This window comes from Geotrypetes seraphini, chromosome 4 (assembly GCF_902459505.1).
Source record: "Geotrypetes seraphini chromosome 4, aGeoSer1.1, whole genome shotgun sequence".
Lineage (NCBI taxonomy): Eukaryota > Metazoa > Chordata > Amphibia > Gymnophiona > Dermophiidae > Geotrypetes > Geotrypetes seraphini.
This window is the reverse complement of record NC_047087.1, coordinates 305127416-305584585: the sequence shown is the minus strand read 5'-3', so window position 1 is coordinate 305584585 and position 457170 is coordinate 305127416. Positions and strand designations below refer to the sequence as shown.

Sequence of the window (457170 nt, the reverse complement as noted above, 5' to 3'; positions counted from 1 at the left end):
CCTAAGTACTTCAGGAACAGAAATGTTTTTAGGTGTCTCCTAAATTCCCCATAAGTATTAGCAAGCATAAGTAGTTGTTCCAGATCTTTACCCCATAATACTGCCTGATGGGAGAAAAGATGTTGATGTCTTTTAAATTCACATCCTCTAACCGGTGGAGAAACAAAATTCAAGTGTGAGCTTCTTTTATGTCTATTGGTTGAGAAAGAGAAAAGGTCAGTTATATATTTAGGGGCTAAACCGAATAGTACCTTAAAGCAAAAACATCCAAACTTATTTAATGTCTGAAATAAAGACAAAAAAAGTTCATAAATTTGGACTGATGATTTAAAAAATGAGAGCAACACAGCAGGAACTGAATTGATTCAACTGAAAGAAGTGTTTCTACTCTTGTGATTATCCAAAAATTGTGTTTTGATTTAATTAATATTAAATTTCAAGTAGCTGATATAATAATAATAACTTTATTCTTATATACCGCCAACAATCTTGCGACTTCTAGGCGGTTTACAATGAAGAGAAACTGCACAGACATCGAATTACAGAGTGTAGCAGTGAATATCTGATAGTAGCAACAATAAAAATAATAACAACAGTTTATATACTGCAGGACCGTGAAGTTCCATGCGGTTTACAATGAATTAGAAAAATTCCATAAATTGAAAGGAACATTCATAGTTAGAGATTAGAGATTAACAGTTTACAAGATCTAATTTGGGGAGGGATTGCGATGGGGGCTATTGTCCTGATTCGTCACCTAGGTATTTCGAGAACAGGTGTGTTTTTAGGTGTTTCCTAAATTCACCATAATTGTTTGTGTGTGTAATTAGTTTTTCCAAGTCTTTGCCCCATAAGGCTGCTTGGTATGATAGAAGTTGTTGATAGTGACTCTTATATTTGCATCCTCTGGCTGGTGGGGAAACGAATTTCTGGTGTGCTCTTCTCTCATGTCTGTTGGTTGGGAATGAGAAGAGGTCTGTTACATATTTAGGGGCTAGACCGGATAATACCTTGAAGCAGAGACATCCCAGTTTGAACTTCGTACGTGCCTCCATTGGCAGCCAGTGCAGGAGTCGGTAGGAAGGGGTGATATGATCGGACTTCTTCAGTCTGAAGATCAACCTGACTGCTGCATTTTGTATCAGTTGTAGTCTCTGCATTTGCTTCCGGGTGATTGCCACATGGGTAATGTTGCAATAATCAAGGTGGCTTAGTATTAGGGATTGTACCAGAATTCTGAATGCAGAATTAGCTAGCAGATTAGCTGAGCTAGCAGGGGATGCCCAAAGCCACCAGTCAACGTCTTCGGGACTTCTCCTGGTGGCTCAGCTGATCGGCCAGCAGGAAGAACAGCAAAAAAAATTGACAGGAGGGCTGCAGTCTTTTTTTTTTTTTTTTTTTTAATTCTGTTGTTCCTGTGTTGCGTGCATGCACAACATTTACCAGAAGCTCCAGAGCTGCCAGAAAATAACGATTACAAAAGGGAAGACGTTCCCTTTTGTGCATCCCTTGCGATGCATTAGTATAGAGTTCTCGGCTGCTATGAGAATCAGTAGCAGCCACAGAGATCCCTTTTGAACATCGGGGAGGAGGGTTTCCCTGGCCATAAGACTGCTTTAACAAGTCTTACTTTTATTCATCAGGACCTGAATGTTCTTTGTGCTGTGTGAACTCAATTAAAGGCCATTTAAAAATAAACTAGTCAGAGGGTTACACCCATTTCCATGTATTTTAGTTAAAACTAAATAATTTCCTTTGCCTTTGGGAGTAGAAAGCCACCGGACAATATATTCCATCTTACCAACCATATTTCAATTCTACACAGCTTTATTCCCCAAAATACTAGCTTCAATCTCTTAGCACAAGTCAGTTCTTGTTTGATCTCAGAGGAATGAAGAGAGAACTAAGCAGAAAGAGGAGGATGAATAGGAAAAGAGAGCATGCAAGAAGATTAGAAAGAGGAGACAAAGAGACAAAAAAGCTGCAGAAGGGAAGAAAGTATTAAAAATAACTCCTGTAAAGGAAAGAGAATAAGGAAGAAGAGGTCTCCAGAGAGTTAAAAAACAAACAAAAACAACAACCCCAGAACAAGAGCAGAGGAGAAAAAAGAATAAAGAAAATGTTCCAATATCTCCCACCAATGGAAAAAGAACAAGGAAGAAGAAACTAAGCCAAAATAGAAAAGGAAGGTCACCAGAGAGAGTTAAAAAAAGGACAAAAACAAGAGCAGAGAATGAGAAAAGAGAGAGAGCGCAAAAGATGCTGAAGCAGAATATTAAGAAATTGGTCAATTTAAAATATCCAGAATTCAGTTGAGTCTCTTACCCGAGCATATCTCCTGTATTGGACTTTTTCAGCTGCATATCTATTTGCCTGTGTGCATGACATACCTACCAGTCTAACACAATTGTAATACATTCTAAATCTAAACATTTTGTAGTAACAGCAGCAGATAAGTTCTCCAGCTAATTTTAACCGGATATTTAGCCAGATGACTAAGTTGTACCACTGAATATAGCCAGATAGCCTTTTGTTAGGCCTGCTATATCTGCAGCTAACTTAGCTGGTTAAAGTAAACCAGATAGTTCTGAATATTGGATTTAGCTCATATTTTTTCTCGGTAGTAGCTCAAACTGAGTTATATTCAGGTACAGTAGGTATTTCACTATCCCTAGAGGGCTTACAATCTAAGGGGCTCTTTTACTAAGCTGTGGCAAAATGTGGGCTTAGCACATCCTAACGCAGGACTTTCCTATTTGCTGAGCCCATTTGCACCATGGCAGTAAAATAGGGATTTTTTTTTAATTTGCTAGTTGTGTATTAATGTCATTAGTGTTTGGTAACTGCAACTAATGTGGAGGCATTGTGGTTATAGCAACTGCCTCAGCACCCTGAGGTTGTGAGTTCAATTCCCACTGCAGCTCCTTGTGACTCTGGACAAGTCACTTAACACTTCATTGCCCCATGTAAACCACTTTGTATAAACCACACATAAAAAGCAGTATATCAAGTCTCATCCCTGGACTGGGCTGATATTCAGTGCCTGGTTAATTCAGTGGATAAAGTTAGGGCAGCTTTTTTTTTTTGCTATCCTGAGTTTATCAACTTAGGTTGTTGTTTTGGTTTTGGTTTTTGTTTTTTTTAATAAACTGCTTAAAGAAAGCTATCAAAGCAGAATGCAGTAATAAAAGAAGGATACAAGTCTGAAAAGAACTCCGATACCAATAGGAAAAGAAAGTTACAAATAAATACTGCTAAGCTACTGCATTGCCAGGCTCCCAGGCACAAACCCTCCTCCTCCCAATACTGCCCCAACTCTAGCATATCACAAAAAAAAGATAGAAAGATAAAAGTTATAAAATAAAAAGCCTTTCAAAAAAAAAAATGCTTTTTCAAACACTTCTTAAAAACCAACAAGGTAGACTCTTGCCATAAAGATACAGGTAGCTGGTTGCAGAGTGCCAGACCCTCCACTGCAAACTTTGATTTCCTAATCATGACCTTAGATACATATTGTAAAGCTGGCACTACCAACTGAGACTGTGAAGCTGACAGCGTCTGTGAGGGAATGTAAGATACAAGCTACTACTACTACCAATCAGTCGTTTCTGACCCTTGGATACACTGTAGGCCAGTCCTCGCCGTGCTTTCCTGTTTTCCACGGCTTCTTTCAATTGCTTGATGTTCATTCCCGTGTCATTCTTGATGGTATCCAGCCAACAGGCCTTTGGTCTCCTCTGCTTTCTTTTACCATTGACCATTCCAAGTAGTATCTCCTTTTCTAGTGAATTCGCCCTCATCACATGTCCAAAATAGGTCAATTTCTGACTGGTAATCTTACCTTCCAGGGACAACTCTGGGTTTATATGATCAAGAACATCTTTGCTGTTGATCCTAGCTGTGCACGGGATTCATAGAAGTCTTCTCCAGCACCATAGATTGAAGGTATAAGCAGCATATAAGCAGTTCTGACAAAAATCAGGCTACCCTAGTCTACGGGATCTTGTAAGTACCGAGATTTTAAAGAGATACAAAATGTAATAGGGAGCCAATGCTCAGAACACAAAAGTGGGGAAACATGATCAAACTTCTTAGCACCATACAACAATTTGACTGCAGAGTTCTGAATTAGTTGAACATATTTAGCAGGTTAGTATACTAACTATCGCCACTAACTGTCTAAGTCATGGCTATACCCAGATTCCACCCCTGGACATCCCCTAATGGCTGATTAGAGCCAATATTCAGTGGCACTAGTGCTTCTGAATATTGATAGCCTACTAGCTCAGCAGAGTGTAACTGGGCAGGAGCCTCTCTTGCCCAGTTAAACCCCTTTAAATAAATATCAGGCCGGAATTTTTAGTTCTTGAGTTTGAGAATGAGGCTAAAGGAATGATATTAGGGAGAAGGAATATAAATTGTGGACTGAATGGTTTGGATAGAGTGGGAGATGAGCAAAAGGGGAAGTGAAAGAGGGTAAAGAGCTTTGAAGATGTCTACAGCAATTTGATGTAGTGGACATTAGGGATGGACTGTCATTTATAATAACATGGGAAGTGTCAACAGTAACTTCCATATCACTCAAGTCATGATGAAAAGAGAGGTTGGATCAGAGCAGAGAAGAACATCCAGTCATGAATTAGTCATGAGGCAACAATTGCGGTGAAAGATTTGAATTGTGCTACTGGAGAAGGGGTACCTTTTGTTAGTGCCATAAAGATACCATACAATCCAGACACTCTACAATAGAATATTCCAACCAGGAACCCAAGATACACAGAAGCATTAAATCAATACCTGGGCTATAGTTAGCTGTGGAAATGCCACAGATGACCCACCAGGACACATTTTGGTCTGATATTTAAAAATTTATTAAAGGGAGATATGACAGGTCATGCTAGCTGTTGTATACATCTGTATGATCCCTCTAGGATTTGAGAAGGTGCGCCTGGGTAGAATACATCACTTTCTGTTGTTGCCATGAGTAATATCTTGTATACCTGATTATAAACCAAGATTTATGTACACACAAAATGGCCTAAAAATGGGGGTTTTGGTTTATGCTTCCTTCCTCCCAGACATAGTAGGTCTCCCCTGTGCCTACCTTAAGCACTGGTGGTCTAACGGTGAGCCAAAACAGGAACGATCCGTCCTGTGTCCTGTCCAGATCTGCACTACCCCACCTGCCCCTGCTCATCTTCCACCTCCCTCCAGACCCATCCAAGCATACCTTGTTGTCCTGCAGTGAGTTGGAGCAGGAGCAATCCTCCTACGCTGCTGTCCTGAATGGAGACTACACGGGGCAGGAGCATAGGAGGATTCCTCCTGCCCTGATTCACTGCTAGACTACCAGGTATGTTTGGATGGTTCCAGGCAGGGGGTGGGGGCAGAGAGCCCACCAGAGCAGGACAAGGGAGGGATCGCTCCTGTCTTGGCTCACTGCTAGACCACCACCACTACTACTACTATTTATTTCTATAGCGCTATTAGACATACGCATCGCTGAACATCAAAACATAGAAGAGGCACTCCTTGCTCAAAAGAGCTTACAATCTAGTCAAGGAAGGCAGAGTAAAGGACTCAGAATCATTATCATCTTTTCAGCAGCCTGTAGATACAAGGCAAAAAATGCAATTTGAAGTGTCTCTATATAAATGCTAGAAACTTAATAATTAAAACAGGAGTGTTAGAATATATAACACTGGATAATGAGGTAGATATAATAAGCATCTATGTTACCTAGATCAAATTGGAGAGAGGGTTGCGCTATATGTTAAAGAGGGAACTGAATCAAACAAAATAAACATTTTACATTACAGATTGCATTGTGGAATCTATATGGATAGAAATTCCATTGTAAAGGGAAGGAATATACAGATAGGGTTAAAACATAACATAAGACATACTTTATTTATATACCGCAAAATGCCTTTCGGTTCGATGCGATTACAGAAAAGTGGATACAACAAAGAAGAAAAAAAATTTTAACATTAGAAATTAATAGAACCATTTGAATGGATCACAGTATAAGCTAAAGTGCCAGGAAATAATGCAATAAACTTTGTGTATGGAAGAGAAAAAAAACAAGCATCTCTGAGCACAACCTGTATCAAAGGCAGAAGAATAAAATACCTGTGAGATTAAAGTATAAAATATTATAACAAATCAAAATTAACACCGGAAAATAGTGCATGGTACTATGCGGTTACAAATTAAATATTGGTTAAATATAAATTAAATGCAACAGAAAGGAAAACGTAGACAAAAATAAAATGAAGTCTTTGAAGATGATCTTATCAGTCCATCAATGAGACACTATATTGATCCATTCTGTACAAGACCGCCAGTTCACTGAAGCAGAAGTTAGCTCCGCCACCCCAGCAGGACATAGTCACGGCAGGCAGGACAGTCGACCTCTGCTAGAGGGAGAGATAGCATTTTAGTTCAGAGGTCCGAGACAGAAGTGCGAGTCCATCAAGGCAGGAGGTGTCCAATGGTCAAAGACAGCAGGCCGAGGAAAGAAGGTAGGCTACAGGAGATCCCTCAAAGTCCCCAACTGCAGAAGAATGGTGCGCAACCATCACCTGACTCCTGAAGGCGAGTCTACTATATACTACCGTCCACCTGGACAGAATGAGCAGACAGAAGAATAAAGGTTTTCAGAGATTAGGAAAACTAGCAAATTGGGCAACTGTATAATAATGGGTGATTTCAATTACGCCAACATAGACTTGATAAATGTTACATAAGTGAGTGCTAGGGAAAAACCCTTAAAACATATCTGTTTAAGAAATTTCTAACTGATAACTGAAAGATGATGTATCTGTTAATTTTCTAGTTGATGTATCTGTAATTTTCTAGTTGATGTATCTGTAATTTTCTAGTTGATGACTGAATGTTGATATTTACTGACTTTTTCCTGTCTTCTTATTGTTCATTAATATCTCCTGAAGTTAAGTTTTGTTAACCAGTTCAAGTCCCTCAAGGGAATGACCCGGTATACAAAACCAAAGATTAGATTAGATTAGAAATCCTAAATGACTGCTTCTTGGAGAAACGTACAGGAACCAACTAGAGAGGAAGCAATTTTAGATTTGGTCCTTAGTGGAATGCAGGGCATAGTATGGGAGGTAGCTGTGTTGGGTTCGCTGGGAAACAGTGATCATAACACTGATCAAATTTAAGCTGATATGGAGTGATGTCACTAAAGAAATCTACTGTGACGACACTTAATTTTCAAAATGGCAATTACGATAAAATGAGGAAAATGATTAAAAAGAAGCTAAAAGGTTTGGTAGCAAAGGTTAGGACTGTAAACCAGGCATGAACATTATTTAAAAATACCATCGTGGAAGCCCAGACCAGATATATTCCACATATTAACAAAGGTGGAAAAAAGAAGAAATGAGAGCCGGCATGGCTTAAAGGTGAAGTGAAAGAGTCTATTAGAGCCAAAAAAACATCCTTTAAAGAATGGAAAAAGAATCCAAATGAAGAAACATAAAAACTGGTAAGTTAAATGCAAAGCATTGATAAGGAAAGCTAAAAATAATATGAAGAGAAACTTGTTAAAGAGGCAAAAACTCACAGTAACACTTTTTTTAGGTACATCAGAAGCAGAAAACCTGTGAGGGAATCCTTGGGACCGTTGGATGATCAAGGAACAAAAGGGGCGCTGGGGAAGGATAAGGCCTTTGCGGAGAGACTGAATTAATTCTGTGTTTTGGTCATTATGGAAGAAGATGTAAGAGATGTACCATAAGCAAAAATGATTTTCAAGGGTATTGATGTGGAGGAACTAAAAGAAATCTTGGTGAACCTGGAAGACGTACTAAGCCAAACTGAGAAATTAAAGAGTAATAAATCACCTGGACCAGATGGTATAAATCCCAGGGTACTGAATGAACTCAAACATTAAATTGCTGATCTGCTGTTAGTGAACTATAACCTGTCACTAAATTTGTCCGTAGTACCTGAAGATTGGAGGATGGTCAATGTTATGTCAAATTTTATGTTTAAATTTGTTTTATTATTTTCGATAAACAACAAACATAAAATACAAGTCATCACATAGTGCATTACAATGAGAAATGATCCCCCCTCCCATTCCCTCCCCCCTCCCCCCCCCAGGGAACAGCCACTGTTAAACTCGCCTGAATTGGTTTATTCTAACAATCTAGCTTTCGCTACGGGAGACAAAGTTAAACAAAAAGGTCTCCAACATTGAAGATACTGAACCCCTCTCTTAGAATGTATGTCTAGAACATCTTGTCTTTCATAACTCGCCCAATAAATCATCTGAGTCCGCCATTGCGAGACGGAAGGCGTGTGCGGGGACAACCAGCATTGTAAAATAGTCTTTATGCCCACCAGAATAGCTCTTTGTACAAATGCATTCACCCCTGGTGTAACCGGGTCCAAGGAGAATTTCAGTGTAAAGAGAAAAGTCGACGTCTGTGTCCAGGAGCAATTCCATAGTGTCTGTATTGTACGTCCTATTCGCCGCCAGTAGGCTTGAATACCGGGGCATAACAGAAACATATGGCCAAGAGATGCTCTGGCAGCCGCACATCTGGGGCACCTTGCTGAAGTACTGATGTGGGTTTGATGCGCTCTTATGGGTGCTATATAGGCACGAACCAAGAATTTATAATATCGTTCCCTCTCTACTGCTGCCACCAGGATACGTGATCTCAATGTAAAGCCCCTCTTTATCATGGACTCTGTAATTGAGGTTTGTAGGTCCAAAGACCAGGATTCGGCCAAGGCTCTGTAGTCCAGGTCTCCAGCCAGCCCCTGCAAATAGCGATGATAAACACTGAGTGGGGTGGGTTCTTGGGCTGTTAAGCAGAGGGCCTCAGATAGCGTATCTTGAACTATGTCCAACAAAGCCTGTCTTGGCAAGGAATTCACGTAGTGTGACAATTGCCTATAACACAGCCAGTCACTAGCTGAAAGGACCTTAGTATCTAATAGTTTCTGGAAGGAATAGAGGGTCCCATCCGCATTCAGAATTTGAGACAGATAAAACACTCCCCCTCGAGCCCACCTAGATGGAGCCCTGAGACTTATTCCAGGAACATAATCAACGTTGCCATGTATTGGTAAATAAGGTGTCACTTCTGGTCTAATGTGCATTTGATTGCACAGTTTCTTCCAGGTTTTCCTCAACGGGCCCAGTAAGATATCCCCATAGTGTTGTGAGCGCAGAGGCAGTGTGGAAGCATGTATCATGTAGCTGCAATGATAGGGGGTATATGCAAGGCACTCGACCTCAGCCACCGAAAAATGGGAGGTCCCACATAGCCAATCATTTATATGTCGAAGCTGACATGCCATATTCATTCTGCCTAGATGTAAAAGTCCTAAGCCTCCCTGAGATACGGGTAGAAATAGTGTACGGAGGGGTATACGCGAACGCCTGCCACCCCACAGATACCCATTCAACGACTGGTGAAGAACTCTAAGGTGCCGGTGTTGTAACAGCAAGGGTAAGGTCTGTAATAGATACAGCCATTGGGGAATAATCATCATATTGTACAGGGCTATTCGCCCTAATAAAGATAGTGGGTAAGAGCGCCAGGCTCTGAGTTTCTGTCCCGTCAGATGGAGACGGGGGAGAACATTAAGTTTGTATATTTGAGTTAAATCTTGTGGGATCCAAATCCCCAAATAACGTAAAGATTTCGTGGCCCATTCCAATTGAAAGGGCCCCTGCCAGGAAGTTCGGACTTCATCTTGCAAAGGCATGACTAAGGATTTTTGCTTATTTAAGATTAGGCCAGAGAATAAATGGAACTCATCCAACAGCTCGAGGGCTCTAGTCAGGGATTGCTGGGGGCAAGCCAGGGTTAACAAAATATCGTCAGCAAATGCTAACACCCGTAATTGGGATGTTCCCTCCATTAATCCTACTAAAACATCATCTTTTTGTATTGTTCTAAGGAGGGGTTCCAGGTACAGTATGAATAGTAATGGTGACAATGGGCAACCCTGGCGTGCCCCCCTGCCCACCCCAAAGGGTGGTGTATGAATTCCATTTACCAGTATGGATGCTGTGGGGGACGTGTATAATGCTCGCAGTGCGGCTAGAAATTGCCCGCCTATACCTACATATTCCAGAACCGAAAACAAGTAAGGCCACAGGACCTGATCGAATGCTTTGGCCGCATCCAAGCTCACCAAAATGCCCTCAACGTGTGATTCTTGTGCCCTAGCCATAGCCAAAAGAGTGCGTCTCACGTTGAGGACAGAGTGGCGGCCCTGAACAAAGCCCACCTGCGCAGATGATATAATGTGTGATAAAAGCGGAGTGAGACGGTTTGCCAACAAACGGGATAGGATTTTTATGTCTACGTTTAGTAGGGATATAGGTCTGTAGGAGTCAACCTCTTCCCTAGGTTTGTTCGGTTTCGGGATCAGTGTTATAGTGGCAGAATTAGCGTAGGCCGGAAAAGCTCCGGTCTCTGTCACCTCCTCATAATAGGACATCAGTGACTCACAGAGCTGGGGCGACATCATCTTATAAAATTCTGCCGAAAACCCGTCAGGGCCCGGGGCAGTGCAGGAACGCAAGGTCTTAATGGCTTTTTGTATCTCTGGGCCTTCCAGGGGTCTGTTCAAAGTTTCCCGCTGGCGTTCAGTGAAACTAGGCAGGCCAGCATCAGTTAGATAATCAAGAACATCAGGGCCTGAGTATGGTTTGGGATTCGCGTAGAATGTCGAGAAGTGCCGATAGAATGCGTCCGCAATGTCTTTCGGTGCAGTGTGGTAGGTAGTGGGACTATGTTTAATTCTTGGTATATATCTGGAGTCCTGCCAGTTCTTAGTTATTGAAGCTAACATCCGGCCCGGTTTATTCCCAAACCTATGGTATTTGTATTTGCGGTAAATTAAGGAGCGTTTGGTGCGGTCATGTATTAATGTATTAAGAGCTACTTGTGCTACATGAAGGTCTTCCTTCAATTCAGTGGTTGGTGTGCTTATAAATTTCGCCTTCAAAGCTGTGCATTTTCTTTCCAAACTTATAATACTGGCCGCTATGCGTTTATTCCTTGCCACAACGTAGGCAATGATCTCCCCCCTGAGAACAGATTTAGCGGTTTCCCAGAAAAGGCCCGGTTCAGTTCGATGTTGTGCGTTATTTGTTAGGAAATCATCCCAGCGCGTTCTGAGGTAGGCCCCAAAGTCTGGGTCCTCTTGAAGGTAAGATGGGAATCTCCACCGACAGGCTCCCTGAGGAGGCTGTCCCCAAGCCAGGTCAACCCAAACAGGACAGTGGTCCGATATCTCCATAGGGCCTATAATAGAATCTGTGACTCGACCAAACCAGGATTCCGGAACCAGCATGTAGTCTATGCGTGAGAACGACCCGTGTGCCCGAGATTGGTGTGTGTAATCTCGCTCTGTTGGGTGGAGAAGTCTCCATGGATCTACCAGACCCAATGATTGACAGAGTAAGGGGATACCTTTGTTTAAGTTGGGCACCGTCAGCGTTTGGGGACCGGAACGATCCAAGGAAGTGTCTAGCACCTGGTTAAGGTCACCAGCTATTATCAGTGGCAGGGTAGTGTCTTGCAAGCCTAGGGATACCAATTTATCAAAAAATACTTGTGAGTATGTGTTCGGCCCATATACAATCAGCAGCCGGAAATCCGTGCCCTGCATAGATATCTTTAAGAGTAAGTATCTTCCCTCAGGATCCTCAGCAAGTGACGTCACTGAGCAGTGTAACCCCTTGCGTACAAGCAAACATATCCCGGCTCTTTTCCCAGATGAGGAGGCTGAATACACAGATCCCACCCATCCCCTTTGTAGTTTACAGTGTTCTTCCCGGGTCAATTTAGTCTCCTGGAGGCACGCTAAGTCCGCCCTATGGTGTTTTATCTGTCTCAAGAGCTTCGTACGTTTAATTGGTGATGTGATCCCAGACACATTCCAAGACAGAATACGGAGAGAGTGGTCACCCAGGGTCAAAGCACCAACAGCTTGAACCATCCGGCCGCATGTGATCTACACCCAGGTGCCCAGCCTCGCCCGGGTGAGCCAATATGTCCCCGCAGCAACTAATAATCAGGCAAATATGAACAGGTAACATCCCCAATAACCCATCAGTAGGCTGTTCCCCACACTCCAACACCCTCCCCCCCTCACCCCCAAAAATCCCAAAGACCATATCCCCGAAGGAATATGTGGTAGGTCCGAGAATGGCGCCTCACGAGACCCCACCCCCACCCCTGTAAACAATAATTCAACAGTGCCCCCATCATTTCAGGCTAATAACATTTCAGACTAATAACATTTCAGTCTAATAACATTTCAGTAACATTCAACTTAACAATAGCCGGTTCTGCCTTCCAGTATGAATCACGCCGCCTCTTCGTTTGCGCCTATGTCGGCTCGGACGTTGGTGTGATGGCCTTGTTTATATAGTCAGCGGCTGTCACAGCCTCGGTGAACACGTGCCACGAGCCCTCATGGTGTATCTTTAGGACCGCTGGATAGATGAACTGAAAACGATACTTATTTTCTTCCAGCTTAGAGCACAGAGGGTAGAAGGCTTTCCTGCGTTCAGTGAGAGCTGCAGAGTAATCCTGGCTTATCCGTATTGCAGAGCCTCTGAACTTCACTGCGTCGCGTTTAGTGCGGTACTGTCGCAGGATCTCCAGTTTGTGTCTGTAGTTGAGGATTTTCACAATCACCACCCTAGGCCTGGAGTCCCTTGTCGGACGGGGGCCGAGGCGATGTGCTCTTTCCAAGCACAGTGGGCCCAGAGATGTTGTGTCTGGGAATTCCAGCTCCAGCCAGCCCTCCAGCTCCGCAGTTAATTGATTGTCGGGTATAGTTTCGGGCACACCCATAAGGCGTAGGTTCCCTCGGCGAGAACGGTTCTCTAGATCATCCAGTTTAGCAGCTTGTAACTGAACCGTCTCTTGCAGGGCCGAGAGATCCATTTCGTGTGAGTTTAGGGTGTCTTCTGCTGCCGACACCCGGTGCTCCAATTCGGTCGTTCTGGCCGTCGTGTCCGACATCAGCTGTTCCAGCCTGGTCATTTGGGTTGTTAGGGCTTCTATCTGGGGGCCCAGGACCTGTGCCACCGCCGCCTTCAGTTCCAGCAGTGCCCCAGCCGAGAACTCCGTGACCGCCGTTCCGGATGCGGCCGCCATCTTGCCTGCCCCGGGACTGGCACGCTCTCTGTCTTTTCGCGCTGTTTTCGCGCGTGCCGCCTCCTGGGAACGGGTCAAATACCGTTCCATGCGGTCTAGCGTTTGTTGCTAGGCAGTCTTCGCTCTCGGGCGGTCCAATTGTCGGCGGTATGTGCGGGGGCAGAGACGGGGCCTCGGAGCTGAGCGGGAACGCGTCCTCACTCGCTCATGGCGTCAGGTGACCTCTCATGTCAAATTTTAAAATGGGTTCCAGGGGAGATCCTGGAAATTATAGACTGGTAAGCCTGACATCAGTGCCAGGCAAAATAGTGGAAGCAATTATAAAAAATAAGATTGTGGAACATGTAGACAAACATGATTTAATGGGAGAGAGCAAGGGTTCAGCCAAGGGAGGTTTTGCTTCATCAATTTGCTTGACTTCTTTGAAGATGTGAATACACATGTGGATATAAGGTGAGCTAGTTGATAACATAACATAATTCTTTATTTATATACCACACATATGCCTTTTGGTTCATTGCGGTATACAAAAGAATGTGGTGTATCTAGATTTTCAGAAAGCTTTTGACAAAGTTCTTCATAAGAGGCTTCTGAGAAAATTAAAGAATCTTGAGATAGGAGGCAATGTGTAGTTGTGGATTAGGAATTGGTTATTAGACAGAAAACAGAGGGTAGGGTTAAATGGAAGATGGACATTTTTCTCAATGGAGAGTAAATAGTGGAGTGTTCTGGTAAATGGAGGCGAGTAAATAGTGGAGTGGGATCTGTTCTGGAACCAGTGCTATTTAACTTATTTATAAATGATCTGGAAATTGAAACGAGTTGGGTGATTAAACCCAACGACCCACCCCCTTTCATTAAGCTGTGCTAGAGGTTTGTAATGCGGGCTGGCGAGGAAAGTGCTCCGACACTCAGGAATTCTGTGAGCGTAAGAGCATTTACCTTGCTGGCTTGTGTTAAAAACCTCTAGCATAGCTTGATAAAAGGGGCTGTAAATTTGCAGATGACACTAAACTGTTGAAAGTTGTTAAAACACATGCAGTGGAAATAGAAAAGGTTCAAAGAAGAGTGACCAAGATGATAAAGGGAATGGATCTCCTCTCATATGAGGAAAGACTAAAGAAATTAAGGCTCTTCAGCTTGGAAAAGAGATAGCTGAGGGGGGAAAAATGATTGAAGTCTACAAAATCCTTAGTGGTGTAGAACAGGTACAAGTGGATCGATTATTTACTCCATCAAAAAGACTAGGGGGACACTCGATGGAGTTACAGGGAAATACTTTTAAAACTAATAGGAGGAAATATTTTTTACTCAGAGAATAGTTAAGCACATAGGGAATGTCGTCATTGAAAAATTACACGAATACAGCTGGGAGATGTTAGTTACCTCATGCTCCCTACAGTCCAGACATGAGTCCACCAGACTTCGACCTTTTTTCCAAAGTTGAAACAACCTATATGTGGATATCGTTTTGCATCTCTGGAAGAGCTTTCTTCCACCGTTACCCGAGCCATTCGGCAACTGAACAAAAACGGTGTCTTGGATGGAATAATGAAGCTTCCCGGATGTTGGGACTCAGTCATTGCAAAGTAGGGAGACTACATTGAAGGATTGTAAATAAATATTTGAAAAAAACAAACAAACATGTAAATTAAAAAAAAAAAGTGAGCACTATTTATGAAATGACCCTCGTATTTGGGTTTTGCCAGGTACTTGTGACTTGGATTGGCCACCGTGAAGATGGGATACTGGGCTATTTGCACCATTGGTCTGTTCTTATGAGTATTGTCACCCACCATGCCTCTGGTCAGGACAGCAGAGGGCGCTGGTGAGGATCAAACTCAGACACCGGCGTGTACCCCTGGAACTGAGGTAACCCTATTGGCCTGAACCCAGCCCAGGCACTTGCCTAGGGTCTTTAAGTATACTGGCTGCTCCAGTAAAAAATACACCAGCACACAAAAAAGTTTAGTAAAATAACAACTTTTATTTTATCCCTTATACTGGGCACTGATCAGAATGGCTTAGCTGGTAATTAGCAAACATCAAAGGAAAAACAGGTAACAGTTTGCATCAAAACAAAATATTTTCCAACTTGGATTTTTCTGTTAGGTTGATACTTTGTAAAGACTTGCAATTCTTTACAGGCATTAAAGCATTGAGATTCAAGCAGAAAAATAACAAACACTGTGTTTCACCACTATAGTTTGGCTGCTTGAGACTGCTTGGTTGCTGGTATAGAGAGAATCTTATTACTGTATATATTCAAATATAAGGTGATCTGAATATAAGTCGAGACCCCATTTCCCCCCAAAAAGGTTGACTTGAATATAAGACGAGGGCTTAATATTCAAGTGCCATGCCAGGATCTCATGCCCTCCCCTGCTAGGTTCTGCACCCAGCCCCCCTCACTACTTGCCAGGTTCTGCACCCAGTTCCCTTCCCTCCCTGCCCTGCCAGGCTCTGAGCCCAGCCCCCCTCACTATTTGTCAGGCTCTGCTCCCTGTTCCCCCTCCCTGCCAGGCTCTGCACCATGTCCCACCTTCCTGCCCTGTACCCTCTTCCCCCTCTGGTGATCTAGTGGTAGGACAGGAGAGATCCCTCCCGTTTCCCTTCTCTGCCGATACTAACAATATTTTCACACACACCCCCCACCTCCCCCTGTGTATCTCTTGTCGCATCCCTGGTGGTCCAGCGGTGTATGGACAGGAGCAAACTTTCCGTACTCCTGCCTTGTGCTGTGCCCCTCTTTCTGCACCCCTCCTTCTCGTCCTCCGATCTCACAGCCAGTGGCACGCAGGAGCGAACTTCTCAAGCTCCTGCCCGGCCCTGCGCCGCTCGCTGAATGGCTGCTGCCAGTTCTTGTGAGTCCCATGAGAACTGGTGGCAGCCATTCAGGGATTGGCGCAGGGCCGGGCAGGAGCTCTAGATGCTCACTCCTGCGTGCCGCTGGGGTGCAGAAGATTAATCATTCGTAGGAGGGATATTTACTGGGTGGGGAGGTTGGATTTCTTCATTAACACTTAATATACTGCCAAAGTGGCCTATAAGGCATCAAGCAGTTTACATTAAACCCCTCCCCCTATAAACAAAAAGCAAATCCCAGAATATTACACTCACATTGTTATTTGAAAGTGTTTGTAAGCTGAATTCTGTCAGGAATAAGAAAACACCCCCCCCCCCTCTTTTTTACAAAACCACGATAGCGTTTTTTGGTGCAGGCCAGCATACTGAATACTTCCCGCTGCTCCTGATGCTAATAAGAACCCTATGAGCATTGGGAACAGCACGGAGCATTCAGCGTGCCGGCCTATGCTAAAAACCGCTATCGTGGTTTTGTAAAGGTGGGGTAAATGATTCACCTGGTGGTTGGAAAATAGGGATGAGGGAGATGGGTAATTTTGTCTGGATGTGGAATGATTGTTTCAATGTTAATTTCAATAAAGACAAAAATTGAAGAAAAAGAAAGCACTCTTCTGCTCACTCAAGTCACTTACAAATTATCCCATGCATGAAGAAGCACGGTCTCTATCCTTTTGGATCTTCCTTTTCCAACCTTTTACCTTTATTAGCATTTCTATATGCTTAAATGACTATAAGTAAATTCAAAATGGTTTACAATGAACAAAATAACTTTAGGAACAAACAGATTCACTTGTTTTATATTTGTGGCATATTAAATAAATTGAACTTGATTAAATTTACCAACCTATAGTTCTCATCTGTAAAAAGCCAGAAATTGAATAGGGTTGGGCTGATAAAGAGGCCCAGTAAACAACAGTGAAGGGTGCTGCAGGCACTGTGAAAAGAGAGGTGGAATGGTATGGAGAGGTTTTTTTTTCCTATCTTTCGATCAATGTCTATCAAAAATGCTGTCATACAAGAAAAAAAGATCATCCTTGTTGATCTCTTCTGATTGCTGTTAATCCGGTGGCCTTCTGATAGAAGGTAGGGAGAAATGGGGATTATATTTTCCCGAAAATAAGACCGTGTCTTATATTCATTTGGGGCCCAAAAAAGGCACTAGGTCTTATTATCGGGGTATGCACATGATCCCTCCCTCTCCACCCTAATTCTTCCTCTTTCCTTTCTCTCCCCCACATGTGCAGCATCTTTCCTCCCCTTTCATCCCCCTGTGCAGCAGAAGTTTGCCCAGCTTCTATCCTTCCTCCCATCCCTCGTGCAGCATAACCCTTGAGCCCTCTCCCCCCCCCCCCCCACCGTACAGCTGAACTCCAGCTGACCCTCCATCCTTCCCTCCCCACCGACCGCGAGCGAGCCCTACCTTCAACCGAAGCAGCGTTGGGCCGGTAGCACTCTAAACAGGCTGCTTGGCCTTGTTCGTCGGGGATTTCACTCTGCCGCGTTACCTTTATCCCTAAATGAGGAAGGACGCTGAAGGAGAGCTCCTTTATGAACCCTTAAATGCGAAATGTGTCCCGTCAGGGCATGCTAGAGACACTGCATTAAAAGGATAAGTAAAAAAGAATTGCTGTTGTTTAGTATTTGTTTTTGAAAAGGAATAGTAAGAAATACAGCAACAGACAAGCAAGCTGCATTTAAAGAGGAGGCAATTAGATGGGCCAAAGCTGCTTCATTGGCTTTGTTAGCTCTCTTGCTATCCTGTCATTGACCCAAATAAGTGAGGGTTGCGATTGCTGTGGTTGTTTCCAGTTTGCCTCTTTTTCAACTTCTGTATCCTTCTAGTCCAGGGGTGTCAAAGTCCCTCTTTGAGGGCTGCAATCCTGTTGGGTTTTCAGGATTTCCCCAATGAATATTCATTGGGGAAATCCTGAAAACCCGACATGGATTGCGGCCCTCAAAGAGGGACTTTGACACCCCTATTCTAGTCTCTTCTTCTGAGCCAACCCCTGATGAGCTGCTGTAGACTGCTCTTATCTATCTACGGATATTTGCTCCTGCACCAGACAGCAGCAAGACAGCCTTTCCTTTTTAACCAAGCCTAGCAGCATCTCTTTACAGAGGAGTGCAACCAAATGCACAGATAGTGTAAACCTTCCCCCCTCCCCCGCTCCTGAATGGCCAAGAACAGCACATTCCATCTTTCTAGGTGCCAAAGTTGAACGAGATTGTGCATGACTGTTTACCAAAGGAAAAAAAAAAGGCTGCATTGTATAAGGAATTGTGCAAGATCAGCTCATGTAGAACCACAAACCACCTGTCCCAGAGGCACAATCAGCTAAAGAAGTAGAGATTGTCATTGGCTGAGTCTGATCTACTGTTATCTAGGAGCAGGAAGTCCAAGGTGATTATCTAGAATGTTTGCTTTTAAGGCAGGCCAGCTGTAGGAGTGTTTTTCTGGGTCAGTCTGAGAGCCATTCTCTGGGAGCAGTGTCTTCAAGTGAACCTTTCCCTTGGCTCTTCTCTGAGTTTGCTCACTTTAATAGTGTAACTTTTGGTGGAACTCATTATGTCACATGTTCAAAATGGGAATTATAAAACCTTTATTAAAATATGGGGGCCATTGACATTTTTCTGTGATGATTAAACACCAATTATTCTATTATAATGAAATATACACCATGAATAATAGGGAGAGGGAAGGGTTATTATTGTATTGTGTATGTTAATAAGGGTGGGGAGGGGGTTGGGATGTTGGGTTTTATATATATAAAGTTGTTATTCTGGATAGATTTGCAAGTGATGTTTTCAAAAGAATGTATGAATTTACTTTGTTCACTTGTTGAAAGTTTAAAAATGAATAAAGAATTTAAAAAAAAGTGTAAGGGAGGCTCATATTCTTTATACTGTCAGATGGGGGTGGGTGGGATCACTGTTAATTGAGATGGATTTAGGGCTCCTTTTACTAAGCTGCGTTAGGGCTTTAACGCACGGAATAGTGCGCGCTAGACGCTAACGCCAGCATTGAACTGGCGTTAGTTCTAGCCACGTAGCGCGGGGTTAGCACACGCTAATCTGCGTGCACTAAAAACGCTAGCGCACCTTAGTAAAAGGAGCCCTTAGTGACCTGTTTTAATACATGGTGGAGGGTAATTATGTAACAGGGCCTACAAAGGTGCCTTGTGCTTCAAAAAGTAATAGCCTAATGAATTTTAATATTAAATAAAATGTAGGCAAAACATATAGGGGTTCATTTACTAGAGCTGCAGCAAAAGTGGTTTTGGCGCACCCACCACTTAATGCATGTCTTTCCCACGCACTAAGGCCACTTGTGCCTTGGCCAGAAAGTGGCTGACATTTCCATTTTCCCGATTAGTGACCATGTGCTAATTTCCACTTTACTGTTGAAAAGGATTGAAACCACAGAGAGAGCGAATAACAATCTATCTGCAACGGTAGCAGGTGGACAAAAAAGCCTCAGAATAAAGTAAGTCATAAACATAAGTAGTATAATGGTGTCATGAAATCAGTCATTCACATAAAAACTAAACTAAACTAAACCTTAGGTTTGTATACCGCACCATCTCCACAAGCGTAGAGCTCGGCACGGTTTACAGGGTTAGCTTGAAAAGGAGCTACAATGAAGGGTTCTAGGAAAGGAGCTAGGAAGATAAAGAGGGACAGGGTACCAAAGAGTGGGAGGTGTTAGATTTTTGAAAAGAGCCAAGTTTTCAGGTGTTTGCGGAAGGATTGGAGGGGAACTTGAAACTCTGAGCGGGGATGTGAGGTTGTTCCAGAGTTCTAAGAACATAAGAAGTTGCCCCCGCTGAGTCAGACCAGAGGTCCATCTTGCTCAGCGGTCCGCTCCCGCGGCGGCCCATCAGGCCTTGTGCCTGAACAGTGGTCCCTGATTAATTTTGTAACTTACCTCTAATCCCATCCCTAAAGAGGAGGGATGTTCCTAGTTTTCCTACGTGGGATATACCTTTTGCAGAGGGGAATGATAGTTTCCAACCTGTATGACCAAACCTTGCAGCAAAGTTGAAACACACACAACTGGCCAACTACAGCCTACAAAAAGAAGTAATTGTCAAAATGGAAAAGGGTGTGTGGGGGGGGAAACCCTCACTGAACACACAGTTTAATAATCTCTTTATTAAAATCCTCTCATTTTAAGAAACACAATTTGAAATACTTTTCAATTTAAATAGCTTGGCATTACCAGTGATGTTTGTAGATCCTCCTCAACAAAGATTTGATTTTTTTACATTTTTTACAAGTGAAATCTCAAGTGCACATGGTTTTTATAAGCTCAATAAATAACACACCTGGTCCAGTTCAAGTATAATTCCACATGAAACAGTCTTAAAAGTCTCCATCAGGCATAGAAAATCCCTGAATGTGATCAGCCTGATAGTAAACCAATCAAAGCCAACAGTGAATCCAACAAGGCTCGTGGGTGAAACATTCCAGATATTAAAACACATCCATTAAAAGGCAAATTGAAATAAACAAGCAATTAATTTGGAAGCTTTGGAAGGAATTCAGTAAATAGTACCTAAAAAAAACTTGAGCACTAAGCGCTATTCTATAAAGAGTGTGGGTCTTATATAGAATAGTGTTTAGTGTAGATCCCTTGCAGAACTTTTACTTACACCTGCTGAAACTTAGGCCCCCGTTTACTAAACTGCGCTAGCGTTTTTTAGCGCCAGGAGCCACGCTGAATGTCCTGCGTTGCTCCCGACGCGAGCAGTGCGAGACATTCAGCGCAGCTCCCTGCGCTAAAAAACCGCTAGCATGGTTTAATAAAAAGGGACCTTAGTGTAAATAATGGTGCCCAAGTTAGGTGCAGTTGGGCAGTATTCTGTAATTCTCCATGCAACTTTTCGGATTGCCCCATGCCCATGCAATGCCTCTTTTTGAGATAAACGCCATGGGAATTAGGTGCCATGCTTTATAGCAGGGGTAGGGAACTCTGGTCCTCGAGAGCCGTATTCCAGTCAGGTTTTCAGGATTTCCCCAGTGAATATGCATTGAAAGCAGTGCACGCAAATAGATCTCATGCATATTCATTGGGGAAATCCTGAAAACCCAACTGGAATACGGCTCTCGAGGACTGGAGTTCCCTACCCCTGCTTTATAGAATAGCATGTAGCCATTTTCCACTGATAGTATATTTATACATAGGGGGTAGGGGGATGGTATACATTTCTTTTTAAAGGTTAATCTTTTTTTTTTTTTTAATAATTCTTTATTCATTTTCATATTTTACATGAAGTGTACAAAATATTGAGTTACAACTAATGAATACACAATATCACTTTTATATCTATTACATAATATTCTGAACAAATTTTTTTATCCCCTCTCCCACCCCCCCACCCTTCAAGTACTTTCCAATCACCTTATACATATTGTATACCATATTATAACATGTTATGTAAAATTATTTTCACTACCCCCCCCTCCATGTGTGCCATAAAGAAGACAAGAAAAAGAAGAAAAGAAGATAAATCCTACTATTCATTCAGTACAATACTTTGTCAATGGCCCCCATATTTTTATAAATTTAGAATATGTCCCTCTTTGTATTGCTATTACTCTTTCCATTTTGAATATATGACAAATTGTATTCCACCAAAATGTATAATTAAGGTTACTATGATTCTTCCAGTTATTGGTTATATGCTGAATGGCAACCCCTGTCATGACTAGTAAAAGCTTGTTATTTTCTGGTGAAATTTGACTTTTTTTTCTCATCATCATTCCAAATAACACTGTATCATATGATATTGCTACATGATTTTCCATCAATTTATTAATTTGTGGCCAAATTGCATTCCAAAAACTTTTAATGTAGGGACAATGATACAGTAAATGATCCAACGTCCCAGGTTCCAGATTACAGTGCCAGCATTTATTGGACTTAGAACTATCTAATTTTTGCAAACGTGTAGGGGTCCAAAAAGCTCTATGTAATAAAAAGAACCAAGTTTGTCTCATAGATGCTGACACTGTACATCTCATTCTCCAAGACCAAATTAGTGGCCATTGAGATGCAGTAATTTGATGCTTAATCTCAATGCTCCAAATGTCTCTTAGACCATTTTTTGGTTTTTTATTCAAATATCCAGATATTAATTTATACCACAATGCGGCTTGATGCCCTAGGAAGTCTGCTTGGAAGCATAAGAACTCTAAACTATATTGATTATTCAATGTTTTCCATTCAGGGAACCCAACCTGAATGGCCTGCTTCAATTGCAACCATTTAAAACTTTGTTTTTTACTAAGACCAAATCTATGTTGCAATTGTGAAAATTCCAGCAGTTTACCTTCCGAAATAACATCATTCAGAGATCTAATGCCTGCAATAATCCAGTCCTTCCAAAGGATTTGAGCTCCGCCAATTTTAATCTTGGAGTTTATCCATAAAGACTGATTAGTTGACTTGTTTATTGGGACAGGTGTTAATTTACTAATAAACCTCAACGTTTTCCAAGTATCCATTAATATCTTATTTTCTCTGTATCTTCTAGGCATGTTGATACTTGGAAGATGAACTAAATTTAGGGGAAACATTAGGCGCCATTCCAAATATAACCAATCCGGTGCATTATCTATCAGTTCTGGGAGGATCCAATACATACCCTGACGTAAAATATAGGCTTGATGGTATCTATAAAAATTTGGAAAATTTACCCCTCCCTCCTTAATTGATTTTTGCAAAGATACCAAACCTATTCTATGCGTTTTACCAAGCCAAAGAAATTTCGTTAAAATGCTATTAAACTTTTTATAAAAGGACCCCTGAAAATAAATAGGTATCATACTCATTTGGTAGCAAACTACAGGCAAGATCATCATTTTAATAGTTTGAACTCTCCCCCACCAAGAAAGATGTAACGGATTCCATTGCTCACATAACTCTGTAACTCTTTTCAATACAAATTTTTCATTTTCTTTTACTGTATCTTCAATTGTATTTTTAACTTGAATGCCAAGATATTTAAATCCTTCTTTCCATATGAACGGAAAAGCGTCAAATAATCCTTTTACACAATGAACATTTAAAGGTATAAGTTCAGACTTACTCCAATTAATAACCTGAAAATTTGCCAAACATATCAATTAATTCCAATAGACAAGATAAGGTAGACTCTGGATACCTCAAATAAAGTAAAATATCATCCGCATAAGCCGAAATTTTATATTCCATATCAGAATATGGAATACCCTGTATCCCCCTTGCTTGCTGTATTGCTAACAATAAGGGTTCTAATACAACATCAAATAACAAAGGAGATAAAGGACAACCTTGTCTAACTCCCGTCTGCAATTGAAAACCATCAGATATCATATTATTAATATTTAATCTTGCAATCGGGAAGCTATACAATGTTTTTACCATTTGTATAAATCCAGAACCTATACCAAACCATTCTAAAGCCTGATACATAAAATTCCATTCTACCCTATCAAACGCTTTTTCTGCATCCAAGGAAACTGTAAAAGCCGGTTCATCCATTTTTTTTGATAAATTTAACATATGAAACAATAATCTAGAGTTATTAGAGGAATGTCTTTTAGCAACGAAACCCGTCTGATGCGTGTCTATAATATGTGGGAGAGCTTTGGCTAATCTCAAAGCCAAAATTTTCGCCAAAAGTTTATTATCCACATTTATTAAAGATATAGGCCTGTAGTTTGAAACCAAAGTAGGATCTTTATTTGGCTTAGGCAAAACAATTACTATTGATTCAGCCATAGTACCTTTAATATCACCTTTTATAAGTTGTGTCTGATATAAATTTAGTAAATATGGGGAAAGGACATTTTGAAATGTTTTATAAAATTCTACTGTATAACCATCACCACCTGGAGCGGATCCAACTCTAAGAGATCTCAACGCTGTTTCTAATTCTTTTAATGATATAGGTTCATCTAAACTCCGTTTTATATGATCAGGAACCTTAGGTCCAATAATTCAATCAAAAAAATTTTTACCATCTTTTTGCCTCTCCAAATAAGGCTCGGAAGAATACAGGTCCTTATAAAATTTTAGAAATTGCTTTAAAATTATATCCGTTTGATTGGTTATTATACCATTATCATCTTTTATCCCATTAATGTTAGTTCTTCTTTTTTTTGCTTTAAGATAATTTGCCAATAATCTTCCCGCCTTATTAGAATTTCCATAATACATTGTCTGTTTGGAAAACAAGTCTCTTCTTATCATTTTTGAAGCTAATTCGTTATATTTACCTTTTGCTTTCAAAAGAGCTTGTAATACATCATGTTCCCATTTGCTTACCAATTTAGTTTCTAGTATTTTAATTTCTTTTTCTAACTCTATATACTGTTTTTTAATCTGTTTCCTAACAAAAGCCGAATATGATATAATATGACCTCTCATAGTCGCTTTAAAAGCGTCCCATACATTTTCAATAGATGTATCTTCCACTAAATTAATTTGAAAGAAATCACTAATTTGTGTTTTAAAATTTTCCAAAAATTTTTCATCCACAAGCAATGCATTATCAAATCTCCAAAGAGGTCTTCTATTTTCTAATTGATCTAATTGTAAATCTATCCATACTCCCGCATGATCCGAAATGATAATGGGATCAATGGAAGCCTTAATCACTTGCTGCACCTTATGTGATGAAATAAAAATATAATCTATTCTTGAAAATGATTTATGAACCTGTGAACAAAATGAAAATTCCTGATCATTAAAATGAAGAATACGCCATATATCCTTCAAATCACATGATTGAACCAAATTATCTAAACCTAAAGATTTTATACTTTTACCTGGTTTTTTATCCATTAATGAATCCATTACAGCATTAAAATCTCCAGCCACCACTAAATTAGAAGCAGCCAGTGGTAACAACATACTCTGCAATTTTTTAAAGAATTCTGATTGATTTGAATTAGGGGCATATATATTGAAAAACGTCAGGGCATTATTTCCCATACTTATATCAACATGTAGCCATCTTCCATGTGGGTCCGAATTTACTATCTTAAAATTGGCCATACACTTTTTATTTATAAGAACTGCTACTCCTGCTTTTTTACCCTCTGCTGGAGCAAAAATCATTCTTTCACCCACCCACCCGTTAGTTTCTGTGATTCCTTTATATTAAGATGGGTCTCCTGCAGACAATAAACATCCGCGTTTTGCTTCTTTAAAAATGATAATACCTTTTTCCTTTTGATTACATGATTCAGGCCATTGACATTAATAGAAAATATCTTAAAAGACATAATATATTTTATACTCCTTATCATAATCTTCCTCTTCCCTTCTTCCATAACTAAGATCTAAAAAACTTCTCCCCATGGCACACATTCTTACCTCCAAATTACCCAATCCCTTATTAATCTTTTCCTTAATCATCCTAGTAATATCTTTAATACCCACCTTCTTCCCACCCCTCCCCCCCCAATATAATGACTGCTTAAGGACACACATTGGACAGTAATCCCAACTTCCCCCCTCCCCCCCAGGCAACCAATATTTATTAATAACCCCTTTATCCTTTATTGAGACAAACTCACTACCTCTCCACAATATATCTAATTATATCTCTCTTCTAATCATAAAACCTTTTTTCTTTTTTTCCATTTTAAAGTAATTAATTTCTCTATCTATTATTTAACCTTTAGTCACATAACCATATTTATTTCCTAACATTCCATTAATGAATTTTTATCATTTCACCAATCTCTAATTCATTCCCCCAACATTTTATTTCATTCAAGAAAATTCTATCATAGTCATATATTTAATAAAAAGTATCATTTTCCTATATCTTATATTATCTAATCCATCTTCTCCTATCCTCCTTTAAATATCCAACAACAAATATCCATCTCTTCATATATTACTGTAAAAAAAAAATAAATTTCAATTTTATAAGTTTTTATCCCCTATTTGTATTTAAACATTTGTATTTCATTTTCAAAATAATTTTTTTCCCCCTTTTTATATTTCCTCTTCTCCAAATTAAATCCAATCTTTTTAAAACTATATTATCACAACATCAATCTTTACATTCCTTCAGCTACCAATAAATTCTTATGTATCTTTCTTTTATATTATTCATTTTCCTTTCCTTTACTTGCATTTAAATATCATATAACTTGTCCTTTCTATCATTAGTCCATTCTGCAATCTTTTTCCTTATTGTCCTTCCATTCTTTACTTTCTCCTTTTCTGACTTATTAAATAAACTGAACTTTCATATTTATTTCTTATCTCCATCCATCCACTCTTAAAGACTTTTGACTGCCAATTGTTATTCTTTTTTTTTTTTTTTATAATATCCTTTTAGTCTATCAGTCCTGCTTTCTTCTTCTTCACATCTATTTATTTTCCTATTCAGTCTTCACTTTTCCTTTTGTGTTAATTTGTCCAGTCCTTTAATCCTTCTTGTTCATTCTTTACTCCAACCATCCATCTTTCAGTCTCCTAAAAGTTCAGTCTAATAACTTCACTTTAATGTCTTTCCAGTCTATCCTTCTTTTTACTTTCTTCTTTACATTCTTTTATTTTCTTTTTCACTTGTTCATTTTTATTTCCTGTTCTTTGTTGCATATTCTTCTTTTTCCAACAAACAAAAGTCTTTATATTTAATTTTTTGTTCAATATCCACCAATCCAGTCTTAGTATTTATCCCTTCATTTCAACACCCATTGTGCTAAAATGACATAGGTTCTGATTTTGAAAGAAAGGTCTTTAGTTTTTCCGGGTCAACAAAATACAAAGATTTATCCCCACAAGATACCCTCATTTTTGCTGGGTAATATAACCCATACTTATATCCTTTTTCCTTTAATTGAGATCTCAGATCAAGGAATTTCTTCCTAATATTTGCTGTATTTTTAGCAAAGTCTGGTAAAAACCATATTTTGGATCCTTTATAGTTTAAGTTTTTATCTTTTTTGGCAGCATTTAAAATTTCTATTGCTTGCTGGTATCTTAACATCTTGAATATTAATGGTCTTGGTCTCCCTTGATTTTCCAGACTCTTTATTGGAATCCTGTGTGCCCGTTCTATTTCCAAAGGCTGTTTGAAATCCAACTGCAATAATCTAGGAATTAAATTTTCTAAAAACTGTATTGCATTTTTCCCTTCCAAATTTTCCTGTATTCCAAAAAGTTTTATATTCTTTCTTCTTCCATGGTTTTCGTAATCTTCCAGCTGACTTTTCAATTGAATTATTTCCAAACTGTCATTTTTGCATCTTTTTCCTTCACATTCTAAGCTCTCCATTTTAACTTCTAACTCTGTTGTTCTTTTATTAGCTACTTCCATTTGTCTGTGTATATTCAGGATTTCTTCCTTCAGTTCTGCCATATTACTCACAGTCTCTGTCAGCATTTGTTTGATTTGCCTCAGTTCCCCCATAACTTCAGCTTTGCTTAACTCCTCTGATACATCAGCAGGAAGCGGAACCTTACTCGGGGTAATTTGATCCTGCTTCTGCCTTTTCACAGCCCCTCCGATTTCACTCTTACTCTGTCGGGTGCTCGCCATGCTCCCGCTGTCCTCTCCGATGTTTTCAGCCGAAAACAGTTTAAAAGGAAATCTTTATTTATTCAACGGTTGCCCAGGTAAGAGGAGCGCTGCGATCACACGACCATTTTGTGTGCGCGCTAAGCCACGCCCCCAGGTTAATCATTTAATAAGTTTATAATACTTATATGATATATTTGATTGAAATATTTAAGGGAAGGGTGGGTGGGGAGGATTTAATTTATGTAATTATGATGACATTAGTAAGAAATTCAAGTGAAGTGTCAAAATATTTAATGATGTAATATTGTGCACTTGTTGTAAGATGATAAAATGAATAAAGAATTGGTAATAAAAAAATAAGACAAGAACCAAAACCAAAAAAAAGAATAGCATGTATCCAGATATGTGCACAAATTTCAATGACTGCCAATTAACACCAATAATTGGTTGTTAGCCCCCAATTATTGATGATTCAGAGCTCTTTATCCTACTTATATGCGCATCTTGAAAGCACACTCAAAATTGGACATGCAACTTTGGGTGCCATATATAGAATCTGGGGGTTTGTGTATATCTTCATGAAATGATTGTATATTTTTCATCTACTTGGAAGAAAAGGCAGTTTGAATATGGAGGTCAGTATTCAAAAAGCAGTCAAGCGTTTGAGGGGGAATTCTATAAATAGCACTTAAAGTTAGGTGCCGAATAGTGTGGCGCTAATCGTGGTGACGGGATAATCGCGCGCCAGACGCCAGCGCTGACAATTCGGCACAAGAAAGAAGCGCGCCGCAGGAAAACTTAGTTTTAAAGAGATCCAATGGGGAGTGTGGGGGGGGAACCCGCCCACACTTTACTGCAACGTGTTTGCACTACCATGGGGGGGGGAGTTGGGGGTTCAACCCCCCACATTATAGAGAAAACTGAACTTTTCCCGAAAAAAATCAGAAAAAGTTCTGTTTTCTCTATAATGCAGGGTTCCAACCCTCCAACCCACCCCAACAGCAGCACGAACACGATGCAGTAAAGTGGGGGGGGGGGGTTCCCCACTCACACCCCACTTCGGAGCTCTTTAAAACTAAGTTTTCCTGCGGCGCGCTGGTGTCTTGCGCTAAATTGTCAGCGCGCTGGTGTCTCGCGCACAACGGACTATAAACCACGGCACCTGGGGTGGTGGCACCCTCTCCTGTCCTCTTCCCCGCCCACCCTACCGCGTGCATACACACCCCTTCCCCGTACCTTTTTATCTTCGGCGTAAGCAGTCACGAACTTGCTGCTTGCGTTGGCTTCGGCGCTCTCTCTGATGTTACTTCCCAGGCACGGGTCCCAGACGTGGCGTCAGGGAGAGTGTCGAAAGCCGACGCGAGCAGCAAGTTTGTGGCTGCTCGTGCCAAAGTTTAAAAAAAGTACAGGGGGGAAGGGAAGGGGTGAGTGCACGGCAGGAGGAGGAGTGGGAAGGGGGGGTGGAGAGCATGGGGGTGCCAGCGCCCTGAGAAAGACCACACCTGGGGCAGACCATCTCCCTGCACTCCCCTTACTATGCCACTGTGTGTAGTTTTACGAGCATAATTCGTTCCAGAAGCATGCTCGTAAACCAAAATACTCGTATATCAAAGCGAGTTTCCCCATAGGAAATAATGGAAACTCGCTTTGATACGTTCCCACCCCCCGAGGCCAGCGGCGCTGCTCTATTCCCCCCCCCATGAGCACTGGCATTGCTTCCCCAGAAGCCCCCCCCTGCGATCCAGCACCCTCCCCCTCACGATCCGGCATCCCCCCCTGCGATTGGGCACCCCCTGCCGCTTCTCGGAGAGAACGTAAACTCGCAGGCCTTGAGCATGCGCAGATGCTCAAGGCCCAGCAAGAAGAGGAGGCCGATCTTCGAGCACCGGCACCAACGCACAGGACATGCCGGTGATGGTGCCCAGGCCCAGATGACAGTAAGAAGCGGCGGCCAAGGGGGTGCCAGATCGCAGGGGGCGCCGCTCGCAAATCGAGGCACGCTCGGTTTCCGAGGCGCCAATTTGCGAATGTTTTGCTCATCTTGCAAAACACTCGCAAACCGGTGCACTCGTAAACCGAGGTACCACTATATATATATATATATAGGCACAGATATTCAGCCCTTATACATTTAGATTATACATTTGACCCAGATGTGAGAAAACCATGTAGAATCTAGGCCATCCAAGCTAAATGTATAACTTATACATATAGCACCAATATTTAGGACTATCTACATCAATGGTCTCAAACCCTTTGCAGGCCACATTTTGGGATTTGTAGGTACTTGGAGGGCCTCAGAAAAAGTATCTTATTAAAGAAATGACAATTTTGCATGAGGTAATACTCTTTATAGTTTATAAATCTTTCCTTTTGGCTAAATCTAAATAATAATATTGTCATTTATAGCTAAAGAGACATATGATCAAGAAACTGTTTTATTTTACTTTTGTGATTATGATAAACATACCGAGGGCCTCAAAATAGTACCTGGCGGGCTGCTGGTTTGAGACCACTGGTCTACATCTTACATGTAGAAGCTCCGATATTCAGATATTCTGCTTATAATTTATTTTTATATATGCTGTAGTGCTAGCTATATGTATAGTGCCACAGTACCACTGGATGCAAGAATAATTTAAAATGTCTAGATTAGATGTTTCCAATAATTGTGTACGTATTTATGATTGATGTCAAATGTATTTTTTTATACAATTGACTATATCATTGCTTTGCAGTACAGTGAAAAGGTGGGATATAGTTGCAAATCAGTTAAGTTAAGGTTATACTCCAATTAAAATCTTATATTCAGCCGGGACTACTATTTAGATAAATACTTTTTATCTATATGATTTCTCTATAATCACTTCCTGTTACAGCCATGACCAGTGTTTCCATGTGCTCTTTCACATTTCAAAGTGGAAGTGCAAAGGATGTGACTAAAGGACCATGCAAACCATGTTAAAAAAACACAATACATTTATTTATATTATCATTTATAAATATAGGATTCAGGTTGACCAGGTGTACACAATATGTCACATTGCACATTTAAGAGCGTTTGTCATTTGTTCTTAGAAGTATCAAATGAAGTTCAAATCTTGGCTAGACCTATAAGAACCAGTGACACAGGGATGGCCTTTTATTTTTTATCTAATTGAATCCATACTGAACTTGAGAATACAGAATGAACCCCTCCATCAATAAATATGTATATTAAGAAACCTTTCCCTAGTTAATTTTCAATTGACAGGACCAGATATCAAATTCCACTTTGGTAGATATAATACGAATCCACATATTCTCTGGCAAATGGGCTTGTGGCTATGGCATAGCCACCAGAATTAATGAGTATGCTGGGGTCAGAGATGAATGTTCATAGAACAGATGGAAGTCAAATCACAATAAGAAAAACACATGAAGACAGTAATTTGAGACTCTTGAACAGTTTTCTCAGAAAGGTCACGGATGCTGATCTGCGCATCCTGGTAGCATAAGACTGTCAGTGTAGTAGACCGAGGACATCCATTGATCTGGCCATGCTTTATACTGTACTGGATTCCTTGGCATGGTCTTCCAACATCACTTGTATTGGTACATCAGCTTGTTTTCTGAATCCCCAAACCTGTATGAACAAGTGATGTGATTGATACAATCTAATTTCTCTTTATAACTTTTCCACTTCTAGGTGATAAAAAGCTAATCTGACCCTATATAACACCATGTTATAATTTAAAATCCCTGAGAATTTAGATTCTTTACAAGAGGGTGTGGACTCCTTCAACTCTGATGCAATGAAATGTGAAGCAAGGTAATGCTAATTACAGGCTCCAGCTGGAGTGTTTCACTTTCTTAAGGGTGCTCCCCATGCAGCTGGGAGGGCAGATGTCATCTCTCTGTGCTGCTCTCTGCTGAGCTAAGAATCGCTGTAATGCACAGGGAAGAGGCAGTACTTCACCGGTGCGTGCGAGGGTGTGAGGCAAAACGGGTAGCCTTGTGGTGTGTGGTTGATGCTGACAGTAGATCAGACCTCCAGGTTCATAGCTGTGCCCTGTGCCGCAATTGCGTTGCAAATAGGCCAACCCGGAAATGCCTGTCCTTGCTAGTTTTCACTTTGTCAGCATGATATCTACTTCTTCTCAAACTGTGGAACAATCCCAGCGTCTTCCATGGCCAAGCTATTGGTTCTCTCATTCCTCTTCAGGCTTTCCTCTGCCAACTGAGATAAATATTTCTGTGACAAAGAAAGCAAAGATACCAGTAAGTTGCAGTGAGAAAACAGAGGATCAAGATTCATAAGCTAGTAACTACACTTCTCCCTCCGTATTCGCAGTTTCAGCAATCGCGGTTTCGATTATTCACAGTTTTTAGCTTGCTGGCTCTTCCCCCCAAATTACGTCAGCTTGCATCGAGAAATTGCTGATTCCCAGCGTGCACAGAGAAGATCATTATTCCCAGCACTTTTTTCACCGTGTTTTGCCTTTCCTTCAGAAACAGGCCAGGTCTCCCACCATGTTATTCGCGGTTTCACCATATTCACGATGGTTTTTAATAGAAAACAGCGAATAACAAGTAAAAAAAAGTTATTTGCGGTTTTTCTGTATTCGCGGGTCTGTTAATCTCCTATCGCCGCAAATATGGAGGGAGAAGTGTACATAGACTTAAATGCTTAAAAAAGTAGGTAGCACAGAAAATGACAACAGGTAAAGAAAGACCTTAAGGGCCATGTACTTGGAAGATCCTTGTGCTTTCGTGCTAAATTCAGGCTTCTGATCTCTAGTCCATTTTGTATGTAGAAAATGAAGTAAAATATAGGAAGAAGCAATAACTGAGCCCTGGCACTTTGTTCTTTTAGACTTTTAGTTCAATGAAAGCTGGCATCTTTTGGGCTAGAGCACCATAAGCCTTTTTCTGTATTTAATCTTATCCCAGGACAAGCAGGCAGCATATTCTCACATGTGGGTGACGTCATCTACGGAGCCCCAGCGCGGACAGCTTTTCAAGCAAACTTGATTGAAGTTTCAAGCTTGCTATGCTGCACCACGCATGTGCATGCCTTCTCCCTCCACTAGAGGGCGCATCCCCACCTCGTGGTCCTCAGTTCAGTTTTTTCCGCGGAGCCAGAAGCCCTGTGGAATTTGTGCTCCGTGCCCTTTGCCTTCTGACACCGCGGCTGGGTGTGTTTTCTCGGTCGCTGTGCGTGATTTGTTGTTTTTATTAGTTCGTGTGTTCGTTATCGTCGAAAAAAAAAAAAAAAGTTTTGTTTCGGCTCCGGGGGCTCCCGGCAGCCGCGGCCGCGGGACCTCGCTCGTTCCCGGCCTTTTTTTGAGTTCATGTCCCGTCCCTTGACGGGCTTTAAAAAGTGCACCCGGTGCGATCGGTTGCTCTCTATCACTGATCCCCACCGGTGGTGCCTGGTTTGCCTGGGTGCAGATCACCCTACTGACTCCTGCACTCGGTGCTCCACGTTTCAACCTCGTGCTCTCCGCCGCCGGCGTGCCCGTATGGCAGAGCTCTTTGCTGTGGATCCCGCGGTGGGGAAGGCCTTGACGTCGGCCTCGGCCTCGGCCTCGACTCCCTCGACCTCGCCGCGGCCGACTTCTTCCTCGAAATCGACCTCGAAGCCGACAATGGATAAGTCCTCGCTTCCTTCCTCTGCTCCAGGGTCTTCGAAGAAGCCATCCTCGGGATCCTCGACGGGGGCGGGTGGGTCGTCCTCGGCCCCGCCCCGGGTGTCCAAGTTGGGTGCCCCGCGGGAATACTCATTGCCGAGGTCGCCCTCGAGGGAGCACTCACCGACTTCAGACATGCCATCGATGATGGCAATACCCGTCTTTCAGGACATGCTCCGGGCGATGATCGCCTCGGAGCTGTCCTGCGCCCTAGCCCATCTGCAGCCGACTTCGGCCCCGGCAGCCTCGGTCTCGGCAACCTCGGTCTCGGCAGCCTCGGCCTCGGCTCCGGGGGTCCCGACCTCGACCCCGACCTTGCCCTCGACCTCGGTAGTCGACCAGCCTGAGCGGAGTGTGCGGCCTCGGGACAAGGTGCGCAGGGTTCAACGGATTTCCTCTTCTTCTTCCTCGTCGAGGTCCTCCCGGGGATCCTCGGCCTCGGGTCAGCCTCGGGCGAAGCATCGTTCCTGTAAGCCTAAGCGCCCTCGGGGGTCGCCTCGGCGGCGAGGTTGCTCTTCGCCGGCGAGGAAAACGAAGGCTCTCCCGGTCTCGGAGCTCCGGCTGGACAACCCAAGGCTTGTGCGTTCCTCGGAGGGCAGGGGATCGAGGGACTCCTCCCCGAGGAGGATGGAGCTTGCTTTGGTGCCTCGTACCCCGGGGGCTTCCCCGAGGGGGTTCCTCGGGGCATCGGAGGTCGCCGACCCCGACGAAGTCCTGTGGTGTGGCTTCGTGGGGTTCGGAGTCTGGTACCGGTCGGGAACCCAGGTATTCCCGTGAGGCTTCTCCATCTTTCTTAACGGGCCGGGCCTCTCGCTCTCCTTCCCCGACCTCGAGACCTTCCTCTTTCTCGAGATTTGTCATTGACATGGGAAAGGCATTGGACCTTGACCTTTTGTCTGGGTCCCAATACTCAAAGGAGTTTTTGGAGGAGCAAGATTTGCCATATCCCCCATGTGAGTCTCCGCGTCTGCCCTTAAACAAGATTTTACATCAGGCATACTTGCGGAACATGGACTCCCCTTATGCGGTCATGGCGGTTCCCTCAAAAATGGAGTCAAAATACCGCACGGTCCCCTGTAAGGGCTTCGAGAAGGCGCAGCTGTCCCACCAGTCCTTACTGGTGGAGTCAGCTCTGAAAAAGTCCCAGCCTTCTCGGGTTTCGGCTGCGGTTCCGCCTGGGCGTGAGGGGCGGACCCTAGATAAGTTTGGGCGCTGCCTCTATCACAATTCAATGATGGCTAACCGCGTGCTTAACTACGCTTTCACCTTCTCTTCCTACCTGCGAAAGATGGTGAAGGCGATGCCACGTTATCACGGGGTTATGCCGGATTCGCATAAGAAAGACTTTGGCGAATTTATGGAGACCTTGTCTCAGCTGCACTTGTTCCTCTTTCACGCCATCTATGACGCTTTTGAATTGTCATCACGGGTCTCCGCCTTTGCGGTGGCAATGCGCCATCTTGCGTGGCTGCGCACTGTGGATATTGACCTGAATTTGCAGGAGCATCTGGCCAATTTGCCATGCGTCGGCTCGGAACTCTTTGATGAGTCGCTGGAGGCGGCGACTAAACGCCTGTCAGAGCATGAGCGCTCTCTCGCCTCCTTGGTCCGCCCTAAGTCCAAGTTGGCAGCTCCGAAGCCGTATAGACCTCCGCAGCGGCGGTATCCGCAAAAATCTACGCCGGCATTTTCCAGGCCTCCTCCCAGGCGTCCGCCTCAGCAGGCCAGGGCACCGCACCAGAAGCCCCCAGCGCAAGGGGCGTCTAAGCCGGCGCCGTCTTTTTGACGTGCTGAGCGGATGGGGGCGGGCCCCCTCCGCGTTCTCACCGACCCCGCTTCCCATCGGGGGTCGGTTAAGGATTTTTCATTCGGCCTGGACTTTGATCACTTCGGACGCTTGGGTGCTCCGTGTCATCTCGGAGGGTTACTCACTATACTTTATGACTACGCCGCCGGACAATCTGCCGGACGCGTCTCTGTCACACCGAGCACAGCTTTCCCTTCTTCTTTCGGAAGCCAAGGCCCTGTTGAGCCTTCGGGCGGTGGAGAGGGTTCCCCCAGATCAACGGGGATGGGGGTTTTACTCCCGTTATTTTCTAGTCCCGAAAAAGACCGGGGACTTGCGCCCCGTTTTGGACCTCCGGAAGCTCAACAAGTTCCTTGTCCGGGAGAAGTTCCTTATGTTGTCGCTTCCGGTCCTGTACCCACTGTTGGATGAAGGGGACTGGATGTGCTCTCTGGACCTGAAGGAGGCTTATACTCATGTTCTGGTGCATCCCGCCTTCTGCAAGTTTCTATGGTTCCAGGTGGGGGATTGGCACCTTCAGTATCGGGTCCTCCCCTTTGGCTTGGCTTCGTCCCCTCGAGTCTTCACGAAGTGCATGGTGGTGGTCGCGGCGGCCCTGCGTTCTCAGGGTCTGCAGGTATTTCCCTTCCTGGACGATTGGCTGATCAAGACCTCTTCCAGGGAGGGGGTTATCTCAGCGACCCGACAGATCTTCCTTCAACGTCTGGGGTTAGAAGTGAACTTTCCCAAGTCTCAGTTGTGCCCGGCTCAATCCCTTCAGTTTATCGGGGCCGTGCTGGACACGGTTCGCCTCCGTTCATTCCTCCCACCACCTCGGTTGGAGGCCCTGCTTCGATTGAGTTGTCAGGTTGCGCTGCTGCCCTCAGTATCGGCACAGCGCCTGATGATCCTTCTCGGCCACATGGCATCGACGGTCCATGTCACTCCGTTCGCCCGCTTGCACCTGAGGCTTCCTCAGTGGACCTTGGCCTCCCAGTGGCGTCAGGATCGTGACCCAGTCTCCTGTCCTATAACAGTGACTCCTTCCTTGAGACGCTCGCTCCGTTGGTGGACCAACTCTTCCAATCTTTCCGGGGGTTTGCTCTTTCTTGTCCCTCCGCATCGCAAGGTCCTGACCACGGACTCTTCGGAGTACGCGTGGGGGGCTCATCTCGACGGTCTGCGGACTCAAGGTCTATGGTCGGCGAAGGACCGTCTTTGTCACATCAATGTGTTGGAGCTTCGTGCCATTTTTCTAGCGGCTCGAGCGTTCTGCCACCTGCTGCACGATCAGGTAGTCCTCGTGCGGACGGACAACCAAGTGGCAATGTACTATGTGAACAAGCAAGGGGGGACGGGCTCTTGGTCTCTGTGCCGGGAAGCCATGCGCCTTTGGGAATGGGCGGTCTCCCAGAACATCTTCCTTCGGGCGGTTTATATTCAGGGAGAGAAGAATTGTCTGGCCGACAAACTCAGTCGTCTTCTCCAACCACACGAGTGGTCGCTGAACTTCCGAGTTCTGCATGAGGTCTTCGACCGCTGGGGGACTCCTCAGGTGGATCTGTTTGCCTCCCCGGAGACTCACAAACTGCCCCTCTATTGTTCTCGGATGTACTCCCCGGACTGTCTCGAGGCCGATGCCTTTCTTCTCGACTGGGGAGGGAGGTTCCTTTATGCGTTTCCTCCTTTTCCTCTGATCTTGAGAACGTTGGTTCATCTCAAATCGACCAGGGCCACTATGATTCTCATTGCACCTCGTTGGCCTCGTCAACACTGGTTCTCCCTGCTCCTTCAACTTAGTGTCAGGGAGCCTCTGCTTCTGCCTGTTTTTCCCTCTCTGCTGTCTCAGAGTCGGGGTTTGCTGTTGCATCCCAATCTTCAGTCCTTACATCTGACGGCTTGGTTCCTTTCCCCTTGACTTTGGTTTCTGTTTCTCAGTCTGTCAGGGAGGTTTTGGAAGCCTCGCGCAAGGTCTCGACTCGGCTTTGTTATTCCCAGAAGTGGACCAGATTTTCATCCTGGTGTTCTTCGCACCATCTGGATCCGGGTTCGGTTCCGGTGTCTTCGGTTCTGGAATATTTGTTGCATTTGTCCAAGTCTGGGCTGAAGACAACTTCCATTTGGGTGCATCTCAGTGCTATTGCTGCTTTCCATCGGCATCTTGAGGGTCGATCTCTCTCTCTTCATCCTCTGGTGACTCGTTTCATGCGGGGTCTTGTGAATGTTCATCCTCCTCTGAAACCTCCTCCTGTAGTTTGGGATCTCAATGTGGTCTTGGCTCAGCTGATGAAGCCTCCTTTTGAGCCTATTGACAAATCTCATCTTAAGTTTCTCACGTGGAAGGTGATCTTTTTACTTGCGCTCACGTCCGCTCGTCGGATTAGTGAGCTGCAGGCTTTGGTTGCGGACCTGCCTTTTACTGTGTTTCATCATGACAAGGTGATTCTTCGCACCCATCCTAAATTTTTGCCAAAGGTTGTGTCTGATTTCCACCTCAATCAGTCCATTGTTCTTCCGGTGTTCTTTCCGAAGCCCCACTCGCATCCTGGTGAGGTGGCGCTTCACACGCTTGACTGTAAGAGGGCGTTGGCTTTTTATCTTCAACGCACTCAGTCTCATTGGAAGGTTCCTCAATTATTTTTGTCCTTCGACCCTAATCGATTGGGACGTCCTGTTTCCAAGCGCACCTTGTCCAACTGGTTGGCTGCTTGTATTTCTTTTTGCTACGCTCAGGCTGGTCTCGCGCTGCATGGTCGGGTCACGGGACATAAAGTCCGAGCGATGGCAGCTTCTGTCGCTTTCCTCCGGTCTACTCCGGTGGAGGACATCTGCAAGGCTGCCACTTGGTCTTCGGTTCATACTTTCACCTCCCACTATTGTCTGGATACGTTGTCCAGAAGCGACGGCCGGTTTGGCCAATCGGTTTTGCGTAATCTGTTTTCCTAAATTGCCATCCTCCCACCTGCCCTTTTTTGGTTGGCTTGGAGGTCACCCACATGTGAGAATATGCTGCCTGCTTGTCCTGGGATAAAGCACAGTTACTTACTGTAACAGGTGTTATCCAGGGACAGCAGGCAGATATTCTCACAACCCGCCCTCCTCCCCAGGGATGGCTTCTTTGCTGGCTATGGAACTGAGGACCACGAGGTGGGGATGTGCCCTCTAGTGGAGGGAGAAGGCATGCACATGCGTGGTGCAGCATAGCAAGCTTGAAACTTCAATCAAGTTTGCTTGAAAAGCTGTCCGCGCTGGGGCTCCATAGATGACGTCACCCACATGTGAGAATATCTGTCTGCTGTCCCTGGATAACACCTGTTACGGTAGTAACTGTGCTTTCAGATCAGTCATTCTTGGCCAGGGGCTACAGATCTCAGTTTCTTTGGATCATGGACCATGTAAACTCAAGAGTCCAGTTAGTGTGCATCACTCTTTATTCATTCAATCGGATTTATGCCTATTCTCAGGAGTTCAAAGTAGCTTACGTTCAGTAGGTATTTTTTCTGTTTTTGCAGATCTCACAATCTTACAGCCCCTTTTATCAAGCTGCGCTAGAGATTTTTAGCGCAGGCTGGTGCGGTACATGCTCTGACACTCCTAGAATTCCTATGAGCATTGGAGCACTTACCTCACCAGTCTGCGCTAAAAACTCATTATTTTCCTTTGTCCACACCCACAGTTTTGTGGTCTAAGGAAGGGTAAAAACTGTTTCTCTTTTTTTTTTTTCCTTTCTATGATATGATTTATTGTAATATTTTTGCTCCCTGAGTTTCTGTAACAAGAATTTGTCTTGTAAATTATGTGAAATTAAATAAATAAGTAAAAACCTTGTCATGAAATTCACATCATTACAGATGCTGTAGAAGGAGGCCAATCCTGGACTTATGCACGTAAATTCTGCGCTCAGGATCCCACACTCGCATGGAGACAGTGCGGTCTGTCATAGCCCCTTGCCTGTCTGGATCTCACAAAGGTTTACTTGCATATTCCAGTTCCTCCGGGGGCATGCTGCTGCAGATTGCATCTGGGGTGTTGTGATGACAGATGATAGTCTCTGCAGCTGGAGAGCCCATTGCATCTGTCGTCCCATTCAGGGGCATTGGATGCCCTCTCAACAAAAATGGTCAATTAACCGATTGGAACTGTGGACCATTCATTTGGTCCTGGTGAAATTTCAAATGACTCTGGAGGACCAGGCAATCAGAGTCTTCTCCGTCATTGCCTTGCGGTTCAAGGCAGATTACAAAAGAATTACAAAAAATGTATTACAAGAAGAAGATATCTGGTATTTCTAGAGGAGATAAAGAGTAGATGAAGTTGCTTTGAGGAATCGGGAGGGTATTGGGAAGTGTGAAGGACCTAGTGGTATTAAGTCGTTTGCAGGAATTTCTTGAAAAGTAGCGTCTTTACTTTTTTTCTGAATGTTTTGTAATCTAGGGTCATAAGTAGTAGATTGGAGATTTGGTTGTCGAGTTTTGCTGCTTGAGTGGCTAGGAGGCCATCATATAGTTTTTTCCGTTTGACTTCTTTGATTGGAGGGTGCGTGAATGCGACAGTGGTGGCTTATGTCAATTAGCAGGGAGGAACCAAGAGTGCTTCTCTAGCTCAGGAAGCTCACCTTCTCTGTCTCCCCACCCCCCTCGCAATGATTGCAGCAGGAGAGATGCCAGACACAACCCCCATCCCCGAACGCCTGCTGGACCGCACCTCCATCTGCCAGGGAAGATTTGGGGAGAGGGGTGTGTCACAAGGAGTTCGCGGCAGGAGAGATTAGGCATTTCTCCTGCCGGGGAAGATTAAGGGGGGGGGTCGCAGGGGATTGCTGCAGGACAGATTGGGCATATCTCCTGCTACAATCATTGCGAGGGGGGAACAACAGTTCCAGGATTCTATAACCGGCGTTGTTTATGACAAATGCCGGTTATCGAATCCTGCTTTTAGGCGGGATTTGATGGCCCCTCCTTTGCCTAAAAGATCTTGTTTTGGGTGTTTGGGAATTGGGTGATTTTTTGGTCGGGAATGTATTGTAAGGATGTACATAGTGGTGGTCTGGGCGATTAAACTGCTGAATGGACAGACACGGTCTGATGAGGACCAGCCAGCATGGTTTCAACAAAGGCAGATCTTGTCTGACAAACTTGCTGCACTTCTTCGAGGGAGTAAACAGGCAGATAGACTTTCAGAAGACGTTCAACAAGGTTCCGCATGAACGACTACTTTGGAAAATTGTGAGCCATGGAATCGAGGGTGAAATACTCATGTGGATTAAAAACTAGCTGGAACATAGGAAACAGAGAGTGGGGGTAAATGGACAATACTCGGACTGGAAGAGCGTCACCAGTGGGGTGCCGCAGGGCTCGGTGCTTGGACCCGTGCTCTTCAATATCTTTATAAACGATCTGGACATAGGTACAACGAGCGAGGTGATTAAATTTGCAGACGATACGAAGTTATTCAGAGTAGTGAAGACGCAGGGGGATTGCAAAGATCTGCAATGTGACATAATCAGGCTCGAGGAATAAGCATCAACATGGCAGATGAGATTCAACATGGATAAGTGTAAAGTGATGCATGTTGGTAAGAAAAATCTCATTCACAAATACAGGATGTCCGGGGCAGTACTTGGAGAGATCTCCCAGGAAAGGGACTTGGGAGTTCTGATCGACAAGTCGATGAAGCCGTCTGCGCAATGTGTGGTGGCGGCGAAAATGGCGAACAGAATGCTAGGAATGATAAAAAAGGGGATCACGAACAGATCGGAGAAGGTTATCATACTGCTGTATCGGGCCATGGTGCGCCCTCACCTGGAGTATTGCGTCCAGCGATGGTCACCATACATGAAGAAGGACATGGTACTACTCGAAAGGGTCCAGGGAAGAGCAACCAAGATGGTTAAGGGGTTGGAGGAGTTGCCGTACAGTGAAAGATTAGAGAAACTGAGCTTCTTCTCCCTCGAATAGAGGAGATTGAGAGGGGACATAATCAAAACATTCAAGGTACTGAAGGGGATAGACTTAGTAGACAAGGACAGGTTGTTCACCCTCTCCAGGGTAGGGAGAACAAGAGGGCACTCTCTAAAGTTGAAAGGGGATAGATTCCGTACGAACGTAAGGAAGTTCTTCTTCACCCACAGAGTGGTGGAAAACTGAAACACTCTTCTGGAGGCTGTCATAGGGGAAAACACCCTCCAGGGAGTCAAGACAAAGTTAGACTAGTTCCTGCTGAACAAGAACGTGCGCTGGCAGGCTAGTCTCAGTTAGGGCACTGGTCTTTGACCAGAGGGCCGCTGCGTGAGCGGACTGCTGGGTATGATGGACCGCTGGTCTGACCCAGCAGCAGCAATTCTTATGTTCTTAAGCCATTCTAAAAAAAGCCCTTATTTTGGATATTTTTTTTGAGAATGGGCATTTCCCTGCTCCCTATTTTCTGTGCCTAGGGATTCAGACATTTCTTTTGATTATGCCCCTCCATGTGCTTCCATGTGGATCAGCAAAGGGGGCAAGGCTGTGTCTGATTTTAAGAAAGCCTGGGATAGTCATGTGGGTTCTCTTAGAGAGGAAGAGATAATGGTTACTGTGGATGGGCAGACTGGATGGGCCATTTGGCCTTTATTTTCCATCATGTTTCTAAGGCAATGAAAGAGACATAGATGGGTCAGAGGCATTCCCTTAAATGTGCCCAATTTATGGACTGCCCAACTTGCACACCAGAATTTATACCTAGTTTCATCTGGTGTAACTCCTCGTGTCCAAAGCTGAGCATGGATTCTGGGGTTAAGCATTCTTCTATAAAGGGCACCAATCTTGAAATGAATAGTATTCAGTGCCAATTTTTTGGGTGTTGAATTTGAGTGCTATTTACCGAAACCAGCTGCAAGTGCACTACAGTGTGCAATGAATGCTCATTCTCTATCCATGTGGCAGCTGAGATGATTTTAGGGGGCTCTAGATTGGATGGTTCAGCATTTCTGATCATTGGTTACTGATTGAAGGAAGAATAATGTTTAAAGTTCTTTTATTTGTTTTTAAAAATTTCCACAGATTAGCACCAATTTATATGGCCCACTGGTTAACATGTATATTACAGCATGTAGCTTTCCTCCTGAGAACCAATGGAAAGTTGCCCTTCCATTCTGTTTTATCATTCCCACCATAAGTAGTTCCCTAATCCCTTATTTGTTCTGTTTGTCTGTCTTGATTAGAATATAAGCTCCATCGAGCAGGAGCTGTCTCTTACACGTTTGGTGTACAGCACTGCATCTGTTCAGTTGTGCTATAGAAATGATAAGTAGTATTTAACATAACATAACTTTATTCTTCTATACCGCCATAATCAAACAATTTCTATTAAGAACTTAATAGCCAAACTGGGCCAGACCAATGGTCCGTGTAGCCCAGAATTCTGCTTCCAACCGTGGTAAAACCCTCTCTCCTCTTCCCTTGTCTAGTCCGATCTAATCCACAATTTTCAGCTAAACTGTTATACATCTCCCTTTCATTGCAGACTACTGTAAATTGTGGTAACCATTGCTGTCTGTTGTAAATTGTAAATTGTTGTAATTTACTGTAAATCTACAGGTAATTTGTTTGTAAATCTGCTTGTAACATGTTGTAAATAAGCTTGTCAATGCAGACCATTTGTTAATTGTTGTAAACCGCCTAGAACTCGATGGGTATGGCGGTATATAAGAATAAAGTTATTATTATTATTATTATTAAATCTAGGTCTCAAGTACATGGCAGACTCCTAAAAGATAACAAGATTCCATGCAACCGAGCTAAGCTAAGGGATAAGCAGTAGCCTTCCTTGCTTGCAGCCTGCTACCAGATAAGTCCTTTTAAGTACTGGGTCCTGAAATAATAACTAAGGCACAGAAGATTAAATCACTAGAGCACGTTACTGAGCAAAGTATTACTGGAGGTGAAACATGCAGATGAATGGATTTAGGCTTCTCCGCTTGAAAAGTGGCCAGGCAGATATCAGTCAGTCAAAAGATGCATCTGTCTTTGTGCTTCAGTAACACCAGCGGAGCACTTGTTGCTCTAATGACAAACTGCATATTTTTCCCTTGAGAGCAGACAGAAATGTTATAGTGTTAGTGAAGGCAAAGTAGATTAGATGCCCCAAGATTCTTGCTGCTTACCTCTGCTCCCAGCTGACAAAAGGGCCAACTGTCCCTACTAGTGCTGCCCGATTCAGGAAAAAAAATTTCAATTCGATTTGATTCAGCCTATTGAATCGATTATTCGATTCGATTTTCCTGCCCAATTGGGTGGTTTGTTTTTTGGTTTTTTTTTTCAAACATCCTGGTGGGTTTATTTTATAGCTTCCTCACCCCCTTTGCCTTCTCCTAGCCACACTGGTGCTGTGGTGTAAACAAAATAAACAAACATAAAAGACTTCCTCTCTCTGTTAAATCCTAGCTCATGTTTGCGGTTTAACACCAGCTCTGGCAGGATACACGTTTCAAATCTGACATAGTTTAATCACAAAACAGAAAATAAAATTATTTTTTCTACCTTTTGTTGTCTGGTCATTATTCAGATCTTGTTGGTCCCAGGCTCTGGTTGTCTTCTGATAACTTGCTTGCCAGGGTCTCCTTCTTTCTTCTTTCTCCATGCTAACCATCCATCTGCCATCTCTGTCCTCCCCTTCTGTTTCCCTTCCCTGCTCTGGAAGTCTGGCTCTTTCCTTTTTTTTGTCTCCATCCACAGATCCACCTTTTCTCAACTACCCTTTCATCCAACATCTCTCCCTCCTTCCCCACCACCCCAGGGTCCACCATATCGCCCTTTCTTTTCCCAACTACTCTCCTATCCAGTATCTCTATCCCCCCTCCACACCATCCCTTGTGTCCAACTTATCTCCCTTCCTGTTCCTTCCCTCCCTAAATCCCATTGCCCACCATCTCTCTCCCTCTTCTCTGTGTTTAGACCCATTATTTCTTCCCCCCAGAGTCCGGCATATGCACGTCTCTTTGAACCCCCCTTTCCCTCCCTCCGTGTACTTCTATATCAGGGCCCCCCTGAAGGCCTGCACCCCCCCTCCCCCAAAGGCCTGCCTGTCCCACCTGAAGGCCTGTGCCACCATCCCTGAAGGCCTGTCCCCCTCTTGAAGGCCTGCACCCCCGTGCCTAGTCTACCCCACCATGCCCTGCCCCGCCCGCATTAACCCATTTTCTTATTTACTTCTTTCCCCCTTCTTGCTTCTCTACTTCTTCTCTTCACTGTTCTTTCTTTCCCTTTCTCCCACCAGACATTTTTCTCTGCTCACTCCATCCCTCTCTCCAAATACTCTTTATCCTCTTTTCAACCCTACATTTTTCTTCCTATCTCCTTTCTCATTCCCATCCTTCGTTCATTACTTTTTCACTCCATAGCCTAGTACTATTGGCTCTTCACTCCTTGCTTCCTTCCCCTCAGCTCTCCTCTCAGGCTGATTGAGGCTGCCTACACTTGATCTCTTTTTTTATTAATCGTGCAGCAGTCTGATGGCAGCAGAAGAAATGCTGTGCTGCTGTGGGTCCAGTCTCATGGCAAGAGTTGCAGGATCCTCCCCCCGAAGCCTGCCTGCCTGCCTTTCCACAGATTAGCACCAATTCCACAGAATTGCTACCGATTCCGCCTCCCGCCACTCACCCCCTGCCCGCCACCGCTCGCCGCTGCTAGCTGACTCCGTTTAACACACACACACATACACCCCGCTGCTGCCGCAACTCCAAAAGGGCCAGGCGCGTGCAGTGATTGCACCCGCCGGTCCATAAGCCTTCCCCTGACATCAATTCTGACAGAGAGAAGGCTGCACTCGCCTGGCTCTGTTGTAGTAGCAGCAGCAGTGAGCGGAATTAAATGGAGCCGGTGGGCGGGCCGCAAGCAGAAGGGCCACGGTGCAGGCAAGCCCCAACAGCAGCATTGTCCACCGAGACAGGAAGATATACACAGAACCACCACTGCCGCATGCAGTCATCGTAGCAGCGCATTGGGCCCATCCTTTTATCCAGCCCTGGATGCGCGGGAGGCTAGGGGGGAAGCCGGATAGCAGCACTTCCCGACTGACCTGCCCCCCTTGCCCTTTAAAGCAGGAGTGGCAGCGGCCAGCCAGCAAGAGGCAGCGCTGCCGCTCCTGCTTTAGGGGCGAGGGGGGAGGGTCAGTCAGCGAATTGGGAGGACGATTTTTTTTTTTTTTTTAATCGATTCGAATCGATTCACCCAAAGTGAATTGTGAATCGGGCAGCACTAGTCCCTACCAGTGTTCCCTCTAAGGTACATCATGCACAAGCACACACTGTTCTCAGTGTGGCCATGCATCGTTCCTGATCTTGCTGCAGGAGAAGACTAGGAGTCTATGCCACTGGAAATACTGCTAAGTGAAATCAAATGAAGCCGCGATCGCGTTCTTAAGTATGAATCGTACTTAAGTTGGGTGTCTGTAACTCTGGGACTGCCTATATGCATAAGTGTGGTTCTTGGATCTGTTTCTGTATATGACAGTCAACGCTAGGCTGTTAGACATTCTCAGGGGAAAGAGCTGGTATAGGATGGATAAGATAGTGATATATTTATTTTAAAAAATTGCATATATGCCAATCTCTAACATCACTCCAACGAAGGAACAAAATTTAGTTGATCCCTTTATGGCTCTTCACTATAGATGTTTCTACCAATTGACATGGTCCTCAGATACACCACCTTGGGCTCTAACATCATGCACAAAATACTCCAACCTGCAGGTATAACTTTTTTTGGGAACTTTCAAATAGTCTGTTTTACAAAGGCATGCTCAGTACTTGCTTATAAAAGAAATGTAAATATGTGTGTCTATATGCCCAAGATGATAAAGGGGGTGGAACCATGGCAGGATCAACCAATAGGCCAAGTAGGAACGTGCCTAGGGCCCGAAATGGTCAGGGAGGCCCGATGAAGGAGGGCATCAACATTGTTTTTTCCAAACGGCAATGGGCCCCTCCAGCATTGATCGGCAACGCAGGCTCCCCGATCAGCAACGCGGGCTCCATCCCGATCGGCAATACGGCCCCCCCCCCCCCCAATCGACGGAAAGTAAGACAAGTAAGCAACGCGGGTAAGAAAGGCAACGGGAACTGTAATTGTGCAAGCGGTGCTGCTTGCCCAAAGCTTCCCTCTGACGCAGCTTCCTGTTTCCGCCTGGGCGCATGGTGGGGTGGGGCGGGGCAGGGCAGGGGGGCCCAGTGTACTTGTGTGCCTAGGGGCCCTCGACGAAATTAATCCTGCCCTGGATGGAACTCCTCTCATGTAAGGAAAGACCAAAGAGGTTAGGGCTCTTCAGCTTGGAAAAAAGACAGCTGAGGGGAGATATGATTGAAGTCTACAAAATCCTGAGTGGTGTAGAGCAGGTACAAGTGAATCGATTTTTTACTCCATCAAAAATTACAAAGACTAGGCTACACACAATAAAGTTATAGGGAGATACTTTTAAAACTAGTAGGACAACATATATTTTCACTCAGAAAATAGTTAACCTCTGGAATGCATTGCCAGAGGATGTGGTATCAGTGGTTAGTGTAGCTGGTTTTAAAGAAGGTTTGGACAACTTCCTAGAAGAAAAGCATAGTCTGTTATTGAGATAGACATAGGGAAAGCCACTGCTTGCCCTGGGATTGGTAGCGTGGAATCAGTGGCATAGAAGGCGTGGTCTTCCTAAGGGCGTGGCAGCACTCCTCCTCCTCTCAACCCCCATCCAGCCCATTCACTCCCCTGCCTGCTCGCTCCCCACTCGCCCACCCGCCTGCACCCCACTCCTTTCCGTGCCGCGTGCGCCCCTTATGTTCCCCCATACCTTTTTCCTTTTTGACACTCTCTGTGATGTCACTTCCAGGACCTGCACCTAGGAAGTGACGTCAGAGAGAGCGCCAAAAAGTTATAAGGGAAGGCACTGCATGCAATGGGGGAGAGGTGCCACCACCCTGGGCGCCCCTCACCCTTACATCACTGTGTGGAATGATGCTACTATTTGGGTTTCTGCTTGGTACTTGTGACCTGGATTGGCTACTGTGGAAACAGGATACTGGGCTAGATAGACCATTAATCTGACCCAGTCTGGCTATTCTTATGTTATAAAATTATCCTCCCGTTGGAAAGAGGGTGCTTGATCTTTTTCTACTCTCTCCCTATGATAAAACCTAATGCTGCCTCAGATCCAGTAAATTGACAGATTCAATAACTCCCAGGGCCATCCTAAGGGCTGTGCAGGTGGTGAGGCTACTTAAGGCAAAAGGAAGATGGGGATGCAAAAATTGCTCCCCATTTACTGTCTTGTCTTCAGTAGCTGTAGTATAGTGGAAGGAGCACTAGGGGGCATGATTCTGGCTCAGAATGCTCCTGGATACTCCTTCATTCTTTAGTAGGGATTCGACTCACTTCCTCCGTAAAGCCTGCAGTTACCAGCTTCCCACTCACTTCAAAGAATGACTGGACAGAACTAACATTGCAACTTCCACAACCTCTCTAAATTTCCCCTATATCCTAGAACTGTGGTCATCACTCCCAGTCCTTGAAGACCACTAACAGATCAGGTTTTCAGATACCCCTAATGAATATGCATGACAGCGATTTAACTACTGTGAAGGCAGTAGGCATGTGGATCTCCTTTATGCATATTTATTACAGATATCCTGAAAACCTGGCCTGTTGGTGATCCTCAGGGACTGGGAGTGCTAAAGATCCTTGGATGTTTCCATCTTGCCCTATTATTTAATTTAATTTTTATTTTGCTAATGTCTATGAAAATTGCATAAATTAAGGTGCTGTGCTGAGTATTATGGATAGATTGGTAAACTGTGGGCAGATTTAGTCGCAGATATTCTCTGCTGAGTCATGTCTATTCTGCCCCCATTTTGCATTTGCTCAGTTCTTGTATAAGAACAAGTTTAAGTGTTTATGTTAAATGTATAAGTAAAGTGTGCTCTGTTGACTTAAATCCCCAGAGAGTTTTTGCTTCTCCCAGAGAGCTAGGCTGCATCCACAGAGCTTAAGCCCATCCTTCTTCTTCAGTCTGAGGAAGAACAATTTCCATATTTGTAGACTGCATGGCTGTATGAGAACCTGAATCTGGCATTGTTCTCCCACCAGGTTTTCACCCTTTATTTCTAACAATCGAATACAGCTTAGATTACAATATTTAAGTCTGGAGAACAGTGTTATTTTCACAAGATGTGGACATACTCTCAGCTCCTTTTTGGATAGGAGGGGCTGGTAGAGTAAGAAGATTCTGTGACAAAGTTGAACTGCCTTGAAGTCATCAATTGTAAGTGTTTATTCTTTACTTCATGTTATTAAAGAAAGTTGTTCAAGAACTACAGAGTCTGGCTGATAACACTAAGATTACAGAAGTAAGGGTTAACTGAATAGGAACTTCATACAATTGCCAATATAACTCAGAGTGAGTTCAATAGTGTTTGGCCATTCAGAGAAGTCCTGTTTTAGTAGAAAAGCCTGAGGAGATTTCAGTGAGGAAATCTACAAAGACTGTTCAGGGAAGCTGTAAACTGTCTAGTAAAGCTATAGTCAGCACAATGTCAGAACACTGGCATTGAATATCCAGGGTTAATTACCTATGTCCTGGCTGAGAGACCTGCATAAGACTTGACCCATGACCCCCCTACCCAGTGCCCTCCCCCACTCCAGGCATACCTTGTGGCCTCCTGGTGGTCTACTGAGCCCTACAGACAGGCGTGATATCCATTCACTGCTGCCTATCGTGGTTCCATTATCAAAATGGTTGATGTGACCTGTAGTGACAGCCTCACAGTACTTACTTAGGGTTACCAGATTTTCTGACAGAAACCAGGACACATGGCCCTGCCCACAGCCCCACCCTCTTATGCCCTGGTCTCACCCCCACAAAGCCTTGTCTTTATTCTCCACCAGGCCACATCTGGAAAGTCCATCTGGGCACCCAGACAGTCCTCTAAAAAGAGAACATGTCTGGGTTTTCCCAGACATCTGGTAACCCTATACGTATGGTAACCGATAAGCAGTCTGAATATTGCCATTAACTGATTAGATACTGGTTCTACCCAGGCACTGCACTCAGACTGCTGGTTAGAGTACGGTCTGGTTAAATGTTGCTGATTCAGGGTTTAGGCATGAATAAGTGATTTAACTGGGCAGGAGGTTCTCCTGTCTGGTTAAAGCACTTTGAAAATTGACAGGTGAAACTTTAGCCTGCAGTGGCCACAGCTAAGGAATAACTTTGAGATCAAAATAAAATTAAACCTTATGCTAAACTTGAATAATATTGCAATTTGGGTTTGTTTGTTTTTTTCAAAAACAAACCCAATAAGAATTCTCCTGATTATCACCCACTGCATAAAGTAAACAAGAGAAAAAAGCAGTTCCCAAATAGCCTAACAACATAGGCAAAGAAGCACTGTGAATGTTCTGGAGTGCAGGTCCTTGTTACCTGAAGGTTTTTATAATGAACTGTACTTCGACAGTGAATTGTCTTTGCTGTCTCCTCACTTGTGTAGAAAAGACCACAGAGTTTGCAGTAAAACCCCGTTCTGGGCACTACAAATTCCACACCTGATACAAAAAAAAAAAAGTTAAATGCCTGGTATTTCCAATTAGCAATAACATGACATCATTTCCTACATTATGGCATGCAGAAAACACCACCACCCAACAAGAGTGAAGCTTCCTTTATAACTGGGACAAAAATACTTTATTTCAAAATATATGACTCGACACGGCCAGTGTTTCGGCTCTTGCCTGCCTCAGGGGTCTTTTCTCTTTTCAAAGCGATCTATCCCAAATACAGTTCTGAAGATAGCAACATGTACTCTCCTTACTTTATCGCAGACTTGACACAGTCTGTGTTTCGGCATTAAAGCCTGCCTCAGGGGTACAAGAAACATCCAGTAGGTGGCAGTCTTATACTATTGATGGAAGGATTTATTTTTTTGGCATTGCTCTAGAATAATTGGATAAGGCATTCTCAATCTTACCATCGATAGTATAAGTCTGCCACCTACTGGATGTTTTTTGTACCCATGAGACAGGCTTTAATGCTGAAACATGGACCGTGTCAGATCTGTGACAAAGATTGGACTCAATACCTAATAAAAGACTGATTGACTTTTCAATTAATAAACACTTATTTACTCATTTTATATCTGGCTGATGTGTGCAGTTCCATCCTCACTCTTTTACTATTTGTGTGTGTGTGTGTGTGTGAGGGGGGGGGTTCCTTGGTTTTGTTAAAAAAAAGGAGGACAGATTGAGACATCCAGGTTTTACTCCCATTGAAAACAATGGAAGTAAGGAGGACAGACTGAGGCATCAGAGTTTTACTTGAATCAAATGGTGCTAGGATTTAAAAAGTATGGATTATTCATATGCTCCTTTTCTTGCCTTGCACTTGATTAGTGTTTGGACATGCCTTCAAATAATGTGGTGATAATTAGGAGTAAGCCAGTCAGTTGACCCCAATGTTGTATAGTAACTAGGCCAGGGTTTTCCATCCTTACTTTTCCGGCGCTTATCTTTGCTGTGAATTTCACCTATGTAGGTGCGTTAGGCTGCTTAACACCACTTCTGGTGTTAGCCACACCCATAGTGGCTATGTAGGTGTGATTCCGGTGCCGACTGGAACTGAGTAAAAAATGTCATTTGAATGGCATTTTTAACTGAGTTTGGGTGCCTACCAGCGCCTCAAAAATTGACATTGGTTAGAGAATCCAAGCCTTAGTTTTTAACTTTTACTTGAGTACATTTTTAATTTGTTTTTCATAATACTTGTTACTTTTACAGCTACTCCTCACTTAACGACCGACCAAACTTAAGACCAGTGTCAAGTGGGGCAGGAGTGATCTTCCTACCCTCCTGCCCCATGAAAGCAGTGATTAAAAATGGCTGCTGCAAGATCCCACGGCAGTCTCGCAAGACCATCAGGGCTTTAAGATTTGGGAGGCAGAAGCGATCGTCAGACACTCCTCACTTAACAGACAATTTGCTTAACGACCTAGTCGTATGAACAGAGCTCGGACATTAAGTAAGGAGTAGAAGTACTCAAGTATCAAAATATGCATCTACCTTTACCTTTTCTTAAGTACATTGACAATACTTTAAATGACACTGGTAAACACCTGTCCTTTTAATTATGTAAGCCTTTGAGACTGAATGACTTAAGAACTGAGGGTCTGGGGTCACTTCAGTCTTAATCAGATGTTAAAACAATTTTTTTAGGTGCTAGCAAACCTGCAATTAATAACCAAGGCTGTATACAGTTTGGATTCAAATATTACTTGGTGGCAGGGCTGAGAAAAATGTAATATGCATGGCTTTACAGTCAGGTTCTATGTAGCAGGTGGTAAATAGGAGCCCTGCTGACATGGCACTACAAATTATTTCCATCCATCACCAAATGAGCAATACCTTAGAAAAAAACCAAAACAAAAACCCAACAACCCAGTGCTCTGTAATATATTCAGACTCCTGCTATCTGCACTTTTTATGAGCAAAATATTTTTCTACTAAGCTCTGAGCTTTAGGATAACCAGATGGTTCCAAGTCGTCATGGACAGGTTGAACCAGTCTTTTCACTATATTTCATGCATGGACTTATAGTTCTAATACCTCTGAGAAAAATAGGCTTCTAAGTCCCTGATGACAGTCATTTGGTAACACCACCAATCAAATACAATAACATCTGCTTGCTATAACCAGGTTTCTAATACATTGGTTCCAGCTGATTAAGCTGTCTTATTCTTAGAGTTTATTCTGCAAATTTGCACAAGGATATTTATATATTATTACTGAAAAGAAAGAGGGAGAATCACATGGGAGCAGGGCCAGTGCAAGCTTATTTGGCAACAATAGCCAACCTTCAGCCTTGCGCCTCACCCCAAATTAGCTTTCAGGCTCTTAAGGCCCCTACAAGATTTCATTAATCATGATTACTTCAATATCAGTCTGCAAGAATGGTCTTGCCAAAACATGTCTTTGAATAACAAACTTTTAAATATTACACAGTTAAAAACACAGGCTGATATTCTCTGAGTTTGTGTGGCTTTCAGTGCTGCTGTTTGCTGCTCCCACATCCTACCCTAGGCATCTGTCTAGTTTGCTAATGGTTAGGTTGGCCTTGCATGGGAGCAATTCAGGGCTGGTCAAAGGGCATCTGACATCCTAGGCAAAGCTTCAGCTCTGTGCCTCCCAGGGGCAGCAAGGTCCTTTGCCCATGTGTCCAATATTTCCCCTTTCCTCCTCTTCCCTTCCTTACCCCCCCCTCAGATGTCTAGCTTTTCCCTTTCCCAACCCCCCTCTAAGTGTCCAACATTGACCTTTCCCTCCCCCAGCATCTTCTCTCTTCTGGTTTTATCTGCATACTACCACCCATGCTGTTGCTGCCACCTTCTGTCAAGCCATCTCTAAAGGGAAGAAAGAGCAGCCTTATGCCACCCCCTCCGAACTTCCTGTGTAAAGTCTTGCACAGGATACTTTCTTCAAGAGTGTCACAAGGGCATCTCACCTTTAATGAACAGATATCAGAGATCATGATGAAGGGTTTTTATGCCATCAGGTCACTTCGCTCTATTAGGCATTATTGTGAGAACAAGAATTTTCATACATTGATTCATGCATTTATAATTTCTAAAATTGATTATTGCAATATAAATATGCTGTTTATGAAAGTTTAATGTTAGGCAACTTCAAACATTGCAAAATACAGGTATCAAACTTTTGGCTCATAAACTAAACTAAATCTTAAGTTTATTTACTGCATCATCTCCACGGATGTTGTGGAGCTCGGCACGGTTTACAAGAACTTAAAATATAGGAAGAGAAGGAAAAAAAAGGTTTACATGAACTTATATATAGAAGAGAAGAGTAAGGGGGGATAGAATTACATTTTAGTGAAAAGCCAGGTTTTCAGTTGCTTGCGGAATAATTGGAGGGAGCCCAGGTTCAGCAGCGGGGTAGTAAGGTCGTTCCAAAGACCTGTGATTCTGAAGAGAAGGGATTTTCCCAGTTTGCCTGCATAGCGAATACCGTGTAGAGAGGGGAAGGATAGTTTATACCTTTAGGCGGTTCTGGTAGAGTCAGGACTCGAGGAGTTATAAGATAAATTTGATCATATAAGATAAATTTGATCATGTAACGAATGCCATTATATCTTTCTTATCATTGGTTGCCAATATCATATAGAATTCATTTTAAAATCTCAATGCTGACACATAAATCATTGCATTTGCAACAACCAAGTTATCTGAATTCGCTTACGATTCCATATTCTCCATTACGAACATTGAGATCATTACAGGAAAATAGGTTGGTCATACCATCAGTTAGAAGAACAAAGTTGGAATTTACTAGATCTAAAGCTTTCTTCTATCTAGTGCCAAATCTATGGAATCAATTGCCAAGACAGATCCATTTGGAATTAAATTTTAAGGCTTTTAAAAAACTTTTGTAAACATACATTACATTAGGGATTTCTATTCCACCATTACTGTGCGGTTCAAGGCAGATTACAAAAGAGTTAAAGAGAGTGTTTTACAAAAAGATTTCTGGTCCTTTTGGGGGAAAAAAAGAGTAGAGCAGGTTGATTTGGGGGTTAGAGGGATGAAAGAAGGAAGCTTGAGAGGTTAGGACTTTTTCAGGGATTTTTTGAAAAGTATAGTCTTTATTTGTTTTCAGAAAGTTTTATAATCTGAGGTCATTATCAGAAGGTTGGGGATTTGGTTGTCTATTTTTGCTGCTTGAGAGGCTAGGAGGCCATCATGTAGTTTTTTCCGTTTAACTTCTTTGATTGGCGGGTGTGTTAATTTAATTTAGCATTTGAACAAGATATTCCACAGAATGATAATATTTACTGAAGTTGTCCGGGAGATAATCAAGGATTGGCTTGGAGAAACAATATTACAAAATTGTACTTGATCATTGTTTAGATTTTAGATAGATCTGTCTCTATATATTGATGGAGTTCTTTCTTATGATATATTGTATTGTAAACCACTGTGAATTGTAAACCAGTATGAATTGTAAACCACTGTGAATTGTAAACCACTGTGTATTGTAAACTATGCTATGGTGGTATATCAAATTTTAATAAACGTATATATTTGTGTTTATCTTAAAAGTATAGTTGTGTTTCTGTGGGGATGGGGATATGGGGTGTATGTAGAGGAGAGTGGGTGGGTATATAGGTGTATGTTGGGGCTTGGAGGAGTTTCTGCCTTTTGACATAATTTCTCCCTTCTCCATGTTCTATCCCTGCTGCCTTGTATTCACTTCCTCAACCTCTCACTCTCTTGAACTCACCCTCCCTTCCATCCCCCTTTCTTTGTACTCTGCTATTCCCCTTCATCTCCCTCCTCTTTCACTTCCCTTGTCCTGCATCCTCCTCCCTTTCTATCTGCCACTCTCCACCTTGGATTCACTCACCCCCCCTCTTTACTTTCTTGAACCACATGTGATTTCCACACAATCTCAAAGCCCCTGGAAGAGAATTCCAAAGTTTTACTCCAACAACAGAAAACATGGAATTCCTCGTTTTCACATAATGAATTCTATCTTCCTTGACATTAATCAACGCATCCCACCCCTGTAATTTCAGAGAAAAAAAAAGTAAAAATGCATAACATGTTTCCATGGGCCAAGGACAGAAGATCAAAGTTGCATAACCTGCTCTTCAAAATACAATGAAGTGCGCTGGACATACCTAAAGGGATGCTGAGTTCAGTGAACACATCCTCTTGTTCCCATGAAGGCAAAGAATATGCTTGTTTAGAGTCTGCCTCTGAGCATCTAGGATATTTTAATCCCAAGTGCCTAGAATTTGCTGCAGTGAGAAATAAGAAATTTGAAAACAAAAAATTTATATTAAAATAGAACAGCTTTATAATTCCATTGCAAACATTCTGAAGTGCTAAGGGGAGGTCAAATGTTTAGTAGGATCTACTCATAGTTTGCATTTGGCTTGATATTGGCTGCTGGAATGAAGCCCAGAGATCCACACAGTGGATATCCTTTCCAGCTGAGTAATGCTTTGAAAGGGTGAACACAAAGGTGAGGGAATGAAAAACTGGACAAAAGAAATCACCTAGTATAATGCTTCCCAGTCTTTGGTTCATGGCCATATATGAGGTCATTATAGCAAAAACCTCAAGACAAAATATCCTTAAAAGACACCAAAATATAATTTGGGCGTGCTCTAGGGCATTGCAGGAAAGTTAACTCCTTAGACTCCACCAAAAATATATAAATCTAAATTTTTAACATAAGGAGCATCCTCAGCGTGAATTTGAAAGCTTTAAAGAGCGACTCAAAGAGCAGCTCTAGTGCTTAGAATAGCAAAGCCAGCAAACATATATGAAGTCATGACATTCACCCTTTGGGGTGATGACCACGAACACATTATCAGCCCCTGCAGGGATGCTATATCCAGGCCCAAGTATGTTCGATGGGAAGCAGGAGATTACAGCAGCCCAGGGGTTTTTATGTTTCCCCATTTAAATTTTTTAATTTATTTATTTTATTTTTTTTAATTGCAATTTTTTAACCTCTAACTTTAGGAATTGTAAACCATCCAGATACCTGTTTGATGGCTGGTATATCAAATTGTAAATAAACTTGGAACTTGGAAACTTGGGTCATGTGTTTGTTTTACCCATTAAAATGGGGTCAGGTCACTTAAGCTTTTGAAAATGTATGGGCTACCCATCCTTAATATTTAGCCCCTTTGAGAGGGTATTTTTCATAGCAACATAGTAGATGACGGCACATAAAGATCTGAATGGTCCATCCAGTCTGCCCAACCTGATTCAATTAAATTTTTTTTTTTTCTTCTTAGCTATTTCTGGGCAGTTAATTAGCTTGTGTAAAAAAACTTTTGAGCCATGTAAATCATTTCAAAAGTGACTTTCTAAGTCTATACTTGAGATATTGTAAATCTAAGGGCTCCTTTTATCAAGGCGCGCTATGGGGGTTAGTGCGTCAGACATTTCATCACACGCTAACCCCCGCGGCAAGCCTAAAAACTAACACCTCGTCAATGGAGGCGTTAGCGACTAGCACGGCAGGCGGTTGAACGCGCAGTATTTCGCGCATTAACTGCCTACCGCACCTTGATAAAAGGAGCCCTAAGTGCATTGTTAAATGCCTGAAACTGGTAGAACAAGTTATGTCATGTACCACACCAGATAATAAAAGCACAAATGTATGCACTGAATCATCAAGAACTGTGTGTGATCTTCCTGCACCTAACAGCTAAACCATACCCATCTTGAATGCTAGCAACATGAATTGTACTTTTTATAGTTTATTTGATCTTAAATGTCTGTCTTAAATTATCTGTTGATGCTATAGTTTATTGTGCAAAGGATGTGTTGATGTATGAGTTTTACTATACTCTGCTGAAGGTGGGAAGTCCCCCTCTCCCCCCCCCCCCCACTCCATGATTTGGTGGGTAAAAATTTGCACAACATAAACAAATAAACATATATTTTAACAGTCTAATTTTCAGACTCTTAAAGTACGCATGGTCTGCTAGCAGAATTTCAAGGAGAACCTCCCCCCTGGAGTTTCAGTTTTAAAATCCCATAACAGCTGGTGGATCAGGTACAAAGCATGCAAGGTAAATAACTCACAAGGATTTCAAAATGAAATCCTTGTATGTACCTGAATCAGTCCACCATTGCTCTATCCTTAACATCACACTGGAGGGAAAACCCCAGGTTACCCATAGAATTCCTTTTGAAAATTGCCCCCTAGCTACAGAGTCCAGTCCATTGTAAATGAACTTGTAGACCCAGCCTACATCTGCTTTCTGACCACAGATCATATGTTCCTTATAGTGTTGATTGGACGTTTACACATTATGTGTGGGTATAGTTACTGAATTCATAGGGGTCAATATTCAAAAGGAGAGACTCTTGCTGAATATCTCTGCTAAACAGCAATTCTGGCACTAGGTTAGAGGCAGTCCGGAGCTGAGCCAGCATTTACTTAGCCAGTTTGTGGCGATTTTCAGTCCACTAACCAGCTAAGCTAGTCTGTAAAGTTTGGACAGCAAAAAGGCTGTCCTAACTTTATGCAATGAGCTAATCAGGCACTGGTCTGAATATCAGCCGGTGCCCAGCTAACTTCCAGGTCAGCGCACATACCCAGATATTCAATGCCAGGAGCCACGCATGCCCCAGTATTGAACATCCTGGGTAATTCAGCCCATAGCTGTGAGAGGCCTACAAGCCACTTACCACCACGGTCTGAATTTTGCCTTCATAGTTGACAAAGCAATCCCATCATATTAGCCAAATTAATGCTTGAAAGCAATGAACTCTCCTTTTATCAATGTAATTAAAAGAGTTGTAGAAATCCTATAACCAAACGTGTTCACCTTTGTCTTTCCCATTCACTGATGTACGCTGGGTTTTACTAAACCATGTAAGAGCTTCTTTCCGTGGGCTGGAGAGGTAAATGCTCCAACGCTCATAGGTACTGAATGAGTGTTGGAGCATTTCGCTCACCAGCCTGCAGTTTAGAAAAAGGAGCCCATAACAATCAACTGGCTTCAGATAAAAATCTCTAGCAATGTGTGCTGAAAGATTCACAAATGCCCTCACTTTCTATGAACTTGAATCATCTATGAATCATCATAACTCCAATCCTAAAAGACCCTAAAGGAGCAACGGACGAACCATCCAACTATAGACCCATAGCCTCAATCCCACTTTATGTCAAACTAATGGAAGGCCTTGTAGCTAAAGCCCTAAACGTATACCTAGAAAACCACAACTTACTCTACTCCACACAGTCTGGCTTCAGAACCAACTACAGCACTGAGACCCTACTAGGAACACTCATGGACATCGCGAGACAACACCTCTGCACAGGCAAGAAAATGATGATCATACAACTAGACCTCTCCGCAGCCTTTGATCCAGTAGACCATGACATCCTCCTACAAACTCTAGACTCAATAGGAATTACAGGAAAAGTACTAACATGGTTTAAAGGATTCCTACAATCCAGAACCTATAGAGTCAAAACAAACAAAGAAAAATCAGAACCATGGTCCAACCCATGTGGAGTGCCACAAGTATCACCCCTGTCTCCCACACTCTTCAACCTATACATTGCCTCCCTAAGCTCCTACCTAGACAAACTAAGCATTACCTCCTACAGCTACGCAGATGATATCACTATACTCCTCCCCTTCGACCAACTTGAGCCCTCCATGACAGGCACAATACACGGAACACTTGAAACAGTAGCAACATGGATGAAAGAATACAAACTAAAACTTAATCCGGACAAAACAAACTTCATCCTCCTTGAAAACAGCAAAACTCCAACCTTGACTAACCTAGTAATAATCTCGGTCTCATACCCCATTCAACCCACACTAAAACTCCTCGAAGTGCTGATAGACAGAGGCTGTACCATGCAACCACAAATCAACAAAATAATAAAAACATCATTCGCCACTATGAGAAACCTAAGACAAGTTCAAAAATTCTTTTACAGAAAACAATTCCAACTCGTGGTTCAATCACTAATCATAGGCATAATAGACTACTGCAACATACTATATCTCCCCTGCCCAGCAACAACGCTGAAACAACTTTAAACAATACAAAACACAGCCCTAAGACTTATCTATTCTTTGAAAAAATACGACCACATCACAGAGGCATACCACGACTCACACTGGCTCCCAATACAATACAGAGTACACTTCAAATTCCATTGCCTACTATTCAAAGCTATAAACGGAAACAGCCCTACCTACTGGAACAATTGACTAACTCATTCCACCTCAAACAGACACAGGAAAACCCACACAATATTCACACACACGCCAATCAAAAATGTCAAACGAAGAAAAATGTATGACAACTTGCCACCAGAGCAGCAAAACTGGACCGCCAACTCACCAATCTGCTAACTTCGACCACAGACTACAAAACCTTCAAAAAAGAAACAAAAATCCTACTCTTCAAAAAATACATAAAACCTATATAACACTACCAATAATGCTCCAAATTCCTCCTGCATTACCAAATACTCCTTAGCAAATTAGAAAATGTTCAAACTATTCCTTGAACTGAAAGGTAAAGGCAGAATAGAAATCACTAATGTAATGTAATGTAACTTGTGACTCTCAAGACATAATTATTGATAATATCAAAGATCTTCTGTTCCACCTATAAGACAAATCTGAACAGTACTTACTCTGAGGTAGAACCTCTTGGCAATCTTTAATTTCATGGCTTTCTTCTTTGGTTGTGCTTTCTTTTTCTGTGTACATTGTTTCTGAACCACAATCCTCTTGTGAAACCATCTGTTTGCAATCATCCGGTTGACTTGAATGTTGAATACTGTTTTCAGGAGGATCACCAACAGGGAGACAGAAATCCTCCTGTTTTAAGTGCGTATCAGAGCTTTCAGCTAGCTTTCCCTCTTTACTGTGGTTGCTAGAAGCTAAACAACGCAAGACATCTTGAAGTTCATCTGGCTTATCTTCAGCATCCAGGATTAAATTGATTTTATCTGTAACTGTATCGGAACAGCTGCAAGAAGAAGTTACATTTTCTAATATTGGTCTGAGGCTTATTTCTTCACATTCTTCTTTGATAGATTTGGCACTGTCCGTGTTTAGCTGGCTACGCTTATCTTCCATCTGCAGTATGCCAGCTACCTGAAGACATGTTTCCAAACACATATGACTGTCCTGTGGTTCCACTGGAACAATTTCTTCAAGTTCTGTTATGTCAGGTTCTATTATAAAATCTTCTTCACCCACCTCATCCACAGTGACAAGTTCTTCCATATTAGAAGGATACCAAGCCTCACCCTCAACTTCACTTCCACTTTCCCATTCTTGTTCCTGAAGGACAACATTGTGAACAAAAAGTTATTGTTTATTACATACATCATAGAATCAATATTCAAAATCAATTAAGCAGTCGGCAACAGGTCCCAACTGCGTATGTGGCTTTGCTGAATTTTGTAGCTGGTATGACAAATACTGACTAATAGTCAAATGAAGTTAGACATTCCCCAACAGTTGGTGAATATATAACTCCATTTTCTGTAGATTTTTGGCACTTATATGCAATGTTCCCTCTAAGCTGTCACATTTTCAATAATGAGGGTCAGGCAAGCTCTGCAGGACTCCAGGGAACCTGCTTATCCCTAGTGATTTGAAAATATGATATTGAAACACTACCTACCACTGGTAGCAATGCAGTTGGAAGTCTCCCACTTACCTTAGAGAGAACAGTAGTGGGTTAAAAATTTATCTGAACAGCTTAATATTAACTGTATAGGAAGGGGATGAGTTTGGGGCTGAGTTAAGAACAGGTGTACAAATTATCTGGTAATATTCAGCTGCTATCTGAATAATTTGTGTGTGTGAATCCCCCATTTTAGAGAGAACATAGAAATAGGAACTGGATATGTCAAGACCAGGACATGCACAATTCCACTAGCATTTTAGAAACGGATCTCCTGATGTTGAGCCTTTTCTAAAATATATACAGCAATGCATGTGTTTGTTGCAGCTGTGTGTGGTGGAAGCAAACATTTCACATTTGACACTGTGGGAAACATCAATGGAGCAAATTTAGACCACCAATGTTTTAGATGGTAGGCCCTTTAGGGCAGGGGTGTCCATTGTCGGTCCTCGAGGGCCGCAATCCAGTCGGGTTTTCAGGATTTCCCCAATGAATATGCATGAGATCTATTAGCATACAATGAAAGCAGTGCATGCAAATAGACCTCATGTATATTCATTGGGGAAATCCTGAAAATCCGACTGGACTGCGGCCCTCGAGGACCGACATTGGACACCCCTGCTTTAGGGGGTTGGGGCCATGGGGGTAAACTAAACTAAAACTTAGTTTTATAGACCAAGTCATCAACCAAAAGGTGCTCGACTCAGTTAACAATAATGTAATACATAATACATAAACTTGACAAGGAAAAGTAGACTGAAATAGTTAATTTCCAAAATGTTTAGCAAACAAAAAAGTTTTCAGAACTTTTCAGAATAAAGCAAAAGAACCTAAACTTCATAATGTAGTGGGGAGGTTTAGATCAAAGGGGGAGAGAAAGAGTAAACATGCTGGACGGAAGTAGGAAAGAAAGAGGACATGGTGGATGGAAGAGGGAGAGAAAAAGGACGTTCTGGATTGAAAGGAAGTCAGAAAGTGATCATAACCTCAATGAACATAAGAACATAACAATTGCCGCTGCTGGGTCAGACCAGCGGTCCATCGTGCCCAGCAGTCCGCTCACGCGGCGGCCCCTAGGTCAAAGGACCAGTGCCATAACTGAGACTAGCCCTACTGCGTACGTTCCGGTTTAGCAGGAACTTGTCTAACTTGGTCTTGAATCCCTGGAGGGTGTTTTCCCCTGTAACAGCCTCCCGAAGAGCGTTCCAGTTTTCTACCACTCTCTGGGTGAAGAAAAACTTCCTTATGTTTGTACGGAATCCATCCCCTTTTAACTTTAGAGAGTGTTCTCTCGTTCTCTCTACCTTAGAGAAAGTGAACAACCTGTCTTTATCTACTAAATCTATTCCCTTTATTATCTTAAATGCTTCGATCATGTCCCCTCTCAGTCTCCTCTTTTCAAGGGAGAAGAGGCCCAGTTTCTCTAATCTCTCACTGTACGGCAACTCCTCCAGCCCCTTATCCATTTTAGTCGCTCTTCTCTGGACCCTTTCGAGTAGTGCTATGTCCTTCTTCATGTACGGCGACCAATGCTGGACACAGTATTCCAGGTGGGGGCGTACCATGGCCCTCTACAGCGGCATGGTAACCTTCTCCGATCTGTTTGTGATCCCCCTTCTTAATAATTCCTAGTATTCTCGTTGCTCTTTTCGCCACCACTGCGCATTGCGCGGATGGCTTCATTGACTTGTCTATCAGTACTCCCAAGTCTCTTTCCTGGGGGTCTCTCCGAGTACTGCACCAGACATCCTGTATTCATGTATATGATTGTTGTTACCGACATGCATCACCTTACACTTATCCATGTTAAAACTCATTTGCCATGTCGCGGCCCATTTCTCGAGCGTATTTATGTCACGTTGCAGGTCTTCGCAATCCCCCTGCGACTTCACTACTCTGAATAACTTCGTATCATCTGCTAATTTAATCACCTCACTCGTCTTACCAATTTCTAGGTCATTTATAAATATGTTGAAGAGCACGGGTCCAAGCACTGAACCCTGTGGCACTCCACTCGTGATGTTTTTCCAGTCCGAGTATTGTCCATTCACCCTCACTCTGTTTCCTACCCACCAGCTAGTTTTTAATCCATGCATTTCACCCTCGATTCCATGGCTCGCAATTTTCCAAAGTAGTTGTTCATGCGGAACCTTGTCGAACGCCTTCTGAAAATCCAAATATACAAGTTCGACCGGGCAGCACAGTTACTTACCGTAACAGGTGTTATCCAGGGACAGCAGGCAGATATTCTTTATGCATGGGTGACGTCACCGACGGAGCCCCGGTACGGACCTTTTTAACTAGAAAGTTCTAGTTGGCTGCACCGCGCATGCGCGAGTGCCTTCCCGCCCGACGGAGGAGTGCGTGGTCCCCAGTTAAGATAAGCCAGCTAAGAAGCCAACCCGGGGAGGCGGGTGGGACGTAAGAATATCTGCCTGCTGTCCCTGGATAACACCTGTTACGGTAAGTAACTGTGCTTTATCCCAGGACAAGCAGGCAGCATATTCTTTACGCATGGGTGACCTCCAAGCTAACAGAGGGGGAGGAGGGATGGTTGGCCATTAGGAAAATAAATTTCGTAACACAGATTGGCCGAAGTGTCCATCCCGTCTGGAGAAGGCATCCACAGACAGTAGTGAGTAGTGAACGTGTGAACTGAGGACCAAGTGGCAGCCTTGCAGATTTCCTCGATGGGCGTGGAACGGAGGAAAGCCACAGAAGCAGCCATAGCTCTGACCCTGTGGGCCGTGACAGCACCTTCCAGTGAGAGACCGGCCCGAGCATAACAGAACGCAATACAGGCAGCAAGCCAGTTGGAAAGCGTCCGTTTAGAGACAGGACGACCTAGACGGTTAGGATCGAAGGTCAGAAAGAGCTGAGGAGACGAGCGGTGAGCCCTGGTACGGTCAAGGTAGTATGCCAGGGCACGCTTACAATCCAGCGTGTGCAATGCCTGTTCCCCAGGATGAGAATGGGGTTTAGGGAAAAAGACCGGCAACACAATGGACTGGTTGAGGTGAAAAGCCGAGACCACCTTGGGAAGGAATTTAGGATGGGTACGCAGAACCACCTTGTCATGGTGAAAAACAGTGAACGGTGGATCGGCGACCAGTGCATGCATCTCACTAACCCTCCTGGCAGAGGTGATGGCAATGAGGAAAAGCACCTTCCACGTTAGAAGATTGAGCGAAGTTGTGGCAAGAGGCTCAAAAGGGGGTTTCATGAGGGCTGATAAAACCACATTCAGGTCCCAGACGACAGGAGGAGGCTTCAGAGGTGGTTTGACATTGAAGAGGCCTCTCATGAAGCGGGAAACCAGTGGATGAGCCGTGAGAGGTTTTCCGAGGATAGGCTCATGAAACGCAGTGATGGCACTGAGGTGGACTCTGATTGAGGTAGACTTGAGGCCAGCGTCGGACAGAGAGAGCAAATAGTCCAGTACAGTTTCCACCGCTAATGAGGTGGGATCGTGATGATGCAGCAGACACCAAGAGGAGAACCTGGTCCACTTCTGATGGTAACATTGGAGGGTGGCCGGTTTCCTGGAGGCATCCAAAATGCGACGGACAGGCTGAGACAGATTCTCTGGAGAGGTCAGCCCGAGAGAAACCAAGCTGTCAGGTGGAGCGAAGACAAATTGGGATCCAGTAGAGACTGACGTTGCTGCGTAAGTAGAGTAGGGAACACAGGAAGAGGAATGGGCTCCCTGGAGCTGAGCTGAAGCAGTAGGGAGAACCAGTGTTGGCGAGGCCACCGAGGAGCGATGAGAATCATGGTGGCCCTGTCCCTGCGGAGTTTGGCTAACGTCCGTAACATCAGAGGTAGTGGAGGAAAGGCATAGAGGAACCGATCCGTCCAGTCGAGCAGGAATGCATCTGGGGTCAGACGATGAGGAGAGAAGAGTCTGGAACAGAACGGGGCAGTTGATGGTTATGAGGCGCTGCAAAGAGGTCCACCTGCGAAGTGCCCCAGCGAGCAAAGATGGAGTGGAGTGTTGAAGGGTCCAGAGTCTATTCGTGAGGTTGAAGGATGCGGCTGAGATTGTCGGCCAGGGAGTTCTGTTCGCCCTGGATATAGACAGCCTTGAGGAAGAGATTGCGGGCCGTGGCCCAGGTCCAGATGCGGAGAGCCTCCTGACAAAGGAGGCGAGATCCGGTGCCGCCCTGCTTGTTTATGTAGTACAGGGCGACTTGATTGTCTGTGCACAGGAGAAGAACCTGAGGGTAGAGAAGGTGCTGGAAGGCTTTGAGAGCATAGAACATGGCTCTGAGTTCTAGGAAATTGATGTGATGTTGACGCTCCTGAGGGGTCCAGAGTCCCTGGGTGCGTAGATCTCCTAGGTGAGCTCCCCACGCATAGGGGGAGGCATCCGTGGTTATGATCATGGAGTGAGGGGGTAGATGAAAGAGTAGACCCCTGGAAAGATTGGAGGAGTTCAACCACCATTGAAGAGATTGCTGAAGAGACGATGTCACAGAGATGGGATGCGAAAGAAGATCCGTGGTCTGCGACCATTGGTTGGCAAGAGTCCATTGAGGTGTCCTGAGGTGGAGTCATGCCAGAGGAAGCACATGGACCGTGGAGGCCATGTGGCCCAGGAGGACCATCATCTGTCGGGCAGGAATGGAGTGATGAAGGAGCACCTGATGACAGAGGTGGAGCAGGGTCCGTTGACGATCGGAGGGGAGAAACGCCCTCATTAGTGTGGTGTCGAGAACTGCTCCAATGAACTGAAGTCGCTGTGTAGGAAGCAGATGCGACTTGGGGTAGTTGATCTCGAACCCAAGGAGATGAAGGAGCGAGATGGTGTGATGAGTGGCTTGTAGCACAAGCGGCGACGTAGGAGCTTTCACCAACCAATCGTCCAAGTAGGGGAACACCTGGAGGTTGTGAGACCTGAGGAAGGCCGCCACCACAATAAGGCACTTGGTGAACACCCTGGGCGATGAAGCGAGGCTAAAAGGTAGCACTTTGTACTGATAGTGACGGTGCTGTAACTGAAACAGGAGGTAGCGACGTGAAGTCGGATTGATTGGGATGTGAGTGTAGGCCTCTTTGAGGTCCAGGGAACATAGCCAGTCGTGTTGAGAGAGAAGAGGGTACAGCGTGGCAAGGGAGAGCATTCTGAACTTCTCCTTGACCAGACACTTGTTGAGGTCCCTGAGATTGAGGATGGGACGAAGGTCTCCTGTCTTCTTGGGAACCAGGAAGTAGCAGGAGTAGAATCCCTGACCTCGTTGGGCCGGAGGCACCTCTTCGATGGCATTGAGAAGAAGGAGGGATTGGACCTCCCTCAGGAGGAGGAGGGTCTGGGGGGAGTGAGAAGCAGACTCTACGGGAGGATTGTTTGGTGGAAGAGTCTGGAAGTTGAGAGAGTAGCCGTGGCGGATGATGTTGAGGACCCATTGGTCTGATGTGATGACCTCCCAACGGCTGAGGAAGATTTGTAGACGTCCTCCGATAGGTTGAGGAAGAGGCAACGTGGGAGGAAGACTGGCTATGCCCTGGAGAGAGGAGTCAAAAGGGCTGAGAGGGTTTCGAAGGAGGGAGAGGCTTGGCAGGTTGACTAGACTGAGAACGAGCCTGAGTGTGTTGATGTTGTTGACGGGGCCGCCGAGGTTGCTGTGAAGGCGGATTGAGGGGTCTGGCAGAGAACCTGCACTGATACGAGGACTGTGGTCTGTAAGGACGAGTAGGTGGGGCCTTTTTCTTAGGTTTAACAAGGGTGTCCCATCTGGTCTCATGGGCCGAGAGCTTCTGGGTGGTTGAGTCTAGGGACTCCCCAAAAAGTTCATCCCCAAGACAGGGAGCGTTGGCTAGGCGGTCTTGGTGGTTGATGTCCAAATCAGATACCCTCAACAAAGCCAGGCGGCGCATGGCAACGGCCATGGCAGATGCACGGGAGGTGAGCTCAAAGGAATCATAAATAGAGCGCACCATAAATTTCCGCAGTTGAAGAAGGCTGGAAATTTGCTGCTGGAAGAGCGGAACTTTGCGTTCCGGAATATATTTTTGAAGGGCGGACAGTTGTTGTACCAGATGTTTCATGTAAAATGAGAAATGAAATGTGTAATTGTTCGCCCTGTTGGCCAGCATTGAGTTTTGATAAAGGCGCTTGCCAAACTTGTCCATCGTCTTGCCTTCTCTGCCAGGAGGGTTGGAGGCATAAACACTGGAGCCCTGAGTTTTCTTCAAGGTAGACTCAACCAGGAGAGACTCATGGGGCAGCTGAGGTTTGTCAAAACCCGGGATTGGGATGACCCTGTAAAGGCTATCCAGCTTACGGGGGGCCCCGGGGACGGTGAGTGGATTCTCCCAGTTCTTATAAAAAGTTTCCCGCAGTATGTCATGGACGGGTAACTTGAGAAACTCCTTGGGAGGCTGTTCAAAATCCAAGGCCTCCAGAAAGGCCTGGGATTTTTTGGAGTCAGACTCTAGGGGGATAGAGAGAGCCGCTGACATCTCCCTGAGGAACCTTGAGAAGGAGGATTGCTCAGGCTTAGAAGTGGTATCGGGCGCTGAGGGCTCCTCGTCCGATGATGATGCGTCCTCCTCGGTACCGGGAAGGGAGTCTTCCCATAGGTCCGGGTCCCTGACATCAGTGTGCGCATGTCGAGATATCGGGGTGGAAGGCTCAGTATGGTGGGTCTTAGACAGAGACTTGCCAGAGTGCACCGAGACATTACCGGGAGAGGAAGATCGGTGCTGGTCTCGGTCCCGGGAAGAACGGTGCCGGTCTCGGTCCGGGGAGCACCGGTGCCCCGCCTGGTACCAAGGAGGATTGGCATTAGTGTGGGTATGACCCACGGGGTGGGCAGGAAGGTGTTCAGCCGAGAGAATCGGCATGGAAGAGTTAAGGGGCACCGATGGGGTGGATACCAGTTGGACGGCACAAGGCTCGGGCCGGTCTGGTACTGAAAGGAGCGGTGGCAGGAGGGTCGGTAACAGGTGCTGGAGTTGTTGCTGCAGCTGTTCCTGTAATTTGTCTTGGAGGATGGTCGCGATGCGGTCATCCAGGGGTTGCACCGGAACCGCTTTTTTCTGCTTCGGTTCCTTAAGTGCTGCTCCATGCCCCGGCGATGAGGAGGCCGATGACGAGGCACTCACCGAGATCGGGGCGGAGCGTTTCCGGGGTCGGCATGAAGCCGGTAGGGCCGGTGTCGCCACTGTGGCCGGAGGGCGCTCAAGGGAGGTGGAAGGCTTCTTAGCCGGCTTACCTGGCGCCAGCAACGCCGATGAAGGATCGGGCGTCATCGAAGTGGTGGGTGCCGATTTTGGCGGTACCGTAGTCGACGGAATCGGCTCCATAGCAGATGCGGTGCCGAAGAGGATGTTCTGCTGGCTTTATCGATTTTTGAGAGTACGTTTTTAAGAGTGGCACAGCGGGTGCAGGAGTCCGCCCGATGCTCAGGACCCAAACACTGTAGGCACCAATTGTGTGGGTCAGTGAGTGAGATCGGGCGTGCACACCGCTGGCACTTCTTAAAACCCGGCTGCGGGGGCATGAATGGAAACACGGCCTCCGCAAAATCAAACCCGGAGGCCTGTATGGTGACAACAGGCCCCGCTGGGGCTGAATCGAAAACAAAGTAAAAAAAGCAAAAAAAAATTTTTTTTTTTTTTTGAGAAATGAAATAAGAAAAAACCCGAAGGGCAAAAGAGAAAAAATAGGAGAAAAACGCGAACGGGAAGGCAAAAAAGTTAGATTCAACGGTCGTTGAGATACACGCGTCTTCTTCGCTCCGCGGAAACGAAGAAACTGGGGACCACGCACTCCTCCGTCGGGCGTGAAGGCACTCGCGCATGCGCGGTGCGGCCAACTAGAACTTTCTAGTTAGAAAGGTCCGTACCGGGGCTCCGTCGGTGACGTCACCCATGCGTAAAGAATATGCTGCCTGCTTGTCCTGGGATAACACCCTTTTCTATCTGCCTGTTTACTCTCTCAAAGAAGTGCAGCAAGTTTGTCAAGCAAAATCTTCCTTTGCTGAAGCCGTGCTGGCTCATCAGATCGTGTCTGTCAAGGTGATTAATGATGCAGTCTTTTATCAGCACCTCTGCCCTCTTTCTGGGTACCGAGGTCAGACTCACCGGAAGGAGGAAGAGAAAGGGGAAGATGCCAGATGGAAGGAGGGAGAGAAAAGGATCAGATACTGAATGGAAGAGGGAAGAGAAAGAGGACCGGAGAAAATATTTCTTCACACAACGTGTAATTAAACTCTGGAATTAATTGCCAAAGAATGTGGTGAAATCAGCATAGCAGGGTTTAAAAAAGGTTTGGATAATTTCCTAAAAGGGAAGTCCATAGGCCATTATTGAGATGGCTTCGGGAAATTCACTGCTTATTCCTAGGATAAGCAGCATAAAATCTGTTTTACTGCTTGGGATCAAGCTAGGTACTTGGGACCTGGGTTGGCAGCTGTTGGAAACAGGATGCTGAGCTTGAAGGACCTTCAGTCTGTCCCAGTATGGCAGTTCTTATGACACACATTGTATGGAAAGGGAATAGAAAAAATGGGAGGGTAGACAATAAGGACACTGATGGAAGGGGAGAGAGAAAGAGGACACACTGGATGGAAGGGGAGAGAAAGAAGATACATGCTGGATGGAAGGAGGAAAGAGAGGCCACACTGGAATGAAGGGAGAAGGAAAGAGGATACGCACTGGATGAAATGGGAAAAGAAAGAGGGCACACCCTGAATGGAAGGGTAGATGAAGGGGGCAAACACTAGATGAAAGGGGGAGATAAAAGGGCAGATGCTGAATAGAAGGAGGAGAAAGAAGACAGAGTTAGTGAGACTGGGGAAAAAGAGGAAGTGGAATAGGAGAGCTAGGGTGAGGCAACAACCTGGAAAGCTGTAGGCAGACACAGACAAAAGAGGAAAATTGAAGACTGGAGAGTAAGAAAGAATTAAATCTGGACAGAGGCAGAAATAAATGGAAGAACGCTAAAAGGAAAAGGAGAAAAAAAGAAAGAAAATCCTGATAAGAGACCTACAAGAAGACGAGGAAAACATAAATCAGAGATTGGGAAAGAAAATTGCCAGACAAGAAAGGTAGAAAAAAATAAATTAAATTTTAATTTAGAAAAAGTAGTGTGGTAGCTTTGTTAATAAATGTATGATCATTATAAATAAAACAAATGGAGAGAAGGTGATATCTTAATGGACTAACATTGGCTCTCTTTTACAAAGCTGCGCAGCCAAGTGCTGTGTGGCAAATGCTCTGATGCTCTTTCAATTCCTCTGGGTGTTGGAGCAGGAAATGTTTTTCTCATAGTATTTCAGCTGAAAGTTAAAAAGACTCAGAACATAAGAATAGCCTTACTGGTTCAGACCAATGGTTTCCTCTAGCCCAATAACCCATCTTTATGGTGGCCAACCTAAGATTCCTGTCAGCCCTTGGGGGATGGGAATAATACAGTATATATTTTTCTCTTTTATGCAGGAGTAGTTTCTGAGCTCCTTTGAGGCCTTTTTGTTGGTGGTTGCAGTTAATGTTTTGATGTTCCTTCCTGAGCTTGATTGCTACAGGTGCCTCCACTTCATTTTATTTAGTGAAGCTAAAGAGCTCGGTGAAGTGCAGCAGAGGCAAAAGGAAAAATCCGGAGTGGATTCCTTCTGCAAATGGCACGCGGCCATTGGGGCACTACCCATCTATCTAGAACAGGGGTGGTCAACGAGGGCCGGAATCCAGTCGGGTTTCCCTAACAAATCTGCATGAGATCTATTTGCATGCACGGCCTCCCATTGTATGCAAATGGATCTCGTGCATATTCATGGAGAAAATCCTAAAAAACCCAACTGGATTCCGGCCCTCGTTGCCCATCCCTGATCTAGAATGTTTCACCTATCTACTGGAAAAGAGCTTACCAGGGTAAGTACATAATCTCTTTTTCTCTCCGTTTTAGTTTTGAAAATAAATAAATAAAACCTGTAAGTGATTTGCAAATGGGTTTTCTTCGTCATTTTCTGGTAGCTGAAGACAAGGTTCAGTGAAAGACAAAGGCAAGAGACCTAATTCAGCTCTCTGCTTCTATGGTTTTCTAGTGTTTATGATGGGTTTATAGCTATAGGAAAATATACCCATTTCTTCTTTAAAATCTGAGGCTCAGAGTCTCCTGATTCTTTGGAGTGTTCAACAGCTGGTGATGGAGTGGTCTTCTCTTCGGTCTGCTCACATTTTCTGAGCTAAAAGAAATGCAGCAATACAGATGTTAGGATACGTACCATGGAAGCCCTAGGCAGAACAAAAAAAAACTATGTGCTGTAGTAGCTCAGATAATGAAATTATATAGATGCCATGTTGTTGCTCCACTTCAAAGCTCAGGGAAAAAAGTCAGCCAACAAGTAGCTTGTGGAATCGTTCTGCTAGAATAATCTAACACATAGGTTAGTACAGCCAAAGATTTTGATGTGCTCCTGGTTTTCCAGCCTCTTTCTCTATAGGAATGTCATGGCCCTCTGCTCTCAGATCATAGTTTAAAGGGGCTAATATCACTATAAAATAAACTCCCTCTTGTGACGCCCCTCCCAAACCAAGCTCCCCCAACTGTGCCCCCCTATCCATAACTCCACAATCTAAAGGCACTCCCTTCAGGCCTTGAACTCCTCTAAGGCCCCCTCCCCCCAGGGCAGGGGTAGGGAACTCCGGCCCTCGAGAGCCGTATTCCAGTCGGGTTTTCAGGATTTCCCCAATGAATAGGCATTGAAAGCAGTGCAAGCAAATAGATCTCATGCATATTCATTGGGGAAATCCTAAAAACCCGACTGGAATACGGCTCTTGAGGACCGGAGTTCCCTACCCCTGCCCCAGGGCCTAAATTTATAAAATCCCTGGTACCCAGTGGTGTAGACCATAAGGGGGTGCTCCGGGGGCCACTGCCTTGGGCCCCCATGGTCTGGGAACTTCTTCCCCTTTTGCAGCAGTAGAGTATAAAGTAGTAAAGGTCCAGAGAAGAGCGACAAATGGTAAAGGGGCTGGAGTTGTTGTCATTAGAGATTAGAGAAATTGGGCCTCTTCTCCCTTGAAAAGAGGAAACTAAGAGGGGCCATGATCGAAACATTCAAGATAATGAAGAGAATAAACTTAGTAGATAAAGACAGGTTGTTCACCCTCTCCAAGGTAGGGAGAACGGAGGGCACTCTCTAAAGTGAAAAGGGGATAGATTCCATACAAACGCAAGCGGTAGGTCGGGGTTGTTGCTAATGCCCTGTCCATTAACAAATGTGATTACATAGAGAAAAATACAGTGAAAACCTGAAGTGGCTTCAGTTCCTGAGGACACCTGTGTGGTGAAACGCAAGATTGTGTTGGGCTGGCTTGAACATTCTGTCAGTTGTTATTCAAGAGAGAACAAGATCTTATCATGAAAGCAGGAGTTTAATCCATGAAGCACCAATTTGGCTAGGACATTTTCAATAAAACACTGGACACTGTGGAACTGATTATCCAGGATTTTGGGGCAACAAGGGCATTTGCCTGGGTTGTCTGTTGAAATAGGTGTTTGTTTTAAGTCAGAGGGCGGTATATTTAATATATTTTTAATATTTATGAAAAAAGTAAGGTTGATTAATAAATTATTAATGTTGTGTATATATATGTATTAGTTTTTCTCTTCTAAGTGGATGTTATGCTGTCCATTAAAGAGGTATGGGGGAAGAGGCACGCGTGTGGCAGGAAGGGTCAGGGAAGGAGCGGATGGGGGGGGGGGGTGATGGGAAAGAAGGTAGGGTAGGGGCGTCATTGCCCTGGGCACCTCTCACTCTTGCTACACCACTGCATGGGGGAAGGGGGAAATGATGTCAAAAGGCAGAAGCTCCTCCAAGCCCCAACATACACCTATATACTCACTCACACAACTTCCACCCACTCTCCCCTACATACACACATCACACACCTACCCCTAATACACTTCCATATCCCCATCCCCAACACACCTCCACAGAGACACACCTATACTCTTAATTCAGAGACACACATTTTTAGTTTGCGATTACTTATTCCTTACTGTATCTGTGTTCTGTGTGTATGAAAAAGACATGGTTTTCTGTTAGCAGTGACTGTGCAGTATTGATCTGTTCTAACCTGGCTTGTTTAGTTTGACAATGGGTGTGTTCATGCTCACCACATTGTTTAAAATGCTGCCTTTTCCTAGGTGCACCCTTGTTGTGCAACTCATGGATTATTACTAAAACTCATTTCTTTATATAGAGGAGAGGGTATCAGAAAGGATCAGCCCCAGGTGTCAAATATACTAGGTACACCACTGGTCCAGGCAGGAGTCACTCCTACCTTTGCAAGCATTGTTATCAAAAATGATTGCTTAGGGACATGTATAGGCTGCAGGATATGCCGATTTAGGTTTTAAAACGCTTAGATAAGCTTCCCCATAGGCCGCGGCTTATCTAAGCATTTTAAAACCTAAAACAGCCTATACAATGGGGCGGCTGGGGTGGTCTATATATTCCTCCCCCCCCCCCCCCCCCCAGTAAATACCTTTACCGGCTGCCTCCTGCCTTGTCGCGGCCAGCGGTGCAGGGCAGAGGTATTCTTTTCAGCAACCAGCCGGCACCGCACTGCTTCCTCAATGCCTGCGTCAGTTCTCGCGAGACTTGCAAGTCCCACGAGAACTGGCGCAGGCATTGAGGAAGGAGCGCGGGGCCGGCTGGATGCTGTAAAGATCACTCCTGCCCTGCACCACTGGCCACGACGAGGCAGGAGGCAGCCGTCCAGGAGGGAGCTGCATGTACGAGGGACTCCACGGCTGATCTTCCAATGGGGCGGCTTATCTACAATGTCTTTAGATAGGCCGCCCCATATAAGGAAGCCGCACCCTCTGCAGGGGATTGTAAAACCCATGAATAGGCCATGGCCTATACATGGGGAAATACGGTATTAGTGACCTGGATTGACCACTGTGAGAATGGGCTACTGGGCTTGATGGACCATTGGTCTGACCCAGTAAGGCTATTCTTATGTTCTTATAACTTTGCCCCCTATCACATATTTAAAAAGGGATTACATTTAGCAAGAGACTATATATATATAGATACAACTGTTGATATGGAAATGGTTTGAATTATGGTTATTTTACAATTCTAGAATCCTTTTCTCCCCACATCAAGCTTTGTAATGTAATTTGAAACAGAAGAGACGCTATCATACCACAGTCTTCCTCTCAGCAGATTTCCTTTCTTTGCCATCATGCTTCCGCTCCTGTTCCTGTTCCGTCTTCTCCTCCTTTTCCTTCTCCATCTCTTCTTCACCTGGCTCCATTTTCTTGTCTTTCAATTTATCAACGTGCTTTTGCTGAGAGATTTCCAATGTTTTGCCAGTCTTTGGTTCTAAGGTGTCCTCCACGGCCGCATCCTCAGGCTGAGAACGTTTACTCTCTCTGACCCTTCCCTCCTCCTTTCTTTTTGATTTTAGAGGCGAATCATGCTTTTGCTTCTGATATTTATCTAATCTGGATTTGTATTCTTTTCTATAGTGTTCATCATCTCTACTTCTATATCCAGTCGATGAGTGAAGGGTTCCTGGTGAACTGTCTCTTAAATATTTTTCACGGCTTCCTCTGGATCCTTCAAGTCGGTCATCATGATTGTGCTTATCCAGTTGTCGTAGATAATGCTTTCTGTCATGTGTCCTTAGATCAGTTCTCTCTCTTATTTCTTCCTCATTATCCCTCCAAGGTGGTGGGTCTTTCTCTTCATCTGGTCTACAATAAGGAGAGTGATCCCAGGATTCCCTTCCATTGCCCCAGTCTGCTCTCGTTGTGCCCAGTGGACTATGGGAAGAGCTACAAGATGTAAAGCTTGCTGTGTGGGATCTCGGAGACAAGGTGCGGCTCACTGGACTTCGAGACCTCGTCCTTTCAGTTCGGTACCTGAGCCAGAGGAAAGCACATACTAAAAAAACACATATATATACATGTATACATGCAAATATGTAAATCAAAGCTCCCACAGAAAGTTAATGGGATCACCTTACTCAACCATCAATTTGAATTTATTATTTTAAACCACTGATATTTCCTCGCTAATATCTATAAATAACATTGGATCAATATTGAAAAGAACTATCTGATTTGATTTCAAGGGTTAACCAGATGGATCTGCAAATTTCCCATGCTGCCAATCACTTAACCTTCCTCCAAACATCTCACTATCTGGCCAGAAGTTATACAATTTAAAGTTAGGAAGGGTGTATCCGAGAACATTAAGATCCACTTCACAGCATCTTCTTCATGTCCCATCCCTACAAATTTTTAGTATCCGTAGGGCCTCTTCTTTTGCAATGATAGCCCCAACAATATGGAATTTGTTACCATTATATTTAAGGTCAGAACAGAATTTAGATAAATTCAAGGGTGGCCTTAAAAGCTTTTTATTTAAAGACACATAGGACTGTTAATTGGTCTATGGAACTTTTCTAGCTCATTTTCAACATAAAAATTCATTTCCGATGCAAAATTTATTTTTTCCCGTTCCCTATGATATTATCCTTAATTGTTTTCTCTTTCTTTTAAATTGTATTTCTCCCCACCATCCTATTGTTCCATGTAAGTACCGTAATGTAATGTCATTAAAAGTTTATTAACTGGTCCCCATTTAAAATTATTCAGCCTTTTAGTCAGCTAATATTACCTGGTTAACATGGACCATAAAAATAGCTGTCTTAAAGTTAACTGCATATCCAATGATCCAGCCAGCTAAGTTGGCTGAATATCCTTCTACACAGGCCCAGATTCTATAATTGACACTTCAAGTTAGGTGCTTAGAATGGCATGCCGAGCTGATCTAGGTGCTTAACTTAAGTATTTAAAAAGCTTAAGCAGTGTTCATAATTGGCAGTTAGAAACTTGTTATTGATGTTAATTGCACTTAATTGAATGGATGGTGCCTAACTTGGTAGGAGCCTACCACTTTGAGGTAGGTGCCTAGTCCAAGGCACCTACCAGAAAGTAGGCTTGGGTAGGGGGCAGATTGTGGGCATGCTTTACACGTAGGTGCCTGTTTTGGACTTAGGCACCGGTATTTAGGCATGAAAACCCCTGCAAGACTCTTTCAACTGAAAGGAAACTTCAGAGTAAGAGGACATAGGATAAAGTTAAGCAGTAATCTAAGGAAATACTTCTTTAAAGAAAGGGTGGCAGATGCGTGGAATAGTCTCCTGGTAGAGGTGGTGAAGACAAAGACTGTCTGAATTCAAGAAACATTGTATAAAGAATGACTGCACACTCGCTTTTTCCCCTCGACCCTGAAGAAAAATGTTGTTTGAAACATGCATGTTGGGAGAGGTGGTATTGATGAGTTTTTGAGAGCTAACCTCGAAGCTAAGTAGCTTATCAATAAGACCAATAAGAAAAAGACATTAAATAATGAAATGAAGTAAATTAAAATGATATACAATGAAGAATTAGTTATGAAATTAAGAATATGATTAGGAAAGTAAATGAATTTTAGTTATGATTTAATAAAACAATAAAGTGGACTGATGAAGACAAGAGATAGCTGGGCTTGATTTATGGTCCAGTTAAATCCGAAGGTCCATACAAATGAAAAAACAGTAAAAGCAAAAGGAAGTAATATGCACACATAAACATGTATAATGAAGTTTATGTTAGTACTAGACCAATAATCTCTTTACAGTGTATATGAGGCCGCAATATGTAAGCTGGCACCATATTGCTTTATAAGATTAGAGATTTGAAAAGAGTACAGAGGACAGTTAGTGATTTAGAGAGAAGAGATTGACTACACCAGTGTTTTTCAACCTTTTTACACCTATGGACCGGCAGAAATAAAAGAATTATTCTGTGGACCGGCATCGGTCTGTGGACCGGCGGTTGAAGAACACGGGGTTAAGTCATGGGCCAGGCCCCGCCCATCTCTACCCAATCTCCACCCCAGACCTCGCCCCCATAATAGTACTAATTGCACCTTGAACGTCCCTTGCCTCATCTGGAAGCCTTCCTTCTGACGTTGCAACATCAGAGAGAAGGCTTCCGGTTCAGGCGCAGGAAGCCTGTAGGAGCCACTTCCTGTAGCTTTGTGCACTGAATCAGTTAGGAAGAGGGAGGTGGCTCGAAGATAACGCCGCATCGATCGCACCATGGACTGGCGGTTGAAGAACACTGTTTTGGGCCTGATGCACGTGCTGGCCCTGTGCACCGGCAGGAAATTTCTGTGGACCGGCACTGGTCCATGGACCGGTGGTTGAAGAACACTGGACTACACTAACAATTGGTTAAGGTGTATCAAGTGATTGTAATAAAATAACACATTTGCATGTGACATCATAGTGTTGCATCAGCGCATGTACGAATTCCTCCCCAACGTCACTCGTTGCCAGAAGCTTTTTTCCAAAACCCGGACAAAGTGCCGGGTTTTGAAAAGACATCTGGATTCTGGACATGTCCTCAAAAGGAGGACCTGTCCAAGGAAATCCGTACGTCTGGTAACCCTAGCTGGAAGGGAACAAAAAAAACATTTCCTATAGTGATAAACCCCGCGCTGCTCCTTGTGACCCTGGGCAAGTCACTTAATCTTCCATAGCCCCAGGTACGTTAGATAGATTGTGAGCCCACCGGGACAGATAGGGAAAATGCTTGAGTACCTGATTGTAAAAACCGCTTAGATAACCTTGATAGGCGGTATATAAAATCCTAATAATAAATATGACAATACATGATGCTCCATATTCTCAGTCCTGGGTCCATAAACTGCCTCTCCATCTTCGTTTTTCACCCTCTCTTCAACAATTCCGATCTTCTTTTTGCTGATGCATGCACCTAACTCCCCTGACGACATACTTTTGGGGACATCGGTTGCTGGCCTGGACTACAAAACCTACCATCCCCACATCCATTACATCGCTAGACAATCTATGGAACTTCAGGAAGGCTGTGAAAACCTTCCTTTTCACATATCCAGCTCCTTAACATCCAACACTACTCATGAGCTCCATAATGACTGACGCTACTCACGGGACCTAAACTGCCGATCCAGGGCAGGGTTAACCAATAGGCCAAGTAGGCACATGCCTAGGGCCCGAAATGGTCAGGGGGGCCTGATGAAGAAGGGCATCAACATTGTTTTTTCCAAATGGCAATGGGCCCCTCCTGCGTCGATCGGCAACGCAGCCCCTCCCCCATCGACGGAAAGTAAGACAAGCAAGCAACGTGGGTAAGAAAGGTAACGGGAACTGTAATTTTGCAAGCGGTGCTGCTTGCCCAAAGCTTCCCTCTGACGCAGCTTCCTGTTTCAGCTTGGGCGCATGGTGGGGTGGGGCGAGGCGGGGGGCCCTCGACGAATTAATCCTGCCTTGTGCCGACCACCAATCATGTACTTGCTTACAACACTAAAACTTTAGTACAATTATGTTCTGTTCTGTTAGTACAGTGAATGCTGTCCCAAATCTATACTATAAACAGAAAGCACGGATCCTTTCCACTCTTCTAGTCTTATCATTTGAGGGTTTAGTGACTGATTATAGGTTTTGTAAAAAAAAATTAAAAAAAAAATAGTATTTTAATTTGATCATAAAAGGTAAAATGAGTTTTAAGGTACATTTTGTACCAATCTTAAATAATGGAAAGTAAATTAAACAATATCCTACAGCCCTGTATACTATGCCATGTAATATCTTCTACAAATGCCGCAAATTATTCTAAGCTATGGGCTCCTTTTACAAAGGTGCGCTGGCGTTTTTAGTGCGCACACCGGATTAGCATGGGCTATAGCGCGCGCTTCCCAAAAAACTACCGCCTGCTCAAGAGGAGGCGGTAGCGGCTAGCGCACGTGGCATTTTAGCGCACCTTTGTAAAAGGAGCCCTATGTCTGCCAAAAATGTCTTTCAATAATTTTGACCTTGTACTGTGAATGAACCTTTGTAACCCGTTCTGGGCTCCTTTGGAAGAACGGGCTCAATAAATAGTAACATAGTAGATGACGGCAGACAAAGACCCGAATGGTCCATCCAGTCTGCCCAACCTGATTCAATTTTAATTTTTTAATTTTTTCTTCTTAGCTATTTCTGGGCAAGAATTCAAAGCTCTACCCGGTTCTGTGCTTGGGTTCCTACTGCCGAAATCTCCGTTAAAATCTACTCCAGCCCATCTACACCCTCACGCCCATTGAAGCCCTCCCCAGCCCATCCTCCACCAAACGGCCATACACAGACACAGACCGTGCAAGTCTGCCCAGTACTGGCCTTAGTTCAATTTTTAATGTTATTTTCTGATTCTAGATCCTGTGTTCATCCCACACCAGGCTTCCCTGCTGTCAACTCGCTTCTGGAGCAAACCGAGCACTTTTTCCCCTTGAAAAGTGCTCATTGCTAATGAATAAATAAATAAACATTATGTACTTCCCTATCTTGGTGTTCCATCAAATATTGTATTTCACCCCTTTCCATCACAGTCTGTTGTCACTCTCTCCACTCCCAACCCCCTAACGGAAATGTAAGCTACCCAGAAATTTATTTGATGGACGGGATATAAACTCTTAATAAACTTGAATAAAACTCTTTTCTGGTTCAGTCCACCTAGTTAAGTGGATGCCTGCTATGAGTTACCTGTCCACATCTCGGAACATGTCCTTTTCCTTCTGAGAATGGATAATATGGATTATTTCTTCAACGTTCTTGCCTGGTTTCTGAAAAAGAAAAAAAAAAAAAAAAAAAAGCTGCTTTGTACACACATCCAGGCTTTTCCTCTATTCTATACAGCACTCTCTGAAACCATTTCATGAGATCCAGTCTTGTTTCAGTATTCTGCTTTTGTGTTTTTCTGGCTTAAGGTGTCTGAAACCTCTCTCTCTCTAGCCAGCAACGAGCAACAAGTGTCCAGGAATCTACAAAGGAATACAGTCCTTCTGGAAAGGGAATTTATGACTCGCCCAGCTGCCCAAAGCAAGTGGAGTCAGCAGCCAGGGACATTTCTTCCTTCCCGCACAGCCACTGGCTTTTTATTTCCAGTTTCCCTCTCTAGCTTCTTCAAATCAAACATGTTCAGCACAAGTCCTATTTTGAAGGATGGGGGTCAAGCCAGCCAAGACATTGGTGGGCACAGTTCATTCAGTCATCGCTATAAGTAAATGCAAGGCAGGGTTCGGAAACTAAAAAAATGTACCCCCTTAATTAGCAACTCTGCTAATTTGGAATGTTTACAATTGCCTGCATGAAACTCGAAAAAGCTGTGCAAGAGTCCTCCAATCACAGTGCTGCCAGTGGGGGGTGCTGCTTCAATATTGTGTTTTCAATCACTAGGAATAGGCAAGTTCTGGAGAATTCCATAGGACCTGCCTGTCCCTAGTGATTAAAAGAACAATATTGAAGCATCACGCCCCCCCTCCACCACTGGCTGCCTTGTACTATTACTACTTATCGTTTCTATGGCACTGCTAGACATAAGCAGCGCTGTACATTAAACATGTAAGAGACAATTCCTACTCTATAGAGCTTACAATCTAGTGAAAACACACAGGACAAATTGGGGTTAGGGAATTTCGCACAGACCGAACGATGAAACACACATAGGTACTTTACAAGTATGTAGGAGTTGGGTATTGAAAACTGCCTCGAAAAAGTGGGCCTTTAGCTTAGATTTGAATGCTGCCAAAGATGGAGCTTGACGTACTGACTCGCAGTCTGTTCCAGGCATATGGTGCGGCAAGAAAGAAGGGACGGAGTCTGGAGTTGGCAGTAAAGGAGAAGGGTACAGATAAGAGAGACTTACCTGATGACGGAGTCCCTGGGGAAGAGTATAAGGAAATATGAGGACCTGCAGAGTGAATGCACTTGCAAGTCAATAAGAATAACCATACTGGGTCGGACCAATGGTCCATCTAGCCCAGTATTCTGTTTTCACAGTGGCCAATCCAGGTTACAAGTACCTAGCAAAAACCCAAATACAGTAGTAGCAACATTCCATGGTACTGATCCCAGAGCAAGCAGTGGCTGTCTCAATGGCAGACTATAGACTTTTCCTCCAGGAACCCATCTAGGTTAACCACTGTTACCCCATCTTCTGGCAACGCGTTCCAGAGCTTAAACTATTCTCCGAGTGAAAAAAATATTGTCCGAGGACAAGTAGGTAGTATTTTCTCACGTGAGATGATGTCATCCATGGAGCCCTGGTACGGACAGTCAACGAGTGCACTGTCACTCTAAAAACTTGAAGACCACCTGCACTGCACATGTGTTTGTGCCTTTCTGCCCGAAGCCGGCTCACGTGACTATCGGCTCTCAGTTTTCCACGGTACTGAGAAGCCATTTCTTTAAGTGCGTCAAACTTGTGCATCTATTTCCAACATCTTTTATGTGCGCTTTTGTATACATTTTTTGTGCCTTCGCTTCTTTTTTTATTTGATTTAAAAAATTTTCATTTTTCACAGTCTTTTGTTTCGAGCCTTTGAACTCTCTTCAACCTGTCTTCAGGCCAGGAGCGTCGAAACCTTTTGGGTCTGCAATCTACTCAACCTCCCCAGATCATTGAATCCTTTGAATGTTAGTGGGTTTTTCTTCAATTTCCAAGGCTCCAAGCGGCTTTAAGCAGTGCACTCGGCTACCCATCCCGTCACGAATAACCTTCAAAACTTCATGCATCATTCACCATATACTCCACGGCTCTTCTCATCCAGGTCTTTTCCAAGGCATGGTCTACTTCCTGCAGAACCCTCAACAGAATACTTCTAAATCTCCCTTCCACAAAAAAATCTGCAATACAAGCGTGTTTTCCACTCCATGCTCACCTTTCTAGGCGTAAAAACTTGGAATGACCTTACTGAAATGACCAGGACGGAACCTAACCACACCAAATTCTGGATGAAACTGAAAACTCCTCTATTTGACACCTAATCACTTGTATCCTCTTCTCCTCCTGCATCTTCCTGCCCTCCATTGTCCTCCCTACCCTCTTCTAACCCCTTCCTCTGTAATGTCGCCAAGAGCTTGTATAGGTATGTGCGACGCACAAATGGGGACTATTTCAGATATGACCCACATAACTGGTGAGTCCAGTGCCTAGGTCCTGAACACCGTGATATTTCCTGCTTGCTTTGCTCTAAACTGCACAAAAGGTCACTAAAAGCCAGGAAATTACAATATGAAAAACTTTTCAGGTCATCTACATCGAAAATGGCTGAAGACTCAATATCCTTCTATTTTTACAGGTGCCAGCAGTTTCCCAAAAGAAATTCTGTGGGCTGTTGAAATATCTGAAGTATACTGAGAATCTTCTGGCATTCCTGTGCTATGTTTAAAAATTATTTCTGAATCCACATTTCCCTTGCTTCTTAGTAATGAACGTTCATAAAATTGACATCCTCTATAATAAAATCCTTACCCGCGCATGCGCAGTTGAAACGGCATGATCTCTGCCGCCGTGATTTGTGCTTCCGTGCCGTGTTATCCATTTGCAGCGCATGCGTCGGCTTGCGGCACACGCGTCGGTGAGAGCAACGGCAGGAGGGTGTCCGAGGTGCTGCGAGGCGTCTGGCTGCTACTGCTGCACAGGGAAGTGGAGGGGGAGAGGGAAAAGAGGCTGCTTTGAGGGGAGGGGTGTGCTGGGGGGCAGGCAGCAATCTTGGTTTGCTCGGGGGGCCAGAGAGAGGCAGGGGACCAGGGAGAGAGACATACAGAAAGAAAGGCAGACAGACAGACACAGTGGCTAAGCAGACAGAGAGACAGAAAGAAAGACAGACAGGCAGACATCTAGTCTAGCACCCGTTAATGTAACTGGCTTAAAGACTAGTACTGGTATAAAATGTTAAGCATTAACGACTCTTTTAAAGAAATAGTATTAGGACAGAAAGAAATTTGGCTTACCTTGAGCTGAAGTTCTTTGTATCGTTTAGACATCCGAATGAGTACTTTTTCGTTGTTTATCATGGCTGGTTTCTCTTGGTAGAATTGTACCATGGCCTGGGCTGCCTCAGTATATGCCATTTCTACAAATGCCTGTTAAATATTTGAAAAATAGAAGTGGGAGCATGCAAAACCACAGAAGATAATAAATGGTGCAATGATTCCACAGTAATTAGTATTTTGTATCCTCCTGTTACTGTATTCCTTCCACAAAGCTTTTATGTTTTATACACACAAATTTTTAAAATACATATCATACCTGGTTAGTAGATTTCATAAAAATGTAATTGGTGACTTTTCCAAACGGTATCCCTAGGTTAATGACATTATTCTCGGTGCAGTTGCCCTCAGGTAAATTACAGATGTGAACGACTCGACCTGGAATGGGTTTCCTTTGCGGAAACTAAAACAGGAATACAAGAATAAATCTCCATGTTAATACCAAGTGCAGCCTTGTCTGAATTGTAGTAGACCCTCGTGAAAATCAAGGGACATAGTTTTCAATGTGGACTATCACAGCCTTGACAAATTTTCACTAAATCTAGGAGCCAGCTCAAAACATAGGAGTCAGCACATTCCCTGTTTCTCCTTATCCTTCCAACATTGTCCCCAGTAAAGTTTGGATTGAGGATGGGTTGAAATCCCCTCCCAAATTAGCAGTACATGTTTTAGAAATTGACTTACTAAGATTTTTTTTTCCTATTTTGTGTCTATAGGCAAAAAACCTTTAATAAATCAGTTCCTTAAGGTGCCTCTGCTAATCAATTGCAGAAATCAATATTTCCCTTCACAAAGCATGTTCTCGGCTATGTGACAGCACCCTCTAGATAGGTGAAGCAAAGAGGCAACTGCCTCTTTAGTTCACCTATCATAGCCTGGATCCCCATCAGTCTCAGTCACATGCCCCCATCCCACAGCCTTCACCCAGTCTGCATCTCTCTCTTTTTCTCCTACCCCACTCACACCTTTCTGTCTGCCTGCTTGTCTTTCTCATACCCCCATATCCTTCACTTAGCCTGTCTCACTCATACCCCTGACACACAAAGCCTTCATATAGTCTGTCTGTCATGCTCCTCTCCAGCCTTCCCTCATTCTCACTTGTGCCCCTCTCCAGCCTCCCCCAGTCTCTCTCTTACCTCTCCCTAGCCTTCCCCAGTCTCTCTTGCCCCTCTCCAGCCTTTCCCCAGTCTCACTTGTGCCCTTCTCCAGCCTTCCCCAGTATTGCTTGTGCCCCTCTCCAGCCTTTCCCCAGTCTCACTTGTGCCCCTTTCCAGCCTTCCTCAGTCTTGCTTGTGCCCCTCTCCAGCCTCCCCCAGTCTCTCTCTTGCCCCTCTCCTGTCTTTCTCCAATCTCTCTCATGCCCCTCACCGCCTGAAACGGCTTCTTTCTGCCCTGCCCAACAATCGGGCTCTGCATATACTTGAGCCACCTGGTGCAGGAAGTTGGGGAAGTCTTGCCGTTTCAAGATCTGCAAGACTTCCCAAACCCTTGCACTGTGCGGCTTGAGTATTTGCAGAGCCCGATTGCCATGCAGGACAGAGAGAAGCAATTTCAGGCAGCACTGCAATAAGAAAAAAAAAATTAAATCCCAGGTGCCAAGATGCAATTTCTAGGCACCATGGGAATCTGCCATCTGGGATTTGTTAAGCCCTGGACTACTGTTAAGACAGGTTATTTTACCACTAACTAAATCTATTTTAGCGCAGGTCTCATTTTATGTAATGAGGCTCAGGTACTAATGACTGGGCTTAAGAGCAAAATAACCCCTTTTAACAGCAGCCCACATTGATCACTTCCCCCTAAATCTTTCAAATCAAAATACAATTATGATTTCTGCAACTTCTTATCATACTGCTGAAATGTGTGCTGGAGTTATTTTCTTTCTGCAATAAAGGATCCATTCAGGCAACGGTTCAAGACAGCTGGGAACTAGTAGGACCTCTTTTCAGGTATTTTTTAGTAGTAGTAGTAGCTTTCTGGAGAAATAATTATTTCAGAAAGACTTCTGTGATAAGGAAGGACCTGACAGTGAATCTGGAACATCATCTTGGATCATGGCTAATTTTGTAATAGAGAAGATAAAGATGTACGAGTAATTTAAAAAAAGGGTGAATAATGCAGATTATGTGAAATGATACAGTTTAGACAGTGACACCTAAAGAATAAACCATTGTGAGACATCTGAGGCAGTTCCAAAAGCATCTTAGTAAACAAAGATTCCCAGTAAGAGAAGTGAAGCCATTTTGGAAGTGAGTAAGCATCCTCTGAGGTTTTATTCCTTGGGCCTGTTCTTGTGAAGCACTGGCTTGAGGCACCAAAAGCCTGCTTCATTGGCTAGGCCTTCTCAGGGAAAGGGAGAGCCTCAACCTTTTTTCCTTTCAGAAAAATAAACACCCTTCCCATGATCCTCCTCTACTTGACCAAAGGGGATTGGCTTATGTTGGGAGGCAAATGCATATAATACTTTTGTTTTACCCTGCAGAACAACCATTATCAATACAAAATCCTCTCATTCAAACCTTCTTCAATTTTCAGGGTGTTTATTTCAAATTTCATGTTATTTGGTATACTACAAATCATTAAAAACATCTAAGCAGTTTACAATCTGAATAAAAAAAATAAGGGTAAGAGGTAGAGATGGAAGCATAAGGAGGCCTAGGTTACAATTTCCAATTTATAAGGAACAGGGAATTAGGTTGGAAGTAAACTAGCCAACTAAGATATAAGAAAGATAACAGAGTTGTTAAAGAAATAAGAGGCAAAATTGATAGTACAGTATTTTATTTTGGCAAAAAATGGATGGATTAATTAGGGATCAAGATGGAACATTAACTATTAATAAATGGAATGAAAATGTTGAGGAAATGTTAGATGAAATATTTATTTATATTAACACCCCCCCCCCACCATATCCTGCTTATACCTAAGCCCCTAAGAGAGAGATAAAGCTCTGTGATAGGAGAGGTACTCCTTGGTATTCTGGGGAGCTGTTAATCTTTGAACGGGAATGTAGGATTCTGGAAAGAATTTTATGGAGGAAAAAATGGTTTCAAATAACTCATTTTCTGGCATCGCCAGTTGAATTAACAACAAAATCAATGAATGTTCCAACAGCAACCGAATTAGCATCTTTTTAGCTCAAGAGTTGAAGATATCAGAATGGATGTTAACAAAGGCGGTGCAATTAACAACTGGTTGCAACCACAGCACAACCAGTTTTGAAGAGGGCGTGTTGTGGGTATGGCTAAGACAGGCTGCCAAAATATTTCTCATTTTGCAACAGTGACATATGCATACTTTAAAAAAATATAGACATTGGCATTTACAGCTGCTCCAAGACTGGAATAAGAGTCAGCTAGCTCCTTCTCTGGGCCTGAGATTTCCACCTGTGTTTTCATCCGCTCCTTCTTGGCTCTTTTGTTTTGAAAAATCCAGCATTTATATGTGCAAATACTGATGCATATATAGGTTATAGAATTAGCACATTACATGACAGTACTTACATGTTTAAAATTTTGAGTGATGCTGCTCTTTATATTTTTATGTTTTAAATGCTTTTGTTTTTTTTTTCCCCTAAAATGACTTTTCCCACTGGACATGACCCTGTATATTTCTCAGCATTCATATAAGGATTTTACTGATCCAGGGCAAGCAGTGGCTTATCCCCATATCTTTGAACCAATACTCAAGATGAGGTCACACCACGGAGCAATACAGAGGCATTATAACATTCTTAGTCTTGTTAACCATCCCTTTTTAAAAAATAAATCCTAGCATCTTGTTTGCTTTTTTGGCCGTCGCCACCGCACATTGGGCAGAAGGTTTTATCTACATCAGCTCTAGGTTCCACCTCTTGCTGGAATGGGAAAGGAACTTCTGTGACATCCATTCCTCAATCCTAGGTAAGAGATGTCTTAACAAAAAGACAAATTTCTTGTACATAGAGGCAGTGGCGTACCTAGGGGGGGGCGGGGGGGGGGGGGGGGGGGGGCGGGCCGCCCCGGGTACCAGCCCTGAGGGGGTGTTCCCGGCCTTGCCGCTCAGTCCCCCCCCCACGCCCGAAGGACCGCTCGCCCCACTGACCTTCCAGCACACCTATGAAGCAGCCCGCAGCAGGATCGCGACGTCAGCAATCCCTCAGCTGCTTGGGCGCTGCTTCCTGCGCCGCGGTCCCGTCCCTCCTCTGACGTCAGAGGAGGGGGCGGGACCGCGGCGCAGGAAGCAGCGCCCAAGCAGCTGAGGGATTGCTGACGTCGCGATCCTGCTGCGGGCTGCTTCATAGGTGTGCTGGAAGGTCAGTGGGGCGAGCGGTCCTTCGGGCGTGGGGGGGGGGGCAGTAGCTTAAGGTAGCCCGGCGCAGGAAGCAGCTCCTAAGCAGCGCAAAGATAGCTGACGTCGCGATCCTGCTGCGGCTGCTTCATAGGTAGTGCGGGGAGGCCAGGGGGGCGAATGGTCCTTCGGGGTGGGTCGGGGCATCAGGCCTTCAGGGTGGGGCGGGCGGGCGGGCAGGCAGACTTTCAAGGGGGAGGGGGGGTGACAGGCAGGCAGGCAGGCCTTCAAGGGAGGGTGCAGGTCTTCGGGGGGGGTGCAGACCTTCAAGGGGGTGCAGGCCTTCAAGGGGGGGGACAGGCAGGCAGGCCTTCAAGGGGGGGACAGGCCTACAAGGGGGGGGGACAGGCCTACAAGGGGGGGGGACAGGCCTACAAGGGGGTGCAGGCCTACAAGGGGGGGGGACAGGCCTTCAAGGGGGGACAGGCCTTCAGGGGGGTGCATGCCTTCAGGGGGGGTGCCGACCTTCAAGGGGGTGCAGGCCTTCAAGGGGGGGACAGGCAGGCAGGCCTTCAAGTGGGGGGACAGGCCTTCGGGGGGGGTGCAGGCCTTCGGGGGGGGTGCAGACCTTCAAGGGGGTGCAGGCCTTCAAGGGGGGGACAGGCAGGCAGGCCTTCAAGGGGGGGACAGGCCTACAAGGGGGTAGGACAGGCCTTCAAGGGGGTGCAGGCCTTTGGGGGGGTGCCAACCTTCAAGGGGGGGTGCAGGCCTTCAAGGGGGGGGACAGGCCTTCAAGGGGGGACAAGCAGGCAGGCCTTCAAGGGGGGGACAGGCCTACAAGGGGGTGGGACAGGCCTTCAAGGGGGTGCAGGCCTTTGGGGGGGTGCCAACCTTCAAGGGGGGGACAGGCCTTCAAGGGGGGACAAGCAGGCAGGCCTTCAAGGGGGGGTCAGGCCTTCAAGGGGGGGACAGGCCTACAAGGGGGTGGGACAGGCAGACCTTTAAGGGGGGACAGGCCTACAAGGGGGTGGGACAGGCAGACCTTTAAGGGGGGATAGGCCTTCAAGGGGGGACAAGCAGGCAGGCCTTCAAGGGGGGGTCAGGCCTTCAAGGGGGGGGGACAGGCCTTCGGGGGTGCAGGCCTTCGGGGTGGGTGCAGGCCTTCGGGGTGGGTGCAGGCATTCGGGGTGGGTGCAGGCCTTCGGGATGGGTGCAGGCCTTCAGGGGGGGACAGACCTTCGGGTGGGGGGTACAATCCTTTGGGGAGGGTGCAGGCCTTCAGGGGTGGGGTTTAGGCGTTCAGAGGGGGACAGACCTTCGGGTGGGAGGTAAAGTCCTTCGGGGGGTGCAGGTCTTCAGGGGTGGGGTGTAGCCCTTCTGAGGGGGGACAGACCTTCGGGGGAGGGGGGTCCTGGTGTAAAAGTACACAGAGGGAGAGAGGGAAGGGGGGGTTCAAAGATACGTGCATATGCCAGACTTTGGGGGTTAGAAATAATGGGTCTAAAAACAGAGAAGTGGGAGAGAGATGGTGCATAATGGGATTTAGGGAGGGAAGGAACAGAAAGGGAGAGAACTTGGAAACAGGGGATGGTGTGGAGGGGGGATAGAGATACTGGATAGGAGGATAGTTGGGAACAGAAAGGGAGAGATGGTGGATCCTGGGGTGGTGGGGAGTTGAGAAAAGATGAATCTGTGGATGGAGACAAAAAAAAGGAAAGATGCCAGATCTCCGGGAGAGGGAAGGGAAACGGAAGGGGAGAACAGAGATGGCAGACGGATGGTTAGCACGGAGAAAGGAGACCCTGGCAAGCAAGACAACAAGAGCCTGGGACCAACAAGATTTGAATATTGATCAGAGAACAAAAGGTAGAAAAAATAATTTTATTTTCTGTTTTGTGATTACAATATGTTAGATTTGAAAAGTGTACATGAGACAGCTTGAAATGGGAACTTTTCTATTTTTGTGAATGGCAAGGCTGAGTTCAGTTAAAATATATGCTTTATAAGAAAATATAATAATGTGTTTTATAAAGTTTATAAGCATTGCTGGCATACTCGGTGAGGTGTTCCTAGTGTTGGTGGTGGTGGTAGCATGTCAGTGTGTTGAGAGGAAGAGGTAGTCTGGGAAATTCTGCTGAGCAAACTCTGGGCCCATTTCCACCCCCAGTTAGTCCACTCCACTCAACTGGTTCACACACTGAGTGGGTCTTTGGGTGTTATTTCTGGGTAGTTGTTTTAGAATCTCTTCCAGTGGTTTGTCAGTATCTCCTTCTGGTCCAAGGAAGGAAACTTTGTCAACCTTAGCATTGACCTTCAGAATATGTTTGTAACAGCGCTGCTTGTGTGGCATTAGGCTATGTAGTGATCGAAAGAAAAAAACAGACCTTTGCACATTTTTGCACTATATGGTGGGTGTATGAGGAGATTCATTTCCTGCACAGTTAAGTCCATGTGAAGTTACCTTGTGCTGTATTTGACATCTAGCAAGGTCTCTGTTTGGAAGGAAAGATCTAAGCTTAAAAATGAAGTGGCCAGAAGTTATGTTAAAAGTAGATAGCGTAGCTGGTTTTAAGAAAGGTTTGGACAAATTCCTGGAGGAAAAGTCCATTGTCTGTTATTAAGACATGGGGGAAGCGTCTGCTTGCCCTGGATTGGTGCACTCAGCAGCAACAAATACTAGTTTTGGCTGGCTCTTTCCCCGCATTTCTCCTCTCTTCCCCACGATTTAATATCCAGTTCAGGCAGTAAGTAAATGCATCGGCAGGGGGGGTCTGGTAAGTCTTGGGGGCTGGGGATGGAAGGTGAGAATCAGTTCTGTAGGCTATCAGAAATTTGCTTAATTATCTACTCACACAGAAAAGCAGTAAAGTCAATAGGTTCTCTGAGTGGGAACAACCTGTTTGATCTTGCACTCTTGTGATTGACCAATTGTTTATCACTGTTTAATTTATCACATTGATTAATTTGAGCACACCTGAGGTGTCCTATGATGGTGTGCACTGCAGGCAGAGGAGCCTTATTGTGTAAAGCACTGGAGAATTCTCTCCTCTCGCTTACCTCTCACGCTGAGGACACCCTGCTTCAGTATAATCATTTATATGATTTATCTTATAAACATTATTACGTGGTCTTTTCCTCAAGTGCTGAGACATCAGGTTGTTCCCACTTGGAGAACCTATTGACTTTTACTGCTTTTCTGTGTGGCTTTAACATTTTTGCTATTCAGTATACCTAAACTATTATTCAGTAGAAAAAATATGGTTTGTTCAATCAAATCCTGTGTGGACATTGGACTTCTATGAGTGAATGTTCTGCTTGATTGAACAAACTAAATTTTTTCTACTGAATAATAGTCTAGGTACAATGAAAGTAAATAGCAAAAATGTTTGAGTAGATAATTAAGGAAATCTTTTTCATATTGCTTGCTTATGGACTGGGAAAAAAGACTGTTCAAGCAAATGTCTCCAGAACTGCTTTAATGGAAAAATGTGATTTTTTTTTTTTTAAGTACTTTGTGAAATTTATTGTTGTTGTGAAATTTATTGTTATACTTTGTTTAAACTTAAAAAGCGGTGTCATTAACAGTGAATCTAATCGAAAAATCGATTCAACAGGGTGAATCGAATCGAATGAAATATTTTTCTCTGAATCGGGCAGCACTATTGGCTACCATGAGAATGGGCTACTGGGCATGATGGACCATTGGTGTGACCCAGTTAGGCTATTCTTATGTTATGTTCTCATCTGTAGGGGCCTTTGTTTTCACTTCTTATTTTAATGTATTTTTTTCCTGGGAACTTATCAGTGTTTTTTTATAATGGGAACAAAAATGGAAGAGAATTAATGTGTGTGGAATGGGGGGGTAACTAATTTCTTCAGCTAAATAATTCAATCCACTTCAAACAGACATAGGAGAACTCACGCACCATTCACACACCCTCCAACCAAAAACGTCAAAAGAAAAAAACTGTTCGACAACCTCCTAGCCATTCGAGCTGCAACACTTGACCCCCAACTCTACAACCTATTGACCTCGACCACAAACTACAAAACCTTAAAAAAAGAAATAAAAACCCTTCTATTCAAAAAACACATAAAACCAAACTAACATAATCAGAACTGTCCCAAGCATCACCTGCAACTACTCCATATGTACTTCTGATGTCATGACAATTCCGACATAATTTATGTTATGTTATGTTTGGAATAATGGTTACATAAATGAGGTTCAATAAAAGAAAATTTTCACTGCCTGTTTCTATTCTGACCATTTATTCCATTTCATGGTTATTGCAAAAAAAAAATAAAAATTTCCATGAGGGGGGGGGGGGGGGGGTGTCAAAAAATGATGGGCCCCGGGTGCCACATACCCTAGGTACGCCACTGCATAGAGGAGAGGGATTGTAACAGACTCCTGTAGAGAGTTCTCTTCACCTCAGTCAACCAAAGTGGTTAGAATATTTTTTTAAATGCTGGTTGCCGCGGTTAAATATGATCTGGAAATTCAGCGGTGATACTGGATACCCAATTCAGTCCCTTAGCACTATCCAATTAATGACTGGATAAAGTTAGGACTCTGTTTGTCTTTAGCTAGTTATCCCATTAGTAGACTGAATAACCACTAACAAGAACCTCTGACTCCACCCAAATCCTGACTACCCCTACACTATCCAGATTGTGTCAGGATGATCAGTGGCACTATCCGGTTAGCGCTTGTGAACATTCCACTGGCCGACACTTATCTGGTTAGCAGTAGTTGCTAACCAGATAAGTGCCTGTGAATGTTCTGATGGCAGAGAAGGAGGAGGCAAGGAGTGGCCTTCCTGTGAATTCTCTGAGCATCGGATCATTTAGTACTCCGGGCCATGGTAGAAACCTCTACCATCGCTTAGTAAAGAGAGGGCTGGGGTATACTTTTTAGATTTTTGGTTTTCCTGTATCTATCCCGGTACTATATATCTTTTATCCTGTCCTCTTTGTATTATAGTTGATGGCAGTCAATGTTAAAACAAATTGCTCACTACCATTGGTTGAATATTGACTCCTTGGAATGTAAGCTCGCTGATGTAGGCACCTGTATGTTAATACTTATCACTATGCACAATCGGTAGCACTATGAAAATGACAGGTTATCACTGCCGTATTAACTTCTTGTTTCAAACAAATGTTACCCAACCTTGAAATTTAACAGATCATTATGATTTTAGACATTGATATGATGTGGTGGTCCAATACAGAGTTCCAATCAAGATGGTCATGCATTTGGGCTACAAAATCCAGAGGGAACGGTACAGTTTATGGGGTGAAGAACTTATGTGCACGACAGAAGAGCGGGACTTGGGTGTGATTGTATGTGATGATCTTAAGGTGGCCAAAGAGATTGTATAGGTGACGGCGAAAGCTAGAAGAATGCTAGGTTGCCTAGGGAGAAGTATGGCCAGTAGGAAAAAGGAGGTATTGATGGCCCTGTATAAGACTTTGGTGAGACCTCATTTAGAATATTGTGTACAATTCTGGAGGCCGTACCTTGAAAAAGATATAAAAAGGATGGAGTCAGTCCAGAGGAAGGCTACTAAAATGGTATGTGGTCTTCATCATAAGGTGTATGGGGGCAGACTTAAAGTTCTCAATCTGTGTACTTTGGAGGAAAGGCGGGAGAGGGGAGATATGATAGTCATTTAAATACCTACATAATATAAATGTGCACGAGTCGAGTCTTTAATTTGAAAGGAAGCTCTGGAATGAGAGGGCACAGGATGAAGTTAAGAGATGATAGGCTCCGGAGTAATCTAAGGAAATACTTTTTAAAGAAAGGGTGGTAGATGCATGGAACAGTCTCCTGGAAGAGGTGATGGAAACAGAGACTGTGTCTAAATTCAAGAGGACCTGGGATAGGCACATGGGATCTGTCAGAGAGAGAAAGAGATAATGGTTACTGCAGATGCGCAGACTAGATGGGCCATTATTTTTATGTAGATAAACGTGTTTACTTGTATGAGTATCTTGACTGGTGCCCCGAAATATATGTACAGTTGTAATTAACACTGCGGATAGACCTGAATAATGGTTCTTAGCATGAGAGTCAAAATACTAAACTCAGAGACTCACAATGATCTGTAATTTCAACTAAATGTCTCCAAGTACATACCAATAGGTATTTTTACCCAGCTTTAAATCTTATCTTCAGAGCCTCAGCATCACCAATCCACCGCAAAGTAAACTTTCATAGCGGCTAAGATTTACGTGGCCAATACACAGTGACACACACACACGCAATGCGGTTACACCGAATTAATACCCATCTTACCTGAAAAACAATTAACACAAGCTATTTTACAAGACTCTCATGCTAAGAACTATTATTCAGGTCTATCCACCGTGTTAACTACAACAGTACATATATATCGGGGCACCAGGCAAGATACTCATACAAGTAAACATGTTTATCTACATAAAAATAAATTTTGAGATTCCTCCCCTCCCCATAGGTGGGTAAAGCTATGATCACTGCATGACAGTGTGGGGGAAATTCTATAAGTTAGGCTTAACTTAATTAGTAAATTGGCTTTAATAATGAGCTTTAACAAGCTCGTAATTGAAAAAAAAATAAAATTTACGTAGGAAATAGGCACCTATCTTCTTAGGCACCATTCTACAAAAGATAGGTGCTTATCGCTTGGTACCTAGCAGTGCCTAACACCAAAGTAGGCGTGTTTAAGGGTGGAGAAAGACTTAGCACCGCTAGGCATGATTCTCTGAAGGACTTAGATGCCTATAATGTATAATGTCCAAGATTGAGCTGCTCCTCTTTCCTCCTAAATCCTCTGCTCCTCCTTCTCCTTTCTCAGTAAATAATACTGTCATCATTCCAGTCTCCTCTGCTCGCAACCTTGGAGTCGTCTTCGATTTCAACCTCTCATTTTCTATGAACATCCTAAGGTCTGTCGCATCTATCTCTACAATATCACCAAAATTCACCCCTTCCTCTCCGAGCACACTACTCGGACCCTTGTCCACACTGTCATAACCTCACGTTTAGATTACTGCAATCTACTTCATACCAATGAATAGGGTCGCTAGGATATAGACTTAATAGAGCAAGTCAGTAGAGTTAAGGGGGTCAGTAGACTTAAAAGGGGGTCAATGGTATGGGCAGACTTGATGGGCTGTAGCCCTTATCTGCCGTCATCTTTCTATGTTTCTATTTCTAACCGGTCTCCCGCAGTGCCGCCTCTCCCCCTTGCAGTCTGTGCAAAACTCTGCTGCTGGCAAACAAACAACAACACTGGTTAGACAACTACATTAATGGAGCAAGACTGACCTATGTCGCCTTTAGAAAAGCTATAAAAACTGCCTTATTCGACAGAAATGTCACCTAAAAATATCTACACAACACTCCAAATCCATTTCTAATATTTCAAACATGTCCACTCCTGCGTATAAGTCTGAAATTTCTAACATCTGTTAAACTATCTGTATATTGTATTTTGCTACCTTTTTAAAGATTCTGCATGCTGTATTTCTCTTATCTCTGCATATTATAACTCGCTGACTGTCCAGCTCTCTTCAATGTAAACCGCCTAGAAGTCTCATGACTATGACGGTATAGAAGAATAAAGTTATTATTATTACCTAGCATATGTGACACCCAGGGCCCATCATTTTTTGACACACACCCCATCTGTATGAAAAACATGATTTTTAGTTCCAATCCACGTCACACGAGTGTACCTAGGAAAAGGCAGCATCTTACATACTGCAGTGAGCAGTACATCAATACACCCACTGTAAAACTAAACAAGCCAGACTAGTACAGATCAATCCTACACAGTCAATCCTAACAGAAAACCATGTCTTTTCGAACACACAGAACACAGAAAACACCTTTGCATAGTATGTAACCCCTCCCCTTTTACAAAACTGTAGTGTGCTTTTTAGCCACGCTGGTAACAGCTCAGATACCAACGCTAAAAAACGCTCTACAGTTTTGTAAATGGGGAAATAGAATAAAAATACGTAGACAAAGGTTAAACTGAAGCACCAAGAAGCTGGACTCTGTATACAATGCAACACCACAGAAACATCGATGCATCTCCCCTAAAACAAAAAAAAAAATAAATAAATAGAATTTTTTTCTACCTTGTCTTTTCTGGTTTCTGCTTTCCTTATCTTCTTGTTACTCTGTTCCTTTCATCCACTGTCTATCCTCTCTCTGCCCCTTCTATATGGCATCTTCTCTCCTTCTATTCCCCTTCCAGAAACTTTATGTCTCCCCTTCCATCTCTCCCTTCACTCCCATTGGTCTAGCATCCATCTTCTTCCCTTCCCTCTTCCAATGGTCTGGCATCTCTCTCCTCTCCATCCCTCTCCCACACCCCCATGGTCTGGCATTTCACTCTCTCCTCTCCTTTCCCCCTACTTCCATCAGCATCTGCCCCCTTTCTTTCCCTCCAACCCATTTCCATGCAGTATCCTTCCCCCTTATATCTCTTTCCCCTTTCCCTGCACACCAATTCCATCTATATCTGCCCCCTTTCTCTCCCTCCACCACGCTTCCATACCATCCTGATCCCCTTTTTCTCACCCTCCAAACCCTTGCATACTACCCTGACCCTTTTCTCATCCTTCACCACACTTCCATATCACCCTGACCCTCTTTTTCTCCTTCCACCACCCTGCTATGCTCCTTTCTCTCTCCATCCAAAAGAGCAAGGTCCCGCGATGATTACTTCTGATGCCTCTGCTCTGGAAGAGGTAAGGACATCGGAGGAGGGTGGGCAACCTCCCATTACAGAGGAAACTGTAATTTTTCCACTAAAAAAAGAGGGATAAAGGCTATTTCTTCTACAATGGGGAGTTCCCCCTCCCCAACAGAAGCGCCAACAGTTCTGAGTAAAGTGGAGTGGTTCCCCCCCACACACACCCTCGGAGTGCTTTAAAATAGTATTTCAATCCAGTGCGCTGACATCTTGTACACGATTGTCTGCCCGGCATTGTCCAGACGCGATTGTCTCACGCGGTTTAGTTTCTATAGCTGTGTTTCTGTATATGTGTGTAGAAGTCTATGTTAGCTCTGTATGTATTTGTACTTGGAAAGGAGGAGAGGGTAGGGGCAGTTTGAAATGATCAATTCCCTAACACTGATGTTTCAGTGTATCAGTGTTTCTATGCAACAGCTGCTGGAACATAAGAACATAAGATTTGCCACTGCTGGGTCAGACCAGTGATCCATCGTGCCCAGCAGTCCGCTCACGCGGCAGCCCCTTAGGTCAAAGACCAGTGCCCTGACTGAGTCTAGTCTTACCTGTGTACGTTTCGGTTCAGCAGGAACTTGTCTAACTTTGTCTTGAATCCCTGGAGGGTGTTTTCCCCTATAACAGCCTCCGGAAGAACGTTCCAGCTTTCTACCACTCTCTGGGTGAAGAAGAACATCCTTACGTTTGTACGGAATCTATCCCCTTTTAACTTTAGAGAGTGCCCTCTCGTTCTCTCTACCTTGGAGAGGGTGAACAACCTGTCTTTATCTACTAAGTCTATTCCCTTCATTATCTTGAATGTTTTGATCATGTCCCCTCTCAGTCTCCTCTTTTCAAGGGAGAAGAGGCCCAGTTTCTCCAATCTCTCACTGTACAGCAACTCTTCCAGCCCCTTAAACATTTTTGTTGCTCTTCTATGGACCCGTTCGGGTAGTACTTTGTCCTTTTTCATGTATGGCGACCAGTGTTGGACGCAGTACTCCAGGTGGGGGCGCACCATGGCCCGGTACAGCAGCATATTCCACAGATTGCATGGGAACTTACCCCACCTCCCCCTTTTTACAAAACCACAAAAGTGGTTTTTAGCACAGGCTGACACGCTGAATACTCTGCGCTGCTCCCGACGCTCATAGGTGCTCTATGAGCGTCGGGAGCAGCGCAGAGCATTCAGTGTGCTGGCCTGTGCTAAAAACCGCTTTCACGGTTTTGTAAAAGGAGGGGGTTAATTTCTTTGGAGCATCTGGTCTACTCAGATTTTTCTCTCATGTCAGATTTAGTCCTATTCCTTGAAGTTTTCAAAGAGTTATTCAGATAGACATTTGCAATTTCTTTGAGTTGGAAAGAATAAAAAGCATTCCTAAAATTGTGCCTTTGTACTACAGATCGGGACTCATCGCACTCGCCTTTTGCTGACACCCTGGCTGAAGACAGATGGGTATGCACAGTCAGACTTTTCCAGAAACCTGACTACTTTGTTTATGATTACACACTGGGCCAAGTATAACCTTCCTGCTGTTAGGTTCAGTGGCTCCAGTACTGATGAAAATGCCAATGTACAATTACATTTAAGGCAGGGGGAAGAGGCTATGGGAACTTGCTGACCGCAATTGTCCATTTTATTGGCAGTGAAGGAGGCCCGCGCTGAGGACTCCATGTGGAAATGCCCGCCTGTCCTTACAGTAGATCATTTGAAGGCAGTTTCTACTACGAATAGTTTTACAGCTTACGAAGTCTGGCAGGGTTTCATGCAAGAGCGATATTGTTACGAGCAGAAATTTTGTCTATTCCCCTGTGACTCACTGTTCTTTAATGTGCCAAATTTAACGGCAGCTGGTATAACTCCAGTGTTCATGTTATTCTTGCATTGATTTAATTTGAGGAGACTACATTCAAATCAGTACTGTTATATTGCACCTTTTTGCCCTATTGAGACCCCTAGCCGTTCCGAGCTTTGTTCCTTTTTGCTCTCCTGTACCTTCGTCATCTGGGCTGGGTTCGGTTGATGGGCTTGCCATTCTTATTGACTATCACTTGTATTTGATCATTTTTGATGTTGAGTTTGTACTCTGTATGGTTGTGACTTTTTCTCTGTTAATAAAAATATGTTAAAAAAAGACATTGTGTTGCTTATTTAAAGTTGCAGAGATCAATCACTGCATTTCTGAAACCTAATTCTTGTATGTTACTACAAATTGTTTCGATAGCACTGATAGACATACGCAGCGCTGTACATCAAAACACAGAACAAACAGTCCCTGCTCAAAAGAGCTTACAATCTAGTCAAGACAAACTGGATAAGAAGGGGCATCAATAAACTGTTCAGGTGGGGGAATTACAGAAGGAATAATATTGGTGTTTAGAAGGTGGGTTGGAGTTTGGACTTGAAAGCATCTTCAAAGAAGTGGGCTTTGTGTCTGGATTTGAATACTGAAAGAAACAGAGTCTGACATATCGAGTCAGGCAGTAGAAGGGACGGAATCTGGAGTTGGCTGTAGAGAAGAAGGGTGCAGATAAGAAAGACTTATCCAATGAACGGATGCCCAGCAATAAAATAGGGATAAGAAAAGAGATAAAAACAGAATTAAAAACAACAGTATTAAACAGACGAAATATACTCAGACGAACAAGACACAAAATAAATGTAATAAGAACAAAAGGATAGGGGGGAGAACTACAATAAATATAGAAAAGAAACATATATGGGAAAAAACGAAAGGACTAACGCAGGGGTATCAAAGTCCCTCCCCGAGGGCCGCAATCCAGTCGGGTTTTCATGAGATCTATCAGAATACAATGAAAGCAGTGCATGCAAATAGATCTCATGCATATTCATTGGGGAAATCCTGAAAACCCGACTGGATTGTGGCCCTCGGGGAGGGACTTTGACACCCCTGGACTAAGGGGTTCAATAAGAAAAGAATAGTAGCAAAGTTAGCCGAAAGCATCAATGAATAAGAAGCTTTTTAAAGCGCCTTTAAATTTATCTAAATTCTGCTCTGCCCGAAGATAAGTGGGTAATGCTTTCCAGAGTGTGGGTGCAGAAATTGTTATTCTACGGGTATTTATGATTTTTAAAGAAGGAACCCAGAGTAGATGCTGTCCAGAGGACCTTAAGGATCTATTAGATTAATAAGGTATAAGATTTTTAATTAGGAATGCTGATTCTTTAGTTTTGAGGGTTTTGAAAATTAAAAGGGCAATCTTATAAGTTATCCTGTATTGGACTGGAAGCCAATGGGCTTTTTTTAAAAGAGGGGTAACGTGTTCGTATTTTCCAGAGTTTGTAATCTCTTTGATGGCAGTATTTTGTATTAACTGTAAGGGCCTAATATCTTTCTGACAGATTCCCTTATATAAGGAGTTACAGTAATCTATTTTCGAGATGATAAGTGAATGAATTAAAATATTAATTGATGATGGTTCCAGGATTTTTGCCAGAGATCTAATCATTCTAAGTCTGTAAAAGCAGCTTCATACCACAGAACCAATTTGTTAACAAAAGCTGAGTCGGTTGACTATAGTTACACCTAAGATATTAATCATGTCGACAGATTTGCATGTGATTTGTGCTGAGTATAGCCCAGCAAAAGAAAATTACCCCCAATCTTGTGTTGTCCACTGAGTTGCCAGAGCTCAGTGATTTTGGTGCATAGGTTATAGAACAGTGCCTAGCACTTATGCACTTAATTGTCTACACTAACCGTGCATGTATATCGTGCATGTAAGTGCTATTATTATTTAACTAACAAACACAATTATGGCCTGATTCAGTGGGGAGCGTGTGGTGCAGTGGTTAGAGTTACAGCCTCAACACCCTGAGGTTGTGGGTTCAAATCCTTCGCTTCTCCTTGTGACCCTGGGCAAGTCATTTAATTCCCCTCCCCCCCATTGCCCCAGGTACACTAGATAGAGTTTGAGCCCACCGGAATAGATAGGGAAATATGATAAAGTACCTGAATGTAAAACCACGTAGGATATAAGTGGTAGATAAATAATAAAATAATAAGGATAATTCTATAAACAGTGTCTAAACATGGCTATCAGTCAACTGCTAGATGCTGTTTATAGAATCATGCCTAGCGGAACATAAGTAATGTTAGCCACTACTAGTCTTTAAAATCCTTAAGCGCATTCTATTTTGGCCAAGGTTTTCTTGACCTATACGAGCACACCTAAGGAAGGCGCCTAGGGGCACCTAACTCAATCTGCTCCAACCATGTTTACAGTGCTCCCCCGCTAATTCACGGTCGGCGGTTCGCGGTCCCGGTCATTTGTGGCATCTTCCGACTGCGAATGACCGGGCAGGGGAGGCAGGAGAGGGCAGCTGGAGAGGCAGGAGAAGGCAGCCGGAGTGCCGGCAAGTGAAGGAAATCACTCGCTGTAAGCTCCGACCACCTCTTCCTGTACTAAAGTCGGGCCTTACCAATCAGGCGCTGTGCTCCGGCTGCCCTCTCCTGCCTCTCCAGCTGCATTCTCCTGTCTCCCCTGCCTAAAAACCGTATTCGCAGTTTTTCAAAATTTTATAGAATCAGGGCCTTGGCGTCTATCTTAAGGTATCAATTCTAGAATTGTCCTTTGACATGTACATATCTTTCTACATTGAGCCTCAGAGCAAGATCCTACCAAAAGAATGACCTGGGTTAACAGGGTCGCTCTGGGGAACCTCTCTGAGTGCTATTTTACCTTTGCAAAATGACCGACAAGGATAGAGATGATCGTCCCATTTTATTAAACAGTTCAACAGTCAAAAGGTTTTGGCTCATTATCGTCATGAAATTTATGCTCAAGTAAACCTTTGCTGAATCTTTCTTCAAGTGACCTGCACTCACCTGTGCCCCAGGAACGGGAGACGAAAATGCAGGACCAGAATGTGGGAAGGCCCTCGTTGGAGCAGAAGATTTATATGATGGGCCAATATCAGATGGAAAATCTAAATTGAATAAGTGCAAATATTAATATACACTTCATAATGAACTATTTTGTTTGTAAAGAACATTTGGCCAAATGAGGCTATAAGATTTAGGCCTTGACTGGCCCGAACATTTGTGAAAGAAAGATATTTATTGACATCAGTGAGTAAAAATATTCACATTCTTTGCTTTACTCAGGAGTCCCTCATACCACCAAAAATTCATGTCCATGTTCTTTAATTTCATTTAATAAAATTGACTGGCTATCATTTCGCCTCTAGTCAGGTTCCAACAGTACATACATAATACAACACATCTACAAATCAGAATTGTATACTTTGGCACTGTGTAAATACATAAGAACATAAGAATAGCCTTACTGGGTCAGACCAATGATCCACCTAGACCAGTATCTCGTCTTCACAGAGGCCAATCCAAGTCACATGCACACAGCAAAAACCACCTTCAGAACAAGGCTTGTGACCAGCTTAGAGGCAGCACTATATATCAAGTTACTTGAACCAGCCTCCTTAAACACATTGATCCACTCCCTAGCAATTTCTTGTGTAGACTACTGTAATGCCCTGTATAAGGGCATTACAAAAAAGGAAATTAGACGGCTTTAGATTGTACAAAACACAGCTATTAAGATCATTTGTGGCGCAAAAAAATACGATCACGTTTTACCTCTTCTTATTAGTGCACATTGGCTACCAGTCGAACATAGAATCAATTATAAAATCTTACTTTTAACATTTACAACAAAATTAAACAATCAAGCAGAGTTCATTAACAGACTTTTAATTCCTTATAATACTTTAAAATCTCTTCGTTCAATGTCTCAGAATCTTCTCGTCATACCTTCTTTAAAATTAATCAATACGTTGCGCTCCAATAATTTTGCCGTCACTGCCCCTACTCTCTGGAATTTGCTGCCTAACCATCTGCGTAGTGAATCCGATATAAAACAATTTAAAGCAAAACTAAAAACATTCTTGTTCCAGGATGCTTTTGGACAACAACTGTCCTCTTAAGGACATAAGAATTAAATCAAAATTATTACTTTTTACCCTTTTTACATTTTCCCTTTTTTGTTGCACTTTTCTATTACGATTATAGTTCTTCCCCTTTTTCCTATATGTCTTATCAGTGCTTTATTATTGTCAAATATATTTTATTGAGCACCAAAAGGAAACAGCAATCCGAAACAAGAACAAGAATCAACAAGACAGCTCAAATTTTTTATAGCAGAAACCAACAAACCCATCCCACCAACCCAACCCACAACCCATCCCTCCCCCCTCCCACTCTCACTGATGCCAAACAAAACAATAGAAACAAAAGAAAAGGACAAATGCCAGGGGGCTAGCAGTTCAAAAGGCGGCTACGAGCCACTGGGGACAATGTGGTCCAAAAGGGTTCCCAAATTCGTTGATCAGTGCTTTATTATAACACTTGGATTTTATCCAGTATCCCCAGTTTTAATATGTTTTTATGTAAATTTTACATTGTACACCGCTTAGAAACTTGATTAAGCGGTTTAAAAAATCTTTTAATAAACTTGAAACCCTAGAAACAGAGGGCTCGCTGTCCAATGCTACTTAACTGGGTAGGAAAGGCTCCTAACTGGTTAAATAGAGCTAACTTGGCCATGTCCAGATTTTAACTGGCCAAGATAATTCCACAAGGAGAAAGCAAACATGCTAGACTTTTTTCTAATGGCTTTTTACGTTATTTGGGCACGTTAATTAAAATTGTTTTGTCTGAACACTGGTTTATAGATACAAAGCAAATATTGGACTTAGTGGCGCCAATACTGAGGCTGTGGGAGGTAGCCTGGCTATCTCTTGCAGTTGGCAGCAATCGCAGATATTCAATGGTGGGGCCATATCCAGCTACTGGCATATCCAGGTCAAAGTTTGGTGGCTTGGACTTAGCTGGCCAAGCTGATTTTTATTGGCTGGCTAGCTAAGGCTAGTTTCAAGTTTCAAGTTTATTAGGTGACTTGATTAATCGCTTAATCAGGATTTCTAAGCGATGTACACTTTAAAATTCACATTTGTTTAGGGGACAATACAATACGTACAAATACTTAAATAGGGCTAATTTACATTAAATTAACATTACTAAATAATGGGTAAGGAGGGAAGAAATACAATTCTTAAAGTAAAGAGAAGACATTAAGGGAAAATACAAAGGGGTAATAATTAACAAAAGTATAGCAAAGTTAAATAAGACAATAAAGTAGTAAAATTAAGATGCGAAGGCATCTTTGAAAAGGAAGGTTTTTAACTCATTTTTAAATTTCCCAAACTCCTTCTCCTCCCGTAAAAAAATAGGGAGGGCGTTCCAAGTCTGCAGTGCAGTACAAGAAAAGATAAATTGTCGTCTCATATTAATAATTTTTAGTGAGGGAATAGATAATAAATTTTGTTCACTAGATCGTAAAATTCTCTTTGCAGTATATGGAATTAGAAACCTAAATAAAAATGCAGGGGTCTTATTATATAGGGTTTTAAAAGAAATTATACATAATTTATAAGTAATTCTGTGAATGACTGGTAGCCAATGAGCATTTTTGAGAAGTGGTGTTACATGATCAAATTTTTTAGACTTGGTTATTAATTTAATTGATGCATTTTGTATAATTTGTAATCGTTTTATTTCATGTAACGCAATTCCTTTAAATAAAGAATTGCAGTAGTCGATTTTAGACATCACCAAAGAGTGAATCAGTATATTAAGTGCTTTGGGACAAATAAACTTAGAGATGGAGCGAATTTTGCCTAACCTATAAAAGGTAGTTTTCACAATGTTACTGATGTGATCATGATAATTAAGTTTATTATCGAAGATTACCCCTAAAATTTTTGTATTTTTGACTGATTGTAGGGGAACGTTTTGAATTGAAATAGGAGTAACAAGAGGAAAACTATCCTTCCATGGAAAGAGCATAACGTTAGTTTTTTTGATATTAAGAGCCAGTCTGTTTTTATCCAGCCAATGATGAACTTGATCAAGTTTTCCATTAATAGCCGAAATTTCATTTATATTATTATTATTTAATGGATGCAATAGCTGTATATCATCGGCGAAGGCAAAAACATGAAAACCTACGGATTGGCATAATGTCATTTGTGGTGACAGAAAGATATTAAAAAGCAAAGGTGAAAGAATAGATCCTTGTGGAACCCCATGTGAAATCTGTGAAGGTAGGGATGAAGATTCATTGAAAATAACTGTGGATGGCTAATGGCTAAAGATGGACCTGCTTTTTAGGCGGGTCTATCTGGCCGTGTGACTTAGCTGGACAGCCAATGAAAATTGGTGGTGACCAGCTATGTTGTGTGAGACACACTACAGAATAATGAAACCAGGGAAAACGACCCCACGTTAATCAAAGCTAGAAAAGAAAACCAAATGGGGAGAATCAACAATTTTATTAAAAGTTCAAATAGAAACCAAACACATGTATCAATGCACAAGTGTAATGTCTTTAATCTTCGGTGACATGACACGGTCCAATTTTCGGCCTCTCGTTGGAGGTCTGCCTCAGGGGTGATGAAGTTGGTCCACTAGATGGCGCTGAGACACTTAATGCAAGCTCTGGACTTGTATCCTATGGGCTCCAATGGGAACACCAAAATGTGGGCAGAAAAGTAATAATAATAATAATAACTTTTATTTTGTATACCGCCATACCCAGAGAGTTCTAGGCGGTTCACAACAATTAATTAAGATTACAAACGAAGATAACATTGGAATTAACAATTTTTGGAATGTACATGTCATTGAAGTTGACAGGAATATACAAGAGTGTACAAAAGGAATATACAAGAGTGTACAATAGGAGGGTAAAATTTTTTTATTTACAGGGAAAAAATATCGGTCAGAGAAGTTAATTGGTTTGGTGGGTACAGTAGGGGAGGAAGGTAGAGGTTCATGTGTATTGAAGGTACAGTAGGAGGGGAAGGTGGAGGTTCATGTGTATTGAAGGGAGTAGAAGCAGCGAGTGGGAGTGTTACGGGTTCTGTCCATGGAATAAGTGAGTTTTGAGTTTTTTTCTGAAGTCAAGGTAGGTGGGGGCGTCAAGTACAATTTGGGCAAGCCATGGGTTTAGTTTGGCCGCCTGGAAGGAGAAGGTTTTGTCAAGGAACCTTTTGAGGTGACATAATTTTAGGGAGGGGAAGGCGAACAGATGAATTCTACCAGAGTTCTTATTGTTGTGATTTAATTTAAAGTGGGGGATGAGGTAGCTTGGGGATAGACCAAACACAGTTTTGTAGCTGAGGCATGCGAACCTGAATAGTATTCTGGATTCAAATGGTAGCCAGTGCAGTTTATGGTAGAAAGGGGTGATATGTTCCAATTTGTTTAAGCCAAATATAAGTCGGACGGGAGTGTTCTGAATCAGTTTTTGTCTCCTGGTGGTTTTCTTCATGGAGCCTAGGTAAATGATGTTGCAATAATCCAGGATGCTGAGAATGGAGGATTGTATTAACAGTCGGAATGAGTTGTCGTCGAAGTATTTTTTTATGGTGCGGAGTTTCCAGAGCACCGAGAAGCTTTTCCTGACGGTAAGATCAGTGTGCTTCTCAAGGGAAAGGTGTTTGTCTAGGGTGACTCCTAGTATTTTTAGGGTTTGTTCTAGGGGGAAGTCTGATCCATTCACTTGAATTGAGGTATCTTTGATTTTATCGTTGGGGGAGGCCAGGAAGAATTTAGTTTTGTCTGCATTTAGTTTTAGTCTATAAGATAGCATCCAGAGTTCTATCTGCCTGAGTAAGTGTGATATAGAGTTAAGCAGCTCTATGGTGAAACTGGTTAGTGGGATGATTATTGTGATATCGTCTGCGTAAATGAAGAATTTGAGGTTGAAGCTGTGCAGGAAGTTTCCCAGGGAGACGAGATAGACATTGAATAGGGTGGGGGATAGTGGTGAGCCCTGGGGAACCCCACAGGAATTGTCCCACCTGTGGGAGAAAGAGTCGTTCTTGATCACTCTGTAAGATCTATTACTTAGAAACCCGTGGAACCAGCTGAGAACCTGTCCAGAGATGCCGATGTGTGCAAGGCAGTTTAGGAGAATAGTGTGGTCGACCAGGTCGAAAGCACTGCTTAGGTCAAGTTGCAAGATTAGAGCGCTGGAACCCTGGCTGAAGAGTGAGTGCAGGTAGTTGAGTAGAGAGGCTATGATTGTTTTGGTGCTATGGCCAGAGCGAAAGCCCGATTGGTTGTCGTGTAAGATGTCGAATTTGTCCAGGTATGTGGTGAGTTCTGCATTTACCGCCCCTTCAGTTATTTTGGTGACTAGCGGGATGCTGGCGATAGGTCTGTAATTAGATGGGATGTTGGGAGGTTCTTTTGAGTTTTTTATAATTGGAGTTATCAAGATGTGGCCTTGCTCTGCTGGGAAGTTTCCAGCGGATAGTACAGTGTTGACCCATGTCAGCATGTTGGCTTTGAAGTGGATTGGGGCAGTTTTCATGACATTTGGGGGGCAAGTGTCTAGTCTGCAGTAGGAGTTAGTATATTTGTTAAAGGATTGCCAGTCTATGGATGTGACGTGGTTCCAACTTAGGTCGGTTCTGGACCCTGGATCAGAGTTGGATGTGTTTGTGTCATGGAGGATTGGAAAGTACCCGTGGGGATTGGTAGGGGCAGTTATTGATGATCTTAATTTTTATATCTTGGAATTGAAGAAGTCTGCTAGGGTGCTGGCTGTTAGAGTGGGTTCCTCCTGGGTGTTCGTGAGTGTCTCGAGGTTGTAGAGGTCGTTGACCAGGTTGAAAAGGTTTCTACTGTTGTTTGTAACGTTTCCTATTTTTTTGGGCGTAGAAATTTTTTCATTTTTCCTTGGAGAGGTTTTTGTAGATTTTTTACTTTTGATCTCCACATAACCCTGTGCTCCTGAGTACCAGATTTAGTCCATAATCTTTCTGTCTTTCTTAGGTCTCTCTTTAGCAGTAGTAGCTCAGAATCAAACCATCCCTCTAGATTTGTGCTTTTAATTCTGCGGATTTTTAAGGGGGCAATTTTGTTTAGAATGTTAGTGCTGTCGTTAGTCCAGGAGGACATGAATTGATCTGTTTCTACATTCTGTATAGTGATATTCTCATAGTGGGACCAGAATTCTATTGGGTCGATCTTACCTCTGGGTTTTATTAGTTAGTTCTTTGCTGGCAGTCAATAGTGAAGTTACATAGTCTATGGTCGGACCATAGGGAATCTGACCAGTTATCTTCTTTCCAGTAGAGTTTGGGGTTGATTGGTTCTTTAGAGAAAAAAGTCACCAGGGCTAACTGATGACCTTTTTGATGGGTTTTGGTTGGGGGTGGTATGAAGTAGCCTAATTGGGAGATGAGTGACCAAAAATCTGATATTTCTGGTTGGTCTGTTTGCTCTAGGTGAATGTTGATATCTCCACATAGTAAGTTGTATGGGCTTGCTAGTGAGTTGGTTATTAAAAATTCCGTGAAGTCCTCCTTGGGTAGGTTCCATTTTTTGGGTGGGACATAGAACAGAATAGTTGCTAGGGAGGCTGTTAGGGATTTTGAGGTTAGCGATATTGATAATATCTCTAAGTTGGGCGAAGATTCAGAGTTAAGAACAGCGTAATTTAAGTGATCTCTGTAGATTATTGCTAATCCTCCTCCCCTTTCCCAGGTTCTGGCTAGAGTTAGAATCTTGAAGCCTTTGATAATGAATCTTTGATAATGATATCGCTATCTGATAGTAGCCAAGTTTCTGTGCAAAAGCGGCTTCAAGCTTCAAACAACGAGAGATTAAAGACATTACACTTGTGCATTGATACATGTGTTTGGTTTCTATTTGAACTTTTAATAAAATTGTTGATTCCCAGGTTGATATGTACAGTTCCATTCCCCACTTGGTTTTCTTTTCTAGCTCAGCTATGTTGTGTGACTTAGCCAGATATTCAGTGGGAGATAGCCAGCTATCGGTGAATATCTGGCCAATTGGGGCTTAGCCAGCTTAGAGCTGTTCCCATCCAGCTAAGTCCCAGTGAATATTGGGATGAGTATTTTTTTTTTTAAGTCTTGTTGGATCAGAGACAGAAGATGTAATTATGTGTTGACGTTGTTGGTGAGCGTTTGAACTCTGTGTATAGCGTAGTTTCACACAGCCGCAATAGATGTGGTAAGAGTGGATAGCGTAGCTGGTTTTAAAAAAGGTTTGGACAAGTTCCTGGAGGAAAAGTCCATAGTCTGTTATTGAGAAAGACACGGGGAAAGCCACTGCTTACCCTGGATCGGTAGCACGGAATGTTGCTGCTTTTTGGGATTCTAGAATCTTGCTATTCTTTGGGGATTCTGCATGGAATGTTGCTACTCTTTGGGGTTCCGGAATCTTGCTTACTCTGAGATAATGGAATGTTGCTACTCCATGGGTTTGACCAGGTACTAGTAACCTGGATTGCTACTGGGCTTGATGGACCATTGGTCTGACCCAGTAAGGCTGTTCTTATGTTGAAGCTTTCCAGTTAGTAAAAATTAATTCCTGCTTAAGTATGATTCCACAAACACAATCATATTATGCCTTCAGAAAGTTTTTGAAAACTTACTTGTTTGATAAGTTTGTAACATGACTTATTGTTCTAATCTTGTTTACATGTATGTTACAGTCCTTCCTGATTGTGAACCGCCTGGAACTCATGGTTGGGCGGTATACAAGAATAAAGTTTATTATTATTTATCTTTTCTGTTTTTAAAAAAAAGGTTTTCTAGCCTCATTCTTTGGGTCATTTGCTCCAGTATAGATAATTCAGTACATTCCTTTATGTTGAGGAGCCACAATTTAGAGGAAAGCAAAAGAAACTCTGTGGAGTGACGATGTTCCTTAAAAGGACTTTATTTGTAAATGTCAAAGTTCCAGAAGTACACTAAAATCATCCACATAAAAATAAAGCAATCCACATAAAAACCTTAAAGGAGCTAGTCCACTAGGGGCGCAATACCCAACACGGTCCGCGTTTCGACAAAGTCTTCTTCAGGGGTCCCCGAATGCAAGCAGCATCTTTCTCACTGCTCACCACATATTAGATTCTCCACTTATTCACCATTATAGGACCCTCAGGGACCCCTGAAGAAGACTTTTTGTTGAAACGCGGATCGTGTTGGGTCCTGCACCCCTAGAGGACTAGCTCCTTTAAGGTTTTTATGTGGATTGCTTTATTTTTATGTGGATGATTTTAGTGTACTTTTGGAACTTTGACATTTACAAATAAAGTCCTTTTAAGGAACATCATCATTCCAAAGAGTTTCTTTTGCTTTCCTCTGGATTTTCTCCTCTGTGGACACTTTGGGGTCATTCTCTTTGGTTTTTGAGGAGCCACAATCTAGCAGATTTTCAGTGACACATAGCCATGTGGTGCAGAAGAGTTCGGCTTGGTTTTGTTTTTTTTATTGCAACTTAAACCATTTGCACATCATAGTACACACTCAACTTACCTTCATTACTAGAAGCGTTAAAAGCGGAGGCGTTATCCATGGGTAAGCACAGTGTTCCCTCAGGAGAGCTGGCCACACATCTACCACCATTCCTGCTGAGAACAACATAACCAGCTGGAGTTGGTGTTCAACTTACTTGGGAACGTGTTAAATGACAACTAAGGACGCTGCAGTGTATAAGTCTGCTACGTCCACACTCACTTTTCGAAGAAGACCATACAGTTGTGGATGTGCATTTTCCCTTTAATGTGAAGATCCCAATCCTGTGCACAAAGAAGAAGACATTGAACAGAACCAAGTCCGAGGCAACGTAAATGCACGCTCTTGTCCTGCAGAATTAATTCCAAAGAGTTTGGCCATGCCTTTATTTTTCCTAAGTTAACTTTGAAGTATTTAATGCATCACAGACTTTTACAGCACCTTTTCATTTTTAAAATACGAATGGCAGCGGTACATTGTAGTCCACGATGGATTAAAACTGAATACTGACAAATTGCTCAATCTATCTATATATATATATATTAATTTATTTACACTTATACATTAGTGATTTCTATTCCGCCATTACCTTGCGGTTCCAGACGGATTACAAAAGGAGTTATCTGGCCATTTCCAGAGGAATTGCTTCAGAGAATTGGGATGAGTCTTGCGGAGCTAGTTTGTCTTCAAGGATGTCTTGAATAGCATGTTTTTTATTTCTTTTCAGAACGATTTGTAGTCTGGGGTCGTGATCAGTAAATTGGAGAGTTGGTCGTCTAGTTTTACTGCTTGTGTGGCTAGAAGGCCATCGTACACTTTTTTTCATTTGATGTCTCTGATTGGGGGATGCGTGAACGGTTTGTGGGATCTCCAACGTCTGCTTGAGGTAGTTTGGATTAGGCGGTTGTATAGGTAGGCTGGGCTGTCTCCATTTACGGTTTTAAATAGTAGGAAGTAGAATTTGAATTGTACTCTTGCTTGTATTGGGAGCCAGTGTGAGTCGAGGTATGCCGCCGTGATGTGGTCGTGTTTCCTCAGTGAATAGATAAGTCTTAGCGCTGTGTTTTGAACTGTTTGTAGTTGTTTTATCATGGTTGCGGGGCAGGGGAGATAGAGTATGTTGCAGTAGTCTAGAAGCCCTAGGGCTAGAGACTGGACCAAGAGCTGGAATTGTATTCTGTCGAAGAATTTTCAAACTTGCCATAAGTTTCTCATGACTGCGAATGATTTTTGTATTGTTTTAGCATTTCTTGACCACTTATAGCCCGCGTGGTTTACATTAAAGTACTCAAGTATTTTTCCCTATATGTCCTGGTGGGCTCACAATCTGACTCATGTACCTGGGGCAATGGAGTGTTAGTGACTTGCCCAGGGTCACAAGGAACAGAGGTTTGTATCCATCTATATGTCTGCACAGGTGGGGTGTGCATGTGTATCCTGCTGAGCTCAGGGGCTCACAGAGACGTTCCGGCTAGTCAGGCAACTGGAGGAGCAGTGGTAGCAATATAATTGTTTAGGCTGGTTGGAGATGTTGGTCACTATTGGAGAAGGTCTGGAGTTTCTTGGAATGGAACCACTGAGAGAAATGTGTGCACATTTAAGAGTCAGAATCACAGTCCACTGCATTGGCATTTAAGCAGTCAAAAAGAAGGGTGACCCACAATAGGAATCCTGAGATGAGCTCTTGCTGTTGAAAGACTGGAGTGAGAACTTAGAGCTGCCATGATCCTATGGGAAGCAAGACACCATGGAACGGAGAGCTACATTTATAGAGGAGTGGCTCCAAATAGGCCTTGCATGAAGAAAGCAATGTCATGGGGTCAGGGATGAGGGAATGGAAGAGAGACTTAAGTAATTGCTGGGAACAAGGAGGAGGGGTTGAGAGAGAGAGGGTGAGTGAATGCAGAGGAGTGAGAGAGAGAGGGACAGGTATGAGGTCCTGAAAGAGAGTGAATGTAGAAGAACAGGAAAGAGAGACAGCTGGGGAAAGAGATGAGGGATTAAAAAAAGAAAGAGTGAATGAATACCAAGGAATGGGAGAAAGCGATGAGTTGAAAAAGAAAATGAATACTTAGAAATGGGGTAGAGTGAGAGAGAGCGCCAAGAAAAGAAATGAAGAGTTGAAAGAGAAAGAATGAGTGAATACTGAGGAATGGGATGTAGGGAGAAAGAGAGAGAGAGAAGAGCCAGGAAAAGAAATGAAGGGGTTGAACAAGAGAGAGTGACTGAGTAAGGGGAAGGGAGAGAGAGAGCTGGGGAAAGAAAAGACGGGTTGAAAGAGAGAGAGAGGTGCTGGGAACAGAATGAGGTATTGAGAGAGAAAGTGAGTGAATACTGAGGAACGGCAGTAGAATTAAGAGAAAGAAGAGGGTTGGGGAAAGGGCTGTGGTGAGTTCCCAGTGCCAAGACTAACAAGATGAAAGGACTTAATTACCTTAAATATCCATGAATTGTGTTTCACTGTCGGTGCAAACACTAATATTCTATTTCTTTGTTACATGAATTTATATAGCACCTTGAGCGTGAGTGTGCAACAAAGCAATTTGCAAAAAAAATAAAAAAACCAAACCCCAAAGACTAGAAACAAAAGAGGAGGGGAGAGAGAAGGAGGGAGCATGCGTGAGGATGGGAGAATAAGGATCATGACTGTGAAGGCAGGAGAAAGGGGATGGAAAGCAAGGAAGACGATATAGAGATAGGAGTTAGTACAGTAGGAGAAAGAGCTAAGGTGACTGCTAAAGAAGCCTTGGGGAACAACCAGGACTTTACAACTTTCTTAAATTTTCAGATTGAAATTTTAGAGCTGATGAAGAGAAAGGAGTTCCATAAAGGAGGACTGAGATAATGAGAAGCAGAATCTCTAGAAAGTGCGAAGGGGGTAGAAGGGTGAGATTTACTTGCGATGAATGACATTTGCAATTGGAAGTGTATAGAAGAGGATGCTTCTTAGGTAGCATGCTAAGAGTGGTGGACATGTGCTTTAGAGACAAGCTTAAGATGGGGAGCTAATGATCGTTTATTAGCAGTAGAAAAACCTGATCATGGTGGCAAATGGAATTAAGAAGTTTGACTGATGTACTAACTGTAGATTTTTTTATAGAGCTGAGTCGTAAGTTATTATAAAGAACATCGCAGTATTTGAAGCGTGAAAGTACAAGAGCAAGAAGAATTCTAATCAATGCAAAGGACAGAAAATGTTTAACTGCCTTGATACAATGGAGAGCGAAGAAGGAAGATTGGACAATTGCATCTATTTGTGGTTTAAAGGACAGTTTGGAGTCAAAGACAAACCGAAGGTCCATCAAGCTCAGTATCCTGTTTCCTGCAGTGGTCAACCCAGGTCCCAAGTACTTGGGAGAAACCCAAAGAGCAGCAACATTCCAGAGCTGAGATTATGATGTCATAATGCCTCATTCCACCAATGCCTATGAGCCAGCCTCATCAGTGATGTCACTGGGACAGACAGAAGGTCCATCAAGCCCAGTTTCCTGTTTCCAACAGTGGCCAACCCAGGTCCCAAGTACCTGGCAGAAACCCAAAGAGTAGCAACATTCCAGAGCTGGGATTGTGATGTCATAATGCCTCATTCCACCAATGCCTAAGAGTCAACCTCAGCAGTGATGTCACAGTGACTTGATTGTCCAATACTCAGCTCACATAAGAACATAAGAATTGCTGTACTAGGACAAACCAAAGGTCCATCAAGCCCAGTATCCTGTTTCCAACAGTGGCCAACCCAGGTCCCAAGTGCCTAGCTAGATCCCAAGTTGCAAAACAGCATCTGCTATCCATCCCTTCAATGCGACACATTAATACAAACTGTTCAACTATTTTCTCAGTAACAGCTCCCACACTTTGGAGTTCTATGCCAGTCCAATTACGCAAAGAAACAAACTTAGAATGATTTAAAAGTAAATTAAAATCATTTCTATATAAACATACCTTCAATCTATATACAAATTTCCTCTCAAAATCTGTACCACAGTCTGGCCCTTATCCTTAACTGGTTTTCTTTCCTATCTTGAGTTGTAGTTCTTTCCCTTCATCCATTTTGTGCCAATAAGTCCATGTGTCTTAGTTTATGTTCCCCCCTGATTTTATATTTATTGTACACTGCTTAGCAACCCGATAAGCGGAATATCAAATTTTAATACAACTTGAAATTTGATTCTATGCTTCTTATCCTAAGAATAAGCAGTTTATTTCCCCAAGCCATCTCGATAATGGCCTATGGACTTCTCTTTTAGGAAATTATTCAAATCTTTTTAAAATCCCGCTAAGCCAACTGATTTCACCATATTCTCTGGCAATGATTTCCAGAGTTTAATTACACATTGTGTGAAGAAATATTTATTCTGGTTTGTTTAAAATCTACTACTTAGTAGCTTCATCACAGGTCCCCTAGTATTTATGGAAATAATGAACAAGCAATTCACATCTACCCTAAAAAATGTATGAAGAGTCTTAAAAAGCCAACTGACAATCATTAAAGATGGGGAAGGGCAGACAGAACAAGAGCTAGGGAAAAATAGCATTCCAAAAATCAATCAAAACCGTTCTGTTTGACAAATTCATCTCCTAAACAGAAGCCTCTCCACTCTTAATGATATTTTCCCCCCTCTATATACCTCGATGTAATTTGCTGTCCTCTACCTATTTCTTATGTAACCCTCACTTCTTGCTTCCTGTAATTCGCTGATTGTCCAGCCTTCTTTGAATGTGAACCGCCTAGAAGTCTTCCGACTATGGCGATATCTTAAATAATAAAATGCTAGCCCGCGCATGCGCAGTCGCGAAACGTGTTCCCTGATCTCTTTTCTGTCGGGATGTGGCCGCACGACTGCGCATGCGCTAGATGGCGCGTTGAGGAGCCATAATGCAGACCCGGAAGAGCGAAGGAAGCCTCACACTGAGCAACTGTATTTACACTGTGCAACGAGCCTCTGCAACGGTCCTGGGTTCCTCTCAGCCCACCCTTCTCGCGGTCTGGCCGGCTACCTTAGTCCTTTGCCGCCGCCGCCGCCACCCCCTTCCCTTCCCGCGGTCGACAAACCTCTTGCCTCCAGCAGCCGCCGCAGCACTGTAAACACGCAGTTTCGCGGCCTCTACTGCCTTCATTTGCTCTTCCGCTTCTCTGATGACATCATCAGGGACACGGAAGAGCAAATCGGGGCAGTAGAGGCCGCGAAACAGCGTGTTTACAGTGCTGCGGCGGCTGCTGGAGGCAAGAGGTTTGTCGACCGCAGGAAGGGAAGGGGGTGGCGGCGGCGGCAAGGGACTAGGGGAGCTGGCCAGACCGCGAGAAGAGAAAATTGCGTGAGCCACGAAGAGACAGGGAGGAACTGGGAAGAAGGAAGAGGAAGAGGGAAAGGGGCCTGCTTTGGGGTAAGGGTGTGCTTGGAGGCACACAGCTTTGCTTGGGGGGGAGACAGAAGGGGGGCCACGGAGAGACAGGGAGGAGCTGGAGAGGGAAAGGGGCCTGCTTTGGGGTAAGGGTGTGCTTGGAGGCACAAAGCTTTGCTTGGGGGGGAAACAGAAGGGGGGCCACGGAGAGACAGGGAGGAACTGGAGTTGGAGAGGGAAAGGGGCCTGCTTTGGGGAAGGGCTGTGCTTGGAGGCAGACAGCTTTGCTTGGGGGGAGACAGAAGGGGGACCACAGAGAGACAGGGAGGAACTGGAGCGGGAGAGGGAAAGGGGCCTGCTTTGGGGGAGGGGTGTGTTTGGAGGCAGACAGCTTTGCTTGGGGGGGAGACAGAAGGGGGGGGGCCACGGAGACACAGTCAGGGAGGAACTGAAGGGCCAGAGGGAAAGGGGTCTGCTTTGGGGGAGGGGTGTGCTGGGAGGTAGATAGCTTTGCTTGGGAGGAGACAAAATGGGGGGCCACAGAGAGACAGTCAGGGAGGAATTGGAGGGGTAGAGGGAAAGGGGTCTGCTTTGGGGGGGAGGGGTGTGCTGGGAGGCAGACAGCTTTGCTTGGGAGGGGAGACAGAAGGGGGACCACGGAGACACTGTCAGGGAGGAATTGGAGGGGTAGAGGGAAAGGGGGCTGCTTCGGGGGGAGGGGTGTGCTGGGAGGCAGATCATTTTGCTTAGGGGGGAAGACAGAAGGAGGGCTACGGAGAGACAGTTAGGGAGGAACTGGAGGGGGAGAGGGAAAGGGGGCTGCTTTCTAGCACCCGTTAATGTAACGGGCTTAAAGACTAGTAGAAGAATAAAGTTATTATTATTAACTATGATTAAGAAACAGTCAATGATCCTTGAGCCAAATTGCCACCTCTTGAAGTCAGTTATTGAAAGGCAAGGTCTCAGCTGAAGATGCAGGAGTGAAAATAATTTTTATATTGTCTGCATATAGAGTTTATAGAATGTATATAGAATGAGCACAACATTTGGATTTACTATCCCGCTCAATTGGTAAAACTATGTGATTTATTCAACATCACAAAGGAAATATAGAGAAAAGGAACTTGAATTTCCAGATGTCTTACATCTTTCTTCTAACTTCGATGCTTTCCTCTTCATCCATCTCTGCAACTTTCTGTGCTGCAAATCCTTCTGTTATGTTTTATTCTCTCCGGGAAGGTGTTTTTATCCTTTCGCCTCCTCACCTGGGAGTCCATAATCTTTCTTATGTCTGTCCTCAGTGCTGACAACTGTACCCATGACTCAGACTTACCTTTATACAGGTTTCAACAAGAGGGCCGAGTCTTGAGGTAAAAGGGACTGTGAATGGTTAATTTAGATGTCTATAAAGTCAGTTTTGAAAATGCCCACTTGGATGTTTTGGCTAGTAAGACGTCCAGGTGCCGGTTTATGCCGTCTGGCGTTTCGCCATGGAAGATTAAAAAGATCAGTGTACATAGTTTAAACATGCACCTTGCTTCAAAGGGGAGCCAGTGTAATTCAAGGTGCAGGGGTGTCACTTCGTCATATTGGACTGCTGAGAAAATAAGTCTGACTGCTTGCAGCCGTACTAGGACTGGCTATAGTTACTGCTGTAATAGAGTCAGATATGTACTGTTTCATGCAGATATTTGGGGGATGGGAGAGGCTCAGTGACCACTGGGGAAATGTGTGGGAGCCATACTTTCATGCCTCCAGTAGTCGTCCTGTCAGTTTGGGTAACTTTTTGGCCCTTATTCATTTTTAACAACAGGTCTAGCCTAAAACGTACAAATTATGACCTGGATGTTTGATTATCACTGTAAAATATCCAATTGCTAAGCCCTTCCTAATCCTACCCAAAACATGCCTCCAACATGCCGCTTTAAGATAGACGCACCGGAGACAAAACAACCAGAAAGTTCAAGTTCAGTTTATTTAATATACCACAAATATAAAACCAAAGGTAAATCTAACCAGGGGTGGGCAACTCCGGTCCTCGAGGGCCGGAATCCAGTCGGGTTTTCAGGATTTCCCCATGAATATGCATGAGATCTATTTGCATAAATTGCTTTCAATGCATATTCATGGGGAAATCCTGAAAACCTGACTGGATTCCGGCCCTTGAGGACCGGAGTTGCCCACCCCTGATCTAAGCAGTTTACAGTAAAAATGTTAAATAAACAATGTAAAAATTAAATAGGGTAGGAAACAAACAAAATGTAAAATACAATTGAATAACATGAGGAAAGGAGGGAATCAGCGATTACAATAAAGACAAAAAGGTTGGGGAAAGGAATGAACAATATGGTAGGGGAGGAAACAGAAAATTGGCTCTACCCACACTGATTTGATAAAGCCAGGAATGCAACTTTTGGGAAAAGTTGCCATCAAAGGAAAGTAAATTAAGAGCAGAAGGCCAAGCAGAAGTCGTATGCCTTTAATTGTATCTTGAAGGTCACAAATGATTTTTCTGAACGGAGATAAAAAGGCAAAGAATTCCAGAGAGTAGGAGCCGTGACAGAAAATGAAGAATTCCTATTGAAATCAAGGAAAAGTTGTGGGAATGAAGGAACAACTAATAACTGCTGTGAAGAGCGTAGGGTTCTTTACGGCGAGTATGGAGCCAGGAGACTATTTAAAAAGGAGGGGGAGACCACGCGATAGAATCTGGTGAGAAAGAATATTATATTTGAAAGGGATGCAGAGTAATGCATTTGGGGATTAGAAATCAGGAGTCGCACGTGCTGGGAGGCGAGATATACACAGATGGGGAGAGGGATCTTGGGGTGATAAAATCCGAAGATCTAAAAGCAAAGAAACTGTGTGACAAGGCTGTGGCTGTTGCCAGAAGGATGCTAGGCTGTATAGAGAGAGGCGTAACCAGTAGAAAAAAGAAGGTGTTGATGCCCCTGTATAGGTCGTTGGTGAGACCCCACTTGGAGTATTGTGTTCAATTTTGGAGATTGTATCTGGCAAACGGACATAAGAAGACTTGAAACGGCTCAAAGAAAGGTAATGAAAATGGTAGGAGGTTTGTAACATAAGATGTATGAGGAGAGACTGGAAGCCCTGAATATGTATACCCTAGAGGAAAGGAGGGACAGGGGAGATATAATTCAGACGTTCAAATACTTGAAAGGTATTAACGTAGAACAAAATATTTTCCAGTGAAAGGAAAATGGTATAACCAGAGGGCATAATTTGAGGTTGAAGGGTGGTAGACTCAAGAGTAATGTTAGGAAATTCTTCTTTATAGAGAGGGTGGTTGAGGGTCGTGTCGAGGTAGAAGATGACATCTTCCTACTCAGGGGACCCTCGGCCACAAGAGGGCATCCGCTCAAACTCAGAGGAGGGAAATTTAGGGGTGACATCAGGAAGTATTTCTTCACGGAAAGAGTGGTGGGGCACTGGAATAAGCTTCCGGAGCAGGTGGCCAAGGCCAACAGCGTGCTTGACTTAAGAATAAATGGGACATCTACGTGGGATCCCTACAGAGGCCTAATAAGACACTTGGACTTGATAGGGCGGGTCAGTAGAGTGGGCAGACTTGGTGGGCTATAGCCCTTTTCTGCCGTCATCTTTCTATGTTTCTATGCCTGGAATGCGCTCCTGAGGGAGGTGGTGGACAGGAAAACGGTGACAAAGCATGGGATGAACACAGACGATCTCTAATCAGAAAATAATGGGCATATATTTAAGAACTAAGGCCAGTATTGGGCAGCCTTGCATGGTCTGTGTCCCATATATGGCCATTCAGTTGAGGATGGGCTAGGGAGGACTTCGACGGCTGGATGGTTTAGATAGGCTGGAGTGAGCTTTGACGGAGACTCCAGTAGATGGAACATAAGCATAGTACAAGGCAGAGCTCTGGGTTTCTGGCCCAGAAATATCTAAGAAAAAGGACATTTTAAATTAAATCATTAATTTATAGAGTATGCACGACTGGGCAGATTGGATGGATCTTTCGGTTCTTTATCTGCCATCACTTACTATGTTACTATGTTAAAAGTCAGTTTCGAAAATGCCCCCCTTGGACATTTTGACTAGTAAGATGTCCAACTGCCAGTTTATGCCGTCTTTTGAACATCTAGATTTTTTGAAAATGAGCCCCATAGGCTCTACGAAACGAAGATGGCTTTGAACATTCCACAGTTCCAATGGAAGGCTACAGGACCATGCACTTGATATACCACCTTTCTGTGATACAATCAAAGCAGTTGACATATTCTATGCAGGTACTTTCTCTATCCCTACTGGGCTTACAATCTATTTATTTTATTGTTGTTTCTGGGGCAGTGGAGGATTAAGTGACTTGCCCAAGGTCATAAGCCCACCACACTAACCATTAGGCTACTCCTCCACAGAGTTCTATAGTCGAGTCAGCAAAATAAAACATACTTGAACTGTATTCTTCCAACTGCTGAAAAGAAGAGTCATTCAATAGTAATTTATATGCAGTGCTTAAAGCTTGAGTGAGGCAATAAATACGTAAAGTAGTAGCTAATAATATAGGAATTTACTTTTTCAAAGCCTTATAAATGTCATTACTTTAAATTAAACCAGAATAATTGGTAAAAAAAAAAAAAAACTCCACCCTTTAACTCCCGACAAGAATGACACCTGCAGTTTAAATTTAGCAAGAATTAAATTATACAAATAATGGAGATAATGGGATTTCAGTACGAGCTCAGTCAACCCTTCGAATCATAAATAGCCCCGGGCAGGTGTTCATAGGTGACTAGCACCAGACAAACGGTCTACATAAACCCTCAGTTCCCCTATTTCAAAATAAATTTCTTATGCAAATAAATATAAAGTGCAGGTGTGCATTCAAGGAAGGGTGAAAAAGGAGGTATAAAGTTCTTTAAATCCCTGAAAATCACTCCTCCTTTCTCCTTCCTTCCTCCTCCATATCTCTGATATTTACCCTTCTGTTTCATTTTTCTCTATTTATCTTATCTGCCTTTTTATCACCCTATAACCAGATTTCATACTTCCCTCCCCCCCCCCAGCACTGTCTCCCTCCACTTCTCACACTTACTACATAGTAACATAGTAGATGACGGCAGATAAAGAACCGTATGGTCCATCCAGTCTGCCCAACCTTACCCTCTCTTTAAATTACTGATTTAATTTAAATTTTCCTTGCCTTGCATGGTACACGAGTGGGCAATGCCTCCCAGTGTCTCCCAAATTACACTGGCGTCTACACCTTTCAGCTTTACTGAATGATCAGGTAACATTTTTCCATCTTTCAGTAGAAAGAAAGGAAATAGTCTAATATTAAAGACTTACACTCCCAAAAAAATTACTACTATGCCCATCAATACCACATAACTGAACATTCTACAGAGGAAGTAGATGACACACTCAAACACATTAGGTTAGGATGCCTCAGTAATACAACGGGTTCCTGATACCACCAGGCCAGGAATATTACTACTAAATTAAAAAAAAAAAAACAACTATTGACCTTTTTTTTGGCTATACAGCCACCCCCCCTTTACTACTTTAAAACCAAAGAAAAGATACAGTTAGAGAAGAAGGATAATTTAATATTGCAGACTAGTCTTATAGCCCGTTACATTAACGGGTGCTAGAATATATGTGTGTGTGTCTGTCTTTATTTTTCTCTCTCTCTCCTTAGCTGCTTTCTGTATTTCTATCTGTCCATTCTCCCTTCCTTTTACCTCCCCTGTGTCCTCCACCACTCCATCACTGCTCACCTTATCCAGCAGAAGCCCTTCTCCCTTTGTTTTACCTCCCCCTGTCCATCATCACCTCCTTCCTGCTCCCCCTGTCCAGCAGTAGGCCTGTCTTCATTTTTCTGCCTCCTCCCTGTTCATCAGCACCTGTCCCCTGTCCATCAACCCCTTTTCTGCCCCTCCATTTCCATGTGTTGCAGCATTTCCCTCCCACCCCACTTCCCTGTGCAGTATTTTCCTTCCCCCCATACCTTCCTGCTGAACTGCATGGCCTACTTATGTTAACGGCCTGCAGCCGCCGACAGCCGCCGTGGCCAGCAGCCGCCACGGCCGACATCCGACTCAGGCTGCCGCGGTCGACATCCGCCTGGAGGGGGGAAGAGAGAGAGCGAGCTTCGGGCGGCCAGCAGCCGCCGCGGCCGACATCAACTTGTCTTGCCTTGTGAGGCCAGACCGTAAACCATGCATGCGCACTTCCTATGTGTGCTACAGCTCACGGAAAACGGACGCACGCAAACGGACGCGCATGCGCGGCTTACCATTTTATTACATTAGATGAGGTAAAATCATTCTAAAAAAACATAATATACCATATAATCAACCCAAGTATATGCATAGTTCTATAAATTATTTTTTAGTACTGAGGCTGTTAGAAACAGAGAAAATGATGGCAATTAAACACCTTATGACCCCCCCCCCTCCCATCCTTACTTAAAGAATAGAGAGATATCATATAGCACACTTACCGGTAAGTTGAAGATTGTTTTGCCACATATTGTGCAGACATGGGGAAGATGTGCAGGCTGTATGCCACTAAAGTCGTTTAGTTCAAGGGGTTGAACAGGTGCATTCTGGGCTTGTTCCTTGTTTGGCATCATTCGGGAATTAGCAGTTCCCTGTTTGTTAAGACTGTTGAAAGCTGGCAGACCAGCAGGGGTAAACCTTGTGTCACTTGTTGGTTCTTCAGGATTGTACAGATCATTTCCTGTTTCGTACTGTTGATTCGTCGTTGACCACATGCCGGGGTTGGCCAAGACACCAGGCTTATTTGGGGTGGAGAAGTTGAGAGTGTTTTCCCAATGACCGGATGTACCTATTTTGAGTGACACTGAATTTGGCTCTCTTTTCTGGCTCCCGTGTGGGTGAACGTTCATATTTTGGTCACCTGGGAAAGCTGGCGGTTGGATGCCTGTTGCATGCTTCCCAGTGGTATTAGGCATATAGCAGTTCTTTGGAAATCCATGTTGGCCGTCAGGTTTAAGGTATCCAAAATAGCCTTCAGGTGCAGTTCCTGAGATGGGTCCTAAATGGGACACATTAGGCATGAAACCATGCTGATTGCACTGCTCCTCATTAGCCAGATATACCTGAGTGCTAGGTGCATTTGATTTATTAAACTCGTAAGGCCCACTGGTAGCAGGTGAGGGTCCAGTTGCATTTAGGCCTATTGCAACAGCTTGTTGACCAGATGCTTGGGGCATCATATTTCCAAATGGATGCACAGGAACAGTGCTTGGCGTCTGATTTGGCATGTTCCCAATATGCCCCACACCTGTTCCTACTCTTGGTGCTGCAGAGGGATTTGGGGCAGGAAAGGGCATTCCTCCAGTTGGGAATATAGTACCAGGCACTGCAGGTCCAAGTTGAGGCCCACCAATGTGGCCATGAGGAGTGCTAAGCATGGTGGCATTTCGCAAAGGGTTAAAGAGTGGCTGAGACATGGCCACTTTGGAGAGAACTTGATTCAGAACGGTTGCAGCCGCTGTGTTGCTCGTCACTGCACTTTGGGCCAGTTTTAACCTCTGAAGAGTGAGCTGGGCTTGAAGCTGGGCGAGCTGAACGCTGGCAGGAGATGGGAGGAGAGGATTCGGGGTTCCTCCAGCTAACTGAGTGCCGACGGAGAATGGATTATTGTCCAGAAGATTGGCAGCACTGCAAATTAAAAATAAATAAATAAAAATTACCATTTGTCTGTTTCTCATTTAAATATATTGTCTGACAAATGTCTGGAGAAGTAAGATTTCAGCCCACCAAACTTGGAAAATAGAAAAGACCATTATAAATTATATTGAGCCAATGACGATCTGACACATAAAGCTCACTGCTATGAAAGTTTATTTGAGCAGTAGAGGCTCTGAAGAATGATATGGAAGCTGGTATGAATGGCTTGTGAACTTAGAGTAAAAATATTATCGGTATTACTGTTGATTCTCTATGTGAGCATGTTAAGAAAAATAAGTCATCGAAGATTGAACAATATGTCAATTTTAGGCATGGATCATGTGCCTAAATTTGCACGCATAAATTCAAATGAAAACCAATTAACGCTAATAATTCCTTGTTAAGAAACTTGATATGCACTTGCCCAAATTTGCACTTGCAATTCAAAGCACCGTTATTAGAATTTGAGGGGTTATGCAGGTTATAAGGAAGTGAGACGTAAATGCAGCAGCAAGCAAAACTCACTGCAAATGAAATGTCTCAGCTAAGGAACAAAGCAATATACATTTTGAGGTTTTTTTATACAGTGGTGCCTCACACAACGAACTTAATTCGTTCCAGGAGCAAGTTTGTTATGCGAAAAGTTCGTTATGTGAAACGCGTTTTCCCATAACAATACATGTTAAAAAAAATAATTCGTTCTGCAGCATAAAATATGCTAAGATGACATAAAAAAAAGATAAATTTGTCAAAATGGTGAAAATGGTGGTCTTGCTGAGGCCAAACTCTTTGACGAGGTCACCCTGTTTTACCCCACATTCACTCCTTCTAATTATTTCCCGTTTCATTTCAACAGAAATCACCTTCCTGCTTTTTTTAGAAGCCATGATCTATAAAAAATATTGAGTTTATCTTAAAAGGACGACTGTATACAGTGAGAGAGGGCAGTTAAGCGCAGTGACTAACGACTGCCTGCAGTGCCTGCGCGGAAGGATGCAATACATTGGCAGCTCGGGCGACTTCGTTGTGTGAAACGAAGTTCGTTGTGTGAAACGAAGTTCGTTGTGTGAAGTTCGTTGTGTGAAACGAAGTTCGTTGTGTGAATCAAGACATGAAGTTCGTTGTGTGCAGCGTTCGTTGTGTGAGGCGTTCGTTATGCGAGGCACCACTGTATACCCATGTGCAAGATGGTCCATTGTGGAATTGAACATAAGAACATAAGCAGTGCCTCCGCTGGGTCAGACCTGAGGTCCATCGCGCTCAGCAGTCTGCTCACGCGGCAGCCCAACAGTTCCAGGACCTAGTCAGTAATCCTCTATCTATACCCCTTTATCCCCTTTTCCAGCAGGAAATTGTCCAATCCTTTCTTAAACCCCAGTACCGTACTCTGCCCTATTACGTCCTCTGGAAGCGCATTCCAGGTGTCCTAGCATTGGTTTTGAATCTGTCACCTTTCAACTTTTCCGAATGCCCTCTTGTTCTTTTATTTTTTGAAAGTTTGAAGAATCTGTCCCTCTCTACTCTCTCTATGCCCTTCATGATCTTGTAAGTCTCTATCATATCCCATTAAACTGCTGTCCTACATAGTAGTGCTAGCTTAGGGTTTCATATGTCATAGCGGGGGGGAGGGGGAAGAGAATAAATTTTAGATTTAGCTCATTCAGGGCAGGGGTGGACCAACAGTGATTTGGGCCCACAAGGCAGTAAGGGTCTTATGATAAGGGTTTTTGGAAACGTGGTCAGAAAGGAAGCAAAAGATTTCGGTAATATTAAAAAGAAATAACCTACAGGTTTTAACAGTGTCTGATATAATGTATGTAGAGAAACAGAGAGAGGAAACGGTGATGACCCTGGGGTTACAGGTTAAAGGGTTTGATGCAAGCCTAAAAAGAGTCTTCATAAGAGCAGTGATTTTTCAGGCACTATCAGACATCTGCACTGTAAAATTTTACTGTCACTCATCTTTATCAATCCACTTTCCTTTTAATGAGCTGTGATGATATGTGCTGACAACCTAAGGCCTAGCTGACTCTGCACCTTAGGCTAAAGGTCATTTACTCTTTTAGGGAAGCTGAAGCAGAGGAATGAGGGTGGGGTCCATAACCCTGGGCTACACCGATTTTCTCTTCCTTTGCTTGCTCTGACTTTTCTGTCTTAGCCTCTTTTTTTCTCATTCTCTATTGGTTCTTTTCTTTTTTGATTTTTCTGTCTCTGTTCTCCTCCATTTACTTCTATTTCAGTTCTTTCTCTGCCTTGGGTTCTTTCTCTTCCTTCTTTAACTCTTTCTCTTCCTTCTTTTCTTTCCTTTTCTCTTCCTTCTTTAACTCTTTCTTCTTTCCTTTCTCTTCCTTCTTTAACTCTTTCTCTTCCTTCTTTAATTCTTCATTTAACTTATCATTTAACTTCCTTCTTTAACTCTTCATTTTCCTTCTTTTCTGACCTTGTACCCCATAAGAAGCTTGAGGAAAGTAAACTTCCCCAGCCCCATCTGTGACCTTCCCTTTTTTCCTGTTCACTCTTTCATTACCATCTCCGCTGGACCCACAGATTTCCTGGGTCTGCAGCAACAGTGGTAAAATCAGGAAAGATGCTCAGGAACATTTTCTTGTGTGCACCATTGCAAGCTCTACCAGTCCCACTTTGACATAAACTTCCTGTGTTACTGGGTTGGATCCAAGAGTGCCCACATGGGAATAGTTTTATATGTCTTTCTTGGTTTTTTTCTGTTGCTGTCATAGACCCAGGAAAGCAGCAAGAGGGAGAGGGGAAGGATAGGTACAAGAAAAGAAACAAAGATGGGACAATGCTGGATGAGGGGGAGATATAGAGGGATGGGATGATGCTGGGGGAGGGGAAGAGATTGGATAATGCTGGGAGGGAAAGAAAAACAAAGAGAGAAAGATGGACACATGCTAGATGGAGGAGATGGCAGAGAAAAGAGATGGGCCATAATACATGGAGAGAGACAGATGGGACCATTGTGGTTTTGGGAGAAAAGAGACAGAGAAAGTAGAAGATGAGGCTATGTTGGATGGTGGAGGGGAGGGAAACAAAGAGAGAGGTATAGCAATGCTGGCTGGCAAGGAGAGACAGAGAGAAGATGCTGAATTGAGAGAGAGAGCAGAAATAGAAAGGAGATGCTGGACAGTGGAGGGAGGAGATGCTAGATGATGGGAAGGGGATAAAGAGGAGATAATGGATTGCAGGAGGGAGACAGATGGAAGATAATGGGTGGCGGGGAGAAAGAGAATACGATAAAGAGAGAAGATACTATATGACAATGGAGAGAAAGGAGATGCTACATGGCAGGGGGGAGACAGAGAGGAAATGCTGAATGGCAGGGGAGAGAGGGAAATATTAATGAAAGACTAGGGGGAATAAGAGAAAGTGGAAAAAAACTGAAAGCTGCAGGTAGACAGTCAAATAAAGGAGATTGGATAGTACAAATGCTTAAAAGAAAAGATAAATGTCAGAGAGATATAGTGGAGGAAGTAAAGGAGACAGAAGAAGAGAAAAAAATACAAATGGACAGGAGACCCTGGAAAGAGAGTTCAGATAGAAAAGCAGTAACCAGAGACTGGGACCTACATGATTAGAAAAATCATATAGCCAGACAACAAAGGTAGACAAAAAATTTTATTTTAAATTTAGGATGAAATAGTGTGGTGGCCATGTAAGTTCACTTGAAAGGCTAAGAAATAAAAATAAAGCAAAAATTGTGAAAAAAAAGGTGATACCTCTTTATTGGACTAAATGCATATCTTGACTAGCTTTCAGTGGCCTTAACCTCCTTCATCAGATCAGGATATTATCCTAACCTTGCATAGGGGGCAGCTAGATGAAAGGAATGAAGTCTGGAATTGGCAGTGGAGGAGAAGGGTACAGCTAGAGCAGCTTATCTGAGGAACGGAGTTCTCTGGGAGAGAGAAGCTTAGTTTTCCTAACAGGTGTATTGACTTATTACTCACTGCAATGCTTATGATGGATTAAGTATTCAGCCAGTAGGAGTCAGTGGTTTTATTTTTTACCACCCCTGGCATTATCCCCAGCTATTCAATTCCGGACCAAGTCCAGGCACCAGCAAGGAATAATTGAGCATACATGGCCGAATAACATTTATGCGGTTAAGTGAAATATTCAGCACTTAACAACATAAGGTGAACCGCATAAAGATAGAATTGCATTTTATGCGGTCCTATGCGGTTACCTTATGCACTTAAGCGCTGAATTTTGGCATTTAACTGCATAAGTGCTGACTACTTCCCCAGACTGCCCATGAATTAGCTGACTATAGCTTAAGTGCTAACTGAGGATATTCAGTGGCAACAATCACCTCCGGGGGCCCCACTTTTTTTTTTTTTTTTTAATAACTTCTATTACGCATATCCTACAATTCTATGCGGATTACAGATTATTCAGGTACTCAAGCATTTTTCCCTATCTGTCCCGATGGGTTCCTACTCTATCTAATGTACCTGGGGCAATGGGGATTGACTTGCCCAAGGTCGCAAGGAGCAGTGCGGGATTCAAACCCACAACCTGAGGGAGCTGAGGCTGTAGCTCTAACCACTGCACCACACACTCCCACTTTGATGTAACTTCCTGTTTCCACAGGTGCACAGCAGAGCAAAGATGCTGGAGCTGGTGCAGGTAGTGTTAGGGGACATGCTGCTGGTACTCAGGAGGAAACAACTGCATTTAAAGGGAGGCTGGAAAGGGAGGCTGACCTGAGAAATCGGGGGGTGGGGAGGGAGGGGTTCCAGCCCCAGCCCCAGCCCCAGGGATAGAGGTTTGGGCCACTGCAGGCGGGTTCATAGACAACGGCGCGAAAGACAAAGGCGCGCCCGGACAATTGAGCACAGCGCGGAGGCGCGCGCCGCTGAAAATTACTGTTTTTAGGGGCTCCGACGGGGGTTTTTGTTGGGGAACCCCCCCCACTTTACTTAATAGACATCGCACCGGTGTTAAGGGGGGGTTTGGGGGGTTGTAACCCTCCACATTTTACTGTAAACTTAACTTTTTCCCTAAAAACAGGGAAAAAGTGAAGTTTTCAGTAAAATGTGGGGGGTTACAATCTCCCAAACCCCCCCACAACGCCCCCACAACGCGGCACGATGTCTATTAAGTAAAGTGGGGGGGTTCCCCCCCATGACCCCCCGTCGGAGCCGTAAAAACAGTAATTTTGAGCGGCGCGCACCTCCACGCTGCGCTCAATTGTCTGGGCGCGCCTTTGTCGCGGTGCGCTTTTGACCTGACACCCTGCAGGCGAGCAGGTGAGGCAGACTTTTGGTGCCTTTGAGGCTTGGTCCCAAAGCCAGTGCCTCACCTTTTCCATACCTTCAGCTGGTCCTGCCGTCTGACAATTACATGCTATGGCATTTTTGCACACGATTACAGTTTTAGGTGAATCTGTGGTTTTTTCTTTTTAATTAGATTTAATTAGATTTTTTTTAGCTAGATTGTGAGCCTTCGGGACCGCTAGGGAAATCCAAAGTACCATTTTTATTTATTTTATTTTAATGTATCTTTAATCTATCGTCATTGTAAACCGCTTTGAACCTCACGGTATAGCGGTATATAAGAAATCAAATCAAATCAAATTACAGAATAGAGGTTAAGCACAGTACTGCCATTTCTGTAAGTGTACACTTATGCACATAAATGCTAGCATTCTTCTTTATTTGGAGCTCATAACTGTTTATATTAATTTATTCAGGTACTCAAGCATTTTTCCCTGTTGGTCCTGGTGGGCTCATAATCTATGTAATGTACCTGGGGCAATGGGGGGATTAAGTGACCTGCCCAGGGTCACAAGAAGCAGCATGAGATTGAAGGCCGTAGCCTCGACCACTGCGCCGCACTCTCCCACTCTTCTGTAAATTTAAGCACTCAACAGGCACTTAAGGGCAAATTCTATAAGAAGCGCCCAAAAGGTAGGCGCCGAAGTAGGCACTGTTCAGCACGATTCAAGTAAAATTGGGTGGCGGCACCTATTTTGGAGGCGCCCATGAAATAGGCCAGCTCTAGGCACAACTAAAAGGTAGGCGCCAGTGTGAGCACTTAAGCACGCTAAGAGTAGCGATTCTGCAACAAGGCGCCTTACATGCCTAGTGCCTAATTTTTTGAAAGCCGCCTAAAATTATAGAGGCGCCTTATTGCAGAATCGCTTCATCTTGATAGGTGCCTAAGTTTCAATTTTTTTTTTTTTTATTATTATTTACCGTATTTGCCGGCGTATAAGACGACTGGGCGTATAAGACAACCCCCCAACTTTTACAGTTAAAATATAGAGTTTGTTATATACTCGCCGTATAAGACTACCCCTTCTTCCGATTCGCGACCCCCCACCCCCAAGCCGGCAAAAACAGCTTTGCACCGCAGGCCCAGCCGCCCAAGACGAGTCGGAGGCCCCTACCCGCCGCATCCTGCACGTGGGCAGACTCAGCACAAACGCTGCTGATGGCCCCAATCGACACGCTGACCTCCCCGCGCACGCTGACCATCTTCTCTCTGCCTGCACTTTCCCCGCGGCCCTCTTCGGCGACTCAGCAGGGGCAGCGATCAAGACAGGCTGCAAACGTCGGGACCTTCCCTCTGAGTCCCGCCTATTTTGTTTCAACTTCCTGTTTCCGCATAGGCGAGACTCACAGAGGGAATGACCGCCTGTCTTGATCGCCCAAGGCTGGGAGGAACAGAAGATTTCTGCAAACACCATCGGGGCAGAAAATTTAACGGGTCCATCTCGCCGGTCCTGTGCGGACCGGCAGGAATTTTCTGCGGACCGGCACCGCGGACCGGCGGTTGAAGAACTGTGATGTAAACAGTACCCGGCGTATAAGACGACCCCCGACTTTGGGGAGGATTTTAAGGTACTGAAAAGTCGTCTTATACGCCGGCAAATACGGTATTTATAGAATTTTATAATATTACCAAGCATATACATCTTGTACAGTAAAATGCAAACAAAAACATAATAAACTAAGTTTCCAAAATTGAAATATATCATAATGCATAATTAAATTTAAAAATAAAAATACATAAATGAAATAATAATGATCTAATTTGATCGCACACTAGTCCTCAATAATTGGATCCAAGATTTAAAGAGTAGAACAAAATAAGTCAAATGAGTTAACAGGAAAACCATGTCTACTACAGTGCAGGGAGCTAACCTTCTTTGGGCGCTGTTATTCCTTTCTCAAGACGTTTCCCTGAGAGAAAACTTATCAGATGAGATGGCTCTGTGAAAATGTACTTCAAGGATAAATATCTAACTACACATTTACATGGATATCTCAAAAAGAAAATACCCCCTATTTGAGTCACTCCAGGTTTCAGAAGTAGAAATTCTTTTCTTCTCTTTTGAGTCTCTCTAGAGACATCAGGAAAAATCTGAATGTGCTATCCCAGGAAGTCCTTGGACCTATTTTTAAAGAAAAGTTTTAATATCCAATCCTTGTCTGGAGCCAAGGCCACAGACAGCAAGAGAGTGGCTGGAACAGCCAATTCTCTATCCAATTGTTCCAAAATTGCGGAAATGTTCAATGGTCTATCCCGGGATTCCTCAATTTTTTCTTCTTCTTTGGATTGGGACTTGGTGGGAAGATAATACACTCTTGTAAGAGGAGGTAAAGAGCTTTCAGGAATTTCCAATATTTCCATAAAATACCTTTTCACCATTTCTTTAGGGGAAGTTGATAAGATCTTAGGAAAATTTATAATTCTCAAATTGTTAGCTCGGCCATTATTCTCCAGAGCTTCCAGCTTCCTCCTGAGTATTATATTATCTTTAACCAACAAATCTTGATTTGTTTTAATGATATTAGCTCCTCACATGTATTTTGTGTCTCTGTTTTTAACTGAGATATGTCCTGTTTTATCAATTTTATTTCTCCTTTCTGTTCTTTTAATTCTTTGTCCAAACTTTTTATTTGAGGATTTAAGGAATTCCCCAAATTTACTACCAAGTCCCATAGTGCTTCAAGTGTAACTTTTGGGGGTTTAGTAGGAGAGAAAAGTTGTAATGGTGTAGTATAAGACTGTTCTGAAATCAGTTTTACCTCAGTAAGGTCTTGTACTCCCTCAACCTCCGTTGTCCCGGTCGCAGGTCCTGGCAGAGAGAGCATGTCACTCTGCGTTGTTCTATTCGGCGAGCTTTCCATAACAGCCTCTGGACACAAAGAAGCTACATCTTCGGGTGCATTCTGGTCCCGTGGAGAGCTAGCTGCCTGCGGCGTCGGTTGAAGGGGTGGCGTCCTGACGTCGGGGCTAAGAGTAACATCAAGCCCAGAGGATCTCACCACCGCACTACTCTCCGGCGGTGTCCTTAGCGAGCTGGCTCCCGACTCTTCCTGCTCCCGCTGTAGGTGCCGAAGAAAATCGTCAATAGTAACCACAGGGGTTAAGGGTCGCCAGGAGGCTCCTCCAACGTTCCTGCCCCGTCTCTTCGGCATTGTTGCTTGTGAGTAAATCTCGACGGCGTCCTCACTGCAGCAGAGATGCAGCGGCCATCTTAGATCGGGTTGTAACCTAAGTTTCAATTAATGCTGATTAAAAACCTTAATTGAGCTTGTTGGTCAATTTAGATAGGCGCCTATCTAGATGGGCGCCTCCAAAATAGGTGCCTATCATTAGGCACAGGTTACACAATTTGGGCCTTAGTTTAGGTGTCTTGTTATAGCATGAGAGGGATAATGCCGTAATATTCTTACAGACAGTGGCGTCATAAGGTAGGGGAGGGGGAACGGGCCACCCTGGGCGACATCTCGATGGGAGGGCGTTGGCACCTCTCCGCCACGCTCACGCCATCCCTCCCTCCCACCCACCCTGTACCTCTGTAGATCTTTGCCAGAACGGGCAACTTCTTCTGCTTGTTGCTCGTGCTGGCCTGGATCCCCTCTGAATCACTTCCGGGTTACGGGACCAGGAAGTGACATCAGAGGGAAACCCAACGCTGGCGTGAGCAGCATGCTGGAGAACCCACTTGTGGTGGCAAAGATTTACAAAGGAATGTGGGGGGAAAAGGAGAACACCCCCACCCCCCTATTTATGAAGCCAGATTAGGGTTTTTTTTATCGCAGGCCACGGCGGTAAAGCTCTGATGCTCATAGGAATTCTATGCCAGTTCATCCTCACCAACACTGATTTGATGCATTCTTACCTCTGTACAGATTATTAAGGGGTGAAAAACATCATATTTGGTCGGAGCTTATGATTTTTAAATGTTACCCATGCGCTTTCAGGGATGCAGATTGTTCTATAGCCTTCCTAAACTAAACCTTAAGTTTATTTACTGCATCATCTCCACGGATGTGGAGCTCGGCACGGTTTACAAGAACTTAAAATATAGGAAGAGAAGGAAAAAAAAGGTTTACATGAACTTATATATAGAAGAGAAGAGTAAGGGGGGATAGAATTATATTTTAGTGAAAAAGCCAGGTTTTCAGTTGCTTGCGGAATAATTGGAGGGAGCCCAGGTTCCGCAGCGGGGTCGTAAGGTCGTTCCAAAGACCTGTGATTCTGAAGAGAAGGGATTTTCCCAGTTTGCCTGCATAGCGAATACCGTGTAGAGAGGGGAAGGATAGTTTATACCTTTGGGCGGGTCTGGTAGAGTCTTACCAACCACTATTTTACTTATCCAGGAGTATAGGAAGAGTTTCTTGCTCATCCATAATCCATTCTAGCCATCCTGTCCTCGCACGGGAGTGTAAGAAGCAAGCAACATTCCTTGAGGTATCTGCCATATGCCCTCGTTTTTTTCACTTTAAGCCAGCTCTACCAGCTGAGTGAAGGAGATGGAAATGCTACACAGGCCTTGCTCAAGGGCCTCAGTAGAAGCAGGAGTGTGAGAGAAGAACTGAAATTCAGCCCTAATAAAACTAGTCAGACACTAATCTATTCTTAGTTAAAGTACGTGTCTGGCTACCAAAGCGGTACCTGTCTCCTGCCATTTTTAGAGCAGAAGAGAAGCCAGAGCAAGAGAAGTGGGTCGCTTAAAGGTATTTAAAGGCACTGAAGGAGACCACCCACACCCTGAGGCAGCTTTAATTGCAAAATGCTGGCCATTATCGGTATGATGGACTTTCTGAACAAGATAAACATTGTTTTTAGTTGAGTTTTGCTGTTTACTGCATTGCATACAGCTCGAGTTTGAAGGATTTTTTTTTTTAATGCTGATAAGGTAGTTCACCCTGTATGCCCTATCACCCGATCTCTGTGGGGTGGTAGTGGGGTTCTGAGGCTTATTCCTCCTTTTCAGAATTTGCTTTTATCGTGCTTAGTCCCACTTCATTTAGATTTTCCCTGGATCAGTAGCATGGAGTGTTGCTACTCCTTGGGTTTTGGCCAGGTACTAGGGACCTGGATTGACCCCTGTGAGAACAGGATACTGGGCTTGATGGACCTTTGGTCTGACTCAGTATGGCTGTTCTTATCCTCTTACATGTGCCAAGTAAGGACAATCAAGCCATTGCAACATCACTGCTGAGGTTGGCTCTGAGGCATTATGACATCACAGTCTCAGCTCTGGAATGTTGCTCTCATTGGGTTTTGGTCAGGTACTAGGGACCTGGATTGGCCACTATGAGAATGGGATACTGGGCTTGATGGACCTTTGGTCTGACCCAGTATGGCTATTCTTATGCTCTTACGTAAGCCAAGTATAGGACAATCAAGCCATTGTAACATCACTGATGAGATTGGCTCTGAGGCACTGTGGAATGAGGCATTATGACATCACAATCTCAGCTCTGGAATGTTGCTCTCATTGGGGTTCCGGAATCTTGCCATTCTTTGAGATGCTGGAATGTTGCTACTCCTTGGGTTTTGGTCAGGTACTAGTGACCTGTATTGGCCACCATGAGAACAGGCTACTGGGCTTGATGGACCATTGGTCTGATCCAGTTAGGCTATTCCTATGTTCTTACGTGAGCCAAGTATAGGACAATTAAACCATTGTAATATCACTGATGAGATTGGCTCTAAGGCATTGTGGAATGAATGAGGCATTATGACATCACAATCTCAGCTCTGAAATGTTGCTCTCATTGGGGTTCCGGAATCTTGCCATTCTTTGAGATGCTGGAATGTTGCTACTCCTTGGGTTTTGGTCAGGTACTAGTGACCTGTATTGGCCACCATGAGAACAGGCTACTGGGCTTGATGGACCATTGGTCTGATCCAGTTAGGCTATTCCTATGTTCTTACGTGAGCCAAGTATAGGACAATTAAACCATTGTAATATCACTGATGAGATTGGCTCTAAGGCATTGTGGAATGAATGAGGCATTATGACATCACAATCTCAGCTCTGGAATGTTGCTCTCATTGGGGTTCCGGAATCTTGCCATTCTTTGAGATGCTGGAATGTTGCTACTCCTTGGGTTTTGGTCAGGTACTAGTGACCTGTATTGGCCACCATGAGAACAGGCTACTGGGCTTGATGGACCATTGGTCTGATCCAGTTAGGCTATTCTTATGTTATTATTATTGATATTCCTGTGAGACTTATAGCACTAGTTTTCACACCGATTTATTGGATAAGTAGATTAGTGTTTTTTGAGCATTGTGATCTATACACTTTTTTTTCTACTTTTTCTGGTCATTTTTTTCTACTTTTTCTGGTCAATTGAGCACTAATTGTTTGTGAACCAATGTGAACTCTGAAGAGGTATTGGCGGCATATAAATAAAAATTGTATTGTATTGTACTTGTTTATAGAACATGGACAGGTTTATCTGAAATTGTGTTAATCCTGAGAAAACTGACCTTTCACCCTCATAGGAATTTACCAGGGCTCTTCCACTGTATTGTTACGAGAAAATGATACGGGGATAAATTTGTCCCTGTTCCTGCAGGAACTCAATTTCCTCGTTCCGTCTCTGCGAGTTTTGTCGCTGTCCCTGTCCCATTCCTGTAAGCTCTGCCTTAACCATCCAAGCCTTGAACACTTATGATTTTAAAGTGTTTGAGGCTTGTGCAGATGAGGACGGAGCTTAGGCATTGGTGGAATGAGGCATTATGACATCACAATCTGAGCTCTAGAATGTTGCTACTTAGGATTTTAAAGGGTTTGAGGCTTGTGCAGATGAGGACGGAGCTTAGGCATTGGTGGAATGAGGCATTATGACATCACAATCTGAGCTCTAGAATGTTGCTACTTAGGATTTTAGAATGTTTGAGGCTTGTGCAGATGAGAACAGAGGTTGCAGGAAGTGGGAAGGGACAAGAAAAGAACTCACGAGGACAGGACAGGAAAATGAGTTCCTGCGGGGACAGGGAAAAATTTGTCCCTGTGTCATTCTCCAATTGTTACAAAGCTTCATCATTCCACAGTTGTATATCTGGTACCTGTATTTCACATTTAGGACACTGTTGTTTTAGGGGTCTTTTTTCCATGTTTAACAAAGAAAATGTCCATTTTCGAACCTGCAAGAAGTCTATCTCTTTTTTTCCCCCCAAATGGTTCAGCTAAATGTTTTGTCCAGCTAGACATCTAGTTTTGTTTTTTGGGGGGTTTTTTTTGCCATTACTGAAAAAAAATAAAGTCCAAATTAAAAATGTCTCAAACAAGCCATTTCCTTGTATAAGGGGCCAGCATTTTTTGGCCCTTATTCATTTTAAAAACAGGTCTAGAGCAAAACGCCCAAATTGTGCCCTGGATTGTTTGTAAAATGTTTATCACTGTAAAACATCCACATGCTAAGCCCACCCTAATCCTGCCTAAAACATGCCTCTAACACCCCCACCCCCCCTTAAGATTTAGATGCACTAGAAATAAAACGACCAGAAAGACGTCTAAAAAGCCAGTTTTGAAAATGCCCATTTGGATGTTTTGACTAGTAAGATGTCTTATCTTTTTCTAATGATGCAATGTTATATTCACAGGGCAAGAAATCTAAAAGAATACAGCTCCCCCTCCCGATTCGCGGTTTCCCCACTCGCGAATTCGGTTATTTGTGATTTTTTTTTTTTTTGTCTCCATGTTTTTTAATGCTGCCCCGGACATCCCCCAGACCTTACCTGGTGGTCTAGCGGTGACGTGGGGCAGGAGCGATCTTTCTACGCTCCTGCCCCGTGCAGAGCCGTCATCAAAATGGCTGGCGTGAGTTCTTGAGACTACAACGGGAACTCACGGCGGCCATTTTGATGATGGCTCTGCAGGCACGGGGCAGGAACGTAGGAAGATCGCTCCTGCCCCGCGTCACCGCTAGACCATCAGGTAAGGTTGGGGACGCAGGAGGGAGGCAGGGGTGGGTCAGAGCCGGCCCCAAAAATTATTCGTGATTTTCCTTATTCGCGGGCCGGCTCTGCCCCCTAACCCCCACGAATATTGAGGGTCTGCTGTATTGTCTATGAGACCAGTAGATTGAAAATGCGCATTAGGATTTATATTACTATTTCCCACTGGCCATGAATGGCTAGGACATACGTACAGATCCCTACTCTTAGTAAGACACAGTAGCAATCAAATCTAAAACCAAGTAATGAAGGCAAGAGAAATGTAAGATGCAGGTTCAATAGGTTTTCCAGTGTGATCAAGTCCGCCTGCCAACTTTCCCAGGATAGACCACCAGATGGCAATATAATCTGCTTAATTCTCTCTACAGTATGAACATTTGCAAATCCCAAGTAGAGGTTTGGCGTTGTCCTTTTGTTGTTCGGAGTTGTCATATTTTGTAATATGTATTTTTGAAATCTTCTGCACACCATTTTGGTCGATCTTTATTAACGATTTGAAGAATAATTTAAGACTCTTAAATAATGGGTCAATCTTCAAATGCAGTGATCAGGGTGGGTTTTTTTTTTTAAACATTGCAGCATTTAAATCTATTTTTTGTATTCAGAGCCACGGTCAAGAATTCTCTGCTTCCATCAGCTGGGCACAGGAACATAACCTAGTCATCTAGCTTGGTCTAGCAGGATGATAAAGACATTAAATTTATATCTCGCTCTACGCAAGCCTGAGTTCCTCCCTACAAAATAAACTACAATTGATTCGATACACAGCAGATTTTTTTTTTAAATTACGCTATATCAGAATACTACCACAAACTTCACTGGCTGCTCATACATGTACGCATCTTATTCAAATTATCCTGTATCATGTTACATACCCTACATGTTAACCTCACCTCAGAGCAAATAATTGAACTCTTCTACAAATCATACTTCTCATCATCCAGCATCCATGACAAATACCTACAAATGTTTGTTACATACAAAGGAGTCAAATACAAACAAATCTATAACACCCTATTCACCTATATAACCATTAAAACATGGAACAGTCTCCCAATAACCATTAGGACTGAACTTAAGTACCTCAGTGCATCTTCTTTTTTTTTTTTTTTTTTGCTGTGGGTAATTTATCCTTTCAAAAATAACAAGTGTAGTTTCGTGAATATGTTATTATGGGGTTCCAATGACATCATGGGCTAAGATGGTCGTTTGAACCTTGAGCTCTTATTGCCCTGCTAATTAAAGCAAGCATTTAGTTCCTCTCCAGCCTCTCAAATCAGGCAGTATAATATTCTCCCAAAACAGAGGGACTCTACAGCAATGGTGGCAAACTGAAAAGTGTTTGATCTCTAAGGATTTTCTTATGCGGGGGCTGTGTAGCAACGAGAGCCGGCCAAGATAGAAGAGGAAGGCCCCATGAGGCAGTGAGGTGAGAGCAGGCTAAAACAGTGAATTCCCGTGCACTAGACAGAGGAGGACCCAGTGGCTCTAAGAGAATTTAAGACATTGTTTAAGAACATAAGACAAGCCTAAATATTTGCAACATCCCATGCTACCAATCCCAGTGGCTTCCCCCATGTCTGTCTCAATAGCAAACTATGGACTTTTCCTCCAGGAACTTATTCAAACTTTTTATAAACCCAGACATGCTAACCACTTTTACCACATCCTCAGGCAAAAAGTTCTAACTATTCACCGAGTGAAAAAATATGTCCTCCTATTTGTTTTAAAAGTATGTCCCCTAGTTAAGGTTACCAGATTTTCCAGAAGAAAAATCTGGACCCATGGCCCCGCCCCAGGCCCGCCCAGTTCCACCCGACCCCACACCATTCCAACTGAGTCACGCCCCATTCCGCCCCCAACCTCACCACCTCAACCTGTTCACTCATCGGGAGGGCATCTGCGCATGCACTGGTATGACACGATGATGTGCGCAATGTCACTACATTGTATTTGCGCCTGCGCAGATGCTGTCCTGACGTTGCTGCTAGCTGGAAGCTTTTCAAAACCTGGACACAGTGCCAGGTTTTGAAAAGCCGTCCGGACCCCCAGACATGTCCGGGGGAATCTGGACGTCTGGTAACCCTAGCCCTAGTCTTTGTAATTTTTTTTTTTTATTAACTTTTCAGATCATTATATAATCCATAAAACAGCAACAAAGAAAATGGAGTCAAAGGAAAACTTACTAACAAAAAAAAAGGAAAATCCGTCTAGTCCTCTTCAAGGGAGGAGTCTTTCTTAAACACATTCAATCAAATAATAACTGGACCAAACGGTCCTAAATTTTATTCCACTTCAGGACTGTCCATTCTCATGGTCTTCCAGAAATCTTTCCAGTTGTGGTGGATCCCAGAATATAAAATTATTTGACACTAGTCTTTAAGCCCGTTACATTAACGGGTGCTAGAATAGATGTGTGTGTCTGTCTTTCTCTCTCTCTCTCTCTCCTTGGCCGCTTTCTGTCTGTAGTTCTTTCTTTCTGTCTCTTTTTCCTCCGCTGTCCACCACATACTGTTTCGGGTCATCAAAGCTGTCAACACTGTCAATGGTGTAAATGCACCATAGAAGGGCTTGAGTGGCGGCCCCCACATAGGGAAATCAAGATTACAGCGACTATGACTACTACATGTAAAACCCATAATGTAGTTTATATTATATTATGCCCGTGTGACCTAATATATGTGGGCAGAACTAGCCGGCAGATGAACATCAGATTGAATGAGCACAAGTCTAGAATAGTTAATAAAGTGATGGAGGTCCCTTTAGTAGAACATTGGGAGACCGTAGGGCATCGGAGCACGGATATAAGATGGCGGGTCATAGCTCATATTAAGGAAGGGTGGGAGGGTGGAAACTACAGAAAAAGATTAAACTGGTTAGAACAAAAATGGATCTATAGGTTAAACACGGTGACACCGGGAGGGTTAAACCAGGAAGTGGAATGGAATTCTCTGTTATAATGTATGCTCCTGATTCGTTAGTTGAAGGAGTGACGTCATTGAGTGGGGGTGGTATAAAAATCGCAAAAAAAGACGCCACGGCCATCTTTGCTAGATCAGAAAATTTTGACATCGGGATGGTCTGTTAAAACAAAAAAAAGGGTGAGCATATGGTTTTGAAACTATTGTACTATGTGATCCCTTTAAAGTTAGGAAAAGATAATGTTTGCGTGAAATATGATGGGATATATTGTGTTTTCTTTTGCTCTTATAGGGGTAATAATCTTGAAAAAGCCTCACGGCGAAACATGTCGATGTGACAAGCCCCTACCCGATATTTGATCCTATAAAGGAACTAAAGAACGTTAAGATAAGTTGAATTTTATAGCTAAAATATTTTTATTGCAAATATTTATGAGGATACTATGCACTTTAAGAATTAAAGATAAAAATTTAAGATAAACAAAACTCTTTAAAAAAAACATGGGCGAATGAAGAAGCCAGCAGCCATAGCCACTAAGAAGATTTTGTATCGCCAAAAAATGTGGGCGTACAAGAATGGCATGTCTGAAGCCCGTTAAAAATAAATATAAACACTAATAGTTACCACAGAGGTGGGGAGACATTAGTCTATTAACTGTTGAGTATAGAAAGGTGACTAATGAAAAGAGAGGAGACTGTGATATTTACTTATAAGATGACAGTGCCAGCACCTATTAGATTTAGAACTGTCCAACCTTTGCAACCTAACAGGGGTAGAAAAAAATCTATGTAACAAGAAAACCCAGACCTCAAGTATATCTCCCAGCAGCCATCTGTTTTCCAAGCTGAAGAGTCCTAACCTCTTCGTCCTTTCCTCATTTTGGTCGCTCTTCTTTGAACCTTTTCTAAGTCTGCTGTATCTTTTTAGAGATACGGCGATCGGAATTGAACCCAATACTCAAGGTGAGGATGCATCATGGAGCAATACAGGGGCATTATAATATTCCCTTATTTACTCTCTGTTTCCTAATAATTCCTAGCACCCTGTTTGCTGCTTTTGTTTTTGTTTTTTTTTGCTGTAGTCGCATACTGCGTTTTAACCAAGAACAGGGGATATACTAATTCAACAAAAAATCAGTTAAAAGGCTATGATTGTATAGAAGAGAACTGACTATAATATGCACCAGGGAATGCATGGATGGGAGAACATCGCAGGGGAGGAGACATAGGCATCCTGGGACTGTCGGCCAAGTCTCTTCCCTGAAGAAGCCCTTTCTGGAAACGTCAATCGCTCCTCCTAAACTTACTTGCTCCACTTCATCACTGACGCTGAAACCGTGGATTGAAGACAAAGTTTTATTTTATTTTTCTTTCCAGCTTATGATTTATCTTATCTATTGTTTTGCCTTTTGTCTTTGTTTTGTTCTATTTCTATCATTTAAATTTCTCCAGAATTCTACTGTTCAACGGCTCCCCCTTCTGCTTCTATTCCTTTCTCTCCTCTCTTCTACCTTCCAAAGTATTTAGATCAATGCTGTCTTGTTAAAATGTTTATTTTATTTTTATTTTTCCTCTAACTCTACTTTTCACTTCTCTATTACCCTCCAGGTACTTTAGTTAGATTGTGAGCCTTCGGGACAGTAAGGGAATTTTTCAAGTACCTTTCTTATTTCTAATCTTAATGTATATTTTCTGTAAACCGCTTAGAACCTAACGGATGTAGCGGTATATAAGAAATAAATTACATTACATTACATTACCAGCTATGAGAAAGTGACTGAACTTTGGAAATATGCTCAGAGAAGTGATATTTACAGCAATAAGAATATTAGAATAACCAGTGTACTTTGGCAGCATAAGAAAACTTGGAAAACCACAAAAAGAATATCACCAGGTCTCAGAGAGTGACTATTCAAATCGGATATGCAGTGGCAGGATGGTAAACTCTTTCCCTAAGAGGGGGTATCACTCCCTCGTAGTCGCATACTGGGCAGATGATTTCGGCAATTTTCTACAATGACACCTAGATCTTTTACTAGGTGATCCCTGGCATCTGGTAACTACGATTTGGATTATTCTGTACAATGTGCATCACTTTGCATTGGTCCACAATAAGACCTCATTTTATCAAGCCACATTAAGAGTTTTTTTTATTGCCAGCTGCTGCGGTAAAAGCTCCGATGCTCCTAGAGTTCCTTTGTGTGTCGGAGCTTTTACCGCCACAACCGGCAATAAGAACATAAGAATTGCCGCTGCTGGGTCAGACCCGTGGTCCATCGTGCCCAGCAGTCCGCTCACATGGCGGCCCTCTGGTCAAAGACCAGCACCCTAACTGAGAATAGCCCTACCTGCGTACGTTCCGATTCAGCAGGAACTTTTCTAACTTTGTCTTTAATCCCTGGAGGGTGTTTTCCCCTATAACAGCCTCCAGAAGAGCGTTCCAGTTTTCCATCACTCTCTGGGTGAAGAAGAACTTCCTTACGTTTGTATGGAATCTATCCCCTTTTAACTTTAGAGAGTTGTTCACCCTCTCGTTCTCCCTACCTTGGAGAGGGTGAACAACCTGTCCTTATCTACTAAGTCTATTCCCTTCAGTATTTTGTCTAACTTTGTCTTGAATCCCTGGAGGGTATTTCCCCTATGACAGACTCCGGAACAGCGTTCCAGTTTTCCACCACTCTCTGGGTGAAGAAAAACTTCCTTACGTTCGTACGGAATCGATCCCCTTTCAATTTTAGAGAGTGCCCTCTCGTTCTCCCTACCTTGGAGAGGGTAAACAACCTGTCCTTATCTTCGATCATGTCCCCTCTCATTCTCCTCTGCTCGAGGGAGAAGAGGCCCAGTTTCTCTAATCTTTCGCTGTACGGCAACTCCTAATACCCTAATGCGGTTTCATAAAAGGGGGGTGGGGGAGTACATTTCATCTACCATTTGGATGCCCAGTCTTCCAATTTCCTAAGATCTTCCTGCAATTATGCAGAGTCCACATATGTTTTTTAACCATTTTTTAATAGTTTTGAGTGATCTGCAAATTTTAATCACCTCACTTGTAGTTCTGATTTCCAGATCATTTTTTTAAAATATGTTAAATAGCTGAATTTTGCAAAACACAAATTTGACCATGTCTCCCCTCTCCTTACCAACCTTCACTGGCTCCCAGTGCTTTCCAGAATTCATTTCAAATGCTCCTGTCTGGCTTTCAAGATCATTCACAACATCCTTCCTCCCCTAATCCCACTATCCTTTAATGCCTTGAGGCCTACTACCACCAGAACCGCCCACAGACATAAACTATCCTTCCCCTCTCTACACGGTATTCTCTACGCAGGCAAACTGGGAAATTCCCTCCTCTCCAAAATCACGGGTCTTTGGAACGATCTCACTATCCCGCTGCGGCATCTAGGCTCCCTCCAATTATTCCGCAAACAACTGAAAACCTGGCTTTTCTCTAACATATAACATTTCTTCTCCTGTTTATATTCCCTCTGTTCATATGCTCTTGTAAATCTGTCTCCTCTCTCTTCTTATATTTTTAAGCTTTGTAAACCGTGCCGAGCTCCACTTCCGTGGAGATGATGCGGTATATAAACTTAGGCTTAGTTTAGTTTAGTTTAGCACTGGTCCCAGTACAGATCCGTACCACACTCCACTATTCACCCTCCTCTATTGAGAAAAAATGGCTATTTAACTTTACTCTCTGCTTTCTGTCCAATAACCGATTCCGAATCGACAACAGAACATTGCCTTCTATCCCTTGACTTTTCAATTTTCTCAGGCGTCTCTCATGAGGAGCTCTGTCAAAAGCTTTCTGAAAAATCTAGATATAATACATCAACTTGCTTACTTTTATACACATGGAGGAAGGAGTGGCCTAGTGGTATTACAGAAAAAAAATAGATCAAGAATCATACACCAAATAAACATGGCCCAGCACTGAATATTCAGATTTGATTCAGTCTGCAGCTGTCAGTAGCTTAAAAACTGTTGACTTCCTCCTGCTGAATATTGGCCAGAAACATCTAGGAACTTTACTGTACTGAATTTGGAGAAAACAAGTGTTTGAGTTTTGATCCCTTTCATGTGTCACGAAAGACACATGAGCTTGAGGGATTACAAAGAAACCATGCATGGCCCAAATCTCGCATACTACCAGTTCTTTTTGGCTGGTCGTATAAAATGTATCACAGCCTACCAAAACTCAGCTGAAAATGAAGATGTCATGGGCGGGTAATGCAATTTGACTATGTAACCAGATGGCTTAGAATTATGCGGGACAAGATGAAGTCAGTCCCGAGTTCACCCCATTGCACTGAAAGACTTGTAGAGAAAATTTGAAAGTAGAAATTATTAATAGGGGCGATGTGGAGGGAGGGAAGGTAAAAACATAAGAACATAAGCAGTGCCTCTACTGGGTCAGACCCGAGGTCCATCGTGCCCAGCAGTCCGCTCACGCGGTGGCCCAACAGGTCCAGGACCTGTGCAGTAATCCTCTATCTATACCCCTCTATCCCCTTTTACAGCAGGAAATTGTCCAATCCTTTCTTGAACCCCAGTGCTGTACTCTGTCCTATTACGTCTTCTGGAAGCGCATTCCAGGTGTCCACCACACGCTGGGTAAAGAAAAACTTCCTAGCATTCGTTCTGAATCTGTCTCCTTCCAACTTTTCTGAATGCCCTCTTGTTCTTTTATGTTTTGAAAGTTTGAAGAATCTGTCCCTCTCTACTCTCTCTATGCCCTTCATGATCTTGTAGGTCTCTATCATGTCTCCTCTGAGTCTCCGCTTTTCCAGGGAGAAGAGCCCCAGTATCTCCAATCTTTCAGTGTATGAAAGGTTTTCCATGCCCTTAATCATTCGTGTCGCTCTCCTGACTCAGTCTGTCCTCAGTGGCACCTGGCAAACCAGCTTTTAATTCAAATAAAATGGAAACCTTCCTGTTCTGCAATCCTCCATGCAGCAGCCCTGCTAAAACATCAAATGCTGACAGTCGCATAAATCTAAGTGAAGCTCGGCTGAAAGCTTCTATTAAAAGATCTCGATTCTATGATCTATGCAAATTTGTCTTGTTTGAGCTCCAAGTCTCCATTTCCCTCTGGTGGATCTGATGTCTCTAATTGCTCGGCACTTGAGCGATGAGCATCATTTGTGTGCTCCTGCTACCGGGCTTATGCACATATAATCCTAATAGCTTCTCCGCCAGCCAGTAAAGCAGTGCATTACAATGATGAATCTATGTCAGGTGGCAAAGAAGGCTTCTAAGCTCATATCCCAGCAAAACATAAACACGTCTTACTAGACAACTCATTAGCACACGACCAGCTGCCCTCGCACTGAAAGAGAATGAATCCAGTCCTTAGCGGCAGCTCTCACTGCTTGCCCAGAGACACTGATGACGATGCACGCAGCAATGGGCTCATAGTGGGCTCCTAAGAGCAAGGGTGTCAAATACATGGTCTGGGGGCTTTTCTTCTAGCTCAGGGGTAGGCAATTCCGGTCCTCGAGAGCCACAGGCAGGTCAGGTTTTCAAGATATCCACAATAAATATGCATGAGATAGATTTACATCTCAAGGAGGCAGTGCATGCAAATTCATCTCATTGTGGAAATCCTGAAAACCTGCCCTGCCTGTGGCTCTCGAGGACCGGAATTGCCTACCCCTGTTCTAGCCCATAATGCCAGAGTCTCAATTTATTTATTTATTTTTAAAATTTCTATACCGTTTTTTCCAAAACGGTTTACAAAGAATTACATACATAAAACATTATAAAAGTCAGAACAAGATAGAAACAAAAACAGCCACTGAATGTTTAAGGTTTGCACAACTGTACAGAAGTCTCACAGATCAGGGAAAGGTGCCAGAGGTTGTCCTGCTGTTACCTTGTGCTGGTACCACCAGCCTGTATACAATTTGTCAGAAGCACTTCCTGTGCACTGGTCATGCCATGCATGAGAACATACAGGAAGTGTATCCCAGTTCATGGTGCTGGCAAAAGCAGTGGTAGATCAAGATACAAGACACAGTGCGGCTGGTTCTACAAACTGCATCCCAATTGTACGCAGCAGTAGGTGTCCTACCGCGGTCTCACCAGCCAATCGGGACACATGTTTTTTTTAAAAAGGATGTGGCGAATGATACCTACATTGTTAGGCATCTGTCTTTTGCCTATGGAGACACACAGGGATGCTTACAGACGTCCAAGGCTGGTATGGGTGTGGTTTCCACCAGAAGTGGCCTTGGGCTTCTGTAAGCATCCAGACGCCTTAAATGTAGGCCTGTAAAAAAAAAAAAAAAAGACGCAATTCTCTAAAGGATGCAAATGCGTGATTGACATGTGATTGGCAGCTGCTTTTTAGGTGGCCACCAAGATCAGCATTAGAGAATGACATGGGGAAAAAATCTGTCCCCGTCACTGCCCCATCCCCGGCCCATCATCCCCTTCACCGCCCCGTCACCGTCGCTGCCATCCCATTCACCACCCCGTCACCGTCCCCGCAGCATCCATATAAGCCTCAGTATTGCAATATTTAACTTATTCCTTCCTTATAAATCAAAGTTCTGGCTGCTGAACTAGAGAAAGAGATATTCAGCTAGCAGGGCTTTGTTTATAAATTTTTATAAACACAACTAATATACTACTTTATCCTAAAGCAAAAAAAAAAGAAAATAAATAGAATTTTTTTTCTACCTTTGTTGTCTGGTTTCTGCATTCCTCATCTTCACATTCAATTCCTTCCATCCACTGTGTGTCTTCTCTCTGCGTCTTCCATTTGCTCTGTTACTGTGCCTCTACCTTCACCTTCCCCCAATTGGTCTGGCACCCATCTTCTTCCCTCCGCTCCCCATAGTCTGGCATCTGTCTTCTACCCTTCCAGCGTCTTCTCCCTACTCTGTCTTCCACATTTCCCTTTAGGGTCTGTTCCTCTCCACCTTCCTTCAATGTCTGTTCTATTCCTTTCTACCACCACCCTTCCCTCCCTCCTTCACAATCTGTTCCTTTCTACCACCCTTCAGCTCCTCTCGCGTGGCCTATCAATCTATCTACCTACCTCCCTCTTACTTTTGTGGCACGTTACAATGTATTTTGTGCAAGCCGCTGGAACCTGCGAGCTTGGTCCCCAAACAATCTCGCTTCTGTGTTCCTATTTTCCCCATTTCTAATATCTCCCCTATCTATCTGGCATTGCCTCCCCCCCGTGTCCATATGCCATCCCCATGGCATGTATGTCCCCTTTATGTCTCTGTCCCTATGCCTCCATGCACATAATTTCCCCTCTGTTTCTGTTACCTTCCTGTGTCCAGATTTCCCCTCTCTTCCTCTTCCATACTAATGTGTCTCTTCTCTTCAACCCCATCTAGCTTCTTTCCCTCTTTCTTCCCCCCCTCCCCCTCCCCCTCCCCCCGCTTCCAGCATCTGGCTCACCTGCTTATCCTCCCCTTTCTTTCCTGCTGTGGGTTTCTTTCTCTCCCTCTTCATCCCCTTGGCCCAGAATCTCTTTTCCTTTCACTCCCTCCTTCCTAGTGTGAACCGGGAACACGCACGGTCCAGCAGCCCCCCTCCCACCCGAATGCAGCGTTCCGTCAGCTCCCTCCCTCCACCTCAACTTAGATGCCGAGTTTGCCGGCTTTCTTTCTCGCCCAGCTGCACGCTTTCAAAAAGCCGTGCACGCGCGGCTGCTCAGTTGTTCAATCTTCTCCTCTGACGCAACTGGAAACAGGAAGTTGCAGCAGAGGAGAAGATTAAACAACTTGATCAGCCGCGCGTGCGCGGCTTTTTGAAAGTGGGCGGCTGGGCGAAAAAGAAAGCCGGCTAACTGGGCATCTAAGGTGAGGTGGAGGGAGGGAGATGGCGGAACGCTGCGATCGGCGGGTGAGGGCTGCTGGACCTCGCGATCCTTGATTGCCTCACTGCAGAGACAAGACCATTCACCGCTCCAAGGGGTGGTGAATGGCCTTGTCCCCATCCCCGCAGCGACCACTATTTTTTCCTTCCCCGTTTTGGCGGGTTACACGCGGCTACTCGCTAATCAGCATCTTTTAGAGAATCAGGCCCTGTGTCAGTATGTGCATGAACATAAGAGCACAAGCATTATTATAATGGGACAGATCGAATGTCCATCAAGCCCAGTATCCTGTTTTCAACAGTGGCCAATCCAGGTCACAAGTACCTGGCAAGATCCCAAAAGAGTAAAACAGATTTTATGCTACTTATACTATAAATAAACAGTGGATTTTTCCAAGTCCATCATAATAATGGTTTATGGACTTTTCTTTTAATTAATGGTTCAGACCTTTTTTTTAAAAACCCTGCTGAGCTAACTGCTTTTACCACATTCTCTGACAACAAATTTCAGCGTTTAATTACATGTTGAATGAAGAAATATTTTCTCCATTTTGTTAAAATTGCCTACCTAGTAGCTTAACCGCATGCACCTTGGTCCTATATTTTTGGAAATGGTAAACATTTCCACGCCACTCAATATTTTATAGACCTCTATCATATCTCCCCTGTACCTTCTCTTATTCAGGCTGAAGAGCCCTAGTCACTGTAGTCTTGCCTCAAAGGGAAATCGTCCCATCCCCTTTATCATTTTAGTTGCCCTTCTCTATACCTATTCTAATTCCACTATATGATACGAAGACATTATAACATTCTCATTTTTGTTTTCCATTAATTCCTAACATTCTATTTGCTTTCTTTGTTGCCGCTGCACACTGAGCAGAGAGTTCCAAAGTATTAACAGCGATGATACCTAGAACCTTTCCCCTGAGCGGTGACTCCTAATGTTGAACCTTGCATCACATAGCTATAATTTGGGTTCCTCTTTCCCCATATGTATCACATTTCACTTGCTCACATTAAACATCTACCATTTGGCTGTTCAGTCTCCCAGTCTCATAAGGTTGTCTTGAAATTGTTCACAATTCTCTTGTGATTTATCAACTTTGGATAACTTTGTGTCATCAGCAAATTTAATTAGAAACATAGAATCATGATGGCAGATAAAGGCCAAATGGTCCATCCAGTCTGACAATCTGCAGCATCCACTATCTCCTCCTCTCCCTATTGGTTAAGGCTCTTAACATTTGCATCTCTTCTTCCTATAGGGTAAGGCTCCTTACACCTGCATTGTGAGGTCATAGAGCTGCCCATCCGCAGTAACCATTATCTCTTTCTCTCTCCGAGAGATCCCACGTGCCTATCCCAGGCCCTCTTGAATTCAGACACAGTCTCTGTCTCCACCATCCAGAAGAGGTGAATTCTAGAGGTTGTGTCTGTTCTGTCGAAACATGTTTTAGTATTTTTAATATGTATGCATGTAATTTTGTAAACCACAGTTTTTATGCGGTATATAAATTTTTAAATAAATACATAAATAATGCCTAGGGTTACCATATTTGTGAAGTCAAAAGAGAGGACACATGACCCTGACCCCACCATGCCCATGGCTCCTACTGCCTTACCCCCCACCCCCATCCTAACAGTAGTACATCATCAAATGCTGAATAAATAAATACATACAACAGAAAGGCAACTGTTCAATTATTTCATAGACCATCAAGAGAAACTAGAAACTTCTACTTATTTGTTTATCCAAAAATTAATGGGTGTCGATATAAGACCTTCTTAGATAGGACCCTAACATTTCAAGCTGGTAGGCAACAATCCTGGTTAGGTAAATGTATTCAGCAAGCTATGTTATTGGAAATTAATTAAGACCACTTTGTTCGATAAGTTTATTACTTAGTGAGTTTTATTATTGAAATTCTTGTATTTTTTTACTGTATTACTGTATTTCGCTGATTGTCCAGCTCTTTTTAATGTAAACCACCTAGCACTTTTAGTTATGGTGGTATAAAAGAATAAAGTTATGATTATTATTTCACTATCTGCTGGCTGTGTCAGTTCTTAAAGGGCCAGAGACAGGAAAAGTCATTAAAGCAGATCACAAGAAAAAGACTCAAGAAACCAAATATGCACAAAAGAAATTTGAAAAAAAAAACACCCAAAACTCTGCTTCCACAAAAAATCTGAAGTGCAAACAAAAATGGCAGTGGCTCAGAGCTGCGTAAAAAGCTAGCATTCTCTGCTTAGCCCCATCAGGATATTCCATTCCTGCAAAAGGAACATCAGGTTCCATTTTTTTGCATCACCTCAGTGAGCTGCAAAATCCTTTTCAATATTTATTTAATTTTCTATACCGTTCTCCCAGGAGAGCTCAGAATGATTTACATGAATTTATTCAGGTACTCAAGCATTTTTCCCTGTCTGTCCTGCTGGGCTCACAATCTATCTAATGTACCTGGGGCAATGGGGGGATTAAGTGACTTGCCCAGGGTCACAAGGAGCAGCGTGGATTTGAACCCACAACCCCAGGGGGCTGAGGCTGTAGCATTAACCACTGCACCACACTCGAGTTTTTACATCCCCCTGCATATATGGGGTGGGAATCACCAGAATCTTACCTTATCCATCAGTCTCTTAGAACCTTAGGAAATAGTGTGGAAACAGAAAATCCCCTAACATATGAGGAGGGAATTAGAATGCTCTTCAGGAGTGCAAGATCAGCATAAGGAACATTCCTATCCAAAATCTCTCAGGAAATGTAAATAAATATGTCTTGCTGCTGCTTCCAACATGGGACCGATCTGCTGAGACGTGCGCTGTTGGCTGTGCCGGTCCTCTGCCCCCCCCCCCCCCCCCCAACATCAATTCTTGATCCAGGGCAGAGGACTGCCATGGGCAACAGTCACAGCGCGCGTTTCAGCACAGCAGCCCTGCGCATACCGTCGCCAAAATCCAGATAAAATCAGAAAAATAAAAAAGCTGCCCGGACGCCCAATGGATCCCTCAAAAAGAGGACAAGGGCGGGGAAACCCAGCTGTCTGGTAACTCTAATAAGGCCTCATTCCACCAGAGCCTAAGAGCCAGTCATCAGTGATGTCACAATGGCTTGATTGTCCTATACTTGGCTCACTTTTGCTACATTTTGGTTTCTAGAGTGGTGCAGTGGAGCTACAGCCTCAGTACCCTGAGGTTTTGGGTTCCTGGTGACCCTGGGCAAGTCACTCAATCCCCCCATTGCCCCAGGTACATTAGATAGATTGTGAGCCCACCGGGACAGACAGGGAAAAATGCTTGAGTACCTGAATAAATCCCTGTAAACTATTCTGAGCTCCCCTTGGAGAACGACATAGAAAATTGAATAAATAAATAGTGTGAAAAGTTTCAGCCTCTGATAACCAGAGCTGGTATTGTGACATCATAATGCCTCATTCCACCAATGCCTAAGAGCCAACCTCATCAGTGATGTCACAATGGCTTGACTGTCCTAGACTTAGCTCACTTTTATTACATACAACAGTGATTTTGATTTCTAGAGACATTCTTTTCTCTTTTTTTATATGAGGGAAAGTTATCAAAGTGGACTACCATTAAGATGGTAGTTATTAGTAACAAGTTGTTGTTACATAAAATGGGCTCAGTGCTAAAATAGTATGAATTAGGGGTATAATAACCCATCTTAATGGTAACCCACATTGATAAATTCCCGCCTTAGACTTTTTAAAATAATGTAGTAAAGGCCTGACGTTTAAGAAACTACCAGTACTTAAAACATATTTGTTTGTGCAGGCCTTCTGTTAAAGGGGTAGCATATGGTTCATAGGAAAGAGTTGTTAGCTAGCTATGTACTTTATTAAGGAAAAAAGCCCGCCATCAAAATTATTACCAAATCTAAGAAATTCAATCATGTCATGCCTCTGTTGAAAAAAGCCCATTGGCTTCCTATCACCCCCCTCCCAGAATCTAATATAATAAAAGCCTAAGCCGCGCATGCGCACTCTTACCTGCATGCTCCCATTTTCCGTGCGCTGTAGGTCCCCGCAGGTAGGAGTGCGCATGCGCGCTTCCACGCATCTCTCTCTCCCAAGACAGATGTCGGCTTCGGATGGCGCGGAGGCTGTCTGCCCCCGCAGCTGTCGGCGGCTGCAGACCACGGTGGCTGTCGGCGCCTACAGGCTGCGGCGGCTTGAGGCGGCTGTCAGCGGAGGGCAGACGCGAGGTAAGGGGTACCGCTGCTGGACAGGGGAAGAGACGAGGGTGGGTGGGTAGAAAAAGGAAGGGAGGCCTACTGCTGGACGGGGGAGCAGGAAAGAGGTGCTGGGGGAAGAAAAAGGAAGGGAGGCCTAATGCTGGACGGAGAGCAGGAAAGAGGTGCTGGGGGGAAGAAAAAGGAAGGGAGGCCTAATGCTGGACGGGGAGCAGGAAAGAGGTGCTGATGGACAGAGGAAGAGACGGGGGGGGGAGAAAAAGGAAGGGAGGCCTACTGCTGGATGGGGGAGCAGGAAAGAGGTGCTGGGGGAAGAAAAAGTTTTACATCAAAAGTAATAATTGATACTTTATTTCCTATTGGATATTGTTATGTTTCTTTATCAAAAATTTTTTTTTTAATTGTAATTTGCCTAGGTGTTGGGCGGATAATGTGCTTGAAATAAATAAAAATTTTGCAAATGAATATATAAATAAGTTTTACCGAATCAAAGGACAGAAGAGCAAATTGCACCAGTCAGATCTGCAAAGCACAAACACGCCTCTCCCTTCCTTCTCCCTCTCGCCTCTCTCTTTCCTTGCCCTCTCCTGGCTGCTTCTCTAGTGCCAGCAATTAAACATTCAGCACCACAAGACTCCTTTATCCATGGTGAAGCATGTATAAGACTGTTCCTTTCAAATTACATGATGAGTTAAAGCTGCAATGTGCATATGCCATAACTGTTCCAGGAATCTGTGTTGTGTGGGAAAATAATTTCATGGAGGAGTTCAATTAACATCGTAAGAATCAAAACGCCAAATGTCCTCAAACACACGTTCCTCATAGTTAGGGACGGTTGCTTTACAGTTTTCCAGGGCCAGACACACCAAATGTCAAAATAGAGAAAATAATCTCAAAAGCAATGGAGCAAAGACTGCTTTAGAAGATTTTTGCTAAGGGATGGAAATGAGGAAAGGGAATAAAGTTTGTACACTGTTTTTTTGTGGTTACACAACCCTCCTTATATGTCCTGTCTGTCCACATTAGATTGTAAGCTCTTCTAGGCAGAGACTGTCTGTTGCATGCTGAATGTACAGCCCTGCGGACACTTTTCAGCGCTATTGAAATGATAAATAGTAATAGTAGTTACATATTCAAAACGGTTTACATCAGGGGTGTCCAACCTTTTGGTTTCCCTGGGCCGCATTGGCCGAAAAAAATGTTTCTGGGGCCGCACAAATGTGCAAACGCTGCAGCAAGACAGAGGAGGGAGCTGGTAAGACGGTAAACACCCGAGGGCAGCAGAGGAAAACACTGCATCGCCCTCGACCGGGGCCGCACAAAATACTTCGCGGGGCCGCCTGCAGCCCTTGGGCCGCAGGTTGGACACCCCTGATTTACATATTTACAGGTACTTATTTTCATACCCAGGGCAATTAGGTGACTTGCCAAGGTCATACGGAGCAACACTTGGATTTGATCCCATAACCCAGGGTGTTGAGGTAGGCCACTCCATACCTAAATAATTTTCATTTCATTTGATTACATTTTGTATACCACTATTCACAATAACACTTGCATTAAGGTGGCTTCCAAAGAGGACAAATACAAAATTAAGGAACAAAAATTTAGATGCGGTTTGACAACGAGTTAGGAACGCTGAAACGGGAGCTAAGAAAACTCGAAAGACAATGGCTGAAATCTGGAGACATCAAAGGGAAGGCGAACTGGAGACAAAAACTAAAAGAATACAAAAAACTTATAACAATTAAGCGCTCTAACTTTTATGCCCAAAAAATTGGTTCACCAAACATCAACACCAAAAACCGTTTCCCATTCTACCTCAGACTCCCCCCCGTCTGCTGATACGCTGGCGGAATTCTTTAACAACAAAATCACCAATCTGAGATCCAAACTGCCAGTCTCCTCGTCTAATCATTTGAACAACCCAGTGGCGCAATACAAAGACGAACCTAGGGTAGACATGTCCTGGAACAAATTCATCATTCCTACTTGAGGTCAATTCTGCAAACTTTAACGAAATACGCTGATTCTTACTGTAGACTAGACAGTTGCCCACCAAACGTTATGAAAGCTGCCCCTGTCTCCTTCAAAGCTAAGTTATATAACTGGCTTTCTTCTCTATCACTGACCGGTACATTTTCCGAGGATTTAGGTCAGATTCTGATCACCCCGATCACAAAAAATCTGAAAGAATCCTACAAGCTGACATCAAATTACAGACCAATTGCAAGCATCCCCTTATTTATAAAACTGATGGAAGGCCTAGTCAACCAGAACTTAGCAATGTATTTGGACAACTTCAGTATTCTGCAAGAGAATCAGTCAGGCTTCCGCTCAGGCTTTAGCACCGAAACAGTTATAGCCTCACTACTAGATAATAATAATAATAATAACAGCTTATATACCACAATACCGTGAAGTTCTATGCGGTTTACAGAAGATTAAGCAAAGGTAACAAATTGAATTGACTTGAATTGACTTTAAGAGGGGAGGAAGAAAGAGAATTAATAGGACATTCAGCCAAGGTTCTAGTGCACTAGTCCTACAACTAGATCTAAGCAGTGCCTTTGACCGGTAGTCGATCACGACATTCTAATTGACTGTCTGGAGTCAATTGGACTTTCTGGTAAAGTGTTTCTTGAGCAAATGATCTTACCAAGTCTACAGTGATAATAAACAATCCTGCAGATGGACAAACTCCTGCGATGTTCCGCAGGGTTCCCCTCTATCCCCTACCCTGTTTAACATCTACCTTGCCCCATTAGGGAATCTATTGCAAAGCTGAAAAGTCAAATTCTATATCTACGCAGATGACATCACCATAGTTCTTCCCCTCACAAATCTAACTTCAGAGACAAGAATCACCTGGCATTTGTCCTAAAACAAATTGAATTATGGATGACAGAATTCAAACTGAAACTCAACTCAGATAAAACCAAATTTTTTTCTCGCAACCCCTAACGATAAAATCAAAGATTCTAAAATCTCCTTGAATGGTCAGGACTTCCCTATTGTCAATTCCATAAAAATTCTGCAAGTGACTCTTGACCGATACCTTACTTTAGACACTCACACGGATTTATTGACTAAAAAATGCTTCTCGAAATTATGGAAACTAAGAACCATCAGAAAATACTTTGATGCAGCATCATTCCGTTTACTGGTGCAATCTTCTATTCTAAGCATACTGGACTATCATCTATTTGGGAACTTTCAAGAAAACCCTTCACAGACTCCGAATTATTCAAAATTCGGCAGTACGCCTGATTTTCGGTTTAAAAAAATGGAAACACATAAGTCCCTATTATCAAAAACTCCACTGGCTGCCCATCGAAGCAAGAGTTTTGTTTAAATTTTCTTGTCTCTGCTTCAAATCAATCTTTGGTTTGGCCCCTATGTACCTGGTTTCCCACTTTAATTTGGGTTGTGCTATTAGGCCCACACGTAAAATCCACATGTTTAGCCAGCCAACAATAAAGGCCTGCCGTTACAAAATATTCCTGGACAGAACTCTAGCTTTCCAGGCAGGCAAACTGAACGATTGGCTGGGAAACATTATCACCCACTCCTCATCCTATTTTAGTTTTAGAAAATGAGTAAAAACGAACCTGTTCAACCGATTTGTTACCTAAGAATTTTGTCCATTCATCATCTCTCCTATTATGCACACTGATATTCATTGCTTCTACATTGTAACTATGTCGCTGATTGTCCAGCTCTTCTTTACTGTAAACTAGAGAGTTGCGCGGGGACAGAAATCCCACCCATCCCCACCCATCCCCGTCAGGATCCTCTCCGTCCCCACCCATCCCCGTAAGGAATTACCTCCATCCCCGCCCGTCCCCATAAAAAGCAGCAATTACTTCTGACAGGATCATCAATTCCACAGTTTCTTTTGTAGTTGCGCTGCTATTTTCCTTGTGGAATCTCTTTGGTGGAACCCTTTTTTTGGTTTTCTGTTCAGGTAATTAACTTATAAACCCCCTCTTTTACTAAGGCTGACATGTCCATTATATTATATGGACGAACCCTGCTTCCAAAGCCTTCCATCCCCGTAGGAGTCCCGTTGGCTAGAGAAGGGTCCCCGTGGGAGTCCCGTGGGTTAGGGGGGGATTCCTGCGGGACTCCCGCAGGACCCGCGGGATTCCTGTGATCCCCGTTCCCGTGTTGACCTCTACTGTAAACCGCCTAGAACTTCTATGGCTTTGGCAGTATATAAGAAATAAAATTATTATTATTATTATAATAAAATGTGTAGGCATTTTAAGCAGGGTAGAGCCTATCCAGTCTGCCATCTTTTCCTCTCCCTGAGATCCTATATACTTGTTCCACACTTTCTTGAATTTAGATACACTCCTCCTTCTGTATTCGCGGGGGTTAGGGGCAGACCCGGCCCGCGAATATGGAAAATTTGCGAATAACTTTTGGGCCGACTCTGACTCACCCTTGCCTCCCAGACCTTACCTGGTGGTCTAGCAATGACGTGGGGCAGGAGCGATCTTCCTACACTCCTGCCCCGTATAGAGCCATCATTGAAAATAGCTGCTATGAGTTCCCGTTGTAGTCTCGTGAGACCACGTGGACTCACAGCGGCCATTTTCGATGACGGATCTGCATGGGGCAGGAGTGTAGGAAGATCGCTTCTGCCCCGCGTCGCTGCTAGACCACCAGGTAAGGTCGATTCACTAGGGGGGGTGTCCTGGCACCAAAAATCGTGAATAGTCGAAACCGCGGGTGCCGAAACCACAAATAAGGAGGGAGGAGTGTACAGTCTTTGTCTTCACCACATCCACGAGGAAGCCATTCCACATATTCACCACCCTTTCTGTGAAGAAGTACTTCCATAGGTTACTCCTCGGTCTAAGCTCTTTTATGGTTTATTAATCTTAATATACCGCCTTTACAAAAAGTAGCAAAGCGTTTTACAAACAATAAAGTAAAAGAAAGGATCGACAAATTGTAAATAGGAAAGTAACAGCATAAAGAAAGAAGCAAAACCAAATAATGCTACCAGTGGTTCTTAAACCTGTCCTGGGGGACTCCCAACCAGTCAGATTTTCAAGATATCCCTAATAAGGACATAAAAATAGCCTTACTGGGTCAGACCATGGAATAGAAGGAGACGTACTAAGATGGATAAGCAAATGGCTAGAAAACAGAAGGCAGAGAGTGGGCATAAATGGGAGATTCTCAGACTGGGAGACTGTGACTAGCAGTGTGCCCTAGGGCTCGGTACTTGGGCCCATCTTATTTAATATCTTCATAAATGACCTGGAGGATGAAACATCCAGTGAGATCATCAAGTTCGCAGATGACACAAAGCTATGCCGCAGAAGGACAGCGAGGAACTCCAGAGCGACTTGAGCCGATTGGAAAATTGGGCAGATAAATGGCAGATGAAGTTTAATGTGGATAAATGCAAAGTCATGCATTTAGGAAGAAAAAATAAGGAACACAAGTACAGTATGTCAGGTGCAACTCTGGGAAAAACTGAACAGGAAAGGGATCTGGGCGTATTAATCGATAGGACCCTGAAGCCGTTGTTGCAATGTGTGGCGGCAGCGAAAAAAGCGAATAGAATGCTAGGCATGATAAAGAAGGGAATCACAAGTAGATCGGAGAAAGTAATACTACCGCTTTATAGAGCGATGGTCAGACCACACTTGGAATACTGCGTCAAACATTGGTCTCCATACCTAAAGAAGGATTTAAAAGTACTCGAGAGGGTGCAGAGACGAGCAACGAAGCTAATTAAGGGCATGGAGAACTTGGAATATGAGGAATGACTTAAGAGACTGGGATTGTTCTCCCTTGAGAAGAGGAGACTGTGAGGGGATATGATCGAGACTTTCAAAATACTGAAAGGAATCGACCAAATAGAGCAGGATAAAAAACTATTTACAATGTCCAATGTGACGAGGACGAGAGGACATGGACTAAAGCTAAGGGGGGACAGGTTCAGGACAAATATCAGGAAGTTCTGCTTCATGCAACGAGTGGTGGAAACCTGGAATGCTCTCCCAGAAGAGGTAATTGTGGAATCCACCGTTCTAGGGTTAGATGTACACCTCCTTATGAGTGGCTTAAGGTGACATAGGTTCGGGTAAGCTAGATGCGCATCTCTTATGAGAAGCTTAGAGTGATATGGGAACTAATACTATGCCAGGGTACACCTGGCGGGGCCTCCGCGTGTGCGGATCGCCAGACTTGGGTCTGTTCTGGAGATGGCACTTCTTATGTTCTTATGACCAATGGTCCATCAAGCCCAGTAACAAGTTCTCACAGTGGCCAATCCAGGTCACTAGTACCTGGCCAAAACCCAAGGTGTAGCAACATTCCATGCTTCCGATCCAGGGCAAGCAGTGGCTTCCCCCATGTCTTTCTCAATAACAGACTATGGACTTTTCCTCCAGGAACTTGTCCAAACCTTTCTTAAAACCAGCTACGCTATCTGCTCTTACCACATCCTCTGGCAACGCGTTCCAGAGCTTAACTATTCTCTTGGTTTTAAGAATATTCCCTGTAATTTCATCGAGTGCCTCTAATGAATATGCATGATGCAGATTTACATATAATTGAGGTGACAGGCATGCAAAACTGCCTCATGCATATTTATTAGGGATATTACTGGCTGGGGGTCCCCCAGAACAGGTTTAAGAACCACTGGTGTAGACAAAAAGTTTAGAATTTCCTTCATCAACTCATTGAAGATAAGCTAGTACCGATAATTGATAAAACACCGGCTCAAACAATGAAAGAAGCATCAAACAAATGAGCCTTTTTCTTTTGTTTGTATAGTTAAAAAAAAGCAGATATTGTGAAGTCATAATGTCTCATTCCACCAATAAGAGCCAAGCTTATCAGTGATGTCACAATGGCTTCATTATCTTATACTTGGCACACATAAGATTCAGAGTATGAATGGGCACAGCCACTGACCCTCAAAGCCTTGCATTGAAGAATGCTGGTGTAAAAGGACTGAGGTTGAGATAGACACTGAGAATGACAAGTCTCTGGTATCCAGAGCAGATATTGTGAAGTCATAATGTCTCATTCCACCAATAAGAGCCAAGCTTATCAGTGATGTCACAATGGCTTCATTATCTTATACTTGGCACACATAAGAATCAGAGTATGAATGGGCACAGCCACTGACCCTCAAAGCCTTGCATTGAAGAATGCTGGTGTAAAAGGACTGAGGTTGAGATAGACACTGAGAATGACAAGTCTCTGGTATCCAGAGCAGATATTGTGAAGTCATAATGTCTCATTCCACCAATAAGAGCCAAGCTTATCAGTGATGTCACAATGGCTTCATTATCTTATACTTGGCACACATAAGAATCAGAGTATGAATGGGCACAGCCACTGACCCTCAAAGCCTTGCATTGAAGAATGCTGGTGTAAAAGGACTGAGGTTGAGATAGACACTGAGAATGACAAGTCTCTGGTATCCAGAGCAGATATTGTGAAGTCATAATGTCTCATTCCACCAATAAGAGCCAAGCTTATCAGTGATGTCACAATGGCTTCATTATCTTATACTTGGCACACATAAGAATCAGAGTATGAATGGGCACAGCCACTGACCCTCAAAGCCTTGCATTGAAGAATGCTGGTGTAAAAGGACTGAGGTTGAGATAGACACTGAGAATGACAAGTCTCTGGTATCCAGAGCAGATATTGTGAAGTCATAATGTCTCATTCCACCAATAAGAGCCAAGCTTATCAGTGATGTCACAATGGCTTCATTATCTTATACTTGGCACACATAAGAATCAGAGTATGAATGGGCACAGCCACTGACCCTCAAAGCCTTGCATTGAAGAATGCTGGTGTAAAAGGACTGAGGTTGAGATAGACACTGAGAATGACAAGTCTCTGGTATCCAGAGCAGATATTGTGAAGTCATAATGTCTCATTCCACCAATAAGAGCCAAGCTTATCAGTGATGTCACAATGGCTTCATTATCTTATACTTGGCACACATAAGAATCAGAGTATGAATGGGCACAGCCACTGACCCTCAAAGCCTTGCATTGAAGAATGCTGGTGTAAAAGGACTGAGGTTGAGATAGACACTGAGAATGACAAGTCTCTGGTATCCAGAGCAGATATTGTGAAGTCATAATGTCTCATTCCACCAATAAGAGCCAAGCTTATCAGTGATGTCACAATGGCTTCATTATCTTATACTTGGCACACATAAGAATCAGAGTATGAATGGGCACAGCCACTGACCCTCAAAGCCTTGCATTGAAGAATGCTGGTGTAAAAGGACTGAGGTTGAGATAGACACTGAGAATGACAAGTCTCTGGTATCCAGAGCAGATATTGTGAAGTCATAATGTCTCATTCCACCAATAAGAGCCAAGCTTATCAGTGATGTCACAATGGCTTCATTATCTTATACTTGGCACACATAAGAATCAGAGTATGAATGGGCACAGCCACTGACCCTCAAAGCCTTGCATTGAAGAATGCTGGTGTAAAAGGACTGAGGTTGAGATAGACACTGAGAATGACAAGTCTCTGGTATCCAGAGCAGATATTGTGAAGTCATAATGTCTCATTCCACCAATAAGAGCCAAGCTTATCAGTGATGTCACAATGGCTTCATTATCTTATACTTGGCACACATAAGATTCAGAGTATGAATGGGCACAGCCACTGACCCTCAAAGCCTTGCATTGAAGAATGCTGGTGTAAAAGGACTGAGGTTGAGATAGACACTGAGAATGACAAGTCTCTGGTATCCAGAGCAGATATTGTGAAGTCATAATGTCTCATTCCACCAATAAGAGCCAAGCTTATCAGTGATGTCACAATGGCTTCATTATCTTATACTTGGCACACATAAGATTCAGAGTATGAATGGGCACAGCCACTGACCCTCAAAGCCTTGCATTGAAGAATGCTGGTGTAAAAGGACTGAGGTTGAGATAGACACTGAGAATGACAAGTCTCTGGTATCCAGAGCAGATATTGTGAAGTCATAATGTCTCATTCCACCAATAAGAGCCAAGCTTATCAGTGATGTCACAATGGCTTCATTATCTTATACTTGGCACACATAAGAATCAGAGTATGAATGGGCACAGCCACTGACCCTCAAAGCCTTGCATTGAAGAATGCTGGTGTAAAAGGACTGAGGTTGAGATAGACACTGAGAATGACAAGTCTCTGGTATCCAGAGCAGATATTGTGAAGTCATAATGTCTCATTCCACCAATAAGAGCCAAGCTTATCAGTGATGTCACAATGGCTTCATTATCTTATACTTGGCACACATAAGAATCAGAGTATGAATGGGCACAGCCACTGACCCTCAAAGCCTTGCATTGAAGAATGCTGGTGTAAAAGGACTGAGGTTGAGATAGACACTGAGAATGACAAGTCTCTGGTATCCAGAGCAGATATTGTGAAGTCATAATGTCTCATTCCACCAATAAGAGCCAAGCTTATCAGTGATGTCACAATGGCTTCATTATCTTATACTTGGCACACATAAGAATCAGAGTATGAATGGGCACAGCCACTGACCCTCAAAGCCTTGCATTGAAGAATGCTGGTGTAAAAGGACTGAGGTTGAGATAGACACTGAGAATGACAAGTCTCTGGTATCCAGAGCAGATATTGTGAAGTCATAATGTCTCATTCCACCAATAAGAGCCAAGCTTATCAGTGATGTCACAATGGCTTCATTATCTTATACTTGGCACACATAAGAATCAGAGTATGAATGGGCACAGCCACTGACCCTCAAAGCCTTGCATTGAAGAATGCTGGTGTAAAAGGACTGAGGTTGAGATAGACACTGAGAATGACAAGTCTCTGGTATCCAGAGCAGATATTGTGAAGTCATAATGTCTCATTCCACCAATAAGAGCCAAGCTTATCAGTGATGTCACAATGGCTTCATTATCTTATACTTGGCACACATAAGAATCAGAGTATGAATGGGCACAGCCACTGACCCTCAAAGCCTTGCATTGAAGAATGCTGGTGTAAAAGGACTGAGGTTGAGATAGACACTGAGAATGACAAGTCTCTGGTATCCAGAGCAGATATTGTGAAGTCATAATGTCTCATTCCACCAATAAGAGCCAAGCTTATCAGTGATGTCACAATGGCTTCATTATCTTATACTTGGCACACATAAGAATCAGAGTATGAATGGGCACAGCCACTGACCCTCAAAGCCTTGCATTGAAGAATGCTGGTGTAAAAGGACTGAGGTTGAGATAGACACTGAGAATGACAAGTCTCTGGTATCCAGAGCAGATATTGTGAAGTCATAATGTCTCATTCCACCAATAAGAGCCAAGCTTATCAGTGATGTCACAATGGCTTCATTATCTTATACTTGGCACACATAAGATTCAGAGTATGAATGGGCACAGCCACTGACCCTCAAAGCCTTGCATTGAAGAATGCTGGTGTAAAAGGACTGAGGTTGAGATAGACACTGAGAATGACAAGTCTCTGGTATCCAGAGCAGATATTGTGAAGTCATAATGTCTCATTCCACCAATAAGAGCCAAGCTTATCAGTGATGTCACAATGGCTTCATTATCTTATACTTGGCACACATAAGAATCAGAGTATGAATGGGCACAGCCACTGACCCTCAAAGCCTTGCATTGAAGAATGCTGGTGTAAAAGGACTGAGGTTGAGATAGACACTGAGAATGACAAGTCTCTGGTATCCAGAGCAGATATTGTGAAGTCATAATGTCTCATTCCACCAATAAGAGCCAAGCTTATCAGTGATGTCACAATGGCTTCATTATCTTATACTTGGCACACATAAGAATCAGAGTATGAATGGGCACAGCCACTGACCCTCAAAGCCTTGCATTGAAGAATGCTGGTGTAAAAGGACTGAGGTTGAGATAGACACTGAGAATGACAAGTCTCTGGTATCCAGAGCAGATATTGTGAAGTCATAATGTCTCATTCCACCAATAAGAGCCAAGCTTATCAGTGATGTCACAATGGCTTCATTATCTTATACTTGGCACACATAAGAATCAGAGTATGAATGGGCACAGCCACTGACCCTCAAAGCCTTGCATTGAAGAATGCTGGTGTAAAAGGACTGAGGTTGAGATAGACACTGAGAATGACAAGTCTCTGGTATCCAGAGCAGATATTGTGAAGTCATAATGTCTCATTCCACCAATAAGAGCCAAGCTTATCAGTGATGTCACAATGGCTTCATTATCTTATACTTGGCACACATAAGAATCAGAGTATGAATGGGCACAGCCACTGACCCTCAAAGCCTTGCATTGAAGAATGCTGGTGTAAAAGGACTGAGGTTGAGATAGACACTGAGAATGACAAGTCTCTGGTATCCAGAGCAGATATTGTGAAGTCATAATGTCTCATTCCACCAATAAGAGCCAAGCTTATCAGTGATGTCACAATGGCTTCATTATCTTATACTTGGCACACATAAGAATCAGAGTATGAATGGGCACAGCCACTGACCCTCAAAGCCTTGCATTGAAGAATGCTGGTGTAAAAGGACTGAGGTTGAGATAGACACTGAGAATGACAAGTCTCTGGTATCCAGAGCAGATATTGTGAAGTCATAATGTCTCATTCCACCAATAAGAGCCAAGCTTATCAGTGATGTCACAATGGCTTCATTATCTTATACTTGGCACACATAAGATTCAGAGTATGAATGGGCACAGCCACTGACCCTCAAAGCCTTGCATTGAAGAATGCTGGTGTAAAAGGACTGAGGTTGAGATAGACACTGAGAATGACAAGTCTCTGGTATCCAGAGCAGATATTGTGAAGTCATAATGTCTCATTCCACCAATAAGAGCCAAGCTTATCAGTGATGTCACAATGGCTTCATTATCTTATACTTGGCACACATAAGATTCAGAGTATGAATGGGCACAGCCACTGACCCTCAAAGCCTTGCATTGAAGAATGCTGGTGTAAAAGGACTGAGGTTGAGATAGACACTGAGAATGACAAGTCTCTGGTATCCAGAGCAGATATTGTGAAGTCATAATGTCTCATTCCACCAATAAGAGCCAAGCTTATCAGTGATGTCACAATGGCTTCATTATCTTATACTTGGCACACATAAGAATCAGAGTATGAATGGGCACAGCCACTGACCCTCAAAGCCTTGCATTGAAGAATGCTGGTGTAAAAGGACTGAGGTTGAGATAGACACTGAGAATGACAAGTCTCTGGTATCCAGAGCAGATATTGTGAAGTCATAATGTCTCATTCCACCAATAAGAGCCAAGCTTATCAGTGATGTCACAATGGCTTCATTATCTTATACTTGGCACACATAAGAATCAGAGTATGAATGGGCACAGCCACTGACCCTCAAAGCCTTGCATTGAAGAATGCTGGTGTAAAAGGACTGAGGTTGAGATAGACACTGAGAATGACAAGTCTCTGGTATCCAGAGCAGATATTGTGAAGTCATAATGTCTCATTCCACCAATAAGAGCCAAGCTTATCAGTGATGTCACAATGGCTTCATTATCTTATACTTGGCACACATAAGAATCAGAGTATGAATGGGCACAGCCACTGACCCTCAAAGCCTTGCATTGAAGAATGCTGGTGTAAAAGGACTGAGGTTGAGATAGACACTGAGAATGACAAGTCTCTGGTATCCAGAGCAGATATTGTGAAGTCATAATGTCTCATTCCACCAATAAGAGCCAAGCTTATCAGTGATGTCACAATGGCTTCATTATCTTATACTTGGCACACATAAGAATCAGAGTATGAATGGGCACAGCCACTGACCCTCAAAGCCTTGCATTGAAGAATGCTGGTGTAAAAGGACTGAGGTTGAGATAGACACTGAGAATGACAAGTCTCTGGTATCCAGAGCAGATATTGTGAAGTCATAATGTCTCATTCCACCAATAAGAGCCAAGCTTATCAGTGATGTCACAATGGCTTCATTATCTTATACTTGGCACACATAAGAATCAGAGTATGAATGGGCACAGCCACTGACCCTCAAAGCCTTGCATTGAAGAATGCTGGTGTAAAAGGACTGAGGTTGAGATAGACACTGAGAATGACAAGTCTCTGGTATCCAGAGCAGATATTGTGAAGTCATAATGTCTCATTCCACCAATAAGAGCCAAGCTTATCAGTGATGTCACAATGGCTTCATTATCTTATACTTGGCACACATAAGAATCAGAGTATGAATGGGCACAGCCACTGACCCTCAAAGCCTTGCATTGAAGAATGCTGGTGTAAAAGGACTGAGGTTGAGATAGACACTGAGAATGACAAGTCTCTGGTATCCAGAGCAGATATTGTGAAGTCATAATGTCTCATTCCACCAATAAGAGCCAAGCTTATCAGTGATGTCACAATGGCTTCATTATCTTATACTTGGCACACATAAGATTCAGAGTATGAATGGGCACAGCCACTGACCCTCAAAGCCTTGCATTGAAGAATGCTGGTGTAAAAGGACTGAGGTTGAGATAGACACTGAGAATGACAAGTCTCTGGTATCCAGAGCAGATATTGTGAAGTCATAATGTCTCATTCCACCAATAAGAGCCAAGCTTATCAGTGATGTCACAATGGCTTCATTATCTTATACTTGGCACACATAAGAATCAGAGTATGAATGGGCACAGCCACTGACCCTCAAAGCCTTGCATTGAAGAATGCTGGTGTAAAAGGACTGAGGTTGAGATAGACACTGAGAATGACAAGTCTCTGGTATCCAGAGCAGATATTGTGAAGTCATAATGTCTCATTCCACCAATAAGAGCCAAGCTTATCAGTGATGTCACAATGGCTTCATTATCTTATACTTGGCACACATAAGAATCAGAGTATGAATGGGCACAGCCACTGACCCTCAAAGCCTTGCATTGAAGAATGCTGGTGTAAAAGGACTGAGGTTGAGATAGACACTGAGAATGACAAGTCTCTGGTATCCAGAGCAGATATTGTGAAGTCATAATGTCTCATTCCACCAATAAGAGCCAAGCTTATCAGTGATGTCACAATGGCTTCATTATCTTATACTTGGCACACATAAGAATCAGAGTATGAATGGGCACAGCCACTGACCCTCAAAGCCTTGCATTGAAGAATGCTGGTGTAAAAGGACTGAGGTTGAGATAGACACTGAGAATGACAAGTCTCTGGTATCCAGAGCAGATATTGTGAAGTCATAATGTCTCATTCCACCAATAAGAGCCAAGCTTATCAGTGATGTCACAATGGCTTCATTGTCTTATACTTGGCACACATAAGAATCAGAGTATGAATGGGCACAGCCACTGACCCTCAAAGCCTTGCATTGAAGAATGCTGGTGTAAAAGGACTGAGGTTGAGATAGACACTGAGAATGACAAGTCTCTGGTATCCAGAGCAGATATTGTGAAGTCATAATGTCTCATTCCACCAATAAGAGCCAAGCTTATCAGTGATGTCACAATGGCTTCATTATCTTATACTTGGCACACATAAGATTCAGAGTATGAATGGGCACAGCCACTGACCCTCAAAGCCTTGCATTGAAGAATGCTGGTGTAAAAGGACTGAGGTTGAGATAGACACTGAGAATGACAAGTCTCTGGTATCCAGAGCAGATATTGTGAAGTCATAATGTCTCATTCCACCAATAAGAGCCAAGCTTATCAGTGATGTCACAATGGCTTCATTATCTTATACTTGGCACACATAAGAATCAGAGTATGAATGGGCACAGCCACTGACCCTCAAAGCCTTGCATTGAAGAATGCTGGTGTAAAAGGACTGAGGTTGAGATAGACACTGAGAATGACAAGTCTCTGGTATCCAGAGCAGATATTGTGAAGTCATAATGTCTCATTCCACCAATAAGAGCCAAGCTTATCAGTGATGTCACAATGGCTTCATTATCTTATACTTGGCACACATAAGAAACAGAGTATGAATGGACTCAGCCACTGACCCTCAAGCCTTGCATTGAAGAATGAAGGACTGAGGTTAAGATAGGCATTAAATAATGACACAGGATGGTTTCCCATGATTATCCAAAGCGACGGGGCCAAATTCTGTCCCCGTGCCATTCTCTAGAAGTATTTTAGAAGGTACATCCAGCAAACATCTTTGCTTTCCTTGAGATGTCACTTTTGTTTCCAAGACAGCCTCATGTAGCATGTACATAGAACCCGAGGGGAAACAAAGGATTTTATGCCCAATGTGAAATTATCCTCAAATCTCTGATAGCATTAGATACGGCTTTGAATTCTCATGACCTTTCTAGTTCTGCCTGGTGTCTTGAAGCTAGCTTGTGCCTAGGCCGTTCTATTCATAGTAACGACAAATCACTGCCATGTTATTCTCGCTCTGTCGAGTTTGGAGATCAGTTGTCAACATGAATTCCATGAGACAGTTTCAGTGCTCCAGATCCAGAGCCTATTTTTCAAACAGCAGTACCCCAAAATCCCAATATATATGTATCTCTAGTGCTGCTTATGGATTTGCTATTCCATAGCAGCAGCAGTTAAGATAGTCTATGATAGCGAGAGACAGGAGGATGTTTTCATTTGAGATCTTGTCTTTAGCATTGACTTTGGCCATGTGAGAATGGCATCCAACCTTATCAACAGCATACTACTATCTGCAATAAATCTAGTTGCTGGTCATTTTTCATTGGGGGGGGGGAGTTCTCTCCGACTGTGGCAATTACACATATAAGTGTGAATCAGTACCAATTAGCACCACTTTTGTCACCAATTTTAGCCAATTATTGGTTGATCCCAATTAGTTGCTAATTTATCAATTAAGCTATGTATGCTGGGAGCAAATATTTTTTATTGCAAGTGATGAATGGACTAAGTTTCTACAGACCAATAAACAATTGATTAAAGCTTTTCATAAGGTTCATTAAATGAGTGTCTATGTTTTGCAATAAAAAATATTCCCAGTATACATAAATAAGTACATTACTGGAGGATTTTTGTATAGTTGATTTATTTTTACTCCAGTTCCTCTTTATATTACGGTTCCATTAAGTTATATTACATTAGAGATTTCTATTCTGCCATTACCTTGCGGTTCAAGGCGGATTACAAAAGATTTATAGAAGGTGGGTTACAAAAGAAGATCACTGGTCAATTCCATTGAGGGTAAAGAGTAGGTATCTGTAGTATCGGTATCGGGTAGTTTCGGTGAGTCGGGAAGAAGGAAAGGCATTCATGGTGCTAAGACTTTTTCAGGGATTTCTTGAAGAGTATGGTCTTTAATTCTTTTCTGAACATTTTGTAGTCTGGGGTTGTTGTCGGTAGATTGGAGATTTGGTTATCTAGTTCAGGAAGCGCCTAAAGACATATCTGTTCCTGTTGTATCTAAACAACTGACCCGTACTTCTCCCTCTCCTCAATATTGGTTTTCTAGACCTTTTACCCTCTCTTGCTCTCTTCTCCTATGTTCAATCATTTTGTACCTTCTCTTAATCTTTTGTAAACCGCATAGAACTTCACGGTATTGCGGTATATAAACTATTATTATTATTATTATTAGTTTTGCTGTTTGAGTGGCTAGGAGGCCATCCTATATTTTTTTCCATTTAACTTATTTGATTGAAGGATGTGTGAATGGGGGGGGGGTGTTTTTCTGTGCCTGGTTGAGGTAGTTTGGTTGAGGCGGTTGTTCTGGTAGGTTGGGCTGTTTCCGTTTATAGTTTTAAATAGTAAACAGTAGAATTTAAATAGTATTCTTTCCTGAATTGGTAGCCAGTGTGAGTCGAGGTATGCCTCTGTAATGTGGTCGTATTTCCTCAATGAGTAAAGGAGTTATGCACATAACTTTATTTATTATTTGGATTGATATCCCATCCTTCCAGAAGAGCTCAGAACGGATTACAAGTTTACAGTTTACACACATAATAAACATCACAGGATATAGTAATGTAGAGCATGACATGATAAGCCAGTAGATAGGGAAGGAGCAGTTAAAAGTGTGGCAATGCTTATGACAGGACAAGACCTCATACAGCATGGGGTGGTGATGTTATGAGTTTGGTATGACATTGCAGTAACTAATAGAGCTTGATAATACATTATAGTGCCTGACAGTATGAAGCGTGGTAAGGCAGCGCATAACAAAGCATGGCAATGCATTATGGTCTGGCAGGACAATGCATGACTGTGAATGATAATATAGGCTAGGTATGACATAGCGTGGAATGTCTACAAAGCGTGGAAGCGTCAGCATTGGCAGTGAGTGACAGTACGTGGCATGACGCTATTCTAAGCTTGTGCATGCAATTTTGAGCACTTGGGCCCAAAATATGTCTAGAAATATGCGGTCGGGATGCCTAGGTACTACCTGAATACTTTTTATATGACCCTCTACTGGCCTCTCCTAAACATGAATTCTGAAGTATTATAATACATTTTGTCTGTCAGAAATGTCTATTACAACAATGGTTCACTAGGTAAGGAAATTATCTTGTGCCCTTGGAACATTCTAGATCAGTGGTTCCCAAACCCTGTCCTGGGGGACCCCCAGCCAGTCGGGTTTTCAAGATATCCCTAATGAATATGCATGAGAGAGATTTGCATATAATGGAAGCGACAGGTATGCAAATCTCTCTCATGCATATTCATTAGGGATATCTTGAAAACCCGACTGGCTGGGGGTCTCTCCCAGGACAGGGTTTGGGAACCACTTTTCTAGATGATTTCTGATGCACAAAATTCCTGCAGCATAAATAGAGACTTGGGCTGATTTTCACCTTGCCCATAGTAGTAACACCCAGACGATTACCACAGCATGGGCTCGTTCCTGATGACTTTTGCTCTGAACGGGCCTCACTGGAGCAGTGGTGTCAGGCAGCAGCAAGGTCTACAGTCTACCAGATGTGACAGCCCAGCACATTTCCATCTGTCAACGTCTGCAGGCTGTGGCTGTCAATCTCACAAGCTTCACGGGAAACCCCAGTGCTACCAATCAGCTTAGCTCTACTGTGCACACGCCACACAGTCTCAGACCATAAAATCATTGTTTTCACAAGGCCAATGAATGATTACTTACCCTCCCACATTTAACCAGTGCAGAATTCTTAAATTAAGGAAGTATGCGTGACTTTCAAATGTGGTGTCGTCTTGGATACTACCCATGGCTTCCGTGGGGGTGGGGCGCCAACACCTCTTCTCCACCCCCACATGCGTCCCTCTTTAAATATTCCCCAGCACGAGCAGCATCTTGCACTTGCTGCTCGCGCCAGCTTCGGCTCCCTTCTGACGTCACTTCCTGGTGTCAGAGGAAAGCCTCTGTTGGGGCTGGCGCGAGCAGCCTATTTTAAGCGCTGCCTCCTGCTGCCCGGCTGCCGCTTTGGGTGTGGAAGGAAGGGAGGGAGAGAGCAAGGGGGTGGGGTCATAGCTCAGGACTGTCACCTGCTTCTGCCGAATTGGGCCTGGATGGAGGGAGGGGGGTTTGTGGCTCAGAGCCGCTGCCGCGCTGGTGCTTCAGGGCGAGGGGAATTGAGATCTGGCAGACACTCTTTGTATAGTACTGTATTATCCTGAACTCACTAACATACCATTCAGTTAGAAAATCACTAAAAACCCACCTGTTTGACAGATTTATCTGACCCTTCAATTCTGCTTAATACCTACCATGCCGTACACATCCCTTCCCCCTTTTCTCCCAGTCTCCTTTCTGTCTATCTATCCCTCCCAAATCTAACTGATGTAACTTCGCTGTCCTTTCAGCTCCACGCGTTGTACACTGTCTTGAACTGAAAAGATATGATGGGATATAAATAAAGCTATTATTATTATTATTACAGTATCTCTTAGTTAACCAGAAAACCAGTTATCCGGCATCTACCAAGCCCCATGGATGCCAGATAACCGAGATTTTACCGTATTAAGTACCGTCATGCTTTTTGACTACTATCATGCTCCCCTATGTATTGTTTTGTCATGTCATGACCTAAAATGCACTGTCATGCTCTACATTACTATACACTGTTAGGCTTTATTATGTACAGTATGTAATCTTGTAACCCATTCTGAGCTCTTCTGGGAGGATGAGATATAAATAAAAGAACATAAGAATTGCCGCTGCTGGGTCAGACCAGTGGTCCATCATGCCCAACAGTCCGCTCACGCGGCGGCCCTCTGGTCAAAGACCAGCACTCTAACCAAGACTAGCCCTAACAGTGCACGTTCTTGTTCAGCAGGAACTTGTCTAACTTTGTCTTGAGTCCCTGGAGGGTGTTTCCCCTATAACAGCCTCCGGAAGAGCGTTCCAGTTTTCTACCACTCTCTGGGTGAAGAAGAACTTCCTTATGTTTGTACAGAATCTACCCTCTTGTTCTTCCTACCTTGGAGAGGGTGAACAACCTGTCCATATCTACTAAGTCTGTTCCCTTCAGTACCTTGAATGTTCGATCATGCCCACTCTCAATCTCCTCTGTTCGACGGAGTAGCCCAGTTTCTCTAATCTTTCGCTGTACGGCAACTCCTCCAGCCCCTTAACCATCTTAGTTGCTCTTCTCTGGACCCTTTTGAGTAGTACCATATCATTCTTCATGTACGGTGACCAGTGCTGGACACAGTATTCCAGGTGAGGGCGCACCATGGCCCGGTACAGCGGCATGATAACCTTCTCTGACCTGTTCGTGATCCCCTTCTTTATCACTCCTAGCATTCTGTTTGCCCTTTTTGCTGCCGCTGCACATTGCATGGACGGCTTCATTGACTTGTCGACCAGAACTCCCAAGTCTCTTTCCTGGGAGGTCTCTCCAAGTACCGCCCCGGACATCCTGTATTCGTGCATGAGATTTTTGTTACCGACATGCATCACTTTACACTTATCCACGTTGAACCTCATCTGCCATGTCGATGCCCATTCCTCAAGCCTGATTATGTCAAGTTGCAGATCTTCGCAATCCCCCTGCATCTTCACTACTCTGAATAACTTCGTATCGTCCACAAATTTAATCACCTCGCTCGGCGTACCTATGTCCAGAACATAAGAATAGCCTTACTGGTTCATCAAGCCCAGTAGTCCGTTCTCACAGTAGCCAATCCAGGTCAGTAATACCTGGCCAAAACCCAAGGAGTAGCAACATTCCATGCTACCGATACAGGGCAAACAGTGGCTTCCCCCATGTCTTTCTCAATAACAGACTATGGCCTTTTCCTCCAGGAACTTGTCCTAACCTTTCTTAAAATCAGCTACACTATCCGCTCTTATCACATTCTCCGGCAACACGTTCCAGAGTTTAACTATTCTCTGAGTGAAAAAATATTTCCTCTTATTGGTTTTAAAAGTATTTCCCCGTAACTTCATCGAGTGTCTTTGTAATTTTTGACAGAGTGAAAAATCGATCCACTTGTACCCATTCTACTCCACTCAGAATTTTGTAGAGTTCAATCCTATCTCCCCTCAGCCGTCTCTTATCCAAGCTGAAGAGCCCTAATCGTTTCAGTCTTTCCTCATACGAGAGGAGTTCCATCCCCTTTATCATCTTGGCCGCTCTTCTTTGTTTTGGTATCCTAGGAACTGGTGTTAAATTTGCAATTCTGCCTTTTTGAATGAGGCCCAGCTGAAAACAGGGGTGTGGCTACTGTGGGCTCTGCCCCCTAAGATTGACTCCGTATGACTTTGAGTACCAGCACCTTTTTATTCCGGGGGGGGAGGAGCATTGTCCATGGCACTACAACTTTTCCCCAATGTAAATGTTCTGATATTTTCACTGATAAATCTAAATTTCCTTCCATTGAAGGAACTCTTCCACCCCTACTTCCATTTGATGTTACTTTTCCCTATGTTACATAGAAACATAGAAAGTGACGGCAGAAAAGGGCCAAGGCCCATCGAGTCTGCCCACTCCATTGACCCACCCCCCTAGTTAATCGCTCTCTGATGATCTTTTCCCTCGTAGAGATCCGACATGAGCATCCCAACTGTTCTTAAAAACTGGCACGCTGCTGGCCTCAACCACCTGTACTGGGAGCTTATTTCAGTTGTCCACCACTCTTTCAGTGAAGAAGTACTTCCTGGTGTCGCCATGAAACTTCCCGCCCTTTATTTTCAGCGGGTGTCCTCTTGTGGCTGAGGGTCCCCTAAGAAGGAAAACATCATCTTCTACCTTGATGCGACCAGTGACATACTTAAACATCTCAATCATGTCCCCTCTCTCCCTACATTCTTCGAGAGAGTATAGCTGCAATTCGTTCAGCCTTTCTTCGTATGATAGATCTTTGAGCCCCGAGACCATCTTGGTGGCCATTCGCTGTACCGACTCCGATTCTCAGCACATCTTTGCGGTAATGTGGCCTCCAGAATTGTACGCAGTACTCCAGATGTTGTCACTCAGCCCTCCTCTTTAATTTATTCGTATCAGTTTCCCCTCTCGCAAAAATGTAACCCTCCTCCACAGTTTTTTTCTGTAATTCTCTCCCTCTTATGATGTGATGTAACTTTTCCCTATGATGTCGCATGGGCCTCTTATCTTGTAAATCACCTTGAACCTATTCTGGAGAAGTGCGATTAAGAAATCCTGATTCGATAAGATCTTCCCCTGAAACTGTGAACATTTAGCAATGAAAGGCCCCCAACTCATTTATAAATCTACAATTCAGGTTGGCAATACCAAGCAAAACCCATCAAATATATAAAAAGCTAAAAATGTAATGCATCATCAGCCTTAAAGAGAAACAATTTTACTATAACAAGATCTTTTTTTTTTTTTTTTTTTTAAAGGATCTGTCATGATACCAACAACTGATGGCTTTCTTTCATACCTTCCGGCTGCATTAATTTAAAATGGATTTCACAGATAGGCAAAGAATTCCCACAGGAAAAAAACATTCTTCAGCAAATGGGAATGTAAGGAATGGTCAGACTTCCTCAGTGGGTCTTTTGGATTTAACACATGGCCACACGAGCCAAAGTACCCCACTGATTCCAGATAAAAACTACAGTGTGATGATTAAACACAGTTATTAAGTACAAGTCAGTGGAACAGAGAACACATGCCAAAGCAGATCACAGCTGAGAGGAAGAAATGGGACAGGCAATATACAAGACACTGGCTTGCTTGCTTTGATGACCTTTTGAAGGGTGTTTGGGCAGTCCAGGGCTTGTGATTCACATCTGGCTCTTTGGTAGGGTTACCAGATGTCTGGATTTAACCGGACATGTCCTCTTTTTAGAGGACTGTCTGGACGTCCGGACAGCTTTTCAAATCCCGGCACTTTGTCCGGGTTTTGAAAAGCTTCCAGCTTGGCACCACGTTAGGAGGGCATCTGCATATGCACGGATACGACGCATGCGTGTGATGTTATTGTGTCCCTGCTGACGCAGCTCCGAGCACAAGAAGAGGTTGGGGGGGGGCTGGGGTGTGATGGGTGGAATAGGGTGGGCCTGGGGGTGGGGCCTTGGATCTGAATTTTAAACTAAACTAAACTAAACCTTAAGTTTGTATACCGCATCATCTGCATAAAGATAGAGCTCGGCACAGTTTACAGGTAAATTCAATAAATGAGGGAAGGACATAATAAGAAATTAGAGGTTAAGAAGAGGATGGATAGCTTTACATTTTAAATAGATAGCTTTACGTTTTGGAGAAAAGCCAGGTTTTCAGATGCTTTTGGAATAATTGGAATGAACCTAGGTTCCGCAGCGGGGCAGGGAGGTTGTTCCAAAGCTCAGTGAATTTGAAGAAAAGGGATTCCCCTAATTTACCTGCATACATGACGCCTTTTAATGAGAATGAGAAAGAGAGAAAAAAGAGAAAGGAAGAGAGAGAGAGAAAAAAAAGGAGAGAGGAAGAGAGAGAAAAAAAAAGAGAGGAAGAGAGAGAGAAAAAAAAGGAGAGAGAGAGAGAGAAAGAAAAAAGAGAGAGGAAGAGAGAGAAAAAAAAGAGAGGAAGAGAGAGAGAGAAAAAAGGAGAGAGAGAGAGAGAAAAAAGAGAGAGGAAGAGAGAGAAAAAAAAGAGAGGAAGAGAGAGAGAGAAAGAAAAAAAGAGAGAGAAAAAAAGAGAGAAAGAGGAAGAGAGAGAGAGAGAGAATAAAAGAGAGAGATAGAGAGGAAAAGAAACTAAACTAAACTAAACCTTAAGTTTGTATACCGCATCTGCATAAAGATAGAGCTCGACACGGTTTACAGGTAATTCAATAAATGAGGGAAGGACATAAGAAATTAGAGTTTATGAAGAGGATAGCTAGCTTTACATTTTAAATACATAGCTTTACGTTTTGGAGAAAAGCCAGGTTTTCAGATGCTTTTGGAATAATTGGAATGAGCCTAGGTTCCGCAGCGGGGCAGGGAGGTTGTTCCAAAGCTCAGTGAATTTGAAGAAAAGGGATTTCCCTAATTTACCTGCATACATGATGCCTTTTAATGAGAATAAGAAAGAGAAAGAGTGAAAAAAAGAAGAGAGAGGAAAAAAAAGAGAGAGAGAAAAGAGGAATAGAGAGAGAAAAAAAAGGAGGAAGAGAGAGAGAAAAAAGGAGAGAGAGAGAAAAAAGAGAGAGAGAGAAGAGAGAGAAAAAAAGAGAGGAAGAGAGAGAAAAAAAGAGAGAGAGGAAGAGAAACTGAACTAAACCTTAAGTTTGTATACCGCATCATCTCCATAAAGACAGAGCTCGGCACGGTTTACAGGTAATTCAATAAATGAGGGAAGGACATAATAAGAAATTAGAGGTTATGAAGAGGATAGCAAGCTTTACATTTTCAATAGATAGCTTTACGTTTTGGAGAAAAGCCAGGTTTTCAGATGCTTTCGGAATAATTGGAATGAGCCTAGGTTTCGCAGCGGGACAGGGAGGTTGTTCCAAAGCTCAGTGAATTTGAAGAAAAGGGATTTCCCTAATTTAACCTGCATACATGACGCCTTTTAACGAGGGGAAAGATAGTTTGAGTATGTGGGTGGATCTGGTAGTGTCAGGTCTCGAAGAATTCCAGGATAGTGGAATTAGGGGAGGAAGAATGGCATGTAGGATCTTGAAAATTAGGCAGGTACATTTAAAGTGCATCCTAGAAATCACCAGAAGCCAGTGACGTTTTGACAGAAGCGTGGAAACATGATCGAATTTGCTTTTTGCGAAGATCAACCTAGCCGCAGTGTTCTGGATCCGCTGAAGTCTTTGAAGAATTTTCGTGGTTAGACTTAGATGGAATTACAATAGTAAAATCTGGTAACCCTACTCTTTGGAGTTCTGAGCTCATAGGAAATTTTTTTAAACGGCAATAAATAAAGTAGAAGAAAATGAAGAATGAAGGTGGGGTTTCAGACTCGCCTCACAGCTAAAATAGGAAGCCTTTTACTAAAATGTAGTACAAATTGGGGTTTCATGCATTTAACACAGGACTCTCCCATGTGCTAAGTCCAGAATTAAAATGGTACTAACGGGGGGGGGGGGATTTAAAAAAAATATTTTAATGGAGGTTAATGGTTAATGTACTGTGGTTAATGGAAGTCGCTCGAAGGAAGGAAAGGTGAGTAGTGGAGTCCCTCAGGTTTCTGTGCTGGGGCCAATCCTGTTCAATATGTTTGTGAGTGACATTGCTGAAGGGTTAGAAGGAAAAGTGTGCCTTTTTGCAGATGATACCAAGATTTGTAACAGAGTAGACATCGAAGAGGGAGTGGAAAATATGAAAAAGGATCTGCAAAAGTTAGAGGAATGGTCTAATGCCTGGCAACTAAAATTCAATGCAAAGAAATGCAGAGTAATGCATTTGGGGATTAATAATCGGAAGGAACCGAATATGCTGGGAAGTGAGAAGCTGATATGCATGGACGGGGAGAGGGACCTTGGGGTGATAGTGTCCGAAGATCTAAAGGCGAAAAAACAGTGTGACAAGGCAGTGGCTGCTGCCAGAAGGATTCTGGGCTGTATAAAGAGAGGCGTAGTCAGTAGAAGGAAGAAGGTATTGATGCCCCTGTACAGGTCATTGGTAAGGCCCCACTTGGAGTATTGTGTTCAGTTTTGGAGACCGTATCTGGCGAAGGACGTAAGAAGACTTGAGGCGGTCCAGAGGAGGGTGATGAAAATGATAGGAGGCTTGCGTCAGAAGACGTATGAGGAGAGACTGGAAGCCCTGAATATGTATACCCTAGAGCACAGGTGTCAAAGTCGGTCCTCGTCACAGTGTTCCCGCTAAGCTGCGCTGGCGTGCGCTGGCGCACAAAATATTACATCGCAGCGCACAAGTTTCTCGTCACAGCGCACACACGCGTCGCAAAGGTAAGGGGAGGCTGGGGGAGGAATCGGACGTCGGGGTGGGGGTTTGGTTTCCGACCCTGGCGGTGGAGACATCTAACCTCGGCCTGCCCCGGAACTCTTACTGCAACAGTGACTTCCTGTTCCTGCCTAGACGGGCAGCTGCTGCAGTAAGAGTTCCGGGGCAGGCCGAGGTTAGACGTCTCCACTGATGGATACAGCGCCGCCGCTATAACATTTAAAATAATAGCGATCGGGGGGGGGGGGGGGAAGGTGCGGGGAAGTCCGGAGCTGCAGGGCCGGCGTTAGGGGGAGTAAGAGTTGATGGTGCTGCAGGGTCCCGCGGGGGGAGGGAGGAAGAAAAAAGAGGAACCGAAGCATGGCAATTTTGGGGGAGCAGGTGTGGGGAAGTCCTGCGATGACTCGTCTGCTGGCTCTGCTCTGGAAGAAGTAAGTTACGTCGGAGGGGGTGGACCCGGCAGACACAATCATTGCGGGACTTTGCCGCAACTCCCTGTGTCTGCCGGGCCCACCCCCTCCAACGTAACTTACTTCTTCCAGAGCAGAGCCAGCAGACGAGTCATCGTGGGCCCTTCCAGCATGCAGCTGCTGAGTCCGCTCTAGAGCAAGTACGTCAGAGTGGGGTGGATTGGCAGCAGGCAGCTACAATCATCGCGGGACCTTGCTGCATGAAGGGAGAGAAAGGAGCAGGACTGCTGGAATGGAAGAGTGGTGGAGGGAAAGAAAGGGGGCAGGGTGGTATGGAAGGGTGGTGCTGATGGAATTGATGTACAGAGAAAGGAGAGAGACATAAGGGGGAAGGATATTGGAGGGAAAGAAAGGGGGAAGATGCTGATTGAAGAGGGGTGGATGGAGGGAGAAAGGGCAGACATTGGATGGTAGTGGGGAACCTATGCTGGATGGAAGTGCAGATGGGAGAGATAAGGGAGCAAATGCCAGAAGGAAATGGGAGGAGAGAAAGAGGGGAGCAGATGCTGGATGATAAGTGGACAGAGAGAGGAGAAGGTACTAGATGGAAGGGTTGGAGAAAGAGGGTATATGATGGAAGGAGGGGATAAATAAAAGGAGGACACATGATGGGGAGAAAAGGATTGAGTTAGGGAAACACTGGAGGGGTGAGGGAAAGAGGTGGCAAGCTTTAGGTAGACAGTAAAAAAGAACATTGATGAGAGAGTAGTAAGAACATAATCTAGACAGATGCAGAAAATAAATTGAAAAGGGAAATGAGGGAAAAAAGGGAAAGGGATTGCAGAGGAGAGGTGTGGGAGAGGGAAGGAGAGGAGAGAGATGCCAGACCAATGGGGGTGAAAGGAGAGATGGAAGGGGGAGGCATACAGTTTCTGGAAGGGGCATAGAAGGAGAGAAGATGCCATATAGGGGAAAAGAGACGGCAGACAGTGGATGGAAGGAAGAGAGTTACAAGAAGATGAGGAAAGCAGAAACCATAGAAGACAAAGGTAGAAAAAAATTTCTATTTATTTATTGCTTTAGGAGACATGTGTCACTGTTTCTGTGAAGCATTGTATGCAGAGTCCAGCTTCTTGCTGGTTCAATTTAACCTTTGTCTATGGGAGGGGTTAGTTTGTGATTACATATTCCATACTAGGCGAAGGTGTGTTCTGTGTGTTCGAAAGACATAGTTTTCTGTTAGGATTGACGGTGTAGGATTGATCTGTGTTGGTCTGGCTTGTTTAGTTTTACAATGGGTGTATTGATGTACTGTTCACTGCAATATGTAAGATGCTGCCTTTTCCTAGGTGACGTGTGACGTGTGGCTTGTTACTAAAAATCATGTTTTTCGTACAGATGGGGGGGGGGGTGCCAAAAAATGATGGGCCCCGGGTGTTACATATGCTAGGTACACCACTGCATTATGTAAAGATACCAGAAAGCTGGAGAAGCAAAAACTTTAAGTAAATTGTTATTCTTCTAAGTTTTGAGTATTTAACCCTCCCACAATCTCATGGGCACTCATTTCAAGTTTCAAGTTTATTGAGATTTTGATTTAAACGCAATATCAAATATTTTCAATGTGTATAACAAAAATAAATTTTGGGAAATAAATAAAACCATTTGAACAATAAACATACAAACATATCCATAGATGATTAAAAATACATAAGGAGTACAAGGATAAACTACATTTGTTTACAAATGCGTCCTCCGTGCCTGCTCATAAATTTGTGGAATATGTAACTTGTCGCTCATGCATATTTTTTTTTGCACACACCTCATCAATCCTTAGAGGGAACATTGGTCCTCGAGGGCCGGAATCCAGTCGGGTTTTCAGGATTTCCACAATGAATATGCATGGGATCTATTTGCATGCACTGCTTTCATTGCATATTCATTGGGGAAATCCTGAAAACCCGACTGGATTGCGGCCCTCGAGGAGGGACTTTGACACCCCTGCCCTAGAGGAAAGGAGAGACAGGGGAGATATGATTCAGACGTTCAAATACTTGAAGGGTATTAACGTAGAACAAAATCTTTTCCAGAGAAAGGAAAATGGTAAAACCAGAGGACATAATTTGAAGTTGAGGGGTGGTAGATTCAGGGGCAATGTTAGGAAATTCTACTTTACGGAGAGGGTAGTGAATGCCTGGAATGCGCTCCCGAGAGAGGTGATGGAGAGTAAAACTGTGACTGAATTCAAAGAAGCGTGGGATGAACACAGAGGATCTAGAATCAGAAAATAATATTAAATATTGAACTAGGCCAGTACTGGGCAGACTTGCACGGTCTGTGTCTTATATGGCCGTTTGGGAGAGGATTAGGCTGGAGAGGGATTCAATGGCTGGGAGGGTATAGATGGACTGGAGTTGGTTTTGACAGAGATTTCGGCAGTTGGAACCCAAGCACAGTACTGGATAGAGCTTTGGATTATTGCACAGAAATAGCTAAGAAGAAAAAAAAAATTAAAATAAATAAATAAATAAATTTAAATTGAATCGGGTTGGGCAGACTGGATGGACCATTCGGGTCTTTATCTGCCGTCATCTACTATGTTACTATGTTAGGTTGTGTGCTAATACTGTCATTCGTGTGTGGTACCTTCATACTGTTAACATGGGAGCACTTACTGCTTCCTGTTTCTTAGGCTTTGGGGGGGCTCCTGTGTTAACTCTGCGTTATCCAGGTAGCACATGGTAGTTGAAAAATGTGAAAACACCCACTCTCCACCAATGACATGTTGCCTCCAAAAAAGAGTTTTAAAAAAAGTAATGCAGAGGTTATTGCATGCTAACAGGCAAAATATTGCAAAACACTTTTGTAACAAAGTAACATAGTAGATGACGGCAGATAAAGTCCCGAATGGTCCATCCAGTCTGCCCAACCTAATTCAATTTAAATTTTTTAATTTTTTCTTCTTAGCTATTTCTGGGCAAGAATCCAAAGCTCTACCATGTACTGTGCTTGGGTTCCAACTGCCGAAATCTCCGCCAAGACCCACTCCAGCCCATCTACACCCTCCCAGCCATTGAAGCCCTCCCCAGCCCATCCTCCACCAAACGGCCATATACAGACACAGACCGTGCAAGTCTGCCCAGTACTGGCCTTAGTTCAATATTTAATATTATTTTCTGATTCTAGATCCTCTGTGTTCATCCCACGCTTCTTTGAACTCAGTCACAGTTTTCCTCTCCACCACCTCTCTCGGGAGCGCATTCCAGGCATCCACCATCCTCTCCGTAAAGTAGAATTTCCTAGCATTGCTCTTGAATCTACCACCCCTCAAACTCAAATTGACCTCAAACCTCAAATTTGTGTGTTTACAGTAGCCTGTTCTTGCTTGCTAACTCATATTAACACCTTTTAGTAAAAGTGGCACATGCTAAGAACCTTTTGATTACACTATTACAAAGTTTCATGAGCTATCCTTTCCTCTTCTCTGTACCCTTCTCCTCTGCTGCCAACTCCAGGCTCCACCCCTTCGATCTTGCTGCACCGTATCCCTGGAGCAGACTGCCTGAAGTCAATACGTCAAGCTCCTTCTCTGGCAGTATTCAAATCGAGGCTCAAAATCCACTTTTTCGAGGCTCCTATCTCCCATTCAGTTGTGAAGGACTCGTATCTGTTTTATCATTCCCTCTGTGAGAAATTCCCTAACGCCTATTTGTCCTGTTTGGATTGTTTTAATTGGATTGCAAGCTCTATTAAGCAGGGATTGTCTCTTACATGATAATGCACAGTGCTGCATATGTTTAGCAGCGCTATAGAAATGATAAGTAGTAGAAGTGGTGGTGGATAAAACGATGGATCTGATCTAGCGCTAAATTCCCTCACAGATGGGGTGATACAGTAAACAGAAAAAGCAGAGTCAACACCCTCACGGAAAGAACCAAAAACAGGAAAAAGTGGGGAGGAAACTACGCAGCCTATGGACTGATAGATATCAACTTCTCTGTAGTCGCTCCAACTTTATGGAATGCTCTACCATCCCAACTTCGTCATGAAAAAATAATTGATAAATTCAAGGCAAACCTAAAAACATTTCTATTCCAAGATGCATTTCATTGCTCCTGAACCCCTCATCATTAAGTCAGCCAACCGCTTTTAAGAAGCGATCTCATCCCTAATGTTTCACCCCCTTTCCTTCCTTTTCCTTTCAACTCTTTTTTTTTTCTTTCATTCTCCACTAATAATGTACTTTTACTCGCCTCCCCTCTCTTCTAACCCCACCATCATGTTTGTTACACTTCTCCCTCGTTATTCGCGGGGGATACGGGCAGAGCCGGACCACGAATGGCGTGATTATCCGGCTCTGACCCACCCCCACCTCCCTGCCTTACCTGATGGTCTAGAGTAGAGAATGACACGGTGACGGTTTACCCGCGGCCACCGCATTTAAGCCGCGGGTCACCGCCGAAAACGGGGAAGAAAACTAGCAGTCGCTGCAGTGACGGGGACAAGGCCATTCACCGACCGCGGAAACGGTGAACAGGTTTGTCCCCGCGGGCCAATGTACCCCCTTCTAGGAACCGCTATTTACCTGTGTTTCACCGTGCTCCTCATTTGTCAGATCAACCCTTCCTGCCAATCGCAGCAGAAGGGTACCCAACCCCTCCTGCCGGTCCTCCCAATGGCCTCCCCTAAGATCGCCGGCAGGAGGGTACCCAACCCCTCCTGCTGGACCCCCCCCCCCAACGAACCCTCCCACCCCGGAACCCCCTTAGTCTTACTTTCCAAGTTGGACCGGACAGCTCCTCGCTCGTCTGGCCAGCAGGCCTGCCTCCGTCCAAATGAGGCGGGCCCGCCCCTCCCCTCCCCTGCCTAACCCACAGGATCCTAGGGCCTGATTGGCCCAAGCACCTAAGGCCCCTCCTATAGCGGGAGTGGCTTTAGGTGCCTAGACCAATCAGGCCCTAGGATCCTGTGGGTTGGGCAGGGTAGGGGCGGGCCCGCCTCATTTGGACGGAGGCAAGCCTGCTGGCCATACGTGTGAGGAGCCGTCCGGTCCAACTTGGAAAGTAAGACTAAGGGGGTTCCGGGGTGGGAGGGTTCATTGGGGGGGGGTCCAGCAGGAGGGGTTGGGTACCCTCCTGCCGGCGATCTTAGGGGAGGCCATTGGGAGGACCAGCAGGAGGGGTTGGGTACCCTTCTGCTGCGATTGTCGGGAGGGCCGTTGGGGGGTCTACAGGAGGGGTTGGGTGCCCTCCTGCCGTGATCGCTGGGGGGAGGGGAGACTTGCAGCCGTAGCCGCGGTCACTATGCTAATCACGGCAGGGAGATCTTTGCCGCGATTAGGTACAGCGGCCGCGTCTACTTACCGTGTTTGTTTTTGCATTGCTAGCCCCAGGGGTGGTGGAAGATTAGTGATTGAAAAACTGTATGAAAAATAACTATTTTAAATTTAGTGATCAAAATGTGTCAGTTTTGAGAATTTATATTAATTAATTTTTTCTCTGCGTGTTTTGTTTTTGTATAGTTATTAACTAATATTTAACTAAGTTTTAAAGTTTTAAAGAATGTTTCCTTTATACGTAAATAAAGAAAAGTGAATGGGATTGCAGTGGCGGTGACGGGGCGGTGAATGGGGTGGCAGTGGCGGTGACGGGGTGGTGAAGAGGATGGTGAGACGGGGACGGGGCGGTGACGGGGATGGTGAGACGGGGACGGGGCGGTGACGGGGATGGTGAGACGGGGACGGGGCGGTGACGGGGACCAATTTTTTCACCGTCTAGAGGGTTCTCTAGTCTAGAGGGCTAGTCTGTTGGTCTAGAGGGCTTTCGGGGCAGGAGCGATCTTCCTACGCTCCTGCCCCGTGCACATTGCCATGAGGAAATGGCTGCTGTGAGTTCCCGTAGTCTCTCGAGACTACGACGGGAACTCCCTACAGCCATTTCCACATGGCGATCTGCACGGGGCAGGAGCGTAGGAAGATTGCTCCTGCCCCGAAAGCCCACTAGACCAACAGGTAAGGCCGGGAAGGTGGCAGGGAGGTAAAAAAATATGGGTTTTTAAATTTTCCCCTTCCCCAGAAAAAAATCTCGATTATGTGAAATCGCGAGTGCAGAAACCGCGAATGGGGAGGGGGAAGTGTATTGTAAATTGTCTTCTGTGTACACCCCCCTTTCTTAGTCATAAGTATTACTTTTTATAAGCATTTCTCCTATTCTTATTTTATCATTTTATTGTAAACCGCCTAGATACTAGTTGATGGTCGGTATATTAAAAATTAATAAACTTGAAACTTGAAATTAATAAACTTGTATTGAATAAATGATTTGAAACTCAACACTACAAAGAAAAATGGGGAGACCCAATGATCCACAGTGAAAACAATCCACCAATGAAAACAAAACCAAAAACTGTGTCTACACTGTCATAGGTTGATGTGCACAGTTTTTGGTGATGGTCAAAAGTGTGCGAGGACAAAGGCGCGCCGACAACCCAGTGCAGACAACTGAGCGCAGGGCTTGATTGCACCGAAGAAAACCCTTATTTTAAAGGGTTCAGACAGGGGGTGTGGGGGGCTAACCCCCCCCCCCATTATACTGAAAACTTAACTTTTTCCCTAAAAAACAGGGAAAAAGTTAAGTTTCCAGTATAATGAGGGGGGTTACAACCCCCCAAATCCCCCACAACGCCAGCGCGGTCTCTATTAAGTAAAGTGGGGGGGTTCCCCACCAACACCCCCCGTCGGACCCCTTTAAAATACAGTTTTTCTTCAGCGTGATTAAGTCCTGCGCTCAGTTGTCGGCGCGCGCTTATGACTATGAACCCAGTTTTCTCCCCACTTTTTTTTTTTTTCCTGTTTTTGCGATACCGTAAACTGGGACATTAACAAACATTCAAGTTTCAAGTTTCAAGTTTTTATTAATGTTTGATGAATCGCTTCTACAATTTACTAAGCGATGAACAGCTTTATAAAAACAACAAATTAGAAGACTAACAACTTTTTGAAAACAAAATTTTAAAAAACTAACATAATTATAACGACTAACAAATTACATTTGACATTCAGATTAAAACAAACATGATGTAGGGGGGGAAAAGTTACAAATCCTATTAGAGTGAAAAAAAACATAAAAGAGAGAGAACAAAAGGAAGGGAAGAATAAAAAATTCTGAAATAAGTTATCATGTGTCAGAATTTAAATGTTAAAAGCATCTTTAAACAAAAAAAGTTTTTAAAAGTTGTTTAAAGGAGATTAGATCTTTTTCTTTTCTGATATAGTGTGGCAATGAATTCCACAATTGTAGAGCCATAAGAACATAAGAAGTTGCCTCCGCTGAGGCAGACCAGAGGTCCATTTCGCCCAGCGGTCCGCTCCCGCGGCGACCCATCAGGCCTATTGCCTGAGCAGTGGTCCCTGACTATCCCTATGACCTATCTCTACTCCTATCTGTACCCCTCAATCCCTTTGTCCTCTAGGAACCTATCCAAACTTACTTTGAAGCCCTGTAACGTGCTCCTGCCTATCACAGCCTCTGGAAGCACATTCCATGTATCCACCACCCTCTGGGTGAAAAAGAACTTCCTAGCATTTGTTCTAAACCTGTCCCCTTTCAGTTTCTCCGAGTGCCCCCTTGTACTTGTGGTTCTCCATAACTTGAAAAATCTGTCCCTGTCTACTTTTTCTATGCCCTTCAGGATCTTGAAGGTTTCTATCATGTCTCCTCTAAGCCTCCGCTTCTCCAGGGAGAACAGCCCCAGTTTTTTCAGTCTGTCAGTTTATGAGAGGTTTTCCATACCCTTTACTAACTTAGTTGCTCTTCTCTGGACTCCCTCAAGTCCTTCTTGAGGTGCAGCGACCAGTACTGGACACAGTATTCCAGATGCGGGCGCACCATTGCATGATACAGTGGCAGGATGACTTCCTTTGTCCTGGTCGTGATACCCTTCTTAATGATACCCAACATTTTGTTTGCTTGACCGAGAACATATCACTTCTTCTTGTGCCCACAATTTTCAGGAAAGAGACGGCTAATAGGTTTAGAGATGTCGACCGAAGAGAACGGGGGGTATTATGAGGAATAATCATTCTTGTCATAAATTGAGGTTCATTAAAGATTAGTATTTTAAATACTAGGAATAATACCTTAAAGGTAATACGGTGGCTAATAGGAAGCCAATGGGAGTCGATCAATAAAGGTGTAACATGGTCGTATTTTTTCGCTTTGTGAATAGGTTTTATTGCCGTATTTTGGATTATCTGAAGCCTTCTTTTTTCTTTTCGTGTTATGTTAATTAAGAGGGAGTTGCAATAATCAATTTTGGCTATAATCATAGAATGAATTAGTATATTAATGGATTTAGGGTCTAGAAATGTAGAAATTGAGCGTACATTAAAGTGTTTGGGCTCCTTTTACAAAGGTGTGCTAAGCGTTTTAGCGTGCGCTAAACGCTAACTCGTGCATGTTAGTCTATGGATGCGTTAAAACGCATAGTGCACCTTAGTAAAACAGGGGGTTTGTGTTACCATCTGCCCTAATTCAGTTCCCTGAGGTGCACTTATGTTTTTGTTTTTTTTTTTGTTAATGCATCTGTGTAAACATTTGCACATTTTAACTTACACTTCTCCCCCCCGTATTCGCTGTGACGGGGGATTAACAAAACCACGAATACAGAAAAACCGCGAATAGCTTTTTCATATGTTATTCGCCGTTTTCTATTAAAAACCATCGTGAATAGGGTGAAACCGCGAATAACACGGTGGGAGACCTGGCCTGTTCCCGAAGGAGAGGCAAAACACGGCGAAGAAAGTGCCGGGAATGGGCGATTTTCTCTGTAAACACTTGGAATCGGCGATTTCTCTATGCAAGCTGATGTCATTTGGGGGGAGGAGCCAGCAAGCTAAAAACCGCGAATAATCGAAACCGCGATTGCTGAAACCGCGAATATGGGGGGGAGAAGTGTGCTCATACCTTACAGAATCGTGCTAAATGTCAGAGCATGTCATCAGTGACGTAGTAACGGGGGTGCGGTCCGCCCTGGGCGTGGTCTTCCTCAGGGCGCTGGCACCCCTCCTGCTCTCCGCCCCCCCTTCCCACGCCTCCCCCTGCCACACACGTGCCCTTTCCCTTCCCCCTGCACCTTTTTAACTTTGGCGTGAGCAGCCACAAACTTTCTGCTCGCGTAGGCTTCGGCGTGCTCTCTGATGTCACTTCCAGGACCCGCACCTAGGAAGTGACGTCAGAGAGTGCCGAAGCCGACGTGAGCAACAAGTTCATGGCTGCTTGCGCCAAAGATTAAAAAAGGTACAGGGAAGGGGCACCGCTCACCCCCGCTATGCCACTGCTGTGCCAATGTCATAGCCTTTAGGCTTATCCATTTAGACCAGTAGTCTCCAACTCAAACTCTTTGCAGGGCCACATTTTGGATTTGTAGGGACTTGGAGGGCCACAGAAAAAAATAGTTAATGTCTTATTAAAGAAATGACAATTTTGCATGAGATAAAATTCTTTATAGTTTATAAATCTTTCCTTTTGGCTAAGTCTTAATAATAATATTGTCATTTTTAGCTAAAGAGACATATGATCAAGAAACTGTTTTATTTTACTTTTGTGATTATGATAAACATACCAAGGGCCTCAAAATAGTACCTGGCGGGCCACGTGTGGCCCCCGGGCTGCAAGTTTGAGACCAATGATTTAGACCAAGGAAAACCAGGCCTAAATACCTTTGCGTAATTTCTGCACAGATTGATCATGTTCTATGAGTTTCAAGTTTCAAGTTTATTTCAGTTTTTGATTAAACGCTTATTCAAATATACAGAGCGATTTACAAAGTATTAAAAAAATAACAGTGCACCTAACTTTTAGGGATGCTCACGAGCTGCCGGCTACGCCCCCATTTCAGATTCACGCACTAAAACCGATGCGCAGTACTTTATAGAATGCACCTGCCAAGTTGTGTGCATGACTTCTAATTAGCACACATTAATTGCCAATTTGCGGTGCCAATTAGGCCTGTTAAAAAATTGTGTTTGCAAATCAGTTGTGTTCACCAATTTGCATGCACAACTAATGGCACTCCATATAAAATTTGGTACGCTCATAAAATCTAGGCAAATGAATGTCTAAAATTTATCACAATAATGTTGGCTATCTTTGCTAACCATGCTAAAGTGCAGTCAAGGGAGAAAAAGACTTGAAGTGCTCAAGGAAGCAGGGCTGCCCAAGTCCGGCCCTCGAGATCTACTGGCAGGCCAGGTTTTCAGGATAGCCACAATGCACATGCATGAGAAAGATTTGCTTTCACTGCCTTCTTGGTATGCAAATCTCTCTCATGCAGATTCATTGTGGATTTCCTGAAAACCTGGCCTGCCAGTCGATCTCGAGGACCGGACTTGGGCAGCCCTGCTTTAGAGCATTCTTACCCTGACACCAATATCTGAGCTATCGCTAGTTAGAAAAAACTCCCTTTGGTTTGACTGCACTCTGAAAGTTCAATTACATTTCCTTGCAATATATAAATGTCCAGCAATAAACACATTTTCAGCTTCGCTTTGGGCTGGTAGTTGTGCATTTCTCTTCCACATCAAACAGACCATACTGAACATGGAGCGGCAACATTCGATGCAGCCTGTGTGATGCGGAAGAGAAATACACAACTACCAGCCCAAAGCGAAGCTGAAAATTTCAAGTGCGTAGAATGATGAGGTCAAAATTGGAACTCCATCACCTGGATGTTCACAATTCCAGTGGTAGTTTACAAAAGGCTCTGCCAGTACAGAGCCTTTTGTGAGAAACGTACAAGGTCGGGAAGGTGTGCGTGGGGATACGTTGGCACGCACCCGTCTTGCAAATATAAAGTTCACAGGAAGAGCATCAGTTTGGCAGTTTCCATGTAAAAGCCCCAGCCCTTGTATAAGAACGGGAAAAGGATTGGGACTTGTATACTGCCTTTTTGTAGTTGTATGATCACACTAAAAAGCACTTTACATCAGATTTGCTGGGGCATCAGGCCGCCCGGTGGTATAAATTAATGTCCGAATTCTTGAATAAGAAACCAGAAAATGGTCTTGGAGACATTTGGAGCATTGAGATAAAGCAGTATATTTCTGCATCTCGATGGCCACGAATTTGGACTTGGAGAATGAAATATACAGCGTCAGCATCTATGAGACAAACATGGTTTTTTTCTGTTACATAGATCTTTTTGGACCTCTGTTAGGTTACACAAGTTAGACAGTTCTAAATCTAATACAGTGGTACCTTGGTTTACGAGCATAATCCGTTCCAGGAGCATGCTCGTAATCCAAAACGCTCGTTTATCAAAGCAAAGTTCCCCATAGGATGTAATGGAGACTCAGACGATTCGTTGCTATGGCTGCCAGCGACAAACATAAACATGACAGAACTGGGGCTCTGGGGCTCTTTCCACAGCCGAACCAACCAACCTTCTTTTTCGTTCCTTTTGTGCCATGGGTGCCTACCTTCGTGCCGGCTTTCTCCTCCTTCTTGTCACAGTGCTCATTTAAAGCCGCGGGTAGCGGTTCCCATGTGCCCCCCGCGGCCAACCCGGAAGCCCTCCTTCTACCACCCTTGGATGATTGCCTTCTTGCCGGCTCCCTCCTCCTTGCTGTGGTGTTTGCTCGGGGCCGCGGGCGGCAGCTCCTGCATGCCCCCCGCAGCCGACCCAGAAGCCCTCCCTCTGATGCCGCAACATCAGAGGGAACATCTCTGGGCCAGCCGCAGGAGGCATGCAGGAGCTGCTGCCCGCTGCCCCGAGTGAACACCACAGCAAGGAGGAGGGAGCCGGCAAGAAGGCCATCATCCAGGGGCGGCAGAGGGAACAAACACATTGCCCTCATGGGGCAGCAGGTTGGACACCCTTACTTTGGGATACACTCGTATAGCGAGTCAAGCTCGGATTACAAGTCGCAGATTTTACAAAATGTTTTGCTCGTCTTGCAAAACACTCGTAAACCACGGTACTCGTAAACCGAGGTTTGACTGTAGATGCTGGCACTGTCATTTAGACATTGGGACACTGGATCATCTGTTGTTCTATTGTCCTTTGATACTCAACTTCTGGAAGTCAATATGGGGACAGTTAACCTCATACTGGAATCAGCAATCCCTTTGACGTTTGCTGCATATCAAGCCACCCATGGATCGCTACAAATGCAGGCTTTTCCTAATTATGACAGGGATAGCAATGCAAACGATAACCCGCAAATGGAAAAATTGCGACCGCCTCAACTTTCCTTTTTGGTGGGCCAGTTTATGTTTAGGTTACAAATACGAAAAGTTGAATGCTGATATGTTGGGGCATAGCAAATTTTTTAATTTGGTTTGGGGCCCGTTGACATCCTTTGTTACTTCAGTATAATTGTCTTTTATTTTATTTTTATACATATCAAGGATGGGGCGGTTTGGGGGGGGGGGGGAAATCTTTTTGGTTTATTTCTTGATTAAATTGTTGGATGGGAGGGGAGGGATATTTTTCTTCTGCATTGTTATTGATGGAATTTAAGTGCTTACGTTGATCATTAATGTCTATAATTCTTGGCACTTTGTATTAGTTTTGAAAACTAATAAAGATTAAAAAAAAAAAAAAAAAAGCACTTTACATACAGAAACTTCAAGCATCTGTCCCAGTAGGTTCATGATCTATCTGGGGCAGTGGAGGATTAAGTGACTTGCCCAGGGTGATTTTGCAACTCCAGCACTTTTATACGTCGTAAGGCCGTCTTACAAACCTTTGGTAGTTATTTTAGAAGCTCTATTCTCGTGTTAGGATGTCTGAAAACCGGCGAGTACAACTGCCAGCCCTAGATGTAATTCAAAAGTTGTGTCCAGCGCATGTAATAAAGACTTAGTCATGGTTCCTAAAAGAGACGTCTTTCAAGGACTCGCTTTTTGTCTTGTGTGTCCATATTTTCCGAGCGTGGGCTCTGCACACGACATGATGATCTCTGTCTAAGAGGGACAGCGGCCTTTAAAAAGGGGCAGTTTACAATAAGCCAGACATCACATCACTGTAGGTGTGAAAAGGCAGTTCAGTTTCCACACTTATGTCTAAGTTTAGACTCCGCTGAGAATGCCGGCCTGGGTGTGAATCAAAGCAGCATATGATGGCATGTTCATTGATATGAACAACATTCTCCCAAGCAGAAATGAAACGAGGAACTCCTGTGCTCCAGTCAAGTTCACTGAGCCCTGGTTTATTGCTTCCATTCCTATTTCTTTTTTCAATACAATCTTTCTTAATTTTCTTTCACTTCTTCAGATGGGGCATAGACGGCCATCACTCCCTATTCCCCCTCATTCTAAAACCTGGCTGTACATTAATGCTAATGAAAAGTATATATGTATAAACATGCTATGTTTAAGCAGATATAATAGATTAACTTAGCAAACTATTCTACTGTAATTTCAAAAAGCGGAGAAAAAGGCCTCAATAAAAGAATGCTTTAAGAGTTATATTTGTCCAAGAGCCTTTATCACTGTAGGTCATAAAAAAAACTCCACAGTGTAAACAAAAAAAAAATTACAATCCAAAGTCTACTACAAAAAATTGCGAGCCATGGAATCGAGGGTGACATATTCATGTGGATAAAAAACTGGCTGGCGGAAGGAAACAGAGAGCGGGGGTAAATGGACAATACTCGGACTGGAAAAGCGTCACGAGCGAAGTGCCGCAGGGTTCGGTGCTTGGACCCATGCTCTTCAACATATTTATAAATGACCTGGAAATTGGTACGACAAGCGAGGTGATTAAATATGCAGACGATACATAGTAACATAGTAGATGACGGCAGATAAAGACCCAAATGGTCCATCCAGTCTGCCCAACCTGATTCAATTTAAAAAAAATTTTCTTACCTATTTCTGGGCAAGAATCCAAAGCTCTACCCGGTACTGTGCTTGGGTTCCTACTGCCGAAATCTCCATTAAAACCTACTCCAGCCCATCTACACCCTCCCAGCCATTGAAGCCCTCCCCAGTCCATCCTCCAACAAATGGCCATATACAGACACAGACCGTGCAAGTCTGCCCAGTAAAAGCCTTAGTTCAATTTTTTATATTATTTTCTGATTCTAGATCCTCTGTGTTCATCCCACGCTTTTTTGAACTCAGTCACAGCTTTACTCTCCACCACCTCTCTCGGAAGCGCATTCCAGGCATCCACCACCCTCTCCTTAAAGTAGAATTTCCTAACATTGCCTTTGAATCTACCACCCCTCAAACTCAAATTATGTCCTCTGGTTTTACCATTTTCCTTTCTCTGGAAAAGATTATGTTCTAGGTTAATACCTTTCAAGTATTTGAACGTCTGAATCATATCTCCCCTGTCTCTCCTTTCCTCTAGGACAGTGTTCTTCAACCACCGGTCCATGGACCAGTGCCAGTCCACAGAAATTTCCTGCCGGTCCATAGGGCCAGCAAGTGCATCAGACCCAAAACAGTGTTCTTCAACCACCGGACCACGGTGCGATCGATGCAGCGTTAACTTCGAGCCAGCTGCCTCTTCCTACGGGCATCCTGCGCCTGAACCGGAAGCCTTCTCTCTGACGTTGCAACGTCAGAGTGAAGGCTTCCAGATGAGGCACTGGACGTGCAAGATGCAATTAGTACTATTATGGGGGTGGGGTCTTGGGTGGACATTGGGTAGAGATGGGCGGGGTCTGGCTCACGACTTAGCCCCGTGTTCTTCAACCGCCTGTCCACAGACCGATGCCGGTCCACAGAATAATTATTTTATTTCTGCCGGTCCATAGGTATAAAAAGGTTGAAAAACACTGCTCTAGGGTATACATATTCAGGGCTTCCAGTCTCTTCTCATACGTCTTCTGGCGCAAGCCTCCTATCATTTTCGTCGCCCTCCTCTGGACCGCTTCAAGTCTTCTTACGTCCTTTGCCAGATACGGTCTCCAAAACTGAACACAATACTCCAAGTGGGGCCTTACTGTACAGGGGCATCAACACCTTCTTCCTTCTACTGGCTACGCCTCTCTTTATACAGCCCAGCATCCTTCTGGCAGCAGCCACTGCCTTGTCACACTGTTTTTTCGCCTTTAGATCTTCGGACACTATCACCCCAAGGTCCCTCTCCCCGTCCGTGTATATCAGTTTCTCTCCTCCCACCATATACGGTTCCTTCCGATTATTAATCCCCAAATGCATTACTCTGCATTTCTTTGCATTGAATTTTAGTTGCCAGGCATTAGACCATTCCTCTAACTTTTGCAGATCCTTTTTCATATTTTTCACTCCCTCTTCGTTGTCTACTCTGTTACAAATCTTGGTATCATCTGCAAAAAGGCACACTTTTCCTTCTAACCCTTCAGCAATGTCACTTACATACATATTGAACAGGATTGGCCCCAGCACCGAACCCTGAGGGACTCCACTAGTCACCTTTCCTTCCTCCGAGCGACTTCCATTAACCACCAACCTCTGGCGTCTGTCCGACAGCCAGTTTCTAACCCAGTTCACCACTTTGGGTCCTAACTTCAGCCCTTCAAGTTTGTTCAACAGCCTCTTATGAGGAACTGAATCAGAGGCTTTGCTGAAATCTAAGTAAATTACATCTAGCATATGTCCTCAATCCAGCTCTCTGGTCACCCATTCAAAAAATTCAATCAGGTTCGTTTGGCACGATTTGCCTCGGATCCTGTAACCCATTAGATTCAAGGAAGTACACTATCCTTTCTTTCAGTAACACTTCCATTATTTTTCCAACAACTGAAGTGAGGCTCACCGGCCTGTAGTTTCCTGCTTCATCCCTTTGACCACTTTTATGAATAGAGACCACATCCGCTCTCCTCCAATCCCCAGGAATCACTCCCGTCTTTAATAGGACTCGCCAGAACCTCTCTGAGCTCCCTTAGTATCCTGGGATGGATCCCGTCTGGTCCCATTGCTTTGTCCACCTTCAGTTTTTCAAGTTGCTCATAAACACTCTCCTCCGTGAACGGCGCAGAATTTACTCCATTTTCTCGTGTAATTTTACCAGACAATCTCGGTCCTTCTCCAAGATTTTCTTCTGTGCACACAGAACAGAAGTATTTGTTTAGCACATTTGCTTTTTCCTCATCACTCTGCACATATCGGTTCCCAGCATCTTTTAGTTTAGCAATTCCATTTTTCATCTTCCTCCTTTCACTAATATATCAGAAAAAATTTTTGTCTCCCTTTTTTACATTTTTAGCCATTTTTTCTTCCGCCTGTGCCAGACGTATCTCTCTCTTGGCTTCTTTCAGTTTCACCCTGTAGTCCTTTCTACACTCCTCTTCTTGTTTTTTTTTTTAATATTTCATGAACGCCAACTCAATCGCCATTATTTTCTCCGCCACTAGTTTGGAGAACCATATCAGCTTCCTTTTTCTCTTGTTATTGATTTTCTTCACATAAAGGTCCGTAGCCATTTTTATCGCTCCTTTCAGCTTAGACCACTGTCTTTCCACTTCTCTTATGTCTTAAGTCTCATATGTCTTCTCTTATGTCCTCCCATCCTGGAGGAGTTGCCATACAGCGAGAGATTAGAGAAACTGGGCCTCTTCTCCCTTGAAAAGAGGAGACTGAGAGGGGACATGATCGAAACATTCAAGATACTGAAGGGAATAGACTTAGTAGATAAAGACAGGTTGTTCACCCACTCCAAGGTAGAGAGAACAAGAGGGCACTCTCTAAAGTTAAAAGGGGATAGATTCCATATAAACGTAAGGAAGTTCTTCACCCAGAGAGTGGTGGAAAACTGGAACGCTCTTCCAGAGTCTGTTATAGGGGAAAACACCCTCCAGGGATTCAAGACAAGGTTGGACAAGTTCCTGCTGAACCAGAAGGTACGCAGGTAAGGCTAGTCTCAGTTAGGGCTCTGGTCTTTGACTTGGGGGCCGTCGCGGGAGCGGACTGCTGGGCGTGATGGACCACTGGTCTGACCCAGTAGCGGCAATTCTTATGTTCTTAATATGACAAATCTCTTCAATATCTTCAAACTGTATGTTTGCAAAAGTTAAACGTCCTTATTGTACTCCTTCTTATTCAAAACTGTGTATTCAGAAAATTATTAAATTGACTGTGAACGTCCATTAGAAAACAGACTTATCTGATGTAAAGGGTCATTTTACCCCCTCTTTTACTAAGGTGCACTAACCGATTAGTGTGCGTTAATTGCTAACGCGTGCATGTTAGTCTATGGACGCGTTAGCATTTAGTGCGCGCTAATTGATTAGTGCACCTTAGTAAAAGAGGTCCTAAGTTTGACAAATTGCAGGGTGGAAACACGCCCATTTTCAAAACCACTAGATGTCCTAATTTTTTATTTTTGAAAATCAGCTATTTCGATGTCTTGGCCATCAGGACATCCAACCTTAAGACACCTAACATTTTTGGCCATTTTCGACCACAGAAACATCCAATTTGGAAACGTCCAAATCCAGACCATTTAGATGTGGAAGGGGCCTCCATTTTAATGGACTGGCTACTTAGAATGCCAACAGAGCAGTGGAGCACCATAGAGGGCACTGCTATGAACGTCGCATAAAGGGCGACAGATGTACTTCTCACCATAACCCCCTTATAATGTATGCTGAGCCCTCCAAAACACTCCCAAAACCTACTATACCCACTTGTCTACCACCCTAATAGCCCTTATTGCTGCAGGTAGTACCTATATGGCAGTATAGTAGAGTTTTGTTGGGCTCACACTACCACAATAAATGTAGTGGTTAGAGTGGATTATGTTTCAAGTTTTATTTAAAATGTGATTGATCGATTAATCAAAATTGCAAATCAAACTGCATTAAGCAGAAAGTAAATTTAAAAAAATTAAAAAGCATGGCTGTAGAGCTGGGGATTCACTGGATCTCTTGAAAGCCCTCACCTCATGCCACTACTAAAATGTCACATGTACTGTAGGTGCACACATTTAAGCCTGTGTTAACACGGGGCTCCTTTAACTAAGCCGTGTTAGGGCTTTAACGCACATGCTAGACCTTAACGGCAGCATTGAGCTGGCGTTAGTTCTAGAAGTGTAGCGCGCGGTAATTTCCGCTAAAAACGCTAGCGCACCTTAGTAAAAGGAGCCCATGATGTCAATGGACCTTCCTAAATTGAGGCATTTAGATGCTGACTTACACTACTACACAGTGTCCAGAAAACAGAGGGAACAACCCCTCCCCCCCACCCCTCCAGCATTTTCCTAAATAACTCAAACACATCCTACCGCAGCAGAAACTTTCCGCCTGAAATTCAATTTCTGAACAGGATGGAGCTCCAGTGCATCCGTCGTTCGCAGAAAACAGATGAGCTCTGAATTCATGAAACCCCAGACCTTCACTGAGTGGCATTGAAGACTTAGGGCTCCTTTTACAAAGCTGCGTTAGGGCGCCAACACGGGGGAATAGCGCGCGCTAAGACGCTAACGCCAGCACTGAGCTGGCGTTAGTTCTAGCCGCGTAGCACGGGTTTAGCGCACGCTAAAATGCTGCGCGTGCTAAAAACGCTGGCGCAGCTTAGTCAAAGGAGCCCTTTGTGAACGTGTCAGCTTTGAAGGAGGGCAACTGGAATGCAAGTTACGAATGAACTAAGGAACACGCCCCCCAATTATACTAATATCTTTTCAAAGGTCATATTAAATGTCCAGTTTGCAAAGTGCATTTTCAAACTATGTAAGCGGTCCCGGGGTTTTTTTTTCTGGACACCGTGTAATAGTCTTTAATGGAATTTGAGGCCCAGATTATGTCTCTGACCTCACAAATGCCAAAACTCTATCTGGCCTCCTACTTGACAGATTATATTTAAGAACTTTTAATCACTACAGTTGAGTACCACTGACAAAAATAGCCAAGAATTTGTAATGTCCTATCTAGGTGTTCAAATACCACCATTATCAAGTCATTCCCCTGTGGCCTGTCATGGATAGTTACATGAGCTATCAACAACAGCCACCATAATGAGGTGACACAGGATTCATAAAGTTGCCTCTAGTTGATCTGACAAAAGACAGAGCTCATTCCAGGGCTCAGTGACAAAAATAGAAGGTCCTCCTTCAAGGATACAGCCATGTGGTTTTCCTTTATGCATTTGTTAAGAGTGTGATATTTAATTTTCGATACTGTTCTCCCAGGGGGGGTTCAGAATGGTTTACATAAATTTATTCAGGTACTCAACCATTTTCCCCTGTCTGTCCTGGTGAGCTCACAATCTATCTGATGTACCTGGGGCTATGGGGGGATTAAGTGACTTACCCAGGGTCACCAGGAGCAGCGTGGGTTTGAGCCCATAACCTCAGGGTGCTGTGGCTGTAGCTTTAACCACTGCCTCCAGCAGCTCGCAACAGGAACTCTGCCCCTAGACGACCAGCACTCGACTGCGATCGATGCGGCTCCCACCCGCGGGTGACCCTCACCGACTCCTCATTCCGCCTATGCCCCTCAAAGGTTGTACAATCTGATGCCTGTTTGTCTGAACGCTAGCCCACTGTGTTAACCCTTTCAGGACCAAGGGACATATTTGTCCCATAACTTTAAAATCCTATCAATTTTGATTGGGATAGTCTACAGTTCTAAATTTGATATGTACGGATTCCATAGGATACTGCCTTTATGTAAACAAACTGGTTCCGACATTCATTCATTAGCGTCGTTGCCAGATTGACGAGAAGATTCACTTGCCACACTGTCCATAAGCCAGAAGTGTGATTTTTTTAAATAAAAATAATGATATTTCACAAAAAAAAATCAATTTTTTGGCATCTGCAAGCCCTTTTTACCATAAAAATGTCGTCAAAACCACAAAAATTGGCCTACGATCCTTATGGTCCTGAAAGGGTTAAGGACCCCTGAGGAAGGCAATTCTTTGCTGAAACACGGAACGTGTAGAGTCTGTTTACCTCTAATACAGTACAATTTTGATGTTTTTATCCTGTTGGCATCTGTCGGATTTGGATTTTATTGTGACATTGATTTGTTGTGAACACCGATAAACTGTGATATTTTAACTCCTGGACTCCAGGGCCTGGTTCGACTGTTTTGTTTCATATGCTTTAACCACTGCACCACTGGCGCAGTGGTTGAAGCTACAGCCTCAGCGCCCTTGGGTTGTGGGTTCAAACCCCGCGCTGCTCCTTGTGACCCTAGGCAAGTCACTTAATCCTCCATAGCCCCAGGTACGTTAGCTAGATTGTGAGCCCACCGGGACAGAGAGGGAAAATGCTTGAGTACCTGATTGTAAAACCGCTTAGAAAACCTTGATAGGCGGTATATAAAATCCTAATAAAACCTGAAACTTGAATATAGCAAAAGTGAGCCAAGTATACTACAACCAAGCCATTGTGACATCACTGATGAGGTTGGCTCTTATTGGTGGAATGAGGCATTATGATGTCACAATACCAGCTCTGGTTATCAGAAGCTGAAACTTTTTACACTATTTATTTATTCCGTTTTCTATGCTGTTCTTCCAAGGGAGCTCAGAACAGTTTATGAATTTATTCAGTTACTCAAGGATTTTTTTCCCTGCCTGTCCTGGTGGGCTCACAATGTACCTAGAGCAATGGGGATTAATATGTTTCAGAATAGCTCCCTCTCGAAACTTCATTGTGAAATCCAGGGATTGTGCCAAGGGTATTGGACACCTTGGATTACACTGCTGGACACCAACTTTTTCCAAAAGTACTGCCTCTTTAAAACAAACTGGTGATTATGATAGACCCCTTCAAAATAAACACAAATATAATTTCCCACTTACTGTATCACGTAGGAATTTTGAGAAACACAAAGGTGTCTTTAATTGATTCTAAAATGTTTTATTGCACAAAGTGTCTGATACACTGTGATAGTGTGAAAGTGTTTTTCTGCTGATTTTCATCTGTACTCAGTGGTGTCGGGACAAAGGTGTGCCCAGGCAACTGAGCGCAGCGCGCGCCACCGCACCGCTCTAAATTACTGTTTTTAGTGCTCCGACGGGGAGGCGTGGGGGGGAACCCCCCCACTTTACTTAATAGACATCGCGCTGCATTGTGGGGGCATTGTGGGGGTGTGTGGGGGGTTGTAACCCCCCACATTTTACTGAAAACTTCACTTTTTCCCTGTTTTTGGGAAAAAGTTCAGTTTACAGTAAAATGTGGAGGGTTACAACCCCCCAAACCCCCCATAACGCCGGCGCGATGTCTATTAAGTAAACTGGGGGGTTCCCCAACAAACCCCCCCCCCCGTCGGAGCCCCTAAAAACTGTAATTTAGAGCGGCGCGGCAGCGCGTGCTGTGCTCAATTGTTGGCACGCGCTTTTGTCTTTCGCGCCGTTGTCTATGAACCGTACTCAGTGTCTGGTGCATCTCATTGCATTGTCCAACACTAGTCAGCCAGCACTGATGGATTCCAGTTGCCCTATCTTTTTTCCATAGTGGCAATGGCCTGGTGAAACCTTTCGCTATGTTCGTCACTCACTGCACCAAGATTTGCGGGGAGAAGTCCGAGTGCGAATGTAGAAAGTGCCTCTTCAGGGACATGATACACTTCATGGTTTTGTATGCTCCTAAGAAGTTTGTCAACCAGTTGAATATAGTTTGCTGCCCTGTAACTGTCAAGAAAATTCTAAACGACATTCTCGAATGCTTTTCAGGTGATTTTCTCTGGCCCGATTAACAGATCTTCAAATTTCTCGTCATTGATGACGTGTCTGATCTGTGGACCGACAAAAATGCCTTCCTTAATCTTGGCCGTCAGTTATCAGTTATTAATTGCATTAGCCTGAAAGTATGACAAGAAATTGTAAAAATGTACTTTTTTGTTGAACTAGTACATGATACGTAATTTTAAACATGATTTTCCTGATCAGCAGCCAAAAATATGTAAGATACACCCAAAAGTGTTGAAGAAGCAAAAACTTTGTTGTCCAAATGCAAGCAGTGTCTCACTTCCTGCTCACCACACAATTGTTTCCCACGTACTCACCTTTATAGGACCCCCAGGGACCCCTGAAGAACACTTTTTGTCGAAATGCAGATCGTGTTGGGTCCTGTATCCCTAGCAGACTAGGTCCTTTAAGGCTCTTATGTGGATGATTTACTTTTATGTGGATGATTTACTTTTATGTGGATGATTTACTTTTATGTGGATGATTTCAGTGTACCTTTGGAACTTTGATACTTTCAAATAAAGTCCATTTAGGAACATCGTCACTCCGCAGAGTTTTTTGGTTTTCCCAGTGTTAGGGTTACCATATGACTCCAGAAACAGGAGGACAGATTGAGACATCTTGGTTTTACTTCCACTGAAAGCAATGGAAGTGAAACCTGGATGTCTCGTTCCATCCTCCTGTTTCTGGAGTCATACGGTAACCCTAGCTTAGGTGAATCTTCAACCTTGCATCTCCCTCTAGCCCAGGGGTGTCAAAGTCCTCCTCGAGGGCTGCAATCCAGTCGGGTTTTCAGGATTTCCCCAATGAATATGCATGAGATCTATTAGCACATAATGAAAGCAGTGCATGCAAATAGATCTCATGCATATTCAGTGGGGAAATCCTGAAAACCCGACTGGATTGCGGCCCTCGAAGAGGGTCTTTGACATCCCTGCTCTAGCCCCAACCCTGAATTACCTATTAGCAGCAGGTCTAGTACCTTCCTATAGGCTCTGGTGGTTCTTGTTTAAGGCTTCCTCCTTTAATAATGGTGACTCCATCATAGGACCCCTCCTCCCAGCATCCCCTTCTACTTCACCCCCTTTACCTCTCTCCTCTACCTCCTACCTATCAACACAATCTGTTTTTCCTCTCAAGTTCTACCTAAGTCAGCACCTCTGTTGTGCACATAATTTTCCCAAGCGAGCAAGGGAAATGTATCCCTCCTTTTTTATTATGGTATATGCCTCATATGAAGCGTGCCTTTTCCACGAGAAATTGCATACCGTACTGAGTATGTTTGCCTAGCATGCTGTGTGGCAAAACAACTAGACTTTTTTTTTTATGCATAACTTAATATTTAAGGGGAGTACATTTACTTAATACCTGTGATAAATATTAGGCACCAACAAAAATCACAGTTTAATTATTATGAATAATTATGCAGTGCTCAGTCCGCAAACCAAAGTGCTCAACTTCAAGTGAAGGATATTGACCACCATAGCACTCGCTAGTCCTGCTGCCACAGATAAAATATCACATCAAAAGAATTGTTAACTATTGTCAACTTGTATCAACTTGTATGAATAATCGTGGTGGATCAACAGAGAATCTAGGTCTGGGCAACCCGTGTACAAACTCACAAAGATAAAACTCCCGAAGCTGAGCACAGTTTCCTTTAAGCTAAGCGGGTGTCCTTCAATTGCATTGCCTCCAGCAGGGGGTGGTGTGTTTTCAATCACTGGGGCCAGGCAAGTTCCCCGGAGTTCCGCAGAACTTACCTGTCTCTCACAATTGCAAATGTGATAGTAAAACAGCACCCCCCACTGGCAGGACTTTAGGTGGAGGACTCCCATTCAGCTTAGAGGGAACAGTGGTGTGGAGATAGCACCCATTAGTATAATCGTTTAATTGCGGAGGCCACATTACCGCAAGGATGTGCTGAGACTTGAGTCTGTCCAGAGAATGGCCATCCGGATGGTCTCGGGACTCAAGGATCTCCCGTATGAAGAACGGCTGGAAAAGATTGCAGCTATACTCACTCGAGGAACGCAGAGAGAGGGGAGACATGATCGAGACGTTCAAATATCTCACGGGCCGTATCGAGGTGGAAGAGGATATCTTCTTTTTCAAAGGCCCCACTGCAACAAGAGGGCATTCGTGGAAAATCAGGGACGGGAAACTACACGGTGACACCAGGAAATACTTCTTCACCGAAAGGGTGGTTGATCGCTGGAATAGTCTTCCACTACAGGTAATTGAGGCCAGCAGCGAGCCTGATTTTAAGTCAAAATGGGATCGTGACGTGGGATCTCTCACAGGGAAAGGTAGGGGAGGGTTATTGGGGTGGGCAGACTAGATGGGCCGTGGCCCTTATCTGCCGTCTGTTTCTATGTTTCTATTCTCAACCACTGAAAAGGAACTCAATAAGTAGCACCAGAGTCTCTTCTGAAGTCTCCTCTGCCTTCCTGCAAAGTTACGCACCCCCTGAGTGCAAAAGCTAAAGGCATGAAGGCAATGATGATTAATGAGAGAAAAGCATCTGGCATTCCTCTCTAGTGCAATTTTCATGATCCCATGGGGCTGTACAGACCATAAGGCACTTTCATAGATAAGAAACTGTTGAGTTTTGTGTCCCTTCCTGAAAAGAGAGCAGTCCTCAAAGCAGATTAAATATTGCGTGTCCATTTAACAAAATACAAGCCATGGCGGACGCATTGCAAAATTACAACATAACAAAATGAGTCCTAAAAATGTATAAATACAGTACATTCATTCTTTGGCAGGAGTTCTTCACCTGCTATGCTAATGAAGTCTGTCTGGCTAATTCAGGGTTTCATATAGACTATCTAGAGAGGAAAGCAATTCTATCAATAAACCTGGTTACATGGATTTTTTTCAGACTGGAAAAGAAGCCACAAACAACTACATTACATTAGGGACTTCTATTCCGCCTATACCTTGCAGTTCAAGGCGGATTACAAAAGAGCTAACTGGACATTTCCAGTGAAGTTACAACAGTTTTGGGTTTTTTTGGTTACAAGGGAGGAGAGGTAGCTGGATTAATTCCGGAAGAACTTGCAAATTCTGTACGTTACTGTGTGATATAACAAATAAATTACAGTTAGAGTACAAATAAGATTACGTTACATTTCAGGGATCTGAATACTTGGTTGGTGTTTTGGGGAGGAAGAGATTATTTAAGTGGAGGTTTTGGGGGAGAATTTATCTAGGAGGAGGGGGAAGGGTTGGGTTAAGATATCTGGATAAATTTTTTGAAAAGTAGGGTTTTGATTTCTTTTCGAAAAGTTTTGAAGTCGCCCATTGCCGTCAACAGGTTGGAGATGGAGTGGTTAAGTTTTGCTCTTGCGTCGCCAGAAGGTTATCAAACATCTTTTTGCGCTGAGTGCCTTTGAGTACTGAAAATGCAGTCAAAAGAAGTGGGGAAAGGACGAGATGCTTTTCCAGACAGAATCTTTATTTGAAGCGTCACCACTCCCAAAGGTATGGATTTCATAGTTTCTTACTTTTGAGGTTCTTAGGTTTGGAAAAATTATATGAGTTTTTATATATGCTTTTTATATTTGCAATGTTTTTAAGTTGATTGAAATTTGGACCCTTTTTTAGTGTTTTGGATGCAATATGAATTTCTTTTTAATGTATATAGATATTTTTCCTCTATATTATGAGGGATTATATTATTGTATTATTAATGTGTGTGTTTATTTGTATATAGACTCCTAAGGAAGACGCCTTTTGGTACCGAAACACTGACAATGTTCAAGTTTCAAGTTTAATAAGTATTTGATTAATCGCTTACTCAAACATCTAAGCAATGAACAAATCATTCAATTTACAGATAATACAGGGGTTATAAAAGACAGATGGACACTGAACAAAACATATTAAATTAACGACTAACAGAATAAACAGAAAAGAAAAACAAAGGGAAAGGCAGGGTAATGAAAGGTTGAGCCTTATAAAGAGTTGGTGACACTATAAATATAAGATTTTGTCTGGGAAAGCATCTCATCCTTTTCCCACTTCTTTTGACTGTTTTTACAGACTGACACCCAGCCATTCCGATTTTCAGGTTATCCACAGTGAATATGCATGAGGCAGATTGATAAGCACTATCTCCATTATTTGCCAATTTATCTCATGCATATTCACTGTAGAACTCTCTCACCTTAGACTCTGCAACCCCCAACCCTATATATCATGTCTGGATATCCGAGTTAGATTGTAAGCTCTTCTGAGCAGGGACTACTAAATGTCAAAACACACAGCACTGTGTATGCCTTTCGCTGATATAGAAGTTATAAATAGTAGTAGTAGTAGTAGAGATCCTGAAAATCCAACTGGGTAGATGAGCCCTAAAGACCAGCTTGAAAGTCCTGCCCTATGCTGTGAATCTCTGCAGAGAAAAATCAAGTTAGCTGAAATACAGATGAAACAGCAAGCTACCATGTAAGACATGGAGTTGGTCCAGAAGACAGCTACTAAAATGGTTAGCGGACTTTGTCATAATGCATATGGGGACAGACTTAAAATTCTCAGTATGTATACAGTATATAGAAACTTTTTTAGCCCATTACATTAACAGGTGCAGCTCTTTTCCCTTACTTTTTTCTCCCCCCCCCTGTCCAGCAACACCCCCCTTCTCTGCTCCCACTGTCTAGCAGTAGGCCTTTTCCCTTACTTTTACCTCCCCCCTGTCTAGCAGCACCCCTTCACTGCTCCCCCTGTTCAGCAATAGCCCATCTCCATTGGTTTTACCTCCCCCCTGTCCAGCAGCACCTCTTCCCCGCTCCCCCTGTCCAGCAGTAGCGCTTTTCCCTAACTTTTACCTCCCCCCTGTTCAACAGCACCCCTTCCCTGCTCCCCCTGTCCAATAGTAGCCATAGAAATTGGACCATCAAAGGTGAAAAGAACCACAACGACAGCACTCAACTTCAAAAAAGGGAATTAAACTATACAGCAGGGTCAAAACCATGGAGGACTGCGAAGACCTCCAAAAAGATCTGACAACGCTGGAAGAGTGGGCCAAAAAATGGCAAATGAGCTTCAACATAGGGAAATGCAAGGTCATGCATGTTGGAAAAAAGAACCCGATGTTCACTTACAAGATGGGGGGATCACCGCTAGGGGTGAGCAACCTTGAAAGAGACCTGGGAGTGATGGTGGACACAACATTGAAGGCGCCGGCGCAGTGCGCCACAGCCTCAAGGAAAGCGAACAAAATGTTGGGTATCATTAAGAAAGGTATCACGACCAGGACGAAGGAAGTCATCCTGCCACTGTATCGTGCAATGGTGCACCCGCACCTGGAGTACTGTGTCCAGTACTGGTCGCTGTACCTCAAAAAAGACATGGCGATACTTGAGAGAGTCCAGAGAAGAGCAACTAAGCTGATAAAGGGTATGAGGGACCTCTCATATACTGACAGACTGAAAAAGCTGGGGCTTTTCTCCCTGGAAAAGCGAAGACTCAGGGGAGACATGATAGAAACCTTCAAGATCATGAAGGGCATAGAAAAAGTGGACAGGGACAGATTTTTCAAACTAAGGGGAACCACAAGTACAAGGGGGCATTCAGAGAAATTGAAAGGGGAAAGGTTCAGAACAAACGCCAGGAAGTTCTTTTTCACCAGAGGGTGGTGGATACATGGAATGCGCTGCCGGAGGATGTGATAGGCAGAAGCACGCTACAGGGCTTCAAAGAGGGTCTGGACAGGTACCTGGAGGACAAAGGGATTGAGGGGTACAGGTAGGAGTAGAGGTAAGGTTATAGGGACAGGATTAGAGGTAAATTATAAAATTAGTCAGAGACCATTGTTCAGGCAGTGGGACTGATGGGCCGCCGCGGGAGCGGACCGCTGGGCAAGATGGACCCCTGGTCTGCCTCAGCGGAGGCAACTTCTTATGTTCTTATGTTTACCTTCCCCCTGTCCAGCAGCACCAGCGGTCTCTCCCTATCATGGGGCCCTCTCCTCCTCTTCCCGTTGCCGGGGTGCTTGCAACGGCAGCTTATGTGGAGCTATCTCCAATGCTCACACTCTCTCCCTGTCCTCTTGCTCCAGGGTGCTCAATTTTCCCCAATTTCCCTCGATTTCCAGTCCTTTGCTTCCTGTTTGTCTCCATGGGCAGCGTTTGGGGTTTTTTCGTGTAGGCCGGCATTGTTTATTTTTTTTTCGTTGAGGCTGGCTGTCAACCCGCTGAAACCGCCGCATGCACTGCGTGCCGCAAACAGTCGCACGCGCCGCAAATAGAATACGACCACGGAAGCACACATCACGGTGGCAGGGAAATAAGCTGATCTGAAGAAGAAGGGTTACTTTTGAAAGCTCATCATAAAATACATTGAGTTAGTCCATTAAAATAGGTATTATCTTATTTCCTTTCTTTTTTTTTTTGTTTTATTTCTCTATGTTATCTTGGAAAGTGGACTAACATGGCCACCACAGCATTATACTTTGGAAGAAAGCTTTTTTTTAGCTCCACCTAAATGGAGCTTTTGTTTAGCTCCAGACTGATGGAGCAAAATTTTTTCTGTGGCACACACTGCTCTATTCTACCAATAGATCTACCAATAGAGTTTGGGGTTTTGTTTTTTTTATTTGATTGTTTTTTTTATTTGATTGGACCAGTAAAATGAACGAGGTATAACAAGATTAATAAACCATAAACCGCTGTCCCCCCCTCCTTTACTAATGGATAGCGTGGGTTTTAGCGCCGGTAAGAATTCTGAGTGTCAGAGCACTTACCGCCACTGCCGTTGCTAAAACCCATGCTGCGCATTAGTAAAGGAGGGGATATATCAGCTGGTGACAAGAAATACAGCAATACAAGAAGGCAGTAACCAAGGCCCAAAATACGTATTATTAACCAATCGAGAAACTTGTCAAAATGCTTATTTAGTTTCAATTTTCAAGTTTATTTTAAATTTGATTAAACGCTTATCAAATTACTAAGCATATTACAGCAATAAAATAGGGGTAAGAACAGAAATAAAACCAGAATTAAAAACAGTATTAAACAGATGAAATATACTCAGACGAACAAGACAGAAAATAAATGTAATAAAAACAAAAGGATACATTACATTACATTACATTACATTACGGATTTCTATTCCGCCTATACCTTGCAGTTCAAGGCGGATTACAAAAGATTTGACTGGACATTTTCCAGTGAAGATACAATTTTTTTTTTTTTTTTTTTTTTTTTTTTTTGACAGAGGAGAGATAGCTGGATAGATTCCTAAGGGGATTTAGGGGTTGGATAGTAAAATGACAGTGCTGAACTGTGTGATATGGACAAAGAGAATATTGTTAGAGTAGGTAAGATTACCATCTAATTTTTGGGTCTGTTTGCTTGGAAGGTGTTTAGGTGGGTTATTTGGGGACGTAATATCTTGAGGTAGGTGAAGAATGGTTAAGATATTTGGATGAATTTTTTGAAAAGCAGGGTTTTGATTTCTTTTCGGAATGTTTTGAAGTCGTCCGATGTTGTCAGCAGATTGGAGATGGTATGGTTGAGTTTTGCTGCTTGTGTTGCCAGAAGGTTGTCAAACAATTTCTTGCGTAGTGTGCCTTTGAGTGGGGGAAAGGTAAAAGGGTTTGGGGTTCTTCTGTGTCTTGAGGTGGAGATCTGGTATAAGCGGTTGTTTAGGTAGGAAGGGGAAGAGCCATGTAACGCTTTGAATAATAGGCAGTAGAACTTGAATTGAATTCGTGCTTGTATGGGTAACCAGTGGGAGTCTAAGAAGGCAGTAGTTATGTGATCATATTTTCTGAGTGAGTAGATCAGTCTGAGGGCGGTGTTTTGTATGGTCTGGAGTCTTTTTATCATAGTGGCTGGACAAGGAAGATAGAGGGAGTTACAGTAGTCCAGCAGACCTAAGACTAGGGATTGGACAATTAGTCTGAATTGTGCTGGGTTGAAGAATTTTCTGATTTTACGTAGATTTCTCATGGTTAGAAAGGCTTTCTGGGTCGTCTTGTTGATTTGGGACTGCATTGTGCAGCATCTGTCCATTATAACTCCCAGGAGTTTTAGTTCGGGTTGTATTGGGTATTTGGTGTTTTTGATTTTCAGTTCTGTGATGGCTGGCGTTTTTGGCCTGTTCGAGCAAGAGGAATTTTGTTTTTTCTGAGTTTAGTTTTAGTTTGTGATCCAACATCCATTTTTCTACTGTATCTAAGGTTGTTTCCAGCTTTGTTGTGGTGGTGGTATCTGATGGGTCGAAGGGGAGGAGTATGGTGATGTCGTCTGCGTAGCTGAAGGATGTGACATTTAGGTTATCTAGAGTGGCTCCTAGGGAGGAGAGAAAGAGGTTGAAGAGCATAGGTGAGAGTGGAGATCCTTGTGGAACTCCGCAGGGGTTTGCCCATGGCTCTGATTTTATATCATTGTACTTTACCCTGTAGGTTCTTGATTTGAGGAACCCTTGAAACCAATTGTAGACCTTGCCTGAGATCCCTATGGTGTCGAGTATTTGTAGTAATATGGTGTGGTCAACTAGGTCAAATGCTGCGGAGAGGTCTAGTTGTATTAACACCATCTTTTTTCCCTTACTGATGTGTTGCCGGGCTGCATCTAGAAGTGAGACAAGTAGTGTTTCTGTACTATGGTTAGTTCGAAATCCTGATTGTGAGGGGTGGAGTAAGTTATGTTTTTCCAGGTAGTTAGTGAGGTATTGAGCTACTAGACCTTCTATTATTTTAACGTATATTGGTATTGAAGCGATAGGTCTGTAGTTGGCGGGGCTATCTATTGGGCCTTTGTGATCTTTCATGATTGGAGTGATTAAAATCTCTCCTAGGTCCTGTGGGAATTGGCCTTCTGTCAATGTGGTTTGAATCCATAGCATGAAGTTAGTTTTGAATGTGATGGAGGCGTTTGATAACAGGTAGGTGGGGCAATTATTTAGGTCGCTGGAGGCATGGCTGTATTTATTGTATAGTCGATTCATATCCGACCAAAGTAGGATTGGGAAGTTGGACCAGCTTCTGTCTGCAACAATGGCTTCCCCTGTTGATGGGTTTGTTGTTATCTTTTCGAGATGGGTGTGTGTGTTGATGAATGCGGTTCTGATGTTGGTGATCTTGTTTTTGAAATGGTCTGCTAGGTGGATTGCTGTCGGTGGGTGGATTCCTTGTGTGGCAAGGTAAGGTTTGGTATCAGTGAGGTTCTTTACTAGGTTGAATAGCTTTTTTGTGTCTGGGGTTTTTGTGCCTATCATTTTGGAGTAGTAGTTTTTTCCGTTTTTCCTTGAGTTTGGTTTTGTATTGGTTAATTTGATTTCTCCATGCTGTTTTAGAGTGTTCAGAGCTCTTATTTTTTTTCCAGTCTCTTTCAAGTTGTCTGCATAGCTTTTTTTCTTGGAGAAGTTCGGAGTCGAACCATTTATCAGAAGGTCTGCATATTTTAAATTTTAGTTTTTCTGGGGCTAGCTCATTCAGGATGGTTTCGCTTATGGTTCGCCATTGGGATGTAAATTCGTTGGGGGCTATGTTGTTGATGGCGTGGTCTGCTTTATCCCAGAATGTGGAGGGTTCGATTTTTTGGCGTGCTTTGAAGGAGGTTTTTTTTGGAGGTTGCTTGTTGATGCTTTGAGGCCAGTTGATGTTAAATGTGTATTTATAGTGATCTGACCAGAGGGAGGGGTGCCAGGTCCCATTTGAGATATGGATTTTGGGTTTGTGAGGGTGTTGGGTCATGTAAGCAGCGACATCTAGTTGGTGGCCTTTTTCGTGTGTGGGTTGGGGGTTGAGGATCTGGTAGTTCAGTGCTTTGAGGTATGAGAGAAAATTTAGTACTTGATTAGAGGTGTGATCTTCTAGATGGAGGTTTATGTCTCCTAGGAGTAGGTTGTGAGGTGATGTTATGGAATTCTGGTAAATGAATTCTTCGAGAGCTTGTTTATTTTCATTCCATTTTCCTGGTGTTGAGTAACAGAGGATGCATGTTAATGTTCCTATGAGAGAATCATCGGATAGTTGACAGGCTAGGAGATCTAGGTGGGAGGTGGAGTGTTTGTCTAGGGTCTTTATATTAATGTTGTTTTTGAGTATGATGGCTAGACCTCCACCACGTTTTTTTTTTCTGCAGATCAGTTCTATTTTGTAACCTGTTGGGGATAGGATAGGGGAGAGAACTACAATAAATACAGAAAAGAAAACATATATGGGAAAAAACAAAAGGACTAACGCAGGGGTGTCAAAGTCCCTCCTCGAGGGCCGCAATCCAGTCGGGTTTTCATGAGATCTATCAGAATACAATGAAAGCAGCGCATGCAAATAGATCTCATGCATATTCATTGGGGAAATCCTGAAAACCCGACTGGATTGCGGCCCTCGGGGAGGGACTTTGACATCCATGGACTAAGGCAGGGGTGTCCAATGTCGGTCCTCGAGGGCCGCAATCCAGTCGGGTTTTCAGGATTTCCCCAATGAATATGCATGCATGAGATCTATTTGCATGCACTGCTTTCAATGCATATTCATTGGGGTCATCCTGAAAACCCGACTGGATTGCGGCCCTCAGGGAGGGACTTTGACACCCCTGGACTAAGGGGTTCAATAAGAAAAGAATAGTAGCAAAGTTAGCCGAAAGCATCAATGAATAAGAAACTTTTTAAAGCTCCTTTAAATTTATCTAAATTCTGCTCTGCCCGAAGATAAGTGGATAATGCGTTCCAGAGTGTGGGTGCGGAAACTGAGAATATTGTTGTTCTACGGGTATTTATGATTTTTAAAGAAGGAACCCAAAGTAGATGCTAATATCTACCATAGAGCTAATATTTGACCCCCCCACGCTACAACAACCTGATGCCAATAGTCTGACCCACTATTCTAGACAGGACATTGGCGTCTCAAGCAGGTAAATTGCAATCTTGGTTGGGTGAACGTATTCACCAAGCCCTGTCATATTGTTCTTTTCGTAAATTAGTTAAGATCAATTTGTTTGATAAATTTATTACCTGAATTGGGATATTTTATGATTGTAACTAGTGTATCCATTGTGCTACTGTCCAGTTTCTCTTTTATGTAAACCGCCTAGAATTGCTGGTGATGGCGGAATAAAAGAATCAAGTTATTCTTATTATTATCAAGGAAAAATTAGATCAGTAAGAGAGTCCTTTACCCATAACCTGGAAGATAGACTCTAGGCAAAACTTTGAGTTGCCACTTTCTCAGTCTTGCTGAAAAGGCTCTCAAGTAAATCTAGCTGCTTAGATGTCTGCCCAGCCAAATTACTGGAACACATTCCAGCTGGTTTTCTGTTATGGTTGACAAATCTTGTTAACCTAAGCTTGGACAAAGGTGTATATATATATATATCCAAAACTAATATCAGCTATCACATTGACCCCCATTCCTAAGTCTTAGGTGCAGACCTAACTAAAGATGAAAACTTCAAACCAGTGGCTGGAATACCATAGCTTTGCAAAACTGTTAGAATTCTGCATTAATATGCAACTAACAAGACTACCTAAACCTAGCCGACGGATTTCATAGTTCACAACATGGATTTTAGAACCATGCCTAGTACAGAAACCCTACTGCTGGAATTAAGATCAAAAGCAAAATCATATCTGAGTAAAGGGACAGTTCTGCTGCATTCGATGCAGTCGATCACCTGTTACTTCTGGAGTTCAATGAATTAGGAATACAAGGCACTGTGTTAAAATGGTTCAGAGAATTTTTAGAGAATAAAAACTTATGAAGTGAGAAGCAGTGTGCCACAAACTGTGTGCCGTGAAGAGATTCCGGGTGTGCCGCCAGGGATTCAAGAACAGATGATGCTTGCGAGTCTGTCACTGCTGGTGCTAGCGCCTCTCCTCTTCTCTGCCCCTACAGGAGCCTCGTCTCTCTTCCTGGAGCTCAGGACCATGTCTGTAGGGCCTCCGAGCATGTGCAGGCTACAGGTCTGCACAGGAACAGGGATTGCGGGAATCCCACGGGTCCCACAAGTACCCCGTAGGGATTACCCCCCAGATCTATGGAACTCCCGTGGGGATCCCTCAGGTCTACGGGATTCCCACAGGGATCTACGCGACTCCCATGGGGTTCCCCCCCCCCCAGGCTCACAGGACTCCCACTGAGATGGAACCGGGGTTCCCAAGGCCTGGAAAGAGAATTAGAAGATAGACAAAATGATGGAAAAACAAATTGTCCCACCAGCTACAGCAAGGGAGATGCTCATTTTGAGGGGGGTTAAGCCCCCTCTTATGGTTATGCTACCAATTGCGTTTAGTACAAAATGAAGTACTTGCTGAGTTTGTTTTGGGGTTTCCAGTTCAGTTTTGGCACATTTTTCTTATGCAACCATTGTCCTAAAAAGTGCCTCTCTCAATTTTTCTCTAAATGATTTTGATGCTGTATTGTTTGATTCTTTACTCATTGCTGCATTAAAAATCATTTATGGATCTTGGAAGGACCTCTCACAAGTTACCTAGGCCAGATGGTGGAATCAGATGTGTGTGCTCTACAGATACGAGCTTTATATTGACAAAAAAAATCCAGCTCTCATTTCTTTTCACAAGAAATGGTCGACCCTACAGTCACATGACCTAATGTCTTTTCTGTATTTTATTGTTGGTTTAAATAAACTAAGACTTTAAAAAAAAATCAAAACTGTCAGAAGTAATTGCTGATTTTTATGGGGACAGGTAACTTTTATAGGGGGGATTGGCGGGGATGGAAGAGATTCTTTGTGGGGACAAAGGAGATTCTGCTGGGGATGAGCAGGGACAGGCGGGATACTGGTGGGGACGGGTGGGATTTCTGTCCCGTCCCCGTCCCCCCCCAACTTTCTAGTGCAGATGCTGATGTGATGACATCACGCGCATGCGTGTATGTGTGCGACTTTGTGTCGACGTCCGCATATGCTTGAGGCCCTCTAGATGCAGGGAAGATGAGACGAAGTTTGTGCAGAGGGTGGGGCTGGGGGCTAGGGGGTGAGGCCGTCTGGTAACCCTACCTAAGGAGGTCCAGAGTGAGGTCTGGCTTGGTGAGGAATTGCCTAGTGGTAGACCTGCTGCCTCAGCACCCTGAGGTTGGAGGATTGGATCCCAGTGCTGCGCCTTGTGATCCTGTGCAAGTCATGTAATCGTCCATTGCCCTGTATATATGTAAACTGCTTTGAATTTGTAACCACAAAAAAGGTGGTATTTAAGTCCCATTCCCTTTTACAGAGCCAGTTTTCTCAGACAGTAGCTTTGAAAACTGTCCTGTTTAGGAATATCTTGATCTGTATTTTGCACTAGCAGGGCGGTGGAGCTGGAGCTGGAGCTGGAGTCGTATAATTTTGGCTGGAGTTGGAGGCAAGAGTCAGTAAAAAATGTACTGACTTTGATTCCAGAATCGTAATAAAAGCTTACAGCGGTATATTGCATATTTTCATTTACAATGCATTTATTTTGGGTTCAGATTCTTTGTTCCAACTTCACATAAATATATTTTGTGGTTTATTAGTCCTAATTTTGTATGTAAAGAAATTTCTTATTTCTGTAATTAATCAGATTTCACTTAGATTTACTATATAGAGTAGGAATCAAAATTGAGGTCAGACAGTAGAAAAACAGAGTCAGTATTAAAGGGAAATGGAATCTGATATACAAGCAGTCCCCGGGTTACAGACATCCGACTTATGTTGGACTTGTAGTTACGAACACGGGTCCAGAGGGTCCAGCTTCTCTGTTCCTCTCCTCTCAAGCACAGTTGGCCTCCTTTTCCTCCTTTCCAGCTGCACTCGTTTCTTTTCAAAGCCGCAGGCAGCAGTGCCAGTAATTTTATATTCAGCCATCGCAGGACCTTCCTGCACCTCCCTGCTGGTCCACCCCCTCTGACATCACTTCCTTGTTCTGGAGCAAAACCGGCAGCTGCGGGGAGGTGCAGGAAGGTCCTGCGATGGATGCATTTAAGGTTCAGTTGCTGCTGTTGGGTTGATACAGCAGCAGTGGGGAGGTGAGGGGGCAGGATACTGGATGGCATTGGGGTGGAGGGAGAGAGAAGAAAGCAGGATAGTGGTTTGGAAGGGTGGTGGAGGGTGAGGGAAGTGGGGTGAAGGGAGTAAGGGGGCAGATGCTGATGAAATTGGGGTATAGGGAGATGGAGAGAGAGACAGAAGGGTGAAAGATACTGGATGGAATTGGGTTGGAGGGAGAGAGAGGGGGCAGACATTGGATGTTAGTGGGGAGAGTAGGCAAAGCAGATGTTGGACGGAAGTAGGATATGGGGGAGAGAAAGAGAGGGGAGCAGACACAGGAAGGGGGAAGAGAGAAAGAGGGGAGCAGACACTGCATGTAAGTGTAGAGGACAGAGAGAGGAGAAAATGCTGGATGGAAGGGGTAGAGCAGTGTCTTGCAAACTTTCTGAAGCTGCAGCACACTAAACTCAGGGCCATGGCTGGAGGGCCTCCAGATATGCATGGACGTCGATGTGATGACATCATGCACATGTGTGATATCATTATGCCAACATCCGTGCATACACAGAGGCTTTCCAGATGGAGCCCTGAGCTTGCCAACCCTGGAAGAAGAGGTGCAGAGAGGAGGAGAGATGCCAGCTGCCTGCCTGCCTATAGAACATGACTCTTGCCGTGAGAGGCACGTCCTGTAGGTAGTCATCTGGTGCTGGCGCCTATCCTCCTTGACTGCATCTCGCCGCGGCACTGTTTGCAATACAATGGGGTAGAGAGAGCACATGATGAAAGGAGAAGGATAAATAAAAAAGGGCACATGCGGAGACAGAGAATAGAGTTAGTGAAATACTGGAGGGGGTGAGGGAAAGAGGTAGCAAGCAGGACTGGATAGTAAGAAAGAATTTAATCTGGATAGGTGCAGAAAACAAATTGAGAAGGAAGACAAGGGAAGGGAGAGGAGTGAGTGAAATGCCAGACTACAGGGGGGGGGTAGAGAGAAGGAGAGGAGAGAGATGCCAGATCATTGGGGGAGGGGAGGGAAGAGAAAAAGATGAATAGGGGTGGAAGGAGAGATGGAAGAAGGAGGCAGTTTCTGGAAGGGGCATAGAAGGATAGAAGATGCCAGATAGAAAGGGCAGAGAGAGGGCAGACAGTGGATAGAAAGAAGAGTGATGAGAAGATGAGGAAAACAGAAACTAGAGATGGCAAAGGTAGAAAAATGTTTCTATTTATTTTTTTGCTTTAGGATAAAGTAGTATTGCAGCTGTGTTGATAAATGTTTAGAAATAGAAAATGGAAATAAGGTGATCCTATTTTTTGGACTAATTTTAATACATTTTTGACTAATTCAGAGACCAAAACCCCTTTCCTCAGGTCAGAACAGGATACCATAACAGCAGTATACGTACTTTACTGACCCGAGGGAAGAGGTTTTGGCTTCTGAAAGCTAATTGAAAAATGTATTAGTCCAACAAAATGACATTGAATTATTTTCCATTTTTTTTGTAAAGTGATGATTGCTATTTCTCAGGTTTTTTTTTTTCAAATTTACATCTGCTATCTTTATATTTTGCACAGTTTTAGGGGACATGCATCACTGTTTCTTTGGTGTTGCATTGTACGCGAAGACTGGCTTCTTTGTGGTTCAGTTTAACTTTTGTCTACATATTTTTGTTTTTAGTTGTGATTTCATATTCCAAAATGGACGACGGTATTTCTGTGTTCTGTCTGTACGAAAGACACGGGGCTCCTTTTACTAAGGTGCGCTAGCCTTTTTAGCGCACGCAGGAAATTACCCACGCTACGCTTCTAGAACGCCAGCTCAATGCTGGTCTAGCACACGTGGCAATGTAAAGCACGCTATTCTTCGCGTTAAAGCCCTAACGCGGCTTAGTAAAAGGAGCCGTTGGCTTTCTGATAGCGCTGACTGTGCAGGATCAATCAAGTTTCAAGTTTCAAGTTTATTAAAATTTTTGATTAATCGCTTTGTCTTTTTTCAAAGCGATGAACATACATACAATCTGTACTGGTCTGATTTGTTTAGTTTTACAGTGGGTGTATTGATGTTCTATTGTAGTAATAATAATAATTTATTCTTGTATACCACCAAAGCCATAATAGTTCGAGGTGGTTTACAATGAGAAGTACTGGACAATCAGTGAAAAAAATACAATACAAATCATCAGAAATACATACAAGATAAAAGATTAAAAACAGTGAATCAGGTTACAAATTGATCAAACAACTGTGGTTTTACTAATTTTCCCTAAAAGTAAAATAAGCTGGAGCACGCATAATAATATTAGTCAACCAGTCATTCAATTTCCCTGCCTTTTCCTAGGTACACTCTTCACGTTCAAGTTCAATTTATTTAATATGCCGCAAATATAAAACCAGAAGGCAAATCTAAACGGTTACAATAAAAAGTTAAAATTTAAAAAAAAAAAAAACAAATTAAAAAGGGTTAGAACAAAAATGAAGACAAAACGTAAAGAAAAACAATTGAGAACATGGGGAAAGAGGGAATCAGGGATTACAACAAAAATAACAAGGTTGGGAGATTGGAGAAACTGGGCCTCTTCTCCCTTGAAAAGAGGAGACTGCGAGGGGACATGATTGAAACATTCAAAATCTAGGATCTAGGAAAATTTAAAAGTAATCTAAAAACATTTCTTTTTAAAGATGCCTTTAGTGTTTAATACACTAATCCCTAGGCCATAGATTATACTGTATTAAACCATGTTTTTACTTGTCTTCCTATTGTACTTTTCCTCTGTTTTGCTTTACTTTACCGAATTGTATTTCACAATCCCTTCTTACCTTATGTTCCCAAAATGATGTTTTAGTTTTTAACCCAATGTTATTATTCAAAGTGTGTATTGTATTGGGGTTTTTTTTTCTTTTTTTGAATGTATTTTAAATTGTTCATCGCTTTGAAATATGACTAAGCGATTAATCAAGAGAATTATTAAACTTGAAACTTGAAAATACTGAAGAGGATAGACTTGGTAGAGAAAGACAGACTGTTCACCCTCTCCAAGGTAGGGAGAACGAGAGGACACTCTCTAAAGTTGAAAGGGGATAGATTCCGTACAAACGTAAGGAAATTCTTCTTCACCCAGAGAGTGGTAGAGAACTGAAATGCTCTTCTGGAGTCTGTTATAGGGGAAAAAACCCTCCAGGGTTTCAAGACAAAGTTGGACAAGTTCCTGCTAAACTGGGTAAGATAAGATTCTTTGACTGGGTAACAAAAAAACTGGACGGGGAGAGTCCCTGGACGTCGTGTATTTAGACTTCAGCAAGGCTTCTGATAGTGTCCCTCACTGTTGGCTGTTGAACAAGATAAACGCGATAGGACTAAGAGAAACACTGGCTAAATGGGTAGAAGACTGGCTTAGCGGCAGACTTCAAAGGGTAATGATAAACGGTATTCCATAAAAAACGTCGAGAGTGACCAGTGGAGTGACGCAGGGCTCGGTCTTGGGCCCGATGCTATTTAATATCTTTGTAAGGGATCTAACTCAGGGACTTCGAGGCAAAATTACATTATTTGCCGATGACGCTAAACTATGCAATGTTGTGGGCAAGGCAACGGAACCTGATAGCGAAACCAGGCTCAAGGCTATGGATCAGGATCTACTTTTACTAGAATGATGGTCCAGTACTTAACAACTAAATTTTAATGCCAAGAAATGTAAGGTAATGCATCTTGGTAACTGAAATCCATGCAGAACATACACCTTGAACGGTGAGAACTTAACAAGAACTGTTGCAGAAAGGGACTTGGGAGTAATCATCCGGGAAGATATGAAAGCTGCCGATCAGGTGGAGAAAGCTACAGCCTAGGCTAGACAAATGCTGGATTGCATCAGAAAGAGCTTTATCAGCCGAAAGCCTGAAGTCATACTGCCGTTATATAGATCCATGGTGAGACCGCACCTGGAGTACTGTGTCCAGTTTTGGAGGCCACATTATCAAAAGGATGTGAAGAGAATGGAGTCGATCCAGAGAATGGCTACTAGGATAGTCTCAGGACTTAGAGATCTCCCATACGAAGAGCGTCTCAGCAGACTGCGCTTATACTCTCTCGAAGAGCGCAGAGAAAGGGGGGATATGATAGAAACATTCAAATACATCACGGGCCGCATTGAGGTGGAGAAAGAAATCTTTTTTCTTATGGGTCCCACGGCGACAAGAGGGCATCCGCTAAAACTTAAGGGGGGAAGATTTCACGGTGACACTAGGAAATACTTTTTCACCGAAAGGGTGATTGATCGATGGAATGGTCTTCCAAGCCAGGTAGTCAAGGCCAGTAACTTACTCGACTTCAAGAGACATTGGGACAAACAGGTGGGGTTGCTGCAGAGTTATACTTAAAAGATAGACTCTCAAAGGAGGGAGGGTTCTTGAGGCAGAGTTATATTTAAAAGATAGAATCTCAAAGGAGGGAGGGTTCTTGAGGCAGAGTTATACTTAAAAGATAAGACTCTCAAAGGAGGGAGGGTTCTTGAGGCAGAGTTATATTTAAAAGATAAGACTCTCAAAGGAGGGAGGGTTCTTGAGTGGGCAGACTTGTTGGGCCGCTGGCCCTTTTCTGCCGCCATACTCTATGTTTCAGGTGAGGCTGGACTCATTTAGAGCACTGGTCTTTGACCTGGGGGCCGCCGCGTGAGCAGACTGCTGGGCAGGATGGACCACTGGTCTGACCCAGCAGCGGCAGTTCTTATGTTCTTATGGTAAGGGAGAAAACAAAGAATTTAATTCTGCCCACACAGAAGAAAAGTAGCCATCGGGAGGAAGTTAAGAGCTAAAGGCCAAAGAGAAGTCATATGCCTTTAATTGTGCCTTGAAGGTTACAAATGATTTCTCTGAACGACGGTAAAAAGGCAAAGAATTCCAGAGAGTGGGAGCCACAACAAAGAATGAAGAATTCCTACAGAAATCCAGGAAAAGTTGTCTAACTGAGGGAATGACTAATAACTGCTGTTGTGAGGAGCGTAAGCTTCTTTGAGGCGAGTATGGGACCAGAAGACCATGTAAGAGAATCTTGTGGGAAAGGATATTATATTTAAAGGGGATGCGATATGACACCAGAGGCATGTGTTCTGATTTCAGGAGCGGTGCGATGTCTGGATTATTACTAAAAATGATGTTTTTCATATAGAGGAGGGTGGTGTTAAAAATGATGGGTCCCGGGTGTCACATATGTTAGGTATCTATAGAAACACAGATATATTGAAAAACCAATATATGTAAAACAACACTTTCAATTGGCGACTGCTATGGTTATAGGACAATGGAATAGTATCGTTTTGCAGAAACTATGTGAAACAGGTGCCAACTCTAATTTCACTCAAAAAGAAGGAAAAAAGCCTCAGAAAAAGGCCCTCCCACCGCCACAAAGGTGGATATCAAGGTGGTTAGACGGTAACCTCACAGGCAAAACCTTCATTAAAATGAGTGATTTGAGCAAAGAAACTTATGCTTCACATATATACAGTTGTGGATAGAGGAAAAACCACTTATCTTCAACTGATCGGCACACCGACGGAGGCCAGCGTTTCACCGACTAGCTGCATCAGGGTGTGACCCGACCGATCAGTCTAGAAAGAGCGAAAACAACCGCTTCAACTGAGTCCAAAAAGAAGGCTTCCATCTTGGAAGGGTCACACCCTGATGCAGCTAGTCGGTGAAACGCTGGCCTCCGTCGGTGTGCCGATCAGTTGAATATAAGTGGTTTTTCCTCTATCCACAATTGTATATATGTGAAGCATAGGTTTTTTTGCTCAAATCACTTATTTTAATGAAGGTTTTGCCTGTGAGGTTACCGTCTAACCACCTTGATATCCACCTTTGTGGCGGTGGGAGGGCCTTTTTCTGAGGCTTTTTTCCTTCTTTTTGAGTGAAATTAGAGTTGGCACCTGTTTCACATAGTTTCTGCAAAACGATACTATTCCATTGTCCTATAACCATAGCAGTCGCCAATTGAAAGTGTTGTTTTACATATGTTAGGTATGCCACTGCAAATCTGATTTAAGAAGAGTTTTAAAACGGAACTCGTTCTGTGTGGTTTACACAAAGCAATGAGTGTTAAGTGACTTGCCCAGAGTCAAAAGGGGCTGCAGTAGGAATTAAACTCGCAGCCTCAGGGTGCTGAGGCAGCTGTGCCCACTGGGCCACGCCTCCATGCCAAGGTATGGTGTACGACTCCACAGCTCTGGACGCTCATACTCATGGCTTTGCAGTAAAGAAAAACATTTTTCTCCAAGAGGCTGGATTCCAGCATCGATTTCCAACACTTGTGTTTGAATCCAGTACCGTCCTGTCAGCACAAACAGCTGACGGCTGAAGCCAACAAGAAATGTTTATGAAGCAGGAGCTTAAAAATAGGGCTTCATTATCTCTTCTTGGTGCCAAACGTGGGGCTGTACCAGGATGCTAACAATTAAAGCCAGATAATAAGAAGGACCAGATCACCTAATTCTATAAACTCATCTGCATGATTTTATGCTGACCAGAAGCAACAACACCCACACAGGGGAAACTGCCCTCAGAACTGGATTAAAACTTGAACTTTATTGCGTAAATTCTGAACAAGATATATGACCCGACACTGACAGTGTTTCGGCTCTTGCCTGCCTCAGGGGTCTTTGCACTCTTTAAAATAATGCATTCAAATGTAGAAAAAAATCTGATGAGCGTGTCCACTTCTCACATTTGCATAAATCTCCTCGCTCTTGCATGAAACTCTCAAAATGGCGGATAACCGCGTACGAGACCACGATAGGATTTTATTTTTTTTCTATACCGTTCTCCCAGGAGAGCTCAGAACGGTTTATATGAATTTATTCTGGCACTTGAGGATCTTGATGGGCCTGGCATAGCATATCTTGTGTTCTTAAAGGGAATGCTGCAGAGGGGACTTCAGGAAGCCAGGAGCTCTGTTATTACATAAAAGGAAAAAAATCTGTAATTTGAGAATAAAAATATAAATTCATCTCAGCTATTAACAGGTATGCAAATGAACGTATGGCTAAAGCAATTGCTTGAAATAAGTGCATAATCAAGCTCACAGGATCCTAGAGAAATAGTTCTGACACAGACACACACACAGCCATGTGCCAATCAAATTTAAAAATAGAGTGTCAGAGGCACCTGACTTCAGCCTTTTAATTTTAGCTGGATGATGAGTTTACCCTGAATGCGGCCAGGCACAGGGTGCATTTTCTCTGCAAACAGCACTTCAGGGTTTTTATAAAAGGAAAAAGCTGGCCCTGTCTATAAATAAAGCCAATGCTGCCTTAGCACGGAGCAGGAGCAGCACGCAAACTGGGACGAGGCTGTGATTCGCGCTCTCTAGCCACCTGCGCACGCCAGACACCCACAGCCACACTGAAAACAAGACGAGGCCGCAGAGGAGAATGCAGCAAAATTATAGGCTGTTACTGGGTGATGCCTAGTACTTGGAAGGATGGATAACACACTGCCTTTTCATATGCCTGGATGGAATACTAATACAGGCAATTGTAACATAATATAACATAGCAATTTATCTTGTATTCCGCAGAATACCTTTCGGTTCAGTATGGATAACAATAAAGACTGGTCACAATGGTAACCATGGAAATGTGGGCGTTACCACTGTACTGAGCAATTCCACATTCCGTTTTCATTTTGATAGACAGACAAACTCAGGGGTCCTTTTATTTATTTATTTATTTTAAATCTTAATTAATTTTTCAAAACTAATACAAAGTGCCAGGAATTATACAGACATTAATAATCAAAACTAGCACTTAAATTCAATCAATAACAATGCAGAAGAAAAATATCCCTCCCCTCCCATCCAATACATTTAATCAAAGAATAAACCAACAAGATATCTCCCCCCCACCCTGTCCTAGATGTGTATGGAAATAAACAAAAATTAAAAACAAAAGATACCTATAATGAAGTTACAAAGGATGTCAACGGGCCCCAAACCAGTTTGAATAAATTGCTATGCCCCAACATATCAGCATTCATCTTCTCATATCTGTAGCATAAACATAAACTCACCCACCAAAAAGGAAAATTAAGGCGATCGCAATTTTTCCAATTGCGAGTTACCATTTGCATGGCTATCCCTGTCAATTAGGAAAAGCCGGCATAAATGCTAAGGTGTCCATTATATCCTGTGGACATCTTGGCATTTAGCGCATGCTAATCTTTAGCACACGCTAAATCGGTTAGCGTACCTTAATAAAAGGACCCCTCAGTTATGTGCTATTTATACAAAATTCTGTTGCCTTGATGCAAATTAGCAAGAAACACTTAGATGAGACCAAAACAGCCTTGAAGTATTTTAGCTCCTTGGCCATATAGTTTATGATCATTGGAGGTTACCGATAGGATTAAGGAATGTTTGTCTATGATTGATGAGGAAATGTTTACAATGAACCCCCAAAAGACAGGACAATTGGATTTTGAAGAAACAGAAGTGCCCATTATTGCAGGTGAGCCAGTCATTCTTGTAGGTAAGCGAGTGAGTCTTGGGTTAAAGACAAATACAAATCTAACCATGTCTTTGCTTCAACATTGATTGGCCCAAAAACAAAAGCAAACCAATCACACAAAAAATAACCGACACTTCACGCAAACACATCGACCCCACCAAATTCTGGACAAGAATAGACACCATAACTCAAGACTATGACCCCACAAAACTGATCTCACAATGGAGCCACCTAAGCAAATCTACCCTAGATGAGCTAGCCCCTGAACAAACCAAAACCAGAATCCAGAGATAATCAGACAAATGGTTCGATATCGAACTACTCCTACTCAAAAGACAATGCAGACAACTAGAACGAAAATGGAGGAAAAGCAATCAAGATACCACAAAAAACAGCATGGAGAAAACTGAACCAAAAATACAAACAAAATCTGAAAGAAAAAAGAAAGACATACTACACAAAGCAAATAGGAGAAAAATCCCAAGACACAAAAAAAACTATTCCAATTACTAAAAAGTCTCACAGACACCGAACCCTACCTGATCAATGATAACACCCCCCTCTTAGCTACATTCTTCAAAAACAAAATCGCAAACATCAGGTCCACCTTCAAAGAAACACCTATGCACCTGCATGAGATCACAACACCCCCCACAGAGAAAGAATCAGTTGCAGCAGACAGAACTTGGTCCTACTTCTCACCGATACAATGGGCAGACCTCAACAAAAACTCTATAACAAATACAGCCATGCAGTCTGCGACTTCATCCATTGCCCCCCATACCTATTGAAATCCGCCAGTATGCTATTTCGCACCCAGATTTTACAATGGAACCAGACTCTACTCACAGACGGCCTTTTCCCACAAGACCTCAGCGAAATCATCATCACCCCAATCCTAAAAGACCCCAAAGGAGCAATAGACCAAACATCCAACTACAGACCCATAGCCTCAATACCGCTCTATGTCAAGCTAATGGAAGGCCTCTTAGCCAAAGCCCTAACCTCATACCTAGAAAACCACAACTTACTCCACCCTACACATTCCGGATTCAGAACCAATTCCAGCACAGAGACCCTCCTAGGTTCTCTCATGGACACCGCTAGACAACACCTCTCCACAGGCAAAAAAATGCTGATTATTCAATTAGATCTCTCCGCAGCTTTTGATCTGGTGGACCATGACATCATTCTACAAATACTAGACTCTATAGGAATCACTGGCAAGGATTTCTACAATCCAGAACCTACAGAGTCAAAACAAACAATGTAAAATCAGAACCATGGTCCCAACCCATGCGGAGTACCCCAAGGATCACCTCTATCACCCATGCTATTCAAGCTATACATTGCCTCCCTCAGCTTCCACCTAGATAAACTAAACTTAACCTCTTACAGCTATGCAGACGACATAACCATCCTCCTTCCTTTTGACCAACCAATACCCTCCATGGCAGACACAATACACAGAACACTCGAAATAATAGCAACATGGATGAAAGAACACAAACTAAAACTAAATCCTGACAAAACAAACTTCATTCTACTAGAAAACAGCAAAACCACAACCATAACAAACCTAGTCATAAACTCTATCTCATACCTCATTCAACCCACTTTAAAACTCCTGGGAGTGCTAATAGACAGACGCTGTACCATGCAGCCACAAATCAACAAAACAATAAAAAAAATAATTTGCAGTTATGAGAAACCTAAGGCAGGTTCGAAAATTCTTCGACAGAAAACAATTTCAACTCGTGGTACAGTCTCTAGTCCTAGGGCTAATAGACTACTGCAACATACTATATCTCCCATGCCCAGCAAACATGATAAAACAACTTCAAACAATACAAAACACAGCCCTAAGACTTATCTACTTGCTGAAAAAATACGACCATATCACAGAGGCTTACCTCGAAACACACTGGCTCCCAGTTCAAGCGAGTACTCTTCAAATTCTACTGCCTACTATTTAAAGCCATAAACGGAGACAGCCCAAAATACTGGAATAATCGACTAAATCAATCCTCCTCAACCAGACACAGGAGAACCCACACACCATCCACGTACCCGCTGACAAAAAACATCAAACGAAAGAAACTATATGACAACCTCCTAGCTACTAGAGCTGCAAAACTGGACCACCAATTCTCCAACCTACTAATCACGACCACAGACTTCAAAACCTTCAAAAAAGAAATAAAAACCCTACTATTCAAAAAATACATTAAACTAAACTAACACAACCAAATGCGCACCACCTGCAACACTCCCTGATCCTTCCATCTTAGTAAATTTCCAGACTACTTCTTATGTATCTCCAATTCGCTTAGTAAACTATGTATAAGCGATTCATCAAATTCCTAATAAACTTGAAACTTGATCTCCTCTTCCTATAGGCTAAGGCTCTTCACACCTGCATTGTGATGTCATAGAGCTTTATGGTTATAGACACATAGTCATAGAAACATAGAAAATGACGGCAGAAAAGGGCCACGGCCCATCTAGTCTGCCCACACTAATGACCCACCCTCCTAACTTCCTCTATGACAAACGTACAACAGCTGCACCCTTCTTTTATATTCAAATGATTTTTATTATTTCAAGTATAACAGGCAAGTACCAGAAATATCATCAGTCATAATGAACAGTACAAACATAACCCCCCCCCTCTCCCCCATCCCTCCACACCCCAGGGGGTCCAGAGCCATACCAAAAGCTGAGAGTTTGAGTTAAACTTAAAGGTTCAAAAGTCTACTGCGAGCACGAGGTGTGGTCCTGCCAAAAGCATTCCCAAGTCTGACAAAATCTACGACCCGGGCCATGTTCCAAGTCTCCCACCAGTCTCCGCTCCAGCGTTGCATGAATTATCATCGGGGATCTCCATTGTGCATAGGTCAGAGGATCAGGCGAAAGCCAGTTGGTAAGGATGGCTTTCTTCCCCAGCAAAAGCACTCTGGTTACAAAAGCTGACATGCCCCTGGGTTTGGGCACGGCGATGTTATGAAAGCCAAATAGCGCCCTCGGTTGTGGAAGCCAACGCCGCCCCCAAAGCAATGTAGTATAGCGTCCAAGGTGTCTCCAGAATTGTTGAATTTTGGGGCAAGCCCAAAACATATGACTCAAAGAAGCGTGAGTATGGGTACACTTCAGGCAGGAATGAGATATCGTAATTCCCATCCGGGCAGCACGTTCCGGTGGAATATAAAGTCTCAGAAGAAATTTCAATTGTAGTTCCCAGTGGGTTATGTTAGGAGACACCTTTTGAATGGTCTTCAATACCCGCTGTAGCTGCTGGGCTGTTAAGGTACACTGCAGGTCCTCGGCCCATGCTGTCGCTAAGATGTCCAGATTGGTGCCCGTTTGACAGTCTCGGATCCCCACCACGTGAAACCGTAGTGGAATCCGCTGTTGGGCGGAGAGACTAAAAAGTTCCGAAAGAGCATCCCTGCTGTCCGCAGTAAGAAAGGTCACTGGTAAAGACTGAATATAATGTCGAATCTGGTAACAGGCAAATAGATCAGTAGGCTGTAAGTCAAATGTTTGTCGTAGCTCCGCAAATGTTGCCAGGCTCCCCTCCTCCGAAAACAGGTGTAAAAGATATTGAAGTCCCCTTTCACTCCACCTAGAAAAGGCAGCATTCTGCAACCCCGGCTGAAAAGCTCCATTGCCCTGTATAGGTAAATATAATGACACCCCAGCAGACAGTTTAGCTGTTGTACCAACCCACTTCCAAGTTCGCCGAGCTGGCGCAAAGATCGGATAGTGTGACACCAAAGGACGCATCCCCGGATCCGCCACATGCAAGTAATAGCTCACATGAAACGGTGCCAACAAAGATAGCTCCAGTGGTGTAGCAGAAAAATCAGAGGTCCCTCTAAACCAATCATTAATATGCCTCATCTGACAAGCCATAGCATACCAACGTATGTTTAATAAACCATAGCCCCCCCTATCCCTAGGCAGACACATCTGAAGAAATGTCATACGGGGTCGCTTACCACCCCAGAGGAAATGTTGTAATTCTTTCATTAATCGTGTGTTATGGGCATAGGATAAGAGCAGAGGTAGGACCTGAAATTGGTACAACCATTTGGGAAAGAGCACCATATTAAAGAGGGCTACCCGGCCTGCCACCGATAAGGGGAAAGTGGACCAGTTTGCACCCTTCTTTTTTTTTTTTAAAAAAAAAAAAAGCTGATCGCAGCTCTGGAAGCCGCGAATCAGCTAAGCCGGTAGCCCCCGCTGGACAGAGGGAAGGAGAATAGTGGCTGCAGGCAGGAGGAGGAGCTGTGTTTAGCGATTGCTCTTCTGAGCAAGCGCCAGGCATAGCTTCTCTGCCATTTTACCGGGGCTGCTCTGCACGAATAGCATGCATCTAATTTGCATGCTATTCATGCTGAGCACCTCACCAGGTCAAGAAAAAAAACGCTCCTACCACAGTATTTATTACCGTGATGTCGGAGCATTGGGGTCTGATACTTTTCCTCTCCCTCAAACTGTGGTTGTTTTCTCCACAGCACTTCCAGTGCCTACCAGCCCCAAGATTAAAACCGGCATCTTCTGCCAGGCAGCATACAGCTAAATCTTCTCCTCTTTTGTCTCTATAAAATTTAGTGGTTTTCTGCTGTGACTTCCAAAAACATGAGCCTTCTTGTAGATAAGGATTCCAGGGAACTTTTAAAGTGCCTGAAATAAAATGTAACTAAATCAGTCCTTTTCCTTATCCACAGTATTAAGGTATCAATTTTCTTGATAAGTGGCCTCTTTGCAGGTTTATAAACGAGAAATTCAATCATTTCATTTGTCAGTTTCCTTCTGTTCTGTTGTTCCCGGGTTTAGACCTTAATGCCATGAATCTTCATTTGCAATTATCCAGGGACTCCCCCCCAAAATTTTTAATATGATCCCCCAATACTCCCAATATGGTAATTGTCTTAAATCCAGCCACTAGATGCCACCCTTGAACATAGCCCACAAACTGCTGACCGCAGATTTATGAGCAAGCGACCTGGAAGGAGAAGGAAGGAAAGGAGTATACCTGCGCATAGGGTTACCAGACGTCCGGATTTCCCCTTTTGAGGACGTGTCCGGGGGTCTAGATGGCTTTTCAAAACCCGGCACTTTGTCCGGGTTTTGAAAAGCCTCCTCAAATTGCATCTGGCAGGGAGGAAGTCTGCGCATGCGCGGATGTCATGCGATGATGTCACATGCACATGCGACGTCATCGCATGCCAGCATATGCACTGACTTCCTCCTTGCCTGATGCGATTTGCAGGTTTGTCGGCCGTGTAGCGGTGGGAGGGTCGGCTGGGAGGGTCAACGGGGGTTTCTGGTGTGCCGGGTAGGGTCGGAGGGAGGGGGGGGGGGTTAAAAACATCCTGCTCAGGGGGATGGGAGGCAGGCAGGCAGATTGGAAGGGGGAGTGGGGGGTTTTCAATAGAAGGGGGATGGGAGGCAGGCAGGCTGGCTGGCATCGGAGGGGGGTGGGGGGTTTCAATGGAAGGCAGGCAAGCTGGCATCGGGGGGTGGGGGGGTTTCTGTGGAAACATGCTGCTCAGGGGGATGGGAGGCAGGCAGGTAGACTGGCATCGGGGGGGGGTGTTAAATGGAAACATGTTGCTCAGGGGGATGGGAGGCAGGCAGGCTAGCATCGGGGGTGGGGGTGGGACAAAGTCTGGAAGATAATGATGAGGACATAAGGAGGCACTGGGGGCACTAAGGACATAGAAATGGGCACTGAGGGCACTAAGCAGGACAGAGGCACTGGGGGCACTAAGGACACAGGAAGGAGGCACTGGGGGCATTAAGGACACAGTACGCTGGCACTGGGGCACTAAGGACACAGTACGCAGGCACTGGGGCACTAAGGACATTAAAAGAAGGCACTGGGGGCATTATGGACACAGGAAGGGGTACTAAGGACATAGGAAGGAGGCACTGAGGGCACTAAGGACATAGGGAGAGACACAGACAGAAAAAATGACAGACAGGCAGCGTGCAAGGAGAGAGAGACAAAGAAAAAAAACCCCAGACAGACAGACATCTACTCTAGCACCCGTTAAAGACTAGTTTACAAATAATTGAGTCTTCAACATTTTCCTAAAAGAATTCCTCTCTCCACATTTTCGAATCTGGCCACCAAATCCATTCCATAGCTTAACTCCTGCACATGTAAAAGTCATTGCATTTGTATTTACATGTTTCGGGTTGGCCTTTTCTATAATGCAGTACATGTAGAATGCAGGAACTTTGTGGTTAAGAACATAAGAATTGCCGCTGCTGGGTCAGACCAGTGGTCCATCGCGCCCAGCGGTCCGTTCCCGCGGCAGTCCCTAGGTCAAAGACCAATGTCCTAACTAAGACCACCCCTACCTGCGTACGCTCCGGTTCAGCAGGAACTTGTCTAACTTTGTCTTGAATCCCTGGAGGGTGTTTTCCCCTATAACAGCCTCCGGAAGAGCGTTCCAGTTTTCTACCACTCTCTGGGTGAAGAAGAACTTCCTTACGTTTGTACGGAATCTATCCCCTTTTAACTTTAGAGAGTGCCCTCTCGTTCTCTCTACCTTGAAGAGGGTGAACAACCTGTCTTTATCTACTAAGTCTATTCCCTTCATTATCTTGAATGTTTCGATCATGTCCCCTCTCAGTCTCCTCTTTTCAAGGGAGAAGAGGCCCAGTTTCTTTAATCTCTCGCGGTATGGCAAATCCTCTAGTCCCTTTACCATCATATTCTAAAAAAATTTCAGGCATCGTTCCATATAAGAATTGATGACATACTGTGTAACATTATTGGCTTATACTGAATTCAAAACTCAACTGGCAACCAATGCAGTTGTTGAAGATATGGAGTAATATGCTCATATCTTGATGTTCCAGTTATCAACCTAGCTGCGGCATTCTGGACCACTAAGGCCCTGATTCTATAAAGTCCGCCTAAAGTTAAGCACCAATATCAGCACTGATTCTATAAAACAGGTGTCCATTATAGAATCACGCTTAGCATTGTCTAAGCATGCTTAGGTGGCTCTCAGTATCCCAACATTAGACCTCCTTAATTTACACCAGGGTTTTCTTTACCTAAAGTTAGGCACCAATATCAGAACCTAATGTCATGTAATTCACAAAGAGGTGCCTAACTCCAAAACATGCCCATCATCTATCTGTCCCCTAACCAAGTCCACTTAGTGTAGGCGCTTTGGCTAGTCACCTACTTATTATAGAATTTAGTTTTTCGAGTTACGCACCTAACTTTCAATTAAGTCTAACTAAATCTAGTTGTGAGGTGCTGAGTGCCGATATTAGCACCTAACTTTAGACGGACTTTATAAAATCAGGGCCTAAATGTCTGCCATCCAGAGCTACAATTGGCATTAAATGCACAGCAAGTAATGTTATTTTCATTCTTCGAAAAGCAACAACAAGACTCTAGCCAGAGCAGCATTTGAAAGGAAGTTCCTTATATATTGGTACAAAATCGAGAGGGCAACTGATCCCCTGCCCAACCTCAGCCTATCTCTGCTTTACGTTAGTCTGTCATCCACTATTGTTAGTGAATGGCTTTACTGCCTGTAAGTGAGCCCCTTCAGCCCTCAACACACACACTTAACACTCAACATCACCAAGCACTTAGTTAAACAGAGTGAAAAGTTGTTTGTCACATCTAATTACTCTAAGTGCTTTTGCCTTTTTCATTTTTATCCCATAAAAAATTGGCGGTTCAGCTAGGTATAGATTTCTCCTTACCTACACAGACAAGCATGGATCAGCAGATGATGCAGTGATGACAATCATCACTTTTGGCTTGGCCAGTTGTGATGACAGAAACGTCATGGACAATGAGTGCAGTTCATCCTGATATTTAGATGTACCAGAACTCTGATCTGTTCTGCCAAGACTGACAACTGGCATCATATCATGCTGGCTATAATGTTGAAAACAACAGTTGGCAAGTGCCAACAAGCTTGCTGTATTGAACTTGATGTTATTCGCATTTGGTTTACTGTATATTGGTACTTAGCTTTCCATTTTATGACATATGTCCAATAGAGAACCATTTACCTTGATAATATCTTTTCCAGTAGAAAGGGATGGCATGCTGAACCATAGGGTACTCGATTCATCCTCACGAGCATCCTGCAGAAAGATGACAACCACAGCTTTTGAACACCTCCTCCTTCTTCCCGGTCTCTGCTGTCCCCTTTAGTTCATACCAAAGCATATAAGAGCTCTAGAGTAAAAGACAGGAGGAGGGATTTGAGGAACTCCCCGAAACCATGGTTCTGATCTGCTCATATAATGTTATAACAGCCAATAATGAAACTGTAATTTATAAATGAACGAACATTGCTATTGAACAGTAAAAGATATCAAATAAAAGTATCAGCCTAAATATTAGTGGAGGTCGATCATGTTTTGAGATTCTATTTACAAATTGATTCTGAACCCATAGTCCAACTGGCAGAGAAGTCTTAGCTATGGAGAGGACCATGAAGCTTAAGGCAGAAACAGAAGTATCAGATATTATTGGGTAGGGGATTCAGCATACCATCCCTATCTACTGGAAAACACATTACCAAGGTAAGCCGGCGTGGATAACAAATGCAGTGAAAAAGGCGATAAGTGACAAGAAAACATCATTCAGAAAATAGAAAAAGGACCAAACAAAGGACAACCAGAAGGAACACAAAAGGCACCAAAAAGACTGTCACCGAGTGGTTAGGAAAGCAAAAAGAGAATATGAGGAGAGACTGGCAGGTGAAGCAAGAAACTTCAAACCATTCTTCAGGTATGTGAAGGGGAAACAACCAGCCAGGGAGCAAGTGGGACCATTAGACGATGGAGACAGGAAGGGAGTGATAAAGGAGGAAAAAGAGATAGCTGACAAGTTCTTCTCGTCAGTCTTCACGAGAGAGGACACATCCAATATCCCAGAACCCGAGAAGACCACAAACGAAGACCATGACGAAAAACTGGTCCAACTAGAGGTAAGCAAAGAGGATGTCCTCAGACAGATAGACAGACTGAAGAGTGACAAATTACCAGGCCCGGACGGCATCCACCCAAGGGTACTAAAAGAACTGAGAAACGAAATAGCGGAAACACTTCGCCAAATATGTAACCTATCCTTAAAAACTGGGGAGATCCCAGAGGACTGGAAAATAGCAAATGTCACGCCCATCTTTAAGAAGGGATCAAGGGGTGACCCGGGAAACTACAGGCCAGTGAGCTTGACCTCGGTACCGGGAAAGATGATGTAAGCACTGGTTAAGGACACAATCTGTGAACACATAGAAAACAATGGACAACTGAAGGCGAGCCAGCACGGCTTCTGCAAAGGAAGGTCGTGCCTCACGAACTTGCTGTACTTCTTTGAGGGAATAAACAGCCAGATGGATAAAGGGGGATCCATAGACATCATTTACCTTGACTTCCAAAAAGCCTTCGACAAGGTATCTCACGAACAACTGCTTAAGAAGCTGTGGTGCCACGGGGTGCAGGGGGATGTCCACCGATGGATCAAACACTGGCTGGCAGGCAGGAAACAGAGAGTTGGAGTAAAGGACCATTACTCAGACTGGCAATGGGTCACGAGCGGAGTTCCACAGGGGTCGGTGCTGGGACCGCTCCTGTTCAATATATTTATTAATGACCTGGAGACGGGGACGAAATGTGAGATTATTAAATTTGCGGATGACACCAAACTCTGCAGCAGAGTTAGAACCACGGAAGACTGTGAAGACCTGCAAAGGGACCTAACGAGACTGGAAGAGTGGGCAAAAAAGTGGCAAATGAGTTTTAACATAAAGAAATGTAAGGTCATGCATGTAGGGAAAAAGAACCCGATGTTCAGATACAAAATGGGGGGATCATTGCTAGGGATGAGCAACCTTGAAAGAGATCTGGGGGTGATGGTGGACTCAACATTGAAGCATCGGCACAGTGTGCAACAGCCTCAAAGAAAGCAAACAGAATGCTGGGTATCATTAAAAAGGGTATCACAACCAGGACGAAGGAAGTCATCATTCCGCTGTATCGTGCAATGGTGCATTCACATCTGGAGTACTGTGTCCAGTACTGGTCGCCGTACCTCAAGAAGGACATGGCAGTACTTGAGGGGGTCCAGAGAAGAGCGACTAAACTGATAAAAGGTATGGAAAACTTTTCATACGCTGACAGGTTGAAAATGCTGGGGCTGTTCTCCCTGGAAAAGCGGAGACTTAGAGGAGACATGATAGAAACCTTCAAAATCTTGAGGGGCATAGAGAAGGTAGGCAGGGACAGATTCTTCAGACTGTGGGGAACCACAAGTACAAGGGGTCACTCGGAGAAACTGAGAGGGGACAGGTTTAGAACAAATGCTAGGAAGTTCTTTTTTACCCAGAGGGTGGTTGACACATGGAACGCGCTTCCGGAGGTTGTGATAGGCCAGAGCACATTACAGGGGTTCAAGGAAGGTTTAGATAGGTTCCTAAAGGATAAGGGGATTGAGGGGTACAGATAGAAGTAGAGGTAGGTTAGAGAAATGGTCAGGAACCACTTCACAGGTCATAGACCTGATGGGCCGCCGCAGGAGCGGACCGCTGGGCGCGATGGACCTCTGGTCTGACCCAGTGGAGGCAACTTCTTATGTTCTTAAGAACCTAATCTCTTTTTCTAGTACAATAGGGATGTTATGCTGAACTATAGGACATACTTAAGCAGTCCCCAAAGTCTTGAATGCGCAGTACCGAGCATCCAAAAGCGGAATCCTCCTGTGCTGCCACGTCTACCCCAGAGAATTTAGTGAAAGTGTGAAGGGAAGACCATGTAGCAGATCTACATATCTCCTCTGGAGGTATCACCCATGATTCCTCTTGTTGAATGTGCTTTGAGCGACATTGGTGGTGGTTTGCTGCAGACAATCTATGAAGGATCTTCAAAAAGTTTCCGCACTTATTTTTTTTAACACTATTTATTAAATATCTCAAAAGCACAGGTGAGCCAACTGGGCTGACTAGTCACATGACATTCTATGACACGCCCTCTTACCACTTCTCCCGCCCCCCAACCATTTCCCGTGAAAATATGAAAGTGCTAAAATCTTTTGAAGAACCCTCGTATGTAGGGTCCAGAAGGTAGCCCTGAAGGCTGGAGGAGTATGACTGGCATGGCTCTTGAGGCCCCCACCTACCAATGACATATAAATCAATCTGGGGAAGCGTAGGATAGCTGACAGGGTTTCTCTCCTGTCCTGGTAGTCTGAGAAAGTTGTTCAGCAGGATCCTTTAGGCCTCACACTAGCTGAAGATATGAGAGTGAAGGCTACTGCTGCTCATGCTGAGGGAGGAAAGATTGAGGCTGAAGGGCTGCAGAATCAAGACATAAGAGGGTTTTGCTGGAGGAAGTACTGAGGGCATGTAAGAGACATGGTGGGAGGGGGTAATAAAAAGAATAGCAAGGGGGAGGGGAGAAATAACCAAAGATCAAAGGGTTCAGAGTGCGAACAAGGGGCACAATGATAGAGGCGATGTGGATGAGCTGGCACAGAGGGTGGGGAAGATGTTGGGGAGGGGTTAAGGAGAGGGTATGCTAGAATCTGTGGACATAGGCAGTGACAGAGTGGTGATGATGCTGCAGGGATAAAGAGAGGATGGGAGGGAGATGCTGGGCAGCTGGTGGGGGAGAGACAGAAGGCTGACAGTCTGCCTAATACCTTGCACCAGGCCTGACTTTAGTGGGTGCTGATATTCTGAACTCCTCTCAGAAAACTCATCACTTAAGCACTAAAGTCAAACTATTAATTAAATAAAAACTTATTGTAAACTGTCCCCCTCTTTTACTAAAGGCGCGCTGGCCGATTTAGTGTGCGCCAAACGCTAACGCCTCCATAGAATATAATGGCTAGCGTGCCTTAGGAAAAGGACCCCACTGTGAAGTGCTCAGTGCCTGTGTCTTTTATTTATTTATTCACTTTTCTATACCGTTCTCCCAAGAGAACTCGGAACGGTTTACATGAATTTATTCAGGTACTCAAGCATTTTTCCCTGTCTGACCCGGTGGGCTCACAATCTGTCTAATGCCCCGGGGCAATGGGGGGATTAAGTGACTTGCCCAGGGTCACAAGGAGCAGCATGGGCTTGAACCCACAACCTCAGGATGCTGAGGCTGTAGCTTTAACCACTGCACCACTCTAGAAATCAAAATGTGGCAAAGTGAGTCAAGTCTAGGACAATCAAGCCATTGTGACATCACTGATGAGGTTGGCTCTTAGGCATTGGTGGAATGAGGCATTATGATGTCACAATACCAGCTCTGGTTATCAGAGGCTAAAGCTTGTCACACTATTTATTTATTCAATTTTCTATACTGTTCTCCTAGGGGAGCTCAGAACGGTTTACATGGATTTATTCAGGTACTCAAGCATTTTCCCCTGTCTGTCCTGGTGGGCTCACAATCTATCTAATGTACCTGTGGCAATGGGGGGATTAAGTGACTTGCCCAGGGTCACAAGAAGCAACGTGGGTTTGAGCCCACAACCCCAGGGTGGTGAGGCTGTAGCTTTAGCCACTGTGCCACACACACTCCCTCCTGCTGTTGAGCTGCATGAAGATTTAATTAGGGACCATCACTGCACTTCATTCATCCCTTCATCTGACATTCCCATAGAGCAAATGTAAGATTATTAACAACCAAATCCTACTGTTTTAGTTAATGACCTTGCTTGTTCATGCGCGGCTCCACAGGACCTCATCCATCATGTGCTCATCTGTGAAATGTGTATTAAACGCTCCCCTTTACTCAGACCTGCGTTTCGCCAAGATAGGCTTCGTCAGGAGGAGTAGATCTCTCGAGCAGATGAGCCCCACTCACAGATAGCAAATTAAATTCTTAGAAAATACATTTTTAAAAAAGCGTGGCCAACCTTGACTGGAAAATCATCCTTCAGTTTACACTTAAGCTGCTTGAGCTATATCGGTGTTTTATATGTATAATTCAAGAAACTGAATCATCCCTAAAGAGGTCAGTACCACTGCCCAAAGAGCTTCTAGTATGTCCATTCAATTGATAGAGCCCAGTGAAATAAACTCTCCCATACTAGAACCAGCAAGAGGCCTATAAATAGCCCTGCCTTAACCTTCCCACAGAAGCAAAGAGCACCTCCCATTCATAAAGGGTGAAGGAAACGTGAGCCTAAATAAACAGCAGGTCTTCAACCAATAAAGTTACCACCAGATTGTATTTCCTTGTAAGTCACAGCCAGCTAAAGCCGCTCTTCTGTGGGACATTAGGAGAGTGAATTATTGAACTATCTGTGTTATTTAATGGATAACCTATTGTAAAATTCATTGACTGAAATGAAAAAAACAGAAAGGCTATACTCACAGTGCAATGCAATTCATAAAGGAGGTCTTTTACTAAAGGTTAGCACATGTTATCTGCCATAGCACCCTAGTTTATATGGATTTTCTTTTGCCCCAGGGTTATCGGTGTTTATTGGTTACACCTAAAATCACAACCCTAGGTATATTATCATATAGATTTATTCTTGTCATTGGTCCCAAGCAGTGACCTTATATGGTCCTGAAAACTCTTGTATAACAGTTTTTGGATGACTCTCTCATTGGCTCACTAAAAACTGTACGTAATAATGTTATAATAAATAAATTATCTGTAATTATTTGCAGTAAGATCTCATCTTGATTACTACAGTACATGCTATTCTGGAAACCATACGTAGAAAAAAATATTAATCAGGTGAAGGCAGTTTAAATGAAGGCTACCAAACTGGCACCTAGTATGCTCTCGTATAAGTCGTACATAGAGAGACTTAACAAGCATAAGCCGTACACTTTGAAAAGGTAGATAATAAGCAAACATTTAAATATCTGACATGCTTCAATAAGGCACTAGAAGGAAGCGTTTTACATAGAATGAAAAGCTTGAAGACAAAAGATCATCAAATGAAACTGAAGTGAGGGAAGTTCCAAAGGAAAGGAGAAACATCCTATTTTACTGTTAGCAGAGATTACATGAAACTCAACGAGTATCAGAATTCAAGCTCACATACAACAAGTCGAGAAAGCAGGATATAAGCAGAGAGAAGTTTTCTTGGGTCTATTGAGATTATGAAATAAGTTTGGCTGCCAAGTATAAACTAATGGTTCTTAACCCAATGTGTAGAAGTGGAATAAATATTTCCCTTCTCCGTTCACAGATGAAAGGCCAGGAATAGGACCCAGAAGACAAACCCAAATAGAAGCAGAAGTGAGGTAAAACATAAGAACTTAAGAATTGCCATACGATTACGGCGCCGCTTTTAGAATCTGGGCCAAAGTATATAGGGACAGACTTAAAGATTTCAATATGTATACTTTGGAAGAAAGGCAGGAGAGGGGAGACATAATAGAGATGTTTAAATGTCTCTGGCATAAATGTACCTACTAACTTTAAGAAGTCTTCTACTGCACTTATCATGTTTTATTTTTTATTACCACATAATAAATATATTTATATCACACTGATTTAAATAACATATTACCAAGAGGGTTGTGGATACATGGAACGCGCTTCTGGAGGCTGTGATAGGCCGGAGCATGATACAAGGCTTCAAAGAAGGTTTGGATAGGTTCCTAGGGGATAAAGGAATTGAGGGGTACAGATAGGAGTAGAGGTAGGTTATAGGGATAGTCTGGGACCACTGCTCAGGCAATGGGCCTGATGGGCCACCCCGGGAGCGGACCGCTGGGCGAGATGGACCTCTGGTCTGCCTCAGCGGAGGCAACTTCTTATGTTCTTAAACCACACTCTCTGAGAACAACTCACACTACACAACTGTTTCCTTTGTAAAATAGCTCAACGGGAATACCCCAATGGGCCAGAAAACCTGGACTGGAGCAAAGGCCTTTTCAGTTTCAGTTCCTTTCAACACCACATTGTCCCGTTTTTAAAAATTATCGCCCGTTCTCTTGCTGTAATGCAAATTGTTACCACAGTCTCATGTTGCTCAACCACAATGATTATAGCTTATGCTGTCCTGATATCACCACTGGACTCTACAATCATGTTGCTCAGTCGGCTCAACACAGGGCTGTGTTTCGCTGGATCAGCATTAGAGAATGACACGGGCAAAAAATCCGTCCCCGTCACCGTCCCGTCCCCAGCTCCCAATCCTCTGCACCGCCCCGTCACCGCCATTCCATTCACCGCCCCGTCACCGTCACTGCCATCCCTTTCACCGCCCCGTCACCGCCACTGCCATCCCATTCACCGCCCCGTCACCGTCCCCGCAGCATCCATATAAGCCTTAGTACTCTAATATTTAGCGTATTCCATTCTTATAAATCAAAGTTCCTGCTGCTGAACTAGAGAAAGAGATGTTCAGCTGGCAGGGCTTTGTTTATAAATTTTTATTAACACAACTAATATACCACCATAATGTTTCCGACAGAGGACAAGTATGCAATAAATGCATTTTGCTGTTTCAATGCCAATGCTCAGCAGAACAACAGACAGCAATATGGACATTCACCTTATGTAGTACTTTTTTAATATATAAAAATAGGCAAAATTAGTTGCTGTTTTATCGTTATATTTTCTTGCCATTATAGTATTCTTCATTGATCATTTTTCTTTTTAAATTCAAAACAAATTCAACCTATCTTGTGTCCCAGCATGAATTCATGTTTCACTCAATTGGCTGTTTCAAGGGAATTAACCCTCCAACTTCCATTTGCAAAAATACCCAATGTTGTTCCTTCTATGAGCAATATTTAAATTATGAGGAACAACATTGGGTATTTTTGCTGAATTGTGTGACACCATTTGGGCTGAACATGAAGATTGAAAATGCCTGGTTAGCCCTGGACAGATGATTTGAACAGCCAGGAGCCTGTCCTGGCCATTTAAATCATTTTGAATATCTAGTCCAATGATAACAGAATTAGGGTGATTATAGAAACATAGAACTTTGTTGATCACTAAAAACAGTGGAGACTAAGGGTCTTTGACACTGGCCAGTCTTGGTCTTGGTCTTTGGAACTGCCCATTGTGTCAGAAGCAATAGGGATTAAGTGACTTGCCCAGGGTCACAAAGAGTGTAGTGTAGCTCTAACCACTGGATTTAGAAGTTGGCTTCTTTTGGGATCTTTAACTCATCATCGCTAGGACTCGAATCTGAGTCCATGGCACCTAACATAGAATGGAATTAGTATGGCAAAGTAATGAAGAATGGTCCAGCAGCCCCCATCCTCCCTCCACCTCACCTTATATTCGTTCCGAGTTTGCCAGCTTCCTTTTTCCCTAGCCGCACGCGTTCAAAAAGCCGTGCATTTAGCCAGCTCCCTCCCTCCACCTCACCTTAAATTTCGAGTTTTCCGGCTTCCTTTTTTCCGAGCCGCACGTGTTCAAAAATCCGTGCACGCGCGGTTGTGCGAGTCAATCAAACTTCTCCTCTCCTGCAACTTCCTGTTTCCGGTTGCGTCAGAGGAGAAGATTGATTGACTCGCGCAGCCGCGCGTGCACGGATTTTTGAACACGTGCGGCTCGGAAAAAAGGAAGCCGGAAAACTCGAAATTTAAGGTGAGGTGGAGGGAGGGAGCTGGCTAAATGCTACGGGCGGGCGGGCGGTGGCTGCGGGGACCGCGCGATCCTTGATACCTCACTGCGGAGACAAGACCATTCACCGCCCCGCGGGCGGTGAATGGCCTTGTCCCCGTCGCCGCAGCGACTGCTAGTTTTCTTCCCCGTTTTCAGCAGGTGACCCGCAGCTAAAATGCGGTGGCCGCGGGTAAACCGCCACCTGTCATTCTCTAATCAGCATCTTCAGGAGCCACGACTGCTTCAGGTTTTCCCCGAGTGATTTCACCTCTTATCACAGTTCATTTGATCATATAACAGCAGCAAGCAGCCTGCGGGCCAAAACCTGTCACTTCCATTATATGCAAATCTCTCTCATGCATATTCATTAGGAAGCCACTGGCTTAAAGGGACGTAGGAGCAGGGTAGAGAGAGAGAGGATCATTGAGTGATTATGATCTCTGACAGCACATTAGGCAGATATAAATATGCAGACAGGGTGGATCAAGTGGTTCTGCCAACATCTTCTGAATTTCTATATATAGGCATTAGTCATGGCTGAGGTTCCTGTAAGGAGCTGCTAGTCATTACCGGGACTGGTAGCTTTTTTCACCCTTTTGCTTCTTTGGTTCCTAAATGTGCGGCAACAGCGAAAAGGGCAAACGGAATGCTAAGAATGATAAAGAAGGGGATCACGAACAGATCGGAGAAGGTTATCATGCCGTTGTACCGGGCTATGGTGCGCCCTCACCTGGAGTACTGCGTCCAGCACTGGTCGCCGTACATGAAGAAGGACACGGTACTACTTGAAAGGGTCCGGAGAAGAGCGACTAAGATGGTTAAGGGGCTGGAGGAGTTGCTGTACAGCGAAAGATTAGAGAAACTTGGCCTCTTCTCCCTCGAACAGAGGAGACTGAGAGGGGACACAATTGAAACATTCAAGGTACTGAAGGGAATAGACTTAGTGGAAAAGGTTGTTCACTCTCTCCAAGGTAGGGAGAATGAGGGCACTCTCTAAAATTGAAAGGGGATAGATTCCTTACGAACGTAAGGAAGTTCTTCTTCACCCAGAGAGTGGTAGAAAACTGGAACGCTCTTCCGGAGTCTGTCATAGGGGAAAACACCCTCCAGGGATTCAAGACAAAGTTAGACAAGTTCCTGCTGAACCAGAACGTACGCAGGTAGGGCTAGTCTCAGGGCGCTGGTCTTTGACCAGAGGGCTGCCGCGTGAGCAGACAGCTGGGCACAATGGACCACTGGTCTGACCCAGCAGCGGTAATTCTTATGTTCTTAAATGTTAAGAGTTTCAGTTGCTTGTTTCTTTTTAAATACTGTATAGATGAGATTACTTTAGTCTGTCAGTCTGTCTACAAAATCCATAAAAAAAGTGTGCTATACAACACTGAGCTGTCACCTGTACGTGAATATTACTAAAAAGCACAATCCACTGCAAAGTGCAGTCAAACAAGACAATGTTCAAATCCATGAAACTTATTGTGTTTAATGAAGGGAACTCAAGAACAACCAAAGAGGCTTAAGCGCTGTCTGACAAAGGTGGTTCTTGCCTTCAAGACCTTTCACTACATTCCCTGATGCATTATATAGGTTTGAAACATTTGTATAAATCCGGATCCTATACCAAACCAAACCAATCCATTGCTTGATACCCTGTTTCCCCGATGATAAGGCAGGGCTATCAAATAAGACAGCCCCCCCTTTTTAGAAAAAAATATAAAATAAGGCACCCCCCCCCCGCAAATAAGCCACCCACCGATACCTGCGCTTACCCGAATCGGGTGGTACGGTGGGTGACTCCATGTGGTCCCTCCGTCTACCGTATTTGCCTCCATGGCTGCGTGCCGCGCCTCGTCATGAAGTGAAGAGGAGGAAGTGACAGGACTGCAGCGCGCGCACGTGACTCCGCGCAAGGAAACACAGGCAGCTTCCCTCATCCCTCCCTAACGGAGACTGCAGGAGTTTGTTCACGGCCAGAACATCCAAAAGTGAGACACACAGACAGGTTTCTTTTGCTGTGAGCAATACCACTTACTGTATATAAAGCCTGTTTAAAATGCATACGGTATATAAACAATGGTTTCACATTGTCAAGTCCCCTCTGATGCTGCACTACAGAATAATCTCTTTACTGTGTTTCCCTGATGGAGAACATTGGGGACATTAAATGGTACAATATATGGTATGATGGATAAAGCTGGCCATACACGGTACGATTTTTCGGCCGACCGATTCTTCAGCCGTCAAATAAGACAGCCCCCCCTTTTTAGAAAAAAATGTAAATAAGGCATCCCCCCGAAAATAAGCCCTAGAGCATATTTTGGCCTTCCAAAAAAAATAAGACAGTGTCTTACCATCGGGGAAACAGGGTATGTGAAGGTCCACTCCACACGATCAAAGGCCTTCTCTGCATCCAAGGATACAGAGAAGGCCGGATCTTCCATGGCTTTTGTTAAATTTAACATGGGAAAAGCCGGTCTGGTGTTATTTGAAGCTCATAGAACATCTTCCGGACTGGTTACATTTGGAATGGCATCTTATGTCCTCAAAGCGACTATCTCATGTGTTGAGTATCAAATTACCTAGATATGCTAAGGACAATAGTATTCTTTTGGACACATGGAAAGCATTGAAATTTATTGATAAATTAACAGATGTTCCAATGGAGAAATCTACTTTTCAGTCCTTATGGCTAAACTCCAAGATTCAGACAGGCGGTGCTGGGATCTTCTGGAAGAATTAGATGCAGGCAGGTATTTGTACATTAGATGATGTTACATCTAATGGAAAACTGCTTGATTTTTCACAACTGGCGGTTTTTGAATTAAACAACTGTTTTCCAGCAGAGAATCATTTTGATAGTCACAAGAGCCATTTTTCAACTGCATTTCATCAGGAACCTGTCTGAATTACACCACTCGGGTCCCCTGACGCAGGGAACGAAACGGGGCCACGTTGGGACCCCCAAGTCCTGTTTAAGCTAAGTGTTATTTCAAAACATATTATAACACACAGTGACTCTCAAATACGTTAAAAACCTTTATGATGAAAGTTTTTTTGAGACTGAATTAAGCCATATTCTGTGAAGTTAGTGATCAAAGTTTTTATAAAATCACAATGACTGGAAGGTGAACTCGTCACCCAAGGGAGGTATTCAAGCCTTCCCTACAGAGAGTTCCATATCTCTGAGTATTTTTATAAACTTTATTTTGATCACTCTCCATGAATTTTGTTACCCATGCGGGTCAGTTGAATGATTTTGATTGTTCACAACCGCAACAATCATTTGGTATTTTAAAGTCTCAAAATTATAGGTGGTTGCAGTTGAAGCAGGCCATTCCGAGTGGGTTCCCTGAATGGCAAAACTTAAAAACTTATTATAGCTTGCAGATCCTATGTTACCAGATAGATTTAGTAGGACATCAGGCTGCCCGGTTTGATTAATTAATTTTGGAAATTTTGAATAAAAAAACAAAAAACGTCTTAGAGACATTTGGAGCATCGAGTTAAAACAGTATATTTCTGCATACATAAAAGCCGGCTTTTCTCAATAATGACGGGAATAGCCATCCAGTTGGTTACACGTAACTGGAAGACTGAATTACACTTTCTGGTGGGCAAACCTATGTTTCAGTTACAAGCATGAAAGAATGAACGCGGAATGTTTGGGATATAGTAACGCATTCCAAATGGTGTGGAGCCCATTGACTGCATTTATTGAGTCACAAGAACTGTCATGTACCTTTCCTTTTATTTGACTTCCTTACACATCCAGGTTGGGTGGATGGGGGGGGGGAGAGGAATGTATTATTGTTTGCTATACTTAATTATCTATATTATTGAAATTAAATAAGTACTTCTATTAATTATGGGGAGAAGGGGGGAGAAAATGATTGTTTTTTGAATTACAGTGGTACCATGGTTTACGAGCATAATTCGTTCCAGAAGCATGCTCGTAAACCAAAATACTCTTAAATCAAAGCGAGTTTCCCCATAGGAAATAATGGAAACTCGCTTTGATACGTTCTCCCCCCCTCCCCCCCGACGCCAGTGGTGCTGCTCTATTCCCCCTCCCACGAGAACCGGCATTGCTCCCCCTGAACGCCCCACCGTGATCCGGCACCCTCCCCCCTGCGATCAGGCACCCTCCCCCCCCCCTGCGATCTGGCACCCCCCCCGCACGACCTGAAGTCCCCCAGACCCACCTGAACCCGCTTCTTACTTTCAGCTCGGCCTCGGCACCGGCATGTCCTGTGCGTTGATGCCGGTGCCCGAAGATCGGCCTCCTCTTCTGTGCTGGGCCTTGAGCATCTACGCATGCTCAAGGCCTGCGAGTTCACATTCTCTCTGAGATTCTCGGAGATCTCGGAGAGAACGTGAACTCGGAGAGGGTGAGATCAGAAGGCCTGAGCATGCGCATAGTAACATAGTAACATAGTAGATGACGGCAGATAAAGACCCGAATGGTCCATCCAGTCTGCCCAACCTGATTCAATTTAAATTTTTTTTTTTTTTTTTCTTCTTAGCTATTTCTGGGCAAGAATCCAAAGCTTTACCCAGTACTGTGCTTGGGTTCCAACTGCCGAAATCTCTGTTAAAACCTACTCCAGCCCATCTACACCCTCCCAGCCACTGAAGCCCTCCCCTGCCCATCCTCCACCAAACGGCCATACACAGACACAGACCGTGCAAATCTGCCCAGTAACTGGCCTAGTTCAATATTTAATATTATTTTCTGATTCTAAATCTTCTGTGTTCATCCCATGCTTCTTTGAACTCAGTCACAGTTTTACTCTCCACCACTTCTCTCGGGAGCGCATTCCAGGCATCCACTACCCTCTCCGTAAAGTAGAATTTCCTAACATTGCCCCTGAATCTACCACCCCTCAACCTCAAATTATGTCCTCTGGTTTTACCATTTTCCTTTCTCTGGAAAAGATTTTGTTCTACGTTAATACCCTTTAAGTATTTGAACGTCTGAATCATATCTCTTCTGTCTCTCCTTTCCTCTAGGGTATACATATTCAGGGCTTCCAGTCTCTCCTCATACGTCTTCTGGTGCAAGCCTCCTATCATTTTCGTCGTCCTCCTCTGGACCGCCTCAAGTCTTCTTACGTCTTTCGCCAGATACGGTCTCCAAAACTGAACACAATACTCCAAGTGGGGCCTCACCAATGACCTGTACAGGGGCATCAACACCTTCTTCCTTCTACTGACTACGCCTCTCTTTATACAGCCCAGAATCCTTCTGGCAGCAGCCACTGCCTTGTCACACTGTTTTTTCGCAGATGCTCAAGGCTCAGCAGCAGACCGGCGGCAGGCACTTTTATCACCAGCGGTGCAGGGGTAAGGACAGGGCCAGTCGGGGAGGGGGGGAAGAGGCGATAGAAGCACCGATGGCCTCGGGGGGAGCAATACTGTTGGTTCCCGCGGTCGGGTCGTTTTACGAGTCAAAAGTTTGCTGAGTGTTTTGCTCGTCTTGCAAAACACTCGCAAACTGGGTTACTCGTAAACCGAGGTTTGACTATATTTGTGTATTTAAAGTGCATTCTGTGTAGTGTTTATGTTTAAATTCATTGTATGGCACTGTTAACATTTGAAAATTAATAAAGATTTATTTTAAAAAAAGACCTTTCACAAGATGATACCAAACCACATGACAACAAAACTCCAAATTTACGTCCCCAGACGATCGCTGAGATCCCACTGACTCTACCACCTGGTCGCTCTCTCAGAACAGAAGGTTGGTGTCTCCTAAGCTACTTGTCCCACCTTCCCTTGCAGCCTATCGGCTGGCTAAGGAATATCTGACCAACGGGCTAATAGCAGGAAACAGAGAAGAGCTGCAGTGTAGGTCAGACAGGCTTCCTGTCTTAGGTCTACCATAGAGAGGAGGAGAAGTGCTGAGGTAGGCTCTGGGAAAGGAATGAGGAAGGAAAGAATAGCACAGGCACCGAGAGCTGGAAGAGAGGCTAAGGGAAGACATATGGACTATGAAAGAGAACAGAGCTGAAGTGAATGCAAGCTGAGGGGAGTGCTTGGGTTATGATACAAAGATAAGTGGGTGAGGGATGGGCTGAAGAGAGAAAAACAGAGATGAGGACAGGGAGAGGAACTGTGCGGGGTTCAAAGAGCAGGGAGCTGAAAAAGGGGTTCTGAAAGGCTATATAGGTGGACAAGCCTGATTTTCATAGGTACATCTTGAGTATATTCCGCTGTATTAAATGGAATCTGAAAGCATCAATTCAATTTAGACAACTTAGATTGAATAGTCCCCCATCTTATACACATTAACGTTTCATTAGTTGCCTGTTTCCTCTATGTCCAGTTTTTATACCCTTGAAAATGAGTGTCACAAAATATAAGAACCGCCATCTCCGGATCAGACCTTCGGTCCATCAAGTCCGGCGATCCGCACACGCGGAGGCCCAGCCTGGTGTACACCTGGCGTAATTCTAGTCACCCATATCCCTCTATGCCTCTCGTAAGGAGGCATCTAGTTTGTTTTTAAATCCTAGAACGGTGGATTCCGCAATAACCTCCTCTGGGAGAGCATTCCAGGTGTCCAAAACTCGTTGCATGAAGCAGAACTTCCTGATATTTGTCCTGGACTTGTCCCCCCTTAGCTTCAGTCCATGTCCTCATGTCCGTTTCACATTGGACATTGTAAATCATTTTTCTTCCTGCTCTATTTTGTCGATTCCTTTCAGTATTTTGAAAGTCTCGATCATATCCCCTCGCAGTCTCCTTTTCTCAAGTCAGTATGTCTAGCTCAACGTTTAATTCGTTCCTCACAGCGTTCCATTATTCCAACTTCCTGCACTGTCGCAGGTCGGAATAACATCTACCAGGTTAGGTGCGACCCGGTTTTGGAGTGTCCGGAATGTGGTGCCTTCCTTGGGCCCGTTTGCCTTACATTACCCTGAGGAAGCCGCTCGAGTGCGACGAAACGGGTTCCCGTTGGTTGGGATATACGGGTCTCTTACGGCTAGATGAATGTGCCGTTTCTCTGATACATCATGTTCAACAGATAAGTGCCAGTTTTAGGCCTTTTTTCATGATGTTTTATCTGTGTTATTTTGCTATTTTGCTATTTTGCACAGCGTATTCAGATAAATAAGCTAGATCTGCACTAGCCACTTTAGGAAATATTTGCACTTTAAGCATTTTTGCACAAAAAATAAGAAAAAATTAAGAAAAATTTATAGGTTAAATACTCCCTAAAGAAAATGAGAAACTAGTTTAGAGTGGTAGTATTTAATAATTTTTAAAGTAAATTTAAAGAATAATTACTTTACTACAAATTAATAATGAAGATTGATCAATGAAAGATACCACAAGCCACAATTCCCTTCTGGACAATAACAATATTATCCTGGGAGTGGCAACTCTGAGATCTTTCCTTCATTTGTAGAACTACCATTATGTTAAATGGTCTGTAGTTTTTGGTAGATTAACCTTTTGGGGATCTTGTTAATAGCGGTTAATCTGTTCTCTTGCCTTATACTACTTTAAATTTCCATAGTTACCATGAAAGAATTTCAATTCAAGTTTTTCCCCCAATATGACACATACCTAGGCTCTGGTAGCATGAACATTTTTTTGTAATCCCGCGGTCATGGTCAATGGAGTTAGTTGAAGAGGTATGTTTTTATTGCTTTCCTAAAGTGGAGGAGACCTTCAAGGGATCTGATTGGGGGGGGGGGAGCAGTCGATTCCATGGGCTCGGTATGAAGTGGGAGTAGTCACGTTGTTTGGCAGTTTTCAGTTATAGGGCATGACCAGGGGGCGTTTCGAGACTAATTTCATCTTGTGAGCGGAGGGACCTGTTCGACACGTACAGAGGAAATTTGCTCGTCGCGTAGCCTGGCGCCATGTTATGCAAAGATCTGAACGCTATAATCAGGCCCTTGAAGACATAGCGTTTGGCCATGGGGAGCCAGTGAACCGATGTTAGAGCCTGGGAGACAGAGTCCCGGAATGTAGTATAAAGATGAAAGTGAGGTTGTGCAAGCCTTAGCAAAACAAGTTTGATCATCGCGTTTTGCACACGTTCTTCGCTATTAGACCATTGATACTGTATTGATACTGGGTATTATTATCTGAATATGATGTATAATGTACATTGAAAAATTAATGTAAACCGCTTTGACACTTTGCTTTAAGTGGTCTATCAAGTGAATAATTCAAAAATCAAACTCACAACTAAAACACCCTCAGTAGTTTCATCTTTATTTCGACTCCTGTTGGATTTATACACAAAGGTCTTAACCACTCGGGAGGGGATTTTAAAAGGAAGCGGTCCACAGAAATTTCCTGCCGGTTCACAGGGCCAGCACGTGAATCAGGCCCAAAACAGTGTTCTCCAACCACCGATCCACAGTGTGATCGATGCGGCGTTATCTTCGAGCCAGCTCCCTCTTCCTAACTGATTCAGTGCACAAAGCCACGGGCAGTGGCTCCTGCGGGCATCCGGCGCTTGAACCGGAAGCCTTCTCTCTCTGACGTTTCAACGTCAGAGGGAAGGCTTCCAGATGAGGCACGGGACGTGCAAGGTGCAATTAGTACTATTATGGGGGCGGGGTCTGGGGTGGAGATTGGGTAGAGATGGGCGGGGCCTGGCCCACGACTTAGCCCAGTGTTCTTCAACCGCCGGTCCACGGACCGATGCCGGTCCACAGAATAATTCTTTTATTTCTGCCGGTCCATAGGTGTAAAAAGGTTGAAAAACACTGGTCTAAAAGATCCCGCACTGACCTCCAAATTCTAGGGAAAAGCAAGGTCCATGCCTGTTCGCTGCTGCAGCGTCTCTCAGGGAGGAAGGCTCTTGTTCTTCAGCCATCCTCCTTGACAGGCATCACCTGAGGCAGCTCTCCCTTCTGTGCCAAGACCAGAATACTGCCATTCAGGGGCATAACTGTCGGGGGCTTGAACCCAGGATGAAGCACCCCTTCCAGGCAGTGAGAAGGTGCATGGATCGGTCACAGCATTTCGGGCTGCCCGTGCACGACTGTCGGCTCTGCTGGTCCCCCCACCACGGAACGGGGGGAGGGCCAGCGGAGCCAATAGCCATGCGCAGGTGGACAATAGACCCACGACTGCTCCAGCACCCCCGAGCTCCCTGCACCTGGGGCGGAGTGCCCCACCCTTGGTTTACCACTGCTGCTGTTTCTGCACAGTCTCGCTACCTAAAACTAGCTGGTTCCTTATAGAATTACCTTCAGAGTGAGAAATTTTTATTTAGCAAATACTGTAAAAAAAAAAAAAAAAAAAAAACCACCCCAAAAATTAATATAAAGTCATATGTATTTTTGTGACCTAGATCTGCTTTATTCAGTTCCCACACAAGCAAGCAAATTCCCTCCTCTTATCACATGTTATATTGGTGAAACAAGCCAAATGCTAAAGACCAGAATCAACCTACATAGATATCATATTAAGAATTGCAATACCAACCAGGAAGTCACCTCTGTCGGACAACACGTTGGAAAAACTGACCACTGCACCAATGATTTTATGGTGAGAATGCTAGAAGGGAACTTTAAGACAATCCAAGAAAGAGATAAGGTATTTTGACACCTACCCGGCAGGGCTTAACAGAGATCTGGGCTTTCTTTCCTACTATCAATACATTTAAAATTGCTCTGCCACCTTTCAGTCTCCTGCCCGCCCACCCACCCACCCACCCCTCCCTCTTCTTCACCCACCTCCCTCCCTCTTCCTGTGAAACTATCCCTGAAATGCTTTCATGTTTCCCTGATATATCCTGATATTTGTCAAGTTTCGAGTTTTATTAGTATTTGATGGATCACTTATTTAATTTACTAAGCGATGTACAATTATATAAAAACAGGGTTGTGAATACAGAAAAAAATAACATCAACATTTGCTTTTTTCTGATCTGAAGAAGAAGAGGTTACCTTCGAAAGCTCATCATGAAATGCATTGAGTTAGTCCAATAAAAAAAGGTTTCACCTTATTTCCTTTGTTTTTTCTTTCTATATACTACCTTAGAAAGTGGACTAACGCGGCCCCCACACCATTTAACTCTGTGCCACATTAAGAAAAATTCTAGCTCATACCAGAACCGCACAGCGCTCAAAATCTTATTTTAAAATAATCGGTATTCAAATCCCTTGAAACGATTGGACAGGCACCGAGCAAAATTTTACAGCTGTGTATACTAATGAAAAAAAAAAAAAAAGCCACCTCCAGTTGACACAAAACACAGCAGCAAAACTCATATACAGTGGTGCCTCACACAACGAACTTAATTGGTTCCAGGAGCAAGTTTGTTATGCGAAAAGTTCGTTATGTGAAACGCGTTTTCCCATAACAATACATGTTAAAAAAAATAATTCGTTCTGTAGCATAAAATATGCTAAGATGACATAAAAAAGATAAATTTTTTGTTATTATTTTTATTTAGATACATCTAAAAACATAATTGTTTTTTAAAACAACACACATTTTTTAAATTTAAAGACAGACTAAGTAGAGTCTAATTTTACAGTGAGAGAGGGCAGAGTCTCAGCGGCAAAAACTGGGACTTAACTGTTCATTTTTTTTTTTTTTCTAGCATCGGGGAAGCGGTGAGAGTAGCTCCGCCCCCCCCCCCAACGCATCAGCAGTAGGCGCCGGGCCCCTGCGAGCCGACGGTCCGCCACTGCATAGGGAGCCAGGCGGAGAGAGGGCAGTTAAGCGCAGTGCCTGCGCGGAAGGATGCAGCTCGGGCGACTTCATTGTGTGAAACGAAGTTCGTTGTAGGAAGCAAGACATGAAGTTCGTTGTGCGCAGCGTTCGCTGTGCGAGGCGTTCGTTATGCGAGGCACCACTGTATTACAAATCAAGATTTGACCATGACCCAACCGCTGCTCCTAGACCTACACTGGTTACCCATAGAAAAGAGACTAGAATTCAAAGTATGCAAAATACCATATGACGACACCCCTAATAGCTTCCCCAGATTTACTGGACTATTAGGTAGATCTGCTAATCATTGTAGCTCCGACCGCTTGATCCTGTCATTCCCAACTCTGAAACGTATAAAATACAAGACGCCTCAGCAAATCTTTTAACTACCAAAGTACAAGAGTGTGGAATTCACTTCCTATCGAAATTCATGGCTTTTCAAGAAATCTCTGCTAGTAGGGGGGAGGGGGGTTAAGGAGACTCAGACTTTGTCATTCTGTAGAACAAACATTTATTACGACGTTAGTGGTTACGAACTGTTTTAGATACCTTATCATAGTAACATAGTAGATGACGGCAGATAAAGACCCAAATGGTCCATCCAGTCTGCCCAACCTGATTCAATTTAAATTTTTTTTTTTTTAGCTATTTCTGGGCAAGAATCCAAAGCTCTACCCGGTACTGTGCTTGGCTTCCAACTGCCGAAATCTCCGTCAAAACTGACTCCAGCCCATCTACACTGTCCCAGCCATTGAAGCCCTCCCAGCCCATCCCCCACCAAACGGCCATACACAGACACAGACCGTGCAAGTCTGCCCAGTACTGGCCTTAGTTCAATATTTAATATTATTTTCTGATTCTAGATCCTCTGTGTTCATCCCACGCTTCAGATACTACATGTATAATTTTATGTACATGTATGATTCCTATGTATAATTCTATGTAGCGATATTCTGCTTGTAACCCATCTACAGCTCTGATTTGCAAGGATTCAGCAGGATATACACGTAGGATTGCACATAACCTAAAATACAACTCACTTTTACTAACACTGTCCTCAGGCTTCAGGGAGGTGTTTTAAATTGCACATGGACAAGTCCAAGCTCTGTTCTGTTGCCTTCATTGTAATATTTTTCCATGGAAAAAGAATAACTAACCCTCCACTCCCCCTTTTTAACAAAGTCATGCTAGCAGCTGCCACTGCGGTAACTGCCCTCCCGAAGCCCATAGAGATTTAAAGGGCTTCAGGGCTTTTGCCACACAGCTTTGTTAAAAAAAAAAAGGGGGGGAGTTAAGTTACTGCTTACAGACTGAAACCAATTAGCTTTCGCTCTTTTTTTTTTTTAATTGAAAAGCTTTTATTGAAAAAACACTCCAAACAGTACAGAACAATTGCACATGAAATGCAAGAACAAAAATACAGAGAGCTGAATACCACACTCCAAACTAGCACACAGAATTAAAATCAACAGCTTAAACATGTGCAAGTCCTACAAACTAATAAGAACAATCTAACATACCCACCAAAGCACAGCCAATATCCCCCCTCCCACCCCCCAGGGACAAAACACAATCCTTTCGCTCTTTTAACCGAACGTCAGTTGCAATAAATTTCTAGAACTTTTGAAGAAACCCTAGAGAGCATATTTAATTGAATAAATGTATTTATTTATTTAAAAACATTTATATCCTCCACCATCTCCAAACCCGAGCCAACTGAAATGTAATTTGGGTCTTCAATTCTCTTGTCAAGAGGATTATTTTATTCATGCATTTATTTACTGACATTTCTATTCCACCAATCTGGGGGAAATCCCCCAGCCTTGGTGGTATACAGCCAAACATAAAATAATGTAGATCACAAATAAACGTAATAATAAAAAAAAAATAAAAATAAAAATACAAACGGCCACCGAAATATCCTACAGAAGCACATGCAATCTTAGGGGTCCTTTTACTAAGGCGTGCTAGCCAATTTAGCACACGCTAAATGCTAATGCGAAAATTATATTCTACGGCTACGTTAGCATTTAGCGCCCGCTAAATTGGCTAGCACGCCTTAGTAAAAGGACCCCTAAGATTGCATGTGCTTCTGTAGGATATTTCGGTGAGAGGTATTCTCACAGTCCTATTGAGACTGACCAGAGTCACGTCTGAGCAATTGACCACATGTTACCCTTACTCTTTGAAAAATGAGTGATTTAAGTATATAAGACAGCGCCGATAAAAATGTGCACAGAGGAAAGCTAGAAGGTCACTTGAAAAATCACAACCCTAATAGGGTGGGATTTTCAAGGGGGAGAGAGAATTTCTCTTCTGATCTTTTGCCTCTAGAGCAGGGATCTCAAAGTCCCTCCTTGAGGGCCGCAATCCAGTCGGGTTTTCAGGATTTCCCCAATGAATATGCATTGAAAGCAGTGCCTGCACATAGATCTCATGCATATTCATTGGGGAAATCCTGAAAACCCGACTGGATTGCGGCCTTCAAGGAGGGACTTTGAGACCCCTGCTCTAGAGTGTGCTTGATTAACATTTGACTCATTTTTATAATGCTGTTATATAGACTGTTCTAATATTCACGTCTTCCATAGTCCTTGAACGTAACAGTGAAATGTAGATATAATAAAAATGCAGTCATAAAAATTGCAACCCTTTTTGCAAGCAAAAGTGCAGAATCTGTTCACAGATTATGTTTTTAAAATGTACACATAAATGCATCAAAGCAAGACATGCACCTTGAAAGGCAATTTATCAATATACTGATATAGATAAAATGCAAAAAGCAAGCATGCCAACAGACGGATGCATACAACAGACAGTGGCAGCTTACGGGTAATAATCTCGACCAGTGCTCACCAGCATAAATCACTTCTAGAAACATCGCCTCGGCCCACTTTGGACATCTTGAACTCAATACTCCGGAATATAAATATGCCAGATTAATGGAGGGGGGAAGTCATCAGTTTGGACTACCATTCATCCATAATATTTGACTGCTGACACTAAAGCAGAGGGAATCCGCAAGGAATTCGGCTTTTTTTTTTTTTTTTTTTTTTCCGTTCCTCACATTCTCTGGAATTCTCTACCCCAACACCTTCAGCTGGATCACTCGTATCCATCTTTTCACAACGCTCTGAAAACGGATCTGTTTGCAAAAGCTCTCTGGTAGTTTTGATCTCTGGAGCGATGAGAGTTCGAGTAGGCCCAGGATTTGAATGATTATATCTTTATATGATTGATTATTTCCTTTTCTTGATGGAGTTCCACTTTTAGGTTATATATATATATATATATTTGGTATATTGTACACTTGTGCTGCAAAAAGGGTGGAATATTAAGTTTAATAAATGATAGTAACTAGTGGTTTCATTGTATAAAATAATAATAATTGATTTTTTTTATTTACTGCTATACCAAAAAGTTCGAAGCAGTTTACAACAAGGAAAGTTAATATATACTGTGTGAATAGAAATAACATAAGAGGTAAAATAAGCAAATAAAATTGGAATAGATCAGTTAAAACATGAGATTTTTTGTAAAAACACAGAACATATTAAGGCATCAACCTATCAAATGGGGCCTGTGCTGAAATAGCACCGTTGTAAAACAAAACATAGCCAAATTTGATAATCACATCTCTAAATTAAATTAAACGCGTATCTATGGTTTGTAGAGTTTTCATGTAACATCAAAGGGTTCTTTCAGGCTAGTTCTCAATTGACGAATTAAACTGATGTCTGTTAAAACTGTACTGCTTTTTTTTATTCCCCGAGGAAAATGAAAGTGTATTATGTATTTGAAAGAGAAAAAAAACAAGCAAAAATCTTGGTGCAAAACCAGGGCAGAAATTCTGAAGTCAACATGGCTGCAGAGATTAAATTATGCAAACGCAGCATCATAATAACATGATCGAATGTCTGCACCATACATGGATGTGTTCAACACTTTGCAAGGGGGTGCTGAAAAGTTCTCAGCCCAGCCCAGCAGCTTCCTAAATTCTGAGTTTTATTTGGGACGTCCGTGATTATTTGAGATGTTGCAAAGAATCAGCCTCAAAGAACATCCGAACCAAGTCAAAGGCTTGTATAGAACGAATGGGCAACGGGATGATTAAACAAGGTGATACCAAAAACAGCTCTAAACGCTTTCTTATAAACCCCGAAACATTAAGGGTCAATACGGAATGCAATACAGGATGCGGACCTGAAATGATATATAGATATTCTATGATATCTTCATTCTTGAGTATAAGTAAAGTGTTTAAAGGGAAGTTTGGAGGGTTATTGACCTTTAATGCTTTGGGGTTTTATAAGAAAGTGTTTAGATCTGTTTTTGGTACAATGTTGTTATTATTTGAACCATATCCAGATCGGCCTCTTTTTGGTTAGGCTGAGAACTTTTCAGCACCCCTTCCTATACCTGTTGCTGTAATATTAGAACAGAGAAGGGCCCCCACAGTCCTTAAACCAGAGGTCTCAAACTCGCGGCCTGGGGGGACACATGCGGCCTACCAGGTCCTATTTTGAGGCCCTCGGGATGTTTATCATAATCACAACAGTAAAATAAAACAGTTTCTTGATCATATGTCTCCTTAGCTATAAATGACAATATTATTATTTAGACTTAGCCGAAAGGAAAGATTTATAAACTAGAAAGAGTTTTACCTCATGGAAAATTGTCATTTCTTTAATAAAACATTCACTATTGTGATTGTTGATTTTGCCCTTTCATCATACACGTCCAGGGTGGGGGAATACTTTTAATTTGAGTGCAATTGTTGGATATGTAGAAAGGGGGGGAGGATGATATATCTATTTATTATAAAATATAATCTGATGGAATTTAAGTGCTGTTAAAGTGTAAAATGTCTGTATAATATGTTGCACTTATTTTTGGCTTTAAAACGATTAAAGATATTTTTTTAAAAAAACAAAACCAACTATTTTTTTTCTGAGGCCCTCCAAGTACCTCCAAGTCCAAAATGTGACCCTGCAGAGGGTTTGACTTTGAGACCACTGCCTTAAACCATTCAAAATAAGGGGGTGGGGAGGTTTCAGACATTGTACATTGTACCCACTAATTGGTCACTCAATATTACACCTGCTTTCAAATAAAACGTGGCCTGGCAAGTTACAACAGTTTCACAGCTCTTTTTAAATGACTAAAACCTCTCCTGTGGACCAGCTCAAAACGTGCATTCAGTTATAGTACTTCACATAGAAACAAAATCTATAGGGTCCCCAAATCTCAGCTTAGAAACTGTATGCGGACCATGAAATACTTAGGTGGGGTCAATTATTAGGGATCAATAAATCAAAACCTTGATTTTTGCCTCCAGCTAGAGTCAAGAGAGTGAAATCTTTTTCCCTGCCTGGTACCAAGTGATCTACAAACCACCAGCAAGAGTGAATTATGTTATATTACATTAATGCAAAGTAGCTAGCGTTGTGACCATTGATAAATAAATAGTAGATAGGAACTTCTACAGCTACATATAATTGATTGATTGATTGATTGGTATTCGTTAACTCCCTTTATGAAGAGATTTCGCCTAAGCAAGTACAATTCTCAGCCAACAGACATAAGAGAAGTTCACATTCGATCTTCGTTTCCCCTCCAGTTAGACTCTGCAAGGGTCTCAAAGTCCCTCCTTGAGGGCCGCAATCCATTCGGGTTTTCAGGATTTCCCCAATGACTATGCATGAGATCTCTGTGCATGCACTGCTTTCAGTGCATATTCATTGGGGAAATCCTGAAAACCTGACTGGATTGAGGCCCTTAAGGAGGGACTTTGAGATCCTTGAGTTAGAGGTTGTAAACTCAAAAGACACCATCAACACCTTTTCTCACATCAGGCAGCATTATGGGGTAAAGATCTAGAACAATTGCTTACGCCTAGTACGTATGGGGAATTCAGGAAACGCCGAAAAACATATCTGTTCCTGAAGTATCTAGGCAGCTGACCCGTACAACTCTTTCTCCTCAATAACTGATCCCTTGAGCTGTTAATCACTAGCTTTCACCTCTGTTAAGTTCAATCTATTTCTACCATCTTTTAATCTTTGTAAACCGTATAGAACTTCACGGTCCTGCGGTATATAAACTGTTGTTATTATTATTAATATTAATTCAACTCAACATAAACCTGACAATTTTCTTTTGCAAAATACTAAGATGTTTTGCCCATTGGCAGTATAACAAATGCCTATAAAAAATAATAACAATAACACGTACAAAATGGAAATTTGATCGTGTAAGTCGCCTGCGTAAGAATCTCATTGGCTACCAATTCCGCATAGAATCACTTATAAAATTGCCGTTCTTGCTTTCAAAGCCCCAAATACCAAAGAACCCGCTTTCATCCACAAGCATCTCATCTCGCATGACCTGCCTAGAACGCTAACCCCCTTTTACTAAGGTGCGCATTTAGAGGACGGTAAATTGATTAATGCACGCCAAATTGGTTAGCGCACCTTAGTAAAGGAGAGCCTAAGATCTGCTCCATGTTCCCCCTTTAAAGATTATCAATACTCGCCAGGACATCTCATTCGCCGTTACTGCGCCCACAATCTGGAACTCTCTACAACCCACTGAAGGGCTGGAAGTAATCTAGACAAATTCAAAGGAATCCTCTGATCTCGAAAGCTTATCTAGTCTTCTGATCGATCTTTTTTTTTTTTTTTCTATTCCTTCCCTCCCCCGATTGTTTTTACCGTCTTTGTCCTCCTTTTCTTCAAATATTGAAGTTCTCCCTACTTCCCTTTGGTTTTATCCTACGTTATGTCTGTAGGTATTGGGTTTATGTACGTTCTGAAAGTGTTATTTTAATTTGTCTTTTAATCGTTTCCCCTATTTTTATTCTACAATGCTTAGAATTCACGATTGGCGTTTTATCACAATTGTAATAAACGTGGAAACTTGATGCCGAAACGTTCTCAGCCCAACCAAAATGACATGGAGGAAGGAAGATAACGCTCCTTCCAGCCACAGTGGCAAAATAAGGCTCAGAATTTAGGAGGCTGGTGAGTTGGCTGAGAACTTTTCAGCACCTCTTGGGTACAACTTCGACACATGTTTTTAAAGAAATGAATGAAGAGGATTTTTGATTTATTAACTATGATCCTGTTTCCTAAGCAGACTAAACAACTCTGTTGTTACATTCAGAGAGAAATTATTCCAGTGATTTACAATTAGTTTGAATGCAATAAAGAGGGAATCAAAAAGATCAGAAAACAAAAGATTTCGGTATCACAAGTTTGAAAGATGATAAGAAACAGGATGATTATATTGTTATCATTTTAACAATTTCCATGGAGGTGGAATATGATGTATTCTGCCTCTTCATGGCTTATCATATTGTTCTAATTTGTATTTATAAATAAAAAGAAATTTGGACAAAAAATTACCTTTATTCTTAAAAACTGAAGTGTTTCTTTCAGGACTAATTTCTATCCTCAGAGATCCAGAAATTTCCAGGTTTCTACCTTACTGAAATATATGATTGTACATATTCGTTACATATGTAATATAAGATGGCTTTTATAGCGTATCTTATCTGTTATTTTAATTATCCATTGCAAATAATCAATCAATTCCTGTTTGTCTTGTAATCTGCTTTGTGGTGGCATGATTAAGCAAAATATTTAAACTAAATTCATGTATTTACAGGGGTTCTGAAAAGTTTTCAGCCCAAGTATTGAATGACCTGGATAGGTTCAATCAATGATCTGAAACAATGTCAAAACCCCCCACAGAATTTCGTTTCTGCAAATTGGCACTTAACGAAATAAGCTCTTTTCAGCTCCAGTGGCAAAATACGGCACAGAATTTAGGAAGTTGGTGGGATGGGCTGAGAACTTTTCTGCACCCCCCTCTGTATAACCTATAGGGTTGGGGGCTTTTTCTTGAAGACACAGCTAACTTTGCTTTTTCTGCCCGACGGTCGCTTTGGGGAAGGGATCGGACCCGAGTGAGGCCTATTCAGTCCCTGGACCTAAGTAGAACATAGCTCTTCTGACCGGCAACCCCAGTTCTAAAGGAGGGATGTCCCGAACCTGTCCGTAGATGGTCTGAATCGGGACCGAGCCCACTTTCCGAGGAAACTCCACCGGGTCGCAACTTTCATTGCGCTTCCAAAGTGCCGATTTCCAGTTGGCGATCGGGGCTACCAGACGTCCTGAATTGTGGCCAACGAGGGGTAGGGGAGGCCGTTGCAGTTCTTGTCGGGGTCGGCGGGCCGTCCCCTCTTCCAGAAAGTTCGGCTGCAAAGGGGGGGCCGCATCCTAAGACCGAGAAGCCCCAGATGCCACTTCTCAGAGCCGATTTCGAAGGGGAACGAAAGCCCAGAGACCCTGTGGCGAGCCCGGCCAGGGAGGTGGCGACCTGGCAAAACAGGAGCCGGGACTCCGGAACCACCGCATGCAAGTGAACGGAACCCCCCCCCCCCCTCCCCTGAGCTTACTTTTGCAACAGTTGGGGCGCAGGCGGCAGCCCCCCGGCCCCGCTCGCCTGTCTGGCCTCCCGCTCCGGCTGCTCCGAGTCACTGGCTTCCCGGGCCTGGTTCATGGCACCGACCCTGGACTGATAAAGGCGAGTCCTCCTCCTTCCCAGGCTGTCTTCTGATGGCCCCGGCAGGGTCGCTGCTCCCAGCACACCGGCGACGCCCTCCCGGCTGAAATGGGAGGGGGTGGGTGGGTGAGGGGCTGCCAAGCACAAGTGGCTGTAACGTGACACTGGCAGAGGGAGAGAGAGAAGGGTGAGGTGGGGGCTGCCCGGGCCCAGCTCCGCTCTGCACTTCAACACTTTCCTTAACTGCACCCCAGACACCCCAGACATAGGTGCTGGGTCCAGGAACCGGGGGGGGGGGGGGGGGGGGGGGGGGAGGAGGGCACTTGTGTGGTGTTTAGCATCCCACTCATTTTTTTAAAAAAAGTTGGTACCTATGTCCTCACACTGGCACCCACATTTTCTTAAAAAGACGGGCGATGGGAATAAGGGGGGGAGGGGCGGCTATTGGCTCAGCTGGTTTCAACCAGGACGGGCCCTTGTAGGGTCCAGGCCCTAAGGAATGAGCGGGGGACCGAGTTACCACAGATTCGGAGATCGGTGGCCTGTTTTTTCGATATTTTAAGAACCTCTATGCCCCCCTCCCCCACCTGCGGAGGGTACATCCGCCGCCCCCTATCTGGATGGGATAACCTTGCCCCGCATCACAGCCCAGGATAGGGAGCGTTTGAATGCGCCTATCTCGCCGGAAGTGTTGTCTGCCTTGAGTTAATTGAGGGGGGGGGGAGTTTATTGCTGTTTTTATCTCCGGTATGGATTTGATATTCTGTTCAATATGATGCCACAATATTTGGATTATGAATCTTTTGTATTGCACTCTTTTGATAGCATTATTGTTTGCATCAATAAAATTGTTTGAACCAGAGGAGACATGATGGAAACCTACGGGATCATGAAGGGCATAGAGAGAGTGGAGAGAGATAGATTCTTCAAATTTTCAAAACATAAAAGAACAAGAGGGCATTCGGAAAAATTGGAAGGGGATAGATTCAAAACAAATGCTAGGAAGTTTTTCTTTACTCAGCGGGTGGTGGACACCTGGAATGCGCTTCCAGAGGACGTAATAGGGCAGAGTACGGTACTGGGGTTTAAGAAAGGATTGGACAATTTCCTGTTGGAAAAGGGGATAGAGGGGTATAGATAGAGGATTACTGCACAGGTCCTGGACCTGTTGGGCCGCCGCGTGAGCGGACTGCTGGGCGCGATGGACCTCGGGTCTGACCCGGCAGAGGCATTGCTTATGTTCTTATGTTCTAAAAGACGGGCGAGCATTCCACTTTTCCAAACCAGCTGCCATAGGGAAAGAAAAGAGGGAAAAGGACCAGACCCCAAATCACCACAGCTACCTGGCCTCTGAGGCTCTGGGCGTCAAGGGAAGAGCGCTGGTGTCATCATTGTAACAGTAAGCAAGAGGAAATAAGCATACATTACTGGGACATAATTATTAGCCCCTTTTACACTCGGGGCTCCTTTTACTAAGGTGTGCTAGCCAAGGCAGGTTTAATTCGTTGAGGGTCCCTAGGCACCCAAGTCCACTGGGCCCCCTGCCCCACCCCACCATGCGCCCAGGCGGAAACAGGAAGCACATCAGAGGGAAGCTTTGGGCAAGCAGCACCGCTTGCAAAATTACAGTTCCCGTTGCCTTTCTTACCCACGTTGCTTGCTTGTCTTACTTTCTGTCAATGGGGGGGGGGGAGGGGGGCCGCGTTGCCGATCGATGCTGGAGGGGCCCATCGCCGTTTAGAAAAAACAATGTTGATGCGCTCCTTCGTCAGGCCCCCCTGACCATTTCGGGTCCTAGGCACGTGCCTACTTGGCCTATTGGTTAATCCTGCCCTGGCGCTAGCGTTTTTAGCGCACGCAGGATATTACCGCGTGCTACGTGACTAGAACTAACGTCAGGTCAATGCTGGCGTTAAGGTCTAGTGCGCACGACAATTCAGCGCGTTAATGCCCTAACGCACCTTAGTAAAAGGAGCCCTCGATATCTGCTCTCCAAAAATTGGACGTTTGACCACTCTGGATAAAGCTTAGCTGGAGTTGGGGGGCAGGGGGGCAATACCTTCACTCTCTCTTGGGCTGAATCTCAACAAGGACTCCCTGTAAAGCAGCGATCTCAAACTCGCGGCTCCCCCCCCCTCCCAGGTGCTATTTTGCGGCTGCGGTCTTGTACGCGATCTCGCACTCTGGGCAGGAAAAGAGGCGCCGGCGTCAGCTGACTTGCAACGTCCTGCTGCTGCCGCGTATGCCGGGACTCCTGCCTTTGCGTATCTGCTGGATACACAACAGTTAAAGGACAGATTTATAAAGTACTAGTCGTTAAGCCCGTTACATTAACGGGTGCTAGAATATATGTGTGTCTGTCTGTCTGTGTTTCTTTATCTCTCTCTCCTTGGCCGCTGTCTGTCCTTCTGTCTCTCTCCCCCCCCCCCCGAGCAAAGCTGTCTGCCTCCAGCACACCCCTCCCCCCAAGCAGCCCCCTTTCCCTCTCCCTAACTGTCTCTCCATGGCCCTCTTCTGTCTTTCCCCCCAGAGCAAAGCTGTTTGCCCTAAGCACACCCCTACCCCCAAAAGCAGCCCCCTTTCCCTCTCCCTGTCTCTCCATGGCCCCTTCTGTCTTCCCCCAGTTCAAAACTGTCTGTCCCCAGCACACCTCCCCCCCCAAAGCAGCCCCCTTTCCCTCTCCCTATCTCTCCATGGCCCCTTCTGTCTCCCCCCAGCACACCCCTCCCCCAAAGCAGCCCCCTTTCCCTCTCCCTGTCTCTCCATGGCCCTTTCTGTCTCCCCTCAGCACACCCCTCCCCTCAAAGCAGCCCCCTTTCCCTCTCCCTTTGGCCCCCTGTATTGATTCCCCTGCTTACCCTCCCTGCATCCCGGCGTCTTCTGGCCTGCTCCAGGTCGCGATCGTGGTGGCCGGCCCCAGCGAACCTCACAGGCTGCTCCCCAACCCGGAAGCACACTCCCTCCCAATGCGATCCCGTGCATCAGAGGGAACGTGCCACCGAGGCCGGAAAGCGGCCCGCGAGGCCCGCCAAAGCCGGCCACGATCGCAGGCTGCCCCGAAGAGAAGGATCAGCGGCAGCAGCAGCAGTGAGCGAGGGCGGGAGGTGAGGTGCTTGCTTCTGGTTGGTGAGGAGCTTGCTTCGGATTGGTGAGAAGGAGGGGAGTGGTCAGAGTGATCCCTGGCCGCGTTCTAAAATGGAACGCGGCCACGGATCAGAAAACACGGCACCAGGGATCACGATTTTTCAAGAGCGCATGCGCGCTCTAGGGTTTTATTATATAGGATAAAAGTTTTACCTCATGCAAAATTGTCATTTTTTTCATAAGACATTAACTATTTTTTCTGCGGCCCTCCAAGTACTTACAAATCCAAAATGTGGCCCTGCAAAGGGTTTGACTTGGAGACCACTGCTGTAAAGGAAGTAGCATCTGTGGTCTTTTGTCAGCTCTGTTATAAAGCCGTATATGGTCAGGCATCTGGTTATTTACTAGAACAATTGGTATTTTTTATGGCGGTTCGTCCACTAAGGATAATTTCATTGTTTGTGTTCCTTCCAGTACGAGGATGTCTTTACAAACAATTGCATATCAGGTTGCTAGTTGGGATTCGGAGCTGCGTATTTTGTTTGCTTCTTCGATTTCATATATGCATTTCCAAAAACTATTAAAGACAATTTCTTTTTGTAAAACTCTTAGAAAAGTAAGGAAGACGATATTTCTCTTATATTTCACAGTGATGTACAGTCTCTTGATGATGTAAACCGCCTCGATCTGGAAGGTATTGCGATCTAGAAATGTATTTTAATGTCATGTAACAGAGGGGTGGGTGCTGGGCAGTGACCAGGAACTGCTCCATTCTGTGCTACCATTTCTCATTTGTAGGGAGAGGTACTGGGATCCTGCCAGGTACTTGTGACCTATATTGGCTACTGCTGGAAACAGGATACTGAGCTGGTTGGCCCTTCAAGTCTGCCTGTCCCAGTACGATGCTGCTTATATGTTTATGTACTCATGTACTTGTGACTTGGAGTGTGCTCTGTGCTGACAGTCTCCACAGTAGGTGTCATTACAGTTATTACAGCTAGCTAGAGTTCTTCCGAGCCTTAAAAGACAACTGAACACAGCAGCACTGCCCTTGCAAGGAATCCCCAGAGACTGGGGGAGGGAGGGAGGGGATGAAAGATGGAGGTGGAGGGTGAGGAAAGAATGAGAATAGGAAAGTGAAAGGGATAAATGAGGGAGGGAGGCTGCAAGGAGGAGAGAGATAGCAAAAGTAAGAGGAAGGAGAGGGGAAAGATGGCAATGGAGGACCATTGCCCTATAAAGCGGCATTATAACTTTCTCCGATCTACTTGAGATAAAGAAAGGAATCTCAAGTAGATCGGAGAAAGTTATAATGCCGCTTTATAGGGCAATGGTCAGACCACACTTGGAATACTGCGTCCAACATTGGTCTCCCTACCTAAAGAAGGATATAAAACTGCTGGAGAGGGTGCAGAGACGAGCAACAAAACTGGTGAAGGGTATGGAGAAACTGGAATACGAGGACAGACTTATAACACTAGGATTGTTCTCCCTTGAGAAAAGGAGACTGCGTGGGGATATGATCGAGACCTTCAAAATACTGAAAGGAATCGACAAAATAGAGCAGAGAAGATTATTTACATTGTCCAATTTGACACGGACTAGAGGACATGTAATGAAGCTAAGGGGGGACAGGTTCAGGACTAATGTCAGGAAGTTCTGCTTCACTCAGAGAGTGGTTGACACCTGGAATGCCCTCCCAGAGGAGATTATTGCGGAATCGACCGTCCTAGGCTTCAAGAGCAAACTAGATGCATATCTCCTTAAGAGAGGCATATAAAGATATGGTGGACTATAAATTACGCCAGGTGTACACCTGGCAGGGCCTCCGCGTGTGCGGATCGCCGGACTTGATGGACCGAAGGTCTGATCCGGAGATGGCAGTTCTTATAAGAGAGGAGATGGAGGGTGAAGGGGAAATGAGAGAATGATGAGAGATGATGGACAGAGTAAATGTGAGGGGATAGAGGAAGGATGGGAAGGTGAGGAAGAATGAGAGATGAAAGGAAAAGGAAAATTGGTAAGGAGAGAGAGGAAGTAGTTTGTTAGAAGCAGGAGGAGGGCAGTACCTGGTTTTAAGAAAAGTTTGGACAAGTTCCTGGAGGAAAAGTTATTGAGAAAGACATGGGGGAAGCCACTGCTTGCCCTGGATCGGTAACATGGACTGTTGCTGCTCCTTGGGTTTTAGCCGGGTACTAGTGATCTGGATAGGCTGCCGCAAGAACGGGCTGCTGGGCTTGATGGACCATTGGTCTGACCCAGTGGGGTTATTCTTATGTTTTTATGTACTTCCGTTGCTGTCAATGGAAGTAAAACCTGGATATCTCAATCCTTCCTCCTATTTCTGGTGCTATATGGTAACCCTACCTAAAGTTGAGAGTTGTTGTGGTGGCGGCAGCACTGGCAGAGAAAGATACTTGAAAGAAAGGAAGAGAGAAAGTGGAGATGATTGATGGGGCAAAGAAGGGAGATGCTGGACAGAAAATAGTAACATAGTTAAAGATCTGAACGGTCCATCCAGTCTGCCCATTAGTTATACACATTAAAAATACATGATTAGATTAACTTGTCTCTTCTTTGATATTTCTGGGTCATAGACTGTAAAGTCCACCTGGTATTGTCCTAAGTTCCAACTGCTGAAGTTGCCATTTAATCAAGCCATTGTGACATCACTGCTGAGGTTGGCTGTTAGGCATTGGTGGAATGAGGCATTATGACATCACAATCTCAGATCTGGAATGTTGCTACTCTCTGGGTTTCTGCCAGGTGACATAGTAAATGACAGCAGATAAAGACCTGAACGGTCCTTCCAATCTGCCCATTAGTTATACCCATTAAAAATACATGATTAGATTAACTTGTCTCTTCTTGGTATTGTCCTAGGTTCCAAATGCTGAAGTTGCCTTCCAAGCTCACTCCAGCCTGTCCAACCATCCTGTTTGCAGGATATCTACCATAAAGTCTGGCCAGTAATATCCTCATGTTCCAAGTTAGTGGAGTTCCCATCGATGCCCTCCCCAGCCCAATCCTACACCAAATCATCACATATGGGACACAGACCGTGCAAGTCTGTCCAATACCAGCCTTAATTCTTTAATTTACAACCTTCATTTTCTAATTAGCGATCTTCTATGTTTATCCCATGCTTTTTTTGAATTCCATCACTGTTTTTCTCTGCACCACTTTCCTCGAGAGGGCATTCCAGGCATCCACCACCCTCTCTGCGAAAAATAATTTCCTGGCATTACTCCTGAGTTTTCCTCCCTGCAACCTCAAATTATGCCCTCTAGTTTTACCATTTTCTCTTCTCTGGAAGGATGAGGAAGAAAGAGTGACGAGATGCCGGGTATGTGGGAACTCTATGACAGAGATTGGCAAGTTGATGGATGGAAATAGCTGGGTAAGTGGAGAAAGAAATATAAGAGGTGGGAAAAATTGGAGTAGAATGATTGGAAGGGAAAGGGATTTCTTCATATCTTTCTCAGACGTTCAAGAGAGTTACACTCAGGCACAGTATTTTCCTGTCTCCCAAGGGTTTACAACCTAGGTTTGTGTCCGAGGCTGAGATTAAATGACTTACCCAAGGTCACAAGGAAAAGTGGAATGTGAAACTGGCTTTCCTGGTTCTCAATCTCCTATTTCTAACTATTAGGCTATGCCTCCACTCCAAGGAGGAGAAGTAAAGAATAACATGGAAAGCTGGTAGGTAGGTAAAAGGTAAAAAAAAGAGGGAGATTGGAGAAAGGAGGGTGAAATATAAGGGAATGGGGACCTGTATACCGCCTTTTTGTTGCTTTGGCATGGGTGTTTTTTTAAAGTTTTATTTAGAATTTGATTAATCACTTAATCATACTTCAGAGCGATGTACATTATTTTAAAACTTTCCAACTTTCAGGGGGAACAAACACACAAACAATACTCAACGAACATTACAAAAAGGGAAAAAAAGGGTCAGAAATAGAATAATTAATAGAAAAGAAACAAATAGGGGGGTTAAACATGAGGAGGGGATAAATAAAAATAACAGAGCATAAAATTCAAAGGAGCAGACCAAATCGAAGAAACGAGTCAGTCAGAGGCATCTTTAAAAAGAAAGCACTTTAACTGGCTCTTAAATCTGTTTATAAGGCGTTCAAGTCGTAGAGAAATGGGCAGGGAATTCCACGTTTGTGGTGCTATGACGGAAAAAATATACTGACGTTCAAAGCGGTGAGCACTAGAGAATGACACGGTGGTTGTTACCTGCGGCTGTCTTGGACCACTTCAGTGCTAACCCAATATAGTTAGTGGTGTCCAGAAAAAAGGGACTCGTATTATTTTTCCAACTAACCCCCAAACGACCTACTGCAGCAGACATTTTCGGCCTGAAGTTCGGGACATCTCCCAGAGCTTTATTTTTCAACAGGATGGAGCTCGAGCGTATCAAGCTCGCAAAAAGTCAAACTTTTAACCAATGAAGCCCTAGAATTAATTGAGCCAGTAGCTCAGTGGCATTGAAGACTTTGTGAACCTGTCAAGTTTGAAGAAGGACTCTTTGTTTTTATTTTTTTAATTTTTTATTCATTTTCAAAATTACATTAAGTGTTAAATATATTCATTCACATTAACAATAAATACATCACTTACAAACAATCATTGGTACATTATATAAATTCTTATCCCTTCCCCTTTCCCATCCCTCCCACCCATATATTCCATATAAAAAACATGTAATAATAAAATTCCCCCCTCCCTACACCTTAAATTGATAAATATAAGGGAAACAATTTCAATTAATCTTTACAATATTTTGTTAATGGTTTCCACACATCCTGAAATTTCTTAAAATACGGTCTGTGTCCCATACGTGATGATTTGGTGTAGGATTGGGTTGGGGAGGGCATCAATGGGAACTCTGAACAAAAATTATGCATTAAGTAAGACAAAAAAAAAATTATACAAATGTATTTTCAAAAGACATACTAAATGTTTAGAAAAAAATTGAAAAGCATTTTGAAACTGTGTAAGGGGGCCCCATTTCTTTTCCCATATACCATGTAGAATGAAACTGAATCAAAGCGAAACTTATTTGGCCTTCACGCATTTCAGTGGAATACCTTCATCAGGGTTATCAGGAAGGGTGCATCGTTTCAGGAGTTTTGAAACGCTTTTTAAAATGCAAGTGCACTGGGAGACATCAGTCAGGTCAAACGGTCAGTGGGCTCAAGATGGACGTGATGACTGCCTGGCCCAGGCTCTGATTGAATGAATTCAACCAATTGGAGCCTGACCTAGGTAGTCCCTGATTAACCATTAAGCAAAATAAGCACCTACTTAGGGAAGGGGCATCACAGAGTTTCTTCCCCTAGCTACCATTCCCCTAACTCTTTCACTGTGATCTGCTATACCCATTATCTAACATGAATTTCAGTTGAACAGGAAGTTGTGTCAGAGGGAAGGCTTGAGAAGCCGGTATGAGTCGCCACGCACAGCTGGCCCAACACTGGAGGATTTGAAAGGTATGAGTGGAGTTAGTGGAGGGAGTTAATAGTCTCCAAGGGTCTCAGCTACCAGGGTTTGGGGCTCCCTGTCAACCACAAACCAGTTGTGCCACTGTTGGGTGGACCTCATCTCAAAATGGGTGGGCTTTGTGCCCACTTGTGCTCACCCGTAGTTGTGCCACTGTTGGGTGGACCTCATCTCAAAATGGGTGGGCTTTGTGCTTAGTTATGCTTCATTGAGTCTTAATGTCTTTTCAGTTAAGCAATGGAAGGGCCGAGGGGTACCATTGTTGGACTGTGCTAGGGCATCAGCTGAACTTAATCTAGCCCTGAACCTAGAGGGCTGTGACACCATGACCTTTCATTTGCAACCAGAGTGGAAAGGTTCCTGTCTCTCTTCTAGCAGAACCCATCCATCACCTTCCAAATTGCAGTTATTGGCTAGTGAGCCCCCACTTCCCCCCATCTACATTCATCTTGCTGTTTCTTCCAATACACGATGACTGCAGGGGCTCCAATTAGTTGAGTTCTTAAGCCTCTTAAGGGGGAATTCTATAAATGGTACCCAAAGATAGGCACTGGAAAGAGCTAAGCTAAACGTTAATACAGATCTTTGGATGCCACGCTTGTGCCTGTGGAAACCTGGTGCAAACGCTGGTGCCCTGGCCGCCACCTTTTGGGTTGTGCGCCAAAAAATGTAGGGTACGCAGTTTATATAATACGGCGCTGGAGAGATCTGTGAGTAAACCAAAATGTGGGCCAATTAACACCAATAATTGATTGCTAATGACTTGTTAACTAATTAGAATGTGCAAAGGTCTGAGATCTGCACCCAAATTTTGTAAAATCTGGCAGTAATAACATTCACAGCCAGCCACGCCAGGAGATGACCGTGGAGAAGTTGTGTGTCTGCCCACCCACATGGAGCTACCTCAATGTTAACCCTTAATTGAAATGCTCCTCGGGGGCATCTTGTTGCCCTGGGGCCTAAGACAGTTGCCCTATTTGCCCTTCCCCTCCAACCCTGGCTGTGGTGTAATATCTGCATAGCACCTCCTGCGAGCTCCACCCTACTATGTAAGAATACACGTAGGTGTTCTCCATACCTAGGGTTTCCATATTTTTCTCCGGGAAACCCAGGACACATGACCCCACCCCATTCCATCTCCAACCCCACCCCCGCTCAGTTCTGCCTTTAGCCCCACCCCCACAAAAACCTCTCCTTCCGGATGAGCTCCGTCTACTTCTGGAGGGCCAGGAGCATGCGCGGATAGGTGCGACGTCATCTGCACACGCTCAGAGGTCCCTCCAGATGCGGCCGGAGCTCGTCGGGGCTTTCCAAAACCCAATCTGCTGGGTTTTGGAAAGTCTGGGTTTTCCTGGACGGTAACCCTATTCATGCCTGCTGTGTGTAAGCCCCGCACAGAACCTGCTGTGAGCTCAATCCGGATTCAGAACCAACCACAGCACAGAAACTCTCCTGGTATCTTTACTAGACATAGCTCGAAAACACCTCAGCCAAGGACACAGACTGCTAATCATCCAATTTGATCTCTCGGCTGCATTCGATCTGGTGGACCATTCCATACTTCTCCAGATACTAGACGCAATAGGAATTTCAGGTAAAGTTCACAATTGGTTCCAAGGCTTCCTTAAAACAAGAACATACAGAGTCAAATCAAAAGACATCCTATCTGAACCATGGACCAACCCATGCGGAGTACCACAAGGCTCTCCCCTCTCTCCCACACTTCAACCTATTCATAGCTTCCCTAGGCACCACCCTGGACGCCCTAAATATTACTTCTTTCAGCTATGCAGACGACATAACCATCCTCCTTCCATTCGACATCCACAACCCAATCTCCACAGGACACCTGAAAACCACATTGGAAACAGTAGAAAAATGGATGACAAATCATAAGTTGAAGCTGAACTCAGATAAAACTAAATTCCTACTACTAGAGAAGGACAAAAAAACATCCCTAACTGAACTGGAAGTAAACTCAATCAAGTACCCAATACAGAGTTCCCTCAAAATCCTAGGTATACATTTAGACAGATGCTGCACAATGCAAACACAAATCCATAAAATCACCCAAAAAGCATTCTTCACAATGCGAAACCTAAGAAAAATCAGAAAATTCTTTAATAAAGACCAATTCAGGATCATTGTCCAATCCCTTGTGCTAAGCATTGTAGACTACTGCAACAGCCTTTACCTACCTTGCCCTACCAACACAATAAAAAAACTACAGACCATCCAGAACACAGCCGTCAGACTCATATACTCACTCAGCAAACACGACCACATTACCAATGCATACTTAGAATCTCACTGGCTACCAATAAAAGCAAGAACACAATTCAAACTCTATTGTCTCCTTTTCAAAGTAACCCACGGCATGGCACCCAGTTACCTAAACAACCATTTTCACTACTACCTCTCACCCAGAAGAAGGAGAACACAGAACCTTTTCACCTACCCACCTCTCAATGGTACTCGTCGTAAGAAACTTTACGACAACCTTCTGGGGACACAGGCAGCTAAAATTGACTCTGACATCTCAAAACTACTGACCAAAACAACAGACATAAAAGAGTTCCATAAAGAAATAAAAACACTACTGTTCAAAAAATATCTCCCATCACTCTAACCACCATCTAATGAGTTCCCAATCAATGCCTTTGGGAACACCCACCTATAGTATCTCTTTGTCTGTGATCCAGAATGTACTTTAACTCTTTTACACTACACCCGATTTAACTTGATTCAGTTGACATGTATTATCTTCTGTGATATGTATTATCTTCTGTTATATGTATTATCTTCTGTGAAATTGAAGTATGATAATCCTTTACTGTTCCTGTAACTTACCCTTATCCTGAAATGTAATTCTACTGGAACTGCCCAGATAATTTCTATATTGTAATCCGCCTAGAACCGCAAGGCACAGGGAATAGAAATCCCTAATGTAATGTAATGTAATATGTATCCCATACCCTGTGTAATATCTGGCATAGGCATCAGAATGAGGGGAAGCTCCAAAAATTTCACCATGCAGCCCTCGCGGCCATTGGTCCTTCGCCGGCTTCAACAATCGGCGGATGGCCAGACATCATATAGGACTACATTCAGTCACCAATCAAAATCTGCAAAGTTACACACCATTTATGACAGCCAATTTCCCTGACAAACTTTGGGTATGAGGATTTGCACCACTGAAACCTGGTGTATAAGTTCAGTGCAGATCCCTGGTATTCCGTAATACACGCATCTTTAGTGAACACTCTTGACCCGCCTATGCTCCTCCCATGACCACACACCCCTTTAAGATTTGCACCTGCGTCTTTATAGAATACCGTTTAGCAAGATGCACGTGCAAATCCAAAATGTTGACAATTAATGCTAATCAGTGGCTTGGTAAGGGGGGGGCGAAACGCCCCCAGGTGCAGTCTTGGTGGGGGTGCCGGCTCCACTCCACCCCCCCCCCATGCCACACTTCTGCCCTCCCTTCCCCACCCTCTACCTCTTTAAATTTTTGCCAGGGCGAGCAACTACGCTGGCCTGCTGCTCGCGCCAGCCTGACTCCCTCTGAAATCATTTCTGGATCGCGAAGCCAGGAAGTGACATCAGAGGGAAAGCCAACACTGGCTCGAGCAGCAGGCCAGAAAAGCTGCTGGTGCTGGCGAAGATTTAAAGAGCTACGTGGGGGGGGGGGGGAGCAGAGAAGGAGCAGGGGAGGGGTGGAAAGGAGAGCCACCATCCTAGGTGCTTCCCAAGCTCACTACACCACCGATGCTAATGATTGTTAGCATTGGCACCCATTTATTGGTGCTAATTGACTCATTAGCCAATTTAGTGGTATACACATCTCAGGATCGTATGCAGTTTTGCACACAGAAGTTTGTGCGTCATTTATAGAATCCAGTGGATGGTGTATAACTTCTGACTGCCTGCCGATTGCTGTGTATAGTGTCTGCTGTGCTTGAGGTGCTGCCATCAGCTACCTCCCTCCTCTCATCTCTGCAGCACCTTTGCAAGTCCATTGTGGAGGGAGCCTTTGAACCGCACAGCTGCCGTCATTGGTACCACTCGCAGAGCTGAACTACAGGGCCCCCCCCCCCCTCACTCACACACACATACTTTTGCTGATGGAGAAGGAGACAGCACAAGGCTGAGATAGGAAGAGGTGAAGTTGGGAGTAGGAGCTGGAGGAAGGGTGGCTTGAGGGTGGAGCTTCCCCCCAAAAAACAAAAAGGCATTCCACTGCCCCTGCCACATGGAAAACTGCTAAGTGCTCCACAGTTGCATTGAAGTGGATCTGTTCTATGCATATAGTCCTTGAATTCCTCACGTCAGATCTATATAATACATAGAAACATGATGGCAGATAAAGGCCAAATGGCCCATCCAGTCTGCCCATCCGCAGCATCCACTATCTCCTCCTCTCCCTATTGGCTAAGGTTCTTTACACCTGCATTGTGATGTCATAGAACTTTAGTAACATAGTACCATAGAAACATGATGGCAGATAAAGGCCCAATGGCCCATCCAGTCTGCCCATCCGCAGTAACCATTATCTCTTCCTCTCTCTTAAGAGATCCCACGTGACTATCCCAGGCTTTCTTGAAATCACACACAGTCTCTGTCTCCACCACCTCTTCCGTGAGACCGTTCCATGCATTTACCACTTGTACTGTACAAATAAAACAGAGACTGGAGCAGGCAAATCTCCATTTCATAATATGTGCAATTCAGCTATGTGGCTATCCCTTTGCCCCTTCATTCAGGTAATTGAGCTGTGCCTATGGGGGTTCCTTCTTCCAAAAGTAAATCTGGCAAAGAGGAACAGGCTTGAGCAGCTGTGGGTGTCCCCCTCATTGGCAGCTAGCTAGAACATCTTAATAGCAGTAGGTCAGTGGTCAAGTAATCCTAAGAGAATCTAAATACTCTTGCACAGGCTCCAGGCCAACAGCTTGTTAACATCCCAGTAATTGTTTTTCTTTATCACAGAGGCAGATTTATCACATAGGATGACACTCCATCAGCTTCTCACTCCTATTTAATCTCGGTACTAAAATCTTCAGTGGAAGGTCAAATGCAATGTTAGGTCTTGTGTCAGACAAAACGGATCTATTTTTCTGAGTGATCAGAGAGAGGGATTGGGGAAAGTGGAAAGGTAGTGGTAAGAAAAGGACATTACCAGTGGATGTTCCAGAGGATGTGGTAAGAGCATTTAAAGTTGCTGGTTTTAAAAAAAGGTTTGGACAAGTTCCTGGAGGAAAAGTCCATAGTCTGGTGTTGAGATAGACATGGGACGGTAGCATGGAATGCTGCTACTCTTTGGGTTTTTGCCAGGTACTTGTGACTTGGATTGGCCTCTGCGAAGACGAGATATTGGGCTAGATCAGGGGTAGGGAACTCCAGTCCTCGAGAGCCGTATTCCAGTCGAGTTTTCAGGATTTCCCCAATGAATATGCATGATATCTATTTGCATGCACTGCTTTCAATGCATATTCATTGGGGAAATCCTGAAAACCTGACTAGAGTATGGCTCTCGAGGATCGGAGTTCCCTACCCCTGGGCTAGATGAACCACTGGTCTGACCCAGGAAGGCTATTCTTATGTTCTTATCAGTCCTTTATCCAATTCTTTTCAACTTTTTCATCAGCAATATTACAGAAAAGGTATTGGGAAAGGTTTACCTTTTTGTGGATTATGCACAAATCTGAAACAAGATAAATCCCCTTTATTGATCAGTGTTGATAAGAAAGTATTAGTTCCAGATGTGAGACGTTATACTGCTACAGTCCACCATGCTTTCTCCATTGCAGGAGCATTATTGTGGCATACTCTACCGGGTTCCTTATGTTCTTGTCCATTTTTTTTTTGTGTGTGTGTCGTTTAAAAATCCAATGCAATCCTTGGTCTTATAGACCGGGTCATTCCCAGAAAGGGATTCGATCCGGTTAACAAAATTAACCAAAGAGGCAAAGGAGATTTATCTGTTTCAATCCCTTATTTATCAGATAAAAATTTCTTAAAAAGATACATCTTCAAAGTTTTTCTAGAAAGTGTCAAAGAAGAGGAGTCTAATTTCTGAAGGAAGATCGTTCCAGATTTTTACCAAAGCAAATGCCATAGATTGAGAAAGCCTATCTACGGTTTGTGTACCCCTAGTGCAGGGGTGTCCAATGTCGGTCCTCGAGGGCCGCAATCCAGTCGGGTTTTCAGGATTTCCCCAATGAATATGCATGAGATCTATTTGCATGCACTGCTTTCATTGTATGCTAATAGATCTCATACATATTCATTGGGGATATCTTGAAAACCCGACTGGCTGGGGGTCCCCCAGGACACGGTTTGGGAACCACTGCTCTAGATGAAAGGAATTGTTGAGAGTTAAAAGAAAGAGTAAGTAATGGGGAAAAGATCTCATATAAACTTTTAAATACAACCCTGGTGCATTTAAAGTGCACCCTCCAGTATACTGGAAGCCAATGCAGTGCCCTCAGTAATGGAGTGACATGATCATATCTACTCTTACCAAAAAGGCATTGAAAACACATTTTTGTAGGCTTTTATGTATATACTAGCTCTTTAAGCCCGTTACATTAACGGGTGCTAGAGACGCTTCCTCCCTTTCCCCTTCCCCTCGCATGTCCCTTTGCACGGTCTCCCTCGTGATCAGGACGGGGTGGAGGGGGCTGCTGGCGGAGAGGAGCTAGGCGGCTGGAGGAGTAGCAGCAGTCGCTGCCGATCGCAGCCTCCGTCCTACCTGGATTTGCTTTTTTTCCTGCATCGGGAAGGTGGAGAGCGGCCTGCGAGGTTCGCTACAGCGGCTGGCGAACCTCAGCAGGCCGCTTTGAAGAGCAGCAGCAGCGGGAGGGAGGAGTCTCTGGAACACATGCCTTCAGCTAGCGCAGGCGCCGTGAGGTGTAACACAGAAGCACACCTCACGCCACCAGGAATCACGATCTTTGAAAAGCGCATGCGCGCTTAGCCTTTTATTATTATGGATAAGATTATATAGATCAAGTTGCTTTTTTACAATATACAGCTCTGTATACATCTGGCTGCGCTATAAAAATAAGTAATGGAAAGGTGTTTTTTTTTTTTCAGATTTGTATGTGACTTTTCATTGTGTGGAATTTTTATGAGTGTGATACATTTGCTCTTAATTGTGTAATTTTTGAATTCTTATTTTATATGTTTTTTTTATGTAAGCAACAAATTTTTTCGGCAGAATATAAGTTTTTATAAATAAATAAATAAATAAATGTAGAAAACCTGAGGAGGGAAGAAGTGAAGAAGACTGGTTTAGACCAGTGTTTCCCCAGTCTGTCCTGGAATCCCCCCTTGTAAGTCAGGCTTTCAGGATTTCTACAATGGATATGCATGACCTTGATTTGCATTCACGGTTTCCATTACATCAGGGGTGTCCAATGTCGGTCCTCGACGGCCGCAATCCAGTCGGGTTTTCAGGATTTCCCCAATGAATATGCATGAGATCTATTAGCATACAATGAAAGCAGTGCATGCAAATAGATCTCATGAATATTCATTGGGGAAATCTTGAAAACCCGACTGGACTGCCGACATTGGACACCCCTGCATTACATGCAAACCTCTTTCCTGCCTATTCATTGTGAATATCCTGAAAACCTGACTGGTAAGGGCAGACTCCAGGACTGACTTTGGAAATACTGGTTTAGATTTGCAACTATGATTTAATGCTAAAAATGCAAGCTTATGCATTAGGGGCCAGATTCAGTAAATAGTGCTCAAAATTAGAAAAGTCATAACTGGGTCCAACCAGTGGTCCATCTAGTTTAAGGATCTCAAAGTCCCTCCTTGAGGGCCGCAATCCAGTTGGGTTTTCAGGATTTCCCCAATGAATATGCATTGAAAGCAGTGCATGCACATAGATCTCATGCATATTCATTGTGGAAATCCTGAAAACCCGACTGGATTTCAGTCCTCAAGGAGGGACTTTGAGATCCCTGTGCTATGGCTAGTCCAGGGGTGGGCAACTCCTGTCCTTGAGGGCCGCAATCCAGTCAGGTTTTCAGGATTTCCGCAATGAATTTGCATTGAAAGCAGTGCATGCACATAGATCTCATGCATATTCATTGTGGAAATCCTGAAAACCCGACTGGATTGCAGTCCTCAAGGAGGGACTTTGAGATCCCTGTGCTATGGCTAGTCCAGGGGTGGGCAACTCCTGTCCTTGAGGGCCGCAATCCAGTCAGGTTTTCAGGATTTCCGCAATGAATTTGCATTGAAAGCAGTGCATGCAACTAGATCTCATGCATATTCATTAGGAAATCCTGAAAACCCGACTGGATTCTGGCCCTCAAGGAGGGACTTTAGCTCAATGTCCTGTTTCCACAGTGGCCAATCCAGGTCACAAGCATCTGGGCAAAAAAACAAATAGCAACATTCCATAGCGAGGCTGAGGCGTGCCCAGACGTGTGGTGCTCCCCCTCCACACAATCCTTCCCTGCCCCCTCCTGCTGCACACACACCGCGTCCCTTCCCCTGTACCTCTGTAGCATGCCTGGCGCAAACAGAAACCCCCAAGCTGCTGTGCTAGTGTCGGCTCTTCCTCTGATGTCACTTCCTAGGCGCAGGTCCAGAGGGAGAGTCGACACTGGTGAACAGCAGCTTGGGGGTTGCTGCTCATGTCAGGAATGTTACACAGGTATGGAGGAAGGGAAGTGGCGCACTCATGCGGCAGTGGGGGTGCGGGTAAGGAGGGGAGCAGAGAGGAGGATGGGTGCTTGAGTGCCCTCACTAAGATGGCGCCAAGGGCGGGCGGCCCTCCCTCCCCCCTTACTACGCCACTGATTCCATGCTATCGACCCAGGGCAAGCAGTGGCTTCCCCTATGTCTGTCTCAATAGCAGAGTCAGACTATGGACTTTTTCTACAGGCATAGGTTAGGGTTACCAGAAGTGTATCTTTAAAATTGGCAGCTCATAATTGCAGAAAGGGTGGTAGTTGCATGGAACAGTCTCTCGGATGAGGTGGTGGAAACAGAGACTGTGTGTTTGAATTCAAGAGGGCCTGGGATAGCCACGTGGGATATCTCGGAGAGAGAAAGAGATAATGGTTACTGCGGATGGGCAGCTCTATGACCTCACAATGCAGGTGTAAGGAGCCTTACCCTATAGGAAGAAGAGATGCAAATGTTAAGAGCCTTAGCCAATAGGGAGAGGAGGAGATAGTGGATGCTATGAATGGGCCATTTGGCCTTTAACTGTCGTCATGTTTCTATGTTCTATGCTTGAGTCTCAAATTGAAAGGGGAATAGAGAGTAATACCATCTCCCTTTTATCACAAAAAATAAAACAGTCGTTCTTTTGTTATATCTTATGGGAGACAGTGTGGAACTAAGTGGGCTCATTATACCATACGAGTCCCAAAGAAACTGCATGGCAGTAGGAAGAGTTTAGGTGGAGTTTAGAAGGGGTTAAGGAGTTTTTGGTTTGTTTTTCCTCTTGGATCAGCGTAGGGTTGCCAGATTCCCCAAGCTTCACACAATTGATCAAAACAATATCTGTCTTTTTTGATGATTCTTTACATGTCACCCCCTTCCCACCCCCACAGTGTTTGTTCCCATATAGTAATTGACATGTATACCAAGTTTGGTTGAAATCTGTCAGCGTTTCGGAGTTATGCTGGAACATACATACATACATCTGATTTTATATATATAGATTTTATACACTACTTAAAAACAAACAAGCAGCAGTCTTTGGGTCTAACAGTACTCACGTACAGCTCTAGGAATATCTTCTTCTTCTTGAAACACACTGTGCATGACCGTGAATAATTAAAAATGTCTGTGAATAGTGAAAATAGGTTATTCTATTTTGCGTGAATAGTGAAAATGGATTGCAACTTATTTGCATGAATAAGTGAATCTGTGAATAAGGAACATGCAGATAATGAGAATGTGGAAATTGTGGGATTCTTCTAGCCCTGGAGCATAACTAACTCTGTCTGAACCCTTTCCCTTCCCCCCCTTGGTGCTTAGAGCAGGTGCTTGTGACTGTCAGCACCAGCTCAGTCATTAACTGAGATTTATGAGTTTTGAGCAAGGTTTTTCAACCCCAGTCCTCAGGACACACCAAGCCAGTTTGGTTTCCAAGATACCCGGAATGAATTTATAAGAGAGAAATTTGCACGCACTGCTTCCATTTGCAAACCTATCTCAAGTACATTGTGGATATCATGAAAACTAGACTGGTTTTGGTGTGTCCCGAGGACTGGTTTGAGAACCCCCTGGTCTAGAGGAAGAAAGAAGCTCGTTGCCCTTCTCATGTTACACCAGCCACACTAGCTAGATTCTTCAAATAGAAACTTGTGGCCCTTGAGATCTTATTCTTCAGTCTACCTCAGTGTATCGCAAACTGTGTGCCTCCTGAGAATTTAGGTGTGCCAAGAGACGCTAGAGGCGCTGGCTGACTGCCTACAGGATGTGCCTCTTGCGGCGATAGGCACATCCTGTAGGCAATAAGCTGGTGCCAGCGCTTCTCCTTCTCTCCGCACCTCTTCCCGTCCGGCACCCCCACACACTGGCAGCTCAGGGCCCATCTGGAGGGCCTTCGCTCGTACGTGGATGCTGACATGATGATGTCACGCATGCGCACTATGTCATCGCATCAATGTCCGCACACTTCTGGATGCCTCGAGCAATGGCCACTACATTTCGTGTGCCGCGGCTTGACAAAGTTTGCGAGACATTGGTCTACCCGTTTCCTTTTTTGTTTTTCATCTAATGTATTCTCTATATTGCAGCTGGAGAGTGTATCAAACTTCTCTGTTGAGTACCAGTGAGAGTAGGTTGTGCTGTGCTGGGGTCCAGTGGGTGCTGTGATCTGGGTATTTATTCATTCTGCCTAGGGTCAGTACCAGAGGATTAGTCACTCAACGGGGGATGGGGAATGAGGCTTGATATACTGCTTTTCTATGGTTACAATCAAAGTGGTTTACATATTATATTTGGTTACTTATTTTGTACCTGGGGCAAAGGAGGGTATGTGACTTGACCAGAGTCACAAGGAGCTGCAGTGAGAATTGATCCCAGTTCCACTGGTTTTCAGGCCGCAGCACTATCCATTAGCTATGGGAGGGGTATTGCAGGTCAGGGACATTCACAAAAGATGCATGCAGTTTTACAGAATCACAGGGATCCATACCAGGTTTTACCTGGTGTTAGGTTCACGCCCAAAGTTGAGCATCCACTTCGGTGTCCTTCAAACAGTGGTGTAGTGAGAGGAGGCGCCCGGGACAGTGGCACCACCTTGCTCCTTCCCCGTCCCTCACTTGCACTCTCCCTTCCCCCCCCCATCTCTCTTTAAATCTTTGCTAGAACAAGCAGCTTCTCTGGCCTGCTGTTCGTGCTGGTATTGGCTTTCCCTCTGATGTCACTTCCTGGCCCCAAGACCAGGAAGTGATTTCAGAGGGGAGCCAGGCTGTCATGAGCAGCAGGCTGGAGATGCAGCTCTTGCTGGCAAAGATTTAAAGAGGTACCGGGGGAAGTGAGGGCGCAAACATGGTATGGGGGTGGGAAGAGCTGGCAACCCCACCAAGACGGCACTTGGGGCGGTCCAGCTCCCCCTACTAGTGCTGCCCGATTCAGGAAAAAAAATTTAAATTCGATTCAGCCTATTGAATTGATTTTTCGATTCGATTTTCCTGCCCAAACATCCTGGTGGGTTTATTTTATAGCCTCTTCACCCCCTTTGCCCTCTCCTACCCAAACTGATCCTGTGGTGTAAGTAAAACAAACAAACAAAAAATACTTTTCCTCTCTCTGTTAAATCCTAGCTCATGTTCGCGGTCTAACACTAGCTCTGGAAGGATACACATTTCAAATTTGGCATATTGTAATCACAAAACAGAAAATAAAATTATTTTTTCTACCTTTTGTTGTCTGGTCATCACCATCCCGTTGCGGAACCTGGACTCCCTTCGATTATTCCGCAAACAACTGAAAACCTAGCTTTTCATCAAATTGTAACTCTATCCTTCCTACCTTTTTTCTCCTCCCTTCCTCACATAAATTCATGTAATCCTCTTCTCCATCTACTATTTTAAGTTCTTGTAAACCGTGTCGAGCTCCATACTCATGGAGATGATGCGGTATATAAACTTAAGGTTTAGATTAGATTGGCCTTTTTTTAAATCATGTTGGTCCCAGGCTCCAGTTGTCTTCTGATAACTCGTTTGCCAGGCTCTCCTTCTTTCTTGGTGCTAACCATCCATCTTCCATCTCTGTCCTCCCCTTCTGTTTCCCTTCCCTCTCCCGGAGGTCTGGCATCTTTCCTTTTTTTCATCTCCATCCGCCCACAGCTACAGTGATGGACCCCACCACCATCTCTCCTTTTCTCAACTACACTTTCATCCAGCATTTCTCCCTCCTTCCCCAGCTCTCCCTTTCTCTTCTCAACTACCCTCCTATCCAGTATCTCTATCCCCCCCTCCACAACATCCCTTGTGTCCAACCTGTCACTGTGTCCAACTTCTCTTTCTTTCTGTTCCTTCCCTCCCTAAATCCCATTGTTCATCTCTCTCCCTCTCCTCTGTTTTTAGACCCATTATTTGTTCCCTAGTCCAATATATTTGCGTCTCTTTGAACTCCCTTCCCTCCCTCCATGTACTTCTACATCAGCCCCCCCTCCCCAACGGACTGCATGTTCCCCCAGCTTCCCCTGTCCACCATCCATCCTCCCTCTGAATCCCTTATCTAACATATCCAGCATCTCTTCTGTGTCCCTGACCCTCCATGCCCAGCATCTTTTCTGTTTCATGTCTCTCCCCATATCCAGCTTCTTCCTTCCTTACCTCCTGTATCCCCTTCCCCAGGTACAGGCTTTCTCCTACTATCTCTCCTGCCATCCTGCACCCTGCCCACCTACTTTGGAGCAGTATCTGTCCCTCTTGTACCCTTCCTCATATTGTCTTGCATTTCTCTCTCCCTCTCTCCATTAGTCCAGCACCTCTCCTCTGCTTTCCTCCCCCTCTTTTTGGTTTGGTCTCTCCCTCCCCTTCACTTCACCCCAGGTCTGGCATCTCCCCTCCCCTCTTACTCTATCTTGCCCTTTCTTCCTCCTCCCTTTGCACAGGCCTGGCAGGCATCTCCTTAAAAAAGCTCATTGGTTGCCCATTACTTATAAAATCTCATTGAAAACTCTTTTACTCGCTTTTAAAGTTCAAGCCAATCACTCCCCCATGTTCATCGATGTGTTTCTGATTCCTTACGAATTCTCAAGGTCACTAAAATCATCACAGCAACATCTTCTTGCTACTCCCTCGGTTCAACAGCTGTTTTCTATGACACAACACAAAAAACCATCTATTCAGTAGTCGTGCTAATATTATGGAATGCCCTCCCAACCCTACGACAGGAAACTAGTTTAAATAACTTTAAATCCAATCTTAAAACTTTTCTTTTTAAAGACACTTTTGAGATATTAAAAAATTAAAAAAGTCCAAAAACCCCACTCCCCTGACGTTCTTTCCTGTACCTTTCCCTTTATTTTAATACTGTATCCTTATCCTTTTCCCCTCTTCTTTCAAGGTTCCATTTCAATAGTTGCTTTTTGTTTGTCCTTTCCCCAACTTTTAATTAATTTTTATAATTCTGTAAAGATGTAAACCACTTTGGTAGTGAAAGCGGTATATCAAGTCATAATAAACTTGAAAACTTGGAAGGAGTTTGCTTACAGGAGACAACTTTTCAAAATGACCAAGGGTCTTAAAACTCAATAAAAAGCACTCCTCCCTGGACACAGTGAAGGAGCTAGGTCACTATTCAGGTTGCTCAAGTACCCCCAGTACCCCCCAAATTGACACCTATGAGTTTGCAAAATGTTAGAGATCCCCAGCAAGGAGTCCATGGACCAAAACTGGCAAGAAGCACAATATACAGAATAATATAAAAACATTAGATCAGACTAAACATATCCCACAACTCATGAAATAATCTTATCATCGGGGCTGCTGAACTCAACAGGAGCTGTGACTATTTAGCTTTCTCTAATCATTCCAGTTCAGTGTGCGGAAGCAGCTAAGAAAACAAACAGAATGTTAGGGGTTATTCAAGAAAGGAATGGAAAACAAAATTGAAAATGTTATAATGCCTGTGCATCACTCTATGATGTGTACTGTACACTCTACCTTGAATACTGTGGGCAATTCTGGTCATTGCATCTCAAAATAAATATACAGTAGTGGAATTAGAAAAGGTATAGAGAAGGATGACAAAAATTATAAAAGAGATGGGGCAACTTCCCTAGGAGGAAAGCCTAAAAAAACTAGGTTCAGGGAGATATGAGGTCTATAAAATACCGAGTGGAGTGCAATGGGTAGATATGAATCACTTGTTTACTCTTTTCAAAAATACTAGGACTAGGGTGCATGTGATGAAGCTACTGCGTAGTAAATTTAAAACAAACCATAGAAATTTCACTCAACGTGTAATTAAACTCTGGAAGTTGTTGCTGGAGAATATGATGAAAGCAGCTAGCTTAGCAGGGTTTAAAAAAGGTTTGGATAATTTCCATAAGCCATTATTAAGTTGGTGTGGGGAAATCCACTGCTTATTCCTAGGGTAAGCATCCTAAAATCCGTTTTACTCTTTCGGAATCTTGCCAGGTACTTGTGACCTGAATTGGCCACTGTTGGAAATGGGATACTGGGCTTGATGGACCTTCAATCTGTCCCAGTCTGGCAACTCATACATTTTTATGTTCATATTTGTCCTTGTAAAAACAGCCTAACACTTGGTATACCAAAAAGAGCCATTGAGAGAGTTTGGGTGGAAACCAGGTTGATTCTACAGTATGAAAATCCATTAATAAATTCCGTTTATGTGTAATTAGAATGTAGTACAACAGAAATGTAATTAAAGCACAGTTAAATTACAATAACTGTTTAAAAATATCGTGAGGAAAAGTGGTAACACCTTTTGAGTTTACAAGTGTTTGGGCTCTGCTTAGTTTAATTTGTGTAATTGAGTCACTCGGCCTATTCTAAAGAAGGATCATCTTAAAAAGCCATTGTGTGAACAGCTGCGATTAATCAGCAACTTTTTAATCCACCATCTGCAAGTCTACAGCTCAGGGAATGATGTATGTTGGAGCTGAAGGGGCCTTGTGATTGGAGTAAAAAGTACCAAAAAACTAGCAAAATCCAAGGATGAAATCCTACTTCTCTCCTTGACCCTCTTGTTACCTTGAACAAGTCATTTTAACTCGTGCTGTCTCGGGTACCCATTTAAATTTTAAGCTGTTTTGTACAGGAACTTACAGTGTAGCAATGATGTGTGGAGCGGCATAATCGAAAGGGACGTCTAAGTCCGTTTATGTCCATCTTGCAAGTCATCCAAATTTAAAAAGAGCCTAAGACACATTTTCGAAAAATATGTCCAACTTTTTTTTACTTTTGAAAATCGTCTAATTATACGTCCTGACGATCTGATCGTCCAAGCCACTAAATCGTCCATCTTTATACATTTCCGTCCAACTTTCCATCCAAGTCCAAAATGCCTAGAACAAGCCCTGTTGGACGTGGGAGAGGTCTGCAAAGTGATGGACTGAACACCCAGACATGGCATCTAAATAGTGGGGTACCTTACAGGGCACTGCTGTGAACTTCACAAAAAGGGTGCCATGGCTTCTCCTCACTACAGCTCCCTTCTAGGTGATGGTGAGCCCCCCAAACCACCTCCAGAATCCCCTAGACCCACTTATCTACCACCCCAATAGCCCTTATGGCTGCAGGAGCCACTTATATGCCAGTAAAAAATGGTTTTGGGGGTGTATAGGGGAGTGCACATGTTTAAGTATCAATGCAGTGATTACAGGGGCTTATGGGCATGGGTCCTCCTCTCTATGGGTCCCTAATCCACCCCCAAGATGACTTAAGCTGCCTCTGGGCTGGACGACTAGGCTTTCCTATGCCCAGCGGCCAGGTGATGATGGTCCGGAGGCTGAAATTTAAAGTTGTGAATGAAATTTTTATGGGAGGGGGGTAGTGTGTGGGGGTCTGTGTTATGTGTTTGCAGTGCTTATCTGGTGAGTTTAGGTGGGTTTTGGCTCTGTTGTTAAACTTTCGGTTATACATGCTATACGACTAAATCTAAGCCGGCCCACGTCCCGCCCAACTCCCGCCCTCGACACGCCTCCCAAAATGCCCCGTTTAGCTTTGGACATTGAGTGGCACTATGAAGGCCTAGGTCGTTTACGGCATCTCAATGGCCACGTATTTGGTCTTGGAGGATGAGATATACAATGTCAGCATCTATGAAACAAACGTGGTTTTTCTTACTACATAGAGCTTTCTGGATCCCTGTTCATTTAAAAAAATTAAATAGCTCTAAATCTGATAGATGCCATCTTGAAGCAGGGACTTTAGATCACTTGTTATTCTATTGTCCATATATACTAGAATTTTGGAAATCAATTTGGAATGTTTTTCTCTTTCGATTATGAGCCCCATAGAGTATATATGTTACTATATAAAATCTTATAAAACTTTATTATTCATTGAGCTGTAGTAGCTGCTTCTCTTAGCATTAGAAGGGGTTATAGAAAGATACCATGTGGTGTAAAATGGGCCCATGCTCTTGTAGGGGCACTCACTCTGCAGGGTGAGTGTGATCAGAGAAAGAATTACCGTATATACCTATTGGTTTCAGGCTTCCAAGTTTAAAATCAGATTATGGGGGTAAAGTAAGATATCTACCTGAACAGGAAATGGTTTTCAGGAGTGATGTTGTGGAGGAACTGAAAGAAATCTCAGTGAATCTGGAAGATGCACTAAGCCAAATCGACAAGTTAAAAAGTGATAAATCGCCTGGACCAGATGGTATACATCCCAGGGTCCTAAATGAACTCAAACATGAAATTGATGACCTGCTGCTAGTGATCTTTAATCTGTCGCTAAAATCGTCTGAAGATTGGAGGGTGGCCAATGTTATGCCAATTCTTAAAAAGGGTTCCAGGGGAAATCTGGGAAATTACAGACCGATAAGCCTGACTTCAATGCCGAGCAAAATGTAGACAAACATGATTTAATGAGACAGTCAGCATGGGTTCAGCCGAGAGAGATCTTGCTTCACCAATTTGCTTGACTTCGTTGAAGGTGTGAATATACATGTGGATAAAAGTGAGCCAGTTGATATACTATATCTAGATTTTCAGAAAGCTTTTGATAAAGGTCCTCATGAGAGACTCCTGAGAAAATTAAAGAGTCATGGGATAGGTGGCAAAGTTCAGTTGTGGATTAGAAATTGGTTATCCGATAGAAAACAGAGGGTAGGGTTAAATGGTCATTTTTCTCAATGGAGGAGAGTAAACAGTGGAGTGCCACAGGGGTCTGTACTAGAGAGTTGCGCAGGGACAGAAATCCCACCCATCCCCACCCATCCCCGCCAGGATCCTCTCTGTCCCCACCCATCCCCGTTAGAATCCTCTCTGTCCCCACCCGTCCCCGCCAGGATCCTCTCCGTCCCCACCCGTCCCCATCAGAATCCTCTCCGTCCCCACCCGTCCCCGTCAGAATCCTCTCCGTCCCCACCCATCCCCGTCAGAATCCTCTCTGTCCCCACCCGTTCCCACCAGGATCCTCTCCGTCCCCACCCATCCCCGTCAGAATCCTCTCCGTCCCCACCCATCCCCGTCAGAATCCTCTCCGTCCCCACCCATCCCTGCAAGGAATTACCTCCATCCCCGCCCGTCCTCATAAAAAGCAGCAATTACTTCTGACAGGATTATCAGTTCCACAGTTTCTTTTGTGTTTGCGCTGCTATTTTCCTTCTGGAATCTCTTTGGTGGAACCCTTTTTTTGTTTTCTGTTCAGGTAATTAACTTATAAACCCCCTCTTTTACCAAGGCTGATGAGTCCATTATATTATATGGATGAACCCTGCTTCCAAAACCTTCCATCCTCGTGGGAGTCCCGTTGGCTAGAAGGGGGTCCCCATGAGAGCCCCGTGGGCCAGAGGGGGGTCCCTGTGGGAGTCCCGTGGGTTAGGGGGGGATTCCCACGGGACCCCTGCGGGACCCGCGGATTCCCGCGATCCCCGTTCCCATGCAAACCTCTAGTCTGTACTGTGAGCAAGGGACATCGACGCCTCTTGAAAGCTCAAGATTTGAAAAATAATAAAACATACAAAATGACACCAGCGCAAGGTTTTAAAAATTATAATTAAGATTTATTGAGTTATTGTTTCTATTTTTCCATTATGAGATCAAAAGAATAAAGCATAATTGCTTGCATTAACAGTTGCGCTAATGGGAGATCGTTATAGTTACCAAATGCTGGCCTTCTGATAACAAGCTCACCTCAGGATCTCATGACCCTCTATTATATACTTTTGGCTTATTGTGACATCATCAATCTCTTAACCAATAACAATTAACAAAGAAGATGTTTAAAAGTTAGACAAAGAAATTCCTCTACGTTTAAAAGTTGGACAAAGTTTCAGAAAATTACTTTTGATTTCTGAATATACATTAAAATGTTATAACATATTCAAGAGAATCTACAATTATTAACAGGATGCTGAAAATTGGTCAGCTTGCTTGTCAGCTAAGTTTCATCCATACACAGTGCTGAAAAGTTGTCAGCCTGAAGGAGGGGCTGCCTTCCCCTGAGCTGACAGCTTCACTGTTAGAGCAGGAGTCTCTGACTTAATTACTTCCAGATGTTGCTTTAGGATTTCTTTAGGTTGCAAAGATATATCACATGTTTTTTCAAAACCCATTCTTTTGTTCAATACACAGCCACACATTCACTCCAGGGGCCCCTCATTCATTCATAACTTGATTCATTCATTCATAATTTTCATTCATAACTATATTTAATTCCTGTTATATCTTAGTTTGGGACACGTTATCTTTCTAACCAGTCTAAAACAAGCACATGTGGTATTAATTAACACCACGATGCTGAGAACAAAGACTTGGAAACAAAATGGATTCCAAAGATTGAGAAGATATAGAAAAGACAGAGAACCCAAAATGGATTCCTCTGGTTTCCTTTATGATTTCCTCCATGATTTGGCCCAACAGCAAAGTACATAAAAAGAACACCATTCTGGCCTTGGCTTCATTTATATTTAGATTTTTATTCACCAGTTTTGTCGTATGCTTCTATTGGGCGTGTCCTTAACTAACACATATGTTAGTATCTAACTAGAATTACCCAGAATCATAAGAAAAACAGGCACTTTTGTAGAAAAACTCCACAAAAATACTGCACTATCATGCTCCGATATCCATTCCATTACCGTCCCATAAACATCACCCCCTACTGGTCACGAGCCACTACTCCTCAACTGGGACTGGTGCTATTTAACTTATTTATAAATGATCTGGAAATTGGAATGACAAGTGAGGTGATTAAATTTGCAGAAAACACTAAACTTTTCAAAGTTGTTAAAATGCATGCGGATTGTGAAAAATTGCAGGCGGACCTTAGGAAATTGGAAGGCTGAGCATCCAAATGGCAGATGAAATTTAATTTGAAGAAATGCAAAGTGATGCACATTGGGAAGAATAACCCAAATCACAGTTACCAGATGCTAGGGTCCACCTTGGGGGTTAGCGCCCAAGAAAAGGATTTGTGAGTCATCGTAGACAATATGATGAAACCTTCGTGCCAATGTGTGGTGGCGGCCAAAAAAGCAAACAGGATGCTAGGAATTATTAAAAAAGGGATGTTTAACAAGACTAAGAATGTTATAATGCCCCTGAATTGCTCCATGGTGCGACCTCATCTGGAGTACTGCGTTCAATTCTGGTCTCCTTATCTCAAGAAAGATATAGTGGCACTAGAAAAGGTTCAAAGAAGAGCAACCAAGATGATAAAGGGGATGGAACTCCTCTCGTATGAGGAAAGACTAAAAAGGTTAGAGCTCTTCAGCTTGGAAAAGAGATGGCTGAGGGGAGATATGATTCAAGTCTACAAAATCCTGAGTGGTGTAGGACAGGTACAAGTGGATCAATTTTTCACTCCAGTAAAAATTACAAAGACTAGAGGACACTCGAAGTTACAGGGAAATACTTTTAAAACTAATAGGAGGAAATATTTTTTCACTTAGAGAATAGTTACATTCTGGAATGCATTGCCAGATTTTGTGGTAAGAGTGGATAGCGTAGCTGGTTTTAAGAAAAGTTTGGACAATTTCCTGGAGGAAAAGTTCATACTTTGCTTTTGAGAAAGATATGGGGTAAGCCACTGCTTGCCCTGGATCGGTATCATAGAATGTTGCTACACTTTGGGTTTTTGCCAGGTACTAGTGACCTGGATTGGCCACCGGGAGAAGTGGCTACGGGGCTTGATGGACCATTGGTCTGACCCAGTAAGGCTGTTCTTATGTTATTAAAATGTAAAGACTGCCCGAATAAATTTTAACCTAGCAAATTGTGCAGACTTTCTAATGCCAGGCATTAATGCAGAACATTTCACCACCAGCTGCAGCAGGATGTGTGAAAGCCAGCATCAGTGGATTAATTAAAGACCAGAATGTTAAGCCTTAAACTTGATTTCCACAGCACCAACCAATACCGTGTGATATACACAGCACAAATGCAAACCCACGCCAAAGGACCACACAAAGCATAATTGGTCCAATGTAGCAGAACGCTGCCACTCTGTGGTTACTTACATTATCCTTTTGCCATTATTGAATTAGGGAACACAGCTGGCCCTGTCCTATGCTACTTCCAAGGAGATTAGAAAAATAAACCAAAAAACTTTATGGGTAAGACATTTTGCATGTGGGCAGCCAAAGTAATTCAGTAGATGGTAATACTCTGACCAGGAACACTTTCTTTCTTTCTCTACGCTTACTAACTCTATGCAACCACTCATAAAAATTCCTTTTTTTCGATCCCCCACAGGCATTAATGCTTCCTTTATAATTTTAACCAAGTGCAGTGCATACAATTTTATGCCATACATTTTCAAGACATTTCTAAATCTTATTATTCAAAAAGCTGTTAAAATAGCAGGTTAACATTTAAAAACAATGTTAATCCTGAGGGTGTGGGTCTGTAACATGCAGACATTGCATTTATAAAATACAATGGGCATGTCTAAGACATCACTTCAGAACTGTTTTATATTCATTAAAATAAAGAATTTCCCTTTTCTATCAAAAGATACTTTATGTGCTAAATTACACAAAAAACAATAAAAGAATATAACAAATATAAAAAAAGCAATATAAAGAAACAAAGTTAGCAAATATTTACAGAACTTGAGAATATGGGACGCCACAGAAATCAAAGTAGAAAAGTAGGAAGTAAAAAGGTAACAAAAGCTTTTTAATGTGACTCTCTCTTCCACTGCTCCATTTTCTAATAGAAAATTTCAACACATATGAAACAATTTTCTCTCAATACAAAAATGATCTTTTTTTTAAAATATAAATTCTTTACTCATTTTTAAAAATCAAATACATAGTGCAAACAGATGAATAATCAAGTAACATAACATAATGCACTCTATTCCAACAAATAATCTACAGCAATTTAACCCCCCCCCCCCCGCTCTAACCCTCCTCCCCGCCCCTCCTGGATGTGTATAGCAATTTTTCATGAATCAAAGGGAAATACCGCTAATAATTAACATTTAAGTCTTACAATATTTTGTTAACGGGCCCCAAATTTCCTTGAATTTGCTATGCTGCCCCAGCTGTAAAGAATTAATATTTTCAAATTTATAAATCTGGCATAAGGATTCCCACCAAAAACTATAATTTAAATTATCCCAACTCTTCCAATTTTTCATTATAGGCTGCATGGTGACTCTTGTCATGATGAAGAGCAATTTATTCTGGTTTGCTTTGATTGGTCTCTTAGGGAATAATATTGTTCCAAACAATATTATATTATATGACAACGATAAATGGAACTTCCAATATCGTAATAATTTGACCCCCAAATAGATCTCCAAAATTTAACTATCAAGGGACAATAGTACAGTAGATGATCCAGTGTCCCTACATCGAGATGACAGTGCCAACATCTGTTAGACAAAAATGATCTAAGATTTCATTAAACCCCCAAGAGCAATCCTTAAAAACATATGACGACTCCTAACTCTGAAAAGCAAAGCACGTCCAAGAATTAATTTGTATTCCCTATGCCTGAACACTATCAGTCTGGCCTATGAACATATGAAGTGATTTTACTTTGAGGGTGGAGTTTGAAATAGGCTTTTTTCTATAACACAATGCAATACCGCTAATACGGTTAAGTTTGCAACGGTTTACGACAAGAGAACCAAAATGATACTTTGGGATATAGAAAATGGATCTAAATTAGTCAGTTCCAAGACAAAGATATTTCTTCAATAGAAACGTTTTTCAAGCCGTTCTGAAAGAATAATTAAGCATAGCATTAAAACAAGAATCAAAAATTTTCCAATATAAGAGACTCCTATCCTCTTTGGCCTTTATTTTTTTTGCATTACAGCATAGTGATTCCCCTCCATAGTGTTATAAGTCGACTATGACAATTATGTTCATAAAGTTGTCCTTAGAGCTCTAACTGGATCTGTTGCAGCTGCCTTCTTAAAGGGTAAATTAATACTTCCTGAGTACATAACATGCTCTGACTGATGCGTGGAAGGCCAAATTTATAGGAAAACCAGTCCTGGACTAATTACTGTCGTTGCACATACGAACTTGTGAACGGGATGATTCAAGCAGGGAAAGTCATCTAACCTCTACGTGATATAAAGTAAAACAACTTTGGGGGTATGTTATTTACCAAGTGAAATTATTCTCTCGTCATAGTCATTAAAATGTAGCCAGATTTATAGCTGGTCCAGTTGGCAGACTGCACTAATTTTGTCATCTTTATGAGGAGCTCTTCCAAGGGACTGATTCAGCAGGGTGTTTAGTGTTACACTTGGCAGCTGTTAAGCTACAAATTCACTAATAGACAGCTGTTAAGCTACAAATTCACTAATAAAAGGAGCCGTACAGTTTCTTCGTATTTCAACACTAGAGCCTGCATTCTAAGCATTACCTTTATAGCCTATTTCACATTTCACAACAGTGACACTTGTCCTTGTAGACGTTACAGGTTGGGAAGCTGATGATGATGTGCTCATCTGAGTTCAGAAGTGCTGGAGCACAGGTTAAGACACTTTCTCCATCATAGAATGCGAGTACTTAATGCACACAAGTGCACCTCACACTTCCGAGATGCATGTTGGACAGCATGTAAAAAAAAAAAAAAGATATTTGAAAGGTGGGGGAGTATATAGCAGCAGAGCCAGGGCAGAATGTGGGGTAGGGCTCATACTTATGCAAGTAATTTATAGAATTCTACAAGTTATGCATATTATGTTCCACATTTATACCAGCACTATGGCTTCCCATGTTCATGTACTTTCCTTGGAGCTCTTTGTGCTTGGGTACTTACAGGTGGTGCTAGAGCTCCCAGTGAAGTAAAGGAGAGTCACAGAAAAAATCCTTCTGCATATGGCACGCGGCCATTGGAAGATAATCCACTTGGCAGGAGGGAGTGGGCATCCCTCTTGCTGATTTTTTTTTTTTTAATGGAGTGGTGGAGGTTGCCATGGCAAGAGGGAGTGGGCATCCCTCCTGTCAATCTTCAGTTGGGGGAGTCAGTTCAGGGTGGGGGCAGGAGGGACTGGGAATCCCTCCTGCTGCTGTTCTTCAATTGAAGGAGTCAGTTTGGGGGTATCGGGAGGGCAGGGACTGGCAGCGGGAGGGAATGGGCATCCCTCTTGCTGATTATTTGTAATGAAGGAGAGTAGGGGAGGGGTCAGTTGGGGGGGCGTTAAGTTCGGCGGGGGGGGGGGGGAGGTTGCCATGGTAGGAGGGAGCGGTCATCCCTCCTGTCGATCTTCAGTTGGGGGGGTTGGTTTGGGGTGTGTTGGGGGTTCAGGAAGGCTGGGGGCAGCAGCAGGAGGGAGTGGGAATCCCTCCTGCCAATCTTCAATTGAGGGAGTCGGTTGGGGGTGTCGGGAGGTAAGGTTCTGGCAGCAGGAGGCAGTGGGCATTTGCCAATTGCAGTTTCGGTAAGAGGGCCCGTCATATGGGAAGGTTTTTTTCTTTTTTATGGGGGCAGATATTGTGCACGTGTAACACCCGCATATCATCTGTACCATTAAAAAGCAAACAGCCCCTAACAGCTGAGTGGAAGGAGGCTGCTTTTGGGGATTCCCCAAACTGGATCTGTGCATGTATTAGTTGCTCTCTCACAGCGACTGCTCAGATGGGATTCTGGCAATTCTTTGTGCAAATCATTTGCGTGGAAACTAGTTGGAGCATCAGTCGTCGTTCCAGAGTCGGCAAAAAAAAAAAAAAAAAAAGGCAAATGCAAATTACAGCGAGAGTGATGCATAATCAAAAGAAAACCAAATGAAAAAGCCCCTAGGAAGGAGGAATAATTGGGTCCCAGGACACCTTCTAAACATTCTTCAAGTTTTCTGCTGTGCTTGGACATTGCGCTGACAGCAGATACCCCATTTCTGTCAACCAGGCAGACCTCCTGTAGGAGCATACTTAATTTAATAGAATTTGAAAAAAACGCTTATAAGAAATTTCTAAGCGATTTACAATGTAAAAAAATAGATATCTTAAAACATATAGACGACAGACAATACCCAAAGTCAAACTTATTGGGGAGGATAAAAAGGAAGAACTACAATTTTCTAGAAAATGGTGAAGAACATTCTGTGGACCTGGACTGATCTATCAAGTTATTCTTGTTATTTTTCAAAGGCATCTATATAGAGAAAGCTTTTCAGAGATTCTTTGAATCTCTCCAGTATAGTTTCTTCCCTAAGATAAAGTGGCAAATAATTCCATATTCGGGAAGCAGTAATTAAAAAAATTTCAGTTCGCCTTCTATTTATAATTTTTAATGAAGGAATGGATAAAAGGTGTTGATTTTTGGATCTGAGTGTCCTTGGAATTGTGTGAGGGATAAGAAGCTTTACCAGAGCTCCATGGGAGCCTGCTCAACACAAGAGTCATGGAGCCTGCTCTACCACAGGAATCAGCTGGAGGTGTTAAATTTTCCTGATTTAATGTTATACCACAAAGCATTCATATTAAGGCAAGCAGCTTTACTGGTCTATTGATACAAATAATAATGAATTTTCCAGGCTGAGTGAGAGCATCCTTCTCCTCCAGCTAAATTATTTGGAACAATTTTATAAAATCATATTATTCTTAACCCTATTCTTCAACATACTTTTAATCAGTGTATCACAAATTGTGAGCCTCCTGAGATTTCAGATGTGCTGCAGCACACAGGGGAGGAGAGGCGCTGGCTGACTGCTTACAGCACATGCCTCTCACAGCGAGAGGCAAGTCCTGTAGCAGGGGTGTCAAACTCAATCACATAAGGGGCCGAAATCTGAAAAGCACAGTTACTTACCGTAACAGGTGTTATCCAGGGACAGCAGGCAGATATTCTTGACTAATGGGTGGCGGCACCGACGGAGCCCCGGTACGGACAATTTTAGAGTGATTGCACTCTAAGAACTTAGAAAGTTCTAGCTAGGCCGCACCGCGCGTGCCTTCCCGCCCGACGAAGGCACGCGGTCCCCAGTTAGTATAAGCCAGCTGAGAAGCCAACCCAGGGAGGTGGGAGGGACGCAAGAATATCTGCCTGCTGTCCCTGGATAACACCTGTTACGGTAAGTAACTGTGCTTTATCCCAGGACAAGCAGGCAGCATATTCTTGACTGATGGGTGACCTCCAAGCTAACAAAAAGAGGGATGGAGGGAAGGTTGGCCATTAGGAAAATAAATTTTGTAAAACAGATTGGCCGAAGTGTCCAACCCGTCTGGAGAATGCATCCAGACAATAGTGAGATGTAAATGTATGAACTGAGAACCAAGTAGCAGCTTTGCAGATTTCCTCAATAGAAGTGGAGCAGAGGAAAGCTACAGAAGCTGCCATAGCTCTAACTTTGTGGCCCGTGACAGAACCTTCCAGTGTCAGGCCTGACTGAGCATAACAGAAAGAAACGCATGCAGCAAGTCAATTGGATAGAGTGCGTTTAGATACAGGATGACCCATCTTGTTAGGATCAAAGGATAAAAAAAGTTGAGGAGATGATCTGTGAGGTTTAGTGCGTTCGAGATAGTAAGCCAGAGCACGTTTACAGTCCAAAGAATGTAAAGCCTGTTCTCCTGGATGGGAATGAGGCTTCGGGAAAAAAACAGGTAGGACAATGGACTGGTTAAGGTGAAAGTCAGACACAACCTTAGGGAGAAACTTAGGGTGTGTACGCAAAACCACCTTATCATGGTGAAAAACAGTGAAAGGTGGATCGGCCACTAGTGCATGTAACTCACTGACCCTCCTGGCAGAGGTGAGAGCTATAAGGAAGAGCACTTTCCAAGTGAGAAATTTGAAATGTGCTGTGGCCATAGGTTCTTTTTTTTTTTTTTTTATAATTCTTTATTCATTTTCACAAATTACATTAAGTGTTAATATTTTCATTCACAGTAATAACAAATACATCACTTATAAACAATCATTGGTATATTACATATATTCTTATCCCTATCCCTCGCCCATAATAATGTAATATATATCAATTTTCTATCAATATTTTCTTCTTTATAGATGAGCATTGAATGACCAGCAACTAATGATTCAATTCTGACGTTTTGATCAAGCAACGAATTTACCAGCGGCATAATATAATTATCAATGAGCAATATTGAAGTCCAACTGGCAAGTTAATAAGCCTTTTCAGTACCCTTGAAGAAGCCCAATGGTGTGAAACGGACTGGGCCTCTGTCGGGTCATTAAGATAAGTGCTTAATAGTATTTTCTAAATTAAGAATGATAAAAAATTAATGGAATTGAATCATTAGTTGTTGGTCATTCAATGCTCATCTATAAAGAAAATATTGATAGAAAATTGATATATATTACATTATTCATTTAAATATTTATCACGAAAGCAAAATCTAAAAATTTAATTAAAAAATATTACATTCAAGGGTTTTTGACCTGTGGTGATACCCAACCCCGAAATAGTTGTGACTTTATTGATCACACTCTAGGGGTATTTTGAGGTCTTTTTTTCCCTTGATTTAAATCACATTATACACATTACCAGTGTTCCATCGTTATTGTTTGATCACGCATGTACATGACATCATTATGGCGATATCCGCTCACTTCTGGATGCATCGAGGTGTGGCTACTACGTTTAGTGTGCCACGACTCGAGAAAGTTTGTGGAAGACTGCCTTAGATAAATAATTACAGTATCCTTGGATTTCAACCTGTCACTTCCCTTTATGGAACAATCCAAGGATTATCTCAAAAATAAACTGGCGCTTTTGGCAACAGGCTGGATTTGGGGATATAAGTGCTCTTTTGAATGATGAAAAATCCTCTTGACCCAGTTTTGATAAACTTCAAGTGAAGCTCTGCTGAAATGATACACAATGTTACAGATGGCTACATCTAAAAGCAGCACTAAAGAAACGTGTGAACTTATCCACTATTTCATCTTCTAAACCAACTATTTTAACATTATGCAATCAATTTTATATACTCGGTCATTCAGCTTCCAAAGCTTTGTCTAGTATAGTATATTATAGATTTGGATATACTGCCCTTCTGGAGAAACCAGTGTACAATACAATAAAATACAAGGTTTAAAAGAGAGACAGGAACTGCATAAAATCAAAATAAAACATGGACAGAACAGTAGGAATAAAAGAAAAAGTCTGAAACAGGGGACACACTGGTACTTTTGAGAAGGGTCTGAAAGGAAGGGTTTGTGTAGAATTTCAAGAGGAAGGGAGCAGAACAGAAAAATGCAGAATAGGAGCAGTATAGAAGGGGCAAAGTCAGTCAAGATACTGTGGCAGAATGAAGGGATCTGTTAAAATATGCAATTTATTAAACTTTAACATGATTTGGAGACTTTTAGATGACTACTGTTATACTTCAGTTTAATGTAAAGGTACCTTTGCAGTAAATATTATATTACGTGATGTTTAAATAAATATTATATTACGTGATGTTTATATAAATTCAATAAAAAATTAAAACACAGATTCTCCATGGTTTATATTGTCTTGATGTTCTATTAAATTCTTATGTTATACTGTATTCTACTATGTTGTTATTGTATTATAACAATAAATGAACACAGAATTAAAAAAAACTTAGGGCGCTGGTCTTTGACCTAAGGGCCGTCGCGTGAGCAGACTGCTGGGCACGATGGACCACTGGCCTGACCCAGCAGCGGCAATTCTTATGTTCTTATGACATATCAGAGAGGGACTTGCCTAAGGCATTTCAAAACTTTTGCATGCACACACTCGATTATTTGCACTTAAACCTATGAATTAATGCACATACAATCTATCTGCATCTGTTAGAAAGTTCTAATGTGCACAGAATATACACATTAAGAACTAATATGTGACATGAACCAAAAACTTTCACTTGAAAACCTGGAGAAGGTCAGAAGAGGAGCCCAATATTTGGGAGCTAATCCCTAATAAATACTAACTTTTATTGTGGAATGAGTGGGAATAGGTTGGAGAAAAGAGCGAGAGCACCCTTGTTTATGGTGGATTATGCTCCAGCAGGAAGTGGGAATAAAAGACTGACCTTTGCCACTATGAAAATGAATTGCATGAGTCTGTCTGTTTAGAAGAGCAGTTCAAAGAGGTTTACATATCATGGATGTTCATGACGATAACAAAGAAAACCATCACTATACAGGTTGGCTCAAGGAAGAATGTTATATTAAAAACACCAGATAACATCTTGCCAACATTAGAACTCATGCCAGCAAGAGGTAAGGATTAAAACTGCAACTAGCTATTTGTATTAGTGGTGCAGTCATCTATTTTGAGTATTTTAGATTACTGTAATATTGTTTACCTTGGTGCTTATAAAAAAACACTCAAAAAACTTAGACTGATCCAGAACACTGCTGTTTGCCTTATTTTTGGACTAAAAAAATGGGAGCATATTAGTCCCTTCTATCAAAAACTTCACTGGTTGCCAGTAGAGTCCAGAGTTCTGTTTAAGTTTTCCTGTATTTGTTACAAAGCAGTTTTTGGGATGTTACCAGACTATCTTGCTTCCCACTTTTCTTTGAATTATCTTAACAAGAGTACACGTAGAACAAATCTATTCAATTATCCCCCTTTAAAATCCTGCCAATATAAGAAGTTTTTTGACAGAATCTTTTCCTTCCAGGCCACCAAACTGAATATGTGGCTAGGAAAACCTATATTAGAGGCCACTTCCTATTTTGATTTTAGGAAAACATTAAAGATCCGTCTGTTCGACATGTCTATATCCTAGTACTACAACTGTTTAATTCACTTTTGTTCTTAACTGTTGTATTTCAATTTTAATAGATTCTTAATTAATGTATTTTAATTTTAATTGATTGTTTTTATTATGTCATTTCAATTTTTATTGATTGTATGTATTTTTATCTTGTTGTGAACCGCTTTGAACCTTTTTTTGGTATAGCGGTATACAAAAATTAATTATTATTATTATTGCATATTATGGTCTTTAATGATTTCTTTTTAAAATACCAATTATTTACTACATGCTGTCTGGAAAAAATGGGACCCCTTACAGTATTTCAAAATTCTTTGCAATTGTTTAAACATTTAGTATGATCTTTAAAAATACATTAGTATAATTTTTTTCCTTAGTAAAATTCACTATTTGGGTTCAAAGCATCCTCCTTCAACCTTTACACATTCATGACGTCTTCACCACCATTGAGCTATTGATTTAGTGACTTTTCAGGTTTAATTAATTAATTAATTATGAGTTCAACTATTTTGCAAGCTTGATGCATTGGAGCTCTGTCCTGCTGAAAAATAAAATACTCAGAAATGTCTTGAATTTCAAGCAGAAATTTCTGCTGCAGGACATTTTTCGGTTATTTGGAAAAATGTTGGATATCCTGTTTTTTTTCCAGACACAGTGCATATAGAGAAAGATACCAAAAAACATACGTTTGACTTAAACAACAAATCATTAGAGAATAAAAATCAATCCTTTAATTAAAGCGATTTAAAAAACATACAGCAGTATAAATGATAAAATTACAATTAGGAGGAAACAATTTACCATGTGTCAAAAAGTTTTTAAAACAGCAACTGGACACTTTACAAAAAGACGCAAGTGATAAAAGCTTAAACTACCAATATAAAAGGTAAATTAACACACATCTTATAAAAACATATACAGAGATCTAAAAGACACTCAAGCTCTTTTGAAGAACAATAATTAAGCTTCTGATCCTGCTAGTTAAAATATGTATTCTGAACAATGACCAAACGTCCAAGGTACAAATGTACAGATCCAAGGTGTATACATGGCTAGAATCATAATTTACAGTTTCCCATTATGAAGGTAATAGAGTCCCATTTAACCATGAGTGGTATCATCCTCAACAAAGTCTTTGGCCTGCTCCGCTGTGATTACATCAATGTGACTGACCTGCACAGAGAGAGAAACATTATCAAATTATAAAACAACTTTCCCAAAACAAAGATGTGTCATAAGAACATAAGAATAGCCTTACTGTGTCTGTCTTCATGGAGGCCAATCCAAGTCACAAGTACCTGGCAAAAGCCCAAATAGTAGCAACATTCCATGCTACTATGTCTGTCTCAAAAGTGGACAATGGACTTTTCCTCCAGGAAATTGTCCAAGCCTTTCTTAAAACCAGCAACATTCTCCGCTCTTACAACATGTTCCAGAGCTTAACTATTCTCTGAGTGAAAAAATATTTCCTCCTATTGGTTTTAAAAGTATTTCCCTGTAACTTCATCGAGTGTCCCCTACTCTTTGCAAATAATGATGCAGTAAAAAAATCGATCCACTTGAACCCATTCTACACCACTTAGGCTTTTGTAGACTTCAATCATATCTCAATGTCAATGCACAATTTTACACACAGCCAAACGTACAGGCAACATCTTACTTACGTTGGATTCATACTTACGAACAGGGGTCCTGTTCTATCTTTTGTGTCCCAATGTGCTCCTCTCCCTCCCTCCTGGGTTCCAACGCAACCCTCTCTTTCCCTTCTTTATGTGCCCCAAGAACGTGCCTCCCTCCGGTAGGTGTTTACATTCTTCTGGCTGTCTCCCTCCTCCTTCCAGCCCACAGTCATTTCTCTGCACAAAGCTGCGGGCAGTGGCTCCTATGCATGTCCTGTGGCTGAGCAGGAAGCAGGACGTGGGACTTGGGAGGAAGCACAAATTTTGGTCAAAGGATGGAAGGAAGGAGTGAGGGGGCATGAACTAGGGACACAGAATGGAGGGAGGAAGGGGAGCATGAGCCATAGGATGGAAAAATGGAGGCAATGAAATGCTGAGATGGGGAAGAGAATAGAAAGGGAGAATTGGGTGTCTGAGTGAGAGGGAATGCGCATGAGTTGAGCCTCTTTCATTTGAAAGGAAACTCTGGAATGAGAAGGCAAAGGATGAAGTTAAGAGGTGATAGGCTCTGGAGTAATCTAAGGAAATACTTTTTTACAGAAAAGGTGGTAGATGCGTGGAACAGTCTCCTGGTAGAGGTGGTGGAGACAGAGACTGTGTCTGAATTCAAGAAGGCCTGGGATAGTCACATGGGATCTCTTAGAGAGGAAGAGATAATGGTTACTGCAGATGGGCAGACTGGATGGGCCATTTGGCTTTTATCTGCCATCATGTTTCTATATACCTTAACTTCACTGTTCCTTGGCACTTCTAGTTTGAACCAGAGGCAAAGGAGGGTGAAAATTACTTGCACAATTTTTTTGACTCTTGGCTCACTGCTGCAGAGCTACCAAGTTACCCAGCTCCAGGAGGGAGACATTTTTTAAAATCCAGTTGTTAAACTTACATCCCATTCAGTGTGTTATTTGTAGTCTTATCACATGAAATCAGCACTTCATGTCCCATAATGTATCAGGAAAGGGTTGCAGAGTTCCAGGGTTAGGCTCAGAATCTCGTACCTGGAAATGGGTAACTTGGTTGTTCTCCAGTTCTAACCATTAAGCCTTTCCATTTGAGGCATGTACTTGCAGGGTCCTCCTGTTCACCCACAAAGTATTACTGTCACCATTCCCACAGATAGGTTCTGCATTTTCCCTGCTGTTTCTGGAGAAATGAAATGTTGAGGGGGATAAGAAAAGAAGTAAATCAGGGAGAGGGGGAAGAAGAAATCCTGGTAGGGTTAGAGGGGCCCAAATGTTTGCCTTGAGCCCAATGTAATGTTGATCTGGCCCTACCCATGCTGAACAATTCTCTCTTTCTTCATTTCCCCTTGTGCACAATCTTCCACCCTCCCCTTCCTCCATATCCACGTCCAATGATTTTCTCTTTCTCTTTCCTCCCCCTCGACCCTATGTCCCAACAGCTCTCCTCTCTTTCACCCTCCCACCCGGGCAGCATTTTTAATCCCTCTTATGGCCAACAATTCTTCCTCTCTCTCCCTTAACAGGCCTCACTCTACAAAGGTCTTAGGTAGTGGCTTCTATATGCTACCGACAGCTGACTCAGAAGCCTTCCCAAAGCTTCAAGGGTCAGCCTCAGGCAGCACGTAGGAACTGCTGCCCACAGCCTTTTGAAAAGAGAGGCCTGTTAAGGGCAGAGAGCAAATGCAGCTATGCTGAATTATCGAAGGGAGGAGGAGGAGGCGGTCCCTAAGAGGCAGATACACTCCCACAGGAGCATCTCAGGACCTGCTTCCATCCCTGCAGGATTCCTGCGGTCCTAGAGAGTATCCCTGTGGACTGACCTGGAGGGGAACCTTTTGGGATTCCCGCCAACCTCGTTCCCATGTAGCTCTCTTATGGTGACTACATCACTGTATCTAATCACCAAAACAGCTGATAGCCAACATCCCATGAAGACTTGAAATCACACTATGATCACCACTAAGCATCTTGCAAAAATTCCCCGAGCTGCTAAGAAACTGAAAGGCAAGACTAAGTACCAAAAATGGCAGAAACAGCCTGGTTATGAGACAATGTGTCATCCTCATGGTGCCAAGGAGCAGAGTCCCAGTGCAGAGGATTAGAGCACAAGCATCAATGGTTAGATGAAGAAGGTGCAAGGACTAAGAAAAATCCAAAAGAAAACCTAAGCTGAACTTCAAAGCCTAAGCAAAACTTCAAAGCACTGCAGGAGGAAGAAAAACTCACAGTCAACTGACAGAGTGGAATACAAGCACAATGGGGTCCTAGATAGCGGAATAATTTTCTAGTAGGTTCTGAGCTGTGACAGTGCTGTTCTAGTCTCAGTGTTCTACAGAATAGTGCCATCACATGTGTGGCTGATTCATCCTGCTTGTCCATGGAGCACCGTTTTTACTACTTTTAAAAACTGATTATTTATATTGGGAGCTAACAGTTACCTTGTTTCTGAACTTTACACCATAAAACTTATCAGCTGATTCAAGCAGTTCAGGCCTAAAAGTAGTTGTAATAAACTGGGCATGTGATGCTAGTTCCATAATCATATCTGAAAAAAAAAAAAAAAAAGAATGATTTAATAGAAAGTTTTTCCCAAACACATAATTTACAGTATCTCCTCATTATGTAGAGCTACAAGTAAGCAGAACAGGGACAAAATGGAAAAACCTAAATATTTTAGTGGAATACTATACAGGGATACTCAAGAGCAGTGCTTAACAACCCAGACTTCCAGGATATCCACAATGCAAATGTAGGGGATAGATTTACAGGCACTGTCTCCTTGGTATGCAAATCTATTTCATGCATATTCATTGTGGACAGCCTGAAAGTGCCTCAAAAACTGGGATGAGAACCAATGCCCTCGAGCACTAATTCCCCAACCTGTTCTGGGGTCAGCTAGTTAGGTTATCTCCCTGATGATTGGATGGGAGCCCTCTAGGACAAGTTAGAGAACTACTGCACTAGAAGTTAAGTATAAATGGATGTTGTTTTTCCAGCATCATATACCATTAACTCTGTTGATATTTACACAAATGCTTTTAGCATTAACAGGTCATTATTTTTGACAAAATAAAGGACTGAGGGCCAGATTCTCAAAAATTGGCGTTAAATACCAACAAGGTGCTGTCGCAAGCATTCTTGTAGTTATTTCAAAAACATGAGTCATTCTCAAAAAAAAAATCGCTCATGCAAATGAGGTCTGTGGACAGTAGCAAACATTCACTAAATTTGCATGTGCCCATCGCTGGTGATAGCGATGATCACATGCGCAGAAGGCAAAAAAAAACAACCCAACCAAAAAAAAAAAAATCAAGCCGTAAGTTTTAACCCCCTCCACCCCCCAGGCAGTAGTGGAAGAGACACAACCCCCAACCCTCCTCGGCAGTGGGAGAGATGTCCACATTCTCCCGCCGCCACGTTACATCCCCATGCCTCCGAGGACCCCCACCCTCTCCTCTTACCTTTCTTTAGATGGCTGGCTGGAGGGATAATGTGATCTTTTTTTTTTTTTGTGTTATGGATTAATTTAACTGCTGTGTTTTGGATAATTTGTAACCTTATTTCTTTTTGAGTTATTCCTTGATATAGGAAGTTACAGTAATCAATTTGCGAGATAATAGGGAGAATAATAGAATATTAAGAGATGATGGTTCTAGTAAACTGGATTCTGATCTTATCATTCTTAATTTGTAAAAGCATTTTCTTACCACTGAACTTATCTGTTGATGGAAAGTTAATTCGTCATCGATAATGTGAAGCGGAGTGGATTTAAGAATGATGGGGGGGAGACAAGGTTTTTGTTATTATTATTTCCCGAGAAGATCATTCCATTAGATTTGGAGGGTTTAAGAATAACATGTTTGTGGTGAGCCATTGGATAATTTGTTCTAGCTTATTATTCATGTTCTGATTGGGTGTATTAGTTGAATATCGTCAGCGTAACTATATACTGTGAAACTGATCGATTGCACAATTGTGAGTAGCAGAGAGGTGAAAATATTAAAGAGAAGGGGAGACAGAATAGATCCTTGTGGTAATGCCATGTTCCAGTTTGAAAAGTTCAGATGAGGTTTGATTAGTATGTAATTTGGAGGACCGATCAGAGAAGGATGTAAACCATTTCAGAGCAGTGTCGGTTAATCCTATGGATGTTAGTCTGTTAAGTAGAAGTTGGGGTCTACGGTGTCAAAGGCGAGGTCTAGCGAGATTAGTGGGGTGGTTTTCCTTTGGTTGAGGAAGTTAAGAATGGATGTAGTAAGGCCTATTAATGTACGTTCGGTGGAGAAATGTTTTCTGAACCCTGTTTGGTTCGGGTGGAGGACATCTGTTTTTTCAATGATGTCATTAAATTGATTAAATAATATTTTTTCGGTGAGTTTTGTAAAAAATGGGAGGTTAGATATTGGGTGGTAATTGAAGCATTTGGTTGTGGCGATTTTGTAATCTTTAATTTTAGGGTATATAATTGTGGACTTCCAGCTGTCTGGGAGTATTCCAGTCTCTAAGCTATTTTTAATCATACTGCAACTTTATTGTCCAAAGATGTTGAAGTGACGTTTTAGGATAAATGGGGAAATATTTTCAAGAGTACTTTGATATTCATATTCTGTATCTGCTGTTTTATTTCATATAGTGTTGGAATCGTAAGATTTGAGAATTTGCTTAATGGCACATTCATAATTTCTGTACAGTCTGAATTGGTTATCTGTTAAACATATGGAATTTAAACTGCTTTGTTTGATGTTCAAAGCTTGGAATCTAGGTCAACTGGTGTACTTGAACCTGGTCTTAAAGCAATTAAACTTTCATCAACGAGAAACAGGACTTTCCCTTATGCCTTTGGAATCTATTGCTTGACAATTTCCACAGTGATCTTTCTTATTCAGTTTTTGGAAGATGATTAAATCCATCTTATTCCAACAGTATTTTGGATTGAACTGTTATAACCATTAGGCCATTTTACGAACCTTATTTGATTATTGGCATAATTTACAGACCCCCAAGACAACAGGATGACCTGGATATGGAAATAATCGAAGATATAGAAAATATCACCTTGCGTGGGGACACAGTATTGCTAGGTGACTTCAACATGCCTGATGTGGATTGGGTTACACTTACCTCTGCTTCCGGCAGCAGCAGGAGGCTATTAAACTCTATGAAAGGAGCAAGCCTCAGGCAACTGGTGTTGGAACCGACAAGGGATCAGGCAATACTGGACCTGATACTAACCAATGGAAAAAGTGTCACAGAGGTCTCGGTGGGCGACACATTGGCCTCCAGTGACCACAACATGGTATAGTTCAATCTCAGGAAAGGTTTCACTAAATCTACTACACTAACCAAAGTCCTCAAATTCAAGGACACAAATTTCAAAGAAATGGGAGACTTCGTTCACCAGGCGCTACAAAGTCAAGAAGAAACCGATAACGTGGAAGACATGTGGTCGACTTTGAAAGCAACCATACAAGAAGCAACAAACCGCTATGTAAAATCAGTAAGTAAACGGCGAAGGAACAAGAAGCCACAGTGGTTTACTGCGGAGATCTCAGACCTGATCAAGGAGAAGAAAAAAGCATTCATCTCTTACAAACAATCAGGGAAGCAGGACTCTAGAGCAGACTACCTGGCCAAATCAAAAGCCGTCAAAACAGCAGTCAGGGAGGCTAAATTCCTCATGGAGGAGTCTCTAGCAAAGAACATCCAGAAGGGAGATAAATCCTTCTTCAGGTATATCAGTGATAGAAGAAAAAACTCAGGCGGGATTGTACGTCTTAGGAAACCAGACGGAGACTATGTGGAAAAGGATTCGGAAAAAGCCCAACTATTAAATGAATACTTCTGCTCAGTCTTCACCCGAGAAGCGCCAGGGCTCGGCCCTCAGCTACAGACAAGGGTTGGCTCAGTTGACCCGTTTAGTAACTTTGAGTTTACGCCCAGCAGTGTCTACGGTGAGCTGTCAAAGCTCAAGGTTAACAAAGCAATGGGGCCGGACAACCTGCACCCCAGGGTGCTTAGGGAGCTGAGTGATGTCTTGGCGGAGCCACTGTCCGCGCTCTTCAACCTCTCCCTTAGTACAGGCAGCATCCCGTTGGACTGGAGGACGGCTAACGTCATTCCACTCCACAAGAAAGGCTCAAAGATGGAGACAGCAAACTACAGACCAGTGAGTCTAACATCGATAGTGAGCAAACTAATGGAAACTCTAATCAAACACCAATTAGATAAGATCCTGGATGAGGAGAATCTACGGGATACCCAACAACATGGATTTACTAAGGGGAGATCCTGCCAATCCAACCTGATCAGCTTCTTTGACTGGGTAACGGGGAAGCTGGATATTGGGGAGTCCCTGGACATCGTGTACCTGGACTTTAGCAAAGCATTCGATAGCGTACCACACCGCAGGTTACTGAGCAAGATGAGTTCTATAGGATTAGGTAACACATTGACGAAATGGGTTGGGAGCTGGCTTGGAGGTAGGCTCCAAAGGGTGGTGGTGAACGGCACCCCCTCCGAAATGACGGAGGTGATTAGTGGAGTACCACAGGGCTCAGTCTTGGGCCCAATCCTATTCAACATCTTTATAAGAGACTTGGCAGAAGGGCTTCGAGGTAAAATAACATTATTCGCCGATGACGCCAAACTGAGTAATATAGTGGGCAAATGCACAACAGATGAAGATTCAGTGCCCGACAACATGATGCACGACCTACTCCTACTGGAGCGATGGTCTAGGACAGGGGTGCCCAACGCGTCGATCGCGATCGACCAGTAGCTCAGGAAGGCAACGCGAGTCGATCGCGGAGCCTATCCCGGGCTCTGTGATAGACTCGTGTTGCCGTCCTGATCTACGGGCCGATCAGCCTTCCTCTCCAGTTTTCTTTCTCCCTAGGGCCTTTTAGCTGGGCGATCCGCCCAGCTGTCATCTGCCGCTGCTGAACAAAAAACCGGGTCCTGCCTTCGCGGAAACAGAAAGTAGGCAGGACCCGGCAGGAAGAAGAACAAATGCTTGTCTCCCGCATTAGCCCGTAGCGAACGCTTGCTTCAGGGCTCTCAACATGTGCGTGCCGGCTTCTCTTCTCTTCCCTCCGAAACCGGAAGTTATGTCGGGGGGGGGGAGGGGAGAAGGGAAGCCGGCGCGCACATGTTGAGAGCCCTGAAGCAAGCGTTCGCTACGGGCTAATGCGGGAGACAAGCATTTGTTCTTCTTCCTGCCGGGTCCTGCCTACTTTCTGTTTCCGCGAAGGCAGGACCCGGCAGCATTTCCCCTAATAGGTCGATCGCGATCTTGGGCTGATCAGCCTTCCTCTTCCCGATGGCAGAATTGACGTCAGGGAGAGGAATGCTGGTTGGCCGAAGCAGGGAGAGCTTGGGGCCTGTTATTGGTGGCGTTTGGGTCCTGGTCCCCGATGGCAATGGCAGTGGCAGTGGCTTGGGGGAGGGCAGGGAGAAAGAAAGAAAAAGGGCAGGCAGGGAGACAGAAGGAAAGAAGAGAAACAGAAAAAAATGAAAGGGAGGCAGAGAGAAAGAAAGGGCAGGGAAGAGGAAGGAAAAGTTGGGGGAAGAAATGAGGTCTGGAGGAGAAGAAGCATACAGGCTAAAAGAAGGGAAGAAAGATTGTATGCACAGTCAGAAGAAGAAAGTGCAACCAGAGACTCATGAAATCACCAGACAAGGTAGGGAAAATGATTTTATTTTAAATTTTGTGATCAAAATGTGTCTGAATTTATATCTGCTGTCTATATTTTACACTAAGGTCCCCTTTTACTAAACCGCAATAGAGGTTTTTAGCGCAGGGAGCCTAGGAGTGTCGAGAGCAGCGCTGGGCATTCAGCGCAGCTCCCTGCACTAAAAACTGCTAACGTGGTTTAGTAAAAAGGGAGGGAGTATATTTGTCTATTTTTGTATGGTTGTTACTGAAGTGATAGTGCATAGAGTCATCTGCTTTGACCTCTTTGAAAACCCTGGAATAGGAATGATGATTAACATTTTCTATGCGTACAGTGTGCGTTGTGTTTTTTTAAAATTTTATTGTTGGTAGATCATTGTGACTTGGTCATTTAAAAAGTAGCTCGCAAGCCCAAAAAGTGTGGGCACCCCTGGTCTAGGACATGGCAACTCAACTTCAATGCCAAAAAATGCAAAGTTATGCACCTGGGCAGCCAGAATCCATGCAAGTCTTATACCCTTAATGGCGAGATCCTAGCAAAAACGGTAGCAGAACGAGACTTGGGGGTAATCGTCAGTGAGGACATGAAGTCTGCCAATCAAGTGGAGCAGGCTTCGTCCAAGGCAAGACAAATCATGGGCTGCATACGAAGGGGTTTCGTCAGTCGTAAGGCGGAAGTCATTATGCCATTGTATAGATCCATGGTGAGGCCCCACCTGGAATACTGTGTGCAATTCTGGAGGCCGCATTATCGCAAGGATGTGCTGAGACTGGAGTCGGTGCAAAGAATGGCCACCCGGATGGTCTCGGGACTCAAGGATCTACCATACGAAAAACGGCTTGACAAATTACAGCTATACTCGCTCGAGGAGCGCAGAGAGAGGGGGGACATGATCGAGACGTTCAAGTATCTTACGGGCCGCATCGAGGCGGAGGAAGATATCTTCTTTTTCAAGGGTCCCACGACAACAAGAGGGCATCCGTTGAAAATCAGGGGCGGGAAACTACGAGGTGACACCAGGAAATTCTTTTTCACTGAAAGAGTGGTTGATCGCTGGAATAGTCTTCCACTACAGGTGATTGAGGCCAGCAGCGTGCCTGATTTTAAGGCCAAATGGGATCGGCACATGGGATCTATTCACAGGGCAAAGGTAAGGGAAGGGACATTAAGGTGGGCAGACTAGATGGGCCGTGGGCCCTTATCTGCCGTCTATTTCTATGTTTCTATGTAGTGTTTGCTTTAATATACTGCAAGTTATTTCATACATATATATCACTTTTGCAGATTAATTCTGTCATTTTGCTCAGAGCATGTTTACTCCTGGTGGAATTCTGTGAAAAAAAACTTGAAAATTCTGTGCAAAATTTTTGAAAATTCTACGCATAATATTTCAAAATTCTGCAGTTTATTTATAGTGTTTTGTGTAGAATTCCCCCATCCTAACAACAGAAATTCCTTCCTGCCTTTTCCTTTCTCAGGTTCCAGCCTCTTCTGTTCCCTCTCACTCCAACTGCAGCCTTTGGCCTCCTCTGTCTCCCTCTAAATCCCACCTCTCTTCACTCGCACCCTGAATCTCCTCCCTGGTGTAGCATATCTCTCCCTCTCTTCAATAGCAAGGAAGGAGAAATTAGGTTCTTACCTGCTAATTTACTTTCTTTTAGCTTCTCCAGACCAGTAGAGGTTAACTTTACGATTGGGTATATATCTAATCATGACCAGCAGGTGGAGACTGAAAACAAAACTTTGGGACAGTATATCCTAGCCCCTCCTCTCTATTTCCCTCAGTCTGCCGAATAGCCAAGCAGAACCAAGAACTGGAAAACAACAGAGAGAAAAAACAATACTCCGAAAGGAGTAACAAATAACATACCCAAAAATGCTGTTGGAAAATGCAGAGGAGAAATTCCCGAAGGAAGAAGGTCCCCACAGCTCGCCAGCTAAGCCAGCCGAGCCACAGCCGCTGTTCTTCAATTCTCCCCGGCCCTAGAAAAATACTAGAACCCGCAGCAAAAACCAAAAACTGCCCGCGCAACAGCCCCAACAACAACAACAACAGACAGGGTGGGGACCTCTACTGGTCTGGAGAAGCTAAAAGAAAGTAAATTAGCAGGTAAGAACCTAATTTCTCCTTCTTTAGCACTCTCCAGACCAGTAGAGGTTAACTTTACGATTGGGACGTACCAAAGCAGTCCCTCTCACGGGCGGGACCCCCGAAGGGCCGATACCAGAACACGCTCACCGAACACCGCGTCCCGACGCGCCTGAACATCTACCCGATAATGCCGAACAAAGGAATGCAAGGAAGACCAAACCGCAGCCTTACAAATATCCACCGGAGGCACGAGCGACGACTCAGCCCAAGAAGCCGCCTGACCCCTAGTGGAATGAGCCTTGAGAAACTCCGGAACCGGCTTCTGACTCAGAAGATAAGCGGAAGCAATCATCTCCTTGATCCAGCGCGCAATAGTAGCCTTAGAAGCGCCAGCCCCCCGACGAGGACCCGCCAGAAGCACAAAGAGATGATCGGAGCTCCGAAAATCCCGGGTCCGCTGCACATAAGCATGGAGGACCCGACCGACATCCAACTTGCGCAGCTGTCGTTGCTCAGAAGAACCCTCCCGACTACCCAAGACCGGGAGGACCACCGATTGATTGACATGAAAAGGAGAAACTACCTTCGGCAGAAAGAAAGGAACAGGCCGCAAAACAACCCGCTCCTTCGAAAACTCCAGGAAGGGAGCCCTACAAGAGAAAGCCTGTAGCTCCGACACCCGTCTAGCGGAAGTAATGGCCACCAAAAAGACCGACTTCAGCGTAAGGTCCTTCAATGAACAGCCATCCAACGGCTCGAAAGGAGGGCGCACTAGAACAGAGAGAACCAGATTGAGATCCCAAGAGGGAATCGAGGGCCTTATGGGAGGCCTGATCAACTTGGCCGCCCTAAGAAAGCGAATCACATCAGGAATGGCTGACAAACGCTGACCTGTCACCAGCCCCCGAAAAGCCGACAGGGCCGCCAGATGAACCCGAAGAGAAGACCAGGCCAGGCCCCTATCCAGGCCATCCTGCAAAAACTCTAGAATGTTAGGCAGAGAAGCGCGAAAGGAGACCACTCCCCGCGCTCGGCACCATTCCTCAAAAAGACGCCAAACCCGTACATAAGCCCGAGAGGTAGAAAGCTCCGGGACCCCAAAAGTGTAGAGATCACCTTGTCGGAATATCCCTTCTTACTCAGGCGGCCCCTTTCAAGAGCCAAGCCGTAAGACAAAAGGGAGACGGGTCGAACATGGGAATGGGACCCTGCGTCAGAAGATCGCATCCGAGAGGCAGAGGAAGAGGATCCGCCACCAGATGCCTCACCAGATCCGCATACCACGGACGACGAGGCCAATCCGGAGCCACCAAGACCACCAGCCCCGGATGGCGAACAATGCGAAGCAGTACTCTGCCCACTAATGGCCAAGGAGGGAACACATACAACAGCCCCTCCGTTGGCCACGGTTGGACCAGAGCATCCAGACCCTCGGCCAGACCGTCCCTGCGACGACTGTAGAAGCGGGGTACTTTGGCGTTGCCACTTGTAGCCATCAGATCCATCAGGGGCTGCCCCCAAGCACGCACTAGCAACTGAAACGCCTCGGCGCCGAGACACCACTCTCCCGGATCCAAGAAGTGACGACTGAGGAAGTCCGCCTGAACGTTTTCTACCCCGGCAATGTGAGAGGCCGAGAGGTCCAAAAGATGCGACTCCGCCCAAACCATGAGCCGAGCCGCCTCCTGCGCCACCAGAGTGCTCTTGGTGCCCCCCTGACGATTGACATAAGCCACCGCCGTGGCATTGTCCGACAGGACTCTGACCGACTTGCCCAACAAAAGGGAGTGGAAAGCCAACAGCGCCAGCCGGACCGCCCTGGTCTCCAACACGTTGATCGACCAGGAGGCCTCCTCCGTGGACCAGGTTCCCTGAGCTGAGTGACCCAGGCACTGGGCCCCCCAACCCAGGAGACTCGCATCCGTAAGGAGCACCGTCCACTGCGGAAGATCCAGACCCACCCCCTGAACTAGGTGAGGGGTCCGGAGCCACCAACGCAGACTGCAGCGCGCCAAGCCTCGCAGGGGAACCGGAACATCCATCCCGTGCCTCTGGGGAGACCACCTCCGGAGCAGAGCATACTGGAGAGGACGCATGTGGGCCCGCGCCCACCTCACCACGTCCAGGGACGCCGCCATCGACCCCAGGACCTGGAGGAAATCTCGCGCCCGAGGACACCGGGACGCCAAAAGCAGGCGAATCTGAGACTGCAATTTGCTCACCCGGGCCTCTGGGAGGAAGACCTTCCCCAAGGAGGTGTCGAACAGCACCCCGAGGTACTCCAGACGCTGAGCCGGAACCAACCGACTCTTGGAAAGGTTGACCACCCAGCCCAGCGACCGGAGAAACTCCACCACCCGAGCCGTCACCCGGGAGCTTTCCTGCAACGACTTGGCCCGAATTAACCAGTCGTCCAGGTAGGGGTGTACCAGGATGCCCTCCGACCGCAAGGCTGCCGCGACGACCACCATCACCTTGGTGAACGTCCGGGGAGCCGTGGCCAGCCCAAAGGGAAGCGCACAGAACTGATAGTGCCGACCCAAGATCGCAAAGCGCAGGAAACGCTGATGAGAGGCCCGAATAGGAACATGCAAGTAGGCCTCCGTCAGATCGAGAGAAGTGAGAAACTCCCCTGGCTGAACCGCCAGAATGACCGACCGCAGCGTTTCCATACGGAAAGAGGGAACCTTGAGAGCCCTGTTGACCCCTTTCAAATCGAGGATGGGCCGAAAAGTCCCCTCCTTCTTGGGCACCACAAAGTAAATGGAGTACCTGCCCGTGCCCCACTCTGGAAAGGGCACCGGAACAACTGCCCTGAGATCTAGCAAGCGCTGAAGGGTCTGGCGAAACGCCAGCGTCTTCCCAGGAGTCTGACATGGAGAAGCGAGGAAAAAATCCGGCAGAGAGCGGGCGAACTCCAGGGCATAACCGTCCCGCACCACCTCCAGGACCCACTGATCGGACGTGATCTCGGCCCATTTGGGAAAAAAGTCGCGCAGCCGGGCCCCCACCGGAACCAAGGGGGGCGCCGGCAAGGCGTCATTGTGCAGGACGGGAAGCGGGGGAACCGGCGGAGGGATTCCCTGCCCCCCGACGGGCCCCCCGAAAGGGCTGCATGCGCTGGAAGAACCGACCCCGGGAAAACCCCGGAGACTGGAAAGAAGCAGCCCCACGCCCAGGGCGATACTTGCGAAATTCCCGCAAACGCCCCCGGGCCGCACCACCCCGAGACGCCGGGCGGGCACGGTCCTCCGGCAAACGGGGAACTTTCGAGTCCGACAGAGTCTGAATCAACTTATCCAAGTCCTCTCCAAATAAAAACGACCCCCGAAAGGGAAATTTAGTAAGCTTAGCTTTGGACGCAGCATCCGCCGCCCAAGCGCGCAGCCACAACACACGCCGTGCGGCCACGCCAAAAGCCATGGACTTAGCCGAGATCCGCACCAAGTCATACAGAGCATCCGAGAGGAATGAGGCAGCCATCTCAATCTTCGCTACCTCCTGATCCACCAGAGACCAGTCGTCAGACTCTCGATCCAAGACCCGCTCCGCCCACCGAAACACGGCGCGAGCGACCAGTCCCCCACAAATAGCCGCCTGGACCCCAAAGGCAGAGACTTGAAAATTTTGCTTAAGGATGGTCTCCAATTTGCGCTCCTCAGAGTCCCGCAAGGCAGAACCGCCCTCAACAGGCACGGTATGCCGCTTGGAAATAGCCGAGACCACCGCATCCACGACTGGCGAAGCTAACGTAGCCCGATCCCCTTCAGGAATGGGATACAGGCGAGCCATGCTGCGCGCCAGCCGAAACGGCGTCTCCGGCGTTTTCCACTGCTCAAGAATAATATCCCGAATATCCTGATGCATAGGAAAAGAGCGGGAAACGGAACGGATCCCACGTAACAGAGGGTCCCCCACACGCGGAGTCTCCGGCGGCGCGTCCTCAAAACGCAAAGCCGAAGAAACCTGTTGAATAAGGTCAGGCAGCTCATCTCTCTGAAAAAGGCGCACCACGGACGCCTCGTCACTGGAGAACGGGAAACCCGACAACCCGCCGCCAGCTTCCGTCCCCTCCAGAGGGTCCTGGAATTCCTCAGAAGGGTCCAGGTCCTCCTCCAGACCGACACGTTCCTCCGACCACAAATCCTCGTCCCACGACACCCGCGGACGCTTGGACAAGAGAGGCGGCGGAGGGGACGTCACGTCAGACGAGAGAGGCAAAGCCGCAGGGAGCGCGGAGGAAACCCCACCCCCCGAGACCCCCTGGGCGCAACCGGGACCCCCAGCCGCCTGAAAATAGGCTTTGCATAATGAAAAGAAAAAATCAGGGGAAAAACCCCCCGAGGGTCCCAAGGGACTCCCTGCCACAGCAGGGGACCCAGCAGAAACCTGCCCCTGCTTAGCCAAAACAGGGGGAAGGTCACCTGAGGTGGAAGACAAAATGGAGGGGCCAGACAGAGAAGATGGCGTCTTTCCCGCCAAAACAGCTCCCTCCATAGCCTGCAGCGGCTGAGAGACCTGAATAGTCTCAGCCGCTAAAACAGGCAAGCCGGCATCAGCTGTCAAAATATCAGCTGAGAGGGAATCCTCTAAAACCCGACCGTCGGCGGCTCGGGGAATCCCTCCGTGGGCGGACGGAGAAGACCGGGCTTCTCCACCGTTCCCTGCCGACTCGCGAGGCACCATCGGCGGGGAGCTCTGGGCGCCTGCAGCCGCTGCCGACGGAGCTCCTCCACCGCACCGGCCTGAACACCGCTTGCACAGGCCGGCCGCGAGTGCCTCGCGTCTGGAGCACAATGAGCACTTTTTCCCTTTAGAAGTGCTCATTGCTCCATACGCGACCTAGCTGTAAAAAAAAAAAAGTGCCGGTTAGTTGAAAAAATACAGTAAAATACAGCTTTCTTAAAGGGATACAACCCTCCAGACCAGCACTACCTCAGGATTTTTTTTTTTTTTTTTTACAGAACAGACTCCACAGGCTCTCGAAGCAATATGCCTTGCTTGATTTAGGGGGCAAGGCTTACTGCTGAGGCTCCTCTAAAAAAATATGGGGAGGTGGAGGAAGTGGGGGGAGGGACCCCGCTCGTGACCCGCCGGGTTTGACACCCCCGAGGTCGGACGAACCCCCAAACAGAGTCCGTCCAAGCTCCGTCCGGCTAAAAACAGGGACAATAAACCTCTAAACAAATTCCAACAGCCCTACCAAGGGAGATGGGTACAGATCACTCAACACCTGCTGGAGACTGAAAGAAGACTGAGGGAAATAGAGAGGAGGGGCTAGGATATACTGTCCCAAAGTTTTGTTTTCAGTCTCCACCTGCTGGTCATGATTAGATATATACCCAATCGTAAAGTTAACCTCTACTGGTCTGGAGAGTGCTAAAGAATCTCTTTTTCCCTTCCCACCCACTTTCTGGTCTATGCCACACTCTCTTCCTCTCACTACCATCCCCTCGCTCCCTTGTGGTTCCAGCATCCATGTCCCCTCACCCCACCAAGCCAACCACCTCTCTTCACTTGCACCCTGAATCCCTTCCCTGCTGCCCATGGTCTGGAATTCCTGGCTTCCTCTCTCAACGGCCAAGCATCTCTTCCTTCCTTTCCACCACCTCTTTCTGGTCCGAGTCACTCTCTCTTTCTCTACTATCCCCCCACCCTCACTTGTAGGTCAAGTTTCAAGTTATTGAGATTTTGATTTAAACACAATATCAAGTATTTTCAATGCATCCATGTCCCCTCACCCCACCCCACTCCCTCTTCTTCACATCTCTCCCTCCTTTCTGGTCTGGGTCACTTTCTCCCCTCCCCCCCCTACGGGTCCAGCATCCATGTCCCTTCCTCTTCCCCCGCTCTCCACTTTTGATTCACCATCCATGCCCCCACCTCTCCCCTCCCCCAAATTATGGTCCAACATCCATGTCCCCTTCTCCTCCTCCTTCTGTGGGTCTACCCTCTCTCTCACTCTCTGATTGCCCCACCCATGGCATCTCCCTGCCATCCTGCTCTTGACTTAATCCCCTCTTTCCTTTGTGTGGGTATGGCCTCCAATCAATCCCCTTCCATGTGTGGAGCCAGTATCTCTTACCTTCGAGCCTTCCCAAAGCAGCAGCAGGGCCAGTCAGCAGAGGCAGCACTGTGAACAGGCTCCTTGCAGCCAGCTCTGTCAAAGCCTTTCCTCTGCTGCATCAGAAGTGAAGTGGCAGAGGAAAGGCCCTGGTGGGGCCGGCCACAAGCAACCTGATTACAGCATTGCCTCTGCTAGCTGGCTATTGCTGCTGCTTTGGGAGGGCCCATGGATACTGGTTCCACACATGGAGGGGGGGGGGGTCGACTGGAAACCAGACCTGCACGAGGGGAGGGGGGTTGCCAAGTCAGGAGAAGGACCAGGAATGCGGGAGATAACAGATCTGTGCAGAATTCTATGTGGATGGTGAATACTGTGCAAATTCTGCACAGCGCAGAATTCTGCCAAGAGATTATATATATAATTGTCTGATAGCTGTTTATGAATTATTTATGATATATCCTACCATACTGTTTCTTATATCCCACAATTAACAGTAAGGAATCATTGTGGCTTACAACAAGATTAATAAGGATTCATACAGTAACATCAAGGAACAAACCAAATTGAGTTCCAATCTTAGATTACAGTAAGAATAGGTGTATCTTTAGTGATTTCCTGAATTGAAGGTAGGAAGGGATCTGTCAGAAGCAGACTGGTAGGCAATTTCAAATCTTGGGACCTTGGAACTCGAAGGTAGACTTGAAGTGATTTTTTTGGATTTGACGTGGAGAGGAGAAGGGCAGTTTACAGTGCTGGGCCGTTCTTAAGCTGTCGAAGGAAGGTGTGACCTGAATGCCAGATATTAGTTCAGTCAAGTCTTCCCCATATATAGCTTTGTGGACCATTCATGCAACATTAAAATGAATTCTGCTCTTGACTGGCAACCAGTGCAGCTCTGCCAGCAGCGGACTGGCCCTCTCAAACCGGGTCTTGCAAAGGATTGGTCTAGCCGCTGTGCTCTGGAGCAGCTGCAATCTCTTAAGACCTTTCCATTGGGATGTTGTGTATTGTGTGATACAATTGCTTTCTAACTGTTTTTAAACTTTTTCTGTATCTTGTACACTACTTAATGCTTGCCAATAGTGATACATCAAAAAGAATAAAGCCAATCCATTCCAAACATGTTAAATACAGAGAATCAAAAGCATCCACACTTCCGATACCTTTCCAATTCCCTCTCAATTTCCAGTATATCATCTTAAGATCTTTTGGTTTGGAAAATAGAAACAATATATACAAAATCTACCTGAAACAGCCTTTCTGTGTTGGGCATCCAGGGCTTGGTCAATTTCATCGAATAGATAAAAGGGAGCTGGATCACATTTCTGAATTGCAAAAATGAGAGCAAGAGCCACTAAAGATTTTTGTCCACCTGACAGCTGCTGCATTTCCCTCATTTCACCTTGTTTTCCGGTAAATGATACCTAGAAAAATGGAGAGAACATCAAATAAATGATTTGACCTACTAGTTGCTATATTATTACAGTGCTGGCCAAAGTTATTTTTATTGAAAATGACTCAGATATTTCATTGCAAAATACAGAAAGGTGCAAAATTTAACAAAATACATGTTTAGTACACTAAAATGAAACTCTTATTATAACTGTTAGAACGTTTCTAATTTCATGTAAAATTTGGATATCAGTCAGCGTAGTGTCAATATTTTGTCCATCCATCATGTGCTTTATCACTGTCTTTATATGATCTGGTATGCCTTCAATCATATTCTTTGCACACTTCTTGGTGATCTTGTTGTGGAACCATTCTTGAATCAGTCTCTCCATTTGTTGCCGCCTCTTTTTTGACAGTGCAGTCATGCATCTTGTCCTTCAAGATTTTCCAGACATTCTCGATAGGATTCATGTCTGCACTTTTCCTGGCCAGTCCAGAAGTTTCACTTGTTTTTAGGCCAAAAAGTTCTTAATTTTCTTAATGGTATGGCAGGGGGCCTTGTCTTGTTCAAAGATTACCTCTTCCTTAAAGGTTTTCAACATACCAAGCTTCTGTTTGGGGAAGCAGTTTTGTTTTGAAAACCTTCTGGTACTGTTCCTGCTGCATGGTCCCCTCAAATGTGCAACCAGCTTAGGCTTTGCATGCTAATTTCTCTTCACACCATCACTGCAAGTGGACCTTTGACTGAACTACATAATATTTGTGAAATTCCTCTCCAGGACATTTATGCAGCAGTGGAGCATGATCATCAAGGATCTGCATTGTGCTCTTATGTGAAAAGACACCACATGATTTCACTATGACTTGAGCAGCTGAAATGCATAATAAAAGTTTTTAAGCATTTATTCAAAGAAGTGGTTCTGAAGCTGTAAAAAGATTGTAAAATTTATTTTCATAAAATTACCTTAGCCCAGTCTTCTGCAGGATGAATATTTATTGACCCAGGATAATCTTTTCTTCTTCATGGTTTCTGTGAGCAACAGCTTTCTCTAGGGTCAACATGCCTTCAAATTTGCTCTAAAAAGTTGATGACGAACAGTTCTCTCCACTCCTGCTGCAAGTGCTGCAAACTCGCTATCCTGCTCTGCGGATATGTTAAGAACATAAGAATTGCTGCTGTTGGGTCAGACCAGTGGTCCATCCTGCCCAGCAGTCCGCTCACGCGGCAGCCCCTAGGTCAAGGCCAGTGCTCAAAATGAGTCCAGTCTCACCAGTTTAGCATGAACTTGTCCAACTTTGTCTTGAAACCCTGGAGGATGTTTTCCCCTATAACAGACTCTGGAAGACCGTTCCAGTTTTCTACCACTCTGGGTGAAGAAGAATTCCCTTACGTTTGTACAGAATCTATCCCCTTTCAACTTTAGAGAGTGTCCTCTCGTTCTCCCTATCTTGGAGAGGGTGAACAGTTTGTCTTTTTCTACTACGTCTATTCCCTTCAGTATTTTGAATGTTTCGATCATGTCCCCTCGCAGTCTCCTCTTTTCAAGGGAGAAAAGGCCCAGCTTCTCCAATCTCCAATATTCGGTCATCCCTGGCACTGGACAAGGCTTGTGACAACAGGCAGATCTTCTTCTTGGCGACAAAGTTTCACCTCTTGCCAACATTATTTTGACAGACACTCACAAACTGTGATGAGATGGACAGCTTCCAAGCAATTTCCTTCTGTGTTAAGGTTGTTTCCTCCAAAAGAACATAAATCTTACCTTCTTTGTGCTGATATTACAATTCTTATCCATTACTAGAGCTCCATGTTTAAGAATTAATATTACATAATACAAACACTCGCTAATGGCTAGAAAAGCTTCCCTAACTGCATATATACTGAAACTGCACTATATCCTATCTGTACAGCATCCCGAATTGTATATCCACTGGAATAGCCCAATCCTCCTTGCCGTATCCCATTCCCTAAACTATACTACACCATTCTTCTTATAACTTCTCTGGAAATGTTCTTCTTCTTGTAACTCTTCTGGAAAAGTCCAGAAGTCTCTTTGTAATCATCCTGGAAATGTCCAGATGTCTCTTTTGTAATCCGCCCAGAACTGCAAGGTTGAGGCGGAATAGAAATCAGTAATGTAACGTAATGTAAAAGGTTTGTTAAATACCTTGCATTTAATATATACCAAGAACGCCCAAAAATGAGGTGTTTCAGTCTGTAATATTAATCATCCTAGACATATGTTAATAATTTGCTGCAGTTGTCTTTTGTCTTTCTGATGTTTACTGTTATGCCCTGTTGGGAGGTGTATTTTTCACTGTTAATAAAAACACGTTTAAAAAAAAAAAAAAAAAAAATGTGATTGAGCTGGCTTGGACAGCCAATGAAAAGTCTTCCGTCTCAACTGTCATTTTGAGGCAGTACACCTATTCCCAGCACAGACATTCCATGCTGTAAGCATCAGCAAAACACGGCAGTGTAGTTTACAAAGATTTACTGTCAGCAAGTTCTTAGCATTGCCAAAATCCATAATAATTTGGCCAGCACTGTAGCTTATTATAAGGCATGAAATGGAGTAGCCACCTAAAGAGATGTTCTATATTCTAGGTGTCTGCATTTCTCCATCCCTTGCAAGCTAAATGTCTAAAATACTAGCATTTGCACATTTTAAGTGTACATACACAGAGGAGTGTCAACAGGAATCCAAAGAGCTATTTTGCAAATGGGAAGATTAGGTTCTTACAACGATAATCTTTCCAGCAGAAAGGCATATAAGTCTTAAATCAATGAGTTATTCACCTCTACTTGTGAGTTTGTGTAGAAGGCATCATCTAAATTTTTTAGCTCCACCTCCCTTATTTCTGCACTGTGTTCTGCTCTTCAGAGCTCATACCAAAGCAGTTGACAGCCACTACAACAGGAAAAAGAAAGAGGAGGGGCACGGGGAACTCCTCAATGAAGCTAAATCTGTTCTGCTCTTAACCAACTACCATTAAAGAAAACCAATGCCAATAGGAAAGTAAAAACAAGGTGGAACCCCAACAGCCACCTTCGAATGCAACCAGCACTAACACTTATGATTTCCTACAGTCCCCTATTTTTCAAAACATTTTTTAATATACAGGCAGTCCCCAGGTTAAGAACGAGTTACGTTTTTACAGCTGTTCTTAAGTTGGATTTGTATGTAACTTAGAACTTGTAGATTTTAAGATTCTTACTGCTTACCTCTGCTTCCAGCTGACAAAAGGGCCAACTGTCCCTACCAGTGTTCTTAATGTGGCCATTCATCATTCCTGAATCTGTTGCAGGAGAAATGTAGGAGCCTATGCCACTGGAAATACTGCTCAGTGAAATCAAATGAAGCCGCAACCGCGTTAAGTGTGAGTCATACTTAAGTTGGACGTCTGTAACTCTGGGGACTGCCTGTATTCAATAGAGAGCTATCAATAAAACTCTTCTCTTGAGAAGGATATCTCTCAACACTGTGGAGACCTTCCAGGTATTAATCAATAAATGGCGTCTTGCCTAACCTCCAGCAAGCCCATCCCTTGAGAGATACAGAGGAACCCATTAGTGGAAAGGAGACCTCAGAAGTACAAAGTATCCGATTGTTGAATCAAGGCACTTATCCAGATGGAAACACCTCGCAGATTTGGAGAATGTTGCTATGACATAATATATCTGAGACATTTAAGCAGGCTAAATTGAAATCTGACAGGACGGGTCTTCAAGATTCATATGCCTTTCTACTAGAAAGATTGAGGTAAGAACCTAATCTTCCCTTCTAGTGCAAAATGCATATGAGTCTTGAACTAGTAGGATGTATCAAAGCAGTACTCTGAGTCTAGGGTGGGGCAGATGAACCTGTTAGCACCGAGGACCCAAAAGTGGCATCCAGTCGTGCTGCCACATCCACCTTATAAAAGTTTGTGAAAGTATGGAGGGTAGACCACGAAGCTGCCCTACTGATCTCAAGTGAAACCACCCAGGACTCCAACCATGAAGAAGCCACACTCCTCAGTGTGTGCTCTAAAAGAAATCGGTGATTGCTTACTACACCCGATATACGCTGAAGAATAGCCATACGAATCCATCTTGAAATGGAAGGCTTAGAAGCTGGCTTCCCCAGGCAGCTAGGATTCAGTAGTACAAAAATATCTGAGAGACAAAAATCACTTGAGACCTTGAGGTAACAAAGAACAACTCTCCTAACATCCAGTAATGCCAAGACTTTGTCCTTTATCTTTGAACCTGTGGTATGGAATGCGGTATCAACATGCTCACTTGAAATGGGAGTATCAAAATAATATAATCAAACTTTTCTTATTATAAATACAATGTTCTTCTAAGAGAATCAAAAATTTAAAAAAAAATTTAATAGTTAACTATTAAAATTTTTTTTTAATTTTTGATTCTCTTTTCTTAGAAGAACATGGAATGCGGGTAGCCAGACTTCCTGATTTATATGGAAGGCCAAGACTACTTTTGGCATAAAGGAAGGTACCCTACATAATGAGACTCCTGCCTCCATAAACCTGAGGCAAAGCTCTCTGCACGACAGAGCCTGCAGCTCAGAGACCATTCTCACTGAGGCAATATTTACCAGAAAAACTGTCTTAATGGTAAGATCCATCAGTGACATCTCTTGCAAGGGCTCATATGGGGCCTTGCTGAGAGAATGCAAAACCATATTGAGGTTCCAAGTTGGGAATGGCCCAGAGCAGATCAGAAAGACACCCTCAACTCACATGTAGAAGGAGAAACTGAGGGGCAGAGCAGTGAGTTGGGGCCAAAAAATGTAGATGACACCTTCTACACAAACTTGCAAGTAGAGGTGAATAACCCACTGATTCAAGATTCATATGCCTTTTGTACTAGAAACCCATTTAACTTACATAGCATGTATTTGCAAGGAGAGGTACATCTGGGAGGAGCATAGCAGGGCTCCCAGTTACACCTATCCCTGCTGCATTTGGGCTCCTGCACCTACACCAGATCTGTGGCTAGCATAACCGTAGGCACATAAATAATAGGTGCACTGATAATGGGTTATGCTAGTATTCTATAATAGGACTTGCGTTCCATACATTCTGGAGGCATCCAGTCATAGAACTGTCCTTCCTAGTGGTTAGAGTAGTAGGCTGAGAATCAGGAAAATCAGGGTTGAAATCCTGCTTTTCCCTTCGATACCACTTCTGACCTGGAGTAAGTCATTTCACCCTAAACTTAAATAAGTAAATTCACAGTGGCAGAGAATGGACAATTACATCTTAATTGTAACTCATTGCTTATTTGGAAGGGCAAACATTAACCCCCCATTTTACGAAACTGCGCTAGCAATTTTTAACGCTGGGAGATTCGCTGAATGCCCTGCACTGCTCCTGACGCTCATAGGAACTCATAGGAACAGCGTGGCTCCTGGCGCTAAAAAACACTAGCGCGGTTTAGTAAAAGGGGGCCTAAATCTAAAATCCAAATTTATACCATTTGTGCAGTATGTCCTAATACACAGCCTTGAATTCAAGCAAGATGAATAAATCTACTGTGAAAATCTCTCTCTCTTCTTTGAAAGCATACACACTGTAGACAACTAACTCAAAATATCTAATATCACTAAATCCCACCCTCTACTCAGTACAATCAAAGTACCTCCATGCTCTTATCTCTATTACCCTATTCATAATTCTGTCCTCCTCAAACTACTATAATGTAGCAAATTCATTCTGTAATTCAAAATATTTTAAGTCGCCTTGAACCTGTTTAGGCATAGCGAGACTCAGAAATACCAGATTAGATTAAGCCAGAGGAGAGGGAAAATTAACCTGTTAAAGGGGAGTTAGATAGGAAGGGATGACAAAAAGGATCCAAATTCATCCCAGGTTAGCCATCTGAAAGACCTCTCCAGATTTAGTTCTGGCGACTATTCCCTTGTCCTCTTGAGACTGCAAAAGCCAGAACCTGGAAGAAAATGGTGGACTTCTCTCTAATTCATACAATAAATAAGCTGTGGCAGTGATATTTTTGAGAGTGGAATCCCAATTAGAAGATCAATATTCTTTACCCTAATTCCAACTCCAGTGAACTGGTCCACAGATGGGACACTACTCTGCGATCCAGACCCTCTCTCGCTTTCAGTGCTGCCTTCTCCCTCGTCTTGAGACTGACTTCCCTCAATGTCTCCTTTCTTCATAACTAGTGTGGCTTTGCCACCAGGCACCAGCTTCTGGAAGACCTCACTGAAATTCTTTGATACCTAAAAAAAAAAAAAAGTAACAATCATTTACTGTATTCATTAAAGTTACAAATCACCAATTCAATTTATGCATGTTCATATAAAGCACAGTTATCCCAGGACAAGCAGGCAGCATATTCTTAACGCATGGGTGACGTCACTGACGGAGCCCCGGTACGGATACTTTTAACTAGAAAGTTCTAGTTGGCCGCACCGCGCATGCGCGAGTGCCTTCCCGCCCGACGGAGGAGTGCGTGGTCCCCAGTTTCTTCGTTTCCGCGGAGCGAAGAAGTCGCATGTGTTTCAATGGCTGTTGAAAACTTAGTTCTGCCTTCCCGCTCGCGTACTTTTTTTCAGTTTTTTTCCTTTCGGATCCCGTTAATTTTCTTTTTACAAATTAAAAAAACCAAAAAAACAACTCGTCGAGTTTTCTTTATTTTTTAGGGCCGGCCCCGGCGGGGCCTGTTGCCACCATACAGGCCTCCGGCTTTGATTTTGTGGAGGCCGTGTTTCCCTTCATGCCCCCTCAACCGGGCTTTAAGAAGTGCCAGCGGTGTGCACGCCCGATTTCTCTTACCGACCCGCACAATTGGTGCCTGCAGTGCTTGGGTCCAGAGCATCGGGTGGACTCCTGCACCCGCTGTGCTACGCTTAAAAAGCGCACATTAAAAAATAGGCAGATCCAGTAAAATATTCTATTCGGTACCGGATCTGCCATGGAATCTGCCGCGATGTCGACGGCACCGCAAAAGTCGACACCGACTACTTCGACTCCACAGGATCCTTCTTCGGGGTCGCTGGCCCCAGGTAAGCCGGCTAAGAAGCCTTCCACTTCCCTTGAGCGCCCTCCTGCCACGGTTGCGACACCGGCAACCTCGGCACCGCATCGACCCCACAAACGCTCCGCTCCGATATCGGTGAGTGCCTCGTCATCGGCCTCCTCATCGCTGGAGTGTAGAGCGGCACCTATGGTACCGAAAAAGAAAAAAGCGGTACCGGTGCCCCCCCTGGACGACCGCATTGCGGCCATACTCCAAACCCAGTTACAGGAGCAGCTGCAGCAACAACTCCAACAACTGTTGCCGGCGTTACTGGCACCGCACCTTCCGGTACAGGACCGGTCCGAGCCTCGCACCATTCCATCGGTGTCGACCCCCTCGGTACCGCTCAACACTTCCATGCCGGTCCTCTCGGCTGAGCCACATCTTTCTCAACCTACGGTACAGACCTGCTCTGACGCCGATCCTTCTCGGTACCAGGTACGGCACCGGTCTTCCTCTCCCGGTACCGCCTCGGTCCGCTCTGGCAAGTCTCTCTCCAAAACCCGCCATGCCGAGCCGTCCACACCGATGTCCCGCCGTGCGCACCCCGACATCAGGGACCCAGACTTATGGGAAGAATCCCCACACGGTACCGAGGAAGACGCTTCCTCCACGGACGAGGAACCTTCAGTGACTGATACCGTTTCAAAACCTGAACAGTCCTCGTTCACCAAATTCCTCAGGGAGATGTCTGCTGCTCTTTCCATTCCCTTAGAGTCCGACTCTAAAAAGTCACAGGCCTTTCTCGAGGCCCTAGACTTTGAGCAACCTCCCAAGGAATTCATCAAGTTACCCGTACATGACATCCTACGGGAAACTTTTTATAAGAACTGGGAGAACCCCCTCACTGTCCCTGGGGACCCTCGCAAATTGGATAGCTTGTATCGGGTCATTCCCATTCCAGGGTTTGACAAGCCTCAATTGCCCCATGAATCTCTCCTGGTGGAGTCCACCTTAAAAAAAATTCAGGGCTCCAGTGTCTATGCCTCCACCCCTCCTGGCAGAGAGGGAAAAACTATGGATAAGTTTGGCAAGCGCCTTTTCCAGAATGCAATGCTGGCCAACAGGGCAAATAATTACACTTTTCACTTCTCCTTCTACATGAAGCATCTGGTGCAACAATTCTCCGCCTTACAAAAATACATCCCTGAACGTAAGGTACCTCTTTTTCAACAACAAATTTCCAGTCTGCTCCAACTCCGGAAATTCATGGTGCGCTCCATTTATGACTCATTTGAGCTAACCTCTCGAGCGTCTGCCATGGCTGTTGCCATGCGGCGTCTGGCCTGGCTGAGAGTTTCTGACCTCGACATTAACCACCAAGACCGCCTGGCTAATGCACCTTGTCTTGGTGATGAACTCTTCGGAGAGTCCCTGGACTCAACAACCCAGAAACTCTCGGCTCACGAGACCAGGTGGGACACCCTGGTGAAGCCTAAAAAGAAGACTCCGCCGACTCGCCCCTACCGACAGCAGTCTTCCTACCAACGCAGGTTCTCGGCCAGACCTCTCAACCCGCCTCAACAGCAGCCTCGCCAACCTCGGCAACAGCATCAAACTCAGGCTCGCTCACAGTCTCACCAACCTGCCAAGCCTCTCCCTCCGTCAAAACCATCTCAGCCCTTTTGACTTCTTCCTCCAGGGCATTGCCAGTCTCCCACCATCATTGCCTCTTCCTCAGCCTATCGGAGGTCGCCTCCAAATCTTCCTCAGCCGTTGGGAGGTCATCACATCAGACCAATGGGTCCTCAACATCATTCGCCACGGCTACTCTCTCAACTTCCAGACTCTTCCACCAGACAATCCTCCCGTAGAGTCTGCTTCTCACTCCTCCCAAATCCCCCTCCTCCTGAGGGAGGTCCAATCCCTCCTTCTTCTCAATGCCATCGAAGAGGTGCCTCCGGACCAAAGGGGTCAGGGATTCTACTCCCGCTACTTCCTGGTTCCCAAGAAGACTGGAGACCTCCGTCCCATCCTTGATCTCAGGGACCTCAACAAGTGTCTGGTCAAGGAGAAGTTCAGAATGCTCTCCCTTGCCACGCTTTACTCTCTTCTCTCTCAGCACGACTGGCTATGTTCCCTGGACCTCAAAGAGGCCTACACTCACATCCCAATCAATCCGACTTCACGTCGCTACCTACGGTTTCAGATACTGCACCGTCACTATCAGTACAAAGTGCTACCTTTTGGCCTCGCTTCATCGCCCAGGGTGTTCACCAAGTGCCTTATTGTGGTGGCGGCCTTCCTCAGGTCTCACGACCTCCAGGTGTTCCCCTACTTGGACGATTGGTTGGTGAAAGCACCTACATCTCCACTTGTGCTACAAGCCACTCATCACACCATCTCTTTCCTCCATCTCCTGGGGTTCGAGATCAACTACCCCAAGTCGCATCTGCTTCCCACACAGCGACTTCAGTTCATTGGAGCAGTTCTCGACACCACTCTGATGAGGGCGTTTCTCCCCTCCGACCGTCAACGGACCCTGTTCCACCTCTGTCGTCAGGTGCTCCTTCATCACTCCATTCCAGCCCGACAGATGATGGTCCTCCTGGGCCACATGGCCTCGACGGTCCATGTGCTTCCTCTGGCGCGACTCCACCTCAGGACACCTCAATGGGCTCTTGCCAACCAATGGTCACAGAACACGGATCTTCTTTCTCATCCCATCTCTGTCACATTGTCTCTTCAGCAATCTCTTCAATGGTGGTTGAACTCCTCAAATCTTTCCAGGGGTCTGCTATTTCATCTACCCCCTCACTCCATGATCATAACCACGGATGCCTCCCCCTATGCATGGGGAGCTCACCTGGGAGATCTTTGCACCCAGGGACTCTGGTCCCCTCAGGAGCGTCAACATCACATCAATTTCCTGGAACTCAGAGCCATGTTCTATGCTCTCAAGGCCTTCCAGCATCTTCTCTACCCTCAGGTTCTGCTCATGTGCACAGACAACCAAGTCGCCATGTACTACATAAACAAGCAAGGCGGCACCGGATCTCCCCTCCTCTGTCAGGAGGCCATCCGCATCTGGACCTGGGCCACGGCCCACAGTCTCTTCCTCAAGGCTGTCTATATCCAGGGAGAACAGAACTCCCTGGCCGACAATCTCAGCCGCATCCTTCAACCTCACGAGTGGACTCTGGATCCTCCCACACTCCACTCCATCTTTGCCCGCTGGGGCACTCCTCAGGTGGACCTCTTTGCAGCTCCTCACAACCATCAGCTGCCCCAGTTCTGTTCCAGACTCTTCTCTCCTCATCGTCTGGCCCCGGATGCATTCCTGCTCGACTGGACGGATCGGTTCCTCTATGCCTTTCCTCCACTGCCTCTGATGTTACGGACGTTATCCAAACTCCGCAGGGACAGAGCCACCATGATTCTCATCGCTCCTCGGTGGCCTCGCCAACACTGGTTCTCCCTCCTGCTCCAGCTCAGCTCCAGGGAACCCATTCCTCTTCCTGTGTTTCCTACTCTACTTACACAGCAGCATCAGTCTCTACTGCATCCCAATCTGTCTTCGCTCCACCTGACAGCTTGGTTTCTCTCGGGCTGAGCTCTCCAGACAATCTGTCTCAGCCTGTCCGTCGTATTTTGGATGCCTCCAGGAAACCGGCCACCCTCCAGTGTTACCATCAGAAGTGGACCAGGTTCTCCTCTTGGTGTCTCCTGCATCACCACGATCCCACCTCATTGGCGGTGGAAACTGTTCTGGACTATTTGCTCTCTCTGTCCGACGCTGGCCTCAAGTCTACCTCAATCAGAGTCCACCTCAGTGCCATCACTGCGTTTCATGAGCCTATCCTCGGAAAACCTCTCACGGCTCATCCACTGGTTTCCCGGTTCATGAGAGGCCTCTTCAATGTCAAACCACCTCTGAAGCCTCCTTCAGTCGTCTGGGACCTGAATGTGGTTTTATCAGCCCTCATGAAACCTCCTTTTGAGCCTCTTGCCACAAATTCGCTCAAATTTCTTACGTGGAAGGTGCTTTTCCTCATTGCCATCACCTCTGCCAGGAGGGTTAGTGAGCTACATGCACTGGTTGCCGACCCACATTTCACTGCTTTTCACCATGACAAGGTGGTTCTGTGTACCCATCCTAGATTTCTCCCCAAGGTGGTCTCGGACTTCCACCTCGGACTTCCATTGTGTTGCCTGTCTTTTTCCCTAAGCCCCATTCTCATCCTGGGGAGCAGGCGTTACACACGCTAGACTGTAAGCGCGCCCTTGCATAATACCTTGACCGTACCAGGGCACACCGCTCGTCACCTCAGCTCTTTTTGTCCTTCGACCCTAACCGTCTAGGTCGTCCTGTCTCTAAACGGACGCTTTCCAACTGGCTTGCTGCCTGCATTGCGTTCTGTTATGCTCGGGCCGGTCTCTCACTGGAAGGTGCTGTCACGGCACACAGGGTCAGAGCTATGGCTGCTTCTGTGGCTTTCCTCCGCTCCACGCCCATCGAGGAGATCTGCAAGGCTGCCACTTGGTCCTCAGTTCACACGTTCACTGCCCACTACTGTCTGGATGCCTTCTCCAGACGGGATGGACACTTCGGCCAATCTGTGTTACAAAACTTATTTTCCTAATGGCCAACCATCCCTCCTCCCTCTCTGTTAGCTTGGAGGTCACCCATGCGTTAAGAATATGCTGCCTGCTTGTCCTGGGATAAAGCACAGTTACTTACCGTAACAGGTGTTATCCAGGGACAGCAGGCAGATATTCTTACATCCCACCCACCTCTCCGGGTTGGCTTCTTAGCTGGCTTATCTTAACTGGGGACCACACACTCCTCCGTCGGGCGGGAAGGCACTCGCGCATGCGCGGTGCGGCCAACTAGAACTTTCTAGTTAAAAGTGTCCGTACCGGGGCTCCATCGGTGACGTCACCCATGCGTTAAGAATATCTGCCTGCTGTCCCTGGATAACACCTGTTACGATAAGTAACTGTGCTTTACAAGCAAGGCATACAAAAGCAATCCAAGATATCTAGGGTTGGCTGACTGCACCAGCCCATAAAACAGAGGACCCAAAACAGAGCCCTCTCTTGCTGCCACATCCACTCTATAAGACTTAGCAAATGTATGTAGAGTGGACTAAGTCACTGCTCTACTAATCTCCTTTGGGGAGAATGCTCTAGCTTCAGATCAAGACAAAGATAAACTTCTTCTCAAATGTGCCTTGATGGAAATAGGAGACTGTTTTCCGCAGGTAATGTAGGTTGACAAAATGGCCTTACGGATCCATATGGAAATCATGGCCTTAGATGCTGCCACACCTCGCTTAGCTGAATGAGTCAGCACAAACAGATGGTCAGACAGCCTAAAGTCGTTGGTGATCTCAAGATACCGAAATAGTACACTTCTTACATCTAACTTATGTTTTTTATTTATATCCCGCGTAATACAAAGCAGGTTCCAAAAACACATACATAGTAAAAAAAAACACATTACAAATTACTTCTTCAAAATCCGGTCATGTTTCTTAGATCCTGTGGACTGGAATGCTAGCAATTGAATTTTCCGAATGACATGAAACATCTTACAGCAGAAAAGAAGGGGTGATACATAGAGAAACCCCAGTGTCCGTTATTTTAAGGACAGGCTCTCTATAAGAAAGAGCCTGAAGCTCTGAGACTCATCTCACTGATATCACAGCCACCAGAAAGACTGCCTTTATCATTAAATCCAGTAGAGACACTTCTTCCAGCGGCTCAAACAGAGCTTTGGTGAGACTCTGCAGAACCACTTTCAGATCCCAAGAAGGGAACGGGATCTTGACTGGTGGTCTGATGAAGAGAGCCCTCTTCATAAATCTGGTTATGTCCACATGAGACGCCAGAGTAGATTTGTGGTGTCGGGCCCTGAAAAAAGAGAACCATGCGAGTTGAACCCAAAGGGAAACCACAGTAAGCCCTTTGCCAAGGACAGCTTGAAGGAAAGCTAACATGACACACTGGAGCTGATGGCTAACAGGTACCACAAGGGATTGGACTGTCAGCTGCAGACCTCAGTCTGCTTCTTCTCAACAAAGGCAGAGCTAACCATGAAATAGGTAAGCTCAGAGCACTAAAACCAGCAAAAATTAACTGTTAAAACACAGAGAAAATAAATAAAAAGGGAGAGCAGAACAAAAACACTCCTTCCAGCTTGTGTGAAGCAAAGTTCTGGGCATCATCATTAATTCTACACTGTCCTTTAACGACCACCTTAACTCCCTAGTAAAAAAATGCTTTTTCAATCTTCACATGTTAAGGAAAGTGAGATCCTGCTTCCATCAACAACACTTTGCTGTCCTCATTCAATCCATCATTCTTTCCAGACTGGATTACTGTAACTCCATCTACCTAAGCCTAACAAAGAAAAGCCTTCATAGACTCCAGCGGATTCAGAACACCGCGGCTAAACTAATCTTCGCAAAAAGCAAATTCGACCATGTCTCCCCGCTTCTGTCTAAGCTTCACTGGCTCCCAGTAATCCTTAGAGTTCACTACAAATGCGCCTGTCTAACCTTCAAGTCTCTACACAGCATCCTTCCTCCCCTTTTTCCACTATCTTGGAACTCCTCGAGTCCCAACATCACCAGATCTACTCAAAAATTCAAACTATCCTTCCCCTCTTTAAAGGGCATATCCCATGCAGGAAAATTAGGGACATCCCTCTTCTTCAGGATCACCGAACTCTGGAACAGCTTTACTATCCCGCTTCGGAGTCTGACCTCCCTCCAACTCTTCTGAAAACATTTAAAAACATGGCTTTTCTCTAAAATGTAACGACCTCTCCCTCTTCGATATACTAAGTCTCTCTAAACTTCTCTGTACCAAGTTCTTCTACTTTTCTTTGGAGTTCCTTTCTATATCAATTCCTGTAAACCGTGCCGAGCTCCACTTCTGTGGAGGTGATGCGGTATACAAACTTAAGGTTTAGTTTAGTTTAGAAAAACTGTAGATGGCAGTAAAGCTCCCAGTGAAGTAAGAGAATCACAGAAAAGAGGGGCGTGGCTTGACAGCTTTTCTTGATAATGACGGGAATAGCCATCCAGATGGTTACACGTAACTGGAAGAGTTATGATCGACCGAATTACACTTTCTGGTGGGCAAACCTACGTTCCTGTTACAAGAATGAAAGAATGAACGCGGAATGTTTGGGATATAGTAACGCATTCCAAATGGTGTGGAGCCCATTGACTGCATTTATTGAGTCACAAGAACTGTCATGTACCTTTTCTTTTATTTAACTTCCTTACACATCCAGATTGGGTGGGTGGGGGGGGGGGAGAGGAACGTATTATTGTTTGCTATACTTAATTATCTATATTATTGAAATTAAATATGTACTTCTATTAATTATGGGGAGGAGGGGGGAGAAAATGATTGTTTTTTAAATTATCTGTGTATTTAAAGTGCGTTCTGTGTAGTGTTTATGTTTAAATTCATTGTATGGCACTGTTAACATTTGGAAATTAATAAAGATTTATAAAAAAAAAAAAAAAAAAGAGGATCACAGAAAAAATCCAGCGTGGATTCCTTCTGCAGATGGCTCGTGGCTATTGGGAGATAACTCGCTTGTCCAGAATGACACACCTATTGCACCATAAATGCTTTTTACTACTAGTACTAACTACTTATTTCTATAGTGTTGCTAGATGCACACAGCACTTTGGTTCATTAACATTTATAATCTTAAATAATGTTGTTAGATATTACAGTGAATGCTCAGAATTATAAAACAAACTCAGCCAGCAGTTGAGTTGCCAGCCTGTTTTTCAGTCATGAACAAGAACAGAATACCTGCTTGAAGGTGAGCTGTATAGCCTCATACTTTCGAAGTTCCAGAACATTCATTAGCTCCATGATGGACTTGTACCCCCGGTCCAATTCCTCCTGACGCTTTATCAGTTTCTCTTTTTGTTCTGAGAAATTCACAAACTGATCTAAAGCTTTCTTATTGACATGACTGTACTTCTTTAACTCTGTGTTGCACTGTTCCAATTTCCGGAACAACTGTAAGGAAAAAAAAACAACAACCCAACTAAATCATGAGATCTATAAAAGTTTTATCAAACTGTAAAATCAAGGGTGAGTTACAAACCATATCATCGCAAGCATTCCTTCCCACACTTGGGAACAGGTTAATAAATCTGATAAACCACCCCTTCATACAATATCAGAGTGGGTACAATACAATCAATATTAAAAAGCAATAATCATAAATACATTTTCATTTATACACTAAAAATAATAAGACACAATAAAACAATACAATTATACAAATAAAACATATACAATGGAATCTTGGTTTACGAGCATAATTCGTTCCAGAAGCATGCTCGTAAACCAAATTACTCGTATATCAAAGTGAGTTTCCCCATAGGAAATAAGGGAAACTTGCTTGATTAGTTACACCTCCCCCTGGCGCTGCTACACCCCACCCCACCACATCCCCAAAAGACCCCCCACCCCCAAGGCCACTGGTGCGCTTCCACATCCCCCCAAAAAAAACTGGCATCGCCCCACCTCGTGCGAACCGGCATCCCCTACCCACCCAAACTGAAGGCTTACCCCCATCTGGCACCGGCACGCAGCACCAACCCACAGGAGGTGCCAGTGCCCGAAGATCTTGCCTTTTGCCGGACTGGGCCTTGAGCATCTGCGCATGCTCAAGGCCTTCTGGCTCTTGTTCTCTCCAAGCGAAGGACCTGATTGACATCCAACTTGCGCAGCTGTCTCCGTTCGAAGAGCCCTCCCGGCTACCCAACCCTGGGAGGAACACTGCCTGATTGACATGAAAAGGAGAAACTACCTTTGGCAGAAAAGAAGAAACAGGCCTCAAGACAAACTGCTCCCTAGAAAACATCAAAAAGGGAGCCCTATAAGAGAAAGCCTGCAGCTCAGAAACACGTCTAGCTGAAGTAATAGCCACTAAGAAGACTGCTTTAAGAGTAAGGTCTTTCAAAGAGCAGTCGCCCAACGGTTCAAAAGAAGGGCACACTAGAATTGACAAAACCAGATTCTGATCCCAAGATGGAGCAGAGGGTCGTAAGGGTGGCTTGAGCAACTTGGCCGCCCGCAAGAAGCAAATCACATCAGGAATGGCAGTCAAACGCTGACCTTTCAATAATCCACGAAAGGCTGACAAGGCCGCAAGCTGAACTTGGAGAGAAGACCAAGCCAGTCCCCTATTCAGGCCATCCTGCAAGAACTCTAAGATGTTAGGCAGGAAAACGTGAAAAGAGACCACTCCACGCGCATCACACCACTCCTCAAAGAGACGGCAAACCCTCACAGAGGCCCAAGAGGAGGAAAGCCTCCAGGACCTCAAGAGAGTTGAGATCAGTTTATCAGAATACCCCTTCTTACCTAGGCTACCCTTTTCAAGAGCCAAGCTGTAAGACAAAAGGGACCCGGATTGAACATTGGAATGGGACCCTGAGTTAGAAGGTCATCTAAGAGAGGCAGAGGATCCGCCCCCAGATGCCTCATCAGATCCGCGTACCATGGACGACGAGGCCAATCCGGAGCTACCAGAACCATGAGACCCAGATGGCGAATGATACGGAGAAGAACTCTGCCCACTAATGGCCATGGAGAGAACACATACAACAGCCCCTCCGTTGGCCATGGTTGAACCAGAGCATCCAGCTATATAAGCATATAACTGTGAATGCTCTAGTGAATGCTTGGAGGCAATGGATACAAACTAAGCAGAGGTTTGAGAGTGTTTTGCTATTTTTTTTCTTACCTTTGTTTCTTTTCCTGCTTAATAGTTTTGAGATTGAAGTTGCTTGTGTGTCAATCTCTGTAAGCTTGTCAGCTCTGATCTCAGAAGCACTGCTATAATTGAACTGTGACATTTGACTGGGTTAGTCTGTTCCCTCTCAGTCCAGCTGGAGGCTAATTAAGGGAGATAAGGCTCCGCTAGAACAGCAAGCGCAGGGAAGCTCCTTTTAGAGGAATTCCTTATCTACAGTCACTCTGAAGCAGGGCTGGAAAGGCAGCAGCTTTGGGTTCTGTTTTTTTTTTTTTTTTTGTAAACTTTACTTTGCCTGGACTGCAGGAGTATAGTTTTTGTTTTTCCTTCTGCCTTTGCCTGGAGAGGGAATTTTTGCTGAAGCCATCCTTGACACACCAAAGACTGGTGAAGAGGACTATGACAAAAAGACCTGAGTCCAGCCTAAAGTGTTTATTTTGAGCTTATCTTTTGAACATTAGTCAGGCTGGTATGTATAAAACTAGAGTGGTCAGCTTGACTTAAAGTTTTGTGGTTTCTACAACCTGTATGAAAATTGTTGCAGTGTGCTATAAATACCTAGACAAAGTAAACCAGAAGTATAGGAATAAAATACAACTTTATTGTTCTACTAATCTGTTTTGGAGGTGTGTGAATTTCTTTTCCCTTGCCTGGTTTCTGTAAGGACATGGAACCTGTTGTTGTACCTTAGGCAGGTGCCTAAGAAGGCCTGAAGGATACCCTGGTTAAAGGGTACACGTTTGGAACTGTTACGGTCACGGGGTCCACAGCTCGCTGCAGTGAACAGGAGCTTGTGGAGGTGTGACAGTGCTCAGTCTCCACCTGCTGGTAGCAGTGAGACATATAACCCATTCATAAGAACTATACCAGTCTACCAAGCGATACAGAAAAAGCAGTTTATAAAAAAGTAAAAATATAAGAACCAAATCAAGAAATGTGCCTGATAGTGAAATCTATATGCCAAAAAAGAACATTAGCATGGTGCTGGGGTTCAGGGATCTTGTAGCCTATGAAGTAATATACTGTTGAAAAACTGATATTGAAATAACAGCTCAGAATCTTAGGTTCTTCCTTGAAGATGACATACTTAGAGCCCCTTTTACAAAACTATAATAGCAATTTCTGTGCGGAAAATGCAACACAGCCCATTCAATTCCTACGGGTTGCATCGCATTTGCCGCACTGGGACTCACTACTGTGGCTTTGTAAAAGGGTCTCTTAATCATTCAAAAGGGTTCTACTGATGCGCTATTTACCTGTTTTAAACTGAGAGTCTGATATTTTTCAAATGCTTCCTGTGGAAGTGAACCCAGTTCTCGTATTTTCTTCATACATTCCTCTTTCTTCTTGAGAAGCATGCCTTGCCGATTGGTCATCTTCTCTAGCTCTTTTGTGTCATGATTGATGGCATCCATATGCTCTTTTTCCGTGCTCTTCCAACGATCCATACTTTTTTGCAGATCCTTGATTTCTGCCTCCGTTTTGTCAATAGAGTTGTCCAGATCTAGACAGAAGATGACCTGATCAGTACAAATGTTACAATTGCTTATATAATTCATTATAAAGAGATCTGCCATGAGTAACAAGATGTTCATTGTGCTGCTGTATTGAAAAAATGTTTGGATCTAGTTTTTGGCAGGAGCTTGGGAGATGGGGAATCTAATATAATAAAATGCTAGGCCGCGCATGCACACTTCCTATGTGTGCGCCGGTTTTCCGTGAGCTGTAGCAATACATAGGAAGTGCGCATGCGCGGCTTACGGTCTGGCCTGCTCCCTGTTGAAAGACGCAGCGGTGGCTACTTTCACGATCCCCGCCTTTCATTCCCTCCCTTCCTGTAACTTGGCCGTCCCCGCCGCCTTTGTTCCCTTGCGCACCAGTGCTCCATTATTGCTCTTGACGTCGCCGCGATGTAGGGACCCGCAGGTAGGACTGCGCATGCCCCTACAGTACTCTCTCCGCTCTCTCTCTTCCTCCCCCCCCCCCCGAGGCGGATGTCGACCGCGGCGGCCCGAGTCGGATGTCGGCATACAGTTCAGGAGGAAGGTATGGGGGGGGAGGAAAATACTACACAGGGAAGTGGGGGGGAGGGAAATGCTGCAACATACGGAAATGGAGGGGCAGAAAAGGGGTTGATGGACGGGGAAGAGGTGCTGATGAACAGGGAGGGGGGGGCAGAAAAATGAAGACAGGCCTACTGCTGGACAGATGATGGACAGAGGGAGGTAAAACAAAGGGAGAAGGGCTTCTACTGGATAAGGTGAGCAGTGATGGGGTGGTGGAGGACACAGGGGAGGTAAAAGGAAGGGAGAATGGACAGGGGGAGCAGGCAAGGGGTGGTAGTGGACAGCCAAGGAAAAAAAAAAAAGACAGACAGAAATACAGAAAGCGGCTAAGGAGACAGAAAAAAAAATAATGACAAGACACACACACATATTCTAGCACCCGTTAATGTAATGGGCTATAAGACTAGTAGGTTAATAATTCAATATTTTAATATTTGCATATTTTAAAAATTCCATAAATCTTAAACTCTTAAAATCTTTGAAAATTTCAATTATAAAGTAAATTGCTATCTTACCCAAGCCTACCGTACTTTCCTTTTACGTTTACCTTTTCTATAAAAACTGTAGTTCTTCCCCACTTCCCTATTATTTGCATAGGTCCTTATGATTGTGTTTTCTTATATTTGGATTTTTCCAGAACCCCTTGTTTTTATAATGATGTACGTTTTTATTTTTATGTACTATTACAATGTAAACCGCTTAGATATTTGATTAAGCGGTCTAAAAAATCTCTTAATAAACTTGAAACTTGAAAACTTGTTAACTAACAGGTGCTTAAAACTATTAGCTTTTGGACTTGACAAATTCAGATGCAAACTAAAGCCCTTCGTATTCAGGGAGGCCTACCAGCCATGAAAAATAAAGAGAAGTCACAACAACCCTCCAGGCCAGAGTAATAATCATGAACCGCTTTTAAGATGCACGTCCCCCTTCCTATTGTTATTCCCACCCCTTTTTTACCTCCCTTTTAATTTATTTATTTTTAATCTCAATTTACTTTAGTTATCCTTACCCATGGGTCCCTTTGTTACCATATGTCTCTGTCTGATCCGCCCTTGATATTTTAACTTTGAATGCCTCCCTTCTCTTTTTAAAATTTTTTTTTTATATTGTAAACCGTCTAACCTTAGATAGACGGTATATCAAATTTGTAATACACTTGGAAATTTGTAATAAACTTTTCCCAGTACACTTCTCCCTCCATATTTGCAGTTTCAGCATTCGCGGTTGCGATTATTCACAGTTTATAGCTTGCTGGCTCCTCCCCCAAAATAACATCAGCTTGCAAAGAGAAATCGCCGATTCCAAGCATTTACGGAGAAAATCGTTGATTCCCAGCACTTTCTTCAGCGTGTTTTGCCTCTCCTTCAGGAACAGGCCAGGTCTCCCACCATGTTATTTGTGGTTTCACCCTATTCAGGATGGTTTTTAACAGAAAACAGCGACTTAACATATGAAAAAGTTATTTGCGGCTTTTCTGTATTTGAGGTTCTGTTAATCCCCTATCACAACGAATATGGAGGGAGAAGTGTATCTATTATATCCTTGGCCAACCACATGGCTGAGAGATTAAGTTCCTGATGCTGATTTTCTTCCATCAAGCCAACTAGGAATGCTGTAGACTCAGTATTCATAACCCTCGGAGGAAAGGGAATCCTAGTCAGGGTGCAGGAGTGACACCTTGGGAACTTTTATTAAGGCGTGCTAGCCGTTTTAGCACGCGCTAATATTTAACACGCACTAAAACAGCTAGTGTGCCTTAGTAAAAGGACCCCCTTGTTACTAGTTAAGAGTACAAACTAGTGTTGCCCGATTCAGGGAAAAAAAATTTTGATTCGATTCCTGCCCAAGTGGGTGTTTTTTTCAAACATCCTGGTGGGTTTATTTTATAGCCTCTTCACCCCCCTTTGCCTTCTCCTAACCATACTGGCGCTGTGGTGTAAACAAACAAAAAAGACTTTTCCTCTCTCTGTCAAATCCTAGCTCACGTTTGCGGTCTAACACCAGTTCTGGCAGGATACACGTTTCAAATCTGGCATAGTGTAATCACAAAACAGAAAATAAAATTAGTTTTTCTACCTTTTGTTGTCTGGTCATTATTCAAATCTAGTTGGTCCCAGGCTCTGGTTGTCTTCTGATAACTTGCTTGCCAGGGTCTCCTTCTTTCTTTTTTCTCCATGCTAACCATCCATCTTCTATCTCTGTTCTCCCCTTCGGTCTGGCATCTCTCCTTTTTTTCGTCTCCATCCACAGATCCACCTTTTCTCAACTACCCTTTTATCCAGCATCTCTCCCTCCTTCCCCAGCACCCCAGGGTCCACCATCTCTCCCTTTCTTTTCCTAAATACCATCCTATCTAGTATCTCTATCCCCCCTCCACACCATCCCTTGTATCCAACTTCTCTCCCTTTCTGTTCCTTCCCTCCCTAAATTCCATTGCCCACCATCTCTCTCCCTTTCCCCTAAGAACATAAGAAGTTGCCTCCGCTGAGTCAGACTAGAGGTCCATCCTGCCCAGCGGTCCGCTCCCGCGGTGGCCCCTCAGGCCTAATTGCCTGAACAGTGTCCCTGACTAATTTTGTAACTGCCTCTAATCCTATCCCTATTTCCTACCTCTACTCCTATCTGTACCCCTCAATCCCTTTGTTCTCCATGTACCTGTCCAGCCCTTCTTTGAATCCCTGTAGTGTGCTTCTGCTTATCACATCCTCCGGTAGCGCGTTCCATGTATCCACCACCCTCTGGGTGAAAAAGAACTTCCTGGCGTTTGTTCTAAACCTTTCCCCTTTCAATTTCTCTAGTATCCCCTTGTACTTGTGGTTCCCCATAATTTGAAAAATCTGTCCCTGTCTACTCTTTCTATGCCCTTCATGATCTTGAAGGTTTCTATCATGTCTCCTCTAAGCCTCCGCTTTTCCAGGGAGAAAAGCCCCAGCTTCTTCAGTCTGTCAGTATATGAGAGGTCTTCCATACCCTTTATTAGCTTAGTTGCTCTTCTCTGGACTCTCTCAAGTACCGCCATGTTCTTCTTGAGGTACGGCGACCAGTACTGAACACAGTACTCCAGGTGCGGGCGCACCATTGCACGATACAGTGGCAGGATGACTTCCTTCGTCCTGGTCGTGATACCCTTCTTAATGATACCCAACATTCTGTTTGCCTTCCTTGAGGCTGTGGCGCACTGTGCTGACGCCTTCAATGATGTGTCTACCATCACTCCCAGGTCTCTTTCAAGGTTACTCACCCCTAGCGGTGATCCCCCCATTTTGTAAGTGAACATCGGGTTCTTTTTCCCTACATGCATGACCTTGCATTTCCCTATGTTGAAGCTCATTTGCCACTTTTTGGCCCATTCTTCCAGCGCTGTCAGATCTTTTTGGAGATTTATGCAGTCCTCCTCGTTTTCAACCCTGCTGTATAGTTTGGTGTCATCCGCAAATTTAATAACCTCACATTTGGTTTCTGCCTCCAGGTCGTTAATAAATATATTGAACAGGAGCGGTCCCAGCACCGACCCCTGCGGAACTCCGCTCGTGACCCATTGCCAGTCTGAGTAATGGCCCTTTATTCCAACCCTCTGTTTCCTGTCCGCCAGCCAGTTTTTGATCCATCGGTGGACCTCCCCTTGCACCCCGTGGTTCCATAGCTTCCTTAGCAGTCTTTCATGTGGTACCTTGTCAAAGGCTTTTTGGAAGTCAAGGTAAATGATATCTATTGATTCCCCTTTATCCCCTGTTTTTAGATCCATTATTTCTTCCCCCCAAAGTCCGGCATATGCATGTCTCTTTGAAACCCCCCCTTCTCTCCATGTACTTCTACACCAGGGCCCCCCTCCCCTGAAGGTCTGTCCCCCTTGAAGGCCTGTGCCACCACTCCTGAAGGCCTGTACCACCCCCCCCCCAGGAAAGCCTGAGTGTTCCCCCTGACCTCCCACACATCCATTTACCTAATATCAGCAGCCTGCAGAGAAGATCGCCGGTGCTAGCGATCTTTACAAGCTACCATAGGTCTTCGGAACTGTCTTCCCTCTGCCGCGGTCCCGCCCCTCCTCTGATGTCAGAGGAAGGATCGCGGCAGAGGAAACAGCACTGAAGGCCTATGGCAGCTTGCAAAGATCGCTAGCACCGGTGATCTTCTCTGCAGGCTGCTGATATTAGGTAATTGGATGCGTGGGAGGCCAGGGGGGAAGCCAGACACCAGAACTTCCCGAATGACCCTCCCCCCTCCCCCTCTAAAGCATGAGTGGCAGCAGCTGGCCAGCAAGAGGCAGTGCTGCCACTCCTGCTTTAGGGGGTGAGGGTTAGTCACCGAATCGGTGAATCAATTCAAATCATGAATCGGGCAGCACTAGTACACACCTCAAAATAAAGGCATTTGTTCCAGGTTCTCGAGCAGCCATAGTTATGGAACACTGGGTGCTATAATTTATAAAGCGCAACAGAACCACTAGTTCTGGTAATTGTTTTAATTACCAGAACTTAGTGGCAAGCTTAGTGGCAAGACGTGTGGGGGGAGATTTGTTTATCATTTCATTTATTAAATTTGATATACCGCTTTTGTTGCAACGCAATTCAAGGCGATTTACAATAATTTTTTTAAAATAAAAAAACAAAAATAAAATGCCATTGGTAAAATAGGACAGAAACAAACATTCATACCAGAAACATAAAGTGTCAGATCCTGATGTTACAAAACTGCTCTCCAATGCTTCTGCTTTCACAATTAATAATAAGAGAATGCTTGTTCAAAAAGAGAAGTTTTTAAAGACACATGGAACTTAGTAAAAGATGGCTCTAGATGCAGATATGAGGGTAGCGAGTTCCATAATACTGGTGCGATAGAAAAAAATGCTGAATGTTGTTTCCCATTTCATTTTTGAGGGGCGAAGAATAATTAGTCCAGTTTTTTGACTTGCGAGCTACTTTTAAAATGACCAAATCAAAATGATCTACCAACAATAAAATTTTTAAAAAACACAAAGCACACTGTACGCTGAGAAAATGTTAATTATCATTTATATTCAGGGTTTTTTTCAAAGAGGTCAAGGCAGATAACTTTAAAATATGCAATGTCACCTCAGTAACACTTATACAAAAATAGACAAATATACTCCCACCCTTTTTGCTAAACCGCGATAGCGGTTTTTAGCACAGGGAGCTGTGCTGAATGCCCCGCACTGCTCTTAACGCTCATAGGCTCCCTGTGTTAAAATTTGCTACTGCGGTTTGGTAAAAGGGGGCCATAGTGCAAAATATAGATAGCAGATATAAATTCTCAAAACGGACACATTTGGACCACTAAATTGAAAATAAAATCATTTTTCCTACCTTTGTTGTCTGGTGATTTCATGAGTCTCTGTGCATCCAATATTTCTTCCCTTCTTTCTGCCTCCTGCATGCTTCCTCTCCTCCAGATCTCATTCCATTCTCCAACCAACATCTCTGTCCTTCCATGAGTCCAACTTTTTTTTCCTCTCTCCCTGCCCCTCCCCTTTCTTTCTCTCTCCTTGCTCCCCCTTTCCTTCTTTCTGTCTCCCTGTCTGTCTTTCTGTGTCCCTGTTCTGCCTCCCTGTCTTTCTTTCCGTCTTCCCTTTCTTTCTCCCCAAGCCACCGCTGGAGCCGTCGTCTGGGAACAGGGCCCCAAGCCGCTGTTGCTGCCGAGTTCTCCCTGTTCCCCGACACCACAACAGGCCAGCAGTGACTGAAGAAGCACCGGGCCCACCAGCCTTCCCCCCTGACGTCAATTCTGATGCCAGAGAGGAAGTTCCGGGCCTGCCAGGCAGTGATTGGCTGGCCCAGAACTTCCTCTCTGACATCAGAATTGACGATGGGGAAGGGGGAAGGCTAGTGGGCCTGGCGCTATTGCAGTCGCTACTGGCCTTTTGCGGCGTCAGAGAAGCAGGGAGAATGCAAAGGCAATGCGAGTCTATCGTGGAGCTCGTGATGGGCTCTGAGATTGACTCGTGTTGCCTTTGAGATCTACTGGTCGCTCACAATCGACCTTTTGGGCACTCCTGAACTAGTCTGTTCTCAGGTAATGAACAAAGGGTCTGTGTTGGTGAATAAGGGATAATTAATGTAGCCAGATAATCGGGAATACGGTATCTGAATGTAAAGTCTTATAAGTCAAGGCAAGGATTTTAAATTGTTAAGTGCTATATTGAACACTTAACAGCAAAAGTTAAACTAAACAAAAATAGAACTGTTTTATGTGGTCTATTTGTCCGGTTAACTTATATCAGCACTTAATCAGATAACTGCCGACTCCGCCCCTACCCACAAAATCACCCACTTTGAGTTTCATGGTTGTACTAATATTCAGCGGCACAAAACAATCAATGAACTATCCCAGTAGTAAGACAGAGGGTTATAAAGGTAAAACTCTTACTTTTCCTTTCCACTTGATCACTTGAAACAAATCTACCAGAGGGAAAATAACATCCAGAAAGGTTCAGAGTGCAGCCACTACCTTGCCACCTTTTTTTTTTCAAAACAGTTTATTGAACGACAAAAGACAAACCAATAAAACAGCTGATACAATATTTTACGAACACAAGATATAGAGCACAAAACAACAAACCACCAGAACAAGTGGAGACAGAGTCCGGGTTGGGTTCTTATACCTGGACTCGGCCAAGCCCCACCCCACCCCCGTCCCACCCTTAACCCACTGGCATTCCGGGTAGCACTGGCTTCCGCAGTCGGTTGAGTACTTGACTTTTAATCAGAGGGGGTAAAGTATCCAAATAAGATGCACAAACGGACAAAAAAAGTTTACTACGATGACGAGAAAACTAAGCTGATAAAGATTCCCAGATCATTAAGAGATGGAATTTGTTGAGCCAGTACCAAACGATGGGTGGGGAGTCCTGAAGCCAGTGATTTAGGATACATTTTTTACCTACTATATAGGCCTTGCGGATAAGTAAAGAATCACTGGCAGAGAGCCCACCCAGAAAACCCTTAGCTAAAAAGAGGATTCCCCTCAACCTGAGAAGGAAGAGCGTAGCCCACCAGGGTCTGTAAGTAACAACGGACCTCTGACTAAAAGGTAGCAATAACTGTACAAGACCAAAGACCATGTACTAGAGAATTATCAATCCGGCGGCATTTCAAACAGGTAGAGGTAGAGGCACACCCAAAATGAAAAGCCTGCTTCTGAGAAATATAACCTCGATGAGGGCCCAAAATTGACATTCCTGAAGCTCAGCACTCTGCACCACCCGAGGGATTTGCTGCACCAAAGGAGACAAGGATGCCACTTGAGGGCGGCAGCCCGAGTCTACAGAGCCAGAAGCTGAGAATAGTAGAGCCACCAGGTGGCAATGGTATTGAGACACCGAGAGCCAATCCCAATTGTCATCGAAAAAGAAATCCTACAAAGTGACCAAAAAGGTATGCTGTAGGGACTCCCAGGGCAGAGTAGCAACGTAATGAGAGAGCTGCCAATATGCAAAATGACCCAGAGCATTCAGTGACCAGGATGCCTGGAGAGCTGGAAAAGGAGAAAGACTCCCATCCGCCTGAAAGAAATGCCCTAGATTACAAAGCTCCTTACGCACCCACCGTTTAAAAACAATATTATCCTGACCAGGACAAAAGGCTGTGTTACCACTATGGGCAGAAGAACTGAGCCAGAAGACGAATGGCCCCTAAACTGCAACAAACACCGCCAAGCACACCTTTAAAAAAACAAAAACAAACAAACATGAGGAGCGGTAAAGGAGAGAACAGAAAAGTTATAAAATAGAGAAGAGATCTCCTCAAATATTCCTGGTCAAATGAGAAAATTGGGGGTGGACCTGGACTTCTCAAATTATCCCTAAAGTGTGCGGTCTGCCATGGCTGGATACTGGATTCCTCCCCTGGACGTCCTAGCTCAATCAAAGAACCAGCTCACCAAATAATTTCAGCAGCAACATCAACTAACTAGCTCAGAGCTAGTTGTGCAAAATATCCAACACAATCTGCTGGTAACAGAGAATAATTTCAAGTTTTATTAGTTTTAATATACCAACCATCGACGTGCATCTAGCCGATTTACAATGCTAAAAAATTTAAAGGTTAAAAAAAAATATATATAATAATTATAAGAGAGGAAGAGTGAACATTAAGGACAATTTACAGATACAAACTTAGACTTGAGGGTAAAGAGGGGAAGGAGAAGTCAATAATGGTGAGCAGCTGTTACATGGTGCCCTTTATAGGGCAGGCTCATGAGCAGTTGTTCTCTGTCTTCTTCTGGTTGACAGCATAGTCCCTATTGGTTATGAATGGGACTGGTGGATAAGGAATCATCCATATCCAAGGTCTTGAACTACATTGCTATATCTTGGTGACCCAAAGTGAGCTAGAATTTCTGGATATCCTTGAAGAGATCAACCTACATATGCATTGAAGATCTGGTATATCCAAATTTATTTCATGTGCATTCACTGTAGATCTCAATATTCTAACTGGCTGGAGGGTCAACAGGGCAGATACGGGACGCCTTTTGTTGGAAGGAACTATGATTCATGCTTCTTGGTCACAGGTCTGTTCAGTACACTTATCCATTAGGCACAACAGGCATAGTGCCAAGATCTCATGAAAATTTTTAATTTTGTTTAAAATCAGAAAAAATTAAAAATGATGTAGAAGTTATTTATTTTCATGCCTTGCTTTTTTTTCATCCTTGAAAATATAGCCAATAAATAGAATATAAATACATAAAATACAAATCAGATACAAAGAAAATATACATACAATTTAAATTAAAAGCTTAGTCATATTAACTGCCACTGAGGAAGAGGCCCTTGAAGGTAAAAGTGTCTAGGGCCCAAAAAAGTCATAATGCAACCCTGCGTCTGTTGCTTTAATGGCTGGGGTAAATGGCAATGGAATAAAAATAGGAGGAAACCCCCCCAAAAGCAAAGTACAGCAGACCCTTAATATTCGCGGAGGTTAGGAGCAGATCCGGCCCGCGAATAGGGAAAAATCATGAATAAGTTTTTGGGCCAGCTCTGACCCACCCCTGCCTCCCTCTTGCACCCCCGACCTTACTTGTTGGTCTAGCGGTGACGTGGGGCAGGAGCGATCTTCCTACAGTCCTGCCCCATACAGAGCTGCCTTCCCTTTGTAGTCTCGAGACTACAATGGGAACTCATGGCAGCCATTTTGATAAAGGCTCTGCACGGGGCAGGAGCGTAGGAAGATCGCTCCTGCCCTGCGTCACCACTAGACCACCAGGTAAGGTCTGGGGGATGTCCAGGGCAGCGTTTCTCCATTAAAAAACAAGGGGCAAAAAAAAAAAAAAAAATTGCAAATAACTGAATTCGCGAGTGGGGAAACCGTGAATCGGGAGGGGGAGCTGCAAGGACTGAGATACCACAGTTTCCTAGAGGAAGCTCATTATCCATCCATTAATGTTTTAATTCAGGAATATCTACCTTCAGACCGTGACAAGGTGTCTTTTAATCTTTTGTTGATGGCTTCGAGTTCTGATGTGGTAGCAGTGAGAACAGTACCTCCCTCAGTTTCTCGCAGTTCATTCAACTCCTATTGCACAAAATTAAAAAATGAAATAACATTGCCTTATATATGCTCTGCATAAAACTCAAAACACCGCATCGTACAAGAAAAGGCAACAAAATACATCTGGACATGAAAAGCACTACAAAGTTGCAGCTATAACTCTTAAAGCACTTCAGTGAACATATCAGCTATACTCAACAATTATGAACTTTAGACAGTAATGCAACATGACAATGCAATCTGGTTAAGATATTGCTGTAACTATCATATTACCCATACAATACACCTGCGCCATGAAGTTATATGACTTCAGCACATTAGGAATGAGCTGAAAATCCCACAAAACAGATAAATGCATTGCATGTACATTAAATTCTGACAATTGCATAATAATCTCACCTGTTCCACTTGGTCCAGGCGTTTCCTCAGGTTCTCATTAAGATATGTCTCTACTCGTGTAATAGTACCTTCCAGTTTAATTCTTTCATTCAGTAGCTGTCTGTTGTCCTAAGAAGATATCAAAACCAGTCAATAAGGGAGGTTACCTTCTGATTTTTAGTTTTAGGCAGCTTCTTGAAGTTAACTGCCCTGTGTTTAGGGAAGATTTCAAGTATGATGTTTATATATGTAATGACGCTTTAATATATATGGTTTACAGATGCCCAGCTTCATCTGCAAAAACAATTTAATCTTTCTGCCTTGCCTCCAAAGTCAAGACCATCAACCATTGGCTTTGTCTTTTGGTTTACAGCAGTTCAAAGACTATATATCACACTTACTTGCTGTAGCAAGCGAATCTCATCATTGAGTGCATCAACTCTCTTCTGATCTTCTAAGCTCAACTGTGACAGAAGATCTGTTCCCAGTTCTGCTTTCAGAGATTCACGAGTTGACTCCATGGCATGCAAACTTGCCTCTAAACTCTGCAAGCTACGTTGCTGCAAAATAAACGATGAAAACTGACAAGCCTGCAGACAGTTTTTCATCCTTAATGTTCTTGTTTATAACAAATGATCTATGAAATAAAAAAGTGGCAATGCAAAAATACCATGTCATTCTCTAGTCTGTATCCTGCAAATGACAAGATGGTTTGGATAGGGGTGTCAAATGTCAGTCCTCAAGGGCCAGATGAAAACAAGAGAATTGACCCAATGAAAAGCTTTTCACTTAGCTTTTTGAGCCCATGTCCTGCACACAGTTTTTACGGATCAGTTTATTTCCGACTGGCATTTTTATCCATGTATCTTTATCATAGGACTTCATAGGGACCCCAAAGAAGACATTCTGTCGAAACACGGACAGTGTTGGGTCCAGGGTAGAGAATGACACGGGGGAAAAAATCTGTTCCCATCACTGGACCACCGTCCCCTTCACCGCCCCGTCCCCATAGCATCCACCCTTCCCTCTCGCTGCCCTTCGACACCCCTCGTGCAGTTTGTGCATCTCCCTCCCTTCCCCTTACCTTCACGGCGCGTTTTAAGGTTTGAGTAGCTTGTTGAAAGCCGCAGGAGTGTTCATGCTGTCGCGTGCGTGTGTGGAAGCTTCTCCTCTGACGCAACCGGAAGTTGCATCGGAGGAGAAGCTTCTGCCCACACATGCACGCAACTGCACGTACGCTCCGACGGCTTTCAACAAGTCTCAAACCTTAAAACGTGTCGTGAAGGTAAGGAAGAGAGAGGGAGCTAGATAGATTCTGGTAGGTAGGAAGGAGGGAGGGGGCCACACGCGTTTCCTCCCTTAACTGCAGGGACAAGGCCTTTCACCATTCCGCGGGCGGTGAATGGCCTTGTCCCCGTACCTGCGGTGAGCATCTATCCCCCTCCACTATTTTGGCAGGTTACCCGTGGCTACTCGCGGCTAGCCGCAGGTAACATCTACCCTGTCATTCTCTAGTTCAGGGTCCAAAGCTTTTCTGTGGACTGTGTCCTAGAGTTTTTATGTGGTTTGCCAAGTTTTAGTATAAATCTGTGTTTTTTTATTAAAGAAGGTCAAACATACAGAATATCAAAAGATAAAGGTGATAAAAAGGACCAGCAAGTCAATAAACATGGTAGGAAAAAGTACAAAGCTTATAACCCACAGGCTGGTTGACATGTGTACTGGAAACAATTGGTTTACGGAGCACAGTAGAGGCAGAAAAGGCAATGAGTACAACAAAGAATACACGGGTGCACCAAAGGCTGTACAGCAATGATATCCCAAGCCCCAGAACCCCCCCAACCAGCCCCAACCCACCAGCCCCCTCCTCCCAACAACAACAGAGAAAGAGAAGGAAAAAACCAAACAAACCAGAAACCCCATCTAGCACATCCAAGGTGGGAGGACAGAACAGGCACTAAACAGAAGCAGAACATTCAGGGCCCTGAATCAGAAAATGAACCCCCCGAGGAAGAAAGAGAAAAGGGAAAAAAACAAAAAACAAAAAGAGAAAAAAACAAAAAGTAAGAAGGGAAAAAAAAAATTAAAAAAAATGAGGAGGCCACCCCAAGGCCGCGAACTCCTTACCACTCAGGAATCAAATAGGCAAAGTATTAAGAATCAAACTGCAGGCCTGAGGGGACAGAGAGTAAATATAATGACTGTTATCTGCAAAAAAACCTTTGATTGACGCAAATAATGACGCACTCATGTGCCAAGTTTTAATATTATTTTAATATTAATAAAGTCCATCTCAGGAACATCATTTCTCCACATTGGTTTTTGTTTCTGTTTGGTACTCGAGGGCCGCAATCCAGTCGGGATTTCCCTAATGAATATGCATGAGTTCTATTAGCATACAATGAAAGCAGTGCATGCAAATAGATCCTCATGCATATTCATTGGGGAAATTCTGAAAACCTGACCGGATGCGGCCCTCAAGGACACCGCTCACTTACAAGCCATTCACTTTCTTTAATAAGATGATATTATACATCTACACCAGGGATCTCAAAGTTCCTCCTTGAGGGCCGCAATCCAGTCAGGTTTTCAGAATTTTCCCAATGAATATGCATGAGATCTATTAGCATACAATGAAAGTAGTGCATGCAAATAGATCTCATGCATATTCATTGTGGATATCCTGAAAACCCGACTGGATTGCGACCATCAAGGAGGGACTTTGAGACCCCTGATCTACACTTAGTAGGTTTTGAGAAAGCATTGCCTAGCATATATAAAATGTTGCTACTTTTATTATGTGATTATACTTTATGCTCTCTGTGAAACAGAAAAATGTATTCCGATTTTTCAGAAAAGGAAAAATACTGAAATTAAGCTAACATTAAAAACATTGCAATATAAAGGCATACCTTGGGCATATAAGTTTTTTCAGACTGTTGTCTCTTCTCTTTCAGCATTTTCATCTCTGATAAGATGCTGTCCCTTGAAGCCTTAAATTTCCTTTGCTGTGTCTCAATCTGTTGCATTTGATTCATTAGTTGATCAATTTCATTATTGATCCGTGCAAAAAGCTAAGGAAATATTACATGGCCTTTACAAAATTCAATGAATGTATGACCAGTGATACTAGAAACAAAAATTATGAAATAAACCCAAAAATCTCAAAAGTAATAAAAAGGTTGTGCCAGGAGCTGAACTTGAAGAAATTTATAACACTCTATGCACATGGCATCAGGTCAAATTATTCTTACCTGCTAATTTCTTTTTCCTGAGTCCTACTAGACCAGTCCCCATTAGTGGAGGTAGAAGAATATGAATATTCCAATGACATCAATGTTAAAAGGAATGGTAGAGCTTGGGACAATTCAGTATGCCAATGTCAAAGCTAAAAACCACGAAACCAAATAACTAATAAACAATATACAGAAACCAGGGACCATAAAAAGCTAGGATGAGCTAAAATCCATTCAGATGAATCCTGGACTGCGGTCTTCCCAAAAGAATACATAAGGTATAATTAGAGTGGACAAACAGGACTCTAGGAATGGCAACATGTAACAGTATTTCACTTTCCTTATTCTACTAGACCAGTCCACACTCATAGGATGTACCTTTACTGTAGTATCTTCAAATATTTCTATTGCACTTTTGTATCTTCTAATTATATTGGACAGCTAGTGATATTACAAAGCTACTTCAGTATACAAGAACAGCCTAATGGTAAAAGCAGCCAGTTGAGAGCGAGCACAAAAATCCACAGGTTGCTGGTTCAACTTCTACTGCAATTTGTCACTATTAGTGCCAATGGTATAAACCATCTATATTTTGCTACATCATCGACCTCTGGGCCACAGTCATACCTGCCAGTTCTAGTACACAGCCATACCAGCCAGTTCTGGACACACTCCAGTTCTGGTGAGGGAAGAGAAAAAGAAAATTCTTGGACATAGGTGTGTGGAGTGGGATGGGAAAGAGAGATGGAATACATGGGGAAGAGGAAGAATTGTTGGACATGATAGTGGTGGAGAGGAGAGAGGAAAAAATGTTTACACTGGGAGGGAGGAGAGATGACTCAAAGAAGGGATAGATGTCAGATTCTGGAGAAGGGTGATGGAAGGAGGGAAGAGAGAGATGCCAGACCACAGAATGGAAGGGAAGGAGGGGGGGAGAGAGCCGCCAGACCATGGAATGGAAGGGAAGGAAGGGAGAGAGAGATGCCAGACCACGGAATGGAAAGGAAGGAGAGGAGAGAGAGATGCCAGACCATGGAATGGAAGGGAAGGGAGAGAGAGATGCTAGACCACGGAATGGAAGGGAAGGAGGGGAGAGAGAGATGCCAGACTACAGGAAGGAGAGATGCCAGACCACAGAAAAAAGGGAGAGATGTCAGATTCTGGAGAAGGGTGATGGAAGGAGGGAAGAGAGAGATAGACCACTGGAATGGAAGGGAAGGAGGGGAGAGAGAGATGCCAGACTGCAGGGAGGAGAGATGCTAGACCGCAGAAAGAAGAGAAGGAAGAGATGTTAGACCTCGGGAAGAGGGAGGGAAAGAGAGAGATTCCAGGCTATGGGAAGGAGAGGAGAAAGATGCCAGACCATATGAGGGGGGAAGACAGAGTGGTCTCACCATGGGAGAGGGATGAGATGGTGCATAGGGATGGAAGGGAAGGGGAGACAGAGGGAGGAGATGGTTGGTGCACAGCAATGGATGCAGCAGGGAAGAGATAAGAAGAAATGCTTCTTGCCAGATCCAAAGTCTGTCTGCTGAGGTAGTCGGCTTGAACATTGTCAACTTCTGCCACATGCGCTGCTGATAGTGCCTGGAGGTGATATTCCACCCACAGAAAAAGAAGGTTGGCTTCCTGAGCCAGTTGGGTGCTCTTGGGCCCTCCCTGGCAAAAGACATAGGCTACTGCCATCGTATTGTCAGAGAAGTCCCTGACCACTTGGCCCTCCAAAGTCTTTTGCAATCGCACCAGAGCCAGTCGAGAGGCAATTTGAAATGAGTAATTTCTTAACTGCTATGTTTCATTGAATATGCTTCTATGCTACAGAAGGTGGAACTCTTTCTCCAATAGACATCTACTATGCCATTTTTTTTGGGGGTGTGGTATTTTTATGAAATTCCCGGTCCAATATGGCCCATTTTGCATACCAGATATATCTTTTTACTATTTTTCCCCCACATGCCAAGTTTCATCCCCTAAATTTTCAGAGAGTTACTTTTGCTCCCTGACAAACAGATATTTCTCGCCTCTTTCTGTGTAATTCTTTTCAACTTCCTTTGAGTTGTAAAGAATAGAAAATCTTGAGAGAACATCCATATTTTAAAATTTTAGCATTAGATACAGTTCATTAACACTGCATTTTCGTTCATACACTTTCACTATTCTTGCATGCACTTTCACTATTCTTGCAATGCTCAAATTTGTAAAAACAAGGAAACCCTCATGTTCTCTAACTGAACAGTCAATGCAATAAAAGGATATTTTCAATATTTCTGCGCAGATTCTCGTTGAGTTTGGCTTCAAGTTCATCAAGTTCTTCTTCTACCTTTCTAACATCTTTCTGCAATTCAAGGCGAGATTTCCTGCTGTCATAATAACCTCCGGTTAGAGCCCCACGGTGGCTGACCTGATCACCTAAGAACACAAGAGAAACAAAATTATATTCTTGGTAATGGTACTTGTATTCCACCAACTCCCTGGAAACAGGTTCAAAGTGGATAACATACAAAAATTTTTTTTTACAAACTTTTGATCCCAGCAGTAAGAGTCCAAAAGAGAAATTATCTAAAAAAATAGGCTTTCGATTGTTTACAGAATGACAAATAAGATGTAATTGTTCTCAATTCAACAGGTAAAGAACAACAAGATGAAACTGTTTGGCCTGGAAAAGAAGAAAGGGATTTTTTATATCTAACCCTTACAAAGGATGGAAAATAAATCAAACAAGCTCATAAAGAAAAAGGAAATATAGGAAATGAAAACAAAGAATATAAGTATTCAGGACAAGTACCCACAAACATAAATCCAATAAGAGGTTTTCTTATTCTTTATTTGTACCTGTTTTGTATACAGTGACATGTAGAACTCATCCAATTAATTTCTTAAAACAAAAGGTAAAGGAAGCCCCCAATATGCAAGCACCAAATCATTAACAACTTATAAAGGCCACCTTTTTGCCTCATGGTTTCTTAAACGACTATTAGTGTGGTGGATTTCCATTGCCTTCACCTGTCAGCTTTATCCTCCAGCTAAAGACTGAAAATGGATAGATGGCTAAGTTGACCCATCCAACTGTAAAGGCTGGCATCAGTTAGTATCTCCCAGGAGGAAATGCGGAGAGGTATGCCCCCTTGAGAGGGAAGCGGTCTGTTCCTCGCTTTCGGTAACCATGGAAGCGGTTGTTGACACGAGTCCGTTTGAGACCAGTGAGATAGGAGAGTCTTGAAGAGGTCCCATGTGTGCTCTTGCCCAAGGGACCACCTCTATGGCTGCTGCCATTGACTCCAGGAAGTGCAGATAATGCCACGCCGTGGGAATTGGGACTCTGCAGCAGGTCCAAAATCTACTTCTGGAGCTTCAATCTGCATGGGTCTGGAACCAATGCTAGGAAGTACTTCTTCACTCAGAGGGTGGTGGATACCTGGAATGCGCTTCCGGACGGTGTGATAGGACAGAGAACTTTACAAGGTTTCAAAGAGAAATTGGATAAATTCTTGAAAGAAAAAGTTATCGAAGGATATAGATAGGGAAGATATAGGATAAAGAAAGGGTACAGTTAGAAGAATATAGATAAGGAAGGATAAAAGGGATTGAAGGATATAAAGGATCACTTACAGGTCGTGGACCTGATGGGCCGCCGCGGGAGTGGACTGCTGGGCGCGATGGACCTCTGGTCTGACCCAGCGGAGGCAAATTCTTATGTTCTTAAAACCTGGCCAAAGCCATGTCGAACAAAACTTCCAGGTGCTGGGTTGGCTACAGCTGACACTTCTTGAAGTTGACTATCCTTCCCAGGTCCTGGAGGAATTGGACTACTCTTGAAGCTGCCTGTTCTCCTTCTTCCCTGGACAGGGCTCTAATTAGCCAGTTGTCCAAACACAGGTGCATTTAGATCCCTGCCTTGCAGAGTTGTGCTACTACCACCACCATGACCTTGGTAAAGGTGTGAGGTGATGTTGCTAGGCTGAAAGGTAGCACAGAGAACTGAAAATGCTGCTCCAGCACATGAAACCACAAGCATGTCCTGTGGGCCAGAAAAATGGGAATGCAGAGATAGGCTTCCATTAAATAGAGGGAGGCAAAAAATTCCCCCGGTGCCACTGCCACTATGACCCAAACGGTCTTCACGAGAAAGTGTGGCACTCCCAGTGCAGCAATGACCAATTTGAAGTCCAGAATTGGCCTCCAGTTAACTGAGATTTTCTTTGACATGACGTCTTATCTGCCCGAGCCCAATTCTTCATCCAGGACTGCCTCTATGGCACAAAGATCCAATAATCTTTGCATCATTGCCTGGACTCTGAGGGCTGTCTCCAGCCAGCCAGAGAATCTACAAAAAAGTTCAGAAGGGAGGCACCAAACTCAATTTTGTAATGTTCTCAAACTTCCAGGACCCAAAAGTCTGCGCCAATCTGAACCCAGACCTACCAATAGGCCAACAGCCTGCCTCCTATAGGGTGGGGACCTTGATTCCTCTTCTGTCACTGTGTTTTCTTTGAGGCTGGAGAGGGGCAAGAGCCAGAGGCTTGCTGTCTCCTGCCCCTGCTAAACCTCTGCCTCCCACATAAGGACAGAATTTTTGAAAGTCTTGAAAATATCCATGTCCTAGATCCCAAGTCATCAGGGAGCTGCTGTCTGACAAGGCCTTAGTGCAATGATCTGTAACACTGGCCATCAGATCATTCAGACCTTAAAATAGCATCTGCCCCTGAAAGGGAAGCCTGCTCAGTGTGGCTTTAGAGCCTGAATCTCTTGCCCACCGTCTGAACCAGAGCATCCTCTGGGAAGACACAGCATACGGTAGGCCGACACTTTGTTTATGACTCTAATGATGTTATACAGAGCGTCCACTATATAATTCATCCCAGATAGGAACATCTGGGGGTCTTGTCTTCCAACAAGGCCAGGATTTGAGCCAGTAAGATTTTGCAAGCAAGTGCCACAAAGGACCGAGGCTGCCGCCTTAATCCCTAGGATGAAAGCTTAAAATTGTCTCTTGAAGACCACCACTTTATGATCCTGAGTATTCTTTAACATCACAGCTTTCACTAGAGAAGGAGGTTCCTTTGGTGACCTGCGCCAGCAGCAAATCCATCTTCAGCTGAACAAACCACTGCTGGAAATCTGAGCCATAGATTCAAGCCTTGACATTGTCTTAGCTACTCGCAAGGTCCACTGTGGCGATTCCCAGTGGTCCATAACCAGCTTTGTGATGTCTGGATGTGAAGGAAAGCACACTGTCGGAGTAACTAAGCCGCACATAACTAAGCACTGTGACGGGGTAACTGGAGGAATTTCCAGCTTTAGTTCTCACAGCGAGATACATATAATTAATGCCCAAGAATGCAGAGGCTTCGAATAGCCAGCACACCATGGGGGCCTTCCCCCTAGTCCAAGGCCACTACCACTTCTTAACCGCTGTTCTCGTGCAAATAACCAAACTCTGCCAGAGAAACTGAGACAATAATAATAGTTCAGAGGTTTACATAAATAATTATGGTAATACAAATCAAAAACTAGTGTTACAATATTTAGGAATTACCGTATTTTCACGTAGATAACGCGCACCCGTGTAAAACGCGCACACGGGTATAGCGCGCGGGAAACCCAAATATATGTAAAAAAAATTTTGTATACCGCGCACACCCGTATACCGCACATGCTGCCCGACTCTCCTGTCGCCGCCCGACTCTCCTTTCGCCCGCCCCGACTCTCCTCTCCCCCTTGAAGTCCTGTCCCCACTCTGAAAGCCTGATGCCCCCCCCGACGTCCGATTCACCCCCCCCCCCGCAGGACCGCTCGCACCCCCACCCCGAAGGACTGCTCGCACCCCCACCCTGAAGGACCGCTCGCACGTACCCGACTCCCCGACACGATCGGGGCAAGAGGGAGCTCAAGCCTTCTTGCCCCAGCCAACCGCGGCACCCCCGACATGATCGGGGCAAAAGGGAGCCCAAGCCCTCTTGCCCCGCCGACTCCCCAACTCCCCGACCATGTGCCCAAGGCCCCGCCCCCAGGAGGGACCTAAGGCTCCCGGGCCTATTCTAATTGGCCCAGGCGCCTTAGGCCACACCAGTAGGCGGAGCTTTGGGACGGATGGGCCAATCCGGCCTCATTCCGTCGTTGGCTGTCTGCCGGACAGGCGGGTTTGGCTCCCGTCTGTCTGGCCAACTTCACAAAGGTACGGGGAAGGGGGGTGGGGGTGTCATGGGGGTCGGCCAGGGGGGTCGCGGGTCGGCTGGGGGGGTGGTCGGAGGTTCTTGGGGGGGGGGCAGTCGTTGGGGGAGGGGGGTTTGCTTCGAGGGCAGGAGGGCCTGGGATCCCTCCTGCCCGTAATGTAGTGCGGGGTGGGAGTAGGGGGTCGCCGTGGCCAGGAGGGTTTGGGCTCCCTCCTGGGCCGAACAACTAGCGGGGGGGGGTCGCCAGGGCCAGGAGGACTTGGGCTCCCTCCTGGCCCGAACAACTAGCGGGGGAAGGGGGTCGCCAGAGCCAGGAGGGCTTGGGCTCCCTCCTGGCCCGATATTGTCGGGGAGTCGGCGGGCAAGAGGGCTTGGGCTCCCTTTTGCCCCGATCGTGTCGGGGAGTCGCGGGGGCAAGAGGGCTTGAGCTCCCTCTTGCCCCATCGGTCCTTCGAGGTGGGGGTGCGTGCGTGCGGGTGCGTGCAAGCGGTCCTTCGGGGTGGGGGTGCGAGCGGTCCTGCGGGGCGGGGGGGTGAATCGGACGTCGGGGGGGGGGAACTATGTAAAAAAAATTTTGTACAACGCGCTCACGCGTATAACGCGCAAGGTTATGCACGGTTTGTAAAATCGTGTATAACGCGCGCATTATATGCATGAAAATACGGTACTTGTTATGCCCATATGGAGTTAAACGTTCTATTGTATGTAATGTTCCTAATGACTGGATACTGAAAAGCTTCTTTATTTGTACTATTGAATTTTAGATTGTAAGCCACCCAGAAGGATTGTCCATGGTGTGGGATAATAAGATTTTAATAAACTTGGAAACTTATAAGTATCTATACAGTAATGCATATGTATAATAAATAGCACTATAAATACAAGGATCTGAAGATTAATAATTATACCGGTAGTGTCTGTGTCATTCCATTAAAATCCCAACATACATACCTTCTAAAGTAATACAGTCCATTGTGAAAGCTCTGGCTAACTGGGTAGATACCTCCATACTTCGACAAATAAGTGTCTTCCCAAAAACATGTTTGAAGGCTTTGTCAAATCTTAGATTATACCTCAATTTGCTGATCATGGGAATAGCATCCTGGAAAATGTGAAAATATAAAGTTGCTGCATATCTTAAAAGCAGAACATATTCTAAATTATTCAGTAACATGGCAAATAACCCTCAGTAATCCAAAGAGTATATCAAATGAATTACAACAGTCTCTTTTAAGCAATCAATTGCCGCTAGGGATGGTGCCATTTTGAGACCCAGAGCAGATGGGGCAAGAGTAAACAGGGAATTGCTCCAGCCTGTTTATTTAAACTTGATATACCACATATACCACACATATTAATCTTTGTGTTGTACAATGAAATCTAAAGTAAAAATATTAAAAGAAAGGAACACTACTCCCACTAGATACCAGGGATTTCCACTGATTAAGTTCTAGGAATGAAGGAGAATTCTGGGAGGGTACAGGGTTGAGAAAAGATGGGGTTTACACTCATGAACAGGGCTACCAGTTAGTGGAGGGATCGGGGGGGGGGGGGGGGCGCTTTAGGTATCAGGTATTGTTTTGACAAATCCCCTGATGTGGGTCCTGGTTAATATTCAGCCAGAACCTGCATGAGTGTTTTATATTTATATACATTATACACACACACACATGTATACATAGAAGCTATCTGCTATCCCAACATATTGAAATATCCAATGGTGGTGCCTATACCTACATGCAAAACTAAAAAGAAAGACCTATGTTCCACAATATAACTGGAGAAACCACAAAGTTTCAGGATGATACAAGAATAGTTTATTAAAAATATAAAAATTGTAAAACCATACACAACAAACAATATATACAGCAATCTAAACACTAATCCTGTATTTTATAATATTTGTTTGTGCTTGAAATTGTGGATGTAAATGTTTTATACATAGTTTATATTTAAGCGATTCATAAAGTTTTAAAATAAATTTTTAAAAAAGCACCAGTTTGCTCATAAAATCCAATCCTTGGTTTTATATACCGATTCATCCCTCCAATAGAGCTGAATTGGTTAACAAAATAATCACAGAACATAATAAAGGTATTAAATTAGAACCTCATCCTCTACAATCATTAATTTAAAGTAGAATAAGTCTGTGAATCTGATGACTATAACACAGTAACATAGTAAATGACAGCAGATAAAGACCTGAACGGTCCATCCAGTCTGCCCATAAGTTATACTCATTAAAAAATACATGATTAAATTAACTTGTCTCTTCTTTGATATTTCTGGGTCATGGACTGTAAAGTCCACCTGGTATTGTCCTAAGTTCCAACTGCTGAAGTTGCCATTTAATCAAGCCATTGTGACATCACTGATGAGGTTGGCTCTTAGGCATTGGTGGAATGAGGCATTATGACATCACAATCTTAGCTCTGGAATGTTGCTACTCTCTGGGTTTCTGCCAGGTAACATAGTAAATGACGGCAGATAAAAACCTGAACGGTCCATCCAGTCTGCTCATTAGTTATTCTCATTAAAAATACATGGTTAAATTAACTTGTCTCTTCTTAGATATTTAAACTAAACTAAACTAAAAACTTAGCTTTGTATACTGGATCATCTCCAAACAAGGAGCTCGATTCGGTTTAACAGTACTGTATTTAAAAAAAGAAAATCAATATGAAGGGGAAAAAAAAGCCAGTGAGTGAGAGAAAGCAAAGCTAGGAAAGATTTCTAAGGTGGTTAGAAAACAAAACAGTTTTTTACAGCTTTCTGGGCCATAGACTGTAAAGTCCACCTGGTATTGTCCTAAGTTCCAACTGCTGAAGTTGCCATTTAATCAAGCCATTGTGACATCACTGATGAGGTTGGCTCTTAGGCATTGGTGGAATGAGGCATTATGACATCACAATCTTAGCTCTGGAATGTTGCTACTCTCTGGGTTTCTGCCAGGTAACATAGTAAATGACGGCAGATAAAAACCTGAACGGTCCATCCAGTCTGCTCATTAGTTATTCTCATTATAAATACATGATTAAATTAACTTGTCTCAGATTCTTAGATATTTAAACTAAACTAAAAACTTAGCTTTGTATACTGGATCATCTCCAAACAAGGAGCTCGATTCGGTTTAACAGTACTGTATTTAAAAAAAGAAAATCAATATGAAGGGGGAAAAAAAGCCAGCGAGTAAGAGAAAGCATAGCTAGGAAAGATTTCTAAGGTGGTTAGAAAACAAAACAGTTTTTTACAGCTTTCTGGGCCATAGACTAAAGTCCACCTGGTATTGTCCTAGGTTCCAAATGCTGAAGTTGCCATCTAATCAAGCCATTGTGACATCACTGATGAGGTTGGCTCTTAGGCATTGGTGGAATGAGGCATTATGACATCACAATCTCAGCTCTGGATTGTTGCTACTCTTTGGGTTTCTGCCAGGTAACATAGTAAATGACGGCAGATAAAAACCTGAACAGTCCATCCAGTCTGCTCATAAATTTAACTCATTAAAAAAATACATGATTAGATTAACTTGTCTCTTCTTTGATATTTCTAGGTCATGGACTGTAAAGTCTACCTGGTATTGTCCTAGGTTCCAGCCTATTCAACCATCCTGTTTGCAGGATATCTACCATAAAGTCTGGCCAGTAACATCCTCATGCCCTGAACTGTGAACGCAGGCTGTCCAGATGGGTGCACTGCAAAGCAGACTTCACCCTTCAAAGCTTACAATCTCCCACAGCCAGAGCTGTCCCACAAGGGGATCCTCTGCTGTGCGAAAATCACACGAAAGCACAAAAAAATTCTGAAGATAAAAAAAATAAACACAAGCAGAAAATACTAGCTCTAATACTAGCCCTGTCGGTTCGCAACATACTCTACGATACGTCGCAGAAAACAATCTTCTCTGTTACAGCCCCCAGCTTATGGAATGCCCTTCTGAATTATCTTAGAAAGGAAGATAACCTGAACAACTTTAAAGCTAATCTTAAGACTTTTTTAAATTTAAAGATGCTTTTGCTTTTTAACTTCTCCTTCCCTATTTTTTTTGTTCCTTTTCTTCATCTAATTGTTGTTGTTTACCTGCAATTACATCACTTTCTTTTCCAGAGATAAATAAAAAAAAAGATTCGACATCGATATGTTAATATTTTTAAAGAAAGAACTGAATATTTCATGGGATGTCCTAATTTTTTCACATGACTGTGTGTGTGTGTTTATAGTAAGATACTGTGTTTTTAGAATTTTGAATTATCTTATGAAGAATGGATTCTGCTGTTATTTTTGTAGGCTTTGTGACCTGATGCAGATTCTCAAAATACGGTATCATTTTAGGAGGTTTTTGAATTCATAGAGATAGCATTAAGTATGCTACAAAACATTGCTTAAGATGATATGCAAGCTTAGTATTTCTGAATGGTTAATCATATGCTCAAGTATATGAATGTAAACCATTTAAGCTATAAGTGAAGAGTTTTGGTAAGTGGCCAACATTGAAGTGATTTACTATGTCCATTATCTGAGGATATAACCTAAATAAAACTTCATGTAATGAGAGTTTGAATATGATTGTGCCTTTAAAAAAACAGGCATATTTTTAGCATTCAAACTCAGGCACCCCCTTAGAAAAACAGGTACAAAATTGCCAGGTGGATGTTCAAAAATACCATCCTAGAAGCCCAGACCAGATAGTCCATATATTAAGAAAGGTGGAAGAAAAGTCAAATGACAGCCAGCATGGTTAAAAAATGCGGTGAAGGAAGCTATTAGAAATAAAAGAACATTTTTCAGAAAATGGAAGAAGGATCCAACTGAAGATAACAGGAAATAGCAAATCAAATGCACAGCACAGATAAAGGTTAGCGCAACTGGGTTTAAAAAAAGGTTTTGACAAGTTCCTGGAGGAAATGTCCATAGTCTACTATTGAAACATACATGGGGGAAGCCAATGCTTGCCCTGAGATTGGTAGTATGGAATGTTGTTTTTTTCTGGGTACTTGTGATCTGGATTGGCCACTGTTGGAAACAGGATACTGGATACTACATTTTGGAGTGATTCTTCAATCTGAAATAGATCTCATAATTTCACAACAGTATTTGCAAAATGCTTATATCAAAATGGTGACTACCCCACATCTAGGCACAAGACACTGAACATAACATTTGGTGAAAAACATTTAAAGGAATTACAATGAAATAGAGATGTGGTTGCAGAGAATTTCTGATGCATAGAAAAAACGACTAATGATTTACATTGAATAGTGACATGAGACCTATGTCCATGAAATGCAGAAAAATGGACAGCAAATAAGCCATGACTCACATTGGTCTCTGGATAAGCTGTATCTCTAACATCCAGTTTGTTGAGAGGCAGAAATGTTACTTCTCCAGGCAAATTCATTTTATTGAACTCCATTAAAATCTTGGTGCTGACCTCATCAGAATCCACAATATGATAAAATAACCTAGATAACAGAATATATAAGTTTGTAATATATCAGATTCTTTTTTTTTTAAGTTCAATATTGTTTATTAAAAGTTTTCAGAAACAAAATACTAAATACAGATAACATAACAACAGCAAAAATCTAGAAGATTGATAAACAATATTTCCTACAAAAAAAGAGATTACCGTATTTTCACGCATATAACTCGCGCGTTATACGCGTTTTTACTTACCGCGCATACCCCTCGCGCGTTATACGCGTGAGCGCGGTATACAAAAGTTTTTCTACATAGTTCCCACCCCGCCCGACGCCCGATTCACCCCCCCCCAGCTGGACCGCTCGCACCCCCACCCCGAACGACCGCTCGCACGCGCTCCCACCCGCACCCGCGATCGGAGCAAGAGGGAGCCCAAGCCCTCTTGCCCGGCCGACTCCCCGACAATATCGGGCCAGGAGGGAGCCCAAACCCTCTTGGCCACGGCGACCCCCTACCCCCACCCCACACTACATTAAGGGCAGGAGGGATCCCAGGCCCTCCTGCCCTCGACGCAAACCCCCCTCCCTCCAACGACCGCCCCCCCCAAGAACCTCCGACCGCCCCCCCAGCCGACCCGCGACCCCCCTGGCCGACCCCCACGACACCCCCACCCCCCTTCCCCGTACCTTTGCTAGTTGGCCGGACAGACGGGAGCCAAACCCGCCTGTCCGGCAGGCAGCCAACGACGGAATGAGGCCGGATTGGCCCATCCGTCCCAAAGCTCCGCCTACTGGTGGGGCCTAAGGCGCGTGGGCCAATCAGAATAGGCCCTGGAGCCTTAGGTCCCACCTGGGGGCGTGGCCTGAGGCACATGGGCCCAACCCGACCATGTGCCTCAGGCCGCGCCCCCAGGTGGGACCTAAGGCTCCAGGGCCTATTCTGATTGGCCCACGCGCCTTAGGCCCCACCAGTAGGCGGAGCTTTGGGACGGATGGGCCAATCTGGCCTCATTCCGTCGTTGGCTGCCTGCCAGACAGGCGGGTTTGGCTCCCGTCTGTCCGGCCAACTAGCAAAGGTACGGGGAAGGGGGGTGGGGGTGTCGTGGGGGTCGGCCAGGGGGGTCGCGGGTCGGCTGGGGGGGCGGTCGGAGGTTCTTGGGGGGGGCAGTCGTTGGAGGGAGGGGGGTTTGCGTCGAGGGCAGGAGGGCCTGGGATCCCTCCTGCCCGTAATGTAGTGCGGGGTGGGGGTAGGGGGTCGCCGTGGCCAGGAGGGTTTGGGCTCCCTTCTGGCCCGATATTGTCGGGGAGTCGGCGGTCCTTCGGGGTGGGGGTGCGGGTGGTCCTGCCGGGGGGGGGGGGAGGGGCGGGGCGGGTAAACGGAGAGTCGGGACAGCGCACGGAGAGTCGGGGAGGGCGAAAGGAGAGTCGGGGTGGCCAGAGGAGAGTCGGGGCGGGCGAAAGGAGAGTCGGGGTGGCCAGAGGAGAGTCGGGGCGGGCGAAAGGACAGTCGGGCAGCATGCGCGTTATACCCGTGAGCGCGGTATACAAAAGTTTTTATACATAATATTGTGGTTTCTGCGCGCTATACCCGTGTGCGCGTTATACACGGGTGCGCGTTATCTGCGTGAAAATACGGTAGGTTCTTACCTTGATATCATTTTTTCCAGTAAATAGGGATGGTATGCTGAACCAAGGGTCTTATATCTGTTCCTGCAAGTCTGTTGCAGGAGTGTGTGGCACAGTGGTAAAAAAGCTACAGCCTCAGCACCCATGTTACGCCCAAATCCTGCCCTCACCAATCCTAAAACGCCTCTTTCAGCTCTGGGCATACAACGGCAGTAAAAAGGCTTAAGCTGATTTTAGATAAGTCTATAAACCCATTTTGATTATCGGCACTTGGGACGACCTGTCTTTTTGATCGTCCAAGTGCTGATTTAGGAAGGTTTTTAGACGTATTTCCATTTCAAAAATGTACCCCATAGCTCATAAACGTGCCATGGAGAGGAAGGGAGCAAATAATCTTTATTAGCAAAAAGCCATAATAAACTGTGGAACTCTGGGGAAACCTTAAGCAACTATATACATTCAATATACAATGTCTTCAAATTTATGATAGCTGGCAGAAAGGTCAGAGACACAGCCTTCATGTAGCAAGAGGTCCAGGAAGGCGCATCAACAATGATGGGAGGGTGGTTCAGCATACCTTTCCTATCTACTGGAAAAAATTATCAAGATAGGAGCCTAATCTTTTTTCAGTGCAATAGGGATCGTATGCTGAACCAAGGGTCGTACTTAAGCAGTCCCAGAAACCCCAGGTAGGAAAGATAAGCCTGCCCTCAATACTGAGGCTCCAAAAGAAGAGTCCTCTCGAGCTGCTATGTTCACCTTATAAAATTTAGTGAAAGTGTAACGGGACGACCAAGTCACTGCCCGCAAATCTCATCAGAAGGAACTGTCCTGAATTGTCCTTGTCAAATGCGCTCGAAGAGCGAAGGGAGGCTGTCTACCGTAGACAATGTAGCAGGATGAAAAAGCTGACCTAATCCATCTAGAAATGGTAGCCTTGGAAGCTGGCCTTACTTTGTATGGCTACCTGTTATTTTTCTTGCATCTTGTTTGCCAATAAAAAATGATTTAGAAAAAAAAAAAAAAAAAAGAGGTGGTCTGAGAGACTGAAGTCATTTGTAAGATAGCCCTCTGGACATCTAGCACCTTCCAAGACTTTATTCTTCTTAGATCCTGAGGGCTAGATAGCTAGAAGTCAAACTTCCTGGTTGATGTGCATACAACCGGATCCAAATAGCCCTTCCAACTCAAAGCCGAGTGCTCAAGAGCCATGCCATGAGACCAAAACATTCCAGATCTTGCAGAATAATCAGACCTTGGAAGAGGAGTACCAGGAATGCCTGAAGTCTCAGAGGTGGCCAATCTGAAGATGTACTAGGTCCACATACTATGGGCCAATCCGGGGCCACTAGGATAACCTGTCCCTAATGTCTGGCCACTCTTCTCAGGATTCTTCCAACCATGGGTCAGGGAGGGAACACGTACAGGAGTTAGTCCACCAGACAAGGTTAAGGTTGAACCAGTGCAACTATACCGACGCTCGTATCTGCGGCTGAAGAATTACGCTGCTTTCTTGTTGCTCACCATCGCCATGAGGTCAAAAGCAGGGCTATCCTAACTGTTGACAATGCTCTGAAACACCTGGGGCGAGAGGGACTGCTCTCCTAGGTCCAGAGTCTGCCTGGACTCTTGTGACATGAATTGCAGTAATGGCCAGAAAATGAGTCTCTGCCCAATGAAAGAGATATTTAGCCTCCTTCTGGAGGCATGTGTGCTCTCATCCAAGAAACCACTTGTATCGTAGCTCGAATCAAGCCCAGGTCCTGAAGATAATCCCAGGCTGATGGAACTGGCTGTGCCAAGAGAGCTGAGAATTGGTTACCAAGTCTGTGTGCCTCTGGAAGAAACACCCGGCCTTTCTCCGTGTCGAATCGGACACCCAGATAACTCCAGGGACTGGGTGGGTTACAGCTGGCACTTCTTCAGGTTGACAATCCATTCCAGACCCTGAAGTGTTATCAAAATGGTCTGAACCGCTCTCTCCGCTTCCTCCCGCCAGGGCGTTCTGATGAACCAGTAGTCCAAGTAAGGGTGGACCAGCCAACCCAGTTTGCAGAGGTGAGCTGCCATTACCACCATCACCTTGGTGAAGGTCTGGGGAGTGCTTTCTTTTCACTTTGGGACTCTCAGGACCTTTACTGGGTACTAGCGCTGCATTACAGGATCCCAAGAGGGCAAAATCGTCTCCTACCCATTCCAACAGTCATTTGGCAGCATTAATAAGGTGGTCAGAGGCTGAACCCAAGGTCTCCGCATCCCCAGAATTAACATTTCTAATTATATATAATGAGCTTCATCACAAAAATGTGACGTGCTAGTAGAAAACTAAACATAGATTTGAAATCAGCAAGAAAAAATAATACAAAACCCACCCAACATTAACTCTGATGAAAATGATGTGTTGACCTGTGTTATTTTTATTTACATATTTATAGTATGGTTATATAAATTATTTTATGTATTGTCTTTATAGATACTTCTGAGGCAAGCAAGATAACAGTGGTCTGCAGGGGAAAAAAAAAAAGAGGAGGAGGTCTAGCCATCTTAGTCAGAAACTCCTTAAACTTAAACATACTAGACAAAACGTCCACTCCATACATGGATCTACTAGCCTGCCAACTTTCATGCACCACACTGAAAGGATCCATAACCTGCATGCTCTGCTACATAACACCAGGGAATTGAAACACAGCAAGACCAGAATTCAAAGATTTTATATACTGAAACTCACTAATGGCAACTTATAACCTAATCCTAGATGTAAACCTCCATCTCGAAGACCATACCTCTAAGCAAGTAGAAAACCTACTATCTTACCTCGAAGCCTTAACCTGCAAGATCTTAGACCAATAGAGAAAAACTCATTACACAAATCTTATAGGCACAGAAACTCAAGATTCCAAAAAACTATTCCAAATCTTAAAAGATCTAACAGACATCAAACCCTACACAGCCACTAACAATATCCCACCCCCCTCAGCTACCCTCCTAGCAGATCTCTTCAAGAACAAAATTACTAACGCAAGAGCTACCCTCAGTTTTACCCCATCCCACCTAAACGTAATCACAATTCACCCCACAGAAAAAGATTCAACTGCAGCAGACAGAACATGGTCTCAGTTCCCCAATATACAATGGTCCGAACTCAACAAACTCTACAAGAAATACAGCCACGCCTTCTGTGACCTCAACCACTGCCCTTCATATCTCCTTACTATCTCCAGTGTAAAATTCCGTACTCTACTTCTACAATGGATTCAAACCACGCTCACGGACGGCATTTTCCCAACTGTCCTCAGCGAAATCATCATCACTCCAATCCAAAAAGACCACCAGACCAACCATCCAACTTCAGACCTATTGCCTCAATACCGCTATACGTCAAACTTATAGAAGGCCTAGTAGCCAAACTCCTCACCAATTATCTGGATGACCATAACCTACTCAACCCCATGCAATCTGGATTCAAAACCAACTTCAAAACAGAGACACTACTAGGCTCCCTTATGGACACAATCAGACAACACCTCAGCACAGGGAAAAAAATGCTTCTCATACAACTGGACCTGACTGCAGCATTCGACCTAGTTGACCATAATATCCTCCTGCAAATCTTGGATGCAATAGGTATCTCAGACAAAGTATACTCTTGGTTTGAAGGCTTCCTAAAATCCAGAACCTACAGTGTAAAATCAAACAAAGAAAAATCAGAACCTTGGTCAAACCCCTGCGGAGTACCACAGGGATCCCCACTATCCCCTACCCTCTTTAACCTATACACCGCCTCCCTTGGAACACATCTGGACAATCTAGGCATAACCACCTATAGTTACGCGGATGACATCACCATTCTCATACCATACGATCAGCCAAAGGCCACAAATATACTACATAGAACACTAGAAACAGTTACGACCTGGATGAAAGATCACAAACTTAAACTCAACCCAGACAAAACCAAATTCATCCTCCTCGAAAATGACAAAGTTCAAATCATAACCAACTTAGAACTAAACTCAATCAACTACCCCATCCAAACCACCATAAAACTACTAGGAATGACCATAGACAGATGCTGTACCATGCAACCGCAAATAAATAAAACAATACAGAAATCCTTCGCAATCATGAGAAACCTGAGACTAGTCCGGAAATTCTTTGAAAGAACACAATTCCAACTTATAGTACAATCCCTAATCCTAAGACTGCTGGACTACTGCAACATCCTCTTCCTTCCATGCCCTGCTACTATGATCAAACAACTACAAACAATCCAAAATACAGCTCTGAGACTCATCTACTCATTAAGAAAACATGACCATATCACAGAAGCTTACATCAACTCACATTGGTTACCAATCCAAGAAAGAATACAATTTAAATTCTACTGCATGTTATTTAAAACCCTAAATGGAGACAGCTCATCCTACCTGAACAACTGCCTCATACAAGCACCCACAACCAGACCCAGAAAAACACATTCCCCATTCATACCTCCTCCGATCAAAGAAATAAAACGATCTAAACTACACGACGGCCTCCTCGTCACTCAAGCCGCAAGGCTAGACAACCAGATCTCCAACCTTCTGATGACCACCCCAGACTACAAGACATTCAAAAAAGAAATAAAAACAATACTTTTCAAGAAATTCCTGAAACAACCCTAACTTCACTTACTCTTAACGCAAAAATTGACAAAGGATCTACTCTTTACTACCCTAGTAATGACAATTTTGCTACCATTGTAACCCCCTTTTATAAATCTTTTGTAAGCCACCTTAATCTTTTAACAACCCGAGAAATGTCAAAAGATCTACCCTTTACTACTCTAGTAAACCAATTGTTCTCCCATTGTAACCCCCGTTTATAAATCTTTTGTAAGCTGCCTTGAACCGCAAGGTAATGGCGGAATAGAAATCCCTAATGTAATGTAATGTAATAAACCACACACGAGAAAGGCCACCAACTAGACATTGCAGCCTTCATGACCCAACAGCCCATTCTACCAGAGATTCAAACCCCAAATGGAAATGGTCCAGATCCATCTGTTCAGACCATTACACATACACCTTCAATATCAACTGGGCCAAAGTCAAAACCAAACCAAAATCCCAACGTTTAACCTACAAATTACGTACATATTTCGACCCCTCCAAATTCTGCAATAAAATAGATGCTACAATCCAAGAATGTGACCCCAAAGACTCTCACAATGGTGCAATATAAATACAACTACCCTAGATGAGCTAGCCCCAATACAAACAAAAACCAGAATCAGCAGACAATCAGACAAATAGTTCGACAACGAACTACTCCTACTCAAAAGACAATGCAGACGACTAGAAAGAAAATGGAGAAAAAGTAACCAAGAACACACGAGAGCAGCATGGAAAAAACTAAACCAACAATACAAACTAAAACTAAAAGAAAAAAGAAAGACATACTACACAAACCAAATAGGCATAGAAGCCCAAGATACAAAAAAAACTATTCCAATTACTAAAAGAACTCACAGACACCAAACCCTCCCCAGCCAAAAACGACAACCCTCCCACTTCAGCCACCCTTTTAGCTGAATACTTTAAAAACAAAATTACAGCTGCCAAGACAAACTTCGCAGGAACCCCAACGCACCTAGAAGAGATCACAATGCCCCCCACAGAAAAAGAATCAGCTGCGGCAGATAGAACCTGGACCCACTTCTCCACAATGGTCCGACCTTAACAAATTCTATAAAAAATACAGCCACGCAGCTTGTGACCTCAACCAGTGCCCTCCATATCTATTAAAAACCTCCAGCCTAAAATTCCACACTCTCCTCCTGCAATGGATACAAACCATGCTCACAGATGGCCTTTTCCCACAAGATCTCTCCAAAATCGTCACCCCGATCTTAAAAGACCCAAAATGAGCAACAGATCAACCATGCAACTACAGACCCATAGCCTCAATTCCACTATATGTCAAGCTAATAGAGGCCTCATATCTAAACTCCTCACTAACTACCTAGAAAACCACAATTTGCTCCACCCTACACAGTCTGGATTCAGAACTAACTTCAGTACTGAGACACTACTAGGCTCCTTTCTGGACACAGCTAGACAACACCTCAGCACAGGCAAAAAAATGCTGATTATTCAACTAGATCTCACCGCAGAATTTGACCTAGTAAACCACGACATCCTGCTACAAATACTAGATACAATAGGAATCACAGGCAAAGTACAAACATGGTTTCAAGGATTCCTACAATCCAGGACCTACAGAGTAAAGACAAACAAAGAAAAATCAGAACAATGGTCCAACCCCTGTGGCGTATCCCAAGGATCGCCATTATCCCCAACACTCTTAATCTCTACATTGCATCCCTCGGCCTAGTCAAAATAGGCTTTACCTCCTATAGTGATGCAGATGATTTCACCTTTTGATCAGCCAACGCCGACCATGACAGACACACTATACAGAACTCTAGAAACATTGGCAACATGGATGAAAGACCACAAACTAAAACTGAACCTAGACAAAATAAAATTCATCCTTTTCAAAAAAAATAAAACCCCCAACCATAACAAATCTAGTAATAAATTCAATCACATACCCCATTCAACCCACTCTAAAACTAAAACTTCTGGGAATGACAATAGACAGATGCTGTACCATGCAACCACAAATCAACAAAACAATAATCAGAAATCATTCACGGTCATGAGAAACCTAAGGCATGTTCGAAAATTCTTCAACAGAAAATAATTCCAGCTCATGGTCCAGTCCCTAGTCCTAGGTCTCCTTGACTACTGCAACATCCTATATCTCCCCTGCCTCACAACAATGATAAAACAACTACAAACAGTACAAAACACAGCCCTTAGATTAATCTATTCACTAAAAAAACATGACCACATCACAGAGGCATATCTCGACTTACAATGGCTCCCAATTCAAGCTGGGGTCGATCCTGTTCAATATGTTTGTGACATTGCTGAAGGATTAGAAGGAAAAGTTTGACTTTTTACGGATGATACCAAGATTTGCAACAGAGTAGACACCGAAGAGGGAGTGGAAAATATGAAAAAGGATCTGCAAAAGTTAGAGGAATGGTCTAATGCCTGGCAACTAAAATTCAATGCAAAGAAATTCAGAGTAATGCATTTGGGGATTAATAATCGGAAGGAACCGTATATACTGGGAGCTAAGCTGATATGCACGGACGGGGAGAGGGACCTTGAGGTGATAGTGTCTGAAGATCTAAAGGCGAAAAAACAGTGTGACAAGGCAGTGGCTGCTGCCAGAAGGATTCTGGGCTGTATAAAGAGAGGCGTAGTCAGTAGAAGGAAGAAGGTGTTGATGCCCCTGTACAGGTCATTGGTAAGGCCCCACTTGGAGTATTGTGTTCAGTTTTGGAGACCGTATCTGGCGAAGGACGTAAGAAGACTTGAGGCGGTCCAGAGGAGGGCAACGAAAATGATAGGAGGCTTGCGCCAGAAGATGTATGAGGAGAGACTGGAAGCCCTGAATATGTTTACCCTAGAGGAAAGGAGGGACAGGGGAGATATGATTCAGACGTTCAAATACTTGAAGGGTATTAACGTAGAACAAAATCTTTTCCAGAGAAAGGAAAATGGTAAAGCCAGAGGACATAATTTGAGGTTGAGGGTTGGTAAAGAGCAATGTTAGGAAATTCTACTTTACAGAGAGGGTGGTGGTTGCCTGGAATGCGCTCCCGAGAGAGGTGGTGGAGAGGAAAACGGTGATTGAGTTCAAAGAAGCGTGGGATGAACACAGAGGATCTAGAATCAGAAAATAATATTAAAAACTGAACTAAGGCCTGTACTGGGCTGACTTACACAGTCTGTGTCTGTCTGTATGGCTGTTTGGGAGAGAATGGGCTGGGAAGGGCTTTAATGGCTGGGTGGGTGTAGATGGGCTGGAGTCGGTTTTGATGGAGATTTCGGCAATTGGAACCCAAGCACAGTACCGGGTAGAGCTTTGGATTCTTGCCCAGAAATAGCTAAGAAGGAAAAGTTTAAAAAATTGAAATTGAATCAAGTTGGGCAGACTGGATGGACCATTCGTATCTTTATCTGCTGTCATCTACTATATTACTATGTTAAGAATACTATTTAAATTCTACTCCCTATTATTTAAATCCATAAATGGTGACAGCCCAGCCTACTTGAACAACTGCCTAATCCAAACTACCACAACCAGACACAGGAGAACCCAGACACCATTAACATACCCTCCAAATAGAGACATCAAACGGAAAAAACTGAACGATGGCCTTCTAGCCACATAGGCAGCAAAACTAGACCACCAACTCTCCAATCTACTAATCGTGACCCCAGACTACAAAACTTTCAGAAAAGAAATAAAAACCCTGTTATTCAAGAAATCCATGAAGACTAACTAACACTGTATGAAACATTACAATCTTCTGAAGCAACCTGCTCTATTCTGTTAACACCTCTGGACATGTCCAGAAATTCTCTTCTGTAATCCGCCTTGAACTGCAAGGTAATGGCGGAATAAAAATCACTAATATAATGTAATAAGGATTTTCTCTCTCTAAATGATTCACAGAATAATTACTTGGTACTGACACCTCTATCAATGAAGTTCTTGTGTTTTTCCCTTACACCACTATGTCCTAAAAAGGCTATACATATCTCATAAACCAAGCAAAACTTCAAATTAGAACATAAGAAGTTGCCCCCGCTGAGTCAGACCAGAGGTCCATCTTGCTCAGCGGTCCGCTCCCGTGGCGGCCCATCAGGCCTAGTGCCTGAACAGTGATCCCTGATTAATTTTATAATTTACCTCTAATCCCATCCCTATAATCTACCTCTACTCTTATCTGTACCCCTCAATCCCTTTGTCTTCCAAGTACCTATCCAAAGCTTCTTTGAACCCCTGTAGCGTGCTCCTGTTTATCACATCCTCCGGTAGCGCGTTCCATGTATCCACTGTGAGTGTTACCCGCGGGTAACCCGCCGAAAGTGATGAAAAAAAAATTGGTCGCAGGGGGATGGGGAGAAGGCCATTCACCGCCCCATGGAGCGGTGAATAGCCTTGTCCCCACAGTTAACTGAGGATCGCGTGATCCAGCAGCCCTCTCCCTCCTTTGTCCCAATCGCGGTCCTGGCATCTCTCTCCCTCCTTCCCTTCCCCGGCTTACTTTAATTTCATCTTAATAAGCTGCTGAAGCCTTGAAGTCGCATGCGGCTGCCAGAAAGTCCTCCTCTGATGCAACTTCCTGTTTCCGGTTGCGTCAGAGGAGGACTTTCCAGCAGTCACACGTGACTTCAAGGCTCCGGCAGGGACAGAGAGCGAGCCGAGAGGTTCAGGGTTTGGCTTCTGGGTGCCTAGTTTGGCCGCTCTGGAGCAGAAGTGGGGCGGCAAGCGCGGTTTGGCAGGCTGTGGAGCCGGCTCAGAGCTGGCCATGGCGCTACGGCTCCTGGATCATCCTGTGACGAGCGTCGAGAAGAATGGCCTCTGGCTGTACACCCACCAGCTCATCAACTCCTCTTCCTGCGCCAGCGCAGCAAATGCAAATTCTTCAGCTTGACAGAAACTTCAGAGGCCTACACAGTCATGGTGGCCGAGGAGGGTTTTTAAAGGTACGATGAACACACATGCATATTTTGGTAGGCTGACTTGGTGATTTGGTGGCAAGCACGTGCAGAGGATCTGGATTTGGTACCTAGTATCAGGACTCTGCTTCATGGATTGGCTGGGGCTGGGAAAGCCATAGAAGCAGCTCATATAGTGCTTTTAAGCTTGGGAACTTTAGAAACCTAGCAAATATTATGATGCAAATGGGAAATGGATAGCTGGTGGTAAGAAAGGTTTGGACAATTTCCTGGAGGAAAAGTCCATAGTCTGTTATTGAGAAAGACATGGGGGAAGCCACTGCTTGCCCTGGAACAGTAGCATGGAATCTTACTACTCTTTGGGGATTCTGCATGGAATGTTGCTACTCCTTGGGTTTTGGCCAGGTACTAGTGACCTGGATTGGCCACCATGAGAACGAGCTACTGCCTCCCATTATATGCAAATTTCTTTCATGCATATTCATTATGGATATCCTGAAAACCTGACTGGCAAGGGGGTACTCCAGGACTGAGTTGAGAAACACTGCCTTAGATTACTCCAGAGCCTATCACCTCTTAACTTCAACCTATGACCTCTCATTCCAGAGCTTCCTTTCAAATGAAAGAGACTCGAATCATGCGCATTTACATTACGTAAGTATTTAAACGTCTCTATCATATCTCCCCTCTCCAGCCTTTCCTCCAGAGTACACAGATTGAGATCTTTAAGTCTGTCCCCATATGCCTTATGACGAAGGCCACACACCATTTTAGTAGCCTTCCTCTTGACCTTCTCCATCCTTTTTATATCTTTTTGAAGGTGCGGCCTCCAGATTTGTATACAATATTCTAAATGAGGTCTTACCAGTGAGAAAATGATATTATTTTCAATTGAGTGATCGAAATGTGTCATTTTTGAGAATTTATATCTGCTGTCTATATTTTGCACTATATTTGTCTATTTTTTTGTAGCTGTTCCTGAGGTGACACTGCATATTTTAAAGTCATCTGCCTTGACCTCTTTGAAAACCACTCCAAATATAAACGATAATTATTTCCTCTTTATCCATGTACACCTCCTTCCTCTCTCTTCTTTTCCTCTTTATCCATGTGCATATCTTCCCTTTCTCTTCAGTTCCTCTTCCCTCCCCTCCATCCATGTTCATTTCCTCCTCTTTCTTCCCTTCCTCTTCACCCCATAAGAAACATATCCCTTCTCCCCTTCTCCTCCATCCATGTCCAGCATTTCTCCACACCCATCCAGCTAGTCAGCCAACCAGCCTTACCAACTCTCTCCATTTCCACACATTCCTAAGCCCAATATCGCTCCCTCTCTCATCCCCCCCCCAGCAAGTCCAGAGTTTCTCCTCCTCTAACCTCCTTCCTTCCTCTATCCTTCTTCCTTCTGCCCTACCACTGCCTGACCTGGAATCTAGAGTCCACATAGGGCCCAGCACCAACTTCAATGAAGAGCCTTCATGTCCACGCGCTCGGGAAAGCCCTGCCAACTCCAACTACTTTGACAAGTTTGTGTCAGAGGGGCAGTACCAACAAGGCCTCACAAGCAGATAGACTCGAAGGCTCTGCGTCAATTAAGCTAGCGCCAGTGCCAGGCCTTGTATAGACTCAGGACTCCCTGACAGGCAGCAGGAGGGTGGCAGAAGATGGAGGGCACTGCATCACTGGAGTTAACTTGGTTTTGTCTGGACTGTGGGACCACTCTGGCTGACCTGGAAGGCTTCCCCTGAAGTCAGCTCTGACATCAGAGGGAAGCCTTCCGGGTCAGCTTTGACAGAGGGGGGCATATCGCTGGAGGAAGGGGGAGGGGGGTATAGTGCTGGAGGAAGGGGGTGGGAAACCCACGCCGCATACCCCCCACAAGCACTCACATACTCTGTACCGCGTGTTGAGAAACACTGCTCTAGCCCATACTCTGACCTACTAAAACATATCAGCAAGAAAGAACAGGCTTCCATTGCCTGGATTGTACTTGGCATATAAATACATAGAAAGAAAGAAGTTTTACAAAATAAATTCTACCTGTTTCCAGCAGTAACTTCAACACAAGTGTAGAAAGCTGGCTCACATTCAAAGTTATTCATCACAATCCCATGATAACCATTGATAACATGCTGGTTAACACCTTTTCGTCGAAAGTGTTCCAGTACTTTGTTTATGCTGTCAATACCATTTAAAATAGCCTAGAACAAAAATAAGACAATATTAAATATATACCAGTTTCTTTGTTCATTTGTACTGTAAGCTGCGGAAAATACCCAATTCAAAACTGCTAGTAAGGAAGATATTACAGAGTCAATGATGGCAGATAAAGACCTGAACAGTCCATCTAGTCTGAATAGTCACACTCATCATCAATTTATGATTAAACCTCTCATGCACCTTGTGGAATGCCTGCTCTGTCCCCAACAAGGTTACATTACATTACATTAATGGCTTATATTCCGCCTGTACCTTGCAGTTCTAAGCGGATTACATCAAAAAGATAACTGGACATTTCCAGGAAGAGGAATACAATTAAAGGCATAAGGTCTAAGACAATTTTGAAGTGAAGATGCTAAGAGGGGGCGAGAGGGGAAAAGGAAGGGGTTAGGATATTTGGGTGAATTTCTTGAATAGTAGGGTCTTGATTTCTTTGCGGAAAGCCTTGAGATCAGTTGAAGCTGTCAGTAGGTTGGTGATGGTGGGGTCCAATTTAGCTGCATGTGTTGCTAGTAAGTTGCCATACATCTTTTTGCGTTTAGTTCCTTTAAAAGGGGGGTAGGAGAAAGGGGACAGAGTTCTCCTCTGTCTGGTTGAGAGGTTCCTGTTTAGATGGTTGTTTAGGTGGGTGGGTGCCGTTCCGTTTAATGTTTTGAATAACATGCAGTATAGTTTGAATTGGATGCGGGCTTGTATTGGAAGCCAGTGTGAATCTAGGAAGGCGTTGGTGATGTGGTCAAATTTTCCAAGGGAATAGATCATTCTGAGGGCAGTGTTCTGCACAGTCTGTAGTTATTTTATTAAGTAGGTGGGACAAGGAAGGTAGAGGATATTGCAATAATCCATTAGACTTAGGACTAGGTATTGGACTATGAGTCTGAATTGTTCTTTGTCGAAGAATTTTCTAATTTTGCGAAGGTTGCGCATGGTGAAGAATGCTTTTTGTGTGATTTTGTTGATTTGCACCTGAAGAGTGGAACCTCTGTCTACTGTTACTCCAAGGATTTTGAGAGTGGGCTGTATGGGATATTTGGTGTTTTTTATTTTTAGTTCAGTTATAGAAGGGGTTTTGTCCTTTTCAAGCAGTAGAAATTTAGTTTTATCTGGGTTGAGCTTCAGTTTGTGTTCTATCATCCATTTTTCCACTGCTTCTAGAGTTTTTTCCAGGATGTCTGTTGTGGTGGGGTCTTGTGTGTCAAAGGGGAGGAGTATGGTTATATCGTCTGCATAGCTGAATGAGGTTACTTTGAGTTTGTCTAACAGGGTACCGAGGGAGGAAATGAAAAGATTGAAGAGCATGGATGACAGTGGGGAACCTTGAGGTACTCTGCAGGGATTGGTCCAAGGCTCCGATATAAGATCCTTTGTTTTTACTCTGTATGTTCTTGTTTTGAGGAATCCTTGGAACCAGTTGTATACTTCGCCTGAGATCCCTATTGCTTCTAATATCTGAAGAAGTATAGTGTGGTCGACCAGGTCAAATGCGGCAGAGAGGTCGAGTTGAATTATCAGCATCCTTCTTCCTTTGCTAAGGTGCTGTCGGGCTATATCTAGAAGGGAAACTAGCAGTGTCTCGGTGCTGTGGTTAGATCTGAACCCCGATTGAGTTGGGTGGAGTAGGTTGTGGTCTTCAAGGTAGTTGGTGAGGTATTGGGCAACCAGACCTTCTATTAGTTTAACATATAATGGAATTGAGGCGATGGGTCGGTAGTTGGAGGGGGTGTCTATTGGTCATTTGGGATCTTTCAGTATTAGGGTGATTATGATTTCTCCTAGGTCTTATGGGAATTGGCCTTCCGTGAGAGTTGTTTGGATCCATGACCTCTTTATCACTGAAATTTTCCATCTGCTGGCACTAACTGAGACCTGGATCTACTCTGAAGACTGTGCTTCAGTTGCCACCGTGTCTGAGAGGCTACCTTTTCCCGCACACATCTCACCCAGTTGGTCATAGAGGTGGTGTTAGGCTGTCACGCTTGCCATCTCTCTTATCCAACTGACACTCTCCCCCATCCCCTGCAGCAGGAGAGATGCCCAATCTCTCCCGCCCAACCAAGAGAGGGGCCTAAGGCTCTGATTGGCCCAGGCGTATAAGGCCCCACCCATAGGAGTGGACTTAAACAACCTGGGACAATCAGGACCTTAGGACCCTCCCCAGTGTATCCCAGGTTGCACCAGGGAGGAGAAGGCCTGCCATTTTGAAGAGGTGGGCCAACTGGCCAGAGGGAATAGGCATCTTTCCAGCCAGCCATCTGAAAATAAGGTAAGGGGGGAATCGTCGGAGGCACAGGAGGGGATTGCATGGCAGCAGGAGAGTGCACTACCGAGGGGAGTTGGGGGGTGTTGTTTGGGCTGGACAGATTAGGCATCTCTCCCACTGCCAAGAGGAGTTGGGGGGGTCTGCACATGTGCTCATCACTGTAACCAGCGATGGGCAAATGCAAATTTAGTGCATCTTTGCTGCTCTCCACCAACCTCATTTGCATGAGCATTTTTTGGAGAATGACTCACTTTTTTTAACAATTGCTACTATGTGATAGAAGCCCATTTGTTTTTTTATGCGTTTTTTAAAAATCTAGCCCTGAGTTGGGATCAAATGACACTTCCTGAAGTTGACTATCCAGCTCAACATCCATAGGAGCTGGACCACTTGATCTACTGCTGTCACTCCCTCATCCCTCAAGGATACTCTTATGAGCCAATCTCCACGTATGAGTCAATTCTGCCTTGTGGAGGTGCACTTCCACCACAACCATCATCTTGGTAAAGATTCATGGTGCTGTTGTTAGGCCAAAGGGAAGGGCAGAGAATTGGAAATGCTTTTCCAGAATATGGAACTTCAAGAACGTTCTGTGATCTGGAAATATGCAAGTATGCCTCTGTTTGATCTAGAGAGGCAAGGTATTTCCCCGGTGTAACAAAGGAAATGACCAATTGTACTGTTTCCATGTGAAAGCAGGGAATCTTGAGGGCTGCACAGACTGACCAGAATCAGTCTCCAGTCTTCTGAGTTTCTTTTGGGCACAATGAAGTATACCGAGTAACTGCTCAAGTCCCATTCTCTTTGTAGTAAGGGCTCTATAGTTCCTAGAACAATAAGTTCTGAACCGTCACCCATACCTAGGTCGCCTTTTTTGGCTTCCCTGCTGGAGAAGTGAAAAAGAGGTCCAGGAGGGGCTGGTAGAATTCTAGCTTGAACCCCTCCCGAATGACCTCCAGCACCCACTTATCTGAAGAGATCTGTGCCAAAGCCTGCTAGTACTCTGCCAGCTTGCCCATCACCCTCAGGGAACGGCCACTGAACTGGCATCCTTGCTGTTTTTTGGAAGCTGCAGAGGAATGGGATCTGGATGCTCAGAGACACCTGGTGCTCCTGAACTTCTCTGGCTATGGAATGTCTTCTGACTGAAGAATGCTTCTGAATACTGGCGAAACCACTGGGAGCCACAAAAATTTCCCTTACTGGATCCCCTCACATCCTGGAGTCTGCTTTCTGGTAAGGATTTTGGCTTACAAACCCCCACACTAGCCATGAGATTGTCCAAGCCCTTGCCAAAGAGCATCTGGCCTTGAAAGGGAAATTTGCTCAGGGTCACCTTGGAGGCCAAATCTCCCACCCACTGCCTAATCCAGAGTGGAGATGGCACAAGCTGAGACCTTGCTCAGGACCCTGAAAAGGTCATAAAAAGCATCTGCAACACAATGAACCCTCTCCAAGAGAAACTGGAGGTTTGTGTTGCTGTTTGGATCCGGGATCTGGCTTAGCCAAGAGTGGAATGCCTGGGCAATATAAGATATCGCCATTGTTTGTGTTTATTAAAATCTTTCTATACTGCACATATAGCCAAAAAAGGATCAAAGCGGTTTACAATATAACTTAATCAAAAGAAAAGAACTCCATTTAAAATAGAAAGGAAAGAAGAGAAAATAAGAGAGCAAAATTTCTAATACATCATATCCTATAGTATTCAATATTAACAAATAAAATTAAAAATTGTTACTTAGTGAGGATGTTAAAAATGAATATGTTAATACCAGTATCAATATATATTAATTGAATGAATGAATATATATAAATTAAGTAATTGAGTATTCAAATATATGATAAAATAGATGAATTTTTGGGATATGTTAAAATAATATGGAGGGATATTAGTTGCCTGGGGGAGGGGGTTTAGGGTCTGCTATACCAATGTGTGTTCCAGGTCAGACAATGTTTGTGGGGGGTTGGGGAGGGAGAGTAGAGGGGGGGGAGGGGGGATGAGATGATTAATGTATCTATAAGAAATGAAATTGGAAGAAGTGTTAAAGTTGAATTGTTTCAATATAATTTTATTTTCTGGGGGGAAAAGGGATGGGGGGATTGGGAAAGGGGGGAGGGGGTGAGAAAGGAAATATATCTTAAAAATGTGCTGAGGTCTGATCATAATATTATCATAGAACTATATGTTAAATTTAAATCATAAAAATAGATGGATATAAAATTTTTTTCTATAAATGTCAATGGTTTAAATCACCCAATTAAGAGAAAGAAAATGTTAGCTTTTCTACACAAACAGAATGCGGACGTATATTTCATTCAAGAGACGCATCTTTCTGAGATCGAATCTAAGAAGCTATCTGGGTGCTGGATATCTAAATGTTTATTTGCACCTGCTGTAGGGAAAAAAGCTGGGGTTGCTGTTCTTGTAAATAGGAAGTGTAATGCTGATTTTAAATTAATAAATTATGATCCTTTAGGAAGATGGGTGCATATCAAAATGGTTCTGGGAAATACAACCCTGGATTTATTTAATTTGTATGCTCCTAATTCTAATCAAATGGAGCTTTTCCAAACAAATTCAACAATTATTATTACCACTGGCTGCTTCTAATTTAGTGGTAGCAGGAGATTTCAATGCTGTAATGGATCCGATTTTGGATAAGAGACCAAGCAGAATTATGAAATCGTTAGGTTTAGATAATTTGGTACAATCTTGTGATTTAGTTGATATATGGCGTATTCTTCATTTTAATGATCAGGAATTTTCTTTTTGTTCTCAGGTCCACAAAACTTTTTCACAAATTGATTATATATTTGTGTCTAATAATATAGCGCAGTGTGTGATGAAAGCAGTTATTGATCCCATTGTAATTTCGGACCATGCTGGTGTGTGGATTGACTTTCAGAATGATGATTTCGTATATTTTAATTCAATTTGGAGATTTGATAATGCTTTACTTGCGGATTCGAACTTTCTGGAAGATCTTAAATTAAAGATGAATTAATTTTTTCAAATTAATAATTCGGATAATATAAATGCTGAGACTTTGTGGGACGCTTTTAAAGCAACAATGAGAGGAAATATTATTTCATATTTAGCATTTATTAAAAAGCAACTTAAAAAACAATTTGTTGATTTGGAAAAACAAATTAAAGTATTAGAAAATAAATTAATTGAGAAATGGGAACATAATACATTACAAAAGTTATTAAAAGCAAAAGCTAAATATAATGAGATTTCTTCTCAATTTGTGAGGAAAGATATGTTCTCTCGGCAAGTTCAGTATTATGGTAATTCAAACAAAGCTGGAAGATTATTAGCAAATTTTCTTAAAGCAAAAAAAGAAAATCTAAGATTATTGCAATTAAAGATACACAAGGCAACACACACACTAACACTAAGGATATTTTAATACAGTTTCTTGATTTTTATAAAGATTTATATTCTTCTGAATCTTATGAAAATAAAGAACAAGATGGATTAAATTTTTTAAATTCATTTATTGGACCAAATGTTCCGGATCATATAAAAAGAAGTTTAGAAGATCCTATATCTTTAAAAGAAATAGCATCAGCATTGAAGTCTCTTAGAGTTGGATCCGCTCCAGGTGGCGATGGATATACTGTTGAATTTTATAAATCATTTCAAAATATTATTTTACCATATCTATTAAATTTATATCAGTACCAAATGAACAATGGGAATATATCAGGTACTATGGCTGATTCTGTAATTATTGTCTTGCCAAAACCAAACAGGGATCCTACTTTGGTTTCAAATTACAGGCCTATCTCTTTATTAAATGTAGATGGTATATTGGTTGCTAAAGTATTAGCATCAAGATTGGCAAAAGCTCTTCCTTTTATTATTGATGTCCACCAAACAGGATTTATTGTTAAAAGGCATTCTTCAAATAATACTAGATTAGCATTTCACTCTTTAAATTTAGCAAAAAATATTAATGATCCAGCTTTTATAGTGTCTTTAGATGCAGAAAAAGCATTTGATAGAGTGGAATGGAGTTTTATGTATCAAGCTTTAGAATGGTTTGGTATAGGCCCCGGTTTTATTAAAATGGTTCAGACATTGTATAGCTCTCCTGGTGCAAGATTATATATTAATAATAATTTATCAGATAGATTTAACTTGCGAAGGGGAGTTAGACAAGGATGTCCTTTGTCCCCCTTACTTTTTGATGTTGTTCTTGAACCCTTATTAATTGCAATTAATCAAACTAAGGAGATAAAGGGAATCCCATACTCTAACTGGGAATTTAAACTTTCTGCATATGCAGATGATATTTTACTATATTTAAGAGAACCGGGGAATACTGTTCTAGAGAAGTTTGGAAAATTTTCTGGATATAAAATTAATTGGAGTAAATTGGAAGTTCTTCCAATTAATGTTCATTGTACCAAAGGATTATTTGATTCATATTCATTTATGTGGAAAGATGAAGGTTTAAAATACTTAGGTATTATTATCAAAAATACAATTGAAGACACAGTGAAAGAGAATGAAAAACTTTTATTAAGAAAGATAACAGAAATGTGTGAGCAATGGAATCCTTTACATCTCTCTTGGTGGGGAAGAGTTCAAACAATTAAAATGATGATATTGCCTGTGGTTTGTTATCAAATGAGTATAATACCAATATTTTTTCAGGGGTCATTTTATAAAAAGTTAAACAACATTCTTACAAAATTTGTTTGGTTTGGGAAAAGATCCATAATTGCTTTAGCATCATTACAAAGACCAATTGTGGAGGGAGGGGTAAATTTTCCAAATTTTTATAGGTACCATCAAGCCTATATTCTAAGACAGGGTATGTATTGGATCCTCCCAGATCTCATGGAGAATGTACCGGATTGGTTATATTTAGAATGGCGGCTCCTGTTCCCATTACATTTAGAACATGTAGTTAGTATAAAATTGCCTAGGAAATACAAGGATAATAGAATTTTACTGGATACTTGGAAGACCTTAAGATATATTAGTAATCTATCACCAGATCCAATTGCTAAATCACTAAGTCAATCTATTTGGGTAAACTCCAGGATCAAGATTGGCAGATTTAAGATCGTCTGGAAACAATGGATAATTGCAGGTATACGGACATTGAATGATGTCATTTCAGAAGGATCACAATTGCAACATAAATTTGGCTTAAATAAAACACAATATTTTAAATGGATGCAATTGAAGCAGGCTATTCAGGCAGGGTTCCCTGAATGGAAAGATCTTAATACTCAATATAGCTTGCAGGTTCTCTGTTTCCAGGCGGATTTTTTGGGACACCAAGCCGCAAAATGGTATAAATTGTTATATGGATTTTTAAATAAAAAAAAGAAAACTGGACTTAGGGATATTTGGAGAATTGAGATTGGACAGACAATTTCTGCGTCTCAATGGCCACGATTTTGGTCCTGGAGATTAAGGTCTACAAGGTCAGCATCTATGAGTCAAATGTGGATGTTTTTGTTACATCGAGTTTTTTGGACCCCTACGCGTTTACAAAAGATAGATAGCACTAGATCCAATAGATGCTGGCATTGTAGAATAGAAGTTGGGATGTTAGATCATTTAATTTTTTTTTGTCCCTGTGTAAATGCTTTTTGGAAACTAATTTGGCCCCAAATTAATAAATTATTAGAAAACCATGTAGGACTTTCATATGACACTATATTATTTGGTACAGCAATGAGAACTCAGAGTCCGATTTCTGCAAATAATAACAAGTTATTATTAATATTGACAGGGGTCGCGTTGCAACAAATTACTCAAAATTGGAAGGATTATACTAAATTAAATTATACATTTTGGTGGAACTCAGTTTGTCATATATATAAAATGGAAAAGGTGTTAGCGTTACAACAAGGGAATCTTCATAATTTCAAAAAAATTTGGGAACCATTGACTAATTATTCTAATGATCAGATATCTTAGCACATGGGTAGTAGATATATAGGGGTGGGATGGGGAATGTATATCATATGGAAATAGGAATTTTGACAAAAGGGGGGGATTTATTCTATATTATAAGAAGATTTGTTTGTAAATACAAGTGTCATATGATAATGGATTATAATATGTTTAATTCACTTGTTGTAAGAATTCAAAAATGAATAAATAAAAATTAAAAAAAAAAAAAAATTGTTACTTAATAAAAATTAAATATAAATATAAATACTGACTGCAGTCCCGAAATTCATTTTAACTATTTAAAAAGGCCCTTTGAAAGAAATATGCCTTTAGATGTCTTTTAAAATTTTGAAATGATTCTTCCTTCCTCAATTCCACAGATAAACTGTTCCACAATATTGGAACCAAATAGAAAAATGCACCATTTCTAGTCAAGGCAAGATGAGCTTTCAACCCCAGTGCAGTAAATTGTCTTTTAATAACAAGGTCTATCCTGTGGTCCTTCGTGTCCTTGAGCACTAATCCCCCTTCACTAGGGAGTGAAGTTCGCTTCATAACTTGCACCACCAGTGGGTTCTGTGGATGAAATCGCCCATCCACATGTGAGAATATTATGCCAGTTTGTCCATGGAGAAGGAGAAATTAGGTTCTTATCTGCTAATTTTCTTTTTTTACACTCTCCAGACTGGTACAGTTCACTGATAGAACATAGAAATATGACAGCAGATAAAGGCCAAATGGCTCATCTAGTCTGCCCATCCGCAGTAACCATTATCTCTTTCTCTCTCTAAGAGATCTCACATTCCTATCCCAGGCCCTATTGAATTCAGACTCAGTCTCTGTTTCCACCACCTCTGTTCCATGCATCTACCACCCTTTCGGCAAAAAAGTATTTCCTCATATTATGCCTGAGCCTATCACCTCTTAACTTCATCCTATGCCTTCACATTCTATGATGGGTAATAGCTCACCATGACCAGCAGGTGGAGACTGAGACAAAACCTTTTGGCTGTAATACAAGTAGTTGTGCTTCCCCCTAATATAACCAGTCTTCCGAATAGCCAAGCAGAACTAAGAAGTGCTAATTAGAACAGTAGAACCCAGGGGCTCAAAGGCAGGACGCACAAGCACAGAAAGGACCAGACTGAGATTTTAGACCGGAATCGAAGACCAAAGCAATTTGGCCGCCCTCAAAAAGCGAACCACGTCTGGATAAGTTAAACACTTACCCTGCAGCAAACCGTGAAACGCAGACAAAGACGCAAGTTGAACTCAGAAAGAAGACCAGACCAGGCCAGGCCCCTGTCACCCTGCAAGAACACCAAGATGTGAGGCAAAGAGGCGTGAAAGGAAACCACTCCATGCACAACTCACCGCTCCTCAAAAACATGCCAAACACACACATAAGCCCAAGAAGTGGAAAGCCTCCAGGATCCCAAGAGAGTGAAGACCATTTTGTCTGAATAACCCTTCTTACCTAGGCGTTCCCTTTCAAGAGTCAACCATAAAACAAAAGGGACCCGGATTGAACATTGGAATGGGGCCCCGAGTCAGAAGGTCGAGCGAGAAAGGCAGCGAAAGAGGATCTGCCATGAGATGACGAACTAGATCTGTGTACCACAGGCGCCTGGCCCAGTCCGGAGCCACCAGGATCACGCAGCTAGGGTGCCGAGCAATACGAAAAAGAACTCTGCCCACCATCGGCTATGGAGGAAACAAGTACAGGAGGCCTGCCGCCGGCCAAGGCTGTACCAGAGCATCCAGTCCCTCGGTCTGAACATCTCTGCGCCAACTGAAGAACCAGGGTGCTTTGGTATTGACATTCGTGGCCATCAGGTCCATGTCCGGGTGACATCCAAGTCCGCACAATCAACTTGAAGGCTGCGGAACCGAGACACCACTCTCCGGGATTTAGCACGTGACTGAGGAAGTCCGCCTGGATATTCTCCACTACTGCTATGTGAGAAGCTGAGATATCTAGAAGATTAGTCTCTGCCCAGACCATGCGCCACTGGATGACTCCTGGTTCCCCCCTGTCGATTTACATAAGCCATCGCTGTGGCATTGTCTGAGAGAATCCAAACAGACTTGCCCGTCAACAACATCTGGAACGCTAGCAATGCCAGTCAGATGGCTCTGGTATCCAGACCATTGATCGATCAAGATGCCTCCTCTGGAGGCCAGCTGCCCTGAGCCAAGCGATCGAGACATTGAGCTCCCGAGCCGAAGAGATTAACGTCCATGAGAAGCACGGGTCTACTGAGTCTGATCCAGACTCATTCCCTGCATCAGATTGGAAGAATGGAGCCACCGATGGAGACTACGATGAATCAACCCTCAAAGAGGAATGGGAGAGTCCAGATCATGCAATTGGGGCGACCGCCGCTTCAGTAGAGCACACTGAAGCAGGTGCATGTGAGCCCGGGCCCAGCAAATCATGTCCAGGGAAGCTGCCATAGACCCCAAGACCTAGATAAAATCCTGCGCCCAAGGACACTAGGAAGCTATCAGAAGGCGAATCTGCGACTGCAACTTGACCACTTGGGCCTCCTGTAGGAAGACCTTCCCCAAGCTGGTGTCAAAGAGAACTCCAAAGTACTCTAGGCACTGAGATGGAGCCAACCGGCTCTCAGACAGGTTGATTAGCCATCCCAGCAACTGTAAGAACTCCACAACTCAAGCCGTAACTTGGGAGCTCTCCTAAAAGGACTGATCAACCAGTCATCCAGATAGGCATGAACCAGAATGCCCTCTTTGTGCAAGGCTGTCACCACGACCACCATAATTCTTGGTGAACGTCCACGGAGCTGTAGCCAGACCAAAAGGAAGAGCACAAAACTGATAGTGTTGTCCCAAGATAAGAACATAAGAGTAACTTTACTGGGTCAAATCAATGGTCCATCAAGCCCAGTAGCCCATTCTCACGGTGGCCAATCCAGGTCACTAGTACCTGGCCAAATCCAAAGAGTAACAACATTCCATGCTACCGATCCAGGGCAAGCAGAGGCACAAATTGGAGCATGCAAGTAAGCCTCTGTCAGATCGAGAAAGGTCAGTAATTCCCCCAGCTGAACCACCAGAATGACAGATCTCAGGGTCTTCATGCGAAAAGAAGGAACTCGGAGAGCCCTGTTGACCCCCTTCAGATCCAAGATGGGTCGAAAAGTTACCTCTTTATTGAGGACCATGAAGTAAATAGAACACAAGCCAGTGCAACACTCCTGAGGAGGCACCAGAACTACCGCTTTGAGGTCTAGCAATCTTTGAAGCGTCTGGCGAAAAGCCTGCTTCTTCCATGCCGCCTGACAAGGAGAAGCAAGAAAGTGATCTGGCAAAGAGCATGAAAACTCCAGAGGTAACCATTCCAAATCACCTCCAGGACTTACTGATCTGTAAAGGAGTCCCCAGCAGCATTGGCGGAAAGGGAAACCTCATTTCCCTGACTGCTGGTGGCGGCGAGGGAAGCCTGAGCTTACCAGCTGTCAGCGGCTGGCATGCGAGGCACTCGCGAAGGTGATCCCTGGACGCCAACACCTGAAGCAGATGAGGATTCCCCTTTGCCACCGTGGCACACCGTGAGCACAGGCCGGCCGTATCGACCTTATGTCTAGAGCACAAAGAGTACTTTTTCCCTTTAAAAGTGCTCATTGCGCAATACGCGATCTAGCTGAAAGAAAAGTGCTGATTTAACAACAAAAAAATCAATTACAATAAATTGAAGGCTCCCTTCAGACCAGCACTGCCTCAGGATTTTTTTTTTTTCTGTAAGAACAGACTCTACTGGATCTCTGAGCCATATGCCTTGTCAGTATTGGTGGCAAGGCTTACAGCTGAGACACATCTAGAAAAATTTTGGGGAGGTAGAGGGACTCAACTCGTGACCCGTCAAGTGTGACACCCCCTAGGTCAGATGTACCCCATAAGGATCCCCCCCAAGCTCAGTTCGGCACCAGAAGGCGACAAGAAGGCCACTAAACAACTTCCAAAAGGCCTACATTAACCAAGGGAAGACTGGCAACAGCTTACCACACCTGCTGAGACTGAGAAAAGACTGGTTATATTAGGGGGGAAGTACAGCTACTTGTATTACAGCCAAAAGGTTTTGACTCAGTCTCTACCTGCTGGTCATGGTGAGCTATTACCCATCAGTGAACTGTACAGGTCTGGAGAGGCTCTAAAGAAAATACATTTTCCAAGTCTACAAAAAAAGTGTCTGCTGCCTGTGTACAAAGCAAACAAAAAATACCTTCAATTGATCCAATAATATTTAAACAGAAATAATATGCACAGAGTATGAATAAGTTAACAAACTTCCATTTCATATCCAATAACATATTGAGAAGGTAAATGAGTATCACTCACTTTTCCTGTTGCTGCTCGAAGGAGCTGTTGCTTCTTTTCTAAATCTTCTCGCTTTGCAGCAAGAGCTTGCTGCTCAGCATTCTCCTCTCTCCATAAATAACTGCAGTTGACAGATAGAGAGTACTCCTTTAATTTTGTATAAAAGGATACTTTTCTTACTTAAGGTTCCATTCAATCAAAACAAACTGTACAAATTAGGGCTGTATCGAATATTCATATTCAAACCGATTTGGCCCTGGATAGGGTGCTGAACACATTATTTGTATTCCGTCAAATAGTGATTTAAATTCTAATACAAATAATCTGGGGCTGTAATGTGTATGCTCTCCCTCCCGCCACCTTATGAAAACCCTTTCAGTACCACCCACTCACTTGCTCAACCACAGCCAGAGGGGATTGTATTTGTTATTTGTTTAGGTATCGCCTTCAGATATCAAATTTTTGCTAAATTCTACACAAATAAACATTTGATTTCCGATTTCACATTGTTTATTTTATTAAAGCAGCTTAATGCCCATTATTTATATTCAGTATTTGGTCAAATAATAAAATATTATATTTGAAACTAAATTTCATCTGCCACTTGGGCACCCAGTCTTCCAATTTCCTAAGGTCTGCCTGCAATTTTTCACAATCTGCATGCGTTTTAACAACTTTGAACAGTTTAGTGTCATCTGCAAATTTAATCACTACTATTATTAATTATTTCTATAGCGCTACCAGATGCATGCAGCATTGCACAGAGTCACAAAGAAGAAGAAAACAGTCCCTGCTCGAAAGAGCTTATAATCTAAACAGCCAATTTCCAGATCATTTATAAATAAATTGAACAGTACAGGCCTCTCTTATGAAGAAAGGCTAAACAGCTTAGGGATCTTCAGCTTAGAGTAAAGGTGACTGAAAAATAATATAATAGTCATCTTTAAAATGAGTGCGATTGAACAGTTAAATAGGGAACTAACCACCCATTAAAAAAACAAACAAACAAGAGGACACTCTGTGAAACGAGTGATCAGTGGTGTAGCTAGGACTGAATAAACTCCAGGCAAAAAAAATTAAGATTGGCCCCTATAATACCAGCTCTCCGAAGGTAGGGGGACCGAGAGAGGGAGGAGAAAGAATTCTTTCAGAGCTCAAGTGTACAAATCCTACAAAAAGCAAACATATTTGAGCCCTGTATAGAAATCCTATCACAGTAAGGTATCATAGATGCAAATTTCTCAAAGCTGACATGTTACAACTAATAAATTCAGAAAACAATACTTTTTTCTACCTTTCTTGTCTCTATTTTCATCTTTTCTCTGCTTTTTCCCCTTACATTTCTTTTCACGGTATGGAACAACTTAATTTGCAAGATAAGACAAATATCCATCAACCTGTCAGACATATAAAAAAAAAACAACTTCTACATTACTGACTTTCTTTCACTCTGCAGTTCATCTTTTCTGTTTTTCACTTCATAATATTTTTTGTCCAGTTCTTCCACACGAGTCTTTACTTCACTGAGATCTTGGTCCAGTTTCTAGTACAGAAAAGAAAAGAGGGAAAAGACAAATTTAAGTAAAATCCACAAGTAGAATCCACAGTCCACCCATTTTAGGATTTGGATTTTAGATTCTGAGATCAGGAAAACTTGCATACACAGATACAATTAGCAGATCCCTGCTTAGGAAAGTTTATAATCTAAGCACCTTGTGCTGGATTCTGAAACAGACGCCAGTATTGGCTGGCGCCTTCAAAACTAGGGCTAGTTGTGTGTTAATCATGTACTGGCGCCGGCTACAGAATCATGCCACATGTAAAGTAAATGCTAGAAATGTAGGCCAGGGTTTTACTGGTCTATATTTCAGGCACCTACTTTACCATGAGAATCATGTCCACAGGGGCTCCTACTGGCGCCTAAGATCACTTCCGGCGCAAGTCACACTCACTTTGACCGTAGGCGCTGGTAGGCGCCTCTGTGGACAGGACATCGGCAGCCTGTTCTGTAGGTGTCTATAATTTTTTAAAATTAGTTTTTAATTGGTTTTAAATGACATGGTCAATTACCCTTGTACTTCTACTATACATTCAAATCTGCCAACTTGAATTATGTTAGTTGAGAATATCTTTTAGGACAGGGCTGAAATCTCAAAGGCTTGCTTCAACAAAGTCTTCATACAATGATCTTGAGAGTCCTTACAGGCAGTGCCCCCCTTCCAGAGAAACTGTAATCTTTTTGGTAACTGCATCTATCTTTGGAAGCCTCAGCTCTTTTAAAGCCTTAGGAATTGGACACAACCTGGCCACCTTCAAACCTACATATGGGTATCCCATTCTGCTGTTATCCCCTTTAGTAAACAATAAATTGGAAGACCTGATCTGGCTTTTTAATATCTGTCAAAAGCTCCTCCATCCATATACCCTCCTGCAGATCAGAATTCAAGATTGTCCAGGTTCTGTCAGCCTTGAAAGTCAGGGAGGGCAAATCGTCCCTATGAAAATTCCTCACCACAGATGCGTATTCTCTAGGGGGAACTTCCAGCTGATCCAGTCCTCCTGGACCCCCAAATTTACATATGAAACAAATCCTACCACCCTCTTTAATTATGAACAAACCTCTTCTGCTTCTGGAAACTCACCACCACCAAGTGGGGGGTCTCTTAAATTCAGGTGGTTCCACTCTAGTGAAATTCTGTCCTCTAACAAACTGCCGAGGCTCTGATACCTCCTTTAACAAAAATGCTTTATGCCTAAGCAAAATAAATTCAGGCAAAAAAATCTGACTCCAACCTTTGTAGCCCAGTGCTTTGGTTCTCTTTTGCCTGAATAAAAACACTAGTTCCCTTGCAGGGATCTCAAAGTCCCCCCTTGAGGGCCGCAATCCTATCGGGTTTTCAGGATTTCCCCAATGAATATGCATTGAAAGCAGTGCATGCACATAGATCTCATGCATATTCTTTGGGGAAATCCTGAAAAACCGAATGGATTGCGGCCCTCAAGGAGGGACTTTGAGACCCCTACTACTTACTATAGGACAGCCAAACAGTTAAAAGACTAAAGGTCCTTGAATCCTGACCATTCCTTTGGAGACTATAATATGACAGAATTTCCCGCCTCAGCCTTATCCATCTTCGGTGGCTCATCTCTGCTTACTGCGAGGAACTCAGAAGAGGCTTTGGCCTGTAAGAGACTGCACATATGGCAGTGCCCACCTGCCAAACAGGTGCTACTACCTTGCTACTGTTTCTGACACTGACCAAACCTCAGTCTGAGGCAAACAATGGATGAACTCTCTCTTCCCACCTACCACATCTAACTCTGGTTCCACTGCTGGTTACAGAGGAAAATATACCTCTCTTTAGCTGTTCAGCATATTATTTTTTTAAACAAATACTAACATAGAAACACGATGGCAGGTAAAAGCCAAATGACTCATCAAGTCTGCTCATCCGCAGTAACCATTATCTCTTCAACTATGCCACGCTTTCTTGAATTCAGACACAGTCTCCATCTCCACCACTTCTTCAAGGAGACTGTTCCATGCATCTACCACCTCTTCTGTAAAACAGTATTTCCTTAGATTACTCCTGAGCCTATCATCTCTTAACTTCATCCTATGCCCTCTTCTTCCAGAGTTTCCTTTCAAATGAGAGAGACTCAACTCATACACATTTATGACACATAGATATTTAAACATCTCTATCATATCTCCCCTCTCCCTTCTTTCCTAATCTAAAGTATACATATTGAGATCTTTAAGTCTGTCCCCATACGCCTTATGACGAAGACCACACACCATTTTAGTAGACTTCCTCTGGACCTACTCCATCCATTTGATATCTTTTTGAAGGCGGGTCTCCCAGAATTGTACACAATATTCTAAATGAGGTCTCACTAGTCATATACAGGGGCATCAATACCTCCTTTTTCCTACTAGCCATACTTCTTCCTATGCACCTAGAATCCTTCTAGTTTTCGCCATCACCTTTTCAACCTGTTTGGCCCCCTTAAGATCATCATTCTGTATGTAGTTCCTGGGCGCTCACAAGGGCCGTCACTCTTGAGTAGAAGAGGGAGACAGAGGCACACAGCCCAGCCAAAAAATCCACAGAGGGTCAATTATGCTGGCAAGAGAGAAGGAACCTGGGTTCTTTGGATGCGATACCCTACAGCCAACTAGAGAAAACTAAAATTCCTTCCCTGGCAAAACTTATAGAATGGATAGTCTGCATTTAACTTAACAACTGGCTAACTGAAAATTGCCTAGACCCATGTCAATCTGGTTTCAGATCTAGGCAGCTGCAAAAATCTCTCTCGATATACTAAAAAGATGAGTTTGACCACAGTGTTCTATGCCATAACATAACTACTAGACTACTGCAATGCCCTGCACACTGGCCTAACCAAAAAGAATTTGCATCAGCTGCAACTAATTCAGAATGCTGCAGCATGACTGATAGAAAACTGCAAGAAGTGTGACCACATCACACCCTTCCTGTACAAACTACACTGGCTACCAGTATCTTACAAGGCTAATTTAAATCTCTAAGTTTGTTTTTCAAGGTTAAGAATACTGTATTTTTTGGTCCATAAGATGCACTGGACCATAAGACGCACCCACCTGTAGAGGAGGAAAAACCAATAAAAAAAAAATTTGGTTCAGAATTTTTTTCTTCTTAGTTTTTCCTCCTCTACAAATAGTTGCGTCTGGTGCTGGGAAGCCCGCAGCTCGAAGCCGCCCATAGCCTTTTTTAGTGGCGGTGGTCCAGTGCGGTCTCCTGGACGGCTGCCTTTGTCTTAGAAGAGCAACGCAAAACGCAGGAGCGTGGTCTTTGCGCTTCCTGCCTGGTCTTGCGCCCCTCTGTGATTGGCTGGAATTTACTCCCAGAGGGTCTACATCTAACTCCAGACTATCTTTACTTCAGGAAGGTGAAAGCCTGGCTCTTCATCCAAGTCTTTAATACGTATGGTGATTGATTAAACACTCATTCTACACCAGGACTAGCTCACCACACATACGAACTAAATCAATTCCTTATACCTTGTTTAAATGTATAAACAACTTGCCTTGAGTTTAGCCTCCCATCTGTTTATCCCAAAGCACTCTGTATCGTCCCCATCTAATATCTGCATGTGACCCCCCTCGGCTATAGGATGAGGTGTATTAAAGAAAAGCATTAGCATCATATCTACATTACTTGAATATTCTGATTTGTGCTCATTAGTTGCTTCACAAGTATTCTGTCTCTGTTTTAGTATGTATTATATCTCTCTTAATATGTTTAAAACTGTTTCATGGTAGTTCTATTATTAAGTTTCAATTTACTGATTTTAACTCTACCTCACATTTAGTGTATTTATGTTTATATTTGGTCTTTTTACCAATGTTATGCTGTTAACAAAATTGTATGTTGAATTATATCTGCTGTACATTGTCTTGGGTAAATCTCTTCATAAAAGAAAGTTAATAAATCTCAATAAATAAAGAAACAGTGTAGAGCAGGGGTGTCAAACTCAATCATATAAGGGGCTGAAATCTGAAAAAAGGCTAAGCCGCAGGCCGAATTTTTAATTAAGATAATTAGGGATCCTTTAATTAAGGACGCACTAAATGCGCACCTTAATAAAAGGACCCCTAAGTGACTAAGGCTTAGTAGAAGTATAGGGTTACAACATCTCCAACCCCACACCAGCTCTGTGGTGTAAACAAAATAAATATTGTAATCACAAAACAGAAAATAAAATTAATTTTTCTACCTTTCGTTGGTCCCAGGCTCTGGTTGTCTTCTGATAACTCGCTTGCCAGGGTCTCCTGCCCATTTGTCATTTTCTTCTTTCTCCGTGCTAACTATCCATCTTCCATCTCTCTCCTCCCCTTCCATTTCCCTTCCCTCCCCCGGAAGTCTGGCATCTTTCCTTTTTTTCGTGTCCCTATCCGCAGCTGCAGCAATGGATCCCACCATCCCCAGATCCACAATCTCTCCTTTTCTCAACTACCCTTTCATCCAGCATCTCTCCCTCCTTCCCCACCACCCCAGGGTCCACCATCTTTCCATTTCTCTTCCCAACTACCCTCCTATCCAGTATCTCTATCCCCCCTCCACACCATCCCTTGTGGCCAACTTCTCTCTCTTTCTGTTCCTTCTCTCTCTCCTTCTCTTCTGTTTTATTTCTTCCCCACCCCACCCTCCACTCAATCCGGCATATGCACATCTGGACCCCTTCTTCTCTCCTTCACAGTACTTCTACACCAGGGCCCGCCCTGTCCCAAAGGCCTGTATGTTTTCCCCCCTTCTTCCCGGCCTCACCTTCAGATTTGGCCCACCGTTCCTACCCTCCCTCCATCCCGGCTTCCTGGTCTCCTCTAGCTCGCCGGCATGAACCGCTGCTGCTCTTCACTCGCATTTGCTTCACCTGGCCTCCTCTTCAAAGCAGCCTGCTAAGGATCGCCGGCAGGCTGTAGCGAACCTCACAGACCGCTGTCCACCTCGGTAGCATGTTCCCTCTGATGCGATCCCGCCCCTCCTCTGACGTATGGGATCGCGTCAGAGGGAATATGCTACTGAGGTGGAAAGCAGTGTGTGAGGTTCGCTACAGCTGGCTGGCAATCCTCGGCAGGCTGCTTTGAAGAGACCAGGTGAAGGCAGATGCGAGTGAAGAGCAGCAGTGGCGGCAGTGGTTTGTGCCGATGGGCCAGATTTACTATAAAATTTAAAATGTCTGGCAGGCCAATTTTTAACACACCGCGGGCCAGAGTTTGACATGTCTGGTGTAGAGCCTTTCCACAAGCACCTTAGAACTATATAAATATATTTTTTTTTTTCAGACTGTAAAACACTCAAAATACAACAATCCTAAGCCTTCCAGACTTGCTCAGAATGCACAGGATGCTTACCTACCATCTGATGGAGGCTGAGAAATAGTGACATCAGGACTGCACAGAATACTTATACAATGTGATGACATTAGTCAGTAGTTCTCGGTCTCCATCTGCTAAACCCATTCATTTGGACTGCTCTGGAGGAACTATATGGAACTAGCAGGTTTCGCCACTACTGTGGTGCCTGCTGAATGCTAAGTCATCTAAGATTTAAAACCATGAATCTGGAATCCAGGTCTTCTGCATCAAAGCAATATTAGTGGGCAACAGGCCAGTCTAAAATGTACAAATTTTAAGAAGTTATGATAACTTAAGTACTTCTTACTGTATACTGCTCCAAATTCTTCTCCTTATTTGCTTCTGTATCTTCTAAATCTTTGTGTATGGCTGCAATCTGCCTTTTCTTATCATTAATAGCTTGATCTAGGGACTTGAGCTCCTTTTTAATCCATTTGTCTCGTTCCTCTTTGGATGTAAACTGGCTGCCCCGGCCTTGTTTAGCGTACAAGTCTGTTCTTTCCTGTGTAGCTTGAGCTAATCTAAATTGAAACAGAAAGAAAACAATTCCAACAAAATTAAGAAAAGTTGTGCAGTATTAATTACTCTTTAGAAATAAAATTGTCCTCAACATTGACTATGCTGTTAAGGAGTAAAAATCCAAAGAAAGTGAATTAAAAGCAACAAGAAGACTAAGGTAAAATTTGGTCTTAACTGATAAATTCCTTTCCTTGATTACTGCTATACCACTCCAGACCAACAGGTTATGCTGGCCTACCAGCAAACGGAGGCAGAGAAAGCAAAGTTGCTTACCTTTAACAGGTGTTCTCCTTAGACAGTAGGTGAATGCAGCCAAACTTAAAGGTGAAGTCCTCTGATTGAACCTGAATGCCGGTGCTCTCCCCTAGCTAGGTAAGCTTTAAAGCTTACTGGGCATGTGCAGGAGATCCTACACTTACAGCCCCTCCCCTTAGCCTGCCAGTTTTATCTCTAGTAATAAAGATAAAAGCAAGACGAGGGGATGGCAGGCGGGCAAGTGTGGCTGCATTCCCCTGTCTACAGAGAACTCCTATTACAGGTAAGCAACTTTGCTTTCTTTGTACACAAATGGAATATGCAAGCACACTTGAAGGTGAGTCCCGAGCTGAATAATAGAGATGGCTGGTGGAAAAAGAAATTACAGTGTGAACAGGTTCCATAAGACCGCTTGGCCAAATCGCACATCTTGAGCTAAACTCTGATCCAGTCAGTAGTGCTTTGTAAAGGTATGCACTAAGGACCAAGTTGCAGCCTTGCAAATATCTTGAATAGGAATAGATTTCAAGTTTGCTATTGAAGAAGCTGTAGCTCCAACTATACCAGGTGGTTAAAGATGTGCTTTTGTGTAGCAAAATTTGATGCAATTTGCTATCCAAGAGGAGAGAGTTCTTTTTGATGCTGGTTTTCCTTGGGTAGCTGGGTTATAGGAAATGAAGAGCTGATTTGTCTGTTGTAAGGAAGCAGTTGCCTTGAGGTAAAAAAGTAATGCTCTCCTGCAGTCCAAGGTATGAAGAGTTTGTTCCACTGGAGAGGAGTGCGGAGAAGGAAAAAATGAATGTAAAGTAATAGTTTGATTGAGATGAAAATCTGAGACAACTTCTTGCATCAAAATATCCAATATTCAAATATTAAAATATCCATATCCAATATTAAAATATCCAATATTCAAGTCCCATGCTAGAGGAGGATCACGCACTGGTGGTCTAAGATTATTCAGACCTCTAATAAAGCGAGAGATGAGTGGATGATGTGAAATTGGCTTACTGTCCACAAAGATATGGAAGGCCGAGATGGCTGCTAGATGAAAATGGACTGAGTTCGATTTGAGACCAGAATCTGCCAAATGTAGAAGATATGATAAAACATAGTCAATTGGACAAAGAAGAGGATGCTGTTGGTGCTTCTGTGACCAAATAGAAAAACATTTCCATTTTGACTGATAGGACATTCTAGTAGATGACTGTCTTGCCGCAAGAAGGATTGTCTTCACTGGTTGAGAAAGCGGTAAATGTGTTAGGTTTAAACTTTCAATTTCCAGGCTCTCAAACTGAGTGCGGAGATTGGGATGAAGTAACTGCCCATTCTGTTGAGACAGAAGGGATGGATGGTATCCCAGTGGAATTGGAGGAGCGTCCAGAAGGTCCAGCAGGAGTGGATATCATATTTGCCTGGGCCAAATGGGAACAATAAGTATGATGTGAGTTGCATCCCTGAAATAGCTGGTCGAATAGAGCAGAACTGGCTGCATTTGACATTGTGTTGCGAAGAGGTCCACTGAGGGGGGTTCCCCAGAGATGAAAAATGTGTGTTAGGACAGACAGATGGAGAGACCACTCGTAAGGGTCGAGTTTCCTGCTCAGAGAGTCTGCGAGGGGGGGGTGCTTATGAGGATGGTGTGAGTGGGCAGAGGAGGGGAAAGTTTTATTTGGGGATCCTGCCTCCCTTTTTTGCTAGCATTTGAAGTCACTGAAAGACCCTGATATGGTCCCACTTGTGTTCATTTATCTAATGTTCTCCAATGGGTACACTACACCCATCTGGCTCTCTTGACAATTTGAAATGTACTAGAGAGCCCCTTTATGTGAAAAGTGTAGAGACCCTTGTTTTGAACAAATGCGATGATAACCCAGTCATTAGAATGAACCACTGTTTTGTTAATTTTTACACTTGATATAAAAATGTATTTTAAACTGTCCAGGCTACAAACCTCGCAATTCCACTCTCTTCTTTCTCCTTCACACTGTTAAATTTGGGTTCTGTTTCCGCCAGTTCTTTCTGCTTTTCTTCAATTTTTTCTAGAAGCTTCTGTCTTTCCTTTAGCAAACGTTTCTGAAAGAAAAAAAGACAACTCCTGTTACTCCAACATACAACAAAAAGACAAACATAAATGTGGAATAAATTATGACACCTTTTTAAACAACAAATTTTAGTAAATTGGCCAAAATATTTGTTGTTAAAGCGGAATAAATGCCCTTTGCTAAACCTCTTTTCAGGCCAGAGATAAATATCAAACTTTAGCACTTATTTCCAGAAGCAAGTATGCCTGGATGTGTGAAATGTCAAGGTCATGAGTTGGAAGAAAAATCCTTGGCTAAGGGTTCTGAACTCGGATACAGAGAAGAGGGATTTGTAGAATCCCACAACATTACATGGTAAAAGTGTAGAAAAGACATCTTCACTAACAGGCCTACATATATAATCCAGCACTATGAGACAAGATTCTTCATGACTCACTAGGCTGCATTAGGGTAACAAGGGAGAATTGTGTTTCCATACTTAAAACCTTTTCCACAAAAATTCAGCCATAAACACTTTATTTAAACAGGTAACATTTTTTCCACCTATTTGTTTGGAATGACCTGGCAATTTCCACCTACTCCTTTGGGCTTTGGGCTCTACTAGGGCTTCACAGGCCTTTATTTGCAACTACCTGAGGATTTCATTTTCCCTTCCCCCATCATGGACCATATACCACAGTTCCTACTCGAGCTGCTACATATTTACCCTATACTTGGCTAGTACTTTCTGGTCTCCCAGACATTCTGAATAGCAAACACCAGGTTCAGGTAACAAATGTCTCTCTTGGGTACTAGATTTTGTTTTAATACCATCTGTATTTACCCTCTGCTCGCTGTTTCCAGCCAATTCATCCTGTAAGTCTTTGGCTTTCAGCTCTAACTTGGTCCGCTGTTTAATCTGCTCTTGTCTCTCAGAGCTTAGTTGTTCTCTCTCTTCCTTCATGGCAGAGATCTTTGCTTTCATCTCTCGAACCTGTCGCTCAATATCCTACAAAAAAAATAAAAATTTCATGCATTCTGTTTACCATACAGCGTTAAAAACAAACACCTCAATCTCTCGTTCATATTTCATTTGCTATATTGAAATGAATACCAATATGACTAAAATTTACTTAGAGAAAATATTTTTGAGTGGGGGAAAAATATGAATGAATCTAAACTTATTCATTTTGGGGCCCTTTTACCAAACAGCAATAAAAAGTGGCCTTACCATGTCCTTACATGGTCTTTCCTGTGCGTTAAAGCCACTGCAATTCTATACTGGACACAAGCTGATTTAGATTAACTTTATCAAAGAACCAGGAAATCAAAAATAAATCTTGTCCAACACCTAAAGTGAAATTGATATATTGTATAAACCAAGAATCAAAGGAGGCAGAAGCCTGTTACAAGTGAGGCAAACTGTGGAAGCAAAGCATGACCTGAATGACTACATTACAAATACAAAAAATTAATTGAAGTTTGCAAAGAAATATTGCTGAAAACATCTGACTCCAAAATGGAAAGAAAGAAAGACAGCAGGCTCATCAACTGAAAAGAAAAATGTATAGTTTATAGATGTGACTATGGGGTCCTTTTACTAAGGTGCGCTAATGAATCAGTGTGCGTTAAATGCTATGGGAGATCCCTTGCCGCGATAAGCTTAGCGGCTGCATCTACTTACAACCCGATTCTCTAATCGGCGTCTGTAACATGGACGTTGGTTAGAGAATCGGGTTTACTTTAGGTGGTCTTAGGCCCGATTCTATATAGGATGCCCGTCGGCTTCTGAGACCGGGCGTCCTATACAGAATCTGTGTCTCAATGTCTAAACTAACAGCACTTCAACACAATGCATTGAAATCTTATTATAAAGTTTGGGATGCGTATAACAAATGGATGGAATCGTATGTTTCTATTGGTGAAGATAGAAGATGTAGTAGGCACTAGTGCTGCCCGATTCACGATTTGAATTGGTTCACCGATTCACTTCGGGTGAATCGATTTAAAACCCCCAAAAATTGGCTTCCCGATTTGTCTGACCCTCCCCCCTCGCCCCCTAAAGCAGGAGCGGCAGCGCTGTTCTTGCTGGCCGGCCGCTGCCGCACCTGCTTTAGAGGGGAGGAGGGAGAGTCAGTCGGGAAGTGCTGCTGTGCTGGTCTCCGGCTTCCCCCCTGGCCTCCTCGAAGGACTGCGCACCCCCCCCCCCCCAAGAAGGCCTCCGTGTTCCCCCTGGCTTCCCCACACCGTTTACCTCATAGCTGCAGTCTGCAACGAAGATCGTGGTTACAGCGTTTTTTTAAACTTGCTTTTAAGCTGTTTCCTCCGCCGCAATCCTGCCTCTGATGTCAGAGGAGGGGCGGGACTGCAGCAGAGGAAACAGCTCAAAGCAAGTTTAGAAAGACGCTGTAACCGCGATCTTCACTGCAGACTGCAGCTATGAGGTAAATGGTGTGGGGAGGCCAGGGGAACCATGGAGACCTTCCCGGGGGGGGGGGGTGCACAGTCCTTCTGGGGGGACAGGCCTTTTGGGGGTGCAAGCCTTCAAGGAAGGAACAGGCCTTCAAGGGGGGGTGCAGACCTTTAAGGGGGGAACAGGCCTTCAAAGGGGGGACAGGCCAGAGATGGTGGCATAGGCCTTCAGGGGGGACAAGCCTTCAGGGGTGGGGTGCACGCCTTCAGGGGAGGTCAGACCTTCGTTGGGGGGGTCCTGGTGTAGAAGTACACAGAGGGAAGGGGGGGGGGGTTCAAAGAGACATGCATTTGCTGGACTTGGGCAGGGAAGAAATAATGGGTCTAAAAATAGAGGAGAGGGAGAGAGATGATGGACAATGGGATTTAGGGAGGGAAGGAACAGAAAGGGAGAGAAGTTGGACACAAGGGATGGTGTGGAGGGGGGATAGAGATACTGGATAGAAGGGTAGTTGGGAAAAGAAAGGGAGAGATGGTGGACCCTGGGGTTGTGGAGAAGGAGGATGAAAGGGTAGTTAAGAAAAGGTGGATCTGTGGATGGAGACGAAAAAAAAAAAGAAAAATGCCAGACCTCTGGGGGAGGGAAGGGAAAAGGAAGGGGAGAACAGAGATAGAAGATTGATGCTTAGCATGGGGAAAGAAGAAAGAAGGAGACCCTGGCAAGCAAGTTATCAGAAGACAACCAGAGCCTGGAACCAACAAGATTTGAATAATGACCAGACAACAAAAGGGAGAAAAACTAATTTTATTTTCCATTTTGTGATTACAATGTGTCAGATTTGAAATTTGTATTCTGCCAGAGCTGGTGTTAGACCGCAAACGTGAGCTAGGATTTAACTGTGGAGATGGGTGGATGGGTTTGGGGGAAGGATGGGGAATTTAGGTTAACAGATGTTGCATTAAGAATGGCTTCTTACGCTGCAGCTAAGTTTCTCTGTTCATATTCTTGGTGTTCTTTAATTTTGCAGTGCACCAAATTTCTAATAAAACCATTAAAAAGAAAAAATGTGTGGCAACAAGAGTGAGTGAGCTGCTTAATTGTCGATCTAAGATCTGGGGTTAGGTACCAGGCAAGATCAAAAGCACGGGACATAAGTTTCCATATAATTTCTGCCACTAATTATCTATTGATGAATATAGGCGACTGAATTACCTCCATTTTATCTCTTGCATCCTGCTGAGCATCTCTCAATTGCCTTGATTTCTCTCCACTGGTCTCACGCTTTGAAGAGAGCTGAAATTAAAAAGCAAACAGCTTATCAACAAACTTAATTAGCTACATTATCTTCCACTTCTACACTTAATAAAAGAGAGCCCTTTGCAGGCTTTAAAGATTCTCTGAAGTGCAAGTCTTTTAAAAATTGCTACTATTATTATTTCTATAATGCTACGAGATGTACACAGCGCTGTACATTAAACATGCTAGGGAGTAAGATTACAACAAATCTTTCACCCTGGTGCACATCGCCCCTTCTGTGGGAAGAAGCAAAACAAAAAAAAAAAAGAGTGACATGTAAATTTAAAAAAAAGTAATTTTCTACACATGAAAGGTTTACACAATATAAAAAAAAACTGCAGACAGACGTACAAGGATGCAGGCTAAATTTATTATATCAAAACTATGAATGTGGTTAGTATTACCACCTTAAAAACAAACCAAAGGACCCGACACAGACCGTGTTTTGGTTAACACGCCTTCATCAGAGGTCCCAGGTTGATAAAGTATCAAATAAAACTGTAAACAACAAAAAATTATTTAGCCTGTGCAAGTAAGAATCAATAACCGAAGTTCATACAGAGACTGTCCTTCGGTTATTGATTCTTACTTCCACAGGCTAAGTTTGCGGTTTTATTTGATACCTTATCAACCTGGGACCCCTGATGAAGGCATGTTAACCGAAACACAGACCGTGTCGGGTCTTTTGGTTTGTTTTTAAATTGGTAATACTAATTGCATTCAAAGTTTTGATATAATAAATTTAGCCTGCATCCATGTACGTCTGTCTGCGGTTTTTCTTTGTTTTTCCTTGTGTTTTGCTCACTGCAGACTTTGCTGGATTCCCCTTTTTTTGTAGGTTTACACAATATGCCAGCTCTATTTTAGAAATTCCACCCCCTTCCCCACTCCGCATATCTTTTTTTCTCCTTTAGCCTCTCTCTCTTCTTTCCCTTTACCTTTGGTATCTTAACTTCCAAGTGGGCATGAAAGAGGCCCAGCCCTGCATGGTTATCTATTCCTGGACTATATTTTACTGCAGTGGTAGCAGTTCCTTTGAGGCCTACCAACACCACAAGTAGCACATACCCTGAAATTCTCTACTCTAATTTGTATTACTAATCAGCCATCACTTCCAGAAAACTATACAGAGCCGAAATTCATAGTTTCTATGCTACCTCATCAAGCTTGGCACGCGTCTCATTGAGTTCCTGATTATATATTGTATATTCCAGGGCTCTTCTCATTTTATCCCATTTTTGGTACTGAGCAAGTTCTTCTTTCTCCTCCTCCAGAGTATGCAATCGCTCTTCAATGTATTTCAGCAATTCGTTGATTTTTTCTCTCTTTCCCTCTTGGGACAAAACAAAAAAAACTATGAAATATGAAATGAAATATAAACACTGGACAAAGGTGACATTATTCCTAATTTACTTTTCTTTCCTTGAGTCCTGCTAGATTAGTCTAAGTAGGGGATCCATTACTTGAAAACAGGTACAAAAAATTATGGTCCATGCATTTTTCATCTTCCTCCTTTCCAGCATATATCTGGAATATATCTAATCCCTCACCCACTTTTCAAACCACACCAACCTCCCAAACCAGATATGGCTTACAATTTGGCTCCTAGACCAAAATGTTTACCCAATATTTAATATATTTAATGTTTACCCAATATTTAATATATTAACCTGTTTCTTTCATCAAGGAGATACTCTCTTCTTTGCGTTCATCATACACTCTGGTTCCAGCAACTTCTCTTAACAGTTTCAGCCTTTGTGAATCAGGAGCTGTGGCCATCTGATTGATCTAAATTTGAAGTAAAATTTTAAAAAAGAACGTTTTAATAGCGATATTCATTTTTCTGGTCACTAGTATTTTGCACAACAAGTTCTCCCAGTTGTGCACACTCAAGTAATATAGAAGTCTATATCAATAACAATATCAATATAGGCACAGGAGGAAAAAGCCTCAAAGAGCTCCAGGCTCAAAAAGCACCTATAGGACTTAACTCTTCATCAATGGCATAAAAAAAAAGATCTTCTGACCCCAAATCATAAACAAACATTTTTTTGCTTTTATACTGTATTGTGTAAAAAAGAACATTTAACTAATAGATGCTCTTAGCTGATGAGTGCTCCAAAATTTCACAGGGTATGAACACTTGCATATAGCCCACAACAACAATGGCCATGAAGCTATGCTGCTTCATGGCTCACAGTAGCCTGTTCTCACGATCTAGTGTTCTCCCTAGGGCCTTTTAGGCGGGTGCTCCGCCTGTCATCTATTGCAAATCCTGCTGCTCAACATTAAAAAAACCCCACCTCTGGAGATTTCCTACCTTAGCCTATAGCGAACTCATGCTTCAGGGCTCTAACATATGCGTGCCAGCTTCCCTTCTCTTCCTTCTGAAACCTGAAGTTACATCCAGGGGAGGGAGGGGGGGAGAGAAGAGAAGCTGGCATGCACACGTTAGAGCCCGGAAGCATGAGTTCGCTACGGGCAAAGGCAGGTCTAGTACCTGGCCAAAACCCAAAGAGTAGCCACATTCCATGCTACCGGTCCAGGGCAAGCAGTGGCTTCCTCCATGTTTTTCTCAATAACTAGACTATGGACTTTTCCTCCAGGAAATTGTCCAAACCTTTCTTAAAACCAGCTATGCTCTCCGCTCTTACCAGAACCTCAGACAATATGTTCCAGAGCTTAACTATTCACTGAGTGAAAAAATATTTCCTCCTATTGGTTTTAAAAGTATTTCCCTGTAACTTCATCAAGGGTCCCCTAGTCTTTGTCATTTTTGATGGAGTGAAAAATTGATCCACCTGTACCCATTCTACTCCGGTCAGGATTTTGTAGAATTCAATCCTATCTCCCCTTAGCCGTCTCTTTTCCAAGTCTTTCGTCATACGAGAGGAGTTCCATCCTCTTTATCATCTTGGTCGCTCTTCTTTGAATCTTTTCTAGTACTGCTATGTCTTTCTTGAGTTAAGGAGACCAGAATTGAACGCAATATTCCAAATGAGGTCACACCATGGAGCGATACAGAGACATTATAACATTCTTAGTCTTGTTAACCATCCCTTTTTTAATAATTCCTAGCAACTTGTTTGCTTTTTTGGCTGCCCCTGTTAATCGTAGACTCAATTAGGTCTCAAATTGTGCAGTATACATAACAGGATTCTCTGTTTTTCCCTCTATTTTTATATAACTGGCAATCTGCTGCCAGTGTTCAAGTTGTAGCTTACAGTGCTTAAAATATAATGAAGTTAATTTGTACCCTGAAAATCTTAGAGCTCCTTTTACTAAGCTGCACTATTGGTTTTAGCGCGCGCTTAGCACATTCTACGTTGCCACGCACGTTAGACGCCAACGCCTCCAGTGAGCTGAAAATGCTAGCACAGCTTAGTAAAAGGAGCCCTTAGTGTACATGATGTTTTTTGCCACAACTCAAGTTATTTTATGAATCTTATTTTTTTTAATGAAACCTAGTTACTATTAACTGTGGTTAACAGTAAAATACTACTACTATTATTTAACATTTCTATAGCACTGATAGACAACATATTTAAGAGATGGTCCCTGCTCAGTAGAGCTTACAATCTAAATTAACAGATAACAGGACAAGTAGGGTCTTAGGGAGTTTTTCAGGGTGCCTAGGGTTGAGGGGGCTTTACTCTGGATTTGAATAGTTTCAGGGACGGAGCTTAACATATTGACTCGGGCAGTTTGTTCTAGGCGTATGGTGCAACGAGAGAAATATCGCAGTCTGGAGTTGGCAGATACCACATCTTAATGGTAGCCCAGGTTGATAAACTTCCCCTGAATTTCTAAACAATTTTAAAAAATTGACTCACCTTTCCTTGTTTGACGATATAATAAGGATTACTGCGTGAAAAGCCAGCACTTTCAAGAAGATTCATTACATCATTCTTTCTGTAAAAAGTTTTTAAAAATTAAATATTGTGGTCACCAACTAGGTCTGTGATATAAAAGCAAATATGATCCATAGCTACACGACACCCTCATTCTAATTTAATCTAATCTAAAATCTTACACATAAATTTTTACATTTGAAGCATAAACTGCACATGCAGGTTACAGGGTACATACAGTTACATGCATAAATTAAGAAATTAGCCGCTAATTGGCACATACAATCAATAATTAGTGAATTTGAGTTAATTGGCAGTAATTTGCATTTATGTGCATAACTGCACTTAGACACTTTGGGCTCAATTCACTAAGGGCACGGATTGGATCCGTGAGGGATCTGATCCGATCTGTGTCCGGGGGGCTGATTTACGAATCGCCCTTATGCAAATGAGGGCGATTGGAATCACGCTCCCAACTGCCTGTCCGGATCGCTCTATAGCGATCCCAACACATGCACAGACCATCTGTAGATGGCTTGCGCATGTGCTGGCCCTCCGAGCCCAGCAGAGAATTTTTTTTAAACTGTTTTTAAATTTTTTGCGAGCCCATGGTTTTAACCTGCTTTAAGCCCGCGGGGTAAAACCACAGGCTTGCACTGCGGGGAAGGGTGGGAGAGTCGAGGCAGGCAGGAGAGTCGGGGCTGCAGGAGTTTGGGGCAAGCAGGAGATTGGGGCTGAAAGTAGGAGTTCAGGCTAGAGAGCAGAAAAATAGGGCAGAGAGCAGGATGGCAGAAGGCAGGGTAGTCGGAAAGGACCTGAGCGACTGGTCCTCAGCAGTCGCTTGTTTGTGATCGGCCAGCCCAGTCAGTGTTGCAGGGTTTTTGTTTGTGAATCGTTGCCTGTCATCATTTGAATGCTGTTCTCCTTCATTTGCATGTGTGGATCGGAGGATGATCAGGACACAGGTTAGTGAATCGGGTCGGAGGAAAATCGGGTCACAAACCGATCGGTACACAATCGGTCTAGCCCTTTATCCTTGTTACAAGTTCTATACTGCAAGGTGGGTGTAGACATGGGGGGAGGGTATGGGCAGGTCAGATGCATAACTGACAGCATTTAGGTATGAGAAATTTACACCAATTTTTGACATGGCTTAAGTGATCACTCCTAAAGTTACATGTGTAAAGGAAATCTTCTTTCTTGCAATCAGGACTGGTAGTCTTGACCATTGGGTTAGCCCCCATTATTTATGAAGGTTGTAAAGAGTCCACTGTTTGTTTTCATGCTCTATCTCCCATCACTCTGGTATGAGCTCCACCCTCGCAGTCGGTACCAAAGTTTCTAGCGAGTCCTAGAGTGCAAACATAAGAGAAAGGTGTGTCTTCTTGCAGCCAGAGATGTCTTGGTGGAACCGAGAGCATCTGCAGCACCAAAAGCCTCACAATCAAAAAAAAAACAAAAAACAACAAATAGAAAAACTCGAGCAGAACAGAGAAGCTCCTACAACTTTGCGTGTTGAGAGACACTGAGGAAGTCCAGCACAGTCCAGAGTGATGGGAGGTGTCGCAGAAGAATATGTAAATGGGGTTCTCTACACACTTCGCAGTCAAGGAGAGCTAAAGCCTGTTGATCAAGACTGATGTTCCTCACTAGAAACAGGAATTTTGAAGTGGGCGAGAGCTGGCAGGGTCTGAGCACACACGTATGCTCAAGGCCTTGTGCTGGCCACAATACATAGCTGTCTAGAATGTTGACTGCTATGGCGCTGCCTGAGGAAGGAAGGTATAGCCTAAACAATTCACATGACAAGGAGGGAAGGGAAGGAAGGAAAAGCTAGAGACCATTGGGGCTGGGGGGGAGATGCTAGAGACCATTGGGGTGGGGGGGGAATGCTAGAGACCACTGGGGTGGGGAGGGGCCTTGAGCTGTGAGCCATCTAGTAAGGGTGGGGGAACACAGCTGAATGTTCTCTTAGGGCATGAGATAACCTTGGGCAAGCCCTCGGTATGGAAGTAGTACAATGCTAAAAATATCTGGATTTTAAGCCACATTTCTTCATGTTTAGGTAGGAGTGGCTTATATTTCTCATTTGATCTCTAGTCCTCAGTATATTTTGTTTAGAGTAACACTGTTTAAGAACAGAATAATTGTACAGCTCATTATTTAAATTGCAGCATATCTTAAGTTTTGTTGCTGCTCACTTTGGGCATTTTATAGCATGCACTAAACCCCGTTCAACTGATCAAAGATTTATCTTATCCTTTTCAAAATATCATATAGCATTTTTTTTAAAAGGTAACTGGCACACAATACAAGCCTGCACTACATATGACTAAATCATAAAAACTTTCACAATGCCTGCTTGTAACAAACATATGAGGGCTGTTCAAAAAGTATCAGATCTTAATTTTTTTTGCATAAACAAATAAAGCTAGGAAGGCGTGGTTTGGTATGTAGGCGACCCTAATGCACATGCTTGAATTTTTTTCCCGCCTACAGAAGCTGTCAGTTGCCGGCAGACCGCCGATGAGTAAGGAAGTGTAAGTGAGCGCCATCAAATTTTCTTTTTTGAAAAAATGACAGAAAAAGTTGAACAAGGCTACTGCATTAAATTTTGTGTAAAGCTTGGCGATTCCCAAGTGGAAAAGATCCGCAAGATTCAACAGGCCTTCGGGGACGAAGCAATGGGCACCACACAGATAAAGGAATGGTACAACCACTTCAGAGATGGCCGCACTTCTGTGGAGAATGAAGCGTGTTCTGGTAGGCCCTCAACATCCAGAAATGAGATTGTCATTGACCAAGTGAAGGCCCTGGTGATGCAGGATCGTCAAATCACCAAGGCGTCGCCTTCGTAACCCTGTGAGACGCAAAAGACTGGACTAGTGGGCAGCAGGCAATTGGAAGCTCCATCACGATAACGCACCTGCCCATTCTTCACATTTGATAAGGAGTTTCCTGGCCAAACACAACACACTTGGACTAGTGGGCAGCGGGCAATTGGCAGCTCCATCACGATAACGCACCTGCCCATTCTTCACATTTGATAAGGAGTTTCCTGGCCAAACACAACACACCTGTTGTGTTTGGCCAGGCTCCCTACTCTCCCGACAGTTGACTTCTGGCTTTTCCCCAAGCTGAAAAATGCCCCTGAAAGGGGCCAGATTTCAGTCAAGAGAAGACATCATGCAGAATGCGACAGACCAGTTGCGAGCAATCTCAAAAGAGGCGTTCCAGCGCTGCTTCCGACAGTGGCAGAACCATTGGAAGAAGTGTGTGGCAGCCCAAGGGGACTACTTTGAAGGAGATTAGAATAAGATTGTTGTATCTGAATACGAGTATTTTTTATGAATAAAGGTCTGATACTTTTTGAACAGCCCTCGTACTTGGTTTAAAAATCTGGGGTTCTTAACCATTTTTTGTTCCCACACCCTTTCACACCCTCTTCCTAAACCACATGCCCACTAGTGACTACTGAAAGCTACATACTATGTGTAGCCAACTACCCTACTTTACTTTACTATTCTACTTTACGGAGAGGGTAGTGGATGCCTGGAATGCGCTCCCGAGAGAGGTGGTGGAGAGGAAAACAGTGACGGAGTTCAAAGAAGTGCGGGATGAACACAGAGGATCTAGAATCAGAAAATAATATTAAATATTGAACTAAGGCCAGTACTGGGAAGACTTGCATGGTCTGTATATGGCAGTTTGGGGGAGGATGGGCTGGAGAGGGCTTCAATGGCTGGGAGGGTGTAGATGGACTGGAGTTGGTTTTGACTGCAGTTGGAAGCCAAGCACAGTACCGGGTAGAGCTTTGGATTCTTGCCCAGAAATAGCTAAGAAGAAAAAATTTAAATTGAATCAGGTTGGGCAGACTGGATGGACCATTCGGGTCTTTATCTGCCGTCATCTACTATGTTATGTTACCCTAACAGTGCTAATGCTAAAATGTTACTCAACTTACAGTAGAACAGTTATACTACCAATTCTTAAAGCTATAATGCTACATAAATTGAACATAATGTTGAACAAAATGACTAAGGGCTCCTTTTACTAAGGTGTGCTAGCGGTTTTAGTGCGCGCTAACCTCACGTGACATGAAAAATACTAACACAAGCTCTAAGGAGGCGTTAGCGTGTAGTGCGTGCTAAAACCGCCAGCGCACCTTAGTAAAAGGAACCCTAAGTAGGAAACGTTTTGCTCATAAATACTGCAACAATTCAATAATTTCCAATCAAAGCTTTTGTCATAAAGATATGATTGTGTAACCTGGAGAAGTGTGAAGTAAGTGAAAGAAAACCATCACCATCAGTGAGAGTATTGCTGTTGTTTACCCTAGAGCAGGGGTGCCCAACGCGTCGATCGCGATCGACCAGTAGCTCAGGAAGGCAACGCGAGTCGATCGCGGAGCCTATCCCGGGCTCTGTGATAGACTCGTGTTGCCGTCCTGATCTACGGGCCGATCAGCCTTCCTCTCCAGTGTTCTTTCTCTCTAGGGCCTTTTAGCTGGGCGATCCGCCCAGCTGTCATCTGCCGCTGCTGAACAAAAAACCGGCTTGGAGATTTCAGCCCGTAGCGAACTTATGCTCCGGGCTCTAACGTGTGCGTGCCGGCTTCTCTTCTCTTCCCTCCGAAACCGGAAGTTATGTCCGGGGGGGGAGGGGAGAAGGGAAGCCGGCGCGCACATGTTGAGAGCCCTGAAGCAAGCGTTCGCTATGGGCTAATGCGGGAGACAAGCATTTGTTCTTCTTCCTGCCGGGTCCTGCCTACTTTCTGTTTCTGCGAAGGCAGGACCCGGCAGCATTTCCCCTAATAGGTCGATCGCGATCTTGGGCTGATCAGCCTTCCTCTTCCCGATGGCAGAATTGACGTCAGGGAGAGGAATGCTGGTTGGCCGAAGCAGGGAGAGCTTGGGGCTTGTTATTGGTGGCGTTTGGGTCCTGGTCCCCGATGGCAATGGCAGTGGCAGTGGCTTGGGGGAGGGCAGGGAGAAAGAAAGAAAAAGGGCAGGCAGGGAGACAGAAGGAAAGAAGAGAAACAGAAAAAAATGAAAGGGAGGCAGAGAGAAAGAAAGGGCAGGGAAGAGGAAGGAAAAGTTGGGGGGAAGAAATGAGATCTGGAGGAGAAGAAGCATACAGGCTAAAAGAAGGGAAGAAAGATTGTATGCACAGTCATAAGAAGAAAGTGCAACCAGAGACTCATGAAATCACCAGACAAGGTAGGGAAAATGGTTTTATTTTAAATTTTGTGATCAAAATGTGTCTGAATTTATATCTGCTGTCTATATTTTACACTAAGGTCCCCTTTTACTAAACCGCAATAGAGGTTTTTAGCGCAGGGAGCCTAGGAGTGTCGAGAGCAGCGCTGGGCATTCAGCGCAGCTCCCTGCACTAAAAACTGCTAACGTGGTTTAGTAAAAAGGGAGGGAGTATATTTGTCTATTTTTGTATGGTTGTTACTGAAGTGATAGTGCATAGAGTCATCTGCTTTGACCTCTTTGAAAACCCTGGAATAGGAATGATGATTAACATTTTCTATGCGTACAGTGTGCGTTGTGTTTTTTAAAAATTTTATTGTTGGTAGATCATTGTGACTTGGTCATTTAAAAAGTAGCTCGCAAGCCCAAAAAGTGTGGGCACCCCTGCCCTAGAGAGTTACGCGGGGACAGAAATCCCACCCATCCCTGATCCTCTCCTTCCCCACCCATCCCCGTCAGAATCCTCTCTGTCCCCACTCATCCCCGCAAGGAATTATCTCCATCCCCGCCCATCCCCATTAAAAGCAGCAATTACTTCTGACAGGATCATCAATTCCAGTTTCTTTTATGTTTGCGCTGCTGTTTTCCTTGTGGAATCTCTTTGGTGGAACCCTTTTTTTGTTTTCTGTTCAGGTAATTAACTTATAAATCCCCTCTTTTACCAAGGCTGATGTGTCCATCATATATATGGATGAACCCTGCTTCCAAAACCTTCCATCCCCGTGGGAGTCCCGTTGGCCAGAGGGGGGTCCCCATGAGTCCCATGGGCCAGAGGTGGGTCCCCGTGGGAGTCCCGTGGATTAGGAGGAAGATTCCCGCGGGACCCCCACGATCCCCGTTCCCGTGCAGACCTCTAGTCTGTTTCTGTTCTTTCTTTTCATGGCCACAAGCATCCAGTCTCTTAAGAGTTAAGTTGCAGAAAACAAAATAACTGCCTTCAGTTGCCTAGAAAGTTTCAATAAATTGCCTTAGATTTCAAGGTTCTTCTTCGCATCCCGTATGAGCTCTTCCCATGCCCTTTGGGGGCATGGGCATCACTAGTTACAAAACCCCCAATTAAGGTTGTTTTAAGTCTTTCCAGTTTTAATATTTTACTTCTATTTCATAGGTTGACCAGGGTTAGGGACATTTTATAAACATCATGTTTCTATAACCATTCACAATTCCCTCCCTCAAATCTAAGGGAGGAAGGTGCATCATGGTCATTGTTTAAGGATTCTTAGTCAGATTCAAGATCCATGACTAGATGGTTTCAGGAGGAGCCCTAGTCCAACATGATTAATACAATCACTAGACTCAAAAGTGTGTGCACTCACCCCTGACCCAGAATTTCGGTGTCTACTTTCCTCAGCCTCATAAATGTATTGGCATTTTAGTTCGCCTGGTATGTTGTTTGTGCCTGTACCCTCCCCCGACTTACCTAGTTTAAAGCCCTGTGGAGTAGGCGGGCTAGGCGGTGTCCAACGACATTCTTCCCTCTTCTGGTTAGGTGTAGCCCGTCGTGTCCCTGTAGTCCTTGCAATGCTTCTCCATGGTACAGAAACCCGAAGTTCATCTCCTTGCACCATCCTCGCAGCCAGTCGTTCGCCCTTTGTATGCGATCCTCTCTGGCTCTGCCCTTGCCCCTCACTGGGAGAATCGAGGAGAAGACTACCTGCGCATCCATCCTCCTCAGCTTCTCCCCCAGGGCCCTGAAGTCTTCAGGTATGCTGTCCGGGCTGCTCCTTGCGGAACCAACGACACCGCAAGGAGCAGCCCGGACAGCATACCTGAAGACTTCAGGGCCCTGGGGGAGAAGCTGAGGAGGATGGATGCGCAGGTAGTCTTCTCCTCGATTCTCCCAGTGAGGGGCAAGGGCAGAGCCAGAGAGGATCGAATACAAAGGGCGAACGACTGGCTGCGAGGATGGTGCAAGGAGATGAACTTCGGGTTTCTGCACCATGGAGAAGCATTGCAAGGACTACAGGGACACGACGGGCTACACCTAACCAGAAGAGGGAAGAATGTCCTTGGACACCGCCTAGCCCGCCTACTCCACAGGGCTTTAAACTAGGTAAGTCGGGGGAGGGTACAGGCACAAACAACATACCAGGCGAACTAAAATGCCAATACATTTATGAGGCTGAGGAAAGTAGACATCGAAATTCTGGGTCAGGGGTGAGTGCACACACTTTTGAGTCGGGAGTAGGGTCACATCATATTTATGGGTCACATTGTAATTCCGGGTCTAGGGGGAGTACACACTGTAGTTATGGGTATATGGGGAGTACACATTGTGGTTCTGAGCCTCAGGAAAGCACAAATAACACAAACAATGCTAAAGGTGTTCAAATAGCTCAAACAGGAATATCCCCACTGAGACATAACAAAAATATAACATGGAGGGCTATGTACGTCAACGCACACAGTTTAGGAAACAAGATCCTGGAATTGGAAACAGAAATAAGGAATGCCGACCTGGATGTGGTGGCGATATCCGAAACCTGGCTCACAGACTCCCACGGGTGGGACATGGTCATACCGGGTTACAACTTGCTTCGCCGGGACAGAGAGGGTAGGAAGGGAGGGGGTGTAGCATTATATACTAAAGATGACATTAAGGTCACGAGAATCTCAGATGTCCAGTATACTGGGGAATCCCTTTGGGTTAATTTGGCCAGCGGGAAGGACAAATGCTTGTATCTTGGCGTAATTTACAGACCCCCAAGACAACAGGATGACCTGGATATGGAAATAATCGAAGATATAGAAAATATCACCTTGCGTGGGGACACAGTATTGCTAGGTGACTTCAACATGCCTGATGTGGATTGGGTTACACTTACCTCTGCTTCCGGCAGCAGCAGGAGGCTATTAAACTCTATGAAAGGAGCAAGCCTCAGGCAACTGGTGTTGGAACCGACAAGGGATCAGGCAATACTGGACCTGATACTTACCAATGGAGAAAGTGTCACAGAGGTCTCGGTGGGCGACACATTGGCCTCCAGTGACCACAACATGGTATGGTTCAATATCAGGAAAGGTTTCACTAAATCTACTACACTAATCAAAGTCCTCAAATTCAAGGACACAAATTTCAAAGAAATGGGAGACTTCGTTCACCAGGCGCTACAAAGCCAAGAAGAAACCGATAACGTGGAAGACATGTGGTCGACTTTGAAAGCAACCATACAAGAAGCAACAAACCGCTATGTAAAATCAGTATGTAAACGGCGAAGGAACAAGAAGCCACAGTGGTTTACTGCGGAGATCTCAGACCTGATCAAGGAGAAGAAAAAAGCATTCATCTCTTACAAACAATCAGGGAAGCAGGACTCTAGAGCAGACTACCTGGCCAAATCAAAAGCCGTCAAAACAGCAGTCAGGGAGGCTAAATTCCTCATGGAGGAGTCTCTAGCAAAGAACATCCAGAAGGGAGATAAATCCTTCTTCAGGTATATCAGTGATAGAAGAAAAAACTCAGGCGGGATTGTACGTCTTAGGAAACCAGACGGAGACTATGTGGAAAAGGATTCGGAAAAAGCCCAACTATTAAATGAATACTTCTGCTCAGTCTTCACCCGAGAAGCGCCAGGGCTCGGCCCTCAGCTACAGACAAGGGTTGGCTCAGTTGACCCGTTTAGTAACTTTGAGTTTACGCCCAGCAGTGTCTACGGTGAGCTGTCAAAGCTCAAGGTTAACAAAGCAATGGGGCCGGACAACCTGCACCCCAGGGTGCTTAGGGAGCTGAATGATGTCTTGGCGGAGCCACTGTCCGCGCTCTTCAACCTCTCCCTTAGTACAGGCAGCGTCCCGTTGGACTGGAGGACGGCTAACGTCATTCCACTCCACAAGGCTCAAAGATGGAGACAGCAAACTACAGACCAGTGAGTCTAACATCGATAGTGAGCAAACTAATGGAAACTCTAATCAAACACCAATTAGATAAGATCCTGGATGAAGAGAATCTATGGGATCCCCGACAACATGGATTTACTAAGGGGAGATCCTGCCAATCCAACCTGATCAGCTTCTTTGACTGGGTAACGGGGAAGCTGGATATTGGGGAGTCCCTGGACATCGTGTACCTGGACTTTAGCAAAGCATTCGATAGCGTACCACACCGCAGGTTACTGAGCAAGATGAGTTCTATAGGATTAGGTAACACATTGACGAAATGGGTTGGGAGCTGGCTTGGAGGTAGGCTCCAAAGGGTGGTGAACGGCACCCCCTCCGAAATGACGGAGGTGATTAGTGGAGTACCACAGGGCTCAGTCTTGGGCCCAATCCTATTCAACATCTTTATAAGAGACTTGGCAGAAGGGCTTCGAGGTAAAATAACATTATTCGCCGATGACGCCAAACTGAGTAATGTAGTGGGCAAATGCACAACAGACGAAGATTCAGTGCCCGACAACATGATGCACGACCTACTCCTACTGGAGCGATGGTCTAGGACATGGCAACTCAACTTCAATGCCAAAAAATGCAAAGTTATGCACCTGGGCAGCCAGAATCCATGCAAGTCTTATACCCTTAATGGCGAGATCCTAGCAAAAACGGTAGAAGAACGAGACTTGGGGGTAATCGTCAGTGAGGACATGAAGTCTGCCAATCAAGTGGAGCAGGCTTCGTCCAAGGCAAGACAAATCATGGGCTGCATACGAAGGGGTTTCGTCAGTCGTAAGGCGGAAGTCATTATGCCATTGTATAGATCCATGGTGAGGCCCCACCTGGAATACTGTGTGCAATTCTGGAGGCCGCATTATCGCAAGGATGTGCTGAGACTGGAGTCGGTGCAAAGAATGGCCACCCGGATGGTCTCGGGACTCAAGGATCTACCATATGAAAAACGGCTTGACAAATTACAGCTATACTCGCTCGAGGAGCGCAGAGAGAGGGGGGACATGATCGAGACGTTCAAGTATCTTACGGGCCGCATCGAAGCGGAGGAAGATATCTTCTTTTTCAAGGGTCCCACGACAACAAGAGGGCATCCGTTGAAAATCAGGGGCGGGAAACTACGAGGTGACACCAGGAAATTCTTTTTCACTGAAAGAGTGGTTGATCGCTGGAATAGTCTTCCACTACAGGTGATTGAGGCCAGCAGCGTGCCTGATTTTAAGGCCAAATGGGATCGGCACATGGGATCTATTCACAGGGCAAAGGTAGGGGAGGGACATTAAGGTGGGCAGACTAGATGGGCCGTGGGCCCTTATCTGCCATCTATTTCTATGTTTCTATGGTATAATAGGACTGGGAAATATACAATAATGGAAAAATCCTTGGGTATTGTGAATGAAAGCTTATGGTGCCAGATGCCAGCCCCGATTCCCACTGATCTGGAGTATAAAAAGAAGCAAGAGGACAATGATATGTCAAAAACAAATAAAGTAATCCAGTAAACTGATTTTAAAAAATACCTACGTCACCATTTTCTTGTCCAAGAAATACTGGTCTTTTTTAGCTCCAATGACTCTGCGAAGAGAAACTTCCTCTTTGTCAATCTTGAAAAAAAAAAAAAAAATAGATATTATTTAAAATACAATATTTAAATACCACCAACGTAAAGAAAAAATATATTAAATTAACAAATTCAAGGCTCAAATACTACTTTCTCTGAACTAAAAGAACTCTTGAGGTTAAAAGGCCTGCTTTAAAATAAACTGTAAATCACAGTGTGTTTTTCTAAAAGCCCTCAAATACTCAGCACTTACTTGTTTCAGACAGAGCACAGTGATTTTCACTAAGGAACCAGAAGCACAAAATATTACTACTATAATTAAAATTGATTTTGAATCCTTTTTCTGTCATCTTTTAATTTATGATGTTTATGATGTAACTTCATTTCCCACATTATTTAAAATTTTTTGATTGTAAACTTCATAGATGCATTTGCCAATGCGGTATATCGAATATGAAATAAACTTGGAAACTTGAATGTCGGGGGACATTGGAGGACCTCAGCAGAAGCAAGGAGTGGGCATCCCGATCTCCAATTTGGGGATCTTTTTTTTAAATTTGTGGAGAGCAGGGGGATTTGAGCTGTCAAGCCTTATTTTCCTGTCAGTGCCTGACCTAATCAGCGCTTAGGCACTGATTGGAAAGTAAAGCTATGACAGCTCAGACCCTGTTGGAAAAGTGTGGCCGCAAATGTGGTACAAAGAGGTTAGAGAATCACCTGGTGATGATAGAGAATCGCCCGAAGTGTTTCTTTTACTAACATTTTAATATTAATGTCTTCGTTGTACTACATTTGCATGGCAGAGTCAGAGACTGCTAGGAAGCTCGGAAAAGGTTGTTCTGATAATCGACCGGCAAAATTACTGGCACGCTAAACCGGCTGGAACCGATTTAGCGACCATGTTTAAGAATACAGTAACTTTTTAGAATCCTCCCCAAAGTGAATTGCAATAATAAAACATAGAAGTTAGCCCTGCAGTAATGACAGTTCAAAGGTTTTCCAATGAGAAATCCCTCAATCTTCTTAATAAACACATCTTAAAAAAAAGCCTTGGATACCATAGCCTTAACTTGCAGTTTAAAAGATGGAGTCCAGAATAAAGCTAACTATTTGCTTTGGCTGAATACTGGAATTTTCACATTTATCAAGTACAGTCTCAGAAGGAAAACCTGTCTAACCGATTACCACGCCCTAAGCATAGAATTTGAGTCTTTGCAACATTTAATTTAAGATGATTCTGGCACATGCAGTCTCTTATCACCTGTAAGCAGTTATCAAGTTGCAAAAGCGCATCAATCAATGAGCCATCCACTGGAACCAAAAATTGTATATCAGCATATCTTCTGGGTTTAGGAAAGGACATGGAGTTGAAACTTTGTTGTTACTGACTCTTGATGTTTTGAGAAGAGGGATTGATATAGGTACCACATTCTGCCTGGTATCTCTTGATATACAGGCAGCTTTTGATACTGTGGATCCATTTATATTACTAGATAAGTTAAGGCAGGGTGGAGTAGATGGAGTGGTATTACACTGCTTTAGATCTTTCCTTATAGACCGGAAATGTGTCGTAAAATGTGGATTGCGTTAATTTGAGATTAAGATGATGAAGAAAGGGGTGCCCCAAGGGTCTGCATTAACTGCCCTATTGTTCAACATTTATGTTGCATCAACAAGGGAGGTTATGCACTTGGGAGAATACTACCGCATTTATGCAGATGATATTTTTTTCTTTGACTAGGATAACAAGCTGGATTTGTGAGAATAAAATGGTTTTGAATTTCAGAGGTTATGTTTGTGGGGAATGATGAATTGTTGATGAATATACGAGACTTGAAGGTGTAGGATGTGACTGTCTCACCGTATATTAAGATGTTAGGGGTATATTTGGATATAAAGCTTTCTATGCAAGAACAGATTATGCAAACAGTTAAAGGTGCATTCTTCCAGTTGAGATTGCTATCAAGGGTAAAATCTATGATGTCAAAATCAGATTTTCGGACTATGATTCAATGTATGGTGATCTCTAGGCTTGAGTTTTGTAATTCTTTATTGATAGGTATTGCAAAATATAAGATTAAAAGCATTGCAGGTAGTACAAAATGCTGCAGCTCATATGATCACAGGGGTAGCATGAAATGATCATATTACTCCAATACTAAAGAGTTTGCATTGACTACCAATTCAATCATGGATTGAATAAAAATACTGACAATTATTGATCAGGTAATTTATGGGGAGACACCTTTGTACCTGAGACAGCTTTTGAAATTTGCGATCACAATCCGCAATGAGGTTATCGATTGATGCATTAAGTGAGAAAGCTATAAAAACCCACAAACAACAGCTATCCCCATTGTTGGTCCATATCTGTGGAACACATTGCCATGGTTTTAAGACTCTACAGAGAGAAATTGTCATTTAAAAAGCATTTGAAAACATTATTAAAGCTTTTCACTAGCTCTGAAGAGAAATGTATTTTACAGTTCATATAGGTTGAACTTTTTATTTGCGTTATGCTAGTTTTAGCTATTATATTTTGAAGAATAGGATAGAAGATGTATGCTACAATACGTTCGAGTATGTTCAGTATATTGTAACCCGCTTAGGTGTTAAGCGGGGAAGAAATTATTTCAGTTCTCCTAAAATGGGAATTTCAGTGTTCTCAAAAAAAAAAGTCGCAGAAAATTGAAGATTCGATCTCTAAGAGAGTAGTAAAACTTGAGTTTTGGATGGATTCAAATGTAATTTATTGGTTGAAAGCCAGGATTTAATAGTATTAAGATCATAATGCCAGAAACGAAAATGTATCTGAAATAGAATCAAATTGAAAAATAAAATTGAATATCATCAGCATAAAGTACTACATACTTAGACAACTCAATATGGTACAATATACAGTATATGTTAACCCTTTCAGGACCAAGGGACATATTTGTCCCATAACTTTAAAATCCTATAAATTTTGATTGGGATAGTCTACAGTTCTAAATTTGATATGTACGGATTCCATATGATACTGCCTTTATGTAAACAAACTGGTTCCGACATTCATTCATTAGCGTCGTTGCCAGATTGACGAGAAGATTCACTTGCCACACTGTCCATAAGCCAGAAGTTTGATTTTTTTTAAAAAAAATAATGATATTTCACAAAAAAAATCAATTTTTTGGCATCTGCAAGCCCTTTTTACCATAAAAATGTCGTCAAAACCACAAAAATTGGCCTACGATCCTTATGGTCCTGAAAGGGTTAAATAATAGGGCAGAAAGTAGCACTCCTAAACAAATTTTAACCCATGATGAACTACGATTTCCCAATTTGACCTGAAAATGACAATCTTGTAAAAATGAAGTAAACCACTTCGACACTTGTCCAGCTATGCCAAAGGCTAGTGATCTCTTCAATAAAAGCTGATGGTTAATCGTATCAATTGCTGCACTAATGTTTAATGTGACCAATAGGAAGCTTTTCCTTTATCAAAATGATATCATCAAGGATAAGTAAAGTCTCAGTATTATGTTTAAATTTAAAACCAAACTGGTACTGATCCAAAAGGCCTCTCTCATCCACAAATTTTTAAATTTGATTTAAATCTGCGACTCATTCCATTTTTCAGTGTTCCATGATATCGATACAGGGTGCTCAATGTGGAATGCTTTACCTGTTCAGGTTAAGGGAGCTTCTAGCATTTTAGGAAACTGGTGAAGACAATTTTGTTCAAGCAAGCATTTTCCTTAATATTATTTTTGCTTTTAAAGATTGCTTCTGCTGTTTTTGTGATTGTATGTTTTGATTGTATCCCACGGGTTATAATTTTTTTATATATTATTACAGGGAGAGCCCTGTCATGCTGGAAGAAACCCTGCAGTGCTCTAAAACTATCCATACACCTGCTCCTAGAAGCAGGCAGATTAGGGAAACTGCCCTGCAAAATTTATCCCAAGTGAAAGGCAGCACAAAATTGACCTGATTATACTTGCCCAGTTCCAGTGTAGGGAATGCTAAAAGCAAAGAACTATAAGTCCCAGCAGGCACCAGGCCGGTGATAACAAAACCCAGAAAGGTATTAGCTCCTGCAATCAGCTCTGCTGGGGGCAGGGCTAGTCAGCAGGGAAGCTATCCAGGCTCATTAGCACAGCACCAGAGAACCACAGGTGTTCCTAGAGACAATCGGCACAGGGCTAGAGAAAAGGGTGTGGTCTCTAGGACAGAGAGGCAACCACCAACCTTCAGCCTGCTTGAACCCATGGAAAGAGGCAGACAGGTGCAATCCAGGGGACAGAAGCCAGCATTTCCCACAGGCAACAGGGAGAAAATCTCAGGACTGAATATTGTAAGCAATCTTCTGAAGGTAATACTGTTTTTGATGTAGAAATACCAGAAGAAATGTATACTAGGATTATGAGATAGAACCTAGAATCTTGTTTGTCTGAAGACATGCTTATTGAGTAAAAGCTTGGGGAAACTATATGCTGTGCTGATAAGGTGGAACTGCCTCACAAACCCTGAGGATAGATGAGTGAAGAATCACTGCTTCTACTTAAATTAGGGGAAAAGAAGAGTGGAAAGTACTACTTCTGACATTGTACAAAGCACAGGAATACTGTGAGGGAACCAGGCGGAGCAGTCCCAGTAGGTTCCAGGACTTCGATAAGGAAAGTTGGATTTTTATTTGTTTGAAATGCAGATTGGCAGAGCATATTTTGCTGCAAGCACATGTTCCGATTGTGGAACTGTACAACTGTTAAAACCTGGCTGGGCTAACAGGCTGTTTAGCTACCAGGGCAAGTTTTGTGTTTTTGTTTCACCAAAGTATAAGCCATAAAATAAAGAAATAATTCACATTACACACCTTTGCTGGACATTCTTTATTTGATGCAGACACCCGTCTACCCTCCATGCATCGCTCAACCGCTCGGCTGAGGCTTGGATGACCCAGGTCAGGACTCTGGCTGATCCAGTCCAGGTCTTACCTGGTCAATATCAAAGTGTGTGTGTGTATATATATATATTTATTTATTAATTAAATGTTGAAATTGCTATGACCTTTGAAAGGATTGATCAGTCTGTCTAATTTTCATACGGTTGTACAAGCATATATATAACCAATGTTTGATTACTATAACTCATTGTTAGTTGGTTTGCCTATAAAAGATTTAAGAGCTTTATAAAGAGCTCAAAATGCTGCTGCTCATTTAATCTCATAAGTCCTTTGTATAGTCACCAAATCTTAAGCAATTTCACTGGCTGCCTATTCAATGGCATATTCATTATAAAATTTTAACAGTAATTTTTAAAAATTCTTTATGAACTACCACTTTGTCTGGCTGCAACCCCAGAGGTTTATGTGCCATTTCCTATTGACCTCTCCCTCCTATCCTCCCCCAAAATTTAGTTTTTAACTTTTTTATTGAAAGAATCATACTAAACCCCCCCAAACCAATGAAAGTTGACAAAAATAAAGAATAAAAGTAAAGAACTGGAATTTTAGATAAATAATCATAGCTTCAATGTAAATCATTAAGAATTAAACTTCTTGCCTTAGTTGAAAGATTCTGAATATACGGATCCCAAATTTCCTAGCCGAACGCCTAACTTCCCAAGTCTCAAATAACAATAGACGATGAAATTGATTCCTCCAATGCCAAAAACTAGGAGCTTCTTTTGATAACCAAAATTGCATAATACATTTATGTCTTATTATACACGCCTTTTGAAATAAGAGACACTACTTTTTACCAAAAACCCCACAAGCCGCAGCTTTTCCAAAAATTACTCCCCTTGATGAATCTACAACAGAACAACCCCATAATGAGCCTAAAAATAACAGGATGGCAGACCAGAATGACCTAATTAAAGGGCATGACCAAAAAGCATGAACTAAAGTACCAGGATCCTTATTACACTTAATACAAATTGGGGTATTAATTAAACCGGCATGAAAAGCTTGAATTTCTGAAAAATAAGCTCTATGTAAGACTCTAAATGAACATTCCCTCCAAGTAGAAAATTACTTAAACACAATTATTTGTCAATGCCTTCCCTTTAAGTATTTGATTTTCTTTGTCTGCTGATTTCCTGAAAGAACTGAATCCTTCTGCCCTTATTTGTTTTAATTTCTATTTGAAAGTTGTCTTAGGGCTCCTTTTACTACTGTGCTAGCATTTTTAGCGCACGCACAAAATTACTGCACGCTAAACCACACGGTACGCTTCTAGAATAATGGCAACTCAATGCTGGCGTTAAGGTCTAGTACGCACGGGAATTTAGCGCATGCTATTCCGCGCGTTAAGGCCGTAACGCACCTTTGTAAAAGGAGCCCTTAAGTCGTTTTAAATTTTATGTATGTAACAGTTCTGTAAACCGTTTTGATTTAAAAACAGTTTAGAAATTTTTTAAAATAAATAAATACTTGTCAATTCAAGTATTAACTTACCGGCAATCTGTTGTCAGAGTTGTCAAATATAATTTCCACAAAAGCAGAAATAACACGAGGGCCTGTTCCTTCCTACCACAAAAGATTTATTTTGGTTATAACTTTTACCATAGTAAAACAGTATTCTCCCATCTTTATGAGTAATTCGAAGCTTGACTGTTTAAAAAAAATTACAATCTATGATGGTTAAAAATGAATAAAAAGAACAATCCATATACAACATGGCTGTCCATCACTTAGATATTCAGCCTTACATTGTAAAATACAAAAAGAATTCAACAGTCCTGCAGTAGACGTCAAATAGAAAAGAACCAAGGAAAAATACTGCAGAAACGATGTACTTCTTTCCCCTACTTCATTATTTTCAATACTTACAATAAGTGTAACAGTAAATATAACATTTATATACTCAAATATCACACTTAATATTCTTATAATATCCATTTCAGAATTAATCCCCCCTCCCCCTAAACAATCACAATGCCCACACATATAATATCTATAATCATCCATATCAATTATTCAAAATTCATTAACCTATCATCCCCCCACCTCCCCTCTCCCGGATGTGCATATTTAAAGGGGAAAACACTATTTAAACGTTACAATATTTTGCTAATGGCTCTCAAATCTCCTGAAACCTCTTAAAATTCCCTTTCTGAATGGCCAATATCCTTTCCATTTTATACATATGACACAGTGAATTCAACCAAAAACTATAGTTAATCCTTTTCCAATTCTTCCAATTGCTTGTAATTTGTTGTATGGCGACTCCTGTCATTATTAATAAAAGCCTGTTGTTCTTAGATGATATTTGGCTTTTAGCCCTCATTGACATACCAAATAATACAGTATCATAAGACAATGCCACTGGATTTTCCAACAAACAATTAATTTAGCCCCATATTGATTTCCAAAATGCCAAAATAAAAGGACAATAGAACAATAAGTGATCTAAAGTCCCTGCTTCGAGATGACAATGCCTACATCTATTTGACTTAGGGCCATCCAATTTTTTTGTAAACGAACCAGAATGCTCTATGTAACAGAAAAAAACCACGTTTGTCTCATAGATGCCGACATTGTACATTTCATCCTCCAAGTCCAAATTCGGGACCATTGAGACGCAGAAATTTGGTGCTTAATCTCAGTACTCCAAATGTCTCTAAGACCAGTTTTTGATTTCTTTTTTTGCAAATTCAGCTAACAATTTATACCACTGTGTGGCCTGGTATCCCAGGAAGTCCACCTGAAAACATATGAATTCCAAGCTATACTGATTATTTAAATTTTTCCATTCAGGGAACCCCACCTTGTACTTGTTGCCAAGTCTTTATTTCAATCAATCAACGCAGCTTTCAAAAGTTTCCCCTTTTTACAATGTGGTTCAGCTATTTTGCACGTTTTTGTGGCCCATATAGGAGATCCTTGGACCCCCGAGGAAGATTTATTGATTGGACCATATCAGGTCCATGTTCCTTTATGACAAAGATAGACCACATTAACATAACGTTGATTGACTGAAATAAACACTTGGCATCAAGTACATCATTTCTGCAGTATTTTTCCTTGGTTCTCTGCTGCTACATTGTAAAATTACATACTTTATATTATATATATTCCCCCCACCCCATGGTTTTAGATTTTTTAAGAAATTTTCTACTTTTATTTTATTTTTAATTCTTTATTCATTTTTAAAACTTTCAATAAGTGCAATACAGGATAAAATCATTTTACACTTTAAACATAACTTAATATTCTTACAAGACACATTCAGATCAAATATCCCTCCCCCTCCCTACCTAACAATTATCCGCAATCATAAAAAAACCCCAAAAGTACCCCCACCCTCCCCCCACCTTGGACATGCATATTCAAAGGGAAAAAATAATCATCATTATTTACAATATTTTATAAATGGCTCCCAAACATCCCTAAATTTCTTAAAATGCCCCCGCTGTATAGCTATTATATGCTCCATTTTAAAGATATGACATAAAGAATTCCACCAAAAATTATAACTTATCCGGTCCCAATTTTTCCAATTTTTCATAATATGCTGTATGGCAAGTCCTGTCTTAATGAGTAAAAGTTTATTATTCAAAGATATTTGACTCTTAGCTCTACTTCTAATCTTCGTTTCCAGAGAGCCTGTAGTTGACTTCCAAAGTAACAGTGAAGATAGCCTCAAAGGCATCATTCCAACAAAGGGAGAGGAAAGTAGTTCCTTAAAAAAAATTGCACTTAAAAAAAAAATAGCTTAAACTATGCAGCACCACAAATTTTAATGAAAAATGTCCTAAGGGTAGGGTCTAATTTTAACAATAGTGTTTGCTGCAAATTTTTCTTTTTTAAGGGGGAGGGGGAGACAGAGGGAATGTATTTAAAAGATAACAACTTGATTGCAAGGTAGGTATGAGCCTCTACAGTACTATTTATAATAAAACATTAACTTACTAGCAGCACATGAAGAACATAGGAATAGGAATCATATCAAAATTTTGGACTATAGTTTTGCTTCCTGACAAATTAACTATTCTGTCAATATCACACACAACATTGCTTACAACATGAAACACACATAAAATAGTACAACTGATATGCATTACACAATGGTTGTTTTAAAAGCACTTGCAGTCTACAATAATATTAAAAAAAGAGGCTGGGGGGGGGTAATAAATGCCATCCAAACAAAAACTCCCACCAGGAACTGCCAAGCACACAAGCTACCAGGGCAGTGTTGCTTTCGGAGCAAAAGGAAAGACAGATAATTTCATGTGCTACTTTTTTGTTCGCGGATTAGAAACGAGTTGTTCCTCTTGTTTTGGATTTAAACATAAGTATATTTTGCAGAAGGTACCTGCTTATAGCAACAAAAGTTTTTTCTGCTTATGGTGGAGAGGGTTACCCCCACCTATATAACTGAGGCTTTTTCTTTCGTTTTGCTACAAAAGCAGCACTATGCTTGGCAGCTTTAAATATTTCTGGTGGGAGTTTTTGTTTTGTTTGGATGTTTTTAAAAGTACAACATTGTCAGTAAAAGATTCAAACAGCAGTTTACAGAACAAAAACAAGAAGAAATGTCACCAAGAATCAAGAGAAGCCTGCTTTCCAGGACATCTGCATGTCCATGTACAGTAAACTCTCAGTTATCCGGTACCTATGGGGATTAGTAGATGCCAGATAAATGTAGTTTAATTGCTTGAGAGTTACTATTAGTTCTGTCTCCCTTCCCAGCTCATCTTTCTGGTCTGATTCACTCTATCATCCCCCACCCTCACTTGTAGATACAGCATATGTTCCTTCCTTCCCACCCTCCTTTCTTGACTGGATCACTTTCTCCCCAACCTCCATCTCCCCTCTCCTTCATCCTGCAGGTCCAGCATCCATCTCCTTTCCTTCACCCCATCACACTTTTGGTCTGGCTGCCAATGGACCCTCCTTACCCTATAGAACCGGTATCACTTACCTGCAGCTCTCTTGAAGCAGTAGCAGCAGACGGTCATCAGAGGCAGCACTGGAACAGGCTGCTTGCCACCAGCCCTGGCAGGGTCTTTCATTACCACTTCTACAGTACTACCTGATGACCAGCTGCCACTGCTGCTTTGGGGACAGGGGGGGGTGGGGTTGTCAGGTCAGGACCAGCTGCCACATCTTCAGGGAGGGGGAGTTATCAGGTCAAGATCGGATGCCACTGCTGCTTCTTCAGGGGCTGGAAGGAGGGAGGGGGAGATGTCGGGTCAGAACTGGCTGCCGTTGCTGCTTCTTCAGGGGCTGGAGGGGGGGGGATGTCGGGTTAGGACTGGCTGCCGTCGCTGCTTCTTCAGGGACAGGAGGGGGGATGTCGGGTCAGGACCGGCTGCTGTTGCTGCTTCTTTGGGGGCTGGAGGGAGGGGGGATATCGGATCAGGACCAGCTGCCGTTGCTGCTTCTTTGGGGGCTGGAGGGAAGGAAGGAGGGGCGTATGTTGGGTCAGGACCATCTGCCGCTGCTGCTTTGGGGGGGGGGCAATTTTTGCCGTCAATTTTTTTTTTTGCCACTTGGCTGAGTACCAGTTAACTGAGATTCTACTGTATATGCATGAATCTATAAAACATACACTCCTGTCCAAATTCTTTTCTGCCTCTTGACATGGCCTGAAAATATAGTGTGAAAAGGACATACAGAAACAAAGCAATCTCATAAGTCATCTCTTCTTTTGGAAAAGTAGGCTATAGACATTTTTATGTTTACCGCAACAGCATACCAATTGTTACTTACATGCAGCAAAGCCAATCTCTGCTCTGGGCGAAGATGACTAAATTCATCACTGAGGACAAACTGAATTGCTGGAATAAAAAGAAAAATACAGTGTTAATAAAATACTGTTCACATTCTTTAGAAAAGCACAGAATTTTATATCAATCACAATTAAAAGCCCCATTTTGTATAGGGCAGGACAGTTCCCAGTTTTACTAAAGACTCTACTGAATGTTTTTGTAAAATATGTAGAAGATGCCAAGAAATTCATTTCCCAATATGAGCAGCAGAAGTGGCTTTACTGGGCAGCTTCTATATCTAAGCTCCAATTCTTGCAGCTTTCCCATATAAATGCCAACGAATTATATATACTGTATAAAAGTCAAATTCCAGAAAATAATATACCCCCTAATTCTATAAAAAACGCAACAAAATAGTGTACGCAATTTTGTTCACATACCCAAATTGTACAATTTAATGGAACAAGCTAAGTAGTACTGAAAATTGGGCAGTTTAACAAGCAATTATTGGTGCAATTACAAGTTACACACCTAAATTTTACATGCAAGTAAAAAAAGGGGGCACAGAAATGGGCAGGTCATGTGCAAAGCAGGGGATGACACCACGCCTAGATTTAGGCACAGGCATTTGCACCACATTTTTCTTGGTGCAAATGGCCGTACTTAAATTTAGTCACAGTCCCTAGTTGTAAGCGTGGGTTTATAGAATAGAACTTTTTACACACAACATATATTTTATTTTAAAAATTTATATCCTGTTCCATCCAACAATTCTATGCTGAGGCACCTCTACAAAAATCAGGGAAGGTGGGGGGAGGGACCCAGCACAAGACCCGCTGGGTTTAACACCCTCAAGGTCTGACGGATCCCCAAAAAGGACCCGTCCAACTCTATCCGGCACAAAAGGCAAAATTCCAACAGTACTAAGAGGGGAGTCGAATTAGTCTTACCACCATCTACTGGAGACTGAGGAATACTGGATAAGAGGGGAAGATTTACTGATATACAGTGGTGCCTCACACAACGAACTTAATTGGTTCCAGGAGCAAGTTTGTTATGCGAAACGTTCGTTATGTGAAACGCGTTTTCCCATAAGAATACATGTAAAAAAAAATAATTCGTTCTGCAGCATAAAATATGCTAAGATGACATAAAAAAAGATAAATTTTTGGTTATTATTTTTATTTAGATACATCTAAAAACATAATTGTTTTTTAAAACAACACACATTTTTTAAATTTAAAGACAGACTAAGTAGAGTCTAATTTTACAGTGAGAGAGGGCAGAGTCTCAGCGGCAAAAACTGGGACTTAACTGTTCATTTTTTTTTTTTTTTCTACCGTGTTTCCCCGATGATAAGGCAGGGCCATCAAATAAGACAGCCCCCCCTTTTTAGAAAAAAATGTAAAATAAGGCACCCCCCCGCAAATAAGCCACCCACCGATACCTGCGCTTACCCGAATCGGGTGGTACGGTGGGTGACTCCGTGTGGTCCCTGGCACCCCCGACACGATCGGGGCAAGAGGGAGCTCAAGCCCTCTTGCCCCCCCGACTCCTCGACACGATCGGGGCAAGAGGGAGCCCAAGCCCTCTTGCCCCCCGACTCCCCGACACGATCGGGGCAAGAGGGAGCCCAAGCCCTCTTGCCCCCCCGACTCCCCGACACGATCGGGGCAAGAGGGAGCCCAAGCCCTCTTGCCCCCCCGACTCCCCGACACGATCGGGGCAAGAGGGAGCCCAAGCCCTCTTGCCCCCCCCCGACTCCCCGACACGATCGGGGCAAGAAGGAGCCCAAGCCCTCTTGCCCCCCCGACTCCCCGACACGATCGGGGCAAGAGGGAGCCCAAGCCCTCTTGCCCCCCCGACTCCCCGACACGATCGGGGCAAGAGGGAGCCCAAGCCCTCTTGCCCCCCCGACTCCCCGACACGATCGGGGCAAGAGGGAGCCCAAGCCCTCTTGCCCCGCCGATTCCCCAACTCCCCGACAATATCGGGCCAGGAGGGAGCCCAAGTCCTCCTGGCCACGGCGACCCCCTAACCCCACCCTGCACTACATTACGGGCAGGAGGGATCCCAGGCCCTCCTGCCCTCGACGCAAACCCCCCCTCCCCCCAACGACCGCCCCCCCCAAGAACCTCCGACCGCCCCCCCAGCCGACCCGCGACCCCCCTGGCCGACCCCCACGACACCCCCAACCCCCTTCCCCGTACCTTTCTGTAGTTGGCCGGACAGACGGGAGCCAAACCCGCCTGTCCGGCAGGCAGCCAACGACGGAATGAGGCCGGATTGGCCCATCCGTCCCAAAGCTCCGCCTACTGGTGGGGCCTAAGGCGCCTGGGCCAATCAGAATAGGCCCGGGAGCCTTAGGTCCCTCCTGGGGGCAGGGCCTGAGGCACATGGTCGGGTTGGGCCCATGTGCCTCAGGCCCCGCCCCCAGGAGGGACCTAAGGCTCCCGGGCCTATTCTGATTGGCCCAGGCGCCTTAGGCCCCACCAGTAGGCGGAGCTTTGGGACGGATGGGCCAATCCGGCCTCATTCCGTCGTTGGCTGCCTGCCGGACAGGCGGGTTTGGCTCCTGTCTGTCCGGCCAACTACAGAAAGGTACGGGGAAGGGGGTTGGGGGTGTCGTGGGGGTCGGCCAGGGGGGTCGCGGGTCGGCTGGGGGGCGGTCGGAGGTTCTTGGGGGGGGCGGTCGTTGGGGGGAGGGGGGGTTTGCGTCGAGGGCAGGAGGGCCTGGGATCCCTCCTGCCCGTAATGTAGTGCAGGGTGGGGTTAGGGGGTCGCCGTGGCCAGGAGGACTTGGGCTCCCTCCTGGCCCGATCGTGTCGGGGAGTCGGGGGGGCAAGAGGGCTTGGGCTCCCTCTTGCCCCGATCGTGTCGGGGAGTCGGGGGGGCAAGAGGGCTTGAGCTCCCTCTTGCCCCGATCGTGTCGGGGAGTCGGGGGGGCAAGAGGGCTTGGGCTCCCTCTTGCCCCGATCGTGTCGGGGAGTCGGGGGGGCAAGAGGGCTTGAGCTCCCTCTTGCCCCGATCGTGTCGGGGAGTCGGGGGGGCAAGAGGGCTTGGGCTCCCTCTTGCCCCGATCGTGTCGGGGAGTCGGGGGGGCAAGAGGGAGCCAGGCGGAGAGAGGGCAGTTAAGCGCAGTGCCTGCGCGGAAGGATGCAGCTCGGGCGACTTCGTTGTGTGAAACGAAGTTCGTTGTACGAATCAAGACATAAAGTTCGTTGTGCGCAGCGTTCGCTGTGCGAGGCGTCCGTTATGCGAGGCACCACTGTATAAGTTTGTTCTCAGTCTCCACCTGCTGGTAGCAGTGAGGTATATATAACCCATTCGTAAAGATTATATCAGTCTACCAAGCGCTATAAACTACACAACAATCACACAACATATGGTTAAAAAACATACTCCACTTAAAATACACCAAACAGAAAAACTACTAGTAAAATACGTTTTCTGAATTGCAAAATTCAGTCCATGAAAAGGACAATTCTATAACTGAATGCCTACATCTGCTAACTGTATGATTATGCACATAAATGGCAGCAAAGCAGCTAAGCCCTATTCTGTAAAGCCCCACGTAATTGGCATAGCGCATAAAACACAGGGAAGTAGCATGGAAGGGGCATTGACAGTGCTACCATTTTCAGAATACTGTAAATTTTACATGCTCTTGCTGCATTTAGAAATCCATGGTTATGTTATGTCCAGGGCTAGTGCAACTGCAGATGCCTAGATTTTAGGCACCCTGATATCAGATTGTTCTATACTGAAATCCAGGCCCCAGATACTATTATTGAACAGGCTCTTAGGTGCCACAATACCAAAAAGTAAAATGAGGCACACACTTAATAGAACTGCCTGCATAAAGGCAACTGATTAAGAAGCAAAGCCCCCCAAAAGATATTTTTTACATTTTGAAGGCTAAATGAAGTCCTGGGAGGGGAAGGGAAAATGGTAATATTGCTCCCCAAATCACTCAAGTAGTGGTCAAAACCAGCACTTTGCTGAAAAATAAGCATGAAATAAAGGAGATGCACAAAATGTAAAAAAGGATATGGCAATACTTGAGAGGGTCCAGAGGAGAGCGACAAGAATGATTAAGGGCATGGAAAACCTTTCATACACTGAAAGGTTGGAGAAACTGGGGCTCTTCTCCCTGGAAAAGCGGAGACTCAGAGGAGACATGATAGAGACTTACAAGATCATGAAGGGCATAGAGTAGAGAGGGACAGATTCTTCAAACTTTCAAAACATAAAAGAACAAGAGGGCATTCGGAAAAGTTGAAAGGGGACAGTTTCAAAACGAATGCTAGGAAGTTTTTCTTTACCCAACGTGTGGTGGACACCTGGAATGCGCTTCCAGAGGGCGTAATAGGACAGAGTACGATACTGGGGTTCAAGAAAGGATTGGACAATTTCCTGCTGGAAAAAGGGATAGAGGGGTATAGATAGAGGATTACTGCACAGGTCCTGGACCTGTTGGGCCGCCGCGTGAGCGGACTGCTGGGCACATTGGACCTCGGGTCTGACCCAGTGGAGACATTGCTTATGTTCTTATATATATTTCCAGTGGGAAATAGAAAACGCACATTTGGACTGTCCAATCAATGTCTACTTTGAATGTGTTTATCTCATAGCATCTACACGCAAATGGCAGCATTCATTCAAATATGCAATCTAGATGTGTAAATGCTACCACTTACATATATGTAGACGTCATACAAGATTTATATAATGAACTTTTTAATAAATCAGATATATGATAACTTATTTACAACAAAGTCAAATCTGGCTTTATCTGATGATGTCCTTTTCTTGATTCCTGCCAAGTCAGTTCAGAACAACATATTATGTCGTCCTGCCAGCAAATGCAGAGAATCTGAACTCTTCCAATGACATCACCAGCATAAGGAGTGGTGAAGTCTGGAACTAGTCTGTACGCTAGTGCCAAAGCAATATTTAAAGGAATAAAACTATATATAAACAGAGAACCCTCTAAGGCACATGTGTCAAACACAAGGCACACAGGAAGAATCCAAATGGCAGAGATTCCTGCCCAAAATCAGGTCTCCAGAGCCAGTTGAGATCTGCACTCCCAGCACTGCCCCAGTCCTCTTCTTCAAGCTGCATCTTCTCCCAAAGAAGCCCTAAGGGTGATCCAACAAGTGCTGTTCAGCGAGCCTGATCATTAGCAGTCACATTCTATCTACTCTGTTCCTTTAGCCTTCTCCCTCCTAGCAATCCCAGATGCCACCGGTCCAGAGTCTGCTCCTTTTTTCTTAAAAAAAAAACAACTTAATTGCTTGGCTGTTTCCTGCTCTGGGACTTCTGTCAAGCAGACCTCCTCTATCCTACTAGACCAGATCCAGACTTCACAGGGATTCACCTACTACCTGCTGGAGTCTGAGAACTATTGGCTGGTTGAAGGCTACACAGGACCCTTTATAAAGTGGAGGTATTGAATCAGTAGTTCAGTTTCCATCTGTGGCAAGAGAGCGAATACATACATATCTGGAAGAGTATGGAAGGATGATGATGAGAAAGAACAAAATTAATTTTCTTCATCATCTTGTTAGACCAGTCCAGAACAGTGGGACATATCAAAGCTTTAAAGCCTTGTGTGGGAGGAAAACAAAACCCCCAGACTCTACCTTGCACTCCCTAAGCCAGAATCCATTCAAAAGCCTTATGTTCCACCACCCTAGAGACTGAAGAATACCAGCAAGTTCCAGGGCTGCACTGCTTCTTATACAGGTAATGATGTTCCTGATTTTTCATTGTTCTGCCTCCATCTGAGGGGGGGGAGTAACTGAGCAGGGACAGTGTCTTGAATATTCTGATGTTCAGCACTGCATACATCTAGCAGTGCTATGGAAATGATTAGTAGTAGTATAACCCACTCTTCGAGATTGATTTAGCAGGATAAGGAATCCCAATTAATGAAATTTAGACAGGATTTAGACACCTGAACAATAATCAAGTTAACAAAAGAAAACAATGTCCTTGAAATGTGTAATACTTACCATAGAAAAAGTTACTTTTTCCAGATCCATTTCTGCCCACTGAAAATTAAGAAAAACTGTACATTAAAATCATAGCCATTAAATCTGAATTACATCACCTTAAGAAGTAAGGGATATCTGCATGTTTCTGAAGAGAGAGTAAAATGGGAAGAATTTCATAAACACACACACAACATTCAAGCACTAAAAAGGAACTATGAAAACAACACAATATAGTAACGGACAAGACCAACTAACACATCCCAGTCTGTCCATCTTGAGATTCCTTCTGATTTTCTATTACTTGACTAGATATGCATATACATTTCTACTCAAAGTATAAATAAAATGGAGATGAAATTCTAATAATCAATTCACTAACTTTATGATGTATAAAATAAAGTGAATTTAAATTGTTTAATTCAATAAAGTACATATATTAAAAAATAAAATATAAAATTTTTTAGAGTGCTCAGTGTGGTATCTTATTCAAAACCAGCAGGTTAATAGAATAAAGATGTATTATCATTACATCATTGCACTCACCTACCTACCAGCCCTAAACACCTTGTTAAATATAAGTTGTTCAAACAAACAAATGTCAGTAGATAAGTGTAGAAAAATACTTAGCTGCATTCAGAAGATAATGATTAATAGATGAAAAATCACCACTATCAAGTATATTTTTTCAAGATGGTCGTAAGTATACTTATGAACTGTTCGTAGGTACTGGGACGTGCAGTGAAGTATTCCTTGTTGTTATAGCTGGCTGAGAAGTAATAACAATGAAACAAGTGAGTCCCCAAATCAAAACAACTGCTGAAAACTTATCCAGAATCACCGTGTGAACAAAACTCCTTAGCGTGAAAACATACAAAGTCCAACATTTCCTCAACACCGATCGTGTTTCACCAAAAATTGCGTCATCAGGGGGAAAAAAACTAAAAGTAGACATAAAACACAAAATATGCAAAATAAAGATGATGCAGTTATCCAATGTCAAAACTATTCAAAAAATATATATATAACATATAAACTCAAAAGATAAATTGCCTTCGGATCTCCTAATAGAGGGAACACGCCGTCAGAAAATCTCAACAAAAAAGCTGAATCAACGTATGACGTTGTTGAGATTTTCTGACGGCGTGTTCCCTCCATTAGGAGATCCGAAGGCAATTTATCTTTTGAGTTTATATGTTATATATATATTTTTTGAATAGTTTTGACATTGGATAACTGCATCATCTTTATTTTGCATATTTTGTGTTTTATGTCTACTTTTAGTTTTTTTCCCCCTGATGACGCAATTTTTGGTGAAACACGATCGGTGTTGAGGAAATGTTGGACTTTGTATGTTTTCACGCTAAGGAGTTTTGTTCACACGGTGATTCTGGATAAGTTTTCAGCAGTTGTTTTGATTTGGGGACTCACTTGTTTCATTGTTATTACTTCTCAGCCAGCTATAACAACAAGGAATACTTCACTGCACGTCCCAGTACCTATGAACAGTTCATAAGTATACTTACGACCATCTTGAAAAAATATACTTGATAGTGGTGATTTTTCATCTATTAATCATTATCTTCTGAATGCAGCTAAGTATTTTTCTACACTTATCTACTGACATTTGTTTGTTTGAACAACTTATATTTAACAAGGTGTTTAGGGCTGGTAGGTAGGTGAGTGCAATGATGTAATGATAATACATCTTTATTCTATTAACCTGCTGGTTTTGAATAAGATACCACACTGAGCACTCTAAAAAATTTTATATTTTATTTTTTAATATATGTACTTTATTGAATTAAACAATTTAAATTCACTTTATTTTATACATTTCTACTGCCTAAACAGCAATTTCCGCCTTCATATCGCCTACTAAAACTCTCAAATCTGCTCTTGACATAGGGAGAGCACATGCCCTCTTGCTTTTCTAGGTAGTTATCCCTGATGTAATGTAATGTAATGTAGTTGACCTGATTGCCTGAACCCACAGGGCAGAACTGGCTACTGAATTTCCACATCTACAGCTCTGAGCTTGAGCTGATTGATATACAGATATTTCTTTGCAGGTGTCCAAGAGCCACGTATCTGAACATTGCCCAGGTGTATGCCCCAGCCTTTCTTAGCATCTTTGATAGAGCTGAGAATGAATGCATTTTCCTCATAGAAGACTGGAAAGATCTTGCCATCACTAAATTGTCCTTTTTAATGGTTTGGTTATTGTCATCTGATGTAAGCTTAGTTGAGTATATTAATTCCACTGGAACTGGGTGCCACTGAGCTACCCTTATTTGTACAAGTGCTAAGTATACCACTTGTAATCTTGCTGCCAGGTGAAGAAGCAATTTCAGAATGCTTCTTGATGTTTTTTTCATGGAAGTAGTCCCTCCTGCCGGAACTCCCCCCCTTCCCCCGCCCATCACCAGCAGGAAGCATGGCCAGTCTCTCCTTCCAGAACATCCATCCCTCCCCCATAGCTGGCAGGAGGGACGCCCAGTCCCTCCTGCCGGAAACACCCCCTCCCAACACTCCCTGTACATCACCGGCAGGAGGGATGCCCAGTCCCTCCTGCCAGAACCTCCCCCCCCCCGCCCGAACAAAGCAGGCATACCCCCACCAGACCCCCCCCTCTGGAACGTCCCAGCCTCACCCTGGAAACCTCCATACCTTAAATCACTGGCTGGCCATATGCATCCTTTCTGCCTCCAGCTGGCTGGCCTGCCTTCTCAAGAATGACAGGCCTGCCCCTTCGGTGCATCGTGGGATGCACCAGGGAGTAGCCTTAGGCCCTGATTGGCCCAGGTGCTTAAGGCCCTCCAATAGGAAGGGTCTTGGGCACCTGGGCCAACCGGAAGGCCCAATTCGCAGTGCATTCTGGGATGCACTGGAAGTGGGCTAAGTTCCGATTGGCCAGATCCCTTAGGCCACTCCCATGGGGGATGCCCACTCTGTTCGGGGAGGGGGGTTGGGGGGGTTCCAGCAGGAGGGACTGGGCACCCCTCCTGCTGGCGATATACGAGAGGGGGGTGTTCCAGCAGAAGGGACTGGGCATCCCTCCTGCCAGCGATGTATTGAGGGGGGGGGGGGGACAGACAGCTACAGCTGCTAAACTTATCGCAGTAGGGATATCCCTTGCTGTGATAAGCTCAGCGTCTGCTTACAATTTTGCTGGCCTACATGTCTACCACAGGCCTAGGGAGGCGCGTACGGCCGCCTAGGTTCGCCAAAGGCTACTTCTGGGCCAAGCCACACTCAGTCATAGGCAAGCTTTGGCGGGCTTATGTGCCTTCCTAGGCTTCCAGAGACGCCTCCAATGTAGGCGGCCTGCCTCGGGAGGATTAAAAAAAAAAAAAATGTGGGTCCTGATTGGCTGGTTAGGCAGCATGTGGCTGCCTACAATCGGGACACCGTTTATAGAATTTGGCCCCTAGTGTCTTTAAAAAGAACAATTCTGTAACCCTTGTCATGTTTCATTGATTACTTCCTGCAACCATTTGTTGTTCAATCGCATTCATATATAAAAGATACTCACCCATTTCAAATGTAAGGTACAGGAAGTCACGAATATACAGTCTTCAGACATTATGGTTTCCTTAGATGTAGTTTTACTTTACACTACTCGTATACCTCAGAATCAAGATATACAAGTTGTGCAAAGTACAACACAACAGAGGGATAGAGGAGCCAGAGTTCCTATGGAATTTATAATGACCCTAACAGAATTGGTTCTGAAAAGAAACTACTGTATATTCAATTTAATGGAGACTTTTACCAGCAATGTCAGGGGGTCACCATGGGTAAAGTAGCAGCCCCCAGTATAGTCAACTTATATATGGTTCAATTTGAAGAGAGTCATCTATATCTTTCTACATTTTTCCAACATATAAAAATCTGGGTAAGATTTATTGGTGACTTTTTTTTTTTTTAATATGGCCAGGGTCTGCTGAAGATCTTTGAACATTTACTGTCTGGTTCAACTCTATAGACCCTCACTTACAGTTGACAATATCTTAGGATGCCCAAAAGATCACCTTTTTGGATACGACAGTAATAAAGCAGAATGAGGGTTTAAGCTTTACACGTCATCACAAACCCACAGAGAAAAATAACTATCTGACATTTACAAGTTGTCATCCTTATTGCCTTAAGACTGCTCTTCCTATAGGGCAATTTTTACAGATTTGTTGTATCTGCTCCTCTCAGGAGGAATTTTATAAGGAGGCTGAAATTTTGAGATACAAACTATTGGATCAGAGGCTACTCAGAACACGTCATAAATAAGCTTACTTACGTGCCAAATTAGCCAATAGGGATCTATTGTTACAGGACACTACACATAAAAAACATCAGATAAAACACAAACGTGCCTATCTTTTTCATCTCAAGCACAGAACAAAGCCAAGAGCACACGCAAACACTGGCCATTTTATAATTGCACACTGCATTTCAAGAACATCTATGTATAGCATTTACTAGGGGGAAGAATCTGTCTGATAGACTGGTTAAGTTGAGGTTCTCTGGGGTAACTTTGAGTTCTCACACCACAGAGGGTCATTTGGCTTGTGGCCGGTGTTCCTGCTGTAACACAGCGATAATAGATAGCACTTGGACTCATCTTTTGACCAAACATGTATATATTTTAACAGCTACAACTACATGTGATTCCACTTCAGTGTTCTCCCCAGAAATTTTTTCCAGCCGGGTGGCATGAAAAAGTAGCCGGATGGGGCGGAATGGGGAAATTTGGTGGTGGGGAAAATTAACCCCCTCTTTTATTAAGGTGCGCTAGCATTTTTAGCGCGCGCAAACCCCTGCGCTACGTGGGAAAACTAGCGCCAACTCAATGCTGGCGTTAGCATCTAGCGCGCATGGCAATTCCTCCGCGCGCTAAGCGCACACTAAAACCACTATCGTAACTTAGTAAAAGGAGCCCTAAATGTATACTATTTTATTAGTTAATTATTATTATTATTTTCCAATGCTCAATATGACTTCCTTTTTTAAGGTTTGACACTTGTGCCAGAATATTTTTACTAAATTTAAGAAGTATTTGCCCTCTTTCAAATGGTATAGAGGTTTAAAAAAGGGAAAGGCATTAATGAAGTCATTAGGTTCAATCTAGCCATTTATTTCTGCATGAATTTAAACAACTAAAAAAAAAAGATAAATATAGCTCATCCAGTCATACAAGAAATGGCTCTACAGCAGGGGTGCCCACACTTTTTGGGCTTGCGAGCTACTTTTAAAATGACCTAGTCAAAATGATCTACCAACAATAAATTTTTTTTAAAAACACAAAGCACAATGTATGCAGAGAAAATGTTAATTATCATTTATATTCCGCGGGTTTTCAAAGAGGTCAAGGCAGACGATTCTATGCAATGTCACCTCAGGAATAACTATACAAAAATAGACAAATATACCCCCTCTCTTTTTACTAAATCGCAATACTGGTTTTTAGAGCAGGGAGATGCACTGAATGCCCTGTGCTGCTCTCAATGCTCATAGGCTCCCTGCGCTAAAAAACGCTATTACAGTTTAGTAAAAGGGGGCCATAGTGCAAAATATAGACAGCAGATATAAATTCTTAAAACAGACACATTTTGATCACTAAACTGAAAATAAAATCATTTTTTCCTACCTTTTTGTCTGGTGATTTCATGAATCTCTGTTTGCAATTCCTTCTTCTGATTATAAATCCAATATTTTTTTCTTTATGCCCCTCCCCTTTTCTTTCTGTCTCTTTCTTTCTCTCTCCCCCTGCCCCCCCAAGCCATCGCGCCAATTTCTCCACTTCCCCGATTCTTTCCCTACCCCCTAAGCCACCATGCCAATTTCTCCCTGCTTCCATGAGCCAGACCAGGAATATACAAGCGCCGGACTCACAAGACTTCACCTCTGATGTCAATTCTTACATCGGAGAGGAAGTTCCAGGCCAGCCAGGCAGCGATTGGCTGGCCCAGAACTTCCTCTCTGACGTCAGAATTGACGTCTGAGGTGAAGTCTTGTGAGTCCGGCGCTTGTACATTCCTGGCCTGGCTCAGGGAGGCAGGAAGAAAAGGATTGCCAAGGCAACGCGATTGACTCACATTGCCTTTGCGATCTACTGGTCGATCGCGCTCGACCATTTGGGCACCCCTGCTGTTATGGTATCCTGTCCTGACCTGAGGAAAGGGGTTTAGTCCCCAAAAAACTGCCTTATTTCCATTTCCTATTTATAAACTTTATCAATAGATATAATACTACTTGATTCTACGTAAAGCAACAAAAAAATTTTTTTCTACCTTTTGTCGTTTCTGCTTTAATCATCTTGTCTTCACTCTTCTTTCTAGCCAACATCTGTCCGCTCTGTCTTCCATTCAGCATCAGCCCCTTCCATCCACTGTCCGCCCTCTCCCCGTTCCATATGGCATCTTCCCTCTTTTTATGCTCCTTCAATAAACTGTCTATCCTGTGCCCCTTCTCTTCTCCTTTGTACATGATTGATTTCAGCTCTGCCACCTCTCCATTTTTCTTTCTCTATCAACACCCCGTCCCCTATGCTCTGGCAACTCTCTCTTCTCCTTTCTTTCCTTCACACCCCACAGTCTGCTATCTTCCCTTCCTTGATTCTCTGGCATCTCACTTTCTTTCCTTTTCTTCCATCTCTCCCTCCCCCTCCATGCTCTGACATCTTCTCCTTCCTTTCCCCCTTCCTTTTCCCTTGGTCTGGCATACTTTCCTCCTTCCCTCCAATCCCTGGCATCTCGTTTCATTCCCTCCCTCATCTTCTTTCTCCCTCCAGTTGGGTGCAGCAAGTATCGCCCCCTCTGCTCCCTTTCCTCCTTCTGTCACCCAAGGCCTGGCGTCATGAACTTCTTCAGGCAGCAGCATTCACAATTCGCTGCTGTTGCCAGCTTTGAGCCTTCTTCTCTGTCGGGTCCTGCCTTCATAGAAACAGAAGTAGGCAGGACCTGGCAGAGAGGAAGGCCTGAAGCTGGCAACAGCAGTGAATTGTAAATGCTGTTGCAAGCCGAAGAAGTTCATGACGCCAGGCCGAGCACCCGGGGCAGACTGCTACTCTCCCCCCCCCCACGACCCTCCTATCTCTCCCTCCCTCCCATCATGAGACTCTAAACAGCACTGCTCTACTCTAAGCAGGCTGCTTCAGGGCTTTCTCCTGCCGTGATTCCCTCTGGCACGTCACTGATGAGGGAAGGAGGGAGAGATAGGAGGGTCGGATCGGGTTTTGGGGGGGCGCCTGGGATGATGATGAGGCTGCTGCCAGCGAATCCAGCAAGGGTGAGACCCCAAAGCACAGCACTGGCGGACCCCCCCTGACCATTTCAGGCCCTAGGCCTACTGTTCCTACTGGGCCTATCCTTTAATCTGACCCTGCTTCCCCCCCCCATATGCCCTGACATCTCTCTCTTCCACTCCATGGTATGGTATCTCCTTTCCCTCCCTCCCATGGTCTTTGCATCTCTTTCCTCCTTTTCCTGACCTTCCTTCTCCCTCCTTCCCTCTCTCTCCCCAATTGGGTGCAGCAGTATTATCAGCATTTCTCTTTCCTTCCCCCAATTTGGTACAGCAGAAGCGGCATTTCTCTTCACCCTCCCCCCTAATTGGGTGCAGCAGCATGACTCTTCCCCCTCCCCCTATTGGGTACAGCAGCAACATCAGCATTTCTCTTAACCCCCCCAATTGGGTACAGCAGAAGCACTAGCATTTCTCTTCCCCCTCCCCCTCTAATTGGGTACAGCAGCATTTCTCCTCCCATTCACACCCCTCCCCCCCCGTCTCACACACCCAGCAGATTTGCTACAGACAAAGGCAAGTTGCAAGTTTCCCTTCGTCGCTGACCTATCTCCCAAAGGTCAGCGACAGAGGTAAGCTTAAACTTGCTTACTTCGGGCCTTTCTCGTTGCCGGGTCCTGCCTTCGCGGAAACAGAAAGTAGGCAGGACCCGACAGCGAGAAAGGCCCGAAGTAAGCAAGAGCAAGTAAGCTTCCCTCTGTGGCTGGCCTATCTCCCGCATGCTCCGGGGCTCTAATGGTCCGTGCCGGCTTCTCTTCCCTCCCCCCCCGACGTAACTTCCGGTTTCGAAGGGAAGCCAGGTACGAGTCGCTTGCTGGGTTTTGTTTTGCTTAAAGTCCGGCCGGAGTCTTTCGGCGGCTCTTCAGGCTGCGCGTTATGCAGTGGTGGCAGCAGTGTTTGGCAGATGACAGCCGGGCGGTAATCAAAATTTGCTGGGCGGAGTGCCCGGATGAAAAGCGCTGGGGAGAACACTACACTTATATTGTTTATGTCATAGAATGCCCCTGCAAGATGATATATGTGGGCAGTATTACTCGAGCAATTCGAGTTCGTTTGATTAACACCAAAGTTGTTTGAAAACCAAGAAACGGAATGCTCCTATGGTAGCTCAAAGTACTGAACGAGGTCACAAACCAAGGGACCTTGGTTTGTTATAAGGTGGTATTTTTAACTGCATAAAATAAAATATTTGGTATGATAAACATTGCATGCTCCTCATACATAGGAGTCTGCAGTTTGTTTTTGCTTTGGCTGGCGATACTGCAGTTTTCGTTGGATTCCTTTGTGTAGAACAAGTAATTTCTACATTTGATGGTGATAAAAGAGCCTTTTTAATATTCAGAGAACAGTTTTGGATTTACACACTGCGATCTTGCCATCTACACAGCATGAATGAGGCCTTGGAGTGGTTGACAGATGGCTTCTACTAAAGCGCTGGGTACGCACGTAGTGAGGTCATTACGCAGCATAGTTAAATTGTTGCGTTTCCATCCCGAAATCCTGGCAAGGAAGCTAAATTGCTAATTATCTGTACATGCCATATTGCCAATATTGCTGAAGGGTTGTTAGGTAAGATTTGCCTCTTTGCAGATGATACCAAAATCTGCAATAGAGTAGACACGCTGGATGGTGTGAATAACATGGAAGAAAGACCTGGCGAAGCTTGAAGAATGGTCTGAAATTTGGCAGCTAAACTTTAATGCTAAGAAATGCAAGGTCATGCATTTGGGCTGCAAAAACCAGAGGGAACGGTACAGTTTAGGAGTGAAGAACTTATGTGCACGACAGAAGAGCAGGACTTGGGTGTGATTGCATGTAATGATCTTAAGGTGGCCAAACAGGTTGAAAAGGTGATGGTGAAAGCTAGAAGGATGCTAGGCTGTATAGGGAGAGGTATGGCCGGTAGGAAAAAGGAGGTATTGATGCCTCTGTATAAGACTCTGGTGAGACCTCATTTAGAATATTGTTTACATTTCTGGAGGCTGCACCTTCAAAAAGATATCAAAAGGATGGAGTCGGTCCAGAAAAAGGCTACTAAAATGGTGTGTGGTCATTGTGATAACGTGTATGGGGATAGACTTAAGATCTCAATCTGTATACTTTGGAGGAAAGGCGGGAGAGGGGAGATATGATAGAGACCTATGCAATATAAATGTGAATGAGTCAAGTCTCTTTCATTTCAAAGGAAACTCTCCAATGAGAGGGCATAGGATGAAGCTAAGAGGTGATAGGCTCCGGAGTAATCTGAGGAAATACTTTTTTTACAGAAAGGGTGGTAGATACGTGGAACAGTCTCCCGGAAGAGGTGGTGGAAACAGAGACTGTGTCTGAATTCAAGAGGGCCCGGGATAGGCACGTGGGATCTCTTAGAGAGAGAAAGAGATAATGATTACTGGGGATGGGCAGATTAGATGGGCCATTTGGCCTTTATCTGCCATCATGTTTCTATGCCATGAGTTGCATGAATACTGAATAAGCAGCAGCAGAGGATTGTGTGCCTGAGTTTGCCCCCTAACAAAGGAAACGAAACAGGGTACTCTGTAGGGCAATCACCTTTGCACTCCGCTCAAGAGAAGGACAAACAGTTTCTGCATGCTTCAAGATAAGCATTATCTTCTTTTTCACTAATTATGATTCAATAAGAGATTTTTATAGCACTGTTTGGACGTAGGGCATTTTAATGTAGGTTAAAGTATCTCCACAAAAAACATTAAGTTAATATTGATAAAAATGTATTTGCATAGTGGACATAAATGATGTGTGGGGTAATACCTACGGTGCGCTTTAGGGTGCATAAGATTGTGGGATAAACCCTGGTGGATACTCAATGTTTACTTCATTTCCCCATAACTGATTCTGTCCACTTAGCATAAATAATACATTATACCTCCACACTTTTATATTTATATGAAGTAGGATTTTTTCATAAAAAGTGTTTTTTTTTTGTGTGCTGATTGGAAGACACGGAGCAGGTTTTTCTATATCTACACATTTTTATAACCTCCTCTTAAAACAATTATTTGAGGCTTGTTTAGTACCGAAGAGTGTCTGACATCCAGTTTGGACGAGAAATTGCATATTGCAATTCTACACACTACAGTTTGATTTTTCTTTTAAAACACTTTCCTGACAAAGCAACAAGATTACTTCAATAATCTTCTTTCTGTTAGCAGGGCATGAATCCTGAAAAGTAGGTTGATGTCACCCAATCGCAAGCTGTTGTAGAAGGAAATCATACACTTTTTCTTCAGCTCTGCCTCCTTCTTCAGTGGGCTGTACTGCATCTCTTAAGTTTGTACCAAAGCAGTCGATAATCTCTACAATAAGAAACATAAGAAGGAGGGTTACAGGGAACTTTCCCAACAAGATACTTCTATTCTGCTCTGTAACATGTAAAATGAACAATGTTAATCAAAACATATCATATAAAACAAAGTGGAACAACCAAGCCACTTATCTGAGTGCAACCTGCACTAACATTTATGGAATTTGTACACTCTCAATTGCATTTGTAACAATACCATGGCATTGTATTCATAATACCTAACTGGCATGAAAAGATCTCAAGTTTTGGGCAGACATGTTTGTAAGAGACATTAAGCAGGCAAATAATTTTACTGATAGGGTGGGGTATCAGGACTCGTATGCCCTGCTAACAGAAAGAAGATTATCAAGGTAAGAACAGGGCATCCAAGTCCTGACAAAAGGGACATATCAAAGCAGTCCTGGACTCTAGGGCTGCTACATCCACTCTATAAAACTTTGTAAATGTATGACGTGTGGACCACGTAGTTGCTCTGCAAATCTCCTCAGGCGGGATTGCCCAGGCCTCCCTTCCCATTGTATTTCTCCTTTTATGTAAATTCCAATAGAGAATGAAGTTGTAACTTTTCCCTCCTTCCCTCTTCTATCATGTTTGTCTCTAATTCGATTATTAAAATGTTAATTGATCTATGTAGTTTGTTTTGTGATTGGTTTGTCCAACTGTATGTGAGACCACTATCTAGTGGCTTTTTAAATTGTACATCGCTTAGAAAATTTGTATAAGCGATTCATCAAATGGTAATAAAACTTGAAACTTGAAACAACCATGAAGAAGCTACACTTCTTGTGGAATGTGCTCTCAAAGATATTGATGGCTGTTTACCACAGTCAATGCATGCTGTCGAAATCAACATGCAAATCCATCTGGAAATAGATGCCTTAGATGCTGGCTTGCCCTGCCTGGTCTTACTAGTTAGGACAAAAATAAGGTCAGCGTGCCAAAAGTCATTTTTCACTTTGAGATAACAGAGGAGAACTTTCTTTACATCCAGCAACTTCAAGTTTGCCTTGTTTCTTCGAACCTGTGAGCTGAAATGTGAGCAGTTGGACCTCTCGATTGACGCGAAAAGACAAAATTACTTTCAGCAAAAAGGAGGGATCCATACGCAGAGACCCCAGCTTCAGCAACCTTGAGGAATGGCTCTCTGTATGAAAGCATCTTTCTCAAAGCAGATCAGAAATACACCTTTCAGCTTGCTTTCAGAAGGAAAAAAATGAAGAGATGCAGTATAGCCCACTGAGGAACGAGGCAGAGCTGAAGAAAAAGTGTACAATTCCTTCTGCAACAGCTCGCGATTGGGGGAAGTTAACCTACTTGCACAGGACATACGAGTCCTGACAACAGAATTCTACATTATTTGAGTTTTCTTTGAAAACACTTTCTTTAACAAAGCAACAAGTGGTGAAATGGTTGAGCCACCATTGGAGTAAAACTAAGGGGTCCTTTTATCAAGCTGCGCTAGCGGGGTTAGCCTGTCGGACATTTCATCATGCGTTAACCCCAGCGGCCGGCTAAAAAACTAATGCCTGCTCAATGCAGACGCTAGCGGCTAGCACGTCAGGCGGTTTAACGCACGTTAAACCCCTATCACAGCTTGATAAAAGGACCCCTAAATGTTTTCAAGTTCCAATGTGAAAAAAAAGTAGAGTTGCCTATAATATATGGCGATATATAGTTTTAAATTTGTATTAAAAATTGAAGTTAATAAAACTGAGTATTTACATAAATGACTCTCCAAAAGGGACACAGCAGTTTCTTTATTATTTACTTTGTTCTGTGGCTTTTCCCTATTAACTATTTAAACTAGCTATTCCTCCTTATTTGTTCTCTTTCCTATATCAAATTGTAGTTCTTCCCTGATTTTCCCATTAAGTGCACATCTGTCTATCTCTATATTGTATGTCCCCCTTATTTGAAAATTATTTATTGTACATAGCTTTGTAATCTTTGAAAAAAGCGATTTTATCAAATATGAAATAAATTTGAAACTTCTATTTCTTCATTGCCATCACCTGATTTTTAATCACATGATTGATTCAGACTCTTACTTTAGAGCTTATCCATTTCACTTCAACTTATGAGGGATGGAGTTTACAACTTCCTCATGTTCAGTTTGACCTCAAGATTTAAGGATTTTAATTTCTAATACCAAAAAAATAAAGAAGCCACCAGTTATCAATATGTTGCTCAGTCAAAAATGAATCCACATTTGTGTCAGAATCCATTATGTTGTTGTTCTGCATTAAAAACTACCACATTTCAGTTACACACTATCTGAATCTATGATTAATAATAAACCATGCTTCACCACAATGTAGAAAACATAGAATATTGCTTACCAATGACGTTATGTTTGGAACTGAAAGGATCTACAATAGTCTGATCTCTATAGCTTCGAAAACCTTGAATGATCACCTAAAAAATAATCAGGATAAATAAACAACACAATTAAAGAAGGTTACTGTATTTTAGTTGTAGGACAATTCAATCTCTTCATAACAATGCTACCAACTGGGAAGCCTAGCTTTGGTGACCTTGCAAAGTTGCCAGGTAGAAGACCAGGCTTTTGTTTCTAGGATTTGTTGTGCTGGATATCCATCACCAGTTTCAAAGACTTTTCTGCTAGATACCAAGCAGAAACAAAAGGAGGTGATTAGCAGTGTTGCCTGATTCAAGGAAAAATTATTTGATTCGATTTGATTTAGCCTATTCAATTGATTTTTGATTCAATTCACTTTGCTCACCCAATTTTTTTTTTCAAATGGCCTAGTGGGTTTATTTTTGTGGGTTTATTTTTGCAGCCTCTCCAACCTGCCAGTACTGTGGTGTAAACAAAACAAAAAAGACTTTTCCTCTTTTTGTTAGGTCCTAGCTCAAGCTCTCTGCCTAACACCAGCTCTGGCAGGATACACATTTCAAATCTGACATATTGTAATCACAAAATAGAAAATAAAATTATTTTTTCTACCTTTTGTTGCCTGGTCATTTTATTATTCAAATCATGCTGGTCCCAGGCTCTGGTTTCTGTTTGTCTTCTATTAACTTGCTCACCAGGGTCTCCTAACCATTTGATGTTTTCTTCTTTCTCTATGCTCACCATTCTCTGTACCTTCTCTTCCACTGACATATCTAACATTTCTGTTTCATTCCCACTGTCTACCATCTCTCTCTCTCTCTCTCCCTTCCTTGTGCCCTGGGTCAAACCTCTCTATTCCCCTGCATGTAGCATCTCTCCCTTCCTTTCCTCCATTATGTGCAACATTTATTTCTTTCCTCATGCACAATCTCTCTCTGCCTTCCATCCTATGTCTCAACATTTCTCTCTTTCTCTTCTCCATACATGTCTCCCTCCTCTCCACCATATACAGGATTTCTCCCTCTCACCCCTTTCTACCTCTTTGTTGCATGTCTCCCTTCATCTCCTCCACCCCATGTCCAACAATTCTTCCTTTCTCCTCTCTCCCCCCCATGTGCAGCAGCTTTCCATCCATCGATGCAGCATCTTTCACTCCCTCCCTCGATGGGCCATCAACAGTGGGATTCAAACTCACGATGACACGGTCCCCCTTTCCTCAAGGGTGTCATAATCTCCTGGAAGCCATGTGATCCAAAGCACAGGGAGCGCATGAAGGCTGTCATCCCTGCGACCTGCACATGTGGTATAGCAGGAGGAGCCGCAACACAGGGCCCCGTGGCCTACAGGAGGGCCTCCTAAGGCAGCAGCAGCAGTGGTGGCGGAGGCTGGCAGGCAGAAACAGGCAGTGAACAGGCTTCTCGTGGCCTGCCCGCCAGGGCTTCCCTCTGTCACGTCATCAGCGATGTGGCAGAGGGAAAGCCCCAGAGAGGCAGACCAGGAGCAGCCTGTGTCTCTGCCTACCGGCCTCTGCCACCACTGTTGCTGCTTTAAGGGATCCGGACATGTAAGGAGACTTGGGGCTCACTATATTGGCGAGTCTAATTTTGGGGGGAGGTGAATTAATTTGAATTGGTGAATCGAGTGACTAGTGCCTAGTGACTAGGCTCCTGTGCAGATTGTAAGGCCTTCTATCATGTTCTGGAGGCTATATCTCAGAAAAGAGGCTAAAGGTAGACCAAAGAAAGAATCAAAATGGTTGTAATGAAACTTAAGGATCTAAATATATATACCCTAAAGGAGAAAAGACAGGCAATCACATAAGAACAAGAATATGCTCTATCGAATGATTAGTTCTTTTCTATCTGAACTGGTGGATTTTAAAAAAAATTTATGCATGCCTTTTGTCTTTACAATGCCACCGTCATAAATGTACAAATTCACCTCAAAGTTAAGAATGCTTAGCAGTGTGACATACAATATTTGCATACTACTATATTTCTATTTTATGCTTGTCAAAGATTTCTAAAGGTTCTACAGCATTGTTGTAATATATGTTTTTCTGGTGGTAAGTTTAGTGATCGGTACTATATTTTATGCTTCATTTACTATTCATTCTCCAGTGAAGGCAGCGCTGGGTTTATCAGTTGGTTGCTATGTATAACATTTGTGTACCATTCATTTTTTCCAAGTATTAAAATAGTTTTTACACTCAAAATTGATAGGCTTAAGTAGGCCTTGTTGAACCCATTATTACCAATCATTTTAGCCATTAGTTTATTGCTTTGACTCCATTCACGTGCTTTAGTCAGATATTTTTAAACATGTGCCAAGATATAGTGATTCTTTGATTTTTAGATGTCAAAACTTTGAAGAGGCTATAACTTTGCCTCCCTGTTCAATTGGGCAAGGTACTGGTGCATCAGAGTGTCATGTAAATTTCCATGCAAACAGGCTTGAGATCCTGTGGAAAAGAAACCCACAAACAGGCTTGGGAATCTGCAGAAAAGAAACCCACCTGTGGCTGTTGTTTCATGGCTCCTTTGGCGATGGGGATACTGGACTGCTCATTTGAAAACCAGTACTGACAAAGCCTCCATGGACTAGCGCAACACCTATTTCGTATACATTTTCTAGCCTTGTGATATGTGTATATCATGGACCATGCACACAAAATATCCCACACGTTTAAGCAAGTTTATATTTCAATAAGGGTTGCATTGCAAAACAAATATAAATCTTGTAGAATAATATTTCCTCTTTCGGATGGTACTAGATAGAAAAAGACTCAGGCAGACTCTTTTTCTAACTGACAAATTTCAGCCCTTGTGTCAATGGTACAAAATTCAAAAGAATGTTCTGATGCAGCTATTCATACTTAATTGCCGCAAATTTTGACAGTGTAGTGTCTAATGCAAGGATAATCTATGATAAAAATCTGAAGTCTACATCTACTTTTGCTCTGGAGCTATAGGGCTGATAAACTGGTCAAAATATGTCACGGCAAACTACGACAAGTTTTAAGGCACACTTTAAGCAAAGTTTTAAAGTGGGCTTTTGCATCCATGATGCTCATACTAGCTTCGCTGAAACTAGCATAAAACGTTGTGCTGGACTGTCAAAAATTAGCATTTTTCATTGATTATTGTCAGTTTTCTGATGTAGCCTTCAATCTGTAGTAGCAGTTTTATGAGCAGCTAAAAATTATATTTTATGCACAATGCTATCAGCACCCAGTAAAACAATGGAGTCTAACTAAGTGACTATTTCAGCTAAGGATCTGATATTTTGGGAACCTTTTTTTTTAATGTTTTGCTAGTTCTGCATACAAATTTTGAACAAAATCTGAGACCAATAGGAGGAAATATTTTTTTTTCACTCATTGAAATAAGTTAAGCTCTGGAACACATTGCCAGAGGTTGTGGTAAGAGCGTAGTTGGTTTTAAGAAAGGTTTGGACAATTTTCTGGAGGAAAAGTCCTTAGTCTGTTATTGAGAAAGACATGGGGAAAGCCACTGCTTGCCCTGGATCGGTAGCATGGAATGTTACTATTCCTTGGGTTTTGGCCAGGTACTAGGGACCTGGACTGGCCACCGTGAGAACGGGCTACTGAGCTTGATGGACCATTGGTCTAACACAGTAAGGCTATTCTTATGATATAATGGTGGGAAGCTTTTTTAAAAAAAAATTTTTAGACCACTTAGTATGGAATGACCTGGATGTAGATTCCAGGTGGTCTTACTCATGTATAGTTTATTACAAATACACTGTGATACATATAACACACAAGTTTTGAATGTTGTAGAAAACTTTAAATTTATACTTCTGACCACTGACCAGATTTGGAAGGGCTCCTTTTACTAAGCAGCATTTCATCGCAGGCCGGTGAGGTAAATGTTCCGACGCTCATTGAAGTCCTTCGAGTGTCAGAGCATTTGCCACGCCGGCCCATAGAAAAATGCTTCTACGCTTAGTAATACCTAGCGTAAACGTGTTAAGCTGCAACACCATATTACATAATTTGCAACTTCCAACATTTACTATGACCTTTAGACATGTCCATCATTTGAGAAGCTGTAATATGTTGTATGTTTGTTACAATGTATCTGTAATAAAGTGTATGTGGGTAAGACTACAAGGAATCTACATCTCTTAACATGAACACTGGTAGATTAATCAACTTCAAGCTACTGAACCAACAAGTTTAAATTGTAATGTTGAGTGGGCTGTATTCCTGGATTAAAACCTGTGATTGGTTGCTTTCTGATTGAGAACCCCTTCCATGTAGTTGAGTTGGATGCACTAAACATCCCTTCTATTTTTTTTGTATGATTGGTTCAGTCAGTCAGTGTTTTAAATTTAACTGGTCACTATTTTTCAACTTGTTATATGCCAGGCAGCACAGAACAACACAGCACAGATCATCACAGCACAACCTGAATGCTACTTAAAACGAATGCTTCAATAACCCCAATAATCCTGCACAATCAGGATTCAGGAAAAATCACAGCACTGAGACGGTGGTTAAGGCACTTGCAACATATGGACAAGAACTACAAAGCAAGGGTCACGGCGCAATCACAATCCAATTTGACTTAAGCAGTGCAATTGACCTAGTAGACTTTGACCAAATGTCTGAGATCTTCAGCGATTTTTGGATTTAGCAGCCCAGTCTTCTTTTAATTCCAAGGCTTTCTAACCACCCAGCACTATGCTATACGTAAGAATGGTGAACTTTCTGATAGATAGCTGGTATCCTTCCAGTGGGGTCCCCACTATCGCCATCAGTGTTCAACTTCCTAAAGCAATCCTTAGAAGCCACCCTAGATCTCACACAAATAAACATTTCATGTATGCGGACGATAGCAGCTGAATTAGACAACACCCTCATCATGGTCAAAAAATGTGTCCACATCATAGAAAACTGGACCTCAACCCACCACTTCAAACTAAATAAAAACAAAACCAAATTCCTTTGGTTAGGACCCTCGATTGACTCACACAACACTCCAAGGATCACAGTAGACAACACAGACTTCCCATTAGAACCACAAACCTGAATCTTAGAAATAGAAATTGATAACCATCTATCAATGAAAAGCCATGTACAATTGATAATAAAACAATATTTCCTTGTGATGAGAAGGCTAGGGCCCATCAGAAAATACTGCGACACAGAGGCTTTCCAAATTTTAGTACAATCCCTAATTCTATCTCGATTAAACTACTGTAACATAACTCTAGCTCTTTGCTCTAGTCTATAACACTGCTATGCTAGCACGTCTACAACTAGTTCAAAATGCAGCAATAAAACTCATAATACAGGCTATGGAAATCAGAACACCTATAGCCATACTATATACAAATACATTGGCTGCCCATAACTGCAAGGATCAAGTTTATATTAAGCATCGCCGCCTTTAAGATTCTAAGAAGGATTGCTCCCAACTACCTAACAGAGTTGGCCGCCCTACTCCAGGTTACCTCCAACAGATTTATTCCACCAGAAATCTTTTCCATTTAAAATTCCCATCCTACAAGAATATAAAGTACACCAGGCAAATTGCCTCATCCATCCAATATCAATTAGCAAAGCTGTAGGGTTGGTTTTTTTTCCCCCCAGCCGTTTTGTACTGATGAGAATGACCCAAAGTCAAGCTTATTCTGATTTATCGATGAGATATTGAAGTCAAAATTTCTCACTTTATACACTGAGGTGCTCATTTTCAAAGCACATAGGCTTACAAAGTTACATAGTAGCATATGTAACTTTAGCAGCATATGTAACTTTGTAAATCTACATGCTTTGAAAATGAATCTCTTAGTATATACAGTATACTAATATATATGATGTACGTAATAGAGAATGATAAATCCGCAGAAATGGAGACATTTGCAACTGGTTTACAGCGGGAATGGGGACAAGGCCTTTTACCGCCCCGTGGGAGCAGTGAAAAGTCTTACTCCTGTGATAAAAAAAATTGTGCCTGTGTCAGACTTGGCATCTTCTCCCTAGCTCCTCTTGCGCCTATTTTATCTTCAGGAGCCAGCCATGCCACAATGAAGACAGAAGGAACCTAAAACCAAAGTCTGAGACCAATGTGATTTGAAGAATAAAATTACCAGACGACAAAAAGAAAAAAAAATTAATTTATGTTATATTTTGTGATTAGAATATTTCAGATTTGAAATATGTATCCTGCTAGAGCTGGTATTAGACATAACTGGGGACCGCAAAGTCCAGGCTGTGCTTCTTTAGCTTCCAGCTGGCTTAGGGCTCTCTCTCTCTGACCAGGGGGGGCAGTTGCCCTAGTTGACAGCTGGCTTAGGGCTCTCTCTCTCTGACCAGAGGGCAGTTGCCCTAGTTGCACTCCCCTAACATTATTCTTGCCATGTGTGATTGAAGTATTCTATTACCTTGATTTTTCTATGTAGCATTCTGTAGTAATTTGGTTTGTTCAGTTTTCACAATAGTGAAGGGGATATTTGTGAAAGGGAGGGGAGATGGGTTTTGTTGAACCTTGCTGTTTTATTTGTGTTTATAAAATGGCAATTGTCAAAGGAGAAGCTTCCGCCCACACACACAGGACTGCAGGGCGGCACAGGCAGGCTTCGCCGGCATCAGTTTCTTTTCTAAAGCGCCGCGAAGGTAAGAGGGAGGGAGAGAGAGATTTGGCCGGAGGTAGAGAGGGAAGGAAGGGGCCGCGCGCCTTCCCTCCCTTAAGTTTCTTTACGCCGCGAAGGTAAGGGGGAGGGAGATTCTTGGGCCGCTGAAGGGCGGTGAGGTGGCGAGAGGGAAGGGTGGATGCTACGGGGACGGGGCGATGGGGACGGTGGGTTCGGGGACGGAGCGAAGGGGATGGTGGGTTCGGGGCGGTGAAGGGGACAGTGGTCCAGTGACGGGGCAAGATCCCCCCCCCCCCCGTGTCATTCTCTAGTATGTAACTCCTTTGGCTCGGAGTCGCCTTTTGAATTGGTAACCTTTTATGTATATTTTGTCTCTTTGTATTTCATTTGATTTAGTGTTTCTGATTTTTTGTTAGTTTCCCAAATACTGCGGCTGGAATGAGGGGAGGGTTGGGGTTTGGGGGGGGGGGTCTCGTTTGCACTTTCAAAATTTGAGCTTTTGATTATCAAGGAGTGTGTTTTCCTATCTTTGCTGTGCTGAGCTCAATGAAATTGATTTGACAATATATGACGTGCGTATCTATCCCACACCCACAGGGCCCAAAGCTGTGCCAGGCAGTGGCTCCCAGACCCGGCTCCCCTTTCATGCTGCCCTACAGGCCCCAGTTCTTCCCTCGGCCACTCTAATTTACCTGCTTTATGTACATGTTCCCGTCACCCTCGGGTGAATAAGATCAGCCTGCAACAGCGGAGGGACCAGCCCCCCACTTGCTCTTCTTCTGCCGCTGCCCGTCCCCCACCTACAGGACCCCCTTTATCCCGCGGCTCAGAAAACCAAAATGGCGATCCCGGAACGCCGCAAAGCGCCGAAAAACGGGAGGGGGGAGGACGGCTCTTTGGATTCGTATCAGAAGAGCCTTGGGAGGCTTTGTCGGGCGAGCTCCGTCCCGCATCATCAAGTCTGCGGCGCTGAAAATCAATTCGGTAGCAGTAGGTGTTTTCGGTGAGCAGTCGCTGGCTGGAAAATGAACGGCGTGTGAATCGCTCCCCCCCCCCTATCGCAACGAGCCTAGTAGTAGCCTCTAGAGGTTAAAGGTTCGGCGCCAAAACTAAGGGTTAGGTTGACTGCCTTACGTAGTAGTGGGGGAGGGGTCATAACTGGGCTAAGGAGGGCTGTCAGTGTTAATATCGACCACAATAGAGTTAATTCTCAATAAACTAATTTAGAAAAACATTTTTGTGTCTTCTTCCTTATTGTGAAAAGTGCTCAGTGTCCATATTTCCTGCAACTGAGCCGCTTAGAAATCTTGTTCGGGGCCCATCATAACACTTCTCAGTCCCTTGATGTAATTATCTTATGCTTTCAACCACCAGAAATAAGTGTAATAAATCAGCACTTAACTGATTCTGAAGTCAAGATGGAATGTATTCAGCTTCACTAATAAGCAATTTCAGTGCTCTTCCTTGTACAGTTGACTCCACTTAAGTGCAGGGCCTTAGGACCAGGTCGCCACATGCGCTTAATAGAAGGGGGGGGGGGGGGGCTGTAGTTAAGCCGGCTCAGTTTAAATATGGCGTGTGGGCTGCTGGAGCCTAAAGTACAGGAAAGAGTGGAAGCGGAGCGCTCACTTTCCCAGCTATCCCAGCGCTGTGTGAAGCCTAGCCATTGTGGCCAATCGGTTCTGCCAACTGGCTTTCCTCCCAGTCAGAACGTGATTGCATTTAACCTGAGTGAAGGTAACGTGAAAGAATAGAGGTGGGACCTACGATATCAGTGCACATAAGCGGATCGTGTGCTTATCCAAATTGCAAATATCCGCAGTTTACATCCATTGACTTTAATGTAAAAAAAAAAACAGGACCATGGTGGTAGGGTGCGGAAAACCAAAGCGTGCGCTTAACCGACATGCACTTAGGTGGAGTAGACTCTACCATTAAGTTAATATCACATAGTCACTCCCACCTCTAAAGTATAAATGTGTTATGAACCGTGCAACTGTAGAGTGCTTTGCCTCATTACGCTACTGTGTTTACTTGAAATTTCATTACTCGCCTTTCCAAATCCGAGTTCAAGGAGTGAGTTCAGGTGAGTCCCCTGTCCAAATGGACCTACCATCTAAGATGTACTGATAGGAAAAACATGATTTGGTCCCTAGCTTTCATGAACAATCAACTAATCAAAGGATCAGCTACAGTTCTGTTGTACATTTTGCAGTGGCATAGTAAGAGGGCAGGCAGACAGCCCCCACACGAATCTGTATAATTTCTTTTCTGTAAATCAACATTTACATGGATGTGCAATCTCAGAGTTAGCAGTCGTCCGGATTTCCCCGGGCATGTCCTCCTTTTGAGGACATGTCCAGGGTCTGGATGGCTTTTCAAAATCCGGAACTTTGTCATCATCAAAAAAGAATTCCAGAATCAACAATTAAGATCAACTCAGTATCATTTCCGATAAGCCCCACAATTAAAATCTTGGGAGTGGTTTTTGATCAGAGTCTAACTATGAAAAATCAAATAGATACTGTGGTCCAGAAGAGTTATTATACTCTATGGAAACTCCGCACAATAAGAGCTTATTTTGACGCTACTGCCTTTACATTTTTAGTTCAAATGCTATTACTTAGCATTCTGGACTACTTCAATATTATATATCTGACAAGTACTAAGAAAAACTTGGTTAGGCTGACCTTGGTCCAAAATACAGCAGTTAGAATGATTTACGGACTGAGCAAGTATGATCATGTAACCCTCTATTACCGTGAGCTACACTGGATCCCAGTTGAGGCCCGGGTGATCTTTAAGTTGGGATGTTTATACTATAAAGTCGCTTTTGGTACCCTTCCACTTTACCTTGTTGATAGATTTGTTACTATGATTCATGGGAACAGTAGACAATCCCATGCCCTATTTATGTTCCCTTCTGTTAAGGGCTGTAAAAATAAGAAATGTGGGCACTGTCTTTCCTATCAAGCAGCCCAATTCGATAAAGAATTCCGCCCATTACTGACCAGATCAATATCCTATAAACATTACAGAAAACTTTTGGAAACTTTTCTTTTTCCTAAATTTGTAGCTAGCTAATTCTTGCGTATTGCATTATCTCTGAATTTACTCATAGCATAATCTTTTGTAAACCGCATTGAACTAAGGATTATGTAGTATAGAAATCTGTTATTATGTTATGTTGTCCGGGTTTTGAAAATCTTCCCCCCAAATTATATCGGGCAAGAGGGCATCCGCACCTTGGGGGTTAGCACCCAAGAAAAGGATCTGGGTATCATCGTAGACAATATGATGAAACTTTCTGTCCAATGTGTGGCAGCGGCCAAAAAGCAAACAAGATGCTAGGAATTATTAAAAAAGGGATGGTTAACAAGACTAAGAATGTTATAATGCCCCTGTATCACTCCATGGTGTAACCTCACCCAGAGTATTGCGTTCAATTCTGGTCTCTATCTCAAGAAAGATTTAGTGACACAAGAAAAAGTTCAAAGAAAAGCAGCCAAGATTATAAAGGGGATGGAACTCCTCTTGTATGAGGAAAGATTAAAAAGGTTAGGGTTCTTCAGCTTGGAAAAGAGACGGCTAAGGAAAGATATGATTGAAGTCTACAAAATCCTGAGTGGAGTAGAAAGGGTACAAGTGGATCAATTTTTCACTCTGTCAAAAATTACAAAGACTAGGGGACACTCAATGAAGTTACATGGAAATACTTTTAAAACCAATAGGAGGAAATATTTTTTCACTCAGAGAATAGATAAGCTCTGGAAAGTGTTGCCAGAGGTTGTGGTAAGAGCAGATAGCGTAGCTGGTTTTGAGAAAGGTTTGGACAAGTTCCTAGAGGAAAAGTCCATAGTCTGATATTGAGAAAGACATGGAGGAAGCCACTGCTTGCCCTGGATCGGTAGCATGGAATGTTGCTACTCCTTGGGATTCTAGAATCTTGCTACTCTTTGGGGATTCTGCATGAAATGTTGCTACTCTTTGGGGTTCCGGAATCTTGCTGTTCTTTGAGATTCTGTATGGAATGTTACTACTCCTTGGGTTGTGGCCTGGTACTAGGGACCTGGATTGGCCACCGTGAGAACGGGCTACAGGGCTTGATGGACCTTTGGTCTGACCCAGTAAGGTTATTCTTATGTTCGCATGTAAAGGACATCACAGGGATGGTGATGCTCTTTTAGGAAGGACTCACTGCAATGGTTGTGTCCGATGGCATGATCATGTTACTGACTGTGTGTGTGAAGATCAGTATGCAATGCATCAGATGAAAGTGATACCTCCACATCTTGGTTGATTCCGTCAGGGATTAACAGAAAGAAGATCACCAAAGGTAAGAACCTAATCTTCCATTTGCTGTTGTTTCGACGACATTGAATAATTTTGTGTTATTTGCAAATTTGATCACCTTTCTGTCCCCTTTCCAGATCTTTAGTGAATGTCTAAAATAACATTGGTCTTGGTACATTTACCAGGGCACTCCACTATTTAACTTTGCTTCATTTCGTTCTACTCTTTGTTTCCTATCTTTTAGCCATTGCCTTCTATACCACAACTTTGTGAACTTTGCCAAGGAGTTTCTTGTGAGGGACGTTATCAAATGTCTTCTGAAAATATAACTGGCTCAGTTCATTTATGAATCTTGTTCTTCAACAAAAACTTGTAAAGCTCCTACCAACAGGTGGCATCTGCTAAAAACTTAACATGACAAACATGGTAAATAGGCAGGAATGTGTCTTCAAATGCCACAGACAGGACTCATTTTTATGGAATAGACTTAGTAGATAAAGACAGGTTGTTCACCCTCTCCAAGGTAGGGAGAACGAGAGGGCATTCTCTAAAATTGAAAGGGGATAGATTCCGTACAAATGTAAGGAAGTTTTTCTTCACCCAGAGAGTGGTAGAAATCTGGAACACTCTTCCGGAATCTGTTATAGGCGAAAACATCCTCCAGGGATTCAAGACAAAGTTAGACAAGTTCCTGCGGAACTGGAACGTACGCAGGTAGGGCTGGTCTCAGTAGGGCACTGGTCTTTGACCTAGGGGCCGTCGCGTGAGCGGACTGCTGGGCACGATGGACCACTGGTCTGACCCAGCAGCGGCAATTCTTATGTTCTTAAATGAATTCTACTCTTGGGTCATCTATACTCATACCATTCATGAATATTCACTATGGTTATCTGAAAACCAGACCTGTTTGTAGTATTCAAAGACAGGAGATTGCAATGAGACATTCCATCTTCTTTTTTTGATCCAGTGTTTATGTGATTCCCAAACCTCTTCTGGTGAACCATCATCAGCTGAATGTTCAGTGCATCCACAATGACCATGCATGAGATATATTCTCATATAAGGGAGGCGGTATATGTAAGTATATCTCGCTGTGAATATATTGAAAGGCCTAACATGCTTACAATTGACTCCATATTTTCAGGATATGTTGATCAGAACTTCAGTTTATCCCTTTGTAGGCAGGAATTTGCAGTTTTTATGGTTTACTTTGAATCTGTTCTGAAAAGAAAATGGAGGAGCATCATAGGAACATAGTAAATGACAGAAGATAAAGACCAGCGTTGTTTTCGGTCAATAGGACCTGTTCTCAGGTGGGAATGAGGACCAGCTCCCTCTGGAATTGGGGGTCTGTTCTTAGAAAGGAATGTGGACAATATGCCTTCTAAGCTGGGGGAGGGGAGTCCTCCAACTGCATTCCTGCCAGTGTGAAGGGGTGCTTCCGTCTCATATTTTCAATTGCGAGGATCAGGCAGGTGGTTCACTGGAATCCTGCAGAGCTTACCTCTCGCTTGCTATTGAAACGTGTACTGAAACAGCACCCTCCACTGGCAGGAATGTAGGTGAAGGCCTTCTGCAACTTAGAGGGTGGGGAAGGGAAAGGGAGAGGGGTCTGGGTTGTTGACAGCATCCTTTTCTTATCAGGGTGTAAAACACTGCAGCTCTCTACCATCTAAATTAAAAACAGACCCCCCCCCTCTTCTACGAAACTACGAAAGCAGTTTCTAGCGCAGAGAGCCGTGCTAAATGGCCCGCGCTGCTCCCGACACTCATTGAGCTATAAACTGCTATCGCAGTTTTGTAGAAGAGGGGGGAGAGTTTTCTTATGTTAAGAAATTGCTTAAAACTTACCGCCTCTTTTACTAAGGTGCACAAACATGCACGCGTTAGCGTTTAGCGCACGCTAATTGGTAGCGCATCCTAGTCAAAGAGGGACCTTAGAGTTAATTTTAAAAGTTTGGAATGAGAAGATTCTAATTGCCTCTCACCTTGGGTTCTGCATCCCCATCCCTCTGTCTGTCCAAGTTATCCGAGCAGGGACCATCTGTAAATGTCAAAATGTACAGCGCTGCTAAGTCTATTTGGTAATGTAGTGGAATATATATATATATACTAGTCTTATAGCCCGTTAGATTAACGGGTGCTAGAATATATGTGTGTGTGTCTGTCTTTATTTCTTTCTCTCTCTCTCTCTCCTTAGCCGCTTTCTGTATTTCTGTCTTTCTTTCTTTTTCCTCAACTGTCCACTCATTCTCCCTTCCTTTTACCTTCCCTGTGTCCACCACCACCCCTTCACTGCTCCTCTTATCCAGCAGCAGCCCTTCTCCCTTTTTTTAATCTCCCCCCTGTCCAGCAGCACCTCTTTCCTGCTCCCCCGTCCAGCAGTAGGCCTCCCTTCCTTTTTCTCCCCCTCGTTTCTTCCCCTGTCCAGCAGCACCCCTTACCTCGTGTCTGCCCGCCGCCGACAGCTGCCGCGGCCTGCAGGCGCTAACAGCCACAGTGGCCTGCAGGCGCCGACAGCCACCGAGGTCTGCAGACACCGATAGCTGCTGTGGCCTGCAGACACCAAGAGCCGCCGCGGCCAACAGCCTCTACGCCGCCTGAAGCAGACATCCACCTTGGGAGAGAGAGATATGCGTGGAAGCACGCATGCGCATTCATACCTGTGGGGTCCTACAGCGCACGGAAAACGGAACACGATGGTAAGAGTGCGCATGCGCGTTTAGGCTTTTATTATATTAGATATATATATATATATTTTTTTTTTTAATTTAATTTGTTTTCTATCTCATTCTCCCCAAAGAGCTCAAAAAGGGTTGCAAGTTGTCATACATAATACCCCCCAAATATTTATGACTATGGCCCTCTTTTACTGAGGTGCGCTAACAGTTTTGCACACCCTAATCGATTTAGCATGCACTAAATGCTAATGCGTGCATGTTAGTCTATGGATGCGTTAGCATTTAGCACGCGCTAATTTGATTAGCACGCACTAATCGGTGAGCGCACCTTAGTAAAAGAAGGAGTATGTGTGGAAACCATTTTGGGGTCCTTTTACTAAGGCACGCTAGCTGTTTTAGCAAGCGCTAAAACGGCTAACGCGCCTTAGTAAAAGGACCCCATTATGCAGCTAGAAGATCTACTATTTTCTTTGAGCATTGCTATCAAGCTACGACCTAAAGCTAAGTAAAATAATTATTAGTCTTGTTCACCTGTTGCTCCATATATGAACAATATCCTATATAATAAAAAGCTAGCCGCGCATGCGCACTCAGACCTGCGTGATCTGTCTTCCCTGATCCGTAGGTCCGTGGCCAGAGTGCGTATGCGGCGGACAGATCGGGAAAGCACAGCACAGCCGGCGACTCACCCCCTCCCCTCCCGCCCTCACTCACTGCCAAAACCACCACTTCCTCCTTCTCGCCGGCTCACCCGCTTTTAAAAATAAAGAGAAAAGCGCTGCACTGCGCTAATGCTCGCTTTGCTGTCTTCTGTCCACTGCGGGCCGCCATCTCTGACTACTTCCTGTTTCCGCTAGGGTTGGCCGCAGTGGATAGAAGACGCCGAAGCCAGCGGCTGTAGCCTGCAGATCTCCGTTCCTCCGGGGGGGGGGGGGGGGGGTCTGGGAGGAGAGGGTTCGCGGACACTCAGCGACCCCACCGAGGAGCCATGCAACTTTCCGCTGCCCGGGACCCGAGTCATTTGCCGCCCCCCCTCTTCCCTTACCGCGGGCCCGACTGGCGATTTAAGCAGCGTGTCAGCAGTCTTCACACGCTGCTTCGGGCCCTTCTACTGCCCTGATTTGCTCCGGACGTGCCAGAGTAAATCAGGGCAGTAGAAGGACCCGAAGCAGCGTGTGAAGACTGCTGACACGCTGCTTAAATCGCCAGTCGGGCCCGCGGGAAGGGAAGGGAAGGGGGGGGCCGCAAAGGACTCGGGCCCGCGTTTGTAGTCGCGACTGTGGGAAGGGAAAGGGGGTAGAGGAAACGCTAAAAGAAGAAAGACACAGGGGAAGGTGCACAGGGAACTGGTGTGGGGAGAGGGAAATGGAGGGGGAAGGAATGCTGCTTTGGACAGACAGACAGAGGGAGGAAGGGAGACAGAAAGACACAGGGGCAGGTGCACAGGGAACTGGTGTGGGGGGAGGGAATGCTGTTTCGGAGAGACAGACAGAGGGAGGAAGGGACACAGAAAGAAAAGAAGGCAGGGAAACATAGAAACATAGAAATAAACGGCAGATAAGGGCCACGGCCCATCTAGTCTGCCCACCGCAATGACCCTTCCCCACCTAACTCAGTGAATAGATCCCACGTATCTATCCCATTTGGCCTTAAAATCAGGCACGCTACTGGCCTCAGTGACCTGAAGTGGAAGATTATTCCAGCGGTCAACCACTCTTTCAGTGAAAAAGAATTTCCTGGTGTCACTGTGCAGTTTCCCTCCCCTGATTTTCCATGGGTGCCCCCTGGTTGCCGTGGGACCCTTGAGAAGGAAGATATCTTCTTCCACTTTGATGCGACCCGTGAGATACTTGAACGTCTCAATCATGTCTCCCCTCTCTCTGCGTTCCTCGAGTGAGTAGAGCTGTAACTTATCCAGCCTTTCCTCGTAAGGGAGATCCTTGAGACCCGCGATCATCCGGGTTGCCATTCTCTGGACCAACTCTAGTCTCAGCACATCTTTTCGGTAATGCGGCCTCCAAAATTGCACACAGTACTCCAGGTGTGGTCTCACCATGGATCTATACAATGGCATAATGACTTCAGGCTGACGAAACTCCTGCGTATGCAACCTATGATTTGCCTTGCTTTGGAGGAAGCTTGCTCCACTTGATTGGCAGCCTTCATGTCCTCACTGACGATCACCCCTAGGTCACGCTCTGCTTCAGTTCTTGTTAGGATCTCGCCATTTAGGGTGTAAGTCTTGCATGGATTTTGGCTGCCCAGGTGCATGACTTTGCATTTTTTGGCATTGAAGCTGAGTTGCCAGGACCTAGACCAGCGCTCCAGTAGTAGTAGGTCGTGCATCATGTTGTCGGGCATTGAATTTTTGTCTGTTGTACTCTTGGCCACTACATTGCTTAGTTTGACGTCATCAGCGAATAATGTTATTTTACCTCGGAGACCTTCTGCCAAGTCTCTTATGTAGATGTTGAACAGGATCGGGCCCAGGACGGAGCCCTGTGGCACTCCACTGATCACCTCCGTCATTTCGGAGGGGGTGCCATTCACCATTACCCTCTGAAGCCTACCCTCAAGCCACTTCCCAATCCATTTCGTCAACGTGTCGCCCAATCCTATAGAACTCATCTTGCTCAGCAACCTGCGGTGTGGTACGCTATCGAATGCTTTGCTGAAGTCCAGGTATATGATGTCCAGGGACTCCCCAACATCCAGCTTTCTCGTCACCCAGTCAAAGAAGCCGATCAGGTTGGATTGGCAGGATCTCCCCTTAGTAAATCCATGTTGACGGGGATCACGTAGATTCTCCTCGTTCATGATCATATCCAATTGGCGTTTGATTAGAGTTTCCATTAGTTTGCTCACTATTGATGTGAGACTCACCGGTCTGTAGTTTGCTGTTTCCATCTTGGAGCCTTTCTTATGAAGTGGAATGACGTTAGCCATTTTCCAGTCCAACGGGACGTCACCTGTACTAAGGGAGAGATTGAAGAGCGCGGATAGCGGTTCCGCCAAGACATCACACAACTCCCTGAGCACCCTGGGGTGTAGGTTGTCAGGCGCCATTGCCTTGTTAACCTTGAGCTTTAACAGCTCGCAGTAGACACTGCTGGGCGTAAACTCGAAATTACTAAATGGATCAGCTGAGTCAACCCTTGTCTGCAGCTGAGGACCAAGTCCCGGCACCTCGCGGGTGAAGACTGAGCAGAAGTATTCATTTAACAGTTGGGCTTTTTCCGAGTCCGTTTCTGCATAGTCTCCCTCTGGTTTCCTGAGGCGTACTATCCCACCTGAGTTCTTGTTCCTGTCACTGATATACCTGAAAAAGGATTTATCTCCTCTCTTTATGTTCCTTGCTAAAGACTCCTCCATTCGGAATTTGGCCTCCCTAACTGCTGTTTTGACTGCTTTTGACTTGGTCAGATAGATTTCCCTGGAGTCCTGTTTCCCTGATTGTTTGTAAGAGATGAATGCTTTTTTCTTCTCCTTGATGAGGTCCGAGATCTCCGCAGAGAACTATTGTGGCTTATTGTTCCTACTCCATTTACTTACCGATTTAACATAGCGGTTTGTTGCTTCCTGTATGGTGGCTTTCATAGTTGACCACATTTCTTCCACGTTATCGGTTTCTGCTTGGCTTTGTAGCACCTGGTGAACGAAGTCTCCCATTTCTTTGAAGTTTGTGTCCTTGAATTTAAGGACCTTGGTCAGTGTGGTAGATTTAGTGAAACCTTTTCTGAGATTGAACATTACCATATTGTGGTCGCTGGAGGCCAATGTGTCGCCCACCGAGACCTCTGTGACACTTTCTCCATTGGTAAGTATCAGGTCTAGGATTGCCTGATCCCTTGTTGGTTCCAACACCAGTTGCCTTAGTCTTGCTCCCTTCAAGGAATTTAATAGCCTCCTGCTGCTGCATGAAGCAGAGGAAAGCGTGACCCAATCCACATCAGGCATGTTGAAGTCACCTAACAATACTGTGTCCCCACGCAAGGTGATATTCTCTATATCTCCGATTAATTCCAGTATCTTGGTCATCCTGTTGTCTTGGGGGTCTGTATACTATGCCAAGATACAGGCATTTATCCTTCCCTCTGGCGAAAGGGATTCCCCAGTGTACCGTACATCTGTGATTCTGGTGACTTTAATGTCATCTTTAGTATATAATGCTACACCTCCTCCCATTTTGACCTCCCTGTCCCGGCGAAGCAAGTTGTAACCCGGTATGACCATGTCCCACCTGTGGGAGTCTGTGAGCCAAGTCTCAGATATCGCCACCACATCCAAGTCGGCATTTGTCATTTCTGTTTCCAGTTCCAGGATCTTGTTTCCCAGACTGTGGGCGTTGACGTACATAGCCCTCCATGTTGTATGTTTG

The 457170-nt window shown here is 43.7% G+C and overlaps 2 protein-coding genes across 8 annotated transcripts; both read right to left on the bottom strand.

Moving 5' to 3' along the window:
- Positions 1-29997: 29997 nt before the first annotated feature.
- Positions 29998-255318, bottom strand: RBM20 (RNA binding motif protein 20). 7 transcript variants are annotated; one of them, XM_033943604.1, is made up of 14 exons: positions 255125-255318; positions 120322-121507; positions 108708-108835; positions 108507-108601; positions 99958-100058; positions 82363-82506; positions 82065-82196; positions 78813-78892; positions 73401-74121; positions 70319-70423; positions 59233-59887; positions 54719-54838; positions 49457-49578; positions 29998-31796 (listed from the first exon to the last, which is right to left on the bottom strand). In XM_033943604.1, exons 1-14 carry the CDS (start codon positions 255226-255228, stop codon positions 31692-31694), a joined length of 3798 nt encoding a protein of 1265 aa, XP_033799495.1. In that variant the 5' UTR covers positions 255229-255318; the 3' UTR covers positions 29998-31691. The 7 variants fall into 7 exon arrangements, with proteins under 7 accessions (XP_033799495.1, XP_033799496.1, XP_033799498.1 ...); XM_033943605.1 differs by having other exon boundaries at positions 108507-108598; XM_033943607.1 differs by having other exon boundaries at positions 108708-108769.
- Positions 255319-293856: 38538 nt separating this feature from the next.
- On the bottom strand, positions 293857-446901 carry SMC3 (structural maintenance of chromosomes 3). The gene is made up of 29 exons (XM_033942414.1): positions 446511-446901; positions 439178-439253; positions 426236-426274; positions 420217-420284; positions 415957-416028; positions 409481-409560; positions 398800-398878; positions 396637-396754; positions 396124-396299; positions 394883-394963; positions 392102-392266; positions 391188-391309; positions 388770-388983; positions 383001-383104; positions 381583-381682; positions 368855-369015; positions 355499-355640; positions 351130-351280; positions 346262-346414; positions 343682-343833; positions 341171-341329; positions 340791-340898; positions 340307-340415; positions 330070-330317; positions 326854-327066; positions 318080-318271; positions 311872-312049; positions 297232-297338; positions 293857-294324 (listed from the first exon to the last, which is right to left on the bottom strand). The coding sequence occupies exons 1-29, from the start codon at positions 446523-446525 to the stop codon at positions 294253-294255; spliced, it is 3654 nt and encodes a 1217-aa protein (XP_033798305.1). The 5' UTR covers positions 446526-446901; the 3' UTR covers positions 293857-294252.
- Positions 446902-457170: the final 10269 nt, after the last annotated feature.

Excerpts from the sequence above, each read along its gene's own strand:
- RBM20 (XM_033943604.1), bottom strand. The coding sequence starts at position 255,228 with ATGAACCAGGCCCGGGAAGCCAGTGACTCGGAGCAGCCGGAGCGGGAG. Across the intron at positions 108,836-120,321 it reads AAACAATCTTCAACTTACCG|GACAAGAGCGTGCATTTACG; the intron begins GTAAGTGTGCTA and ends TTAATTCTGCAG. Across the intron at positions 54,839-59,232 it reads CCAAGAGGTTCTACCTCAGA|CAAATTCTAGGCACTTGGGA; the intron begins GTAAGTACTGTT and ends TTCTCACTGCAG.
- SMC3 (XM_033942414.1), bottom strand. Across the intron at positions 420,285-426,235 it reads AAAAAGTAACTTTTTCTATG|CAATTCAGTTTGTCCTCAGT; the intron begins GTAAGTATTACA and ends TTTTTATTCCAG. Across the intron at positions 398,879-409,480 it reads TTGGACAAGAAAATGGTGAC|AAAGAATGATGTAATGAATC; the intron begins GTAGGTATTTTT and ends AACTTTTTACAG.